This window comes from Meleagris gallopavo, chromosome 1 (genome assembly GCF_905368555.1).
Source record: "Meleagris gallopavo chromosome 1, MGAL_WU_HG_1.1, whole genome shotgun sequence".
NCBI classification, from domain to species: domain Eukaryota; kingdom Metazoa; phylum Chordata; class Aves; order Galliformes; family Phasianidae; genus Meleagris; species Meleagris gallopavo.
In genome coordinates this window covers 122,378,998-122,924,571 of record NC_139404.1, presented here as the reverse complement: position 1 = coordinate 122,924,571, position 545,574 = coordinate 122,378,998, and the positions used below count along the sequence as shown (strand labels likewise).

General features: G+C 39.0%; 5 protein-coding genes across 31 annotated transcripts; 4 read left to right on the top strand and 1 right to left on the bottom strand.

Annotated features, from left to right (window-relative positions):
• Positions 1 to 8,740: 8,740 nt before the first annotated feature.
• CLDN34 (claudin 34) lies at positions 8,741 to 21,196 on the top strand. Of its 9 annotated transcripts, XM_085212490.1 has the most exons (6): positions 8,782 to 8,898; positions 9,119 to 9,145; positions 11,514 to 11,578; positions 13,185 to 13,259; positions 13,477 to 13,555; positions 13,784 to 21,196. In XM_085212490.1, the coding sequence occupies exon 6, from the start codon at positions 16,039 to 16,041 to the stop codon at positions 16,822 to 16,824; it is 786 nt and encodes a 261-aa protein (XP_085068616.1). In that variant the 5' UTR covers positions 8,782 to 8,898; positions 9,119 to 9,145; positions 11,514 to 11,578; positions 13,185 to 13,259; positions 13,477 to 13,555; positions 13,784 to 16,038; the 3' UTR covers positions 16,825 to 21,196. The 9 variants fall into 9 exon arrangements, with proteins under 9 accessions (XP_085068640.1, XP_085068608.1, XP_085068650.1 ...); XM_085212514.1 differs by lacking the exon at positions 9,119 to 9,145 and having other exon boundaries at positions 8,741 to 8,898; positions 16,094 to 21,196; XM_085212482.1 differs by lacking the exon at positions 9,119 to 9,145 and having other exon boundaries at positions 8,741 to 8,898.
• Positions 21,197 to 46,902: 25,706 nt separating this feature from the next.
• WWC3 (WWC family member 3) lies at positions 46,903 to 144,458 on the top strand. 4 transcript variants are annotated; one of them, XM_085212438.1, is made up of 23 exons: positions 46,903 to 47,249; positions 81,418 to 81,527; positions 86,291 to 86,494; positions 89,506 to 89,582; positions 91,346 to 91,425; positions 97,652 to 97,781; positions 102,838 to 102,987; positions 104,729 to 104,802; positions 113,410 to 113,652; positions 116,987 to 117,076; positions 118,198 to 118,772; positions 124,304 to 124,352; positions 125,132 to 125,206; positions 126,091 to 126,177; positions 128,605 to 128,797; positions 132,937 to 133,104; positions 133,791 to 133,942; positions 134,668 to 134,827; positions 135,972 to 136,136; positions 137,496 to 137,588; positions 139,366 to 139,596; positions 140,287 to 140,414; positions 142,063 to 144,458. In XM_085212438.1, exons 1-23 carry the CDS (start codon positions 47,038 to 47,040, stop codon positions 142,127 to 142,129), a joined length of 3,513 nt encoding a protein of 1,170 aa, XP_085068564.1. In that variant the 5' UTR covers positions 46,903 to 47,037; the 3' UTR covers positions 142,130 to 144,458. The 4 variants fall into 4 exon arrangements, with proteins under 4 accessions (XP_085068564.1, XP_085068560.1, XP_085068552.1 ...); XM_085212434.1 differs by having other exon boundaries at positions 124,304 to 124,424; positions 132,937 to 133,086; XM_085212426.1 differs by having other exon boundaries at positions 124,304 to 124,424; positions 139,369 to 139,596.
• A 625-nt stretch (positions 144,459 to 145,083) lies between these two features.
• Positions 145,084 to 181,270, top strand: CLCN4 (Cl-/H+ antiporter 4). 4 transcript variants are annotated; one of them, XM_019622319.3, is made up of 13 exons: positions 146,229 to 147,778; positions 154,834 to 154,922; positions 158,378 to 158,529; positions 158,876 to 158,975; positions 162,838 to 163,025; positions 168,075 to 168,197; positions 170,094 to 170,300; positions 170,393 to 170,473; positions 170,982 to 171,527; positions 173,844 to 174,030; positions 176,424 to 176,822; positions 179,071 to 179,287; positions 180,704 to 181,270. In XM_019622319.3, exons 3-13 carry the CDS (start codon positions 158,386 to 158,388, stop codon positions 180,792 to 180,794), a joined length of 2,283 nt encoding a protein of 760 aa, XP_019477864.1. In that variant the 5' UTR covers positions 146,229 to 147,778; positions 154,834 to 154,922; positions 158,378 to 158,385; the 3' UTR covers positions 180,795 to 181,270. The 4 variants fall into 4 exon arrangements, with proteins under 4 accessions (XP_003203145.2, XP_019477864.1, XP_010724942.1 ...); XM_003203097.5 differs by lacking the exons at positions 146,229 to 147,778; positions 154,834 to 154,922 and adding an exon at positions 145,084 to 145,167; XM_010726640.4 differs by lacking the exon at positions 154,834 to 154,922 and having other exon boundaries at positions 146,231 to 147,778.
• Positions 181,271 to 267,486: 86,216 nt separating this feature from the next.
• MID1 (midline 1) lies at positions 267,487 to 514,160 on the bottom strand. 7 transcript variants are annotated; one of them, XM_010726623.4, is made up of 10 exons: positions 513,953 to 514,160; positions 367,472 to 368,187; positions 319,668 to 319,763; positions 306,316 to 306,423; positions 302,497 to 302,645; positions 298,975 to 299,102; positions 292,187 to 292,330; positions 283,554 to 283,715; positions 280,985 to 281,192; positions 267,487 to 279,408 (listed from the first exon to the last, which is right to left on the bottom strand). In XM_010726623.4, exons 2-10 carry the CDS (start codon positions 368,129 to 368,131, stop codon positions 279,060 to 279,062), a joined length of 2,004 nt encoding a protein of 667 aa, XP_010724925.1. In that variant the 5' UTR covers positions 368,132 to 368,187; positions 513,953 to 514,160; the 3' UTR covers positions 267,487 to 279,059. The 7 variants fall into 7 exon arrangements, with proteins under 7 accessions (XP_010724925.1, XP_085068521.1, XP_085068535.1 ...); XM_085212395.1 differs by lacking the exon at positions 513,953 to 514,160 and adding an exon at positions 458,115 to 458,261; XM_085212409.1 differs by lacking the exon at positions 513,953 to 514,160 and adding an exon at positions 443,882 to 444,038.
• Positions 514,161 to 516,864: 2,704 nt separating this feature from the next.
• LOC146545604 (uncharacterized) lies at positions 516,865 to 528,104 on the top strand. 7 transcript variants are annotated; one of them, XM_085212336.1, is made up of 5 exons: positions 516,865 to 517,024; positions 517,316 to 517,443; positions 517,733 to 517,803; positions 518,037 to 518,077; positions 520,255 to 521,123. In XM_085212336.1, the coding sequence occupies exons 1-5, from the start codon at positions 517,018 to 517,020 to the stop codon at positions 520,443 to 520,445; spliced, it is 438 nt and encodes a 145-aa protein (XP_085068462.1). In that variant the 5' UTR covers positions 516,865 to 517,017; the 3' UTR covers positions 520,446 to 521,123. The 7 variants fall into 7 exon arrangements, 1 of the variants encoding a protein (XP_085068462.1); XR_014880261.1 differs by lacking the exon at positions 517,316 to 517,443 and having other exon boundaries at positions 517,641 to 517,803; positions 520,255 to 520,393; XR_014880263.1 differs by lacking the exon at positions 518,037 to 518,077 and having other exon boundaries at positions 520,255 to 520,393.
• The last annotated feature ends 17,470 nt before the right edge of the window (positions 528,105 to 545,574 follow it).

Genomic DNA, 545,574 nt, shown 5'->3' with positions numbered 1-545,574 from the left:
TCTTTGTTGTAGGAACTATGTGGGAAAAGGAAGTTAAGGAAGGTAAAATACGAGGGTATTTGTGGGATTTTTCTAAATCTCCAATGGTGCTTTTACACATCATTCTTCTCTCCCTGTACAAGTACACGTATGCCCCTCATTGTGATAGGCTTCCAGGTCACTTGGTCTAATACAGCACTACAGCTACAGGCAGGTCTGGCATTGTGCACTGCTATAGGCTGGGGAAAACACAATGGCTCCTTAACTGAAATCAGGCTCTTTATTTTGTGTGTTAGGGTATTTGAGACCTTCAGATTTCACCTTTTCACTGTGGTCTTCACCTAATGAAGCTCTGCTGATCGATTTTGGAGTACCTGTCTCAGTTTCTACAGATTAAGTAATCTGGCAGTCCAGCAGCAAAGCCTTGCAAGGAGTGTGCAGTAAAACTTTACATAAATGGTGACCAGTAATTATTGCAGAAGTTCACAGATTTGTTCTCATTAAGGTTTCTCAGTTGTGGGGTTTTAGAGTATAAATTGTTTTCCCGCTTACTTGGACAGAGCCTACCCACACAGTAGATGTTATTAAAAAATAATAACAATTACAGCTTAAAAGGACTAGGCTACATGTTGTCAATTATGTCAGCAGTAGTAAATTGGTCATTGCATTCACTTACCACAGTTCTTGTCTATAACTTAGCTAATTACAGTGATCCACAAATAATAAGTTGTGTTACCCTCGTGGTTTAAAATATCACCTCTAAAATCCTGGGTTTCATTCTCCCTACCTCCTGTTTTGATATTTTTTTTCTATGAATAATGCTTTTCTGTTTAAAGTAAGTTAATTTAATGTATCTAAGGAGAAAATTTGAATGGAAATAAATTCAGTGTAGTACAAATAGCACAAGGTTTCTCTCCCAGGCTGCCATAGCACCTACAAGCAGAGTAGGTGTAATCTTTTCAAGATGGGCTTTTGTTCAGGAGCTGGTTCTCACTCGTAACCTTGTGGGGCACGTGCTTTATACAGCTGTTGTTTATCTTAAGCTGAGAGTTGAGTCTTTCCTGAGAACATTTCTGGTAAAGTGCATTTTATTTTCTCCTATTTTAAAAATTCTCACAACCGTTTTGTTTTTAGGTGTGCATTGATATCTCTGTCTTGGAGGCAGTCTCCTAAGTCTGGAGATGGCCTTGATAGTGGGCTGTGCTATTCACTCCTGCCAGGCACTTCAGTTGTAGAGGTAACTACTGCTATGAATCTAATACTCGTTTTCTCTTAATTTTTTTCTGGTTACAATAAGCTGCTAGCTGATGAGGTTAAAAGCAAACTTAGCTACTAATGTTATCCATTATTTCTGCTACTTCTGGCAAAGCTTCCTCGTGCTGGTTGCTGCTATGGATGGGGTACTGGGAATATGTGGACTAGTAATGCAGTGCTTTCTGACATTCTTTCCTGGGATGAAGCAGGACAAAGAATTCTATGCACTTCCTGCTCAAAAGGCGAGTCCATAGCCTAAAATACCCTGGCACCATTAAAGAATTATCAGATTCCTACTACAAATCCACCTCTGTTGAAATGTTCTTATTTGCTATTCGTGACTGCCTGTCCTGACAAAGGAGAGCATTTAAGTAAAGAGTTTTGTGAGATTAGCTCCAAAGATTTACGAAGATACAGAAGAATAATTCTTTTTGGTAAGAGAAATTCCCAGCAAAATGGTAGCTTAAGTGGAACCTCCAGGCTGCATGTCACAGGTGAGAATACTCAAGAATTTTAGATCTCTGCTAATTTATTTCCATGGGGTTCACGAAAGAATGGCTTCTCTTAAGTATATGCTAAGTTGCAACTATGCTAACTAGGCCTTACTTGCTCCAAGTATCCTCTGTAATATGGCTCAAAAAGCTGACTGATAAATTAAGCTTGTGTCTTTACTAAATGGGAATACAGTGAGTAAATGTAGAATAAATAATAAGCAGTGGAAGATGAGATTATTTATCTCAGTGTCCAGATATAAAACTGTGATTTGTGTGAACAATGTTCACAGCCGAGTGATTACAACTGCAGCAGCTTTCACACTCAGGTGTGTTCCTCCACACATAAAAAGAGAAATGGGACTGTGGTGATCGAGGTGACCAAAGCTGATCTGAAAGGGGTGGAGCGGGTCGAATGCTTTTTATTAAAAACAAGATGATATGGATCTGAAGGAAGTGAAAACCAAAAAAAACAGAGTAGGTATTCCAAAGGGAGATAAACTAAACAAGCTTGAAAGTGTGTCAGGCTGTGAATTTCCTGCTTGCCTCTTTCTCTACATATGAGACAGAAAGGCCCTGTTGTTCCTGTTTGGTACAGCAGGCATTTCTCATTACTGTTGTGGAAAAAATCCTCAGAGCATCACTGAAATAAATGGATGGAGAAGAACTCAGAAGAATTCTGCATTGCCTCAGGCATGTCTGGAGGACACCATTGCACTGTTGTTCAGGAGCACCCTTTCTTGACTCCAGAGGCACAGGCACAGCTCTGGCCCTGATGGGCACTCACCGCTGAGGAAGGAGTCATCCTTTCTTTCAGTCTATCCTAAATTCTCTAAGCAGCCCTGTTTGCTGGGCACTCAAGGTACTTGAACCACCTGCACTCTGTGGTGCACATTTTCCATCTTGCCTACTACCACTAATAGATCACTTGCTAAGTGAGCAGCCAGGCTTTTCTCTGGGATTTTGCTTGCACAACTGCCACCTATTAAGAGCTTAGTTTATCATTATGCTGGAGGGCAGAGCAATATCCAATTCCTGCTTAAGCTACATGCCCAGAAAGCAAACCAGGAATAAAGCAAAGGAAAGGCCAACATATTCAGCCTGAACACTTGGGAATAGGGGATAGGGAGAGGAGGATCCTGGCTATCTGGAACACTTGCATAATTCACGATAGGCAACTGGTGAATTAAAAAACAGAAATAATCTAGGGAGAAGAATCCTCAAAATCTACCTGATTGCCCCAACTACCCTCCAAACTTCAGGCTCTGATTGAGCAAGACAAAATTCCTAATTTAGGCATTGAACTAAATAAAAAATGGGATTAATCCCTACTTTAGGTGCCAAGCTCACCATTAAATTCTAGTGTCAGAGCTGAAAGCCCAGCTGCTGTGGTGCACAGTGTTAATTGCAGGTCCGTATGTCAAATACCTCTACTCACTGAACCCTTTTGGTGTGAATACAGACTATGTACCCCAGGGTCTGAGATCTAGGGAAACTTATTTTACTCTGTTTTCATAGTACTCTGCATCTTTGTATATATTTATACTTTGAGTGTTAAACAAAACAGCCTTTTCTCCTATTTTTACTGCAAGGTGGAAAAAAAACACAACCTAGGTTGGTAGAGTCTATCGTCACACTGGTTTTGCAAAGGTGGAATTCTTCAGACCAGCATTTTTATGCAATGGGCAGTTCCACCATACAAATAGGTGATTACAGAAGAGGCAGAACAGTATTGCCACACGTGTGGCAAATGATTAAGAGGGAAGTTGTAGAGGGTGAGGTTGTTGTTTGGGTGCACTAAAGCAAATTGCAGTTCTGTATGGTGGCATGTAAGGCAATGAGTCAAGCAGCAAATAGCAGACATTGCATGGACGGGGTGACAGAATTACACTCGGAAGCAAGGACTTAAAAACTGCATGGGATCACAATGAATTGTCAGCTAATATGAACTCTGTGCTCTAGTAGAAGTGAAGTAGTACCTTGGAAGGGAGTAGGATAATGAGGAAAGTAATATCTTGCCATACGGTTCTAGTGAAAACTTTCTAATAAGTTGTATTTAATTCTGTTATTCACATCCAACGTGAAGATACATGGAAAACATGAGAAAAGAACTCTTTTAGGTTATTAGAAAGAGTCTATCTTATAATAACAATACCAAAGAGCATTCATTGATCAACGCTGAGATTTAAAGTGTACGTGTCATGCAGCATCACATACAAAAGGAAACTCCTTTGCAGAGAAAGTCAGAGCAAGAGCCACTGAGCTCAAGTCAGAATGTGAAAATAAAAATTAGGTGCTTGTCAGGAATACAGTAGTGGTGTCAGGAACTGCAGGGATTGATGCAGTATGAAGGTCAGATTTTAAGTCTCTGGAAGTCAGGAAACTTGGAATAGAAAATTTACAGTCATCATAAACCCACTATTCCTGTTTGAAGTTTTTTTTTTGTGGTCACATACCAACGTGCAACTACTTTGGCAAATATTTATACTGCCAAAGGTTTTATAGCTGGGGTCTTAAGAGAGCAGAACTGATTACGACACGTGGCTTTCATAGAATAACAGGTAACGTAAACAATGGGAGTCTGTGAGCCTTCAGTTTTCAGGTGATGCTGGAGTGTTCTGGGCAGCACGTTTTGGTCTTTTTTTTTTTTTTAATTTAATTCACCAAGAATCTTGTGTTTTTTTCTTCCATTACAGACCACTTTCCCACGTGCAACTACAGGAATCGGTCAGTTGAAAGATCACAGTCATTCAGCATCCTTGTTCAGCTATGATGGTAACTGGCGGGTGTAAAGGCAGGAAAAAACTTTTATGATGTCAGTAAAGATTGGGAGGATCTTCTCATAGCCAGCGTCATAACCATAGAATGAATCATAGAATCATAGAATGGCCTGGGTTGAAAAGGACCACAATGATCATCTGGTTTCAACCCTTCTACACGGGCACAGTTGCCAACCACTAGACCAGGCTGCCCAGAGCCACATTGAATGAATGCCTCCAGAGATGGGCATCCACAACCTCCTCTGGGCAACCTGTTCCAATGCTTCAAATGATCAGGTTCAATTTCAGCTACTGAGTCGTGAATCATCAGTTGTTCTCCTAGAGCTGTGCTTTAACAGAGCCCTATTATTTAAGCAGGAAGCTGCACTTCAAAGCTTTAAAGCGCCATACATTACCAGGTAAAGGTTTGTATTGATATCTCCCTTGTGTTCCCATTACTGGAAATTTATTGGAATTTGATTTTCTTGTGACTTCTAACGATTGATAAGTAGAAGCTACAAAGTCAGTTCCAGTGAAGGGAAAAAAGCCTGGTGTTTTGGCACTGCAGTGCTTTCACAGCACAGAAACAAATCCAGGGCAGAGTGAAAACTGAGTGTGACATGTTGATATCCTCCTCTCATCAGGTGGTCTTCTCCACTGGCTCTGGCATGTCAACAAGTCTGAGGAAAATGTCTTCGTTAGCTTTCAGTGACCTACTTTTTTGTATCTGCGAATAAGCAGAAAACTGCCCAAACCACAAGAGCGTATCTAATTTTAGAAGCCCTTCATTCTGTGCGTGCGAGCTTTTGTGTTCTGCATCTCCAGAAAAAAAAAAAAAAAAAAAAGCAACAATTTCCCCTCAAGACAAAGAAAAAATCTGTTGTTTTTAATCAGCCCCTTGTTGAGTTGTGATTACAGCAAAGTCACACCTCTCAAAATTATTCAGTCCATAATTGACACATGAATTTTGCTTCTGAAAACTGAAGCCAGTGGAAATTCCTGCAAGTCTTCTGTCTCATCTATAGGGGCAATCCAGGATAAGCTAGGCCAAAAGAACCGTTGTTCTGTGTCACTCTGAGGACGGTAAGGTAGCAGTGATGGTGAATGAAAGGTGTCGGACACAGTTTGTGTAACAATAAACAAATATTCAGTCATTGGTTCGGGTATTATTGCTGTGCAAGTTTGTTCGGTACGGGCTTCTCAGCTTTTAAATACCTAAAATTAGCATTGAATACTGTATCCTTTGCTACGAGGGAAAACATATTTAATGCCTCAATTAATGTCAGAGTCTGATGGAGTGTTACACTAGAATGTTGGTCAGAAATTCAGAAACAGAAGGAGCAGAGGATAGTAGGTATTGAGTACTGAGGGTGGTGATGGATAGGAACAGGTTGCCCAAGGAGGTTGTGGATGCCCCATCCCTGAAGGCATTCAAGGCCAGGCTGGATGTGGCTCTGGGCAGCCTGGTCTGGTGGTTGGTGACCCTGCACATGATCAGGTCCAGGGTCATGTTTAGAATACATGATCTTGCCCTGCCCATCCCACCATTGGTGGCCACCACCACCTGGCTGCAGTGGCAGGGAGTGCCTTGCCCTCCTGGAGAACTCCCAGCCTGCTCTCCTACTGCTTTTTACCCCACCCCTAAGGCATGCACAATGAAGTGTCAGAGGTTTAAGCCCTTTTAGAAGCCCATCTTACTCTTATTTATTATTACAACAGCTTACAACTGTCCAGCAGCTATAGAGGTGTCCAGAGGGTTGTTTACGAATGTAGGCCCCAGCAGTGGGGTAATGCTTTCTACGAGGTGATTGTGCACTCTATGATCATGTAAAACTCACCTTTCTGTACCTTTCAATGTTATTTAATGTACTATTGACAATATGCTAGCGATCTGGGTTTGAGGAGACCTGCACAAAGTGGGCAGATAGTCTGCTACTTCTGGGCTAGGAAGCACTTTGTCACAAGTGTCATTTGACAAAGTTGTCTCATCTCTGAATTTCCCTGGCTTCATGGAGCAATTTAGTTTGGCTATAAATATACAGTCAGACAGGCGTTTGGGCAAATATTCTTCATCGTGTTGCACCTGAGGACAGGTGCAACATTGGGTTTGGAGAGAAGTTTGTCTGATGATCTGCAGGCAAAGAATGAGGATGAAACAACCCTAATCCCCATTTCACCCATCACCTGCTGGCATGCAGGAGCACAGATGGATTTCCTGGTAGAAGTAACCTTTGTCTTGAAACAAAAGGCAAGAAAATACTTGTGCCTCAATTTCTGAGTGGTCCATAGCATCTGCCGCATCTGCCGCATCTGCCTGCTGCTTAGCTGGGACCATTTGCTCAGCAATATATCTTGCAAAGCATCTTGGTTTCTGCCTGTTTTTTTTTTTTTTTTTCAATGTGGCAAGCAAAAGGAAAAATATCTTAAAACAAATATTTCCTGTTTTGTGGTATTCAGCAATGAAACTGTAAACCACAGAAGGGACTGGGTCTGATCTAAAGGTCTTTGAAGTTGCCAGTGCACTTTGGCCAAAGGAGGAAGAGAGCAAATGCTTCCTGCTCGAAAAAGCATTAACCTTTGGTGTTTAAAGAACAGTAAAATCTGACGTGTAAAATGTGTTCCTTCAAATAAGGCAGTCAGAAACTTTATTTAATTTTCTCCTACTTCCCAGCAATTTGCCACTATTTCTTTAAAAACGAATAAAATGTCTACAGAAGTCATAATCATGTATGAGAAAAGAGATTTTACACTCCCATTTGCTGCTTCCATTCTGTTTTGTGTGCATTATATTTCTCACTAATGTGATGAAGCTTGATTTGCTGGCTATTTTATCAAAGGGATAGAGATTTCCAGTAGATTTACACTTCATTGCACTGATGTCATTTGACAAATACATCACAATTTTTATTTTTATTTTTTATTTTTTTTTACATACAGTTTAATCTTTAAATACCACAGTGGTCTTTTGGGACTGGGAAGAAGTAGGTCAGAGATACAGATGTACATAGATTTGAGCAGCAAAGAGGAGTTGTTCTGTTGCTGCTTCAACAGCCTGTTAGGCAAACAGCCTGCGTGCAGTATCTTCACACATGAAATCAGCAATAGATTTGCCTGCAGATTTTGTCTCACACCATTACTAAATCAAAGAAAAAAGAACCTGTCTCCAGCTGCCTACTGCCCAAGGATGCTATCCTTCCAAATCAACAGACCCATCATAATGTCAAAAAAAGCTATCTAATACACCACAACAAGCCCATTAGGGACTTGGTGTGTGGGTGCACTTGACATGCACAGCCAGTACTGATGAAACACTTCCATCTGGCCACCTTCTGCAGGGGACATCCAGCCCCAACGCACTGCAGAAGAGCCACGGCCCATGGAGCCAGGCTGTTACCTGCACCAGGAGCAGTGAATCATCATCAGCTGGGAGATACTGCAGGAACTGGATTAAAGGTGATGTGGAGAACTGAAGGATACTTCAGTGGCTTAATGCCACTTTACAACCTTCTTCGGTGGTGGTAATGAACAGTCATAGTGCTAATTACAGGTGAGAAGAGTTTTTCAAGGAGGGTTTCCCTTTTCAGTATATTTCTCCTGTGAAATAAAGTTCGTCATCTTTCAATACCAGCCCTGGAAATTCCTTCCCTCTGCAGGAGCCAGTGCGTCTTTTAGAGATTACAATAATTTCGAAGAGAGGAAACCAGAAGGAAGATGAGAGCTCTCCTACTGTTCATGAGGAGAAACATTTACATTCATAAGAAAGCCACAAAGCGAGACAAAAATATAAATTAAAGAAATAAATTAGTAAAGATAACAAGTGTGGCACTATTTGCATTGAAGTATGCGTACTGTCAACCACAGCTCAACAAGAGAGGCATTCCACTTGAGTTTATCCTTGGGAAACCTCTTCCTTCTCCCCTACGTTTCTCCCTGCTGCAGAGCTGGACTGATTTCACTACCTGTATAAATACAGAAGAAAACTCTAACAAACAAGAAAGGGTTATGAAATCACTTTATTCTCTTTCAAATGAAGATTCTGTGTCCTTTGGGCTGTCAGACCAGGGGCACCATGTGGTCTCAGGTAGGAAAAGCATATAATCACAAGGGCAGTTTTTCTGAAAGAGCATCTTACAGAAAACTGAGTTTCACATGAGAGTTACTAACATACTTTGGTAGTGTTTCACAGCAATTAGAAATGATGGCATATGGTAAAGCTTACATATTTTTATAGTATGTTAATGATTAACTGACTTTTTCCATCTTTATTGACTTAGTGGGAGAGTGACAAGGAACTGCGAGGTACCTGTTCGGTAGCACAAGATTTGCAGGGGCATTTATTTTCACCTCTCTTCTGGAACTTGCTGCACCCAGCTGACACTGCTTCAAAGCCTTGGACAACACTCAGCCCCACAGAAGTAAGTCTGCTCTGCTTTTTATACGACTTATTTTATGAAGTGCTGATGAAGAACAGATGGGGAGATATTTAAATATTTATTTGTTTCCTATGAAGAATGTTTTCCCAACTGAGAATTGAAGAATTAAATTTTTGAGCATTAAATCACGGGGATATTGCTAGGAAGAGACCTTCTTAATTGCTCTGCTGTTGTTTTTTTCCTACTTCCTTTTTGCTGCAAGACGTGGATTGAGCAAAGGATTTGGTCGGTAAGCCTTGCCCTGTATAGGCCAATAAAGCTGCATCTTGGCTATAAAACTTCACAAAAGTGGGATTTGAATGTTAATTTCAAAATGCATGTGGTGCCTGGCAACATCTACAGCTAAAATATTTGCTTAAAACATTTAAAAAAAAAATCTAAAGTAAATTAAATCCTGCTTACACAAGCTGGGAAAAATAACCTTGTGCATATTTTGTATAGGAAGAGTTTATCAGGCATTTTCTCGTCAAGGCAGTTACAGCTGCAGCAGAACTCCTATAGCAGGGCTGTTCAGCAGTAGATGGCAAAGGAAGGATCTTTGCTCTTCCGTTGTTACCATTTTTAGTGTACTTTACCCTAGCTGTGCTAGCATTTACAAAGAAATAAGTATTGTCTCTTACCGTTTTGGAAGGCTCTCCTTTCAACCATCCACCCTCTGCCTACAAGGAGAATCTCGAGTCGCTGTGTGAGGGCTGTGTGCTCTTCAGTTCCCCCTTCACAGGCAGTTCCTTATGAGGTACAGGGAGTGCTTACAGCTCCTGACTGGGTGCCGTGCAGTGTGTTCTAGGCTGATGCTCATAATGTTGCCAGTATTCCTCACTTCTCCCACAGACAGCATCTGGTCCAATTCCTTTGGCTGGACGCTGACTTGTCTAAGAAACTTCTTCCCATGCCCTCAGCCCATACTCCGTGCCCTGCTCTTCCTGCTCTGTGAGCTCCCGTGGCCTGGCTGTGTTTGCCTCCTGATGGCATAGATGTGTTTTCTTTGTGCCAGGCAGGCCCGTGGGTTTCCCTCTCCTCGATAAAGCTTCCCAGGAGGATGCCATCTCAACATAGCCAGAGGAACTGTCCTGTTTTTTTCCAGCAGTTGTAATTCTGAGCAGATTCTACTGTTCTACTTAGCCTTTAATTGGCTCCATTCAAGCCTCAAGGCAAAGGAGAAACAATCCAGTAAAATATATGTAAATCGTAGTAAAACCTATGATAAGGAGGTGTCTTGGTTCAAACCTACTGCCATCACATCCCATGCAAGCCTGCAATGTTTCCTCACTTTGATTTTTAGCTCAAGATGGGCTCAAACTCAGGAAAGTAAAATAGGGCCTGAAAAACCAGTGAGCAATATTCAGAAATTATTGGTTTCACTTCATTCTGGCATTAAAGCAAACCAAACAAAATCTGTTCCCAAAATGGGCAAAGAGCTTTTACACAGCTCAGTCTCAATGTATTCTTTCTTGGTGGAACAAATGTGCAGGCTGCTTTGGTTTGTTTATTTTGAAACACAAAGAGGGGCGAGCAGTGAAGTCCATAACACTGGATGTGAACATACGAGAGGAAGGGGATGTGTGGAATCATAGAATCCTAGAATCACATAATTGTTTGGGTTGGAAGGGAGCTCAAAACCCCCTCAACCCCAGTCTCTGCCATGGGCAGAGCTGCCCCCCACCAGCTCAGGCTGCCCAGGGCCCCATCCAACCTGGCCTTGAGCGCCTCCGGGGATGGGGCACCACAGCTTCTCTGGGCAGCTGTGCCAGCGCCTCACCAACCTCTGAGTAAAAAAATTCTTCCTATAGCCTAAATCTCCCTTCTTTTGATTTATAACTGTTCCCCCCCTTGTCCTATCACCATCTGCTCATGTAAAAAGTCAGTCTCCTTCCTGCTTATAAGCTCCACTCAAGTACAGGAACACCGCATTTATGTCTCCTCAGAGCTTTCTCTTCTCCAAGCTTAACAAGCCCAGCTCCCTCAGCCTTTCTTCATAGTAGAGGTGTTCCAGCCCTCTGATCATCTTCGTGGCCCTCCTCTCGACTCACTGCAACAGCTCTGCATCCTTCCTATATAGGGGGCCCCATGCCTGGATGCAGTACTCCAGATGGGGCCTCACAAAGGCAGAGCAGAGGGGGACTATCCCCTCCCTCTCCCTGTTGGCCACCCTTCTTTTGATGCAGCCCAGGATACAGGGCTCAAAGCGCACACTGCTGGCTCATGTCCAGCTTTTTGTCCACCAGAACCGCCAAGTGCTTCTCTTCCAGGCTGCTCTCAATGAGTTCTTCTCTCAGAGTGTGCATGTTTCTGGGATTGCCCCGTCCCAGATGCAACACCTTGCACTTGGCCTTACCGAATCTCCTTATGTTCATGTGGGCCCATTTTTCAAGCTTGTGGATGACTACGTGGTTGGGGCACTCTTTTATGCCACCCTACGACTTGAGGCCCTGGGACAGGAGCTCACTCTGGGGGGGAGTCTGAGACCCAGTAACCTGAGAAGCTCACTTACATTTAAGTGAACTAATTAAGGAAGCATTCTACCTAGTGCCTTTTTTTTTTCCTTTTTTAGCTTCCTCATTCATTTGCAGGGTTTTAATTTATTTTTTTTTTTTCAGAACCCTAAGACAGAACCTTTAGAAAGCAGATCTGGAACCCAGCTGATGCATACAAACCACTGAAGGTAATTAAAAATGGAAAAATGGTTTACATAGGGCCCTAGTATTAGTTCCAGAAGTGAAATGTGTTTCACAGCTCTGAGAATTGTTAACACAGCCACTGCTCTTTGTCAGTATTACTGGTAACTGGAAGTAGAAGTGTTGACAAAATATGAAATGCAGCTCCATTTTTCCTGCAAACATCAAGAGATGGGACCAAGAAATTATCTTTATCTCTCAGATGGTAGCATTTCATTTTATTCTTTTCAAAGTAAGCCTGAAGCACTGGTGACCCCCAAAATCACCATGTAGCCATGTGGTAGTTGAGAAAGTGGCTTACTTCCATATTTTTTCCTAGAAGCAAGCCTGTGGCTGCAGGAAAGTCACCACAGCTCCAGGCATCCTCATCTGTTCCTTGTAAGGAGGAGGGGTAGGCCATATGTCATCATGTCCCTGAAATACATGAGGAATAGCTCCACAAACTTCTTAAACAGCTGCTTACTGTGCACTGATTGATATAAATGAAAATCCACAGTAAAACAGAAAGGATCCTTCAAGATTTTACATTCAGATTAACTCACTGGCGTGTACCACATTTCAATCACCTCTGTCTTTGTGCAAATTTCCCTTGAACACAATCAAGTTTCCATTTTAATTTTAATAGAGTGGGGCATTTGGTTAAAAATATATCTATGAAGGAAATCCCCTCGAAATAAAAGAAATTAAAGATGTAGTTAAGATTGCAAGAATGCAACTGGGGATTGTGAGAGAGAGAGCCAACTATTTCCTGGGCTGCATTTAAAAAGTGGTGATGAGCAGAAGAGGGAAGTGATTGTCCCCCTCTACTCAGTTCTTGTGAGGCCCCATCTGGAGTACTGCGTCCAGGCCTGGGGCCCCCAGTACAGGAAGGACATGGAGCTCTTGGAGCGGGTCCATAGTAGGACCACTAAGATGATCAGAGGGCTGGAGCACCTCTCCTATGAGAAAAGGTTGTGGGAACTGGGCTTGCTTAGCTTGGAGAAGAGAAGGCAGCTGGGAGACCTCATTGTGGCCTTCCAATATTTGAAGGGACCATAAAAGCAAGAGGGTTTACAGGGGTTGATAGTGATAGGACAGAGGAGGAATGGTTTTAAACTGAGACAGGGGAGGTTTGGGTTAGATATTAGGAGGAAGTTTTTCACCCAGAGGGTGGTGACGCACTGGAACAGGTTGCCCAAGGAGCTTGTGGATGCCCCATCCCTGGAGGCATTCAAGGCCAGGCTGGATGTGACTCAGGGCAGCCTGGTCTGGTAGTTGGCGACCCTGCACATAGCAGGCCTTTCTATGATTCTATGAGCATGTGGAAGCTGCTCTCCTTTTTTGGCTGTTGTGTCCAGAGTTTGAAAAGTAATGTCCCTAGAAGTGCTGCAGCTATTTGGAATGATACTGTTGATGCAGCATTAAAGGTGGAATTGTAGCCCACTCTTAATGCACTCCTCTTGCTTCTTTGGGGGAAAACATTTTGGGTCAGGCCTTGTGTCTCCTGGCACACATACCACGTGAGCCTGCCTGCCTCCTCCTGCCCCACCGGCTTTGTAGCTGACCTTCCTATGAGGTATCTGGCATGTAACCTCTGATTGCTAAAATCCGCAGCTTTGAGTGAACTTCCCAGTCAAGAATTTCCCACCAGGAAAGCAGCTAATGGCTCAGAAGACCTCTTGTAGCTGAGTGAGTATGAATTCATTTGCCTTAGGAGATTTCCTATATTCATCACATTACATCATTGTGTTATTCAGATCATATAGGTAATCTTACTATGCTAATTAAATTAACTCCAGATATTTCTCTTCTTACTGAAGCACAAAATCAGTCAATAGATGATGCCATTGCTGTTCATCCTAGCGCAGGCTGCCTAGTGATTTGTGCTTTGAACTTTCCACTATAGCTGTAAGCACACAGAGGCTGGACATTCAAGTTTTCATCTCATGGGTCAAGAAAGGACATTTGCACAAGGACCAAGAAGGGTAACTAAAAATCTGTTTAATGAGAATATCAAGTTAGCAGCAGGTTCTCCCATCCCAAAGGAGGTGGGAATGCCCTCTGCAGATCTCCCCTGGCTTTATTGGGACCTAGGAGTTAAAGGGCTGCTTTGCCCATGCTCCGTGGTTTCAGAAATGCCACAAAGGCCCTAGGAACAGGGTTTGCTGGGTGCGAGTGGCTTTCCCTAATACTTTTTCCTGTGGGACATGCAGCTCCTCTGAGAGAGGCTCGATGCATCCCAAAGGAATGTGCTGGATGGGTCACGTAAATGCCGCGTGCCAGACCTGCAGGCAAAGTGCTGAGTGATCCGACAAATATAAAATATTAAATCTGTATTGAAAGATAAGCTTGGAAATGCCTTCTAAAGCAGTGCACAGGCTCCTGATTTATGTGAGATATTTGATACTAAATACGGTCTTATCTAAAGACTGCCTTAAATCAGTCCTTCTGGCGAGTGATGCATATCCATTCCAATTTGAAGATAGCAGCAAAACCTACAGAATTTATGTTTAAATTCTCAACAATAGAGGCAGGAAACAGAAAACAGATCACCGTTTTGATTCTAATATGTTTTTGTATGGCAAGTAACTTCCTTGCCAATCTCAGTATTTCATTCATTGTATTCTTCCCGAGTCCCAGTATGAGTAGTCATGAGTATGGGCTTCTGTTCATTTTTTCAAAAGTGCCAAGTACAATAATTGTAATTCAGCTTCACCACTGATCTCCAAAGTACTTCTTTTCCATCCAGATTTTTCTCTAAGTCAGCACTACTACGTTAGATCAGATGAGATCCAGTGAGCAGGTAGAGAAAGGAGCCAAAAAATGAATCATTCCCCACCTATGATGCCATGATAAGTAATTTCATGTGTTTCTAAACATTTCTAGCTCATCTAAGCATGAAACTTCCAACTTTATTATTTCCATTGTTTTTAGAATTTTTGTGTAAGCACTGGATTCTTTCATCCTAAGTGTTTTCTTGTTCTGTATTTTTGCTGAATCTCATAGGGAAAAAAAAATAAGAACTTTCCCTATTTTCTGGTTTCAAAATGTAATCCTTGACACCATTTAAGTAATGTAGCATATAGAGGACTCAGTAATGGATACAATCATCTAATTTAATTCTGTGAGAAGGTGGACAAATTCAACCCATAAAGATACATTTTGACACCATACACCTAACAGCTCTCAGTGACACTGAGCAGCTGGTAGGTGACACTGAGCACTGTCTGTCTTTTACGAACTTGATATCAATCAGTTGACTAAATGGCTGTTAATAGTGCTTAGGAACAGTGTTACAGAAATACAGGCTCTGTGTATTTTAATATGATTCAGATTTGGCCTCTCTGTGTTCAACTGATTCAAGCAAAAGCAGAAGGAAATAAACACAAAAATATTTTGATTGCTCTCTTTTTTTTTGTCTAAGAAGATCAACTGATGCTTACAGAAACAACGCTATTTTAATGTGGAAATGTGTCAGAAAAAAAAAAGCCATTTCTAACTTCATGTAATGGCAACAATACTGTATGGCTATTAATAGCTGTCATTGTTTGCATATATATATATAATCATTCTGCAAATAAAATATCAGATTAAGAAAGCATTTATAAATTGGTTTTATTTTAAGTAGATACAAATACAAGAGAATATTCTGGAGCAACTTTCTCCATACCAGAAAGGATTAAATGTACATTTGTAATAATCAGAATCATAGAATGGTTTGATTTTAGGAAGAAATTCTATGTGAGGGTGGTGGGACATTGGAACAGGTTGCCCAGAGAGGTTGTGGATGCCCTTGGAAGCATTCAGGGTGAGGATGGATGGGGCTTTGAGCAACCTGGTCTAATGGAAGGTGTCCCTGCCTGTAGCAGGGGATTGGAATTAGATGATCTTACAGGTTCCTTCCAAACCGAACCATTCTATGATACTATTATTCTGTCTTGAGTGCAATGGAAACAGGAGAAAAGGTGTTTTGGATTATTTATGGAATATGAAAATCTCTACAACTTTCAGGTCTATACAATGAATTCAAAGCCAGATCTTCCCTGCTGATGAGTCATTCCTGTAGTTATTCAGAAAGCTGTATGAAAGAGGTGGGAAATTTTAGATATTTTTCATTAAAAAAGGCACTCTTAGTTCCCACTCAGAGTACAGAGTCAGCAAACAAAGACAAAACCTTTTGCTAGGCAAAACAGCCAGAGATTTTTCACAGTTTTAGGATGATTGGACAAGAGAAGCCAGCTGCCCCCAGGGGTACTGATTGTATGCAGTGCATCTGAGGGCCTGTGGAACATAGCAGTTAAATAGAGGGAGAAAATAAATCGGAAAAAGATGTGAATTTTCTTTTTGTGGGTGTAAAATAGAGATTGTGATGGGTGCTATACAGAGACCCTTTCTTCTCTTTCTGATGCAGTGAGATATACAGAATTAAAGCCTATTATTTGTCTACCCTGAGCTTAGCACTTCACTAATGTTAGGGAGGGCCAGCCTCCTCCACTCATGCACTCTCTTGCCTTTCACTGAAGGGTGGACCTGGTCATGCTGTCCTGGTTCTACGCTGTTTCCTTCCAGCACTCATCTCTGGCTGCATGGCAAGGCCTGTGACAGAGAAGGCCCCCACATGATGAGCTCCCTAATTGACACCTCTTACCTCCAGCTGGCTTCCTTTGCACTGGGGACAGTAGGCTGGATTCTGTGCACCGTTTCCATGGGACTTGTGGAGTGGAGAGTGTGGCACGTGGACAACACCACCATCATCTCCTCTGGCATCGCCTGGGTGGGGATTTGGAAAGTCTGCTTCATCAGTTACATTCATGTCTCACCTGGCTATGAAGAGCAGTTCTGCCATAAATTCATTGGTTATGACTCCTCCATCCCTGGAGAAATCTATGCTGCTCAGGGTCTCCTGGTGATTGCCATGGTCATGGGATTATTGGGACTGATCGCCACAATATGTGCTCTGAGAAATATTTATATAGGAATCAGTCATAAAACTGCCATTACCCGTTTCTTCCTGGTGGGTGGCTTCTTCTACTTATTTGCTGGTCTGTGTGTCCTGATTCCAGTGAGCTATAACTTCTATTCTGTAACGCAGAACCAGAGCATCGCCTTCCCTCCCTCCTACCTCATGCCCTCCAGTCCTGTGGCACAGGAAGCTGGTGCTGCCATTCCCATTGGGATTATAGCTGCCATCCTGCTGCTGCTGAGTGGGATATTTTCTCTTTCCTACAGATTTCCTGTAACCACAAACACATGAAATCCTGATGGGACAAATTGTTCCATACATTTTCAGAGTATGGTCAAAATATAAGGGTGGCAGCACAAGTGGTTCTTCAGACAAACTACTGCATTTTAGTCCACAGTAGCCAGCATATGTTGTTATAAGACTGAACTATCATCTTGATTGCCATGTGGGACCAGAAGTTTGTCTTTGAGATCATTGCTGTTGAGCAGCAATGCTAATTATTAAGATTTATCAGTTGTCCTTCTCATATAAATATATACAAAGTCTATTGATTAACTTATTTTTTGTGCCAGATGTTTACTGTGTTCAAAGAGCTGCCTCTGATTTAATTGTCCAGTTAGAAATACGTGGAATGACAGACGTGAAATACATGGAATGACACATGAAATGTGAAATTGTTTCTTTCTTAGTACTAAAATATTTTGCCCATTGTTAAACAATATCTGTAGCAAAGTCAAGTTAAAACTTTTGATACAAACAAAATAAGTGTCATCGTGATTGTGTCAAATGAGCGTTTCCTGAATTGTCTTACAAAAATACCTAGCCAATTTCTCCTCTTGCTCCAGGGCACATAAAGAGCTGTTTCTTTATGCTTCTGTTTTTCTTTCAAGCTATTTGCATCTTATGTTGCAACACGTCTGCCTGTAGGCAAGGTGCGCTCTTAGTTCCTCACCTGTGCAGAGCCAAAAAGTCTGCAAGGGTATGTTTCTTCATCAGATGCTTCCCTGAATCCAAAGGTATTGCAAAAGATGGAAACAGCGTCTACAAGTCACTGCAAAACTGCTGCCAAAATCAGTGTTCTTAGTAACTGGGAATATTCAGTAGAACTTTATAAGTGTGATTCATCTAACCTGACCCAGACATCTGTACCTAAACCAGTCTTTGTTTATAGTCAGCGCAAAAAGAAAGACAGTCTAGACAGAGAAAGACATCTGTCTAAAATGGATGCCTAGTGTAGCTGGAAGATGACATGCTCCCAGAAAATCTCTCTTTCTCTTAATTCATGGTAATGACTAATAACTATGTTGCTAACAGAGTAGTACACAACCAAGCTTTACCTAAGCCAGATAAAATTAGGTGAAAAGGATCTGCCATCTGAGCGACATTTCCTGTGCCAGTGACACTGAAAAACAAGAAAAGAAGAGAGGAAAGATGGAAAAAATGCCCCAAACACAGCAATAAGGGAAATAAAAAATAAAATAAAATAAAAAAATCAAGAGGTTGTATGGCAGGAACGAGTAGGTAGTGCTGACAAGTTGATGATCTGCTGAAAACAGGCTCTACAAAAAGTGATTACAGTTTCAAAGAAATGTAACAAGAATTTAAGTGATCTAATTGTACTGGTTTAACTATCCTTGATTTTCTCATGGAGTCAGGAAAAAAATAAATAAAATAAAAAAGTAAAATGCCAGCAAGCCAGCTCGTATTGCTTGTGGCTGTTTGCATGACAAATACTTCTGCTATCTTTAAGTTGTGGAGACAAAGAACGAAAAGCGACTCAGTGTTTGGCAAACCTCCCCTTTTCTCACCTTCAGGGAGAAAGGTAACTCTCCAGGTTCTCAAACTGTCATCAGCTCTGCTGCCTATGCTTGCTTTCTCCCAGGATCCAGTTTAATATTGCCTCTTTTTGCCCCACCAAGATTGCTGTTACTTATTCACTTCACTTAAGTGTCACTCCCACTGAAACAATTATATATGTAATATAGATCTAAGGAATGCAGCACTACCTCATTTTCTCCTAGCATTCCATTGTTTCTTCTGCATCTTCCACATGGTTTTGTCTTTGTTCTGCTGACTTCCTATACAGAATCCCTATAGCACATTCATTCCCTCTGGTCTTCTGTCTTTTCTGAACCATCATTTGCAATTGATGAGGTGCAGCTGTTTGTCTTTGGACTGTTTGCAGTGCTGCAAAGCTTTCTGGTGGTGTACTGGTAAAGGCTCATGCTTTCATAGCTTGTTTATTCGTTTCTACTTTGACTTCTATTGTACATCCTGTACTACACCGGTATGTTTTTTAAATGTGCACATCAACAGAACTGTTCTCTCTTCCTACAGGGATCACAATGATATTAGACGTTATCTTTTTGCTGTTGTAAGGCAAATAAGATGTATTCACGTGTCAATGCCAACATTTCCCTGCACAAATACAAGACCTATATTCTCTCACAAGGAACTTGTTTTAACAGCAAATCACTGATTCTGCAACTTTTTCTGAGCTCACATATATACAGAAATGTGTATTAATTCAGTATATTTACTAAATGACAGGGTTGGGTCCACATTTACTTTTCTTAGCTCAAAGAGAAAGCAACAAACAACACCACACAGCTGTTTCCCTCTGTTGGTCCATCCTGATGTAAAACACTCACTGTGGGTCAAATGTAGATGAGGTGTTGAGGAACATCCCTAGTTAAACACTACACAGACATAGACTACGTAAGAAGGTACGTGTATTTTAAAAATCAAGTTTTGTTAAAAATCAATTTAGATAAATACTGCTATGCACAGCATAGATATGGTTAAGCCTCAGGGCAGAGGAATGGTCTAGTGGAGCTCTTGATGTCCTTTCCCATTGTATTTCCAAGGTTTCTAATGCAGGAGACTATCAATAGTTACATGATCCATATTATACTTTGATGTATATAATAAGCCTATGGTCAAATACCAGGGAATATTAAAACTCAGTCATTCCCTGAAGAATAGATAGGAGAGAATAAATTTTAGCTGAAAATAAGGAAGAGGCAAAACCCCTATTGGTCTTCATGGGATCAAGCCTGTCTAATCTTGACCCCTCCAGGCTGTGTGATTCATTAAATTCTAGTGGATGTTTACATTCATTAAGATTTTCAAACTGGAAGAAAGTATATTTCCTGTGCTTTTACTTTGTGAGTGAGGAGACACAGCCACTCTGTGCAAATCTTTGTGATGCATCATTTAGATAATTTTAAAAATTAAATTACCTTTCAGTAGTTCCATTTGTTACCATTTCACTTGGTCTCGTACAGCTATTTTAGGGATGTCTGCAAAATCAGACAGCTGAAATGATTGGGATTTAATCAATCCCAGAAAATGCAAAACATTTCCAAAAGGCTAGTTTTAATCTTGATGACTTTAGGAAGCTACTCTGCAGCCTGCCCCCACCAGCATTTATAGTAGGACAACTGAGGACAGGCAACGAGCTGCAGCGCAAAGCCAGGAGTGAGTAGTCAGGGCCTCAAGGGAGAGAGATAAGACTAAGAACCGCTAAAGCATATTTCATCACAGAACAGACGATATCATGAAGCTACATCTCCAGCTTCAGTGCAAATTGGGACCTGCTGCATCTCCAGTGACAGCTCTGCTCATTCTGTGGGTTCCACCCTGTCTAGGAATGTCTCCACAGTGGCCTCAGCCTACTTGTAAGTCAGCCTTTCTTTATTTTTCTGAGTTGACAATAAACAAGTGTCTTGTGATTAGCTCACATGCCTGAACGCACTGCTGGGATAATTATCTGAATACCAAAACCCTCTTTCAATTCTTCTGGATATCCAGGCATAATAGTAAGGCATCCATCTTTGACCTGCAGAACATACTCCCAGATGCTACTGCACCACATGATGCATTTTGTTAACCTTATTTCTATTTCTGTCTACCATACCTGTTTATTTGTGGCCACAGACCAAAATGTGTATGAATACATTAAATGCTCCTCTAAAAATACTTAGTATTGGAAGAAGTTGAAAACACCTAATAGTGAAACAAGCCAATGGTACATGTCTACTGGGATTTCCTTCCTAGGTGAATGTGTAATTCTGACCTATATCATTTTTGTTAATGTTAAGTAAGAAAGAGGAACAAAGAGACATTGTATTAGAAAGTAGGCCATCAAATTATTTGGATTACATCAATAAACATTTTTTCAATTCAAGTCAGCAGTTTTACATGAAAATAATCTTAATTGCTGACTCTAAGTTCTTCAGTTTACTGAAAACAATGCTTGTCTCAGAAAGCAATGTCTTTGTTGTCACATGGCTTATGGTATATTACAACGAGAGTAAGAGTGTTTTTCAAGAGAGATATTTTTAGACTTTGGAACATTTTTTCTTAGAATGGAAAAACTGAAATGTCATAGGCAATTTCCTGCTCTTTAGGACCTTAAAATACTTCAGGACAAAGAGTTTTTTACTTGAAAAATGTAAGTCTAGCTGGCATAGTGTTTAACAGCAAATTGTTTTCTTAAAATAGGAAACCAACGTACATTAAATTAAAGGCTCCCAGAAGAGACATGTTCTCTGTGAAAATACACATTTTTCAAAACTGAAATGGAATTCCTTTCATTTTTGTCAATATGTGTATGGTCAGATCCAGTATCAGCTAATAAATACATATTTTTCAACCAACATATTTCCTTCCCCCATGTAATCTACTCTATTATTTCCCTTGCATAAGAAAGGTGAGATTGTTCAGTAATTACCATGGTGCTTTGAAGCTGCCAGTAACTGTGTCAAAACCAAGTATATGCCAATCAAGAAAATGTAAGTCAATCTCATCTCAGAATTACAAAACCAATAAACACCAATAAATACTGGCTTGTAATTTGAAATGGAGTATAGTATGCACTGTGAAGCCCCAGTTCCCACAAAGTCACATTCTGCTTTTCTCCTGGGACATACATGGAAAAGACTAGGTACAAAATTAACACCCACAATTATATTTTGAAGAAACACATAAATTTTAAGTGGGATTTTATGTCCAACACCATCCAAGATTACGACTCATACAAGATGTTTTTCAGCAGCTGAATATGCAGGCCCATTAATAGATAAAGTGGCACATGTGAAAAAATTGATCCTGCTTTGAATGTTGCCAAAATATCTGTAGGTACCTGAGATTATCTGGTGTGAACAAAAACTATATGTAGAACTGGAATTATTTTACTTTTGGAGATGTTGGAAGTGAAAATTGAAACAGCTCCTCATGTTTACACTCTTGGAGAATCCATGTAACATCAAGTAGTTGGCCATTGTCAAAAGAAAGGACTATGTCCCAGAGGGAATTTGAGATCACACAAAGCCAGATTCCTAGTGAATTGCTCATGTAAAAATATGGCCATCAAAATAATGAACTTTCAGAAGGCCTACTGAAAAGCTTGCCAGCTCCATCTGTCCATCTCCAACATGCAGAACAATTCATTTCATTGTACTTTATTCCATCTGAGCCTTGTTATTACAAGTATGTGTAAAATATGACCCATAGTGTAACAGTTTCCTATTTGTAAACTAAATCATAGAATCACAGAATCATAGAATCATAGAAACAATCACAGAATGGCCTGGGTTGAAAAGGACCATAATGATCATCTAGCTTCAACCCCCCTACCACAAGCACAGTCACCAACCACCAGACCAGGCTGCCCAGAGCCACATCCAGCCTGGCCTTGAATGCCTCCAGGGATGGGGCATCCACAACCTCCTTGGGCAACCTGTTCCAGTGCGTCACCACCCTCTGGGTGAAAAACTTCCTCCTAATATCTAACCTAAAGATAGTGTCAACTTATAAAATATTATGCCAATAAATACATAAAAGATTAGTACAGTGAGTGCTGCAGAAGGCAGAAGGCAGAAATAGGTCTTCTGGACCACTAGGTTTTGTTTAGCCTTGCTAAGATATACAGATATATCCCCCGCATGAAGCCATGTGTGATGATATTTACAGAGCAGACAGAATCATAGAATGATTTGAGTTGGAAGGGACTTTGAAGATCATACAGCCCCAACTCCTGCCATGGGCAGAGCTGCCCCCCACCAGCTCATATGCCCAGGCCCCATCCAACCTGGCCTTGAGTGCCTCCAGGGATGGAGCACCATATTTTCTCTGGGCAGCTGTGCCAGCACCTCACCAACCTCTGAGGAGAGCAGGAAGACAAGAGGGAGCTCACAGAGGTCACCAGACCATGCCCTGTTTGGCTACCAAGAGCCTCCTCTATTGTTAGGTGGGCTGAGCTGGATGCTGGTGGATACCTCCTGCATGCAGAGCTGAGCGCTCCATACCAGCACTTCCAACATCTCCGGTTTTATATGTCTGTCACAGAGGTGGGCTCAGCCAAAATGTTATCCCCATGAAATATTTGGTGCTCAGATCCTTTCACTAGCTGATATGCCAGTATCAACTGGCAGCACTTGGAAAAGATTGCAGTCTTTGCTCTAATTTTAATAAGAGGAATTCTCAAAATCCATATGCCAGCTTTTTCATGCCTGAGGGATGCTGAAAACTCTCCTTCTGGCATCACCAACTCTTGATGCCTGTGAGAAATGGGTATAGATACATGATAAACACAGCAGCTGAGTGACTCCACCTGCACCAGGAGCTCTGTGGGTTCAGCCATAGCTCTTCAAAGACATTTGTAATTTGCTGTTTGAATTCAGGGGAACAGAAACAAGCCACATGATGAATGCTTTTTATTCAATAAACTACCCCTTGTTAACTAGCTTCAGAACTTTGAACCACTGCTGTGTCTTGGTGGGGGAGCTGAGTGTTATTGATTCATGTTATTTCTGAAGTGACCTTCTCAAGGGGACTTTGTTTTTGTTGTTTTTATTTGGTTGGTTGTTTTTGTTTTTCAGATGTATGTAAATTCAGTGTTTGTTTACTTGAATTTTGCCTACTGTGCGAGTGAACTCTTCACTGGAAAGCAGCTAAGAGGCATTTTTGATTGCATCTTCTTAGGACTAACCTGCACAGTTCATGCAGTCCTGGAGAACAGATCTGATAAATGTAGTTTTAAATAAAAAAATAACCTGTGGTAGGAGTAAAATGGTGCTGTTGAAATGCCTGTACTTTTTAATGCGTTTAAAGCTAATGGGTGTAATAACCTTCTGGCAGGAAATGGCTCATCGCAGGCCAATCCATCCTGCCTTTCTGACTGAAGACAGTGGAAGCATCCCCCGTGAACCTATTGATGTGATTAGTTGCGAGTGTTAACGTTTTATCTTCCTGTTGCTACATCTCAGAAATGTTTGCATCCACCAGCACCTCTTGCCATAAATAGCCTCGTTTCCAGTGATAACTCAGGAATTCTGAGAGTTACATTTTGCAGCTGTACACTCCAAACTTTGCTTGGCTTGCTAATAGTCTGAATTTCCCAAATGGCAATGAAGTTGATGCAGACTGTCACCAAAACTGGTGGCTTCCAGGGTCCTTCAGCCTCCAGGCTGCTCGGTCCAGGCCTCCACAGTGGCTGTTAGGCACTGTTCTCTCTAAATTGAGACCAGTCACTAAATAATTTGAAGATGGCATTGGCAGCACCTGTGCTCTGTGCCAGAACAATTTCTGGACACAAATTCTATGCGCTTTAGCATGAACGTTTCAACTGTCCAATGAAGCTGAACTCACAGTTCTCATCAGAAAATTGCCTCTTATGTGGACGATAGTAAACCGGGAAGAGTAATTGATGTGCAGGCAGGCGGGGCTGTCATTCAGACGGACTTTGATAGACTATAGTTGTTCATGGGCTAATGAGGCCTTGTGAAGTCTGACCAAGGCAGAGCACAGTCCTGCAGCTGTGCTGGAGCAGTCCCACGCACAAGAAGAGTCCAGAGAACCACTGGGTAGAAGTCAGGGGGTCCCAATGGGCAGCACATTGAGCGTGGGCTTACATCAAGCACCAAGTACCAAGAGGGCCATACCGCTCCTTTCTTCTGGGCGTGAGCTGATCTCCCCACCATTTTTCAAGCTTTTTTTTTTTTTTCACATGATGCCATATGGCATGGAATATCCCTTTAGCCATTTAGATCAGCTGTACTGGTTTTTGTCCACATCCATCTCCACCACTGGCATGGTAGTATGAGAAGCTGAGAAACTGACACAGCTTTGGCTCTGGGCAATGCTGCTCTGCAGCAACTAAACGTTGGTCTGTTGTCAACATCATTGTTTTTCTCCTAAAGCCAAAAGACGGCACCACACCAGATACTATGAAGAAAAGATCAATGCTGCCTCAGCTGAAACCAGGACAGATACAAGTTTTTTTTGCCATGATGGCAGCTAAGCACTGAGCAGGCTTCCCAGAGAGGCTACAAAACCTCACTTTTTATAGACATTTGTAACTGGACTGCACAGCCGCACCCTAAATCCAAAGTTGAACAGGTGCTTGGAGCAGATGAGCTATAGGGGGCCATGCCACCATAATTATCTCCTTATTCTATTTGCAAATCATCTTGTTTCTAGAGAATGTGACAAAAAGAACTCCATTTCTTTTTAAGATGTTTTAAATCAAAACAACCCTTTTGGCAATGGCCACTCCTGTGCCCGAAGAGATCAAAAAGATTTTTTCTTGTCTAAACAACTGGTGCAACCTGAAGATTAAAAGTGAGGCAAGAGAAGATGGAAGCATACGAGGAATGAAGGAGATAATATGGGAGGTATAGGGGAATGTTAACACCAAACAGAAAGATAATAAGAAAAAGGTTTCTGAGGGGTAAGAGAAAAGAAATTGGAATGAGTCACTAAGGCCGGGACTGTGAGAAAGGCAGGAAAATGCAAATAAGAGAAGCAGAATGGAAAGGGGAAGGTGATTTAACAGACACAGGGAATGGGGAGGATAAAGACGAGTTGGGAAGTAGAGAAAACAGGATTTGTCCGTCCTTTCTATGCAGAATTCTAACTGAAACGGTCTTTTACTCAGAAAATGAGGAGGGACAATTTTACTTCAGAGATTCAAAATGAATACAAAAGTATTGAGTTACACAGAGATAGATATAATGTAGGATAGCTGTGATCTCACGGCTGACTGGAGACCCAGCACACAAACCTGGGGTGCTTTGAGTTAGTACATCTGGTAGTGAAGAAGGCAAATGACTGCAAATTTGTATAAGACTTATAAGGTATATTTTCCAGCACACACAAGCCTTGCAAATTTCTGTCTTCATACTACTATTCATCTGCACAGACCTGCCAAAGTCTCGCCTGGGAATTAACTTTTGGAGTTGGAGAGGTACGCAATGAGATGACCAACATCTTATTTGGGGTACCTTTTTCTTCATCCTGAGAAGGTATGTCTGTGCTGGTTGTTCTCAGCTAGCAGCTGAGCTAGCACTGTAGGCTAATGAAGAGGCTAATGCAATAGGAAGATTCAAAGCCATAGAAATTGTGCCATATTGCTGGAAAGCCAGCAGAGGAAGCCCGAGGTAGCACAGCTCTCAGAGGGAGCTTACGAATGTTATGCCTGATGGTTTTAGTGCTGGTGATAAGAAAGAGAACAGAAAGTCCCAATGTAAAATAAACTTCATTTTTTTAAAAGCAGAATTGGTTTACAGCACAGTGGATGGACTTGATAAGAGCAGCTTCTGCTTTCAAGGTTTTATGGATCACAAGTGTTTTGTATCAGATCGCGTTGGCAGTACGGTGTTGATGACCAAAGTCCGGATTAGGAACCACAAAAATGCAGTTACCCAGCTCCTGTGGTAAGTGATCTCATCACTGAGCAATGGCTGGACGGAGCTGCTGGGAGATGGTCTGTGTCTGCAAAGCGTTCATAGAACTGTCTGCATTGTTCAGACAGCACCTGGGCTGTCAACTAAGGATCGGTGATTTAATGTCATTAAGAGTGAGTAGTAAGCAAGTATCTGCAGATACCAGCTTGGTTTTAGGTCTGGCTGCTTTTTGCCAAATCATCACCAGGAAAAAATTATCAGCTGACATCATAAAATGAAACCAATTAACATTAGTTGAGAAACTGCATCCTGTCACACAATAAACACACACAAGAATTAAATATGCTTAACACCTCTGTTAACTTCAGTTCAGCCTTCTCAAAGTAGCTATCCAGTAACAACATTATGATAAAAAACTGTATAATTTGTAGCTGTGCTACTTATCTGAACCCTCTTTTCTTATCACCTGACAAGTAATTCTTCACTTACTCTGCATGTTAGCTAATTGTCTTCTTTTTTTTTTTTTCCTGTGTTTTGTTTGTTTTTGTTTGTCTGTTTTATTACAGTTATTCCTAATGGACTGAATTATACCACATTAGACTGAGAAGTATCAGGTTATTACTGAGAGGAGGAACTGACCTGAGCCTGGGGACTCTTGCAGATGGAAGTTGTAAAATCTAAAAAGAAGTGGATCTTGACTGAGAAAGTCTCTGCTCTCATGAAAAGCATGAAAGAAAGTTTTCTTCTTATGAGTTTAAGCAAAATAGTTAAAAGAAAAATATTCCTGTTAAAATAGTTTGGTTCAGTATTTTATACCACAGATGCAATCACAGCACTGTTGACTTGTGACTGCCATCCACGGCTCCTTGCCACGTTCCTTTGATGCAAATCTGCTTTCTGTAACCATCTCAAGACAGATTAAATGAGTTGCTTTATCATTTTCTGGTTAAGTATCAACATGAAAATATTAACACAGTCATTTTAAGGCTTTTTTTAGATTCAGCCCACTGCAGCAAAGTCAAGCAATTATTCATCACTGCTACAAGCCTCTGGAACTCTTTCCTTGGATTGTCCTATAGAAACCTGGGCTAGGATGAAGATTATTGTGGTGCCAATTTCTGTCACCAAGTTAGGATGCTCACAAGTTAACATGCTCTAAGATGTGAATTTTAGAAGCCCAGCAAACCAAACTTTTAGTGCTTTGTTCCCAGCACAGTGGGAATACAATTCACCAATCAGTGTTGAAACAAAATGGAATTACTGCTACTAAGCACACTTTCAAACCTTATACACAGAGCAAAATACCACACAGAGTTAAATGTTTGGAAACCGTGGGGAAATCCTACTCCTCTGTTCCTCCTACTGAATGTGGGTCACCCAGCAGCAATGCAAGAAACGCAAGACTGGGATCACAAAAGACAGCAGGGCTGCACAGACAATAGCAGTGCTAGCTGCAGAACCTGTCTTATTGCCCAAGACTGGGAGAGCCTTGACCACAGATTCTCCCACCTGAAAAAGAAATGAGCTCTTATGATAGAAAATGGTGATTAACATCTTTGCCTACATTATTTAAATCAGCCATGAGCATGTGTTGTGAAGGACTCAATCTGCTTGATGAAAGACAAATGTGTTTTGTCTGCAGCTGCTGGAGTTCAGGTATTCCGAGATTTGAGTGGATCTTGCTTCTAGAATGTGGGGTGTTAGCAGGAGTGACCCATTGGCCAGGAAAGCACTGAGCTCTTGCTCATTATGGATCTTCAGGCATCATTAAATCTTTGCAGGTTAGAAAAATACTATATGCTTTCTTTAGATCACCACAGAACTCAAACCTTTAGTTCTCTGAGTTCAGACTCATCATACGCCCTTTTTTTTTCAGTTAATGTCTAATTTTTTTATGCATGGTAATATTGCACTCAACCAAATGTGGGCTTTTGCAAACAATAAAAAATGAAAATTATTTCTGTGAACTCAGCATAAATCTGTCTTCCCTGTGGATCTGGGCTATGAATTTATTCATGATATTCAGAGAAATTATTGGTTAGTGAAAGTTTTCCTGAGGTTATCTTGGAGAAAGATTGTGCATTTCTAAAAGAACTTCAGCAACGAAAACCTGAGCTCAGCCTCTCTCACATCCTTACTGGTTATCTTCTATGGCAAAACTATACATACATAAGGGCTAGAACAGATTTTTCAACAGCTAATAGAGAAAATTCTCTACCCAGAGGTTGGTGAGGTGCTGGCACAGCTGCCCAGAGAAGCTGTGGTGCCCCATCCCTGGAGGCCTCAAGGCCAGGTTGGATGGGGTCCTGGGCAGCTGAGCAGGTGGGGGGCAGCCCTGCCCATGGCAGAGGTTGGGGTTGGGGGGGATTTTAGTTCCCTTCCAATCCAAATCATTCTACTAAGCTTTGACTCTATGAATCTTTAGTTTCACTGGCCAGTTTCAGACTGAAACTCTAAAACAAAAGTTTCACAAAATCCCTGGAGATCAGTTATCAAACTGAAGAATATTTGTGCTTGGGGGAAGATGGAATGACATTTCACCTTATATTATTTCCTAGCCCTAATATCTTTGGCTTTCTATCTGCAGTTTTCATCAATGTTCTTTCTTCCACCTGCTCAAATGTATCTACACTGTGGGTAAGCAAACTCTGTCATTTGTAAAACAGGTGTTGCACCTATATAACTGAGAGAAGAAATCAGCTATGGGTGTTCTCTAGCGATGTGCCTCTTGCACTGAGCAGTCCACCAACCTGTAGCTGGTCCTTGTTTTAGCATTACCACACTAAATTCCAGTCAGATACTGTGGGCATGCACAAATACCCAAAGACTGAACACCTTTACATCACTACAGTTAATGGAGGGCGGTATCTTACAACTCGTTTAATTGTCTTTGAAAATAATATCAGTGATTGATTGTGAAAAATTCAAGTTACATTTGATGCAAGAAGTTGTTTAGTTCTATCGTTGGCATTTACTTTCAACACTTGCCTGCTCTGATTAGTTATTCCCTTATTAAAATATTAAGCAATTTTAAAAAGAGAATTGAATGTCTATGTATAGTTTTTTTCTTTCTTTCTTCTTCTTCGAAATGATGAAGTTTCATTCTAGTCTTTCTACCTTTTAATGTCCCACACACAGTGCAAAGAGTAATCTTTCTTCAAAAGCATGGACTCCAAATCTGACAAACATCACCAAACTGGCAAACTTGCCAAGATGGGGATCACAGAATCATGGAACCATAGGGGATGGAAGGGACCTCTGGAGATCATGTAGTCCCACTCCCTGCTAAAGCAGGTTCCCTGCAGCAGGTCACCCAGGTGGGTTTTGAATATTTTCAGATAAGGAGATTCCGCAGTCTCTCTGGGCTGCCTACTCAGTGCTCTGTCACCCTCATAGTAAAGAGGGGATGGAGAAATACTATCCTCCAACAGACATGACAAATATTTGCAGGATTTTAGGCAGGCTTTACTTTCCATATCTTAACTCACATGTATGTCCTTAGCCACAGCTTAGTGTTTATCCCCGCCTTTCAGAATGTGTGAGGACTACAAGAACTCATTGTTTATCTGGATAAGGATTATCGCAGAGTTGTTTTCTGCATTGCCACCAAGCCGCTGTGGTTTTGTTGGGGTTGCTTTGAGTGCATGGTGCAAGGAGCTGCAGAAGTTCTTCACTATGAGAGTGGTGAGGTGCTGGAATAGGCTGCCCAGAGAGGGTGTGGATGCACCGTCCCTGGAGGTGTTCAAGGCCAGATTGGGTGGGGCTCCTACTTAATATTAAATGGGGAGGCTGGTGGCCCTGCCTCTGGCAGTGGGGTTTGAGCTTGATGATCCTTGAGGTCCCTTCCAACCCAAGCCATTCTTTGATTCTATGATTCTATGAAATTTTACATGGTTGTGAGCCTGTTACACTTGCCTTACTTCTTTTTGCAGTCAAGTCACAACTTCAGCCTTTACAGTAATGGAGAAATAAACAGCTTTAGTACTCCATTTTCTTGCCTTTTGCTCAACTTGCAAGAGAAGATACACACCATGCAGTGACCCAGCAGGAAAACTAGCTGGCAGTTCAGGAAACAGGTACCAATATGCACTTGTCATTGACACAACATGCCCAGAACATGGCAAACTTCACTGTAAAGATGCGGCTCAATGTGGAGTCACATATGTTGTGTACGATCAGCACCACTGTGTGGTATTGCAGAGAGGTTTTGGTAAGCGTGATCTTGCTTCGTTTTTGAGAAGGATGAGTCAGAAGAATAACCCCAAACACGCACCAAATGGCAAAATCTGTAGTGGGGCTGTGCAGACCTGAAACACGGGGTGGGCTGCATCGCAGTGAAGCCCATCAAGGTACTGTGAGCACGGCTTCGAGCTGCCAGAGTTCAAAAAGCGTCTGGACAAGGCGTAGGAAGATGCGTGTGTAACACGGCGCGTGGCCGCGCGGGCCCCGCGGGGCCTTGCTGGGGCCGCCGCCGTGCAGTGCTGCTGAAGCGCCACCAGAGGGCGGCAGAGCGCGACTCCCGCCGGAGGCGCGGAGCGACCCGGTGCCTCCCGGTATCCCCGCGCTGTGGCGGCGGCAGGGGGCAGGCGGCCCGCCTTCAGCGTCTATGATGGACGCAGGCTAGAAAATGGGTGTCACGATAAATGCGGTAAATTCTTCTCATCCTTCTAGCTTGTTTTCTCGTGCTTCCTGTCACGTAGCTCATATAGTTTCACACAGCTTTTTTGGGTGTTTGTTTTCAATCCTTTTGGAGTTTTGTTGAATTTTTACATCATACAGTGCAAAGTGTATTAGCAATGTCCACTCAATCAATATTTTTTCCCTAAGCTAATGGATAGTTTAAGAAACTTTGAAGATCTGAGCAGCAATTTTCCTTTCCCTTCCCTTCCCTTCCCTTCCCTTCCCTTCCCTTCCCTTCCCTTCCCTTCCCTTCCCTTCCCTTCCCTTCCCTTCCCTTCCCTTCCCTTCCCTTCCCTTCCCTTCCCCTTCCCTTCCCTTCCCTTCCTTTCCCTTCCCTCTCCCTTCTCTCTTCCCTCTCCCTCCCCTCCCTCCCTCCCCCTGCCTTTCCCTCTCCTTTTTTTCTATGAAAGCTGTTACACTTTTTACTATTCCTGATATTTATAGTGCTTCCCTGAGATCAAATTTCATAGAGGAATCAAGACATCCTTTGTACCATAGCGTTTGTACTGGCCCATCATGTTTTGTCCTATTGGACTGACTTTTAAGTTCTAGTGCTTTCATTTTCCTGATGCTTGACATTTTTGTTTTATAATAACTTCTGGTTCACTCACAGGTGCAATCAGGAAGAGCCTTGACGTAGGAACCACTTGGTTTGTTATGTTCTCTCTTCTTTTAATCTGCCATTAAAGTATGTGGGTAGCAGAGTTGAGTATGACATGCACTTGAAGCTGTGGCAAAATTTCAGAAGGACTCAGGTATTTAAATACTGCAGAACTAAGATAAAAAGTCGGTGCAGAAATCTTAGTGTTAGCAAAGACAGATACCAAGTTGTCCTTTGCTGTTCCATTTTACTGCATGTTACTTGAGCTGATGCATTGCATGTTGATTTAAGCAAGCTGGGGGGAAAAGCTAGCTGCACAGTATGCTCACATGTATTTTGGGATGGGATTTTTCAGAAGTTTAAGAATGGTTGGTGCTAAGCTGCTTTTGACCAGAAGCTTAGAGTTTTTTTTTTTTTAGACTAGAAGTTGGTATTGGATGTCTGTATCTCTAAGTTCCCTTGCATTCCAGCTTTCAGATTTTCAAAAAATCAGAAGTTCAACTGAAATGGAAGGAGGGAACTGTTTAACAGGTAACACTAATAGAGTAATGCAAGACAGAGTGGAAAACGAGCTATGCAAGACTAATGCTGCCAAAGAAATGAAAAAGGCTACACCCAGTTTGTCTTGGATGTTCTCATGACAGCTCTCATTTGCAGAAGCATTACCCATATATCTTCTTTCTAATATAGACCTACAAAAACTGGACAGAAATTGCAGTACTGTGCAGCAAGAGGGAGCATTTGTGTGTGCGTAGGTATGTGCTGTGCACTGCCTACTGGCATAAATGTTTTTCCTGGCTGAAAGTTTTCAGGCTAAGTCTGCATTCCAAAATTGATTGAGATGTAAAGAAGGAGCCTTAAGGAACATTAATACGGGGAAAAGATTTTAGACATATGCAGGCAGCTGTCGATAATTACAGTGATATGAAAGATGACTGAATATGTAATGAAATACTGAATTCAACCAACGGACTGAATAATGGCATAGGTAAAACTTCTGTGTTCACAATTTTCAAGTATGGGCTGGTCAGCAAAATGTATATGCTATGTGAGTGAGCAGCTGCACAGATACGAAAGAGTAAAGTTAGCATTAAAGAATTTGTAGGACTTGGGCAATGCTGCAAACACATTCAAAAAAGTTTTTTTCTTAAAAATGGGAAATAAAATCCCACAATCCATATTAGTAATTAAATTGGCTTACCTTTAAATTAGCATGTATAGAAAGACAATGCTTTTTCACTTCAGTGCTGCCATCAGGATCTGACTATTTGGCTTTTTTTAATGATTCCTGAAGAATGCAATTCAATGTCTCCTGGTAATAAAAGTGATTTCCTTCAGTTGGTTGGTTTCTTCCTTGGTCTTCTGTGATGACTTTAACCTGCAGCACCATGAGCAGGCAAACTGAAGGCTGTGGTTGGTGACTCATGCCACTAGCTTTGCCTCTGGCATTGCTTGGGCAGGAATACGGAAAATCCATTTCCCTCCAATCTGAAGCTGTCTGTTCAGTATTATGTAGTGTGCCGCCTTGATTTTTTTTCAATGAAAAGTTCTTCCATCTAGAAATGCATGTTCAGACTCTTGCATTCCACGTATGTTTCTTGGGAAGATTGGGAATTCTTTTAATCTTCCCTTCATGGAATGTATGTGGGCTGCTCCAAAAGTAATGCCTCCTATTTATTTCCATGGAAATGGCAACAGTTACAAAGAGCACAATAACACTGTTTGATAGAACTGCTACAAAGCAGTATTTTTCAACATAGTCACCATCATTAGCTATGCATTTTCATCAGTGATGCACAAGAGCCTACATGCTGTGCTCATCTGCATTGCTATCCAGAACTTATCTTTCACGTTGCTGTTGAAATGCACCACGCACCCACTCACTGTGCTCAAACCCACTGTTTTTTCTCCATAAATGTTCAACAAGCGTTGATGAATGTCAGTGGGTGCCATTTTTTGTGCATGGAGAAATTTGATGAGACACCTTTCTTCCATTCACCCTGCCTTGTCACAGACCATTGTGTCAGACTGCCCCTCTGCTGCCATCTGTCACGTGGCAATAACATGTAATATTGGCAGGAAGATTCAACCTCTACTGCCATACCACCAACATCCACCTCTGACGTCATGGGTCAACATAATAAAATAGGAGGTATTACTTTCCCCCTTGTATTTAGGGAAACATTCCTCAAAGATCAGTTTGACATGGATGTGTGAGGCAGGAGTTCATGAATTTCATTGTGTCAAACCTCCAGGTCTTGGTATCAGTGAGCTGAATTTTCTCTTCTTTTCTAAGTGGAACTATCTCCTCTCCTCCTTCTTTCTGCCTGCTTCCATCCCTGCAAGGCAGGAAACTGACTTTGCTAATCCTCTACAGATCTCTGTGGCTTCCTATCACTTACCCACAGGATCTTTCTCCAATAATCTACAAAATGTTCTGTGATGACAAGTGAGAAATCTGGTGTTTGCTACACATCAGATATCAGTCGTGAAAGGCACACTCTGGTCTGGGAGCTGGAGGGAGGAAGCTCCTTGGCCTGTAATCCTATATTTCTATGTTAACAGCACATAAAATTTGAGATAGCTGTGAGCAAATGAAGCTGAAGATTGGAATTTGTGAAAAGAGAAGCGTTGTTTTTGGTAATTGGCTAACATTTGAAGGGTTTGGCAATGTGATTACCAGCTGCTATAGTCTGCAATTGATGTCACCTTCTTTTGTATATAAACATTAGTCATTTACTAAAGAATGTGAAAAACAGGTGTTCCCTGTTCATTGGAAACCTATTCTTTTAATGGGATACTGTAAGATAGCACCTGACATAGAACAATCCCTCGTATGTTTGCTGTTATTAACATAAACACACTCGAACAGTTCCTTATGCAGTGCCATTGGCATGCGTAGCACAGAAAAGATAAACAAAATGACAGATGCCTAAACCAGATGAAACTACAATTAACCTAATGACAGACAAAAATAAAGGAAGTGTGGCAGGAAAATGTGGAGGAACATAAAAATCACTGCAAGCTGCACTCGTTAACTTTGTTTTTTCTTTTTAAAGAAGTACTTCTACAGTTTGTGGCCAATACAGGAAGTGAAGGTTGAAGCTGTAACCTTGCAGAGGGAAATTTGGCTTCCAGACGTGACTCTTTAAAAAGGCTGTGAAATACAGGAGTGCTTTGCACACAGGATGAGAAAAGGCACTGAAGAATAAGCAGTTTGTATGGAAAAAAAACCCATAGTGATTAGCGGAAAAAGGGACTAAAGCTATGTCCCATAGGTGTGCCCTGTGGAGAGCTTCAACTCAACCTTCTTATCAGCTGTAGAGCGCAGCAGGAAAATTCATATCGTGGTTCTCTCTACACTCAATCTGGTGTTTTAGCTTGAATTTCCACGAACAGATTTCTTTAGAAAATTTCAAATTTATAAACAAAATTATATTCAATAGGCGTTCAGTAAAATACACCTAAATGAGAATGTACTAATAAAAAGCAGCTGTTTGTCTACAGCAGGCTTTAAATGTTCCCAAGCAGTGTGTTCAAGGACATTCACATTGAGCTGCTTAGGCAGAGCAGAGGCTCGCTAGGTCGGAATGAGGCCCCATGCTTCCATCAGTAGAACTGCTGAGTGCAGGCAGAGCACTGGATTCACCCAGTGGGCTCTGGCTGCCCCGAGCCAGCCCAAGGGCCAGCAGCTCAGCTCCCACTCTCATACCTCCATGGGATCTAGTTATCATAAAAATGTGTTCTGAAGATAAAAAATGATCCGAGGGATGGAACACCTCTCCAAGAGGACAGGCTAAGGGAGTTGAGGATTTTCAGCCTGGAAAAGAGAAGGCTCCAGGGAGACCTGGTAGTGGCCTTTCTGTATCAAAAGAGGGGCTGTAAGAAAGAAAGGAACAGACTCTTTAGCAGGGTCTGCTGTGATAGAAAAGAGAAAATGGTTTCAAACTGAAAGAGAGGATATAAGGAAGAAATTTTTAAGAATGAGGATGGTGAGGCGCTGGCTCACCAAATTGCCCATAGAGGTGGTGGATGCCCCATCCCTGGAGACATTCAAGGTCAGGCTGGATGGGGCTCTGAGCAACCTGATTGAGCTGTAGGTGTGCTTGTTCATTGGACTTGATGGCCTTTAAGGGTCCTTTCCAACTTAAACCATTCTAAGATTTATGAAGATTAGAGGGGTAGCTTTGAAGATTGAGGTTACAATGAGATGATGCACGCTCAGAACAACACAGTTCCAAATTAAAAGTAAGGTTAATTTTTGTTCTTGTAATCACAGTTACGTTTTTAGTGCAGGAGATAGACAACTACCTAAAAGTGGCAAATTGTTAAATAAGTTTATGTCTTCCCAAAAAGTACAAAACATCAGCTGGGGGTGAGCAATCAAGCAGTGCTCCAGTAGAGCTAAAACATTTTGCTGGGTTTGTGACAGATTTTTTTTTTTTGTCTGTCACAAATTATCATCATCTCACAGCCAAAATTGTTGGAATTTTTTCCATTGTGCATGTAGCATTTTTACACAATAATTCCGTCTATTCTTAGCGAGATGTTCTTTGGTGTGAATTCTATCTATTGTTAGAAAGTGCTTTTGAGAAAATATGATCCTAATCTTGTGGCTTTTTGCCTTGATATCAAGAGACTTACCACCAAATATGCAGTCGTATCTTTTGTTAATAAAACCAAGTTACACGATCTATTTGTGGAGCAGTAATAAATAATGGTGGCAGCGGAGAGGAATATATGTCATTTTAATTCTAGAAAACTGATACTCCCAAAGGATATTGATATGAGGAAAATTAGCTGTTGTCAACCTAGTTCATATATAGTCTGTCTTGGTGGGAAAAAAAATGTATTGGAATAAACTCTGTGGAAAGAAAAATGACATTTATAAGTTTTTCCAGCCAAAAGCCATTTTTTTTCTATTTCAGCCCCAAAGTGTACCACTGACATTTGCGTCAAGGGGCACATTTTCTACAGTACAGTCCTAAAACTTTATCAGAACATTGAAAACTGTTGCAAACAAGGAAACCAAAGTCAGGAGTCTCAAAACAGAAAAGAGAACACCATCTGAAATGGTCACAGCTCATTTTCTAGGCTTTCCTTTATTCCCACAGCAGAGTACAGGCCATCCTGACCAAGCTGATCAAAACTGCAGAGATGCTAGCGGTGACAGAAAAACACATAATAATAATGTGCGCCAAGTGGAGGGTAACAGGGAGACCCAACGGACTGCCGTGCTTTTCACATACACAACTTCCCCATTCTGAATGATTGTGACTTCCATATTGCTCTATCAGACCTGATAATGTAGTTAAATCAGTCCAATCCTTGATCTCCAATTTAGGCAGAGGTTAAAATGATGTATCACTGCTTCCCTTTCACATCTCATGTGCTGTTTTTTAGGCGTTTGGGTTTTTTGCACTGATTCATTTCCACGAAACATGCAGCGGCCCAAAGATTTGTTTCCGTGGTCATGTCAGCAATTGGCAGCAGCAGTGTCCAAAACCTGCAAAGCAAGGAATAGTTTTCTGTGAAGCCCACTTTTTGAGGACAGCCAGGCCAGAAAGCTGTGCATGGCAGACTGGATGTATGTAGGAACCAGCAACTGCAAATACGGAAAGGCTGCAGTCCCTCAACTTCTCCCCAAAGGGTTTCCCCTGGCAATCCTGGCATTGGATCTTGTGAAGGAAACACCTGGCCCTTGGACTACACAAAGACTAACATCAGCGGCACTGATCAGCGCTGTGCTGCTGAGCCAGAAAGGTCTGCAGCATACTCGCTGCCATTTTAAACCTTTCAGCTTTGCTTTTGATAGTACTTTTCCTGTTTCATTTATGCATTCCAAAAGCTGAAAGCCTCTGGTGAATGAAGCAAGAAACTGCACAAAGAGAAAGTCTGGTGATTCAGTCAGCTGCTCCATGCCCCAGAGAAGTGGGCTATGGCCCTGCCCTTCCCACAGCACTCTCCATTCCTCATGCTGATTGCCAGCCATCTACTACAGACATTACTGGAGAGAGCACTTGCATCATCTGCTTCAGGCAACTGAAAAGTATGACTGACACATAAAAATCCAGAGCTTCCAGATCCAGAGGTCGAGGCCCTCACTGCTGGTAGAAACAAGAGAGAGAAATACATTCGTATTCTAGACAGGCACTAGAGAGAAGTTCTGTCTTGAAACTGGACTAAATCTCCAGCTTCGTGCATCAGCATGAAGCGAGGAGTAACTCAGCACTGCTCTCTCCAGCATCACACAGTGCTGAAGGTACTGACTTTGGCAGACTTTTTTTTTTTTTTTTCCCCAAGCAGGTGAGTTATTAATCAAGCAAGGAATAAAAAAAATAGGCATTTACTTTGTGCCAGATTGTTCTGATCAGTGACAGAAGCTCACTGCCAGATACTGATCTTAATTCAATATCATTAACTCAGCAGATCCTCTTCCTTAGTCTATATTACTGTCATACTAAGTATCTTTGTGTTTTTTACCATATTAAGCATTTCTGAAACTTGCAGATTTTCCTACAATAAAGATAAAACAAAGCAATATAGCTTTGATTTTACAAGTTTGATTTTAAAAGGCTGAGAGATTTTAGAATTAAAATTTAATAGCCAATTATAGATTATTAAACAGTGGAAAAAATTTTAAGCAATTAAAATAATCTTTTAAACCTTCCTTAAAATTATATGTGATCCACTGAGAATATTAATCCAGCTGTATTTGAAAAATATTAATTGGAAGTCAGTTCAAATATAATACTAAGGTGAACTTAACCAGAACATGAGGGTTTCTGAATTGGAAAAGCTCTCGGAGCACACAGAAGTCATCTGTCAAGGTGGTTTTGGAACAATCATATCTACTAAGGGATGAAGGAGGGCAAAAATTGTGAAGGGCCACTATCTGATTAATTTTGCTTGATTCTGTTTTGTTGGTTTGAACTTTAGAAATTCTTCACATGTATCCTGTGTCTTCCAATGATTTGTTACGCCTCTGTAAAATATTGATTTCATTTCTAAGGGTGTGTTTGCCTTAAAAGAGCAGTATCCATTTGGCTCAGTTGGCAGTGCTGACTGGAATAAAAACAAACAACAAAAAACAAAAATAAGTGAACAAATAAATGAAAAACATTCCTGATCAAATATCAGTAACTGTTATAGAACAGGAACTAAAAGAGCTGAGATTTAGGTTAGATGTTAGGAGGAAATTCTTTACTCAGAAGGCAGAGAAGCTGTGTTGCCCCATCCCTGGAGGTTGGATGGGGCCCTGAGCAGCCTGAGCTGGTGGGGGCAGCCCTGCCCATGGCAGGGGTTGGAGCTGGGTGGGCTTTGAGGTCCCTTCCAACCCAAATCATTCTGTAATTCTATGATTATGAATGTTGTATTCCAATTAATGTAATATAAAAATAATCATGACAGTACTATGGATGTTTTTTCTTATCTGGGCTTGCTGGGGAATAGTGTAAAGAATTTTCTGAACGGGTATAGCCTTTGGGGTGTCTGAGATAAGGTATTTTCACATCCATCCATCCCACATGAAACATATGCAGAAGGCCAAAATAAATTACTGATTTGGATTTTGCCTTCGCTTCAGGAAGGACAGAATAGTAGGGACTGTCTCCCATACTTAATTGCTAATTTGTTGTCCAGTCATCATGGAAATTAAGGAAAAATGATCACTTCAAGCTGAATGAAATAAAGGGGAGACTTATTGGTATAGCTGGGAAAATCACAGAAAGTGTTGCAGAAATGATGGAAGGAGCTATGATGGATATGCATGGAGAAGACAGAGAATGAATAAGAGCAAAGAGCATTGACTACTTATATGACAGACATTCAGAATCATAGAATCACAGAATGTCTTTGGTTGGGAGGGATATCAAAGCCTACCAGTCCCAACCCCTGCTGCAAACAAGGCTGCCCTCCACCAACTCAGGCTGCCCAAGGCCCCATCCAACCTGGCCTTGAGCATCTCCAGGGATGGGGCACCCATAGTTTCTCAGGGCAAATGAGAAGTAATGTTCCCAAAATGAGTAGATAAAGATCTTTGCCATATTTATTGTAGATGATAAAACAATTGGGTTAATTCAATGGAGAAAATCCCATGGGAGCTGTTAAATACAAGGATATCTGCTCTGGGTTGGAGCATCCTTTGCTGGAGATTGGAAGACAGTTGATGAAAAATATCACTGTTGGTCTGATTTGTTCTTCTCCTATGGGCAGCTGCCAGCAGCTGCATTTAGAAACATGGTGCTGGGCTGGATGAACTTTTGTTTGACTCGATACAGTCAATTTCACAGAGTATTCATAGCATGTTTCCAGTACCACAATCACAATATGCACTACAAGCGTTATTCTCTTATTACTGAACTGGAATGTGTATTTACTGGTGTGCATGCAAATGGGAATGTTTCTCTAGAAGAAGAATGGAGGAGATTGTGGGAGGTGGTTTTGCGTTGTTTACTTCCCTAAGAGTATGCAATACCACAGACAATACATCTTTGGATGGAAATGAAAAATGTGCTTTTGTAAGACAAAATTGAGTATATTCTGCACAGCAAACATCTTGTGCTGGAATAAATATCTCTCGGGTGATGTCAATATGAGAACAAGCACCACAGTGTTGTTGAAGTAATTGGAAGTCACAGAGCAAACGTGCCGGCGAACACTGCAGAAGCCTATATATGGTAATTTATCTAGAAATTTCCCCATTTCTGTTTTTAAAAAGCTTTATGCAGGAGAATGAGTATGTCTACCACCTTTCAAGGCAGCACAAGACATGCACCAGTCCTCAGCCCCCACAGCCTTTCAGCAAGCACTCCAACACCGAAGCAGGCTCTCCCTCCCAGGGACAGGCTGCGAGGCAAAAGCAGGACATGCTGGGGCCGAGATGTTGGGTCTGTGGCTGACAGGTGTATTAAAGCATACTGGCCTGAAATACCAGTTTTTCTTCTAGTGAAGATACAGTTTCTTTCCTTATGGTAACTTGTGACAGCGACAAAAGTAGCACGAAACTATCATTGCAGTCACTGGAGCTAGTATAGATGGGCTAAATATAGTAATGTATGTCTAAAGTTATAATCTCATGGGGTTGAAATGTATTTCATACACTGTAGTGTACATTTGAGTTTACAGTGTTCTCTGCTTGTATCAACACAGGTTCTCCCTTGCACTCACCACCTCCTCCTCCCACCCTTGGGCCCTCTAGCTCTCTAAAACCCATTTTGTTCTGGGCACATGACAAGTCTGAGCTCAGACTGAGAATGTTTCTCAACATTTTTTTAAAATAAAAATTAATAGCAGCATGAATAATGAGGCAAAAGGAATAACGTGCCAGTATACAATCATGCTGCAAATGGTTCAAACCATTAAACCATTTTGGATCCTCTGTGGCCAATTGCTGGGACCTGGATGGAGGAGGAAAAAACAATCGCATTCTGCCAGGAGAAGTTGTTAAATTCCTGTGAGTGAATGCGGGTCCTGACTTAATTATCACTTCCAAGAGTCTATTTATAGTTGTCTGGGAAAGCACTTAAGAGAAACAGGCTTAAGTTTGCAAACAGAGTAAGTGGGTGAGTATTCTCAGCAAAGACAGAGAGGGGAGAGTCAACCCCCCGCCCTTCCAGTCCCCATAGTGCGATGTCGGTGCAGGAATTCCATGCTGATGGGACCAGCTCCTTGGCTCACCAAGTTCCTACATGGAATTTCAGACATTCGAAATTGTAAATGTTGCACAATTTACCAATGAGCTTCAAACTTGGAAGCTTCCTGGGACAGAACAGCCCCCAGGAAGGCACACAAAACTTTTCCTGTGTCTCCAGGACAAATTATATATATATATATATATATATATATATATATAAAACTCCACATAATTATAAACATCCAAAATGCTTTGATAGATGAAATGCTGAATCTGTCCATGTAAATGGATGGCAAGCTGGGCTGCAGTATGAATAACTGAATTTGTCCAGGGAAACAAGGCCAGTGGGATTTCCTGAGTACAAGCACTTATACTGGTCTCAGCTAATACTGACAGCTGATAAATAAGCACAGAGAAATGGTATATTGGGAATGAGGAAGAGAAATTTACATTGCCTTTATCCCAGGCCTTTTGGAGACAAATGAGTAGGTGCTATGAAATGGAGCAGGATGTGAAAGCTGGCTGTAAGCAGGCCTGCACATGCAGAAAAATTGATTTATAGTCAAATCCATTGCTACAGTTATTTAATAGCTGACTACTGTGTATTTCATAACTTCTCTGCTTGTAGCTGATAAACTCTTATTAAGCTGTGAAGCACGGAGTAGCAGCATATCTTACTGTTCCTATGTAATATGGTATCTGTAAAATGTTCCATTCAATAACTCTACCTATATAATGTGTACTAAATCAATTTGGCCATGCCATGGAATTTCAAATTTGCATTACAAAAGCACATTACATACATATTTCAGTGTTTTATGGGCATAATTGTGTGAGAACAAATAGCTACATATACATTTTATTGCACTGATTATCTAAGCACTTAATTTTCACTCAAGCAAAGGCTAACTACAGCCTCAACCCTTAAACTAACAACACTGGAAGGGACTGTTCTCTCCATGTCTTCTACATCATCTGTCATCTACTTATACACTACACTATGGTGGCATAACTCTTGGGCCTTTTAATGTTATTTCTCTATCAGAAAGTGAAGCATCAAATAACAACAGCTTGTTGTTATTTCCTTGTCTGCACGTGGACTACTGACCCAGAAAGCTGTAACTATAGGTCTTCCCTGTTCCATTTAATTGGAATCACCACAAGAAAAAGAAATGGGGAGAAAAATATCAATGGCTACAAAAACTAATCAAATTACTGCTCCTTTTTCTCGGATGGTCTTGTTCCTACTAGAGGAATAAGACTTCTTCTAAATTAACGCCTCCTGATAAAATACCCTTGTTTGTGGGAACTTTCAACAAGATTTCATGTGAGATTCAGACTTATCCTCTATTTTTTCCACTGATTTTAGATTTTCAGTCTATTCCCTGTGTGGAAATTCCCTGCCCAAGAACACCTTACCACACTTGTTGAGTGTGCAGAGCCACTTGCCTCCTTCCCCTGTACGTACACACAGTCCCCCACTCTGTCACACCCAGCAATTTTACATTTCTGCTTTGCTTCTCAGCACCCTTCACACCTGGACTTAGGCTGGAGGACAATCACTGACAGGCCTTCTGCTTCTGGAGCAAACGAGGGTTCGTGGTTTTGGTTGGACTAAAGAAATTTTCAGAACATTTTATTTCCTTTATAGTTGATAACACATCCTACTTCATACTGCATCTTTTCATGCTGTCTGTTACATCATTGCTGAACCCCTATCACCCATAGAGATTGGTGCTTTCCCAGTTCCCCTTCCGTGCCATCTCTATTGCTATCCAGGACAGATTGCTCAGCAGAAAAGCCAGCTAATGGGCTGCTATATGCAGCATGCAGGTTTATTTGCTTTGGAGAGGCGAGTCCCCCACAGCTGTCCAAGCTTGCTGTATGAGTTTGATAACTGGCCATCAGCATGGCAATGATGATGAGGGAGCCTTCATTCTGCCATTCTCAAAGACATCTGTGTTCACAGAGAAGTGTGAAAGCTGGAACTTGTTACGTACTATCCACAGTTAGAAAAGTTATCTACATGTTTGATTGAAAATGTTATGACATAACATATATATAATAACTATGAACTTGGTTATAAGAGCATGTCTAATGGAGCAGATGTGTACATAGAATATTTGACAGTAAAAACTGAACATGGCAAAGGAGTATGTATGAAGAAAAGCTACTTACTTTGAGTAATGGGAGCAGGAATGCCTGAGAAACAGCGAACGTGTGAACAATGTTTGAAGATGGAAAAAAAAAAAAGTAAAGGAAAATAGGTATGGAATGTAGGTGTGTGAAGGACGTGAGAATCAAGAAGAATATTACAAATAAATGGAGGAGTGAGACAAGGGACTTCTGTCAATTTATGTCAATAGATACACCTTTATATGAAATATGACACTGGCCCACATCTCATTTCCTATAGCAGCCTTCACTCTTCTAAGCCATCTGTCAGATTTACATGCTACCTATTACGCAGGTCATCTTTGTTTGGCAGAAGTTGTTCCTGCAGCCCAAAACGGAGGAGTGCTGTGTTAGACCACTTTATCCATTTTTCTCTTTTTCTTAATGAAGAACTTTTAAGAGAAAGAAAAAACAAACTGAGGGAGCAGTGATCAGATTTGGTAGGCTTTCATTGTAGTGTGAGGATGGCAAGAGTACATTGCCAATTAGTGCTCTGGCATTAAAACTATGATAACTTTTCCAAGTTCTTCTCTTCTTGCCTCTTCATGTTACACACACACACACACACGCACACAAAACAAACTCTTGGCTTCTGAGTGCTTTGTTCATCTCCTCCTGAGGAGCAGGGAGAAGGATGAGGTAATATCAGATGGAGGGTACCATTCTGGCCTTAAAAATAAACGAGAGTTCCTGCTTGGCACTTTGGCATGTGTGTGCTGCAGACTGAGGGAGTTTCTATTTTCATGAAGCAACCACAGCCTACATCATTTCCTTCTGATTGCTGCAGGCAGCTCTGGGCGCAGTTGGCTGGAGTCTTGGAATCACATTTTTCCACACCTTTATTAACAAGTTTTTAAGAAGTTTCAGCTCCTAAACTAAACTAAGCTTTTTGCCTTTTTTTTTTTTTTTTTTAAATATATATAAAAATGGAGACTCTAGAAGTTAAATTTGAAGCCTAGGACAATGTTAAATCTAAGCTTTTCAAGACAATTTCTCTTGCTTAGCCTAAGACTTTCACCAGAAATTTTTAATTTTTTTTTCCACATTAGTTGAAGATTTAGAGAGGCGTAACCTACCAGTTCAAGCAGCAGCTGCTGTGCACCTGGAAATCTTGGACCTGTCCTTCACATAGCAGAGGATGCATCCTAAACTGCAGTTATAAGGAATCCATGAGATCTGAGCCAAAATGGACATTCATCTCCTGCTTTACATGGAACAGGTATGTCATATCTCTGCCTGAGAAACCACAAACCAGCCAAGGCCTTTTCTGGCTCTAACCTGAAGTAATTTGTCATAGATAAGACAATAATTTAGTCAAAGTGTTATGAGCTGAATGAAATGTTCCACATTGTCCTGTCATTTGCCCATTGCTGTATTAGCCCCACATGCTCAACTCAGAATCCTTTTGCTGCCTCCATGATCAATCCTGTGCTGTTTCTGCAGGTTCCTCACTGAACATGATCCTCTCTTGGGACTGCGAGGAGGGATGAGGAAGAACCAGCCTATGCTGCAGGTTGATGTTGCATGTATCTCAGCAGGGTTAATTAGTCTCGTGGTCTGTTATAACAATCTGACTCTACTGCTTCCAGGTACCATGAACTAGTGTAGTGTCCTGACACGCTGCTGTGCTGTGCTGTGCAGACATGGTGCTGAGGTAACTGCTGCCAGACATTAAAAGGCAACAAAAGGGAAAGCTGAGCTGTGGCACACAGAGGACGGGGTTCTTTACTTCTTTACTTCAAAGAAGGAAGGGATGTCATCCAGAGGAACCTAGACAGGCTAGAAAAGAGGACCCACAAGTGCCTAGTGAGGTTCAACAAGGTGAAGTGCAAGGTGAGTTGGGGCAATCCCAGACGTGCAGACTGGGAGAAGAGCTCCTTGAGAGCACGCCCACAACACACAGTTTGAGGCTCCTGGAGACTGCTATGTGCCTGCTGCACTCTGACCATGGGGCAGCCTCACAGCACTCCTTGCTGAAACCTCCGCTGACATGAGCTCGTCCCATATGAGCTCTCTTGTGTTTGGAAGGTCATATCTTCTGCACAGGAGTAGCCTTATTTTTGCAAAATGTTACTCTTTTACCTCATTTTTAATGTACTTCACCAGTGGCCTCAGAGCAAAGCACATGGTTCTGCTTTCATCATTAAGGCCATGTACGACTCTGCCACGCCTCACTGCTGCCCTGCTCAGAAGACCACAGCCTGCTGCTGCTGCTGCAATAACCCACAGAACACACGTGAAGTATCCAATCTGTTCTTTGATCCAGGTAGCTTTTCTCATCCACTGCTCTTTTCTTTGTAACTAATGCTTTAAAGAAAAAAAAAAAAAAAAAAAGAGAGAGAGAGAGAAAGAGAGTAAGAAAAGCCTAAGAAGTCAGCATCAGCAGACCTGCATTTATAACCACACTGCTGCAGTTAATGTGCATACAGCTATAATTTAAAATAGCAAATTCAAGTGGAACATAATTGGGATTGCAGTACAAACCCCGACAGGGTCTTACCAGTTTCAGGGGGCTGAGTTAAGGTGGTATTAGAATAAGTTGCTAAGTCTTTTCTTAGTTTTCGGAGCCTCAGTTTGCATTCTTTTTACTCTTTTATTTCCTGATTTTTAAAGGTCTTATGAACCTGTGTCTACGAAGGCACAGAGTACTATGCTTCGGGGGAGCTTTTTTCTGTACGATCACTGGAACCACCATACAGAAGCACACAGGTCATTATGGCCTTCAGTAGGCTCAGTTCAGGTCTGACAGATTTCTTTGTGCCGTGGGATAAGGGACAAGGTTAGGATGTCAGGCAGGGCAGAGGCACAGTTCTTCCCCATCCCCTGCCCGGGCGCACCCAGCACCATCGCTGCTCCCACGTCTTCTTCAAACCGGTCACAGCAGGCAGACGGGGGCCGGGGCACCGAACACCTCCCGGGGGGAAAGTACGGCTCCCCTCCTCCTCCGACCGCCGGGACAGCACAGGCGCGGGAACGGGACGGGACGGGACGGGCACAGCTGGGCCGCAGCCTCTCCGGCTCCGCGCTCCGCCGCCGCCGCCGCCCGCTCGGCCCGAGCCCAGGCCGGAGACTGCCGCCCCGTCCGCCGCCGACGTGCCTAGGTTCGGGCCCGGCTTCCGCGGCGCGGGGCGCGGCCCGACCTCGCCGTCTCCCGCAGGCCGGAGAGGAAGGGGCGGCCGGTCCGAACCGGCAGAAGGGGCCGGAGCAGAAGGGAAACGCCGCTCCCCTCCCCGGCTCGGCCCGGCCCTCGGCGGCGTGGGAACGGCCGGGCGGGGCAAGGCGAGGGCCGGGCCCTGGCGGAGGGCGGGCGGGAAGATGGCCGGGACCGGCGCCGGGCGGGAGCGGGGGGAGGCGGCGGAGCGCTGAGCGGCGGGGTGGGGGAGCTCGGGCCGGAGGGCCGCGCTCGAGGGCCAGGAGCCGCGGCGGCGCGGGGCAGGGCCCGGGCGGGGTCAGGAGCCGCGGCGGGGCCGGGTCCGGCACGGAGCGGGGCCGGCGCGGGGGAGGATGAGCCCGGCGCGGCGCGGCCGGAGCCGCCCGAGTCCCGCTCCCCGCGGGGCCGCCTGTTAGTACTGGAGGAGGAGGAGGAGGAGGAGGAGGAGGAGGAGGAGGAAGAGGAGGAGGCGGCGGCGGACGGCCGTGGCCCGGGAGGGACGGGAGCCCCGGCGGCGGGCAGGGAGCGGGTTTCGGCCGGAGCTGGGCGGCGGCGGGCCGGCAGCGGAGCGGCCATGCCGTGGCTGAGCGGCGGACGGCGGCGGCAGCGGCAGCAGCAAGGGGCGGCGGGGCAGGGCGGCGGGCCGGCGGCGGGCGGGCAGCGCGGCCGGGAGAGTTCGGAACTGCCGCTGCCCGCCGGCTGGGAGGAGGCGAGGGACTTCGACGGGCGCGTCTTCTACATCGACCACAACACCCGGCAGACCTCGTGGATCGACCCCCGCGACAGGTAGGGCGGCGGGGAAGCACGGCGAGCGGAGGGGCCCGCGGCGGGGCGAGCTCCGGGGGACGAGGGCCCGGCCCGGACGCTGAACTCCGGCCGCGGGGAGCCGCCCGGCACCCGCCCGAGCCCGCTGCGGGGCTGCGGTCCGTGGGGCCGGGTGCGCGTGCCTCCGTTCGGGTGCGGGCAGGCGGGCGGGGGCCGTCCCGATTCCCGTGCCGCGCCCCGCCGGGCCCGGCTGCCCGCTCCGCTGCCGGCTGTGGCCCTTGGCCCCCGGAGCGCCTCACGCCGGGTGGCGGGGCGGGGTGCGCGGCCTCTGGCTCCGAGTAAAGCTACAGAGGCACGATGAGGGCTGCGGTGGGCGTGCGGCCCCTGCCTGGCCGAGGGACGGGAGAGGTGCGGGCCGGGACGGAGCGCCGTGGTTTTGTTTTCCGGACGCTGGAATTGTAACTGGAATTGCAGCATTGTAACCGGGTTGTTCGCCCGTATTGATTTATTAGCTGGCTCGAATTAATTGGAGGCAGTTTGAGACGCAGTGCAGTAATTTGGTAGATTACCTTCTCGTAAAAGATATCGCTGCGTAGAGGTAAACGAAGCGATGCATTCCTTCGCTCAGTTTGACAAATACACGGCCTGCTACAAATTGCTGTCTGCTGCGTTCCAGGACAGTGTTCCGCCGTCTCCCAGACCTGGGGCGCGCGGTAGGGTTGGGCTGGCCTCTTCATTTCCATTACGGTCAGTCCGTATTGCCGGGTTTTGATGGGGTTGTGCTCAGCCGATAAAGAATGTGCTACGACTTAAAACCTGTGGGAGTGTGGAAACGTCTGCTGCAGCGGGGCCGTCTGGTAAATACAGCCTCACTTGAAAGCCTTCGCCTAAAAATTTCCACATCGAGTTACTGAACACAAGTGTCAGTATTCAAGGTGTCTGCGAAATAAGAAACATATGTCTCCGTGTATGCTTTTCTATATTAAACAATGTTTTTATAGTAAGTGAAAGTTGGACAAGGACAGTTTGAACCTCGGCCAGAGCTACCTTGCCAGAGCTATGCCTGGAATGTTAAGCAGGCCACAGAAACATTTAAGCGCAGCCTGGTTAAAAGCTGCAGCAATTTCAGCAATTCTTGCTCTCGCACAGCGATACATAACAGTTCAAATAGCCTAAATATTTACCGATGGGATCAAGATCTTTTGTCTCTTTGTTTAGACATACTTATGCATGCACGTATGTTTTGCTGATGTATTAAATACTTGCTGGTTGGCTTTCAATAGCACATTTTTTACGATCTACCTGTAGTTTCTATTGCTCAGTTACTTGCAATACTCTGTTCAGAGGGAAACTAATAACATAACAGATTGTCTGTGGCTTCTCTGCATGCCATCCCTGCCATTGCATTTCAGGGGGTGAGTAGTTTTGTCTTCTGCAATCTCTTACATATGGATAACAAATAAAAAGTTTTAGCAATTCGCTGCAGTGTTTGACAGCAGTTAGAATGTAGCAGTGTTCAACTTAAATGGCATTGTTAAACTTACGACTTTATTTTGAAAAAATAATTGAAACTCCATACAGTGCTTGAAAATTTCTCTAAATACTTTGCAATGGTGTTTGTTAAACAAAGTTGTTTTTCACACTGGGCTAGAATAGGCTGCAGAACAGTGATTGAGACATCTGCACTGGGGCAGATAGAAAAGACAGTGTTTTGACAAATGAACATCAATAATTCCTCTAGAATTCAAGTAGCAGAAGCTAGTTTTAGTCTTGCAAAGTTGATCTCCTATTGTGAATAGGCTTCTATTGTTGCTGTAGTGAGGCGTCTCTTCTGTATAGGAGAAGGTGGCCACAGTCTTGGTTTTCATTGCAGCCGTTCAGATTCCTGGGGGCAGCAGCGAAGTAGGGATGGATCAGGTTAGTTGTGTTCTGCCAAAGTTTTTGAAGGAAATGTAAAAGCATCAGGGAAATGGTACTAAAGTTGTTTTTTTGTTTGTTCCTTCAAAAAGAACTTGAAAAAGTGAGGGATAGGATAACATGCTTGTATTGTATCTCAACATTCTCTGTTTGGTAGTTGGATGCTTTGTTTCTGTGTTCATGGAATACTTTGTTTTCTATCCAGGAGGAACTGGGCAGAACTATGGGACCTCAGGCCATGGTATGCACATGATCAGGGCTCTGCGAATCAGCACCTCTGAGCTTTCCTATGGGCAGTAATCCTCTAAACATCCCCACTGGCTCTTCTTTCCCTGTAGCAAATTTAGTATTTGTTTTTCTTTTCAGCATTCCCTTTGAGATTTATCAGCCTTTTGTATAGTTAGATTAGTGCACTTAATATGAAACAGTGATTTGATTTAAGAAAAAAAAAAAAACCCAATCAAGCAAAGAGGAGAAGGAAGTACTAATTGGAGATGTTAAGGAAGGAGAAATGTGCTGCGTGAAGGATTTGGGGGTAGAGAGTAGAAAGGGTTAAAGAACACAGGAGTGGATGCTGTGTGGTTTTTGTAGGGTAAGAAAAAGTGGAATAAATGAATAAAGAAAAGGGAGGATGGTAGAAGAATGTTAAGATGAGCAAATTTGAAAAGCCTCTTATCTTTGGTATCAAATCTGTGGTTAGGTTGATAGAGATTGCTGTGTTGATCTGTATAGATTGCTGGGTGCTTGTCTGGCAGATCCTGTAGATTTTAACCTGGAACTGTTCAGTGCATGCTTTCCTCTTGTTATAACAGTCTTTAATCTTAATGGATTGCAAGTTCTTCAATGCGGCGAATGACCTTTTTATCTCTTGTTTGCACAGCACTTGCTATATTGAGATGTAGGTCAATAACTGAGGGTTGTAAATGTTCTTATAAAAGACTGACTACATTTGTGGTTGATACTGATGATCCCGGTGGCACCACGTCTTACTACAATTGCTGTTTGTTATAAGGCTGTGCAGCAAAGGTGTTCCACGCTGAGAGGTAGTGTTGTTGTTTTTTTCAGAATAGCACTAGGGAAGGTAAATTGTTTCTTTCAGCTTTTTGATGTGAGTTGTCTTGTTTGTTTGTTTATTTGAAGATTTACATGCTTTGGAATGAGGGCTTTAAACTTGTAAGGTAAAACAGTGTCTTTGCATGGAGAAATCATCTGTTTGGGCTAGTTTGGGAGGCTTTGAAAAATTCGTATGGGTTGCGTAGGGACTTGGATTTTTAGCAACTATGTTTTGCAGAAGCTTCCTGCAAGCTGAACTGCTGATGTCTTAATTGAAACCAGGGTGCTTTTCTGTCCTGTGTCCTCAGCAATTATTTAATTCTGAGTCTTCAGATCTGCTTAGTTTTAGCACAGGGGGAGGAACCTTGTAGAGGACGTGAGTTGGAGCAAGAAGAATGGGAACAGGCAGGATTGGCCTTGGAATTTGACAGCTGGAGAGATGTCTTGGTGGTAGGCTGAGGAGAGCAAAGCAATCTGGGGGGTTGGAAGAAGGCACCTGAAGCCTGGGAAGCAAAAAGTAGGGGAACTGGCCTGAAAACCAGTAGGACAGGGAAAAACAGGTAAGAGGAAACCGGTCTGGTGAGGGTTCAGGGTATGAGGGTGTCAGCTCTTTTCTTGGCTGTGCGGGGAACCCCGAGGGAAAAGGAGCACTGTAGTCTCAAGAGTCAGAAAACATGAGTGGAAAGAAGCCTGCAGAGTCTTGGTGGAGAGAGGAGAATTGGAAAGGGAAATATAAGAACAAGGTGTGAAGTGTGAGGCAGGGGTCCAGAGGTGCAAGATATGCTGGGCAAGGAGTCTGAGAAAAAATCCAAGTTATGGAAAGTGGAAATAGCAGGAAAGGCTCATGGGCTTGAAAGGAGTCAGCCTGAGGAAGTCTATAAGCAGGGACATGTTATCAGGGGTGAACTACAGAAGAGCATGAGGAAGTGGGTAATGGACAGAAAAATGCAGAAGTGCTGACTGTCTCTCCAAAACTATTCCAGGGCTCCTCATACTCATCATATATTTGCTGTGTTACCCAGTTTGCATCTTCTTTCTGTGAAGCAGGATGGAAGCTGCCACAGCTAACTACTCGTGTAATCTGGCAATTAATGTTAACAGCAAGTGGCAAAGCGAGGTGTGATGCCGTGTGATGTGGTTTCTCTTTCCCCAGCTTGGTTTTATAAAGGAATGGAGATTGCAAATGAGAAGCTTGAATCAAAGGATATTTATGCCAGATATTCAAAGCTGGAAAATTCGAGATTAAAGTTGCTTAACTATTATTGCTTTTGTATTAAGTGAGCATTTTTAGTGATAAACATCTACATACATTTTCTTGCCTTGCTTGACACGTGGAGAGGAGCAACTCTGAAGACAGATCAGGACTGGCAAATGAAATAAGTTGGGATGGGTACTCAAACTTCTGCCACAGCTGAAAGAAGTGCCTCTCTAGTAAGGCAAAGAATCTTCTGGAGGACCTGTGTGTGATAGTGTCAGAAAGGCAGTGACCTCTTTCTAAAGGCAAGGGATTGTCTGCTAAACTGCTGCACTATATCTGTCCAGTTGGCAGTACTCGGCAGCCCACTGACAATCAGAATAATCATTTAAATCAAGATTTTTCACAGACAGCATTTTTCTAGGTTGGGCTTCAACTCCTCCACTATGAGTTACAGTTAGTGTCATTCAGCGTTTTCATTCATAGAATGATAAGAGTACTCCGAGTTGAGAGGGTCCCATACAGATCATCAAGTCCAACTTTTGGATCCACACAAGACCACCCAGAAATCAGACCATAGAGATGAAAACAACAACATAGATAGTACCACTACCATTTTGGAAAGTATCCTTTGCGTTCCTATGTGCTTTGAGAGTTCTCTTGACCACTTCCTTTTTATTGTATTTTAATTATCACCTGCGTTAGCTCATATTTTTGTTTTGAACTGATGCTATTTGTGGAATGGGAAGAAAACTGAGTGTTGATCAGACAGATTTAGGTCACGTGCTTTCTTTGTGTGATGCAGAGTGCTCACAACAAAAAGTAATTTTTTATAGGATGCAGACAAGTACTTTTTAAAATGATGCTTGAAAATGATTAAAGGGAAGCAGGTTGCAATTGGGTAAATTTACTCTCTAGGCTGTCAGTGATAAGCTTGTGAGAGATGAAAATGATTGTCCAAAAACAAAACTAAAAGAATGGAATGAGAAAGGGTCTGGAAGATGTGCTGTCCCGTGAGAGCTGAAGAGGTGTTTAAGAAGTGGTTTGAGTACCGGTTGTAGAAAGAGGTGATATCTGAGACTGCAGAGCTCTTCTGTTTAGTAGATTTACAATAATATCTGGCAGTTAGAAGTTCAAAACAGAAATACAACATGTTTTTAATAATGAGAGAGATTAAATGTTTAAATAGTTTTTCTACTCTTAGTTCTTTAGATGAAACTATCCAATTCAGTGGTTTTCTGCCTAACTCAGCTATCGGTTGAAGTCCCATTGTCTATGAACATCTATTTTTACTGCCTACACTGCATGGTACATCTCCTGACCTATATATAACGTATCCAGCTAAATATATCTCGTATGGATTGGGAGAGCAGCCATACTTTCGTTAGAAAGTGGGGAAATTTATCTGCCTGCTTGTTCCTCTGAACACAGCAAGGAAGAAATCCAGTTTACCTCTGTTGCTTGAGACACCTGGGGCACTGCAGTCGCATAGTTCAGTTACTCCAAGCTTGCAGTAAATGCAGTGGACTTGATAGAATTTATATTAAAAACAGCGCGTACAAAGTATTACTTGAGTTCCAGATGTTTTGAATTTTCTGTGCAAATGTCAAGCCTGGATGCATCCATGCTGAGGATGGGAAAGCCTTGCAGCTGCTCTCTGGCATCTGGCTGGGAACACGGGTGCAGCACAGTGCAGTAAGAAGGGGCTGCACTGCCCCAACTGATCCATGCACTTGTTGAAAATAGTTCAGTAATATATTTAAAGGCATGTTATAGCTGACATTTGTTTGGAAAGTGTCATGTATAGATGCCACGACACACCTATTTGTTTGCCTTTTCAAAAGAAAGATGCATTTGTGTATCTGCTTTGTCATTATAGCTGGTATGGGCGGGTATTTTATATAGGGACTCAAATGAAGTTGTTTGTGATTGAAAATAAGTAAGTGCAAGTGTCTCAGAATTAACGTTAGTGCCAGGTGTGTATTCAAACTTAGTCTTTGCTTTTGACTGTTAGATTCTGATAGCAAGTAATCGTTAATGACCTGGTTCATTATAAAGAATTTAACACTATTATTATTTTTTCTCAGCTCTCTGAATTGGGTATTTTCAAGAGTAGTTTTTAATTTCTTGCGGAATTTCTGTTGCTTTGGAAAAGCAACGTCTGTATGAAGTGAGTATTCATATTTTCTGGTAAACTATTCTTGTAATACAGCATTGTTAAAAATTAGTGCTATGCCTTCAATCACTGAAGATTATAAAAGCTCAACAGCTTTATTACTTCAGTGTCTTGGAAAGTAGGGATGGAAGGCATCCATTCTTTCTTCCTAAAAATTAAAGGTTTTCAGTCTATCCCAATAGTAGTTAATTATGATTTAGCTTTTTTTTTTTTTTTCCCCTGGATAAAATACGTGTAGTTTGAAAATCTGGGTAGCATAAATCTGCAAGACTAATTCATGTCTGCTAAAGCATCCAAGCAGCTATTCAGCTGAGATTACCTCATTAACAAAGAGCATTGTTAAGCTTTCTAAGGCTTTGTTAAAAGTGAAGGCTTTTCTTTTTTTTTTCTTTTTTTTTTTTTTGCTGTGGATATGTAGTTTTTGCTGACTTTTAAATGGATGTATTTCCAGCAATTAGATAGTGAATGCAGACACCTGCCTTATTGTGTTTGTGTGCTGGCTAGAAAGGGCTAAATTAGGGCTTGTGACTTCATTGTGGTGCAGCAGTACAATGGCACGTGTTGCAGGGGCTTATTCTTGAAGGGGTCTGTGGCTGCCTTACTTTTAAGCTGGATCTGATAAACTGATAAACCTTCATCTGTCACAAAACTGCCAGAAAAGCACTTGACTGTTTCTTCTATGCGTAAACCGATAGTTAATATAAGCTTATATAAGTTAATATATATTAAACAGAGTTAATATAAGCATTAAGCACCACCAAGCTTTGTCAAAGGCAAATCAGGTATTTGCATTAATGCCTTCTAAAGGGAGCATCTGCTTTTCAGGATCTGTGATCCACACGTTCGCGAAAGCAAGATTTGAAACGTGGTGAGGCTAGGACAGAGCCTTAAGTTCTATTATACAGAGGAAAAAAAGTCATTTAGACTTGGATTCTAATAATTGGTTTGAGATAACGTGTTTTTTCTTTTTTTTAGTGAACGTAAATGTAGTGACAGCACTATGCAAACATAGGAACAAATGACTTGTAGGTGATAAAATTAGGAATGTATGCATAACATAGAAAGTCCTCTTAACAAGTACCGTAGAAAGTGTCTGTTAAATGTCATGTTGGTTTATAATTTTGTATTGTTTACTGAAAGGTAGAACTTTGTGAAGTTGCATGTGAGGCTGAACAGAAGTATTCTGCTGGTATTTAGTGAAACAAAGTAAAACTAATACTTTTTCTGGCCAGAGTTAAAAATAGAACTTCCTGAATGTCTTATCTGCTACAGATGTGACTGCTCACATTCACCAGCAAAGCTGGGCAGTACTACAGCTCTATGTAATCTTCAGCTTGTTTCTGGCTGCAAGAAGCTGACTGAAGAGGAGAACATCCTTCCTGTAGGTACTTTTTGTACCTCCCATTGCAGAGCGGGGTGCGTGCCCAGCAAGGCAATCCAGCACTGCACAGTGAATGTTTACCTGCTTTACCTGCTGTCAAAAGCAGCATATGCTCCCCTCCAGCTCCATGGTCTCGCACCTCTTGCAGTGGTATCCAACCTTGCGGAAAGCACAACTGGCAAAAATAAACTGTTGAGCCTTGCATTTTTCTGGTTTTGGGGAGGGTGAGTTTTGGCTGGTTTAGCTCCTGGAGCTGATTTGCCCTTAGGGCAGGTGGATATTTAAATAGCTTATGGCAATTAAGTTTAGTTCAGTAAGAAACTGACTTAGGCAAAAGTGATGAGTCAGTTTTAAACCCCCTTCTGTAGATTGTTTTTTGTGAATAACAGTCCTGACTATTGATTTTTCTAAAATATTCCCATGGTAAAACAACACATCTCCAACGTATATTTCAAAGTAAGAGTTCACTTTTCAAACCTAAGACAGATGTATAAAAAACAATATAAGAGACACGAATGGGTTTCACAGTAACTTCTTCCATTGGGTAGCAGAGTTGAAACGGCTATTTAGAAGTGTAGAGAGGGATACTGTCCAATAGAACTGATTTGGGTTTTCAATCACAGCTTGTAAGTGCTTAGGAAGGGTTGGTGAAGTTGGTGAGTGTTGCTACTGCTAGCAGAGAATGAAGGATGTGTATGGGGTATAGAATCAGATGGGAATCCAGGGAGGGTGGTGGCTCTGCAGTGCCTTGGAAATGCGTGAACGAGTTGGATCTGAGGTTGGGTGGGTGGTAGCAGGATGTGGAGAACCTCCAAGGTGGATCTCAGCTTGGTGTGGAGACACAGGGTGCTTGGGGCAGGGGGTAGAGAGAAAAGGCATGGCAAGGAGATGGTGAAACAATGTGGCTGTTGGAATGGCTTGGAAGGTGCCTTCATCATAAGTGTTTTGGGCTACTGCTGATCAAAAGGCAGTTTGGGGTATTTTTAAGGGGCTTAAAAAGTTAAAATTTCCAGGCTGAAGAGGAGTGGGCTGTAGGTCTGGAAATACATGATATGCAAGGCTTTTATCTCTCTACTTATTGAGAAGGGCAAGAACGCTGATGCCGTAGTTTTATCTGGCTACCAGTCCTGAGCCTATTTGGTGGAGATGGAGTCCCAGTTCTGGACTGTTCATCACTGACAAGGGAATAGAGATGTAGATTTAGTTATGGTATGCTCTGAGGGTCTTAATAGTTCCTTGACTCTCTCCTAGTAGGAGAATTAATTTGAACTTGGTGGGCTCCGTGCTAAAACAAAGGAGAGCAACTGCTAAAAGTTGATGGATCTGTTGCTTTTCATGGCATGTTCAATCATTTCAGCCAGACATTTAATACAGCTCCTACCTAATGATCCTTGCTTGAGGTATATTTGCATTTTCCAGTAAGCTGGAGTATTTCTCACTTTGTCTTTTTCTACCTAACCTTTCTGTGGGTGTTTTGCTAGAGAGGGAAGGTCTAGTGCGTCTAGTGATGAGTCTGCTGTCTCCCCTGGTAGTGGACCGAGGAGATGCTGATGCTGTTAGCCCTCTGGTGAATGGAGCTGATCCCTGTCAGGGGCTGAGTTAGTGACTGAAGACTGAAGTTACTGCTCTTTGGTTGTGTTTCCCCCCCCTCCTCCCCCCCCCATTTCTTTTTTTGAAGGCTTTTCAGGATATTTAGTTGGCATTGGAACAAAAATAAAGTACAGTGATATCAACACTCTTGAACTGGCAGTAGAGATTCAAAAGCTATCTTTCATAGCTTTCTGAAAGAATTATTTTCATGATGAAATATGTATGGGGAATGTTCTTGAAACTATTTTGATTTATATTGTACTTAGGCTGAAGCTTATTCACACATTCAGGATTAGGATTGTTTATGGCAAAATGCAGAGTTTGATATCGAAGCTGGAAATGTATAATATTTCAGAGTTGATTTATTTGATATTGGATTGGAATTTAAACAGCTAAAAATGAGACTTTTTTTAAAACCTTAATACGCACTGCATTCTTAGAAAGAGTGGCTGACCCGTGCTTGGGAAAACAGCTGAAATACTGCATGACTGTCTAATTCTGTAGCATAAACAAATTGTGATGCACTTCTCAAAGGAGAATACAGTCCAAAATTGGACTTGAACACATTCTTAGAAGAGAACTTCAGAGTAAAAACTAAATTAACATTTTTATTTTCTTTTTGGCAATGTAGGGATCGTTTGCAGATGGAGAAAGTATTTTGCATGTGTTTGGAAGTTGCTGTTTAAATACTTGTGTGCCTTTTGTTTTCCCTCCATCTTTTGGTTAAAACTAAGACTTGAAATATTTAATACACGATACAGTGGATAGATAAAAATCTCTGAAACCCAAATGTCAAAATAAATTAAGCTCAAAACTCAAGACAATCTGATTAAAGGAGCATCACAACTGTTGGTCATAGGTCAATTGGAGGAATATCTGTCTAACTAGCCTGTAAGAGTGACTGATAACAAACATAAATTAGCCTATTAGTTGTCCTTTATGAGCTAGAGAAATAAAAGCTGACTTGTCCTTTATAGTATACAATTGAAAGTACATTTATAGCGTTTACCAGTAGGTAGCTTGTCAAATTTCAGTTAAAAAAACCTACATACAGAGTGATGACATCCATTTAAAAACTTTGCATTTGTTTGAGTTCTAAGATAAGACAACTATGATTCTGTGCTTTTCCACCAGCTTATAGTTTATTCAGAGAAAGACCTTACGCTCTTGTGGTTGTAGCTGTACTGAGATTTGTGATAAATAGACACCATGTGCTCAAGACTCTGCATGGACATTTGATTTCTGTGTTTAATATAGCTGCTCAGAAGGGCCAATCAAGTTACAGAACTATTTGTTTAGAAAAATGTTTACTAGTACCAGCTTGCAGAACAGATGGTCAAAATGTTCTCCTTGGAAATCACAGTCTAATTTTTCATATGCTTTGAGATTCCTTCTTGAATACAGTCCTTCCTCAAATACAGCTATGTGTATGAACTTTTTTTCTTCCATTTAATCAAAAACCAACAAAACTAGGTATTTCTGCATCCAAACTGGTTAGCCATAAATTTATGTATTAATCAAAAGAAACTCCAACATAGGTAAGAGTCTAAAACTATGAGATTTCTTATGCCTTGGTCAAGGGGAGCATGTGCAGATATGAAGCACAGGAGTTCTGTTGCAGTTGGAAAGATTATCATAATGGAATGGAAAAGAGACAAACAGAGAGAAAATGCTCACCCATATCTGAAGATCTAGGCTCACAGGAAAAAACTCCACAAAGGAGGGATCTCCAGGAAGAGATCCTTCTACAGCCCTTAAATGGGGTCTAGCAGGAGTGGAGCCTGGTTTCCACACAGGTCACACAGCTGAACTGCCTTCACCTGTATTCCCATGGCTGACCCACTCCTTTCCTCAGGTGATCAGTCAGTGCTTCAGACCCTGACTCAGCAGTTCCCATACAAGGTCCCAGTGCTTGTCCTGCTCCTGTCCATCTCACTGTTTGCATCTAACTGTTCTCCATGCTTTGGCAGCATTGCACACTGCCAAAAGTTTAGCTTTTCCTTCACTTCCCATCACGTCGTGCAATGCACTGAATTTAATAATATTTTCTTTGGTTTTAATGAATAGTTAGCTTCAGTTAAGGCCCTTTGACTTGATTTGCAGTGTGGAGTACGATTGGTGTCCTTGAAGTGCGTTGGTTACGTGCCTTCTCAGGATGGTGGTGTTGAAGGGGGGAAGTTAACCACTGAACTGCATTGGTTTTTATTTTATTTATTTATTTATTTACTTATTTTGCTTTGAATAGGACAGGCTTTCTTTTTTTTCTTTCCGCCAGGATATTATGAAATAAACAAAAAGTCTTCTAGTCCATGTACATGTATCCAAGCACAAGTATATAGGAAGGAGTAGGTGAATGTTTCGTGCAACGTCAATTAATTAACCATCTGAAATTTCAGCTGTAGCCTCAATGCTTCTGTTTTAGTAGCCCTTATTCTCTCTCACCTTACAATTCTGAAAATCAGAGTTGGGAAATGGTCTGTGGAAGTTTTGCTGTACCATGATCATTTAAAAGAAAAGACACACACAAAAAAAGACCATAGTGTTTTCTACCATTGACTGTGAACAGCAATTAAGAACCTCCTAATCCTTCGTATTCAGTCTGTTCTTACGGTTTCAAGGGTGTCTTAAGGAGTGACCCACTGTTTTCACTTGTAATGCATTTGCAAATATGATAAATGTGGAAATTTTGGCATGGTTTTTGATACCCTAAATTATCTCCTAGGAGTGTTGTGTGCTTAAGAAAAAAAAAAAGGTTTTCTCAGAAGTGTATTTTAAAAAATGTAAGCATTTAAGCAATCCCTAAGATATAAACCTATGTTCATGCTAAGCCAAGTTACAGGCTATCTGTCTATGACTCAATGAAAGGCAAGAACACCAGGTGGTGCATATAGATGAGATTTTATTATTATTATTTTTAAGCGTCTGTAAAATCGGTGACAATATCTTAGAAATCTGACGTTGAATGAAACTCCAGTGATTATAGAGAACAGTCCATTTTTGTAAATCTTCCACTGAAACCTGAAGTGCCCCATTTAGAAAGCTCGGTACAGGTGCAGATGAATTTTCTTGTCCCGCACGAGGCTGTAACACATTGAGTTGCTTACCTCTGGGAATAATCTTGTAGATCAGTCCATGCCCATTTGTGGCTTCTGTTTGGTAATAGGGCTGATGGAGTTGGTAGTATTCTCTGGGCATCGGCTTGCTAGGGGTGAGTTGAGTCCTCCCAACTTGCGCAGTATCTGCAAAGCAGCTTGAAGATAATAATACGTTTTTATTACTGTCCTTACTACTGACCAGATCTCACTTAGTATCCACGGATTAAAGACTTCATTGCTTTCTCTGGAAGCTTTTTGGCCATTACCTGCTTATTTTGGAATTGGTATCTAATTACAACATTGATTATGTTATGTGTTTTTTTCCTAATGCCTTACATTTAAGAATGCCAGAATTTTTAAAAAGTCCTGTTGTTAAAGCAGAACTGCATCATACTGTCACTAAAACTTACTCTCATAAATTTTTGGAATCCTCTGTGTAATTCTGTACCGTGTGTGAACATCTGGAGTTTCTGGAGTTAAGAGAGCCTGTGACTGATGGCCCACATTGTTCTTCAGATATTTGGCTTGTTTCTTCCTTGGAGATGACTGATAAAGAAAATCATGTTTATTCTTGACCTTAATCACAATCATAGGTTTCTTTGCATTTAGAAGCCATGGAGCATTTATAAAAGGCTTTTCTGTCCTCCTTAAGCCTGTCCCTAAATTAGCCTGTATCTGAAGCTCTGGTTCCATTAGAAACACCCCAAAAACTGTGGACAGTGTCCTGGCTGTGGAAACTCTTTCTCCACCCTCCAGTCCATGAATGGTGTTCTTCAGAATGCAGCTCTGTGGGATCATATGCTCATTTTTCTGTCTTTGACTGTTTACATACATAGTCCAGAACTTATTCCTCAAACTGGATGAGGATTTTCATACTAACACCCATATACAGATATTTTTAGAATATGTCTACTGTGAAGGAAAAAAAGGTCGAGGTGTCATAAAGGTTAATAAGCTCTTTCTGTAGGTTTATTTCTTATTGTTAGCAGTTTACATTAAAAGTGATATAGTTACATTTTGCTGTGATTTCTGTCTGAAGTTAGAAAAAAAGAGGGATATATTCTTCCTAATCAGTGGAGATGGTCGAATGTCTGCATTTCTATAAGAGTACATCCCAAGCAGTTGTCAGAGCACTTCACTTGAAGACATTTGAAACATTTTCAGACACTACCCTTGGTATAAATGAAAACAGAAAAAGTTGTGGGTTTTTTTTTTGTTTTGTTTTGTTTTGTTTTTCTTTTTTTGAGAGGAAAATCTGTGCTATGAATAGAATGCTAATACTGGAGATTTTTCTCGAATCCACATTTTACCCATTTTATATACTGTCTATATGTAAGTAGGCATGCTTTTAAAATGCTGCCTTTTTTTTTTTTCCTACAGTAAAAATAGCTTGCTGCTTATTGAAAAACAAGGCAGACCTGTGCCTCAAAATCCAAATGAAACTGCTGCTTAGCTGAGGCTCTAAAGAGGGCATTTATATGTTGTGGAATGAATGGCATGCCTGCGCTAGCTCTCGCGGGCAGGATATTTCCAAGGTATCAGACTGAGCTGTATGTACTGCTGTCTTCCCCCTTTGGATAGCAAGGTTTCTCCCTTAGCAAAGGCTGAGGGATCCCTTGCTACATTTAGAGGAGTGGGGTGGGCAAGGGGGGCAGAGGAGGGCTGTAAAATACTTAGTAAGGTAATTGTATGTGTTAAATTTCTTGTTTTTATTTCTTTTTCTTCCACCCAAACTGCCCTGCGATAGTTTGTAGGCTCCTTGTACTTTGCAAGTTGGCGTTGTTTTTTTAATCATTGTTCTTTGAGCAGTGTAGCTAGGAATTTCCTGTTCACGTTTTACTACAATGGTTTGTTTAAAATGACAGACCGCAGTCTTTTTTCCTGACCTAAAACTAGATTAGCCTTGAATGTTGGACAAGTCAGACAAATAAAGAGGACAGACGGTATTTGCTTATGTCATGGAGGGTGGCCTTTTAACCGGGCTCAGTTGTATCAAATACCACAAGTCACGTTTCTTAAATATTTATTAAGACAAATAAACACAGTTATTGTATGAACTGGCAAGTCTCCAAATTCCTATCTCTTTGATTCTCATGGGTGAGTCACTTTTAATCAGAAGAAATATTTTTAATAAAGACTTAGATATTTACTACATGGCCAAATCCAGGGTTAACTCAGTTCCCTACTCTCCCCCTGTTGTTTTATTTACAAAATGCAACAAAACAATCGTCAGCAAAGTTCAAGTTACAAAACATGGCAGCAAAACAGCCAGAAAGTGCTGAAAATGGGAATGAACTTGTAGTTTCTCAATGCATCTGGTGTTTATTTTAAAGAAGTAATCTTCCCATGTACCACCATAAATTTGCTTTCAAATTAGGGGAGAAAAAAAAGTCTCCCAAGCCCAACAGTGTTTGATTCAGAAGGAACTGCAGCATCCTTACGCAGCTTCTGTTTATGTAGGACAAGTTCCTTGTATAACAGTGCTAATATGCAAACTGCACACCTGTATGGATGGAGCGGTACAGGTAATACCGCTGTTGATTTTTATCTGGAGAGAGATCAAATCTCTTAAAAACAAAGCACGACCCCCCTTCAGATTTTTAGTTTATAAAAGAGCTACCATAGCATGAATTGTGTTGTGGCACAGCACAAGAATACTATGCAATTCTGGAGGTCTGGTGCACCAACTGGTTTTAAAGGGGCTGCAGAGCATCAGGCTCCAGAATGTGCACTCGATGCAGTGCTCTTAGGTATTTTCTATGCAAGAATGTCTGTGCAAATGTGCATGTAAAATTCCAATAAACACGCTAAATTAATTTTCAAGCTGGGAGATGTCAGATTTGTGAAGTTGTGGTGTCTGTAGCTGATATGACACACAGGCATGTCATTACAAGGGTGTTGCCAGTTAAAATACTCAGCTGTTACGGTATTTCCAGCTTAGCATCTAACTTTGTTCCACCCAGCAAACAGTCACATAAATAGGACTAGCTGTGGATTTTTTAAAGGAAATATTTAATGTATTTTTAAAGAAAATAACTTTTGGAAGGGAAAATATTTGGGTAGTTTGCACGTGAATGTCTAGGGTAGGGCAGGGAGATGCCTTGCAGGATACCAAACTTGCTGCGCTAAAGAAGCTTGCAGTGGATGTGGAAAATGTCACCATTTATATAAATCAGGTATTTCCGTGAGTCCCGGAACTAACAAAGCCTGGTTTCCTGTGGATTTGTGTCTTACAGCTGATTGACTTCAGTGTCTGGGAAGGTGAATGTTCTGCTGGATGCTGCCTTGCATTTGGGGTATTTGCATCCACTTGCTCCCTAGTGGTTTTTGTGATACCCGAGGAGGTGTGAGCATGAGCTTCTCGTTCTGCTGGGCCTCCTGTGTGCTCCAGGCTCCATAAGTATTTGAATGGCTTGGGGGCTTTCAGCAAAATTTGAAGTTGATTGAAGGAGTAGAAGCCAAATAGACTTCTAACAGTAACTATTACAAAAAAAAAAAAAAAAAAAAAAAAAGCATATCCATATTTTGGTAAGAAACCGGACTCAAGATCTTGATGTACGTGTGTGTGTGTGTATATATATATATATATATATATATCTATATATGTATACACACACATATATATAATGTCTCTGCCTGCTAGCATTTGGTAGCCAGTTAATTGAAGCAAAAGCCAAGTCCTAAAACCAAACAACATTTCTGTCTTCTTCTTGATAAAAAGAGCTATAATTAATTAATATAAATACATTTTGAAATTACAGTGTGCCACATCTTATGGTATAGGCTTGGCTGTCACCATTCTGTGGAGTGCGTGTTCATGTGATTGTGTTACCAAAGAAAGGACAGATGTAAGCTTACCGTGTAACTGCTGGGCTGGGTGACCTGTGCAACAAGCCAGACTTTTTGGTCTGGCTTCCCTCAGATGTGAGCAAGCAAGGCAACCTTGGGATAGAAAAGATCCAGAGTCCTGCAGCAGATTTGCTGGTGAAATACCTGCTGTTAATGAACCTCCTGGAAGTGACAGCAGCCTGTGTTTGTCCCTGTGGATCAAAGGTGTATGGTCTGAAATGCTCTCAGGTATAGAGATTGACATCGGTTTTGCTGTCAGCAAAGACTGTCCTGTTTTTGGCCTTCACTGAGCACAAATTTTTCTACCTGGAAAAGCTGGAGTTCAGTGAGCTTGGGTGTGAATAAGCAGTGCCCTAGATTCTTCATGTGAATGCTCTTCGTGTAGCAATACGGGTGAGTAGTTTATTCCACTAGATGAAGTAAGTGAGATGAATAAGGTGAGTAAGCAGTTTCATTATGAGATGCTCTTGGTTGTGTCTAAATGCTGTGTTGCAAATTCGGCTCGTGCTTTGAGCTGGTTGGGAGCCAGGTAGCTGTGGTTAATGCATCTCTGAACCTGAGCTAACAAGCTCTGGGAGGGGAGGTTCTGTTAGATGAAGTGCGGTGCCACGCTAAGGTAGCTGGAGACTGTATGCATCCAAGTGGGGGTTGGGCTGCTTCGGGTCTGCCCAAAACATCCTATTTAGACAAATTCTAGAAGTGTCTATCTGAAGCACAGTGTGCGTGAATTTACGGTACCTCTGCTAGAATATTACTTTCTTTACAGATCTGCTACCTTCACTTTCTTTTGTGTAAGTTGGGACGCTAGTCATGTCTTACGTTATGAACATTAAATGTATATTAGCATAGTATTTATCACTATGGATTCATTACAAATGCTGTCATAATTTTCTTATCTCTTCATTGGCAGTAGTACAGTGTTTTGTATATAATAAACTGCTGTTAAGAGAAGATCTTTGAAATAAAGCCATAACTTCAGGAAGGTTTGTGATACTATCCGGTCATGATAGAAACTTGGAAAGATAAATTGAATCTCTGCAGTGAATGATTAAGTTACTCTTTTAAAATACTTTGTAGAAGTACAAAAAAGGGCCTTCAAAGTTTTCTTCCTAGTCTTCCAAAACCCTGCGTTAGGCTCATCGCCCTCTCAGCTTTACGAGTGGTGGTGCCTTTTCTGATTTCCTCTCAAAGCTGTTGTGAAACACCAATCCCAAAATGTCATTTCGCTGTTGTAATTGTCTCTCCCCGGCCATAGAGAGAATGGATTCAGTGGTACTGACTGGGGTTTGGGAGGTAGTCACAAAAAAAAGGTCATTTTGTGTAATGTTACTTCTAAACTCCCCAAGAAGTTTTTAGCATGGGCACTACTGATTGTATTCCTTACCTCAGGGCTCTGAGCACCCTGATCAAGCTGTAGGTGTTCCTGTTCATTTCAGGGGAATTGGACTCGGTGACCATTAAGGGTCCCTTTCCAACTCAAGTGATTCTATGATTCTACCTCATGGTGGCGTTTAGATTATAAATGAATAATGTCATTGTATGAATACAGTTAAAACAAGAGGAATGTACAGATTCACATCTTGTTTCTGGCTTTGTTTGCAAACTTACAAATTACTTTCTAAGATCATTGATACTTAGACAATCTCAGTTATAGCCTTTCAAAGACAGAAGGCCTCAGCTTCGGAATAGTGTATTACTTTGCTTAGTTATTTTAAATGAAGCTTTGCTGATGACATCAAGAAGAAGGTTAGGAATGAGCAAGCTTAATTTTCGGATAGAATTGTGAGTTCTTTTTTTCTTTTTCTTCCTTTCTAACTTGCTACCAAACACAGTTTTTAAAGGAGCATTAGAAATTGTTGGAGTTTTTTGACCTTACCAAATTTATGCTACAATTGCCAAGCATTATATGATAAACAGAGATGTCTTGCATTTTCTGTATATGCACTTGGTATTTTTTAGCTGTGCAGTTTGAGTTGCATGTTTTTTATTACGTTGGTTGGGGTGACTATTAGGTGTTCTCTCTTCAGAACCGTTGGTGGTTCAGCAGCTTAGCCTATGGGGATTTTGCCTGGGGAAAGCCGTAGCCCTAAGGGTATCAGACAACTTTTGGAGGTGAGAAAGATGAGTGTGACAGAGTGCAGTGGAAAAAACAGTATTTATAAATGATTAAAAATTACTCCTCTACAGCAAATACAAAGAACACAATAACCAATGAGCAAATTCTCAGCTATAAAACACTATTTTTCAACGTAGTCATCACCATTAGCTATGCACTTTCACCAGCGATGAAGAAGAGCCTGCATGTTGCACTTGTGACAGTCTGCTCCAGCAGAGATGACCCACTATCACTGTCACCACTGCTGGAATGCACCACCCACCCATCACTGTGCACACATCTACTGTTTGGTCTCCAGAAATGTTCAGCAAGCATTGATGAATGTCAGTGGGTGCCATTTTTTTCCACCTGGATGGAGTAATTCATTGACACACCTCTGCTTCCATGTCAGACTGCCCCTCTGCTGCCATCTGTCACATGGCAACAACATATAATGAGATACTGGTGTTCAATCTCTACAACTGTACCACCAACATCCAACATTGTGAGCTGGCGTAATAGATTAGGAGGCATTACTTTTGGAGCAGCCCTCAGACATGGGGATAAATGGTTTCTTAATGTGAATGTATTTTGATGGCTACTTTTAAAGAAAGTAAGAAATAAAAGGAGGGTTAATGTTGTAGCTCTGAAAACAATGATTTTTTTTTCTTCTCAACATTAAAGTTCTGATGGATGTTTACAGTTGCCAGAAGAACTTGACCATGCTTACTGTCATGCTATCTTAGGAGCTATTGAATTCAATAACGTGTTAGACAAACTACTATTGAAAACAGCATTTGTGTAATTTGTTTTCCTTTTAAAAGCAATTAGTCTACATACGAGAGCTCTTAAAATATTTTTGTTTACTTTCATACTGTTCTTGGATCGCAGAAAATGTTACATTGTGAAATAGTTCTGGCTCAGCTGTCACCAAATTGCGTCTTATCCTTTTAAGAATTCTGGATTTGTATTATGGCAGCAACGAGGGCATCCTGTCCATTGCTCTGTCAGTGTTCATTTTCTGGGAAGAAGTAAATGTGGAATAGTTACCCTTTTGTATGTTTTCTGGAATTTGGAGAAGTACATATTATTCAATCAGAAATGTACTTGCATCCACGGATGCCTGCCCTTCGCACCACTGTGGTGCCACCTTGGAAAGCAGCATGTTATAGAGATGTCCTGTGTTGGACATGGTGCCTTGCATTTTGTTCTGTAGGATATATGTGTTGTGTTTTTTTTTTTCATTAGTCTGTTCTGAGGAGTTTGGTGTTTGCCTGTGGTTGCTTTCAGTGGTTTTTTTTTTCCCCCTAAGTAGGATGAGGATCAGTGTTACACTTAAGTCTTGACTAATTTTTTTAACTTGGTGTATTAATCAGCGCTGCTCCTTTTGCAAGGAGCCCAGGAAAATTAATCATCTGCAGAAAACCAACTTTTGCAGGAATTGGAAAGGCTAATGCTCTGCATTAGTAATAAGATGCATTGCTCAATATATGGCCAAAGGGAAGGGGGGAAGTCTAGACCTTTTCAGCCTGGTGATTAAAAATACCTTGTTAGTTTTATAATTGTTTGCTCTTTTGATGATGGCTGTAGGGGAAATAAATCTAGATGAAACTGCAGTAGTGGTAGTTCCTTATGGAGAAAGGAGGCGAAATAGATTTAATTCAATAGAAAAAAAAACAGTTTATTTAATCAGTGGTATCTTCATTGTATTCTAGCTAGAGTTTGAGGGCAAAGTTATCATGGTTTTTAAAATGTCTGTGATGTTTAAAAGTTCAGGATCTTTCAACTATGATGAGGAAGAAGGAAAGAGGTACCTTTACTCTTCTGACAACTGCCATCTTCAGTAATTCCTTTTTGTATTGCTGGGGCAGTAAGGAATTGGAAAATCCAGGTTGTACAAATAAGAATAATGTGGATTTAAGTCTGGAAGAGCTGAGTGTGATGTGTATAAACATCTGAGCTCACTTACAGTTAGGTAAGGCATGCGAAAGGAAGCTAGACAAAGGGTCATGGCAGAGAAGATAGGTTTTTCTGGCAACAGTTTCAGACTGGGGAATGGTGAGAAAATCTTTTCTTCAAATTTGTTATTTGGCTTTGATGCAAGCAGAAAGGGTTGGTTGTATTTTCTGGGGTTTTTTTTTTTTTTTTTTTTTTTTCCCTTCCCCCCTCACCTGCCTTCTTGCCTAACAGGTAATAGTAAAAGATTTTCAGAAAATGATACAACATGACAAAGTGTGGAGCAGAATAACTACATAAGAGTCATTACCGCATTTTTCCTGGAATTTCCTGTCATGCTTGCATGAACCCCTGCCTTCCCCATGCTCTGCTGTTTCCCTTTCAGTTCACACAGGTTTCCTAATAGCCTTTGAGTAGCTGGTGGTAAATTTTTGAAGTCCTGATCCCTTAAATGGACGTTAGTCACAAAGTTTTCAACACACATTAGCATCTGTTGTTTGGGATAGAAAGGGTGGTTTAGTCTGCTTCATGCCCTCCTATTACTGGATCTCCTGAAGCATTGCTTAACTCAGCTAAGCAAGCAGGCTTACAGTGCTTCTGAAATCTGTGAATTTTCTCTTTCAGGCTACTTGGAAACTGAATCACTACATCTTTCAGTAATGAGAAATGGGTGGAGTTGTTGGGAAAAGTCTGCCACCTGCCTCAGATTTTGCTGGTCAGCTCTGAAATTCAGGACAGTTCCATGTACCATCCTCACTTCAAAGCCTGAGAGTCTTTGATGGTTAGAGCTTTCCCACAAGTAATTTTGAAGAAAGTAGTTAGGTAGCACTTAAAGAAACTTGAAGTTCAGATGCTTCCTCTGCTAGAAACAACAAAGAGCTGTGAAATGCAGGGAACATTTTCTTTGATAAGGCTACATATCATCCCTGTGGGATCGGTAATTTTCTTTATTTTGAAACAAAGCAAGCATCATGTCCTTTCTGGCAGCACTGGGAAGACTTTAGGTTTCTAATATGTCTGACCTAAACCTTCACTGCTTTTCCAAATTCATCTGTCCAACTTGCTTTTTGCTGTGTACCAGACAGGCTTCTTGGAAATATGAATGTTTTTCTCCTTCCTCTGTTTCTCCTGAAGGTCACTGAATCTGCATCTCTGATATCAATACACTTGTTTTGTTTTTCTTGATGTTGCATGTGAGTGTTGTCTGCACTGAAGTTAGATTTGGGTTTTTTTTGGAAAAAAAGAGAAGCTTGCCAGAAATTTTAATTGCAGTTACTATGAAAAAAATTTTTTGGAAGCATATTGTTGAGGATAGGTCTCAAACTACAGTAGCTGTCTCCCTTTGCACACCTTTCTTTTAAGGGTTGTTTATCAATCATTTTAGTAGTTAATTTCCTTTTGAATATCTGATTATTCCACAGGTAGCTCCCAGGGTGGTGGTGTTGTTTTTAAACAAATATTAACAAATAAATGGATTAATTTGGTGTTTTCAAAATATCAGTATCAAGTTCCTGTGTTCCTGTGTTGCACCTGACATTCACGGACAATGACAGAATTGCTTGACTGTCACCAAGAACAAAACTTTGTTCTTTCCCTGAAATTTAGAAACCTATCTAAGGCACGTATCCCAGTGTCCAAATGAACTCTTCCTAATTGAGATGCTTTTATGATACGTGTAAGTTCTTTTCATTTTTATTACAGTTGTATAGTCAAACACAGATGCATCCTAAAATGCCAGCATTAAGGTCTGTGATTGTTGTAAGACTGCTTTTACTTACATGGTTGTGTTCTGTTGTGTTGACTTTTTTTCCCCATAAGGAGCCTTGCAGTAATACAAAAACTAGATTAATGGTTTCTTACAAATGCGAGGAGGTGTTGATTGCCTCCCTTTTCCTCTACATTGTCTCAAAATAGCAGTGAATTATAGAATATCCCAAGTTGGAAGAGACCTGCAGGGATCATCTCATCCAACCCCTGACTCCCCATAGGACCACCCCAAAATCAAACCCTGTGTCTGAGAGCGTTGTCTGGATGCTCCTTGAACTCTGGCCGTGCCCACTGCCCTGGGCACCCGTTCCATGCCCACCACTCTGCAGCCCCTTTCCCTGACCCCCAGCTGCCCCTCCCCTGACACAGCTCCATGCCGTTCCCTCGGGCCCTGTCGCTGTCACACAGAGCAGAGCTCAGCGCTGCCCCTCCGCTCCCTGTGAGGAGCTGCAGCCGCCATGGACTAGTCCTGTCCTGACTGTAGTCTGTTCACACTGTTTGCAGCCATTCTCTTCTCCAGCTATGCTGTTAGTCCCCTCCCTTTGCCTCTCCTATTTCTCTGTCCATACCTCCTTGCACCACTTCTGGCTTTCTCCTCTGGCCACCTCCTCTTCTTCTGGCACACCTCATCCTTCTGTGTCATTGTGTACCTGCTTATTTCTGTTTGCTTGTGTTGTTCTGGTACTGAATGGATCACACTGAGAGTGGAGAAAGAATATGAAGAAAGTTTCTGCTCCAGGAATTCAGCAGTTCTGGGCAAGAGTGAGGAATAAGGGTGTGCTGGAAATGTTTTTTCTCTCGCAGCTCTGTGCAGCTGCTGAAGCATGCTCTGTGATATCCTGGCAGGTGGGAGCTGGGAGAGGTCTGGAGGAGCCAGTGCATGTTCTGTGGAATCTAAATCCACAAAGAACAGAGCTTTTGTACTACAGAAAATTACCCTGAGCATGTGCAAGAATACATTCTCACTCTTCCGCTCTCCTGTGCCTTGGCCAAGCTTGAACTCTTTTCCACAGGGGTAGTAGAAATCCTGAAAAAGTCAGAACTCAGTATTTGTGGTGGAAATTGTCTGTGAGCATCTGCAGGAATCCGAGCGTGGAGGTGAGAAGGGACAGCTTTTTTCCTTTTTTTATTCTTTCAAGTGGCTGAGCTGTTCCAACTGAAACTCCTCACCAGAGATGAGAATGAGATATGCCCTGCGGGAGAGAGAACTTCAGTGAGAACAATTTCAGTCTAGCAAAATAAAAAGTAATAAAAAAATTTCCTAATGAGGTAATGCTTTACAAAGCACACCAGGCTTCCAAATGGATGATTGGCACTGCATTAGGGTGAAGTAGATGATACAGCTTTATACACCAGACTAGTATTTGGGTTCCTGCTATTTATTTTTTTTTTATGCAATACTTCCAGTTGAACAGTTCAGATACTTATTCTGCAATGTACATCTTTTTCAATGTAAACTAACACTGCTCTTAACCAATATGGAAAATATGCTCTAGGTCAACCACAAGATGTTGGGCTAGATGCAAGAATTACCAGCTAGAGTTTTGTGGCCAGTGTTATGCAGAAGGTCAATTAGTTGATGACAGTGGTTCTTTCTGACCTTGAAATATGGACCTGGCCAGCTGGGACCACATTGTGCTGTGACAATGAAAGTCAGAGGCTTCCCATGGCTTCTGACTTCTTTGAAGGCTGAGGGCCATGGAAGAAGGGGTCTGTAGCTGGCTTTCTATGACTCTTTCTCTCTTCCTCAAAGAAGATAAGTTTTCCTGGAGCTTCTCTTGGATGGGGAATTGAAAGCTATGCTCCCAAAATATCTCTGTTGATTGACTGCAGAGGAATGCTTAAATATTGAAGTGTAAGCAAGATTGCCCCCAAAATATGTTACTCTGCAGTGCAAGGCGCCTCTGAGTGAGCAGTATCCAAAGGGACACTTTCTAAGAGGCACCCATACCTTCTGGAGGGATTTGTCATATGCAAACAATAACAAACAAAGCAAACCACAGAAGTTGATTTCCTGAGTTGCTGTAAATGGCAGCATGTTTTTAACACTCCTTTTCCAACACAAATGTAGGAAGCTGGCAAAGTAGCTAATTTCAGTGCTCTAGAAAGGTTTAGAGTGAAATAATCTACGGAAACGGAAGCCTCTATTTTTAACTTTCTCAGTCAAGAGAGATGGGGAGGAAGAAGAGGAGGCCATCTACTGTTGAAGTCTCATCAGCACGTTACTCTTTAATTTACTTTCCACTGCTGTTTTGATGAAGAGATAGTTGCTACATGTGGATGTTCACTTATGTACAAATTTAACATCAGTGTAGATCCAAGAACATGTGCTGTCTAGTGTAATTGTAATTTCTCGTTGATTGATTTTTCTTTCTCTTTTCCAATTTTTTGTTGTGCTGAAACTTTATACTCTAAAAATACATGATGTATTGATTTAATTTTTGATTTAGTATCTTGTACTGAAAAATAATATATTCCTAGTATTTCAAAATATTATTAATTTGGAGTTTGAGCAGATTGTCTTGTTTTTGTTTTTTTGTTTTTTTTTTAATTGTCCTACTATTGTTCATAAAAATTACATTATTTCTGTATTTTATAAGTACTTCCTCATATTACTTGCTTTGAAGTACTTTATTAATCTAGCTTGAAATTTAAATGCAGTTCATTGTGTAACTACTGGCAACCATAAAAACAGTGACATCAAACTTCATAACTTCAATCTCTTGAAAACTTTCACGTGAACATAAATCTGCATAACTATCTTTTTTGAGAATGTATTACTAAGTCACTGAATTGATTGCAGAATACACTGCATTAGTTTGCATGTTGAAAATTAAGGAGGTCTGTAGGAGATGAGTATATTTGGAAAACTTCAATATTATTGGGATAGCCACTGTTTTCCCAATTTTTAGTTAAGTTTTCATAGAAGCTAGGAAAATGCTCATTGCTGGTTTTGGGTGGCAGTCTGGAGAGTGAAAGCAGTTGTAAACAGGACTTAAGAATTTAACAGGTGTTTAGAATTTTAGACATACCCTTCCCCTTGTCCCGCCTCGTTGTCTGTATGAACATTATGTATTTGTATCTTGCCTGTATTTGTATTTGTAACTGCAGGTTGACAGGGTTGAGAATAAAAAAGCTTAGAAAGTGTGTAGACCAACGTGTAAAGTACAAATAATTTGACAGTTACATATGTAACTTTTATGTCAAGAGGAAAAGGGAGCAGTGTGAAGAAAATGCAACCAAAGCTGCAAACCACTGCAGAAACATTGCTTTTTTTTCTGAGACAGTTACAGGGCTTTAAAGAAGTAATTTTTTTATTGTTATTTTATTTTATTTTATTTTTTAGAGAAGAGGCAATTGTTCCAGTGATATAAAAGAGCAAAGATTTTAGGGCGATGCAGTCTTTTTTAGATCTGCTGATAAATTTGGAACATCATGGAATTTTAAGCACATTTTTCCTTAATGAGTTTCTCTCCAGGCCACCTTTAGTGTCTTAAAGGTAACCACTAACTGTTTTTGTAACAACAGTTAAAGTATAGTTTACTTTATTATAGGAGCTTTTATTTAAGCGGCTGAATTGAGGTTTCCTATGTGTGTATTAACATACAGAATATTCACTAATGACCTGTCCATCACCACCTCTAGGCAGCTGAAGCACGTGCATATCTGTTTGACTAAGGGTCTCTACCTTCTGGAGGAGCAAAAAAAAAAAAAAAAAAGAAAGAAAGAAAGTTAAATAATGAGGTGACTGCCATATATTGCAAGAAATGGAGACTGAAACCAAAAGCATCAAAGTTTATGTCAACGTATTTCCACTCTGGTTGCTTAGAGTTATGTCAAACTTATTAAATCTTCAGGAGAACTACTGAAATGGTATTCTTGGATTGTGTGTGTGTGTCATGTTGGTTGCCCTCACTCGCTCCTATAGCAACTATTGCTTTGTTATTGGAGTTAACGACTGAAGCAACAGTCTGGAAAGCCTGTCTTGTGGATCTGGACAGGGCCTGCTGGGACACCATGGGATGCCTCTCAATGGATGCCCAGCAGAGAGGGGGCATGGGCCCAGGCTGTGTGCCCTGGGAACACTTCTGCAGGCAACACTACTCTGCTCTGCAGTCAGTGAGTGTGTAGAAGTGCATGTTAAAAGACATTAGCAGAAATGGTGCTGGAGCCTATAAAACTTGGAGGAATGCGGTAATTAAAGGACTTTGAGAAATGCCATATATGGTACTTTTAGGAAACATAGGATACGTATAGCATGGTTTTTGAGGAGGATGGAGAATGAGTGAAGCTGTTCTCAAAAGTTCAAATGAGAAAATCTTGAATTTCTAATATTAGCTGATAGTATAGAGATCTCTGAGTGTGAGACATTTGTTTACTGTTTTACCTCGCAATTTGTTTTTAATAGGATGTATGTGAAGTCATGGTATGCCGAGTCTTTTGGCACTTATCTACACATCACTTTGTTCTGAGACTTGAAAAGAATGGTCTCTTGAATATATATTTTTTCCAACCATTGTTTTATACTTAGTTCAGTTGCATTTACTTTTTCCCCCCATTGTTAGTCGCTTTCTGCTTTATTTCTCTAGAACCTGTTTTTGGTAACTTTTAAAATGTGTATTGTATTTTTAGGTATAATTGAGTAATAATTATTGCTGGAAATATTTTCATGAAATTAATTTCAATAAAGTTCAATTGAACATGCTCTAAGGATAGCAGGTTTTTGGAGGATTGGTGCTTAAAATATTTTAAGATGTCGAATAACTTAATACTTTTTTCATAGGAGTACTGAGCTTGTTTGTGTATATAGTCATGACAGATATCTGGTTTTAATATCATTAAACTTAGACTTACCTCTTGGGAACACTAGTAGTTAAGTATAGTTTGGCTCTACTGTGTTGTTCTCTCAGTCTGCAGAAGAATAAAATACCATCAGCATCATGTTAGTTGACCTGTTTTCTAGCATGATGAGCATTCTCAGTGTGTGAAAAGGGTTTTCTTTGACAATAAGCAGCTGTAGACCTCAGCAGACTGTAATTGTGCATGTATCCCAAGGTTCTAGTGCTAACCTCTGTGCATCTGCAACTACTTTGTTTCAGACTGAAGATTAATAGGTAACCTCAGTTTTGCTGAGAATTGACTAAAGCTATAGTCTGTTCCCAGAAATGATTTTCAATGCTGTTTTTTATCAAAGAATGTTTTAAGTTAAGCCTTATCTCTGCCACATGAATGGTATGTAATGGTATGTGGAGTAAATTAATAAACAGATATTACGTATTTATTCTCAGGCTGACTAGTTGCTAAAGGAAGATAAATGAAGGGCTGAAGAGGGGAGAAGACTTTCAGGAGGGCAAAGCGTACTACAGTAAATGTATGGAAGCCTGAATTACCGGTGGCTGTCAGAAAAATCTCACTTCAAAGTTTTGATGAACAATGTAGTCTAGCAAGGTCAGATTTAAGGTAACAAGCTTGTCAGCAAACACTATCATAATCTTTCTGGATATAGGATGCATGAGGTTAGTGAGAGAATGTAGTAGATGGGATGGCAGTTGTGAAGACCTTCTGTTTTTGCTTTTGTGTTACTCTAGAGATAGAATCATTAGAGTTGGAAACGATCTCTAAAAGCAGTGTTAGTAGCACACTGGTTGTTGGTGAGTAGTGGGAGCATGCCCACAAATTCTTCTTTGTTTCTAGTTCTCGCCTCTTGGGAGATTGGGCAAGTGGCTGTGTGGTGGTGAGCTGCTGCCAGGTTACACTACCACAGTTGTATATAAATATGCTCATAAATGCATCTTCACATAAGCGCGTTTCAAGATCCATTGTCCTGGTTATTCTTAAACAGTTTGGTTCCCAGATTCCTAAATTTCTGGTAAAATTCCCAATTTTTCTCATCCTTCAGTTTAGGCTTTTGATTCTCATCTCTCTTTTTTTCAGTGTCTGTAGGCCTCCTACTAGCCTTCTTTTTCCTTCTGACTGTTTTCTGGTTCGAGACATCAGGTCACCTGCTGCCCAGGCTTCAGCCCTCCAGCTGCAGCCTCTGCCCTGCTGCTGATCTTGGCCAGCTGCTTTGTTCCCCATAACTTCAGCCTGTCTGTGCATACCCAAACAAAACATGTTTTAATGTGCTCATGGACAGCCTTACTTAACCCATCTGCCCCCGTTTTTTTCTTGTTTAGCCTCTGTTAAGACAATAAATAATAGAAACAAAAGCAGTCTTCTTAAAAAAACTGACTTTTAACCCAGCTGTGGTTTCTGAAGAACTTTGCTTGTCTTGATGAAATACTGGTGTATTTTCAGCAAGAATTTACCATAATATTTGTGTCCTGAATTTGGTTGTAGCTACTGTTCAGAAATGTATAGCTGCTTGGAAAACTTGGCTGTATGGCATATTTCAGCAGTTACTGAACAGCCAGATAAGTTTTATGAGAGCTATAACTGGAAGTCGCATACATATTCTTTTGTATTTCAACAGAGTGACCCAATATTTCCTAGCTGCTTTGATTTTTGGAAGTATGATAAAGGAGAAAACTAAGTGTTGCTTGTTAGTAATTGCTTGCTGTTTCTGTAACACTGAACAGAAAGTAGAATAGAAGCAGTCCTTGGGTAAATTTATTGTAGGTGTCTGAAATAACCAGATGTAAGCTTACTAAAAGACAAATGTGTAACTTATCTCAGAGTATTTCTGGTCACCTACCCTATTTTGGATTATATGTGGCAGAAAGCACATTTGGTATATAATGGAAAAGTGTAAATGGGATTTAAAAAAAAAATGTGGAGAGGGAAAATGAGAGAGATAGCTGTCTACCACTTACTTCTCTTGCTGTACTTTTGCGTTACGTGCTATGAAAACCAGTGCTGGTAACAGTGAGGACCTGATCTTTGCAGTGAATCCTCTTGTTTTGTACTTACTATCACTCACGGATGTGTGGTAGTAAGAACTTTTTCCTGCAGGTTATATTTGAGAGGCAATGTCTGTGTTTGCTTGTGTTCCACTTCTTGATGGAGTGGTGCTGTTCCGCATAAGCCCAAGTGATGTAAAACAAGGACCTCAACGGACTGAGGGCTAAGATGGCTTATGAGGTCACCATCCATGCTGTCCTGTAGGACGGATGTTAGATCTGTTTTTAGCCAACTCTTACAGCATTGTAAATCCCAGGCTGGCATTCGAGGGACCTGTTGCCAGTATTTTCCATGACTGTAAACACTGGCAAACCGTGGCTTGGGCCTGGGAGGCAATGGTCAGGTGTTGGTGAGAGTGAGATGCTTGTCAGCTGTCTCGGCATAGGTTGTCCAGGTATGTAATACAGCGTGTTAAAGGCAGTTAACTGCTGTTTTCATTAAAATAGAAAAGTGATCTTTTAGTTATGTTTCTTTATCCATGCATAAAGATGTTGTTTCGTTATTGTAGATGACTAATTCTATTCTGTGCCTCTGTAAGTAAAAGTATGCTTTCGCTTATGTTACTGTACAAAACTTTGAGTCAAATATACTGATTTGATGCTAGTAGCACTCTTCTCATGTTCTTATTGCTTTAAAAAAGAATGTAAAATTACTGCAAAATAAAGTGCAGTCCTAAAACAGCTGAGTTTGAAGTGACCTTTAGAAGAATTAGTGTTGTTATTTCCTTGCTGTAGGGTAGTGTTTTATTCCTAGAGGAAGTATGTCCCAGCAATCGCTTTTGAATACAAGTTACCTTCTTCAAGTCTTTGTTCCAAGCACAGAATCTCATTTGTGCAAGTTTCCATTTGGCCTTCTGTACTGTGGATTTATTTTAATTATGTGCCAAGCAGATGTTCAGAAAGTTACTTTATTCTCAATGTGAGATTGGTTAAAGTGGTAAAATGAAGATATATGTCATTTGGATTAAGAAAGTTGCAAGGGATTTTTTTCTATACATAACGTTTGGTCAAATTTCATCGTGCTTTTGACTAAGCAGTGTGTAATCGCCCAACCTTGTTTTGAAATCCAGCTTATTCTTATGATTTGGAGATGTCAATCCATTGTGTAGAATTGACAGTGAGAGCTCAGAGAGAGGCCCGGCATTCATGGTGACACCTGCCTCAGGCTGTGGTGATGTCATCTGGTAGATGACTCTGGTTTTGAGCTATTGTGACAGTGCTGGGCTTTGGCACCAGCAGGATATATGCATTATGTGTGTGTACTAAGTTGTTGGAGGCCTTGCTGGAGAGCCTCTGGGCAGGGTATGGGTGGCCTCAGGTCTTCCTTCTCCAGAGAAGTCCTCAGGCCCCAGGGTACCCTTCAGGATAGGAGGGTGACTTCTAAAGGCAAACAGCCACTCTCGCCCTCCTCACTCCCAACTGCGGAACAACAAAATAGCCTTCTGCTCTTTTTCAGACTCTTGATTTCTTTTTTTGCCTCTTACACTGGGGGAGGTACAAGCTACAGTGCAAGGCAAAAGGATTAGCTGAAATTTATAACAAGGAGTGTAATTAAAGGCATATTTGGAAGGGAGTTAAAAAAAAAAAAAACTGGCAGAAGGACTTTAAGCATGCGCATGATTTCTTATCACCTCTTTCTTGTCTTGTGGCTCTTCAGTAATAGGTGTAATTCTTTACTTTGGATAAACTATTGCTAGATTTGTCAGAATGACTAATTCTTTCTAGTTATACTGTTACTTACTTACAAATTGCATTTCATTTTGCAGATCTGTGGTATGGATTAATATGGTTTCCTAACCTACAATATGGGTTTGTTGGGGAAAAAAAAATATCCCAAACAGTTGCTCTTCAAATTGAGATTGGCCTTAAGCAGCTGTTTCTCCTACTTATTTGTTGAGCAGTATCAAATTTTGATAGATGTTTGCTTTGGACTTGTCCAAAATCAGAAGTAAAACCAAAACCCTGTTGACAGTTCTTCTCTCCTTCCATTCATTCCATACAAATGATTGATTTGATTGAGAACTTGCTGGTACATTTTCAAAACCTATGAATTGTAACCTTCGGGGTTGATATTTTCCTCTCAGTTTTGGCCCAAGCTTAGAAGACAGAGGTACCCTGGATGTCATTTAGGCACAGAGTCATAGAATCATAGAATGGCTTGGGTTGGAAGGAACCTCAAGGATCGTCAAGCTCCAATCCCCCCGCCATAGGCAGGGCTGCCAACTTCCACATTTAATACTAGACCAGGCTGCCCAGAGCCCCATACAAGTGGCCTTGAACACCTCCAGGGATGGGACATCCACAGCCCCTCTGGGCAGCCTGTTCCAGGACCCCACCACTCTCTTGGTAAAGAACTTTCTCCTGTTATTCAACCTAAATCTTCCCTCCTTCAACTTAAAACCATTTTCCCTTGCTCTGCTGTTATCTACGCACATAAAGAGTTGACTTCCCTCCTGTTTGTAGGCTCCCTTTAGGTATTGGAAAATTGCAATGAGGTCACCCCACAGCCTTCTCTTCTATTCACTGAGAAATTATAGTTTAAGCACCTACATATTGTCTGAGAGATGGCAGTTGGTATGCTGTGGAGTTTCTACTTTTTTATTTTCTGGTCAGGATCTTGCAAAAGCACGTTCTGTTTATCTGCGTTTGATTTCTCCAAAATTTTTGGAGATTGTGCTCAGTCAGACCAAGAGATCTCAAGCAGCCAGGCCCCTCTTTGTGCCATAGGTGACCTGAGGAGCTCTTTGAGAATTTTCTGAAGGGCTGTGTTTTCGGTGATCTAGTTCTGTTTCCAAAACTTCTGGTAACAAAATTGCTGCCCGTATTAGCAGTCCAACTGTGATTTGGGAGTTGAAGTATACCTTTTCTTTGAACCAAAGAAATTTTATTATGAAATGTTATTATTTTAAGGTTGAATTTTCCTGGGGTTCGGGGGTTTGAAATTAGACTGTTTGCAAAGTATGTTAGAGCTGAGAACAGTTTTGCTGTAATTTATCTAAAACGGTATTTTGTCACTTTATGTTGCTTTCCTTCCCACGTGCTCTCTGCCATGAACTAATTCAAGACGTTCCTCTGGCTGTTTTATATTCAGAAAGCTGCAGTAATGCATTACAGAAGCCTCCTGGGTATGTGTAATGGATAAAGGTACAGCGTAAATTGGCAAGGAAGAATATAAACACCTTGTAATCAGAAACCATTATGCTCACCCTTTGAGATTTATTTTGCAGTCTGTATTCTGTTTAGCTCTAACTGATACAGAAAGCATTAATAAAACCTGGGTTTTCAGAAATGTCTGTTTTACTGCATACAAGTACCACGCTTCTACTACTACTGCTTAAGGAAAACATTTAATTTGGACAGAGTTGGAGGGGAGAGGAGCAAGATTATGTTCAAAGGTTGCTTGCTCAGCTTAGTTTGCAGAATTTTGGTGATAGAAGCATTGCTATCTATTTCACTATCTGCTTTTGAAGGGTTTCTGAGTCCCAAAATAATGAGTGTCTAGTGACTGAAGAGCGTAATTATTTCTGGAAAGGGTAAAGTTTTAAAGATAATGAAGACTGAAATTATGAAATTATGGTCGGCTCTTTGACACGTGCAAAATTGGCCCTCTTGGATGACTGTTGCTTACACCTCAGCTGTAAATCCAGTGGCCAGGAGCAGTTAATGTGGAAACTGGCGCCAGAAGAATTCTGCAGTTGTGCTCGTCAGACAAGAAATGTGTTTTTTCAATTGACTTAGTTAAATCGGTGCAAAACACAGAGAGAAACTTTTCATTCTTATTTTAAACTTTGTGTGTTTTGACCAGTTGAGTGAAGGTTCAAGCTACGTATGTCTGAATGTGACTCAATTGTGAATCAGTGTTATATTATGCTCTGTCTGAAAGACCAAATTGGAGCAGCTTTGGATGTGACTGAAAATAAGCAACATCAAGTTAATACTCTGCATGTCTGAAAGACAGCTTTTTATATGTCCTTTTTCTTACAAAGTTTCCTTCAAAACCATTCATTAAACTGTGCATGCATGCTTTATAACATCGGAATGGAAACTGGTTAGGCCAGATGCATTGACTTTCTTTGGTCGTCCTTCTCCAGAAAGAGTGCATTACACTTGCGCTGGAAGCTGGGGCAGTGGTGGGACCATGGGGAGCGATGAATTAAACTTCTTGTAGTGTGAAAGGTTAGAGTATGACGTGCAGGTTTTATGTAGGAATAAAGGGTGAGGGTGTGTTTGTATAATAGGCAAGCATGTCTCATAACTTGTTCCAAAGAAAATCTTGTCTATAGAGCGGTAATTTAGGAACTGATGTCTAGACTGCTTTGAGAAATTGTAAACATTATGTCTTCAGAACAAAACCATGAGAGTTTAAGAGAAAATGCTGTACACTGTATCTTTAATATATGACTGAACACCAGGGAGATCAGAAGTATTTCAGCACTATTTGGCCTGCCTGGTAGATTAATTACTGAAAGAATGCATATGACAGCTCATAGTAACATCTTTCTTGAATACAGCAGTTCTGTGTTTACGTGAGTACGTGACATGAACTGTGTATTTGTCAGTAATGGAAGATCTCTGAATAGTGGTGCATGGGTTTATGCATATCTTCATTTTATTAAATCGTTTATACATGTTTGAGAATCCATCAAACTTATTTTTATTTGATCTAAATACTACTGGACCACTGGAATGGCTTGTTCTCCCTCCTTTCTGCTTTGGGGGATAGGAAGAAATTTGAATGGGCCAGGACCAAAAGAATATAATTAGTAGTTGGAAATGCATAATTGAAAAGAAATGTGTTATAGTGTTATTATTTTTGTTTTAAATTTTTAAGGACAAACAATTATACTGCTTTGGCATCATAAAGAGGATAAAGCCTACAAAGATTTTGGTATTTTTTAACAGTGACAAACTCCAGCTTTCACATTTGTGTTCTTTGCAATATGAAAAAAACTGGCAGGACTGCATGCCATTGTAATTAAATTGTTAAACATAGAAACTTGAAGGGAGAAGCTTGTCTTACTTGTTCGGGGAGTATCTGTCAGCATATTTAAATGAAATTTTATTTTGAAACTGTATGTTTGTGATTATTAGCACATTCCTAAGCAGCATAACTATTTTGTGATCAGATCGTGGTGATATATTCAAAACATAAAGACGCTCATGGCACAGTAAACTGCATCTTTTGTATTCATTTAATGTTATTTTTCTTTTTACAGGATTACAAAGCCATTGACATTTGCTGACTGTGTTGGTGATGAGCTTCCTTTAGGATGGGAAACTGTTTACGATCAGCAGATTGGAGTGTATTATATGGACCACATAAATCGTGAGTAGAAGTGTGATTATTTTTAGGAACACCAGCAAGCTGATGTTAACTGATGGCACTATCTTTGCTTCCAATACCATTTATGCAACTCATGTTACAGCAAGAGAATGTATACAAGTAATTTCTTGCACTCTTTCATCATCTTTTAAATGGGAAATGGGGGCACAGCCCTTCTTTCCTTTGTAAAGAATTTTATAATTGATGACAGAGATATAGTGCATAAAGTTGCTTTGTTTTGCTTTGTCAAACTGTGAACAGCCAGTAATTTTGTTGCTTTCTGCATATATTGAAATTTCCATGCTATACTGTTGCCTTGTATGGCTTTCTAGTGATCGATGCTTGACTCTTCTATCTTGAAAAACAAAATCTGTTCTGAGAGAGGAGTGCTGATTTTTAATCAGCAATTACATTAATGTCATCCACTCTTATGCAGCCAATATTTTATACTTTTAAAGTGCTGTCACAAAATACAACACATGACCATATGAGAATGGGAATGATATCCATCATTTACCTTTTTGGACTGTTGCTGAGCTTTATATCACTTCTGTTTGGCACATTTTCCAGCTCTAGTTTTAGTGTAGTATGTCTTATCTTTACAGCTTTGTACTACTGTTGCTCTTACTGCTGTGTTGCTATCATGAAGCTTCTTATCACCAATGAGTGAATGCTTTCAATATTGTGGGAACTGGCAGTTGGCGGGGAGGGAGGAAAGAAGAAAGTGGCTATGTGAGCTATCACAGTCATGGTAAATGGTATAATCTGTAAAAACAGCCTGAATACTATCTACTTGAAATCTAGTCAATTAAAAAATTAAAATGTAGAAGTAGTTTTTGTCTTCCTGCCATCACTGGCAGTATTTGTCTGTTGTGATCGAACAGTTACTTAAAACAAGCAAATAGAAAAAAAACAAAACAAAACCAACCCACCATCAACAGCAGAATAACAAACGTTCTCATTTATCTCACGTGTCTCATGATATTGTTTGACCCACATGGATGCTTATTTGTTGTGAAATTAATAAATTAACAGAGTCACAAATTGAATAATAATTTAGAAGAGCTGTTAATGCACTGATCAGAAGGATAGATATCCTAGCCAATTGAAATAAAGATTGTTTCTCAATTTAAAAGAAGTAGTAGTTTCAGGATAGCTGTTTAAACTGTTGTGGTAACTAGTTAATGCTGAAATTAAATGAAAAGTGAACTTTGTGTTGGTTGTACAGTAATAGAGTGCTTTTGTACAAATATATGGGTACATGAAGGCAAAGAAAACAAAACATGAGGATATTGGCAGTTGTTATTCCCACAAACTTTTTAAAATGCTTTAGAAGCCACTGTAGATGATGGGTAGAACATGAACTCCCACTGCAGTGCTCTGACTAAAAGAGTTAAGAAAGGATTCTAGCAATAGACATCTTGGATAGGAATAACAATCAGCATTGCCTGCGAAAGAATTCACTCCCTTTTGTTTTTCAGACTTTGTTATTATCTGTTTTACCACAGATATCAAGTTTGAACTTACAGAAAGGATATTAATCATTGTAGGCATGTCAGATCTGGCTTACATTCTTTTTTCTGAGCAATCTAGAGCAAAAGCTGTAGAAGAGGGTCTTTGCAGAGAGAAATTAAATTCCCAAATGCTTAATAAGAAGACATAGAAAGAGAATATTAATACAAATGGGTCTGAGAACGTACATCTAATCGTATTATAAAATAAATAAAGGTAATATATGAACAGATGGATAAAGACTTCATAGTGCCAATGCTGAACTGAGTGAAAGGAATCATTCTGCAATTAACCAGGTTGCAAAATTTGTCTCTTTCATGATAACTAATTACTTGCAGCCCACAGATATTATCCTAAATGGTAATTCAGCCGTCATAGCAAAATGGGTTTGTCACCCTTAGGCTAATACAGTGCTTGCTTATACAAGCAAGATTTATATGCAGAGGAAAAACAAAATTGATATTACAGCTGGATAATCGTTACTCAGAAATTACTGATCCACTTTTAAACCATGGGCAACAGAAGTACTAATCAAGGTGACATTAACCTCTTTTGTAGAAGTGAGAACTAATGAATCATGTGCATCATGAGATCGTGTCAGGCAGGCGGCAGAGATGGTAGAGCAATGAATAAATGTTTTTCTGAAATGATTCCCTTGCGTTATGTTCTGAATTATGTCTAAAATACTTGAAAAGCAACTTCCAAGTGAAAACAAGTTGATTATTTGAATCTTTTTCAGGATGCCTTTAGTGGCTGATCAGGTTTAAATGCTTTAAAACAACAATGGAGCTGTGTTAATTGGCAAAACAGCAGTGCTTTCGTTCCAAAAAATCTTGTGAGAAAATGCCAGAGATGATTCAAATAGATTCTTTTAAAAGCTATGGTTATTGAGGAACTCTCATGCTTTGCGTATCCTCAGCTTTTTGTCCATATCACTTTTAAAGGAAATTAGTAATGCATCTCATTTTTTTTCAAGCTTCTTACTAAGTTTGTTTACCTAGAAAGTCGTAAAAAGTCTTCTAGGCAATACTTTTCCATTTATATTGAAAATCCCCAGGAACAGAGGAATCTTCAGTAAATCTCAGCGCTGCTTCCAACCCTGATTTCCATCTTGTTCTGTAAATTCAGTACTTTGTTGACACCCTTACTAAGCTGCTCTTGGCTCTGGTCCAACCATTGCTTAAAAAACCGTGGTGGCTGCCAGCCGCAGAATTCCTTTCCCTCCTCCTCAGAGTCTTGAGAGCCTTTGAAGTCTCCTTTAACCAGTTGGGCATTCCCCAGTGGGGGAATAATAATCTATTCCCTGCATTTGTCTGGGGCAGTTCTTGAATTACTATAGTTTTGTATTTTTTTTATAAATTGTGTATAAAGAAACAAAGGAAATGAATTTTACCATCCAACTTAGCATTAGTTTCAGTTATTACATGACAAACGTAGAAATCCAGGGCAAAGTGAAGACTCCATACTCATAAAACAGAAGAGAATGTCACTACTGTAATAAAGTAGTTTCTGTCTCAGAAGAATGCTGCTAGCTTTGGAGAAGGCTTCTGAAATAATTTGTAAGGTGATGCTGTACCCTGTAGTATAGGACCTCAAAGCTTAATGTGCAGTGCAATGTAATTTAGCTAATAGCAGAACTATTAATTTTCCATTCAAAAAGAGATGCTTACTATGATACAGTTTTTCCGTCTCATAAGTATTAGTTACTTTTTGCATAGTTTCTACGCAGGATAGTAGCTTTAGGAATACTATATTTTCACAAATTTCAGGAACACTGATGGATGTGATAGTGTTGCAAATTATCATGCCCTCACTGAAGGATGGGCTGTGGTGTGAACTCAGCAGTTTTCTTTTGCTTCCCATGCGTGCAGAAACTAGGCACATAAGCATTTATGGAGATTGGAACAAGTCACAGCACATCCTGCTCTGGACTCCTGAAGTAGGCTGGGGATGTTGGAGCAGAGATATTTTAGAAACAGGAGGTGCTGCTGGAACATATTGGAGAAAGGACAAAACTGTAGGCACAAGATTCATACTCTTGCATTGTGAGGAATTGTGGAAAGAGTTACAGCTGAATAAAGGTTGTTGGGAACATAGTAGTTCTGTTGGGAGTACTGTTCATAAGCAAGCTTCATGTTTCTATCTACTTTTCAAATGACTTGTAAATGGTAGAGCCGGTAGCATAACCTTGACACCATTAGAGTTATTCATTCGTTAAGGTCAACCTTTTATAGTTTCACATTTAGTCGTGAGCATCAAAATTCTGAATGACTGAATGCAAGATAAATACTAAACATAACTGGCTTTCATCTCTTATGAGAAACTAAAGTTTGGAAAAATGACTAGGTATGCCTCCTGACTGTGCTGCTCTTTCTGCCACTGCTTTGAACACTGACATAGCATCTGCAGTGACTTCTTGCCATCAAAGCTTCAATCATCAGAAATTAACATGTACTTAAACATGAGACTTCAAATGGACATCTTCATGCAAAACATATTTGCTAGCTTGAGCATCACCCCAAAGACAAAGTAAATGAGCTAATTATGTTTTTTAGATATTATTGCACATATCTCAAATATCTTTGTAACTCTGAAGAGGTTGCTGTATTGTAGTAGCTTTGAAAATCAATTTATATGAGAAAAATTTTGGACTGGAAAACTTGTTTTTTAATTTAACGAGGATTTTGTAATTCTGGAAAGGGAAAGCATGAGAGTGCTGTTTCTTAATTAACAAACAAATGCCAACGTAAGTGCACTCCTGGATAAATTCTGGTTGAATTACTTTATTCTTCTCTAGGCAGGTGTAGTCACTAGCCTTTCAGAATATTAAAGGTGTGAAATTAATGTATAATACTTTAAAGCTGTTTCAACTGTCTCTAGATACCTTTTGTTTTCCTATGTGGTTCTGGATTTTTAGGTAATCCTCAGAATTTTCAAGCTGGCTGCGAAGGAAAGTACGCATAAACACAGATTCTTTTCTTTACAAACTAGAGCATGCCCAAAGAAAACAAATGTAAATACCTTTTACATTTCAAAGCGATTTTCTTGTTCTTCCACTCTGGAAGAATCACTCAGGATGGAATGATTTTGAACACTGTAGTGTTAGGCAGACGAATTGTTCAGCAACTTTATATCCAGATTTTTGAGCATGTCACTTTCAATTTGTGATGTAGACCTGCAGAACAGACCTTAACCAAACCATTTGCCCTTTTTTGAGATAAAGTGTCTTGTCAATTTTTTGTTTTTCTCCTTAGAGCTTACACAAATTGAAGACCCAAGGGAGCAATGGAGAAGGGAGCAGGAACGCATGCTAAAGGAATATTTAATAGTTGCCCAGGAGGCACTTAATGCCAAGAAAGAGATTTACCAAATAAAGCAGCAGCGTTTCGAACTGGCCCAAGAAGAATATCAACAATTGCACAAAATGTGTGAGGATGACAACCGTTCTTATGCGAGCTGTGAGTTTACCGTTCTTTTCTTGATTTATCATGAATGCATAACACAACACATAGCGTAAGAAAGTGTTTTCACTGCCATATTCTCCTCTCAATGAAGACTCTGAAAACAGAAGTGAGGCACAGCCCTTTAGCTCTGCTATTCAGGGCCTTTGGTTTCCTGTTAAGTCTTCTGGTATATAACTTTTTAACATTAAACAGGAATATCTTGGTGGCAGCCATGCTGCTTCTTCATGAAAGGCAACAAAGATTGAATGTTTCTGGGCCAGCCACCCACTTTCCCTCCTAAGTTCATAGATTATTCTGTGCTGTAAGCCGAGGAAACCATCATCTTAGGGAAGCCTTCTGCAGATCCATGGTCAGTTTATTAGCTTTATAAAGGTTTAGGGGAAAGGCATTGTGGTCAAAAGTATATCTGATGATATCAGTTAGAATAACTGTCACACCAAGAGATTCCTTTGATAAAGTAGGAAAGGGCATTTCATCAGTGTTCTTGGATGCCAGCCTCTGACTCTAATGCTGGTACTAGGTTGCAAAGTCTTGATGTCCTGCTCTTTTTATTCTTCTGATGTCTGAGGCAGCTTGAAATAGATGATAACACTTCTTCTAAATTTTGAAGTCGTGGCACTGCTGTCATTGTTGATGGCTGGTGCAGAAAGAAGGGGTGTTTTTGAGGAGTCAAAACAATCCTCTTCAAAGGAGAAGGGTATGAGATAGATACACCCACCAGCAGTGTGGAAACATAGTGGGATTTCAGTGCACAGGTGGTTTTTCAGTGCCTATGCATACAGCCATTGTTCAAATGCAGCATCTGCTGGTTAATGCCAAGTACTTGATAACTATGGGAATCTCTACTTAATCCTTTCTGGAACAGTTCAAGAAATATGAACATGAGAGGTCAAAGTAGGCACTGGCATATGAGTGTTTAGATTCTGTATTTACTACTCACAGTGAATTCATTCACATGCAAAACTCCTAAATGAAAGATGTTTTCTAGGCATGAGGTGTCCCAGATGGTCCTGATCAGTCTCCATCAAACATTCCTTTACTGTATAAACTGGAATTGTCTCATCTTTTATTTAATTTGAAATATAGGTGTTTCTATATTTTAATTTGTGACATAACAGATGTAACTGGTCTTATTTTTTGCCTTTATATGAAAATTTATTAAGAGTTATTAAGAAAATGAACTATTTTTTCAAGTTTGTATTTTTTAGAGAAATGCTCATTTAAAGAGTTTGCGACATGAAGACTTGGAATGGCATAAAAAGACTGTGCTATCAGTGTTTGATTTGTTTCAATTATTTTCTAGGAACTTGGAGTTCTTTAAAAATAAGTAAATTCACAGTAGTTCAGTGGGAGATCTTGTTGAATTGTACTTCAGGTGAATATGCAGAAAGAAGATTCTGTGGAGGAAGATAAAAGTTAGAAAAACAGAACCTTTTTCAGATTCTTATGGATCTTAGAAAAACAATTTGCTTGAAACACCAACAAAATATGACTGAAAATGGCAAAGTGGGAAGTTACGTGTAGCATAGATGTGAATGTTTTATTAAACAACTCCTTCCCTTCTCAGACTTTGGGTAGATTTTCTACGTATGTCCATGTATCTGTGGGATTGACAGTATACTGTAAAACTAACCTTTCAGTTGTTTTGATGAGAAAATATATTTTATATTGTTTTAAGATCACATGCATCAGCTTTGAGGAAATGAGATGGGCTGATCAGTCCTTTTTTAAAAAAAAAATAATCCCTTTGGCGATTATTCATACTGTCTACTTGAGATTCCCTAAGGCTTCTCCATTTGTTTTTCTTAATTTTGCCACTCCCCTGCACTCTGAGATGCTTGATTCTCCACTTCTTGTGCAGAAGTCTTTGACTTGTAATTTGGGTGCAATTAAAGTGCCAAAGGTGGGTGCTTATATTGTGAATATTCCCGCCTCCACTAGCACTTGTTTAAATCTGTTGCCTTAAAAGAACTAAAAGTACACAAACTGTTTTCCTTCCCTTTGCTTGTGGGTGCTGTCATTGACTCAGTGCAGTGTGCTCATGAGTGGGAGGCAGCATGAGCTCAGCGGTCGTGGGCTGGCAGGGAGGTGCCCATGCAGCACTTCTGTGACTCAGTTGTGATCAGCACTGTTAAAAAAAAATAATAATAATAAAATTTTGAATAATCCATAGAAAATCCTGGATTTAAAGAATTAGTCCAGGCATGACTACTCATTTTGGCAAGTTCCTGCAAGCTTGACATGACCTTGGCATTGCAGTGCTCTTTTGAGAGTGGAAAGGCTCAGTGAAATGCAGACATGGATATGAGTTTCAAAGCAGCAGCCTTTGGCTTTGTGAAAGGATGGAAGGTCTAACAGCACAACCCAATCCACTTGCATACCGGGCATTTTTCAGCAGGCCAGCGCTGCCATGAATGGCTCACTCAGTAAATCATGGTTGGTCTTGCCCAGCCTCTCCTCTAGAACTTTTACTTCATCTGTCTAGGGTTTAGCTGATACTGTCACAGCTTGAAATTACTGCCTGGCTCTAGAGATGCTGTTTTAAGAACTCACTTACAAGAGGTTGAGCTGATTGTCTGTTCCCTACACTGTTACTTTAGGAAGCAGCTTCTCTATTTCACTGATGGAATTTTGTCCCGACAATAGTTTTTTGACCTTAGTCCCTACTGTAATGTTAACAAACTTAGAAAACAAATAGCAATTGTTAATGTTACACAAATTATTGCATCAGTAAATGCCACCATCTTTTAGTTGAAGCTGCTGGCTTTTGAGCAGTACACAGAGCTGCTATATACAGTTCATTTATTTTCTGTTTAGGACTAAATAAGACACATCAACCAGACCAAAGATAATTCTTCTGTTGCACTTTAACTGAGAGGATTATTTTAAAAACAAGTGACTTGTAACACAAAGAATGAATGCAACGGTCTTTTAAACAGTGCTACGTCTTAACAAGTGTGGTAAAGAAAAAAATAAATATAAAATAATGTTTTCCATCTGTTTAGCATTCTCTGGATTTTCAACTAATACCAAGTATGACCCATATCAGATTAAAGCAGAAATAGCCAGCCGTCGTGACAGGGTGAGTAGTGTTTTTTAATTTTGTAAAACGTGAATTAGGCATGGGGAAGGGAGGGGGACTATGTGCTCCAGTTGACATTTACATTGGGTGCTGCATGTGATTTTGAAAAGAAAATATAAAAATATACTCAGACCTTTGCTACATTAAAAGAAGTCTGCATTTATTGCGATTCAGTGACTTGGAAAGTAACGCTTTTTCCATGTTACGAGCATAAAGTTTTTGTCATAGATGACAGAAGCACACTGAGCTAGGCTTTCAGAAATTATTTTCTCTGTGCAAACTGCCGTAAGTAGGAAATATTCTGCAGCAAAATTCAGCCTTGATTGAATACAGTTCAAACCCACTGTCTTCGTATTTTTCTTATTTACCATTCTCAGTGGGGTTCCATGGATATCATTGAGCTCTAGACTTAGCCATTTGTTTGTAAGTCCATTGACAATTTAGTAGACATGCTGACCAAGCAGATCTAAGCTAATTTTTATCCAAAGCTTTTGGGGGATGATGGAAGGAATTCAGGCCTCTTGATAGTTCTAAGCAGTTCTGGGATAATTAATAATTAAAAAAAACCCCAAAACTATAACCATGGTTTTAGTACTGTCTTGTCTGAAAGAAGAACAGTTGACTTTAGAAATTGATCCTATGCTGCAAAGATTTGAAGCCTGAAAGTTGTTTAAAGCAAATTGATACAGTAGTCACGAATGGTTGTAAAAAGCAGTTTATAACACTGAGCTTTAAACCTATTTTCTAAATTGTACATTTCTCTTCATTAACTGGTAAAATGGGATTTAGCATGCTAGGCACTCAGCTCACAAAATCGATAAAAATCTTATCTTTGCAGGATAGTGTTCTGTTTCTGTTGTAGGGACAGCTTTTCACATGCGTGCCTCTGAAATTAAATCCCGTTCACCACCCTTCGAAGGCATTTGTTCTATTTGTGTATGTTTACTACGTGCTGACCAGTGTTTGCTTGTGTTACATACTCTAAGTGTCAGCATATTCTAAACAAGAAAACAAGCCTTATTTATTTAAATCATATTTAAAGAAAATAAACAAGGTCTCTTAAAACTATTTGTTTCTTTTCCTGCATCTCAAAATAAAATGATTTCACAAGTGCATAGGACAATCTGTTCAACTTAGTATGCGTGTGTGTACATAAGTGCTTCAGGTAATAGAATAAATGGAACAAAATGTGTAGAATCAAGTAGTTGCAGATATTTTTTGAGTCATTGCTGTTCTTTCTTTTTTGATTTATATATACTCACTGAATCAAGATGATTGCTAGAGAGAGCAAAAAGACAGTATGAAAACACATAGCAAATCAGAATGCCATTTCTGGAAGAAGGATGCCAGTGATTTTTATTGTCCTAGACTGAAAAACTAATAGCATTAAACGTTCAGTGTATCTTGTTTTGTTTTCTTTGTTCTTTTTGGGTTAACTAAAGAATTGACAGTTCAGAGGCATCTGTTTGCTACAATGGAAGAAAGGAAGTTATATGAAGCTTTTAGCTATTAGTATAAGCTATTTGAGGTGGAAAACGAATAGAAAAGATGAATAAAAAAGGGAAAAGGTGAATATTGTGATTGGGTCATTTGATATTTCAGAGAGTATGTTATTTATTGCAAATGTTAAAGCAAAAAAAAAAGAAAATATAGATTATAACTTTATTTCAAAATGACCTTAATTTTTGTATTTGAAACAGTTATTTTTTATAATGAAAGTTTCCGTTACATATTATTACTTTAAATTATTTTGGTATATTTAGCTTTCTAGGCTAAAACGAGAATTGGCACAGATGAAGCAAGAGCTGCAGTATAAAGAAAAAGGAGTGGAAACTCTGCAAGAGTAAGTTAAGGGTTTGTGGGAGGCTGGTTTTTTTTTTTCTCCCCATCTTGGAATGACTTCCTCAGGAAACTATTGCCAAAAAAAAAAGTAGAAAGTTACTAATTGCTCTGCTTCAGAGTTTCTGCTATGATAATGGTGCACATTGAGAACAGTGTGAAATGATGGAAGAAGGATTGGACAAACTTAGGTGAAAAAGTGACTTGAGAGATCCACATGCAAAAACAGTTTCATAGGTACCGTCCTTCCATTCTGCCTGAAAATGAATCCCGTTTTTAAAATGTACTCCACGCATCTTCTGAAAATATGTATTGTCTGGAGCTTAATCAGAACCACTGTGCAATGGGATAGTGTTTCTGTGAGCAGTACCTCGGCTTTCTGGCAGGGCAGAATATTTCTCCTGGGTGGGAGCCTGAACACTGCAACTGCTTCTTCCTTTTCCCTGATGGTCAGACCTTCCAATTCTGGGCAACATAGTTCATGTGCAGTAGATATAAAGCTCTGTGAGACCTTGGATTTTGTTGCATGCGTGCAGAATGACTGCATGTAAATTATGACCCCTCGTTTCCTCTCTGGAAGGAGAGGTAGCTGAGGGAGCTCAGGGCAATTTGCCACTGCTCCCAGACCATTAGACAGCCTGTGCTCTTGTTTCCTTCACGCTTGCTGATGGCAAAGGTTGCAAACTGTTGTGGTAACCCTCTACCTGCCACTCTTCCTGCAGGCCATCAGATGGGAACTGAGAGACTTCCATCTATGTGCTGCTTAGTCACCTGCACACATAGCACATATGCGGGAAGCCCCGTGTGATAGGGAGAAAGGTTGCCAGGCCATGGAAAAGGTGGCAGGTAAACACCCGTTGTTGTGACTTCCAGATCTGTTCAACAAGCCCAGAGCTAGGCTGTACGTTGAACAGCTCTTGGATTTACTTTGGACGTGTGGCTGTGCATTTAGAAATCTTGGCCATCTCTCCAGCATGCATGCAAACAAACTGCCTAATGCAAGCGCTTCTTGAAAACGTTGGAACTGTTGCATGTATAATGCATTTTGCAGCATAAGTACAGCATCTGTGGAAATACTTGGAAGCTTTGGATTTATTGTGTTGGTGCTGTGAAGCATGGGCACAGACTTCTGCTTTGGGAATCCTGGCAAAGCTCCAGAGGTCCCAGAGCAATTAGGTTCCTGATTTTCCAGCTTAGACAGAATTAACCAAAGTTGGCATTACATTAACTAAACTGTATAAAGGAAGATACTCAGTTCTTTCTGTTAAAGGAATAGCCTATGCATTTCATGTTTTTCATCACATTTTACAAGGTATTTTTATTCTATAATGAATTTTAAAAGCTTCAGGGGGAAAAAAAAACAACAAAATGTGTCCAGCCAAAATCCTTCATTAGCAGGTATAATGTAATCATTCTCAGATATAAATATATTTTATTGACTACACAAAACATTTACAGTTAGCTGTAGGAGAATTAACTGAATTCGTAATCGTAATGTCAAGCAGTCTGTGTATTGAAACTGCAAATATTTTAAGACTGATCAATGTTTCTGGGTAGTACCTCAGTTAAGGAAGAAGTAAGAGCAAAAACAATTTTTTTCAGAATGTTCTCTATCGTATTTTCTTTGCCTTTTCTGCTTTAGTTATTTGTTTTCCTCCTCATTGCCACCAGGCAATTTTGAGATAATAGGTTCAATTATTTATAGGTTCAATTGCTTTTATAAAAAGACTACCCACTTGACTGGGGAGGTGAAAGTACTTGAAGGCCATTTGAAATTCAAGATTGTTTTAATTAACGTAATTAATTTAAGATAGCCCAGTGAAGTAGTGCGACTCACTGAAAAGTAAAGTCTGCAAATGATTATGAATACAAATGTTTGTCTTGGATTTTAGCCCAAGTTAAGTTGCCCATATTCCAGGATGGGGATACAGGAGAGACATTCAAGAGAGGAGCTGGTTCAGGGCGAGCCCTGTGTACCCGATCAGTCAGTGGTAGTAATAAATCAGCTGGTTTAAGAGTTCAGGCATGACAGCTCAGTGCTTCAGTGCTGCTTCTCATTGCTGCTGCTGCAGTCACTCTGTCTGGTGGTGCTTTGGGTGGTGCTCAGTGCCATTTGCTGTAGCTGATGACAGCATTTTGCCAGCATTCTTTCTGATATTGCAGTGATTTGTGTTGTGAAGTTAGCGTTTGTGCCTTGCTCAGCTCCACTCACTGAGGTGAATTCTGCTTTTGTTTTGGTTTTTCAGGTAATTTTTCAGTTTCTTTTCTTTGAATTATTACACTTCCAGTAGGAAATGAGCCTATTTGGAGAGTGCTTGTGCTGTCTAACAACTGCAGAGAGAAGTTTCTCTAGCCTCCTTGTGTAGTCAGGAGAGAGGATGGTTTTATAGGTAGATGGCCCAGGCTATGAGCGTGCCCGTGCTCTGGGCTGTCCCTGCCCTCTCTCTCCTTGCACTCTTATTCGTCTAGGGAAAAGAGGCACTCCAGTCAAGTACTGAAGCTGAAGAATTTTTCTTTCTACATATCCACAAAACAAGTGTGCTGTCTGAAAAGAAACCTGTCGTTCCTTTTCTAAAAGAGAAGTATTTTGTGTTGCTTTTTTTTTTCTTCTTTTTTTTCCTGTTTTTTTTCTTTTGTGAAGACTTGCACATTCCAGGCATTTCTCCCTTTTTGTAACCTTTTCTAAATTTTGGGTCTTCATATTTTTTGTTCCTTCTTGTGTTAGTTCAAATTGTCAAGTAACTGCCAAACTGAGACTGGCATGCATCCTGTTCAGCTGTTTTAAAGCTGTGTTCTTCACTTTAAGTATGTGCCAAGAACAATACTGGGAGTTGTCACACTTCAGGCTTTATATCTGGCTGAAGGCTTGCTTTGAACCTCTAAGCAGCATAGTGCTGGGAGCAGGTATCAGAACTGACATGGCTCTGCGTTTGACCACTGCTGAGTTTTTAATGGCTCTGCAATTCCATTATAGTCAGAATTCCAATATCTGCAGTGCTGCAACTTTTCATTCGGGCTGTATTTTCTCCACTTTCATCCAAATTTGGCAATGTTATGATAAGCCTTCAAATGTTACGGTCTGCTCTTGCCCACTGGAGACTTTCTGGAGGCTCTGTATTTCAGTCCTGCCTCTATCCCACCCTGTGTGATCTCCTTCACTGCTCGTTGGTCTGTAGGGGTGCCTCTGCCCCAAGGTGCAGCCGATCCTGTTAAAGCTCAGGGCTGGGGAGTTAAACCTGAGCCTTTTCTAGAACATATTCCTTCATCTGGGTGTTAGGGACTGAGGATGAGGAACAGCTCTTTCTCTCCCGTGTGTATTCAGTGACCCTTCTGCTTGCCAGGAGGAAGAGCAGAGGATTTTGGAGGAAGAAGGCGTTTAGCAGCAAAGGAAATGAAAACCCAGCCAGTTGGCTGCGAGAGCGGAAGGAATGCTCAGAGAAAATGAGGAGAGATGGGGAATTAGGGCTGACTAAACAATTTATAGCTACGCACGAGTTTAGAGGATATGAGAACTGACAAAAGCTTTAAAATTAGATTTAACTCAACTACAGACATACACTTTAATGAGGACTGGGGGAGGAGACTTATGTATTTGAATGATGTGGCTGAAAACAGAGTGGAGACTGCTGTATGGGATCGAAACTATTGTGAGTGTGTTAGTAGCCTACTTGTTCTGGAAACATCTTCCTGAGAAAATGTATGCTTCATTCATAGTTGGGTATTACTTGAATGTTCTTCCTGTTTGTATAAAGGGCTAATCTGTATTTGCATCAGGCTCTTTCCCATTAATAAATGGAAGATTCCTGTTAACTTTGTGGCTTTCAAAACTAGAGCTTTATGAAGGGGAAAAAAAAATGAATGGGCAATAAATAACGTAATTTTGTGAAATAATTAAGGCAGTTTGGATGTACAGCAATACTGATTTAAGCTGTGATATGTCTGGCAGTAGAGTCTTTTCTGATTCTTTGCTTGAACAAATACCAGTTTCTAAGTTGGGCTCCAAAGTGACGTCCAGGAACATTAATTTGTGGGTAACTGGACAAAAATCTGGTTGAAATTAAATAATTTCCTCTTCCTGTAATGCCACCTTGTACCTGCCAAATAGTATAATGAACAGTTGTGTAGGAGACATTTCCTGGTCCAGAGTTTGGGTGGAATCTATGTTTTTAACATTAACATAACCTTCAGATAAAACCACATTATCATTTTCATGAAACTTTTAGTGAATCGGAGTAGTTGTTTGGCCATGGTTTTACCTAATCTTTTCAGGATTTTAAGTAAAAATGAATGAAGACTCAAGCAATCATCTGAAAAACAAAACAAAGCAGAACTTTAAGGCACATGATTTAAGTATTTTCTGCTTTTTGAAACATAAATCATAAAGGCTTATATATTTTCATATGCAACATGGGGAAAATTGTGCTTAAGCGGAAAGTTGAGGTTCAGGCTTACACTTTGCGTTTTGTCCAAAGTCAGGACCTGACAGAAGAAAACAAACAAAGCAAAACTGCAGAAACCTAGCCTGCAATTTCTTTTGAATGTTGTGAGCTACACAGTAAAACCACAGGAGTTTCATTCAAGCTTTTTGGTTTTTCTTATTAGGATTTTAATATTTTAATTTTAAAGTAAGCTGCTGCAAGTAGAATTTTAGTGATTTGCTTCACTGACAGAACAGGCTGAGTGAGAGTGAGAAAAGTTTTTGTGTAGTTTAAGTTGCAAACGCATTTGCATTCTTGGTATTACTTAAATATTCTAAGAATACAAGGCAGTTATGAGGTTTCTAGATTTATCTCCTATCCTGTAATACGATGCAAGGGGGTCTTTTATGACAGTTTGTTTTTTTCCAGACTAGGATTTTTGCACTATTTTTTATGCTTTTTTGTTTTGTTATTTTTAGCATAATATACCTTGAAACTTTGAGTTACTCTCAATATTATACAAAATTTGAGTATTCTTGTCAAAATTATGTATATTATATATACATCTCTTACTACTACTTTTTATAAACTGATGTTGTATGTAACGCCTGATGGCTGTGTCATCTATTTTATCCAGAGATAGCTTCTGAAGATGTTTGTTCCTAGGTTTGGTGTAGGGACCATTACACGTACCAACTTTTTTTGGAAAAATATTCATTTACGCAAAATGCATAAACACACACCTGCACATACTTTGTATGCTAGACTAACAGTAAATTGGGGCCTTCATACCTCAACAGGAATTTAACATTATTTTCACAAATTGCTTTAGGTAGGCTGTTAAATCCCGTAGTTCTTCTAGAAGGTTTTGCAGAGGCTCTGGGAATGTGATTCCAGCACCTCTCTGGGCAGCTTGTGCCAGCACCTCACCACTCCTTCTGAGAAGAAATTTTTCCTAACGTGCAACTGAAATTCCCTCTGGTGCAATTTGAGGCTGTTTTCCATAGTCCTGTCGCTAGCTACATGGAAGAAGAGGCTGACCACCAGATGTATGTGCAGGAAGATCATAGAATCATAGAATAGCCTGGATAAAAGGGACCATAAGATCATCTAATTTCAACCCCCTGCTATGTGCAGGGTTGCCAGCCACTAGACCAGGCTGCCCAGAGCCACATCCACCGTGGCCCTGAATGCCTCCAGGGATGGGGCATCCACAACCTCCTTGGGCAGTCTGTTCCAGTGAATTGCCTAGAGACAATAGATGATATTCCAATATAATAGATGATATTCCAAGATGATATTGTCTAGAAAAGATACTCAAAGATGTCTCTAGTGACGGGAAAGCATTTACAATAATGTTTTTGGAATATAAAATTTCTCCCCAAAAAAACAGAATGGAAATTGGGAACCTCTAAAACAGGATCAGACAGAAGTCTTGGAAGAGACGTTCAAATGTGTAGTGATGCATCTGAATAGTGTTGGCCTGGCTGCCAATGTCTTTTCAGTTATTACTGTGTAGGTTGATTTTACTTTTGTTGTGTTAAAGTAACCTGCAAATGTTGCCTGTGTAAATAAATTCTGTAGTAGGGGAGGTTAAAAATGGAAAATCTGTTGGTTTTGCAAAACTGAGTAGGTAATTGCATTGTTCTAGCTTTAGAGTGTACTGGGCACTGAATGCTGTGCTTCTTCCCAGTAGAATGTCATTTTATTCTTGGAAATAAAGTGGTACATGAATAAACAAAAGGTCTTAAAATGTTTGTGGTGTTTCTAATTATGTGAAAATTCTTGAACTTGTCTTTGTCTTTTCAACAGGATTGATCGTAAGATGTCAAGTGCTCATACAAATTATAGACTGGATGAAGCGCAGGCTATAATGAGTGAGCTACGAACCATAAAGAAAGCCATATGCACAGGTGAAAAAGAGAGGCAGGACCTTATGCAGGTAAAAAAAAAAATACACAACTCCTGAAATGTGCAGTATATTTCCATTTCCTTGTCGGTGGTTGTGTTGGGATTTCCAGGTTTAAATAAAGAAGCATGGTCGCCAAATTTGAATTCTATTTGATGGTTGCTAATGGTAGACTATTCAAAAGAAGTAGATATGGAGCCTTATTTTCACAGTATACACAATATGAGTTTGTTTCATATTTTTGTTGTAAATAACATACTATTCTTAACGTTGAGATCAATGTTTCTGTTTAAGATAGCATTCCACTGCTGCTGTGTCAGAGACTCCTATGAAATTATTATGCTGTGTTTAAAAACAAAAATGAGACCAACAGTATTTATTTTTCACTTTGTTTAATGTCCCCTTGCGTTCCCTATGAAGAAGTAGGACTGAGAATCCATGTTCTAAAAGGTTTATCAGCTTGCTTTTGCTTTTATGAGCTTCTGATAAAACTGGATCTCTCTCACTATGTGACAGTTCTGCAGCTCTTTTTTTTTATTTTTTTCTTTTTTGCTTCAGTCTTTCTTCCAAAGTGTTTGTATTAAGACAAATTAATTTCAAATGTCCTCACAATACCCTCAAAGCTTATGATTAAATAGAGTGTATATAGATATATATTGTCATGCAAGCTTAATTTTTTTTTTTTTGAATCTGAGTATGAGGATTAAGGGAAGGTGCTGGATCACTGCTTGGGCATGTCTTTGAATGGCTTCTGCATCTGCTCTGAGCTCTCACCTGCTGTGTCTGCGTTATCAGTATGACAATAACTTGATTGAGCCACGATCCTTTGCCACTGCTGGAACTTTGGTACAGACTTGCTGAAACATGCTCTGGATACAGTATTCCTCACCTCGTCCTGAAAATGCTGTATGGAAAAAAATATTCTCATTAGCTAAGATTTTGGGACTGCACTAAATTATTATTGCCATTCCTTTTTTTTTTTTTTTTTTTTTCTTTTCATTTTTCTCTGCAATAGTCTTTTGCTGGTATTTTTTTTTTGTTGCTGTTAAATGATGTGGGTAGCTTGTAATCGACATACAATAAATTTCCATAGTTATACAATTATTCAATCTCTAAAATATTACCCGAAGGTCAGCTGATGGACCACAAATCCTTGTTCAAGTAGACAGAACACTTAAGTCACTACTAAAAGTTTCTGCCTTGGCAGCTTTTAACATACTTGATATTTTGTGTTGGCTAGGTTTTAAAGTGATTCTCAAGTCTTCCACATGCCTAGCTAGCAAGAAATGATTAGAAAGGCAGTTCTTCATGGATGCTGTGACGCACATTTTAGGAAACTAACGGGTAATTTAAAGTCTTGTGTGTGAGACCTTGGAACAGCTTAACTACTGGCCTTGTTTTGACTCTCTCAGTAGTTTTTTTTTATTTTTTTCCCCCCATTTCTTTAGATTTTCAATCCCCACTGGCACTATATCCAGTGGTAAACATTAAGACGCCTTAAAATCACATCTTATGAACCAATTTTAAGTGCAGTTGCATAGTCTTTAAATATACATAGGTCACGCTGAAAGTAATGCTTCTTGTGTATTACCAAGGAAGTAACATCAGATAGAAAAAGAGCACAGCACTATTTGATAGAGCAGATTCTCAGCTACAAAACTCTGTTTTTCAACATAGTCACCACCATTAGCTATGTATTTTTGCCAGCTACGGACAAGAGCCTGCATACTCTTTTATTTATTATTTTTTGAAGATAATTGTTGTGGAGTTGTTTAGCTTTGGCAAACAAGTGAAAGTCTGTTTAAAACATCTTTGTAATGAGTTGAGAATTTGATCTTTTTTTTTTCCCTTTGGGTTTGGAAATTGATTTGTCCACAAAAGCGCTATCTTTAAAAGCTATTGTTGGTAAGACAAGCTTTCTTACGGAAAATTGTCTGTTTTGAATGCTGTTTATAGATGAGTTGGAAGTATTCTGTAAACAGCTGGGAATTTATTTCAGAGAAAGGAAATAGAAAATTTTATACTACTTCTTAATTTAAATCTGGCCAGTGTAAGCAACAGAACTAAACATAGCAAAAGTGACTCAGTCTTGTGTAGGTGCTTGGAAAATTGTGGCTGTCGTAGAAATATGATAATTGGGTAGAGCTGTGTGGGAGAGAAGTCTGACAAGGGAAGCAGAGGGTGGTCGGATTTAAACTCGGTGCTGTGGTTACAAATAAAGCCAAATATACAATCTCACAGCTCTAAAAAAAATGGACAAACTTTTTATATAAGATTAGTAATCAAGGTGTGTGCTTATGTTCCTGAAAGCTGTGTGTGTCTCTTTTTCCCCTCCCTTCATGCTTTAATTTCTGTTCCAGTATGTTTATGTTCTTTAAAAATGCTTTTTCTTAGAAAGCACTGGAGAGTTTTTGTTATTTTTTTTTTTTTAATTTTTATCATTTTCTTCGTTGTTATTTCCTTCTTTACCATTTAAGTAAACCAAATAGGTTAGATAAGAACTACATGGAAATGTTATGTGCCACCTAAGTCAGCTAGCAACAAATTAATTATGAGACGGCAGTGCTCTCTTTTTGGATAGATTTTGGCTGGTGTGTCTGCAGTTTCACATCCATGCATTAAAGTGGTCTGTCAGTTTCTCTAAGATTACCATAAACAATCCATCCATAAACCTCAGTTGAAAGAGAGGTTCTCTCTTCCATATTGCTGGGGAGGGTCTTTCTCCTAGTAGCTGATCTAAATTGTTTCCATGGAAAAGTGTATTAACTTTAGGTTGTAATTTTTCATGTTATGATCGCAGGAAGGTATGCTTTTAATTCATCCAACTAAGGACTCAGAGGACTTCTATACTTACCATAAAGCACAGTCACCTATGCATGTAGATGTAAGTTAAGGTGATTGCCACCTTCAAAATGCTGTCATTTGTTAGTAAAATCCAGAGTTCAGCAACTGTGCCCAGGTAGGAAACCTGGCCAGCATCCAAGCAGTCCCTTATTACCTTCCAGGGAGATGCTGGAGTGGGAGGTCAGGAGCACAGCAGGAGTGCATGAAGTAGCTGAAATATGGGCAAAAGTTTAGATTTAAGTTCTGGCATCAGGACCTGTGGTGCCTGTAACATAATACATATACCTGTAGCATAATGTATGTTAGCCAAAGGTGCCAGATGGACGTAGCTTATTTGGGAGATACTTCAGGCTTTCTGAATCCCTGGTGATCATGAGATCAGCTCTGCTTTACTGGAAAAGAGAACATATTAGACATTTGATATTTGTGCAGCAACAATTTAAAATAATTATTTCCATTTCATAAATCCACAAGGGATCCATCTCAGTTCTCCATACAGCAAGAAACTGACAGGACTGGGTGATTTGCAGTGAGTTTTGGAGCACTGAGTAGAAAGATAATATTCAGTCATCTTAAAATGGCAGACACATTGGTTTTCTTTTTGCATCTTTGTAGAGCTGTTCATCTGGCAGCAAATCTCCAGAGGTTAAAAGGCCATGGGCTAGAGATTTAGTGGCAGCATAATTCAAAATTGAATTTTGTTTTCTTAGGATGACTATTTCGTTTGTCCATCATGCTAAGATGGCCCAGTTTGACTGGGAGGTAGCAGAAGAATTGGATTCTTCTGGGGACCCAAGACAAGCTGAGCTCCTTGGTGCAAGAGGCCATAGCTGTTTCTGCTGGCTGGTTTTCAGGCCTGCTGCACTTCCTAAGGCTGCTTTCTGGACTCTATAATAGGATGCCTTTGTCTTCAGGTGGCAACAAAGTGCTCTTGCAGCTCCTGTGTGGAGCAGCCAGTTGCTGTTACACAAGCTTATCTTCATGACTCCGTTAGTTGAATTTGTTGTAGAAAGAGGAAGTGTTGCTGTATAATCCAGGGTATCCTTTTTAAACTGCTCTTTGAAGATTGAGGACTATCCTGGTAACTGGATATGCACAGTAACTGGTGCTTGTTGCAAATTGTCAGTTGTCAGAGGCACTGAAATTCCTGAGGGTCAGCGTGTTGCCATTGAGCTGCATCTGCTTAGTCTCTGATTCTCTAGTTTGGCCAATGGAGTAAGCAGTTTTGAGGTTTTTTTTCTGGGGTATTTTTGCAGTCAGCTGACTTGATTACAGTATGATCTATGAACTGATACAGTTCATATAATTTGTTTGCTTTTTCCCCTTTGGTAGAGGGGGGCGGGGGTGAAGGGGTGGGGGTGGGGGGGGCGGAATTTATTTTTAAAGCATTTTCTTAAAAAGTTCTTTTGATGCAGAATACTCAGGATCTTAGTCATAAGTGACAGTTTGCATAGCAGTTTTGTCATAAACAGTACATCATCTGTGATTTTTGAAAAATAGAGAATACATAATCAGAAAATAAGTGGCAATGACAATTACACCTTTTTATTAAAGGAATTATAAGAGCCTGCCGACCAAGTTCTTACAGTCAAACAAACTTCTCTAATTTAGTTTGACTTTGTTGCTCCTTTTCTCCTTTAAGACTGCTCGAAGTCTGTGCTTCACCCGTACAGTTTATGTCATTGTCTAGACATTTCAGAGATGTTGCTTGCTTAACCCAAAGTGTAAAATATCTCTGTGAATGCTGGGTAAGGGAGCACAAGGGTGAAATCATCTGCCATAAGGCCACAGTCAATACAAGCTATTCATCAAGTTGTATGTGAGGGGAGTAGTGGCTGAGGAATGTAACCTGGGCAGAAGATGGCAAAAGGGCAGGTGAATCACATTTGTCTTTCATACCAACGAACTTGCTATGTAAGCTGACAGTTGCTAGATATAAAGAACTGTAGGCCATACAAAAACTAAAACTTTCATAGACCTAAAATAAATTGTAAAAATGAGATTAAAAAAATATATATATATAGATGCTTCTTTGAAAAAAAATATTTATTGCAAAGCAAAGGTGGTGCTTATTAGCTGATAGAGCTGATAGCATTATGAATTTTACTTAATGCAAATAGCTCTTTTAAGGCAAGCTGCCTATATGAGGTCATGCTCTCTAGGCAGAATTCATTTCTGTTTTTCTATTAATAATGCTATTATCAAAATCTGTTGTTATTATTTTTTTTAATGTCTTTTCTTGTAGAGCCTGGCCAAGCTAACCGATGGATTCAGGAATAGCTGTTGCATTACAGATTCCCTGCAGGATCTCCAGCACAATTCTAGTTCACTCAGTGATTCCTGTTTACCTCAACAACACTGCGATGCTTGTTCTCAGACTGACATCACTGGGGAGGTATGTATTCCTACGTGAGCCATTTGCTTTAGAAAATCAGCTGCTTTTTCTACTGGAGTGGTACTTTGTTACTTCCTGTTTTAATTCAAGACATATTAACTGTGGCAAAACAAAAAATTGAAATAAATATTTGACGGTGAAGGATTTGCATTTTCTTATTGTTCCCAGAGCATGTGAATGGTGGGCTTTGCCATTCTACTGCTTGAGCATGGTGTACCTCATAGATACAGTCAGCCTGGTAATAGAGATGGAAGTTTTGTTTCTTTTAATCTTGTTTTTATCTTGATTTTCATTGTTTGCACACATCAAAGACATAGAGTAAACCTCTGTTCCTTTCATTTTCCCATGACAAGGAAATACTTGTTAAGTCCCAAAATATTTTTCTTAAACAACTAACAAAGTTTCTGGTCTACTTTATTATACTTTTATGTTGAGATATGCCTTTAAATAAGGTGTTTGAAAATGGCTTATCATCAGTCTTCAGAGATAGTTCTGTGTGAATGAAAGAGTATATTTCAAATAATAAAATTTTGCTTACTCTGTAACTGTGGCAGCCTAGCGTTTGCTTCTTTGGATGAGACTGACAACAGAGCAATAAGAAAACCTGTCTGCAGTTTTATAGTACCATAGTTTATGTGTTACTTCATATTCAGTTATTTCTTTTGAACTGTGTAACTTCTAATCACAGGCTTTTATCACTTCATTTTGATTTCATTAGCTTTTACTGATGACTAGTAGCCAAGCTGAATATCTCTAGAGGACCTCTGCATAAGAGGAAATCTGTATTTTTAATAGGTTAGTCCCAAAGTATCTAAGAAAATTTATTTAACACTAGAATTTCTTGCAGGGTGTTAGTTAAATGGTGCCTTTGGGGTGGCATTTTTCAGGCTGATGCTGGATGTGATTAACGAATTCCAAAACAAATTACCTAAAAGGAAAATTGCAACATTTTCCCATTCACAGTATACACTGAGTGCCTTCTAAGACGAGCCAACTGTAGTCAGAAAATTATTTTTGTTGTGTTTAGTGTTATTTCTTAGGAAAATAAAATTGTATAATGAGGTTAATTATTTTCCTGAATTATTAGTGATGGAATGTGAGTAAAGAAGAGGTGGCTTTTTACACATGTGATGATGAAGAGAACAAAAGAAGCAGTTAGATAGCAAATCTAGAGGTGCAGCAATGAAGAGGGCAACTACTGATGCCCTAAGATGAAGAGAAGTTGTTGTAGAAACCAGGCTGTATACAGAAGGACTTGTAACGTATACGCATTTTTTGTGACTGACTGATTCGAAGGACAGATAATGTTTTTGTAGTAGTGTTTAAATCACACTAATGATCTAAGTGCTGGGTAATACATTGCAGTATGTGGAATGTAGTCTGAATTATTTCTTACTAAACTATCCCTTAAGTAATAAAATATTTCAGTTAAAACATACTCGTTACATTTTAGGCTTGCGTAAAGTTGAAAAGCTTTGATGTTTTGTAAGTGATACTGTTTTCAAGCCCTTCATTTCCTGCATGAAAGGGCTCACTTATCTTTTATATGTTTAGCTACAAACCAGAGTTGTATGTCTAAAGCATAAAATTGATTTTGGTTGTTGTTATTCAAAACATTCACAATTTTTAGTTAGGCCAACAGGAGAGACTAATTTAACCCTTTACTTTGAGAGTGTATTTAAAATCTCATTTAAAATCTCATCTGTTTTCCCCCCATCTTTACTCTTCAACTCTGCAAAAGTTTGGGTTCGATGATAAAACAAGACTTGTAGACAAAGTAAGACTCAACTGGCAATATGAAGAAGCCAAGAAAAGGTAAATAAAGACAAAATCGATATTTTTTATTTTTACTTATGTTGTCAGTGTTTTCAAAGTAGAACCGGAGCCAGTCTCCTAACTGAAATGTCTTGAGGAAGATTAATATGCTTACTGTGCTTACTTCTGATAGTTTGGAGGTAATAAAAGCTTAGGTAAACGTAAGACCTTATCATAAGATTATTATATTTGTTTGCATAGATAAAACTGAATGTCAGTGCTATTCTACACTTGTACAAACAGAAAGCTGCAGTAGTTTAATTGAGCTGTTTATTTTTTCTTTATTCTTCTCAAGCCTCAGTATAAACAGTCTTTAATATACACCCGGTTTATATCTGGTTGTCTCTGTCAGTTTGTTCAGAACTTTACATACCTGTGATCTCAATGATGAAGTAGTAAATTCAGTGTGAAGACAGAATGAAAAAATTCTTGAGATAAGTAGACATTCATAGCTGCATAAAAAGACACATAAAAATAAATTTTGAGGATGAAAAACACATGACAAAAACATTTTTAAGTTAACTTGGAATTAATTAATTCTTTCAACCTATTTACTTATTATAATTACTTCTTTCTTTCGTGAAGTCTTGCAGATTTTTTCATGGCTTTGTGAAAGTAATCTATCTGATTTAGAATTATTTTAAAAGTATTACCTACCGGTGTAGTTTAATTGGCCCTTCTTTAATCTTGCTGCTTTTAAACTATCTGTTGCATATTCAGGACAGTGCTATAGGTGCAGATGATAGCTTGAACATAGTAACGTTATGCATTTATGATTACGTTAATTTGCTCTGGTAGAGTGGTCTCTAACTGAAATTGACTGGCACTCGAAAGATCCAGTTACAGGCAATTCTGAGAACCTTATTTTATTAAATTTGTTTTTCAAGTTGTTTTTTTTTTCCTTTTCAATTTTGTCTGTTTTTCTGTTTCTAAGAACAAGGGGTAAAGACAAAGTCCAGTATTCTTGCCTGTTTTTCATGCAGTGATGGCTTTTTTTGAGAAAAACTCTTATGTTGTCATATGTCTTGGCACAGATTGGAAGCCTTATAGGCAATTTGCCATTTTTTTTTTCTTGGAAAGTTTGCCCACATTTGGACGCAATACAGGCATAGAAAAATAAATTGATGCAAGCACATTAGAAATACACAGCTAAATTTCTTCAGCATTTGTAACTGGAATAAAAGTCTGCACTGTAAAATGCATTATGCGGGTACCAGTGACTATTACCTATCAAAAATTAATTAGCTGGAAGGAAAAAAGGCAAAACGAAAAGCTGTATGTGTACTGTTTGGTCTGAGGTTAACCCTTAAGCACATCACAGCCCAGTGGTAATTTAGGATTACATGACAGTTGTTTTAGGAAAAAGAATAGGATTTAGTTTTGCACTGTTCAGTTTAGGAGAAATACCGGTGCCCTAAAGATTGTATTAAAAGTTTTTCATTAAGTTTTCTCAGGTGGAAATGCTGAATAATTGTTTATATACAGAATGCAGTATTTCTGAACATGAAACTGATTGGGCTTCTGACATTAATTGAATGTAGAAAATCTGGGTAACTAACGTTGCAAACAGAGAACAGTGATTGCAGTAAGGGTAGTTTTGTTGTCCTGGAATAGCAGCTCCAACAATGCTCTGTTATTTAGCAAAAGCACGTTAGTTCTTTTAAAATAGTAGCCTTATTTTGCCCAGTATGTTGTACAGAAATAATCAGCTTTCAGCTTTTGAGTGGAACTGCACAAAGCTCATTGCCCCTACCAGTTATCTCTGTGGTTGCATTCTTCATTTATCATGCATTCCTTCCCCTTAGCTTGCTGGCATTTCTGTAGGGCTTTTGTCTCTACTAAATATCTTTGTGCTCATTCTGCCTTGGCTGCTGAAATATCTACTGTTACTGCGCAGTGTGGGTGACGGAATGTGCTGCCATGGATTAAAATCTACAAAGTAGAAAATTAAAATGCTACAGTATATCACAACTGTAAAATAGTATATTATGACTGCTTGCTTGTCAAACAGGGTGTAAAATGCATAGCAAACAAGTTTAGCAGGCAAACTGCCTGTATGTCCAAGTTTAAGGTAGGGCTTTAAAAGTACACTGGAAGAAAAAAAGCGTCTCTCTTCCCTTAAAGGAAAGCAAGCGGAAAATATACCCACTAACTGAAGGGCAGCATGTTGCAGTTTTGCCATAGATGATAGTATTGATAGTACTGATGACAGCTTTAGATGCCAACAGAATACTTGCCGTGTGTAGTGCAGAAGTTTTTTAAAATAAAAGTACATTCTCTGTGTATAGTATTTTAGTGAGAAAATGCAGTGTTGGGATTTCTGACTGACCCACCTTGAGAAATTTGGGAGATGAACCTAGTGACAGTGGGGAAGTTGGTTTATATTCCCCAAATATATTTTTCCTCCTTCAGAAAATATACTTTGACTTTTATTCCTCCTTTAAAAGTCTCTCAGAGTACTGAGTGGTTTGGTCTTTGCATAAATTGAGACATTTGCAGAGCTTTTTTTTTTTGCTTTTTTTTTTTTTTTCCCCCTTCAGCTTCCTACTGGAAGGAAGTCAGATAATTTGCAATTTAATTTTTCCCATGAGTATCTTCAGATGCTTTGAGCTGTGAGTTCTGACATCTTCAAAAAGCTGTAGAAATCATCTTTTATCCTGTGTCTGCTCCAGTCTCTGAGAGGAGACGTGGAAACTCCACTTTTTATTTCAGCAGTCGTGCTGAGGGGCTCCTGCTCTTTACCATTCTCTTCCCCCCCCCCCCATTACTGCTAAATAAACTGTACCTTATTTCCGTGAAAATGTTTCTCTCAGATCTGTCAGTGTGGCCCTCCAGAGAAGCAAGAGTGAGGGAGGAAGGCATTTTTGAGCAGACAGCCCCAAGCTGCATGGATAAATACTGTTTTCAGTTTCAGTTGCTATTTCAGTGAGACCACCTCTCATGAAAAGCATTTGCATGCTGGAAAGTGTCCCCCTCAAGCATTTTTCTGAATAGACTTTTTCATAGAAAGAGAAATCAAAAGCAAATTGTTTTCCTTTGATACCTCAAAGTTGTACAATTTAAAGTAATGACTACACAAAGTATATTGGTGAATGATGATGAAATGTCACTGCTACAGCACCTCATACCCTGGGAAGTGAATTAATCAATAGATGAAAAATGATCCCTCCAATAACAAGCACTGCTTTTTATTTTTATTTTTTTTTAAATCCAGTCTGATGGCAGCTGACTTAAGTGAACAGAAACATCCAAGCATTTTCAACCAGTTTATCTAATTTGGGAGCAGAAAGAGTAATTTCTTTACAGTCACCTGCATTTTCAATTTTGGAAATGTTATTTTCCAATTTAATTGTTTAGAGCATATGGAGGCTTGAAAAAGCAAAACAAAATAATTACATATTTTTCTGTTAAAATTCATCCTGTGAAGGCAAGTTGCAAGTTTAAGCAAGTTTATTTGCTTAATTTTTAGTGAAATTCAGTGGATTTGTATGTTTTACTCTGCTAAACTAATCTGAAAATCTGATTTAGGGATGAAGTAATTTGTCTGATATCCCATAAATATCTGGCTTAGGAATGTTAGCTAAATTTAAATCTCCCAGTATTAACTTTTAAACACACAGCTGTCTTTCTCTTTGGGTTAGTTCTATAGCATGGCTCTGCTCCCTCTATATCTTTAGAGTTTTCATTGTACCAATTTAAATGTGAGTTAAGGAAATCCTAAATCCTCTCCTCCATTGGTTTTAGCAGGCTTTATTTTGAAGGTGAATAACTTATTTTATTTGCAAAATGCCAATGGACTCTAAAGATTTCATGAGTATCTTAAACCGGTTTAAAACCTCCTTGTTCAAACAGGCTGCCAGAAAGGCTGGATATTCTACAGAGTGTACTTGCCAAAGCCACAGTGGCACATACTTGCAGGAACAGCCAAAGTAGACACAGTGGAGAAATTTTATGAGCTTTTGGCTGAGTTCCCCAACTTCTTGTTCTTTCCATTTCTCTCTTCCTCTTTCCCTAGCCTTCCCCTTTTTGAATATAATTTGTAATTCACTCTCCCGAGGGCCTGTAAATACCAGAAATTACCTGGCTCTTAGACTATTCATTATGTGTCTTCTGTCCCATGACCTTGGTGTTATATGATGGTAGAAGTTGCCTGCTAGCTGAAGTGGCAGAGAATTGGGTTAGGATCTGACCGTAAGCCTCCTGGTGTCCCAGAACCCAGTTCTGCTTAAAGAAAAAAGTAAGCTGGGCTGATTTATTTTTTGTGCAATCAGTTCCCATTTTCCTCCAAATCGTAACTACGGGTTCTGTTTTTATTTATTATTAACAATATTCCCATTATACAGGTAACAAAAGCTTCAGCTGTAGACTAGTCTGATGTGTCACCCAAAAGTCAAGAAGTGTTCTTTTTTTCTTCTTTTCTTGGAAAATTCAAAATAACTTCAGAGAACTTGTTTAAGCCAGGATGATCAGCACTTGTAGGTTAGGAAATACTTAGTGTAGGGTATTATTTTGTCCCTTTAGTGAATATAAATTTGAATGTTGATATTCCTTCAGTGTGTTTATCTCCCCAAGACACTTGCTTTTAATGGGCTTACTTGTAATGTCTGCAGTTCAGATTATTTCATCTCATAAAAAGTGATTTTTACTTCAGGATCGCTTGAAGTACAACTCATGCTATACTTTAATAAATAAAATCTTCTAAAATAGAAGTTCTTGAGCTCATCAGCATAATTTTATTCATGCAGGGTTCAGATAGCAGTCTGGAAGTAGAGATTCTGAATGCCAGCAAAATCATTTAGTTTTCCTCAGCTATTTCCAATGACAAAATCACAGAATCGTAGGAGTTGGTAGAGACTTCTAGAAATCTTCAAGTCCAACCTCCTGCTAAAGCGGGTTCCCTGCAGTAGGTGAATTGTTGCTCTGGTTTGTCTAGAGGAGTCTATGTAGAAGTGTAATGATTGAGACATGCTGCATTATTCTGAAAATGTATATTTCTTCCATCCCATAGTGTAGTTTGGATGATGCTTGGAAAATTAATGTTTGTCCTGTTTTCCACCCTTGTGCCATGCCTATGTTATTGTGAACACTATTGAAATGTATGCATCAAGCCAGCTATTTCGCTGTGACCGTTTCAGGGCAAGTTTTGCCATTTCAAATCTGTGTTTACTTCATATCACTAAGGTTGTCTCAACCTGTGCACTCCTGCTTCTCTGCTTAATAGGAGCTGTTATATTCATTTCTATTAGCAATTTTTAAATATTGAAATAAACAGCAAGTCAATCTTGCCTACCTAGGAAACCAGTCATTTGATACCACCTACTCGAGTGTGGAATGCAAGCTCCTCGGTGCTTGTTATGCAAGGATGGGAATGGGCAAAATGCCTGGAATGTTGATGGTTCAAAATTAACTGTTTTTTTTCCAGGAATATGTTAAATTGGTACATTATTAGGGGCCTTGGTATATCTGGTGTTAGGCCAAGATAAAAGGACTCTCATAGTGACTAGACTTAAGAAGTAGTATCTTAAAAATAGACAGTAAGAAGCAAAAATATGTTTGGAAGAAATTAAATTGCTATCCCTGTCAAGTCGTTGATTTAAGTGAGTGTTTAAGGTAGACAAAATACATACATTGAAAGAAGGCAAAATAGCCACTTTTTGTAAGAGATGTCTGGTGTAGTATGGGCATTAAATTTGGCATGGACAAGCCCGGTAAAAGCGCTTATCTGTGCATTTATTATGTTTGGAAATAAAAGCTTGTGTTGCAAGAAACAAACTACAAGTATGAAACATGCTACGAAGGATTTTTCTTATTAAGGTTTTGGGTGAATTAAACGTCTGCTATCTTCAGATACATTTCTTAGGTTTGGGTGAGGGAGACTGTAAAAGCCCTAGGGATGTCTTCTAGCCAGCAAAATAAATTTTAACAAGTGTTATCACTGGTAGCTTTTTGGAGCAATATGCTACATAGAGATCTTTAGTGAAAGACAAGCAACAAAGTTCCCCAGAAAAGTTTGGTGTGCTTGCAGGAATTGCAGGAAATACAGGTTGCAGGAAGCTGGCTTATGATTGCTGAAGTTCTCCCAACAGATTTCTGCATTATGTAGTGTTATGCAAGTACTTTTTCTTTGCTTTAAGGGAAGAAATGGACAGGAGACAGGAACTGCTAGCAGAAATGCTGAGCGCATCAAGGGAATCAAATTAAGTACCTAATCAGATCTTGGAACTTTTCAGTGACACAAGCCTAGTCCACAGCAGTACTTTTTCCTTTAATAATGGTACAAATAAGTTATTGTACCACAACTTTCTGCTTTCAAAGCATCTTCTATCAGAAATTTGGGGAAAAAAGCAAACTTTAATGTGGAATGGCATACCCAGGGAGAGTAACGTGTTCTTCGCAAACACGAGAGTCTAAATTAAAACCTCCTGTATTTCTAGTGTTGTCCTGATCAGCCAAGCTGATTTGATGGCCAAATGACACTGAAAGGAGAGATCACTTCCTTCCTTCTGCCATTTTCCCATCTCGTCTGCTGGCATTTCTCTCTTCTTCACTGCCTGTGTTAGCATTTATTTACTTCAGTGGCCATTATGGTAACCAGCTCAGTCTGCATTAGAAAAATGCCTAGCAAGGCAACTGTGATTGGATCACTCCTTCAGCTGTTTCATCAAACTGACCCCAGAGTCTTCACAAAACACTTCTCATCTTTCATTCAGAAGCCACAGCAGAGTTTGTGAACGTGGTCATTCCAATTCATTGCCAAGGCTCAGCTGATTCACACTCCCAAATTAAGCTGTGACCATCCAAATGTGCTTGAGTTTTACAATTCTCTTGAGCAGACCTTGGGTTCCTGTTTGTTTCATTTGGCACTGAACACTTGAAAATCAAGCTGTATACACGTTCAGAAGTGCTTCCTGAATCTGTAACTGCTGAGCAGGGTGGGTGAGGAAGAGGAGGGAGGGTTAGTGGCCCTGACATCCCTATGAGGGGATGAGGTGTTTGTCAGGAAACTGCCTTTGGAATTCACGCACAATAGCTGAGGAATGAAATATTTAAACTGCATGTATTGATTCACAGTGGTGCTTTCACTAGCTGTTTGCAGGAAGTTGGGTATTGATCTCAGGAAATTGAAAACGTATTGAAGGACTTGATAAAATATTATACTTCAGACTAAAATGTAACACAATACCCAAGTTCTTTACTTGCTGTAAATGAAAATTAAAGGGAAAGAATGGTATTTGTCAAAATTAACAGTAAGGTTCCTGTTTATCTATGAACGTGTAAACTAACTAATACAATTGTTGACTTGCATTAATACTTTATTTCCCTTGCCATGATAATAAGATGGCCAAATACTTTCCAGTTGACAGTCTGAAATAAATACTGCTGTAGGTTAGGGTTTAAATAGGAAAAATCTACCTTCATTGTGTGCCTTTTTATTTATTCTTGGGCAGACATTATCATGCTGTGGATTTCTGCTTGCTTGTTGTGTGCTTTTAACATTACTTTGTTAATTCGTTTCTTGTATTACCATATACTTCTTCATTTAAGGACAGTAATCTTTTCTTGCGCCCTTAACTTTGAATGCTGCCATTCAGATGAAACTGAGGAGTACAAATGCATAACTTTGGTGAAGCTTAGTTTCTTACAAATGTTCAAAAATCAGAAAGCTGGATTTTCTTATTTACTTTTCATTTTAACAGTAAGCTTCTGAAGTGCCTTAAATTGATCACTGTAAGACAAACATAAAAAACAAACAGTAACAGAGTGTTCTCCCTGTTACAGTTATATATATTTTGATTTTGCCAAAAGAAGCAGTTGTGAAATTTTCAGCTTTAGGGGTTGGTGTAGTGTTTATTAGAATTCAGAATTTCTTTTTAGCAGATCAGATTCTCACAGTGTTTTGGTTCAGTGAATGGAGATAAAAATGAAACAAAACAAAACAAAAAACTCCTTTTGGCTATGAAGTCTACTACTAAAAATAACATTGAAGTTAGCATATCTAACGATTTGATGATTGATCCATTTTAAGTCATCTGGATTTTGCAACCAGTGAATCTTTTTTTCTGGACCTACATTTTTGTTTTACTGATAATTAATATGTTCTTAAAACTTTGTTGTCAGTCAGGACATGTTCCTCTGCTGAGGTGGGGCATGACAATACAGAACTTCTCAAAGGCAAACACTTCCTTTGCTGCGTTTCTCAAATCCCATGTTAAGATATGATAATGGAAGAATGAGTAACAGAAAGGTATTCAGATTCATCAGCCTGTACAAACATTGTATTCAAGAGCTCTAAACTATCAGTTGATTTTTCTATAAAAAGAGCAATCTGTGAAGACAGATCCTGACCATGTGATAAATGTGTTGTAGTTCTTATACAGTTACACATTACTGAATACTTGACATTCTTTAAAATTTAAAACAAACTAACCAAGAAATACCCCAACTCTAGAAACAAATAAGCCTCATGAAGACCGCTGAGTTTTTTTGTTTCAGAGTTTAGCTGAAAGTTACTGAAGCTGACAGGCTTCACCTTCTGATGTTTTTCCTTTTACTTGTCTTCATCTTTGTCTCTTCTGTGTTATGAAATATATTTATTCTCTTTTAAAGAGTTTCAAATATACAACAGCAGCTGGCCTTGCTAGACAATGAATCTTGGCCAGGAATGGCTGAAGCGGACAGGGACCGTCTTCAGCTCATCAAGGAGAAGGAGGCTCTCCTTCAGGAGCTGCAGCTCATCAGTCAGCAGAGACGATCCCCAGAAGACATTGCACGTTTGGAGGAAGAAAAAAGACGTTTGGAGGATGAAATTCAGCGGGCTCGAGCAACCTCTGCTCATGGGGCCACTGAAAGGTTTGTGAACTTAAATCATTTTCTGAAACGCTGGGTAGTTTCAAAATGAAGAGTAGAGAATTTCATGTGTTTAAGAAACAAACAAAAAAGTGTAGTAATTTGTTTCAGTGAAACATTTTGCTCCTGACTGCCATTATTTAATTCTGCCTGTCTTGAAGTTCTGTGGAGGACTGTTAGTGATGTTGACTGGCTAGCTTTTCGTTCATTCATCTAAACTGTGAGAATAGAAAGAAGAGATCAGATTGGTCGTATCAGATACTTAGAAGTCGTTGTCGAGTGATGTTGCCAGGTAAGAAAGACAAATGAGAGCACCTGGACAATGAAAGATTTTTCTAGTATTTTACAGTGGAGTAATGGTCATCTTCAAATTCATCAGAACAAAGATCTTTCCCTATGTTTGCTTTCTGTTTCAGAATGGGAAAGATAAAGGATTTTTTTTCATCTGTTTCATCAAATTTTTTCTTTTAATTTGCAATTTTTGCAGCATGAGCATGTGTGAACACTGACAGTATAGTAAACTGAAAATGTAATTAAATGTAAAGTTTTGTGTGAGAACAAATAAACGAAGAAAAACATTGCAGCAGAAGCACTATTTATTTCCAAATTAGACGTTTTTTCCTCTAGTCAAAGAAATGGACCAAAATTCTTTGTGTTCTTGTTACCATAGACTGCTTTCAGTGAAAAGCATGAAAGTACTTGTTTTTATTTTCCAGAATCACTTTCTCTTAAATAATTGATACATACATGCTATGTAAATGCCAGAAATGCTAACCTAAAACCATACAGAGAAGGTGTTTGTTGCCTTTTAAAATTAATTTATTTATAACAGAACAATACTTCTGTTTGAGGCATGAAAGATTTTTCATTTCTCTTGCTATTCTTTTTCTTTCTGAAACAAACTGAGGCATGAATAAATGGTAAAAAGCCAGGTAAAAATGAGGGAAAATTATGTGAAACAGATTTAATGTGATCCATTTTAAGGCTAATATTTATGCAATTAAGAAACCATTAAATAGATTTGGAAGTGCCTTCCATGTACAGACTCGGTTCCTTTGGACAGACTTACGTTAGATGGTAAATTCAGGCAATAAAAACAGAAAATTAACAGCCACCCTGCAGTTCGGTGTTGTGTATTTTGCAATTTTTGCAGTATTGTCAAACAAGCTTTCCAGCGTGAACTGACAGAGAAGGGAGTTCACTTTACACTGCAGTGTAGTAAGTTTTATTTGTTGTTCTTGGGCTCTCATGTTAGGTACTGCATACTATGTTGGCAAGAAGGCCAAGCTATTTTTCCATGTAGTTCATGCAGTGGAAACCAGCATTCCAGTACGATATTTGATATTTCAAATGCTAGCAAAAAGTAGAAGTTAGAATAATATTTAAGGCCACCCTTTTTTTGTGTAACAAATTGGAGAAAATCTTGACTATTAATAACCTTTATTTATTTATTTGTTTAGTTTAAGCTCCAGAGTAACCCAAACTATTCCCAGTTCTACTTTTCTATTTCTACTTACTTCTAGTCACAAAATAGAAAGAAATTTCCTGTTTAAATAATTACCAGTTTTGTGCTGTTGTGGAGTTTTAAATATACTGCCTTATGGATCAGAACTAACTCAAAGTCTGTATGACAAAGGGGTCCCTGAGGGCAGTGATCACCTGAATGATACAGCAGAGCTCCAGCCTTCCTTACACCACTTAGTTAACCCGATATGTGATGCACAGAAACAGGAGAAAAGCTTTGATCTTGCACACGCTTTGGTGTGGAGCTTCTGCTGTGTTGTTGCAATAAAGGGAACCTCCTCAGAGGGTGAGAAAGGTTTGCTGGAGTGTGGTGCTGCAGACTCCATGCCAACATACTGAATTAATGCAGTTGGAGGCCAACAAAATTGAGAGATTTCTGTTTTTACTCTTCACAAAGATATATTTTTCGTACCTTTACCATTCACATTTCACTGAAATAAATGTTGCTGTTTTATCCAAAAGGGTTTCCTTTTTAATGATATTTTTCTATCCTGCCACTTAGCATGTTGAGTTCTAGCAGCTGTCTGCAGTTGGTAAGGTCTGACACATGAATCTTAAATACGTTTGATGTGCTGCCTCCAGACTGTCCGTCAGAATCCCAGTTTCTAGTCAACTTGTGAACATAGGTCTGGAGCAATAACTTTCCTGATCCAAGTGTACAAATGTATAACATGAAATGGGTTATTACACTGATTCTATTTTGAAATTTAGTGATTGGGTTTGGAAGATTAAAGCCCCAGGAATACCTGTAATTGTCCATTCAGGAAAAGAATAAATGTACTTTCATAGAAACATGGAATGGTCTGGGTTGAAAAGTAATATAATGACGAAGGTTTCAACCCCCCTGCTATGTGCAGGGTCACCAACCACCAGACCAGGCTGCCCAGAGCCACATCCAGCCTGGCCTTGAATGCCTCCGGGGATGGGGCATCCACAACCTCTTTGGGCAACCTGTTCTGGTGTGTCACCACCCTCTGTGTGAAAAGCTTCCTCCTAATATCTAACCTAAACCTCCTCTGCCTCAGTTTAAAACTATTCCCGCTTGTCCTATTGCTATCAGCCCATGTAAACAGTCATTTCGGTACAGCATTTAAGAAATCTTTCAGGCATGTGAGACTGACAGCATTACAGGTATCTTCTACCTGTGTTGTGGCAGTAGTGCTGAGTAATTCTGCTGCTTGTTATTAGAATGTGCAAAAATAAGTCACAGTAAGAGGTTTTTGCCATTGCTTAGCATTCAAAATGCTATATTGTCTGCTTAAATATATAAACTTGCTTGAAACAAGTAGAATTACAACTTGAAGTTGTGTTTTATGGTAACTGCTTAATAAAAATTCTCCAAAGCTTTTCTTTTTACCTTTGAAGTGTAACATTAATTTGCTTGGATAACAGAACTATTTGGAATATTTTTTTCCTACCAGGGCGACTAGTCATATTAGTTTTCTGTATTTTACTGGCACAATTATGTTGATGCAAGGGAAAAAAAATCCTGTAGAGTCTGATGCTTTTACCTAGAACTTTTGATGACTTTGACAATTTCTGTAGGGTGTTTTTGACATCACGATGCTTACACTGTGCCTCAGCTAACTTTTCTTGTCTGGGAATTTGCTAGTCTTGGTTCCCATGTTCATGGTGGAATTTCCTTTGCTGCATATGCGCAGCATAAATTTAATCTTTTCATTAAACGAGAAAGCTTCTTTTTATTTTCTAACCTGCAATGTAATGGCATTTTTCAGTACTTGGAAAGCTCCTGACACTTCTTGAGCACTACTGTACTAAAGAAAAATGATAATATTTATCTCTTTAATTACAGGATATTGTTACAGGAAAAGAGAAATTGTTTGCTTATGCAACTGGAGGAAGCTACACGTTTAACCTCGTATTTACACTCCCAATTGAAAAGGTGAGTTGTGCAGAAAGAGTAGGTTTTGAAGTTTAACTGCAGCAGAGAATAATATTGGTAATGGAAGTTTACCTTCTAAAACTTCCTGTGTGTATGTGTTGGGTAAATTATATTTTTATTAAATTTATTCAGATTGATCTGTGGAATATGGTGATTTCAATGGAGTTTTGTAAATAGCATTAGTAATGGTTGTTTGGGGTAGATTTTCATGGATATCTGGAAATTTTGTCTGCTTGCTTTTGTTCTTTTACAAAAAGGAGCCCATAGTAAAATTGTCAGATTTACTTTATGTGAAAATAACATTCTTCTAAATTCTGTGAAGTTTAATATCCTGATACCTTCTCTGAAAGAGGTGATTTTGATCCCTGGTGAGATGACAGAATTTTGCCATTTAAATATGAGAACGTGCTAAGACCCACACAGAAGCCCAGAATGTTTTGCATATTCATGCTCACAGCTGCCTTCTTCGGTGCAGCTCTCAGGGATTCCTCAGCTCAACACCATGCCAACATCAAAAGCTCAGTTCCTGCTGAGTCTTACTTCGTCTCTGTCCATCATGTACGCTATTCTCTCTGTAGCTATCTAGGAACGATAGAAGGAACTGAAATAGGATTCATACTAAAGTTGTTTTCATTTTGCACTGGAAAAACCTGTGAGGGTGAGGCTTATGCAGCAGTTTGTTAGGCCTTTCCAAGTCCATTCTCTCTTATTCCCCCTGATACATTTATGATTCATCATTAACACCAACTCAGGCTGGATCAAGGTAATCTACCATTCCTGGCTTTATGCTGAGTGCACTTATCCAAGCCTTTCCTCTTCTTTGCCAAATTAGGGCTGCTTACAGTTCAGAGGAAGTAGACCTGTCCTGTTGTACTCTGGCCTGGTTTGCATGTGATTCTGATTTGACTGTCACTCGTGCTTTTCCAGTCATGTCTGTGCTTGAGACCAGGACAAGAAACACAAGCTAGACCCTAAACAGCCAGATCATCTCCCTGTGTCATGTGCTGAATACATATAAAATTGCTTATACTAGATGGGCTGATGTTTTTATGTCTGTACTGGTGCTTCTGATTGTATCTTAAAGGCTTTTTTTTTGTTTCCTTTTCTTTTGCCTGACGTAGTCTGTCGGCTAGCACCCTGACAATGTCATCTGGCAGCAGCAGGGGTTCCCTGGCCTCCAGCCGAGGTTCCCTGGCCTCCAGCAGAGGCTCCCTCAGCTCAGTCAGCTTTACGGACATCTACGGCCTTCCTCAGTATGACAAGTCAGACAGCGTTACAGACTACGGGCAGCATTTGCGCTTTGACATCATTCCCTTTGAGTCTCTGACAAAGGACGTGCCGTACGCCGATCCCATTGGACATTCAAATTTCAATAAGCAACGGAGGTCTCTGGATACTCCTCAGTCCCTGGCATCCCTGTCATCACGGTCCTCTTTGTCATCACTGTCCCCTCCAAGCTCACCTCTGGACACCCCGTTTCTTTCTGCATCTCGAGATTCTCCCTTGGCTCAGATGTCTGAAGGCTTTGAGGAGATTGCAGGCATGGGAGCTCTGGAAATGCTCAGAGCTCAGACCACAGCATTGGGTGACGATGATGCACAAGGAACAAGTTCATCTCAGATGTCCTCTTACCCTGTCGACAGTGAAGGGGTGCGAGAAATGGGCCCACAGCTGACTGCTGTCCAACCTAGTGGAGGTGAGTTTCTGGACTTGATTATTTTGTCACGTGAGGTACACAACCCTAATCATACTGGCACAGTGGAGATTGTTACTCTGTTTGATTTAACTTCGTTCAGTTAAAAACTGCATGGTGGATGTTAGTACATTAAAAAGAAAATGACAGAACTTCCCTCCCTATTCTCCCCCTAAAACCAAATCAAAACAAAAGTAAAAAACCTTTCGATTTAGGGCGGAGATGAAAGAATGAGGAAATTTTGTGATAGTTTGGGTGGAAGGAAGGGAAAGGAATAGACTACAGACTTTTGTTGGAGTGGAGCACATGAAGGTATATGTATTTTGGTCTTGCATGACGAATTAGTAAAAACACACGTGGTTTAATTACATCTCAATTTCTGCCAATGTTGCCATTAGTCTGATAATTTCCAGCAACGCAAACCCAGAGGAAATTGTTGGTTGCTTTGTTTCATATTTTTAAACAAACAAACAAAAAAAGTTAGGAGGGGGTGCACGAGGTGATTGCTGCTGTGATAGCACTTGAAGGTTGGCTGGCTCCATGCTGAATTCGTGCCCACTCCAGTATCAGGTTCCTATGTCTGTGTGCAGTGCAATGGGATGGGAACTACAGCAGCAGGGTGGTGCTGAATGCATGATACGCTGTGCTCATGAGTTGAGTTCACTACTTCAGCAGCTGGGAAGCATTTTTTGCTGGGGATGTGTGAGGAGCTGAGCATCCACTTGAGTGATTTGTTGTTGTCTCAGAGCATGAGCTCTGCAATCACAGAACAGTCTCAGTTCCCATGGCACATACTGTTAGGGTTTTCTTTTTCTGCTTGAATGTGAAGTTGATGGACTTTCTTCGGCTTGTGTTGTTGGAAGCTTCTGAGGTGCTGTAGATGAGAGTGCAATAGAAAATTGAGTTGGAGAGATCAAAAGATGAAACAGAAACCTTAAAAAAATAAAGAAACAATTAATTTCTTTTTCTGTTTTAATCAACTGAAGAACTGCTGTTAAAATTTTCTTTCCTTATGATATTTTTGTGTGTTAACATGCTACATTTCTAATAAAACCATTACAGTAGAGGAGGGCTTTTAGAGAATATTTTAAAGATTATAATTCACGTCTCATTTCTAATATGTAGAACACTACATTCAGGACTTAGAACATAAAGGCTACTAGGAAATGTAAGCAGAGAATCTGTTATCCCATTAGATCTTGTTTGTCAGGAAATAATGAAAAGGAGCACCAGCAGTATCTAAGGAAAAGATTTCAGCTTTCTATTTTTTATGAAGAAAAAGGCCATTACTGTGCTAACAAGCCCGCATTGTTCAAATAGAATTGAACATAGACTTACTTTCCTTAACGCAGCTCGTGCTGCCAGAAGATACTGCTACAGAATTTGTTTACAAGACATAAACATTTCTCATGCCCATATTGCAGTATTCTGACCAAAATAAACAGAATTCTAGAGACTAGCATGTAAGTCTGTGCTTAAATTAGTGTCATGGAGAAGTTTCCTGAGGCTTTCTTTAAACCTCAGATCAGACCACAGCATGTCTTCACCCACTGTGGTAAGTAAAGCTATGTTAGTAGTCCATTTATAGCTCATATGTGTTTCCTAGAAATGAAGGCCTGGTCTGAAGGCTTAGAGAGCAATAGGATGAGGGTCACATCCTGCTTCAGTTTTCCTTTTCTCTCTTCTCTGTAATGTTTTTACACATTTTGCTTTTTTCTTTCTGAAGGCCTCTGGCAGAACGTGTCTGTGATGCCTCTGTCACTACTGTGGTATCTGGGTCCAGCTCCTAGTCCAGGGTTTATGACTTTTCTCTGTGTTTAACCTAGTGCTTTCTGTTCCTTTTTGAATGTATGATTAAAAGGTAACCAGTTTGTCTTGATGGATATTTTCTTTTTTTAAGTATTTGATTTTTGAAACAATTGCCTGGGAAAGAAAGACAAGTTTAAACTTTCTGGTATTGGCTGGCGTAACGACTACTTTGAGCTTGGCGTTCCCTAGTTGGTGGGTTTGCTGTTGTAATGCAGTTGTCTCCATCTATCAGTTGAAAATTTTTAAATCAATTAAGTTCATAATGTATTCTTGAAGAATTTGGTGGAGCATCAACCTCATAAAGGACAGTTTGGGATCCCCCAGATGTTGAAGGGTGTTTGTTTTTACTAAATTACTCTGCTGTATGCTTTGCTGCTGCCACCTGATGGTCTAGCAATGCAATGCTACTCTGGAAAACCAACAAGTATTAATCAGACAAATTTTTCACCAGTTCTTCCATCAAACAAAATATGGCATGATTTCCCAAATTACAGGGGTCCAGAGGGATAACACTCAGTACACTTTGTATACTCTGCTTTGAAGCAGTACTCAAGCATGCTCAGGAGTTCTCCAGCAACTGAATTTTTGATGCTCTTTTGCTTATTTGCTGTTTTCTTTTTCTGTATCTCTTCTGGGGGCATATACATTGTATTTATAAAGCTGGGGTGGGAGGAAGAGTGCTAACACCGGTCTTTAAAGATCTTCTGTATCTTCTTCTCTGTCCTAAAATAATTTTTTGAGTGTTAAATTTCCTTTAATGCCTAAGTAATCTAGTCTGCAAAATACTGACCTAATCATAGACCTAAAAGACGATTGATCACTGTGTGCTTTTCATTTTGTCTCATTTCTCATGCGGCACAACAGAAAAATGCACTGTAAGTGAACGTAAAATTACTAATCGTGCTGTTTTTGCTTGTAATTCCCAGTGTGATTTTGTGTGTGAAGTGTTTTTGTATGAGTTGCATGTGAAGGAAAAAGATTTTTCTACATTTGGTTTTGACATAATACTGTCTGATATAATCTTGTGTCTGTTTAATCGTGGCATATTACGGTATACTTAAATTTTGGCTATGTCAACTAAACAATATATTCATGGCTGTGGTTGAATACCTGAACAGTGTTTTCTGCAGGCTTCAGCTTTATTACATCATTGTAATGCCTGACAGTATCGTGGTAGGTAAAGTCTGTTTGTGTCTGTTCTAGGTTTTATGACAGTGTTTGACTCTTTTATTAGCGCATTTTGAGCTGACATGCAGTACTTGTAGTTTCGTGTGCCTGTGAAATATGCTTTAAATGTCTGGTTTTTGCTAATGAACTGCTAGACACCAATGCATATTAGACACCAAAATTTTCTTTCAAGTTCACGTTTTGAGCTTGTGGCAGCTGAGAATATTCTTTTAATCAGGCCAGTCTTTGTCAAGCTTTGGCGCCTGTTAGGAAATTCCAATTTATATATTTTGCTCACTGATTTTGTTGACATAGTAAAAGGTAATTATGTATTTTAGAAACTTTATTTTTAAACAGTTCTTTAGCTTCCTGCATTGAAAGGCCTATAGTTGTGGTACACCTTGTTCTCTTTAAGTCAAAATCTGGTGTTTCTTTCTTGATGAGTTTTTCTTACTGATTGATTTTTCTAGTCAAGTGTGTGTTCTGACATTTGCATCTCAACCAAATTTGTGGGATTGTCCAGATATAATCCAATGCTTCCTTGGCCTGCAAGGCAGTGGGCAATCATTGTTAAGTTACGAGTGTTGTAACACATCAGTTTTTCATGACAGTGTGTTGGTGCTTGACAACAGTTTTTCCTTCAGACAAATTAAGAACAGGAAACCTCCAAGGTAGAGAGCCCATGTAGAGAGTCCAACCTCCTCTTTCATCTCCTATATCTACACAGTGTTCACATAGCAGGGTGAGCCAGATACTTACTTATGAAAACATAGTAATCAGTGTGTAGTTTTTTGAAATTAATATGCTATGTGTAGATGAGCATTGGTATAAAATTGCACTTTTTTTTCTGAAGGTCAGCCATTTGCCAGTGATATGAAAATATTGAGAAACTCTTCTCTATTCATAAATGCCCTTACAAAGTGCTAGTTTTCCTTTTGCTTATCAGTGACAACAGTTACAAAAGTTGTCTCACCAAATGAAAAGATCGAAAAAAGTAAAATAAAAAACAAATTGAAATGAAATCCTCCACTTTGTACAAGTGGTAGGAGGAGAGTGCAGTTCAAACAGTTTACCAGTTTACTGGCTTTTTTTTCTTTTTTTTTTTTTTTTTTTTTTTTTTTTTTTTTTTTTTTTTTTTTTTTGAATCAGGTAGAGGTTGGCTCTCATTTGCAATGAGGATGAAATGAAGGAAGAAAAAGGGTAGTTCTTTCTCCAGGTACAGAAACAAATGCAGAATGGAATGTTCTTGCCAGCAAATAGATGTCCTGCATAACTGAAGATGGCGAAGTTGTTCGCTGAATTTGGAGGCGAGGTCCGTAGGGCCCCTGATCCAAAAGCACAGATAACGGGTTCTGCAGACATATAGGAAGCCTGTGATATTTGTGAACATCTCTTCTGGTTTTGTGCTGTTGGTTATCTGACAAAAAGATGACATCTCACGTTGGTGCAGGATGGCAGTACTCAGTGCATCTTGTCTGCCAGTCCTGCAGTGGGACAAAGCCAGACATCTCTATTGGCAGCAGCAGCACAGATGTGTTGATTTGAGGGGCTTTTTGTCAAGCTTCAAGGCTTGACTGCTGTCTTCTGCATGGGGCTAGCACAGAATGCAAGACCTTGCTCACACAGAGCGGGGGCTTGATGTCCATTCCATCCTTCAGTGGAGCTTTGCAAATGAAGCTCTAGTTACTTGCTGACACTGTGCTGAAGGGAACTTGCTGTTCAGGAGGCTGTGTATTATTGGTGATGTCTAAAGGTAATATCTTAACAGAGGTACTTAAATTGTTTGAGTAAGACATGTTTCAGCCTCAGTGGTAGTAAGCTGGAAACAAGCAGCTGCTGCTTGCCTCCCTGTGATGTGTGCTGTGCTACTATCAGTCCAATAATGTCTGCTGAAACCTAAAGTACTTCCAAGATACCTGTTTAATTTCATGAGCACAGGTAGGAGTATGATACTTTCCTCTTCTAAAGTGGCATCTCTTTGCCATAGCTTTTCTGCTTTGAGGGCAAGCATTAATCCTAAGCAAAAAGGAGAAGAAGTTGGCAAAAGATAATGCAGTTCCATAAGTCCATGTAATGATTCTCTCTAGGATGTGAAAGAAGAAAAGCTCAAGTTGCAAGCTTTCAATGAAGTCTTGAAACCTTATCTATGCAATTCTTGAGCATTATCACTCGTGCACATACCTTAAAGGATTTTTACATTCTATTTCTACTTGTATTTGCAAAATTTGTTGTGTTATGCCATTTTTGTTGATAAGCTTAGCTCATGAAAGTGATTGAATTGCTATTTGTGGTGGTGCTGGTGATTTAGAGTAGAAGGGAGGGTTGACTTCTTTTCCCCTCTGTCAGTTTTCAAATTCATTCACCAAGAATTTGAAAAAGAACTGCTGTCAGTGAGATGGAAATCACTGTTTCTTTTGGATAACACCTCTCAGACTGTAAATAAAAGTTGCTGTTATGAGCTGCTAGTTGTACTGTTTGCCACTCATATACTGCTTCTTGCTTAATCCTTAAAGAGATTGCCTTGAGCTGACGTTGTCTCCTCTTTTTCTCCATGATAGCTGTAACTCTGCGAGGAGACAGCGGTCGAAGATCGGAGAGGAGAGCCAGGCGAGTTTCAGCATGTCTCTCAGATCATTCACTGGCTAGTGACAGTGGCGTGTTTGAAGCTTTAAGCAAAAGGTCAGGTGTAAAAATGTGTAGTAAGCTGGAAATATTCCTGTTCTGCCACACGATCTGAAAGAATTTATAGTAAATTTCTGAACATGCTTTCAAAATTACTGATTAAGTTGCATCTGTTAAGTGGATGAAGGTTTTTACATACAGTTCTACTGTCATCTTCGTAGTTGCTAAGTCCCTTTCACTTGATTGTCTCTCACATTTTAACATCCAATACTTCTTACCTAAAAGATGTTAGTTTTAAAGTTGTGATTTCATTTCAACCACCTATAACAAAATAAAATGATATGGTTTAGTACTTCAAGTTCTGAGACTTAATTAAAAGTGTACATCTTCCTGTGATGAAGGGAAAAAAAGTATATGAATTACTGCAAGGCTAAATGTGCAGATTGATCAAGTGACTGAAGGGAGAGTAAACACATTTTATACAATTGTTGTAACACAGTAAACAGTCACTGGGAAGAAGACAAGGTTTTGATGATTCTGAAGAGTAATGGAAAACAGAACAAATACAAAACTAGCCTTAAGAATTATTCTAAAAATCTTTTAAAATATGAATTACTGCTTTTGTTTCTCTTAAATATATCTTAATCTTTCCCTCTATTACTGAACAGTTGCATTTATCCTCAAATCGTAAAATAAATGTTCATTTCATTGTACTTTAACATCGTAGATCAGTATGTAGTTTACAGTACTTTCTGCTTGTGCAGGAATGAAGATATGGAAGAGCCTGTTTATGGTGATATTGCCAGTAATGAAGAACCACAAATACATGTTGGATTTCTGTAAGTAGTGTTAATACTGTTTTTGAACTGAAAGCCAAGGTGGTTGGATGCAATAGTCAGCATGTCACTTTCTGCTGGGACAACCACTGTTCATTTGGTGTCCTTTCAATGCTGCTAATGAAGGGGCTTTAGTTACTTCTTTCAGTAATATTTTCACTGTCTGGGCTATTAGTGTGAAGGTTGATGTAAGGATATGTCTCAGTATGTAAGATCTGATTTTTTTGTCTGAGATAAAAGATGATTACCTTAAGAAATCATATCTGAAGAGACAAATACAAATAAGGCTCCTAAATGCGCCTCTGAAGTACTGTACATAGGTCAAGCTATTGTTAATTGTGCAAGTAGTGTGGGGAAGGGCAGATTATAGCAATGCAAGATGGGATGCCTTCCAGAATTCTCTCCACCCCTTGGTTCCCAGGGCTTGAAATTTTCAGATTTCAAGCAGGTGTGATAGTTCTGTCTCAAAACTTATGCTGTTGCAGAAGAATTTTTTTTTTTCATTTTTGTTAATCCATGAAAATAATGCAGACCGAGTTGTCTAACATAAATGTTACATCACTCACACACGTGATTGTGGTGGAAACATTTAATACAAGGAACGTTTTATAAAATCTCTTCACTGTCAAGACTCACTGTAGGTAGTGTTCTTTTTCACCTGAATAATGTTAAATTCTCTTTGTTCTGATAAATTTATTAATGTAGTTAGTGCTTTTGTCATTCTGAATGTGATATCCTTAAATGCTTTTGATTCACGCTGATTTGTGTAAGCGATTCATTTAACTGCAAAAGGTATTTTTGTGTTCTTAAAGTCCTCTTAGTCTTTTTCATCTGTATTTCTTAAGGAACATATTGATGGTGACTAACATAGGAAATTTATTTTTCAGGCATGACAGTGGAAGCGAATGTCTCTTAGTCCATGTACTACAGCTGAAGAATTTTACTAGTCTAGTTGTTAAGGAAAACTGCAAAATGTAAGCTTACATTTTATCAAAAGACCGTTGCTTCTTTTGTGCTATGATCTTGAGTGCTACAATTTGTTTGCTTTCATGCAAAATTAAGACATTATGGCATATCTTAGTTTACATGGGGAAAGGGATAATTTAATGGACACAAAGCATTCTTTTTATGGAACCTCTGCCCTAATCGTGAGGTAGCAAATATAGTTTCCAGTGACATATGCTTTAACGTATTTATTATGTACAAAAAGGTAGTTCAGAACACAAGTCATTCTATTGCCTCGTGACTTCTGTACAAAAAAAAAATCTACAATATTTGTAGTATTCTAGAAATATTATTTCCTATTGAACTTATCTACAATCTCTTTGTGATATATCTCAGGATAAGCTTAATGTAATTTTCTTAAAATCCTAACGTAACGTCTATAATAATTAGTAATAGATCTTGCTTTTTAATTGGAAAAAAACGGTAGATAAATAATTAAGTAAATATAAAATATAAGGCTTCTGCAGGTTTTTGTAACCATGACAATATTCCTGGAATATCTATGAAATATCTTCTGAAAATAACTTTAACACAAATGTTAGCTGAGAATCAGTACAAACAATTTTTTTTTTTAACTTCTGGCTGCATGTACTACTGCTTCAAATTCCATACCACAAAGAACATTAGTTAGTTTATTTTAATAAGCATTTTTTAAATAGCAGGAATATTGCCATAAAACAGAGACCTATCTGGTGATGTGTGTTAATAGATTTTAAAGAAATATGAAAATTGTTGGTCTTTATTTCTGGGTGAAGTTGCTTTAAAACTGTGGAAAATGGAGTTGTGATGATATTGTTCTATTGTAAAATAGGTCCCACTTAAGTGGGAGTACTGTCATGGACATCTGTCTCACTGAGTGAGTTGATCTTTGTTCAGAAAACTTGACTTTGCAATTGCTGCAGAGTTCTAGTGGAAATTTTTCATGTAGCCTGTGCATTAGTGGCACTTCTTTGTTTTTAGAATGAGCAATAGGGCATGCTGAAGGGGAGAATTGTGAGTAGTACTCAACCATGTTGCCTCGTGATTAGAAAAAGAAATGAATGTCATCTGAAGAAAATCAAATATAGTCACCAGGAAAATGAATGATCCCAGGGGGTTTGTTGGAGATTGTCATCAAGGCAGTCAGGCATTTAAGTGGCACTAAAAATAGAGCTCTGTTCCCCAGCCTTGTCAGTTTATCCACTTTGGCTAGAATCGAGAAACTGCATGTCTGCAGGATAAATCTATCGATTTGACTAGTGAAAAAAAAAAAGAAAAAGAAAAGTTGATCTTGGCAAGACCAGAAACTTCTTAGTCACTTTAATGAGCTCCTCCATGCATCTGTATATTCATTGAAACCGGATTGCTTGAGGGTAGACACGGAAGGTTACGTGCTGCAAGTGGTGAGCAGAGGAATTGGATCACTTCCTTTTTATGACATGAGCCAGTTTATCTTAACTGGTGCCCCACTCTCCAGCTGTATGGTTCCACCACAGTGAATTCTATCAGTTGTCCTCTAACATTTACATGTCTGCCAGTGTCACCCCCTTTTGACATAAGAGTTCATGCAGTGATGTAGTCGATTGGAGTGAACCTCTGAGCTGGATTTTTTTTTCATCTGCTAGCCTTTTTTTCCCTCTGGGTTAGCTTGTAAACCGAGGTGAGGTTTCTAATCTGGTTCGCAGTGTAGTTGCATGGACCTTTTTACTGGCACAAGAGAAAGTATGGCATGAAATGTGGTATTGCAAGGGCTTGACAGGTGGTCAGAACAGGGAGAACACAAACAATTTTCAAGTAGGTGTGTTGCCTTATGTCAGATTAAAATGGTTGCACGTTTTGATTTTGTTATGGAGCCTACAATGAGATGATATCAGATATGTAAACTTGTTTATTTAAGGCTGCAGATAGTTGTAACATAGGATTTCTGTGCTGCCATTTTGTGCTGAATTTCTTGGTTGGGGAAGGAGGAGAGGTATGCATAATGGATGGAGACAAGAAATAGAGGAGCAATTCAGTTGCTTAAACAAAGATATACGTTTCCACTTGAAACATCATGGCATAGCACCTGGCCTCCAGCTGCTGCTTATCAGGAAGGCTGTAGCCCTCCCATAGATCCTATGTCATATTTGCTAGCCCCATGTAGATGCCTTAGACACCTCAGGTCACCTTGTCACTTGCTTAATCACCAAGTTAGAATAAAGTTGGTTTTAGAGAAAGATACATTTTCCAAATGAGCTTTGCTCTTTTTCTGTGTTAAGAATGCAAAGTAAAATCCTTGTAACACAGATCCCAAAGCAGGTTCTTGATATAGAAGTTACACAGGTGTTTTTGTGTAGCTTGATTTTCAGAAATGCAAAATACCTGAAAATAGCTTTCTTTATCTGAACTGTGCTATTTGTCTATTTTGCTCTTCCTAGTCATGTGAGAGTTTATTTGCCACCACTTGAATCAGGCACACCAACCACTTACTGCTCCAGAGCCTTGGAATTCCAAACTCCGCTAATATTTAATGAAGTTTTCCGCATCCCTGTGCATTCAAGTGTTTTGAAACTGAAATCACTTCAGCTGTACATTTGCTCAGTTGATCATCAGCAACAAGAAGAATTATTGGTAAGTGGTCTATTTTCTTAAAAGTCTTCTGATAAGGGAATCTAAAGTTACGATCTAAGTGTGAAGACTTTTATATTTTGTAGTAATGTGTGAAGTTTTAGGTTGGGAGTAATTGTGGCTCTTTGTTCACATGCATAGTTATGGTAGTGTTATAAAAAATACAAGACAACCTCTCAAAGAATGTACCTTCTATACTACATAAAGATTTGGAAGTAATTAGCAGTATTTAGTAGTTAGCACTAGCAGTACTAGTGGCTTAGAATTGGAGTATTTTAGCAGTGTTGAAAGTACTGTTATCCATACTATTAATAAAACAATATATCTGTTGCAATGCAGAATCATATTTAAAATTCATATATTACCTATATTCATTGCTTTGGGATTTAGTAGATTAGGAGGTGTTGGTCTTATTTTATTTTTTAATTTAATACATTTCCTATAAATGTGTGCTTTGGGGAAAGCTGAAAAATGTGCAGTTGCTAAATATTGGTGCGAGAAGGACATGCTGTGAACTTTTTCCCAGATACTTTACTTGAATGTTTTCAAGTGCTCAAGTGTGCTCAAGACTTACCTTTCTGCATGGCACTGTAATGCATGCACAGTTAATCAGTATCAGTAAAACAGCTTCCTAAATAAAAATATAACAAATACAAACCAATTGTCACTGTGTAATAGGCATTACATCAATCTTTGCTGCAAGGTAACAGTGATCCAGGCAAAGTGGTTGTTTTACTTAACATTAAACTGATGGAGGCATCTAATGCAGGTGAATTCAAAGAAGTATAACATTGTTTAAATAGCTTACATCTGTTAGCTGTGTTAACGTTAGATATGTTAAAAGTTAATTTAATTTAATTATTTTCAAATGTAAATACGCTCAAATGAATCTTCATTGAATATTTTGAAGTCAGTGGTCTGTAATTTCACTGAGGGATGCATTAATTTTTTTTTAAGCCTCTAGACATAGTTAAGAGATATAGGTAGCACAGTGTCTGGTTAAACAGTGGATAAGAGATGATTATTTGAGCACATCTAGTCAAGAATTTGTTAGTCTACCTTGAAAATCTAGATCATGGGTGTCCAGCCTTCTGGCTTGCCTGAGCCTAGCTGAGTGATGTCTTGGGCTGCATATATGTAAGTGGCTTCAAAAGTAGTGCCTCTTATTTATTTCCATGTAAACTACAACAGATACAAAGAGCACGATCACACTAGAGCTAATTCTCAGCTACAAAATACTGTTTTTAACACAGTCATCATCATGAACTATGCATTTTCAGCAGCAGTGAATGTGAGCTTCCATGCTGCGCTCGTAAAAGTCTGCACCAGCAGAGGTGACCCACTGCTGAAACACACCACCCACCCCTCAGCGAGTGTCAATGAATGTCAGCAGGTGCCATTTCTTCCTCATGGAGGAATTCAGTGACACATCTTTGCTTCATCTGCACTTCCACATCAGATAACATTTTGTCAGTCTGCCCCTCTGCTGCCATCTGTCACGCAGCAATTACATGTAGTAGGAAGGTTCAGCCTCTGCTGCCATACCACCAACATCTCTGTTTAGCCACTGTATCAAAATGCATAAAATTATTTGCCATCATTTCAGTCAGCACTGCCCTCCCAGTGCCCTGGTTTTAGTTGACGCAGTGATGGTTTGGTTGCTGCTGAGCGATGGGTGCATGCCCAGGGCCACTCCGTGGTGAAGAGCCACCACCATTTGTAGTGGGGGGCATGCGGCCCACAGGCTGTGTGTTGGACATGCCTGACCTATAGGAGTCTTAGGTAAACACTGGTCTTAATGTTGACACAAGCAGATCCAAGGTCTTGTCTACAGCAGGATGTTTTGTTGTTGTTACTACTGCAACCTAATTAAAGAGAAAGCATGACAAGAATGGGCTGGATATATTGATAGTAATTGTTTTATACTGTTGTACAGTGTTCCTCTAAGCTAAGTAGCCATTTCAGTGTAAAGCAATTTTATACTGACACAAGAGCATCTAAATTTAGGATGCTTTCATTCTAACTGCTGTTACTGAACTAGCAAAAAATTATTCTGGTAGGATTTTTTTCTCTCTTTCATAGCGTCAGTGTTGTTTTGTCAGAAATATTTTTGTGTGGTAACATATTTCAGGATAAGCTAACAATACAACTCAAAAGGGGAGAAGCAGTGTCATGATTTCTTCAGGTAGCTGTGTTTGTAGTCTTGAGTGTTGCCCTTCTTGCTTTTAAGTCGAAAAATAACTATATTCTTGAGAAATCATCACTTTGAAAATGAAGTGATGATCTCTATAATTGTCTTTCAAAATCTCTTTCAACTGAGATACCAGTTTTTTTTTTAGGTGAGGCCGCACAGTACAGTACGGAGTGGGGCCATCCTTGCCCTCACCCGGCAGTGCTGGGCCTGGTGCACCCCGGGCTGTGATTGACCCTTTGGGCTGCCAGGGCACACCACTGACTCACGATCAACTTACTGTCAACTGGAACTCCCAGATCCCTTTCTATGGGGCTGCTCTCCAACCTCTTGTCCCCTAGTCTGTACGTTCATATCCAGGGTTGTCTGTCCCAGGCTGGAGTTTTTCATGAGTCAAACAAATATTTATATGTAACAGGGAAGAAAAAAATTCAAGAAATGTTCTGGCAAATAGTTCTGAACTTCACTTAGAGAAGTCAATCTACTGAATTTCCATGTCATCCAGTTCCTTCATCTCCCTTATGCTCTGTCTTGATGGAAGATTCTACAGCTCTCCACACCTGGTTTTCTGTAGCCTTATAAAGCCAATTCCTTAAATTGGCTTGCTTCTTCCCTGCTGTCCTTACCAGTGTTGAGAGAAGGGAGTTGTTATTTTCCATGATTAGCATATATTGCTCGTGCTAAAACTTCAAAGAAATGTGATTGCCTTTATTGCAACCATTACTATACTGTTTCTGATCTTCTACGGCCCTGACCAACCAGTTATTCTCTGTCTCAGTTTATTTGAATTCTTTGTGACTGCGATTTATCGTCCTACATTTTCTCTCTCTCTCTCTCTTTTTTTTTTTTTTTTTTTTTAGAATATCTGTCCTGTTTTTCAACACCGTATTAAATTAAATGCTTCTTTGGTGAGCCTTTTTAGCTGATGAATAAATATAGCATGTAGGGCGGTGTCAAACTCATTAAAAGTCCAAGTACATCTTTCCCAACATCTGTGACAGAGGAAAACAGCTTTCCCTTCTACCTCCCAAAACAAACCTAGCATCTCTTAAACATTCTCTAACTTTGGTGTCAAAGTGTAAGTATGTGGTAGATGTTTCTTTCATACTCTGTTAGAGCAGCTAGCTAGTCAGTGGAGATCTCTGTTTTATATAGTAAGAAAACGGTATTTCTGTTTGTAGCACCCAATAACAAATGACATAAAACTATATTCTTAATAATAAACCGTGCCCCAATATGCCATTTTTTTTGTTAATCTCACAGATTCCATTTTTCTGTTGTCCTTTATACACCTGCTCAAACAGAGCGGAAGGTGAACGTGGCTCAGAAATTTCTTATGTGATCACTACTTGATTAAGTAGGCTTACTTTGAAGTTGGGAATTCTTTTAGTGGAAAGCTTTCATTAAACCTTCTTTCATCTGAATTTGGGAGATACAAGGATGACTTTGAAAGTGGAAAAACGAGATTATGGTCCACCTGACTAACTTGTGATGTAAACAGTCAGAAAAAAAAGATGACAGCTTTTTCTCTTTCAGAGGATGCTTTTGATGACCAGAAAGTTCTCTCAGAATATAATTCTGTTAAAAGAAAATGGATCAACTTAAAGTAACGTTGTTTTATTAATACTGATTAAAGCAACTACAGAAATCAGATGTGCAAAGCTGAGCTTTTGAACTGTTAAGGACTGTTACAGTCATATCTACATCAACTGTAGTAATTTTATTTTTCAATTTTAAAAAATATCCACACTTCTTGATAGTAAGAGGAGGCAAGAAATTCAGCATCTTAGACATCATAGTAAAACAACAAAACTCTCTTATTAAAAGACTATCAGTTTTTGATAAAGCTTTTTTTTTTGACATCATAAATGGAGTACTCGTTAAATGAGAAGGCATCTATCCTGCTGTGTATGTTTATCTTATTGTGATGAATGCTTTTTATTGCTTACAGGGCATTGCTCAGATAAACCTGAGTGATTTGGAGAGTTCTGGTGAGATGCAGCTTCACTGGTACTCTGTTCAAATCTTCACTGGTTCGGATCCCCAGAGACCAAAGAACAAACACCAGTGTGAAGAAAGTATTCCCCGGTCTTCTGGAAATGTAACCGCAGTTAAAACAGTATGGCTCTGAAAAAATTATTTGTTTAACTTTATTTGACCTGATGAGTGGTTGCTTGTGATCTTATCTCTGATACAGTTTGTTTGCAAGGTGCAGGGAAACTGATACGTTAATTAGTTCTTGTGGTGAGACCTGGATTTTAGAAGAATAATTAAAAGCTGGGTCATGTCTGTACATGATCTTGAAATATACTGTGAGTATTTTTGTATGCACACCTCCAGTGCAACTCACTAAAACTCATTAAAAAAATCTGCCACTACCCTGGAAGAGTCTGCCAAGAAAGGTAGTGCAGTTTCTATCCATGGAGATTTTTCAGCAATTTGGCACTGAGCAACCTGGTGTGACTCTAAAGCTCTTCTTCCTTGGAGCAGGATGTCAGATTAGGTGACCTCCAGAGATGGACTTGGTTCTAACTCACTGGATGGTCTCTTAGTCTATAAATTGCTTTGACTCAACTTTTTAGCTTGTGACCTGCTGCTCAGTGCAACGATGAAGTGTTTACTTTTTGCATGAGAAATTCCATTATTTCTTGATCATTTTCATTCAGGACAGGTTTTTTTTGTTTGTTTGTTTTTTTAGTAGGAATATACAATGATTGTATTTTTCTATTGTTTTCTCTGGATAATATGCATTAAGTACAGGAGCTTGTACAAACAGGTTTGTCTGAAGTCTAGTTTACCTTCCAGGATGCAGTGACAGCCCTGTTAGCTAGGACGACTGCCCAACTGGAAGCAGTTGAGAGAGAGCTGGCAGAAGAGAGAGTGAAACTGGAGTACACTGAGGAGGAAATCCTGGAGATGGAGAGAAAGGAAGATCAGGCAGAAGCCATATCAGAAAGGTACAAATAGTAAAATACCTAATCTAATAGCTCAATAATATTTACACTACAATGGTGATCTGAAATACAGCAGGAGAAGCAGCAGATCCTTGTTCTGAGATCTGCTCCCTGTTAGTACTAGGGGTGTAAAATTCTTCTATCATGTGACAATGCACAAGCAGGAAAAAAGCCTCATTTGAATAGCTAGCTGTCTTTATAGGACTTGAAATTTGGGAAGAGGGAAAACACCTCTTTTGAATCGAGCAGAAACATTGTTAGGGAGGCAACTGCAATGACTTGGCAATGGCACTGTACTTTAAAAAAAATAATAATATATATATATATATATATAGTGACATGGGAAAATGAAAAAAATGAAAAAAAATGCATTGCAATGCTTGCAGAGCAGATATGCCATACTGCTCTAATTCATTAGTAATATTACTCCTTTTTTGAGTTGTGCTTTTCTTTTTGTTACTGTTTTCTTCGACTGTTACAAAGACTGGAATGTAAACTTGGAAAAAATTATGGAAGCTGATTTTTTTTGTCATGAAATTTGTTTATCTGTGCATCTACATAAACACAAGTATTAAATTCTGTATTTCTACTGCAGAAATATTCTTAATTGATAAACTGAGCAGGATAATGAAATGTACAACTATTATCCATAACCGGATGGGTGGGTTGTTTTTTGTTTTGTTTTGTTTTTTAATGCCTACAAAATCCTTGTCATGTTCTGACTTCAGGAGTTGGCAAGCAGAATCTGTTGACAGTGGATGCAGTAATTGCACCCAGACTAGCCCTCCTTATCCGGAGCCATTTTGCGGGGATTCATTAGCTGGACACATGTTTGCAACTCAAGCTGGGCAGTACAGTTCTGGAAAACTCCAGCCTCCACCAGTAAAGGTAATGAGAGAAGGCACTGAGTATGGGAACTGTACACTGCTGCTTGTTGAGTTTAAGTCCAAATTGATCTGGAGAGAAAAGAAATGATACTAGCAATCCTGCATGAGCACTGCCTTGATGACAGTGGTGTGCCTGTTGAGTTCTTAAAAGTGTCCTCTTCAGGGCTTGTGGGTTTTTTGTTTGTTTTTGTTTTGTTCTCTTGCTAGTTACTTCTGAATAGAACAGCTTTTACATTAAAAGGCAGGAGTATTTTTAATGCTACCTCTATCGAGTTTTAAATATGCACTTGCATCAATGTGTTGCGCCAGAGGAGGTTTAGATTAGATACAAGGAAAAACTTCTCTCAGAGAGCGGTCAGGCCCTGGAATGGCCTGCCCAAGGGAGGTGGTGGAGTCGCTGTTCCTGGTAGTGTTCAAGAGGCATCTGGATGAGGAGCTATGAGATATGGTTTAGTGCTTGTGGTAGCAGTGGTAATGGGAGGACGGTTGGACTAGATGATCTTGGTCCTTTCCAACCTTGGGATTGTAGGATTCTATGATTTATTGTCTTGAAATTGTAACATAAAAGATCATGATCAAATTCCAGTGCTCTGAGAACTTACAGTTCTCAAAAGGAAGAAAGATGCTTAAAATTCTAAAACTTTCCTGTATTTTCAGATATCTTAGTGTTCTTGTGCCATTGTTTCAACAATCTTTTAGTTCCCTTTTATTGAATTTTTGTTTTTTTTCCTTGGTTTGAAGGAAGTTTTTAGGTTGATACTTGCGTCAGAGTCACCTTACTTTTTGAAATGTGGCTTAGTTTTCTCTTTCTGTCAAGGCTGGGAGATCAGGTGGTAGCTCAGTTAATGCCCAATTGTTAACAGTGAATGCAGTCTTTGTCTTCTACAACTATGATTCACATTATGATTGCATCTTATAATTTTTACTGTTCCAGGAAAGGCTTCTGAAAAGTGATCTTACAATTTTGAATGACATAATTTTAAAACTACTGACAGTGAGGTGCTTCATTCCCTGTTCTCAGGGCTCATTAAAACTTTATCGTAGCTAACAGGGCAAATCGTTTACTATTGATGTTGTTGAAATAAAGGGAAAGGGGAAGAAAAAAAAAAGAAAAAAATTTAAAAATTCTTTCATTATAATTTTAGGTGGATAAAGAAACTAATACTGAGGATCTGTTTCCTGAAGAAGTTGCTATCCTTCCAAAAGAGAGAACTAGCCGCAGGCCACGGGGTTCTGCTTTTGTTCGCAGCAGCACAATTGTTCGTTCCCAAACCTTCTCACCTGGAGCACGAAGTCAATACGTTTGCAGAGTGAGTAAAGCTTAAAAAGAAGACAGGAGGAGACGCCTTCACATGAGTATTTTGTGTGGTTGTGATAATTTCTTCTTAAAACTTGAATTACAAGAAACATATACTATTTTTTGATGCTAATGAATGTTTCATTGGTTATAAACATTGAGGTGGGGGGAAAAAGTCTCTTCGTTCCTGATTGTAAGAGTTTAAACCTGAATTTAGTTCTCCTAAAATTAAAAAACCCACCATAACTTAAATCTTAAGCTCCTTTACTTGGCAACCTGTGATGCTGAGCTAGTGATTCATTTTAAGGAGTTGTTTCTCAATATTGCAGATTGCTATATCAGTATTGATTTTGTATATTGGTGGAATGCACATGACTTTATTTGCAGTCTTTCCTAAGTAGCTTTCCTGAGAGCTTGAGCTTGAAAATGCTGTTACAATTTTTAAGCCAAGAATCGAGAAGCTGGATGTGAGCTGGCAATGTGCGCTTGCAGCTCAGAAGGCCAACTGTGTTCTGGGCTGCATTAAAAAAGTGATGACCAGCAGGAAGAGGGAGCTGATTGTCCCTTTCTGCTCAGCTCTTGTGAGGCCCCATCTGGAGTACTGCGTCCAGGCCTGGGGCCCTCAGTACGGGAAGGATGTAGAGCTCTTAGAGCAGGTCCAGAGGAGGGCACTAAGATGATCAGAGTGCTGGAGCACGTCTCCTATGAGAAAAGGTTGAGGGAACTGCTTAGCTTGGATAAGAGAAGGCAGCTGGGAGACCTCATAATGGCCTTCCAGTATTTGAAGGGAGCATATAAGCAGGAAGGGGAACGGCTGTTTACAAGGGTGGATAGTGATAGGACAAGGGGGAATGGATTTAAACTGAGACAGGGGAGGTTTAGGTTAGATATTAGGAGGAAGTTTTTCACCCAGAGGGTGGTGACGCACTGGAACAGGTTGCCCAAGGAGCTTGTGGATGCCCCATCCCTGGAGGCATTCAAGGCCAGGCTGGATGTGGCTCTGGGCAGCCTAATCTAGTGGTTGGTGACCCTGTACATAGCAGGGGGGTTGAAACTAGGTGATCATTGTGGTCCTTTTCAACCCAGGCCGTTCTATGATTCTATGAATCTTCTTGACTTAGCCCTGTTATTTATGTTGCATACAGTGCGTTTGTGGACTACACATTTTCAATATGAGCTCTATTATATATGTTTCTTTTTAATAAATAACTAAAGGCAAATTTGTGATTGAAAATGGAAAAAAAAAATCATTTGCTTAAAACTACACAATTTCAGTGTTTTTGTTTTGTAATAAAATTAAAAAGAAAAAAAGATTCCTGATTTCTGAATGTAGATGTTAGCAAGTTTTATATTCAATATCTTTTCTATTCAGCTATATCGCAGTGACAGTGACAGCTCGACTCTGCCAAGGAAATCACCATTTGTCCGGAATACACTGGAGAGGCGTACTCTTCGGTATAAGCAGGTATGGCTGGGAAATAAGTTTTCAGGTTGCTTCATGATACTTCTACACATAAGCATATATGTTCTGATCTTTTTAGGAAACATGCAAGACTTCTATAATGCAATCAGTAGTGGCAAGGTTGCTTTCTGTTTGTTTTGGTTGTTTGTTTTGTTTTAATCTGAACAGTAGACATAGGAAAGTAAAACATTATTGTGAACGATTGTTGAGGAAAACACAAGGTATGACAGACAAAACTTTGTTAACTGGCACTAGATTTGTATTGATTTAGATGTAAACTTCATTAAATTTCTAAAGTCTAGTTTATGATACAGAATGCAGGCCCACAGAGGTATGTATGAATGATGGGAAAACATCCTGCTCCCCTGCCATGCAGCCTAGCATACAGTAGTGTTTGAGGCCCAACAGTAGCGTGTGAGGTTTCAGGAACTAAGGGGATCTGGACAGGCTTGAAAGGTGGGCCCATGAGAATTCAATGAATTCTAACAAGGCCAAGTGCAAGGTATTGCATTTGGGTTGGGGCAGTCCCAGGTACGTGTTCAGACTGGCAAAAGGATTCCTTGAGAGCAGCACTGCAGAGAAGGACTTGGGAGTTCTGATGGGTGAAAAATTTGATGTGAGCCAACAGTGTGCATTTGCAGCCTGAAAATCCAATTGTATCCTGGGCTGCATCAAAGGAGGAATCATCAGCAGAGATCAGAGCTGAATGTCCTGTTCCACTCTGTCATCGTGAGGCCCCATCTTAAGTACTGCATCCAGACCTGAGGGCCCTACTATAGGAAGGATGAGCTGTTGGAGCAAGTCCCAGGAAGAGCCAGAGGGATGCTCAGGAAGAGCCAGAGGGATGCTCAAAAGGCTGGACCTCCTCTTCTATAAAAAAAAGGCTGATGGAGCTGGACTTGTTCAGCCTTGAGAAGAGAAGGCTCCAGGGAGACTTTATTGTGGCCTTCCTATACTTGAAGGGAGCTTATAAACAAGAAAAATGTTTGTAGTTTTTTTTTGTGTGTGTGTGTGTGTGTGTGTGTGTTTTGGGGTGAGATTGTGGATGCCCAATCCCTGGAGGCGCTCAGAGCCAGGTTGGAGGGGCATGGGCAACCTGAGCTGGTGAGGGACAGCTCTGTCCATGGCAGGGGTTGGGGCTGGGTAGACTTCAAGGTCCCTTCCAACCCAAGCCATTCTATGATTCTAATAGCTTAAGTTCTTTCTCCACCCACCATGCAGAGCAAGTGGGTATAAAAGGGCATGTAGGAAGTTAATACAGTGTTGATAAATGGCTTACAGTTTAGCCTGGTAAGCAGATACTGATTTCTTGCTGGTATATGTAGGTAGCTGACTGTGCCTTCCATTTTGATTTAGAGTATATTTTAAAACTAATACCGAGTAAATTCCTTTGAGGTGAATCTAATGCTCAGTATGTTGTTTTCTGTCATTGTTATTCAGTTATGGGTATTTCATATAGTATGCCTTTGCTTATTTTTATTACACAAGAGTTTAGTTTATAAATTAAATTAGTTAAATATTTATAAGCCAAAAGTAGACTGTAAAGGAATGTAGTAAAGAGTATTAATTGAAAAAAGTTGTGTATTGTACAGAAAAAAACACATTACAACTAGTTAACATTTCACTGTAGGGTATAGATAATCTCCCCAAATCTTTGCATCAAGAAAAACTTTGTGTAAAGTACATACATAAAATGTATGCATTATGTACCTAAAAATATACCACTGCACCATGTTGAGAATAATGTACTGTGAATTGTATTTGAATCCTGATAACTCAGCAGTCCTGCAGATCGTCTTTGGCTGAGCTTATGGCAAGGACATCATTAGACCTGGAGCTGGATCTCCAGGCATCCAGAACTAGACAGAGACAGCTGAACGAGGAGATATGTGTCTTACGGGAGTTGAGACAGCGTCTGGAAGATGCCCAGCTCAGGGGGCAGACAGATCTGCCCCATTGGGTCCTTCGGGATGAGCGATTCCGAAATTTGTTGAAGGAAGCAGAGAGGCAGGTAAGCTAACATGAAGTAGCACTCAACTTGTTTAGAAAGATTTCATTTCAAAAATTCTTGATTGTAAGAACTTCTTTAAAGAACTTGTTTATTTATTTATTCACTTATTACAGAAATTCAAATAATTCATGTTGCCTCTGTGTTCTTGAAGTTACCACAATGAAAACAATTGCATTGATTGCTACCCAACTGCGTGTTTGTTTGAAGACAATTACTGGAGAATGTAACTTTCTTTTAGATATTTTATGGTTGGAACTTTAGCAGCTTCATTACTGAAAGAAACTTCGCTAATTTGATATTTCACTTTTTAGAAGTATTTGAAATGTTCCTTAAGTATTTTTCCTCTTCTTGGGGAAAGAAAATAAATGTAAGAAGCATTACAACAAACAAAACAGCCGTTGGTTGTCAGAAGCAGGGTGAGCCTAGCTTCATTTTGAGGTCTTACTTGAGAGTAATGTGCAGTAGATATTTTTAATTTAACGCATACCTTTGTGAAGAACATTATGAAATTAAATAGTACCGTTAATCTCTTGCATTTATAGTTCTTAGATGTTCAGCTGTTTCAGACAATGTAGTGGAGTGGTTTTACTCTGGTGATTGGAAACAATCCATCATGTAAACCTGAGTATTTTTCTGTTATGTTGATTCACATTATAATTATTAGCATTATATTCTTTGTCTCATTTTCAGACACGGCAGACCAAATTTGAACATCACCAGGAGCAAGCAGCTGAAAAGATGCTAAAGAAAGCATCAAAAGAAATATACCAGTTGCGTGGGAAAAACCAGAAGGAGCCTATTCAGGTGCAGACTTTTAGGTGAGTGATAATGTGCACTGATATAACAACAGTTCATTACAGAAGTTAAAGCTCTCCAAAGCAGTTAGCTCAAATTCTGTGTATCTTGAATATAGCCAGCAATTTCTAACCACGTAGTGATTTGAGCACATGAAGTTTCCTATGAATTACTTGTAGTGCAAAGAGGCAAGGTTAAGGTAAAATTACAGTGTTACAGCTCTAAAACATGTGAGGAAAAAAGTCTTCAAGTGCATACAGCATACCTTGGGTGATTCTTTCAATTTAGCCTAGCTTCTGTTAAGTTGAAACAATTTCTCAGCTCTTCAGTGCTGTCCTCTAGGCCTGAATAGTTTGTTTAGTGTCATGCATATACATTATGAGAGACACTGTTTCTCTGAAAATTGCTCAATAATCTTCCAGCTTTCTCCTGAGCCTTTTCTTTGGGCTTTGGTTCCTGTTCATCTGTGTTCATGTAGTGTGTGTCCTCTCCTAGGTTTAGTTTGTGTATAAGCAGTGTTCACTTCACAGGAAGAATTTAGCATTAATTGTTAAAAATATTTTTAGGGTGGGTGTAGACATGGGGGGAAGATCAGCAGCAATTTTACATGATGTTTTACACAATGTTCAGATTTTTTAGAATTTGTTTATGAGGGATACTTAAGCAGAAAACTTGTCCATTTTCTATTATTGGAAAGGGAAAAGTCTTTCTCACAGATGTGGAGAGGAATTAAGAAGAATGGAAATTTAAGGGTTGTTTTCACATCATTTGTTTCTGGTAATGACTGAATTTTTGTGCTTATAAATTGATATGGGAAATTGATAAAAATGAGGTAAATGAAGTGAAGGATAATTTGATGGTATAAATTCTTGCACCTTATGTGCACACATCCATTTCTTCTGACAGTTATTTTACAGCATATACTGTTTGCCTAATAGAGAAGCAGGATGAATCTTAACGTTGTCTTCGTTGTAATTATTGTAGACATTATTGCAAAATGTCAAAGGTGAACTTTGCATTGCAGGGAGGACTTACATCCTATGAAACCTTTTTAGAGTGAACTGTAATTGATGTCCAGTTCTATAAAGTTTCCACCTAAATTTTCAAAACTGCTAGTTGTGTTCAGGGGAGTGCTTCCAAAAGTATACGGTGAGGGTTTTTTGTAAGTTACTTGTACTCAAGTAAGCCCTGAGGTCGGTGTATAAGAAGTAAGAAATAATAAGTAAATGAGTAAAGAAATGGTTATTGTAAGGGGTTGGGAAAAGCAGGACAGGGAAGGAAAAGATTTAGGTTGGATATCAGAGGGAAGTTCTTTACTGAGAGAGTGGTGAGGTGCTGGAACAGGCTGCCCAGAGAGGTTGTGGATGCCCCGTCCCTGGAGGTGTTCAAGGCCAGGTTGGATGGGGCTCTGGACAGCCTGGTCTAGTATTAAATGGGGAGGTTGGTAGCCCTGCATGTGGCAGGGGAGTTGGAGATTTGTGATCCTTGAGGTTCCTTCCGACCCTGGCCATTCTTTGACTCTGGGATTCTGTGTAATTCTGTTGACGACCCTGCACATAGCAGGGGGGTTGAAACTAGATGATCTTTGAGGTCCTTTTCAGCCCAGGCCATCCTATGATTCTATGATTCTATGACGTACATCTGACTTCTTTTCATCTTTTTTGATCACAGAGAGAAGATAGCATTTTTTACAAGACCAAGGATTAACATACCTCCTCTGCCGGCTGATGATGTATGACATGTTGCATTGTAAACATGAAGTATTTATCGCTTTTATTTTAATGAAGTTATTAGATTAGCCAAGTTTCTTTAAAAAAAAAAAAAAAGAGCAAACAAACAAAAGTGCAAAAGCTAATATACACGTTTTGTAAAAAATAAAAAAAGGAAAAAAAGTAAAAGTAAACAAAAACATATATATAAATATATATACATATATATATTTTATAATAGCGACTGCAACAAGGCTTGGTTTTTCCTTGTTGTGAAATTGACATCTCTGAAGACAACTTATTTTATAAAAGATCGACTATCCTGTTAAGAGCGTGTACAGTTTTTATGCTGTTTTATTTGACTTAAAGGCTGGAAGACAGAAACAAAGTGAGTTCAGGCAAATTCACTGTAGTGTAATTTATTTATAGTGCCTTTTTTCCTTGAAGGAAAATACCTACTTTAAGATGTATTTTAAGACTGAAATTTTGTTCTTCAGTATTTGTCATACAGTAGAATGGAACCATTGAGCTGGTTTTGTTTCTGATACCTGAAATGAAAATACTGTGTTCTAAAATTGTCACTTTTTTTCAGCTTTATTATCTGTAGCTTATTATGTACATTGTATCCTTTAGCACCGTCTGTGTCATAGCAAAATATTATCACCTGCAGCGTGTTTAACAGTGATTAGAAACGGCGTTAAACACTGCAGAATTCGTTTGCATGTTCTTACTGTGCACTAATAGAATGTTTTCATTTCGGTTGTCTCTAAAATATCTTTATATTCTTAACTAGATGCTCAATTTAAACGGAGGAAGGAAAAGGGTGACAGATCTTTGTTTTGCTGTTTAAGGGAAAGGGAGTTAAGAGAGCTCTGTGAGCTAGCTAAACTGCTAAAGGGATATAGCAATTCCTACAGTTTCAAGATTCTAACCTGATTCAGGAATACGTGCTGATTTCAGAAAGCAGTTGCAGTAAGGAAAGGTGCTTAAACACGTATTCTTTCTAAAGGATATGCTTTGAGGTTACTGCATGTGAGTTCTTTTGAACAGTGATGACACTTTCCAGGAAGAAGTTATAATTCTGGAAGATATAGCTCACTTGATTGCTGGTTGGGTGAGCTGAGATCTGGTAAAAATAATTTTACTTGTGCATTGTCATGAAAGACTGTCGCTCTGCATTCCCGAGAATGCCAGTTTTGTGTCCTTGCATCCTGCAAGTATGTAAAAATACTTCTTTACTAAGCTACTATAATAGAGCTTCTTGTATTTTTCTAATTATGCATTACCTACAAAAAGAGGTGCCCAACACAAGACTAACTTTGCAAATTGCTAGAATTGCCTATAAAAAGTATCATGCTCTCTTTTCATCAAGGGGATGTGCCCACGTCAAATTGGCTTCAAATTTTTATGCCAGGAAACCAAAGCAGCAGCAGTCAGAAACTAAGCAGACTCGTGAAAGCCTTTTATCAGTGGGAGTACTTTATAATATTTTGCAAGCATTCTTTGTGAGTATCAAGAGCTTGTATTCTGTAAGTGTGTCAAAAGTAAGGAAAGCCTGAAAGTGAAGCTGAATTGCTTCTTATTTGCTCAATCTGAGGCCACAGGTATTGGACATGGGGAGTTAAATCTCAGTCATTGCTCAATGAGGATGATTAGCTAAGACAGTTAAACTAGTACTTAAGAAACTATACAGATAAAAAACAAGTAAATCACATAAGAAGTTGTTAGTGTTTGGGTAAAAGTCTAGGGACAGCAAGCTTTCAAGTGCTTGTTACTTGAAATGATCAGTTGGTCAGAATTTCATGTCTCATAATCAGTGGAGGCCCTTTCATAGTAATATTTATCCTAAGTTACCATGCAGTACTTCCAGAAATACTTGCTTTGTGCTAAGAATAGACAACACCGTGTTCTCATGACAGTGTCTGAACACTGGAAGCGGTTGCCCAGAGAGGTTATGAGCTTTCTGTCCATGGAGGGATCGAGGACTTGATTGGGTATGGTCCAGGACAGCCTGGTTGTGTTAGACCCACTTTGTGCAAGGGCTGGGTTAGGAACCTGCCCCCCACCCTGAATTGATCTCTGACCATATAACAAAGGGACGATGTCTGGTGGCTTCTCTGTTAGGGGGTTCTGTTGGTGTTTTTAATTAGTGACCGCGCTGTGAGACGTCATCAGTTTATCTCGTGAGTCTGTGATTCTGACTACTGTAATGAGTTCTGTCTTGATGTGGTAATGAGTTATCATATTCAGTATTCATCTCTCTTGTTTTTGTCACAGTTCTGTATGATTGTGTCATTTTTGTATTATTTGAAAGTATTTCTTCTACAAAATAAAATAAGTTGCCATAAACAAATAGAATTTCGTTTAATGCCACAGAAGACGACATTGTTTCAGGGGTTTATATTTACCACATTTGTGATCCTTTCATAAAGACATTGTATATTTGCGTAACAGTGAATGCTTTCAAATAAAAAAAAGAGGAAATCTGTGAATTCAGAGATTCTAGAGAGGTTACTGAAGACCTGAAATGGATGCAGAGCGTAAAGAATGACAGATATGTTTTCCTATGTGGTTACTACTTACAGTGAGTTGACACCTGTATCTAAAGCTCATGGTTGAATAATCCGAATTCCTGGGTGGCTCCTCTACCACACACTGAGTTGTCTTTTTTTTTTTTCCTAGCAGAATTTCTTACTTGGTGGATTTGTATTTGAAATAAGTTGATACTGTTATTCCTGTAGTATCTTAGTTTATGGCCAGTCCCTATCTTGAAACCACTCAAAAGAACACACATTAACATTTTTAGGCTGAATTTTACTGCTGCTTTCCACCTTAATATTTGTAGAAAGACCCTTTTTGTTGTTGTAGTTGCTCTCTACGACCCTGAGCTGCAGGAGCACAGTCAGAATGGAAGTACTGACATAGGACACCTTTCTCTGTGCAGTATTTGCAAGGCGTTAAGGGTATGACGGAGTTTAGGCTATTTTTAAAGTGGTCTGCTTGAAATAGTCATCTGGAATACCAAGTGTCTCGCTACCATCAGGATCAACTACAAAAGCTGTAATGGGTAGGTTGCTATGGATCTTCTGATATAAGAATTAAGTCTCGTATATATTTCTTGCTGTGATTCTTGTGAGTGCTTTGCAAAACTTCAAGGTAAGTGCTATATAAAAAGAGCAAATGTTTTTTTAGGAGTTAGATGAACTACGTGTTTTTTGTCCATTTTCAGCATGATGCAAAACTATGATTTGAATTGTGTTTTTAGGGAGGAGAGTGTTTTACTGCTTGTTTTGGATCCCATTTCTTTTCTAACAGTAGAGTCATAGGACTATGAGAATAAAAATATATTTACAGAGGGACTTCAGAAACTGCAAGCTAGCAAAAGGAAGTTTTGTTTGTTTGTTTGTTTGTTTGTTTGTTTGTTTCCAAAACAGCATATGAACACTTATTTCCCTTTTCCTGAGACTACTCACTAAGATTGGAAGAAAATACCAAAGCATGAAATTGATTTGGTTTTGGAATCTCCCTATGTATCAGCTAAGTGACTTGCTTGCACTTTGGAACATCTCAGCATTCTTGGAAATTAAAATCTTCTTGGAAATAGAATCTGGGTTATAGAATGACATATTCTATAGTAAGTTAGGTATTCTGTCCTTATGACAGCAAGACTATCCAAGTGGAAATATGCATTCAGCAAAAGACTCGGTGAGTTCACCTGAAGGAAGATGAGGAAAACTGGGAAGGGAATTTAGGAAAGTCTATCAAGGAAGAAAAAGGAGGCTATTTTGTGTCTAGGACATGGTATTTGTGTTATGTGTCTTATGACACAAAAGTTCCTAAATATTTATGGTTGCATCTGACTAATTCATTGCTGCTTGCTGTTTTCCCTATGCTCTCTCATAAAGTGATCATGGAAAATTGCAGATAAATTATCAAGGAAAAAAATTAAGTGCTAGTGTTTAACTTCCTCCACAGAATTCAACTGGCTTATTAATTTTGCTTCTAATGAGCACAAATAACAGACACTGGCAAGAAGTTAGGCCTTTCACTTTTCTCCACTTTCCTGATGTGATTATAGTAGATCTGCAGCTGTTAGTGATGCACGAACAATAGAGGAATGTGATCTGTGCTACTAAAGGGCATAATCAAATCTCTCTTCTAAAGGCATGCTCCTTGTTCCAGAAGGCTGTAGGAATTTCAGGTGAAGCAAGTGAAGTGCTCAGGTTTCATAATAAAATTGAAAATGTGGCTTCTGTTTGTGGAATCCATATGGGAAACAGGGAATTCAGGAACTTCCTCTGGTTTGCAGACAAGATCTGGTGGAGCTGTGGAGCCATTCTGAAAAGATTTTGTGCACTCTGGTACCAACTGACTTGCTTTGTTGGGCCGGGCTGTCTGCTTAGAGTATCCCCAAGGATTTGTCAAAACACACTGGGACAAAAAGACCTTCTGGAACTGTACTCCTCACCCTTTGAGGTGGAAACCATGCGTGTGTCTTCAGTTACTCATGGGTATTATCATGTGTGCCTGGACAAGGTCTTCCTCTGCCTACCTGTGCATCTGCCTGATAATACAAAACACACCCTTGAATGCCCTCAAGTGTACAGCAGTCTGTGCAGTGTTTGGATAAGGTGAACCAAGTTGCAAGGTACGTGTCCTGAAATAAGGTTTCATGCACGAGTGTTCGTATGCTGTCTTCTTGAATAGTAATAACCCTGCATTGCACAGCATGATCCTCATGAGGGGTGCAACATCTGTACCATCAACTTTCAACATTGTTATTTTGCTATAGAGCCTGAATACATTGCAGGGTATAATAATAGCAGAACAAAATGCAACAAAACAATGCTGACATATAATGCACGGTTGAGCAAAATGATAAAAGATAATCACTGCATTTGAATTAAACATTTTATGATGTTCTAGTGTTGAAATATTTGAGAGGAGGATTTAAGCCGAAGTTTTGAAGGAAAAAGAGGCTGGCATGGAAGAGGGGATCTTTCAAGCAGCAATGGTTTCCCTGATGAAAAGGCAGAAGGCTGAAAGTGGGGTGATTTAATGGGTGAGCAGGGTGGAGGTTGAAGGTAATGTTAGGGACTAAGCCTCTGGGGTCATTTTGCAAAGCTTGACTATGAAGGGTTAATAAATTTGCTAAGCATGAAATGGAGTGTGAGGATAGGGAAAAATGCAAGGGATGGTGGAATTTGTTTGTCTAACGTCCAGGCCACTGTGACTACATATTTCAAAAAGATGAAATAGGATAATTACAACACCTGGGTGCTGCTGGAGAGTGGGTAGGAATGCATCTTAATTTGTACACAGTCTATTCTTTTTCCTCATGAAAAATGTGTTTGTTACTGCTGTTGCAGCAGAATTCATGAACTCTCTATAAAGAAAAAAACAACCACTTCTCAGGTGAAGGGGAAAGAAAAGCACCAGGTATTGCAGTGCTCCAGAATAGGTAGGGAAGGATAAAGAAGCTTGCAGTGTAATCCTGCAGGATTACAGCTCGCTCTGTCTCTCTGCCCAGTCTCCTATCAGATATTCTATAGACGGAGGATGCAGTCACATGATTGTTACTGCTTCCTCCCCATGACATCAGTGCTTTGCAGCCATACCACTAAAGAAAGGATGCTTTCGAAATCTTTGGGACTGGGCTAAATGATGTTGAATTGCAGGTAAGCAACATTAATTCTTCAACAAATTAGCGTGCCAGATGTTTTGCGCTGCCATCCTGCAGCTCCGGCTCCGTGAAGGCAGAGTTGCTGCTAGAAATGAAGGCAGAACAGATTCTTTGCGAGCAGAGGGCTTGCAGCTGCAGAGGCTGCTTACTGCTGTGTGCTGCTCTTCCGGCTGACATCTCCAGCAGAAAGGCTGCCAGCTGGAGCCTTAAAGCTGAGGAAGGCCTTTTGTCTCCGCGTTTCGATATGGCACCTTCATGTGTCTGCTGAGCTCAGTTTGAGGGAGCAGCCATCATCATGTAGCCGTGCAGAGAGAGGAGGGAGCAGCAGCACTGTTTTCGTTGCATTGCAGTTTTGTGGCTTATTGCTGTGGGCTTTTTCTCACCCTAAAGGCTGCCTAAAGGAAGTTGGTGTAGAGAGAGATGTCTGAGCTTAAAAAGGATACGAGGATTAACTTGCTTAGGGGGTTAGCAGATGTATTTGGGGAAAGAGGTTTTTCCTTCATTAATTTTTGCTGACGTGGTTTGCAAGTACACAGTCTGACAGGTTTCCTGCATGATCTGCTGTAGTATAGGATAGGTATCATTTGTCATCCAACATAAACTGGGAAAATAATACTCCAGAAAGGATATAGAAGATGACAAGCAGATTTTCAGCTCTTACACAAGCTGCTCAAAAGGCTGAAAAATCCCCTCTGAACGGATTTTTTGGACAGAGGTATTTCTGTGGCAAAGTCCAGAGTCTGTTTTCTTTTCCTACAATACAAATATATGAAGACACAAATTTGTAGTGGGTGGCTTTCATGACCTTTTTAAAAAAATTCCAGATGTATTTTTAAACGTGTTTTGGCTTTTTATTTGCATTGTATTATTATTGTCCTTAATACAAATGGTAGAATGGTAGAAGCAAGAAGCTAAACTTGTGTTTGAATTCATACTAGTCAGAGAAGTAAAACTGTGCTTGTTTATTTTTGCATTAAGAATTCTGATGAATAAACGTGTGCTCTTGAAAGAGAACGGAGGATGACTCAGCTGCAACTCCATAGAGGACGGGCAGACAGGTGGCATGTCAGTCACAGCATGCAGAATGTTCTCTTATTCCTGAAAATACTCCTCTCTGTTCAAGTACTTTTTTTTCCCCATCACTGAGAAATATAGAAGTGTGACATGTCTCAGGTCAAAGCCAAACACCTGGGGAGATTTTGCATCTCCAGTGTTGGTGTGTAGGCTGCACATCCTGGAGGGAGGTACATTCCAGTCTCAGGTAATAAGGCATGCGGTTGTGTCAGAAATATGGAAAACAAAGCGAACAGCAGTAGCAGTGAAACACTGGAACCAATGAAGACAGCAGTTTTTAGAAACAGAAAGCCTTTTTTATTATTTCTTCAAATAGAATCTTTGCTTTTTCAAGATCAAGCCTCAAAAGCAGTAGAAATACAAGCCTGTCTTTTGATGAGATAGAAGGCTGTATTCTGATGGCACCAGTGCTGAATTTCCTCTTTTAACTTGCTCTGAAGCATCAGAAGTGCTGGCTCAATTCTTGCTAGCATTAGGAGTGCACCAAGTTCGGTTCCTGCTTGCCATGCATGCAGGGACATGGCCCTTTGCCCTCATGAAGCACATAACCCCTCAGCTGCCACACACCAGTGTTACAGACATAATGTGTTTTGTTCACCACCCCTGATCATATCTGAGTGCTGTATGGAAATACGTATAAAGCAGTTGTTCTCCTGGGCTCCTGATTTGAGTCAAGGCTTTTTTGTGCAACAATGGACAAGGTATCAGTCTACACGCATGCTGGGGCAACTCTGAAATTGAAGGACTCAAGTCTTTTAACAGCTATTTTTTATAAAATGGCAACCCTGGAAATAGTACTGGTCAGAAGGCTGTGCTTGCCCAGGCATGTTGTGTTTCACTCAGGCACTGCTCCATCTGGCTTCTGGTAGTGCCCATCCCCTTGCCAAGGGAGGCAGCAGCCTGAGTCTTCTAAAGCAGGACTGGAGAGGGTCCCAGGGATGGTGTTGGATGGTCTGCGTGGAGCAAACAGGCAGGAAAACTGGGACAGGTAATAGATGAGGAGTCTAACGCTTTTCTCAGCACATATACATACATACACAGAAGGTTCTGGGTTTGCTCAGATTTCTTCCTCTCTAGACCAGAAGAACCAACAATCACATATGACCTGCAGCTGATGCTAACAGAGGAAGGCTGGCAGGTTTCCTTCAGGTTGCTGTTCCTAAAGCACTTCTAACATGCTGCTCTCAAACATTATAACAAGGGCGGCTTTTCTCCATCTTGCAGGTGGGGGAACTTGGAGGTATGAAGTCACCGTTCTGTAAGCGCGCAGCCCACCAGCAGCAAACGCTGCCATACAAACCAGTGCCCTCTCGGAAAAACACAAACCTCCATCTGCATTGGAGTGACTCACTGCCTCCACTCAAATCACAAGAAGTGACATGGCAGAACACATTAATGGCTTTTCCACTGCAGGTTTACCAGCTTTATTTTAAGCTGAGAGCTTAAAAATGTTTTCAGTGAGAGGTTTATTTAATGCTGTTAAATGCACCATTTAAGGGAACGGCTTTTTAGGAGTAAAAATGCAGCTCTCTTCGAATATATATTTTTTCCTGGAAACCAATTTATTTCTGTTAATACTATCATTTTCTGACTGAGGAAACAAAGGGCAGTGCTGTAAACCAAACAAACTTCTTGGGACATCACCCACTGCTGAGGCAGGTTCTCTGCAGTCGGTTGCACAGGAAAGCATCCAGGTGAGTTCTGAATATTTCTGGAGAAGGAGATACTTCTTCAAAAAATCAAGGTATGCTGGGTTGTTGTGTGCAGGGCTCGTGGTGCTGGTGGGATGTCAGCAGAGGGACATCCTTTAATAAAGGTTTTTCAGCTTGGTTTGAGAAATTCAGACCACTTATGTTCCATAACAACACTTTGCTTGTGCCGTTTCTGCAGCCCCGACATCAATGCTAGCAACTACTGGGGGGACTGTTAAGGCTTGCTGGAAATAACAGAAGTATGTTCAGCAGTATTTCTCTTCACAATGGAGTCCATTTTGAGCGATGTGAGTGCAAACATTCCACTTGACATTTTCGGGAAAGAATTAGGTTCCCCCTAGCCCCCCTCCCTTCCTGACATAACTCAGCAGCTGAACTAATTTTGCTCAAATTTTCCAAGAAACTTTGAGTGGAGACCAGACACGTGATGTTTCATACCAAAGGAACTTGCCTCCAGAGGGAGACCTACTCTGGGAGGGAACTTGGTTGTGCTGGATGCTCAGGCCTCCAGTGCTGAGGATTAGTGCCATGGCCTAGAGGCTTCTCAGGAGGTTAAGAGCAGCAGGCCTAGCTCTGCTGTGGCTGCTACATCCCCTACCATAAGGGCGAGGTACCTCAGCTATTTGTTACAGCTCCCACCAGCTGTGGGACGCATGGGGTGCCCAGGCTTCCAAACAGGCCATGCTGCCCTGCACCCTGGGCCCCAGGCTTTGCGTCCCCTGTGCTCCAGGCCTGCTCCCATGTTGCTGCTGTGATCGTACCCTTAGCACGTGCAGCGGCTGAAGGCAGTGTTCGGAGACTGTGGTTCAGTCTGGAGGAGACTTTTGTGCTTCAGTTTTCCACCACTTATCCCAAATATTTTCCCCCCTCTACCTCCCAGGCCCTCTCCCCTGTGATCTGCTGCCCTGTGCTTTCTGAGTTTGGCTGCGGCTTCATCGTTTTTTCCATAGAGGTTACTCAGGGTAAAGCCACGCACCCAAAATTGACTGTATGTAGCTTGCCCATGCTACCACAGCAGAAAGCTCCTTAATGTGTGGTGATGGGGCCATACAGTAACGTGCTGCAGTGTTTTAAATTTATGTTCCAGATATGGCAGTCTGCCTGTGTTTGTGCTGCGGGAGATGGCAGGGTTTCACAGCACGGTTTACTCATATACTGGGACCAAGCCATTAATCCTTGAACTGTAAGAAGGGGATTTGCCAATTTTATTATCCATTATCCATCTTTATTTTCCCAGTTTAACTGCTCTGTACTTTTTTTTTTTTTTTTTAATGGCACATTATGTTTCCAGAAAAGCCTGTGACTGAGTTCAGCATTTTCTTATTTTTCAAGGAGTCCTTGCTCTGATCCTAGGCCATTCCAGTGTTTTTTAAGCACCATTGTTAAGGCAGAAGGTCAATAAAGGGATCACCTTGTTTAATCTGAGGCTCTCAAGGTGAATACCCTTATATCGCTCATGGATATTTTTCAGACTGAAGAAAACTGCACATTTAACTCACGGTTCAGCCTGCCTCTGAACCTCTTTTTTGTAAGATGCTATTAGGTGATGATTTACCTCCTTCTATGTCTTGTAGGATGTGCTGTTTCTAGGTCATCTTCTATGTGGCAGGGGATGGAGGTGGAATTGCATCTATCCCCCTTGGCATTTTTGGTTCCCAACTAAATAAAACTTGTGCTCTCACCACTCCCCAAAAGGCATATTTGCCCCTAGTAATCTTGCTGTACTTTTCTTTCATGTATTTCAAGGCAACTTCATAATGCCTGTACGTGCTGACACCCTGTTCTATCAAGCCTATTTTCTCCTGCCAGCCAATGCTGAAGGCCTTTGGTGTGACTGTGCTCTAATCTGGGACCCTTCTCCTGCATTGTGGGCCTCAGCCTCATCCTCTTATGGCTCTTTCTGAATGCTGACTTCTCCAGCTCACTCTGCTGGTGCAGTAATGACCTGCTGTCAGCATGGCACTCAGCTCTCCAGATGAGTTACTTGTTCTCAGCAGGTCACACCGAGCAGTTCGTGGCAAGGAGTATGGCTGGCCATGAGGCTGGAGCACTATGCTAGGTTTCTTTGAGCACTCAATACTAGGAACTTTCAGTACTAAAATCAAGCACAGAAAGTGGCAATTCATCTATCATTCTATATGATTGTCAGCTGGTAAACGAGTAAGACTGCACTGTTCATAATCGGATCCTAAGAAAAATAAGTCCTGGAGATTTTCACATGCCCAGGAAAAATCACTCCAAACAAATACAGATTGGGAAACTTGCAGCAGGCATTTAGGGTTCTGCTTTCTCCTGCCAGCCTCTTGCCACATCCACTTCTTCATGCTACAGCAGAGGAGTCATTGACAGAGGTGTGCTTTGCTGTTTGCGCGGTTGTTTTTCACATAGCAAACTCCACGCTGCTACTTTTACAGCGTAAAACAGCATAAAGATGAAAGTATATAGGGGAACGTTCATCTGCTAGAAATACTGTACGTGTTGGAATAATTCAGTAACTGTGATCTGTTAAAAGTAACTTGAAACTTGTTAGAAATGCGTTTCAAAATGTACTGTTGTTGTGTCCAATTAAAACAGAAAACAGGATGAGGAGACTGTAGCACATCTAGTAGCAATAGGCAAGGGCCAGGACTTTTCCTTTGATGACTGTTCAGCTTGTTGTTTCCCATCAGTGTACTTTTCAGCTTCTTTGAACCATGGGATGTTTTGGACTGTGATTGCCATGTCAAGTGTATTTCAGATCAAATCAGGCACTTAATGTAATACCTACAATGTCAGTTCACTGAGACAGCTCCTCCTAGCTGTGGCTTTTACATTTAGTTCAGAGGTTGTCAGCATTTCTATTATAAATCTAATTTATCGCTTTTCTATAAAACGTAGCTCCAAGCTACTCTGTATTGTACAGCTAATTTGAATCACAAGATGAGTTTACTCACTGTGGGACCTGCAGAAAAAAAGCATGACCTTACATATCACAGTACTACTGAAAAAATAAAAATAAAAATAAATTGAAAAAAGACTAAATATAACAGAATAGACTTATGCTTATAGTCTATATGGTACCTGTTGTGCTCCTGGACATGTTCCCAGCCCACCAGCCAGCTCACTGTGGCTTCTGCAGACTGTCTGCAGTAATCCATGCATTGCTTTCTTTATATGGGATGTTTCAGAGATTACTTAAAAATTATCTGGTTTTTACCAATATCAAGTCCTATGGACTAATAGTTGAGCTGTACTTTTGATCCTTGCCTCCATCTCCTCTCATGCAACACTTCACAAGTTTATTGGTTCCAATAGATTTGTTTCTTCATACAGCTTTTATCAAGAATCAGTTTACAGTTGATAGAGCAGAATATTGATTAAAACTTCCAGTTGTAGATATATTAAGCTATTCAGTAATAAAGAGCTGAAGAAGATTCTTTCTGTGCTGAATCACAGGGAATGAAATGGCAGATGTGATTCAAGGTCAGTAAAGACAAAATGATGGGGGTAATGACCCTAAGATCCCACAGAATGATGGGTTTCTGCCTCTCATGGAGTACATCCTGGAGTTACAGCAGATTGCTCAGGGAAAATTTTGCATGCATGTCCTAAGCAAAATGAATGCCAAAAATTATTAGAAAAGAATAGGGGACTAAGCAGGAAACATTTGCTGCTGCACAAATTGTTTCATCAGCATCTGGAAAAGTAGTTGAAAGGACAGCAACGACATCTGAGACATGGAACTACAAAGGGACAACTTGCATATCCAAGAGTCACTCAGTGAACACTTTTCCATGTATATAGGTTTTGTTGGAGTATCCAAATTTTTGGGTATTAGGAGTGGCTAAGAGTTGCATTTATTATTAATTCTGTATGCAGTGATATTGCAATGTTTCTTTCAAATTAATGAGGCAATAATGGCTACTTCTGATGTCTCTGTGATCTGTGAACAGAAACTGTCACTTACAGGGAACAATCTATCATCTCATAATAAAGTAAATGTCTCAAATACGTGAGATAAGTTGCCTATGAATAGCGTTTATCTCTCATCAGCTACAAAAGGAGTTTAGATTCTAGTGTCCAGAGTCTAGTGCAGATTTGTGATGCTAGATGAGACAACACACATTCTGAGTATTTGTACTTTTGCTGTCATTAGAGTGGATTGCTACTGTGCACCTGACTACGGTCTAGGTTTGGATGACATTCATTTGCCCTTAACATTTGTGTATTAAATTAAAATATCCATAATTAAATTGTTAGCGTAATGCTGTAGTTTTGCTAGCAGGAATGGAAAGATCTCTGCAAGAACCTCTAGAGGACAAGTTAACCCATCCTGAAAGAAGCTTTGGAGACTGTTTCAGGTGCCTCAGAAAGGTGAGATAAATAATTGCCAATAAGGAGAAAGACAGTGGTACTTAATGGTGCCAGCACGTAAGAACTGTGGGATCTCTATGCAACTCAATTAAAAGTGTTGGAGCCCGAATTGGGTTTTGTCTAATCTGACATCACATCTCCGCATTCAAAAGCATGGCAGCTGGCATGGAGTTTCAGGCAGATAATCATCCATCTAGTTGCAATTTCTAGATTCTAGAACATTATCTAGAATTCAGAGTTTGTTTTCTGAGTCTCCTGTGGCCCTGCAGTCTCTAGCACTTCATTGTGTCCCTGGGCATGCTGCACAGCACTTATGTTTGGGATAGATTCAGGCTAAGATTGTAATTACTCACATACCTGTGGTCTGGCCTGGTATTATCCATCACAAAACCGTCACGTGCCAGGCATTGACAGCATACTTAAGAAGCTATTTTTTATGTGATATAACTAGCATATTGGGTAACTTTCTTGTAGCATTAAGGAGAACTTGCCAACTCTTTCAACACAATAGTTTCCAGACATTTTTTATAAAGCAGCAGGATTGCCTGGGTTCAGGCAAGCAGTCTGGACTGCGTGTCCCTTACAGGTACTTCTTCACGGTATAGGAAGAGTAGATCGAAGGAAATGATCTGTGTGCTACAAAATAATAGCACTGACTATTCTCTTCATTCCAGCTTCATTTCCATTTCAGCCCCCAGCCATGGTTTACAAGATGCTGAACCTGAGACCACTTGCAGCTTCAGCTCTTTGATGTCAGCTGCAGCATCCTACCTTCGGACTCTCATTTTCCTTACTAGTGCAGGAGCATGCTCTCATCTGCTTTGCTAAGTACTGCTATTTTCAACTGTCACTCCTCTTTTTAACCACTTCCATCTTGTGGCTTCTTATTTGTGCTCTGCAGCACCACATGGGACACCTGCTCTGCATTTGGCCACCTTCCCCAGACTGAAACTGCCCTGCTTGATTCTCCTGAAGGCAAGCATACTCAGTTTGCACACTTAAAAGGACTTCTACAGAGTTATAATGGTGATCTGCTGTTTGCTGTAAGATAATGTTTTTCTCAGCTGCTTGGACTGAGCACATTGGCTGTGTAGTCCAAAGAAGTCCTCCTACTCAGTGGAGTGCAAAGAAATAGACACTGGTGGAGCTGAGTATTCATGCTTGTTATATCCCTGGAGTCAACACTGGGGCAAAAGATTAAATGGATAGGATTCAAAGAAAACAGTTGAAAAAGGGTAATGTGTGGAAAAAAAGGCAGTAAATAAAGCAGGCTGAGCTCAGCAGCAGAGTGCATGGATGTTTGATTTAAAGCTCATCTGCCATATTTTTCCCTGTTCTAATGACAGAATTGAGAGATTTCCTCACTGCTTCAAAGATCTGAATTCTGCACGTAAAATCACTGTCTCCATATCTGAAGGAGGAATGTAGATTGCAGTTTTTAGTGCTGCACTAGCTTCATCCATGCCTGCAAAAATTACTTGTGTGTCTGTCAAGGGATTACTGGCTCTGCAGAGTCAGTTCTGTAAGACTCAAAGTCTGCATTTGCCACTAGTTTTCTTGTATATTTTCTTGTGTGTGTGTTGTTTTTTCCCTTGTGAGGTGACAGTAGCCTAATAAACTGTTGCCGTTTTCCACTATTTTATTATTATTTTTATGTTTGCCTTTTCAGGTTGCAAATTGTAATACTCTCCAGGAGACCCTATTACCCAAACACTTATTTTAGGATGAATGACAGTATATCACTCTTTAGAGCAACACATTCTTCTCTGTCTCCAGAGGCAGCTTAGGTAGTTCTTACAGTCTAGACACCAAATTCATTTGGATGGATGAAATTAAGTTGGTTGAATCCTGTGTGCCAACAATACTTATTTAAAAGACTCTCTTGCTACTAATTCCTTATGTTGGGAATGGTGACAACCTTTTCTGTATCCTGATGTATCAGTAACTGCTTTGGGACTTGACCCTGTAAAGGAGGCAGTCCTTGCGTATAGCCAAATGTTTCTGAGGTCTCTATGGGAAAGAGAGGTACAGTAGTTACAAGGTAACTTCATTCTGTGCTGATGAGTATCTCGTAGAATCACTAAGGTTGGAAAAGACCCTTTAAGATCAACGAGCCCAGTTGTAATTCCAGCCCCACCATACCCACTAACCACATCCCTCAGTGCCACATCCACACATTTCTTGAACACCTCCAGGCACAGTGAGTCCACCACTTTCCTGAGCAGCCTGTGCCACTTCCTCACCATTCTTTCTGAGAAGAATTTTTCCTAATATTCCATTACCTCCCATCCTATCACTGGAGATTACACACTACCTGGGAGAAGAGGCCAACCCTCACCTTGCTATAACCTCCTTTCCTTGCTATAATCTCACAGTAGAGCAATAACATCTTTGCTGAGCCTCCTCTTCTCCAGGCTGAACAATCAATCCCAATCAACTACTCCTCATAAGACTTGTGCTCCTTTGCAGAGAAGGGCTGTGTTGCCCTTCTCTGGACATACTCCAGGGTGTCAATGTCTTTCCTGTAGTGAGGGACCCAAAAATGAACACAGTACTGAAGGCACTTGGTCTTGTTGTACCTCATACGTATGGCCTCAGCCCAGCAATCCAACCAACCCACATCCTTCTGTAGGGCCTTCCTACCCCCAGGCAGATCAACACTTCCTCCCACTTTGGTGTTGTCTGGGAACATACTGAGAATGCACCCAATCCCCTTGTCCAGTTTGTCAATAAAGATATTAAACAGGACAGGTCCCAATATTGACCCCTGAAGAACATTGCTCATGACCTGTCGCCATCTGGATTGAGCTCCATTCACCACCTCTCACTGTGTCAGTCATCCAGCCAGTCTTTTATTCAGTGAAGAGTACAACTGTCCAAGCTGTATGTTGCCACATTCTCCAGGATAATGCTATGGGAGACAGTGTCAACTATACCTTCCTGAAGTAGGTATAGTTTCTGAGGCTTCAGGACAATGGGCATGGATGGTTCTCTGCTTTCATTTCTGAAGCAGCCTGAAAACGCAGATGAATGATAAATGGTAAATTTTAGTGTATTATCATTTGTCTTCTGAGCTAGTAACTTCATCTTCTCCGTAACCTCACAGTGCAGGTAGGGCACTTCTTCCAGCATGTGATAAGCATTTAACTTTGCAGAAGAAGCAGAACCATCCTGGGTTTTGGGGCACTATTTGCAAAAAAAGGTGGTATTTCTACACTTGGGCACTACGCTTTTTTGTGTTGCTTTTTAAGAATTTGTCAAGCTCTTAAAGTGGTCTTCAGCAGTATACTTTTCCTAGTGATAATGCATAGACTTCATTAAGTGTCCACTAAAATTGCTGAGCCATGTTTTCTTGAGTTTGTGGTTTGTGGAAGGATTTTGGAAAACTTGAATCTGACATGTCTGGCAAAGCTGCATGAATTTACTGAAAAACTTGTTTTCCCCTCTATATACAGACCCTAATATGGTTAATGCAGGAGAAATGAATGGTTCTGGCAACCTGATGGATTTTCTGGATGAGCCTTTTCCTGATGTTGGGACTTATGAAGATTTCCACACTATTGACTGGCTGCGAGAGAAATCACGTGACACTGACCGCCACAGGAAGGTAATGGCAGCTGGATTTGGTGTGTCACAGACCCTGAGTTATGGCCATCTCAGTCGTGAGAAAAAGCAGCAGTTTTCCAATGCTCTTAATTCCTACTTTGCAGTATCATTTGCGGAGAACTTATAAAAATATAGGTTTGATATATCCTGAGTTTGTAAATGTGGAAGTGTTTTCTGCAATTTATAGCAGAGCATCTCTGAAGTATGGTTGGGACTGGAGGGAGTAGAGAGTAGAAGAATTTTTAACCTACTTTTGAGTGGATTAATTTTTTTTTTGTTTTGCCATTATGCACTAAAGCTGTGCTAGCCTGAATCAAAAACACAACTCAATGTACATATTGTTTCAGATTACAAACAAAAGTAAGGAATCCATATGGGAATTCATCAAGAGTTTGCTGGATGCCTGGTCAGGATGGGTTGTAATGCTTCTCATAGGACTACTGGCAGGTATGTGTGTGTTACATTACTTTTTCCTGGAACCACCTCACCCAAATTTGCTGCAGTACCATTTGTTTCTCCCTTTACTTTGTTCTCTGTTCACTAATGTTTCAAGCTAAAAAAAATAGTTACGTATCCTTGCAGTTATAATATTTAATAAAAGCACTCCTGTTGAGTGCTGACTTGGAAAAAACACCATTAATCTATAGAGAGATTTTCTTTGAAAATAAGAATGTAAGTACTTTACTCTCAATTGCACTTTCTGAGTCTTCAATTCAAACTAGCCAGTTTTATTGTAGATTTTTTTTCCCTGTCTTCACTTAACTGCATTCTGCAAGTAGATGTTGTCATGTGGGGAAATAAAATGTTGGCCGTATACAGTCAAGAGGGAGCTTTGTAAATCATTATATCCACTTGGTTATCTTTTTATATATGCATGAAGGGAAAATACAATTTCAAACTTAGTTCTGCATTTGCTTTCAAGCCAGACAGATATTACATTTCACAGCCTGTTTGAACTCAGATGGCAAATTCATTAATTGCTCGAATTGCTCTTGTCTTTTGCACACAATAGCACATCTTCCAATGTGAAAAGCTCTACTTCTATTACGAAGTTGAAACAGCTATCATTTTTTTGTATTTTTCCAGTGATGCCAGGGTGCTCTGGTGTGACAGTGCTTGGTAGAATCACAATGCAAAGCTTCGCAATTTCCAAGCAGTGTAAATCTCTTTTCTGCTATCTGCCAACTTAACACATTTATTGTAGCTGTTTAGGTGTTTTAGAAGTGCTGGGGAAGGTCTTGAGAAAACACTGATGAAGTGACATTTTGGCAAATGGTTCTGTTGTATACATGTTTCCACAGTAGTTTTGATGGGTGAATGAGATGGGAAGAAAGAAAAAGTGCAAGGTTTGTTTCAGTTCCAGATCACAATGAAAGCTCGTTCCGGCAGCCGCAAGGTTATTGAAACCCAGAACTGATAACCTCCATTAAAGCTCTAACGCTCATACAGGTCAAGGGTAAGCTGGAACTGAGGTGCATTAACTTCTGCAAACTTTGTGATGACACAAGTGCAGAACAGTACGTTTTACCACAAAGAGTAGAGATTAGTCTGTTTTTAAATTGTTTTTTTAATTGTTTTTTAATTGACTTGTGAATCAGCAAGAGAAAAAATTATCTGCATGTTCATGATCCAAGCTGTAGACTTTGTCTGCTCTTGGAATGATACATGTACTCTGTGCCTGTCAAAGATGAAGCCTTGGCTCAGCTGCATGGCTGTGGGGCAGCTCTTGGGCAGCTGAATTGAGGCACTGCCAAGGGCAAGAACAGGGGATGGTGAGGAGGGGGAAAGCAGCAGCAGTATTATCCAGGGCATGAGGGGACTGTGCCCCTGCCACAGCCTTGGTGGGGACAGAGGCCAGCAAGGTGGGACTTTTGGGGAAGGGGATGGCAGGAGCCTCCACGTATTTCCAAAGGCACTTGGAAAAGTTATTCAGGCCCAGGAGTTTAAAGTTAGCTTAAATTTTTCATTCCAGGTGGAGGATGTATAGACCAGGGGACCAAATTCAGTTCCTTTGATGGAAAAATATGGAAATAAACATATGCTATATTGCAGTTTTGCAGTGACATGTCTAGACAGCAATGTTAAGATGTCTAGCTTTACAGTTAAAGGATTGACTTTCTGGGTTGCTGAGCACTCTGCAACTTCCATTAATTTCACTTGAAGTTGCAAAGATTTAGAACTTGGATAAAATCTAGTTCTGGTCACTGGGCTTATTAATCAGTAACTATTGTACTATTATCCTGCAGGCACTGGTCTTTTCCTCTTGTGATTTTCTCTGTAAAATATGCGTAGTAAATCACAGCATTTTCCTCTTTATGTGGATTCCATGTAGCAAAAGGGATTACTTCAGTATATAATTACGCACATTTTCTTAGAGGCACAGAGGTGCATGGAAGCTTGTGTTAGAGAACTGAATGTTATTTTCCTACTCTGTTATTCACTTGATTAGGGGAAAAACATTCAAAAGCTTCCTTCATTTGCACCTTCTACTAGGTAGCATTAATATTAAATTGTTTGATTATGGATTATATGAATTACAAAGATTGGAGTGACAATAGAGAATGATAAATGTCCACCAACAGATGTAAGAGGCACAGCATTGGGTGCTTATGCTCAAGGGCTGAGAATTCTTTGTGCTATTTCCTGAAAGTTTCAGAAAATTGGAGAAGAATTTAGAGTTTACTTTATCCCAGAGTTATGCATGCTGATGTTATAACATGATGGTTTCTACTCGTCTAAAAACGTATTTCATCATTTCCAAAGAAATATGGGGAAATGGAAAGAGAGTACAAGAGAAAGCCAAGGCCTACAAAGAAAATCACTGTTACAGGCATCACAACTCCTGCAGCCTGTTTGTGGTCTTGTCTGGTATGTGATGAGAAGTAAAGGCCTTAAGTAAAGGCCAAGAGAGGTTCAGGTTGGATATTAGGAAAAATTCTTCTCAGAAAGAGTGGTGAGGCAGTGGCACAGGCTGCCCAGAGAGGTGGTGGAGTCACTGTCCCTGGAGGTGTTCAAGAAACATGTGGATGTGGCACTGAAGGATTTGGTTAGTGGGTGCAGTGTGATGGGTTGGTGATTGGACTAAATGATCTTAGAGGACTTTTCCAACCTTAGTGATTCTATGATTCTGTGTATAGTTCTTCATACTCTTCTGTTACAACAAAAATTCTACACTGCTAATGTAGTTGAGTTTGCCTGGTGACAGGTACTCTTCCTAAGACGCTGAGAAAATATGCTCATGTATAAAGCCTTGTGGATGTCATTATTTTTGGTTCTATGAATAAAAAGCAGGTTGTGCATGCCTGAATTATTTGAATTTTATTATTCTTGTTATTATTTTCTTCTTATTTCACAGAAATAAAAAGCAGAAACTTTATTTACAGGTCAAATGAACTGACTCCTAAGGGAAAAAAAAGAGCAAGCCTTCCACACCTCCTCCTTCAGCTTATTGGATACTTAGCAGGAACCGGAAAAATAAAAGTGTTGAAACTATAAAGACGATCCATTACCTTTTCCAAAATATTTTAATATCGCTGAAATTCACCGACAAAATACACTGGAAAAGCAATGTTTCCCTTGGGGTCACACCACGTGAAATTTACGCGTCTTCTGTCCACTGGATGTCGCTGTAGGTCCGTGGAGTTACTGGGAGAAAACTTAAATAGGGTTTACGTCCACAAAGAGAGAATTTAAAGAGTAATTTTAATCTATGCGTTCGGATTGGTAATGAATGTAGACATCAAGAGTCTGATTCCATTAAGTTCATAAGTCAAAATTTGGCATCCGTATTGTTTTTGCACTGAAACCATCCTTTAAAAGGTTGCTGTCTTGGGACAAGAAAGACTAGAGGAAAGCAGCAGTGTCCTCCTCCTATCCGCCCCTGAAATGCAGTGTGGCTTGGGCCCTGTGGCTTAGTCCTTATACACGGCCCTGCTGACCTCCATCAGATGGTATGCCTGCCTGGCACAGGCTGCAGGAACAGGCCCAGCATTACTTAGGCCTTCCCTCTTTGTCAATTAGCCAGCATGAAAATAACAGTATTTTTTTAAAAAATGGTTTAGGAGAGAATGCTGATAGATCAAACATGTTGGTATGGCTGTTTCTTTGCAGTTCTCACACCGTTTCTTCCACTTCTTTGGTATGTCCATGCATTCCAACCTGAGCAATTGTATGATTCTATGATTCTATGATATATTGCAGCTTCTTCCCCAGATGATGTATTTTTGCTTTTATTATAAACAGATGTATTTACATCACGGCTTGGTATTTTTTGATGCCACATCTCCTTTTCATGCATTTCCTTTTTCAGGCACGTTAGCTGGAGTGATAGATTTAGCTGTGGATTGGATGACAGACCTAAAGGAAGGTGTCTGCCTGTCTGCATTCTGGTACAGCCACGAGCAGTGCTGCTGGACGTCTAATGAAACGACCTTTGATGACAGAGACAAATGTCCCCAGTGGCAGAAATGGTCTGAACTTCTTGTAAACCAGTCAGAGGTATGGGAGACCTGATTGGGGTGGGGTCAAGGAAGCCAGGGAACGCCTCTTTTTCATACTTGCTGATGCTCTTTCCAGGTAGATTCTCTGAAAGAGAAAACTTTATGAATGGAAATTGATGCATTTGTTTGTTTGGTTGATGGGTGCTGTTGTTGTTTTGTTGTTGTTATTGTTTGTTTGTTTTTGAAGACATTACCACAAGCAATATCTGCATAATTGAGGATAGGCCCCATTGTTATAATACCATCTGTGATGGAAACTGGAAAATCTCTCTCTCTCTTTTTTTTCTATCCTTTTTTTTTTCTTTTTTTTTTTTTTTTAATTGTAGTTTTTTTTTCAGTACAAATGATAATGTTTCAAGGCAGAATGTGTGGAAGTTTTGAATTTTAAGACATCTATGGTAGTCTTCCTTAACCCCTTGTGGCAGACGGTACTTTCATGGTATTTTGTTTCCACCTCAGATATTCAATGTATTGAATAATATCAATTCCTTCAAAACTCAAATTATTGTATTGAAAAACATTCCCCATTTTTACAGGTGACTTGGAGGCAAAATTGAATATGACAATGGGTAGGTGAGATGGATGTGTCATTGGAAAGAAAGGGCTTATGTGACATCAAAGTCCCTAACAGAACTTTTGGTTTGTTTTTAAATAAATGGTAATGGAGTTTAGGCAATAATAAAGGAAGGAAAATACATACTTTTATGGCATAAATCTTCTGCAGCCAGGCAACTGAAAATAGGCAACTTGGAGACATTGTCTCAGATCTTCCTCCAGTGTGGAGATGGTCCGACCCTGCAGAAAATGTTTGAAGGCACCTTCATTGCTGTACAAGATTCTCATTCATGTTCACTTCAGTGCCGCTTTAAGTCTGTAGTTCAAGTAATACTAGATGAGAGTGTCTGTCAATATGTACAACCCAATTTTCCCTACTTCTAATTAACTGTAGTGAAGGTAGTGGGGGTGCTTACTGTTCCTGAACATTCCCACCACTTAATCACAGGCAGAAATCTCTCTGTACAGCTTCCAGTCTACAATGCCAAACTTGCCTTTGCCAGAGGTTTTCTAGGCTTGCACAGTTCTTCACAAACAGATGGTTCAGATGGGTGTATCTTTGTAACAGTGAAGAAATATTACCGTGGTATAAGGTTGCAGGACTGGGGACAGGGTTGTAATTTAAGTGAACAAAAAATGTGGCAAATCAAAAAAGGGTAGAATGTTACAATTGTTATGGGATTTAGAAATCCTGTGCATGTGTTTGACATGCTGTTACTCTGAGAACCTGGAATATTTAAACAGAGCATTTCCTTGAGAAAATTTATTGCTTTCACCTGCTGCACAATCTTAGCCATCATGACTGTTGTATGTCGTGGCTTATAAGAAAAGTATCATCTAGGTGGACAATGTAAAATTTAGCTCATTTATATCCAAACTGGGCTTATGACCTCCTAGTATCATGTCACTGTGGGAAAAAAGGGTTCTTTCTTAGTTCTAGTCTTATTCTCACAGCAAAGGAGGCTCTAAGATCCATAGTTTTCTGGCTGCCATGACCCAGTGGAGGCTGCAATATTAATAAGAAGTATCTATTACTATTATATACAAATCCATGGCAAAGATCTGTAATACTCCAACAGAAATGTGGATTTGGCAAGTAAAAATTATGTTCTATTGCAAAAGGTTTATGATGTGGGCAAGTTCTACATGATTCCTACATGATTCCTCTAAGAGGAATCATAATATACTGAATGATATTAAGTTTCAGGATTATTGTTATTGTTATTATTGAACGTGGCTGTATTGCTTGAATTGGTATTCTACATTTGGGTAGCTGCTCTGTAGAACAGCAGTGCACAGGAGAACTAATTTAGATTACATTCCAGACAAAAAGTTCTCAGGGCAATTTCTCCAAGGGTACTCTATCAGATGTGTCTACTTTTTTATGCGTGACTGTGACTCTTTCTCATCATAGCCAACTAAATTTGACATTTTGAGGACTAAGATTTAGACTACTTCTTCCTTGTGGTTTTTCTGATTTATGACTGATAAACCCTCTACGTATGCTCTCACTGATAATTGTGACATTTCCTATAGCATCTCTTGAAAAAATGATTTAATTCTAGTCCTATTAAATGAGCCTAAAGCGGTCTTGATGTAAATTGTTATGGAAAACATAATAGTGCATCAGAAACATCCCAGGCTATTTTTTTTCCCCTAATCGCTATTTTGTAGACCAACAGTGTTCTTCAACCCTCTGGTTATGAATTGCTTCCAAAAAGCACGTAAAGAGTGTTGTAATACAAGAGAGTTTCAAAAACTCAAATCCACTGAATCTATGGATGTTTAACATTACATAAGATGCCACCCAATTCAGCTAGATCTCTAGCCAACATCTGGTGCCTCAGAGCTTCTGCAGATCCGGCTTGGCCCTTCAACTACACTGGAGCTGAGGGCCCTATATTCTAACACTTACTTCATGTCTACCCAAGCTAGAGGGAAGGACCACATGTCTTCCATGGCTCGTGATACTGGATCTGGATATGGCTTGTAACACAATCACTGGATGGTTGAGATTGGAAGGGACCTCTGGAGATAATGTGGTGTAGGCCTGCTCAAGCAGGGCCACCTACAGCAGGTTGCCTAGGACTATGCCCAACCTGCTGGATCTCCTGTCATGAAGGTTGCAAGCAAAGGAAGCCTCTCTATATCTTGGACCCATTTCCCAACTTTGCAGCCTTGAATCTTAAGGATGCATATTGCTATAAAGTCCATAGGAGGAAGTCTGCTAGTTATGACATCTCCATTTGAGTCAGAATAGAGCTCTTTGCCTCTATGAAAACAAGTATTGTTTAGCATAGCAATGGATGGCATCCTGAGGGATGTGTTTTATTTCAAAATTTTAAATTTGTGAGAATAGTTTTCAATTATGTTCAATTTGTACCTAATCAGGACTGAAACCAGATCTGAAATGTTGCTAGATAGTTGTAAACTAAAATATAAAGTTTTGCTCCATTCCACTGCTTGCTTCATCACTATTGCTGCCAGAGGGAGTCCTCAGAGCCACTGCTGGAAAAGATGTTAGCAAGATCATCTCCACTGATGAGCTTTTTCAGTCTCTGATTCCAGTATAGATGTTTTCTGGTTCAACGCATATAATGAATGAGAAATGACCCATTTGCTATACTGAGTTACTACTACTTCACTTCCCAAAGGATTTATTATTTTTAATCATTAGAAACTGCTGCAATTGGATCTGTAGGAAAACAGATATCTGGAAAATGTAACAGTGAGCGTTGTCCTTAGGGATAAGACTGAACTGGCCACGTAGAATCTTGTGAGGTCTTGCCACAATGCAGTAGGTGTATGTGTGACCGCAATAATGAGCTGATATAATTTTCATCCCATTTCTCAGATGTGAAAGAAGCGGAATTAAGAAGAAATGAAGTTAGTTAGACTAAAGTGAATTTAGAATCAGAATTGCAGCTTTATGTCAGTGTTGTAGGGCCACATTTTTGTGATGGCATAAGTCTTTGGAGCTAAGCCAGGTTCACAGTATTTTGTCCTGGGACAACATATCCAGAGTTTTCTTTGGAGGAAGAGTAAATATTGCCATAGCTGTTTGTAATTGAAAGCACTAAGAGAAAACAGTCATGAAGAAACAAGGCTGTCTTCAGCTGCAGCAACATACATCCATGATTACTATAGACAGATGTCAATCACTATAAGTGTCAGATCCATGACTTCTAGGTTCTCAGGGCACTGCAGGATGGTATTGTACTGTTTTTATTAGCAAGGCCAACTGCTAATGTCAGCAAGCATAAGAGGAACTTAACAAATGCCCTTCTTTCAAATATATCCACAAGGTTAAGGGCAGTGGTTTCCTTGCTGTTTTTTCAATTGAGTAGAGATCAGGAAAATGAGGCTTAGCAAGGATTCGTGTTGTTAAGGGTTGATTTCTTTCAAGCTTGCAAACAGAGACGCTTCACCGTGTTGGGTTTTTTTTTTAATGACTGGAAACTGGGTCTGGTCAACTCAATTAACAGGAGACACGATACAACTGATTAAAGCCTGTTTTCCTACTTGATTTACCGCAACGTTGATATCCACACTGCTGTCCTGCAAGAGCAGAGAAAAGCGCCTTGATGTTCCTCAGCAGCTGGGCTTGCATCCGGTAGGAAGAGTTCACTGAGAGGTGAAGAATTCATACCAGTTCATGCACGGAGTTTCATCTTGTTTTTTGTTCTGTAGCGTCATGTTGCTTTGACATGTTGCTTGAGATTGTTTGAAAAATAAAGCTCCTTGCATCAGTCCAGTTTCTTCAGCTAAGTTCTCTTTTGTCTGTGTAGGTGAGGTTTTTGAAATTTATCTAATAATTATGCTTGTTAAGAGGGAGGAGTAGTTTAAGACAACCTTGAACAACGATTTTGACTTGGTCATTGAGAATGGCAGAAAACTTGAAGGTCACTGCTAACTATGCTTTCACTATGGTCCTGAACAGTCAACCACAGCTCATGATCACTACTGTTTCCATTCTATCAGTAAAGTAAATATGTTTAGTTTGCAGATGGCTTTAATTAATGACTGGAATACTTTTAAAATATCAAGGATATGTGATATGTTAGGGTGGTGTCTGTCAAGATACTGTGTTTTCAAATGATTTTCACTATGTCATAGATGGTATCATATAGAAAGAAAGGATTTATTTATGCTTTCACCCTTCTACTCTGTGAACTGAACTGGCCACTAATATACACAGCGATAAAGTTTGAAAAGATCAGCATTTGTATGGAGAGCTGCTCTTTAAATACCCTTTATGTCCTTCACAAACTGACTGAATGGATTAGGTTAGATATATATATAAGTGTGCTGCTTCTTCACATGGGTAGCAAATTTTTTTGGAGCATATGAGCCCATCTGTCCTTCCTGATAGAAAGCAGCAACTAGCATGTAAATGAAAAGACCAGGCTTCATGCCATCCTCATTTCTAGAAGAAACATGGGACTTACTATCCTGTCTTTTCTAACAATGTTTATTTCTGTTATTTTTCTAGGGTGCAAGTGCTTACATTCTAAACTACTTTCTGTACATTCTATGGGCTCTGTGTTTTGCTTTCCTGGCAGTTTCCCTGGTCAGGGTGTTTGCTCCCTATGCCTGCGGCTCTGGAATCCCAGAGGTGAGTTTCTCTTTACAGATGAATATCTAAAAACCGAGCCAAAGAAAAGATCATTTGCTGCCTTTTCTTCTTCCAGAACTGTACTATGAGGCAGCATAGCTATAAACCTCATGTGTCTTCATTCCTTTGTCTAACCTGTGTTCATGGTAACAATCAGAATTTTACGTAGTAGAAAATGTTCAAATGCCACTTGTGACTTGTTAACCTCTGGCAGTGAAGAAGAATGTATATTGAATTAAAAATCGACAGCTCCCTGTCATCAGTTTATGAAGTCCAACTTTTTGTGGCTAAGGCATATACTCACTAAGAGACTATACAGTGTTTTCCTTGGATGAAAGTACTTGGGCCGGGTATAAACTGCAGAAATTTTTAGGTAATACTTTAAGCAAGAGCAAACTAAAGTAAAGGGAGAGGACAACAAACCTAAGGTTTCTTGAGGAACTGAAGATTTGAGATGCCTATCATTTGAAGTGTCTGAAAAATGCCTGGCTGCAAATTGTGGCCTTATACACAATGTTATGCTGATACGACATTACGATAGCCAGAATCTCTGATCAGTTTTAATGTTTTGAGCTTAAGCCCAGTGTAGTTGTTGAAACAGGGACCCCTACAATTAAAGTAGTATAACTGCTCACAATTTTTGAAATCAGAGCAGTCTTTCATTAAAAGTGCTATAAAAGTATGGAGATTATTACTTAAGAATATATCCAAAAGAGCCAACAGTTTGAATTTTAGAAATCTTTACATAGTTTCTTTCATAGAATCAAAGAATGGCTTGTGTTGGAAGGGACCTCAAGGATCATCAAGCTCCAAACCCCTGCTCCATATCTAATACTAGACTAGGCTAATTCTTTATCTGTAGGAGAAGCAAGAAAATATTCAATAGCCAATTAGGAAAAAAACCCTGCAAATAATTTGAAATGTTTCAATAATTTCCATGTTTCACAGTAGTCACATGTTTGTATTTGATACATCTCTAAGTAGATTTATAAAGTTTTCATAATTAAATCTGGCTTATAGAAAATAATTTTCAGAACCATATTTATGCCATTCAAAATCAGTTTTACTTGATACCTATATTTGATTGCAAGAAATTCTTTCAACTGTATTTCCTGTTAAGATGAATCCACCAAAATGACTATTATTTAAACACTCTCAGTCTTAATTACTTTTTAAAAACCATAGTCCATAAAGTAGAGATTTGACTTGCAGTGACAATAGAACTCCTTATTCTTGTTCCCACTGCTAAAAGTGGATTGCTGCTAAAAATGGGCATGACTTTCCAGTCCCCACTGTCATTTGTGTGGGGAAACACATGTGAGAGTGACACTCAACTCTAGTCTGTTTCCAGGGCTGATTTCCAAACCTAAATCCCCATGCAGTCTCTGTTTAAAGCATGTGCACTGTGCTCTGTCCTAGCCACTTACATGCCAAATTAAGAGAAAATGGGTAAAAATAAGATCTTTTGGGCTTTCTAATTTCATAATACTTGTATGCTTTTACGTCATGGCCATTCCAAATATTTAGAACATTTTATTTCTTGTTTTAACTGGAAATGGCTTGTGATTGTTTATTTGCTTTTTTTCTCTGCTTTGTTATAGTTCAGTCTAGTTTAACTCTGATCCTCTAAGCCAAGATAATATGTAAGAGTTCCATATTTCTGTTGATCTGTACGAGACTCCTTACCGACTCAGGCAACCACCCATAATAACAGTAACAATTCCCCCATGTTCAGATATCACTGTAGGATAGCTGCCCTACCTAGGATTTCTTTCCCTCCATCACTGTCTCTTCCCAAGCAGTCTGTGATTTTTAAGTCAAGGTTTTAACTCAATTTGCAAATTCAGAGTAGAAAAGGTTTCTTCAGCTCTTCAACATGTTCTTCCTGCTTTCCAGATAAAAACCATCTTGAGTGGGTTCATTATTAGGGGCTACCTGGGAAAGTGGACACTTTTGATTAAAACAGTCACCTTGGTTCTGGTGGTATCTTCAGGCCTCAGTCTTGGGAAAGAAGGGCCCTTAGTCCATGTGGCCTGTTGCTGCGGAAACTTCTTCAGCAGCCTTTTCTCAAAGTACAGTAAGAATGAAGGAAAAAGAAGAGAGGTAAGGTTGGCTCAAATCATCCTTTATTTCCCTTTCCGGATACTCAGTGTTTCAAAGGACTCATGCTTTGTACATTAATGTTTGTTTTGTAGGTTCTTTCAGCTGCAGCAGCTGCAGGAGTTTCTGTTGCTTTTGGGGCTCCAATTGGAGGTGTACTTTTTAGCCTGGAAGAGGTGAGAGCTGGCAATTCATTTGTTTCAATAAATACATATCTTCTTTTGATGCCTTTTTCTAAGATTCATTTTTATTTTTCAAATATTTATATGCTTATTTTTCTTGTAAAGCAAAAACAAACTTTGATTGTTAATGAGATTTAGCCAGGTATTTTAGCGTAATTCAAATAAAAGAAGGTCACTGTCTTTCTGGAAAAACGTGAAATGATTCAGTCTGTAAATGTGTCACTGTGCTGAGCTTTCTATGGCTTTAAGGTAACTGCTGCATGGGCAGACCTATGAAGCATGTGTCTTACCTTCTTTAAATTTAGATTTATTGATTTTTCACTGATTGCTGCTCCACATCTGAACCTCAAAATGCCCTTTCTAATACCTTTGTGAACACGTTCTGGCTGCTGTAACATCTGGTGTTCCTAGTACAGTCAGATGCAAAGTCACAGAAGAAACAAACTACAGCAGCCTACTGTACTCTGATGAATAATTAAAGGCCACTTGTCTCTGATTTTAGGTCAGCTATTACTTTCCCCTGAAAACCCTCTGGAGGTCATTTTTCGCTGCTCTTGTGGCTGCCTTCACACTGAGGTCCATCAATCCTTTTGGAAATAGCCGACTGGTCCTTTTCTACGTGGAGTACCATACCCCCTGGTACATGGCTGAGCTCTTCCCCTTCATTCTTCTTGGCGTCTTTGGTGGCCTCTGGGGGACCCTCTTTATCCGCTGCAACATTGCCTGGTGTAGGAGGCGAAAAACCACCAGGCTTGGGAAATACCCGGTCCTGGAAGTTATTGTGATAACAGCTATCACTGCCATCATCGCCTACCCCAACCCATACACCCGGAGGAGCACCAGTGAGCTGATCTCAGAGCTCTTCAATGACTGTGGTGCTCTGGAGTCCTCCCAGCTCTGCGACTACATCAATGACCCAAACATGACCCGGCCAGTGGATGACATTCCTGACAGACCCGCTGGCCCTGGAGTCTACACTGCCATGTGGCAGCTCGCCTTGGCTTTGGTGTTTAAAATTGTCATCACAATATTCACTTTCGGCATGAAGGTAAACTGGGGACTGGTGAAGAACTCACTGTGGCACTTCTCATTTAGTGTGCTGAATGATGCTGTCTATATATCCCAAGGCATGAATGGGTTGCAGTCAACAGTTCAAGTCTGTATTGCATGGTTTGGGTACCTCTGACTTATCTTCAGCCATGTGTGGGCCATTGTGATGCCTAGTGGTCTGTTGGCCTGCCAAAACCTTTCTCTGCAGGGCACAATCGCAGCAAAGCGACAAGTCCTGCATTTCTGCACCTTTTAGTTAACTTCAGTTTTATTAAGTGAAAAAGATATCTGGAAGAGTATTTAAATTGACTGCTGCAAAGGAGCAAATTTAGCATGATTTCCACTGCAGCTGTCTTTCAGCTCTGTGAGAAAGACGGACTGTTTACATTGTTGTTTGTCTTGTTGGATTAATGTCTTAATGTGCCTCAAGCTAACTTTGCTCAGGGAAGTAATAGTTTTCAGTTTACAGATTTACACATTTAAAACCTAACTAAGATTTAAAAGTAGGTGAAAACTTCTGTCTTTGAATCTCTTTAAGCACTTTAGCCTGGAAAAAAGAGGGAGTGGGAGGACTGATGGATATATAATTAGATAATTCTAGAGTCACAGCTTTTTCTTCCAGTCCTTCTCCTCCCTATAAATGAGTGATGAAAGATTCAAGAACAATTTATCCAAGTTTTCAGTATATACAAAGCTGATTGCAGAGAGTTCTGCATATCTGAGTGCTGGAGCCGATATAAAAACATATCTGTCTGTCTACATCTCCTGTTATCTGAGCATGTAATTCCAGATCTGATTGCAATAGATGATATGAAGTTTTTCTGAGCTTGAACTGGAAAACTATGCTCTAGAAGGCCAGTTTCAAAAAAAAAAAAAAAAAAAAAAAAAAAAAAAAAAAAAAAATTTTTTTTTGAATTTTGTATTTCTTTCATGTTTTCTCCAGTTGGGACACCCTTGATGACAAGAACAACTGAGTGGGGCTCAGGTCAGTCAGAATGGGTGGCTAAGTCCAGCTGATTTCTCGAGCAGGGAGAAATAGTGGGAGTTTAAGAGTGCTTGGATATTAAAGATATCCAAAGGGGATACAGAGGAAGGACTTGAAAAGAGATGCCCTTCACTACAGACTATGATTTGTGCTGGGGCTGGGAGCCAGTTTTTGCTAAACTTGGTTATTATCTAAAACTTCTGAGTTTGGTTCTTTATTTGGCATGTAATTCTTAATTTGATATATTTAAAAGTTGTTAGTAGCAACTGTAGTTTCAACTTTTCTGAAAAAGAATAGATAAAATGGCCATATCCAGCAAATTTAGAAGGCTCAATTTGACTCTATCAGGAAAATTAATGATATATTGGGTGTGAGATAGCTCCTGCATCTGGACAATGCCAGAATTGTTAGTTTAGCTCTTTAGGAAGCTCAAGGTATAACTTCAGAATTATGTAAAAACATCATAGAAAAATCTTTCTTTATAAACCCCAAACTTGATGCTTGTGGGCTCTTTGCTATCGTTCTGAGTTGCCTTCTCCACCAGGAAATTTGTCTCCAATTTGACATCTGAGAAAAAATTCACTTAGATGAAGAAAAATGGCCTGTTGTTTTTGTTGTGGTTTGTGTGTTTGCTTTTTTTTGTTGGTTTGGTTTGGTTTCAATACTGTTGGTTTTTTTTTGTGATCTGTGACTTTTCTGTTTAGCAGACAAAAAGGAAATGATTCATAGATCTTCCAGGAAAATACATAGCAATCTGAGATGAAGAAATATCTGCTTCTGAGCGCTTGGCCTCCTATCCTTAAATTTTTATTCTGTTTGACATTTAATTTAAAATCTGGTTTGATTTAGCCTGAAAGACTAGTAACAAAGCTGTAAAATACTTCACATGATAGAGATAGAACTCAAGGTGTTATTTTCAGTTAAGCTTATTCTCAAGCCCTTGACAGAGCCATCAGCAGCTCCTGACAAGGAAGCAATAAAGGAAAAACCAGGAACATCTTTACTTTAAAATCAAACTATGACTCAAAACCACCATTTAACTGTCAAATTCAGTGTGATACAGCAGAGAGAGTTCCAAATGGCTTCTAAAATGCATTTGAATTATATAAAGCTATTAATATTCATGCAGCCATGCAAAGTCACTATAGAAACCTATGGGAAAACATAACAAACGTCACTATAAGCTGCCAAAAAATTATGACCTTCTGATCTAACTTTTAATAATGGAAATAGGTTTTCTTATTGCCAAAAACAATTAATTGCTTGATGTATAATTTCATTACTGATCACTTTTTGTCAGTGCTCTCATGCTTCTGTACTTTATTCAAGATTCCTTCAGGCCTTTTCATTCCCAGTATGGCTGTTGGAGCCATGGCTGGCAGGATGGTTGGAATTGGAGTAGAGCAGCTGGCCTATCACCATCATGACTGGATCATCTTCAGGAACTGGTGCAGACCTGGGGCAGACTGCGTCACACCAGGACTTTATGCTATGGTGGGAGCGGCTGCTTGCTTGGGTACAGTACATGCTGATCATTGTGCATGGGTAACACCAATATTTGGGAACCTACAAATTGCTTAAGCTGGTACTGTACTTGTGTTAGGTTTCATGCTGGTGTTTCTGAATGTAATAGATGTGACGGGCTGAAGCATGGGAAGCTTCTTCAAAGAGTCCCTCCAGTGGTTTACAAGAGAGAAGGCAACAAGAGTTGTCTACATGTGTAGACAAGTCAACAAGAGAGACTTGCAGTCACCAACGCCTACTCTTTGTGATCTGCCAATAGAGCACAAATGAGGAAAATAAAATAGTTAGGCTACGGATGTCCAAGGAGTGATGGTGGTAATTTATGTTGGTTGCTTGCTTTTTCCCTTAGATATAATGAAATCCACTGTAGCTGGAAGAAAGCTACTTCTTGTTTAGATCGTGTGCTCTCTCTAGTGTGGGGAATAAACTTCTCAGGTCTGGCCAAATTCTAAGCTACATAGAAGTAAAAACTTGGGGTCTTATTATGGCAGTGTGTCAAACTCTGATCAACTGAATTGTCTTTTTGTTTTCATTTTGGCTGTAGGCCAACATATGATTACATCAAATTGCTAGGATTCGTTGGATTTTACAGGAATGACCTGTTAACTAGTAACGCTAGGTCATTGAACCATACCTCACATATTAAATTTCTAGTCATAAATCTAACAGGAATGTTGAAGAATACCGTCTGAATGCATTTTTGTCCTATCATGACTTGCCCTTTCAGTATGTGCATGTTTTACCTCCTTTTGTTATCATCACTGATAGAATCATAAGATGATGAAAATAACAGTGGAAAAGATACACATAGAGAAGAGCTGGAGACATTTCAGTTTCAGAGTATCCTGTTAAAGAAATAGGATTGTTTGTGTGATCATTTACTGGGGAACTGAAGGTGGGATTTGCTTATCTAAATTTACAGTCTGTAATGTAGACACTGACACCTGAGATGCATTGATACCCTTCACAGTCATACATTAAAAATGAAATACTGCGAAGTTCAGTCTCATCTGGCAGAAGACATCAGGCAAATTTATCCTTGATGGTGACTGTTCTCTCTAGAGGCTATAAAAGCAATCTGGATGACTGCTACAATGCAGACATGTAACAACAGCTAGGATGAATCTTAGTCTCAGCAAGCATAAAGCATTTTCTCTTATCTGTAAATGATCTTAATGTTCATAAAATAAATAACATGAATTTTGCTGTAGTATTCCAGCTGATCCTCTGGCCAACAGTCACTTCCTCTTTAAAAAGTTCAAATCAAGGTGCAGTGCTTTTAGCAGTATGTTGAAACATACGATGGCACGGTCAGCACTTGTTCTTAAGGCCAATATTCTGTCTTGCTTAGGGAAAGGCTGTAAGAAACAAAGGAAGTATTAAATGATCCTTACAGTGGTATCTCCTCTCAACTTCTCAGACTCAGTCATTAAGACATTCCTGAGACGAAAGTTATATCCAGATTGTCGTGTTAAATAATCAAAAACTTAGTTTTTGTGTATGTTGTAGAATAAAAACATTGTTAAATGACCTGTTTGCTGATTCCTCTCATCTAAAATGATGTTGTATTGTGAGGACTAAAAATAGCAGATTTATTACGTTTACCTTTTGAACAGAGGCAAAGAAACGTTACCTAATAATTCAGTAATACATACACACTTGTCTGCAGATATATGATTATTTTTATCCTTTAATGTAAACTGCAGGAGTAAGAAGTTTGCTTATAAAATGAAAAGACTAAATTGAAAAATATAACTACAACTACATTTAGGCATGTAGAGCTGCATGCCTAAATGGCCTGAAACCAAGTTGTCTCGGTTCAAACTGTGTGTTAAACTGATGTAATGTAGCTTGCAGTAGCCCTAAACTGTCGAATTTTGTAACTGTGACATACTTGAAGGTAATGCTTTGATTTCTTTTCAGTATGAATGCTATAGGTAACCCAATGTGAAGGCCAGCTGTCAAAGCTCCCAGAGCTGTAATACTGCCTGTCTCAGCCATGGAACTTTGCTGATTCTTGGAGTTATTTTAGAGAGTCAACAGAAGGATTCAGTGTTAATTTCCCGAGTATCCAGTATAGCTGAAGTTTTTGCATGCCTTCTGGATTGATAGCTCAGTCTTGTTGCATAAATTCTTTGTTTTTCAAAGTTTACATCTTTGGCTGGAGCAACTTTGCTCGATCTTTTTGATGAAAATTGCAGCAGATGAAAAATTTCTTTCTTCAGTTAAATAAGCCCCCAAATACTTCACAAAGTATAAGGGCGAAGTATTCAGCATGAATAATTTTGTAACTTTTAAACTGCGAGACGCAAAAAGATAAATGAGTTGCTTAGTAGGTATAATTACGGAGAACTGAGGATATGTGACTGCTTTCTTTGTTGCCAGGTGGTGTTACTCGAATGACGGTCTCTTTGGTGGTGATTATGTTTGAACTAACTGGAGGCTTGGAGTATATTGTACCTCTTATGGCTGCAGCTGTCACAAGCAAGTGGGTGGCAGACGCCTTTGGGAAAGAAGGGATCTATGAAGCTCACATCCATCTGAATGGTTACCCGTTTCTAGATGTGAAGGATGAATTCACCCACCGAACTCTGGCAACAGACGTCATGAGACCAAGGCGTGGTGAAGCTCCTCTTTCTGTTCTGACACAGGACAGCATGACTGTGGAGGATGTTGAGACATTAATCAAGGAGACTGACTACAATGGCTTCCCAGTTGTGGTCTCGAAAGACTCAGAGAGACTTATTGGATTTGCACAAAGACGAGAGCTCATTCTTGCAATAAGTGAGTAGAGAGTATCAGTATACATGTAAATTTCATTTTGATAATGTGGGATGTTAACTGTGTTATTCACAATTTTCTGTTAAGTGGAAGTGTCTGAAAAGGCAAAGTGTCAGGCAAAGTGTCAGGCAAACTTAGGTGGTTGGTCACCCTCTGAGAATATACGTGTCCACCTTAGATGACTTCTGCTTTACAGTATTTGACTCTATAAAGCTCTTCTTTCATTTGGCCAGCTTCTGATGCATTGTACTAGAGGCTGAGTCTTGGACACAATCCAGGTGGCCTCTATAATGTACCTGCCCCAGTGCAGAGTTGGAAGAGCAACACAGTTAACATAGGCTGTGAACTCCTGAATTTGAGAGGCCATTTCACATTTGGGAGAATTAATCCACACTCTAAGACCTTCTGTACAGATTACTTTGTAAAGTCATTGTCATCCATTTGTCTTGCTCCTTCTGCTAATCTGTATCTGTTTTTCTTACCCACTGATTGCAAAAATTCTCTGTTCATCTGTTTCACCTTTAGTCTAAATTCTCCAACCACTGAGACTGCACACAAAGTCCACTATTTTTATGATACCACTGAATTTGCTCAAAAGTACTACATCATTCAAATTTCTCTAGAGAGATGTTTAGCTTTCAGGAATGAAGTCATGGCTTTGGTTAATCACTGTTGTCCAGAGTCATTGCTGCCTTGGGAACAGCAAAGTGGTAACTAAAGTACTTGTGCCTGTTGTTTTGGGTGCGTGTTCAGGAAGGAAATACCTAACTGTCAAGGGTTTTTATCAAAAGGTGGGAGTTAATTTTGATTAATGTTACCTCTGACCACGGATTATATATCAAAGAATTATGCAGCATGTTCACACTTGAAATTAAATGTATGAATCAAAACAAGATGAGACAAAGTTAGCATCATTCCTATAAATTGCAATAAGGCTTGTAATATGTGGGGTGAGAAGGTTGAGAATCATATAATATAGTGATATTAGGTTTGAGCCAAAACTGCTCCATTTCCAGAAATATTACAAGACAAAGATCGTTAAAAGAAAAAAAAATGCAGCTGGAACATGTTGGAAACCATTACTGTCTACACATTACAAGTCACAGAAGCAGATTTCTGCACTTTGATTGATGGAAATGACCTCCAAGAATATATACATATGCTTTGAGTATGTCTGATTTGCTGTACCTCTCAAGAACAGAAGCAACTTCTATTAATCAAAGATAATAATTCCTACTATTTCCAAGAATTTCTACAGAGAAAAAAAAAAGAGAAGAAAAGAAGAAAAAAATTAACCCTCTGAGGCAAACACAAGATACGCTGGTTCTGAGGAGAGAGAAGTTGCTTATCATTTGGAAATCCATCTCAAATATTGTAATCTGTAATGATGAATAAAAATGAGGTAAACACTACCAAGAAAATAAATCACTTCAGTGCTAAGAATTCTTGTAAAGTCATACTATAAAGCAGAAGTCTTATATTGATCACATAAATTCCTAACGTAGTGTAAAGTTCATAGTTTGATCAGAGTATGTATTGAAGCTTTTGACTTTTTGAGAAGGTTCAAATACTTGTTGAAAAAAATGTATCAGACTGATTTCCTTCTTATGCTATTTTCCATTAAGTAGGAGACTTATTTTTTCTGCCCTTTTAAAATTCGGGTATATAAACTCTACTTAAGGAATTAAGTGCAAAACTACATAGTTCACCCTGAATCCCAGAGTTGTGCCAGTCTAGAATAACACACATACATCTCCTAGGTCACTGGGATGTGAATTAGTCTTTTGCTGCCTTTTTACAACACCCAGATTTTCTCAGCTCCACTCAGGAATCTGGTAGCAAATACACAGCTCCAAAATGACTGGAATGCCTCTTCTTCAGGCATGTAATAGAAGTTTCTGTTGTGATTCTCACAATGGAGGAAACTATATATAATCTTCTGAATTTGACAGAGATTGAATTAGTAATGTTAATGAATATAATGAGCCCCATTTTTATTTAGGGAAGTATTATCTCAAACAAGAAGAAGTATGTATTTCTAAAAATATCATTTGCTTCAAATGTATCAAGGAAACAATACCTCAAGGAAATTAGAGTTTTTTCCTTGACTTCAACTCCCAGTACCTCAGAACATTTAAGACATAAGTCTGCTACTACCACTGCTTTCCAAAGAGGGATATATTTTGTTGTTGTTACCAAGCCTGTTTTCAAGCCTGACTCACCCTCTCTTTCTATCTTCCTTGTGGCACAGAGAATGCAAGACAGCGTCAAGATGGGGTGGTGAGCAATTCCATTGTGTATTTCACTGAAGATCCTCCAGAACTGCCACCCAATAGTCCCCACCCTCTGAAGCTGCGGCGTATTCTCAACCTGAGCCCTTTCACTGTCACTGACCACACACCGATGGAGACTGTGGTAGATATCTTCCGGAAACTTGGACTCCGACAGTGTCTTGTCACTCGCAGTGGGTGAGTAGGACCTGGGTCAAGTATGCTTCAAGAATCTCAGGAGATTTTCATTAGCATAAATAAAAACACTCCTTTTCCCATTTAAAGCCAAGTATAGACAATAACTAATTAATCAGCACCTCTGAGACACTCAGATGAATGATTTTATTCTATTCTGTGGATGCAAAAACGAAGAAAAGTGCATCTGGAATCTCTCCAGGGAAGAAAAATTATCAGACTCACAACCAAAATGGCCTTTAGCAGGTGTTCACACCATTCTCCCAAATCCTTTGTGTATTGTCCTTTAGATAGGGTAAAGATAGAAAAATACATGGGAAGTTGTTCTGACTCCCACTATAGTTTCATATTCAACAAAGGCAAATCTGGCAAGTAGTATTGTTTGCAAATGATGTCTTTTCTCAGACGTCCAGCCAGATTAGATGCTTATGAAGTAATAGAAGTTCATGAAAACTACTGAAGAAGTGTGAGCAAACATGAAATTAGAAGAGTAAAAAGCTGTACAGTGTGCACTAAAAATAACATCCCATGGATCCAGTGGGGTTTCAGTTATTCTAGGAGCTCTGTTCATCACATGATCTGGTGATAAGAAACTTTATGGCAAGATTGCAAAAAGAGAGCTATTGATTTCAAATGTGGAAGATTAAAATTGAATCTTCTGCAAAAACACTTTCTGTTATTTAAATATATGGTATATAATCTGTCAATGCATTGTGCTCAGCAATAAAAATATGAGGACCATTAATTAGGTCTTGATTTGAGGTACTCAGATTCGGAAATTTTGATCTTTATTTCTAGGACTTTCATCAGACTAAATGTGGAATAATTCTAACAATGACAATTTCAAAACTCAGTGCCTCACTGCCTTCAAAGATTGAAAATAAAAGCCCTGGAACACTGAGTGTTAGGAAATTTTTTACACTTGGGGTCAGATATTCAATAGGCCTCATATTTCTTAATAGATACAATTCATTTAGGATCACATAAATGAGAAATTATCAATCAAACTTAAAGTCATTATGATGTCATACACTGATAATTTCATAAAGTCCATACTTTAGTATAGTTTATGTACTATTAAACTCCATGCATGTCCTACGTAGGTCACTGGTGTCTTGGTTTTGTGCTGCTGATGCAAGGAAATACATTACTTTGTCATATGAAGCGCCAGTAACTGTAGCTCCTCACTGAATCATGCTTCCCAACAAAAGGAGATATTTTAGTTAACAATCACAGTTGAGGTAGCAAAAATACATGAAGTATGAATGTTTTTTTATAAAAGATAATCGTTGGGAAATGGAGAGCATGGACAGCGTTATATGGAAGCACTAACAAAATGTCTCTGCAGCTGAATACGAAAACATGGATGATATATGAGATGATCGTTGACCTTTCCTTTCCTTTCCTTTCCTTCTCTAGGAGGCTGCTGGGTATCATAACTAAAAAGGATGTATTACGACATATGGCTCAAATGGCAAACCAGGACCCTGAATCTATCATGTTTAACTAGACTGTTAAAGGAATAAGAAAGTAATCCCAAAGGAATCCCTTCTAGATTAACACAGAGGTGTTCAATGTTTCTTTTTATTTCAAAAGAAAATGTAATGTGTATGAGGAATGGTCTAATACGACAGAGGGCGTGGATGCAGGATGGCACTTCTTTAATGAGGAAGGCAGTTTAGAAGCCCTGAGCAGCTGCAGACATCAAGCTGTGTTTTCTTAATGAGTTTCCTAACAGCTCAATTGGTGCACTGGTGGGTGTAAGTGATGTGGTGCTGAGAGACAAAGAGCCAGAAGCACCAGAGGGATGCATCAACATTCACAAGAACTCAGGAGGCAGGTGTGAAGACTAGCAGACACTGTTTTTGTATAAAAAGAAAGATTCGTGTTCCAAACTAGAGAGTGTGTATGAGCAACGTCAGTTGTTTTTATTACTGAAACTGTGGCTATTTATTTGCTATTGATTTATACCATTTTCATGAGAAAGTCATATTTTAAAGTCAAACATTTTGTCACCTTCACTTATTTTTGTAAAAGTTAAGTAAATTCAGGACTGAAATTAAAGGAGCAAGAGCGCATTTCGATTCACTTTAAAATATAGTGGCTGCTGCTCCCCTCTTTAGTCCTTTGAATTTTACAATTTATATATCTATACAGTTTATAAGTATACAGTTCATTATTTCTGTCAATCAGCTTTTCTTTATTAATGTGAAAATGTGACTTATTTTTAAGGAGCATGAGGAAAAACTTATTTATTGTGAGGCTGATGGAGCACTGGCACAGCTTGCTCAGAAAGGCTGTGAAGTCTCCTTTCTTTGGAGATATTCAAAACCCACCCAGATGTGATCTTGTGCAATGTGCTTGAGCAGGGGGATTGGAATAGGTGATCTTTAGAGGTCCCTCCCAACCTCGACCATTCTCTGTGTGTGTGATTTCCTATTTCTCTATGCAATTTTGGGTACAGATACTGTAATACTTAGTATTATGTGGTTTGCTGTGACAGTAGAAAAAAGCATGAAAGCAAGTGAAGGAATTTTAAAAGGCACAAAAGGGAGAATGGTATCCAGCTCTCATCAGTGCTGGTGACAAGAGATTGAATACTTCACCTGTCACTTCTTGCGTAAAGAAAAATTGTCATTTTTCACAGAAATTGGAAGTTCTGCATTGATTCCTGATTCTCCACTTAGTTCCTTTCCTTCACTGGCTTTTCTTGATGCTTGTCTGCACCTGCCAAGAGATTCCTTAAGTTAATTTAACAACCATAGACATTTATTCCGTAGCATATTTGTTCTTTATGCCGCATCTGCCAGTCATGGGACTGCAGAGTCCCTCCCCACTGCACTGTAGAAGGGATAAGGGATCAAATGGACTGAGGATGCAGCCAACAATAGAAAGGCTTTAATTACTTATCTGTTCGTAGCAAGAAAACATGACACCCCCACATAGGGACATCCAAGCCACTCAGGTAAAAATGTTACATTTCCTTAGACCTTTGCTCTGGTCCTGTATGAGATACATGGAGTCAACATTTTCTGTGTTAATACACTAGCACTTTAGTCATTACTGATTTCAGTAATAGACGACCCAATTCTACTCTCAGTAACAACTAATCCATGCTGCCCAGCATTTGGTTTGTGAGCTTGAAGATAATGAGTGGATGATTAGATGCTCTGAATCTCCATCAGGAGGGCCTTCTGACTGCCCAAGTCTCTGAACAAACCATTGATTTAGGCAGCTAAAACCTCTACTATTTTTGCTCAAAATTATACAGATAACAGAAGCTCGAGCCTATTGCACCCAAAAGGTTTTCAAGGACAGAGATGAAAAGATTATGCCAGAAGAACCAGACAAAAGCCACACTATTGAGCCAACTTGAAGGCATGATCATTGTGTCCTTGAACTGAGACAACGAGCCAGGTGCACCCTAAGTTAGATGCCCAAAGTTACAAATTCCTACTCTTATCTACAGTGACCCTGCTTCCTTCTGGCAGGTGTCCTACTGCATTCAGATAAAGTAAAGTATGGCCCAAATTGTTTAAGAGAAAGAAAGGGATAGTTTTAATTTGCTAAGTACAGCATTTAACAATAGTGTTTGCAACAGACTGACATAAATACACGTAGCTCTGACCAAATCCCATAAATAGTGAAGTGTGTATTTTTTTTTGTTAACTGAACATCTGCAGCATGATGTATTATTAAAGGCATATTGTTAAAACGTAAACCATGGGACTGAGTAACCCTCCTGAAAATAGGAAATGCAACATAGTGTTGCTGTTTCTTTTGTTTTTCTATGAAGCAATCATCAATGAAACTCATAAAAAAGCAACCAAGTTAACCACAAATCTCATGAAATTTGGATTGCATCATCTGAAGAGGGATTTTAAAATTCATTTAAAAAAAAAATCAGTGATTTCCCCAAACTAAACCCAACTGTAAGGTTCTGCTCCAAATTACTAAAATCTAAATAGACTAACTTCTGGGGGCAACTTTTTCCTGAGATTAAAACTGAAAGACTGTCTTTTACTTTTCACTTTTATGGCTCCTAACATTAACATATGCTCGATGAACACCTTCTCCAGCTCCTTTTCTGTTTATATGGGAAGTAAGTACGCAGACTCTCCCCACTTGAACATTTCTAAATACCTCTTTTGCTCATAAGACAAGAGAAATAAGTAAGTTCATTTATTTGCTATTTGAAATCAAACTCTCTGCTTCACATATGTCAAGGAATAAAAGGAAGTCTTAAAGATTTCTGTGTTAGCCAGGCAGATTTCAATCCATGCCCCATTAGCATTTATTTCACAGCAAAGCTAACTCCGAAGAGCATTCACTAGCAAGTGTTTACTAAGAACGAGGATACATCGATGCTGAAAAAAAATTGTTTCTTGAAAGAAAGATTTTGAGTCAGGTAAGATTAAACTGGTCATGAATACAAACTCATTTAGGTATAGATAACCCAAGTCTATCTGTTCAAACTCAGTCCATTGGCTACGCACAGGCCAATCCTCCATGATACCCAGAGGTCTGATCCACTAAAATGAACAGCCCTGTGATGTTTTCTCAACTCATCTTACTGGGCTGTATATGAGTAGCCTTAAGGTTTAAAAACAAGATCTGTAAAACCATCATGATGGTTTGTAAGAAACAGCAACAGAAAGAACTGTGGCTTTGACTCTAGGACCACCACTCAAACAGAAGACAGGGAAATGGGGGTTCAGATCTTTTTAAACAAACATACTCCTCTTTAGAGCAGGGACTTAAATCTAATCACCAGAAACAGCATAGCAATAGCTAACTTCAGCTGCTTGGTATTATCAAGGCTGAGTTAAAGCTAGAAAGGCAAGAAGGCTTTGAAACAGGAGAGGCTTTGCTCATCAGAAGACTTCCAGAGATAGTATTTCCTTCACAATACAGTTTCCATTGCTCATATAACTTGAGTGGCTGAATGGGGAACATTCTTAATAGAAATTAATTACATGATTTTCTCAAAAAAAAAAAAAAAAAAAGAGAGAAAACAGTTCTAATGTAATAATCTTAGGTAATTCCCCATAACAAGCCCATTATTATTCACCATTTTCCATCTATATTCCCAAATGTGTCTCAGAAGTCACTGTAGACTCCAAGAGGTACAGACCTCAGCATTAAGTGTTTAAAACTTGTGTTTAGTTAAAAAATTGATACAATTCAAAATAATAGTTACATAGCCTGATGAACCTGAAACTTATACATATTAATACACAGTGCTTTGTTTATGCAGCCTGTGAAATCCTCACGTTCAAACAGTTGGTCTTTGATAATGTCAAACTAAACAAGAGCGCAAAAACCTTTGAATGATGCAAATTCAGTGTTGTACCTTTGTTTTGCATGAACTGTGTTCAGTTATATTCAGCTTCTGATGTGTACGTGAAGCAACCTGTACCAGAAAGTTCACTGTTAAAATGCAGGACGTGATGGCTGTAGCCATATCCTTTGGCTGTCACAGTGACACTAATTATTTAATTCTTATGCTTTGATGAAGCAGAAAAAGAATATTTAAGAATTACAGAAGACACATTGATTCCGTGTTGGAATGACAATACAGTTATGAATATTGTTTCATTGTTGTATTTTTTTTTCATTATGGTAGAAAACAGTATATATGTTGCACCTTATCAAAAATAATGTTTGGAATCTATTTTTTAAATAAAACTGATGACTTACAGAACTGGGAATGTTGCTTGAATGCACTAATAATTGGAGAATTGTACCTCTTAATGGCTCTGTACAATTTTGATGTTTTCCTTTCCCACCTGTAAAAATAAGTCTGATGAATAATATAGGATATCTAACTCCGTTTTGGGTTACCTAGAATGAAGTTGAGAGTTAGGAAGTCCATATTTATTAGCATGAAACCTCCCTTAAAACTTAGTCAGAGGAGAACTTTTGTCTAGTAGCAAAGAATACAAGATTCATCTGATTAACGTACTAACAAATAGACAAATACAAGCATACAGAAAGGCACTATGGCTTCATGTAAATGAGACAATGATAAATAATTTATCCCAAAAAGTATTCGAGATTTCAGGATATGCTCCATGGAACAAATTTGCTAAGACTGACATTTCACCAATATCCTCATTTAAGATAAACTACTTACTTTAGAAGCTGGTGCTGGTGTACCAGGGCCCACAGCTTGTTCCATGGATTGCTGTAGCCCTAACATGGTCCAAGAAGCCCACACCAAAAAGCTGGGAGGCAACAGGCTTGCAGCAGCTTAAACAAGCAGTAATAGTTCCTTCAGTTTGTAGTTGGTCATGAGGTTCTGAGCTTTAGACCTGCCTGTCATCACTTCTGATGGCAGAGCCAGGAAATGGAAGAGAAAATGTTGAGAGGAATGCAGTGCTGCCCTGTTACAGCCATGCACCACGCATTCTGGCCTAGGTGCTCATTTTCAATAAACCAAATGGCCTATTGCCATCCATGTGCCTTTTTGCTCCTTCAGGAGCCCCCTCCTCCCTATTTATTTGCTGCAAAAAGCATTATTCCCCATGCTGTCCTGCTCCTCTGCTCCAGCTGCAAATGTAATCTTGCTTCCAGTTCCTCCCCGCTGTGGTAGCTCAGCCCTCCAGACACTCTCTTACAGACTGCACCCCACACAAAGATGTTGCACCTGTCATTGATGCACACAGGATTCTGTACCGGTCCCTGCTGGAGGATGTGGAAAATCTGGTAGTGTTATTCACAGTGGTATCCTGCACTGAGCTTTCCGATTGGTATTTGGCTTGATACCTTAGTGCAATACCAAACGATGAGCTTTTCAGAGAAATAGTTGCTGTATTTGTACGGCTCAATCTACACATATTCACTGTCTCAGACAGCGAATGGTGAATCTACAAAGAATGGCCTGGGCAGTGGCTGAAGCACCTACTGGCTCTTAAGCAGAATTTGACAGGAGATACAGACCTGTAGCAGCAGATTTAGTCAGCAGCTCTGCATCCCTTCTTTCATCTTGCTTGCATTCTGAGCATAATTAATGTGCTCAGTTTGAGCGTATTACAAGCACAGCTTGAGCACAGTTAATGATTTCAACCCGCGCTATCTTCAAAATAATCTTGTATAGTCAGGGTCAAAACAGTCTGAGTATTCCTATGGATTGTGTCACCCAGCTTCTTCAGCTGCGTTTCATTTGAGAATGGATTCTGCAGCCTGAACAAACAGTGCTCAGTTCCCTGTGGACATCTGTAAAGCCCCTGCAGTCCATCTCTGCCTTGCACAGCTCTTGCAGCAATGTCTACTTGGGCCGGCACTCATTCTGGAGCTGATTAAGCAGCCTTAATGCACCAAAATTCAGTAATGGGTGCAGGAAAAACATCCACAAACATAATAAACATGCAAATTACTTAGGAAGCAAGACAGTCAACAATTTTAGCTATGGAAAATTGCTTTGTTGTCTCAAAGTTACATCCACGATGGTGCCTACCTCTCAAGAGTACCATCCCCTGTGCTACATTTGCAAGTTGCATCACTAAGGAGGAGTAATATGGAAAATAAAGCTAAATCATAGGTATTTCTATCCACTTATGTTACAGTTTTATACTAAAAGACATTTTTTCTTCCCCTCTTTGAAGTAAGATCTTTCTTTTAATAGTTGTTAGAGAGAACCGTGACTGCTGTACAGTTTGATGTGGCACGCTTCTAGGCTGGCCCATCAAACACTGAACATGTTGCCTTTGATAAAGGCAGTAGAAAGGAGTGCCTGGGATAACTATGCCATGGGAAAAGACCACTTCAAATAATTAAAGTGACATGGATAGAGAAAAACATTAGACTATCTCTTTTCTTTTAAAGTTTGCCACCAGGTGCCATGGAAAGATATTTTCATGTTACAAAGCCCTAAGATTTATAAACTATGCTGAACTTGACATTGTTACAAAATTTGCATTTTGTCTGTGACAAATTTCTCTTACTTAACACCCATATTAAATCACCATGAGACACCAAAATCTCTGAATAAATTAGAGGGGATAGGCAGATTCTTTAAGTCTTCCAGCCTGGTTAAAGAAACTCCTAAGCTCTGCTGCACTTCAGAGATGAGAGAGAAGACAAATTCTATCAAACCTAATCATGGTCTAGTCAGCACTAAGTTCATGAAAACCAAAGTACAAGAGGTGTCATCTCCAGACCTTACCTTTTTCAAAGTAGACTCGTGATTGGAGATTCTTGTTTTCTGGGCAGGCTGGGATGCAGTTAGCATGTTAGGTGAATGTGCTGATTCCCATCATACGGGCTCTGCTGGGCATTGAGTAGCAACTGACCTTCTTAGGTCACTCACTTCTATACTGTATCTTCTTAATATATCCGTATATCTGAACAGTTGGTTCAGTTTTAGATTCCTGAAAGTACTTCTCTGGTACTGAATACCCAAATGGTCAAATGACTGAAAAAAATTCTAGCAAATTAAGCCCAAGAACAAAACGTCTAACTTCCACTTGTTATTGACCAAAATTATTTAAACTTTGTCTAAGCTATCACTGTTTGAGATCAGCCATCATTTCAATTATTGCAGTAATTCATGATTTTTAATCTCCACCCTGCTTTTAATCACCTGTTTTGTATTTATATTACACATACGTATTCAAGTGGTACTACGATTAGAAGCACAACAGAAGTATATACTGTTTGGCTGAATGTCACAGACATTCAACATTTAATCTGAATTATGTTTTGGCCACGTCTCAACTTTTAAGGAGTGCTCCCACAAAGCACTCTTCACAGAAGCACAAGGAATAAGTCATAATCTGTGCTGTACCTCTCCTTTCCAAGCTGGAGGGAACACACATGAAATCATTCCCTTTCTCTCTGCCAAGTTGGTTTTGGGCAACAGAAATCCCTGTACTTTCAACAGTTACAGCAACTCGAGTTTAGTAAAGCTCAACATGCCAGACTGCTGCCTTCCAGATACAAAGGCACCACTCCAAGTGTAACAGTTCTTTCTCTCTAAGGATAAATAGGTATGGAAGGTAACACTCTTATCTTCCTCCTCCTTTTCTTATTTCCCTGATCTGCTCTGGATGCTGCCTTTCCTCTCCTTCAGCCTCATGTTACAGCCCACTCTGTCTTTCTGCTGCTGCAACTTTTTAAATTTTATTATTATTGTTATTATTTTAGAAAACAGAAAAGCCCAAGCCCTAAACAATTCAAAATATTTGCTATATTTGTTCTTTCTGTTGAAATGGAGGTGCTGCCCAGCCAGAACACAAACTGGCAAGGAGGAAAGTCATTAACTGAGCACTATTCTAGTTGCCAGCACTATTTATTTCCAAAGAATAAACATTCAGTGCTGGTGAAGTGTAAAAGACAACTTGTCAAGGGATCAGGACTGATTTACCCAGCTGATGGCCTGGTATCTACTCACCACAGCACCAGATTCCTTCTCAAGTTCCAGTGCTATGGAAGGAGAGGGGGGAATTATTTGCCATGCGAAGATCCCTTTTTCTCAGATTGTCCCATTCATGATGATATCTTGATTTGAACAGTCTCTGCCTTTCTTAAAGAAGCTGTTTCATTCTCAATGAAAATAACAAAGGCTGTAGAGAAAATGCCTTCTTAGTAGCAGATATATTATATTGGATGGAGAAGCAAGAGCAGAACCCAGGCTCCTGCCTGCCAGAGAACTGCCAATACCACTGAGATGTTTGTATTAGGGAGGTGGGTCTGTGTGCGCAGGGAAACAAAGGAACTGTGAGAGAAGGCTGGTGTAAGTGCCAAAACCAAAACTGGCAGCAGCTGTGACAGAAACAGCAGGAGTGAGAGGCAAGACTAAAATTCCCTGCTAGGGCAAGGGGGAATGCTGCCTGCTGCCTGATGGCCAGCCTCTCAAAGAGCAAGAGACCTCTCTTGGATCACACTACACTTCCCACCAACTTCAACTCTTCCCACCCTGTGCCTAATGCCTCCACCCTTCTCATGCTCCTTCAGCAGCACGTGTATGCATTCATGCACTTGGCTCCTGCCACAAAGCAGTCCTACCAAAGCCTGGTTGCACCAATTCCTTCCCTCACACTGCTGGCACACCAGCCCCATGTGCACATCACCAGAATCTTGTCTTGACCCAATGCAATTTTCAGCAGATATCAGAGCAGCAGCATGGTCACCTCCTTCCAAACACAGCCAAGCCTGATGCTGGCCACCTCCGCCTATCTCCAGTGTCCAGGTGCTTTAGAGCTCTGGGAACAGAGGACCCTCCTGGCCGAAACGCCTCTCCACTGGGCTGAACTCAGAAGGTCTCACCAGCCATTTCAATCTGTCCTGCTCGGCTTTCTGAGCAACCGCACTGCCCTCTGCACAGCCACAACAGGAATCACATTTAGCTTATTTTCCTACAGATGCATAGAATCTGCCAGGAAACCAAACCCATCATTTCAACTACCACAGCCCTACATGTACCCTGTCACAGAATCATAGAATGGTTTGGGTTGGAAGGGACCTTTAAGATCACCTCGTTCCAACTCCTGCTGTAGGCAGGGACACTTCCCTCAGGACCACTTGCTCAAAGCACCATCCATCCTCACCCTGAATGCTTCCAAGGAGGGGGCATCCGCAACCTCTCTGGGCAACCTGTTCCAGTGTCTCACCATCCTCACAGTAAAAAATTTCTTCCTGATATCTAGTCTAAATCTACCCTTTTCCAGTTTAAAATGATTTACTCTTGTCCTGTTGCTACCAGCCCTTACATCACATTCCTCTCCAGCACCAAAAAGGTCCCACAGTGCTCTTCACATCTAAATTTCCAACAAGATCAAAGAGATGATCTTACCTACTGTAAGGGCATTCAAGTACCCGAGGACTCGAGAGAGGCCAACATCCCTATCTGTATGAGGAGAAACTCCCTGTGGTGCGCACTTGGCTGGTGAAAGACATTTTGGGCACTCCAATAAACGCTCCTCGGATCCTCTGCTGCGGAGCTGGTCGCCCTGCAGTTTGGGAAGTCAATGAGCCTCGCTGGGGATCTTGATTAACGATTGCCCTGGCGACGAGCTCGGGTTTGAGTTTTCAGGGCGGCCGCAGGCAGCGGAGGCCCGCCAGGCGGCACTCACGGCCTCGGTTTGGGCGCGCTGCATCAGGCTCACCCTGACAAAGGCCGTGTGGCTGCTGTTGTTGACCTCTGGCTCCAGTAGAACAAGCTGTGCTGTTGTTCGCTCTCAATTTGCGATTGCTCTCATGAATTTTCCTAGGTGTGCCAATTAAGAGCTAATACATACATAAGTATAGTTTTTATCCTTGTGCACTGCGATCTCCAGAAGGAAAGGGGAAAGGAAAGCAAGCAAGCAATCTTTCCTTTGTTTGCATGATTTGGCAGGGCTCAGGCATGCCTGTCTGCTTTGGTTTCTTAAACCACGTATCACATCTGTAAAAACACAGTGGCAAAAGGAGGAAAAAATAATCTGCAATGCTTTCCTGGTGGTTTCTGCGAGGCTTTCATGTAACCAATACGTTTTCATCAATTATGCATTTAGGTCACAGGAAGAGCTGGAAGAAGGAATTCCTTTGCCATTTCAAAGTTGCTGTCAGGAAGAAAATATAGCTGAGCTGATGGAGCTAGATGAAATGCAGTTTTGTACTTCTGATCTTTTTTGTCCTCACCTTTTTTTTTTTTTTTTTTTTTTTAAACCATAATTTCTATTTGCATAAGCATTTTCCATGGCACAGCAAAATCAGAGGCCCTTAGAGCATGGAAGTCTCCTATACTGTAACAGTAGTTCTAAAACGTATGTAAATACTACTAGGGAATTGAATAAAAGACCTTCCCTGCAAAGCATTTCATCAATTCTGGAAAACAGCACAGACTCCTTATAAACTCCTTGGTAGGCAGCATTTCCAGGTGTAACCCATGTTAGGTGCTTAAATACCCTTTTAAAAGTATAATGAGAATTAAATGCTAAGGAATGGGTTTCACTGCAGCCAGCACACAGATGAAGCAAAAGTCAATACTAGGTACTGAGAAACAACATAGAAGTTCTTAAAATATTTCCCCTTCCCTATATTAGTGCTTACAGGAGTCCCGTGTCCCTTCAGACCATATACCTGAGCTAATTCTTACAGTAAAGATTACTTGTACACTCTCTTCATGTTAAAAGAGTTTGAGAACTTGTGGAAATATTTCTGGTGCTGCTGTCTGAATCTCACGAACACTTCAAGCACTGAGCAGGAAGCAGCCTATGAGTGCTCAGTGCATTTTGTTTATTTCCCTCCAGCAAAACTTACATGGGAGAGGGAGCAGGGGAAGAGGGATAATACTGCAGATCTCAAGAGAAGGAAGCTCTGCATTCCCACCCCTTCTTCTAACTTTGTGTGTTTTACTTACTTTTTTTTTTTTTGTAAATGTAAAGCCTATTACCTGACTTGGGAACAAGGACAGGGCTGTAGTCTCCCATCTCTGATGTCAAAGTAATTAGACTAGAGAATCATGTTTCCCTTTGTGTACTGCCAAAATCACGCATTCCTGTAGGCCAGCTTCAACAGAGAAGGCAAAGAGAGCTTTATTCTCTGCTCTTTCCTATCCCAAAGGTCAGGGTTGTACCTTAAGATTCTGTGGCTGCTGCTGGTATTGCCGGGCTGAGGAGGGTCTTTCAGCTAGCTGCTGCTCTTCTGAGGCATCACTTCTTCCTTGGGTTATGTACCTGAGCATAAGTAGTTTGTGAAATTAGCAATGCTGGAGCACCAGCTCAGGCTGGGAAGAAGTGTAAGGGCTTATCAATCCCTAAAGGTCCCTCCTAGCCAAGCTAACCTGCTGGTACTCAGTTCTCCCATGTGCTCCAGCACATCTTTAAAAAGCTTAAGAGGTCACGGTAACACAAAATACACTTATTTAGAAATCTCAAGCTGACTCTGAATAAAAAGTTTATTTTTTTTTATGTTTATTGTAGTTGTTGTTGTTTTCTTTGTTTTGTTTTTTACAATAAGGGTAACGAAGCACTGGAAAAGGTTACCCAGAGAGATGGTGGATGCTCTGTTCCTAGGCATATTCGGGCTTAGCTGGAGCAGGTCTCTGAGCAACCTGCTCTAGCTGTAGGTGTCCCTGCTCATTGGAGAAGGTTGGACTAGATGACCTTTAAAGGTCCCATCTCAAACGATTTTAAGAAGGCGGATCCAGAACGGAGAGACAACACAACTCATTGCTTGGGCTAGCCAGCCAGCACGCTCATTACTCTTGTCTCCTTCCTCAGAGGGTGAAGAGCAGGTTAACAGAAGGTACCCTATCTACAGAGATAGAATTCCCAGGGACTGGGGTTATCATCTTGGCATAGCACATATTACCATATGCAAGGTTGTTAGGCTATGTCCAGTGCTGACTGCATTGATTCCTACCAATTCTGAGGAATCAGAAACGTCGTGAAGATTTTTTGGAAATTCCTGTGAAATTATTAGGGACAAAAATTGCAAAACAGATACCTGACAGAAGTCTCTCTCTTCTGAGTCTGAAATAAGGAGTATACCGCTTTAATCCAGAGCAAGTTTTATTCTCTTGGCTTTGATTTGGAGGTAGAAGAGCTAAGAGCTCCTTCAAAGGTCAAAATTAGCATACTTGTACTATATATACACACTATCACTTAGGATATTTGAATTGTTTCTTAAAATATTCTTCCTAGTAAGCAGAAAAATCTCCTAACTAGCTTAAAAGAAAAAATGTAAAATTCTGCTTTAATTAAGGTTATACATGCAAAAGTTAGCAGTTTGCTAATGTTTATGAAATAAATCTGTCCTGTGAGACATGGCATTTGTATGCAGGACTCTTTCATGCCTTCCTCTCAGAGGTGCCCTACTTTCAATGGAATACTTGAATATTCATCTTGCAGGACGAAAATGACTTTATGGAACAACCTGTAGGACTTTTTCCTAAGGACTGTAGTTCTGCTGTTCATTAGATTTCTCTAGTAAATCATTAATTATTTAGTCAACATTGACCAGTTAGAGTAAAAGAAATTAAAGCTCCCTTTATATCTGCAAGTCCTGGTATTCTCCTGAGGATGACTCCTAAATCACCAGGCTGCTGCATAGCATTTAAAAAACAAAACCAACAACAAAAAAAGGCATTTCCCAGAGTAAAAGTCTTCATTTCCTTTACTTTTCTTGCAAATACAATGAAGTGGATCATGTGGAATGAAATAAAATCTTTCTGTGACATTTTTGTGAGGAAAAAGCACTCAGAAATATTGCAGTCTCCCTCCACCTGAGAACTTAGTTTTATTGCTTGGGTGAAAGCATCAGTCATTTCTACAGCCCCTCTTAACCCCTTGTGAGCTCTTGGAAACAGATCTTCCTATTACTTCCAAAGGTTTACCTCACTAAATTTCAGGAAAAAAATGATGTCCGTTGTAAGAGTAAATACTAAGCCACCTATTTTTTTTTGATGGGCCCACGCTTTACCAGCCTGTGTCTGAAAGATAAGAAAAATCAGGGTTGAAAATTCCCACTGACAGATTTTGCAGTGAAAGTATTAACTCTGCTCTTGCAGTGGGTGCCTAATTTGAATAGTTCTGTTTTACTTCACTCTACGCTCAGTTAACTTATTATTTGCCAGCATTGCTATCAGCTAGAAATTACCTTTCACTCTAGAACTGTATTTTTAATATTTCCATACAATAGTATATATTGAACTGTGTTAAGAGCTTTTAAGCCACAGACTGGCAGGTGCAATGTAAATATTTATCTTTGTTATGATTTCTTAAAGCAGACTGCTCAGAGATATAAAAGAGAAAAGAAAATTAAGTAGCCCCACCTTCTGCCCTTGGTTTTCAGATCTATTTAATAATCAATTCAGCGAGAGAAATCCCTCATAGAAAGAAAAGATCCTAGCACAAAACACGGATAATTTTAATCCGCATTATACTCCCAGATTTACAGTCACAGTTGATTCAATTTTGAAATTGCCTGCTAAGCAGTTTATCCTGGAAAAATGTAACCGAAAGGTTTCATAATAAAAGCTTCTATATTCTCAGGTTTGCAATTATTCTGGATTTTTTCTTGCTTTCGTTGAATCATTGCAGTGGTGTTTGTTTAGAATATTCAGTCTGATAGGATGGTAGAAATAGGGAGGATGTCTCTGGTGAAAAAAACTGTGGCACTCAACAGAACGGGAATTTATTGGGTATTTCTGCTGCACTTGTTCAATGACAACTAAGGTTTACCATCTTAAATAAAAAAAGAAAGAAGAAAAAAGAAAGATGCCAGATGCCTTATATTATATGCTCGAGTGTTTCTTCCTGACCAGGATGCTTTTCCCATTAGAGTTCTGTCCCACTCTCCATTTGAGGTTAGTTTCCTGTTCCTTTTCATTTCACCTTAGCTTTTCATACAATGACATCCAAATAGAAAGAGACAGTTATTACCATGGCTTTCACTCTAAAACTAGACTTCCTGGCTTTTATGACTCATAATCAATCCCGTAATGTCCTGTGATTTCTATGTAAGAGTGGCAAGAAGCAAAAAAGGAGTTCATTTTGCCTGTATGCAAACAGGCCAACTTTCACACATTAGTAGCAGCAACTAATCACCCACAACATTTCCTAATGTTTATGGTGCTGGCAGACAGCTGTTTTCATTCCGATATGACGGTTTCTTTGCGTACTCTGCTGCCAGCAGTGTCTGAACCACTTTACTAGTGCTCCATGCAGCACACATCCCGAACTACTGCCTGTAGAGCTCCTTTCTACTTCACACACACAAAAGCAAACTAGGCTGCCAACAAATATTAAGGAGACAGACAGTTCCTACAGCCATCTGCTGTACCAAAGGGAAATATTTTAGTTACCTGCACCCAAAGTGGAAAGAAAACGAAGACAGGTAGGCATAAATTCCAAGTTCCCCGCCCCAAGAATTTCCCCAGAAACTTTTTTTTTTTTCCTTCTTTCTTTAAATCTTGGTCAATTAAGGGTTGCCCTTAATTAAGGCATTATTTATGATACAGCCATTTTTAAAAAAAGTTATCTACATTCTCTGAAAGTTAACCAAAGTCACTGAACATACACAAATCCCAAATGCGCTGTAGATGTAGAAAAGTTTGGATCTTGCCTGAATAATCACTGATAACAGTATTTAACAGGTCTTTAATACTTGATTAGCGTGCAGTTTAGGAAACTGGAGAAAATACACCCATTCTTTTCATCTCTGCAATGCTGGCTGCGGTGCTTTGTCTGTAATCTCCTATCCTGCAGATTTGTTCCAAAGTTCCATGCCTTCAAAGACATCAAAAGTATATCCCTGGAGCTAAAAATAAACCCCACTGTCAAGTATCTGTTTTTAAAGAGATCAGCATTGGAACACTGGCATCTAATGCCACAGAAAGCATGAGACTGAGTTCACAAAGGCTGCTATGAGGCACCTACATTCCCTTTCACCAGTTCAGCCTAATGATTGGCAGCCTGCAGTTATAATCTCCTAGGCATAAAAAATGGCAAAGACTCAACAAATTCTGTAGATGTCTAAATCACTATCAACTGTTAAGTAAGGAAGAAGAAATAAGTGAAATAGGGTAAGGGGAAGAGTTTCCTTTAATCCATTCCTTAAGCTAATATTTACGATCTTTTACTAATGAGGTATTAAAATCTGAATTCTTGAAGTATATCCATTTTTTTCACTCCCACTGATACAGACACATCTTAATTATGCATATTTGTTCAGTACAGTCATGCTGTTTCTAACTTTCATCTAATTATTATTTATGTCATTATTGTTCTTAGGAGCCCAGTCACAGACCAGAAGGCTACTGTGCTAAATGTGGAAGACAAACAAAACCAAAAAGTCTAGAATCCCAAAGATTACAGCAAATCTGTCCATTTACATAAATGTCATATTTTCAGTCAGTTTTATTTTGTCTCTAATTATTTCACTATGTACATTCTTCCCTCATAGGGATGAATTTCTTCCTTATATCCGATACAAATATACCCCTTTTTAGTTCAAAACCATTACCCTTTGTCCTGTCACTAAAGTCCATGAGAAGTCCCTCTCCAGATTTCTTGTAGACCCCTTTAAATATGAAAAGAAGTCTCTCTAGAGCTTTCTCCAGACTTAACAAGCCCAGCTCCTTCAGCCCTCTCCTTGTGGTCATCCCCATGGCTTCCTTTGGACCTGCCCCAACATCTCCATGTTTTTCTTGTGCTGGACACAGTGTTCCAGATGGGGCCTCATGAGAGCAGAGAAGAGGGAAGCAATCACCTCCCTCTCCTTGCTGGCCACCTCTGTTCTGATTCAGTCCAGGACACAGTTGGTCTTCCAGGCTGCTAGTGCACATTGCTGGCTCACGTTGAGCTTTTCATCCACCAAAAACCCCAAGTTCTTCTCTGCAGAGCTGCTTCCTATACATTCATTACCCAGCCTGGATTCGTGTTTAGGACAGTCCTGACACAGGAGCAAATCCTTGCTTTTGGCCTTGTTGAACCACTGTTCACAAAAACCCACCTCTCAAGACTTTCAGTTTCCTTCTGGATGGCATCCCTTCATCTCCAGCGTGCTGATCACACTACAAAGTTTGGTATCAGTGGCAAACTTACTGGAATTGCACTCAATCCCACTGTCTGTTTTTCCAACAAAGATATTAAATACTGGTCACCAGACCCCTGAGAGAAACCACTTCTCTCTGGTCTTCACCTGGAGATAGGAGATCAAATGAGGTGGAAGGAAGGACAGAGCATATGTTATAGCTACATTTTAACTGCTAATTACAAGGTATAGGATAGCCACATTTGTGGATGCAAATCCAGTAAGTATAAACAGAAACTGGGAAACAATTTGAGCCGTAGCCTGCTAAATATGATAACTGCATTGATACTGTGACTGGCACTCTGTGACTTATTTGAGGACTCAGGCCACGGTAGGCAGAGCATCACTCCAGCCTGCAGCATCATACAGCCCCTACAAGCAGTGCAGCCCCAGCAGTGCTTCACTGAGTATGATGTCTCTTCTCCCCTCCTGCGCTGTGCTGTCAACCAGCAGACAGATTTCCCTTTGCCCTTAGGAAGACAAACATCTACCAGTGCTCCTTCCAAAACCTCAGAGGCCTCCTGCTGTTAGATGTTTGCCTGAGGAAGTTCACTGTGGCCAGGGCACTAACAACAAAGATGTAGGCACAGAATTAAAGGCAAGAAGCTGTCACAGATGAGGCCCTCCTATGGGGACCACATGGCAGCTTATGTCCTATGATCAGTGCAAAGCCAGACTGGTAACACCCAAGAGGCAAATATTTTCACTGTTCATGTCAGACATCTAATTTGGGTACGTGGACTCCTTTGTAAGCCTCTCCTCTGAATTACCTTCTGGATGTACGTGCCATTTCTTCCCTGGTTATCTAGAGAGGCAATGTGCTTTGTCTGGGTGCATGAATGTCTGAAATGCTTTAAGTAGATGGCATGAGCAACTTCCTCCTCCAAACCACCTCATCAGCAAGTTGGCAATTGATGATGGTGCACACAGGTAAAAGGAGAACAAAGGAAATCACCTTTGTTTCTGGAAGAAGAAAAAAGGCTCTCTTCTTTTAAAGCACAAAGGATTACCGATTCATTTATTCACAGTACTTGGTTTTTGATATGTCAGGGAATAATGACCCATTATTTTATACTTATGGGAAACGACACTTTCTAGTACTTGGTATTTGCAGCTGTCAAATTATATATGTCAGCATCTGTCACTCTGCAGTAGTGCTTAATGAACGAGTTTTGCATATCCCAATGAGTTTCTATGAGAACTGAGAAAAATATTAACACCTTTGCTGGCAACTGAAGGGGCTGACTGCTTTTTTGGCATGTCCATATATCCTTACACACACAGTCTGGACTGAACAGTCTGAATTGTTGTAACAGATCCAATTAAATATATTGACATACAGATTTTCGCCCATAAACTGCAGAAGGGAATGTCCTCTTCTCCTAATTCAAATGACTTTTAAAGGAAAAAAAAAAAAAAAAAAGTAAAAGCATCAAAATGAAGGATGGTATCTCTAACAGCTTGAGGTTTCTAAAAATAATTTAAACCTTCAGTAATCTGTCCAGTTAGTTTGAAATGAAGACAGTCTTCAGTGGTCTTTAAGCCCTCCAGGAGACTGTTTTGTCCAGCTTATACCCAAGTCTTTCCAGAGAAAAAGGCAATGAGGGATGTATCACCTGGGCAAGCACATCGTTAGCGCACAGAAACATCTTTGTTCATAAGGATCATTGCACCACTGTGCTTTATGCAGAGCAAAAGTACAGAAGCCAGACAGAAAGGAATAGGCAATCCTGCCCCAGGAAGGAAGTATTCCTTCATTCACTGATATATATATATATTATATATATATATGTTTTCACTTCTTTCTTTTATAAAATATAAAGAAGTCTTCCATGACAGCTCATACTCTTCACTAATGAGTTTTCCAGTATTGTCAAGCCACCTAATCTCTTCATGTGATCTGCAGACAGGACCTTAGACTCATCTTAGAAAGACAAATCTGTCCACAGACCAGAAACATCAGTAAGGGCAACATATGGGACTTTGCTCCAGGCCCTCACTGCAGAATAGCCCATAACTTGACCCCTTGATTTTTGTGAGGAGAACTATGTTATATTGAAGTTCCCCATATTTTTTAGTGTTGGGTTCTGTGTGTTGTAATATAGTGAATTATCTTTTCCCACTGGAAATTCAATGGAAGAGAAGTGTTATTTCCTCAAGTGAGTCATGCAGAGGAAACTACTTGCTAAGCTTACATCACCAGACACAGCTGCTTCTTGTATCAGCTATAAAAACTGAGTTTTTGAGAATCTTTATGTTTTTATATTTTTTAAAGAAGATTCTGTTTTCTGAGATTTCCTACCTCTGATGTGTAGCAGTCACCAAATCTTTCAACATTATAGGTACTTAACAAGTCTGTGAACATATACATTTTCTATGGCTGAAAAAAGAGGTGGCAACAAGTAGAAAAGATCTACCAGGGGAACATTTCCACCCTATTTCCTTCTTTGTCTCACCTCTCTATGATTCAAACAAGGCACCATAAAAGAATGCTAGTTAATGAATATTTGTTTACTCTGTGCAAAAACATATCAGCATAGCTGAGGGCTGAGCTCTGGAGATTAAATGTTGCTTTCTGTTGATAAAATTGGTTGATGCCACCAAAGGCAGATAAATTCATACACTGTGTAGATCTACAGATGCTGTGTAGGGACAGCTGGGAGCTAAAGGACGAAGGCAGTGAGATCCATCATCCTGCAAAAAGCCCTAGGAACTAAAGCTGACTCCTAGGCCTGACTTATTCACGCCCACAAATACGAGAGAATGATCTGTATTGTTATGCAATACCGTTAATCACAGAAATCATTTAAGTTGTTTATTCAGTCATATTATTTTAACAACTGAGAAAAAAAATAAATCAGCCCCATTATCTTTTTTCCCCCTGCAGCATTATGTGTGAAACACTGTATGTCAATGAGCTAATAGCCCAAGTAGAAAGCCAAGATGAAGATATAGCAATACTACAAAAGAAAATAAATCAATGATGTCATGACCTCACCAAGTACTGCTGTTCAAAAAGAAAAACTACCTTCTGAAATTCTCCTTCCATCATTGCTCCAGCCAAAATTTGTTGTCAAATTCAAACTGAATAAATGAAATTAATTTATTCCCTGAAATAAAGCTTCTCAGCAAAATTATCATTCTTTAAAAAAGACTTCTTGGTCTATTTCCAGCTTCCTAGAATTAAGTGCAATACACCCTATCAGCAACAATTCCTGTTATTTCCTTTGGAAATTAATTTACAATAAGTTGTATCCTAAGCCCTTCATTTGTATTTGTATTGCTAGTGAAAAGAAACAGTATTCACTGTGATTAGTACATATAATAGTAACATTTCAGATATTAGCCATGGAATTAATCTGATTAAGCACAGATTTCTGCCTACAGATGCCTTCTACTTCCAGACTTATCACCTCGAGCTTCCTCTATATAGAAATGCCTTATCGTACAATCTGTATCATCCTAAAGTTATCAACTAAATATAAGTGTCACCAATGTGTCTCTCCACATATCTAATTCTTTTTGTTAATTAAGGAAAAAAACATGGAGTAACTAGATAATCTCTAATCATCTAGACAGAAATCTGAAGTAAAATGAGAAGAATTCTGTCATCAAAAGATATTAAGATTAATGTGCATCTTGTATTCAGATTTATGGCAATCAAATCAATACAAATGAGCAGTGAGTATTCAGGTTTCCATTTAAGTACAGAGTACTGTATGCAGCAGGTACTATCCAAACTGTACATTCATTAGGGAGCAAGAGAGTTGGCTACAATATTAAAAATGAGCAATAATAAAGTTCAACAACAGCAATGAGTGGATAGGAGGTAGAACACAGTTGGCAAAGGATCCAGTAAAAGCTCTTCGTGGAAATCACTGATAGTAACCCACAAAATTAGAACACTGACCTGAATAACAGGCTAGATCTAGAATCACAACATTTTTACCATTCTAAACTGTTTAAAGGTGGTATTTCCCATTTTAATTATTTGGATGTTAATTCACCTTATTTTAGAGCACTCACGAAGCTTTATTCAATTGGGCAAATCACAGCAGAATATAAAACAGTGGTGAACTAATGTAGTTTGTGCAGCATTAAAGCGCACACATGATAAATTTGGGGTTTTAAATACAATAAATCAGTCATTTAAATTTAATATAAGCTGCATAATTTCATTCTGCTTCATTAACCTATATAAACACAATAAAATCTGTCAAATGCAAACAAAGGACCTCCTAGAGGTGATATTTTAATTGTAATAAAACTGTCATCTAGATTAAGAGGCCAGCTGAACAATTCATTTCTTCACAGAAGTTAACGCTATTTTAGGAAATGAGCATTAGGCTTAATTTCTCCTGATGCATTGGTGCTGAGGAAACAAGAACTTTGTTTCTGTTCTCCACTGCAATCAGTCTGCTCCATGGTGATAGCATTACATTAAGAAAATAACAGTAATAGAATAAACAAAGGGGGCTAGGTTACAATACTAAGTTCTACCTCCAATTGCCAAAACACAGTACTTTAGTCGGTTAGAAAGATTTTACCCCCACGGATTTCCATGCACACTCCATCACATCACAGTGAGTTCCCACCCGCTCTGGACATGGTTCCTCCTATCTAATACTGACACAGTATTGAGGAGGCAACAGCCCCTAAACCAAGGCCAGACACATGCTGCTTCCTGCACTGCCCCCAGTGCTCACACCTTACCTAGAGTAGGCTGAAGCCCTGCATACATACAGGGGGTTATGCAAGCCTTCTTCTGCCTTTGGGTGGGAAGAACTCTGCACCAAGAGAAGGGAAAACAGCCTGACAGGAAAACACTCTGTAATTACCACAGATGCTGACAAAATTGTAGCTGAATTTCCTTCCTATTACTAGTAGGAAGAAGCATATTGTTTTTCTTGTTTTATTTTTTTTTTCCCCATAAAACATTAGTACAACTAATCGCTTGTTTTAGCAAACTGAGATCTTCTCAGATCTTCTGCTAATTGACTTTAATTGTTTTCCTAGATGCCTTTCAGCTGATAACTATGAAATATTCACAAGTGATTTAATCTAATTCCAGCTGGGAGAGGCAGCTATCAGAAACTAATTTTGCCTGCTTTTCCTCTTCTCCTCTGACCCTCTCCCTCATTTTACTATTTCATGCGAGACCCTCTGCAGCCCTGCCAAAATGGACTTGTGGTACTGGTAGATGACAAGCTGGACACAAGCCAGCAATGTGCCCAGAAAGCCGACCATATCCTGGGCTGCATCAAAAGAAGCATGGTCACAAGGTCAAGGGAGGTGATTCTGCCCTTCTACCCTGCAGTAGTAAGACCTCACATGCATCATGGAGCCCACTTTGATGTGCACTAGGAATGGAAGTAGGCCATGTGGCAGAGATCACTTATCATCACACTGCTGAGATGGATGTTTGTAATACTAGAAGCATTCCTGATAAAAAGCAGCTCCAGAATTCAGCTTGTTATGTCGGTGTTAATGGAAAAACTAGTAGAGGAATCTTTCACACATGTAAAGTATTTAGTAAATCCAAACTGAAACATTTCTAAGCTCCTTTTAATCTGTTAAGGTTTTCTCAGCCCTGAGATGACTCCAATCTTCAGAAGTGAAGTCAGTTTATTAAAATAAATATCTTAAGGGCTTACTAGGTTGCTGGGTACCACCCTTGTTTGTACACGAAGGAAGGGTAAGCACAGTTTGTGCAAAAAAAAAAAAAAGAGAGAAAAAAAGCCATAAGAGATGAGGATAATTTTAATGAGTTCAAGATGCTGCTTATCTATTTGTGAAAAGAGCTGCAGGGCAGCTGGAACTCACAATGCTATGGAGAGAGGAGGAGGAAGAGGAGAAGGGCTTGCTGCAGAGCATGCCCTCTGAGCCACCTCCCAGGGTGAGCCTGTGACACCTCGCTGCTGGTCATCTCCATGCTGGGAAAGCTCAGTGCCATCTGGGCTGGGAGGATGACACGCTGCCCAGTAGCCCAGGCCAGACAGCTGCCCTGGTGCTTCCTCTGTTAGGCACAAATCTGGAGGAGAGCTTCCCTGAGGGGCCAGGTTACCTGGGAATGAAACCTCCTTTGAAACATGGAGGGGAGAGGGTATTACCCCCAAAACACGGGCAAGACACTGCTGCTAGTCAGGCCAAAGTAATCTTCACTCTCCTTTTAACCAAAATAAGCTTTCCTTAAGTTTAGGTATGCTCTTCCCTTTCCATACTATTTCAGTATTGCACTGTACTCGTGCATGATGCAGCCTCCCTCAGAAACCTGCTTGCCATCTTTCCCCAGATTGATAACAACAGTAACTCAACCACCATCATCAATGCCATGCCAGTCACAATTCCCAAATGTTTGTTTACAGAATACAGGCTATGCCTTTAAGCTATTACAGATAATCTTGGCCTTCTGTAAAAATATAAAGGCTGCCTCTATACGTATCTCATCCCATCTCCACCCTGGAGTGCACCCCCATCCTTCTCTGGCCCATCCTTGCCTGCCTGCCAATACAAAACCCAGATGCACAGCTGAGATGTCTCCAAACAACTCTCAATACAATCCCAGAGAACAAATCCTTTGCTTTGTATACTCTATCATCCTGGAACCAGCTTGGGTCCAAACAGCATATGAAGTGTTTTGCCTCCCATAGTCACCATGCATCTTCCCATGCTGACATGATTGTGTTGCTTTCAGAAGGGAGGTTGTTTTTAGTTAGCCGCTTCAGGAAGGAATCCATATAAACACAGCACTGTGTAAATATATATAGCCAGTGGAAATATTTGGATATTATGCATGCAAAAAACTGTATAATTAAGTTCTGTCAAACTCAGAGGTCCCCAGAGCAAACACTGATAATCACCTGTGTAAGAATATGATGTTATTTTCCCAGTTGAATTTAATGAATTTAAGTTTAATGAATTTAATGAGTGATAGTAAAACTTAGCTTCCAAAGATTTAATTTCAGAACGTATTCTGAAATTTATCAGAGGCTATCAAACTGTGATCATTTTATGCAGAGCCAATATTGATTTACTATAGTAGAATAAAGATCAGTACAATCAGCTGAGGACTTTTAAATGGTACTGTCAGCACAAATGTGTTGTGTAAGGCATTTGTATAAAGCCTGTGATTGGAAAACATTTTCCTCACTTTGTTCTCCCTTTTGTTTTCCCTGTGCTTAAAATTAACTTGTTTATGTGGCCCTTTCATCCAGCAAGAGAGAGATGAAATAATTTCTGCAACTTTTTACAGCAGGGAGTAGGTCTGAAAGTAAATTCAGTTATAAATCCATCCATAAGGGGTTTAAGTTTGTCACAGAGAGTTCTTCCTAAAATAGCAGTGAGTCATTCATTCTCTCTTTGGCATATTACAAATTTTGCCTGTTGGAAATCATCAAACACTTGCTCACATACCTTTTGATTTAATGACAGTCCAACCACCAGCCATTTCCAGCTGCTTGAAATTCAGCAAGCTTTTTCTCTGATCACTTCATATAGCCATTAGTCACATGAGGCACCTGTATAATTGCAGTATACTCAGCACTGTTACGTAAAATACCAGCAATGACATCTTTAAGAACTGACACTGGTATTAGAATGCTCTTTGGCTTTAGAGATGTAACAAGGTCTATTAAATATACCTTAAAATCCATTCAGCTGCATACAAACCCATGTAGTGCTGCGGTTTAGTGGCACTAAGTACACTGACTTTGTTCTGCGATTCAAAATGAATATCCCTGACCCTAAGATTCTGGCTATTACTTATCTAACAGAGATTTTTCCTGTTGCAAGACCTCCAGATAGAAGTTAAAATAGTAATAACAATGAATAATCTCTATTTTCTTTGAGCAACAGAACATCATATTTTCAGAATATCAGCAAATTTAAGACCCATTGAAGAGCAGCTCCTGCTGCAGTCAGTTGAAATTTTTGTACAGATATCGTTGGATTTTTACAACATAACTGTTAGCACCACAGTTAAGAAGGAAAGTCTTTCCTCATTCTGTTTCTGATGTTTGGTTTTGTTTCTCATCCAAAAAATGAAGCAGAGAATACAGTTTTCTAGAATTTCTGTAGTTCAGCAGCCTGGTGTACTTATCTTTGGGATGGGAGGGAAGGGGAAAACAAAAAGCAAAAAAGAAGATGAATAAAATAGAAATAAAATGGATTGAGGATACTGCCACAAATTTAAAAATGCTAGGGATGTTTTCTGGCAACATGTTAGCAGTTAGCTAACTGTATAAGCATGCACGTATATACAGGATGACTCTTGGGATGACAAGGAAGACCCAGTGCCAGTACCAAGGACAAGATTTCTATACTGAACTCGTTAAGCTTTCCCAGCATCATATATGTGATATGTACTATGTTTTCCCCTAATAGAAGAGACGCTTAAATGACAAATTTTAACTTTGCGTACATTCACGGAGATGTTCCCATTTCAGTGATTTAGTATGGTTCTCTGACTGCATGGAAGGACTTTATTTAACGCTGAGACTTGTGTTCACATTGAGAGTGCAAGAAGGAAATGTAAGTCAAAACCAACAAAACTAGCTGAATTTTTGTCCTGCGTTGTTTCACCTCCACCTTTTCATGGCATAGATCACAGGAAAAATCTTGGATTCAAACCAGTCTTCATCCATCATCTAGAAAGTGGAGAAGCAGAAGTGTTGTGGGAACATTTAAAGGTCTGTTTTTTTCAGTTGTACTTGAATTTAACAACAGCTGGGATTTTCTCTGCAGATAAACCAGTGAGAAAACGTATACAGGAGAAATTTCAGATAGATAGTCTGGGAAAACAATTATAGATCACAGATCTATTGAATACTGGACATGCTCGTATTACAGGGTAATGAATTTTTACAATTGGAGAGCTTAGAATTTCATTTGTACCAACTTAACTTACTATTCAATTAATTCATTTATTTTCCTGTAGAAGGGCTAAAAAAACATGAAAAAGGGTAAATGTTGTTCCAAACATTTTCTTCTTAATCCAGAATTGGACCCTACACAGCTTGTGCGTATTATATGCTCTACAGTAGTCAAATATCTGTCCAAAATAAAATTAAAAAAAAAAAAACATTTTAAGAAAATATACCTTTCTACTGAAGAAAATTAAGGTTCATATATCACTGAAGGTTGTTAAAGCTGGGATCAGTGCCATTTTTGCATTAATCCTTGGGATTCCACTAAAAGATTGATTGCTCTTTTCCCAACAATTAAACTCTCCTGCTTTATTACAATCATGCAGAGTGATACAAGTTAGACTAGTAATAAATTGCTTGCATTTTTTCTGAGCATGAGATCAGTTGATTTTGTAGTACTAAGCATTTTCTTTCTTTTCTCTGTCAGGTATTTTTGGCTATGGTAAACCATATGGAACTCGTCATGTGTTTGCTGTATAACAAATTAGCTATTAAGGAAAACCACAATGGATAATTTGGAGGTAGAAAATGTGGACAGTGCCCACCACTATGTGGCTTTATCTTCAATTTTTTTTTTTTTCCCCTGATCATTGTTCTCAAAGTCAAAAAATTTGCAGACAAAGCTATTTCTCTGAAAAACTGAAATATTTTGCTTTGGATGGAAGATAGAACAAAGCCCCCACCTGTGCAGGAAGCAGTTCTGTGTGAATAAATGAATGAAAGCACAGTTTATTCACCTATGAAGAATTACACACCATAACCCTTGTACCCCTTGTACTCTTTAGCTTTAGGTCCACTGTTCTTGTCTTCCTCTTCCACAGCTCTTCTCAATATTTTCTTTGAGTAGTTCATTGGAGTCCTTGCACCACGAAGATCCCTCTTCTGGGCCAGTTCCCCAGGAGCTTCTTGTGGTCAGTGTGTGAGGGAAAGGAGAATGGATGCTGCAACTCAAGGAGGCATTTTAGTGAATCCTATAACAGGCGTCTAAGACAGGTGGCTGAATTGCCTTCTGAAAACATTTAGGATTTTTTAAACTAGGGTTAACGTGGTTAAGCCAGACCATCTTTTAGTCAAGTGAAAATACTTTCCACTTGCAGGAAGAAGTAGGGACATTAGAAGCACATCCTGAACTGGTGAAACCTGCACTGGTAATTCATGTGGTCTTCAGACAGGCTGTGTTACAATGATCTGGTTGTTGGAGAGCATGAAGCTGAGATCAGCTTCAAAGCAGCTGCTTTTCCGTACAGGCTTTACCACAACTGCCGTCAAAGTATGAAAGCTTGGAAATTGATAATTCCTGGATCATATGGAAAGAACTGTTAATAAAATTCTGTTTTATCATTCCTTTACCTCTTTACTTGTAAGTAGAATGTGCATAACCAGCTCAGTGGAACATCTAGCATCTAAACTGAGGTTATATCAATTTTTTTCATCCATATTTCTGAAGCGTACATGCTCTTTTGGTGAATCCCATATGCATGATGACTGCCAACAGATCTGACCAGCAGATATTTTCTCTCTTAGACAAAGGCCATAAAAGTCCAAGAACACTGTGGAGGCAGTCAAAGATCAACTATATGGAAAATTCAACCTTTTTCCAGTATTTACTATAATGTCTTAGTATAGTTCAATCTTTTTAGTCTCTGTCCCACTGCAGGGTAGATAAGAAATATCATGGCTCTCCAACATCAGTAGTTGACGAAGTGGCTGCCTACTATTCCGTTCTTCCAAGTGGCTGTTTACTCCAAGGTGCAGCACCTTGGACACGTTGAGAAGTGTGGCAGTGCCTTGAGGTAACTTTGCTATTCATCCAGCTTGCTCCCTTGCCACCTTCCTCCTGTTCTATGTTGCTACAATGTTTTCATATCTACATACACGCTGAAACTCCAGTGAAGAAATTCCTTCACAAACCAAGTAGTCAGAGACCATGGCTAAGTGGGTAAGCTGCTCTGTCTCACATTTTTCAGAGATAGGAATACTTGAGCTGGGGCAGTTTGGGCTGGGGAAAGATTCCTGGAGATAAACTTCTGATCTTGTGCAGCTTGAGGTTGCTGGCTGAGAGACAACAGATGCCTCCGGCTGGAAACTGCTTTCTCAAAGACTGTTTCAGGCACCTCATGTCATTGCAAACCTTCCACTCAAGCTCCCTGCATTCAAAATTCCCTTATGAATCTTTCGAGCCTTGCATTAGTAAAGCAGATCATTATGCAGACTGGTTCAGAGATTTGTATTCACACTCTGCTTTATCTGGTACATTTTTTAATAACTCATTTACATAAAAATGTAGGGATATCAGCTGAATTCCTGTTGTTCTTCTTTATTGCACACTTCAGACAGCTCCAAGGCAACCAGAAGGGGATAGAAAGAAAAAGCAAAAAATTAACATTGCTGCAAATGTTAATATAGTCTTCTGTGAGTCAAACCATACACTTTTTCTAGGCTTATGCATATTCCTTTTCTAAAATGGCTGTGTGAAAACTTGCATGTATTCTTTACCTCTTACCCAAAATACTTACAGTGTTGCTGCTTGCATTGACAGTTCACTTCCTTCAACTATTTTTTGACATTAAAAAAAAAAGAGAGAAAGAATTTTGGTAACAGCTCCTCTCCTGTCATCTGGGTGTTATTAGTTTGCAAACCCTCAACCTTTGACCTGGTATTTTTCCTGAAGTCTGTGTGAAGAACAAGCTTCCTTTGAAGCTCTCCACATCATGTACCAAGGAATGCAGGATCGCAAGCACTGTGACTGTTTAAAGCCTGGATGAGTTATTGTAGCAGGTTTTACTGGCTCAGGATGGGGGCAGGGTTGTTTCCCCTCATGATCTATCAGGAGGAATCCATCTCATTCAGTTTTTTTTCTCTAGAAAAGTAGTCTATCTATCCTCACTATTCACAGGGCACCCTCAGCAGGCATTTCTGCCTTCATGATAGGATGTGCTTTGGGGTGATTATTTCTCTCTATTGAAGACCAGGCAAATAAAGCCTGAGCAGATAAATCTACTGAGAAAAGGTGACCAAAATCTTATTTTTTGTGTTTGCATAAACTACTAGCAATGCTGTACCCAGACATCCAGAGGTCTTGCAGAGGAAGACTGCTGTTCCTAAAGAAAAATTATCTGATCATTTTAGACAGCTTTAGTATAAACCATTACAAATGAATTCTTGCTTTTTGCTTCCTTTTGTTGCAAATAAATAGAGGACTGAGGGTGTCTTATTTCTTATCAACTGTAAGAAGTTAGTTAAATCTTTGTACTCTAAGCAGCATTGCCAGATTTCACATCTATCTGATTTAACGATAATTCACACTACCTATTTTAAGAAAAGAGAAAGCAATATTTTATCCATCATGTAGAGAAAAGCTAGAATATCTGTATGTGTGAAGAGTACTTCAGAGTAACAAATGTTAGGAAATGTAACATTGATTATTTTCCAAATCCATGTTTATTCCATTCTATTTTATTTTGTTCTGCTTGCCTTTATTTTTCTAAGTATATTTACATTAAGACTCACACAGGTGCTAGAAATGTTTCCAAAAAAAGAATACATTAATTAAAACAAAATCAAATGCACAAGTGCATATAAAAGCAGGCATGCATGAAGAGATAAATGAATTCCAGAGGAGATATGGCTGTGCTTGAAAACTTTTAATATTAACAACATTTTCCATGTTGCCTCACTGTGTATTCTAAAGATACTGCTCTAAGGACCTGTGTTTTCCCAGAGATATGTGTATCAGTAAGCATATTTTTCTGAGGTATGAGCTTAATTCCTGTGAGTTAGTGCAGAGGGAAAAAAAAACAAGAACACCCCTAAATATTGGGTGAAAAAAATCAGAGCTGTTGTTTGGTGTAGTACATTTACAGCCACTTTCCTATGCAGGAAAAGTAAGAATTTATACTTAGATTATTTCATTCCTACTACAAAAAAAAAGGCAAAATGCAGCAAAACAATTACCTGGTAAGTGAATCACAACTTTAAAAATCCTGGACAGATTTTGAGATTAGGAGAATTCCTTTCTGAAAAGAAAACAAAGCCCATAGCAGTGGCCACATATCCCTTCTCATTCAAACAAGAATCCTAATTTAGTGCACTTCAATATGTTAAATTAAACAGGGCACAGGGCAGTGGGCACAAAAGCCCCATGTGGCATTCGAAATCTGGGAAGATAACTCTCTAACTCCAATGTGATGTTAGAAAGCAGCATTCCTTTATTCCTCACGGTACGTATCGGGCATCTTGACAAATCAAACTCTTGCTCTCAGAGTTCAAGTTCTACATTTAAATAGTTAAAACATACATATGTAATACATTGGCATACATATGCATTCTTTTCCAAGAAGTCATTAATATAAGCTAACGTCCTTCTGGGCATGCATGGTAGGAGCCTACAGTGATCTTAGACCACTTACTTTCTCCTAATTTTTCCATCATCAGATTCATCACAGTGACTTTTGGCCAACCCTTAGCTGTTTTAACCCAATTTGGCAAATTTCCATTGCTTGTTATGCCATAATATGCAACTTTATATCTTAGTGCACTATAACCCAAAACAGAATATGTGAAATCTGAGGAAAAAGCCCTTGCACCTAGTGGATGCAAAGATAAAAGTATTCTATTGTGACTCTAGCGCTCCCATGAAGCAGGAGTGTTGAGAAAGACAAGGCTGTTCACACATCAAGCAAAGCTAAACTGGAAAGTTTTAGAACTATCACTCATTGATTTCTTTTGCTAAACTAATATATTGGTCCTTAAACTATTATACTGATCCCTATTGCTAAACCAGCCTTTATCAATGAGACCACCAGCATCCTGGAGAGGGACACAGTTGTGAAGTCACCACTGGCCCTGCAGTTGCTTTCCCCAGAAAGATCCAGCCCGTGACACCAGGTAGCCCTTCCCTCCTCACAGCTGCATCCTTCATCAGCTATCACTTACAATAAGGCATCCAGTCTTCTGTGCAGCCTTAATGACAGACCACAGTGTATTCTATCCAGGAGTTATCCCAAGATCGGACAGAAATTTACTGTACTTCACAAGACAACTCTGCTAATTCATTGAGGCTGAAATGGAGACAGTGCTGTCAAATGTGGTAAAAGAGAGGGAAAACTCTTACAGGGCAGTACATTTAGGAATACTATCAGAAAGGAGGCAGACCAAGTGCAACTGAACACCTTCAAACTAACAGGAAGCAAGGAATAGCAGCAATGACACAGAGGTTAAAAAAAAAGTCACCTCCCAGGATTTATTTGATACTAATGTTTATTTAATATAAAAAACAAACAAAAACTGAACAAAGCACTGGCCTCTTTTGAGTTTTTTGGTCAAATGTCCAATTGTATGAGCATAATATCACTGCTTTGTCAGAAAGAGTGAAAATAATAGCTGTATCTTCAAAGGTTTGATGGTGGGTGACTATAATGTACTGATATTTCTTGCTCTTGGCCCTGTGACACAGTAGGTAAGAAAACTCCCGAGGAGATCAAGAAGAGTTTTTTGTTTGAATGTAATGCTTCTTTTACCCTCTGTTCTCAAAATCTGTGTCTGTTTTGCTTGATTGAGATCTGTTGGCTGGGGCATGCTCCATGTCAGGATTGCCACTATTGCTTCATAATGATGAAAGAGAGGAATGAAAGACTTCTGCATTTCTTTCAGAAGCAGCTGAAGACTGATGCTGTCTGTATGGCATGAAATGGATAATGTGGATCTATTGTCTAGAACTGACTCTAGATTTGGGATTCATTCCACTTGATGCTCAGTATCTACTGTAGAAATATTTATACCTGGGTAGTTCACCCGTACCTCTTTTCATAGTCAGAGAATGAGGCACTCAGAGAATTTGCCTCTCAGAGCATGAATAGAAACATATTTTGGGAAGAGAAGTGCCTGTTTCTAGATGACTTTCACCTGTTGAGCCCTTGCTAGATAGTACAGCCAAGCAACCAACTCTGATGTAAACATCCACATCTGGTCAGATAAATCACATCAGCATGCTATGGACCGAAGTCTTGGTCTGGTAAGAAACAAATGTACTGACATGTGCAAAAAGATGAAAAGGTTTAGAAAGTAACTGGAATTTTAGAATAAACCTGCCTCAGTTAGGAATACAAAATTAATTTACCAAAAACAAGTGTTCCTCCCTGGTATAAGGTGCTTTCAGTATTTTTCTAAGTGGATGACTTTTTCCTAAATATTTGACCATATATGTAAACATACGTTGTGGAAGCATTTGGAAAGAAATCTTCTGTACTTGAAGTGAAAGTGGATCACACCAAGAAAACATTAATCAGTGGCTGTTGTGCTTTTTAATTTTTTATGCAATTTTTCATTTCAGAAGGCAACCTATTCTTCTACAGGTTTGTGTCATTCCTGACCTGTTGCTTAACCACCTTAAATTGTGATTTCCAACTAGTTTTAAGACCTGTGATCTAAATGCAGTAGACAAATGACTGATGTAACTGATAGGTCAGTGTTGCATGCATTGGATATGGTCTGTGAACATGGAATATTTGTGCAGAATGCAATTTTGCTGCTTTGCCTGCCCTGAAACTCTGGAAAACAAATCCTTATGTTCTTGTTCTATCATGCTTTTTTCTGATCAACTTCTGTTCATACTGGAATCTTCTTGCTATAACAATCCACAACTTTAGAATGTAGTATTCATTACTAAAAAGTACATGGACCTTACACATTTGTAGAACAAATTCCAAGAAGATATGCAGATATCCTAATCATGTCAAAATTGTTTTGTTCATGTCTTCCCAATACATTTTTATATTATTTCTCTCTTTATAGATGTATATTAAGAAGCAGAGAAAAATCAATATGGGCCACTTGGAGCATAAATTTTTTTAATGGCAATAGGAAAGAGTTAAAAGTAATGTACAGTGAGGAAAGCATTTAAATGAAACAGACCAGGTGAAAAAGAAATACAGTGCATCATGCACAGAGCATGTGTTTATTGGAGTAGTCCCAGTCCCAGATCAAAGATATTGAAGTAGTGGCTGGAATCCATAAAACATTTTCTGTGCCAGTAAGCATTTCACAGAAACCTCACAGCAGAGTCTAGGACGTTCTTTTTTTGGTATCATATTAAAAGAAAAGCAAAAAATACTCCAGACGAGAAGTTGTAAAACCTCTGATCAGGATTTCCTCTGTTCTAAAATATAGTAGAAGACAGTTCTTTCAAATACAAAATCTGATGTGAAAGAAATGGGGAAAGAAGGCTGCAATAAGTCCTGTCTGCTAAATGGCAGCCAAGAAGTGCAGCATGACGTTGCATGAGAATGGAGAGCAGTCTCACGTGAGCACACAGCAGATAAATGGGACATGTTTGTTTACTGTGACCTGGAGATCTCATTAGCAGGAAGGAGAAAAGAGCACAACCAAGAACCTGGGCACGCTGGAGAGGTGTCTAGAACAGATGCAGCCTTACCGGCTGTGTTGACTTTGTCTGTGTGTCTGTGAACTTATAAATCTATGAAAAGAAGAGGTCTTGTCTTGTGTGAGACAAGAACTGAGGAAATCTGGTTCTGGGATTTCCAAGATCAGTTTGGGCTACTGGAATCAAAAGTTAGGGAATGGGAGCAGGCTTCTTTGAAAAGGGGAAAAACTGTGGACAAGCATCTCAGATCTTTACAAATGAATCTGCTGTCTCAACAAAACACGAGAACTTTCAAATGTAGGACATTCTCTCCATTCATCCGTACCTCATCTTGCTCCGTGGTACCTCCACCACGGCCACAGCTTAGCACAGTGCTGTAGAAACTCTTTTTTGCAGCCATCTTGGAAATTTTACCATATGAGCTTCAGATACTGTCAATCTGAGGAAAGGAAGCATAGCTACTATAGATATGATTTTGTCAGTCAACTTTTCCATTTTCTCTGCTCGACTGTCTTTAATTACTTGATTTTGTTCTTCGTATCAGAGTCAAAATGTCTCTGCCTCAGATTTTTTGGCAATTTAAAGTCCAAAAATGTCTTATTTTCTCAAAACTCTTTGTGGCACTTGGTGACTACTGAAAGACAGAGAGAATAATGTGGCTGAAAAGAATGGGAGTGAAGTCAAGTCTAGAAAATTAGAGCATGCTGCTAGAGTTAATTAGATTGAATGTATCATTCTGAAATTGGAAATGGCTACTATATGGCATGTTAGATTTTAATTCATCTCACCTAACTTGAGAGAGACAGTTCAAGGGACAGTTCATCAAGTTACTTAATATAAGTAGGAAAGCTTTGGGATAAGTAGATAGCCTGGGATAGCTCTTTCAATACAGTGAGCAAAGGGAACAAGGTCAAACACTAAATTTGTAGGCAATTGACTTAGAGGGAAATGTGTCTTCCCTAAATACTCAGCTACATCCATCATGGAGATTTTTCACCAGTTGCTTCCAGCTGTTCTTAGAAACTGAGAAAAAATTCTGTATGCTGAACTATGTAGGTCACTCTGAAAGTAACGCCTCCTATCTATTTCCATGGAAATGACAACAGTTTCTGGTCAGCAATATGAGTTTGAGCTATATCACCAGTTAAGATTAAGCTCTCCTGCCAATTCTAATTGGTTGATTTCAGCATTTGACCTCATCTACGCTCTCTGCAAAGGTAGTCAGTAATCAGGTGTTTGGTATCACCCATTTCTTACATCTCCTTACTTACAGCTTTACTTTGGTTTCACTGAGAATTCACATATCTAAACTACTTTGAGCTGTCACTGGGCACCTCTGTATTTATATTCATGACTCTGTTTGTTCATGTTTAATGCCGCTTGCACAAGCCTGAGCAGGTGAGAGCTGAGCACACCCACTAAGCAAACACCTCAGCAGAGACATTAGAGATTTGGTGACCTTTCACTCACTTGAAAAATCCCTTCTTTGAAAGAAGAAATATTGACATTTGGTAAGAAACCTCAAAATGCCCTTTTTTAAAGCTCAGTTATCTAACTTAACTCTTGTGATTTCAACAGTTTGAATAAGAAGTGGTAATAGCAAAACCCTGCAGGAAGAAACATTCTCTCATGAAATTCAGAGACAACAAATCTCAGGAAATCTTGCAGGAAGTTTTATCCCTTGAAAATACTTAACCAGACTGTTCAGCCAAAGAAGAAAAAAATTCATCATCATGAAAAACATCCCCAAAAACCCTATACCTCTTGTGTTTTGGATGTTCATCTATCACTTCTGAATCTCCTCGGCTTAACATTCTGACAATTAGATTAAAGAAAAAAAAAGTGATACATAATTTACTTTTGTGTGCTGTTTTTTGATACTGCTAATAACAACTTCTCATTACAAGAAAATCTTTCTTGCAACTTTGCTAGATTTGTTACCCACTGTAAACCTCAGTTTGCTAAGTTAAAGCCTGAAGATGTGCTCTGAGAAAAAGAAATGAATAGGACTTTTTGGCAGTAATTTCACTGAAAGCTATTGTTGACCCCCTATTTTATCTATGCCTTCTTTGCTTTTAGGGAAGGCAATCATCTTGGCTGACACAAATTTTATGATCTTGTCACTGAAGGTCTCCCTAAATTCAGCCAACTCTTTTCTATGGAGGTTGCACAAAGAGCTGATATTCAGAAGTAGTCTTTTTTCTCCAGCAGCTCAGAATATTTCCAAAGGCCTGTGACTGAGGAACCACTCTACATTAGGATCTGAATTTATGTTTCCTCATTTGGTGTTTACACAGATCATAAAGTCTGGCTAGAAATTAATGCTTTTAATGCAATAACGCATTCCTTAAGTCTGTGCCTTTCCACTAATAGAAGCACAGCATCTTAGCAAGTACAGTATATTCATTTCTCATGACTCTGTGTAGTAACAGTGCAGATATCTGTATGTGAGATTACTGAATTGTTTCAGGCTTCCTTTTCAGTCAGTGGAGAAAATCTCTAGGGTGTCATTCATCTGGCCTGAGATTTTACTAAATGATGAATTGCACTTAGAAGTACATCCTTTTCTCTCTGTTGACTATAAAGTAAGCCTGGTATACATACCTGAGATGTAATCATTTAGTGCGACAGCTTCTATCGTTGAAGGAAAGAAAGACAGAAGAAAGCGTCTGGTTGGAATAATGCCTTGTAGCATAAAGACCAGTAGTGGTACTTCAGACCTCATTGCTAACACTCATCATTAATGTATGATCTTTATATAAGACTAGCATTTCTGCTGATTCCTTCCTTTCAGTTTGTTTATTGGGTTACTTGTTACAGGTTATTAATAGCTCTTCCCCCTTTCCTCACTATTGTTGGCCCAATTGTCCCAAACTAGTAGGACCCTATTCAAGACCTATTTTGACCTCTCATTAGGATTACAGCTGGGCTCCACTTTATCAGCAACAGTCTGAAACAATTTTAATCAGTGTTGATCCCTAAAGTCAGGCAAGCAACCCTATTAAAATTAATGAGATGGCAACCTTGTAAGAGGCAAGAATGACTGATGGGGAAGCTACCTGATGGCACCAGACTCCCTTGACAAATCAGATGCACTCAGATGTCTTGTCAGCTTTGCACTCTCTTTATTTTCCCATATAAGCCACCAGAAATAGACACTTCTGTTTCATTCTGCCTAGCACTCACTCTCTCAGGTGAAAAACTGCCCAGAGTAATCCAGTCCTATTACACTCAAAGGGTCATGTAGGAATTATGCAGCTATGCTGCGGCTATGTAATTTTGACAATTTGAAGAAATGATTTGTAGGGAGGTGGGATAAAACACTACAATAGAAAGGGGAAGTTTCCCTAAAAGGCTATTATTCCACAAGAAATAATCACAGAATTGTTTAAGTCATAAGGGATCTTTAAAGATCATCTAGTCCAACTCCCCTGCAGGAAACAGGGACATCTACAGCTAGGTCAGGTTGCTTAGTGTATGTTCACACACAGCCCTGATTTATGACCCTCTCTCGTGTCTTCCATAGCTCACTATCCCTCCTCATGAGGTATCACAGACAAAAGAGACAATTTTCAACTGAGGACACTAAAGACTAGAGTCCCTTAACTTTTGGAGTATTTTGGTTTCATTCTCCTGAAACCTGTTGAAAACAGTTTACATACTGTTGGGGACTGATCCCTAGCCCTCCATTTATAAGATACCAGCAACTATTGTACGTTGGAGGTTCATGCTTCTTGGCTGATGATAAGTGCTGCTGATTGGAGAATTCTCTGGTTAGCATCAGGGATAACGCTGGTGGTCTCTGGTTTTCTTCAGTTCTAATCCTCTAGCTGGTCAGGAAAGCTACTTCAGAAAGCAATGGTGAAGAACACATGCACTGGGAATAGAGATCTCTGTATTTTGAAGCTTTCAAATACCCAAGAAAACAAACAGATACGGTGTGGGGGACCCCTGGAAGTGTACAATTTATTGCAAAATTGTCAAAGCTTCATGCAAGAGAACTGACTCCTTAGTATACTCATGGAGTGGAAAAGCAGCTCAGAGCAAAAGCATCTTGCATTTCTTATCAAGCACTCCAAGGTTATCGCAAACAGCCTCACACACTTGTGCTGCAGGACTCCATTAAGCCAGATTCCTTTCCCAACAACACACCGTGCCTACATGTTTCTCTCAGCAGCTTGACCTTCAGTTTGACCTTCTGGGTAATTGCACATGACCTATAATTGCAGAGCTCTTTTTTTCCTCTGTTTTAATTCAGTGAACAAAGTGTTGGTTTTAGGTTTTTGAGACTTGCAATATTATTTTTGGGGGCTGGCATTAATTTTTAAATCCTTTGTGGACTGGATTACCTTTATGTTTTGTACTTAAGGAGCATGAAAAGGGGGTGTAAAACTGCAAAAAGCCAGCATCCATGAGATTGTTTTCAGTTTTTAAATAGGTTATAGAGAACAGGTAATTTTAAAAATTGTCTTAAAAAGAAACTTTCCTAGATACTGTCTCAGGTTTTTATACCAGTCCTACAAGCAGTAAAGAAAAACACCCAGGGGCTCTGATGAATACAGTGACCATGCAGTTTTCTATACAACTGTAACAGAAGCACCAGCAGCACCACCAAAGAAATAATATCCTTTGGAATTTCAGACTGAATATTTATGAAGGCTCAACAGGATTTCCCATTAGAAATTCTGCAGCTCCATTTGTTAATGATCCATGGAAAGAGCTGGAGCAACCAAGCTCAAATTTGATTAGAGAAAGAAAGACAGGATGGTAAGTTACTCCTGAGCACAACAGCCTGGGAAATTCTTTGCAAGCAGCCAGGAAAGAAGCAGAGTCATGTTCCTGCAAATGGGAAAGATAACAGAAAAGTTTAAGATGGGGGAAACAGGCAATGCTCTGCAACATCTAATAATAGTTGTTTCCCTTACCTGAAGATATCAGGACTGTATTGTGTGGGGCCAAAATAGGGAAGAAGAGAAAAGGTGACTATACAACAAAAGGTTTTATACAACCTTCATCTTCCTTCCTTTTATTCCAAAAGTGAGGTCCTGAATTTTGCTTCCCTCAGACCATGAGAGCCAATCTCCCCATCACACATGTTCTCCATTTAAAAATAAGCAAGGAAACAAACACAGGGAAAAATACTCTGAACACTGAAGATGGGAAAAAGAAAGAGACACTCTTCTTTATGAAGGGTCTTGGATTTGCATAGGACCTTTTAACCAGTCATCTAATGACTGAAGTACTAGTGATTGCTGTCATTAAGATGAATGTGGAAGTGGGGAGCACTGTTGCATTGTGAATGGGAGGAGGGACTGTGTGTGGCATGTGTGAGACATGGAGCAGCACATTTGTCCTGTGTCCCTTCTTCTCCTTCTTCCACTGAGGTGGAAATAAGAGATACAGCTCAAAAGATAGCAGAATGGTACAAGCAATGAATATATAAAATATACTTTTAAACCAGTGGTGAGAGAGAAAGAATCAGTGAGACAACTCATGCCTAGAGATTATGTTTTTTCAGCAAAACCCTGCAACAACATGTCTTATGACCAACAGGACTCATGGCACAGCTGCCATTAGGAGAAGATATGCGTGGATTTGACAGGGTGCACTCAAAGAGCTGTGGGAGCCGTGGGGTGCTTGTGACAAATTCCTTTCTGACAGCGCCAAAATTTCAGCTCTGCAGCTCCTAGACACTGGCTTTGACAAAGACAGAGAAGCCGAGTCCCACGGTCACCCCATTAGTGCCTCTCAGGTTCAGCACAAGGCAGCTGAGTGGCTGTCAGCATCAGCCGCGCTGACGCTGCAGGAGGCTGCAGCGCCTTTTCTCTGATAATATGAATTAAATTTAATGGTGATTAATCTCAAATAAATGAGCTTCGTTTCTGTCAGGATTGAAGCTGAGACTGGGATAGCGTAGGACACGGGGAAAAGTGAAAGAACAACGTAGTTCGAATTCTTAATATCAGTTTGGCTACTTGTTTCTGGACTAATGCAGGAGGATGGAGAAATGAGGGAAGGAGAGAGTGCTAATTGTCACTAGAAAATATTGCTAGAGGAAAACCACATTATCAGCATTGATTTTTATGACCAGTTGTTACTCTTTTCTTGAAATCGCCAATATCCAGGGGATTTAACAGTCCTGAAACCTGGGATAATTCATTTTGATCTTTTAGATTAAGATTAGGAGTGGAGGGAATACATAAAACCTGTTTGTGTTGGTTTGAAACGTCATGGGGTCTTACTGCCTTTCAGTGCCTTTGTTAGGAAGAAAATCAGTGCTAAATATTTAAAGCAGTTTGCCTGGGTCTGAGGAAGCATTGGTTCTTTTTTTTTTTTCCTGTTGCATATCTAAGAAAGCAAAGTTAAACCGCAGCATGCATCTCACTGAATTCCAGTTCTGCTTTTTGCTGCTGGTGATTCTGAAGGCAAAGTAGTTAGCTGGTTTGCACACTCACCTATAAACAGAATGTAATATTTTTAGATCAAAGTTGAACTAAGCACTTTTACTTTAGGATGCACTTGCCATGTTTACATTTATGCCAGCATTTTGGCCTGAGCCATGGGAGAAATTGGTCTTACATTGTTTCGTGGTACAAAATGGGTTGGAAATTTAATCAGAATGTTTCTCCCTGAGTACTTCTCCTTACCTCTTCCTATGCCTCTCTCACACACACACTGCAGACTTACGAAGCATGTTTAAGACAGAAAAGCAACTATTCACTCAGCTTAGACAGAAAGAGTTCTTTGCAATGATTTCTTTAAATAGAGTTAACTATTAACTAAGTAAATGCCAATGAAGTCATGCAGTCTGTCTTACATACTTAAACTCAAGGAATGAAATATTTTCCTTTTCTTTATTTAGAAAAAAGTCAGAAAAGTAATGCTAATCTATTTACAACAAAAGCCAGGGCTTTCACTCAAGAAGCAAGGGTCTGGCTCCTTATTCTGCCTATTACAGTCTGTGGCTCTCTCTAACTTAAGACAATAAATAGAATATCAGCATTTTGAAAAAAAAATCTAAGAGTAAATTAATTCATCACATGCTTAGACAGTAACTGCCTGACTTTAGATCGTGTCAGTCAATGACTACATGGTTCCTCATTGCCTTCCATTTTTTTCCTCCAGATTGGTTCCTCTTCACTGTCATAATTTCTTCACTTTCTTACTGCACGTGTCCTTATCTGATTACTGTGGGAATAATTACTTGATATATTTCCTCACAGATATGTGCATTTATAGCTACCCAGATGTAATTCTTTTCTCTACATTCTGTGAAAGGGGCACTCTCTACAGCTGCAGAGTTCACATTCCAAGAAGCTGTAAGAGCTCAGGAAAAGCTCTCCAAAGCAGCTTTGCTTATGATGTCCTCTAACTCCTCTTTATGGGACAGTCTAAAGAATAGTAGGTGGATAGCCCATCCTGACGTGGCTGACTTGTTTCTCAGGCTGGAAATTGCCAAAACTGTACAGATTTGGAAAGCTAATGATCATGATGATTGCAGCAGAAGGAGAAGAAGGAGGTTGTAAATGAGTTTATTATTATTCAGTTCTATAGAACTTTGTCAGAGGATTTCTTTTTTTTTAATTCAGTAGGCTCAAAAGTTTGGTTGGGCTTGGTTTCGTTGGATGGAGAGAGACACAAAGAGATTTCTGCACAGCAAATCAGGTTGTGAACAAGTTCCTTCTCTGTAATGGCTACAGGTTGCTGTATGTGACTGTAATAGAGATAATCCCAGCCAGGAAAGAAGGATAACTTATACACAGGCTTTCGTGGAAGAATTAGCCACACTTCTGTGAAAACTGAAGAAAATATGAGGATTAAATCCAGCATATAAAATCCAACATATAAAATACAATATAAGGAATGAACTGAAGTTTTTGCAGTCTCTTTTCTTTCCCCTGTGTCAGATCACTAGTTAATTCACTTCTTCACTTCATAAAACAAAGCTCCTCTTAGTTTATGATTTAATGTTCTTTAATAATAATTCTGTACCTTATTGAGCTAAGTTTAGAATCAGAGGAACTCTTCTTTAATGTCAGTGAACTCACATATTGAAAAGATAAGATCTGAAAAGTGATCTGCTTTGAAACAATGGGTCTTTAATAGTAATTGCTGGCAATCTTACATACATATATTTGGAGAGCTGTATAAAATATTACAAAAATGACCCCTATGGGGATGATAGGGATTATTGTACCAAATTTGATAGAGAAGGTGACTATAGAACGAAAACATTAAGTAACTCATATAATGTGATATCCTATATGAGCTTACAGTTTGCCAATGTGTTTTGTAATGCTCTAAGCATGAAGGATCTGGTATATTGAAGGTATCTAAGTATTTCATGTATAAATTCACTTAAAATAAGGTAAGAAGCTGGGCCCACTATCCTTTTAAAAACTACATAACTTCTGTATGTAAACTAGTAAATCAACCTGCAAAAAAAAAAAAAAAAAAAAAAAAGGTTGTGTGGAAAATAGAAAATTAAGAATGAAAGAGAGAAGCTTTCATGTGTCATAAAATACTCATTGATATTAAAAATCTTCATTAGATGCATAGGAGTGAATAAATCTGAAAAACATGTTCTGTCTGTAGGTGTCTCAGGTCTTAACATGTTTTCTGAGTAAGGGGTTGCAGCTTTCCTGGTTCTTGAAGTCAGCCACAAAAAAACTTCCTGTCAGACACACATAATGTTTACAGCTATCTATTTGGAGAGTTATTTCACAGCCATAATTCAAAACAGTAAGTGAAATAAACTCTTGGAAAGCATCTTTTTAAAAATAATGTTGTACATATAGGTATTTAGAATGATAAGAGAATCTTTCTCAATCTACCAACACATATAATAAATTCACATAAAAATGCAACAAAAATAGTTCACATTAGGGAGGTAAGCAATGGTACAGGCAGAGGAAGGCGTACAAACTCAATGTCCCTGATGCACTGGGGTTTTCCAGATGTTGACACTGTGCCTCGGATGACTAGAGAAATGCTAATTTCCATACAAGTGGCCAACCATGAAAGAATACAGAAGCCATCCTATTACATCCAGCCAAACCATAGATGCAGTGCTGACAAGAACATATTTGCTCAGGGAGAATAAAAAAGCCACAGAGGAAGAGTTAAGAGTTATGTCTCTCTTGTGGTAGGCACTGTATACCCTTGTAATAAGAAGACTGTCTGCATCTCAGCAGGCTTACATTTCATGTAGTTTGTTCGCCAACAATCAAAAATAAGTTACTCTAGCCTAGTGAAGCTTCATATTCTACAATTCTTAGAGATTCTGGAAAAAATCTGCATGCATTCAACTGCTTATTTTAAGAGTTTCAAAGAAATAACAGAAAAATTACGTCATTGAATTTTTAAGTCTTGAAGACAATCCAAGTGGCTACCTTCTCAAATGGGGTACCTATCTGTAATGATAAAAGAGCACTATAATGCATAGGGTAAACATTATGCGAGGAGTGCTGTATTCCTGTTTTAACACATATGCAATTTGCCAAGATGAATATCTTAAGACCAAAACAGTTATTCGTTTCACATAATACTGAATTGAAGGTGATTTATTTTATTTTATTTTATTTTATTTTATTTTATTTTATTTTATTTTATTTTATTTTATTTATTTTTAATTTCTTGCTATGGAATGTTGTAGAAACCAGAATCAAATAGGATCACAAAAAGACTGAATAAATGAAGGTTAAGATCATTGGTGAATACGAATCCAGGATAGGTCAAGACAGAAAGGAGGTATCTGTGACAGGAGTATAATGGTTAAGGCCACTTGTGAGAAGATGGCTAGGTTACATGTTATTTAGAGTCCTTTACACTAAAACATAAGTTCCTAACATAAGTTCTCTCTCCCGTGGAGAGAGTTGGGTGACTTCTGAAGGTTGTTCAAGTGCCTGAAGGTAAGCAGCAAAACCACAGGGATAGGTTTCATTACCAACGAAAATCTTATTTTTACTATGAAGCTAAAAGGAGAAGCAACAATCAAAAATTCTTGATAAGAAACCGCCTTTAAACTTTGTCTCATCTCCCATGCACCTCACTCTCTAACAAGAAAATGATATGAAAATAGCTGTAACCTTTCACAAAGTGCTTGTGCTAGTGTTTCCATCATGGAGTCCAATAAGCAGCCTCCCTCCTGTAAAAATCAAGCTCTTCACTGTATATGGTTCTTCATCCACACACACAGATATTTTTTTGCCATACAAATACAGTTTCAAATGTAAGTGGATCACACTCCTTTAATAAAAGACAAACTTTTTAGTGTATAAATGAGTAAAAGTCTACTTCCTGTAATAATTATTCCCCTTAGGAAATTATTCCCTTTTGTAAAATGTTCGACTCATTTGCTCTGTCTGTGAGTGGTCAAAGCTTGCATGGTTTTAGGAATATTCCTTCCTTTTTAATAAACGCCTGCTTTTTTATTTAAAGAACTAAAATCAGCATACAGATTTGAATCTCCAGATGTAGGGCATGTTAAATCACTGTGGCTTTTAAGTACACAGGAAATCTTCTGGTGAATGCTTAGTGCATGTGGTACTTTTGAAGTTGTCCATGTTCATTTTTTCCCTCCTCCTGCCCTCCCACACAAACTTTCTCCTGTGCTTTTTGTTCTTATTTTATGTGCTACTTGGATGGTAATGCCACAGAGCTTTGAAGGCCTGTTGTGAGGTCTGGCATTCGACATCTAGGCTGAACTGTTTTCGTTTCCAAAGGGAAGGACACAACACAGCTGCCTAAATATAGGCACTAGTTCTGTGTCATAAAACAGCTTATCCAAGTTATGTGCATGGAAACAGCAGACATGGCACAGGCCTTTGGGGAAAGCTGCATTTCACTGGAGTAGCAAGAGATAGGTAAGATATCCCTCAGTGCCTACAGTAACAATGCACACCTACATTTTAGTGGCTTAATTCTGCTCTGGTATGTCTTCTGTGCGAAGACAGAAAAAATGTCTGTACGTTATTATATTGTTATTTAAAATTTTCTATGTTTAATTGCTGTCATGAAATTCCTTTGTTTTCCCATCATTAAGGAAAATTAAAGGCTTTCCCTTTTCCCACTTACATCTCATTTGACAAAATACGTTTTTTCATGAGTTAATAATTTGTGAATTATTTAAATATTCAGGTTAATTTAACTCTTCAGACTTCCCAAACAGCACTAGATTAATACTACTATTATAATTTTCTGTTTATTAATATGTTTATGAGCCATGATTTGAATAGGATACTATATGCTCTTTCATGGGGAGTATATACAAAGCTTCTATGGTACATTTATAAATACTGTAGTCATTGCAAATGTATCACAGATTGAATTTATATGAGATCATAGAGTAACTCATTATAAGAAAGAAACTTTTATATGCTGCAGTCTTCAGGGCTACGTGAAACGGAACACACATTTTATGTAGTATGTATGAAACATAAGTCTATCCTATATAAGATTCAAGGCTGCAATACTTTCACAATAGACACCTGTAACAAGTCTTTCTAAAATACGATTATCATTATCACAGAATCTGAAACCCTTTACCCTCATGCTGAAACTTTGACATGTGGCTATCCCCATTTCTGTGAATACAGGGACAGAATGGGCTGGGAAAGAGATACCCGAAGGGAAATTTATAATAATAGAGGCACTAAAAACATTACCACTCATCTTAGCCTGTATTATCGGCACACTTCAATGACCAGAAATATGCATTGTTAATTTGTGTCTCTTACTTTAGTGAGTAATATGGCAATTTCATCATCACAAGTTTTATTAAATACTCTTCTTAAACCTTCTCATAATATTGTAATTATCATAAACTTTGTGCTCGTATCATATAAAAGATAACAGTTAATACTTAAATTTAATGATCATCTTAATATGTTCATAAAGGAGAAATTAAATCTACTTGTTTTTAAAAAACCTTTATATTAGTAATTCATATGGCCTGAAAATAAAAGATACTGAAGCAAATCAATAATGTTGACCAAATAATTACTTGGTTTGCATTAATCTAGACAAGTTCAGGCAGGAATTCAGGAGAGCCCCAGTAGACTGCCTTTAGGAATGAAAGAAAAACTTTTCAGCTGGTTTGAGGGTAGCTGTTCAGTTTATTTTCTGGATAGCAGATAGTCGGACTCAGTGACTGAGAGTCTTTTCCAGATCCTTATTCCTCGTGTGAACTTTCACGTTTCCTGCCATTTGATTGCTTTATCTCTTAAATTTCTTATGGGAGTCTGCAACATTTTCCTTCCAAGCTTTTTATTTTTGTTTCAAGGAAAGTTAAATAATATTTATATTTAAAGGTTGAAATTAAAATTCACTGAACTGAATGTTCTTAATTCATTGGCTCAATCTCTTTTGAGTCCTTTTCATTATATTGTTATTTATCTATTTCTCATTAATTCAGTCAGTTCCACTGAGTAGCTTTTCCTCTTAGATCACTGCATTGCTCATTCTTTCTAGGCATTATTTATCTGGAGAAGATTAATTATAATGCAGCTTCAGTGAAGGACAATATTTTTTCTTCCTGTCTTCTTCTACTCATTCACATAATGTATACACATGGGGCACCAGCAGGAGATTTGAGGAGGGGCTTACAAAACAGGAGAATCACATTCATAAAGAAAGTCTGAGAGAAGACAAGTCACATTTATTAGAAACAAGTCCATGCAATTTTTTTTAATCAAGCAGAGAGAAGGATTTCTGGTAAAAATCAAGAGTCAAAGGCCATGATTAATTAGTCTTTGTGAGGTCAAAATTAAACCGAACACTCCCAGACATAATGAAGTATTAGGACTTTATCCATTAGCGTAGCTGCTTGGCCCTGAGTGCTATGAAGCAGCAAAGAGCTCCAGGAGAGGAGCTCCTATGACACTTCTCGATACTCCCATTCTACTTGAGGGGATAAAGATAGAAGAATGGGAATCTAGACAAGATGAATGAGGCTACTCAGGTTCTGCTGCCCATTTCATACTATTCACTTCTAAAGTAATACAAACTGGGAGACGGCTCTTAATATGATGTGGATGGCATTCTGGAAGATCCTTTTTAGATCTTTCTCCAGAGTCAGTGAACAGCTGTGATAACAATATGGTCCAGCTGAGGTCAGAAAGATATCAGCTGATCATCGTGTGCTGCACAGATCTTAGAAACTGCCCTTCTTGGTCCAGTTACAAATCGTGTTGATTCTCTGATCACAGCACACATCTGGCAGTAATGCTGGAGAATTTCCACAGAAAATGTAAGAAGATAATGCCAATGCAATAAATTGTTGAGCAACATCTGTTGTTTGTGACACCTACTCAATAAGGTGCAAATAGGGCTCATTATGTATCTGGGAGAATTTAAAGGGAATTGAAATATATGGAAATTGAAACCTATGTGCTAGACATAGGAAGCAACATTTTAAAGCTGTTATATGGGAATGGAAAATAAAACCTTCAAATCTGGGAGCTATCATCTGCTTTTTGTTTGTTTGTTCTTAAGGAAAAAAAAAAGAAAAATATTAAAAGTAGATAGTATGTGAAAAATGTTCTATGACACAGCCGTGGGAATAGATGCACTGAAACCCAACCCAACTGGCCTTGTTCAGGCAGAAGGCCATCTACCAGCCTGAATAATGTTTGCAGATTTGACTACTCTTCTATAACATAAGGCAGGATTCATTTCAAGATTAGGACATGTAAACTGGAATAGTGTCAGTGATGGGGTTGCAGTTGTCCAAGCTAGAAGTTAAGCATCATTTAAGATGTCACAGACATCTTCTTGGACTTGCCCCTCCAGAAGGTCTGCCATAATTTCATGCTTGCTGTCCCTGTATGGATATGTAAGATATCCTGGTACATCTCAGTGGACACAAGGAGGGGCCTACCTTTATGCTGAGTTTATCAACTAATTTTCTCCTCTAGCTCATACACAGATGTCTCAATCTGCATGTCTTAATTCCAGGTTGAATCCTGCCTTCATATTGTCCAGTATGTCGACATCAGCAGAGAGCCATAGTGACATTACATATGCAGCTATCACAAAGCAATAAATGAAGCAAAAAGAGCAGAAGCATTATTCTGTAAGTAAACTGCTGTGAATAAAGACTGACTGTAATTCAATGGTGTCTAATTAATAAGAATATTTCTATTTGCATTTTATTAGTATTAATCTAGAGCAATTGTACTGTCCTGTAAGAAAAGAATTGAGGACAGGACAGTAAGAAGAGATGAAGCAGAAAGAGCATTTTGTTGACATTTTTCATTAAACCACATGATTTTACAAGGAAAACTTTCTCTGAAAGTACAAAACACATGAAATAAAAGTCCAGTGGGCTTTCTGTCCTATATTTGGTGTTTGGTATATTACATCCGCCATTAGGTATGTGGACAACACTAAAGATGAGGTGGCACTGGTGTGATAAAGCCTCACATACGACAACATCCCTTGTTATTCATAAAAGAAAAGGTCATAGAAACAAAGGAAGCTTGATTGAAGGAAAGTAATAGGGATGTTCACATAAGTATGTGCAGGACAGATGCATGAATATTATTAGAAAAATTCATGATGAGTCCCCATGGTGAAATGAGCAGCAGGTGCTGGGCTGCTGCAGGGGAAATTAAGCAGGCAGTTTGAAAGGGCAGATAGCTACCATAGCCCTGGGACACATTCATTACAGCAGAGGAGATATGAAAACTCCCTTAGCACATGCAATTATGCTCCGCTGATTTGAAAACTACTGATTTTATTGTGAAGAATAAGGTCATGAGTGTCCAAAAAGACAAAAGCACTCCTGAAATTTTCTGTGGGCAACACTTTTTCTGTGAAATGGAAGCACCAGGCAAGTCTGGAGCCATTAAAGGCTTCAGGGAAGGCATTATTCTCAGAATTCAGGGCAGAAGCAGTAGAGATCTGGTCAAACAAAATTCCTGAAACCCAGGTGAAGGTGTTTTTAATTCATAGAAGACAGCCACTGAAAAGGAGTAAGATATTCTAATAACACTAGTACCTCTACAGGAAGAATACTTTGGTTTAAGCTTTTGTTGAACGTCTCCAACGCATTTATCTTAGAATGTGGCAAATGAAATCCTATTCCAGTGAAGGCCAAATACTGCTCCCCCAGAGATATGTTGAGAATAAATTCAATGACCTCAGTGGAGTGTGGATTATACTACTGTGTCATGAAATGAAAGTATAGTTTGGCTCTTCTCTGCGAAGCAAGGGAACTGTCAGCTTTATAAATGAAGCCAGCCACGTGGCAACAGCCTAGTTTCCCTCATCCAACGCAAATTCTGTTTTTAATTTTCATTTATATTAAGAAAGCTGTATTTGGGTCATTAAGCATTTCTCTTTTAGCACATCAGCTTTTGAACATAGAAACAAGTGGTTTAGCTTCCAGAAGTAGCAGGCTTGTCAACAATGAAATAAGAAAGGAGAATATCCAGAAGGACAACTTTAAGACATTGTAAAACTTGTTAGTTGTAACTAATTATTTTAATCCATGTATTAACTGGCTGAAAATACAAGATCAGTTGTAGGATTTTTTAAATACATCAGAGACTTTTGGTTACATCAAAAGACATTCACATTCTCTATTATGCTTGTGGCTTAATGTTTCCCATTCAAAGCATTTGTCATTTTTTTCTTTGAAGAACAGATGTTCTGAAAGAGCACTGATACTTGAAAAGAATGTACCTTATACACAGGATAGTACTTAGGAAAAAATTTCATCTTGTCCCTCTTTCCACATCTTGTGAAAGAGAAACATGAATCTAGTTAATATCTACTGCTAAAAACCCTACCACTACTTTGTTAAGAACATTCCTCATGCTGTCTCTCTTTCAACCTGTTTTATACTTGTTTGAGAAATAGGAAAGGCTTGGATTCACACCTACTTGACCAGAGTGTGGAAATCATAACCCTTGCTCTAGCTTATGTTGCTAAGGCTCATCAATAACTGTGGGAAGCCTTACCGTCGTGCAGTGTATTGAGAAGCTGAAGCTAGAATTGAATCAGGCTTAGAGACCTTTCCCATCAGATTTCAGTGAACCTTAATCAGTCCCTTAAATGCCTCATAATCCATGCAGAGATGGGAATTATGTCATAGAAACATCACAAGATAAGGGGAAATACGATGCTTTTCCACATCAAAGAATGCAAAATTGGATGTAGAATTCAGAATGTAATGATGTCAGGAAACAGAACTAAGTGAGATGCAACAAAAAGAGAAAGTTATACAACCTCAAATGAAAAGCAAATCAAGTCAAAATGTGCCACAGAAGCAGTACGAATAAGGAAGGATTACGACAAAGATGGTGGACTTAAACTCTCCTCAACAAAAAGTAAAACAGGGGGCAGTGCCAAAAGACCAGGATCTCATCTGGATCTTAGAAAATTCTAGAAAGCAAGAAATATGAAAATTGTCAGAGGGCAACGCAGGTGTCCAAAGGTGTTGTGGGATCTCCCTCTACGGAAGATTTAAAGACATGATCAGACAATATCTGAGCTGATTGGTGGTAGCCCTGCTTTTAGGGCTAGGAGACTCCAGAGGCTTCCTCCAAACAACACTTCTACACATGTATATTTCGGCAACAGAAGGGCAGCATCTGCTAGTACCACCATGTATTTTCTTGGAATGCATCTTGCTTACAGCATGACAATACTTTACTCACTGTTAACATGAAAGGGATGCTCTGGTGTACAGCGGTGTACTCAAGATAAACCTGTCACATTTTTGGTAATTTTTTTTTCTTCCATAATTTTTGTAGTAGAAAGCTTTCAGTCAAATTTTGTGGGCATCCTTTACATGAGAGTTCAGAATTCCAGGAGTTGTTCCTTTAGTTGCAAATGAGAGCTGGTATTATCAGTCTCACTGATTCCTATCCCTTAGGCATCCACAACAGTGAATACCTTACCCACTGTATTCATTACTCTAGGAAACCTCCTAATCTAAATAGGAAAGAGTAATTAACAGGAAGCATATCTCATATTCCAAGATTCTGTGATGTGTGTATAAGTTTTTGCTGCCATTCAGTTTCTTGTGTTATCAGTTATCAGTTTCAGCTCTCTGCAACAGTAGTTACCTCATATTTTATAGCTCTAGCCTAAACCAGTTTGGATAATCCTATAACGCATCCAATAATTTTAAAGAAATCATTTTTCTTGACAGACAGGATTGTTAGGAACAAAAGCAATTCACTGAGTTAATTTATTCTCCAAGATAGTGCATACATTTGATTTTAAAATGAATGCTGTTGTAGAAATCCACATTATCCTAAATAACTTGTTCCTAAGTTCACCTATTCTGGCTATTACAACTTTGTATTGTACTTCTAAATTGATATTATATATTTCATTTCAGCTTCCATTCACCATGTTTTGTTAAATCAAAGGCTTTTCTTATGTGAATAGTGTCTTAACAGTGGCACTTAAACTAGTTTTCAGAGAGTTTATAGAAGCACACATTGACAATATGATACTGTCTGTTATGTGTCTGAAATTATACAAACACTTTGAAACACTGAATAGGAAAACCAGCTCAGGTTTCTCTTCCCTCTATTATTACAAGTAAATGAAGATCAAACAAAACAGAATGAGAAAGAAATGAGAGAAAATACATTTGTGAAAAACTCTTCTCATGAGTTTATAGCGATGGTAACATTGGCTGGTGCATTTTTAATTTTTATCAAAGGCAATATTGTGGTATCTAGTGGAATTCAGTCAATTGCAGATCAAATTGTTGTCTGAACTATTTCAATCTTCTGCAAGTTTAGATAGAGAGGATCCCAGAAGTTTAAGCCTCTGACTCATATCAAGTTTAACACAGATTATGTCCTCAAATTCCCATTTCTCCCTTCCCGACTCCCACCTTTGAAGGATAGTATGCATAGATAATAGAAAAGAAAGCAATTTAGTATGTTTAGATTCCCATTAATGTCCAAAAAGATCTATGGTTGGTGCTTATAAATATATTAGCAAGGGAAATTACACGGTGGAAGAAGTTTTATTTATGTTAAGGAACAAATACAACCTGGATATAAAGAAGCTTATACTGAAAATTAGAAGATTTCTAGATATTGCAGTGAAGATCTGGAATAAATGTCTACTTGGAGACAAGGGGCAAAAAAAAAAATTAAAAAAAAAAAATCTAATTAGCTGTAAAATAGAGCTTGATCTATTGTAAACCTGTGGGGTTATATGACGTGATTGCCAGAAATGATAGGGGACTGAAATCAGTGAAGTCCCTCTACTGCTTCAGTTCTTACTGGAATATTTCAGCTCCTCTCACTCTTCTGTTTTTAATCCATATTCCTTAATTCCCATCTTTAGATACCTAATATCTGAGCTATTACACTGCTGAATGTCTCCTGCCTGACCAGAATTTCTCACATGGTATACTAGCTATGTTCACGATATGAGAGATAAGAAACAAGACTGACAATTTCATGAAACATTTCAGTTCATTACATCAAATTCCTCTGTCCCCAGACCTTCAGAGCAGTAGCTTCATCATCCTTTTTCACAACAAACTGTGTACTTCTACAGTGCTGGTGTGTATCTCTGAGTGCATTCACTTGATAAGTATAAATATGTAAGTACATTTATACTCCGCCTGAACTCTTCTTTTGGTAATGACATTACCAGCTCAGAACATGAACAGGTTTCTTTCAGAATGATGATTCTTCCCACACTTTATGAAGGAAAAGGGAAGCTTACTCTGGCTTACTGTCATAGGTTCACAAACACCATTTCCATATGCAGAGTTTATTTTTGCAGAGTCCTTTAGAGCCAAAAACAGGCAGATGATCATATAAACTATCAACTGAGAGTAATCATTCATTACTATGTCTGGTCTCCATCAAAGGTAGTTTTTCTCTCATTTCTCTATGTGCATTTCATTTTGATGTCCGCGAAACCAGTGTTACCAGCTTATGTGCTAACATGAAATACAGACATAAGCAATTCTGCATTCTAGGATGTTTAGGGGGACATCCCACATCCTGCATCTCTTACCTGAGCCAGCAGAACCAGCTGTCCTGCATCTTTAATGGCTCACTGGCCTTCTTGTAGCCAAGCATCTGAGCCTCAAGAATCCCAAGAGAATTTGTGACAGAATGTTTTCACTACGTTGTCCTCCTCCATGGGACTTATCAAGCTTGGCATGCTAACGCCAAAGTCAAGTCTCCAGCTGAATTTATATGCTAACTCCAGCTGCAGTCACAGTAGGTACATATTTCAAAGGACTGCCATCATGCAGAGGCCTTGAGATTCATTGGAGAAGTTAAAGCTTCTCCAGCCTGACAAATCTTTTATCAAAGAACAGAGACAGAACGTCACATACTTCCTGTATATTCACATATGTGAAAACAAGAACCTGCAGAATGTTTCTTAGTTTGCATTTACTCTTCCCTTCCTCCCAACCCCCCTTACTATGTGGATTCATATGCACTAATCTTTGTGAAAGCAAGTCTGCACTATAAAGAAACAGCTGGCAAGCTGTTGAAATGTTGATATGTTTCCTCTTTCATACATTTCTTAAAGACCCTTTGCACCTCAGGAATTTTGAAATAAGACAGAATAGAAATTTTGTCCTATTATATCTAACATATTTCAGATTTGGACATATACATTGTCCATCCTGAAAAGTACTCTGTCTTGGTATCCTTCAAGCTTGCTTTAAACAGCAACACATAACTAGGCAGAAAGAAGTTGTCTGCATTATGCAAAACGTTCTCTGTCAGCACTTATCACATTCTACCTATCAAATAATAAGGCAGATAATCATAATGGAACACCAGATGACTAAAATACGATATCCATTTTTCTTCTGTTATTTGTGCCATCTTTCACTGTGCCACAGCTTTCGTTTTTCTTCTGTTATCAAACTAATTTTCATCTTCCAAGCCCAGCTTGAAGGATCCATTCATTTTAACAGGGCATAAGTCACCCTAGAGCCATAAAGCTGAAGAGGTTGCAGAATTTAATCAGCTTGTTTTCATTATTCATCCTTTTAATTTTTAGCAGCCTACATTTTCCCCATCATTCTCCCATGGCATTATGGCAGCAGCAAAACTTTTCCAGACAGTGCTGCCAAGCCTGAGCTTGCAAACACAACTCAAGATAAATGCCACTGTGGTGTTGCTGGAAGAGGCCTCAGATTAAACCAGGAACCACTTAAGGCTATGAGGTCTGTAATGGAAAAAAAGTGGAGCTCACTGTGGAATCGGGATATCTCACTCTTTTCTGATTCGTCTGCATGGCACGTACCCCAGGCACTTTCCTGCTGAGAGCTCCGCTTTCTTTGAGGCCCCTGCCTCCCACAGAGGTTCTCCTAGGAGCACCTCCTAGGTGCCTTTCTTCTCTGCCCAGCTGCAGCTCTCCTGGAGGAGGAGTGACTGTCACACAGGATTTACCCTGCAGTCAAGAAGCCCAGGGAATACCACTGCTCCTTCTCCTCCACTTGTAACAGCCAGCTGACCAGGCACAGGAGTTTCTGGGAGGATAAGCATACAGGGAGAGAACACATTCACAATCATAGTGTAATATAACTTGATTCCAGAAGAGATATCAAAATTAAATAAGAAAAATAATACTAGAAAGATTTGGAGAAAGTCAGGACAATTGTTTTCCAAAAGAGCTCCACTCTCTGATGCAGAAATTTGGGATTTTCCAGTGCATAGACGACGACTGTCAAACCCACAACTGTTTGTGAAGTAACGACCATCCAAGGAGCAACCTTCTAGTGCTTCAAGCCATAAAATGCTGCAGATGGCAGGAGTGCCTTAAAGGGAGATAGCTTTAAGAACAACGTGTTTGAAGAAATCTTGTTGAGACATACCACGCTGAAGATAAATCAATGTGATCATTCCTGGAAAGCCTGGCTGACAAATTTCCCCATTGCATAGCTGTGGGGATAGCAGAAAATATTTCTTGCATTACTCATGTGAACAATCCCGGTGATTTCAGAAAGACTCAGACTAAACCTTTGAATAAGGAAAACAGTATTCAGCCAAGAGTTTTCAAGAATTCCCCCCAAAATTGGAAAGAAAATTGTAACGATTTTAAGGTGGACTAGAATTTAAAATGTAATGCTTGCTGTGCTCTTTTCAGGGGAATTTCAAAGTTGATAGAAAAGGCGTCATTTTGATTAGAGTCACTAGCTGCAGAGTGCCATTTCTATGAAACCATAGTGATTTTTGTTGGATAGATTTTCCCCCATGTTATGAAAACAGCTTTCTAGGAGATAAAAAAAATGAACTTGGCATATAGTTGAGTCTGATCCTCCCATACGCTATATAACCAGACTCTACAAACCGCTGTGCATGCCCCATCCCTGGAGGCATTCAAGGCCAGGCTGGATGTGGCTCTGGGCAACCTGGTCTAGTGGTTGGTGACCCCACACATAGCAGAGGGGTTGAAACTAGATATCATTGTGGTTCTTTTCAACCCAGGCCATTCTATGATTTAAGATCTTCAGCAGGAGGTGATGCAGTTGTATACGACAGGCAACACATACAAACATGTTGGCAAAAGCTGTGTTTCCATCGAAAAATGCTCAGCAGATACCATGATTCCATCAGGCTTCTGTCCTTCCAACCACAGGTGAACCACAGCAATGCTTACAGAAAAGGTGCAGCCACCGTTTATCGAAAGCTGTTTGTTGACATGAACTACACACACACTGATTGAAAATCTATTTTCACTGCTGAAAGCACAACTGAGGACAGAAAACATTCAGTTCACAAGGAGTTATCTGTTCTGAAGCAGCCTCTAAAGCACAGGCTGCCAGCAGTTCCCAGCAGCAAGCTGGAGGACAGCAGAGGGGAATGTCAGGAGGAGCTGAGCTCTGAGCACAGCTCAGCACAGACAGAAAACATCTGGCATGGGGAACCATGACCTGAGCCACTGGAAACTACACACAGGGAGACACATCCCAGCACTTGCAGCCATGTCCTTTCCAAGGAAATCAGTTAGAGGCTTCCCATAGGACTTCAGTAAACACATTTTATTTCTTCCCATCCACTGTTAAATTAGCTGCAGAAGCAGGAAGTCTCAGGACCCCTTGGGAACACTTGTTGGCTGTGTAAGCAAAGGCAGAGTGTTATATAGCTCTGAGTGTTGGGTCCTTTCTTGAATCAGTTTTGTTTTATTGGTCACATATAAAACTGTATCATGCTGGTCACCTGCCCTAAGCCACACAGTACAAATTAAGAAAGAAAAGGGAAGAAAAAAAAAAACAACAGCATTCAAGGAACAATTTCCAGAAGTAATTGTTTTGGGCCAGTCAAAACATTATCTTTTTTTTCTAAAATATGAGAATGAGAAAAGACAACAGATTTCCCTGGGGCATCTTTCTGTGCTTCTGCTGCAACAATTAAGTTAACATGTCACATCTGCTATACATCCTAATGAGGGAAAATAAGGATTCTAACCCAATTCATCCAGGAGGAAGACATCTGAGATGCTCATTTCTATAGCCCCAGAAGCAAAAGCCATTATTATGGCTGAGTTATGTGACTGATACATTCTAGAGCTTTTCACTGTACCTACAAACACTTCCTATAATTTACTTTCCTCTACCTACTCTTTTTTTTTTTTCCTCCATAGAATAGCTAAGCTAATAGTTAACATTGGCTCAGACCTGATTGCATCTCCTAAAAGGATTGTTCAGCCCAATTCAGCGGTCAGAGAGAACTATAATTCTGATGCCAAATTTTGTTTTCTAACATAAGATGTTGCATGTGGCATGCAAAAAAAATGCCTAGAAATAATCCACCTGAGCTTAAAATGTTTTGTGATTTTACAGTGTTTGGTTAAAAATGTGCTTAGGTTGATGACAAGCAAAGTAGGGTGTAATTTAGTTTGAAAAGTAATTACTCTGTTGCTGTGAAACTCACTGAGGAAAGTCAGATACTTAAAGATGAAGAGAAATGCTGACAAACCATAACTATCACAATGCTAGAGAGTAAAACAGCTTTAAATAATGTGCATATTTCATGAGGTACTCTTTTCTATAATTCACAGTAGACACATGTATGCTTTGAAAAGTCTAATCATGGCAATCACTGCCAGTTCAGCAAAGACTTATAAATAACTTCATCTGAATAAGCAGTTGCAGTGGGCTCCACCCCATATATAAAATTAATGAATTCTTGATAAAACTCCATATTCCAACACCTGAATTGAGGTGTCTGCTCTCCTCTCTGAATGTGAGTGAGACACTTAAATTCCAGGTTCAGTAAACTGTACCCAGTATCTAGAATTACTGTCCATCAGCTGAGTAGCTCCTTAGACTCAGGCAAGGAGAAGGCTCTGATGTCCAAATTGGCCTTTTGGAATGGTGACTGTTTTCTGTTTAGACATTTTCAAGTATTCTATTCTACGTGTCTGCAGACGCTGCTGCAGGTAGCTATGGGCTGGATCCAAAACCCCCTAGAAGACTAATTTTCTACTTTTACTACAATTATACCTAATCTCCTGAGTAGTCTCCATTTTTCATAGGCCACATCCCAAGGCATAGAGAGAAATCCTTGCCATCCTTTCAACTATTAATATTACAACAACACAGGTTTAGGAAGACAATAAAAACCAGAAAGCATGTGCCATAAAAAAAATGTATGTGAAGAAGTTTTATTAACTGCATGCAAAACAACAACAACAACCTCCAAACAAAAACGAACAAATAAAAAAACCCTGAAATATCAGAATCAAGAATTTTAAAATAGTTTTAAAATAATTCTTGATTATGCTGTACATTTGGCAAGATATTTTTCAGATTAACTTTAGCTATGTTGAAGTCCTTATTGAGCAAAACACTCAGGCTTTGCCAAATTGAGATGCCCAGCACATTGTGATAACAAAGTTGTTTTCTAACATAAGTGTTTATTATTTATTGGCAGTTTTATCATTTTAACCATATGGAGGTTTCTTACTGTTTACATGGATACAGCAGATGTTGTTTTGATTTTTTAATGTTTTTTTTTTATCATTAAGAATTTAAAAACTTCTCTATCTTAATTTTTAATTCTTTAGTAAATGATTAATAAGATATAACATAATTGCAGACTTCAGAACTATATACATAAATTCCAAAAATGTAAATATAGCTCTTTTGTTGTTGTTGTTATAGATGATTTTAGCACTGGGGAATTCTAAACATTGTTTAGCATTATCACTGAAGCCTCCAGGATTGTTTGAGATTATGCAAGGAATGAAGTATTTGTCACAGGCATCTGTGAAACCTGTAAAAATTCATACTCAGCTCTGTGTTCCTATAAACAAACACACCATTTATTGTGCTTGTGTAAATTCTGGGGTTTGGTGGTTTTTTTTTGGCCATACACCTGTACGCTACTGTCTGACTATGCAAACTGACTACATGGAGGAAGAAATCAAAACAATCCTATTTATGGATTTACATTATTCTATTAAACAGAAAATTTTTGAAAGTAGAAGAACCTAATAAAAGTTTATGATAGTATTTTAGAATATAGGATTTGAGAAACATGATAAAAAAAAGTTCACTTATTCAAAATGGCACAGGTATCAGGACCTCTTGACTTTTCAGAGAAGGCTAACACAGAACTAGTACAGTAACAATTTTTTTATTCATTAGTGTAGATCTTACGTGTTGGCAAGAAAAAACAGTGATTCACTTGCTTGCTAAGATGATTAAGGTAGTGGATAACATTTCACAGATGTTTTACAGACACAATAAATTAAAATTGAACTTCTGTTTTGCTGTATGAAAAATAACATGAAAACAATTGGAATGAACTAACGTTGATGCAGTTGCGTGTAAGGAAGTGATCCGCCTATATGAAGTGATCCAAGAAAATATCACTGTACAGGGTTTAAATAATAAAAAAAGAGAAAGAAGGGAACTAAGAAACCATTATTTAAAGAGCATTGTTAAATCATGTACTATGAAAGTTATTGAGCTATAATAGGAGTGGACAGTTTTTAGAGGGATTAGATGAAAATTTAATTGAGGAGCAGGTAGAAAGAAAATTAACACACTGTCAACATATAAGAAAAGCAAACTACAGGTTTCACAGCCCTTGCTAGTAGGGGTAGAACAGGAGCAGGAGGAGTGCAGTTTTGCAGCAGAAAACAGATGGTATATTAATTTGCACTACATTTATGATAGTCTAACAGAACTGATAGCAGCTTGTTTTACTAAGAAGTTAGTTCCATTGTTTCCTTTTTCAACAGCACTATAGTATTTTCTCTTAATAATTGTTACATCAGCAAATATTTTTTATTCCAGCAAAGAATGAGAAAAAGTGAAGAAACTACAGTATTTGACTACAGGATCAAACTGCAGACAGGGAATGTTTCTTAGAAGAATGTATTGAATCACAGAATCCATCAAAATTAGAACAGAAACAAAGAGGAAAAGGAATTCAGTCATGGAATCACACCTTAAGAACACACACATATATTTCACTTCTTAGTGATTTAAAAGTGATCTACACATACCATAAATAGGAACAGTCTAAGAACATTTGTACTCCACCTTAATTCACAAAAGAACATAGTTATCACACTAGGAGCTATTTAGGAAAAATACGGTTTTGCTTTTTGTTGTTGTTGCTTTTTTACTTACTTGCTTATTTCATACACAACTCAGAACATCTTCTAATGAGAACAGCTACAGGAAAGCCCTGATAGCCTCAACAGATTACAGCACCATCCAATACAACCTCTTCCATTCCTGATTTGACATATATTCCAAAAAAAACCTTCTCTCCTTTCTTCTCTCTTATGAAAAACATCAAACAGCAAAAAAGAAAGAGTCACAACTACAACAAAGAAAAAAAGATCATAATCTTTAAGATCTTTCTTAACCCAGGCCATCCTATGATTCTATGGTAGAAAGGAGCCCTTAATTAAGGCCACTTAACAACATCACAACTCAGTCTCAAACAGGGTACTGAAAGAACTGATAGAAGGCACCTGGTTCAACACCTGAGGTCAACTGATCACATACCCCCATGAATAGTGGGCTGCCTATTGTATTTACAAGTATATTTACAAGTACTTCCTCAGTAAGAATGCTTTGTGGGGGAGGAAAAGAGAGCTCTGTTACATTAGAGGTCTCCTGGATTTGTATCAGCAACTAAGTTGTTGAGATGGTGTTCTTTCTCCTCACCTAGGTCATTTAAGAAGATGTTGAGTGTGACTGGATGCAGTGCTAACCCCTGGGGAAAACTGTCTAGCTATAGGTTTCTAACTAGATTCCACATTGCTGATTACAACCCTGTAAGCTTGGCTAATCAGGCATCTAGTTCCATTTTGCCATTTTGAATGGGGCAGGGTTTATCTTCATCCTATAGTAACAAATGGCTTCAGTGGACAGTAGTACAATTGTTTGGATACAGTGGCTCAGACAACTTACCTGCAATGAGAAAAGCTGCTTTCCTCAACCTGCTGCTTGTCAACAGAGCAAGTCTTGTGGGTGAAATGGCAACTGGTGATTGTCTTGGCCACGAAGCTATATGTGTAAATATAGTGCGGATAGGCCTATTTGGTGTGCTTGATTCTGGGGAAACCAGTGAGCTCTCAGGCATGTGCAAATCTGAAATAAATAAGCTATATCTCTCTAGCAGTGCTCAGTCTCTCTGATGTACTGTGAAATTTTGGGTTGCTACTAGGTAAGGAGTGGGTGTCCAACCTTTTGGCTTGGCTGGACTGAACAGAACAATGAACTGAAGAGGAGTTCTCTCGGGTTGCACATACTTCGGTCACTCAGAAAGCAATGCCTCTTATTTCCATGGAAGCTACAGGAAATATAAAGAGCACAGTAGCACTGTTTGATAGAGCAAATTCTTAGCTGCAAGTTTTCAGCAGTCATCATCATTATCTTTGCATTTTTGCCAGCCATGAACAAGAGCCTGTATGTTGTGTTCATAACGATCTGCATCAGTAAAGGTAACCTGTTGTTGCCACTACTGAAACGTACTATCCACTGCCTCACTGCTCTCACATCCACTGTTTGGTCTAGAAACAGTCAGCAACTGTCAATGAAATGTTAGTAGGCACCATTTCTTCCTCATGGGAGAATTCAGTGACACACCTCTTCTTTATATGAACTTTCATATCAGACATCGTTTTCTCAGACTGCCCTTCTGCTGTCATCTATCACACGGCAACAAAATAAAATGGAATGTTGGTGGGAAGGTTCAGCTTCTACTGCTGTGCCACTAACATTTGCCTCTGACATTGTGGGCCAGCACCATAAGTCAGGAGGCATTACTTTCAGAGCAGGCCTTGAAAAATATATATTATGGTTAATTTATATAAGTAAAAAAAACCTTAATTTTGTATATTTTTTCTTAGAAGCATAAAAAATAAGCAACAAAAAGGTAAAAGTAATGTTTTTGTGACACTAATGCATCAGCCTGGTCTGATGGAGGTGGTTGCTATTTTTACTGAGCTCTCAAGGTTTTCTCAGAGAGTTTTTAAGAAATTTTACTCTTCCTGTACTTCATCCTTTAAAGCAGTTGTTCACAAGAGTACATACTGCCAGAAATGATGACATGAATAATGTGTGATTGTGAAACAAGGGATATTTCCCTCTGGTAAGAGAGGGTTTATGGAAGCCTGGTAAGGAGACACAATTGTTTTTTCCTTTGAGCTGAATGTCTGGCTGCATCTCTATATAATCCATTTCAATATTCACAGGTAATGTACTGATGCTGGCAGCGAATGGCGTCACAAACAAACAAATATATCGATGATTTTTTCAGAAATGTTGAAACTCATTCTCAAATTCCTTTATCAAAATGGAAAACTCGGCTGCATATTTTTTACTGTGTTTAGTCAATGCATCAAAATGCATAAAGTCATTTGCCGAACTGAGTTAGTGCTGCACCGTGCCCTTCCCATGTCCTATTTCAGCTCAGACAGTGATCATCGCACACCAATATATGGTTGGTGCTGAGCTATGGATGTGTGCCTGGGGCTGGGCCGGGCTGCTTGGTGGGGGGACCTGCAGGCATAATGGTGTGGAGCGGGGGGCAGCTGCAGGTTGGACATACCTGCCATGGAGCATCTAAGTGGATTCTGGCTGCCCAAGTTTAGAATCTCCCATTTTCCTCACTGTGGTTACTGCAAGCTCAATTCTGTTGTGTAAATAGAGGTGCCCTAAAAACAGGAAATTTTAGAGGACTCAGGTATCAGGAAAGTCTGCTCAGGTCTGGCAAATGTGGGCCAAGCCCAATGGGATACCCACACACTGATAGGCAGGCAGCCAGCCAGCAGACTGATCTTACAGAGGGACTGTGTGGCTAAGTCGGAACAACTGAATGGAGCTCTGTGTCTGAACTTGGAAATGGATTCCTCTCAGCCCTGTGTTTTAGCTGGTGGTCTCAAAGCCCTCTGCAGTAAGCAGAGAAAGACATTTCCAGCGTCACTTGCCTTAAGCATTTACTTTAGCATGGAATCAACATTTCTGCGCAAAAGCCTCACCCATGCTGGCTAAAGAGAGAGTATATACAAAAAACTGACAGTTAATATCTGATATTGAACAGCAAAGAGGAAGAAATAAAAATTACTTCTACAGTATATATTATGACACATCATCTTCTTCCCTCTGTATTGGTTCTGAAAGTTTGTTTTCAACTCAGTAGATCATCTTTAAATATTAATGAGAATAAATGTAAATAAATCCAAAGACACTGCAACCCACTGATTTTACAGGAGCTCTGTGCAGTAAGATGCCAGGCTGTTCTGCTTTGGCACTTGGTGGTCTTCTGTTGGCAAAGACTTGATTCAGCTTCGGGGCAATTGTAACAGAACCACATTCCAGTACCACATCCTTTTGCCTATATACTCTTATTCAGGCTACATGAAAATGAAACTGAACAGTCTAGGTCCTATACTTACTGTTCTTTCACTGTCTTTTTGAGAAAATCTATAGAGGGCAAGCAAATTCTCCCACATAAGCACATCTCACGCCAGCCCAGGTGAACGCTACTTTTTTGTTCTGTCGTTATCAGATACAATAATCTATTTTGAAAGCATGGATGGTTCTATTTTTGTAATAAATTTTAAAACATGATCTGCTTTGCTATCTTCTGAAATCTATGGGTAGGTAGAAGAGTTGCTCCTTGCTTTTTGGCTTTTTTAAAATACAGAGACACCTGACCTAGTTTTGCGTTTCCTTCTAGGCTATACTGTGGTTATATTCCTGCTGTAGAACTGAGAATCATAGAAGAAACCTGGAAGCTTAGTCTTTGTTTTATGATCTATTACATGGGGGAAAACAAGAAAAGAAAAAAGGAAAAAAAAAAAAGCAGTTTGCTGCAGAAAACACTGTCTCTGTCACATTCAATAAGACAAAGATTTATTAAAAATGTATTCAGTCTCTCTGATATTCGAGCAGCTGGACAGTTTAGACCAAGCAGCATGTCTATAACCACCTAAAATACATATTTTCTAGTGGTCAGAATGCAAAATAGTCAGTGTGCACTGCTGTACTAAATTAATCTAAATTCCTGCACTAAATTAATTGTAATTTACTGCACTGAATTAACTATAATGTACTCCAGATTAGATTTCTATGGATTTTACCATGTAAATACTGAATGTCATTTGTCTTTTAGCATCAGTCCAGACTCATCCTGACTCATTTGTGTAGGGTTTTGCCATCATGAAGATCTCACATGGTTTGACTGCAGATATTCTCAAAACTTCAAGCAATTCATAACCTTGCCATGGTCATACTAGGTAAGAAACACAAATGGTAAATATCAGATACATACATTTTTAATATTGTTTATCAGGAAGGAATATGACATCGGTCTGTAGGGCAAAGGCTCTCAGTGATCTTTAATAAGATTAGCTCTACAATTCAATGTGAAATTCAGATAGAATTCCATGTTGAAGACATCAATATGAGGATAAGATTATGTAAAGAAGAACTTGAGGGAAGAAAATGCAAAGAGAGGTGTCGGCAGAATACAAATGAATATAGGCAGCTTAGCTTTAGCTTTTGCAAAAGAAGAAGGCTTAATTCTGCTCTGAAGTGAAATCATCACTCAGTTAAAACTTCAGCATGAAGATCTCCTTTTGATCCATTAGAATATGACAAAGGACTTCACAGGGAGCTGAAACAGCCATTGAAATCCAAACTGCATTATCATTTACTTTCCCACAGTGATCACACTGTAAGTACACAATGTCCTTACAGGCTGACGCTTGCCAGCACAGCCCTGCAGCCCCTGCATTGCCATCCTCAGGAAGACTCCTGGAAGCAGAACGTCTCACTCTGTGGAAGAGCTGCTGAGGCACTCTCTGGCTCCATTACAGTAGGCCTCTCTGCTGCACAGAGGGCAGCCAGAGTTGATGACATACACCATATAACAGCCCAGTGAGGACAAAACCAGCAGCACTGCATTTGTATCCATTCATTTCCCATCCTGTTTGTTAGATGTCCTTCTATGACTTTTGAGAACTCGTAGTTTCTAACACAGGAATGAAGACTACACTCTTTCAGTATCAGGAGGAAAGCCACTTCCTGCCCTGGAAGGCTGATTTCCTCAGTCTAAAGCAGTATATATATGCCCACCTCCAAACCACATACATTTCAGTTTAATTCCCCTATTTTCCACTTGCCAGCACATACCAGTGCAGAGCTAGGTAAACCTTTGCAGGATGCTAGTGGCTAACTCCCCAGTTCCCACAGCAGTGCTAGCAGGGTGCAAAACTGTGAGGAGAAAAGGAGGAAATTAGCCCATCAGGCTGGGAAAACAGTGCACACTGATACAAGGAGCAATCTAATGCCTGTAGTCTTTCCAAACAGTTTCCAAGCATGAAAAAACAAAACAAAACAAAACAAAACAAAAAAACAGGGGAAAGGAAGGAAAGAAGAAAAGGATTTCTGTTGTAAACTGATAGGAATGGCTGTATTGGATTTCTGCTGATGACATCTCTTTACAGCAAAGGGTTAGAGAGAATAAAGGAGGCTTTATGCCTTATTGGGGTGAAAGAAAACAAGACATAATGATGAAGTGGGATACACAAGCAAGCCTCTCAGAACTTATGCTAATACACAGAGATTTACACTCCACATTTCTGGATAAGCAGCAAATCCACCAATTTCTTCTCCTGGTAAGGCTGGTGGAATTTTTTTCTGTACATGGCTCAGTCATTTATGGTAGTCAGAGATTATAGCAACTCACCAGGCTATTTGGAATGGAAATGAAAAATGATTAAAAGCAAACCGGATTCTGGATAACTGTACCAGTAGCTTGTAGTAAGAGTAAGCTATTTTTACATGGACCATACAAATCACCTTTATGTATACAGTCCAAATGTTTGGGATTTACTGCATTAGCAGTATGCAAAATGGAATGCACTTGAGAAATCCCTGGAATAAAGGAGTGTGTATTTCCTACCAATAGACTCCACAGGAGAGAGGTAAACTTCTAGATGACCTTTTGGACATGTGATAAATTTTCAATGGAGAGACTGTAAAAACCTGTGATTTAAAAAACACAAATGCAAAATTCCTTTCATCATTCTGTAACCGTATATTTCAGAGATAAATCAAAATGTTCATATAAGAATATCAGCACTTATGAAAATAGTAGGTCAATAAAGAAGTGAATCTACTTTGATGAACTGGATAACTGGTAACAGAAAGGATGTAAGAGCATATTTCTTCAATATAATTTCCTAAAGTAGTAAGAATGCCAAGGAAAGTATGAGAAGGTGACTTAAAGCTTTCACTGTGGATCATAATGACCTGGGTCTGCCAATTAGACGTTGTGTGCTTGGGAACATACAGAACCTGTGGTGCCACAACCTGAAGTCTCTGGCAGCAGTGTGAGCTGCAGGTATTCTCATTCCTGCCTTTTCTTAGCACAATTTATTGAATGCATAGAATGTAACTTTTCTGGGGAGCCAGTTTGAAAACAGTTCAGATAGGCTTTTAGCCTTTGGTTGGTTCACTTTTTTATAGTTCAAGTCAGATTTATGCAGGAGCACAGAACAGCCGCTACTGCTATTTCACACTTTATTTTATAAAATTTACTAGCTTGTATGTAAAAACCTCATATAACAAAGCTGGTATGTTGCTTGATGAAAAAAAAAAAGATACTGTATCAAATAAATACATTAAATTGATGAAAGACAATTATCCAGAGGCATTCTAAATGTTTGAATATAATCTTTGTCTCTTACCCTCAGAGTCAACTGCCTCCCACGTTATGAAATTTCGCTCAGTATCTGCTCATCCTTTGCTGATCTGAGTTTAACAGATTAAGCTGATTTTAATGAATAAGTTTCGCATTATTTTAACTCCAAAGTGTTAAAGTGTGTGACCTTCAAAAACTTATCTTAAAATTTCAAGAAAATTTCCATATAGATATCATCCCTGCATACCAGTCATATTTCTTTAACGGAAAATGCTTTCTGTAGTATGCTACTCTGCATAACCAAATTGCTCCCTACATCTCAAAGAAAGAACATCCCAAAACAACTTGCTTCTCTGTCTCTTTTAGGGTGCTGGATATGAAAAGAATGGGCTAATATCCTGTTCAGAAATGCTGTTTTGGAGAATTTTTTTGCCAGTCATCCTAATATCATATTTAACATGAGAAAAGTGTAAAGTATTTTAAAATAATTATAGAGAGTAATAAGTAGTTGCCATGTTCACAGGCAGATGCAGAGTTTAAAATGTGGTTGGGGACTGGATTTTGGCAAGGTCTGTAAGGTTTTTCTACTGCTATTTCAACTAAAATTCTCTTGCTTGTGTGTAGGATGCTTTTCTAAACAGGATAACACTCACAGGCAAAAGACCTCTTCTATATTCTCTTCCATCCAGTGATTCATTCAGTAAGAAACTCTTCCCAACTGGTATTTGTTATGATCAGTAAACTTAGCTGAAGTATCTGTGTTACCACATCCTGTGACAGCTGACTAACCATCACTGGAATTTCTGTTGGCCTCAGTCAAAGCCAAACAGAGGTCTTGCTTGGTCAGGGAGAAAACACATTTACTAAGATAAATGTAATGTCTGGCTAATACTTAGTAGTTATGAGTGCTACTCAGCACTGTGTGTAGAGAGAAGTATTGGCTTTCTAGCATTAAGTAAGGCATTGCCTTGTCTGTAGGATTCTTTAGTAAACAAATGGAGAGTTTAAATTCTTCAAATCTCTTTTTTTTAAGTCATATGCATGTATTAATGCCACATAATTTTCTTAATTAATCATCACCTACTCTCTTTGGTACTCCATTAAGTCCAGGAGTAACGTTTTGTAATGAGTTTCAAATATGATTTTGGAAGTACACTGAAATTTCTAACATTTTGATATCCTTTGTCATTTTTTGCAATAATCAACACAGACAAGCGGAAGAAACAGTCTGCAAATGCAAATCATGATAAATAGGCAGTACAGAATACAAGAAGTACTAATTCAAACATCACAATGTGATGCAGATGCAACCTGAAGCAGAGCCAATGCATAGAAGGGACCAGATGGAATTCCTGCATCACAAAACAAATTGCCATGGGAAACATCTGGAAATTATCTGGAAAAAGCAAACAAACAGAGAGGTGCCCTTAAACCTTTGAGCGAGCTAACCAGAAATCATTGTCTAAGAATACCTGGAAAACAGAGGTATTGCTAGTATTGTGAATGGAAATTATTATAACTAAAAGAAGAAAGTTTACAACAGTATTTAATGTCTACTAAATTTTGGTTGGAATGCCAAAATGGCATCGCATCCCCAAGTCATATGTGAACAAGGCAAAAGAAAGGTATTTGTCAGTTAATTAAACACATTCCAACACATTAAAACACATAGAGCAAGAAAGGCAGTGCCAGGTTCAAAAAGACCTGACCAGTTCAAGATGGATACTTGGTTATCTTAAGCGTCTGTGCACAGCTAAGTCAATGTAGACATGAGTGTGCCTAACCCATGTTGCCATGCACGACACACACAATGGCCTCACTTCTGCTCCTGCCCGAGTACATAGTGGAGCAGAATGCTGTGTGATCAAGGGAAACCCAACGACAGTTCTCTGCTCTGTGTACTGAGAAGACATTCTAGGTCCTCACTCTACATTTCAGAACACTGTTTGAAAGCCACGTCTGACATATAAGTAACATCTTAGAAAACTTGCATATGCAAGGTCTTTTTGCTGGTCTTGGCCCTACACCACCTGGGGTTCTTATACAGAGATTTTCTGAATGGTCGAGATGCATGCAAAACATGCTTCCTTTGGCCTCAATTGCACATTTTATTCATTCTGAATTCTGTTTGTTTTTAGTATCTGCCCCTGACTAGACCAAAGATGCCAAAGAGTTGCATCCAACACAGCATATTTTACATGAGGAAAGCAAGATATATTTTAGTAACAACATTTTAAAAACTATAGCCAAGTTGATAGAAATTTAATTTTGATTTATATGGTCAAGTCAAATAAAATAAAGTAGTTTTAGTTAGTCCTTTACTTCCTTACTAGATTTATACTTCCCATATGTGAGATTTGCCAGTCTTACGAGAATGGCTAAGCTGACCCTTACCATCCCTTCTTTAACTGGAATTCAAATGCTTGTATGTGCTTATTTTTATGGAAATAAAATCTCTTCAGGGTTACCTTATGTCCAAACATTTTGGACTTCAGATTTCTTTTCTAATTTAGCTACAGTAAAGTGGCAAGAGTTACTGTATATATCCAATCTTCATCTTCCTAATACAAGGATATTGTGCTGGTACACACTTCACAATCCTTTAAGAACCATACTTGTTATCACTGAGAATTGAGACACATACAACCATGGCAAGAGGAGCGTATGATTTTACCTTCTCTGTCAGATTGTTGTTCAAAACCATTATCTGTCTGGAGCAGACAGGACAGCTTTCCACAATTAATATGGCAGGCAAACGACACATAAGCTTGTATTTGACGGAGATAACTCTGGAATGAAATAGTATGTTTGGGTGTATATTTTAATATACTTTTACGCAAGTAGTTTGCCTATCTTCCTAAACACATTGTTGTCTCTAATGACAATGGGGACTAGGATTAGACAATATTAATACCATCTTTTAACAACTTTCTTAACAAATATCTTCAAACATCTAGAGAGAGTTGGAAGATACATTTGTTTCCAGGTCATCTCTAAGAACTGTTTGCTCATGCAAGATATTCCCAGAAAGGAGTGACCTTGGAAAGGAAGAAATGAATACATTACTTACGCAAGTTCAGTGAAGGAGACTCAAAAATTATGACAAAGGAAAATCCCCCTATAAAAGTCTTTGTAAACAGAGTCTATGCAGGGAAAGCCTTCCTCCGTCCTAGGACTCAAGCTAATAGTTGCACTAGTATACTAAAAACACCTTCATCAGTGAAATATAGGGAAGAAAGGATCATAGAATGTTTTGTGTTGAAACAGACCTCAAAGATCATTCAGTCCCAAACCCATGCCACAGGCAGGGCTGCCGTCCACCAGCTCAGGCTGCCCATGGCCCCATCCAACCTAGCCTTGAGCACCTCCACGGATGGGGATTCTCTGTGCTAGTGCCTCACTACCCTGGTGGTGAATTTCTTCCTTATATCTAAATCTAAATCTAAATCTAAATCTACTCTCAGTTTAAACCATTATCCCTTGTCCTATCACTACATGCCCATCTAACATGTTCTTTCCCAACTTTTTTGTAAGGCCCCATTACGTACTGAAAGGCTGCAATGAGATCTCCCTGGAGACCTCTCCAAGCTAAACAACTCTCTCAGCCTGTCTTCGCAACAAAGGTGTTTGTTTGTGCTTTTTTAACCTCAAAATCTTTATTCATAGATTCAATCACTGTGGATGCTCTTACCATGTCTTAATGGGATCTTTCTTCCCGCTGAACATGCATGAATTTTTTGAGCTTTCTGGGATGCAAGGGAAATTTTGTCTAAGAAATAGAAAAAAATTATAGCCATTGAAAATAACTGCAAATGATCTATTATACCATGAAAAAGATATAGCTAAATCCAGAGCGAGTGTTTTCTGCGCTTAAATATCACAGGCATAGGTAGAAATTTTTTTTTCTATTTTTTATTGTTCTTTTTTTTTCCATCAATTTGCAGTTAGTAATGCTCTCAGAAACACTGTGAAATTAGAAAATAAACCCATTAGCATTATCTATTCCCTCAACTAACAGTCAATCAAACTTCCCACACAATTCTCCCAAGTCTTTCTTTTGCTCCCCTTGAAAATATTGAGTTTACAGGAACTTGCTTTTCCCTGCAGCATAATACTGTTAAAAATAGGTGTAATTTCATTCTTGCAGCTTGTAATAACTTTCCTTCCATTTGCTGATAATGCTGAAACAGTCCTCATAAAATGAAGATTCGCCATTTGCAATCTTTGCTGTAGAAAAAGTGAAATTGTTTCCTAATTACAATACAAGAGAAATGAGCACGCTTTTTTTCTCCCCAGATTCTCTCTTCCATCCTCAGACATGAGGGATTATACTGAATAGGGGATCCTTTGTTAATTCTTCCCAACCAAACCCTCTTAGATGTATCTCTCATCGTCTGCCAATCTCCTGGAGGATGGCACTGCTGGGTACCATGCACAGATGAGGCAGCAGGTCAGACACTGATTTTTGTTATGTGTTTCTGAAATTATTTCCTACAGGCTACTCTGTGCCATTCTCAGCTAGATTTGGGGCTAGAGTTTACACTTGTATAAATGGGCAGCTCTTAGGGCATACCCAGACTTGATTTCCCTTATTTCCAATTGACAAGCTGCTTGGAGAGGGCCTCTGTTGTTTCAGAGCAGAGTAGAGGCAGAGCAGCACAATATTCAGAACCTGTTGCAAAACTTCTTCACCGTGTCTCTTTCAAGTCATGTAAACCAAATGGTTCCCACAACCCTTACTATTATTCTGGGTTACCTGATAATCTTTAGCAACACAATCCAACAACATGCCTTCAAGCACTTTTTAAGTTGTTGATTTGTTCATTACAGTCTAAATGTTATGTTTCTATTGCTCCTTATTTTTAAGGAAGAAAGAAGTAGGAGCTGGTCTTTGCATGATTGAGGACATTTGAACAGTCCAATAGGTCATATTTAAAAGAAAGCACTAAATGAAAATGAAAACCATCCCTTTTACTTCTCAATAATCACCAAATAAAAAAAACAAATACTTTTATTATTATTATTATTTTTTAACCTTTGATAGAGAAAACCACATATGTATTCCTTTTATTCTGTTTGAACAGAAACTTCTCGCTTCCTGCAGTGCTCTCACTCAGCTGAGTTGCTGGTCAGACTCAACAGTATTCCGTTAATCACTTCAATCACTTCTTTGGAAAATGACTGTACTGTTGGTTTCTTTAATGCCCTGCCTGAGAGCAAAAGCCTGTACTGAGAAGCAGTAAATAGACCATACTCTCTTCTTTCATGCCCACAGAAACTGTTTAGTTAAATTATGACAAAGTTTGTCTGCTCTGACTGGTTCCTTTGTGCATGCTGGCCAAAGATGCCCCAACACAGAAGACAAGTGCCAGCTAGTGACATGCGGTGCTCAAGCTCAAAAAAATGTCACTAAGCACATGCTGCCTAATGGCCTTGGCAAACCCCCATGCTGCCCTCCAATATGAGATGCTGCAAGCAGAAAGGCATGCTTACAATGATGTGACAAATATGTTTTTGAATAAAGGCAAACCCTAAACACAAAACTGCAAGCATACAAAATTATGTTTTCATTGACGTACTGGTTAAGTACAGGAAAATTTATGAGATATTAAGCAGTGCCATGTTTTTGTTGAAGAAAAAAAAAATAAGAATGGTGAATGACAAATTGTCAGGAACAAGACCCAAATTCCCAGCTAAAGGTTCTGTGTGGATTCCTTGAAATACAAACCAAAGAAGAATACAAACTGTCAGACCCAATTAACAAAGCTTCCTACTGCCTGTGTTTAATGTCAAAAAATTATGAGACATCCACAGGGGAGACAGCTGTTAGATGCTCAGAGATACTGTTACTGACCTCGGTAGGAAAGGTTAACGCAAACCACGAATCTGAATATCATCACTGTGCATATAATAATGAAAACCATATGACACAATCAGTGCTTCAAGGAGATTTAAATTTAATGAAAGATCTGAAAGGCTCAGGACAAAGCCCTGAGGTCCACTGACACAAACCTGCAATCATAAAAAGCTGCATATGGCCTGTAAAGGGTGCTCATACCCACATACCCCAGCCCGTGCAACTTCTCAGTCAACAACTGTTGAAGCAATGCCAAAGACATCTGCTCAGCTGAGTAAACCTAAAGCAAATCTCCAGAATGTCACTCAGGGCCTTGTTTCAACACAACAACTGATCTAAAAACAAAAACTCACCAATCATATGCTAAATAAATGATCCACGTGAGAAAACATAAGGATGCTTGGAAAGAGAGACCATGAAAAAGAAGTGCTAGGTTTAATGAACTTTAGGATATGCTATAGATTTTATTCCAAATGTAATGATAGAATTGCAAAATAGTTTGGGTTGGAAGGGACCTCAAAGCCCACCCAGCCCCAACCCCTCCCATGAGCAGGGCTGCCCCCCAGCAGCTTAGGCTGCACAGGGCCCCATCCAACCTGGTCTTGAGTGCCTCCAGGAATGGGGCACAAGAGCTTCTCTGGGCAGCTGTGCCAGCACCTCACCATAATGGGAGTTTTATGTAAGGATTAGAATGTGAAAAACTGGATTTTGATGAAAATCCAATATGACTCACTGAAAAAATAAAAATAAAGATTTGGAACATGGTTTCCTTCCCAATTGCAATGTGGATAAATAATTCTTCCCAATCCTAAGTACTAATCCCCTAACCGTTGGTCCCCTTACCTGACCAAAGCATGTATTACATTACTGATGGAGAATATCTTGACATACTAATTCTAGTTTGAACTCTGATGTAGTTTCCCAATAGTCAGACTTAAAATATGTTTAATTATACAAAATAATTCATGTATTTTAATCCAGGCATTGTTATATTGCATTCTTGAAAATTCAAAAGGTCAATAAAGTTTTTCTTGCTGTTGAGACTTATTTCTGTTACTACATCATACAGCTCTGTCATTAACATTTTTTTAAAGGCTCTGAGGTCATTTGAAAACTGAACTGAGCGACGTAGTTTAAAAGAAGGTGTACAGGGAACAGCCATTCACAGACAAGGAAATGACTAATTGGATTGGATTGTAACTTCGGTTCAGCAGTCTCTCTCAGAGATACTATATTTCCTCTCAATGGCTTTTAAGGATGAATAAATACCACAAGAAAATGCCTTCAGAAAGAAAACTTCCATCTCTCTAAAAGGACATAGACATATCTGGAAATCTCAAAATCCCAAAATAGAAAAATGTATCAGCACACAGAGTCCTAGGATACATTACTTAGTAATTAACACCCATCCTGCTTTGGAAAACATGATAACTGCCAATTCAATGTTTGATTTGCTGTATGTATTTTTCACAGATAGACTTTGTAGGTAAGAATTCAACTGTATCCTTTGTTCTCTTGATAATAATTTTTCTTTGTCCTAAAAAGCATGTAGAAATGCCGAATTAGATATTTTGCTGGTATTTATAAAGCAGTAAGGAGTCTTTCAAAAAAAACTTTTTTTTCCAGAAAAAAAAAGTCACAGAGTTTTAATATACCCTGAAATCTCTTTAATATTTTCAGAAATATTTCAGTCATTGTTGGAATTATAACACTAACTGACTCTTGATTGCATTAATTGTGCATCACTGTAACACATAATGAGAAACAATTGGTCCTGGAAAACTTCTAGCTTAGTCCCACTTGCAAATGTTGAGTGCTTTTGTTGGTTGCTGAAAGAGGTTATGGATGCCCTCTCCATAGAGGTGCTCAAGACCAGGCTGGATGGGGCTTTGAGCAACCTGGTCTAGTGGGTGGTGTCCCTGCCTGTAGCAGGGGTTGGAACTAGGTGATCTTAAAGGTCCCTTCCAACCCACACCATTCTATGATTCTATGAAACTCTGGCCTGTCTTTGGCACAGTGATGCTGACAGCGACAAACCCCAGTCTAAAAGCCTAATATGTTCCCATGCAGGACCTAGAAATCTTCAAGCCTCGAAGAGAGATTTGCAAATTTGACTTGTGGACTTTCAGGCATTGCAGCGCTGCCTGTCACACTGCCCTGTGCTTAATGCCTGCCTTAGCGGATTCCGGCTCACTCTCAGCACGCACATATGCACAGGCACACATCTTTGTGCATGTGTTTGCACTTATTTCATCGTTTATTTATAAGAAAAAGTATTTTCAATATATCATTACATTACTAACCTGTTCTTAATACATTATGCATGTGCAGAAGAGCAAGGGCAAGATTAGAAGCAACAAGTTAGCTTGAGCCCATTTCTCTGTAAACATGCATAAAATATGTGATAGTGTGCTATAAGGAGTTGGGAATTTTTGTGGAGAGGATGTTGTCAAGTGACCTATATGGGGACTAAGTAAGCTAAGAGGAACAGGCACAGTGCTTGATGCAGCAGCTCATGCAGAAAGGTGCAAAAGAAGGGGACAGAAACTGTGCACATGCACTTGGTGATGGTGATGATGTGCTGCTACAAGGCACAATGCCTAGTGCTCACTGGAGCAGCTGCCACTGGAACAGCAGAGTCCTCAATCCAGAGTGAGTTCCCATGGGAGGATGTTAGTTGGGGGCTGTGGGGTGCCCTGTTCCTCCTGGATTCTGGATGCTGGAACAGACTGTAGGCGATACAAAACTAGTAGAAGTGTCTGATGGTCCAGACACACGTGCTGCCATTAAGATGGGAATTGAAAGGCTGGAGAAATGGGCAGAGAGTCATGTGAAGCTCAAAGGAAATGTCAAGTCCAATGTCTGGGAAAGAATATCTCTAGGCATCAGTACAGGCTGGGGACTGACTGGCTGGAAAGCAGTTTGGTAGAAGAGGACTCAAACAGTCTGATGAACACCAAGCTGACCATGAGACAATAATATACATTTGTCACTCAGAAGACTAACAGTAACCTGGGCTGCATTAGGCAGCATGAGAGCTGCTGGAGAAGGTTCAGCCTATGGCCATAAAACATAAACACCTGATGGGGAGAGTAAAGAAAACAGAACCAGACTCTGGTTGATGGTGCCCGGTCACAGATCAGGCAGCATGGGCACAAACTGAAATACAGAATACTGTTTAAACAGAAGAAAAGCTTTATTCCTGTGTTAGTGATCAATCACTGCAGAAGGTTGCCCAGAGGGACTGTGGAGTCTCTGTATGTGGAGATCTTCAAAAGCCATCTGGACACAGTCCTGGGCAACCTGCTCTGGATGAACCTACCTGAGTAGAGGTTCGGTTGGAAGGGACCTCAAGTATTGTATTTCAGCACACTCTCTCTGTAAAGAACTGACATCTAGTCTAAATCTCCCTTCCTTTGGTTTAAAACCATTCCTGCATTGTCTTGCCAGTGGATATTTGGGTGGTTGAAATCCTCCTCGCAGTCTATCCATTCCTTAACATAGAGGGTGACTCCCTCTCCCTTCCTACCTTGCCTATCCCTTCTAAAAATCTTATAGCCCTTAATGGTGGTGTTCCAGTTATGTGAATTATCCCACCATGTTTCCGTGATAGCAATAAGTTCAAAGTTTTCCAAGTGCACCACGATTTCAATCTCCCCTTGCTTGTTTCCCATGCTGTGTGTGCATTGACATAGAGGCACTTCAGCATTTTGAATGTGGATTGACATTTCAGATGCACTGCCTTTCCAGAGGAGACCTTTCACAAACCTCCAGAACAAATCTGAGTTTTTTCCCTGCTACATCCTAGAGTGACAGTGTTCTGTACATCCCTTCCTCCAGCAACTCTAGTTAAAAGCCCTCAGAATGAGCCCAAATAGCTTGCACCCTAGCATATTCCTGCTACTCCTAATCAGTTGCATCCCATCCCATGTCATTTGTCAAAGATTCTACCTAGAGCATAGAAGCCATAGCCTTGGGCATGGCACTGTTCACACAACCAGTCATTCAAACTAGTCAATTCTCCTCCTCCTGTCCGGATCCCAAGCTCCCACTGGGAGGACTGAAGAGAACACAACCGGTGCTCCTGTCCCCTTCATATAAGGAGGTCAGGAAAATAAAGATTAGATGTAATCAGGCAACGATGGATACTTACATATTAACTATGGTCTTCAGACAAAACATACTTTTTGGCTGCAGTAATGCAGAAGGCTGTTTGCTAAAATTAAGAGTTTTACTAAAAGGTACATTTTTGCATATTCAGTATTCTGGTGACAGCATTCTTGTTTGGTCAGTGAGAGTTTCCAGTTAATACTCCATATTCAGAAAAAAAGATGATGTCTTGCTATTTTAGAAAAATTCCAAGCAATTCAAGCTCACTTGGCAGGGATTTTTTCCAACAGCTAAGAAAGTATCCAGTTTTGAGTCAGCAATGCATGCCTTGTCTGCAGCCGGGGGCTTTAAATGTTTAAGTGGAGTTCACCAGGCAGTGAGTTACTACAGGCTTGGAGAATTACCAGAAGGGATGCAGAAACTGTCAATGCATCTGTTTTCCAGCACTTGCATCTGTAAAAGCTTTTTTAAAGAGCTGAGCTCAGAGTACAGTACCACGGATAGGGAAGCAGAGACTACCATTTCACCATTTTCTTTCTCTATTCTGTTTGCAGTTTATTTGTAGTTATACCTCTATGACAGTGCTTTCAATTATGCTTCTAGCTCAGCTCTATTTATTTTCTTCTCCTATGTTGCATGATCTATTTTATTTTTGTTTCTCCCCTTCTTCCTACTGCATCACTTACTTTTAAAGCTAGGTACGTGCTATGCTTTTGATTTTTATCTTGATCATCTCCATCCCTAATGCAACATTTCCAGCTTGTTTACTACATTTTCAAAATCCCTCTTCCTGCTATATGAAGGATGATTCAGGAACAAGCAGAAAGCTGATGCCTATTCCATCTCTCTGCCTAAAGCCTCTGCACAATGCGAAGACAGCAGTTGTATGTGGGAAGCTTCAACATGAGATGTAGCACAGTGAAATAGTATTGTATGACCGTTTGAGATTGAAAGTAAAGCGAGGAGTTCAAGAATTAACAGAAAAGAGAGTCACAGATGCCTGTGGGAAAAAGAAGAAAAATAAAGGAAAAAAAGCTGTAGGGATCAGGATTGCCTGTGGGGACACATTTTGAAGAGGAAGAGATGTGAGTAAAATGGGGACTAACAAAGAGAATTATTCCCATCTGCCTTTCATCTGGTATGGAAAAAAGGCCCATATACTCCTAGGCATGTTGTCAGATGAAAAGTAGTTTAGAATTGGAAGGAAAAATGATGACAGATTTACAACATTGTTATTAGAATTCGCAACCAAAGCTGCAAAGAGCCATGGGGTAACAATGAAAGGTAGCCATTGCTGACAGTGCCTAGATTTAGATTCAATACCCTGTGGAGAGAAATGCCTCTCGGTCCTGAGCACCAGGTGGATTTTTACCTTATTCTGTGTCTCACTGAAAGAATGCAAAGTTGTTTCACAGGCACTTCAATCAAGGTCTTAAATTTCCTGAGAATATCCTTTCAAACAGGCAAAAAGACATAAAAGACCAAGTAAATCTTAACAAAGCTGTGGAGTTAAATGAGTAGTTTTAATTCCTCCCACTGTCAATAATTTGCTCTGTAATTACAGTTGAAACAGTAATAAAGATAAATGATAGCTAAATTTACCTAAAAGGATAATTTTCTCCTTAAATCACACAAAGATAACCATTTGCATATGGCAAAATACTAGCATTTTCTGTTGCAGTCCTGTCATTTTTGCTGCTTTCCCAACAATGTGCAAGCCTAATTTATTTTTGGTTTGTTTTTAGGAATATGTATATAAAAACAATCAATCTGAACGAAGGTCATTTGTGCTGCAGCCAGTTTTGTTTTATGGTGCTTTCTGTAGGAGACCCAGGAAAGCTGAACAGAGACCAACCGTTGTCTGTGCCATCTTCAATTCTCCTCTGTCCTCTGTCTTTCTGTGTCTGTACCAGACACCCATAGATTTACCAAGGAGCTGCTAGACAGGCTTCTTTCTTTCTTTCTTCTTTTTTTTCTTTTCTTCTTCTTTCTTTCTTTCTTTTCTTTCTTTCTTTCTTTCTTTCTTTCTTTCTTTCTTTCTTTCTTTCTTTCTTTCCTTTCTTTCTTTCTTTCTTTCCTTCCTTCCTTCCTTCCTTCCTTCCTTCCTTCCTTCCTTCCTTCCTTCCTTCCTTCCTTCCTTCCTATCTATCTATCTATCTATCTATCTATCTATCTATCAGCCTGCATCAATTTTCTGTATTTTTATCTCTGCTTCTGTGTGACATGGTCAGTAATGAGTAAAGGCCAATTGCAGCTGACATTCAAAGACTGAATGTCTTTGCATTAAACTTGAGACCAGCCTGTTGCAAAGAGCTCTCATCTTACCTTGCAAAAGAAATAAACTAAACGTGACAGAAACTCACAGGGACAGAAAACTCTCAGTTGGTCTGGTTGGTATTAACAACCTCACTGCCCCAGCGCAATGAAACTCCAACAAATACAGTGAAACTCTAGAAACCCCTAGGATTATGCAAGTGCCTCTTAAAATACAGATTTGCCCTGCCACAGACTGGTGAAAACCAGTGAAAAAACTACTGTCTGCTGCTAATGGAAAATATTAACACCTTCTTCAAAGAAGCTAGCTTGTCATGCTCCCTGAAAATAGCCATGGTTTCAAAAAAAGTAAGGATGTTAGAAAAGCCACTTCACCCATTCCCCTGTCTCCAGCCTGGGAAAATAACTGAGGGGCAGAGAATCAAAGCATGCGATATCTGCCAGTGTGCTCATAACTAGGCTGTGGTAGTCCATAAGGTCCTATAATATTACTTGGGGCAATTGATACCAATCACATCCTGAAGCTCCCACTGTTTGGCTCTTTGCAGCTTCAGAACTGAAGATTGTGAGTAGTATTAGTACACCTGGAGTAAGTGGCATTGCCATAGTTTTAATTATTCCCCCTGAGTTAAGTTTCTCATGCTAAGCAATAGCCTTTCTATTCTGGAAGTTCTTCTTTTTTTTTTTTTTTTTTTTTTTTCCCTCCAGAGTTTTTAATCTTTTCAAAATATAAAGATAATATTTGGAGTTGTGGTGGGATGGCATGTGATGCCAGGCATCACAGAAGGCTGGTGATGCTCTGATGCGAACAGCCACATAATAAGATTTCTGTCTAAGATGAATCATCATCCAGAGGAAAAGCCTCTATCTCAGACTTTCCATTTCCAACCTAAATAATGCTATCTGGAAGAATAAACTAGCTGAAACACCATCCCCTACTACCGTGCTTTTTCTCTTTATGAAACTGGGCAGAAGCAGATTTACTTGATGCTTGCCTGGGCAATTGATCATTAGCAGTGAAATTCATCTCATCTAGTCTAAACTGTTTCAAGATAAAGTTGTGACTTTAGCTAATCATTTAGGTTCCTGCATGCTGTAGAGACTTACAGATATTTCTAAAAAGGTAATTCATTCCACCCTGGATACTCAACAGAGGCTGGAATAATCACTGTTTGGAAGTGTCTATCCCTCTCCCCTGGCTATAGCAGAAAACTAATTGCTAGTTTAGGAAAGTGATTAGCATTTAATCGATAGGCAAGATTAACCCCAGTTCACTTTAAAAATTCTTTGGCTACATCAAACTTAATAACTTCCTGTGAATTCTGTAATGTAATTTACACCAGGCCGGACAGGATTTTGAGCAATGTGGTCTAGTGGAAGGTGTTCTTGCCTATAGCAGGGGGTTTAAACAAGATGATATTGAAGGTCTTTTCCAACCCAAACCATCTTATGATTCTGTGATTGCCTAGAGGTGGAAATGGGACTGCTTCAAGTCTGGTACAAAGAAGCAGACTTCTGTCTTGTGCTAAGCTACTGTACCCTTATTAATCATTTCTCTCAACTCCCCTCTGGGTTCAAGTTCATAGCCATAAAACCTGGGTTTTATTTTTCAGTGGTCATAGTGAGCTGAATTTTACAGAAAGGGAGATAGTTCAAAAGCACTAAGAGCTGTGACACTTTTTTTTCCCCTAGAGTTCTACTATTTTAAGAGTTTTATGTTGAGAATGATGGTAATTTTATACTTATTTCAGGGCATAAGATGAAACCACACACATTTAAGGCGATGACAAATCTTGCAGGATAAGGATTAGGATCGGTGCTGAATAGAGACAGGATTTTCCACTGGTCAAGTTATATCCCGGATCAGTAATGTCCTGTCAGAATGGGTGCCAGTCACTCTACATTCTGCCTCTAGCCCATGGATGTCCAACCTTTTGCCTGCCTTTAGTGAAGAGGAATTGTCTTGGGCCACATACAGTTAGGTCACTTGGAAAGTAATGCATATTTATTGCCATGGAAACTACAACAGATACAAAGGGCACAGCAGTGCTATTTGATAGAGTAAATTCTCAGCTACAAAACATTGTTTTTCAAATTAGCTGCCACCTTTCATTATACAATTTTGCCAGTGATGAACAAGAGCCTGCATACTGTGGTCATACCAATCTGCAGCAGTGAAGGCCTGCACGCCACTTCACCTCACTCATGAAGAAATTCAGTTCTTTTTGCTTTGTCCACACTTCCATGTCAGACACCATTTTATCATATTGCTCCTCTGCTGTCATCTGTCACATGGCAAGAACATGTAACAGAATATTGGTAGGAATATTCAACCTCTACTGCCATATCACAGCCACCTCTGGGATTGTGAGTCAACAGAAAAGGAGACATTATTTTCAGAGCAGACCTTTTGAAATACATAATATTGTTAATGTATATAAATAGCAAAACTTGTTTTAGTTTTTTATATTTTTTATTAAAACATAAAAAAGAGAGCAACAAAACCATGAAACTAATGGGATACGTGACCTTGTTTTTGTGAAACTAGCATATCACCCTGGTTCCATGGCAGTGGCTGCAATTCTTAGTGAGTTCTCAAGGCGTTCCTCAGAGATTTTTATGAAACATTAATTGTCCCATGCTTCATCCTTGGAAACAGTTTTTCACAAATGTATGTACTGCCAAAAACGATGACATGAATAAGGTGTGACTGTACAGTGTAGGATATTTCTCTCTGGTAAGAGAGGGCTTGTAAAAGTCTGGTAAAGAGACGTGGTCAGATTGAATATCTGTTGAATATCTGACTGCAACTCTATACATTCCATTTGAAAAATGTATTTATGTTGACTGAAAATTGAATTACAAACACACCAAAAAATTGATTATCTTTTGGGGCAATCTTGAAACCTGTTCTGAAATTCCTTTGTCAAAGTGCAGCTGCATATTTTTTGCTGTTCACAGGACTGTGTTTAGCCAGTGTATCAAAATACATAAAATTATTTGCCATAACTTGAGTTAGCACTGCACTCTCCCCATGTCCCAGCACAGCTCAGTGTTAAGAGCGCACCGCTGTGTGGCTGTTGCTGAGTGATGGGTGTTCTCCCAGGGCTGGACTGGGCCACTCAGTGGGCAGGCCACAGTATGAGCTGGGCCAGGCTGCATGCAGCCCACAGTCCGCAGGTTGGACATGCCTGCTCCAGCCTTCTTCCTCCCACACTTCCCTTTCAGCACATGTGGACTTCTCAGTGTGTTTTAATAACTTTATTTTTCCCTCTGAAAATCTGTCTTCTGTAACAACCTGCTTTGACTATTATAATTAGGTGAATTCTGCAATAGCAGTACATTAAGTTGCAATGGTCTCGCAATTCTCCCCAAGTTTCTGTATAACCCTGGTGCTTCCTTCAGTCACTGTGCAGCGCTGAGAGAAGTGAATCGTTGACCCTTCCTTGGGGAGAGTCACATAACGCAGCCCCTGGTTTCTCTTACTGGGTTTTATAACAAGTAGTAATGTAAGAATTTATTACTGACCTGATACATGGGAACAAAATCTTGCCACTTAATAAAGCTATTAAACACTCTGGATTTTTCCCATGTAAGAGATCAAACTTATAACATTACCCAACGTTCCCTGGCAATTCTATTCACTATTTAATACCATTGTAAAGAATCATATGGTTTGTCCATAAAATTTATAATCCTGGAAGATACTGCGTCTGGAAAGTGTTTTTATAGCAATTCAATACATGTTAGATATTACTGTCAAAGATGAAACATTGCTCTATCAGCAGTGCTTGTTAGGGAACGGCACCTGATGTATATACAGCAAAGCTTATTATATTTCCCTTTCACAGTAGAGCTTTTTAAGTCTTAACAATGGACTGGCTTTTTATAGCCGAGATTAAAGATGGGACTATGACAAGCAGAGAGAGGTGTTTCTCTGGTTATTGAATTATCTGATGATTTAAACAGGAGGGAGAAAAGGCTACGTCTTCCCCCAGACGGCTGCTTTTCTGTTTGATTGTTTGTTTTGTTTTTGTTTTTTTCACCCCCAAACAATCAAATGTCAATGAATTATTCCTCTGGGAAATTTTCGACCTTCACTTTTTCCTTTATAGCTGTTACACAAAATCTGATCTGTTAAAAAAATCTTAAAATGTATATTTTCGTGTGTAGATGAAACTAGATTTGTTAAAAATGAAATTAAGGTAATAATTTTTATTTTATTTATTATTATTATTTTCAATTGTAATTCTCTTGCATTAATCACTGGACCTATTTCAGTGTTAGAATTCTCCACCAGCTGAAACATTTAGATCTGTGCTGAGTGCACACCGAGGAGGCACACTGGCACTGGAAGGTTCTGGTTTGGATCTCTGAGGGAAATGGAGTTTTCATGCCTTGGCAATGACATGACAGTGGGGCCGGCTCTGTGGGTCTGGCTCAGTGCTGCTCCTGCTTAGGAGCTGTGGAAGAGAAGTGAAAACAAAGACAAGAGTCTGTAACAGATAGTCTAGGGCTTCAGAGCAGTGCTGTGAAGGCTGTAAAACCTGAGTGAGTGTCAGCAGAGAGGAGGAAAATGGCAACTCAGCAAGTTCCGCTATGGACCACACAGGGCTGGCAGAGCCTTGTCAACGGGTGATGAACATAGTGGACAATTAGCCAAGCAATGTTTGCTGTATGCTCCCATGTTACATGTAGTTTTCCCCCATTTTTTTTTGCAGCTGGCAGAAGATACATGGCTAACAGTTCCACAAACAGTGGATTACAGCTATGCTGATGCCGTCTGAGGGAGCTGATTCAGAGCAGGGTCTGTCAAGCTGCCTTCCTGTCCCCTGCACTCTCAGACGCAGGGCCAGGTGCCCTTCCAAAAGCATGCTCCCGATCCCTCTTATTGCCACTCTTACAGCAGGTTCCAGTGGGAAAGGTGAGCCCTGCCCCGGGCTCAGGGTGATTGTACAGGAAAACCAAAACATAATGCAAGAAGGTAGTCTTTCATTCTGGGCTTACAACTAGCAATACAGGTGTCCAGATACCTACCTGCACAAAGCCTTCAGTTATCTATGCAAAAATATTAAAGGTACGTAACATATAGTGTGAATACACGCATATTTTCCAAAGCTACACAGTGATATACAAGTAGATCAGGAATTCCCTGAACAGCCTAAGACTTCCATTGAGGCCCTGAAAGTACTTTCTGCTCCTGTGAGACATACTTCATCCCACTCCAACTACTCAAGGTAACTAGCGATATGATGAGAGGTAATGGCCTGAAGTTGTGCCGGGGGATGTTCAAGTTGGATATTAAGAAAAATATTTTCTCAGAAAGAGTGGTGAGGCAGTGGCACAGGCTGCCCAGGGAGGTAGTGGAGTCACTGTCCCTGGAGGTGTTTGAAATACATTTAGATGTGCACTGAGGGACATGGTTAGTAGGTATGGTTGGGATGGGCTGACCATTGGACTAGATGATCTTAGAGGTCTTTTCCAACCTTACCAATTCTATGATTCCATACAAGAAGCTAAAGAGATGGCATGCTGCCAAGCACTTTGCAGGGTGCTGGTGTTAACCTCTGGAAGGCCAGTATTGACCGCTCTGGGAATGTTGAGGAGACTCCTACAATTCAAACAGGTTCTCACAAGGAAAGAATGAGATTCATAGTAACTAGGACATGTCAGATAGCTTGTCACTTCATAGTTGCCCATTGTTCAGGATCAACCCATCTTTTCAGTCTTTAATACTGAACTAAAATTGATCCTGAAATAAGCATTGAGTCATTTTTTGAATGTTTTTTGAATGTGAATACTTTTTTTTTTCCTTTAAATTTTCTTTTCTGACTGTTTTTAAAGCCCAGAAAATACATCTCCAAGACAGATTATTGAACAGAAAGTTGAATTAAATTTACAGATATAACTGGAAAAAATGCAAGGCTGCAAACCTGTGGTTTCTTTAAAAGAAGCACATTGGGAAAAGTTGCTAACTCTGATTGCCAGGACACTTAAAAAATGATTTTATTTCAAATTCATTTTATGAAGACTTTTAGCTTGTATTTCACTTATGTAGATGGATGGAGTGCTGTTAGTTCGTTGAAGCACAGATGCACAGTTGGATAGGGAAGGCACAGGCTCTGAGAACGCCATCAGTGAGCTGCCTCAGCTGGAAGCATGCAGCTCTGCTGGCATGGGAGCTCTGCTGTAGCAAAGCAACTCGCTCTCACTTTATCTGTGTTAACTTGGAAATGTCCAATGATAACAAAGCTCTACAGCATCCAGACCACAACTGGCTTGTATACAGCCAGCTTAAGAGCTGGGCATTTGCCAAAGTGGACATACCGAAAAAAGAACGTAACTCTGCTTAATGGGTCCTTGCCATACAGATGGTCTCCCAGCTAATGCTGAAGGCAGCAGCATGCTACCATCATTAATATTGATATTCACGCACGTATGGCAAGTCCCAAACCACAAGACCCATCAGGAGGTCAGCGGGAGCCTGGGGCTTGGGCTCGTATCCCAGCAGAGCTGCTGCTGCAGAGTCAAGGAGGCTGCTGCGAAAGATAGGTGTCCCTCAGGTTCTACAGTCAGTAGGCAGATCGGAGGGCCAGGCAGACAAGGCTCTGGCAGCTGCATCCTGAACGCTGATCTGGCCACTGGTAGGGCTACAGAAGGTCTTTTTTTTTTTTTTTTCCCCTCACAGATGTGTCATCAACCACTCTGCAACATCTGTTGAGAAGAGTGGTGTAGAGCCAGACCTGAACCCACGTGTACTTTCAGCCGCTGCAGCATATATGTTTCTGAGAGCTAAGCGATTTGTGCCTGAATGAATAAGTCTGATGACATAGACAGAGGAATTTGTGACTTCTGCTAATTAGACTGAAAATAGGGGGGGGACTATCAGCTCTTCTCTGCAAGTAAAAATAATTTATTGACTCTTTTTTGCTTATACACATTCAGTTCTGATTCTAAGATACCCTATTTGCACTGCAATTCCCTATTACATATATATATGTATTTTAAAAAAACCAAACACATACAATCTTTTTTCTTTCTGGATTAGGCAAATGTTTTATTATACCCACTAAGGACACCTCTGAGCTCAGACCAATATATGAATCCACTTTCTTCACCACCAGACTTGTTCTAAACTTGGGAGAATACCAGTAATTTAAATGCAAGGAGCAGTGCTGGGAATGGTTTCTGGCTCACTGCAATTACTGGCACAAAGGCAGTTAAATAGAGTTACCAATAATTCTGCTGTGAGGAGGATATAGAAAGGGAAGAAGATTCCCCTTCTCTTTCCCATCACATATGAAAATAACTGTATTCCAAAAGGGCAGGAAATACACATAAAGATTTTTTTAAATTATTTTATTTTTTTACCTTTTAACCTGAGAGTCAAGATATAATATTTTATAATATTCCCAAGAGGGCCTACAGAAACAGCAGATCAAAGTTCAGCAGTAACATAAAACTGCATGAGCAGATTTCCACTGGAGATTTAAAATGACAAAATTAAGGCCAATTAATTTAGGTCAAATAAGGAGTGTCCCAGATGTTAACTGTGTGCCATTTAAGGTGGCACAAATATCGTATTTGCTGCTTTGGAGAAGCTATGTCTCTCCTAGATCCTGTGGCACATCTGCCAGCTCTTGTATGTGACTCCCATGCCTTGGGGCTTCTCAAACAGCACTAGTTGGCCATGCTTAGGCACTAGTCACTTATGTTGTCACCAAGATGTCTTAGTTTTGAACCAAACTTCTCACAGAGCATCTATTTCTTCTTTCAGTTCTGAAATAATGTGTCTGTGTGTTCTTGTTTGTTTGTTTGTTTGTTTTTGTAGTTTTTGTTCATTCCATGCATAAATTTCACTGGAGAAGACATTCTGTCATTTTCAGAAAGAGAATTTTTATTTATCTATTTATTTATTTATTTTTGGTAGAATAACCACCATCACTTTCAGGTCTTTGTGTGACTGTTCTTGTAAAATAAATTGGTAAGCATCTATATAATAACCTGATCTGAATAAAAGCGAACAAGTATTTGTCTGGAACTAACATATCTGACAAATTCTATTTCCTTCAACAGTTGAGTAATCAGATCTGGGAAGAGACAAGAGGCAGTACTTGTCACACTGATAGTACTCAGTGGAGCTTTCAGGCAGTCTCATACAGCCTTTGAAATAAACAAGGGAAATATTATTAGACTGAAACTACCACAAGTAGGTGTAATAAGCCTCCAAACCCTGCTTGGAGAATACTTAAATTCTTTGTCACAATAGCAGCACTGAGAAGTATCCCTCAGAGAAAAGGATGGGATCTCTCAGGTTGAATACCACTCAGTTCCCAATCAACCCAAAGAAGAAGAAAAAGAGAGCATTTTTATTACATTTGCAGCACAAAGCTAGATGGTAAATACACTGCAGCACAAGATTAAAAACAAGCGTGGTTCTAACAAAGTGGGATTAAAAACAGATGTGGTCCTGGCAAGGTGAGGACAGATAGGACGAAGCCCTCCTGAAGAGTCTACAGGGCCTGTACTGACTGTGATGGATATGTCACATTACCATGGTATCGTGAGAAATGCAAGCACTGTATCAAGACTTGAAGACCAGTGGTGTCTTTGAAAGATGATCCTTTTGCTAAAGTCTTAGAGTGCATTTTCTGTCCAGTTTTGGGCACTGCCTTGATAAGAAAAAAAGAAGCGTGTATCAGAGGAAAATCCTCCACAAGGAAGCAATATGGATGATAAAGATTGAATATTATCATCTATGGGGTAAAACAATCAACTACGGACTTTTAATCTAAATAAAGAAAAATATATAAAGAGAAATAAACCTGCAGGCAATGCAATATTGGTATTCAAGTACAAGAGAACCATTGCTGAATTTGGATGTTCATGGTGTCAGAATCAGCCTCAACAAAGGTTCATGAATTCAGCTTACCCACTTCACTTGTATAGTGATATCACAACACAGTCAAAGGATTCAACTTATACTTCAAGAAGGCAAAGGACGCTATATTCAGCATTAAAGTAAGTTTTTCACAGAGAGGGTGATGAGGTGCTGAAACAGGTTGCCCAGGAGATGTTCAAGGCCAGGTTGGATGGGGCCCTAGGCAGTCTGATCTAGTACTTGATCTAGTGGTTGGCAACCTCACCTGCAGCAGAAAGGTTGGAACCTGATGATCCTTGACATCCCTTCCAATCCAAACCATTTTGTGATTCTATGATTAGCATTTGGGTGCCGCTTAGCTTGGGAGAGCAGCACAAGACTGGGACAGTTGCAACCACACTGAATTCACCAAGAGTTTCCCACGACTACCATGGTAACAAAGCATGCTAATTCAAGGAACTACTAGCTATCTGTCACGCCATGCCTCTGCCAGGAGAATAGTGTAGCATTTATCAATCTTGCATTGTTGTTGGCTCATATACTTAATATTATTTTCATTTTTAGGTAATACAGTGACTAAATAGGTACAATTCTTCTAGCAGAAGCTTGATGAGCTGTTCTGAGCAGGTTTAGATAAGGTGTCTCTGAGGTAAGATTGCAAGAATATGATGAAAATCTGCCTTTCAGACAGCAGTAAAATCACACACTGTATCATACTCCTGGCTGGAATTTCTGACTCAGGTATAACCTCAAAAATGTCAGTTCCTAAAGAGAGGGAGAAATCCTCAAAACTTGGCTTTGTCATCTGAAATATGGGCAGAAAAACACTTTAACTCCTACGTGATGTTAGAAAGCCAGCATTCCATTTATTCACAATATGTATCAGGCAACTTGATAAGTCAAGCACATGCTCAGAGTTCAGGTTTTGCATTTAAACAGTTAAGACATATGTATGCAATACACTGGCAAATGTACGCAATATATTCCAAGAACTCATTAATATATGCTATTGTCCCTCTGAGCATGTATGGTAGGGGCCACACTACTCTTACGATCAATTCTACGCAAACTAAAAATAATTCCTGAAAATCAAAGGTTTACTTCAGCAGAAATTAGGAGGTAGAGTTCAAATTCTTTATTACAAAAATCAAAACACATTCTGACAATCCAAACACTTGCTAATAAACTGTTATTTCTTTTCACATTCACAATTTCCTTAGCCAGGTAAAAGAAAACTGCTGACAGATGGTCAAAGTACCATCTCTTATAACTCAAAGCATCTAGGTTACACATTTATTTATACATATCCTGCAGTACATCTGCGGTATCTTATCCCAGTAGCTAAACATCAGTTCATTTACATTTACATAAATTCCATGCTTTAACATTATTCAGAGCACAATAACCTTACAAAGATTTTGTCAAAATCCTTCTAGATTACAGTGACTGCAGTTACATTTTACTCATATCCTCAATAGCGAGACTTCATGATGTCATGGCAAAACCTCCTCATCATCCATTATCAAACGTCCCCACCACCTTTCAGACACATTCTATTCCATCAGCTTAGCATGAAACCATCTAGCACTCTGCCAGTGAGTGCCTGCATCCGAGCAAAAGGCAAACCAGTCCCACTGCTACGTGAACCCAACAGGTCACAGAGCCAGGGACCCAGAACCCTGACATCATTTACTGGAATCCTCTGCAGGGCCAACTTAGAGCCAGATAAAAAGTTGCATTGTATTCCCGTCATGCAATTAGAAGGGCCCAAGGTCTGTAAGGAGATAGGAGTAATTCCACATTCATATGGTTTGGGAAATATTTACTGAGCTAAGGCCCTGCTTGCATGTGAATTAGGATCATAGGCTGAGTAAGTTTCAAGCAGCAGACATGGAGAAACATTTTGTTCAAATGATTAAAAAATAATGAAGGTAATGAAGCACGTTGCCACAACCAGTGGAAATAAGTTAGAGTTTGAGAGTTTTCTCAATTTCAGTAATCTTTGTTGACACAAAGATCACACAGAAAAGAAGAAAGTGTCACTTTACAAAAGTTTTTCAAGGTCTATTGTTTCCTGCTGCTGAATATTTCAATTTTTTTTTAATTATTTTTTTTTAGCAGAAAAGGAAATGTTCCTAATTCCTTCTCACTTCGTTGGTATTTCAGTTCCATTATTTTCTACTGCTGCTTCTGACTCTAAGACCCCAGTCACAACAGCCACAGTGCACTTTTCTAGTGCTGTTTCACAAGCCATTTTGATGTTCTGCAAATAGGAGCCTGCCTATCCCTGACTCATTCCTCTGGTTCATCACAGACCTCAGTTCTGTCCATATTCCACTTTCACTGTAACTTCAGACCCATTAACTCAATTCACCAAGCCTTTTCCAAAATCTCTGCATGGCTCAGGAGATTTTCTGACAGTTTCCCTTAGTTAACCTTCTGGAGCACTAATCCTTTTCCCATCAAAAACTGTTTCCTAACTCCATCAAAAAGTATTTCTCACCTTATATTTGAGCAATTTTTTTTTTTTCTATCAGCTTGAAGATTGTCAACAGTCCTCACCTCAGCATTTCTCCTGTCTGAGTCACTTCCTTCCCTTTTATGAAGAACAAGCAGTTAGCAATACTCTGCATGTAAAGTCTTTTTCAACTGCGTACTCCATTAACCTGAAGGATGAATCATTCTTCATAACAACATCATTAGATAAATACTCATGCTGCTTAAGAGACAGATGAAAAGAAATCTATGAAAGTAAACCATACAGCGTGGAGAGGTGAGTCAGTATAAAACTTTGGAAAAAAGAATATTTACATCTATCCACAAAATATTTTTCTCTCCCCATTAAGATTTTCTGGAAGGTAGCCATCCAAAACAATCTATCATGAGTATGAAAAGGAGTCTCAGTTACCTTGCAGAAAACCAGGCCTATTTCCTTTATAGAAGATGCAAATAAATTACAGAGTAGAATAAGCACTTTTGACCTCAGCATTTGACTTACATATTAAAGAACCAGAGCTTCTCGGGTATCTCTTATGCATTCCTTTTAATTTATAGTTGTTGGCTGCTTTTGCATTAGAATTGTGCTGGGGAGCATGATTAAAAAAAAAAAAATCAAAAAAACAAAAAACCAACAAAAACCAAACAACATAAATATTTGGCACAAGCAACGTGTGTTTGATACTTGTACTCAGTCTATCACATCAATATATGCTTACTCCAGTGATGAATGAAAAATTCAGCCATGCCAACTGGCACCTAGGTATTTTAGTTTCAGTAGAATGTTATTTATATGAAGCTGATTAGTGAATTCAGGAAATGACAGACAAGACCTGATGCTAACGTCTATTAAAAAAAACCACTAAGGATAATGCAACCATGTTAATTAATACATAGCATTTTGCAGCAGATGAATAGAATTTGAAATATTTGTGAATGTGTTGCAATCAAAGGCATACAAGCATACATAATCTGCAAGAGGATTTGTTCTGTAGTGAAAGAGACATATTTTCACTGATACACTTCAGCTGGATGGCCATTCTATGGAATAATTATTATAAATAACTTGCTTTGAAAAAATAAGGGCTAGAGTGGCAAGAAGAATCTTTGGATGGCAGATTCAATAAGATTTTGACTTACAATGTTTTGTCTTGTTTATATTTAAGAGACAAAACCCCAGCTTCAATGAGACCAATGAAAAATTGCCTGCTTACCTCTGAAGTCAGAAGCTGTCTATACATTTCTGTATTCTATAGAAAGTATTTTATCTATTTTTACCATGTCAATATTGCTGAATATACAGAGTGATTATCACCTCATCTTCCTTTATTTATCTAAAAAGCAAACATCCAGTATCATTATCTGGCTCCTTATAAGACCAATGGTGAAAGATCAGCTATGCAGTGGGATGCTCGCTGGTCCAAATTAAGTTGCTATAATATCTGAAGCAAATAGACTCCTGAAGAAGCTATCTGTTTCTTGTTTATTATAGAGGATGTATAGAAAATATGCTTAGGCCTAGTTAACTAATATTTATGCATTTAGATTGAAGGGAGATTAACCTTGTCCACAGAGCTTCATCTCTGAAACAGTGAGGTGCCCACTCTGTCCTATGAAGTAAAATTGATTTCCGTGGACCTAATTGTCCATAGCTTGACTGCATTTATTTTCATACCAATATTGACCTCTAATTAAAACTCTTATCACCTTTCCTGATGCTACTCCTAGTCTATACTTACAGACAACAACAACCCTACCTTCTGCCAGCCAACATTTGATAGGTTAAATAACCCAAATATATACCTCTTCTTCTAACCTAGGCTCTCCTTTGGCTTCTCTTTCTTCTCTTGCTACAGCACTCCTCTGTGCATGAGAACAGCACAAGTGCAGGTGCTTTATTACAAACCTATAAAAATACAGGGGTCCGTGTATCAAACAGCAGTTTTGTAGCTGGAAAAAATGACACCTATTCCCACATCTATATAAAATTGGTCACATTTTTTAATGCTACATGTTTTTTCTTACATAGTTAAAAAGACATGAAAGCATTCAAAACTTGATAGTATTTCAGCCTTGAAACTGGCTAATGGTTTGTTCAGGCTCCAAGAGTGGTGAGAACTCTGTACTTGTTCCTATTAAATTTATTGATCCTGAGAGATTTCTAAGTCATACAAATATGGAGCACTGTCTTCATAAGAACAGAAAGCCAAAGCGTTCCTGTTTCATTCTCTCCATGGAGAGATTCAGGAAGGCAGTGTCAGGATTCTGACAAGAGTGATATGAATAGAATTGTTCAAATTACTTCTGAATTAATTTGTGAATAAATAACTTTTTTTTTTTTCTGTTGTTTTCCATGTACATATAACTCAAAGATTTATCCTGATTTCTACAATTGGCCTCACATTTGTAAGAATTTACAACATGATGCAGATCAGTGTTTACTATTTCCTGTTTGTATAGACACATGCAATGCAGGTATGCTGGACCCAACTGTTGAAGAGAAACAAGATAATAGTATTTTACAGTAAAAGAGCAGTCTTGATTTTCAACTGTTCCAGGGCCTGTGCTGATTCATACTGATTGTTACATATGAAGGTTGAACCTGGTTGTACTTCTTTCTCCTCACTCACATAACTACTTCAAACAGGTTTAATGGGAACTGTGTTTATGAGCATCATTATGCTGTTTTGAACTGTCTGCACCCGTACTTGTTTATTCTCTATGTCAGTCATTCCTCACCTTTACCCTCTGCTGTAAGCAACTGATGTTGCATCAGCAAAGTCTGTTTTCAAGTTTGACAAAAGCTGAACAGTTCTGGATTTATTTATTTTTTCTGGGAGAGGGATGGTGGAAAAAAGTAACATTTTAAATTCTAATTGACAAACCAAGAGAGAAGTCAGTCAACTGAAGAAATTAAAAGGATAAGTTACTAACTTAACAAATGAATTGGTCTACTAATTGGTCTTCTACTAATTGATCTACTATCCAGTCTACCACCGGTTGTAATCAATAGTTGTGATTCACCAGAGAATGAAAGGTGAATCCTTCTACCTCTACCCACACTTACAAATTTGGATGAACCTTTTTCATCCTCAGTTTGTCTATAACACTTGCACAGAGCTGACAGAAATAAATAGCAATTTGCCCACTCCCAGTGAGAGATGTTCTCAGTTGCCATATGACAAAATTGTTCCTAATTCCGTAAGGAATTAGACCCCATGCTTCCCAAATGATATCCTTATAGACTGGGAATTACTGCTGCAGAGAACAAAGAGTATTTAAAAATGAAAAAAAAACCTCAAACAGAAAAAAAAAAAAAAAAACACACAGAAACCTGCTGAGATTAATGAGATTCAATGCATACATACATATATATATTTATATATACATATATTGCTACTAAAGGTACTTATTCCAAAATATTCTAAAATAATCTACTCTTGATCTGGTTGTGCTCCCTAATCAGGTCTCATAACACTGTTTTAATTACAGAGCAATACTAGTAAGCCATAAATAATTAAATAATTTTGTTTGTAAAAGAGTATCAGGCTTACCTGCATTCCTTCTTTATCTTTTACATTAAAGATGTGCTTACCTTTCAATAACACATTGCTTTAGTATTCTCACTTCTCATTTAATTTTCCGTAAGTCTCAAGAAAAAGGTAATTTTCAAGGAAATTAAAAATAGATCCAATTTTTTGAAACATAAAGATATTTCCCCTTACATGCATTTCTTGCAACTCTAATTTTGGAACTAGTAAATGAACTCATCTGAAAATGAGCGGGGAAGCAGAAAGAAAGAAGAAATGGAAGGAGAGCAGAAAAAAAATATTTCCAAGTGGATTAATTTGTATAACAAAAATGAAGAAAAATACAAAAAAAAAAAGAAAAAAGAAAAAATTTGCATGTTCTTGTGTGGCAGATGGCTCTCATTTCTGAAGTGTTACAGTAGTATAACCAAATAGTATAATCGTATATATACATATTTTTTTTTCCTCTTCAATGACTAGTAATATGCAAAACACAAAGTTTCCAGTAGCTGTTTTAAAGGCTTGGATATGAACTATTTTATGAATGTGTGGAGCTTCAGGAAGACTTCTGATTACAATGTGTCCGTGTATATTGTAAAGAAATGAGGTGATATTCCTTGAGAAAAAAAACATCTCCATGCATTCAAATAATTACTTAAGTTACAGTAAAAGGAGGTGTATATCTAAAATTACTTACTTATTATCCATTTTTAAATGGATGGCCTTATGCTGTACTAAACTTATTTATCTGCTGTTTCCATGACTTTTCTTAAAGTCACATAGCACTTGCTAAGAGGATTGTTCTCACCTTGCTTTGAGGAAACAGCAAAGCATTGCACAATTAACCCAAGAATAATGTTATTGAACTATACATCTTAAAGCACACCTGTGCTGGCCTTGGGAAACAGCTCGTAAGAAACTGTAGTTTTGCTAGCAACTCATGTGCTTTCTCAAAAGATATGATTTAATAGGAATGCTGAGCTGTTAGCACAGGAGCTCCTCGTTTACACCACTGCTGACCCCTTGGAAACTGAAGGTTCATGGGCTTGTACCTACCTCTGTGTAAATCCCCTTTGAAGTCAATGGAAGCAAAGATCTGGGCAAAAGGAGCAAGAAAGGAGAATAAGGCCTGGGGCTGCCATCCCTGTCCTGCTGCATTTATTTAGGTTAGGATTTCAAACATACAATTGCAAGGCTTTTTCTGTCATTTGGGAATGTAGACTGGGACTGAGCCGTAACAAAAGGATAAGGCAAGGCTTCCTTTGCAGCACTGTGGAAAGGTGCGAGGGCACACAGGTTTCCAGCTGTCCTGCCATTCTGAGGGAGCTCTCCCAGCATTTCTCCAGAACTCTTTTACTACTTCTGTGCCTCTCAGGCAGCAGTAATAATGATGCTTTCAATCACGGTGTGGCAGAATAAGGCTAAAAAAATTAGAAGGCTACATGCCTACATTGTTGTGCTTCTAAATCAGAGTTTCCTCAACTCTGAAAGTTTTCAAGCTCTTATCTTTCTGTACAAAGATTAATGTACATGGATGTCTTACACCTCATGGCCCAAATCATGAGTGTCACCACGCTGAAGCAATTACAGCTACTGCTCTTTTATCTCTTACTATTTTTCATATGAAAAACCAATGCTAAATCAAAGGTTTAAATGGAAAGACTTTCTTTTACTTTAGAAAGTACAATAAAGGCAAACAGCACAGTATAATCTGGAAGACCCACCATCAGCACTTGGAATCTAGTAGCGCTTTCCTCCCTAGGGAAAAGATGAAGATTAAGACCAAAGTTCTTCATTGTGCTGAAGATCTTAATTTCTAAATGGGCAATCAGCCCAATGATACAGGAAAATACTGCATATCACGTTCCTGTATCTGCATACACATTTCCACTGTGGGAAAAAGCACTGTGTGAAGAGACATTAGAGATGGTGTTAGGAGACATTTGCCATTACATCAATACATAAGCAACCTATGCATGTGTTTTAACTTATCTTTATGAGATATACATCTTAACATCACAAAATGGAAAACTGCATAAAATAGCTTGAAAACATGAAAACATGCCCCCTGAACATCTAGAAACTGACACAAAAATCAAGACAAAACCATAATCTAAATAAATCTGCAGGTCACATGACTCACAATTTGGCAGTCAACTACAACAAGCCCAGTAAGAATGACACTGCTGAAGGCTTAGCTACAATTGGGAAAATTGACTGGTTGGACAACCTGGTGTCATTTACATTTCATCCTTCAAACGATGAGCAGACAAAAGTTGATATATGGAAATAGCACTCAATTCAATTAGACAGGCCTAGGAAGCACAGCACAAGGAGGAGAGATTTCAACATTGAATACTATGAATAGTAAAGACAGAATAAATAATTATTCTGACCAAATGTGGGAATTCTAACATTTAGGAAAGGAACTATATCAACCATAAGAAGCCAGTATTTAGTTACACAGTAAATACAGCTGGATCATGTAAAATGATAAGCCACTAGCTTCCCAAGACTGCCTTAAGGCCGGGCATGCCCTGCCTGAGATGGCAAGAGTGTGGATCCAAATCTTTTTCACTCCTAACACAGAAATGAAGACATTTTTCAATTAAAGCTAATAGCAGATAAGAGCTACCAACAATTCTCACTTTCTATTTGTGGGTGGGCTGATCTGGAATTTTGCTATCATAACTAACAGCAGAACTGGGAACTACTAGACATCTATTTTATCCGAATAATTACAAATGAAATACTGTCTGCAATGTCAAATAATTGTCAAGAAAGCTTCCACAGCCAGTATTTCTTCATAGTGCAATAAATGCTAGCCATCTCACAGTCAACTCATTAAAGAGCTGACACTTTAATTTGTGCTATCAATAGTGTCCTGTTATGTTTTATAACATAAAGAGAACACAGCCTTCCCAATCAAGAGTCAGAAAAAATCATGCACACTGCTGTTCAGTGACCTATCATTGCTAATATAAGGAATAACGCATACAAGCTTTCATCGGTATTTTGCCAATTTCCAGCTTTACACAGTGTATCCACTGAGGGATTTTTATGCTTCCTATATTTGGGACCCACTGCTTAGTGGAGGTCTGTCCTACAGGCAACTGAGAAATGGGATGCCCAAGACAGACAAAGAATAGACATGTGACAGAAAACGCAGTCACTTCAGCTCTCTGCTTGTTCTCTGAAAGCTAACAGTAAGAATCTATAATGAATGAAGACAGTCTACTAAATAATTTGTGACATACAGCCTACTTCTAAATGATTTTTTCCCGTTAGATGTGCATTAACATATGGAAGCCTAACATAAGGAAAATCTTATCTGGTCTCAGAAAGAAAAAATTTCCCATCCACAACATTACTTCAGGTTAGACCAGAGCTTAAATTACTCTGAGATGATGCTACCATCTTCTAAGGAAGTCTCTGACTCTGCTGAATCACAGCTTGGCTTTTGAAATATATGCTTGGAACAATCACTATACCAACACAGGCTTCACCTATTACATTCACTGTTTGCATCTCAGCAGAGTACTCCACAAAAAAAAAGGCATTATAAAGTGTTAGCTTATTCCCAATTACAAAATAGTAATCTCAGGGAAAAACCTTCAGCTAAGACTATACTCTATATAAAAATAGCATGCTTTATCTTTATACAAAAATCCCATTCCCCCAGATTTCAACAGATTCCTATGGACCATGCAAAATGCCACAGACCACAGAAGCTACAGTTTTGAATGGATGCTTTTATTGATTTATCAAGCATGAACAGATTTTGTTTGTTAAAAAATGTCCAGATGAATACCATTCATAGCAACTTGTTTCCTCATAGTCATACAGAATATGAAATAATTCAAGAAACAAGCAAAAAAGAGCACCTAATTAGTGTCATTCTGTGTATATATGTATGTACGTATATACACACATTGCACTGTATCTATGCACATACTGTTGTGTGTATACCCATACATACATACATGTATATACATATGTATACACATATACACAAACATATACACACAGAGTGTACTCACTGAACTAACAGTCCAATGTAGCAATGTGGCCTAGCTCCAAATGAAGTATTCTGTGTTAAAATATAAATAATACAGAAAGGCATACAGATAAAAGACCATTCATTTATTACTTTCACCAAAACCATGACCTGCCTTTGAACACAGTGTCTTTAAAATGAAAATACGTGACATCACTGGAGATCTTTCCAAGTTCATGGTGTTAACTACATCCAGCTCAATCACTGCTAACATTGTATGGCCAAACACTGAAGAGTGTTTTCAATTTGTTCACTATAAAATCAGCTTCTAGATTTAATGTTTCTCGGGAAAGAGAAGGCACACAGCCTTGCCACTTGTACTGTGGTAATACATACTTTCCTGTTGGGCAGAAACTTGGCAAAAATCCTACATTAAGAGTCCCTTCGTCCTGTACATTTTTATCATTGCTTCTCATCACTTATCTCCTGTCAAGTCATTATAATAATTTTCATGCCATCTCAGCTATCTTCCAAACATTCCAGGCCAAATCATCCAGATGTGCAACAGACTGTACTGGTAGCAATGTACTCAGATACAAAATGTAATATTTGAGGATTTATTTACTTTTTCATTTTTGAGCATTTTCTTTTCTTTGCTACTTAAGACACAACAATAAACAGTTCAGTACACTGACATTTTATGTACATACTTTCCTGTATTTATGTCAACTCTGGAAAAATTGGTGGTTCTTGCCTGTGAACCATGGGATACTCCCATAGCAAAAAGCCACATACATTACCAGCAATGTACTGTCACACTTTTCTCCATTTGAGTAATCAGCTAGTAGAGCTGTAAAGGGAAACCTAAAGAACAAAGACTGACATTTATTTCTTATTAAAAAAGGGAAAAATCAAACTCCATATGTGCCTATGTATTCATTACCAAGTTCATAAGTTTTCTACATCATCATAAGGCAAATTCTAGTACAGCTTTGTACCTGCAGAATCAATATTTAAAAAATCTGAAGCTGAGCTTGGGACCATTTTATTTTGGACCCATTAGTGAACAAAGTGCATTAGGGCATCCTTTTCAAAAGACACCTAAAAGCATGGTTATAAGCTACTGAACAAATATTTTCTTAAAGCTGGTATTCAATTTATAGTCCTTCCACACACGCAGATTTTCACCACTTGAACAGTAACAATAAAACACTGTAAGAAGACCATTCTTTTAAAGTTGTCATATGCCTGAAACATCTCCCCAAACGATCATTTATAAACAAGTACTGTAGTAATTACAAAAGACTTCTACCTCGTAGAAGGAAAAGTGAAAAAATGCACCTGATTCAGCTTTGTGATAAAATAGGTGCAACTTCTATTGACTTCATTGAAGTTCATCCACCAACACCTACATGAATGTAGAGCCTGCCTGTGCAGATTCCTACTATTCCTGAAAATTAGTTATTTAGTGCTCATTCACAAAGAGAACTGTTCTTTCCCAAACAACTCAAGACAATTATAATTATGAACAAACTCCAGCTGCAATGTTTCTCCATACAGCTCATGCAAAACAGATTTCCTTGCTTTGTTATTACTACATAATGTACAACAATGAAACATTTGTATTTAATTTAAAACCAATGCTAAGGTGGCTCATGTCTCACTTCCGAGTTATTGGCTGGGCTTGCTGTGTTGAACCTTGTAAAATCAGCAATAAGCATTCATGTGTCTACCATCAGAAACGCGGTGTCTTCCATTACAATCAAACCTTAAATGTTGCAGTGTTTTGTCAAATTAGTCTACAGTCAGACCTTGGGGTGGCTCCTTTCCTCCAGCGTTGCCATTTCAGAGATGGTATCAGTCTTTAACATCCTCAATGATTCTACAGTGTTTCCCAAAGACGAAAGTTAAACTGACAGATGGGAATGTTGTCATCAACAAAATAAATCACCACATGATTTATGCACTCACATTTCTATGAGATACTCCACATGTGTTTTGCCAACAGAGAACACACTGCCCCGTGAACAGAAGTAAATCAAACTTTTTACTTTTGCTGTGTTGGCTAGCTCTACTTCTTTACTTGTTTATTTTCATTCTTTTTGGTCTGCACATTCCCATGTGCAAGGTAGAAATTATGAGATTTTGCATTCAATAAGATCAATAATGATTACTAAAATTGGCATGAATAAAACCAGCAGTATACTGACTTGTCCACCACTGCACACTTTTATCCTTCCAATTTCCTGCCTTTATCCACTGTAAAATAAAATAATGTAACAAGCTGATGAAACTTTAATGAATGTGACCATCAATGTGCAAAACAAATAAGTCATTTTTCAGGTATCCAAACCAGGCTTTCTCTTCTCTCTCTCTCCTTTCTTCTTCTTCTTTTTTTTTTTTTTTTTTATAAATAATTTATAAATCTTCCTGAAAGGGACTAAATGCAAAACAAAACAAAAGTAACTGCAAAAAGAGTTCTAAGGTATTATTAAAGCAACTTCTTGTCCTTCTGCATAAAGTACTCAGAAAAGAGAGATCCACCCCTTTTCGGTTCTGGCTGGTTTTGGCAGCAACAACTGAGATGCCACGCAGTCCACCAGCTCCAGGTGAGCTCCTGCAGGCAGCTGCCCTGGGAAACACATCCTCCTACCTGTTAGCTTTTAACAGTCATGCCAGCTGCTCAGAGGAGTCTAAGTGATCAGGGATGGGCAAGCCTGTTATAATGGTCAAACACTTATTCCACACAGTGAATGTGGGGCATACGGGCTGCCCAAATGTAATGTCAAAGGTGTAAAGGTGCAGGGAGTTCAAGGCATCATAAAAAGCAAGGGAACCGTTGTCGTAGTCCAGCAAAATGCCGACCCGGCGGAGATGAGGCGCAGGCTCTATTGGGATTTCTTTGCTGTTGTGTCTCACCACCCACGTGTTGTTGCAGCGGCACAGCACCCAAGAGGCAGAGTTCTTCCCGATCCACTCATGCTTTGGTGCTGACTTGTATGAAATACCAATGGCATACCTGCAAAACAAACACAGCTCTGGAAAGCAAGTGCCTCTTGCCATGCCTGTGTGTCAGATTGTCAGCCCAAAGAAAAAACTGAGGCCTTAGTCTCTTATTTCTGCTGACTGAATTCTAATTAAGTGAAGTTGCAACATAATCTTGGCACTGAGTTAATTTATGTTTTTCCCATCTCTTTTAATTCTGAGAGGTCAGAGAAACTTCATTGTTCTTCGCATTGTTTGTAGTTTGGCTGCTATGGCAATTTTTTGGAGCACGTATCTCTGGTATTCAAAGGGAAAATTGTTGAGTACTCAGGAATTTAGGGTTTAAATCACTGAGCCTCATATTTCCACTTCTAAACAGATGAACACAGAGAAATTCATTGATTTTAAAGTACTTTGCTGTCTATCATCTAATCTGATCTCTTGTTGCTCCCATAATATATGAACCAGAAGGAGGAACACAGGAATCAACATCAAAAGACACATTTAAAAAAAAAAAAATTGCCATTCCCAAATATGCTTTGCCAGATGTTGGTGTGGTTTTTAGATTCAAATGAGCATTTTGGACTGAGTATTGGGCCAAGTGAAGCATTTGTAAGCGAAGACATTTGCTCTGCAAAACATGATTTACAGCAAGATGTGCAAGGTGAAAGGATTGTGAAAATGTTCCCATTAATGGATATCCAGGACAAGTACCTGATTTCTCATACCATATTCTCATATTGAAGAAATGCTAAAGTTCCTCACATTTCAGAGACACTGAAGTATTTGTTGTTATATGTTGTTGAGCTTTCAACCAACAGAGATTAATGTGCCACAAGTTATTCTGCTTTCATGCCTTGGAGTTGGCACAAGCACACAACATTTTTCTTGTTCGAGACAGTGGGCATATCTGAAGACCTCACTGATTTTCTGCTCCATTAACTTCCATCAAGACTGCTGCCTTTGAATCTCAAAGGATAACATCTCTTCTACTGACTAAAGGGACCTTGAAACCCAGCCCTGTGTTGCACAGAGGATCATTCAGGAACAGATAAATACACTCTTTCATTTGTTGTCTCTACCTTCAAACCCCAACTCAAAGGGGCACAGACCTAGCACTACCGCTCCTCACCCTTTCCTCAGAACTCCCACCACTGTGAAGTTGGATTGTCTAATTAGCCTTATATTCTGTTTCTGTTTTGCTTTGAAGGGGCAAAACAGAAAGGCAGTAACATCTTTCATATTTAGTAAAGAGATATCAAACGTACAAAGTTCACTCTGTTACAGAAACGAGATTTCTTAGCTCTCCATTACACTAAAATCTTAAAATGTATTTTCTGAGGCTCAAAAACCGATCTGCCTCAATAACAAAGGAAAAGTTCTGTGTAGGTTGCTAAATGTAAGGATGCTCTTTCTGGCAGAATAAGTTCCAGAGTTTGAGAGAGCTGGAGTTAGTGAAAATAGTCTGACAAACTGTAAAAGTATATGCTTGTCCTGCTTTTGAACAATTCCTCAGGTCTCAGTTATTGATCTCCATCAGAGGAACAGTGCTGAGGCCTTCATGGGCCTTTGGTGAACCAATGATTCTCTTATAATTTTTACATACATACCATGTACTGCCGCTTATAACCACTTCCCAGTAATGCCGTCCGCTGTCAATGAACACATTGCCAGCTACTCCGTAGCTCCCTTGGCTCGTGAATCGCTCTGGTGTATGACTCTTTTTGGAGGAGGTTTCATCACGTTCCACTGTCAGGTTGTCATGAGACACTTTCAGTTTTCTATGAGCAGATTTGGGGTCCAGTTTAAATGGCTGACCTAGATACGCAAAGACAAAGGTAGCAGGAGAACAATTTGTCTTTAATTTTAAAAAAGAAAAGTCGATAGAAAGCATAAGAAGCATACAAGATTACATAATCATATTAATCTTGTTCTCTGAAGTGTTCTCAAGACAGACTGATTTTGCTCTCTGCACTAGCTGGTTTGCGCTGCCAGTTCACTGTCAATCTCATTGTGCACTAACATCCCTGTGTTGATAATCTCTGAAAAAGAGTCCTGCATAATCATCATGCCCATTATCTCTGACCTAGAGGTAACCTGAACACTCTAATTCTTGCATGTAATTGAAACCAATATACTGTTAATAATGGTCTGAGGGTTGCTTTTTTCACAGCGTATTAGATTTAGAATGTTACATTCTATTAATTCCCTAGGGATAAAGTTCCATAATAACATTTTCATCATTGCTACAAAAAAAGTGTATTTTCAAATCCCACAAAATGAATTTGAAAGTAAGAAAAAGCATTAGCCTTGTCTGTTCCTTCACTCGCAGCTTTATTTATAACAAGCACAGTCAACAATTCAGGATCAGTTTTGGAAGAATGCCTATGTGGTGCTGTACTGTTGGATATGATGCATTAAAATGAAGGAAGTGAACTATAACTTGGTCCAGATATCATGGTGTAAAAACATTGCTAAAATTGTTGATTTTGGCAAGTCTCTTCAGCTACAGCACAGTGCTTGCAGACAATATCAGGAAACTTTTTGGTAAACCAAACCCTGTAGATATGTAAAGACTGCCACAATTCTGATCAATGAGCTCTGTGTGTTAATAAGCAGGGTGACTGCTTACCTCTACAAAGATACAGCTAGAAAACTATGACTCTATGTGGGCTCCGTCAAAGCCCTTTCCCCTTCTTATTGTCTTTCATATCAAGGAAGAAATATGTAAGCAGAAGATTTGATTGCATGCATAGAAAATAGACACGAGCACTTTCATGAGGTCTGTGACCCTCTGACACTGACAAGTGAATTTCAAATAAGATGTAAATTGCTCAGTGTTTATGAAGGAACTGTTAAGTACTTTTCATGAAGTGAAACTGAAAGCATTAGCGTGGGAATATGAAGAAATGAAATTCCTCTGAATAGGAAGTTGATATGCACTGATTCAGATCTCCAGAAGACCTGAAAATGTAGAAATTTCAAGGGGAAAATGATGCAATACTAATTCTCAGTAAACATTATTATAGGTAAGTTAAAAATTAGACAAGAAGTATTTCTAAAGTTATAATCTATTTTCATAATATTTATTTACTCATGCATTATGTTTAAGTATGAAATAAATACACTGAATATTATTTGGGAGTGCATTTTGAAATCTTTTTCTTACATCCACAAGCTGCCTCCTTAGGTAGTTATTAGCCTTTGTGTCGTTGAAGTAGTATCTGAAGGATATCTTTCTTGGTACTGAACTGTATCTGCATAGACCCCTTCTCACAGTCACCTGAGAGGTTGCTTTTGTGCCACACTGGGTCACAAAAAGAGAAAAGGATGGAAGATTGTCATTTCCAGTGGGTCCTCTTGTGTGATACCAAATGCTTGGTAGCAGATACGTGGTTTGTACAAGCAGCAGGACAGAGGAATGCAATCAGGTAAATAGCAGACTCCAAACTGGTACGTGCCATTCCCTGCGCCCTCCTTCTTGCAATGCTGAGTTATCAACTCTCTTTGAGCATCCTCCCCCTCAATAAGCAGGTTTCAGAGAGTGTTCAATTTCCCATGACCAAAGCTGTTTATGATGACTACCGGACTGAGGGGTTGGCCAGGACACAAGAAAAAGGCTGAAAATCAGTCTTAAAATTACCATACTACATCTGCTAATAATTTGTGCAGCCATTTTTTTTTTTTTGAAGTGGGATCTCTAACTACTCTACCACCTCACTGATCACCATAAAAAAAAAATGAGGGGAAAGGAGCTAAAGAAGTTTTCCAGTGTCCTAAGAAAGAGATCATTCTGGAGAACAAAATTAAAGTAGCAATTATCTTATGAACACGATACAAAACTAAAATGTTTTACTGCAAACATAAGGAAAGGTTTTACTTTGTAGAGGAAAAAGAATAGATAGGACACTAAAACAAACCACAAAATAATATTTTCAATCATTTCGTATATGAAGGCTCTGTTCCTAAATGTTATTTCCAGAGACCAGAGTACAGATGCTTCTCTCAACAGAAAGTAATTTCTGCAGTAGTGGAGATACTGGCAATCTTGAATCAAGTTAAATAACTGGCTTTCACTGTGGGAAGCACTGTAAGTTAATCTGCTCTACACTCATGTGTCTTTCAAAGACCAAACCTAAAAAGGAGAAGAGTGCGTGTGCTGGATTTCACATTACTCACTGTTTGTCTTGAGCTTGCCTGGCTCGCTGCTTCTGCTGCCAGCCTGATTAATGGCCTTAACAATGAAGATGTACTTTGTGCCACTCTGTAACCCATGCACGGTGTAGTGGTTCTGCTTGATATTGGGAACAATCATCCAGCTGTCGGCTGAGTTACATAAACCTGCAATTTCAAACCAAGCACATTAGTCGTAACATACTAGACATTTTGTAAGAGGGAAACATTTAAAGCACTCCTGAGCATCCAATCACTGATAAAAAATTCGCTTCTCTACCTTTTAAAGTACTATTTTATTCAGTGGGTTGCTACTTAATTCTACTAAAGCATGTCACCAGCCTTCAGCCAAAGTTCCTTTTAACTTCTTGCTATATGAAATTGACCATAAAAAACAGGCATTTAAGAAAAGACTCACTGGAGGCATGAGCAGTCCGGGAATTTTCATATCGTAACACAAGGAATTCTTTAATGCTTAAGGATCGAGTACTATGGAGATCCTATCAATATACCTTTTGGATTAATTAACTCAGGGCAAGCTTCAAAAAACTAACATAAGCAGTAATGCTAGGAGGGTTGTGGAACCTCTTCTATCAGACATGCATTCTTCAAGACCTAAAGCAAATCATGGGAAGCCAAACTAGGTAAAATGTAATCACCAGAGCAAGCTTCAGCTTCTACACTCCAGACTTTGCTAGGATATAACTTAACAAGTCAGTTTGATTGATGCAACTTTTTGATTTCTATTCTCATGGTTAGATGTTGGCTGGGGAAGAGCTAGTTAATTTTCTATTCAGAAATATACCCTTTGGGATATATTTACTTCCTATCACACAAGTATAACATGCAGGATATAAATAAAACATAATCTGCAATATGATCTGCAAAATAGGAGAATACTCCATTAATATGAACTGATTCCACTGCATATATCAGTGTCACATAAACCATAAGAATTTCAATAGGGACAAGTGTTGGGTCCTGCAACCCTACAGGCTTGGGGAGGAGCAGTTGGAAAATTGCCTGATGGAAAGGGACCTTGGTGTACTGATGGACAGTCAGCTGAGTATGAGACAGCAGTGTGCCCAGATGGCCAAGAAAGCCAATGGCATCCTGGCTTGTATCAGGAAAGGTGTTATGAGCAATATTAGGGAAGACATCCTGCCTCTGTACTTGGCACTAGTGAGGCCTCACCTTGAGTACTGTGTTCAGTTTTGGGCACCTCAGTACAGAAAGGACATGGAGGTGCTGGAGGAGATCCAAAGTAGGGCAACAAGGCTTGTGAAGAGCGAGAGTGAGGTTGGTCTCTTCTCACTGGTGACAGGATGAGGGGAAATGGCCTCAAGTTGCACCAGGGCAATTTTAGGTTGGATATCAGGAAAAACTTTACTGAAAGGATTTTTAAGCACTGGAATGGGCTCTCCAGAGATGTGACTGAGTCACCATCCCTGGATGTGTTTAAAAACCATTTGGATGTGGTGCTCAGAGACATGATTTAGTGGAGGGCTGTTAGAGTTAGGGTAGCATGGTTAGGTTGTGGTTGGACTTGATGATCTTTAAAGTCTTTTCCAACCTATGATTCTATGGTTCTATAATCTGAGCTATTCTATGATTTGAAGATTCCGTTACTTTCATGTCAGTGAATCACCTGTATTATTCACTGTACATTTTGAACATCTCCTAGTCTAATGGATCCTCAGTCTGGTAACTCTTTTGTTATAAATGTTGAAATAAATCTAAGTTTACATTAATGAGATAAATAGATGTTCACCATCTTTTTTTCTAGCCATACAACTAAAAAAGGCATATGCAGATTAAAGTATATGGATGTGCGTAGATGCATAAGGCTGGAAAATCCAAAGGAAAAATTCATGACCGGATGGAGAAACTTACGAACTTTGCCTTGACAGGGCATGGAAAAAGTTGTGAATGCAAATGCACTATTAAACAAATGTACTATTAAACTAGTTTTCAGCTTTTAAATCTTTTTTTTTTTTTTTTTTTTTTTTACCAGCAAACCAATAAGAGAATTTTTAAGCAGCCATCAGTACTTTTAGTTCACATTTTAGCCAATATAACATCTTTATGTAATGAAAAAATTAAAAAGCTAACACAAAACTTTAAAGAATATGTGCCATGATACTGGTTTATAGATTCATCAACAATTCATAGCCATAACTAAAGGACTCCTTCCTAATTTGGATGTACTTTTCATAAAAGAAGGTCATTAGAAATAGAATTTAAAACCCAGATTTCAAGCTAAAAATTATGATTCTAGTATATCGCTTATTCTCCAGCGAGTCAATATCCTGAACATATGTAGCCTCCTTGTGTTAACTGCAAAGGATTCAAATAGCTTCAAACAGCTGGGTATGAATGGGTTTCCTAAAAGGAAGAATGGAAATAAAAGCAGCAGTATTTAAATATGGCAAAAAATATTTCAATGACTACTTTTCCCAGTAAAAATTTGACACAGATTTTACAGTAAAGGTATACTCTTTCTGTAGCTGAACTACCACATAGATTTTGCACTAAGGCCACTCACCTGGCTCAGTGGTGCTATCGCACAATAAATATTAAGCTAAAATAAAGTGAACTGAAACACTTGATTCAGATAGAGACCATAATGACTACGGAAGGAATCCCTAACTTAGATGCTTCAGATGGGGTATGAAATAACATCAGTAAGTCTGTAAAAGTGATGAATCATAGAATCATCATAGAATCACAGAATGGCCTGGGTTGAAAAGGACCACACTGATCATCGAGTTTCAACCCCCTGCTATGTGCCAACCACTAAATCAGGCTGCCCAGAGCCACATCCAGCCTGGCCTTGAATGCCTCCTGGGAATCCAGGCAGTAGACCTGGAAGTGTCATCTTATTCCATGTCCACACTTTGAAAGCAGTAGTCTATGGCATACATAGAACATATCTAAACAAATCCTTTTGTAGACAAAGCAATACCCAGATTTCTACTAGATCATCTAGCAACTACAATTCTATCAATCACTATAAGTCTCTAACGGATGCTCTTTTAGGTTTATATTTTTATAATTTCCTTGTTGTTTTATTGTAATAACAACACATTTATAACAATTAATTTATTTTTTATTTATAACAATAAATGTATTCTGTCTTTTATTGTTAACTTCTAGAGGCTGGTCACTCCTCAACAAAGTACTCAACTTGGATTTAAATATGCATGTGAAGGACTGTAAAAGTACAGATGCATTGCTAAAAGTCATTCTCCATTCTCTCATCCCAAGTATGTGGACTTACACATACACAATATCCATTATTCTGTAGGTACTCGTACAGAATAAGATATTATACTCTTAAAAACCCTAGCCAGCAGTTAGATTGCTATGTACATCCATAACCTCAATCATCTTATGCACTTCTACATCTCCCTGCTGAGGCCTGAAGGCAAAATGCTCACAGGCCTAGATTCATCCCACTTGGCAATGAATGAAGAGCAGAGCTCGTGAGTTAGGACTTTATCTACCCTAAACTCTCTCCACAGTCAGAAGAGAGAGATAGAAAGCCTCTGTTCGATGTGGCTAATCTGCCAGTGGAAGGCTCTGTTATTTCAAAAGTTACAAAACACACTGGACTTTGTCTCTCTTGTCTTAGGCCTCTCAGGTAACTATTGGTGAATGCACACTGTCTAACTTGGTTCCTTTGCTGCTCCAACAAGCTCTGCACATGCCTCCACAACAGTGGGTCCATGTGCTTCCTGGCTGTGAGCTATTTGATAACAGGTTTCTAGTTGAACATTGACTCAGGCATTCTGGGAATGAATTTTTGATGGTATCAAATGAGAAGTCCACAATTTTTTAGGATGGGGAATAGTAACTAGTGACAGCCAAATTAAGCTTTTAGGTATGAAAGAATATTTTGTGACTACACCATCTCCTGTTTTGCCCTATCAGAACAGTTCTTCTTCTTTGAATACAAAACACAATGGCAGAAAGATCAGGGAAGTGAGAGTGCAGCCAGCTAACATGAGCATCTGGGGGTAACATTATGCTCAGCTCCCTGCTGCTGGCAGCAGGCTAAGTGAAGCACACATCTTCTCCTCACTGGTGCATCAGCAAGAGCTAGGGGTTTACTATTGTACCTAGTCTTGATCCAGGTGAAATTCAGGTTTCTTGTTTCAAAAACCCAGGGCTTTTTATAGGGTTATGCAGGTGATAAAATGATGTATTTTAAAACTGCAAGAATGTAGAGAATTCAAATTACATCCTGGAATGGTGCAGTGAGCACAGTGATGTCCCATACAGGATGTGTGAGTTTACAAAATAAGTTTCTCAGAATCTGGAGGTAATAATTTGCAAAGCTTTTTCCCTGGTGTTGGCTGTTGATGTGCGTTAAAGAACAGATGGGAAAATTCCCAAGGTGTTAATCCTCCTAAAATTTACACAGGGAGGTTTTAATAAAACATATCTTCCTGAAAACTATAGCACAAAAGTCATGGGAAGGTTATTTAATCTTTTGAGTATTTTAATTATGTTTAAATGCTTTATTTAAATAAATTATTACAAATTCAAATTGGTAAAACAAATACAGTAGGTGAAAGCAACAGATAGTTCTCCACCCCCATCCCACATTCCCATGTGAATGAAAAAACATATGCAGGATTTCTGCAAAATATACCGTGATTTTTTCTTCTTTTCCCTAGAAATATACTCTTTTTGTATCTTTTTAAGAGGCAGTTTTCTGCCTTGATTTTGTGTCATTTTGTGTCATACTCACTGAAAACCTCAGTAACATTTTGAAAATTGTATGCAAACTGTTTTTAATAAATTAAAATGTCCAGAAAGAGACAAAAGATGGTAGATTAAAAAATTCATTGATAAATTGCAAATCTTTCAGGTAAGCATGAACTCCTAATTATCTTAGGACAGTTCTGTCAACATACCTTTATCCTATCTCATAGGAGAAGTAACCACAAAACACAAGGAATGTTTTGGTGCTACACTGCATCCTCAGTAGAGCAAATTTTACTATTTTGCTGATGTAACTAACATAAATTCAATTTAACAGAAAAGAGAATTATTTACTCTTTTGTGTTTTGGAGAGTCTTATGTGTTTTTCCTAAAGGTGTCTTGTTACCGATAGCGAAAAGCTGGATGTTTAAATTTTAAACTTCCTGCAGAACAGTAAAAAAGCTTCATGGTAAAAAAATGCTAACTCAAAAAATACTTGAAAATTTATTGAAATGAGATATTAAAATCATAATGCACATTAGCTAGCTAGTGACAAAGTCATTTCTAAAGCCTTTACAATATTCAGAGTGCAAGTATTAGATGCCTCTCAGAAAAGCAAATGTGTGAATACAGCTATGAGAACTACTGTGTTAGTAAAAGGCTGCGCAATTTAAACTTCTATATTGCTCTAATGCACAGAACAGTGCTGCCAAGCACTTAATAGCCAAGCCATTTGGCCACATTTGGAAGTAATCTTTCCTGTATGAAATAAGATTCAAAATGAAATATTCCAGTTGGATCTTCTCCACCAAATGTTAACTCTCCAATTTTTCAGTTAATAAAAAAGAATATAGTTGATTATGTTGGATAGAGAATACATTAGAAAAACATAGCATTGCTTGTTTTTGTTCCTGAATTCTCAGCAATCTCTGAATGATAAATGCCTCTGGTGGGGGAAATTTACTGAGGAGTGGAAAGTGCAGTCAGTCTGGCTCTGTGGTTTTAAGAAATGGATTCCAAAATAACAACTTCCATTAGCACGGTAGGTGGGTTTGTATGCAAAGTGACTCCTATTGTCTCAAGGGAAAAAAAGCTTGTTGGCTTAATAGAGTACTATAGCTACTGCCTCGTGACTAATTCATAGCTATAGTAATGCAGAACTGAAGATGATCTATGAACCTGTTTACATTACCTGCTTACAGGGAACAATAGCAGTGGAAACTTCCGGAGATAAGACAGAGAAAATTAAAAAACATATGTGCCACAGCATACAAATGTCATACATAGAAAGAAATTGGTGTTAATCTAAACTCTATTTCATTTAAACATGATTAAATAATAAAAAAAACTATCTTCAGTTCATCAAAACGTCAAGATTTCAGTGTAGAGAAAATAGCTTTGTTGTTTCACACTATTGAAGTACATTCCAGTATTCTAGGGATGATCTTAGACCCTCACACAGGGCAATGAAAATAATCCAGATAAGTGAAGAAACAACCAAGCAGTTTTATGAGTAAAATCATGTTAGTGGGCAAAGCTCCAGTACCAATGGAAGTTGGAATGAGCTGTGAGAGTCCTCTTTATAAGGAATTTGGGTAGACATTTAGCAGATCTATTAGACCTGAGGAGTACAACTCTTTCACTGAAGGTGTACAACTCCACATTAAATAATGATAAAAAAAGTCTGACAACATTTAGAAAAAACATCCACTTTTATATGCTTCCATTTAACTTGGATTAAATTATAGCTTTCAATGACATTGAAACCAGTAGCCAGGATATTTATGTAGGAGCTAGCTGCAGATAAATAAACAAATAAATAAACACATTAGCCAATCCTTTCCTTTCTTTTTCCTTCATTTCAGCTCTTTAGAAATTTTTATAAACAAAGTTTCTTTCCTCTTCAAACTTCTAGTGGCATCATTTTTTTCAAAATGATACAATTAAAGTTCAGTTTGCACACTGAGTAATTCATGCTATAACCCCAAATTATCATATTGCATCTCTGAAAGAAAACTAAAAAACTAATTGATTGTTTTGCAGATCAAAGCCTTCGCATGCACATGGGAAACCTACAGTTCAGTCTCAAAGTGAAATACCTTGTTATTTATTCACTTTAAAGCAAGACGTAAAGCCTCGTATCAAAAGGTGCAGAAATGGCACTTTTCTATTCATGTATAGAAGCAATAGCTGACTTGCATAAAGTCTTCTGGCATAAAGTCATAGACAAAAATAGGTCAGAAACAAGCAATACACTGCATTAAGTCATGGGGTCCTGTCTGCTTAACGGACAGATTAATCAGGGAAGCTTTTATTTCTTTACATATCTGATTCTAATGTGTTCCAAATTACTATTAAACTTTTGATATCTACCTTGCTCAGATGTAGGAGCATGTATTGAATTTTATTTGGTCTTTCCAGCATTCTTAAATTTTACCATTGCCCTACATTAGGTTGCTTAGTGAAATATTAAATGGAAGTTTAAACAAAACATAAATCAGTTTTTCAATGGTTCACTTTATTTTTCAGTCAATCCTGAATACCAATTGTGCTATGCAACTTAAAAATACTGCTAAAATGCCAGCATTTGAATCCTCAGATATGCTTTCAGATGCCTTGGAAAACTAATTCCAGTTTAGTGATGGAGAAAATTAGGTGTTCACACCAGCAGTGGAGTTAGCACAAGAGTTTGGCTCAATACTAGAACAGGACAAACAGCATACCATTTTACCACTGATATGAAGTATGTAAGCATGTCCTTCAAGCCTCACCTTCATCAAAGCGTCTCAACAAATTTTGTAATGACAAAATCACTTCCGCACTGGGAAGTACCTATCTAAAGCAAACTTTACCTAGATCAGTGTGTGGTTGAGGTATGTGATTGTAGAGAAAAGCAAATGCCTAGGAAGATGTTAAGTAGCAGTGAAAGCATACAGCAAAATAATTTCTCACCATGCTCTCCCAGGCTCTAGCAGCTTACTGCTCTGGGACTTCCTGAGCCATGAGGAAGTCTCTGAACTTCATTGTTTTCAGAGGTTTTCTTTTTTAATCAACAACCTTCTGTGACAATTAACTTCATAATTTAAATATATGTTGAATGAACAAACTCCATCTTTTGATTGATTTGATTGATTTCACACTCCTTCATCGTCACAAAGTAACCATATGTCAAATTGTTGTATTCCCATTAAATATACAGGGAACAGGAAGAAGTTAAATGATTTCTCCAAATTTATATTTAGTCAAAAATTGCTATCCACTGAACCCAGAAGTGCTGATTTCCTAGCCAAGGATTAGGCAATCTTGGAATGTTTTCTCAGAAAAATAGCTCTGTAATGACAAAACAATCCAAGGAAAAATCAGCAAATTTGCTCATTTGGGAAATGAAACAGTGCATGTATTTAATAATCATGGGCTATTATAAAAAATATCAAGAAATATTAGGTAACACCATTGTAAGTCAAAGTTACCATATTAACTGGTGTTCCACCGCTGTTTGCTGCCTTAGTCTTCACTGTACTGAGACCTATGCTCAGCAGCCTTGCAAACAGTCAGAAGGAAGTTTTAATCTGTACTTCTGACATAGGCTCTGTTGTCAAAAGGCATGTCATAGATATCAGGGTGGCTGCAGTGTTAACTAATGGACAGTTCAATACACTCTTACAAGTATATGACTAATCTAGACAGCAGAACCAAGTCTTTGTCCCTGCAACAAAAACTCTATGACACAAGAGACAAATCCTGTCAATGTGAACTATAATTATGATATTGGGAGTATTGCTTTGGATTTAAAATTTTGACTTTATGTCTTCCTAGAAAGTAAGTTTTTCTTTTGTTCTTGCCATACGAGTACCTTTCTGTTTAAAAGAATGCAGTTTGCAGAGAAACCACAAGGAAATAGAATTAGAAATGAGAAGGTTTTCACTTACTAACAACGTTAGCTTGTCCAGTGAAGATGGTGTACTGCAGCTCGTAAGAGACCACGCTGAACTCATCATCCGATGTCCAGTGGACAGTAATAGTATCATAAGAAGCTGTACAGAGCTCTTCTCGAATGGTGGGAGGGTTGGGAGCTATGAGATACAACAGGAAAGGCTTACCAACACAATCACTGAAGTATTTCCATCTCACCTCAGATTAGGGCATGCATCCGATGTATGAATTTGCAGCTATACTCTCCAACAATTTTTTCAAACCTTTTACTAAATCCAGTGATTACTTAAATTGTTAATAATCTGTTCCTAAGGAATTCTTACTATCCATATAACCATCTAAGAACTCATCTGAAAACACGAAAACATTTTGTATTGAAATAATTTTAAGATGCCATAGCAAAAATTATATGATGATGGTCACAGTAAACCGTGTCTGAGTGTGTACAATTAATATGTTTGTTTTACTAGGTTTGTTTCTGATCACCGAACTAAAATTATCAAAGTTTAATTGATGTATATATCAATAGGGAGAGTCAACAATCTTCACTGTTGACTTGAAAGCAGTGTTTGCTTGGCTTATCTTAACAGAGATTAGCCTAAATGGTATTTAAGAAATAGAAATCTGGAAAAGACTCCATTTTTTCACACTCAATCTTCTCTCCATGTCTATTTTTAGTTATTTATTAACTATCCCTTTTAATATAGATACAAATGATTTCTGTTGGCTACACATTCACTATTTTTCAGTTTTATGCAAAAGTTCTCATCATAGCATCATGGCTGTATAACCACTACAGTTAAAATTCAATATCATTGCTAATTAAATAATTATAGAAAAACATTTTAATAAAAAGCTGTCCCTCCATTTCATCTCTTCAACAAATAAGTTTGCTACAGTTTCTCTGTGTAGGAAACTGCAGTATTCTTCTACATTAATACACAGGTTTGATTTAAAGATCTATTTCCAGACTAAAACTTGAAGCAAACCTTGTAGATAAAAACTTTCCTGGTTTGCTCTTTCTATAAAGCCAAGCACCTATGTAAGAAAGAAATGAGTCTTTCTTTGGACCTTCCTGCCTGCTTGTCTCAGTGGGAACCTAATTCCTAATCATCTTCTTTATATGCCATCATCATGCAAAAAAATAATTCTTGCGCTTAATAGCATTCCTCCCAGCTGTCACAGAGTGAGGAAGGAGGGCACTCAAGCTGAAACAATCACAATATATCTGAATTAAAGGAAAAGGAAGGCAACTCTGAATGGTATTTTTGCTGTCAGTTCTTTAACTTTTGTTAACTGCAAATAATGGCCTCAAAAGAAAGTCAGTCTAAAGGAATTCCTCCTTTTCTTTTGCAGCAACTTATTTTACTGAGATATCTATTTTGCTTTCCATTAAGAATTTTTATAGTTCATATTCCTGGTTTACTGATGTATGTTCCCAAGGATTAAAGTACAGATGCATTTGCAAGCAGCCTCTTTCAAGCAAGAGGCATAAGGAAATGTTCAAATGTGTTTCATGATATGACTGTGATTTGTGATGCTCTAAATATTGTAGCATGGAAGCTTACCAGTGACTTTTCTCAGCAGAGGAACCCTTGAGACAGATGGATATTAATAAAGAAAGAGAAAGAAATGAACTAAAATAAGAACAGTCTCAGGAGGGGGATATCAATAGAAGGAGGATTTCCTTGAAAATCAAATGTTAGTACTGAACTAAAGTCTTCTCCAATCTTCTCCTGCACCTAACAGAACAAAACTCTATTTGCAAATGCACCTGCTATTACTGCAATATAGATAATAAGTATTAACAGTGGAAAGCAACAATTGCCAACTGCTAAATGAATTGTAAACTGCATTTCAGTAGTACCTAAGTCTCTCTACTCCTTTGAAAATGACAGCCTTGATACTCTTTATATGCACACCTGGTTGGCCTTACAGAAGACTGGAGATTTATAGGCCTTCACAGAACGAGAAGGACAGGAAAAAAAAAGAACCTGAACAAGACATATTTTCTCTTTCTATTTTTGATTAGCCCACACACAAATCAGACCACACTGCATGAAACTCAGCTCTTCAACAACAGTCATTTAATAAACTATCAAAATAAAACAAAACATACTTCCCCTGCAGACTGACAGGGAAATCTGCATATAAACAGTAGTTTTAAACTTTCAAAATAATGTAGAAGTCAAATTGTAAAATACAATATCCCACAAGACATACGCCTCTGAAGGGTTTGAGTTCATAAAGTGATTAAAGAGATTGACTTTAATCACTTATCTTCAACATTACATTTACCAGAACTGCTACAATGCTTGGTTGCCACCAGGGAAGCTCAACAGAGTTCAGAACAACCTCAAGACATCAGCATCTTTCCCACAGCCCTGACTAGGGCACACTCCATCACTGCCCAGGAATCGGGATTCCAGTACAGCAGAGCACAGCAGAGGAAGAGAAATCCTAGTCAGTTCTGCCCAGTCACAGTGTCGCAAGACATACAGCCTCATACTCCACTTCAGAAGCAGTGATCATCCAGGAGCACTTCCAGCCCCAGGCTGGATGTGGCTCTGGGCAGCCTGGTTCAGTGACTGGCAACCCTGCCCACAGCAACTAGATGATTTTTGAAGTCCTTTTCAACACAAGCCGTTCTATGATTGTATGATTTCAGGGTGAGAATGCAGTACTGACTCACAGTTATAACAAGACTGAAGCTTGACAGCTGATTTTCTTAATACCATCGGATATTTGCAGCCTCCTACCTGCAAACTGCTAACTGATGTGAGGGAGAGTTGAAAAAACATGTGAAGCAGCTCTTGAACACTCCACATTTACAGTCTTGAATAGTAAGGAAACCTGAAATCAGCAGCAGCAGACTTTGCAAGGCACAAAGAAAGTTACAGCAGTTTAAAAAATTGCTTCCAAACATCTTTAGTTCTCCTTGGTCATAGCATGGAAGTCTCCATAAGAGAACCAGGACAGACATGTGGGTGTCTGTCCAGTCGCCGCTTCAATCACTCTGACTTTCATACACCTGCATTTATGAATCAACACTCCCAGGAGTGAAAGCTATTGCCAAAGGCTGCTTTAGTCCATTTGTGTGACTTCAACTCAAAAATGCACAGACATATTTAAATAGTCCGGAACCATGTCTGAGATGCTTGAAAGGTTATCACTAATCTTAGCAAAGCAGTTCTTTAAACTTTCTCCTGGAAATAACAGAATGGTTATAGAACACAGAATGGTTTAAAGATCACCTTGTCTTAACCCACCTGCAATGTGCAGAGACATCTTCATCTAGAGCAGGCTGCTCTGACAAAAGGAATATTAATACTGCTGGATATGAACATGAGGGAGGTGAGGAAGCTGCTCTCAATCTCTCAGCTGTTAATTACTGCCTCCTTGATGTATCATGATACCAGACTGAAACAACGTGAAAATAACTTGAAAGGCACAGTCACATCACAATGAATGTTTTACTAACATGCCACACATGAGATGGCAGCAAGAACTCAGCCAAATCACCATGTATGCGTGGTCTTTGGGTAGACTGGAACTATTCATGAACAACTGAATGGAAAGAGATTATAACCAAAGCATGGTACTGGATTGCTTGAAGAATGGCTTTACTCTTTTAATAGTAAAAGTAAGCTAGAAAGAAGGACAAGTTGCATAGGTTTCAAGAATGAAGCTGTTTCTATGTGAAAAAAATCCTGGCATACACCAGAAAACACATATTTGTTAGTGCAGTCTTAGCTAAAGTAATGGATGAAGAAAATGTAGCATTGTTTCAGATGGGATCTCTGAAGCAGGGAAAACTGCAAGATGAAAGGATAGATGTTGCTGCAACTGATTTCACAGCATTATAGCATAAGAAAAGTATTTCTGATTCACAATGGATAAAAATGTTCCTACATCAACAACACTGTGCAGAGAATTTGCAAGTCACAGGCACTGGTATCTAGCTAGACACATGTTAAGGAAAAAATGAGTTCCAGATGAAAAGCCTGAGCAACTGGCAAGATAGAAAACTTTCAAAATACATTCAAACTACAGATACCAAGGAAGAAACAGTCAGGGGAAGATTAAAGGTATTGTTTTACTATCCTGAGCTTGACATCTCAATGTCGAGCTGGCAATTTTCAGAGAAAGAGCAGAGATTTTCATTTGGATAGAAGCAGCTCTGGAGTGACTGAAAGAAATAGCCTAGGAGGAAAGAAAGATTCAAGTTTCAACGTGCCACATAGAATATGGCTTGGAAAAACAGAAGATCAAGAAGATCTGATATATAGTACACTGGGAAGAAACAAAGAAGAAAATCTCCAGAAGATACCTGAGGTCAATTGCTTTGAAAGCAACTGACGGCAGAGAGAATGAGGTTGGAATTCAAGCTTTGACATTTTGTTCAGAAGCAGGACAGATGTTAGATGTAATATAGGCATCCACTCTTAATTGGCAACAAAGATGTATTGCTAGAACTTGCGAATGGTCTTTATTTTACCTAACTGAAACATGATAAAGGTATAGCCCAATTCACTCTGTCACTCAGATTTCGATGTAAAATCTACAAAGACTGCATTCATCAGTCAGAAAGGAGAAAATAAAACAAATGTTCCTCTAGAGTTTCTGAATAATAATAGAGAAGAATCAAGTGCATTTGACTTTCAGGGTTATATATACACACATACACATACGCATTATATACATAGATGCATTTACATAAATATTTTTAAGTCTGAATCAGTCACATTTTATGTTCAGTTAATTCAAACATGTTTTGGATTTTGCCATTGCAACCAGATGATATTCATTAATGTGAAGAAAAATAATAAAATACAGGGCCAGCTAAAACTGTTTTTCACTGAGCATCAAAGGCAAGGATGAAAACGGTAGATTAGTGTAAAACAGCTTAACAGCTTGATATATTGCAATTTCCCCTAGACTGGATTGTGATAAATTTTTCAAGACTGTGAACGAGGTAGGAAGAAGGCACAGAAGGAGCACAGCCAGTATGATGGGCCACAAACGGAATCCTCGTGGCACTGACTGAATACTGCAACAAGACTGCTCTTCATTTTGGAACAGACACATCCTTCATCTTCTGCACTGCACAGCAATTAGACTGATGATATTGACACGTGACGTGCAAAAAGTTAAAGATTGGGGGATGGGGGAACAGACTGCTAAATGGAATTTGTCTCAAATACCTTCAAATATCAAAACCATAATTATCTACTTTTGAATGAGACTTTCCAGCCCTTGTTTGGAGCCAATTAGGAGAAATAGGCACCTCCAGAATAGTCAGTTGTGGGGTATACCTGCCTCAAGATGAGGTGGATTTTCCTCTTCTCTGACGATAAACAATTTGAGGCCAATTATTCTACAGGCAGATTCTTAGGTCTGGGCAAATAAGTCTGGCATTTTTGTTAACCTTTCCTTTCACTTCCTTGTCTTTTTACAACTTTAAGGTGAGCCCTCAATTTTGGCGCAAAACTTCAACAGACATTGGGGAGAGAGGCAAGGAGGGGAAAGCCAGACATCCTAACATTTAACTGGTAGCAACTGGTGTAAAAAGTAGCAAGTAACTTTCACCAGATTTTTGTGTATTATTTACTTGAGTGTCCATACACTGACTACATTCACAAGTTACACAGTGATAAGAGTTTTCTTCCAAAAAACACTGCTCATTCAGATATGGTAAGATCTCCACAGATCTACTCTGTTGCAACTCTGTGCACGCAGACAGCCTTGTTTCTCTTAGAATTCATTTAATCATTTATTCCCCTGTAGAAAAGCCAGAAATGAGCCCTCTGCATCTCAAAAGATCCCATGTTTGGCATGAGGAGACTCTATGCTCCTGCATTCTTCTGAAATAGCAGGAGTACATTTCCTGCAATCTGGGCAAAGAGAATGGGCCCACGTAGAGTTTTCAAGTGCTTTTCTAACAGTGCTTTGTGTTTTTCCTTGCAAATTGTGACTATTAACAGAAGACGCTTAAGGATCTTGCAAAATGAAAACTCATGCCCTGTCTCTTCTGTTTTCAATTGAAATGGAATGAATTGTTCTAATTCTGGCCCTGAAATTAAAACATCCTAAATTACAGTAATTTGTTTCTCTTTGTGAGTCATTATATACTCTGAGACTGCACATGACTCGGGCCATCAGTAAGGATTCAATACTGCAGGAGTCAACAGGCCAAAGCTCTCAGCTAACTCTGCAGAGCACAATGCATGCTCCCCAGCTCCAAACACAGCATGGTTCTGCGGTTAAGTGATGGGGAAAAGGCACAGTTGCTACAAGAAAACATTTTCCACTACTAAGCCCTCCATGCTGATAGCTTGAACAGCTTCTGGTTGCCCAGGACATCTGCCAGACTGCAATCTGCTGCAGCGAGAAGGCAGCCCTAAGGGATAGTGTAGTTCTTGGCACATCTGCCTCCTGGGAAACAGCACTGGGTCCCTGGTCCCCTTCCTCTGACTTGGGGCTGTGATTTGGGCCACTCCAGGCTGAGCTCCAGCTGTTCGTTTATTTCACTCTGCTGCTGTGACTTTTAACCATTTCTTACACTTATCTACATTCTGGGGGGGAGCAGTGAGAGGAATGAGGATGACAGAAAATACATCCCTGTTGTGGCTGGTAGCACCTAATGCTACCTGGGGCACTCTGGGGCCACTTGGGGTAAAATATAAAGGTTTAAATGGGAGAACAATGAAGAAAATCCTATCACTACTGCATAGTGATTTTTTTTTTAATGAGAAATATGTTAATATACCGAGAAGAAAATTACCTGTAAGATAATCAAGGCATTCCAACAATTTCTTCTCCCTGGTAAAATCAAGTGCGAAAGTATCAAAAGTATCATTGAGATTAATTTCAGGAATTAGAACCTGGGAGGATGCAGTTGCCATGGAAACCCTATAATGAAAAGAAAAGATCTTTTAGCACATCCAAAGACACAATAGCTTCTACAACGAAGTAGGATCTAATCATCACGATCACTATGAATTCTCCAAAAGCTTGACAAATATTTTACGAGTATTTTATTTATACTGGCTGTTAGGAGTTTCTCCTGCCACTTTTACTCCAGGAAAAATCTCTTGGTACTTAGCTTTTGTCTAATATGCAGTGTTAGATAAGTTTTTAATAAAATACAAACTGAGCAACAATATACTTATAACTATTCCTTCCCGTCACCTCTGAACCAAAGTAGCATTAGCACAATTTTTATGTATGTTCTAAGCGATTCTGACATATGCTGCATCTCTCCCAACCCCCTTTTTTCCCAGGCAGTTCCTTGCTACAGGCATTCCTTCACAGTGCTGTCTCAAGGGCTTGCTGCAGATCACCACACCTCCTCAGCTGTTTAGCACAGCAGACTGCTGTTAAATTCAAAAAGCACAGGGGAAGATAAAACCAATAGATGTCAGCACAGTTTATTTTGAAAAGCTTTTCTCTGCAAAGCATGTGTGCATACTTCCTTCGAACTAAAGGGTTTCCTTGCCTACCTCATTTCAGGAGCTACATCCACTTTTTGTTTGTCAACCAGCAAGAACATTAAAAAATGAACTTTCAGAAGAAAGCTGCCAACAGGATCTACTTTTTAGATCCTCCAACTTGCCATCTCAAAACATTTGTTACTGCATAGCTGGATACTGGAAACACTTACAGAAAATTCAAGAGAGAATTCTGCAAGAAGGTTATTAAACCTTGTGTTACACAACAGAAAATTGTTTTGGTTTGGAGGTGAACACAAAACCATGAGCAGAATATATGTCACTTATCTGTCAGTCACAAGGTGTCAGGTCAAAATCTTTTGATTTCTTCAATTAACAGTTTTGCAAATTGGAGCATTTCGCTGTCGATGAGACTGAAAAGGCTGCAAGCCAACATCTGCTTAGAAACATATTTTCAAGTACTTTAAGAATTCAGTTGGAAAAGTCAAAATCTGAGCTGCACTTCTTATTGTCTTCCACATGGCTTTCAAAGACTGATCTGAGAAGTCAATATCCTAGTCAGTAATTCTTGCCATGAAGTTTTCAGCACTGTTTCTCTATGAAACTGATGTTTTTTCTTCCCTGTCCCCCTCACTCCCAAGTACTTCACCTGCAGTTGCAGTTGTGCTGTTGTGCTTTTAGGTCTAGTAGAGAAACAAGACATATGCTTCTTGTAGGGCCATACATTTCCAGTAGGGCAGACTCAGCCTGACTCACACCTCCAAAAAATCAGCAATAACCTTACTAAGAAACCAGCAAGCAGGTATGTAATGTGAGAAGTTTCTCTGAAGAAGACCTTATCATCAAGCTCTTTGGGGACAATACAGAGAATGCACTGTGACTAAGTGTGTTAAAGTCAGTTTTTGATAGTCCACCATTTCAAAGATCATTTTAGGTTCAGAAGAATGAATTTTGTCTTGTACTTTCTGCTTGTTTCATCTCACACTGTACTTGGTTGGAGAGGGGTTTTCTAGGATAAATTCAGTTCAACCATTGTAAATAATCCATTATATAAATCATTGTAGTGTGTGTAATGTCTTTGCTATACATAGTTACCTGTTGTGCTTACAAAAGAGAATATTATACTACAATTACTTTGAAATATATGAAGAAATGTAATGAGCATAGTTTCAGAAGACTGTTTCAGCTCCAGGAGTTCAGGACCCTGGTGAGAGTAGTCTGAGTGCAAATAAAACACTGCTCACCACATATGAACTAGGAGACTTACTTGGGAAAAATAACTTACCTTTTTTTTTTTCCCTCTTTTTCTAGTTGTAATTTGTTTGCAAGCACCTGCTGTTTTTCTCCCCTGTTCTTATTCATTGCTTTAAATGATTTTTTGTTTTGCAAGACGTTAACAGCCATCTCATTACAGATAAGCAATATGTGATAGCCAAGAACTAGATTTGATTGGACACATATGTCAGCTGGTCTCATGTCTGTTCTCTAAGCATCACTCCTGTGACTCAATTTATGATGCAAGTATTCATTTCAACAAGTTCAAAATGGAGCTTTTCTGAATGTCCTCTGGTAGTCTGTTAGAAAGTTTTGTTATCTCCCTACTGCTTATTCCACTGAATACTGAATAAAGGCCCTACTCTCTCCTTCGGCATTTTCCTCACAGCACTCATGTATATTCTGTGGTAGCTTTTTTATCAGCTTCACCTGGGAAAAATCAGTAGCACAATATATCTTAGTGATAGAATACAAAATAGGGTTCAAGTCTGACAGACTAAATTGAATCCACTGTCTTGTCTTGCCCTTCTCAGCAGAGTTTCTATTATATGAACTTGTAATGAGAAACCCAGTGTTTCTGGTTTCTATATAAATTGATTAAAACAGCTTTGGTGAAAATAGATATTCTAGGAATCTGCATACAGTGCTCTACAGTAAGTATGGCTTAAAAGCAAGGAATTTCATGATCTGGACTAGGTCAAAATTGGCTGGACATTGTGAAGGTACAATGTGAATTCAAGATATATATTTTAAAAAAAGCAAAATAAAAAAGCTGAATGAATTAAGATGCTTTATTATAGTTTTCTTAATCATTGTCACAGGTACATGCTCCTTCTTTTGTTTCTCTTGCTAACAGCTGAACAGTGGATAATTCCAAGTGAATTTCATCAGAAATTACTGTTGACATTCAGTGGGAATGTTTTAGCCTTCCCAGCATTTGCCGTGAAACCAGACTGAATTTTCTGACAGGACAGGTTCCTGAAAACACTAATCCCCTTGTCTTTGATATATCTGAAAAAGAGCAAGGATGCTAGAAGTAACAGAAATTCCCTGCACCTAGGAATCTAGAACAGCAGCCTCCATAACTTCCAGACATTCAAGCTGTTGAACTATTTGAGTGGGCTACCTGAGATGTACATCACATGTTCTCAAAGCTACACATTTTCAAAGAATCAGAAAATAAGATAATATCCTGAGTTGGAAGGGACCCATAAGGGTCATCAAGCTCAATTCCTAGTTTTGTTACCTTGCTCCTTGCTATTTTGTAAGACTACGTCAAATTTCTCCCAAGGGAACGCACTTGCTCCCTTATTTCTTTCTGAATCTATGAACTTCTCTCACTGTTCTAATACTTATTTCACTCCCTTTCTTGACTACTTCTCTTTTCAAAGGGATGTTTTGATTTAGCATTACAGTAAGGTCTTTTCTCGTCTGGTACAGCACAAAGTGGTGTTACTGGGGAATGCAGCAACTCATCCTTCCTTCTTTGACCACATTATCACAGTGGTAGGACAAAGCAACACAGCAACCTAACTGCCTGAAATTGAGGTTCTCCTGTTTATTGAGAGGAAGATATTTACCTTTCGGTGATGTTTTTAGCAGTTTGCAGGAAGCGAGCGTGATCGTTCTCCTTCAGCGACTGCTCAGCCTGAGAGATGAGGGATGTCGAGCGCTCAATGCACTGTTTGCAGTTTGCAATCTGCTGAGCCAGTTTTCTCAACCTCACCACCTTGTGCGGAAACGTAAGAAAGCAGTCACTTCTCTACGGTCACAAATCACTATTACATTTGCACTTCTGAGGTATAACTGACATGGAAAGGGGGACCCAAGACAAACGGCCTCCCTGACAAGAGCTTCTTTCACACCATTTTGATGGTGACTGCCTTCCACTAGCCACAAAACTTTTTTAATCAGGGGACAGGCACAGCCTTCATGCCTCAAAATTTTCCACATGGAAAACAACAGAGAAGAGCCAAAACAAGCACAGCTGGCTTTTCTTCCAACAGAAGAAATGTCATTTCCTGGCACTTTCTGCTTACATGATAACTAAAGGGTATTTAGATAACCATTTCCCTGAAGTGAAAAGATCAGCCTCAATGGCAGCTTACAGATTGCATACTTTTTTCCATATTACTGAGGTAAATTTCATAAAAAATCATCCGAAAATAAAATTTGAGAAAAAAAGACTCTTAATTTCTACCAACAATACATGCCTGCCATTTTCATTACAAGCTTTTAGTCAAACAAGGTGGTTTGGGGGGGTATTTTTAACAGGACAAAAGCGCAGTAGTACTGAAGAGATTATTATTATTACCGAAAACATATGTGCTGGAGATAAACACAGTAGATGTGACTGTAATCACTAGCTGAAAGGTTAGGGAGGGGCACAGTCAATTCCCCATTTAAAGACAATGTTGGCTAACAAAACTAATAGTTCCTGAAAGGTCTGGGAGTCCTTCCCATTGTTATCACACCAGGATTGCTGCTACTTCATAGTCTGAACAGGAGTAAGAAAAAGGAAGGAAATGAAATAATCTGAAGTTTAGAAAGGCATTAGGACTCAGTTACCAGAAAAATGAGGAAACTAAGAAGTATGTGGATTAGCAAAAAAAGTGCAAACTTACAACCATGACAGAGTTCTAAATCTTGGGAATTATGGCATAAACTTTAACGCTGTTGAGTGTAATTTCAGATATAATTATGACAGGAGTTATGATTTTCTAAGCAGAGATGAATGTATCTTAGTGCTCCTACATGACAATTAAAGTCTGCAGGGAAAAAACATCTTTTGGAAAACTTTCAAAAAGAAATCACTGTCTAAACAATTTGTGTTCTGTAACATTGGTGTTTCTTTTCAGGGAGAAGAAATAAAGATAAAAATGCAGGAAAAGCATACAGATTATTAGAGATTGCCATTGATCTGATCGGGCTTTCTCCTCACAATTCAAGTGTTCAGGCACCCAGAGCCTTGGAAGCCTTTCCCTGAGTTCCCTCCAATTTGTTCCAATGTCTTTCTGTATTGGGAGTCCAAACCTGGCTACACTAACTAGATGGGATCTATTCAAGTGCTGAGCAAGGCAAAGAATCTCTTCCACTGATTTATGATTTACTGGTTACGCTTTGTTGATATGGATGGTGTTGGTGGTTTTACTACTGTTGACTTATGTTTAGACTGTTACGCATCTAGATGTACAGTTACACTGAGGAAGACTCAATAATTGAAGTACTTTCACAATTACTTATGTGAATAAGGGAACAGTATTTAGATCTCAGCTTTTCATAAATACACTGGGAGGTGGAGATAGATATCGGGAATGGGAATGGTTCAACTGATTGTTCCAAGGATAAGAAAATACTTTTTCTAATTGTGCATTTAAGCAGAGATCACAATTTTGCTACAGCAGTCTAACCAGAGAAAGGTACGCTGCAGTAATAGGTCACCTCTTCATTTAAGTATTAATAAAAAAAAAGAATGCATGAACTGATACAAATGTTACCTTGTGAACTTTTAGCATTTAGAGGACATGCCATGAGTTTCAAGGTCTACATAAAAAAACATTTTTTTTTTCTTTATTTGATTTTTCTTTAAAACTTAAAAAGACAACTGATCATAAACATCTAAAGGAAGAGTGTCCCGTCCCTCTGTCCATAGAGGCAGGAATGACCTCAGCACTAAAATTATCTTCTCTATTTAAGTGTTCTTCCTGCTAAGTGCTCAGTCGGGTTTTATAGGTTTTAGGTGAGATTTAGGAAGGAGCTGCATTCCACTGTAAGACTGGTATGTCTGAATGTGCAGCCCTGCAGTCTCAGCTAGAACTATACTTGAGTATTTCCATCTCTATAGCCTTCACTATCGTTTCCTAGAAAAATCTACCATTCTTTGCCTTCCAGAAAGACTACGAAGAGAAGTCACTGCCTGCTTTAAAAGAAGATACCTGGAGCTGAATTTCCTGTGGTTTTTCAGATTTTCTGGCCATTAGAGAGCTCGCTGGACACTGTAATCCTTAACAAAGTTTCATGACTGTTATGGTATTTACGCAATTGCTCAGAAAAGACTAGCCTGATTCTCACGTTAAGAGCAGATTAAAAACTAATCTTAATTGTCCATCTAGCTCAGCATCTAGTTTAAATAGGCCAGTAGTGGAGGCACCGTCTAGGAAATAACACATTCTCAGAGGACAGACTCAGCCAGCAGCAATCTTGCTCATGGATGTCCTGAGCCTGAAGTGGCACTGCAGCATTTAATTTTGCAGTTTGTTATTGTTTTTGCTGTTTTTGTTCTCTGATTTTTCTTCAGTTTGCTTTTCTTTCATGAGTTAGTCCATAAGACTCTTGACTGCATGAATCTTTCAGCATCTACAGCATTCTGAGGAAACACATTCCAGACCTAAACTGGCCTTCCATTGGAACCACTTTTTGATTAAACAAAGTAGAACAAAGAACACAGATATATTCTGATATCCGCAATATTCACACACATTTGGACATCAGAATACATGTTCACAAGCAATCAATTTTTAAAAAGTAACTAATGTAGCATAAATTCAAAATAAGGGAAAGACTTCTACTTCATTGACTGCACAGCTGGTCTCAATACATAGGGGAACACAGTTGAAACAATAATTCAAAAGGCCATCATTTCCATGTAGAAGGGAATTATATTTTGTTAACAGCTTGGGGAAATTCAGGTTCTGTCATACAATGTACAGGACCAACAGTTTCAAACATGTTTAAGTCAGCCCTTGCCTACAGGCTTTTCATTTCAAGTTAATTGGAATAGTTTGACAGCTGAATGAACCATTTAACCTGCTCTTGACTTTGTTCCTTTCCTGAGTCTTTCCCACACAAGAAGAGTTTATATTTGACTTGGTTAGTTTAGCAGTTAAAGAGTAAACACCATGTACCAAGCAAATAAGAATGTTAATTCGACTCTAATGTGCTTTTGAGTTAACAGGTAGCTAGCTCAATGTGTTGAAACTTGAATATCAGAGATTTTATTGCTCAGTATGTTTGCCATGAATAATCATCATAACTCAGTAATTAGAAGTGTGTAGCAAGTACTGTGGCACTTTGTGAAAGTGAAAATTTTGGAGATAGGCTGTTAGGCATATAGCAGAGGGAAGGAAGCATTAATTAGTCATCATTTTATTATTATTTACTGACAGTGATATCATTTCAATGATTATCCTTAAAAATTATAATCGTGCGTAGGAAGAGAAATACTAAACAAAATGCTTAAGCCTGACATACTAACCTTAGCTGATTTCTTTCCTCTTTACATAAAAAAATAATGGCCCAGGACTACAGAGAGAGACTTAAAATTTTTAAGTACCTGAAGTCAAAAAGCTGTAAGCATAAAGAGGTAATGTTTCTGTGATATAAATAAGAAAAGCTGTTACCTTTCCTTCCTTGATTTTGGTTCCAATTATTTGTCGTCTCTGTTGTATTATTTCAATGAGCTGGTCACATTCTTCCATCAGCTTGGTTTCTTGGCGAGATGCATTTACCTACAAAGTAAACCATGTTGATCTTATTTCTAATTCAAGTGAGAAAAGTCTGTTTCTCTGATGATCGAGCGATGTCTGTTATGGCCGACAGTTGTTAGACATGAAAGCTCTTCAGGAGGTTCACAACACATCACAGACTGAAGAAGTACACAAGACTGTATGAATATTCACACACGTAAGATCACAAGCACTGGATGACACGGTACCTCTAGTACAGTATCCTGCCTCCATTAGCTGCTAATGCCAGCATCTGCTAGCAAGGCATCTTAAGAAAGCCAAGCATGTATGGTGTTTCCCAAGAATACTACCTCATACTCCAACCAGTTTCAGCCCAGAATCATCTTGAACTAGAAACAATTTTTACATTATTATTAATCCCCATAAGTGTTATCTTCTGTGGATCTACTAGATTACTGGTTTATTCTCTTGTAGGGCTTCTTTTCCACACTGAAGAGTCTGATATAATTCAGTTTTTCTTCGCACAAAAGCCAGTTCCTACTTTCAATCATTCTTGTTTCCTTCTCTGAAACTTTGCCAGGTCTATCATCTCCTTTCTGATATGAGAAACAGAACTATACTATATGCTCAAAGTGCAAACTATGGAGTTATACAGTGACAATATATGTTCACTATTTTGGCTTGATTGCTTTCATTAGTAATTCCTAATGTTTGATTTGCTGAATTTAGCATTTGAAAACATAACACTTAACTACTTGCAGTGTCCACATAGTGGTTTGTGAAAGATTCAAGTAACCAGAGATCCAAGTGACATTACTTAGTCATGTGTATGGAATGTCTTCTTTATCATTGCTACTTTGATGATAAATCAGAATATAATAACTGTGCTGATGCAGACATAATATGAGCTGCTGAAACTGCTTTTAGCACCAAAAAAAGCAACAAAGAATACTAGTTTTCTGTGGAAAATGTTGACTTTCTGTCAAAAAATAAGCAAACTTGAAATAGAAAAGTTTTGTTTTTCAGATGAAAATGCTTTGTTTCTGAATGAGACTGATTTTTTTCAATGGAAAGACAACATTTTGTATGACAAGCAAAATGTACTTCTCCACCAGCAGTAGTACTTATAGCTTAAATAAACAGCTTAAGGAGAAATAAAAAAGGCGAAAAGTCCTAATCATATCTACAAAGGAGAAAAAATAGAAGGAGTGATTTCAGAGTTGAGCTTCCATACTCACTTTGCTAAGAGGGTAAAGCAGCCCTCTGCCCTGGCCAGTTTCTCCTAGAACTACACTACATCACCTTTTCGATTGCACTAGTAGAGCTAGTGGTGAACCAGGACAGGGAACAGTTCCAGGTGAAAACTAACTATATTTCTCCTCCTTGGTTATTTTTTTCAGTCCAATCAACACCTTGATCTGTCTCAGCTTTCTTCTTTTTTCTTCCAACAATGTTTTTAAACATGCATTTACCTGTAAGCATATTACAGAGCTCATTAAGATTAAGCAAATGCCTATGTGTCTAAGTTTGGGCCAGGACCAATTCTATAAATACCTTCTAATATATAACACGTGTCCTCTGGGCAAAGAGGGGACTTGTTTACAAAGACCTGCTTTCATTAAGAATTTGGATTATCTTCCTCAAATCTTTATAAAGTTAAAATCTAGTTGCATATTTCATTGGTTTAAATATTAATTATGCTGTCAGGGTTAAAGAGAAAATAAATTCATTTCTGGAAGGGAACAGATGGTACTGAAAATTCTGAAGAATGCTGCGCATAGCAGGTGAAGAAGTAGAAAGTACTTCCACCATGCAGTTTTAGGGTGCCTATTTATCTACTCACAACAGCATTGTCTTCCGTCTGGCTTCCCATCAGAGTCCATGAGTAGAGACCGATCATGGAACAGCTTACTCAAAGCCTCTGACAGTGCATACATCTCTCCACTGATGGCTGACGGAGAATCCAGAACTAGTCAACTAAAATATCAGGCTTACTGAAGGGCCAAAATTGGGTTGTGTGAAAGCTGTCCTTCCAACTCCACCTCTTATCATCACCCCACCAGACCAGCTGCGTAACACCTGGTCAAGCACTGTACTTTGGTGTGAACTTGTGCAGAGCTGTTTTCAACAAGGTGTCCAACACAAAAATCTCCCCTATTTCATCTATTTCACTAGTGGGCTGAAATTCCACCAAGGTGGTGAATCTCAAATGTGCTCAGTCAAGGGGCAACAATCCTGTTCACTACACATGGATGCAACTCTTTTTACTTCATTAACAAGGTTTGTTCATGCTTGTGCTGACTTTGGCTGTATTACTGTATTACTGTAACATTTCACAGGATTTTTGAGTAGCTTCCACTCAAAGCGTTACTTCTATCACGACTTATATCATGAATGTGTTTTGTGTGGTAGACCTGAGTAGTATTTGGGGTGACTTTCATGATAGAGAGAGTTCAGAAAGGTTAAGTCAGCAGTGTTTCATTAATGCCCAGATGGTTTAAAAATTAAAGTACTAAATAAATTTTAAATTAAGAAACTCTAGACTAAGAAAAATGAAATGCTTGGAAGAAAACTTTGAATTTCTTACACACTGTCTGCAGACTTCTCTTTTTCCTTTGAAATCTGGAAAATATACTCGTATATAAACTTCATTTGAAGACATTTCCAATGTTATAGTTTGCATGAGCTTATTAAAACTGGAAGGAGTATTTCCAAAACTATTTTATGTGTCTGAGCCTTACATGAAAAAAGAAAACAGCATTTAATTTGGGGGCTTTTCTCAAGCTGAAATACTCCTTAATCAAATTTTCAGCCTAGAAGGCCTCTGAATCAGTAATAACTTCGTAATTGAGCACATGCCTAACTTTAAGTGCAGCATATTAGCAATGGCCCTAAAGGGACTACTTGTGAGATTAACACTGAATATTATTTACTTGTGTATTTCTGAGGAGTCATATGTCAGAACAAAGAGCCAGAGGCATGGAACAGGTCTCTGCTGTACAGGTGCTACAGAAATACCAGAATAAGACTTTGCCTTCTCCTTGAGTCCTCTGATGAACAGCAACCTTGACAATAACTTCCAGCTGGGACTGGCCAAGGAATGCAAGTTCTGTCTGATGAAAATATTTGAGGTTTTATGTTCTGTATTTTTCCACATTAAAAACAAGTCCTCTTTCCAAGAGTTCATTAAAAAAAGACTGAGAGTCTCATTCGAAAAGTCCGGAGGTTGTGTCATTGACTTGGGCTGTGGGAGGCTCTGAATCATGCAGAGAACAGAATTAATTCTGTGCATCCTCTATCCAGGATGAGTATCAGTTCTTAAATATAGGATTTTCATTGTTCAAGAGTGGGCTTTTTCATTGTTCACACTGGACTTGGAGACAACTTTCTGTTGAAAATGTCACTGATATCAACGCACTTAGTTTTGGCATTAGAAAACTCCTTAGAAATCCATAACCATAACTATCTTAAACCTAAAGTATCTTTTTTTGTTGGTACCATTTTAAAAAACTTCTCTTCCATACCACAAAACTTTTTAAAAATGGACTCAGAGGCCTCGTTAGGATTTAGTGAAGTTATGACATTTTCCACAACAAAATAAACAAGAAAGGACTTAGTTTAGTCCTTTTGCTTTCATGGGTAATTTATTTCTACTTCCCAAACATCTTAATACTTCAAACAGTTAGCTGAAAAAAACAGTCAGAGATCTTTCCAGGTTTTCCAGACGGATGGATACGGTCTAATAGCCTAAGCCTCAAGGAGTGGGTGTTAAACAATAGAGAAATAGGGTTTCCTCGCATCTCTGACAGGGAGCTGGAAACCACAAGGCCCTCCTAACCCAAAGGGGAAAGCAGGCCAGCTGCTCCCAGATTCACAAGCTGAGAACTGCATTGGAAAGCATTCTACTCTCTGTAGAGGCTTCCTAGGCTTTCATCTTCGGAGACCTGAGTTAAATTGCAGCTTAGGTCATAAGAAAATGAAAATGGTGGTTTCAAAGTCCCTAGCAGATGTTTGGGAAATCACAAAACTGTAACGCTGCTAGTGGTTAAAGGTTACAGGAAAGCTTCTATGCTTAATTCAAAAGCAAACAGAGTGCCATAGGACTAAATTTACGCTATGAAAGATAATATACCAGCATCAAAGGATATTTCAGTATCTCAGCAGACTTTTTTTCCACAGGAGCAAAACTCCCCCTCTGGAATTTCTTATGGGTTGAGGCAATTTTGTCTGCAAGTGCAAATACTTAAGTCTGTTGGCAAATAATCCCAAAATGACAAACAAAATAAGCCACTCTAAGAGGTTGCCTGCTTTTTTAAAACTGACTGGGATAAATTAATCAAAACCAGAGTAATTTTTACTCACTGGTCCTCCATTAGTTGTGCAAACTGAAATAAAGTAGGTTGTAGAAAAATCTCTGGAAAGTGAGGTATGTGTTTAGGTTTTAGCTTTCCTATTTAAAAATGACCTATGTTCCTCAAAATGCCACAGGCATGGCTATCCAGGTAAGCAAAGAATATCAGCTTTTCTTTATGAGTGTGAGTTGATGCTTATAGAATTACTATTTATGCATAAACAAAAATAAAAGAGAAAAAAAAACAAACAAATTGCATTAATTCTGCTTAACAACCAATACTTTATTGCCACATATTTCTTTCTTTTTAGGTTTTAAACCTGAATTCCTGGCCAGAAATTCTTTCCTTTCATATCCCTATTTGATAACACAGGTTATTCCATTTACTTTTGTAGAGCAAAAGCAACTCTTAGAATAAAGCTTTTTCAGATTTAATCAAGTCTAAGAGTAAAACTGATTTTATCTATTGTGACAAACTGTGCCTTTGGAAATATGTGATATTAATCAGCTTGCCATCTAAAGGGATCAACTACAACTGCTGTAGACTAAATTGGTGCAAGAGAAAGGAATGGCCATCTCCCATTTCAAGGTGCCAGAGGCTTTGTTTTTGTTTGCATTCTACGTTTATCTCTAACCTGGGTCTAGAGGCAGTCTCAGAGCAGGTTAAACAAAGGTCAGCACAAAAGTACAGCAACTGACTGGCTACGTAGGAATTTGGTGAATGAAGAACTAATTAAGCAAGGATAGCTATAGATAGCACTTTGAGTCACACTGATAAGGCTATCTTTCCCAATCTTGACTAAAAGTAAACCTTTTTAGAAGTTCAAAATACTCACATTATTCAATCAAGTATTAAAGTTTTTGGTTTGTTCTTTTTTTTGCCTTGCTGTGCTTTGAAGCAGATGGTTGAGAAAAACTAGCCGGCAAGGATCCTAGCAGTCCTCCAGCGACATTTACAATCCAATCAGAGGAGGAAAGCAAAACAGAACAAAAACAACACAGAAGTTTCATGGAAAGCAAACAAATCGTTTTCATAAGAATTCCATTAAAAACATTAAACATCTTAAATTCAAATTGTCTGGAAAATTCTAATAAAGAACCTCTCCAGATATGGTGAGGCTGACAGATGACAGACTAGGCCTGCTTCAAGGAACCAAGCACCATTTTTTATGAAACACAAATGCAGCACGATGCTGAAGGCATCACAAATGCAGCATGATGCTGCATGAGGGCAGCAGCAGAGGGGGGCAATTCTGGCAGCACTGATGTTTAAGACTGATTAAGCTTTAGTGAAACCAACCCTTAGGAGGGATGTGTTTTTTCAAGACACACTAAGAGGGTTAAATTAATCCTTTAAGTCATTATTTTTGCCCTTTCTGTTAATCGATTCTTTGAAATAATATTTTTCTGAATTGAACAGTATTTACTTACTTATTGTTCTGATTTTGTTTTTCCTGCTGACACCATGCCTTTTTGTAATGTTGAGCAAAACATTCCACTTGGCTTATTCAGGGTAGAAAAACAAAACCAAGTAAGTAATCACTGAAGTTCAAAGAATGCTGAACTCTTGTATCCAGCAGTTCAGTACTTAAAATCTGGGGTCTCTGGCCCAGTTTTTAGCATATTTGCTAGAGGAACAATGCCTTTGGTCTTCTTGCTGCTCTTGTTATTGTTCAGCAGCTTCTGTTAGGATAGATAATGGAGAAACCTAGGAGTGTTTTGTTTCTATAAAGGTAAATGTCTCAAAGACAGAGCTCCAAAAAGTAAGGGCATTTTGACTGCCGAGTTACACTCTCAGATGGTAGGCACAAAGTATTACCTGCTGTATTACTTGATTAGTGATTAACAGTGACTGAAATTTACTTTCTAAGGACAAGGTTTTGCAGGGATGTCGGTCTGACATAGATGCGAACAGATACCCATGTATGGGTGTGAGGCAGAGGAAGAGATGAAGGGAATGGGAACTGGCCTTTTTACCAGACAGTGACAAGAATTCCTACTTGTTTATATTTAGTCCATGCAACCCATGTCATAATCATGACTTAAAAAGTTACAAAACAGTTTTAGGTGCAGTAACATATTCTAGTATATGCCTAATCTGTACGTTAACGGTATGCATAAGTGCTGCAGTTCTAGACACATATATGTGACCAATTATGCATTTAATTAGTCATCTGTGAAAGCAATTAAATGTTTCCTTAGGCAAATAATATTTGACTACTAGGCTAGGGCATGCTGGGCATGAATTGAGGACATCCTTGAATGAGTATTAATTCTGAAGTATCCATATACTTAGTATGTTTTGTTAGTTTTATTTCTAAAATTTCTCTACTATTATGTAAAATTAGAACTCACTGAAGCTTCCTTGAAGTTACTTTGAATGAAATAAAGTTTTATGAGAGTGGAATTAAAGGTAGAAGTGAAGTACTAGTAAATCAAAAGTAGATCATGCCACATATTCCATCTAAACCAGATAAAATATCTCCCTTTCATTAGAAACTGCCAGAGGAAAAAAATGCTATAAACCTTCCTGAGGGTTTTAGGCACATCAAGCTTGCTAATTAATCTCTCATTGAGAAAAATAGCTCCCAGTTTCCTTCAAGTCCTTCTCCTGCCTACTTTAAAAAAAAAAAAAAAAAAAAAAAAAAAGTTATTTCTAGGATTTGAAGAGACTATAGCTGCTGAACAAGTATTTTGTTATCTTCACAAAACTAGGAGGCGTTAGGACAGAAAAAAAAAAAGAGTTTTCAGTGCAGATACTTTCCATATTACCTACCCTATATATTTCATACTGATGGTAAATGCTTTTTTAATCTATTGCCCCTTCCCTATTGCCTAGAAAACCCCACCAAAGTGTATTTCTTATTGCAAAGCACAAGTATTCAGCTATGTATGACTACGAAGGACATTTGCTGCAGTTCAGCCGTCAAACTCTACATAAAGGCTTTGCGTTAAGATTTTTCTAAAGAGAACTTCTCAGTTTTCTCAGGCTTTGAATGTACTGGATACAAATCTCAAAAAGGAGTAAGCGCCATGACAGTGAAAACATGAGCATCCACTGTTTTATTATTGTCACAGACAAAGCCTCTTTATTGTTTATGCTTCTTCAGGGAATCACTCTGACAGCTGAGTTCTGACTTTGCTTTCCCTCAAATAGCAGAAATGCTCCATGTATCTCATATAAAAAAAGGATGGAGACCACACAATGTCATTAAATTTAAGGAACCTCTCTTGTAGACGCAGTCTAAACAGAAACTTGATTTTTCATTATTTACAGTTTTCCCACTTGGCTCATCTCTTTTTGATAAGGGAGGGGGAAAAAAAGAAAGAAAAAAAAAGATGAAAAAAAAGATAACAGCAGGCTTTTTGCAGGTGCTGCCATCTTCTCTTCATTGCTTCTGCACGGCTGCTGTCATGCTGATTTAAATCGTGGCTGACCGGTGTAAGCATTCACTATCTGTGCTGAGGATCTTTCAATACACAACTTTGTTCAGGTGATTGCATAGCATAGCTATAAAAACACCCGATGAGACACAAAAACAATTTTTGATTGAGAAGTTTCTGCTGAGATTTAGCCTGCAGCAGATCTTTAGAAGTGAGCTAGAAACTGAACATTTCCATTACAAACAGAAAGCAAAGGAGGCAGCAGTTTGAGGGCTATGCAATTATAGGGAAATGCCTTCCCCTCTTTGAATAGCCAAAAATGATTTTGCAGCAGTGTCCAGAATTTGCTTCCTATGACGTTTGGTGAATTGAAAATAAAACCAAACCAAACAAAAAGACTGAAGTACAGATGTTATAAAGCTGTCTACAAGCAAAACCTATTTCCTTTTCCCTCTCCCTTGGATAATTGTTCCAATTTTTCCTCCAGCTGAATTCAGATTATGTTTCTGCATAACAGATGAGAGCAGCTTCATGGTATTGACTAAATAATAGATGCTTGATCATATACTTCCTATAAGAGATGAGAAAAATGTCCAGAAACAATACTGAAAGTGTTAAGAAAAAAAAAAACTGGTAGAAGAGTCTCATGCTCAAATTTGTGCCTAATGTCAATTATTGTCATGATCTAAAGTGCCTGCAACAAACTCATGTTTTCCTAACAGCGAAGTGCCTTGCAAACTGGAAATTCCAATTTTACAATGGTGGTTTTAGAAGATTTGTCCAAGGCTCTTACAAGAAATTTCAGTTACCAGCAAAATTCTGCAGAAGCGGGACTCCAGCTAAAGCCTCAGCTGCTAAGAGGGCTTATACATGGGCTCTTAATGTATGCCATTTAACTTCTTTTCCCCAGCCATCTTCCCCATAGCTGCAAAACAAAGCTGCTTTCCTGACACACAGATGTTTTTATGCACTCTTTAGAGACACATGATTTAACCACATGCTAGAGGGCTCCCTCACTGGGTGAATTTCCATGGAATTTATAGGTAATAATCTACCAGGACTGGTTTTAGTGCTTTATTTACAGGTTTTCTACAGATATTACAAGATGTATAAAAACTGCAAACTAGAACTACAAATAGGCTCTGAGCACCCTGATCTAGCTATAGATGTCTCTGTTCATTGCAGGGGAGTTGGACTAGATGGTCTTTCCAAATCCCTTCCAACTCAAATGATTCTATCATTCTATGATTCTATGAAATAGTTATATTGAAGTTTAGAAGCCATTTCTATTCAATCTTCTCAGTTTGCACAGAAAACTGCATTTTATCATATGAATCAACCTACCATTTGTTACAACCAAGCCTGGTGATCCTCACAGAGGAGGAGTACTGGGACTTTGGGGCTCTGTACCCCCTCACATGCTGTGGAAAGATGCAGAAAGCAGCCTGGCCAAAGCTGAGGTTGTAGATCTGCGATCATCTCCAAGGAAGGAAAACAAAACTTTCCTGATGAACAGCTTTGGGATTTTCAGGAAAATCAAGAAAGGACAAATGGAATTTCAGAGGAACGGAGAGTGCAAAAGCAAGTGTAAAAGAAAACATGTCAGGAATGAGTCTAGAAAGTGAGTTAAATCAGTGTGTCTGTGTGCTTCTAAATAAAAAGAAAGATTCGGGATAAAAAAGAATTTTAAGTATCTGAAGTGTGCAGTTCTCAGGGTGTGGTTCCCACTGAGAAAATGAGATTTTTTTAATTAAGTGTTACCATAAACGAAGTGTTAGCACAGACTATACTTTCATATTGGGCACAAAGTCAGTCATCCAGATTTTATAAAACACTTAATAATATCTCAGCTTCACTTAAAGCAGTAAAGACAAGCCTGGCTTGATTTATTCACCCAACTTTTCCTGCTGATAGGCCCAAAACCACTCACAGGAACCCAAGCATGGAAGTGGACTCCTCCAGTCTCTCAAGATTAGATCTCACATCAGGATAAATCTTGTCACAAATTGATGAGGTCCATCTAAAAATAGTTAAGATTTACGTCCCCATTGCTGTGACGAAAGGCAGCTCCCGAGCCCCCTCCCTTGCTGCTGGAAATCATCCAGTTTCCAGAGAGTGCACATTGTTGACCAGTTCCTGCTTGCTAGTTTGACAGAAAAGTGAAAACGGCTCTCTTTCTGAAGGGAACAAGCTTTAGTTTTAGGACAGGGAGTGAACAGGATTTAGTTTTTGCTATAGACGAAGTTACAATCGTCTGATGAGAAGGATGTATGGTGAATAATTAATCTGCCATAAGTCTGTTGCTGGGAAGCCATTAACAGCACACTTTGTTGATGAGAAACAGTGGCACTGTAACAACATTTGGTTTGGCTGCTGAGGATGCATTTCTGCAAAAGACACATGGTCTGTTTGTTGTTCATTTTAAGAAACATCAGCTCCTGGTCCATATCAAAAGCCAAAAATGACATTCATTTTTCCTTTCTCATGACAGTGTTGGGGCTTTTTTGTTTGTTTCCTTAGACGATATATGCTTTTTTAAAAAGTTAATGTTTGTTTCTAATTTCTACAAACCCATGTTAATTAGAACAATTGTTTTTGATGTACCCCTTAATAAAAATTGGGTAACTTTAACACAAGGACCAGCAACCTCCTTTTCTTTTTTGTTTTTCAAAGTTCACATTATTTGGCATAAAACTCCCCAGGCTTCTCTTGCAGGGTTTTAAACTCTGAAAATATAAACCAGTACTAAAATAATTTTAAATTAGGTAATGTTAATCTAGCAGATTTTACAGTGCATTACCTATATTTTTAAATGCTTAAAAATGGCATTAACTATATTTTACATTGTTATCTGTAATATAAATGTATCAAAAAAGAAGAAGAAAATTGTGAGACCTCTCCTATAAAACTAACTGCCTGCTCAGTTTCAACCAGTTAATGAGTTCATATGGCAACACTAATATAATCACTGGAAACTTAAGACTTTTCTAAATATTTTCTGATTTTATATTTTTAATATTAATATTACAACAGCAAATTGTTTGTTTTATTCTCTATTTTTGTTTGGGTGATTTTTGGTATAGAAGAAGCACAAAGAAGAAGAGCACACTGAATTTTAAATTCTATATAAGCCTGAGCATCTCCAGTGTTTGAGATATTTGCATCATATCTGGAATTTTCACATAGTTCTGGAAAAAATAGATAGCCTTAGAGTTTACTTCTACATCCCCACTTGCCTGATTTCCAGTGATGCTTAGGTCCAGGGTTTTGACTGAAGCTCATTTCTTAATATTCAGCTAATTTAAATGCTAATTAGACTAATTTGAAGAATAAGACGTGGTAGGAATTTATTAACATCTTTGCTGCTATTTCTTTACATCTACAGAGAAATTTTCTAAAACAGGACTCAAGGGGCAGTAGCACATCTGTTACAAGTTGAACAAGTTGGATTTTTTGTAATAGCAAATCTTACAGCTGGAAATACAGTGCAGAGGAGGAACAATTTAAAATTTTCTGTATCTAGCACATCTTGGATATATGCCATTAATGTAGAAGAGGCTTTATGCTGTCCTGGGCTCATCCGCTTCATACTTTTTGTTCTGAGTTTTATATATATATTGGAAGAAAATGTGTCTCATCTCTGCCTCACATTATCTGCAACAGTCATCTCATCCGATGCTACATTTATTCTGTATGATGTTATTGCTGTGTATTATGAAGAGCTCAAATCCACTACCTCAAGTCTAATCTTGTGATATAACTTTCATGGTTTTGTAGAGCCCCACTCTACAGAGTGGCCAACTCTACAGGTGACAGGCCAACTAGCTGGTAGAAAAATGGATGGGGTGATCTCTTTGGAATATCAGTCTTGTGTTTTTTTAGCTAGTTTGTTGTTGTTGTTTGGTTTTATTGCTCCAACATCTGCCATTGCCACTGTCTATAAGTATGAATTTTTTAAGACATGACTTTGAATCTACTCACAAACAACAGTTGCTCTTGGGCCTAGTTAGGTGACTGAATTTTGATCTGAAAAAGAAGTCCTACAAAGATCTGGAGGGTGGCTGTGTTAAGGCAATGTATGTCAGAATTAACTTTCTTTCCATCATATCCCTATCTCAAAGCTCTGGGTTGAGAACACCTTCCTCACCCAAATTCCTGAGGACTATTCTCTAGGTAACTCTGACAAAGAACCTGGCTTTTGCATGTATGGACAGCCATACTCAACATTACTATTATTATATGCTGCTAGGCATATGCTGCATACTCTTCTCTGAATAAATAAGGTTGCTGTAGTAATCATAATGCAGGCAGGAAAGAAATGTTCCTGTGTTGAAGCCTGTCAACAGACAGTATTGTTATGCAAACAAAACAAGATTTTTCACTGAAAAAATAAGCTTGGCATGCTAATCTGGCTAGCAATTAGCTGCTCAATTGAAAATACCTTTTCTCTGTGATTGAGGTGTAAACCACCACTATTTATGTTGTGATTCTCCATTTTTTGTTCTCTGATTTCTGCCCCATGTCATCTAAAATCGAGTTTAGCACTTATGAAAACTGACAGCACTGCAAATCATTAGCACAGTGTATCTCAGTGAATTTCACATCTGTCAAGAAACATGTGGACCTCATGAGACTGAGCCTTCCCTGGTCTCCTAGTATTCTTCATCAACAATTTTCCTGGAGGAGGGGGGAAAATATATATGTAGTGTGTCACTTGGGACTCACAGCTGAGACTGACCACAAGGAAAGCATTGGTGACCACTTGGATGCTATGGGGATATTTGTATAATTTTAATGACAGAAAGCACAATGACAGTATTTCATGCTGTCTTCTCAAGTTTTTTAACATGGAAGCTATTTGTTCATGGTAGTTCACTGACCGGAATATACTTTAAGAAACTGAGAAGGTCTCATAAATGTAAAAAGAGAACTTCTGCTAAAACAGTCTATTTTGGACTCTCTTTTCTTCCTATGCAAGCTCCCATTGTTAAATTAGTCTGTGATAATTTTAATTTGCATATAGAGCAGCAGTCCCCACAGGGCCATCTAAAGTATCCTCTAGATTTGGAGGTAATTTGAATCCAGGTCCTTCCTTACTGTGCTATCCTCAGGCAACTCAAAGACTTGTAGGCACCTTTATTCTTTGGAAGAAAAATTTATTTCTTACAAATCATGGCAGACAGAAAGCATTGTGGGTCTGGGCCTTACTATTTCTTTGCCTTAGTTTCCTATCAGTACATATTATTCTGTCTTGCAAAGGAGCCAAGTAGATAAGCATTCTACAGACATTGAGTGGTGTACCCAAGTTTAGCAGTGTTGACGGTCAAGCAAACATAAAATCGTAATTTAAAGGGAACAGGAATGAATGTAAAGAGGATTAGCTATAATGAGAACACCATTTAACAGTGAAAAAGTTCCAAAAAAAAAGTTCTGTTTATCATGACTTTAATTTAGTTTTGCACTTGTTATGATTATATTTAAAACTTTTCTGAAAGCTCAAAGTGAGTGTAATTCAGTTTACAAGTTTTTTCAAATGCAGGTCAGTACTCACTTCTACATGTTGACAGGTCTGAATAAGTTTTGCCAGAAGAGTTTCCAGTTCAGTATTCCTCTTAATAAGGTTGGTAAGGTTACTCTCCAAATTTTGCTGTACATAAGAAAGAAAAGAACAAATTAGTATTTTTAAGAATTTAATGCTAAGGTAAACAGTTGAAAAGGGGTATATTTTCATAATCTGAATTATGCAGTTACAAAAGTATAAACATGTGACATTCATTTTGATGCTCACTGTTTGCCGTTTTGTACGCACATCAGGCATGGCAAGGCAAAAAAGCAGAAAGTTCAAGGTGTCAGTTCATAAAAAAATAGTTTCTGAGGACCTACTGAAAACGAGCTTAAAATTTAACCAGGGACAGAAACAGAGGAATAAGGAGAAAAGCAGGAAGGTGAAAATACTTTGCCAATTAAAAAAATGAAACTTTGTCTGAGACCATTTATTTTGTTCCCTGCTCTCAATCTAACAGCTGAATTTAAAAACCTACTGCTAAATGAGGCCTTCTAGCACGTGCTCCTTTGGGACTGAACTTGTAAGGGCCCAGCAGTGTGTCAGCACTTGCTCCAATTCACAGTACTGAGGGAGGGGTTAATCTAAATGATTTAATTCTCTACTTCCCTGGAGTCTGATTTTTGAATAAATAAACCTAAAGAAAGCCACCATTGCCAGGTACAAGAAGGAAGTATCTACACACTGATTGTGCCTTCGCTGATTATTCTTCAGAGACGATATGTGGCTTGCGCCTGTGCTTATTTGCTGATTACAGTCACAAATAAGCATCCCACAGTTTGTGAGCTTGGAGCTTTCTACCTCTCAGGCTACATCCGGGCTGCTATGCAGCTGCATGTCAGATCGAGATCCTGAAACAAATGGTTGTAGCCTCCTCCCTCCCCGCGGTACCACAGGAAGGAAATCCAAGCTCATGAGTGGTCATTGTGGCTGTGATCTGCTTCCTGATCTGGCTGTTCTGGGACCAGGACCATGCAGTGTCCTGTGGGACTTGCAACTACTGGCTCTTCGCTTTTCAACATAGATCTTGTGATAGCTGTTGGTTTACATATAAGTCCATCTTCTGGAAGCGTAAAATGCAACGTTTCCAGATAGACAGAAAATCCTTTAAATATAACTTCAGTTAACAGACTAGGAAAAAAAAAAAAAAGAAAAAAAAAGCTGCTAAAAACAGTCCTAACTATAAACACTCATATGTTTTATTAACTTCATATGCATACATTTCGTATTGAAAACACTGAGGATAGCTGATGTGAGAAGCTTTTCCTCATAGCTGTTCTCCTATTTCTCCTATTTAAATGCGAGTCCTTTACAACCATGCAGTCCCTTACAACCTTTGCCTTCTAATCGTACAATGTCCTCCAAGAAGTCTCCACTAAAGCAATCTAGACAGTGCTAAACAAGAGTATCAGAACCAAGCCCTTCCCACAAGGGCCACAGTGCCTCTGCAGAGCTCTAATTAATTTCACCTCAGTCATCTTTTTATTAATGGGCTTCCTTTCTCCACACTGCTACTTTTCTCCCCAGTATATCTCTTTTGTCACTGAAGGCCCTTCAGCTGTCACTAACCCTACTTCTCATCCTTCCATCTTGATGACACTAAGCTGAGTGGTACAGTTGACATACTAGAGGGAAGGGATGCTATCCAGAGGGACCTGGACAGGCTCGAGAGGAAGGCCCACGCCAACCTCTGAAGTTCAAGTCCAACTGCTCCTGGGCTGGGGCAATCCTAAGCACAAACACATTCTGGGCAGAGAATGGCTTGAGACAGTCCTGAGAAGGATTTTTGTGTGTCAGCTGATGAAAGACTCAAGACCATCTGGTAAGATGTGCCTGCAGCCCAGAAGGCCAACTGTATCCTAGGTTGTATCAAGAGAAGTGTAACCAGCAGGTCAAGGGAGGTGATTCTGCCCCTCTACTCTGCTCTTGCCAGACCCCACCTGAAAGTACTGTGTCCAGTTCTGCGACTCCCAAAAGAAGATGGATATAGAGCTATTGGAGCAGGTCCAGAGGAGGGCCACAAAGATGATCAGAGGCTTGGACCATTCCTCCCTGGAAACATTCAAGGCCAGATGAGCCTGTGAGCAACATAGTCTAGTGGATGGTGTCCCTGCCTATAGCAGGGGGTTGGAACTAGGTGATCTTAAAGGTCCCTTCAAACCCAAACCATTCTTGGATTCTATTCTATGATCCTCCTATATCCCCAATGTCTCTGCGCACGTATTTCAAATGAGTGTGCTTGTTTTCTGGCACTGTTCTCAACTACTTCACACTGTTTCAAAACACTCTTTTCTTTGCTCTCCCTCTATGCAGCAACACAGTCTACTTACTCCTTGTATTTGGCTACAACTGAATGAAGCTGGCAGTATTTCACTGCTGAACCATACACGCTTTGGCATTTACCAGGGCTGATGCTGTAAACATTGGAAGAGCAGCCAGTCCTGTCCCATTGAAGAGAGTACAGGATTTAGATGCCTTTATGTATTTAAGCCTTCAGAGAACCATGATTGGTGTTTTTAACTTTGGCATTTTCTTCCCAGCACAACCTTGCATATCACATATCACAAGCTCTGGCTGTAAAAATACTTTTTACATTGCATTTGTTTTACAGCTCATTAAAAACTAAGTGTAACAGGAACAGCAGTTCTTTACAGAACAGTTTGAACTGTATCTTATATATTTCCATAAGCTGTAATGTGAATGATCATTTAATTGCAAAGTCATGTTTGCCATGCTGTTAGATGGCCCTCTACAGAGCTGAGACTCATACGCAAAGTCTAAAAACCATATACAGTTACAGCATCAGATAACTTTTGTCTTTAAAACAGTTTGTTAAAGGAATCCAAATGTGCAAGTACTCTTGAAATCATGTGTTCTCTTATTGCATATATATTTATTGAGCACCTGACACAAAAGAATTAAGACAAAAACTGTATATTCCTGGCAGCATTTAATTTCAAATGTATTATTGGACATAATAAATGTTAAATGTTGGGGCAAATACATACTACAGTGAAAAACTGGTCTCAAAACTGTTAGGGAATACTATCATGATTTTAAAAGCTTGAAAATTTCTTACACAAAGGCCATTAGTACATGAAAAGTAAGCATTTTTCACTGAAACATAGATTTATTTTCCTGCAGATTTTATTTTAAATCTGTTGCATAAACATTCCAGATTTCCTGGTTGGACTTGATAATCTTTAAGGTCTTTTCCAACCTGAGTGATTCTATGATTCTATTATTCCATTATCTACTCAGTAAATATAAACATGAGGCAATATATTATTATGGCTTCAGATGAGTCTCCTGATGTCCTTCACATTAATCAACTGTAAAATTAGAAGAGAACTATTATACACAAATGTAACTTACAAAAATGTGCTCCTGAGATCTTAAACAGTGTCATTCTCAAACTGGAAAGTTTTGGACTTTGTTTCATTGTAGTTTGGTAGGCAAGAGATTGGGGTAAATAATTATCAGAATTTTGTTGAACTTTTGTTGAAGAACATCAGTTTATACTAATGCTTTACTAAATAGTAATAACCTGGTAGCTGATTTCTGAAATTAATATCAGTCTTCTCAGTTTCACTAGGGTAAGTACAAAACAGCAGAAGTTAAAACTGGACTGTCTTGAAAGTTGTTAAAATTCAGTCAACTCTAATAGTAAATTCACCTGGATTTTTCTTCCAGTTAGTTCTTGTCCCTATTCCATGCATCAGATCATAGCATGTACATTCCATGTACAGATCATAGCACCACCCTAACTACCACACAGCATTGTAAAGAAAGTATATTCCTACATTATCATGAGCTAATGTGAAAATGAGATCCAGAATAAACTCATTGAAATTATCTTTCTTCCTCCCAATTAATCTTCTATGGCCATTCTCAAAAGTTAACCCCAAGTTACAACTAAGGTTTTGGAAATTTCCTAGCTAGATCATAATTTTTGAAAAAATTCTACCTGCGTGTCCTTATCTCTTTTGTCACTTGCCAATTTTCTTTGCTAAAACCAGTGCTGGAAATTTGAGGGATGTTTTTGAATAAGCTCGAGAGTTATACATTTACTCTGCAAACAGACTTCCAGCACATTAACTCAGTGGATGCAAGCTGCTTGGAAAAAAAAAAACAAGCCAGGCTGAATGCTTCCTGACTTATTAATGCAGACCTAGCTCAAGATCTTGAAATTCCATGCGTGCTTTGCAGCTGTTTTTTATAATACCCAGTACAAAGTGAAGAAAATGCTTACTGTCTATTTAGCATGGTGTGACAATTGTACAACATGAATATTCCTATAATCTGGGGATAAATCCAAGTAGACGGAATCACAGATGTAATTGAAAAGGACATTTGAGGATGATGTTTCATTTTGAATCTGCATGCCTACAAAATGATATGATCCAGGGAATGGAATCTGAAGTTGGAAAAATTCATGCAAAAAAATAAAGAAAGGCAACTCATGTCTGGATGTCTTCCTTAAGCTGCTGTCTAGCCCACACTGAAGTATTGGTCCTTTTGCAGTAATGATTGCGTGAGGTTCATGCCCTGATTGAAGTGAGAGGTCAGACTAGATGATCATAATGGTCTCTTCTGGCCTTTAAATCTATCAGTCTATGAAAACCAAATGTGAACCCATGCCCTTTGCCAAATTAACAGTCTCACGCAAGGCACTGCTTGTCTAAAATAGGAAGGTAGCACAAACAGCTAGTCCTAAGCTACTACATGGGTTGAAAATACTGTCAAAATAAATTAATGTAAGTCTCTAAAGAATAAAAATGCTGAGTTGTCTACTCCTGCCTTATGTGACAGCAGAGAGAGAGCAACAACATCCCTGAGAACTTCTCAGTGGCATTTTTCTGCTCCACAGAAAATGTCTATTCAAAAGGGTCACAACAGAAAGCTAAAGCTATTGGCTACAATGAGATTTTCCTGCTATTACTGAGTATAAGTACTCATTAGCATTCTCCACTTAAGAGATTTCTTCACCTTCATGAATTTCGTTTGCTCATGGAGTGCTTTTAGAATCGTTCCTCTGAGACTGCAGCATATGCTATGAGTCAAGTACTGGAACAGTCCTTTGCAACAACAGTGCTGTTCATTATTTACAACAAAAATGTCATGATCAAAGCCTTTTGGTAAAAACTTTGGTGACAGTTTGCAACTTCTTACTCGAGTAAGGTTTGTTGGATGGAGCCCTGAGCGGCCTGATCTAGTGGGTGGCAGCTGGAACTGGATGGTCTTTAAGGTCCCTTCCAATCTAAGCCATTCTGTGATTTTGTAGTTTTATGATTGTTTTGAGGTTAACTCCTAGTTTAAAGAAAAAAACAACTTCAGAGGTCTTCTGAACTTACCAGAGCTCTTTACAGTGGAAACTAGGTATAGGTTTTGCAAGAACCACAGCCACCTTCCTACCATTCCTTTACAAATGATCAAACTGAAAGAGAGATCACATATTTTCATACTTGGTTGGTGTGACCAAAAGCCACACAGTTACACAGCAGTAAAAGAGAGAGATTAGAATAAAACACCACAAAGCAGAAGTGGAATCAAATCCCATTTTAGTCAAGTTAGCAGGGGAACCAGAGTGGTATTGACATGGCAGATCAGTCTTTAGGATATGCAGACTCCCTATAAATTGTAAATACATACCCCATTACTAACAAAGTTCATGTAACCCCATTTTTCACTGTAACTGTTTTTTTCCTAACTCAATGAAGTTATCCTTGCATGTGCTCCAGTTACGTTTCCACCTCGCTGTGGTGACATACCTTATGAACCAGCCCTGCTGCCTCCAGGACTTGCGTCTAATCTATTAAAAAAGTTGCCAATCAATTCCAGAAGAACTGCCAGAATATTAAGAATGATTTTGAGCCAGGTTTTGGGGATATGAGAGTTTAATGTTTCCTTTGGTGTTCTTTATTTAAATGGACATGCCAGGCACACGTGGAAAAACTTAAGCTAATTTTCATTCTCTGTGCTTGTCCTGAAACAGATGACTGCTCTTCCATAGGATATACATGCTCGACTCTGTATTTCTTCAGCTAGGGAATGGTAACATTTGCAGTTAATAGCAATGATTGACCTCAAGTCTCAAATGTGCAGAGTTTGACAACTGTACTCTACATTTCCAAGTGAAAAGAAATAGCAGCTATGATGTTGATACACTCCTGGGGATTATGCTTTTTACCTCAAGTGATTACAGTATATCACAAGGAAAGACCCCTGAGATACTGCACTGTTAATTAATTGTCCAGGACTATTTTTATTAAAAGTGCAATAAAAAGAGCTTCTTTTGAAGCCACTATGGCTTAAATAATGTTAACTAAATTAGGTCTGTTTCCATATACCATAGGAATGCTGATTATTACTTTATTAACTCTTATTTAAAATGGGACTTCGGGAAAGTAAATGAAATCCAAGTATTTCAGATTCTTGACCACATCAAATTCTTAATAATCAAGAAGATAACACTCCAGGGAAAACCTCCACTTGTTCTATCACTTCTCTGCAAAGTCATGCCCTCAATATACCATGGATGCCTGCCATTTGCAGCCACAGTTCTGGCCTTAGTTTCAACAAGCGGTGCCACACTAATGTGCTTCATTAGTTGCTATGCTGCAACTCTCCTTAGTCTTTCTTCACTGTTCTTCTGTTCCACAGAGCATAAAAGAAATTTCACAGCTGTGGTCTGTGGAGAAAAGGACAGGATGAGAGCCATATATAGCACACTGCAGCAAAATTTTTTCTTTGATGTGATGAAGTAGGTTTTGGAAAGAAACAATATATATGCTTGAGAACTGTTCTAAATGCAGTAAGGAGCATGATTATAAGGGGCACAGGCCAAGAGAACTGACACTGATTAGATACGTGAATTTGACATATAAAAAAATAAAATGGGAAGGGGAGGGGAAAAGTTGTTTTCTCGGGGCATTCAAACTTATTTTGTCCCAAGTTATACAGTGACAAAACTGACATTAGGACAAGTAACATTTTTTTAATAGACTCCCATTTCAATCAAAATATTCTGAGATATACAAACATTGGCTCGGCTGGGATCTTGGGAGGTTAGTTCAGCCCTCTGTCTAATGAAATCAATCTGTCTAATAATCAAAGAACTATAATAATAATCTAATAATAATCAGGAAAAGAAATGTAAACATTTGAATGAATTTGAAAACTACATCAGTGTTGGGCTGATATGTGAGCTATTCAAGGTGTGCAAAACTGTAGATAGATTTGAGGCCCAACTACACAGATATTTTTTCTTGAATGTAGTATCCAAACTGGAAGTTGAAATGTTAAAAGAGCACAGCAAATACCAGGCAAGCTGAATTTAAAGAATGTCATTAAAGACTTACTGAGGAGGGCTAAGTGGTTCTTTAGCTCACTCTTTTCCCTATTGGCTGATCTTGTGTAGTGAAAAGGGTTAAGGGGAACTTGAACCTTTGTACAACTTTCCTGCAGCATCCAGTCTGCATCTGCTTCCAGACTCCTAAAACACGGGATAAACTTGAAACCAAGTTCCTGCTCATGCGATGTCTAATCTAATCTCGAGCTAGCAAGATATGGGAAGTATTCACTGCAAAAACCAAAGCTCTGAGTTTTGCACATAATTAATGAGAGACATTTGTAGGAAGAGAAAGTAAAAACTCATCTGAAGAACCATAATTTATGCAGTATTATTAAAGTCCCAGCTTCTACAGATGTCTGCCTAAACAGTTTTTGAAAGCTTGTATTTTATTTGAGAGGTTACAATATGGGAAAAAAAAAAAAAAAAAAGAAGCCTGTTTTTAATCAGTTAATAAATATTACTGCATTTTGTGGTTGAAAAATTCCACCTTATCTAGCCAAGCATGTATAAAAAGCAATTCAGAATTACATCAAACTAGCAGGTTAGAAAAGACAGATAGGCAAGTTGTAAACAAGGTTAACACGGTGATTTGGTTTGCGTTAGGTAGCAGACCCATGGAGCTGTTCTAAACCCTGTTCAGCTCTTTCTGCTGGTCTCTGACAAAATTGCCATTTGAGAGAGCTGAAGCCTCTTGCTTTTATGCTTCTCGATGATTAAGGCTGGAACTCTGCCTCTTGGCATGGTTGGAAAGGATGGGATGCCTGCAGGCACACCTAGCTTTGTCTGCTCCTGGTGAAGCATTCTGAATAGATTACCAGAAGGCTTTTATTCAAGAAACGAGACTATCCATCTGTGCAGTCCCTCTAGTGAAGAAACCAGTATATCTGTGCACAAAACATATTCCTAGCTGTTGTTCCAGCTTCTCTTTAGGAGCCATACTGGCACCACTGTAAGCCTAAGTGAAGCCAAAGTACAGCACCTTTTTTGAAGAATCAAAATCTAATCCACTGTTCAACAGCATGACAAATCAGGCAACTGTCAACCAACTAGTCAACCAGAAAGACCTCTCCTTCTGACTGAGTGACTTAGGGTGAATCATACTAAGCAAAGCACCATACACCATTATGTTTTACAGTACTTTTTCTGCTTAAAAATGATCCAGGATTTTGCCAAGAATTGTACCATGGGCTAATTCTTCCACTCAGTTGCACTCTAGTTTTGTGGAACTGAGATCATTGGTGGTTTAGTCTTTACCTTCCATGGAATACGTCCCAGCTGCAATACGTTATTTGCAATAAAAGTGTTGGCATCCTTCCAGTTTAATGTTCATTCTGTCACTTGCTCTTCACGTCGCCACCCACAGTTAAGAGTTGAATCTAAACAAAGGTGTAAATCTCTTTGTGTTTTCTCATTTGTTCTATTTCCTACTTAGTATACTAAAATTCTGTACTATGTAGGTCACTCTGAAAGTAACACGTCTTGTTTATTTCCATGGAAACCACATCAGATACAAAGAGCACAATAACACTATTTGAGAGAGCAAACTGTCAGCTACAAAACACCATTTTTCAAATTAATCATCACCATTAGCTATGCATTTTCACCAGCAAAGAACAAGCACCTGAATGCCATGCCTGTAACAATCTGCACCAGTGGAGGCACCCACTGTCACTGTCATGACTGCTGAAATGCATCATCCACTGCCTCGCCATGCTCACATCCACTGTCTGGTCTCCAGAAACATTCAGCAAGTGTCAACAGATGCCATTTTTTCCTCATGGAGGAATACAGTTCCACACCTTTGCTTTATACGCACTCCCATGTCAGACACCATTGTGTCATTTTGTCCCTCTGTTGCCATCTGTCACATTGCAAAAACACGTAATGGGATATTGGTGGGAAGGTTCAACCTCTACTGCCATATGACCAACATCTGCCTCTGACTCCATGGGCCAACATAACAAAACAGGAGTTATTACTTTTGGAGCAGCCCTTGTAATTTTTCTCCTTCCCATCCTAAGATATTTTTCAATCTTTACTGGACTGCACATTCACTCAAATTAAAATGCACTAACCAATTCAATGTTAATGCAACTATAATTTGAGGGGTCAATTACTCAAATACAGACTTTTATTGAACAGCCCGTGGCAACATATGCTTAATGGTATTTAAAAAAAAAAAAAAAAAAGGCAAGCCCAAAGCAAATGTCTTATGAAGAGGTGGAAATTTGCACAATTCTCTTACTCAACACTGCAGATAGTAACAGATGTGTTTCATTTGACTAATATAAAATAATCAATTAGTATGAACAAATGAATTGCTTATTCTAGCATGAACAATTGCAAGAGAACACGTCAAAGCAGTGTATTTTAGCTCAAGAAGACATGATTGCAAGATTGTGGACCATAAACTTTCATAGTTTATTTTTAGTATGTTCTTATGATAATACATCACTTGCTGTATGCCAAACCATTAACATAACTGAAGCCAGTTCTACTTTGTCGATACTTGAGGTCGTGTCATTACACTCCAAATATTATTTTCTACTTTTTTCTTCTGTTTACATAGACCTCGAAAGTATATACAGTGTAAAACTTTCTCTCAGTAGGAGTCGGTGGTTTGTGACAATACTTTCCTAGTAGTATCATGCAAATCTGGTCACTTAAGACATCTAAAACATAGCACTAAAAATAAAAATTCTGCTGTACTTTGTCAAGAAGCTAGGTCACATCATATGAAATCAAAGGATGCTTTTAGTAAAAGAGTATGAATAGAAGCCAAAATGTGAGCACCTGTATCAATTCAAACTCATACTGTGTAAACACAGTCTCCTCTACCACTGTTCCCATTTGTAACATGTTATTTTACTCTGCAGCTTCTAAGTTGCAATTTTCCTTTGTTTTCTTCACATTTCAGATTATCAGCTGAAAACTAGAACCCTCAGGAAAGAGCCACATGTTCCCTTCATGAAGTAATTACACAAACTTATAATATATCCACATAGACTAACAGCTAGAGATTTCGAGCAGTTTACTAATAAATTAAGGAAAATATGCTTTGTCTTTGGCCTTGGTTAGAACATTAAATATTCAAATTTACTAACACAAATTTGGTATCAGAAACAAGAGCATTTAATGCAGAAATTTAAAGCTATACATTTCCTATAAATCCTATAAACCCATAAATGCTCAATTAAGAACGAATATTTATGAATAACAGAGAATAAAACATCTAATTGCACAGCCCCTCTTCTAAAGGAATAAGCTATATTTGTAACCCAACTCTTCTTTAAAACCTTAGAAAGTTAAGAAAAATCATGATGATTTTAAAGAGTCATTTTTCTGTTGTCTCTTCTTCCTTCAAAATGCCAAGTTCTGAAACGATGTTCCTCCAGAAGAAATTGCATCTGACTAATGAAGCCTTTTAACTCACCTTTGAACAATTTACAAAGAATCTCAGACACTTTCATCTTACTCAGTCCAGCATATCTAAATTAGGGATGCAGAACTGAGCTGGTCTTATATGGCTTGTTCATCATCTTCACATCAGGTGGGCTAACAGTTGCAAAATGGAGAGCCAGCCTGCTTGAATCTTCCCATGTAGCCCTGGACACTCTTCTGTAGCCATTTATCACAACAGGCATTCAGGCAGTGAAAAATACACGCCCTTGTATTTTGTTGAAAAGACTAGCAACTTAAAGAGATGCGCAAATCCAATTATTCCTGGAGAAAGAGAGGCAGAGATCTTAACATTTCATTTGACGCATTTAGATAACACAATTTATGCAGACTTCCTCCAGACAAATTATTCATTTAATTTATCACGGCCTTTGAAGTTTTCCCTACTATCAAGGGTAACAAACTTTTTCCACTAAAAATATGAGCCAAGGTTGATGACGTAAGATACTTAGGGAAGATATGAAAATTTTACAGCCTATGGAAGTATTCATTTTGGGTCTTTAATGAATTAATTGAGATTTTTATCTCAGACAAAGTTTTCTTGGGAGAAAAGACATAGACTTGATTCACACAGTATTACTTCATGTTTGTAGTAATGAACAGAGTCAGGACTACAGTCTCTGCAAGAAGCACTTTCTCTTTAGCTACATAAAACACTCTTCCATGCCCTGTGATGTGCAAAAAAATGTTCTGTGCAAAGTACAAATGTGGAAGGTGAATAAAGTCTTTTCTGGTGCTTCTACATATGATTAGCAGTAGCATTTTGAAGTCTCACAACACTGATTTAGGCTGAGTCTGATTTCATACATTCAAAAATTTATAAAACATTCCATGAAAATTAGTCTTTAATTTCCTTCATTAGGTACTAAGTACTTTTATTAGTTAAAGAGCTGTTTCTGTAATCAAAGCATTACTTGAATTTAATTACTGGCTCTGTGTGAGAGCACAGATATGGGTCTGTTTTAGCAAATCCTAGTGTAAAATCAGGCTACAGATCAGCCTGTAGCACACTGTTGTAGTATACTGGACTCTGTGTCTGTATTTTGGTATGATTTGCCCAATTTTATTTCAGTTGTGTTAAGCATTTTCAATCCTCTTTATGAATAGTATAGGGTCAACAACCAAAAGTGAGCTATGAATGGGAAAGGAGAAACAACAACACCTATTTCCTGCTGTCCTGGTCCACTCTTTCATTTTTCTCCAGGATTTTGGAAAGCAAATCCTAGCAACACTTGTCAGACCTCAGGGCATCAGGCTCTCTCAGCCAGAGAGACTTTGATTCGTCTTTTCTACACAAATGCCTGTTTGCCCTGTGCACAAACATGCAGTTCTGTGAGATGGCCAAGAAAATAATTGTGCAAATAGCCAAGGAGGTGCCAGGAGGACTATGCCATACACTGCTTGCATAACTGATGTCAAGAGCAGATCTATTTCCCCAATTGCTCCGCTATTTCTATTAGCGTATACATTTTACAGTTACATGCTGACAGGAAAGCAAGTTGGTGTCAGTACGCCTTTCACTTTATTGTAGCTGTTCATGCAGGATATGGGAATTACACTTGGGAAAATTGTATATTCTAGATAATATCACTGAATATTGAAATGACAGCTCCATTAACTTGCTTTTTTTTTTTTTGTTTTAAACAATTGTTTCTGCCAGAGCACTGCCTATTCTACATACCTACAGTTTAGAACTAACTTTTATTCAGGATTTATTAATTAATAAGGATTTAATTATTCTTTACATTTCAATATCTTAGTTATTTCTTGCTCCTGTAAAGTATGTTTGTTCTCAAAACTAACATAACAGAAATAATAGAATCATAGAATTGGTAAGGTTGAAAAAGACGACTAAGATCATCTAGTCCAACCACCATCCCATCACACCATTCCCACTAATCGTGTCCCTCACTGCCACATCTGCATGGTTCTTGAACACATCCTGGGATGGTGACCTCACCACCTCCCTGGGCAGCCTGTGCCACTGCCCCATCATTCATGCAATACAGTGCAGACACTATGTGTCAGTAAAGCAGGCTTGCATTGACAAGTAAGCTGGGAGCTCAAGATATTAATTTTTTGTTCAGAATAGTAAACGCAAGTTTGATGTCAAGCTTTTGCTCTAAACAATATATACATGACTACTAACAGCAACAAAAGCAATAATTCAAAGATATCTAAGTTTACTATAACAGAGGTACACTGCTCTCTACACAGTTCATTTATGCATGGTCAAAATGAAAACTTACTGAATAAACATTCCCAATTCATGCTTCTAAAACTAGCACCTAGAGACATTTTATGAAGAACTGCTTTCCTGCTGTTCAATGTTAGTTTGAAATGGCATGTCTGAAAAGATAGGTAATTCCTGTTGGGTTTGTCCAGATCTTGAAGGCTATAGATTCCCTTTAAGAAACACGCACTGCGGTATGTCTCTAGTGCTTGACTTTAGTTGCTGGATACTTTTCAAAATAAATGTAAGACTGGTTTGTTTCATTTTGCAGAGTTCTCCACAGGTACCTTCAGAGATGGCTTAGGTACAAATGAATTTTTTACATCTAAAATGCTTCTGAGGCTCACGGTCAAACAACTAGCACCAAAATCAAACGTGAATGAAAGAAATCACCATAAAAGCACAGCATCTGACACCACAACATAGAGATTTTCTTTAAAGAAACGCTGCATTTGATAAAAAAAAAAACTGTTCATCCTGAAGCTTGTAAAACAGGCCCCGGGGGTCCTGATGGACAAAAGTTGACCACATGACCTCACGGCCAAAGTGATTCCTTGTCACCTTGAAGTGGTCAAATGCTGGCACAGATTGCTTAGAGAGGCTGTGAGGCCCCTTCCTTGAAGATATTTCAAATACTTAGTCCCTATGTAAACTGCCCTCACTGTTTGCTGGGTTGGATAAAATGACCTTCAGAGGTTTCTTTCAAACTAAATCATTCTATAATTCTGCATGGATATCAAGTTTCAAGAAATAATACAACTTCTGGGTAGTACACAATTCTAGAAAGATATCATCACCTTGTGATCTTTGACAAAGAATAAATTGTAATTTATTAAGGGATGATTTCAGCTTTTGGAACAATCTTTACAAAAGATTAACACAGAACTAGAACTCGAAGTCAGATACTCAGCCTTTGCTGACTATCACGTACGCTACCTGATTTAGTGGGTGGCAACCCTGCTCATGGCAGGGGGGAGCCGGACATAGATGGTTTATAGGGTCCCTTCCAATCCAAGACATTCAGTGATACAATGATAGCAAGTGTTTTCTTTTTGTTCTTTGTTTTTGTTTTGTTTTTTCCTCTGATCAGGCACTCAAAGCAAGGATGGAAAAGTTGTCACCTCTTTTTCAAGACTTCATCAGTCAGCAAGTGGTACCAGACAATTGGTACTTAGTTCTCCCGATGGCATGAAACTTCTGAAGAGCTTTAATTTAAAAACCCATCAATTAAGAGAACAGATTCATCTCTGCGTTTAGCATTTGCTTGCTCAACATGAAGGCTGTAAGGCAAAAGGAAGAAAAAGTCTTAAAATGTGTGGATTGCTTCACAGAGAAGTACAAATTAAATTAAGAGATCTCAGTATTTGGTGTTAGAAATGAGTAAAGAAAAGAGCACTGCCTAAATGACTTGCACACTTTTATATAAGTCTTGTTCCTGTTTCTCAGTTTTCCCTGAATAGCTTGGCTGCCTATTTTTTCTCTTTTCCATAACACTGTTGTTCTGTTTTTAGTGTTTTATTTATTTTTTATTTTCCCACTGTCAAAAAGCTACTGAGATGAACTGAAATAATCAAATCTTTCAAAAGTTTACAGTACATGTCTTCTACTTAGGACAATTAAAGAAAATATGAAAGAAACAGAAATGAAATACTATTTAATACTTTGTGCTGAAATAATGCACTAATTAAATTAAAGTGCAAACTAAAAATTGCATGCTCTTCATTTGTCCTTGAAGGTCTTGCGAAAAGCATTTTCAGTTCAGTCCCACAGTTTTTAACATGTAAGTGCTATTCTGGATCCAAGATGCATTTTGATACTAACAATGGAATTTATAATTTCACACCATGCTGATCACCACTTAAATCATTTATTTCAGCTCAATACATCCGCTCTTAATTGGAATGTTTTGCCAGCAGTGTTCCCATTAGGATACAGTCGTGTCATCATGACCATTAGGCTCAGCTTCTCTGGAATACAACCCAGGAAACAGCCAAGTGAGAATAGCCATATTGATAGAGTAGATACATTAATGGATAACTTCTTGTTCAACAGTGGGGTTTAGGTGAAATAGAAGAATTAATATGTAAATGTTTGCAGTCTGTTGCACAATAGATCAGATTCTGCAATCACAGTGGTAATGCCTGACTTCAGAAATCTGTGAACTTATTACACCTGCCTGCAGCACGCGTTAAAAAGTAGAAGTTTTGCTATACAAAAGGGCCAAATTCTGCCATCAACTGAATGGTACGTGTACCATACATAGCACCCTTATTATCGCAGTACAGAGCCAGGCTACTCAAACCAAATTATAATATTCTGGTAATGATTTCTCCTATCCGATGACCCATGGCAGGGTCATATTTCCCATTTAATAGTAGAGGGTTTGGTTTGCTTCCCTGGCATTCTTAGTTCCCCTCCCATGAGTACCCACTTGCTTGTGCAGAGAACTAATTAAAGTGAAGCAAGTTCCACAGTTTCATGAGAGGCAGAAAGTTCAGCAAAGGCATGGGATCTGGTAGGCTAGGAATAGATGACAAGTGATCCTGGTGAGGCTGGGAATCATTCTGGTGCTGGGAAGAAAAGGTGACGTAGATCTGAAAAAGAGGAGTAAGAGAAGAGCGACTATTTGGGAGTCAGGTGAGCTGGAAGCCCCTCTGAAAGTACAGCCAGAAAGTGAAATGGTAAAATAAAGAGTAGATTCTAGAAATAATAACTATAAGAAAGGGCTAGAGGTGACTGAGCATTAAGGTGGCAGGAGATAGAAGTATAATCAAAGATGGATTGGAGAAGGCTGGCACTAGGTAGAGGACAAACAGCAAATGGGAACTACTGGGTTGAGGCAATAGCTGGTACTGGGAAAATAAACCCAGGGAGACTGAGCTACTGGGGCAAGACACAGGACTGGGGAGTAGCGAGCTGAGCAGAACAGCAGTGTGGAAGAGGGGGCTAACTGAAAATGCAGCATTCTTGAAGGTCCAAACAGAATGGGAATCAAAGGAAAAGGTTTAGAATATATACGCATGTAGAACCAGGGAGATAGGACGCTCGGGACACAAATGCTGAGGATACACAAAAAGGATCTGAGAAGGTAAGGGAATGCACGTCAGGAAAAGGGAAGACTGAGCTTATCAGAAGAAGGTGGGAATTAGAAATTAGCCTCCCACTGAAGCGGAGGTCTCTAGATGAATAATTTTGCAAGCTTAATAATGGCCTTTGTGTGGACTTGTATTGATAGAGAAAAAAACCCAGCTCCAACAAGTATTTCCACAGTTCTCAAATACACCCTAAGATATCAGCTGAGAAACACAGTTGTATATTACAACAGCTTCATATAAATGAAACCAGTAGAGGCAACACTCTGTTTTAAATTGTTTCTCACGTTTCTTTTTTTCAAACTTGAGAATTCTGCTAATTTTCTTTCTGCTTACAAAAAGTAAGAGGTAAAAAACAGCAGTTCAATGATTGCCCCTGGAAATGCTTCTCTTGTGTAAAAAACAAAAAACAGAAATATCAAAGGATCCTTTATTTTTCTGAATTACCAATCCCTGATTTCCATTTTTACAAATTTTGTATTTCACCACATCTTTCTTTGAAAAGGAAACCAAAACAAAATATTTGTTCTCCCAATTCAGCTTTTAGTTAGTAAAAGGATGCAATTAAAAATAATTGCTTGGTTTCTATTTTCACTAAAGATATTATAGTTTAAGCATCGGGTCTTTATTCTCTGCAAGAAGAAAACATTATTTCCTATTACCTGCTACCAAGTATAATGTATAACACAGTGTGTCAACTATAATTAGTTTGCAAGCTTCTTATTAATATTCTCCACAAATAGAAGACTATAGAATTTGTAGTTTCTCCCTTTTCTCCTTTCACTTTTTTTTTTTTTTTCATTATCATGACATTGCCAGTCAAAGCTGAAATTAGTGTGGCTTAGTTTTCCCCATTACAATTATTTCACAAAATGCATGTTTTCACAAAAAGTTATGGCCTACTGCAATTTCCTGCACTGGAAAGTATCTGAGATTTTAAGCATCTGCTTTTAAGGAGCAGATCATTGTTCGATGTAAACTGTGGCTCTGACAAAGTTACTTATGTCAGCTGAGAATATGTCTCTGCTAACTGTGCCACTGACACTGACTTTTAAAAACAGATAGGTAATTTAATGGAGTTGTTATGACAAATCTCCCAAAGATATCATATTTTTGAGGTTGCACTACTTAATCAGACATACAAGCAAAAGGCTCTTCATGAGTCTCTTAGAAGGTTACATTAAAAACAAGAAGAGTGTGGAGATTTCAGGCTAATACAGGACAGTAAATACCTTTTTAGTACTTTATATGTAGTTTTACTATAAATTACAAAAAGCTTTATAATTTATAATTATAAAATACTTTTTACTATAAAAAGTTTTACTTTAAATATAGTGAAAGACCAGAAGTTAAGAATTAGCAAAGAGATTATATAACTTATCAACAGAAAAACAGGTCAGAAAACAACAGGAGGAATTTTGTACTGTGCTACTCAGCGGGCCTGCAACAAATGGGTTTAAGTTGGCCTGAGATGCAGCCACCTCCAGCACCTGGGGTCACAGTGAGAGAGACCTGGCTAAGCCACTAACTGCACTGCAGGAACTCATCCACAAATTAGCCCTATTGCCTGGCCATTCTCCCAGCCTGCGCTGCCCTCTCTCACCAGTATCTTGCGTGATCCTACAGCAACAGGCTTTCAGAACTTGCATCCAAACACCTGTCAACACCTTGTCTCACAGTAAAAACAAGCTGCAAAAGATGAAATGACTATGAAAGCGCTTCACAAGCTTGTTAAAATGTTATTACAAATGTGTTGGGTTCACTTGAGTTTTTATTTCACCTTTATTACCAGATACAATCCAGTCAAGGAGTCAAGGATGTGATTACAGGCAGCTGTCCCTGTAACCCATTAAGACCAGTGTTGATAAGGGTAATGTGGACAGACATTAAACTATACTGACTTCCATTCCTTATGCAAGTGCAGTTCTGGGACCCTCATAAACATTCTAACAAGATAAAGAAGCAGAGGTGTTAGCACCAACTCAGTATGCTGACTGGTATTGACAGAGGTATGTTAGCTGAAAATGCAAATGTATTCTCTGTGGGCTACTCAAAAACCCAGAGAGAACCCAGAGAACCAGGTATCTAGGATAGAGACTTGTTTATACTTAATGTTTATTACCTTCAAAAGAAGCGTAAGCTCCTAAACATCAGGAAAAAGCTCATTCTTTTCAGCTGCCTCTGTTTCTACATCAAAGCCTATTTCCTTTTATCTTGCAATGGGGCCAAATCTGTTGAAATTAGTGCACAAATAAAGATATTTCTGAGTGCTAATAACACTCTCACCAAACATGTCTGTGTTCTTTACATCCTGATACAAGTTGAGACCACTTAGAAAAGCCAGTCTGACTCTACTAAATGGTTTAGATGTATTTCAGTATTCAACTAATGCATACTATACACAGAAGGTAAGATGCTCTTCCCCAATATTTTTACAGTGCTCACTATTTCTCTTATACTACTAGGTATTTTCATTTGTTTAAGGGATAAGCCACTGTCCAGAAGAAAACCTGCTTTTTAATACAAAATTTGTATATCTGACTTAACCCACTCAATCCTACTCAGCAAGTCCTACTTCCCTTATGAAAAATAAACCACCACCACCAACAACCCAAACCTTAAACAAAACAATATTTTCTATTTTCTTTCAGAGATTCTGGAAATGGCATATAGCTTCAGGGCACAGCAGCACACCAGCACACTTTCTAAATTATTGGGTTGCTATGTTACTTCCTTGAGCATCTGTCTCAAGAAAAAGCATTCCTGATAGTATCTGGCAAATAAAAAAGTTTCTTATGAGGGCTGCATTACTGTGGGCACATGCTGGTAGGAAACAAACTGCAGAACAAGTTTTCACATATTTTGTCTTGACTTTTATTCCCAGAAGTGATGTTTATTCCGTGGCCTTTGCCACTTCACATCACTGCATGTTTCAGTTCATTCATCTGTAAGGGAAAAAAGAAACACAGCCTCACTGTATTTAAAGAGGCAAGGCCAAACTGGTCTGAGGGCAGTGCCCACCCACAGCTGCCACCTGTGACAGTGACACGTGGGGTGGCAGTGCCTCCTCACTGTTAGGCCCTTTACAAACATGTAGCCTGTGTATGCAGCGATGGCATTAGGGACTAAATAGAGGAGAGACAGTAGGAGGGCACGCTCAAACTAGGAGATGGGAGTCTCACTTTTCTCATGGTCAGGACTGGTCCTGCAATGTGGAGGGGAGGAGGACCATTGCCCCAGGGTGCACTTCCCTGAATCTGCTCTCCTTGCAGCCTGCAGCAGTCTGGGCCTAGGCTGTCTGCATGTGCTTTGCACAACTTTTCTGAGTTTTGCTTGTTTTTTTTTTTTCCTTTTATTTATTATGGGCCTCCTCACTGCTCCTCACTTCTAGCACCACTCTATGGGGCCAGAACAACAAACCAGCAAGACCAGCGATGAAGGAGGAAGAATATGCTTTCAACCAGTATAAGAAATGCAGTTTGCAATACAACTCAGCTTCACTGCAAAAACTGAGGAGGTGATGAGCTGTGGCAGAGCAGGAAAAACAAGGTGCTGAAGGGTTGAAATCTGCTAGGCTATCTGCACGGCACAGCCAACAGCTCACAGAGTCACCGAAAAATGATCACGAATCACTGAGTTCTTTTAAGCTCTGTAAAACACCATTTTCTACCAGTGCTGTGATATTAAAAGGAGTGAGGAATTTACTAGAGGAAAACATGAAGTCAACATCTGATACTGGATGCAATAATAAGAGAGGAAGGGAAGGAATAACTGTTTAACCTGTGACAGTTCTCATAAAGCCATACGCTGAAGTGTATAACTTTTTCTCTTTGATAAGCAATGACTCAATTTCAAAACAGTCGGTCAGGTCCAATTGCAGGCTGATGTGTTACTTATTCATTAAACTTAACGATGTAATAATGATATACTATTTGCTTATTTTTAACATATTAAAAATCTTGGCATAAAAATCTCTGCTATCATTATGTCTCATTTGCCTTCTAATATCTACTTTAGATTTCCGTATGTGACCAAAAGACTTGTTCTTCTTTAAAGTATAATAAATAATGTCCTCATTTATTTCCATTTTCTGACAGCATTTATTTGACATGGCCACTGAAAAGTTACTCATTACTGGATATGCATATACTTGTGTTAAGGAAACTGACTTACGAATATAGCTGTCCTTACCTGGCCTACCACTGCACTACAGAGAGATACTGTCACAGCTTCTGAATTCTCAGCAAGATCTGGACTCCAGAATACATTTAGTTCCTTGGTGAGAAAGAAAGGGGTTGACACAGAAAGAAATCAGATAGCAGAGTCAGTATGTGGTAAGCGACTCAGAGACTGGTACTGAAACAAAAATCCAGAAAAGATTCCCTCATACAAAATCCCATACTGTTTTTCAATGTAGGAGAAACCCACACTATTTTCTTAAGACTTACACTTGTTGACATTATTATAGTTCTGAAAATTAAGATATATTTAGTGAGAGACTTTACTGATTTGCTTTTCTAGTTACCTCAGATTTGAAGGACACTTTTACAAGGCATGGATTTCAAAAGATAACAGAAAAATGAGGCCCCCGTGAAGTATTACATTTGGGCAACCCAGCTCTTGAATAACTCTGAAATCCTATTTAAGCTTAAGACAGCTGGTGTGCATTCCCCACTGTAGCATCCAAATGCTTTGTCACACAAAGCATCTTGCCTCTAGCCCCACAAGCAAGGAGTCAGTCAGATTTCAGCTAGTCAAGAATATCATGTTTGAATGGTGTTATGGCTTCTTTGTATTTCTAGGCAAACAAATTGTACTTGTAGAATGTGAATATGCTCAGAATATGTTTCTCCACAAGCATCAGTGCCACTGAGAAGTACAGCAAATAAAGTAGCTAATCTCTGCAAAACTCCGGTCTGACCAACTGTGTAGGGTTGTGCTTGGAAGCAGGGAAGAACAGGGAGTGAAAAAGTAGCTTTTTAACATTTCTGTAGAGCAGGGATTCATCAGGTGTCTGTCCTGCAGTCATGTTAATAGCATTTCCCAATACTTTGTTTTGTTTCCGACAGTTTTTCATTTAAATCATTCTTCCATCTTTGACCTGGCTGCCTGCTGCTATCTGCCTCTTCCACAGCAGCTTCCAAACTAACCACCTAGCTTCAAAAAATCACAGACAAGTCTTGGATAATGCTGATGTCCTACAAAGTTCATTAAAATTGACTGCTGGGTAGTGAAGTGAAACCTCACTGTGGTGTGAACAGAGCTGATTTGTAGGAGCCACTGGTTTGCCAGAATCATGCTGCTACTTTGGAAGACCCCCTGAGGTGCACTGCTTCCTGCCCATCCCACAGCATGAGGATGGGACAAGGCCTATGGGATTTCAAGAAAGTTCTGCAAGAAAAGAAAACGGAATCACTGAGCATGGAGGAAAACAGGATGAATTTGAAGGGAAGGGAAAGGAAAGGAAAGGAAGGGACCTACAGAGATCAAGTCCAACTGCTTGTTCACTTCAGGGCTAACCATGAACACTGACAGGCACAGGATATCAATGTCATAAGTATGCAGACAGCTACCCAACACTAGTTACCTATCTGAACTATGCCACTTCTACAACATATAACTGTCCTTAAACTTCCAACTATACAAAACTAAGCAAATATACAGAAAAAAAAAAAAATCATTATTCAGATAATGAGTTTGGAAAAGCCAAACTCCGAATTATAAGCTGCTTTCCTCCCTCCCATACTGCATAAGACATCATAGTGCAAATAAAATGTCATTAATGAATAACTGTGAAGTTAAAATAAATTCGTAGTAATTAAAGATAGAGTCAAGCAGTAAAAATTTTCTCCAGGGACACTTGTTCATATATTACTTTGCTTAAACAGCACAGAATATAGGCTAAAATGTAAATAATGATTATTAGCTGTAGCCTGTAGATGACCAACTGATTGCTGATGAGTGATAGTTGATCAAAATTAAACTAATTTATGAGCTCTATAAGTAAATATGATAGAGCGTATTTAAAAACAACAACAACAACACAATCATTTACAATTGGAGGAGTATAGCAAATGTTTCTAAGTTAAAAAATCATGAAATTAACAGACATTCTATGCTTTTTTTTTTTTTCTTCTGTCACTTGTAGCAGAGTCTTGTCACAAATCAGAACTAGGTGCTGTTTAAATGTAGAACAAAAAATTAGTGCTAAAATAAAGTACTACTATCCCCTTTTATTAATGCTTTTATTTTATTTTGAATTCTTTCATATACGACGAATATTCTGAATAAACAAAACACAGTCTTCACTGCCTAGGAAGCTCAGAGCCTGAAGTGACCCTGCCCTGAATTACCAAGCTTTGTTCTAGCTAAGGGGACTAAATGTGAGAAATGGATTTGTATTTGGAAACTGCAGCGCTGAGTTTCTTCAGGCCCCAGAGATTTTTATCCTTGTTTCATGTAGTGTTTGTTTCTCCCCAGCTCCTTTCCCCTCTGAGCTTGTCCTAGCTGATCTCAATGGCAACGCTGTAAAATCAAGCAAGCTGATGAAAAGCACTGACTGAGTGCACTGGGTGCTGAGCTATGGCTCTCAGAGATAAGCTGCCAAGCCCCGTAAATGTCATTACAGGTCAAAGAGTCAAAAATGTTACAAACAAATTTCATGGATGCATATTCTCCTATGGAGTTGTAAACGGAGCGGCAGAGACATGGGGGAGATGAGGAAATAGCTGCAGCTATTGACAACAGGATGCCCACATCACCTAAGGAACAGAAGTGTGAGAAGAGGAAACATGCCTACAACTTGAGCATGCAGTTCCTATCGGTCTCTTTCATAAAATCCCCTCTTACATGTATGTTCACTTATAGAAATAGTTGTAAACTTCCAACAAGCAATTTTCCCTAATCATTTTTGAAAGTTTTGGGGTGCTGCTTCTTTTCTCTTTCCCCCCAGATATTTCTGAATTTCTCCACAGCAATTGTATTAAAACCAGCAGTATATTGGGGGGGGGAGATCTATTTACCAGCATTTACAAAAATAAATAAATAAAAAACAACCACCAACAAAAAAACATAAAAGCAATAGAAACATCATTCACATATTCATAACTGTCCCTGCTCCCAATCCCATACTCCCTGTATATACACAGATCTCTGTAACAATAGCTCTGTCAAGATAGTTAGTATTTACCTTTGGACTCTTTCCTTTGCAGTACAGATTGGAACAGCCTAACTAAGAGATAAAGGGGAAATAAGTCTCTCTATTCGAAATTGTATGCCAGAATGAAAATTGAATCTTTGTGACCTATTCATGTATGCAAGTGAGGAGATTCAGTTTCTAGTTCTTTAATGATAGTAAACTTCTGAACTGAATTATAGCATTAAAAGCAGCCCTGTGTGCAAACACTGGACTATATTTAAAGGTTATTTTTCTTGTAGAGAGAAAAATGGAATAGAATATTAGACAACAGATGATAGAAGATAATTTGTGAAATATTCAGAGTAAAGATGGGAGGAGAGAAGACGATTTTATTTCATTTAGTCTTAGCTTTGTTTTAACCAGACAAAAGTAATTTAATAATAATTCTGCTTAAATAGCAACTGTCTCTAATGCTTATCTCATGTTCTCTACAGAGAAAACAACAACAACAACAAAAAGGATACTAAATTAACATCGTTATTTTTCTGATGCTTTTGGCTCTTGATGAAAAATAAAGCTTATCTACCCTGCCTGTGCTCTACACTGACATTTTCTGTTAAAAGTTACACTGCAGCATTCACTGTTTGCACAGTTTCAGGTTGCTTTGTTTGCTCCACTAACACATAATGCTTTGTCAGACTTTTAGGATACTTCTACCTAGCATAATTAGAAAGAAAACATTTGTTCAGATTCTTTGTTTGCTTGAAACTTTTGAAATAAAATAGGTTATCCCAATCTGAAATGCAGACAGGAATTCAGATTTTTTTTTTTTCCCAGTTACTTCAGGCAGCATTGTTTACAATTTAATCTATGAGCACAATACTCTTACTTCCCTACTGACAAAAGGAAGAAAATGAGGTTCCATCCTCAAGGCTTGGCAATGACTATGCATGTGAGAAACAAAGGGTATGCTCACAGAAAGTATAAGAATAGATATGATTTTGAAGCGCTTCAAGAGAAGAGTACAACGGAAGCAGTGAAACAACACTGGGAGGTTCTGCGGTGTCACATTGCTCCTGTTCGATTTTGTGGTTTTCTTTGAAGTTTGAACAAAGCTTTTTCCTATTCTATCAACTTCAAAGTTTATTAAAAAAAAAATCTAGATTGAATAATCCAGATGAAAATCAAGAGATCATAGCTATAGCTGTCAGTGTCCAAATTATCTTTCAGTCTCCAGAATTCTCCAGAAGTTGAATGACTGAGGTTTCTTTTAAGGTGTAATCCACTGCAAGGTACCAAAAATGCATCTTTGTGATCTGTTCTGCAACCTTGGATGGCAACTTGGAGGAACATGGAAATGATCACAGCTAGTGGCAAGAGGGGCCATCCTTAATGCTTGGGTTGTATACACATTTAGGGCTTGCTACACTCCTGCTTTGTAATGACAATATGCTAGCTGTAATACTTTATAAGCAGCCCACACAATTCTTTAAGACTTAATGATTTTTTTTTTATTTAAACATAGGATAATGAGAAATTTAGAAGACAACAAATAGATTGTTCTGTTGTTTATTTTTTATTGTTTTCCAGTGGATCTGTGATGCTTTACACAGCTCTATGCTTAAATAAGTATGTTCCTTTTTTTTTTTTTTTTTTCTTTCATATGTAGCTTCATCATTTGTCATTCAAAATATGCCGAACAGAAAGGGATGCTTTCAGTTTGTTTCTAGCACAGTGGTAAAAAAATAAATAAATAAAAAATGCAGGTTGCAGGCATTCCTGGTAAATACTTAGCAGTTCTGCTTAGTGCTTTGGGGCAGCAGCCCTGGCCTTGATCCCACGAGCCTCCATATGAGTCATCCTTACTCTTGCAAATAACATCACTGGAAACATCAACAGATCACTATGTGCCATATATATTCATTATGTGGGGCTGTTACACTATTATTTTCTTACCATTCATAACTCACTTCCTAAAAAGCTTCTGTATTTTAGATAATATGCAGAGCAGTTAAATCCTGCCTGTCAAATGCACAAAATGCACACTCACTTTTATGTGTATGCAACATGCATTGGACTGCTGGGACGTCTTTCATGTGATGATCCCGTATCACTTATCCATACCAAAATGGCAAGTCTGAGTGGAGACAGACTAAGGACTTCACAACTGGGGTTATCTTTTTCTTTTTTAAGGAAGCTGGCAAGCAAGTTTCTAAGACTGAACAATTGATAATTTTTGTTGTTTCAGCACAATCCTCAAAGAATGTGCTTTTAAGGATTACAGCTCTAATTCTGAAATTTTTACATTTGCACCACAGCAATAAGCTGCCTTTCATGTTTGATTGTGATGAGCAAGAAAGAAGCACTTTCAGGCTGCATTGGGTAGGTTCTTCATAATGTAAGAGATCCCTTCTCAGGTCTAATTATGCCATGGAAGGAACTACCTGAAATTAGTAGCAGTTCTTTTGTTGTTTTGGTTTTAAATTATTTTGTCTCTGAATATATTTTCTGTTAACCAGAACACGTTCTGCCAATGCTTACAAGAGAGAAAATAATCTTTTTGTAAAGCTTACTGGTTGTCAGTTACAAAACATGATTAAGAGGTGCAACACTTGCATCGAACATAGCTGAACTAAATATTCATATATGAGAGCATGATCCCACAGGCAACTGCACATCAGCATTAAATAGCACATACTGTTTCATGGCCCACTGTAGAATCATATCTATGAAGACCTAATCTTTAGAACTGGGCCCATCTACATATGGTAAAGGACCCACGGATCTTTGAAAAACCAGAGCAGGCATGAAATCCATCTTGTAAAATTTAAATAAAATAGGTGAACGAATACAGAACAAAGAGTAATCTGGAAGAGTTTTTTTTTTTTTTCCCCCTCCCAAGCATAAAAAAAAATCTTAGAAAAGCCCAGTATTTTGAACATTTCAACATTAACTAATCAAGACATATTTTGCATGGAATGAGACAAAAAATACATGAGAAAAGCAAAATACGATGATATTATTCAGGCTCGTAGAGGAGTTCATCAATAAATAAGACTCAGATACCTAATTCACAGGACAGTGTTCATGGTAGATGGGCATTTCATTGCTCAATTAAGTGTTCAGCCTAAGCACGTAGGTTTTGTTGCAGTGTTCTTTAATGGTTTATACACAGCTTGCGACTGCCTGGCCCTCACATGGGACTTTACTACTCAAGATGAAGATAAAACACCCAAATTAATCCCTTTAAATTTTGTATGTGTTTAGCCATTGATTCCCTGCAGAATTTGTTAGCAGTCACTGAAGTCAGCTTGGGCCTTTTCCATTTAAGGCAACAAGCCTTGAATCAGGCACACCATCATAGAATGATGTTACCATGAACTTTTAAAGAACAGGTACCTAACCTGAAGCACCCCAATAAAAATGGATTACTAAAAAAAAAAAAAAAAAAAAAAAAAAAGGATAATACTTTGTAAGGAATTATAATAAAAAAAGAAAAAGAGTAATGTAATACTATTTCTGACTGCCTAAACATAACACATATTTCTTACACTTGTATTCAATATGGTAATTCTGCTGCCGGAGAATTTTTTGCAGATGAATTGAATTTAATAAGTTTCTTACTGAGAGTCAAATTCTTATTCATTGAGTTCTTCAGTGTATTTCAGAGCAGCAAACATATTTCACAGCAATACTAACAGACTGAAGTAGGTATTGAGTTGAAGTAGACATCCCCTGCTGTACTCTCAGAACCACACAAAAGAAACTGCAACTCTTACTGAGAATTAACTTCAGATTTGACCTACAGAGGCAGGTTTCTATAGGGTGATGTTAAGTAATCTACTGTGGGCCCATTAATCCCTATGCCTCTTCCAAACAAGGCAGCCAAATTGCGAAGGTGCTTTGTGAAATCACCTATTGTAAATCAGATGCTTAATTGACAATCCTGTGTTCATTCTCTGCCAAATCCCCAGACAAGAAAAACTCATGTTTTACCTCCCTGCACACCCCCTCCCCCCCCTCTTTTTTTGTCATCTGCAACAGACTGCAGGCTGCCAATAAAAATAAGAGGTTTACAAAACTTATTTTAGACATTAAATGCTAGCCTGGGGGTCTTTGTTTCTTGGGTCTTTTCCACGATATGAAAAAAAACAGCAAGTACACAGTACCATTTTACATAATGACAGTCCTGTATCTTGTAAGCGCTCATTCTGCTAAAGGGCAAATTCTTGCTCCCATTTAAATCAACAGCAAAATTATCTTGTGCAGGACTGGGGCCTTTAACAGGGCTTTTATACACTTTTCAAATGTTTGCAATGCTGATTTCTATTCCTTCCTCTCCCTCTCTGTTTTGTAATTGTATGAAGTTGACTGAGCAAAATACAAATCTGCCCTGAAATACTTATGTAGCATTTAAGCATTAGAAGTGGACTTTTCAATATTTAATTTGTATGCCACCAAATTAAGCAATCAAATAGCAGGTTAGAATTTTCAGTGAGATCGACAGTACTGAGACCATAAACCTTAATGTGCTCAAGAATAAGAAATCAATAAAAATCTAACAGGCCCACCAAGTATCTGCCCCTGAAGCATTTTGAAACTGATTAGAATTTCAGAGACATGCCAACTATCCTCTTTTCATAAAACAAAAATGCATTAGGCTATTCAAAAGTAAGAGAATTCATAAGACATAGTTTCTGCTTTTTGAAGCAGATACTCCTCATTTCATGTATGTTGTGATTCTATGACCTGAAATAAAATAAGTCGATATAGTAAAAAGTCATTCCATAAATTCAAATTTCTACCAAAACAGTATTGTGTGAATTGGAATCATTAGCAAAAGGACTCAACATATTTTCCAACTCTTGTCATCATAACATCATAGGCTACTGGTTCAAATGAATTAAATAAAAAACAGATGCACTACCATAGCTTGGTGACAGGTTTTTTTTGCACCTCATACTCATTCTTTTTCTTTCAAGACCAATATAACCAATATGCATGCAATGTATTTAGATAAAACTTATATACTTATTTGAGGTATTTCCCCAACAAGAAACTATCAACACGTAGTGTTGTTAAGTAGCCAAAGGGTCAGTCAAAGTAAAATGGACTATTCTCACATTGGAGAAAGCACTTTGTACGTAGAAAGCTGATGTTCTTTTCATTTCCACCTATGTCTGCATATCACATAGATCATCCTGGGAGGCAAAAAGCTTGTATTAGATAGGAGAGGGCTCTAATATTTCTAGGCAGAATTCCCTGATCAAAAGGCTGTGAACATTTGCTTTATATTCAGTACATTTTTTATATTTAGGGCACACAGGAATCATTTGACTTGCAGGGGCCACCTGAGCAGCATATGATCCTTCTTGTGGACCTCCTGAAGGCTTACTATGCAGCTGACAATCAACAAATAATATAGCTCATGTTCATGAAGATCAGCATGTCCTGATAGCATCAGAATTTCTGTGTTTGAGTAAAGAGCATCATGCACGTGCCTGGGTGGTGATAGCTAGAAATCCCAGAGATGCTTAGGACTTCACATGAAAGCAGCCAAATTAGAAGCATATGATCCATTAGAGATACCATCTGGAAACTCTGGGCACTCTTTTGTAGTCTTTAAAATTTCGTTGGACAACTTTTCTAGCCAGAAGGAGAGTACTTGCCCTAAAAAGCATGTGTTTATGTAAGTTTTATATTACAAACTTGCCAGGGACAAGAACATGAAATATATGTAATAATAATATATATGCACCTCACTGAACTAAGCTTTAGTCAGAGTCATGGAACCACAAAAGATTTCTTCATCCCATCTCTCCCATGAATTCCACTTAAGCATAATGGACAAAGCTAGATGAAAACATCCTTGGTGATCTGATGCAGAGTTGCCACAGAAAAGATGTGCTGTTAGTATACAAGCTAAACTCTGCCAGAAAGTAAAAACTAGCACTACAGCCTACTAATCATTAAGAAATTCCACATAAATCAGTAAGGTCTTATTTTCCAGAAAAGGATAAATGCTTTTTGCTGCCATCAGCTGTCTACAAGAATATCAGAAAGAAGTCCATTCTAACTAAGCAGCAGAAAGTAAAATAGTAGCATTTTGGCTGGAAATGCTTGTAGAAACTAGACTCCCACGCTTCTCAGAAGTTCATTATAACAGTGGTTAGTTTTAATGAAGCAAAATCAACTAAGTATCTGAACAAATCAGAAACACAAGTTTTTCCATGTTGCTTATTTTTTGAATAATTTCAATTCCTAGGATTGCTCCCCACAGGCTGTTAAACAAACCTGTACGCTTCTGGATGTAGAAACCTGCTGCAATGAACCTGAGAGTGCAGAAACCCCTCTAAGAGTACTGCTCTTTTGAGATTTATTGCTTGATTATTGTTCCAAAGCTATCAAAAATTAGTGGTTGAAAATCAACCTTTTTCCAAGGCATCAGCACATAAGCTACTGCCATTTCTTGATTGTTTTTAAAACCTTGGCAATCAACAATCACTCCCTTCTTCCTTTTCACGTGCGTTGTATGGAGTTTCATGGGACTTGGTTGCTTCTCTTCCAGTCCCTTCTGTGGTTAAACTGCACACTATGCTAGGGTTTCCAAATCAGACATGCCTCTAATAAAAAAGCCTTTGAGCAACTCGGCTCATCCACACTGTGTGGTTCACAAACAACAGAAGGCACTCATTGCTCTGAGTCTTGAATACCCTTGTGGGGTGAGTTGCTAGTATGGTTTCCTAAAGCTTGTAGGACAAACCTGTCCAGAGAAGCCACATTTTTCAGTAAAGAAAACCCTCTCTTATATGAACTAATGAAACACTGCTTATTACTGATGTTGTAGAAAAAAAGAACGCAAAATCTTTCCTTCTTTCTTTTCCAGTTATTTACGATTTGCAGCGCAGAAACATGCCATTCATTAATCAGAGTGGTAATTCATGCAATAGCCTAAAAAGCTGCTAGCTCAACACAGAAGTTTTTTCCTTAAATTCTTGTGATTAGCTTAGGCAACTTCTCAGCCTGGCATTTAACTGTGGGATTTGCAAAAATCACAGAAAGCTGATATAAATACCTGTGTTCACAGAATTTGATTCATTAGTGCTCTTGCTGAATTACAGTTGGTCATCTGTTTGAAGATGAAGGTATCTCAAAATGACCAGCAGTATCCTGAAAATCCATTAGCAATAGCTGGGCCAGAATAGCCCAAACTTTGACCATTATTCTTTAATGTGTCCTTCTTAATGAGTTTCGAATGTAAGCAGCTTGCATCAGATGGTAAGGCAAGCTACAGACGTGAGAAAAAAAAAAAAAAGTCCTCTTGCAAAGATATTACAATGATCAAAAGTGGAGTGACTGCAAATTCCAGAACAGGCTGTAAGAACAAAAGAACATTTTAATGGGTGGAAATTATTTCTCATATATTATTCTCCAGACATAATAAATAGGAAGTATCTTTTTTCCCTTTTGCTATTCTCTTTTATATTGGATTGAAACACTTCCTTCTGGTCCTTGCTGCCAAATCTCGGCACTGAAGGAAATATCAGCTCACTACTGCTAGTGTGTAAATTAGCTGAACCTCATCTAAGAAGTCTGTAGATTATTGTGCCAAAAATAAATAAATAAAAAGTCAGTGTTCTCCTAACGTACAATTCCTTTGAAGAATGTAAAGGAGTAAATAAGACAGCATATGGCGAAGAGCCTCTGCTGTCTTTGCAGAGTTCTGTCTTAGCTTCACGCAGGGCAAACATAACCACTGTCCTACTGAATATTACCTTATCCTGCCCTGCATAGGTTTATGACAAGTTTCCTCGGTCCTGTTCCTAATAAACTGGGAAAAGAACAAAACTGACCTAGATATCTCTGTTTTCTAAAGACCAAACCTCCTGTCTCTTGGACAACTGTATAGGAGGACAAATAGGTCCAAGGACTTCTTTCCTGTTAAAACTGTTTCACTGTTGTCATATCAAGGCTGTGCGCATGGGTAGCACATAGGCCAAAGCAGTCAGGACATCAGGATGGATCTAGATAATGGTAGAACCCAGTGCCTTTGGCTGGCTGGACAGAAGAGGCTTCATTCACAGGAGTAAGAACAAACTGTATTATTGTGGTTTACTGAGAAAAAGAGTCAGAGAAAGAGTTGTTTTCATAGAATCACAGAATGGCCTGGGTTGAAAAGAACCTCAAAGATTATCTAGTTTCAACCCCCCTGCTATGTGCAGGGTCGCCAACCACCAGACCAGGCTGCCCAGAGCCACATCCAGCCTGGCCTTGAATGCCTCCAGGGATGGGGCATCCACAACCTCTCTGGGCAACCTGTTTCAGTGCATCACCACTCTGTGAGTGAAAAACTTCCTCCTAATATCTAACCTAAACCTCCCCTATCTCAGTTTAAATCCATTCCCCCTTGTCCTACCACTATCAACCCATGTAAAAAGCCATACCCCCTCCTGCTGATACTCTTCCTTCAAGTACTGGAAGGCCACAATGAGGTCTCCCCAGTGCCTTCTGTTCTCTAAGCTAAAAAAGCCCAGGTCCCTCAACCTTTCCTCATAGGAGAGGTGCTCCAGCTCCCTGATCATTTTAGTTGGCCTCCCTCTGGACCCATTCCGAAAGTTCCACATATTCCTTGTGCTGGGGTTCTCAGGCCTGGACACAGTACTCCAGATGGGACCTCACAAGAGCTGAGTAGAGGGGGACAATCACCTTCCTCTCCCTGCTATAGTTTTGTACTATCCCAAGTGAATTAAACAAAGCATGGTGAAGAAAGAATGAGAAAATCCTACTCCAAATGTCCTCTGACTTTCTCCTGAGAGACACTGCTCTTTTGCACAGGAGGTAGGATTTCAAAGACACTTAGATTCTCTAATCCTTAAGTCACTAGCTTAAAGAAGGGTGACATGACTAGAATTTATCTTCAGGCTATTTTTTCCTCATCCCAAGTCCGTTTTTCAGTTTTTTATGCAAAAGTGGGAATAGCTTTAAGATCAAAACCCCATTTACGATGAACTTGCAGTCACTAAAAATATCACCCAACTCTATTGATTAAATTGTAGGAGAAAGCCTGTCAGATCCTTCCAATAAGCTCAGGATTATGCCAGAATTTTCTCAGTGCTGCAGAACTTTACATCAGCCAATTAACCTGAGCAGACAAGCCAAAATCAAAGTCATCATCCAGTAATGCTAAAAAATCCCAGTGGAGTTGTTAAGCAACTGCTGCACCATTTTTTTTTTGCTATGGCATAAGACAGAGGCACCCTATTGCCTTCAGCAGTGTAGAAGGTATTACATATGTAAACCAGGATAACCGTAAAGCCTATTGTGAGCTAAAACAACATGGCAGCAAATGAATTCAGCCTCTCACTAAGACTGCCAGCACTCTGTCATTTGGCAAACCTCTGAGAAGACATGAATATTTGTTTTTCTAAATCTCAGACAGCTCTGGGTTTGCAAAGCTACATAAACAAATGAATTACATGAAATCCGTGACTGACCTACAAATCCCGCCCTGCCTATTTCTCTTTTCACTTCCCCTTCTAGCAGTTCAAATTCAGGAGACATCAGTCTGCTGCTAGAGCAGAGTATGTGGCTAGAATACTTACCTTGAGGCCAAACGTTAGCTCTGGTAACTATTTTTTTTCTCTGAGCAGAAGCATAACAGCAATTCACACCTACCTCTGAACTTTTTCTAATGTTCTTTCCATATCAAGTATGTTCTGTGAACTTTGCTGTTGAACGTGACAGCCTCTAATCTCAACATTTGATCTCCAAACTTTTCTTTCTTTAGCGAATAATGTATTTCATCAAAAGCCTTAGAATTTGCTTAGTTTTTCCTCCCCTTTTTCAATTAGTTCTGTTGGCACTGCTGTCAGCTGCTGTTCCTGCAACTTTGGCATTGTTACGCACTAAGGAATACAAAAAATAAAAAATGAGAAGATAATGTGAAGGACTTTGTTGGCTTCATTTGATCAGCTGTCTCTGAGCTGAAGAGTTAGGTAACACCTATGGAAATAAGTAATGTTAAATATTCATAGCTATCCAATTTGGATCTATCATACTGAATATTCATATTGGAAACATAATCCCAGGAGCTATTCTTACTATGTAAAGGACAGAAACAGAGCTGTTAAACTAAAGTACACTTTAAGCTTGTATAATCAATGGATATACAGATGGTATGTGCATATCAATCTATCTATCTCCAGGAGCTTAGCTAATATAATTTATATTGGAGTAATGAGAGAAAGTCACTCACCCTATCCTGGGCTCACGAGATGAACTCCGGTGGAGTGGATCTCCAGAGAGATCCTTCCCTACTGGCAGTCAGCTCTTAAATGGATCTAGGAGAGGTGAAGCCAGGCTCCACCCCTTCCTGCAGCACAGGTGAATTGCCTTCACCTGTGCTCCTGTGGCTGACTCATTGCTCGCCACAGGTGATCAATCAGAGGTTCAGGCTGTGATTCAGCAGCCCCATACAAAGCTGTAATATTTCATATACAATTAGAGTGGGCATACTAAGGCTTATTAAACATAAACATTTAAAGGCTCAGATTCGGCCCCTATGCAAATTCCTTTCCCCTGAGTTTAGAAGTTAATTTAAGTTTCCTTTTAACAAAAATTAGAAGTAAAACCTATTTTCTGATGAGACGTGATGACATCTGTTTTAGTTTTACAGTTTAATAACCAAGAAAATGGTTGTGCTAGTCATTTCATCATAACTCTTGGCACTTCAGTATCTGCTTGTTTGATTTTGAACATCCCAAGCAAGACAATGTTGATATATTCAGAAAATATTCCTCTTGGAAGTTTTATAAATGTTTGAGTTGCACAGTGTATCTCCATGTGCCAACCTTGGTCCTGACAGATCTAAGAGAATTCATCGTCCAAGAGGCCAAGCTGCCATTGCTTTCACCTTGATGGACATAATTTAAGTTACAGTCAAGCTGGTGGCTAGCCTGTAGCTCCTGTAGACTTCTTTGGGGGACTCTCCTTCCTTGTTGACCTCTTCACATCGGAGCACAGTGGAAAATTTTTCCAACATAACCCATCCAAGGTTTCTCATCCTGTCCTCCCCTTTCCTTCCCAGTAGGCTTTCTTGCATGGCTTGGATTAGCCTTAAGTTCTTGTGGTTTCGTGTTTCAGATTTCTGTCTGCTCATTTGTCATTCTGATCCTGTTTCTTCTCTCTCTTCTCTTAGAATGACAGAACACAGGATCACCTCTCTGGATAAGATTATATTAATGCTTCACTGTCGAATTGCCAATAATGATTCTCTGCCAAATTTATATTCCAAAATTCCCCAAGCAGCAATTTAATTACATTATTTTGGATACAGCAACATAGCAGCTGCGTTCATTTGATGAGGGTTCATTATGGTGTATGGTGAAAACAATGGCAAATTAGCTCTGATGTGCTTTGGAATTTGCTTTTTTTTAGTTTAGAACAGCCCTGTTTTAGTGAGTGTAATTCTCAAGCCCATTTGATCTCTGTGAGAAAGTGGAAAGGATGTGACAGGAATTTTAAAAAATCAGACACATCTATACCTGTTGCAGTTCAGCTTTTGACATCCCAGTGGTTGATGGCTAAAAGGGAATTATCAGAGAGTTCCATCTAAACACATTTTAAGGACTAATTCAAAAGTTGTGCTTATAAACAAAAAATAAACACGAGAACTGCTCTGAAAGTAATGCCTCCTGTTTTGTTATGTTGGCCCACAATGCCAGAGGCAGATGTTGGTTGTGTATGGCAGCTGAGGTTGAACCTTCCTGCCAGTATCCCATTACAAGCTATTGCCACGTGACAGATGGCAGCAGAGGGGCACAATGACACAATGGTGGAAGTGTGGATGAAGCAAAGGTGTGGAATTGTATTCTCCAAAGAAAAAAATGGCACCTATTGTCACTTGCTGAACGTTTCTGGAGACCAGACAGAGCATGTGGACACAGTGAAGCAGTGGGCGGTGTGTTTCAGCAGTGGTGACAGCAACAATACCTCCAAAGACCAAATATGTTCTTCTACTGCTACTCCTCACAAAAGCCACAGCTTCACAACCAAATTAGAAACTTTTGCCAGAGGACTAATATTCGGTGAGTAACATAATTTCTGCAGGGAATTGTACTGAAAAACTCTTTGTATAGACATAGTTATAACACCACTTTTGTATTTCTATAGTTAATTTTGCTTTCTTAATCACTACTGTTGTTTTTATTGGCAAGAATACTTTTTGGTCACAAGGGAAAAGAAGGTTTTGTCTTCCTTCAGATTCTAGAAGTTTGATTCAGGCTCTAGAATCATATCTGTGCAACTTTACAGTAGTCTGTGGTAATAAAGAAAATGACCCCTCAAAGAGCTGGACATAGAGAAATCACATTATTCCATTTCATACACAGTTAAGGGCTGTATGTGCAATTGCTCCTCCTTACTTTGAATATTATTTGAAGTCACAGAATCACTAAGACTGAAAAAGACCTCCAAAGATCATCCAGTCCAGAAATCAACCCATCACACCATTAACCATGTCCCTCAGTGCCACATCCACATGGCACAGAGCACATCTGACTGAGTCATTTCAACTTGATAAACTTCCAGAAAATTATTTACTAACTATAAAAAATAATGGACCCACAGACACTGAACATAAACTGATTTGTCTGCTTGGAAACTGTATTTTAGGCACCTGACTTGTCCCTGTGCTATCAGCTCATAGTGCATCAGCCTTTCTAGAGAACACTTGTGTGGTCACTGAAGATAGCTGGGTAATTAAGGAGGGAGAAGATGGAGCAGACTGAGTGGTCCCATTTTACAGCACTGAAAATCAGTATACAAATTCTGACTTTTAAATAAAAATACTGAAATTAAACATACATGGGAACAAAAAAAACAACAACAGAGCTTCAGAAAACTTTTCTTTTACCCAGCATATACTGTTTAAAATGGCTCCCCATGACTAAGTGCTTCAGTGCACTTCAGGGTTTCTTGAGAGACTTTCTCTGTGATTTTTTTTCAGAGAAATAATGACTCAGAGCCCTCACAGAGGCAGCTTCCAGGACCGGATATTTACCTGACCTTGCAGACCTCCTCAGGAAGGAAACGAGTTTCTCCAAGGAAAACACGTGACAGCAGATTCGCAGCCTGTTCTGCAAACAGGAGTCATTCAAGAAGAAACTCCTGTCTTGTGTCGCTGTCGCTGTGAATCGGTGTTCTTACCATGCTTAGAGGACATTGTTGAAAAAAATAAAATAAAAATCGAAAAGTAAAGCTCTTTCCCTTTTCTTTTGTTTTCTTCCTTTGAGTGAGTTTCATTCCCAGCTACAAACACAGTCCTTACAAAATCAGCTGTCCCACATCTAAAGCTGTAACTTTTGACAATTAGTTGTCTGCAACCCAACAATTTACCTGTATCCTTATATTTACACTCAGTTTTGCAAACAATAGAAGCAACGATTAGACCAAGTTTCCCAAGTTACTGAAATATTTTGATACTGTGCATGTTAAAATTGAAAGCCTTCACTGACTTCAGCAGTGTTGAAATTAAGCACTTGAGAAATTTAAAAGCAGACCTCCAAACTGGTCTCATTACTTACATTTGTTTGTTTGTCTTTTAATTAGTAGTGACTTATTTGACAGAAAAAAATTACACTGCTTTCAAAGGAGAAACTGCACATTGATTTAGAGAGTGCAAGAGCACATTTAAAACTGCTGAAAATTCAGACTTCATTTGAAGTTTTTCAGGTGTTCTAAAATGTTTTAGTAGCTTATCACAGTGATATTCTTCCTTTTTTTTTTGTTGCTTTTTCACAGTATCTTTCAACAAGACACTACAGACAGTTACTAATCTAAAGATGTATTATTACTTAGTACTCATTACATGTTCAGACAAAGGTTTTTCCTTCTTGTCAATACTAACAATCAAGTAAATTAAAGAAAGAAAAAGTTTCCTTTGATAGTGTTTCTTATTTAAAAAAAAAAAAAAGCTAAAATAGCTCATAACATCCTGCCTACATAAGAATTTCAGTATATCAGAATTTCAGGAGAAAATCAGTAGAATTGCCCAAGTCCTTCTGAAAAGAAAGCTAATTCAGCACAGTGAATGACAGCATAAGACAAAACAAAACAAGAACACACAAAGGCATCATGGTTGCTGCTCTAATTGGTGGATTTGAGTGTAAAGGTCACTTTTTCCTCTAGAGCGATCAGAAGAAATGCCCAAAAGAGGGTGAAAACATTATTATACTTCTAATATAATGCTCCCTCCCCCCAAAGCTACAGCATATTTTTAAAGTTGAAAGGTACATTCGAATGCAGTGGAGAGAACAACCTCTGCCCTTCCTTAAGCACATGAAAGAAAAGATTGCATCACCATAGAAGTTCACTCAAAGTTTGCATAACCTCAGTAGGCATCTTGAGCTGGTCCTTCTGCTCACCTACAACCCCTTGAGATGAAAAAGCGCCTCAATGCAGGAGCTCCCTCACACGGCAGAGTTTCCCATTCACAGATTAACTCCTCATGCTTGGCTTCCAACAGCACTTCACCACAGGAAGGGAAATGAAGCTGAGGTGAAGACCACCCTGTGTGGAAGGAGAGCACCAGCACTGGAGGGCCATCCTGGAGCACCTCTGCCCCAGCAGCCCTGCATGCCAGGGAAGCTGAAACCGTAGGAAAGGCCATACAGCAACCAGGAGGACTATGGCTACTGGAAAAACAGGGGCTTTTTCTCTCAAGCATTCCCCTCTGCCAATCTTATGTACATCTGCATGTACATTTTCCCATTTAACAGTTTAGAGAGTATGGTCAAGGTGTGTATACTGGAACATCTTCATGGTTTGACTAATTTATTTTTTTTTTAACTGATGAGGTCAAACATGATTTGCATCATTTTAAAAGTTCCCTCTATTATTCCTTTGAAGGGATTTCTTGCATCTATGTGCTTAAAGACTTCAGGCCATGAATATAGTATTTTAAATATCTATTCAGTTGAACTGCCATGCAAACACTGACCATTATCTTTCCTTAATTAAGTAATTTATTTAAGTATTAAATTATTATATTAATATATTATTATAATACATAATATATAATATAATATATATAAGTATTATATTATTATACTACTAATAATATAATAATATTATTAAGTAAATTTAATTAATTTAAATAATGAAACTTACTAAAAAGATAAATATTGCTTGGATTCAGTTTGAAGAGATGCATATTCTACGTATGCTGGCTTAATCTACAGATGAAGTTTGCACACACTGTGATTAGCCACAGCCTGCCAAGTCTGTGTAATGTCTCTATCACAGCTGTTGTAACAGCTGCCTATCTTCAATCTCTTGTAAAATCTGACTGTGCCACTGTAAATAAGAGAATGTGGGCATGCAGCCTCAAACTTCAACATCACTGCTGTAGAACAAAGCGGTGCTTTTCCTACTAGAGTACAGCACCACTCTCCACAGCAAAGGAATGTTAATCCATGTAACCAATATAACTATACAGGTTCTTTTTGTTTACTTTGCTTCTATGGTAGTTAATGAAAGATTATGCTGTTTATTCTTAAATATTTTATCTACTAGATAGGCTTAGAGAAGGAAAACTTCTCTGACATTCAAATTCATTATGAGCTTGAATTGACATTATTATTGCCAGTGTGAAATCTCACTATCAGCTGCACAGGTAAAATGGGAGACTTTGGCTTAAAAAGTTTTGTTTTCACATATGCCTGTAGATAATTTTAAGGAAAAGAGAAAAATATATATGAACAATCTCATCTTGCTGTTAGCCCTGAGATCCAGCAGCTCCAGCCCACTCTTGCTCCTCCCCCCTCCCTCTGTACAGTATATTGCTGTTCCTACCTTTGTCTGTCCTCATATTAACTGTAATGCTCTATCACCAATAAACTGATGAGATACAGAACGGAACAGAGTAAGAAACAATTAATGCAGCACTGGAAAGTAATTGTGTTCAAAATGCCCCTTTGCACTTTTTAGCATTTTAAGAAGAGACAAAACATTTTATTGCTATTTGTTTCAATTTATATGAGCTGATGTATGTCACATTAAAGACTTCTTTTTGTTGTACTACTGTTTTTACTTTATTTAGAACCTTAACAAAATGCAATATCAAAATCTTAACTTGACTAAGTACTAATAGCTGAAAAACTTAAGCCATAAAAGAGAAAATACTACAGAACAAGCCTAGAATTTAGTTATTTTGTAATGTTTCACATTTCAGTTCTTTTTTCAAATGTAGGGAGAGTAATATTTTGTATTGTCATAGCAGTGTATTAGCATCAGTTTGGACATCACAACTGCATGATCAGAATATATGCAATTTGTGACTAAGCTGGCACAAAACGCAATGCAAGTAGTTCCACTGTTTCCCTAAATGATGTGCATGAGAATCCAGACTTTTCAGCACAGTGTATTTCATACCAGAATCATTACAAGAAATCAAATAGTAGTACCTCCTTTCATTAGTGAAACTGGTTGATATTCATTCAAAATTTTTTATCTATTTTTTTCTTATCTTCCCATTACACGATGCCAACAGGTATCCTGAATATTACTGCAACCATATAAAATGTCTAAGTAACTATCATGCCTGCTTTATATTTTGTTTTAAGCTTAACTAAAAGAATGCTCCTTCAAGAAGGGATTACATCTCCTCATGTATTTGTACAAGTTCTTATATTCTGGATTTAACTTTGAATGGTGCCTTTGTGAATTCCTATGGTAAAAATAGATGAAACCATTTCTATACTTTACAGACATGGCTGGCAGAAAGATTAGTACAGTGCGATACTGTCTATTCTAAAGACAGAAATGCCCATAGAAATTTCCTTCCTAAGGAAAAAAAAAAAAAAAAAAAAAAAAAAAGGAGCTGCATTCTTAACTTCTGTATAGGCACGAAATTGTGAAGTTCATATTCTTCCACCAAAGCATGCTGGACACATCAACTCTTTGAAAGGGTAGATAACAGTAAAACAAGGGGATATGATTTTAAGTTGAGGGAGGGAAGATTTAGGTTGGATATCAGGGGGAAGTTCTTTACTATGAGAGTGGTGAGGTGCTGGAACAGGCTGCCCAGAGAGGTTGTGGATGCCCCGTCCCTGGAGGTGTTCAAGGCCAGATTGGATGGGGCCCTGGGCAGCCTGGTCTAGTATTAAATGGCCCTGCATATGGCGGGGGGTTGGAGCTTCATGATCCTTGAGATCCCTTCCAACCCTGTCCATTCTGTGATTCTGTAATATTTCAGCATTGATTTTCTGAAAGCAGTTTTCTGGGTAACAAAAAGGCTAAGGATGAGGGGTCTGTAGTAGTTTAGAAGATCGTTCTCATTATCAAAACTAATTAAACAGGAAAATTGCAAAAGGAGAAAGCTAACCTTAGGCAGTGTTACATCTCTCATCTGTGCTGAATTTCATCTCTCTCATACTATAAAATATAAGTAAAGGTTCATATCGCTACTTCATTGCAATCTGACCTATAGACTATGAAGGAAGTTAAAATTCCAAAATTCCAAAAGAGTAGAATGAAAAATGTAGGTAGGAAATATTCATTTCTCAAAAAATATAAATACTGTGAGCATGAAAACAAACCAACCAACCAAGCTCTGATGGAGGGTGCTCATATGATACAGAAGCAATGCAGAGCTCCAGTCTCTGGATAAATTTGTCTGAGTCATTAGAATAGCCCTCCACATGCATCCCTTCCCCAGTCATAACTTGGATTTTACACAAGACCAACAGCTGTTCTCCAACAAAGAAGAAATTCTTAAAAAAAAAAACACAACTATTTCAACCTGCAGAAACTGAAGAAAAAAAATCTATCGTAAAAAGTAACCCTGCTGGCATCACAAGACACATGACCGAGAAAGTCAATGGTACATTACTTATTGCCTATCCATCATGTCCTCAGTGTTTTACTGACAGGTATGAAAGCATTGTGCTTACAGTTCAGCGTTTGTACTTAGGTAACAACTGTTTAAGTAAGCATTTACAGCAGGTCCAGAAACAGCTCAGAATCACAACACTAAGATAAAATCATCTGCTATTCCATTTCCTTTGCTCCTCCTTCATTTTTCACTGACTTCAAATACCTGAATAAACAGAACACTCTCATTTGATAGAGCGTGTTATAAAAGAGAGCTGGAGAGCTGCGAAGGACAGGAGTTCCATCTCATCCCCACTGTGGGTGTTCAGTCCAGCCAAAGAAAAGGTGTCTTAAGTGAAGGGAATCAAAGGGGACAGGAGGCTGGATGTCGGGTTTGAGGGACCTTTATGATACTTTAATCATGCCACCGTGGTCTGTAGTTGTGTCATTATAGAGCAGAATTCATATAGTTTGTTTTTTTCTTCACAGAGTGATTTAACAAGTTAAATTAAAGCTTGAGAGAAACTTGAATGCTGAGTGTTCTGTAATGCTTGTTTGGGAGATACTTACAGCCAGTGTGTTTTTTGGTTTAGTTTTGGTTTTTCCCTATTTAAAGCATACCAGCAATCACCTTCACCTTTGTTTGAAAATGTATTTGCTGTCACATTCATTTTCAAAAATATTTGCATTAAAATAAGATTATACTTCAAGATAAGTTCAGAATACACATAGCTAACATACATATTCATACACTTGCACACACTTCTCAATGCCTTCAATGCAAGCTTTCCTTTTACTGACTATGGCAAGTTCTTTCACCCATACTCCTCCAGTCAGCTTTATAATTTTCCAAGAAAACACTAAAAGAACACATTTGCTCAGTCAACATATCAATTTTTTAAAGTATGCTGTTTTTCTAAAAAATGTAAGCGTTCTGCCTTTGAAAGGTCACCTTGTTTGTAACTTCTCCCGTTACCTACTCTACCTTTGCTTCTTTGTTAGGCAGGCACTATATTTATTACAAAAAAGGTCAACCTGCATCAAACTCTAAGAGTTCTAAGAGAGTTAGTTATTTGCCCTTACCCGCCTCTATTTGCTTCATTTCCATTTTTATTGCTTTACTGCTTGTTGTTTAAACACAGAGTCTCATTCTGAAGAAGCACTTGTCTTTCATTATATTTCACCACCACCTATCAATCATTTTATTATCTAAAAATGTATAAGCAATGAAGGGACAAACAGGAGGTCATTACAGTAAGCAAAGTATGAGCTGGAGTAGGGACTTGAAGTCCATCAACTCAACGTTTTGAGTCAGGTGCATGGAAAAATACGACGATCATACAATCATAGAAACATAGAATGGCCTGGGTTGAAAAGGACCTCAAAAATCATCTAGTTTCAAATCGCCTGCTGTGGGAAGTGCTGCCAACCACTAGAGCAGGCTGCCCAGAGCCACATCCAGTTTTCAGTAAATAAAAACTATTGCTGAATAATAGTTCATAATCCACATTCATAAATATACCAACTCAGGCCTCAGCATTCAGAATTTTACTAAAAAATTAGAAAAAAAGAACCAACAAGAACAATTCAAACAAGCAAACATCATCACCATAATGTTGTTGTGTTCACATGTTATATTCTTTTAAATTTCACAAAAGAAATATCAGATTTGGCATACACAGTAACCTGAGAAAACACTAGACTAAAAGAGTATGATCTAAAGTCTGCCTTAATATTTACACATTAATAAAATAAGTGTTACTCGAACACCTGTGTATTGAAATAGTTCATTCCTACATCTATTCTCTTCCAGGAAACAAGTTAATGTTTTTGAGTCTTTATAATACTGAAAAAGTATAGTTAACTCTGTGCTTTATGTAAAATTACATAATATTCTATACTAATATAAGTGACTATTCCATAATTCATATACACTGAAATATGTGTTAAGTAGTATCTAATCTAACAGTAATCTAATACTAATCTAGTAATAATGTAAGTCCAGGGGTGCCATGTTTTGGATACAGTAGTTTAAATAATTGAAATGTGGCTAATGTACACGTGATCAAATATATTTGTAGTGACCAACATATATGTATCTGAAACTTTATATAGTTAAAATATAGGCATATATATATTCATTTAAATTCTATATATTAATGAACTACTAGGAATTATATTTTTCTGTGCTATTCAAACACAGCTACACTGACGTACCTATTAACATATGCAATATTGTTATCATACTAACACAAGAGCTATATATATACAAATAAACATAATAAAATGCATACGGCTATATACTTACATGCATATGCTTAATGTATTTATCTACAAATACAGAAACCAGTATTCCTGGATTGTCAACCCATCTGTTTGTTTGAGTACAGGTTTCCAAGCATTAGGTTCTTACAGTATGCAGTATACCAATTAATAGTTGGAAAGCTTCAACACATACTTTGCCAGCGTCTCTGCAGAGATAGTGCAATATGAGATGATTTTAACTCAGAGTAAACATATCAGGGGAGATGTATTTTTGTGCCGAGTTTGTAGAAGCTGTGGACCTGACACAGTCTCCTACCTTTACACAGCTGAAGTAGGTTTATAAGAGTTGAATGCAATTCTCCCTATGTGGAAACGACTTATGGCTGCTTCCCACCAAAAATATTTGTGAGTAATTGAATTGACACTCCATTGAAAATTGAATCCTTGCATCCTGCATAAACAGCAGAGTAAAAATAGATGTGTATGGATTCTGCCACTAAAACAAAATAAAAGCCGTACAAACAAGAAGCTCCCTTTTGTTCTTGGAATTCCTGAGTGCCATTCACAGGACTGCCTTGCCTTCATAAATATGCCCAATACGTGTCAGTGCTAATAAGGGTCAAACAAAAACATGGAGAACAACTGCTAACCTATAGCAGTTTAATTCAACAAAGGATCTCTCTTGATTAAGCATCACACAAAGCATTCCAAAATTATTTTTTTGCAAGATTATATATATCAGTGGCCAGATTCCTGGTAAATATGAAGAAGAAAAAATTATTGGTTTCAATGGCGCTATGCTTGCTTTATACCATTTCAAAATATGGTTTACCATCTGTCTTCCCCTTTTGTGACATTTCTTCATGGCTTTTTGCTAAAATTAAACAGACGTTATTTTTTCATTCACACCCACCTTGTAGCTTCTCCCTCTTTGCATTTTTCTTATCATTTTCTTAAGTGTAAATATGTCTAAAGAACAATGGCAATTTTCATTAATTTTCTCTGAAAACATGAGTGCACATTTGTCTTCTCCTTCACATCTCAACAAGACAAAAAGCAAAAAATCAACATCAAAAGTAATTAGACAAAAATCTTTTCTTTGTAGTATTATATTGCAGTAAGCATGAGCATCTGCAGCTTTTGTTTCTACAACTTTCATTCTTTATGCAGCTAGAAGCTATTTCTAACTTATAACACAATTCTGACCATCACCTCATAAATTCAGTGATAACCAGAATATTTCCTATTTTCTGTTTTTGTCATGGTATATGAGGTTTCTTTTTTTTAACACATCTGTGTCTATGGTCTAAATAAAAAAAAAAAAAAAAAAGTCTGTACACACTAAAGCATCTATAAGCATGTAATTACACCATGTGTTCTTAGTAACCAAGAATGAATTGCTTCTGAAATAAGTGCCCTCAGACCCCTCCATGCACAGTAGAAGTTCATTAACAAAAGTATCTCTCAGGGCTAGAGCAATAGCTGCCAAAGGAAAACACTTTCTCATTTTCAGATGTCCACAACTGCAATTACACCGACTGTTAAACATGCTTTACCATAGACGTCTCTGCTGGACAAGTATACAGAATTCCTAATTAAAGGGCTTCATTTTTGCCACAAAGGGAGCTACATTGCAATGGCATCTATTGTCCTACGCTTAATGAAGGATGAGATATAGTTTAAATAATTAGTAACGCCGCTGGAAGAGAATGTGAGTAATTAGCATAGCTTGACACCTAGAGCTACACACTAGTTGCTGTTGTTGGCATCAACAATGTGTTGATTTAAAAAGAAAATTGCAAGAAAAGGAAACATCACATGAAGCGGTTCTGTTTTTCTTCTTCGAAGATACTATTAGTCACCTATCTTTGAATGAATCCACTACCCTATTGACTAGCACATACTCATTCTTTTAGAATTTTCTTTGAAGATTTGCGTAACCATCTATCAAACAAACCCTATGTACTTAAAAACCCTCAGCAACAATATAGCAAGCAACAACCTGTTTTTCAGAGGGGTATTTTCTGATTAACTTGAACTCTGCATTTAACACTGGCAACTGCACATTATCTGTAACTTAACAAACACTAAATGCAAGCTTGAACCAAAGACTTAGAACAGCAAAACCAGCAGTTACTGAAGAAATGGTATTACCATTGATGAAGAAGGTTGCCTCAACATGAAAAGGGAACAGACAATCTTGCCTGTTCGCCGCTAAATAGTGATGTAAAGAGACCTAATTCCTTTACTCCTAAGGAAGAAATCCAATCTACTGAAGAGAAAATCTCATTCTCAGAGTTTAACATATAAAACAGCTCACACTACTGAGATGGAAGAGGCAATGAGGAAAGGAAGGACATCAATTACTGATTACCTTCTTATGAACAGAGAATGGACTCTGGATCTGGATGGAACTCACCCAGCCTACTATCCCTGGGCTCAGAATGTTGTAACCGGTGGCAAAAATGGTATGATTGGTATCACCGCAGGGATTAACAAAGTAAAATAAGTCTATTTCACTCATGACAAAAAGGATAGTAATTGGATTTCATGTCGGCTAATAATTTCCTGTATAAATTACTTCCAAACAGTTTGAGTACAAAGAAAGTTTAAGTCTAAACAAAAAAATCTGTATGGATATTATAAATAATGATAGAAATTGCCTTTGTAAGAGTTATTTGATCCAGGCCCACTCTAATCATTAAATTAGTACTTGAATTCATTGATGAGTCTGGTGGAAAGTACTCTATTTACATTTCTGCCAGCTTTGCTAATCTGGGAAACATCTAATGTGAACACTGCTTGTTTGTTTGAGATACCCATCCAGAGTCTGCGTATGCATCTTTGCACGGGAAAGACAGAGATTATGTAAAAACACACAGATTTTTTTCTTAACCATATATTAAGATCTCAAAGACACTTGCTTTTTGAAGTCTTCTTCCAAGACTAGCCATATCTAAGTATACCAGCACTAAGAAATTTTGTATAACATTTACTGACATCATCAAAAATGCACTTAGCTAATACTAAACTTCAAAGTATTTCACATCAAATTGCACATTCCTACTCTTATCAAGTTGATAAATGACACAGGTGTTTAGTCTCTATTAGCTTGCTGAATTGTAGCACCTGGCAAGCATTCACAGTTAGAGCCCATGTCCCATTTTAGCAGTGGCTACACTCTTAATTATTTAAAAAAACAAACAAGCACTTCTTAAAAAAAAAAAAAAGGAAAGCTGAAATAACAACTTCTCTTTAACATTACAAAAATTAATTAAGAAATGGAAAGAAGATATTAGGTCCAAGTAGAGAAGCATCTTTCATTATATTTATATAATCATAGAGCACGATATGCATATTTGCACATGCACAGAGGCACAAAAAACATGTGGCATGCAGAATTTACCTGCATTCACACAAAGTTATCATCTATGTGTGCAGTCTTACATTTTCATCTTCAAGTTTAAGAATACATTTCCAGTTAGTTAAATCTATTAATTCAGTTTCTTCTCACATCTCCAGAACTGTGGCGGATTATCTTCACGCTCCGCACTTGTGTCTTCTCAACATAACCAAGGAATCCCCCCAGAACGCAGGCAGACAAGTACATATAGACTAGCCCTGAGGAAATCTCATTCACTCCTCTCTCTCCTCTGCTTGCAGCACCTAAATCAATGTGTTTGGTCCAAGGCTGCTTGATGGCCTCACTGGGAGCCAGCAGAGCAACCTGAACAGGTCTGCATCATGGCCTCTTGTTTCACCCAGTGAGGACACCCCACATGGGCCAGGTGGGTGCCAGGTGGGAGGGGGGAACCATGGAATGCCACAAGGAGCTGAAAGAGATTTTTGGTTTAGTTTCCTTTGGGGCAGCATGGGAAGACTGGGGCTGGCATTTGGCTGACAAGGCAGCTGCAGCCCCTGAAATCAGCAGGTATAAATGCATTTCTTATTAGCAGTGATGCAAAGGGTTTTCTGTGATAAGAACAGCTTGATAAAAAATAATCAACAACAGAGCGTATGCAAAGAACACCGACATTTTCATCAGGGCCTACATATGTGCAGCCAACACAAAACCCTGCCAACTGCCATGAGGGAAGATGTGGATAGATGCAGACAGATAAGCTAATACTAGCTTACTGTGCTAGCAATAGTGTACACTGCATGCAGCAGAAAAATCAAAGCACAACCAAGGAATCTTTCTTCAAGGGAAAATCTGACCCCTTTCTGATGAGCACACAGCAGTCTGTACATGCATCTCATCTGATGACAGATCGCACACCTGCCTTTACCTGCCTGTGCCCAAACAAGGAAACACAACACTGAACGGCAGGACACCCTCCCTCCCCACCACTCAATATGGGGTGCGAGGGCAGCACTCACCTTCAGCTTGTCGTAGCGCTCGCTTAGAGCTGCCACCTGATGGTCTCGGTGCCGCCCGACCAGCTTGCACAGGGCACAGATCAGCTGGTCGTCTGTCACGCAGTACATGTTCACCTTCTCGTCCTCGTGCTCCAAGCACATTAATCCCCTGATGTGAGAGTCCGGGATGGGCTCGATCAGCCGGTGGCCGGTGAAAGGCTTCTTGTTGGGGTGCGTGGCTTTCAGGCACTCCTCGCAGTAGGAGACCTCGCAGGTCACACATGTCTTCACTGCCTCCTGGGCAGGGTCCTGGTCGCAGAACTGGCAGAGGACCTTCTCGCAGGAGGACATGCTGTTGCTGTCAAATGCCCGCTCCCGACGGGTCTCGCTAGGGGAGTTGGGCCCGCTCACTGAGGCTTTCTGAAAGCGGTCGATGATGTTCTGCAGGGTGACGTTGCGCTTGAGCCCCTCTAGACCACGCTGGCTGAGGGTGATGACATAGCGGCAGGTGGGGCACTGGAAGGCGGTGATAGACTCCACCGGCTCGTTGGAGGCGCAGTGGGAGACCAGGATGCGGTGCGCGCAGTTGAAGCAGAGACTGTGAGCGCAGGGCAGCAGCAGTGGGTCCTCAAACAGCTCCAGACAGATAGGGCAGGTCAGTTCCGACTCCAGTGTTTCCATCTTCAGGCAAAGCTTTCCTGTGGCGTCAGCGAAATCCAGGGAAGCTGATCGGCTATCTGGAAACACACGCAAAATTCGATTAGGCGACAGACAACATGAGGGGTCAGCCATGGGGGGTTGTCAGCTTTGCCGCGGCTCCCGGTACTATGAGTCCACCACTCCGGGTGGGAGAGCGAGCAAAAGATTTGAACCTGATCATGCACAAATCAAGGTATTTAAAACTAGATGACTTTTTTTTTTTCCTTTTTTTTCTTTTTTTTCCCCTATTCTCTCTGTTCACTTAGGAATGCAAAGCAAAAGCTCCTTATTCTTTCGCTTTCTCTTTCTCGCTCATGTGATTGAGGAAAGCAGCAGATGTTTTTCTGCACTGCTAAAAACCCAAAATGATTAAAACAACAACATGATGATTTTCAAACAGCTTACTACAGCAAAATCAGATTTCTTTTTGCAGATGCTGTTTTTGGCTTTGCTAATCTAGTAGTAAAACTTTAAACAATTTCACCTTTGTATAGCATTGTGCAAGAGTTAGCCCAGAGTATAACAGCCGGTAACCTTACATCTCTCATTGCTATTTTAATTCACACAGTTCTTTTCTCAGGTTGAAATGGTAAGTTATTGTTATAGCACAGCACCTAGGGTACATGTCTGTGTTCACATGTGTAAATACTTACATGGATATACACAGGGAACAGTGTATCAAGGAAAGCAAGTGATATTTTTATGTTTTTCATGGATATATTCATTGTACTATATTAATATACTGCTCCTATGTATTTCAAGGTAATTTGTACCATACGTACAGGTACATGTATGTGTGAATATGACATGTGTGTTTGCAGTGAGATAAATATAGCCAGAGGATTGCAGTGTCCTAACTGAAATACCCCAAGAAAGATGAAGCACATGAAATTTCTACTAATTGAGCCCAAATTCCTGATGATTCTAAACTATGAAAAGAGCCTGCAGTGAGAAAGAACTGAAAAGTGAGATTTGGTTAACGGTTTGTTTGTGTGCATGCTTTACTGTGTAAATACTCTCCATTGCTGAAACTCCTGAATTATGCTTGCTCTAGTGGCCTTATTAACCATCTGAGGTGGATTAGGAATCCGTGACTTTTGGTGGGATTTTCTAGAGGAGGCAGCAGTGCAGCCCTCTCAGAGATCCACAAAAACTTCATTTTGCTCCCAGCTCTCAGCATCACAGAGAGAATGCGAAAGCGTCGCCCCGCGCAGCTCTCCCTGCAGAAGCTCCCGTCAGGGCCCCGTTGCTGCCGCGAGCAGACAGCTCAGTCAGGCAGAAGCAAGAGCTATGCTTCACACTCACAGAGCCGTACCTCCTCACAGTACAATCTATTTAAGCTTTGTTGCTCATAACCAAGCACAGCTTCAGATGGCACAGCTGCACGGCCCCCGCACTGTAAAGTCATTGTTCTGTTGTGTGAACTCTCGCCTCCTTCCCTGACCAGGAAGAAAGAGGGGCGGACAAGAATCCCCCCAGACAAGTCTTGGTTCATTAAGGGCGAGAAGAGCTGGGGCTCATTAGCAGCCTTGGGAACCAAGCGTGCTTGAACCTCCTGCACTTCATGGCAATTAGAGCACGGGGCGCGGCGGCAAGAATACTACCTATAACCCCAACAGGAACCACAATAAAATGGGAGAGTTTGACAGGCATAGAGGCAAGGTTCAGGGTACCTGTCAGCATCCTGCACTGCCTGCTTGTGGGAAGAGCAGCAAGGCATCCATTCCAGAATGTGCTTAGAAATTAGAATACTCTGTCTCTTTGCACTCGGGCTTCCTTTTATTCTGCCAAGAAATTTGAGTGCTTAGGGAAGGGCTGTGACTCTGTCACAGAATTTGGTTTCCTGAGTCTTCTGTGATGCTGATATTACTTGAAATGAAGTTCAGTTTGCCAAAGACTAATTCCTTTATAACTATCCATCAGATGCCATAATTGCATGGCGCATCTGGTCAAAATTAAAGGCCTGGCAATTTGATATAAGCAGGAAGACAGTTTCTCTGCTCTCTCCTCAGCCATAGCCACACAGCACAGCAAAAGATGAAAGCATTTTCTGCAAATGAAGAACAGTTTGTCTTCCCTCCTCTTCACTCTCTGTATCACACAAGTCCCAGAAGATAAGAATCTCATTCACTTTGTTTGAATCCTTTCCACACCACAACTGTATACCTCATCATCCGCTTATCCTGCGGGCTGAAAGCTGCACTGGAAATGGGAGAAGGGGATTTAGGGCTGGCAGCAGACAAGGTTTAAAGGAGGCAAATCACCTAATCATTGCTCATCTCTTGGCAGCCTAGTGAAAATCTGCCGACCTCTCCGGTTTGCTTCTTAGGACCATGTTCCGGATATGGGGCTTTCTTCCGTGCTCTTCATTCTGCACAAAATCCCTCCTGCTCTCTCATGTGCCAAAAGGTTTCACTCATTTTGTTTCCTTCTCAAAGCAGACTGTCTTAAATAAAAGAATAACCAAAGGCTTTTCTATGTTACTCATCTAAAAGTTGAAAAGACTAAACCAGCAGAAAAATATTTGCATCACTGACTCATGGAAAAGTGTTTGAATCACTGTCATGGCTCTGTCTAAACACCATCATCCTAACTGATAACCCATTCAGATCTATCTGACCTGATGGAATAGCCACTTACTCCTGACTAGCAAGGGTGTCAAAATCTGATCCTAGACTGTAAAATACTTGGAATAGAAGCCCATAAAAGCCTGTCCTGCACGGTAATCAAAGCGGAGCATGCTGACAGAACCAAACAAAGACATTTCCCTGTTTCCTTTTGCAGCTGCCAGTGAGTCAAAAAACACCGCAACTGGGAGAGAGCAATGAAGACTAAGAGGCACGGAAGAGGGACTGTATTTTCTGGGAAATCCAATGATTGCTCTTTAACTGACTGCAATTCTGCCTTTGCTTTTAAGTTGATGTATAAAGTACAGTGTGCAGCTCATCCAGCAACAGAATCTTTTTAACTTCTTTCTCTTAAAGTTTCATACTTTGTAATTTACTTTTGTGTGTGTGATAAGAGAATCCATAGCAGCAGTAATAAGGCAGAAATAGGCAGAAATGTAATGTGTATGGTTTATAATACACACATGGTCAAATTCCATAGTCAACATGGCCTGCAAGTGGAAAGCCATGTAGAAAGACCTCAAGCCTCAGAATGGAAAGAAAAAAAAAGTCTTTTTCTATTCCAGCTGTTCCTACAACCTTCATGGAAAGTGAGAAGAGAATCTACCCAGGAGTGAGAGAAGCTTCCTAAGAAGCTTCAATTTCCATCCCAGCTCCTCATGTTGATTTCACAGGAGGAGTTAAGGCTGCTTTGGTGCACCTTAAATTGCAGTGGCCTCAGTGACATGGAAGGGGAAAACAGTTGTATGTAGAAGGAGGGAAGATTTAGGCTGGATATCAGGGAGAAGTTCTTTACTATGAGAACGGTAAGGTGCTGGAACAGGCTGCCCAGAGAGGTTGTGGATGCCCCGTCCCTGGAGGTGTTCAAGGCCAGATTGGATGGGGCCCTGGGCAGCCTGGCCTAGTATTAAATGTGGAGGTTGGTGGTCCTGCACGTGGGAGGGGGTTGGAGCTTCATGATCCTTGAGGTCCCTTCCAACCCAAGCTATACTATGATTCTGTGATTCTCAGCAGATTTTAAGAATCTTAGTAACAAATAGTGGTACGCAAAAGAGCTGGATATGTGCAATGTTCCAGAACTCCTTGACGTGCCACCTCTCTGACAAACCAGTTTGTTACATTTTGGTGAATGATGACCAAAATACACCCAAGTAGGTTCAAGCAGCATTTTTTTTTTTCCTAACAATCTGTTGACTTAAGACTACCACAGTATGATTACTGTAGTAAGGCTATTCTGGCTCAGGTCTTCCAAACGCATATATGGGAATGTTCATAAATGCACACAAGACTGCAGACTAAACTAAAAATGAAGCACTTGTGGATTAAATGTTTTTCTAGAAAACACTTGCCAACTTTTTCAGTTAGAAAATAAAATATTAAGTTGCCACTAGATGGGTATGAAAAGAAATTTCACATGAAATATGAAAAACTAGGTATGAAAGGTAATAAAATGGGTTATCCATGTATGCATGCATATGCCTACGTATCCTAGGTGTATAGTAAAAGAAGATTTACAGTGAACACACATACTCTTCCCGAATGAACCATGGCAAGTGCTTAAGCAGTCTACTATCATAATACACAGCTGCAGTTTTCAAAGCAGCAGTATTTTTCTGTTAAGTGCACTATAAAAGGAAAATTTAAAATTTATGTTCTTGTCATAAAATTTGGCATGGGCAATAAAAACCACTTGCAATTTCTTCTGTTAGCTGTAAAACAAAAAGGAAGAAAATGCTCTTCTTTTGCCATTTTGTATCCCTCTCCAGGATATAGACAAAATTGCCTTGGGAACAACTGTTCCTTCAAACAAATGAATCTGATTGCTTTACATCACATTCAATAAATATTTCAAATGTGATTAAACCAATGGAATGCTCTATAGTGTGGTTTGTCCTAACTCCATTAGACGTTTTACCTTCTGCACCAGAGACACTGGAGCCAATTAGTAACTTGTGATGTTAGCAATTTGCAGCACCACAGCTAGTGAGATAATCATCTAAGTATTGTAATTTGCTAAGTATTGCACGGAGAACTAATAATCAAAACTCAGATATATTTTTTTAAATGCTTAATGAAAACCCCCATAATATTAAACAAAGCAAGGTTCACATGCCCTCAAACATGAAAATACTTGTTTGTCTACTGATTTTTTCTTTGTTTTGTCGTTGTTTTTACCCAAATAGTGCAAATTAATAAATATTCAAACGGTAGTACCTGTTCAACAGCCTATTATGCAAAAGCACATACAGAAACTGAATAGTTTATCTTAGTCATACATTTTCCCTGACAAAAGAATCATTAGCTGTCTTGTCTACAAGGAAGTAACAGAATATTTCCATGATGTTAAGATAGTTGTTTGCAACATCTAAAGGATATTAATGCAGCAAAAGAACGTCTGCCATGTTGCTTGCAGTGATGCAAAGCCTCGATAACATCTTTCTCCACTTGAACGATATGTTAGTAACAGAATATATTTTCAAAAAGCCAAATCCTGTATGTTCTTCAGTGAGATGAACATACAACAGAAGTATGGTCTTCGGCACAATGTCATGTATTCCTTCTCACAGGAGCTAAAACAATAACTGAGCCTCAAAACCTAATAGGTAAGAAAAAAAAAAAACAAAACCATACAAAGATCATAGCTCATAAATTCCAAAGTAATCAATAAATTGCTGATTTGATATTATATACAATGCTATACTGGATGCAATATTACACATGAGCATAAATCTAATGCACATTTGGAATGCTCTTTGACTTTTCTTTTTTATAGTCTTGCAACTTTTGTAGCCTTGCATACTTTAGGTATAAGATTTAATACTTCCTCAAAATGCTTGAGAGTAATGAAAGCAAAGGATTGTTTAATCCTTAGCACATGTAGATCAGCATTAGGTCTACAAGCATTAGCGGTGTCTTCCTAACAAACTTATGCCTGAAGATCTGTTCCAAAAATCCCTTCTCTAACTAAATTCACACTTCTCACTGAAGAAACTGTTATTTATTCTGGGGTATATCAAAGCAATACAACAACAAATACTGAGGAAGTGGGGTCACACCGAGTCCCAGCAGTCTTCATATGGCTTTGGTTGCACAACAGAGCCAGAAATCTCTCTCTTCTGGGAATTTCACTTCTGTAGTGCCTCAGGTGACATGGTACTCTTTATAGCAGACAATACAACTACAAAAATAGCCAGAAATAGTTCAGTATGCTCCTCCTAGTCATACGCATTCGCACACACTGCTATGTTCAGTGCAGCCTGGAAGCATTGAGGCCCTTAAGCTACTGCAATTTTTTAGTGAAGGTTTTAGGGTGGCTTCAAGAAAGCATATCATTCTGTTTCCTGCAAGTTGTCCTATGAATTCTTTCCCTGCAGTAAAGGAGGGATCATTACTACCATTTCAATTCATAATCATCACCTCCATCTAGATAAAAATGTGACATTATAATTTCAAAGGAAGAAGCCCAAAGTCTGCTTTCTTATCAAAGACAGCCTTTAAAATAAACAGCAGCAAACAAAGTCCCAGGAACTACAACAAGGAGGAAGTTGTGACCTCACTTGCCAGCCAGAAATCTGAATTTACGCTACCAGCAAGCTGAAGGCATATGGTGCTCTTTTGGCTGATTAAAGCTCCCTGGGCTTATAAAGCAATACCTATTACATTACATGACGCAATGCTGGCATCTCACTGTCTTGCTTTCTGCTCCTCACATGTGATCATTAAAAAACTTGCCAAAGCTTTTCTTTTATTTTTTAAAAGAATAAACAAGCATTCTTAGAGTACACTCTGCACATTTGCAAAGGCTAAGAAGAGATTCTAAGTGCTGCAAAAAACCTCACCACCCAGCACCAAGGAGTTCCTTGCTCTACTTGCAGTAAGCTGAGCTGCCAAAGATCGATGGTGTATTTAAAAATCAAGATTGTAATCAGGTAATTAGAAGGGGAAATTAGCTGTGAAGTGTGGGAGTGTGGAGGATAAGTAACAAATTATATCTGTGCTCTGAAGGTAATCTATTTTAGAGGACAGAGGTAGTTAGAAACTTCTCTCAGTGGTGCATGAAGCACTCAGCTCAGGCTTTTTGTGCCCAGCAGTAACAAAACAAGAACCTGCAGTGCTACTGCTTCACTTGGAGAGGAAAAATCATGAGGATCCTCGTCAGACCCCGAAGCTTGCTCAGGTAAAATGGGGATATTTCCCATCTTACCACTGCCACATGGACCACAGTGAGTGTGCTTCTGCTGCTCCACATAGGGGTACTAAGTTCCCATTCTATAAGCAGAATTATTTGGGGAGCATTCTTTGGCCCTATAAACCAGAACACAAGTCTGCAAATGTATCATAGTAAATCATGAGTAGCCCATGTATTAGAAACCTATTCCTCCCTCTTGCTTCCTAGCCACAGAGGGTGGTATTCATATGAACTGGTCTTTATCAACTCCCATGGTAGTTAATAGCGAATGACAGGCATCTTCAGAGGCACCTCATGTAAACCATTGTAGATAATCTTTAGGATGAAATGATCTGTGCTTCCTAGAACTCATTCCAAATATAGAGAGAACTTAGTGTAAAATAAATTAATCTAACAAGTAACCATATTTGGTGTTCTTGAGATTTAAGAAGAAAACAGGCAATCCACCTCTATGCTTTTGTTAAAGAATGTTCTTATGAGCCCTGTAATCACTTATTTAGCAAAATTTGCCTCCAGAGTTCTCTTCTGGAGTACCCAGTTTCTATCATTCTCTACTTTCAAAGATACAAAAGAATGCATGGATATCTGAATCGACTTGCAGGAGAATACTGATTTGCAGTACTAATCCAAATCACCCAAAATGGGCAGAACAGTCCATGACTGAATATTCTGACTCTGAACAACAGGTCAACAAATGAAAATGATGAGATCAGCTAAAAAGAAATGCTGAGCTGTGTGCAGCCTACTGTTCCATCCCTAAGACACTCAAAGGTTTGGCATCCCAACTCAGCCTTTTTGGTAAGACCATGTATCACTCACAATGAGATGCAAATCAGTCTTCATTCCTTGTTAATAAGGCCAAATCCTAAAGTGGCAAGTTTCCCCTTAACCTCTCTGGAGAACTAAGTCACATCAGCTGCAAAGAAACAGAAATGCTTTGTTTGCCAAAGGCACACCCACTTGTATTTTATTTCTTAAGAAGGTGTTACTTAACAGAAACATACCACAATAAACCCTGGTGATCTCAAATATTTTCCTCTATGCATTTATATTCTTTAAGGGTGTTATCCTAAGGGCTATTTAAAGACCTGAGACAAACCAAACATTAAGTGTAACCACATAATCTTGACAAACAAGTCTTTAGTAGACATGCTGTGGCAAAACTTCATTGCTTCAAGCTAAGAAATTAAGACCAGCAAAGAGCTGCACTGTATTGGCAATGTAATTTGCAGCTTATAAACCAAAAGGGTAAATAGCACTAGTTCTTTTTAAACTCTACTGATCACCAGAGAGGTGCTCTGGGAGTTGAAATAAGTTAGGAAACATAATAACACCAGTTTCTAATCCATCTTAGCAGAATGATAAGAAAAAGAGATCCAATTTACCTATACTTCATGTGATATAAACCAGAAGACTGAACAAAAGCCAGAAGCTCCATTATTAAATTTAAGCTCACCCTTCTAAGAGAAAGTCGTCTTTCTAAGATGTCATAATACAGCACCTCTGTTGCTTGGAGTCCCATTTCCTTCCAGCCCTGAGTCACAGGCTCATACAGCTCTTCTCCTGTGCTCAGAGAGCTCCTGATCTTGGGAGAAGCCTTGCTACGTAGCCTTACGAAATTAACAGAAAATGCTTTTTCACTATCAGGATATGGTTAAATGTGCTAGTCAATGTGCACACACTTGCGTGCACTGAAAAGGACCCACTGAAAAAAGTTGGACAAGTTAGTAGTTTACTTGACAACCTCAGATTAATTATCCTGCAGCCAGTCTTCAGAACAGGCTAAGAGGGAGAAGAAAAAAGCAGCTAACATAAGCAATCACTTCTGAGAGGTATTGATACAGTACCTCAGACAGGCCTCTTATTTAAAGGTGCTCAATGTCACTCAGAAAATAGCTTACCAGCTTTTAAGATAGCATGGAAAGAGAAAGCAATAGCTTAATTACATCCCTTTGAGACCCTACTCATCAACAACATATGAAGTCTTACAGTTTATTAAAAAAAAAAAAAAAAAACTTGAATAAATTGTCTGCCTCCTGTCAGTTATCAACTAAGCCACCACTAATGTGTATTACTGGCATATGTCTGCACCATCTCCAGCCTCAACCTTTTTTCTGGGAGCTTGCTAAACATCCAGTTTAACACTGGCCTGTTAGAAGACAGTTCACTTTGAAATACTAAACTGGGAAAAATGGTATTAAAATTTCTCTACCTGTGCACTACGCATGCTTCTGATTCTGCTAAAGAAATGATGCATTTTTGGGCTTTCAAATTTGCCTGTTAAAAAACTGTAGTGTCCAGACCATACCTGTGAGTATACTAGAGCCAAGAAGTACAAAAAAAGACTCTGAACAAACACCACAGTGTCTAGGCCATCCTACTTAAGTGTCATAGTTCTAGGTTACATGACTTCATCAGTTACAAATAAATAAATGGGATTTGAAAGACTTTGCTTGAGGAGTGAAGCAGACTTCAGGGAATTAATGTATTTTTTTCCCATTCTTCTTGTGTAAACACACATCTCAGCCTTCATCTGCTATTTTTAAAATAGAATTATAATGTTCCAGATGTTGTTAACACTATGAAGATGCTAATGCTCACTTCAGCTCTTACTTTTGTTGCTTCATGACAACAAGACAACAATAAGCACTTGTTTGAATACACAAGAGGTAAATACAGACTGCCAAAAAGTTCCCTTTTCCCACCCCCCCATTTCTAGTACCGAAAACAAAATTCATCACAGCAATTGACCAAACCTCCACTCTCCCTGTACCAACACTGAACACCTTCAAAAACATTTCCCCAATCCCTTGTGATGACAAGCCCCCACACTCCAGCACTGGCTGCCGCTGGTGAGAAGCCACCCCATAGGTACCCACCGCTGCATCCCGCCCTCCTCCTCCTCCCGGCTGGGCCATGGCTGCAGAGATAGGGACCGCTGACCCTTCGGGAAGTCTGGGCAGCCCAGTGGCAGCCCCCGTCCCAGTAATCCTATCCCAGCGCTGCCCGTCTCCTTCACTATGAGGCAGCAGCGGCTGGAGCACAACAGGAAAGCCTTCCCTACAATTGCAGGAAAACCCGCTCCACCTAACCACCTCCGCCAGTTAGTCGACTGCCCTTCTTGCTGAGCCGGCACTGAAATACCTGCTTTCTCTCTCAAGAACCAACCCACAGAGGGTGAGGAGGCAGGGTCCTCTCACAGAGCATCCAGCACTTGGCCTGGAGGCTACAGAGGACAGGAGGCTGTGGGATGGTACCATCTCACAGGCAGGCACAGGGCAACCTCAGTCCCAGGAGCAATTAGCTCAGTGCTGAGTGATGAGGGAGTGGCAGCGCCCAGATGGTAACAGGAGACTGGGACTGTCCAAACCCACCACATGCAGACTGAGAGTTTCAGAAGGCTGTGTTTGTTGATTTTTCCAAATATTACTCAAAAACTTAGTAACAGACTGAAATACAGCAGGAGTTTGCCAAAAATGGAGATGATCTGAAAGAGTATAGTGCCCAAGACCCCATGGAGACCCTACTTTCTGAAATTTAGCAGGTGAAATGTCAGAGGATAGTAGTCTTTTCTTCTTCTCTTCTCTTTTCTTCTCTCTTTTCTTTTCCTTTTCTTTTTTTTAAACTAAATTTGCATGCAAGCAGCAAACTGCAGCAGCAAACTACAAACGCTTCATCAAAGTGTCCAGGAGAAACCCTGACTGAAGTTACACCAGATGTTTGGTCTCCAGTAAAGGTGTTAAAAATTCATGCAAAGTAGAAACAGCAGGAAAAAACTGCTTCCTTGTGTTCGCCGCTTTTCATGTTCCAGGGCTTTCTTTCATACAATGCTAACATGGTAAATTGAAGCAAAACATACCTCAGAGGTTTGAGCATAAGGATGCAAAGCCACAGTCTTTGGTCTTTCTTCCATGGAGTCAGCACTTTGTTCTCATTGAGACAATAAACAACTGTTGTGATTATTTCATTTCCTATTCATTTCATTCACTTGAAACAATAGACTGGAGCCCTCACATGTGCACACCCTTCATAAGGTTTTTTAAAGGTTTCTCCAGGCAGCGTCTGTTAGCATGTGAGTGGAATGTCAGCTCACAACTGGAGAAACGAGCATGCAGAAAGCAAGACAGATGTGTAGAAGGATTGTGATTATTACAACTCTTTTTCTTTTTTTTTTTTTTAAATGATATTAAATGTCCATAGGTAACCTATAGTCAAATCAAGTTATAACCGGCCTAGCAGGGGTCATAGCTCAAGTCCAAGCTGGATGGATTTTAGATTCCTCAGCTCATTTCCTATCCCTGAGATTTCATTAAACAGCACCGCGCAGTTTCTTTGGACTGTCTCTTCAGCCATGCCATATCACATTCATCCGGGTGCACTGAAGACCAACCACTGTGAAGACTGGTGTTACTGGCAGGTGCTATCCTACCACTCTGTTTTTCCATACCATAGTTAGTTAGAGCTTTTCATGCCCTTCGCTTGCAGACAATCAGCTGCAGTCTGAAACAAAGTTTCAATAAATACATTTTGTAGTGAAATCTAATCTATCACAAAAGCAATGCATAGCAGTTCCAACAGCTCTAATTCTACTGTTATTTTTACCTTGATTTCTGCATGCACGCTTCTTCATCACATATGTTTTAATGGACAACACTGGAAGAAGCTTCTGAAACTTACCTGGATCTGTCTATATGACAGCATGCCTATGAAGGCTTCAGTGCACTTTTCACTTCACATACATGAGAACGCACATGCGTACAAGTATTACTAGAGAAGTAGGTTGATGTATCTAAGCTTAACAAAGCTTAAGTCTCAGATACATAAATGAGGATTGTTTATTGAACCACTGTAAAATGGTTATGTTTCATCATGTGTGAATTCTAAATAATGGATTTCTGGTGACACTATCTATAGAATTTATCTTGGTTTTTGTGCAGGCTTCTGTTTCTTCAGAACCCAGGGTCAGCTCTGTATGGGAAGAATTTGTCCTGTTGTTTAAGGGGGTGCTAAATAGCATGCTTCGTTTTCTGCACACCCTATAGCTATGTTGTATAGTAACCCAGTTTTATTTTGGTTACAGTGCTCCTTGCAATCAAGAAACACAATACTGCAGGAACTGGAACAGATCTACAATAGGACAGAAATGAGCAGGTGTCCAACGGCACTGTAAGAGGACCTATTTCTACAAAGCATACAAAACACTAGGAAAACATGATAGCGGGACCAACTGTGAGAAGCATCTTAGTTTGGGCACAAAATTCTACTCCAGCTTCACTATTGCAATTCCCTGAAACATAAGCACTCAGTATTGTTTTTGTTGGATCTGGTTGTCCTGCTTTGGTTTTGGAAATCCAGAAACTGAGACTTCAACTTGTTGGTTTGCAGATCCCAACATGCAGCCTCAGAAACTCTCTCTTTACTGCTTTGTCATCTATTCTACATAAGAAAATTCTCTCTGCCATTTACTTCATGAGCAGAATAGAAACACGAACAACGTTTCTTAAAAGCTCAAGAATTTGTGGAATTCTAGTTAATCTCATTTTGATGGACAGGGGACATATTTTTAGATTGATAGGTGCTGCTGCCAGGCACCAAGCAGCTGAACTCCAATCAATCCACTGTACATGGAATGTAAATACCATAGCATCCATAATGAGAGCATAGGAGAGATCTGTTCTAACATTAACAATTAAAACAAATATGCTAATATGCCTGCAGTTTATCATTCTCTCCAAGGCAAGCCAGAGAGCAGACTCATAAATTACTTATGCTAGGCAGCTAATCACAGATCTTCTGATGAAGAAAAATAATAACAATCAGTGGTTTGATAATGCATCTGCATTCTTTCCTTTTTTTTTTTTTATATCCAGTCAGTACAGAGGGTCTGACCCACAAGACATCTGCAGCTCCCTTGTTTGTTGAGCAGTGCCAAATTTAGAGCAGCCTCCGTGCTGTTCTGAAATTACATCAGAACTGCATGGCTCTCCTAACTTGGGGAAGTACCTTCATTACATTATTGATTAGACCCTTCTTTGCCCACTCCAAATATAACAAATGGAGAAAGCAGAGATGCTCCCACCACTTATTCAGTGTCTGCACCTTGTGATTCTCTTGGCATATGAAGGACATAGAAAGAATAATTAAAAAAAAAAAAACATACAACATAATACAGTCAAGCTTTTTGGATTAATTTAGAAATGTCATGTCAGCAAAAGCATCTCATGTGATTTGAACAACTTCTCAATATTACGTTGTTTCGTATGAATGCTTATAACCAATTCTCTTTCAAACGGTTGTTTAATATTAATTGTTGTTTAAGCTATAAATCCCCTACTCTGCCTCATGGATAGAAATCTGAAGATAATGATGGGTAAGTGTAGGCAGGTATTCTCTAATGGCTCATCTGCATTTTACAATGATATTTAAATATACTCTGACTTTGGCCCAATAATGCGCACTACAAATGACCCACTGTTAATGCTCTCTGGAAAATGGTAAACCCTAATTTCAGTACCAGCACTTGATCCTGGAACACTTTGTGCCTCTCTGGAGGAGCAACGGGTAGTACTTGATTCATATCAGATGAACAGATTATGAAACATCCAGTTTCCCTTATCTTCCTAAATATCCGAGTAAGCCTCAAAGAGAAACTCCCCTCACTTCCAATACACACCAGCTATTTGTAATCTTGGGAATAGGTAAAGCATGGAGAGGGAAAAATAAAAACTACTCATGCCCCATTTTACTGCTACATGCTTTTAACACGCTTTCCCCATGAGTACTGAAGCCATTTGCTCAATGTTGCATGTGGGGTTTTGGATAGAGAAAGTGAAGACTAATTACTCTGTTCCAAATTGTTAGATGAATGAGACAGCACTGAACTGTAATCTATCCCCTTGAAGGATGCTGCAGGAATGATCAAGGCAGGTGTCTGAAAATATTAAGCGGTCCGAATTGTTAAAAGACCATTTAAAGACTATCAATGTGCAAATGTACGCTTCTAAAACAGAAGAAAAAAAGAAAAAAAAAAGCATAAACCACATCAGATAAACACAAATAAACTGATTCATTTTTATGTCTTCTCCTGCAGCATAACTGAAAGGACTATTTACCTGTTCAAACCCAAGACACAGCGAAGATTTTGGTTTAAAAGACTAGATACGTGAAATTTGAATATTGTTCTTTATCACGCTCTGAAAACATTGCAGGTAACTACAACAAGCTGTTCGGAAAGTGGTCAGGTTAGGTTTTGAAGTTCATTATTTTATACTTGCTGCTCTGTGTAACGTTATTCATTGTGCTTTCTACATAGCAGCCTCCTGGAGGAAAGAAAGCCTCTCATTCTGCTCAGTTAACTATGCTGAAACAGTAAGCATTCTATCAGATCACTCTGGAGGAACTGCTGTCATCTTGCAGTGCTAAGGCCTAACCTCTGCACTTTGTCAGTCATTCTCCATCTTGCTATGCTTTCAGATCAGATTTAAAGAGGAAGAGATTCATACCAGGCCAATACATTGTCTCAATTCTTTGCTGATGAGCCAACATCCTTGCTGCTGAAAACAATCCAAGCTTTGAGTTCAAAGTTCCCTTAACAAACTGCATTTTACTCAAAATTCCTGAAAAAACTGTATACAAGTTATCAAGAGTGATAAGTATGAAATACCTTGATTCAACATGATAATAAGCCACAATATGTTGTCTTTAGTGACTCAAACATTGTACATTCAGAGCCAAGTCAAACTACATTTCTCCTGACCATACATGATTCTTATGTCATGTGCTTTGTCTTAAGAAAAATTGATGTATTCCTCAGCAACTGTAAAATAAATATTTTGGAAATCACATACCTCTCTTAAACTGTATGTGGCCATCAAACTACTACTTTAATTACATGCATACTGGAATCTATTATTTCCATATTAATGTTTCAAATGATTGGCAAAATCTTGAGATGAATTTCTGACTTGTTCATTTACACGTATACATGTGAAGAGCAGCTGAAACTTCAGTTCTCTTTTCAACTAAGGCCATTCATTGTTCCGTGGCTTTCTTTAAAAGAGGTGCCTTCTCACTGCACTATAATAAGAGTGGGGATCGTGCTTCAGGACACGGAGAGATAGCATCAGATACATGAATTTCCTGGGAATGCTAAATAAAGTTAAGTACATAGATAAATACTCAGAGGATTAGAGACAAAGCAAGTATATGCTAATGAAATGGTCTTTAGTCCCAAGGGTGTATCTATTGTCTTCCAGGAAAATTCTTCTATTCACTGTACCAAGCGTATTTTAAATTGAATAAGGACCGTGAGCAAAATGAGCTGAATAGCCATGAAACCTATTAGTAAAAGAAAACTATCTTTTAATAAAGAACATTAGCCCACACAAAACAAAGAAAAGCATCAGGGAACACAGATCTTTACTTAGCAGTATAGTGCCTGTTGAGTGGCTTATGTGCATTTTACATTTGGTAAAGGCTGCAGAATCCAAACCCTCAATTTGTAACATATACAACCTTCTGTTGCTCTCCTAAAGCTTTATCAAGTGAAGAGAGATAACTATTTACAAATGTAAGTCTATAAAAGATGATTATGGCTACTCAGTGGAAAGCAAATTCTTTAAATTATGGAAGAATGATATAGTCTGCAGCTAGTTCAGAGAATAGTTCATATAACCTCACGTAAGATGAATTTAAACCCAGATCTCCAAAGGCTGCTAAAGAAAATATCTCCACAAAGGCTGGCCTTGCTGATTACGCGTGATTAATGTGTTGATTTGTGCTTTTCTGATTCTCCAAAGAAATATAAATCACTGTAATGCACTGCATACTATTTTTGCATGCACTACTGACCTGTTCACCTGATTTTTCTTTATTTCAGAAACAAAGAATTCTGAATTCATAAATCAGAATCAGAGTAGAGTCATCTTCAAAAGTTCAGGTTTTAATTAATGAGGTCGTTATAGCTAGTGTTAAACATATAGTTCTAATTAATCTCATCAATCACATTCTCTCTTTTAGTACCAGTGGTTTGCAAGAAATAAAGTGAGCACCAATCTCATGTAACTGAACAACCTTTTTTCCCCCTATTTATTACAAAATTTCTGATTGTCTGAGAACTTTGTTCTTGTGCCTTACTCTTTACTCTTCATTCTTTGTTGGTGTCTTTGTCAGAGCTGTGCACCTGCATCTAGAAGATAAAAAATATCACCAAATTCCAGATTATGGAGTCATGTAAGTATTAGCTCCCACTGACCAGAAAGAAGAGCCTGTCACTGTGTTGTTGGCTGCCCAGAGTCCCTGCAGGTCTCAGTATCACTGTCATGGCAGGTGTATGCAAAGGAGTCTTACCCAAAAAATCAATGTCAACCAAGAGACAAGTTAATAAATATGATATAGTTTACTTTCTGCCTTTCATCAAAAGGATCTCCTGCCACTGTGACATACCATAAGTTACACCGTAAACTAAAACTAAGCGCATACCTCCCAGCTCAGACCAAGTGGGAAACAGCACATTTATTCTCAAGCAAGAGATGGAAAAATACTTAAATAACAATGCAGTCTAGCAGGTAAACCTAAGAACAAAGACTCTAATAATGACTTAAGGAAAAAAAAAAAACAAAAAAACAGCTGGTTATGTAAGCAATAACAATATCCTTGGGGATAAATTGTTATGAAACTTTCAAATCTGGAGCATGAAATGACACTCCTCTAAGAGTGTTAAAGCTTCTGCACATGGAGAAGCCATCACACACTCAATTATAGCTCAAAAACTGAAGATCATGAAGATTGATATTAGTATGTCACCGAAAACACAAGTTGGCTAGCTGAGAACGACACATATTGCAGCCAGTAGTTTTAGTCCATTTGAAGCAAAGATTTCTAATAAAGGCATATTTTTCTTTAGAAAAAAGTAATATTTGCTATGAAAATGATCAGTCTTCACCAATGCTACAGACAGGCTATGGCCCACATAAAACATTTAACTTAGGGGAAAACTGAGGAACAAACCAATTACTGACTGAGCCTCTCCCTGGAGTATCATCCCTACTGCTGCTATCAGGCAGCTGGACAGACATCAGCATACCTACTTCCCATCATTTTCTCCTTTGAGAGCATTTTTGTGCTTTGGGCATTCAAAACATACCACGGCACCAAGATCCACTGACAATTTTAAACTTGGGATCTGCTGAGCAATAATTTCACAAATAAGTGGATGCAATGTCTAATAGCGCTCAGCACTGCGAAGATACACAGCACTTCAACACTAATTGCAAAGTCAGTTTTCCATTCCAGGTGGCTTTTATTTGTGATGTCTATCATTAAATTACCCTACCTAACTTTCTTTAGGTCAAATAGAGCAGAAGGCCCCTTGAAAAAATAAAGTTACTGGGCTGAAAAGAAAGCACTAGACTGAGTTATTCCCTAGCAATGTTTGTTGTTGTAGCTCATTTTTCAGTTTCCAGTAGTGAGAGGCCCTATGCTCTATAAGCTTCCTCTCCGCTTGTCAGTCTTGTCCATGTTATCAGCTCAGGAATGCAATAAATTCTCTTTTCTTCTTTTGTTCTTTCCCACCGTCTCCATCTAATTAATGCCAAGCAGAATAAATATGTCTTTGTGAACCACTCAGACACAGCAGTGGCTGAGCCAAGTAGCTGCTGCAGATGGTAGTTTGTACAATCTGCAAAGCAACCAAAGTGATTCAGCAGCATGAAACAAATAAACAAAGCAGAAAGAAAGACAGATAAACAAGACCATCTGACAACAGAATCACAGAATGGCCAGGGTTGGAAGGGATCTCAAGGATCATGAAGCTCCAACTCCCCTGCCACATGCAGGGCAACCAGCTTCCACATTCAATATTAGACTAGGCTGCCCAGGGCCCCATCCAATCTGGTCTTGAACACCTCCAGGGACTGGGCATCCACAACCTCTCTGGGCAGCCTGTTCCAGCACCTCATCACTCTCTCTGTAAAGAACTTCCCCCTGACATCCAACCTAAATCTTCCCTCCCTCAACATAAAACCATTTCCCAGTGTCCTGCAGTTACCTACACTTTCAGAGAGTTGATTCCCCTCCTGTTTGTAGGCTCCCTTTAGGTACTGAAAGGCTGCAATGAGGTTACCCTGCAGCCTTCTTTCCTCCAGGCTGAACAACCCCAGCTCCCTCAGCCTGTCTTCATAGGGGAGGTGCTCCAGTCCCCTGATCATCTTTGTGGCTCTCCTCTGGACCCTCTCCAACAGCTTTCTGTTTTTCTTGTATTGGGGACTTCAGACCTGGATACAGTACTCCAGATGGGGCCTCACAAGAGCAGAGCAGAGGGAGACAATCACCTCCCTGTCCCTGCTGGCTACCCCTCTTCTGATGGAGCCCAGGATACCATTTGCCTGTCTGACAACCCACCTTTCGATTATTCTGCACTAATTTCAATGAGTCTGTGTTAAATTCAAGGTCATGATGACTTTTGTGTAACAAAAGGAGGAATTCCACTTTTTTTTTTTCCCCCACAACAGACAAAACTAATCTGCTCAATAGTTTGAATGCTACTCAGAGAATACTTATTAAAGAACAGCTAGCCAACAGGAATATCATCTCCAGGCAACCAATCTGTCTGGCAGCTGGTGCTCCCACACAGACAAACACGCTCTGTCTTCGAAACCATGCAGGTGGATAAAACAACATCACATCTTCTTACTACCTCTGTTTTTTGCTGGATCAACGTAATACTGTCTTCTACTTGCATTTATCCTAGCTGAAAACATCCCCTACCAGAACACGATCACTCTCCATTTCAGCCACAAGACATAGTAAACCCGTATTCCATGGAGCTGAACTCAATGATCCCCACGGGTTCCTTCGAACTTGGGATATTCTATAGTTGTACATTACCCAAACAGTTTGAGAGAAGAAGTAGCTGCAGTATGCTGGAAAAAATAAAGTTGTTTTATCCCATGAGACTGATGTGTTAAAAGCTTTGCTCCTACACTCCCTTTTGCAGTACTCCCTACTTCTTCCAACTGTCTCATCAGCAAAAACACGCATATCCACAATTGTGCAACCATCATCAGCCTGTGGAGTCACACCTGGAATGTAAATCCATGCTATGATCCATTCATTCCATCTAATGATTGCTTGCAGCTTATTCTCCCATCTTCAGCTAGGAAAAAGCAACTTTGGTTCTCTGTAGTGTCACAGATAGGTTATTGTTAAAAACAGGCTTGAGAATGTGCAAAAAGGGATGGGGAACATTGCTTTAGTTAGGCCTTCTTTATTATTAATGAACCGATAGGTAAATTCCTTCAGATATGAAGAAGAATGACACTTCAGTTTCAGACAATAAAAAGCTAGACATCAAATTTTAGCCATCTTCTTAGGTTTTGTCTAGAAAAATTGACACCACAGGATGGGAGTAGTTTTCCTCCAGAGATAGATATGCAAAACATATAGTATGAATATTCCTCTGTAGGTAGCCATCCTTCATGGTTAACTTAGAGAAAGTCAGTTACAACCAGGATGTTCTAGATTCTTGACCTCCGGACAAACAGTCCTCTCTAAAAGAGAGGTGAGCGGCACAACTACAGTGAAAAAGTTAGTTGATAACAAACTTCTGGTCACTTCCTTCAAAGATCTTCATCAGGAATGGATGAACCAGTGTTTCTTCAAGGCTTTCACAAAAGCCAACAGAGATGAGTAGAGCTTGTTCCAGCACTTGCTACTTTTCACTGACCAAGCATTCCATCTCAACAACATAAAACTGCTCAAACTGGGGCCAAAAAATGTCTCTTTCAATAGCTTCCTTTAGCACAGTTTTGAATAAAGCCAATGGCAGCTCTGAACTCCAGTTTGTAAGAACCAGTCCTTAAAAAAACTCCTCATGGAAGTTGCTGCTACTCGTTTGCTTGTCTTTCAATTCAATCAGCGACACTTATATATGCAAAAGCTACATACAGAGACCTCATCTGTTTAAAAATTACTTTTATAGTATTTTCTGGAGTGCATTCCTTCCCTAACTTACAGACACCTCTAGAAAATAAAGACTCATTTAAATTTCCAGAGGCAGCTCTCCCATGTGAAAGACAGGGTGGTAGCAGCAGAGGGTGGGAGAGCCTCCAGCTCACCTGGGGCTGTCTACAACTTAGAAATAAGCAGGGAGAAGACCAGGATCTGCAGTGTTATTCTAAGAAAGATCCTGTGTAAAACATTTTTGTAGTCTCGTTTCTGTAGTCTTAAATGTATAATACTCTGGAACGCTTGTGCAGCCCATTGCACATGAAACCAGATAATATATATATATATATATATATATTTTTAAAGAGAAAGAAAAAGAAATCCATCAGTGAAAAACAGAGCTCATAGAACTCATTTTTGTCACCTGTGTTCCTAAATTTAACTCTATACCGTATTCTGAATGATCTTCTTTGTTGCCATCTTAGTAGTCTTTATATTTGACAAGATACTAATTCTTCTCCCTTCTTTCAAAGGAAATGCATCTAAGGGACAGAGCAAAGTAATTTACAGCATACTGCTTCCTTCTATTAAAAATGTATGCTCCTTAAGGACTCCATGTGTTTCAGCTAGTCTGAAGTAAATCTATTGGACTAAAACCATCAGCAATAAGTTACCATCTCTGATCAAGGATCTGAGTGTGCGAGCCACTTGACAAGGTATTTTCTGGAATAGATCAGAAACCAACACGTTTTCCTTCCATTAGCATGGATGAGATATTTCTCAAGCAGGAAAGCTTGAGAAATGAAATATTTTGGCAGGCATAAGTGAATTCAAAATGCAGCAGCACAGCCGTCACTCACTTAAACGCTTAATGCTGAAAAAAGATTTAGAGTTGTCCTCTGGATATCTTCATTTGTTTTAGTTAATTAGAAAACACGTTTTATCCACAAGTATTATAAAGTCATTTAGCAGTAAATGGATAGAAAAAAAAAGTTCCATATAAATATGCAAGTAATATATATTATCTACATATCAGAACTACCAGTAAGGGCAAGGGAGAAGGTATTTTCCTCTTTCGCATCCATGTTAATGAGTATGTTATTTTGTCACCACTGCTAAGCTCCTTTGACAGAAAGAATGTACTTAAAAATCTGGGTAGACAGAGATTAAAATATCCACCAAATTTCACCAGGAGCCTTGCTATCACTGATAAGGTTATTATTTCAGTATAAATCCTGCTTCATTTTAAAAGCTACAAATATATAATTTTTTTCTAGAGTTAACTTTTGGCTTCAAAATCTTGCTTCCGCCTTAGGGCTGTGATAGTAGGGTAGCTCTCTTCTGAGAACTCAGAAGTTATAATTACGTGACTAGTTGAGATTAGTGAAGGAAGCTTTGTTCTCTCTCTCTTTTCTCCCTTTGGGGCCAGCCAATTTTTTCCTTTCTTTTCTCCTCCCTCCTTTTCGAAATGTGACTGCTCAAAAACCAGCTATACCTATATAAACCCCTCTCTTTTCTGTCCCCTTAACTCCGTCCCCAGAACCTGGCCTATCCACATCCAGAAGCAGTTCCCTGGGTGAGTGATTTTTAATCATTATCTTGACTGCCAGCAAAAGGATTTAGCTGTGGTCCATTCAAGAAGTAGCTTTATAATACACATTAGCCCCCTGAAGTGCTGAACTCTAAACCTTTGTCTTCTGTGTCTACTCTGCACCTTGGAAAAACCTTTACTGACGACTGCAATACACAGCTTTTTATCCGTATTTGATTACAGAAACAGAATTAACTGCCGGACATTTAACAAAAACCACAATCAAGCTTTCTTTTCAGAAATTAATGCAGGACTGGAAATATCCATTTTATAAATAATTTCTTTTGTTATTGTTACCTTTACGAATTAAGGCCGCAGTTTAATTTGCCAATTTATTTTAATCAATTAACTTCCAGGCTTTTTAAACCAACCTATCAGCCCTATTACAACTCCAGGATCAGGTCAGAAGTAAAGAGATGATTGAAGATAATGATCAGAGTTAGCATCTTCTCAAACAAGCACAGTACCTAGACAGTCACCTGACCATCCTGCCACATTCTGCCACATTGACACCTTTAACACACCAGCACAAATCACTTAAGCCTTAATGCCATTTCTCCTACTGACGATTTCTTTTCCAGCAATACCAAAAGCTTTGCCATTTGTAATGGCAGAACAGTCCATAATCTGTCAGAGTAACGTTTAAAAGAAAGGAACTAACTGGATTTATTTACTTATGAGCAAACTTTATACCTCAATGCCTCTTTTACTACAGTTATGCCACAGCCCCTCAAAATGGGCCTGTTGTCACCATGCTCAGCACTGCATTAAGTGTGTGATGGTGCTTTCATAAACAAAGAACTGAACTGAGACAACTGAGCTCTCCCAATTGTCATCTAACCAAAAGCATTATAACCTATGCTTTTCAAAGGTGAATGGAAGAATGTAGACTAAATATCCAGCATCACCTAAATTCCACAGGAGCAAAAGGTTTTCAACTCTTAGGAAGAAAAAGTGAATACTTCATTTTAATGTGCTTTCATGCCAGGATTTTATCATACACACAGAGACAGCATAGCGTACTTTTAACATAGCAGAGAAACACTGCTCTGTTTACCATATTGTATCATAAATTATTTTGAAATGCTGAACTTCTACAGTTCAAATGGAAAATGTTTATTACCAAGATCTCTAGTTTTACACTGTATTTGTGCTTGGGATTATGAAATTACAAGAATTAACGCTTCCCATAAACCAAACTAAAATGTTATTCTGTGACACAATGTCCTTGTTTGAGTGCTTTATTATCATTCCATCAGATCAGCTCTGTAGTTGTCTTTGGGTGGACCCTTTCTATGCAATCAAGATACGGTCACAATGATTTACAATTATAAATCAATATAACAACTATGGGGGACTGTCAGCCTGCCTTTAGATACTACTGCTTCTAATTTTAGGGAACTATCAGTAAGACGTGCACACAAGGAATAAGCAAAAATAACAACAAAACAACAAGCAAACAAAAAAAAATGGTGCATGAGAGATCCTTGAAATTACTCAACTGTATCATGAAAAATTGCAAATTCAGGTGACTGACCTGAACAGGACTTTCACTTCTAGATTACAAAGCAAATTATGTTATGTTATGCAGTTTTTATACTGAAGTAACAGAGAAAAGCATCGTACAGTATGAACAGAATTAATCACGCATACGTCAGTGGAATTCAACCACTCATGGCCTGAGCAGTGAAAATTAGATATAAGACATTTGAGTCAGTCAGTGAGAGGTGTGAACTATTCAGCAGCATTTGCATGACATTCCTCCCCCAAAACAGTTGTACAAAAAACCTATTCCACTTAACTTCATGTTGCATTGGGAACATGGATATCTTGCATGCATATCCATCGTATTTCAGATGCAAAGACAGAGCTCAAAATAATATATAGCAGAGATAGGAGAATATAAAGCATTCAGAGCATAATACTTCAACATCCACTTGAAATTCTCTGATAAATATCTTTCTTTACTTTGAGTCATACCAGTACTTAAAGGGCCATAGGGGCTTAGAAAGAAGATTTGTTCTGTCTAGTCTGAAGATAAATATCACCCTGTTGTACCAGATGAAGTACACCAGTTCCCAGAGTTTTGGCAATGGACTATTGTTTGGAAAAGATCTCAAGTACATTGAGTAATGCTTGTTCTCAGGACTAAACATTTTTTAAAATGTTCACTCTTTTAAAGCAGTCTCCCACATATGTGTTTATCCTTATCCCATTATTACACGTCCGACAAAATCAGGGCCAAAGGGCTACAAGTTTTGCTCTCGACCTATATATTTCAGGAGACTCTGGTTCATTTTAGAAAAGGAAATACTAAAAATTATATAGTTTATTTCTCAACTAGGAGATTTAGTTCAGATACAGGAGGATTTTTTTTTTATTTTTTTTTTATTTTTTTTTTTGGTCATACCTCCCTTTAATCATCCATCTGTCCTTTTCAGGTTCAGGAGCAGAAAGGAATTATGTGATGGCACACAGCATATGGAACAGCCTGACTCTTCCAGGATAATTGGTCTGTGAACTGATTGGCAGAGTGCTCAGAAAGAACAGTTCAAGTTGATATTCACCTCTCCCCATCACATCTGTAACAATGCCATAAACCACCAGAAGGCTCATTCTCACCACCCTTGCATGCACGCAAGTCAGAAACAGGCAATAGAAGAATGATTTAAAAGTTACTATTGTGTTACATTTGACATAAAATAGATGTTTCAAAGTGCTTCCTAGACTGTGAGTCATTCCAGTTTCTGCACTGTTGCAAGAGCTTAAATCTTCCTGTGCAAAAGCCATGCCTGCAAAAGCAACCCAATGTCATGAGCAAGGAAAACTACCATTTCACTGAGGCTTGGAGTTATCGCATCTACCTTCACCAGGTTAAAAGCTGCATTTCCTTATGAGATAAAGATAATTCTGATACAGTAGCTTGAACAGATCATGGAATTAATTTGCTTATGATACTGGCACGTAACACAGCTGAGAAAACTCAAGGCAGATTTCATTTTTTCCCCCCATTCTTACTGCTGTGAGGGCATACAACATCTCATGTTTTCATGTTATCTTTTTTATATGTCCAATTTTTCTGAGAAGTGCTTGATATTCTTTAAAAAGAAAAAAAAAATAAATTCATTTAATACATTACTATTGGCTCTTGAAAATACAGGCTGTTCTCTCTGCCCATTATCTTGCATCAGCAAAATATTAAGTTGGTCACAGAGCCAGAAAAGTTCTGTGTACATCTGTCCCCAGAGCGTCTCAACATATGCAGCACTCTGTATGCCACAATTTCCTTCCTGAATCAGTTTCCCCTCCTTTCATCTCAAACTACTCAGCTAACAAATCAGAATTTGATGGATATAGTTCTTCTGAACGATAACCCAACACTTTGAAGTTTGATTTTCTTCCTTGCCAATGTTACACAACAGGCTCCTTATTTTCCTGCAGCATAATTTTGTTTAAATACTAAAATAACAAGACCTTAATGGAACATAAAATTACTATATCATTGTAGATAGCTCTTTGCTGCCAGCCATTCCACGCAAGTCTTTATCATGCATGGCTCATTACACAGGAAACATTTCCAGTTTTCTTGTGCCTTAGCCCCATTTCATTAGTATGTGCTGTTCCTTCATGGATCATAACATATTTTTAAAATATTCCCATTGCAACTGAGGGAACTGGGGCTGTTTAATCTGGGAAAAAGGAGGCTGAGGGGAGACCTTATTGCTCCTTTCCAAAATCTGAAAGGTGCTTACAGTGAGAGCGGGGTTGGTCTTTTCTCACTGGTGACAGGATGAGGGGAAAAGGCCTGAAGTTGAGCCAAGGGAGGTTTAGGTTGGATATCAGGAAAAGCTTTTTTATTGAAAGGATTGTTAAGCACTGGAATAGGCTCCCCAGGGAGGTTGTTGAGTCATCATCCCTGGATGTGTTTAAAAACCATTTGGATGTGATGCTCAGGGACATGATTTAACACAGGGTTGTTACTTAAGGTAGTATGATTAGGCTGTGGTTGGACTTGATGATCTTTAAGGTCTTTTCCAACCTGAGTGATTCTATGATCTTAAAATACCGAACTGCTAAACACAGGGTTTTTTTTGTTTTGTCTTTTAATTACTGGCATTAAATCACTACATTCAGACAGTCAAACAGAACAGATTACATAGGACAGTTGTCTGAACAGAAAACACTTCTGGGTTCTTATTGTTTTCAGCTTTATAAATGCAGGAAAAGCATAAGGTGTCATTCGGAGGCTAAAAAGAATATATAATTTGAGCATAACTTCAGAAAGAGTTTTAGCCATTGAAACTCAGCAGCCATGGGCAACAAAAATTTCCCATGGATTTTTAATTCACAGAATTGGCAGACTTTTTGTAGAGACAAGGGGTAAAGTTCATGTGTTTCACAGCTTCACTAACTCCAAGAAACAAGGGTGCCTTTATGTACTCCTGAGCTTTTCTATAGAAGGGATCCTTCCTCTGTTTTCAAAGATAAGAAATAATATGTTGTAGATACAATACTCCCTTACTAGTGAGCAATGCATTCTCCTAAGTATATTCATATGCTTGGTTATCACGTATTCCATACCTTTAGTTGAATTATAACATTTTAACAGTAAAATTCTGCCTACCACCTTGAAAAAACACTAACTGCCTTTTGCAGCTCAGATCCCTGTAAACTGGGGAAAGAGGCAACTGCTCAAAATGGATGCCTGGGAAGACAGAGCTAAACCTGAATAATCAGCCCCAGCAGGGGGCTGGCAACAAAGCCCAGAGAGGAAGTTAAAAGGATTAGCAGTATAACACTTTCTAATGTTAGTACACCTCCCTCTTAACCTAATGCAAATATCTCTCTCCCACTAACCTTCCCCTCATAATTTTCATTGTGCTGAAAACACCTTAATTACACGCATGTACTAACTTAAACTCCACACTTGAGGGACAGTCAAACCACTGCGCCTTATAAGATGTTTGAGTATGGTCTGCTCATTAATCTGCACTTGCAAACATCATCACTCTGAAGGAACCTGCTTTGGAAGGCTCTCTGCCCTCTACCTCACCCACCATGTTCAGGCCTAGGGTTCCCAACACAAGAAGGACACAGAGCTTCCAGAGCAGATCCAGAGGAGGGCCATGTAGATCAGAGGGCTGAAGCACCTGCTCTGTGAAGAAAAGCTGAGGGAGCTGGGCTTGCTTAGCTTGGACAAAAGAAGGCTCTGGGGAGACCTCATTGCGGACTTCCTGTACTTGAGAGGAGCTTACAGGCAGGAGGGGGACTGACTTTTTACACAGTCTGACAGCGACAGGACAAGGAGAAACGGCTTTAAACTGAAAGAGGGGAGATTTAGGTTAGACGTTAGGTGGAAATCCTTTACCCAGAGGTTGGTGAGGCACTGGCACAGCTGCCCAGAGAAGCTGTGGTGCCCCATCCCTGGAGGCGCTCAAGGCCAGGTTGGATGGGGCCCTGGGCAGCCTGAGCTGGTGTGGGGCAGCCCTGCCCATGGTGGGGATTGGGGCTGGGTGGGCTCTGATGTCACTTCCAACCCAAACCATCCTGTGACTCCATGATAACTAATGTTAGGGAAAACAAAATTGAACAAATAGAGGTGTCCACAATAGAAGCCTACAGATGACCAGATCCTACTCATCCTTGAGACCTTTTCATACTCAGTGCACATTTCAAGGAACCAATTTACCTGAAAAGTTTGAAAAGGCTTTAGTGCAAAAAGAATCATGCTCTAGTATTACCGTGGACTATAAAAGGAGCCTGGAGCAAACAAACTAAGATGTAGCTGTCTACACTGTCTGTCTGTTGTCAGATGACTTTCATTAGAAGAGGACAGCACATCCAGAATATTTCCAGTTAAATGTTCACACTTCCTGGAATGCAAACATGCATACTTAAATTAAGACTAGAATAGTTCATTGTAAGTTGGACATCTCATAATATCTTCTACAAAAGGCCTTCAACTAACAAAAAGAAGAGTCACTGAATTTCCCTTGTATGCAGTAGACACATGTAAATCTGTATAGCTGTCTTCCAAACCTACAAAGCACCACATTTAGATTCCCTGATGAAGTAAAGTTTGAAAAGGCAACATGGACTCTTGCTCTTTCCCATAAGCAATATTTCTGCCTTGCAAACAAATGCTTCAATTTTAACTTTTTTTTTTTTTTTAATGAGATTGAGAAAGAGTACTGTTAGATTTAAAAGTAGCATGAAAGTCTAACAGTTTTCTTAAAAATTCCCAATCTATTGGTGATGCCTTTCTCCCATAACATTCCCTTGTTCTGTAGCTGGCCTATCTGAAACACAGTACTTCTTCATTAAACACATCTTCTCAGACAACAGCAAAGCTCACTGTTATTTCCTTTATTCTGTATTGTTCTGCTTAGGTATAGCCTACGTTAAGTTTGTGGACGTATGTGTACATATAATCTCCATCACTATTATCTTTTAAAAGCCATATTAACAATTTCCTTTTCTAAGTTAAATAGAGTGTCCCATATAGAAAACTACAGCCTCATGGTGTTATGTCAATCTGTATGTTTTACAGGTAGATAAAAATTAGTTATACAAGGTTTTGTTGGGAAAGGCATGAATCTTTTTATCCACTTTTATGAATCCACTTTTATTTATCTCCTCTTCTAGAGACTCAAAAGCATAAAAACCAATTAATAAGATAAGTAAACTTGTTGTGTGCACTCTGATACAAAGTTCCTGTATCAGCTGCTACAATTTCTTGGGGCAATTGTTGCTGCAGCTGAAGCCAAACTATTCTGTGAGGCTTTCCATTCAGTTGCTAGGCTTCCCTGACCTCCTTAACACTTGGAGGGAATTATAGACAGCTACTAGTTTTCTGTCAGCATAAAATGATTTAATCTGCATCCTCATCCCAAGGTGAGCAGAAGAGATATAGCAGCAGACATGACAATACAACTAGGTACCCACTTCATACCTACGCTAATGTCATTTAGCTCTGAAGAGCTGGGAAGCACCACACAAACAAGAAGTGTAAATCTTCAGTTGCAGTACAGAAACACAGAGGTATGAAATTGAAACAGAGCCACGAACTGTCCCAGACCGGGTTTCCTGTCTCATTGTATTTGCATGTAAAACAGAAAGATAAACCTGCAAAATATTAAGAATACCAACCAAGTACAAAACCTTTGATACAAGTTTTTAAAACACGTGCATATTTCACCATACATCTGTGCATTATTTCATCCACTGAAATGAAATGCTATGAATATTTGGAAATTATGGTCAACATATCTCCGTTGCAGGCTCAGAGCTACACTGATATTGCATAGTCTGGACAGAAACTTCCCAGGTCAGATTTGGACATACAGAGTATATTTTGTGGAGCAGTCTTCTCTACAAACACAGACCACTTCTTATTACCATCTGCAACTTTTTCCCAAAGAATTTCCTGCTAATACAAGATACCAGCAGTTTATGTCCCTCACTCAAAGTCATTCTAGAGGCATTTATGGCTTTAGATCTTTTATACCATTTCACTTAAATATTTATGAGATACTATGACTCATTTCATTACTTGTGTAATCAGAGTTTGAAGAATGGACGTTCTTTATAACCTGAACTACTGAAACATCATTGCTGGCATTAAGCAACTATACTAGAGATTGCAATCAGCTCTTATCTACATACCACTACTCAATTTTGCATCAGTTTTTGCTTCCAGATAATCACAAATGATAGCTGAACATAACCTGTCGCTGATGCCCTGTGATGCCTTTAACGCCCTTTTTTTCTTCATTTCTTAGAAAGGTACATGCATGTGTCTGCAAAGAGGCGTAGCAAGAATTTGAAAAAGAAACTTGTTCATTTCTTATTGTAAAAGCTCAAGAACAAACATGGTACCTGCAATGCTTATCACAGGGTAGCTTTGCAAGATTATAATATAGCCTAGGCTAAGGACATTTATCCACCATATTATGATTTTTTATTATATTTATCTATTCTGGAAAAGAGTTATCATATGAATACAAAAAAAAAAGTAGTTTGAAAAATTATTATAATTAATAGAATCAGAATGCATAATCAGGATAAGCACCTCTGACTACTGGAGACTTCAAAAATAAATATGCGTATTTTTAATAGAATTGAAATATTTTGGATTTCATACATTCTTATTCATATCACCTGGTCCAACTCAATTTCACAATGAAATTAACTGGTTTAAAAATGCACATGAATTCTTCACCTCCTGTTTCACCAGATACTTTAATGCCAAGAAATATTTCACTCTCATTCATAAATCACAAGATATCTGACAGAAAAGTTCCCTACTGAAAAGTTCAATTTCATCATAATAGACACATTTTATAGGACGTCTTCTTGAATGAAATGTTTTAAGATATGCATTCAATTAATTTTCTCATTTTTTTAAACATAAGTATTTTTGTTTGTCTACAGTATGTAGAACAGCAAATTTAGGGTTTTAATACAATCAGAATTATTGTTCAGTCCAAGTATATCCCAGAACAGCAGTACTCTGTCTTACTTTGGGGTTCTGTCATCTGAAAAAACATCTGTCATCTTCAAAACATCCTTCAAAGTCAATATTATAATCTCCATTTTCCAGACAAAACCAAGGTACAATTTTTTCCAAAGGCTCTCCAGTATATCATTGTCCAAGACTTATTTCTGGTTAATAGCTCATGTCAACTAGACAGTGCAGAGTGGCTAAAAAAGGATTTGCTGTACTTGTAGCAACAGAACACCAGAAAGTCATAGATGCCCCAGACTACACCATCACTAACAGTGTGCTAACAAGATTGACACAAAAAGCATCTTCTCTTACAACTGTTCCCATAAAAAAAGTCTAATAGAATGTATCACCAACAATAATCAAAAGTATAATACTGAGCCATCATTTTTAGCATATACAATTTTGAATGTCATTCAAGACTTCTAATACAACTCCTACCTATCACCCCAGGGCACAAGCAGCAAGAGCCATGCAAATTGGCTGTATTCTCCTAACATCTCTCAAATTTTGCCTGCAAAACAAAGTAGTATGTCATGGAGATTCTCCTACTTTGTAAAAGCAGACTTGCACTTAGGAGCCCTCCTAAGACTTTTTTTTTTTTTTTTTAATTAAGACTTTTTTTTTTCTGTTAAACATGAGTCTTTCAACAACAACAAAATAGAAACAAAAATCAAATTGCTACAGTTTATCTATATGCCATTTTGCATCCTATTTCTGAAACAAGAGTTGACAGACCAACATATGCAACCAATAACTGCTATTTGCAGTTAAGCTCTGCAAATGGTGATTGACACGGAGCTGGGCATTCCATTAACCAAGGGAATTACCAATCATAGACCAGCCAAAATAAACTACAAGAAATTTCGTCTGGGTGTTAATTGTTCTGAGTATCATTCTTTCTCACACACTAGGTAAATATCCTTGATCTTTGGATTTGGATAACAAACACCCCTATTAATTACATAATTTGTCCATTATCACCTGAAGGCATGCTTAACCTTTTCACCCTACATAAGAAAGAGAACAGAATAAGTAAACAATCTTCTATTGTAAATATAACTAAATCTCCAAGCTCTGCTAACTTGCTTGATTTGCTACAGTGCATATGCCATACAAATTGTAAATTGCATATATCCACAAATCAGAACATAATCATACGTATTCTTTAAATTTCTGATGAATAATTCTAAGTGCTTTGAACAGAAACAATCCAAAGCTGAGAAAATGAATTAACTCAGTCAATCTTTCACCTCCAAAAACTGCACTTAAATCTGTCTTGAAGTACAGCACTTTGTAGAATCAATCCATAACATACAATCTTCTACTTGGTGTCACCTCTTTAGTAAGACTTTCAACTGAGATGATGTATAAAAACATCAGATGTAGTTATCACAAAAACTAACATGTCATGCAACTGTGGTCATTAAATAGTTTAGGAAAAGCTTGTGGTTTGGGAGAAAGCATTTTCATCTATTTGCAAAATAAAGCATCAGTTTTTTTTTTTCTTCTTCTGTCTGAGAGCCAAATTGTCACTTCTGTAAAAATGGGTCTTTCTTCACACAGGGGAAGAGTTACAAGATCAAGAGGGGTCTTCATCAGAACAATGAAACCCTTTTCAGGAGAGCCTCAAAATAAAGATTTACCAGAATTTCTTACACTGATGCTGCCCTATAAGTCTGGATTATAGATTTCCTATAGTTATTGACACATTTGACTTCTTAACTGATAATTTATACTCAAGTGCAAGGTTTCAACTCTGAGTAGAAAAAGTTTATTCACACACACTATACAGTAATCTCAAGATTTAAAAGCCATACGCATTGGAATTTGACCAGAAAACTAAGCTTTTAGGTTGTTAAAGAGATGTTAAAAATCCAACACAATAGTATGTTTATCTTATTTTTTATTCCACAAGGAACAGCTTGCTAAGGAAAGGGTTGTTCAGAAGATGACCTTTGATCATCCCATTACAACTCCACAGCGTAAAGCTAAGGGGCCTGGAAAGGACAGGTATCATCAAAAATGGCCCTTCCAGGAAGAGACAGATCAGACAGTTTAATGAAGAAAGTATAGGAAACTACAATGGCTACTGCCTTTATCTCTCTTCACACGCATTCAGAGGTCTTTATCTCTTTATCTTCCTTAACTTTCTGGCCACTGCCTTGCTTCTTTTTGCCTCCAAGCTCCCGAAGTTTATGAACTTTCCTAACAGCTTTCCTAACAAAATTTTAAGGAAAGATTGGTAACTTTCCTCTCTCTCCAGGTTTCTCTTGGTTTCTTTTCACAGAAATTTTCACTCATTTTCCCTTTGGGTTCTCTTTCTGTCCTTTACTTCTGCACTTTATTTTCTAAGCAACTACTCTCATCTCAGAAATATACTCAGGTATTTCAAAATGTACTTCTGTCAAGAAAAATAGAAAGCTGCTTTTTCTCCTAAATAGGCATAGCACAAACAGCCAGAGCTGTCTGTCTTTCTCTTCCTTTCTTTCCTCTCAAGTACCTCAAAAAGGCAAACACATTTTAATCGTACCCCAGCATAGCATCACCTAATGACAAAAACATCAACCCCCAAAAATCTTCACTCAAAAATATTTTCAAACTTAAGATTTTCAAGGAAAATTTCCAGTTCAATGATGGAAAGAAGCACAGTCAACAGATTGAAGGATGCGATGCTCTCACTCTACTCTGCACTGTGAGATCCCACCTGGAGTACTGCTCCCAGCTCTAGGGTTCTGAGCACGTGAAAGACATGGGCTTGTTGGAGCAAGTCCTGAAGAAGAGCATGAACATGATCAGAGTGGCTGGAGCACCTCACCTATAAAGACAGGCTGAGAAAGTCCATGTTATTTAGCCTGGAGAAGGCTCCAGGGAGCCCTTATTGCAGCATCTCCTTGAAGGAGTCTTGTAAGAAAGATGCAGAGAGACTTTTACCAGAGTCTGTAGTGATAAGACAAGGGGTAATGATTTTAAACTAACAGAAGGTAGACTTATACCAGAAACAATGCAGAAATTCTTTATAATGACGGTGGTGAAGCACTAGAACAGGCTGCCCAGAGAAACTGTGGATGTCTCATCCCTGGAAGTGTTCAAGGCCAAGCTGGATGAGGCTTTGGACAACCTGATCTAGTGGAAGACATCCTTGTCAATGGCAGTGGAGATAGAACTAAGCAGTCTTTAAGGTCCCACACCATTTTTTGATTCTATTTAAACAAAGAGTGCGGAAAAAGAAAAAGATATCAATTTTCTTCTTGTTTGCAATGCTCAAACTGTCAACTGCCCATCAACCAGGGCAGGAATCCCAAGCTGTCAAAGCCTACCTCCCAAGTGAGGTTAAAAGCACATTTGAAAAGGAAAGAGATGGAGATAGCATTTTGCCTCTTTCTGCACTATACCTCTCTTCCCACTGTGTTCACTCTACAACTCCTGTGAGTTCCAGTGCTGTCCATATACCTAGTGATAGAGCAGGAGTTGATGACAAGGAAGTGAGGGAGCAGTAACAGAAATAGTAAAGCAGAGACGGAAACGGGGCAGTGAGGTTTGACCCAAAGAGGTAAAAAAAAAATCACTGGACTAAAGCAACACATGCAGACTTCACCTCTATGGAAAAAACAGCACTCTTGTCTCTCTTTAGGCACACCCACCTCAGCTCCAGACAAATTGGGAAATAATGTGCATTTCTCCACAAATTTGCTTAGTCTCGTAACAGTTTCCAGATTTTCTAGACCGCAGAGACACAATCTGTCTTCCTAAAGCTAATGACTACAATATTTACAGGTATAAATTCATGGAAACAGACAATAGAAAAATATCATAGAAATACACAAATTATGCAAGATCCATGACCTAATACCCCAGGATTTCTAGTCTAGAAAGACACATAACGCTTGAAAAGTAACTAAAGCCTTTTGTGGGCAATCATGCAGTGACATCAAGCTAAAGGGAGAAAGTGTGGTTTTGTTTTGGTTTTGTTACCTCAGTTGGGAAGCCTCTCCTAGAGGCTGTAAACTAACTTTCTTAACAGCCTTAACATGAGCTTTAACAAAGATAAATGTAGTGTCCTGTGCCTGGAAAGAAGTAATCCCAAGCAGCAGAGCAGACTGTGGACTGAGGATCAACTCTGCTGAAAGGGAGCAGGGGACCGTGGGAGGCAGCAAACTGAACATAAGCCACCAGTGTTCCATATCAGGGAAGGAGGCCAGCAGTGCCTCAAGCTGCATCAGGAAGAGGAGTCAGTAAATCAAGGAATATGGCTATTTTACTTTACTAGGCACTTCTTAGGCTCCACCTGGAATACTGCATCCATTTTTGGTTCCCTCCATTGACGAAGTTTGAAAGGGCTCACTGAAGGACCATTGGTGTAATTAGTGGGCTAGGGAACTTGACGTAAGAAGAAACACTGCAAGAACCAGGTTTTCTCAGTCTGAAGAAAATAAGGGCCATGGGGGGATCTAATCACACTTCTTGAATATCTAAAAAGTTTGTTGCAGAGCAGATGGAGTTACTATCTTCCCAAGAGTGCCTGCTGTCAGGACAAGAAGCAATGGGCATGAGCTGCTTTCAAAGGAAATTCTCCCAGTATGTAAGAAAAAAAATCTCTTTCCCATAACCGCAGTTAGAGGTTGAGAGAGGTTTTTCTCATTTGTTTATCACCATCTTGGATAATCAATGTACAAACACAAACAAGATATTCATTACCTGGGCTTATACTGCTCTAGGGATACATTATATTCATTTACAGTCTTTGTTAATCGTTCATAAGCAGTTTACATCTTATTTTTCTTTAAAGGGAGGAGGAGGGAACAGCATACTTCTCTCATGACAGTTTCTCTTGCAGATGAGACATTCAAGGAGAGTTATATTATGGGAGGATTTTTTAACCTTCAGAAACAAGGCTTAATTAGGGATCAAGAGCAAATGCTGTAGCTCAGAAGAGGCACTGCACTTGCTCTTGTTGGGCTTTCATTCCAATTAAGCTGGTTAACAAGCGATGTTAAGAGCACTTGCATTTGAAGCATACCCAAAGATTTTATACAGCTATTACAATTTCAATTTTTCACTTGAGCTGAGAACTCTGACAAAGTGGGACCTTTTGAAGATTTGATGCTTTTGTGAAGAGATAGTGAAAAAACTGTACAGCTCTTACTTTAATAGTGTATTTCACCACTGCAAGGAGCAAGCTGAAATTTAAGTACAAATTTCTTGCAATTCAAGAAAAGATATCAAATTAAAATGAACAAACAAACTCCCCAAAACAGGAAAGAAAGCCTAAGTTTGCTCTCATGTTCTCATCTGATGTGCTCAGTGTTTGTCAAAAGGGAGACAGTTTACCTCTTGAATAACACAGTAATTTGAAGAGGAAAATCCATCATCTCAGCAATTCCACTTGCTTCAGAAGAGGTAAAATCAGGCATCAGAGTTACTCATTTTGGATCAAACAAGGCTAAGAAGCAAAACTGCAAACATGCAATACCTTACAGTGATGACACGGCAGTAAGGGACACAGCTGTAGGTATGTAGGTAAAAGGATGAGATAAGAATCCTCCCTTTCTAGCATTCAACAATATTGGCTATAGCGCAACAGATTATTTTTCCACTACAACAAAGAACAGTAGCATTTAATACTGAAGTTGATCCCTGATGTACCAGAATTTGAGCCCCGGCAAATACAAAGTCTTGCTTTACAAGTCCAGATGGTAAGAAAGAAAGAAAAAAATGCACAACGTAACATAAATATGAAGGGAAGTCCTTGTGATTTTGTTCAAGACTAAAAGAAAAAACTCAGTTTTCCCAAGAAAAGTACAGATGACTTCAGGTGAGACCTTACATTTCCCAGGGAAAGCATGTGTAATGGTTCCTTTAATCCACTCTATTCTACATGAGTATCCAGGTAAAGTTAATAAATCTATTTTCTAGTCAAAGAAAATCTTCATGAGAAAGGCGTATGAATACGTGAATTAGCATAGTCATTCTTTATTTAGGAACTTAATGAGCTTTATAGGCAAGAGGGACAAGATTTATTTCGAATTTTGTAGATACAATTTCACTGTGACTAAAATCACTCCTATTTGTTGCGCAGAGGAAATGCATAAAAGAATTCAATTTCAGGAGGTTTGGTTTTGTATCATCATTTCCTAGATCTCTGGAATTAGCCTGAAGGATCCTTTTAGAGAGTAGGTAAATATATATAAAATATTAGGACAACAGTGCAATGCAAAAAGGATGTTAAATTGCTCATCCAAGGAGATGACATAACTAATACTGACATAATTTCCAAGCAGCAAAGCAAAACTAGGTCAAATCACATTGACCTATCTAACATAATAAGCTTTTTTTCAGATTTTTACAATGTAGACTGTGTCTGCAGGCATTAATGTCCCCTGTTATCAATGTATAGTGTTGTCACTCTGCTTTAATGTCTTATCACCATGTTGTGTTAATTAGACCAAAACAATATAGTGCACTTTTGAACTGCTTAGCTCCCAGTTTGAAGTCTCTGCCTAATCTATACTTCTGAGGTTATCCAGTTAGAAATGAAGTTATTAACTTTTTACAGTCACTTGCTTCAGTAGATGCTACCAAAGCTGGTGAAATAGTGGAGCTCTGCACACAGGTCAAAATCTAAGCTCTTAAGCTGCGTACTGTTTGTCTGCATACCTAATGTGCATTATCTAGCAAAGTGCACACTGATTTTTGATACCACTTTACAGTAGGCTGAATCAAAATACAGAGTGAGTACCCCATGTTCTCGGCTGTGAAATGTACCTGCCCAAGCGCTCTGTCCACACATAGTGCTCTCAGAGGGACAACCCTTCTCCTTACCCAGGGCAGCCTCCCCTTCCCTCTTGCTGTTCCTCTGCACATCAGATTTACAGCACACGTGTTTTGCAGTGAGACTATAAACAGAGTTGCGTAGGTTTCTGTCTAAAGCCTCACAAACTTCCAGAAAAAGTGAAACAGGAGAAGTGAGAGCAATACACGCCTGTGTCACTGCTTCCAGAGCTGAGGTGGGACTGGAGAATGAAAGGCTGAATGCTTGAGGCCCCAGTTTGCCAAGGAGCTGGAGCTCGCTGGGGAGGAAAGAAGCTGAGACAGGAATCAGACAGACCTTGCTGGTCCCCAAAGCAGAAAATGTCAATGGAGCTTAAATCTTCCTGTGGAATATATAGATTTTGCAGTAAAGGCACAACCTCAGGGCAAACTGAAATAAAAACAACTCATACATTCCAGTGATAAATCCTCCTCCAGCACTTTCAGAGCTCCTTTAGTGATGGAGAATACCTTGAAACTTTGATGCTGGCTACTCTTATGATAAAATGCTGGATTTGCAACTCCAGTTCTAAATGCATAGATAGGTGCATTTGCTGTGTTTTTTTTATTCATTTCTTGTTTTGATGTCTCCATTTCCCTCTCAGAAAGAAAAATCAAAGTAAAACAGGAAGAAAAAAAATTCATATTTCCATGTGGGACAATGATTGTAGAATATATGATTTTTTTTAGAACCATTTTGCCAGAAGAGGTTAACTTCTCAGAACTCTTTAAAAGAAAGGACCAGCCTACCAGCAAATTCTCAGAATAGTTCTAATAAGGAAAAATAAAAACAAAAATGAAGGTATCAGAAACAGTCAGAGGTCTCATCTGAGCAAGCTCTTGCTTTGTTTGACTAAAAGTAGCACAGCAGCTCTCTGGTATCACAGATGAGAGCCCAACCTGCTGCTCTGGTGGAGAGGGGCCTCAGTGCCCCGCTGCGACTGTTCAGTAATTAAATACCTGGAGGCCCAAAGAGCCAAGTTAATGCCATTAGTCATGGACACCTGCTCAGGACAGAAAGCAGGTGCAGGGCTGGGATTCCAGCCCACACGTCCCACATGAGGCTGCTCCACTAGGGGCAATCCTCTCCAGTGTTTCTGGTACCCCAGAAAGCTTCAAGCAGCGACAGAGAGCTTTGTTCTTCCCAGTTTTTACATCCTTTACAGCAGCGGACAGGCAGTGCCAGAGACTGCAGGTGCCCAGGCAGCATGGCAACTGGGGCAAAGTATAACAGGCAGCCGTCAGTGCTGCTGGAGGCACATGCACAAGGTTGGTCTCCCCACCCCAACACGTGGTGCAAGTATCAGAATCTCGCTAGCTCCTTTCTGAGGCCATGAAATACCCCTCCAAAAATGTTTTTGTTACCGTCTGTCAAACTGCAATGAAAAATCCTACCAGCCTTGTGGATCTCTTCATTTACTGCCCCACTAAGCCAGGAGTAAAAGCCTGAACTCCGCTATTTGTTTTACTGCCTTAAAATTGTTCTTAGCAACACTTATGTAACCAGAAAAGTTTTATCCTACTTTGGAGCCAAACAAATACAGCCTACTTGCCAGTTTGTTAGTCTTCCCACATCCCCCTGGGAAGATATAATGATAAACAACCATGAGATGACAACAAATAGGAAAGAATTTTAAAGAATTAAGAGCTATTCTCATTGCTTAGGAAAGAGATCAAAATCAGCTTCCTACCCTGTAGCGCCTTTTCCAGCTCTCAGGCAGGGATCTTGGGGATATATAGTAATTCCTCACAGCTTGCTAAAGCATTACAAGCTCCAAGCTGCAATAAAAGACTTCCAGTCCAAGGAGAGGCTAAAGAACATCGTACCCTAACAAGTCCGAAACTCTGTTCGAACAAACCCCAGCACACGCTCACAAGGCTATTCATGGGGCTGTGTGGGAAATCCGCTCCTCTCTCCCAGCTCAGCCCTCATCCTCAGACAGCCCAAATTGCTTCTCTGTCTTTCCATTTAGCTTCAGCATACCCATCCCCTGAGTGTTCACCACCACGAACTCCTCATTCCCAGCAGCTCATTTTCCTCCACCCCAGGCTGCAGTAAACCCCTTACCTCTGGTACAACTTTGCAGATGGACTCTGAGCCCAGGCAACTTTTTTTTGCAGAGCTCCAGAACTGCCGTAGCGCTCTGTGCTGCTGCCTCAGTCCATCTCCTGTGGGGAAGCCCTGGGACGGGCAGTGGGGGAAGGAGTCAGCCAGCGGGGCCCAGTGCCGGGTGGGAGGCGAGGGCCGGAGACAGGCCCCATCAAAGGCAGGAGGCCTGCTGGGGATCAGAAAGCGAGATACGCATCTAAATAATTCAGGCACTAATAAAAGCTCTGCGCCAGGCTTTGCAAGCTGGGAGAGAAGGCTGAATTTTGGTGTCTTTCAAGCTGTAGAAATGCCGCGTTACTCAATAACCCGATACTGATGAACCAATATTAAGAGTATCCCACAAAGTTAATGAGGAAAGTGGCTGTGCCCAGTTTCGTTGTTTTATATGCTTAGCTTTAGGCTGAAATTCTAATGAGTGAAGGTTTTGAGAACTTCAAGTCTGACCTCTACAGGTAGAATAGGTACAGTAGCATTGATCTCAAAATGAACATCGTATTTTGAGGGATTGGAGAAAGGACCAGACGTAATAGAAAACCTTAGGCTATCATCATTACATCATTAAAGTCTTATTTTTAAAACACCATATTATCTGTGGTAATTTAGTTAATCCAAATGCATTCTTGCAAAATGCATCCACTCTGCAGCAAAACCAGAAGGATGTCCAGCATGAATATACTTGCATTCTGAAGTGTTACAAGGTTTTGCTTCTGCTTTTTATTATTCCTCCCCCTCCCCAATCTTCCACATGATCTGCTCCTTCAGCGCTACAGAAACAAATGCTACTTTGAAACTGGTAACACACATTTGTGTTTTGCAAAACTGATGTTTTTAAATGCCCTGACTGGTGCCACCTTTTTCTAATCAGAACTAACCACTCTAACAAACTGCCCTTTGTCCGGTGATCCCATCCCCTCTGTTCCCACCAACTTACAGCACATGTTGCCATAGCTACACTGCATGTCTATTTACCACAGAAGTGATCAAAGGAGGCAGACAACACACACACACACACCCCAAATCCTCACCAGGCTTCCTAAGGAGCAATGCCCCGCCACTAATTAACTGATACACTCTCTGCCTGTGGACTCTGTACACTTGTTTTCTTTATTCTGCATGGTATACACACAAAACAAGAAGAAAACAGCATTCTCTGAGATGCTTATTCTTCCCTTACAGACCAAACAAACAACAAAATATCCCAGGAGGAACTTTAAAGAGAGTTTCCTGAAGCAAGACTGAGGATTAGAACACCCCAGGATAAGAAAACAGCTTTTTCACTGAGGAACACATTAAAAATTCTAAAAGGTATGCAAAAGAAAATAGGAAATAAGAAACACATGCTAAGAACTTAAACATCTGTAAGCAAAGGGGATGTTTCTGTGTTTTGCATGTGTTATTCACTGAAACTGTATGCAGCATTTACTCATTTTGTGAATTGCATATACACTAAAAGCTATATGACTGCAGTCATGATAACTATGGCCTTATGTGTCCGTCTTAGAAAGGAGTTTTTCATTTTTAGGTGGCCTGCCAGTTAACAGTCATTTTGTTAAACCTCTTTTGTGATGGAGGCCTCAACTCTGCCTAGATCAAAGTCAAACAGAACTTCAATAGGAAGAGGCCGAGGCAAGGAGTTGCATTTGTCGTCAGGACACTCCCATAAGCTGCTCTTCAGGGATTTGCTGTAGGTGAAAGTAAGTGAAAATGATGTATTAAAATTCAAACATTTGTTTTTCCATGAAGTGAGCTTAGGGAACTTAAAACAGAGCTCACAGTGCCCTCTCCAGTTCTGCAGCAAACTAAGGGAATCCAATCAGCAACAGCCTCCAGCCACAAAAAGCCGCCTTCCAGCACACCAAGGCTGAGCACCTTCTCAGAAGTCTCCATCACTTGCACGTTGCCTTGCTTAGGCACATATTTACTGAAGCCTCTATGCAAGGTCATTATTTTTATTATTTTTTTTTATTTTTTTTTACTAATAATTATTTTATTGTTTTATTATCATTTTCATTTTATTATTATTCAACTCTTTGAAAGGGTGGATAACAGCAGGACAAGGGGAAATGGTTTTAAGTTGAGGAAGGGAAGATTTAGGTTGGATGTCAGGGGGAAATTCTTTACTATGAGAATGGTGAGGTACTGTAACAGGCTGCCCAGAGAAGTTGTGGATGCCCTGTCCCTAGAAGTGTTCAAGGCCAGGTTGGATGGGGCCCTGGGCAGCCTGGTCTAGTATTAAAAGGAGAGGTTGGTGACCCTGCATGTGGCAGGGGGGTTGGAGATTCGTGATCCTTGAGGTCCCTTCCAACTCTGGCCATTCTGCGATTATTTCTATCAGGCAGCAAGGAGACAGCTCTTGCTGAGGTTTTCAATAATCAGCTAAAAATGACTGCTTTTTTATACCTGTCTCATTTACAAACCTCAACACAGCATCCTATGGCAACCCCTGTAACCTGTTCAGAACCAATGCTTGGTGCAGTGGTAAAGTTGGTTGAACCTTACCTGCTCAACAAGCTGCGTACTACATTTCTACAGTAACTCCCATACTCTTTTGAGGAGATCAGTGCATTTGTATCAGGTATGCTGTTGTTCAGTATCTACCTGCTGCCTTTGGGCCAATTCAGTAACCAGCACAATATACAGTTCTATTCCAGGGCTAGCAATGTGCCACCTGCATGACAGTTAACTCTTCAGCCCCAAGTTAAGCTGTAGCTGCCACCAAGATCATCTCCAGTGGGAGCAGCTGGTCTCTGAACCCAATATAAAAACAGGGAGTCAAGTCAGCCCCTTCCACCCTTGCACCATCTGATGTAAAGCCAGAGATGGGAGCACCTGGGGAGGGCAGGAAGGCAACAGGACAGAAAGGGAGAGAGGACACCATGTAGGAGCTTGGCGCTCTGCACAGGAGGGCAGTACATGGGCCAACAGGAAAGCCATCTGCACATTCCTCTTTCCCATAAGAATGGGAAACTACAGACAGGAGCACGGGCTCCAAGCGCACGTGATGCTCATTCTCCCAAGTTGCTGCCATAAGGATTTCCCTAACAGCCCCACACAGTCCATGGCTCGCCCCAGCCCTCAGCTCCCACCCAAACAAGCAGCCACCCCCCGGCCACCAGCCCCTCCAGCACACCCAGCGCTCCCCTGCCAAACCGAAAATAGCTGTGCACAAGACAGCAACCAGACCCGGGGAAATACTTTTAAATTGTTCCCTTGGCTCGGGGTGCGAAACCGCACTCGGGGGCAGGTGTTTCAACAAGCTCTGGCAGCCCTTCAGCTGGCCCTGCCTCTCCAGGAGGAGCAGCAGCTGGGGCGGGCGGCGGGCACCCGGGGCGTGCCGGGCCATGCAGGAGCCAGCGCTGTGCCTGTGCCTGCACTGCTCCTCAGGCGGAACGCCTCCCCCCTCCCTCACCTCTTCCCTCTGAGCGGGAGGCAGGGTAACCAGGCTCCGTAATATCGTTCGCCTTCTTCTCTCTGTTTTACACGAAGCTCAGTAAGACATAAAACCAAACGCTTCAGGTGAGCGAAGCGCGCATTTCCCAGAGCGTTTTACTTTTTTTGCTTTTCTTTACTGTCAGCCTGCAACTGCTTCTTTCTCTATTCCCCATTGACAACCCCCTGTGCCAAAGTACCCTCTTGCGGCGATAATGACTTCTGATGACTGCGTGCATTCGACTGACCAACCTGAGGTACGCGGTATACAAAATGCCCTTCATTTGGCTTCGCAAGGACAAGAATTTCCCTCCCTTTTAAAAACAACAGGAGTATGTTATCGTCTGGTGGGAGAAGGAAATACCATTCCCCCTCCCTCACCTGCCTTCTCCCTTCACCACCTCTCTCCACTCAGGAGAGTAGAGTGAGGAAGCTGTGATTTCCCACCACGCTTTCAGAAAGCAAACACAAAACAAACGCTCCGTTTGCACTACAGGTGCAAAATCTGCACGCACAATCCCAGGGCATACGGTCTAAAAGTCCCACTGCGAGCTGAACGAGCAACACCCATACAGAAGAGTACCTTCTCTCGTTTTCTCGCATTTACCCATTAGCTACCTAGAAAATAACGTACGAAGTGCAAGATTCGGAAGCAGACTGGCAGGGCTTTGTGAAGTAGGACAGATCTCTGATTCAGCCTTTAAATCTGGCCCCACCAGCCTGCCTGGCTCCCACGGGCTCCTCTAACTGTTGTTGCAAAACTAGGAGCAGTGAGAATCAAAACCATCTCGCCACTGTTCCTTTTAACTGGGGGAAAGAGAATAAAAGCTCCTTTTGTCCCTTCAGGTGAATAGAAAAAAAGCCTCATTTGAATAATCTTGGGAAAAAAATTCACTAGAAAACCCATCTTAAAGTACTTTTGTGAGGCTGTAAGACAGCTTGAAACTACCAAGTTTTAAAGCAATCAGAAGATTAAAGCACTGGCAGGCAAGGAGCTCACGCAGAGCAGTTTAATAAATTATCCCTAGGCTGAATTATTGGCGTGTTTAGCCCTATAACACAGCGAGCCCTTTCCTTTTCCATGTCACGGAGACAAGCCCACACAATGCATGCAAGCCACAGCAAGCGGGAATTGATTTACGGATCCCTCAAACGCCGTTCGCCCCCTAAACAGGCGCACAGCGACCAGCACGGCAAGGAAAATTTCAAAATCGAAATAAATAAATCTCTTATGCTTCCCTTTCCCCCGAAACTTACTTTACAAGAGGGCAAGGGAAAGAAAAAAAAAAAAAAAAAAAAAAGAAAGAAAGAAAAGAAGCCTCGATGCCGCCGAGCGCAGAGCGCGGCGCTCCCCCCGCCTGGAGCCGCGCTCCTCACCTGCCTCATGGTGAGCTTCCCATCATCCATCCAGTCGGGAAGGGGCTACGCCGCGCCGCCGGCCGCAGGGCAGGGATCCATCAAGTTTCCCGCTGTACGCAAGTTTTTCCCCCTCGTCTTGGCTGTTTTTACTTTTTTTTTCTTTTTTCTTTTTTTTTTTCCCCCCCCCACCTCTCTCTTCTTTTATCCTTTGCTTGGGGGGGGTGGAGGGGGAACCCTTCCTAAGACAATGTCAAGTTTCTCAGCCTTCCTTCCCAGCCTATTAAAAGTCAGGAGCGGGGAGGCAACTGTCCGCCTGGCTCCTATTTCAAACCGCAGCGCAGGGATGTAGCAGTTGGCTGAATCAGGCCGTGCCATCGCCTCGCCAATCAGGAGAGAGGGGAGGGAGGGAAGAGAGCGCATAAAGGCTGCCGACATGAGGATTAGGAAAGCTTTCAAGGATTTGAAAGACTGAAAGCAGCTGGAAACGGTGTCTAGGGCGACAAAGAGGGAAGTCAATTTGCGGTGCGAGAGATTATTCTCGTTTAACTGCTCCGGGTCTGCTTAAAGGGCTCCCAGGACTTAAGCAAGAACGTGGAGATGTCCACAGAAACTCCCCAAGTCCCACAGCCACGGAGAACGGGCAGCAGCAGCCCAGCAAAGTGGCAGCGTTTCATGCTAGCAACAGCCATGGGGTTCCAAATGCACCTATTTCCTCATGTCAGGTTAAAAAACAAATTGTGTCATAATGAGAGCAGAAAGTTAGGAAAATGCCGTATGCCGTTGCATGAAGAGCAAGTGCTGGTCTGCTGTGAGATTTTGCCTTGGTGGCAAATACTCAATCACCTCTGCCTGCTTTCCCTTCTTTAGGGTGATTTCTGAAATTGCTCCTTGTGCAACAAAATACTGAAGCCCAATTGCAACTTCAAAGGAAGCGGATACATATTTCTGATTTTGACGAGATCAGCTTTTATCTGCTGCCCCTCAGTGGCTTCCATTAAAATAAACAAACAAAAAGGCTGCATACATAATATATATCCCCCAAATCTGTAATGCCATTGCAATTTGAGTTACGCCTTTCTTGAGTCAAAAGCAAACAAACAGAAAAGCGGAGAAATAGAAAACTGCAAATTCAAATTCATACCACCCACTCTTTTTCAATTTCTTTTCCCCTCGCTTTATATCAGTTCAGAAAGCCATTAGTCTCTCTGTTTCTCTAAAGGGAAAGCTGTCTTTTGATCTCAAGGGGACAATCAGGCAGATCTGATGTCTGAAGAAAAGCCCCAACATCATGGATTTGCTTCTGTAAGGGTTTTATCTACCACGGCAAAATGCAGTCATTCTCCAGAAGAATTCCTATCAGTACAAGAAATCTTATTGAACTGAGCTGCAGGAAAAAAGTGAAATAATAAGTTGTTAGAGTGATGTGCTGCCAGGATTTTAATTAAAGGCTTCTTAAAATATATTTCTCTTTAGCTTATCAAAGCTAAAAGTGAAAGATAAGCTCCAGTGCTGGCTATGTCACAGGAAAAGCAAGGTCTGAAAAATCTGCTCGTTTGCTTTCCCATTGAAAAAGAATAATTTTTCTCCTAAGTGCCACCAAGAGGGGAGTTTGCATAACACTGGCACTGTACAGCTGAGAAGCAAGGAGGGATGGAGGGAAAAACTGATGTGAAGCACTTCATCCAGGGCCAGCTGTGCTCATCAGGTACGTGTTCTAAAGTGGGAGGATCCCATTATGCTTCATTTGCAACACAAACCAAGTGTCTCGATGGCTATTCACAACACCCTGCACAGGGTAAGACCACAGCACAGACAACTCATTGATCCTCCAGTGACGGTCTTGTCAGGCATGCTTGCACAATGGCTCCAAGCAGCTGCAATGCAAGAGGGGGGTGCATTAAGAGCACTTAACAGGAATGCTTCTCCTCTGATGCCCAAACACAGCAGAGTGGACACGTGTCACTTGAACTGAGTATGTGGTATGCGAAAACCTTTTACAGTGGAAATCCAGGAGAATCCCCTCCAAGATGCATTCAAAAGGAGGGTAATAATGCTTTTCTGAAGTAATTGGTGCCATAGAGAGAAACTGTTGGTGACAGTGATTTAGATAAAGGTGCAGAATTTAAAAATTAGCAAGGAATAGGAAGCAACGAATACAAAAGGGTGAACATCTGAACTGGTTTTGAAGGTACTCCATCTCCAGAGACACAGGTGGTACAGCTAGATGGGAGGAATAAGAACTTAGATGCCAGTTTGGATACAAGTGCTGTTTTTTAAACATTCCTCAAGATACTTGTTTTCACGTCTGTCACCCAAATGTATATATGTGTGTGAGAAAGTCATACCATATACAGGGGAGGGAAAAAAGATGCTGGCCCCAAAGGAAGAAACTTTTACAGTCTGTCCAGTGGGAACCTGTGGAAGAAAGGCAGCCCAGAGGAGGTGGTACCAGGTGTAAGTTCAGGCACTGCCAAGAGCAAACACCTGCATCACCAAGAGCAAAGTCATGGCTGGGAGCCCAGCAGCGTTAGAGGATTCTCATGGATGTATGTTAAAAGACAAATGGTTACAAGGACAAAGGGCAGAATGAGGATTAGCTCAGTGGTAATCAATACAGTGAACAATTCTGAAGGTTAAAAATTGTGACAAGGCAATGGCAATGATCATGATATGAGAAACGCAGCACTACAAAATCTGGGACTTCTACTTGTTCTAATTTGTTAACTAAGCCTTCCATAATTAGCTAGATTCTTTCCAATAAATTGCCAAATTCAAGAACAGTTTTCAAACAGGTGATCCAGATGCAGGGCAACCTAACATGGAATTACTTGATCACTGGAATTTTTATCATAAAAAGCAATTTTATGTAGTCCAGCCCAGCCAGAGCTCTGCCAGTAGCATGGAGTGCAAAATGGGAAGTAGAAGGACTTGTCATTACCTGAATTCCAGCTGCCATGGAAATCTTTCTCAGTGCAGAGAATTCAATATAAGCTGCAGACAGACACTCTGTGTCCTTACTGAGCTGGGCCAGATAGATATGGACCAGACCCCAGGGTCTATTATACACAGTAGGAGTAAAAGATTGAAAGCAGAGAAAAATGTGACTCAGCACGTAGGTTAGAAAGAACCAAACCTAGCTTGAAAATAAACATTTTAAATGTCTCTAGATATGAAGTCACAAATAGGTTGTCTTTGCTTTAAAATAGACAACTGTAAAAACAAAGATGCATGTGTTTTTTTTTTTAATAAACAAGCAGCTGAACAGTTGCACTTTGGGAGGAAAAGGTAATATTCATATTCAAACTAATGTTGCAATTCATTTCTAATGTTTCTAATAGTTCCTCCCCTAGCAGATTGAAATTGGCACCTGCAGGAAGACTGGGATGTTCAGAATACAAAATGCTACTTAATAACCCCAGATAACACTAGAATATATAACTCCAGGCAACTCGAGAATGTAAAAATAACCTCCAGTAGAGCTGGCACAATAACACTTGAATTAGAAAGCTGCAAGTTGGAAAGATTTCTGAGAAGATGGCATAAAAATTAAAAGAAGTCTGAAATACTATCAATATACTTCAAAAAAACCCTGTTTTCAAGATGTGAAAGTGTCACACTAATTTTGAAATACGTAGCCAATGAATATAAGAAAGTGCTGAGCGGAACCTTGCAAAGCAGTACTTAACTGCCTTTATCAACACTGCTGTGGTGAATGAAAGAAAGATGAACTAATTACCCTGGCAGAGTGTCTGACATGGGTATTTAAATGCACATCCAACAGAAGTTCAAAAAATGAGACCAGCAATGTCAGGCAACCTTCAGTTTACAAATAGAGACTGAAAGCTTCAGCGTACAAAGCCCTTAAGGCCGTCCTTTGTGAAATCCATTACCTTCAAGCAAGATGACTCAGCCTCTTGGCAGGGTATCACTGAAAAGGCAGAGATGAGATCACACTGCAGCCCTTTTGGTGGAGTGGTCCATAGAAGACCATTCCCCTTTCTCAGTTATTTACAGCATCCTTCAGACTGCTCTGGTCTCATTTGGGGCTGCACCAGCCCCAGGCAAGAAAGAAGGAAGATGTCTTCAGAACAACTCCTTCCTCCATCACTTAGACAATCTAAACAATCCGTGGCTCAGGCAGATAGAAACATGGTACAAAATGATCCATCTCTACCCGCCTTAATGACAAAACTAACTAGACTTTTTGATTTGACTATTTTAATTGAAAGACTAATAACGTCTGCATTTCATTTCACTGCATCTGTACTATGAGGCAGATGCTTGATCTGCTAGGCTGAACAAGTTGGTGCACAGTTGTGTGTAATAAATCAGTGGGAAAAAGTCTCTGAAAGTCTGTTTCAAAATCATATGGAAGTACGAGTTAAAGACTGACAAAGAAGGATAGTAGAAGGGCTGAGAGGTTCTACTATCTGTTCTCTAATACAGGTACATGCAGAATTTAATACAAATCACACTTAGTTTACTGAGGTTACATTTTTTTATTTGCTAGTTGATAGTTGGTTGGCAATGATACCTAATTGCTTTTAAAAGTAATAGTTAAATGACATTGATTTTTTTCTTAATACTGAAGATTTAATAAGCATCCATGAAATCAAGAATGATAAAATAGTAAGACAATATGCTTTATGTTTCTACAAGCCCTCGTTAGCATGGGAAAAAAAAAAAGCAATTTCATTACATTGCATTTTCCATCAACAACTTATTTAGTGACTGACTTCAAAAATCAATCACGCAATGAATCATGTTAAGCAAGTAAAGATTCAGGCACATATCAAAAGCATCTCTCTACAAATCTCATGAAAAAAAAGTACCACTGTTGGGAAGAACAACCAGCATTTCACTGACTTGAAATCAGACATTTCAGCTCAGATCAACACAGTTGAATTTGCCTAAAAATTCTAGTCAGACTAAAATCTTTTTTGTTTCATTTTTTTCTAGGCAGAAAAAGCAAGAAAATTTCAGCAACAATATATTTTCTCATAAAACCTAATTTTACAAGAAAGCCTTCCCTAGGAGTACTCCCTCAGGGAATTCTCCTTTATCTTTTCTTCCCACAGTTCCAACTATCCATGCCAGCTGCCTCTATGTGGAAAATGTGCTTCATGAAGCAGGGACAGGAGATGGAAAAGTTATCTGTTGATTATACACAGTCAAACAGAAACCTTGCGTAGTGAAGTATTCTTTGTCACAGCAGTCAGAATTGTACCTTAAAGAGAGCAATACAAACTGCATCCAGTAAGCTGCTCATGTCCATGGGCAAGGCGTTTGTTTTCCCCCCATTCTAATTCTTCAACTATGTATTGAAGCTACCTTTGCTTTCCTAAATATGCAGTTATTTCTAGAAAATTTTGTGTGTGCGTGTCTGCGTGTTTAACAGAAACACATTGAAATTTTTGGGTAAAATTAAAATGTAAGCTCTCCTTCTGTTTAAAAGAAAGAAGTTTGAAGATTGTTTTCCCTTTCTCTAGCCAGAATGCCAATGCATAGCAATGTTTGTGGTAAGGATTAAGCCTGCAGGGAGTGAGCAGGGGAATGACAATAAAAAACTAAACCCAATCCTGAAGTCCTTTTGCTTAGGAAAACTTCTTTATACAACTGGGAATGTGTGAATATACATGACTCAGGGATGACTTGTAGCCTCTGGAGTTCACAGGTTACCCCCAAGGTCAGTTTACTTATGAAACACTGAATTAGTATCCTTTCCCACTGTTTCAGCATGGCTCTTGGTACTGATAATGTAATGCATTTACGTGGGAAGTTTTACGCACAGAAAAATCACATTATTCTAATTTCAAATGAGAAAAGCAGGAAAAGGACTTAGGAGAAAAACAAAAGAATGTTCTTACTAGAAAATATTAAGTTAAGGAATTCAAGGATGTGGACAGACACCACAAAGCATCAAAGCAGCAAAACAGGAAAGAGTCATCCCAATGGAAATTAATGCTTCTTCTCACCAGGAGCACTGCCTAAAATTCTTTCTGTACACCAGCACAGGAGAGGTTTGAAGCACAGCACTGTGAAGCAGGCCCATTGGGAGTGCAGCTCTGAGAGGACAGGCCTGGTCATGGCTCGCCCTTCTGCCTGTGCCAAGTAGCCTTTTTCTAACCTCTAAACTGTTTTCAGATGGTACTTTTATGAGCCAGTGTACCTCATTCTTTTTAATTACGGACATATATAGTGTAGGTTTACCAGTTTCCAAAAGAATTTTTACTTTATTTAGCTCACAATTCCAGATGTTTCCCTTCTTGGGCCTCTCTTTTTGTTACATGGCACTGGCAGCAAAAGACAATGACAGCAAAGGTAATGCACTTCTCCAGGTTCCAAGCAAGCCAGTTTCGTAGTTCAGTCCTTTGATTCTTGTTCTATAAGGTGCCATTATTAAAAATACTAAAATAAGTATCGAATTATATTAAAAAAAAACAGCAACAACACAGACTAGTCCATGAAGATTCTATTTTTTATGTTCTTGAACTTTTTCATGAAGATTGGTAACTTGGAAAATCAGATTCTGGTAAGATTTTGGAATTTGAAGGCCAGCACAGAGATGAAATGCATACCACCAGGCTCTAGTTCTGCATTTCTTCCTTCCACAGCTTATTATTATTCTGCATTAGTCACTTTGACACTAAAATTCACAGGCATTGCCAAGTTTGTCATATTTCATGAGTACATGTGGTTTTTTTTACAGGGAGAAGCAACCATTGTAAGCCTTGCCTGCAATATATTCTCCAACATCATTATTTTGCACTGAGTGCAAGGTTAATGCATACCTTCTAAGCTGTTTCATGTAGACTTTAATCCCCAGTGCCACACCTTGTCGTATATGCACATACTCTGTTTTTCCATCATCTTCATTGTCTTGTATTTTGCAGTAATACACTATGAAGTATATCTCAAGTATCTAAGAGGGGGCTATAAGAAAGAAGGGGACAGACTCTTTAGTAGGGTCTGCTGTGATAGGACAAGGGGAAATTATTTCAAACTTAAGGAGGGGATATAAGGTTGGACATAAGTTAATGACACCAAGTTGGGCAGTGGTGTTGATCTGCCTGAGGGTAGGGAGACCCTTCAGAGGGATCAAGATAAGCTGGATCGCTTGGCTGAGGTGAATGGGATGAGGTTCAACAAGGCCAAGTGCTGGGTCCTGCATTTTGACCACAATAACCCAGTGCAGCACTATAGGGTTGGGGATGAGTGGCTGGATGACTGTGAAGAGGAAAGGGATCTGGGGGTGTTGGTTGATGCTCGGCTGAACATGAGCCGGCAGTGTGCCCAGATGGCCAAGAGGGCCAACAGCATCCTGGCCTGCATTAGAAATAGCGTGGCCAGCAGGAGCAGGGAGGTGATCATCCCCTTGTACTCAGCACTGGTGAGGCCACACCTTGAGTACTGTGTTCAGTTTTGGGCCTTTCACTACAAGAAAGACATTGAGGCCCTGGAGTGTGTCCAGAGAAGGGCAATGAAACTGGTGAGAGGTCTGGAGCATAAACCTTATGAGGAGCAGCTGAGGGAACTGGGATTGTTCAGTCCAGAGAAGAGGAGGCTCAGGTGAGACCTCATTGCACTCTATAACTTCCTGAAGGGAGGTTGTGATGAAGAGGGGTTTGGCCTCTTCTCCCAGGCAACGAACAGGACCCGGGGAAATGGCTGCAAGTGGTACCAAAGGAGGTTTAGGTTAGACATGAGGAAAAACTTTTTCTCTTAGAGAGCAGTCAGGCACTGGAATGGCTGCCCAGGGAGGTGGTGGAGTCGCCGTCCCTGGCAGTGTTCAAGAGGTGCCTGGATGAGGAGCTACAAGATATGGTTCAGTTTGTGGTAGCAGTGGTAATGAGAAGACAGTTGGACTAGATGATTTTACAGGTCATTTCCAACCTTGTGATTCTATGATTCTATGATAAAGGTTTTTTACAGTAAGGGTAGCGAGGTGCTGGCACAGGTTTCCCAGAAAGGTGGTGGAAACCCCATCCCTGAAGACATTCAGGGTCAGTCTGGATGGGGCTCTGAGCTGTAGGTGTCCTTGTACATTGCAGGGGATTTGGACTAGGTAACTTTTAAAGGTCTCTTCCAACTCAATTCTATGATTCTATGAAGATTCCAGCTCCCATTTCATAAAGGCCTTTTTCAAATACTGGGCACTGAGAAGGTCCTTTATGTAAATGACAATTGCAAGTGAAGTCCTGGAGATCCTGGATTAATAAGCCACTCATGCTTTCATTGCTTTCAGTCTCTGGGAAACTTCTGGGGTTAAGAGGGAAGAACTTGGTACTCTATAGCACAACAGTACGAAACTGGACACGAAGAACCCTTGTGACATACAAAGGAAATATGTTGAATTTTGCTGACATGTTGCCTAATGACAAAATAACCATTGCAACCATTGACTTTGCACATGTGAACTCAGGAGTAGAAGTTTATGTACACATATATAGTGCAATATATATATATATATAGTGCAATTCACATTGAAGTGGGAGACAAATAAATATTGGAGGTTTGAAATCAAAGACTTCCATGATTTAAATAGCTTTCATATATCTTTTATCAAGGGAATTCAAAATTCAGTAGGATCTTCAGTTAACTGAAAACCACCTGCTTCCCTCAGTAGTTCATAGACTAGAAGAATAAAGTCTACTACAACAGTCCTTTGGGAAAAGGTGATGATACTTTAACAAGATAATTCTGCAGGCCATCCCTGCATGCTTAGGCTTGGGGCTGTGAGGCACAGAAGAATTAATCTGTTTTATCCATATTTTAAACTGCAGAAGAGTAAAGCCCTGATCACTTATGGTTTGGAAATTGAAAAGGAAGAAATAGCACCTAAAATGCAGAGCCTAAAATGACTGAAACAGACACTACAGATAGATCTTTATTATTACGGCTTTATGTGATTCAGAAACCTGCAAATAAAGTAAATGGCTTGGCAGCATTCGTAAATTAATCACTGCTTCAAGGGATGGATCTGATTAGAAATGTATTTTGGGTGCCTCCCTGTGTGTTCCCATGTTCAATCAGTGCAGGAAAACTATCCCTTTAATATTGCATGTTTGGCCACCACAGACCACTAAAGCCTTCAGAGCAGTTAGCTGTGATTATGGGTGCACTGTGCGCAATGGATACACGCCACTCTGCTCTTTCCTGTCTCAAACATTTTCTACACGTTTATCTTTCAGTGTAGCTCTCTCCAAGAGATAATATCATTAACATTCAACAAATATTAGCAGAGCATTTGGTGCACAGTTCATTAAGGTATTGCAGTGTCTCAAACAGGTGATAGAGGAGTTGCTATGGTTACTATAGTCTCTTAAGCTGAACACTAAATAGGTTCACAAAACATATATTCCTATTTGTTATGTAAAATATTAGTTACCCAGCTGGCATTCATTTATGCACTCCTTTTATTTTGTCAAGGACTTTCCACTCCTTCATCTTTCAAATAAAGTGGATTTTAGTATTGTTTGGAGAAAGGAGAGGTCACTAGCCATTCTCCTCCTTCAGAAAAGGGGACAAGTTAGGTAGCTCATTATATACCCTGTTTATAATTAAATCTAAAAATGACAGCTCCACTGTACTGGAATTGTGACAGCTTTTATTTCAGAGGATTTAATGAGTCATGGAAACATGTTTACAAGGCAACAAGCCCTCACTACACAAAGAACTCAACAGTAGTGGCAGTAGACCATATAGCTTTTAATGGCCTGAACTTTCTGTTTTGCATGCAGACATTGCCCTGAGATTGTCCCACCACCAACATCTGATCCAATGTTTCTTTCAGATGGGATACTTTTTTTTTTGCCAAAGGACTGGAAGGTGATATTTAGGAAGACTATTATCAGGCATGCAAATTTGGAGAAAAGTGTGTCACATCAAATCTTGACAGCTTAATAAGGTATTACTCATGGGCAAATGCTTTCATGCACTGCCTGCTCAAAAGGGCAGGTTGAAAAGAGTTACCATAAAGACAACACATTTGGTATTTTCATCCTCGTCTTCATAATGCAAATAAAGGAAAGTTTCAACATACTAATTTAATTTAATTTCATTTCATTTATTAAAATATCCAGGAATGAGAACACATGCAAAATTTCCTAATTTTTATCACGATAAAAACACTCTGGTTTGGTTTTCTTTAGGCTATTGTGACCACTATATCCCTTATGCTTTATTTTGAATATTTTCAGTGACTTCAGTTGTAGTTATGAGGTGGAATCCTGCTATATGAAACTCATTTACAGTACTACCAGAACAATTTTTAATGAACTGAAGGTTTCTAGGATTACATCTATATTCCACTGATAAAATAAAAGCAATAAAGGAGAAAAAAAAAAGAGAGAGAAAGAGAGATTCCTCTAATCTAGGGTAATAACTTTAATATACTGGAACACCTGTTACTATGCTAGAGTTAGACGATAGTTAAGTTTTGAGTAAGACTAAGCAGAAGCAAATGTGCTTGCAACTTCCAGATCTGCTTTTCACCCAGAGAGATTCCTGGGAAATGAGTTAATATTTTGCATTCTGAGGCAGCAAATTTTTATAGCAGTACTGAGCAACAGGGTAGGAATTTGTGTAAGATAATATATTGAGCAGATTTAAGTACTAACTAGGCATTTACCTTGTGTATTTTAAAGCATAGAATGTTGCATTTTTCTAGAATCAAAAATGGACATAGCATATTGTTCTTGCAAGGTGTGACCATGTTAACAACTAGGGCACCTTCTGTTAAAGCTATTAATATGTGGCTTATCACTTCATAAAAGCTTGAAATCACAACGCAACAACAATAAGCACATGTGGCACATATGAAGTCGATCTACAAACACAATAATGAGCATTCAGCAAGAAGCATTTTCGTGCTATGCTTAGCAGAAGTAAAATTAGCTGTGTTTATTCTACAACTGGCACTTTTGTTATCCACAAAATAACCCATCCATACTCACTCTGTGTTTTGGTTCCTTTCCGAAGACTAGGAATGTCTTGTTGCCTTCTCTTTCCTCAGCATGCAACCAACCTGACTTGCAAAGTCAGAAGATGACAGTGATGTCAGCCACCAGAAGGCTTAGCAACTGTAATGAAACCTGTTCCCAAACCTACAGCCAGCCCTCTGTTGACCAAGACAGCTATCATCTGGTATGATGAGTGTGTCACTGGTTTCAGTATTTAGGTACTTATGGCACTTACAAGGAGAGATAATTATAGGAGCTATCATGAAAAAGTGGATGGGGTGATAAATGAATGAGACAGAGAAGCAGGAAAAGCAAATGTACCAAACTCAGGAACACACACCAACTGAAAAGGCTGTGAGATGAGGACATTTCTCAGGAAAACAAGCCACCAAAACCTTTGTGATATAAAACTAGAGGGAGTGGGGGGGGGGGGAGGGGTGGCGTGCGCATTAGCAAGGAGTCGGTTTGCGATTGACTTCGTATGGCTGCCGTTGAAGGTCCCGATAGCGGAGCGAGGTTGGCACTGCCTGCCCGCTCCGTGCCGGGCTCAGAGCAGCCCCTGGCGGCCGCCTCCCCGCTCCGCTATCGGGACCTTCAATGGCAGCCATACAAAAAGTCAATCGCTCGGCCCGCACTCAGCCGCCCTCCCTTGCTGCTGGCAGCGCTGCGTGCAGTGCGCAGGCTGCTACGCCAGCTGCTTCCGAAGGAAACAGGGCTCCTTGTTGGAATGATTATAAGGTGAGTGTACTATCGGTGCGTACCTGGAAGCGCATTTTATTGCACTTCACGCCCCAGCTCAATTACCACCGTGAAGTCTGTGCTGGGATTTCTCGATAGTCTTAAAGGCCCACAAGTTTGCATACTTGAAATTTGTGATAAATTTTTTTCCCAGCACATGCCTAGCCCCTTGGGATAAGGAAAAAAATGTTAAGGACCAGCTTTCTGCTTGCAAAAATATGATGAAACCGCTGAACTCTGACCATTTAAGCAGAGCACATTCCACATTAGCCTATAGCAACAGGATATTCTAATAGTCAGCATAAAGGGGATAAAAACACCAGCAAATAAACCCTGGCATAACTCGAACCATTCCACTTAAAACTATGTGGATATCAATCCATCTTGTTCATTTTCATCTTCCTTCTATCTTTGCTGATTTTACACGCACTTTGTGTTTGCTGACAAAAAAAAGTACCCAGAAAATCCAAACACAGAACTTCTGAATCAGACAAATGATATGGTTTAGAATGCCATGTCCAGACAGAACAGAAGAGTGGTTCAATACCAGCTCTACGGAGTGACTCTGTGGAAACATCATTCCACTGATTATTATCTCCTCCAAGAGTCGTGCAACAAACACATCCTCAAAATGAAATGAATTCTTATTCCTGTTTGCACTCACAGTTTTCTATGACTTGTTTCTTCCTAGATGCACAAAGAATAAATACTGGGAAATTTTGGCATAAATCCCACTATTTCCACTCTTGGGAATAATAAGAGTTGTATTATTGATAGATGTGAGCAGGTTGAAACTTTACACTGAGAACATGCAGAGCTACAATTAGTATCCAAGCCTGAATTCCTTTTGAAGATAGATTTTATTCAACCTATGGAAATGAATAAAACAATGTAACCTCACCTTTAGACAGTTCTTCCTCTCCCAGCTCGTCTATTCATAGTATTTCCTTTCAGGAATTCCTCTATCTTCACTCAGTGATTTCTTCCTCTTACTCATGCTTCCTTTTTTAAAGGGTAGTTAATGAAACTGCACTTGCCATAGTAATTCAGTAGAAAATCAACAGCTTTGTGTGAGATCTTGACTCTTGTGAAGAGAGTGGAACAAGAATAATCTGTCACTCCTAGCTGTGTCCAAGAGCAGTGCTGCTGATAAATGAATATCTGACACAGAATCATAGAATTGTAGAATCATAGAATGGCCTGAGTTGAAAAGGACATCAAAGATCATATATTTTCAACCTCCCTGCCATGGGAAAGGTCACCAACCACCAGACCAGGCTGCCCAGAGCAGCATCTTATTGTTCTTCTACTTTTCTTCAGTCTCATAAAAAGAGCCCCAAATGGAGGACAAGTTTTATTTAGCTGAGTATTTACTATTTCTCTGTATTTCAGCAGCCTTGCCATTAATATGATACTGTGGTGGTTTAATCCAAGAGTGTGGGAATTACTGAGGGATATGCTTATTTTTCTAACAAAAGTTCAGGCATGCCATTATTAGCAATGTATGGTATGTCATCAGTGTCAAAGGCCAAATAGTTTCTTGAAATGTTTAGAAATCCAGTATATTCTGAACCTGAGGAGTCTGTTCTCTGCCATTCACATGCACACATGGGAGTAAAAAAATCAGAATGACTGCATCTTGCCAAGATGCTCTTGTATACTCCTACTGCATCAATTTCAATAGCATACTCAGGTTCTCAGTGAGACTGACATGTATTTCAGAGAATCAGCTAACCTTGCCAGCATGCCTTGGGCACTTCTCAAGGTTGTCTCTGCCTGTACAAACAATGGTCCCACAATGTCAGACCCAACCTTTTTGGAAGACAATTTCCATCTTACATGTTATGGATGTCTAACCTTTCAGCTTGCCCAAACCACACTGAGTGAAGGGGAATTGTCTCGGGCCTCATATATAGAGGTTGCTCTATAAGAAATAACTCCTATTTATTTCTATGAAAAATACAACAGATACAAAGAGCACAGTAGCACTACTTAATAGGGAACATTCTCAGCCACAACAAACTCTTTTTCAACATAGTCACCAGCATTAGCTATGCATTTTCACCAGCAATGAACAAGAGCCTGCATGCCATGCTTGTAACAATCTGCACCAGTGGAGCTGACCTGCTGTCACCACTGTTGAAACGCTCCATCCACCCACTCCATCCACATCACCTCACTGTCCATTCTTTGGTCTCCATCAGTGCTCAGCAAGCATTGATGAATGTCAGTGGGTGCCATTTTCTCCACATAGAGTTCAATGATATACCTGTGTTTCATATGCACTTATGTGTCAGACACAATTTTGCCAGACTGTCCTTCAGCTGCCATCTGTCACACAGCAACAACATGTAGTGGAATATTGTCAGGAAAATTCAGCTTCTACTGCCATACCACCAACATCCACCTCTGATGTCATGGGCTAACATAATAGAATGGGAAGCATTACTTTTAGTACAGCTCTTGTAAAATACATAAAATAGTTAACATATAAAGAAAGAAAACTTTTTTTTTTTTTAATCGAAACAGTAAAAAAGGGCAACAAAACCATAAAACTAGTGGCATGTGTGACCTTATCTTTGTGAAACTAACGCATCGCTCTGGTTTGATGGTAGTGATTGCAATTCTTACTGAGTGCTCAAGAACATCAACAGAGATTTTTGATGAAGTTTTACTCTTCCTATGCTTCATCCTTGAAAATAATTGTTTACAAATGTATGTATTGATAAAAACGAATGGCATGAATAAGATGTGACTATGAAGTGAGGGGTATTTCTCTCTGGTAAGAGAGGGCTTGTGAAAGTCTGGCAAGGAGACATGATCACATTTTTGACTGCAACTGTATACATTCCATTTGAAAATTCACAGGTAATATATTTATGTCTACTGAAAATGGAGTCACAAATAAACCAAAAAAATTGACTTTTCCCCCTCAACCTTGAAATCTATTCTCAGATTCCTTTATCACAATGGAAAGCACAGCTACATATTTTTCACCATTCACAGGACTGTGTTTAGCCATTGTATCAAAACCCACAGACTTATTTGCCATAACTTGAGTTGTCACTGCACTGTTCCCTCCCCATGCCTGGATTTCAGCCCAGATAGAGTTCACAGCACACCAGTTTTTGGTTGGTGCTGAGTGATGGGTGCATTCTTGGAGCAAAGCCACCGCCATAATGAAGTGGAAGCAGGGGGTGGCTACACTTTGATCTGTGCTGTGTTGCACACTGCTGCAGGCTACACTTTGGGCATGTCCTCTGTATAGCTTCTTCTATGTGGAAGCATATCTACCAGTTTAGTATCTCAATAATACTTTGCCTACTGGTATAGCAAGTCACCAAGAACACCCAAGAAAGACATCTGGAGGGTATTAACACAATACCCATTAAGCAGCTGTGTGAACAGGTCATGGACAGCTTGAGAAGCAGAGTGTTTTTCAGCAATCCCAAGATCTGTCTCTAAGAACAGTGTAGATCCACCACATCATTATGGAAGATGACGCTTAGTGGATGTATCTATCATTCTTCATGGACTTTTGGACTGAACTTTCCTTTTTATGTTTTATGAACAGAGAGTGTCCTAACCCTTTCCTTGAGCAATAAAAGATTCCAGCTCGATTTTTCACTGTTTTACCTCTTAATTTCTCAGTAAAGCATCATGCATCTCTCATTGATATTTTCTATTAATTACCTTGATGACACACATAAGATGAAAGTTTCTGCTTGAAAAAGTTGTAAATGAAAGAACTGCTACTGTTCTGATTTTGTCACACCCTCCACCATTAGGTGACATAATTATTTCATTTAAAGCAGTGTCCATCTGTTATACTTCATAGAGACTGGCAAACTATGTTAAAACATTCATTACATTCAACAGAGAAGAGGAAAAAGCATTTATTTTCAAAATGTTAATGTTTCTGAAAGATACTTGATTAGAATCTTGAGTTTATCAGTAGTTGCTGAGGCCCAGCCTGAAGCTTCAACACATCACCAATAGGCATTGGCCAACAGTCTCGTTTCCATATGAAAAAGCAATGGTGACTCAGTACAGCTCTTTTAACCACAATACTAGGTGCAGCATCCTCCACAAAACATGATATATGCTTTTTACATCCCTTTCCAAGAAACATTTTATAGTACCTCTCAGACCTCTTATTAATGTGTTTTTTTTTTTTTTTTTTTTTTTTCCCCCCTGTGTGGTATGAAGTTGAAGGTTAAAAAAGAAAAAAAAAAAGGCTCTAAAACCAGGAAGGCAGGAGGACGCCTTTCCATCAGAAATAGGAGGCTTTAAACTTTTACAGGAAAATTTTATACAAGAAAAAATCCTAATGTGATTAACTATTAGAAGAAAACTGAAATAGTTTGCTTAGTTCATGAATAAAAAAGACATGGTTAAGAAGCTTGTGGCTTATGTGCAAAACTGAAAGTACGCTACAGTATCTATTTTGATTGGGTGGTTGCTTCTCAGTAAACATATAACTATGTTCTTAAAAAAATAAATAAACAAAAAATGGATAATGGAGCTTTACTGCTGCTGTGGCTGCCAGATGTCATCACAAATACTCTGATGGGAAAAGAGAGAATGATGCTCAATCATAAATCAAGACTCCCTTTGAACTTTGATTTAAACTTAACCCAACAATAGAAGAAAATACATTTCTTCACTCAAGCCCAACCACAAGAACAGCCACCCTTGTCTTGTTTTCTTTACACTGCTCCTATCTTGAATTAATTACCTTTCATTATAGCTTTGCCACAGCAAACTTGATGAAAGCAATCGCTTTTGTATTAGAAAAAGGAGAGGGAAGGGGAAAGACTACACATGGCTTTGTCAAATGTATATAGAGAAATATACACAAAGCTCCATTCAAATCAGAGTAGATGTTCTCTGACTGATCCACTGTCTTAAGATCAGAAATCTCTGATTGGAAGAAGAAGAAAGAAGCAGAAAGATAACAGGGATATATATAAAAGTGGGAAAATTTTCCTACATGGACCTCATTATTCGCTCTGAAAAAATAAAAGTAAAATCTCTGAATAAAATTCCATTTTGCACTATGGAAAAAAGTGGAAAAAGGGGCTGAAGGCAAGCTCTTCCCAATGGCTTCATTTCAAATTACAAGGATATAGTAGTTTTAAGGATAAAGCACAAAGTTGTCCAAATGGTAACACAGACATGTTCATGAAAGCCTGGCAACACATGTGATACCTCCAGCATCTCAACACATTCACCCTGTCATATTGTTCTGTGTGGGTCCTGACCATCAGGGGCATTTACTAAGGAGCAATATTTAGCAGGCCAGGAACTCAGAATCACACACATGAATGAGAAGACTGTCTAAGTTTTATGATCATTCTCTTCAGTACTTGTTACTGCATTCTGTCTGCTTCTGAATTTCCTGTAAGTGATTGCACATTTGTTCCTTATAAATACTTATTTTGAAACAACTTCAAGTTGTCCTACAATTTTGTTTCCTCCCAGACTTTTAGCAGTAATTAAACAGAGCAGGCTTTAACATTTGAATCCATTTCAAGGGAATGAGGATACACTGGAGGCTGTGGGAAGGGGTGTACACTCTCAGAATGAAAAGCGCACATGGAAATGCTTTTATCCCATTAGCACAGGCACAGAAGGCTGCTGTAATACATCTGCAGCTGTTGGAGAATAGCGTGCAGATGAGCTCACAGCTGGGTCTGAATGGGACAAGGATCCTGCACCCTTTTTAAGGAAAGATTCCTGAGCGTAGGTGTAGTCCCACCACCTTTGTTCCTCTCAGACTTTCTAAGGGATTAATATAGAGCAGTCACTCAACCACTTCTGGCCCCATCTGGCCCTGTGGGTCATTAGCTTCTCCACAGCGTCCTACATCTCGTTACCACTTTGCATGTCATTACCATCCAGTTGAAGTTGATGTAACACTTCAGTAAGCAGCTTTAACAATGTAAGAGTCCAGAGCACAGCTGACAAATCAGAGGCATAAACAGGGTGGAAACTGTGCGAGCTCCAGTCACATGGACTATATCCTTGGTCATCTGTCTTGGGAAACATTCAAAAACTGAAAGGATCCTTTTAGTCCATTTTAACAGCATAACTTAGATGTTACTCTACAGAAGTCAATGGGATAATGAGGAGCTGCCATTTCTTACAGTTCTGTCACAAGGCTCTGGCTATTTGATGTATTCTGTGAAGCGTCAGCTCTTGATACCAAGTCATTATGTGAGAATCACAGATTTATTTTCTTTTTTAAAAGGGAGTTAGCCTTTACACTGTTGCAGAAAGAGAGCTGACAGTCTGACCTGAGTATAACCCCACAATCTGAAAGCCAGAGGCTAGAGAAAAGGAATGCAGAATTGTCTTTAATGTGTTATGATTTTTAAGCTAAAACACTATGACTGCGGAAGAGTTGGAGCCTGGCAGGAGGTCAGTGCTTTTCAGAAGCTAGCTTTCTTTTGCAGGTAAGACAAGACCCTCCCCATTTTATGGCAGCCCAGGCAGGGAGCTCCTGGAAGGGAAATCTGGTCCTGCTGTAGCTAATAAGGCTGTTGTGAGCTCCTTTCCTTTGTAGAGCAGATCCAGAGAAAGTTTCTTAAACCACACTGACTCGTTAGTTGAATACCTTGCTTGAAACTATCTTTGTGCCATTCATTAGCTTTGGCTGAGGCTTTGCAACTTCTTTTATTAGAGAACTACAGAAATCTTCATCCCTGAAAACCACTTGCACACTGTGTCCTGTTTCCCAGCCCCGTATGATGTTCAGAAGGGCTGCTATAAGTAAGACACAGAAAACCAATAACATTGTGTAGTTGACATTAAAAGCATTTTAATTAAAATACTCATTACCTACCCTCCTGTCTTCCCTTGCAGCCAAACTCTGGCAAATGCTTCTGTGTAGCTGTACATTTGCATACAGTTCTGGGGTTTCCATTTTTCCCTTTTTGGCCAACATTGCACAGACCACACCCTGACACCACAAACCTCAGCAAGCCCCGCCAGCCAGCTCTGGGTGTAGCAGGAGACAGCCAGCTGCTGCAGCAGGAGGACAGGGGCTCCTGCACACCCTTCCTCTCTGCAGCTGAAGCCTCAGCACTTCCTCTACTCCTTACTCTGTCTCCCCCTTCTTGTTTTTTCCTTTCTCTCTATGCTTCTCCATGGCAGGAGCACCCTGACCCTGCTGCTCTTTGTCGATGATGAGATGCTGATACTTTTTCATGCATCAGCCCCCAGGCCACTAGGAACACAATGAGCAACACTGATCTAAGTAGGACCTGTGGGATCTAGTCAATGCCTTGTCTTTATGCTGCATTTCAACCTACTGCAGGCTCATGCTTTGTGACAATTTGACAAAGCTGAAATGATCTGTAAAGGAAAGCAAATATTCCTTTCACTAGCTGAAATACTACAGTTTTTATCATACTTCTTTGTACTTTTTTTTTTCCTCCAGCTTCCACTGCAGCACCAAAGTACAAAGACACAGATTAATAGAAAGCCTTGTATGAGTTAGCAACGGAGAGCTGGGCCTGGTCATCACCTGATTACAAACTCTGAGTTGGGCCACACCAGCAGTGCTGAGAGCAGGAAGGACATCTTCACAGAAATATATAGATAGCAAAGAAGACAGTTTAACTGAGCAAATACTGTACAGTGGTTAAAAAGATCAGATATAAAAGTACATCCGTATGCATACATGGATGCGTGTAGATATATTATATCCTGTTATTATGATCATTACTTACTGGCACCTCCCATAATCCTGTCTATCGTAAAACAGATTAATCACAAGAAAATCTGTGAGCACACCGAAATTATTCCACCCCAACAACAGTGGCAAGTTCCTGGCACTGTCCAAGACCCTATCCTACCACTTCAAACGCAGTAGCAGAGTGATGCATATGTTGCTGTCCATTTTCATGGTGTAAATATTGAGTATATCATTCCAGAAACGCACTATTATGTGTTTGAACAAACAATTAAGGAAATATCATCAGCTAAATAAAACCGTGATGTAGGTAATATGAATGCAGACTGTTCCAAGGAGTGAAAATTAACTAGGTAGTCACTACAAGAGTGCTTACTCACAGAGGGATTTAGAGAGGAAATTATAGGCCGACGCAACTTTCATACTGCATCACAACCAGCTAAAGAGAGGCACTAACTGACTTGTTTTCCTTTGGAACTTAACATCACTTGGGCTTGAGCAGCTTATCATCTCTTGCACCATCCCAGCTGCACCAAGTCTTGCAATGAGCTTGCAGGAATCTGCCAGCTCAGAGTACACTGTGTGACTGGGACACGTGGCAGGTCTGCACAGTGGAGCCTCATGCTCATACCTTGCTGTCTAAGCAACTGAAGGTAGCACAGTGAAGATTTATGTAGGTCATGGCAAGAAGCCACGTAGGAGCAATCTAATAGCTTGGAAGCATTTCCTAGTCAGTGTTCTTCTCCAACTGGATGTGCCTCTATCTTCTGGATTTAGGCACCCATGTGACTTGGCATCCGAGACACTGTTCTGCACTGAATGTCTCCAACTCTTGAGCAAGCAAACACAGAGCTGGCTGAGACATCTCTGTTCCAGCAGTGCTGGTTATCCTTAAAGAGCTATTGGAAAACTCCACCTATCTTGTTTTGCTGATTGGGAAGGTCTTTTCTCCAAATGACATCACTTGTCTTACTGCACAGCTGTGCATGTGATGTTAACATGACTAGATTAAAACACCTGGCTGTGGTATTACCTAGGTTGTGTTGGATGCTCAGAAAAAAAAAATGCCAAGGGAAAGGAAACAAGCAGCAGTTTTAAGATAGAGGGTTAAAAAATTTAATATTAAAAATTAAGTGGCATCTTGTTTCCCTCTGGCAGAGGGAGGAAAAAGTAAGGAAAAAAAAACATCAGTATTACTGTTCACTGTTGCTTTTCTTAATAAATCGAGCTCTGCTTTTCCAAATGCTGTGTGATCTTCTGCTAAGCACCTAATGCCTGCTCTATCTTCTTACATGTTCCCGATGTTAAGAATATCTAATTTCTTTGTTGCAAGATGCTTTGAGACATAACAAGTATGAAAGGAGCTACAGAAAACCCAATTCAATTTTCTTTTTCATATCCTAGTTAATGTTCAAAGCCAAAATGTTGCCCTTAGATGCACACGTGCAGCTTTGGCTGTAGCCACTGGGAATTTCTTGTACCTATCTGTGGGGAGAACACAGGCCTTGAAGCTTTCAAAAGCTCTAATACTGGGGAAAAAAAGCCTTGGAGCAATCTTTCAAAATTGCCTGCATCATGCTGCATCCATTTGAAACCCCTTAATGTTCATATCCGTAGCAGTTATGCAGCCAGAGAGGACCTGTAAAGGTCACCTGCCATGGAAAAGAAATTTCCCATGACAAAAAAAGTCTTAAAATATTTTACTACAGAAATATACGTAGATTTTATGCAGAAATATACTTTTCAGAACTTAGATTAAATGTATGAAAATTCCTAGAAGTCTATATTGTCCCCCTTTGGGGTGCCAGACTTCATTTACAAAGCCTATATTTTGCTTTAGCAAGGCATATTCATGGTCTAAAAGTGCTCAAGGCATTGTGATAGATAGTTGGATAGCAGTGAATGGAAAATAAAAACAAACAGAATCTCCACCTGGATGAATGGCCGTAAGATTTCCCCATAGGAGTCATAATAGGATGCAAAATCTTTCTCTTCCACTTGCTTTAACAATCATATGCATGCATAAATAAATAAATATCACCCAGAGCACTCAATAATTTATTTACTTTGATCTGGCCATGAATGTGCTACAATAATACACAATACCGTATGGGTATTGTAGCAGAGTTTTTACTGGTGATTCTACATTATTGTAGCTCTGAAATAGGATGGTTTAATCTGTTTGAAAGACCAAGTGCAATGGATACATACAGTCCTGCTTTAACTCGTAGTTTGTATGATACATATTTCCTGGTTTTAACTGGGCAAGACCAAATCAAGATTTTAACAATTACAATCTTGAGGGCAAAAGTAAATCTAGCAGAACAAGGACTAATAATTCCAACGATGCTAATGGCAAATACCCTCATGTGTGTAAATAATTAATTGCTTTCTTGTTAACAAGTTCAGATTTTCCGTTCTCTGGTTAATGAGCCCAAGGGTCAGCTTTTCTATGAGAAATAGAAACATTTAGGATTCTGTCTTCCTAGCCCATAACTCATTTATAACCTCTCATGGCACCAGGTGCAAAGATTGAAGATTCAATTTATTACTCCAGGCAATTCCCACTTTAAAAGATGGTGCAGGTACTCCACAGAAATAAATGAAGGGAAACATTAATGATGTAAAACCAACAGAAGTATGCCCTACGGAGATCATACCTTTCAAATTCATAGAGACACATCAAGCCATATAATGTCTTTTGTACTTTTCTGGAAAAACTATAAAGCCCTCTAATCATCTCCTATAGAAAAAAAGAAAAAAAATAGAATTAACATCACATTTTTCATATGGAACAGTATGGACTATAGCTGGTTGCTTTTCTTGGCCTGCTTTTTCTTGACAAACTGATTTTTTAAAACTTTTCTCAATTTGATCTAGCATTTCCCAATCTCATAGCTCTATAGAAAGATGATAGCACAGAAATTAGCATAGCAGAGCCAGACACCTAACTGAAACAGAACTGAAACAGAGGCATCTTTGTCCAGTTTTCCACTTTCTCCAGCAGAATCGACACTCACATAAATATTTACTTTCCGTGCTAAGCTTAATTGATGCATTGTTAATGACTACAATAGCGTTCAAATATCCGTGACTTCATTTCCATAGATCCCACCTGCTCCCCCAATATGTCTCCCTGGGACTGATTCCAGGAGAACATCTTCTCATTGACAGAGAAGATCATCTGTGAAAAATGTCCAGTGCTCTGATCATGAACACTCAAAATGTTCTTTTCTCAGAAATACTGGAAGCATGACCAAAATTCCGCCTTTATTTTCGTTTCTATGAAATGGGAGCATTTTGTACAGAAAAACACTGTGTAAATGCTAGTTAATTATAGTGTTCATACTTCCAGGAGGATAACTAATTACTGGGATATATTGGACACAATGTATTCTGTGTACGATACAAGATAATTTTAGATCTTTTGTTCTTTTAAGGGACATTGTAAGCCTTTTAATGGAAAATTACCACTGTGGAAAACAGTTGTTTGCTCTTATGACTTTGTAACTAAGCATCTCAAGAAAACATTCCTCACATCACCATGTTTTGTTTGCTTTGTTTCTTGATTGCATTTACTTCAATTCAGTATTTCAAAAGACAATTCAAAAAACTTAAAGCAATGCTCCAGAACTACTGAAAAAAGGCAATGCCATTAGATTTTTTCAGAGGAAAGCAGGTTGGGTTGGTCATTAGTGAACTCTTTTTCTGTTAAATGTTGATTTCTAGCAGTGATGAAATATGTCAGTTGCTTCTCCTGTTTGAAAACTCTTGCACACTACTTGGGTAGGAATGATCTTCTACTTTCTTCTTTCTAAATAATTCTTCAGACATTAACATTATAATAACAGCAAATTTAAGTAATTAAAGGAAAGACTTAACTCACTTACATTTTAAAACTCACAATTAGGGGTTAAATTTTAGCATGCGAGCTTCTACTATGATGGAGAAAGACACAAACCTCCAGAAGGCACGGATGAAAAGATTTCAGAATTTCTTTGGAATTTTAATTTCCTGCAGAATTAACTGAGATACCATCTAACATTTTGATTTGCTGAGGTTAGAAGAGATAAATCTTCATTTTTAATTAATTATCCAGGATAGATATCAGAAGGAAAGGGTGTGAGGAATATATGAAGCATGCTAATAATACAGACCAAATGTCCTCCGCTGATGTCCTAGTCCCAAGGGTAAGGAGGAGGGGTTTAGAGAAAACAGTTTGCGGATCTATTGCCCATAGCTAAAATACAAATGAATTATCCAAATTTCAAATATCAAACCACCTCATGAATCAACATTTCAAAGTGTCATTTTCAAGTATGCTTTCCTTACATTTTCCACCAATTAAGAACTGTTTTTTTTTCTGGTAGTGTTACTAATCACAACAGTCATTTTTAGTTAGTGTGATCTGCAGTAACTTCAGTGGCAGGTCACATCATTTGTGTTTAGGAGAAAAAGTTTGTATCCAACTATATATTTATACATAGGTTAAGAAATATTGATAACATCTACTTTAAAGAAGTATGACAACTGCAGATAACTGCTGATTTTGTTTTAAATGATTGGCTCCATGAAGATCAAGCTTGGACTTTTTTTTTGCCTGGTATATTAAAGCACTATACGTCAAAGCAATTTTCAACACACTGTATTTAAAGACATGAAATTCTTACTTTATGATGGTAACATAAGGGCTTCATTAACTTAAAAGGTTATCTCTTCACAAAAGGATTCAGCACACTAGCAAATAAAACTTACTTTTTTTTTTTTCTTATTTCAAATTCTTACAGTTCATCTGAAACTTACAGTATACTCAGAAATTAAATACAAATATCTTTATAATTATATATAGAATACTTCTTTTGATTAGTGACATGGGCTGAATAGAGCAGAATGATTTGTACTACAAACAGAAGAAAAGATTTAATACCAAGAAAATAAGCCTCTAAATAAGAGGGAAGACTGTCACTAAAGCCTGAAAAGATGGATTGAACATAATGAAGCCTTTGAAATGAAGTAAGAAATAACAAGGCATTGGCAGACAAATAGACCAAGGAAGCTTCCTGGATCTTTTCCACTAATAAATTCTCTCTGTTTTGGCAAGAGATTGCTGTAATTTGTCAGTGGTTTTGATCTCAAGGAATCTTTCATTTATTTCTATAATGAGGGAAGACTTCCTATGTGGGAGGCTGAGATATCATTTCCCCAAGGAAAGGCCAAGTGGAAGGCCAAGGTAGCATCGGACATGCGTGCAGTGGTGCTGATATCAAAGCCTGATCATACCTCTCCTCAGAAACCAACCAGAAAATCACAGTGTTAAACCCAAAGACAATAGAAAATGTAAGGTAACAAATGTTCCTTGTTCTGCTAAGCTGTCAATTCCAAACTGAAGGATGAAGTCTTCTCCTTGTTACCACCAGAAGCTCTTAAATCAACTGTCACGAAAGAAAGGACAGAATACACCAAAATGTATCTATTATTTGCACTTACACTCTGCACTTCTGTGATATTGAGAACGTGTAATGCAGAGCAGCAGAGTTTTTGGCTTCAGCACCAAAAGAACTTCTTCCCACTAAAATCAAACATTTCAGAACAAGATTTCCCTTTTAAAAATAAAAATATACACTGAACATTTCCATCTATGTATCACTGTGTGTTCTTTGCAGCAGTGAAAGATGTACAGCAAGGAATCAAATGGGGAAAATTCTAAACATCTCCCAGTCTCTCTGGGAGTTAGTCTGCAGCGAGGCTGGCTTTTGGAAACAATATTTGATAGCATTCAAGGAATTTTGAAACATATCTGCATGGAAAAAGTTGATTTTTACTTGTAAAATAAATTAGCTGCAGACTACAAACCCTTTAAACAAAACACTGGGAGAGACATTGTTAGTAGAGATGAAGTCCTGCCCAGCAGGTTGCTCAGCTACAAAGGCATAGTTAAACTGTGCTTATCCCGATTCCATGTGGGCTCCCGTGGAGAGATTCCTGGGGCTGTGGACATGTGGAACTAATCAGTGAGACAAAACTGTTGACAATTCTTAAAAAACATATTCTGCGCTCGATGTGATTTTGACACAAATCTGTTAATTTAATACCATACTTGATCCAGGTATTGGCCAAACTCTGTCCTCTAAAGAAGATGCTATACTACCTCATGTCTTCTACACAAAGCGAAAGAGTTTTTAACTAACTTCCCTTAGAGCCTTAACAGTGCTATGGAAAACAGCTACTGAAGAACATGTTCTAGGTTGGAAAAATCCTCAGGGGTGGGAAGATAGGCACCAGTGCCTCATGATGTGCTTCTGGCTAATTAAGATGTTGACAGAGCCTATGTTAATCACAACTCATCAGACTATATTTGATTACCATGTAAATTAGTAAATGCTCTTCTGCAATTGCCCTACCATCTGAGGTTTAATTATGGGCCTCAAAACAGACAGGAACTGGACTTGTAATTTAGAATGTTCAGTTGGGGAAATTATTTTTCGGCACAAAAAAATTGTGGAGCGTATACATATATTGTTTCCAAATACACAAGAATACATTAGACAATGCTACAGATGTGCACTATAGATCTGCATTTAAACTTCCAAAACGTGGAAGTTTAAATATATCTCAGCAAAATGGCTTTGTTTAAGTGGGGCACAACGTAAGGTAAACAGTTCTTCCCTCAGACAATTTTCTCAGAGCAAATGGCCGTATACAGCTGATGAAGAGATTAAGGTACATCTAGAAGCCCATTCAAATCATCTGAGATAGCAGTTGTGACAAATTAGATATCCAGAATAACATAGCACAGCCTACCCTACCTAATACAGCATAACATAGCACAGATAGTATATATCATATTCCGATGACCTAATCTTGAAGTACACATGATTTTTCTTATTGACTAGCCCAAGATGTTACCAACTCAGCATCTTTACCAAGGCCACCAGCATCAGCACAAGAAGACTTTTTCTTTCCCTGGGTAGGGAGTTGGACATATATACAGAATCGGAATAATTCAGATAAGATCTGTACTGCAGAGAAATCCCATGTTGTAACTGCAGCAGTGAAAGTGAATACTTTTTTTAAATATGTCTAAATATACTTTTCTCCTTCCTTCCTGCTTTCCCTCTTCTATCCTACTGCCACAACAAAATAGTCTTCAGTTCAATAGTCCATGAATACCTCTTTTTTATTCAGGAACAGTTCCATAGTAAAATAATGTAAAAAATCTGCAGTTACTCAAATTGTGCTTAGCTGTCTACACACAAGCTAATTGTCAAAGGTAGCACTACAGCCAGCAATAATCTAGTCAACGTGAGCAGTGGAATGTGGAGAGCAATTTAATTGGACAGCTATGTAGCTTCCCTGTTCAGGGACCTAGGCATAAGTGCCTAGCACCATTTCAGATGCCCCAGCAGAGCCACTTCTCTGGAAGGACAACGTATCCACAGGTCCTGTGCTATCTGTCAGTCTCATCTGATCCCATAAGGATGGCATTATGTGCCTGCATGTAGGCAACTGAATTGATTCATCGGTATCTACCGGGCTGAAACCAATGTAAACTTTTGAGTATAGATATCTAAGTTTTAGTGTCAATCTGGAACTGAATCCCACCCAAGTTGTATTATACACGCTTTCATCTTTCACTACATATTTCAGCATCCACTAACACTTCAAAACCGTCTTTTAAGGCAATTTATAGATTCAGAGTGCAAAAAGGAATGGAATAAAAAAACAATAATGAAAATGGGGACATCACAGTTCAAAGTCTAATATATGGCTTTGAAAAAGAGAAGAGAAGCTTCTTTGCAGGACTTCAGCAGTAGGATAGTAGGACTATAAAATAATGTAAAAAATCTGCAGGTAGTAGGACTATCCTACTATCTGTAGAGTGCATTAATCTCTTCCACAGCCTGTAGGAAAGCGGCTCACAAATGGCAAACAATAACTGCCTAAATTTGACCCTATAAAATTAAAATTAAATTGAAAACAAGCAAACAAACAAACAGAAGTTAAACCTGTGATCCAAATTCTAACAAAGTACCATCCTCATCAACACATCTACTGCCACTACTTTGGAAGACATACAGAGGCAGTCAAAATTCATTGTTCCTTCACTTAACATCTGGGGTTGCTCTGGAAGCCCTAGGAGACCCAAAGTCTCAGTTTTCAACCAGTTGGTTGGATAAGATAGGAAGGACCAGTGCAGAAAAAAAGTCTCATGCATTTTTCTAATGTAGATGGGTTTTGACTGAGAGATTGACCCTTAGCTTCTTTTATTTAGCACTGAAGTATTATATTCCACCTCCTTCATGGAAGCAATAATAATCTGTCTCTTTTCTGTCTGTACACAATCCAGAAAACTTTGAAAGCTCTTACAAATCTACACAGATATCAACTAATAATGTATTGGGCTTGGACAGACCCAGGTATAGTCGGAAGCAAATAGTTCTTTCCCCTTACAAAATTACTAGTGATCTTTCCCAAAGTGTCAGCCAAAAGACTATTAACATTTCAAAGTTTTAATCAGATGAGACTACATATCTCAGTAATTTCATTCTGCATCAAATATGAGACCTAAATTGAAAGCACCTTGCCCAGTATGCCACACCATGTAGGCTGAATTTTAAATTACAGTCTCTAAAAATCTGAAAGTTTATCATGGAAGTGGATGATATTTTTCTAAGAGACTGACTATTCTCATGTGAAAGATACCCACAACGTTCAACCAGAAGGGACAATTCTCATGAACAATCTACAGCTTTTCAAAGATAATGGGATATGGCCAGACAACACTGAAACACAGTTGTAGAAGGTACTGGGATGCTTATGAACTTTGCAGACCTCTTGTGGGGGTAGCGGAGCAGTGGCACAGGCTGTTCAGAATAGCTATGGATTCTTTTCCTTGGAGATCTCCACCTGGACTTGACCTGGGCAACCTGCTCTAGGTATCCCTGCTTGAACAGGGGATTAGATTAGATGGACCCAGAGGTTCCATTCACTCCTAACATTCTGTGATTCTGTAATATATTGTTTCAACATCCTACATTTCTTGCACTCAAGTGGTCCTGCAGACAGTCTCCTCCCCAGCAGGTCAATTCCTATCTGCTTACACTGGGTTTTAAAAACAAACAAATCCCAAACTGTGTGGCACAATACACTTCTATGGCATTGGAAGATGTGCATAACAGAGAGTTCTGTAAGTAATCACGCCATGTTTTATCAAAAGGAAGATTTGAAAACAGCATGGAATAAATTAGAAGCTATAAATCTCAGTCAATATGACCAAAAAAAAACCCTCTGTTGCTCCATATACTGTTACTTTATGAGTAAAAGTGACTGAACTAGTATCTAACTACTTTCACATCAATCTAGAAAAATGCAATTGAGTTTTAAGGCAACATTCAAAATCTCTTGTTTGGTCAGACAGTCAAGTGGGAGCTGTGTTCTTTTATTCTTATCCTATTCCAGCAGAGTGGACCTCCTGCTGCTTTTACTGTTTGTAAAATGGCGGCTTCCCAGGAGAGCCCAGATGTGTTTTCTTCCAGTTAAGGATAAGAAAAGCAGAACTCTCTTACACTGCGTTTAGTCCAACTTAGAATGACATTCAATTCAGGTAGTTACTTTCAGGAAGATGGGCTGCCATGCACTCTATGTATAGGCTTTGTGAGTCCTCTATGTGCAAATGAACATAGGAAGTATTCAGTTAAGGTAGAAGATGCATAATGTTAGCATGTACCTTAACAGATCCGCCCAAACGATTTTTCTTGCAGTTAAGCAAGTACAAATAAAGAGTAGTAATAAAAACAGTGCAACAACTGCATATTAATAAATTCCAATATATATACATTGGCACATTTATATATGCATATGTAAATAGGTACGTATATAGTATACAAACATGCACAATTTGGAGGAGATGCTATGTTGTCTTTATATGACATCTAGACTATGAAAAAAAACCCACCAGATTGCAGCACAGCACCAGTATGGCAGCTCCAACAATTTCTTTCCTAGATTGACATGTTTCAAGAAGCAATATTGCAGTTTTCATCTGTCTAAACCTTCCAGTTGTGACAAATAGTAGGTAGCTAATGGCTGCTGGAATATGTTTAGATTGCTCTAATTTTATGAGTAAATGGATGTTAGGTTTATTTAGATGCGTTTTCCCTACATCTTTGGAGATAATTTCGTTCTGCTTTAATTCATCTTTTAATTCATTAAAAGATATTTATAGCCAAGACTTCTTTCGTTATGCATTATAAATGTGAGGTTGGTCATATTCTTCCATTCACAATTAGAGGCCCTTTTTGCAAAAAACAGCCACCTCATAAAAGTATATGTATTTCTACATTATCAAAGAAAAATGCTAAAAAAGCAACGTTACTATTTCAGACAGTTAATTTTAGGACTCCCTTGCTCAGCTATTTCAGTGTGATTCCATTATCATCTACATGAGTAGATCTAGTGCTAATTGTGAGTCCAATCACCTTCCCCTCCCCCACCTCCCCAAATCATATTTGGAAATGCAGAATTTGTGAAAACAAGGAAAGAAGTAGGAACAAATACATCCCTTTATCTCTATAAATTAAAGGATGTTATTGAACAGTTTAGAAACACTGAACCAAATAAATTTCTCCAGTAGAGAGGAACCAAGGAACCTTAATTGGTTTATCAATGACCAGGGAATACATCAGGCCTTCTTTGCTTGCAGTGAAACCAAGAATATGAAAATAACAAACAGTGCACACTGGAGTGCACAGGATACTGTACCTCTGTCTACAAAAGGCCAGGAGAAGCCTAACCTGAAATATCAGTTTGGTACAATTTGTCATAACTGACAGTTATTGCTAGGAGCTGGGATGATTACGTGATAAAGACCAGACAAAATTAACTTTTATTCTCAAAGGGAAGAGTAAGTCATAGTTGTGCTGTTATTTCAAGGGTCAGGGCAGTATCTAGTGGTGCAGCACAGAGAGATGAAATATGTTTCCCGTGTTACTAAAACTGTCAGTAAACTAAAGAGAGAGAACATTTTTATCATTCTTCCTGAAATACTGCTGTCAAGAGTCTACCATATCCTTGTATTAAATCAGGGAATTTTCCTATCCTTGGGCCCCTTCAAGAAATCTCATTAGTGGTTGTTTTAACGGAGATTTTTGTTTTTAAGCCGAAAGAGAACCATAGTAACTGCACACTTCCTAAACCATTTCATTCATGAATGGGAAACCAGTCTCCAAATCTTTGCTCACATGAGTAACCACATTTATATCCTTGGGCCTTCCATTATTAGGAGCTAGAACTGTGAGTGTAAATTTGTGGGATTTGGATGTGGCACTTCATTACTTCATAAGAGTGAAATCTGTAGTTGAAATCAATAGTTAAGCATGTGAGGCATAGAAAAGATACACATTCTTTCATGGAGGTCTGATTATAATGCATCTCTCAATTTTGTTTCAGCATCAACAAATAAGCATATCATTGTAAAGAGATGTAAAGACGATAGGGAGTAACTACAAAGACTCATTTTAGACAGACAGTTTAGCTCAATAGGGGAGTTCGGAATAGTCCACCAGAAAGAACAGAATAATGGTGAAAAAGGTCAACACATCTTGAAAAACCAACATGCTAAGTCACAGACCAAGTTTTTGGTTTTCTGTCAATCAGTAGTGCAACTGTTGTCAATCATCCCCCCTTACCTTGTTTGTGATTTTTGAATGGCCACAAAAGAAACTTTTGTTGATAATTATGGCCTTTACAATTCATCTGAGTCACAAGGAGGATTTTCATAGCCCGCCTGCGGAATAGACATGGTGTGCCCCAAGCTGTGCTCACGTATATCCAACCAATTCAAGCTAAAGTTTCCCACGATAATATGAAAGGAAATAAAAGACTCAGACAAACACAAGTCACTATTCTGAAAATAACAAGGAGAGGGGAAAGGGAGAGAATAGGCAGCATCTTCTGATTTTCTTTTTTCTTTTTTCTCCCAAAGAGGATAAATCTGATAACTCCCTCAACAGAGAGGTGCAGTTAGACAAGATATGCACCTGTGCATCTTGGATTTTCTGAGGGAGTCCTTACATTCTCTCCCTTACCACACATTTCATCTTACAGTGATTGGGAGCATTCTGCTGAAAATTTGTGCCAAGAGTTCATGCCCTTTCATTTATTTTTAATTCCAGAGAATTCCAGAGTTCCCCATAGACTTTTTTCCTTCCCCCAAACACTTCCACCTTCCACAGATACATTTTTGCTATGTTTTCTTTGGCTATCAGTTCAAATGACCTATCTTGTCCCTGCTGAAAGTGCAAAGAAAAGATTTGTGAGAGAAAGTTCTCACGTAAAATCCTGTTTTGGAACTGGTCCAGAAGAGTGACAAATCTGATAACATCAAAGACAGAACATCTGAAACTGCGATTGAGGCGGAACAGCTTTCTCAACAAATTTCAGCCTCTAGAAATGCATCCATTTCCAAACAGCCAAGTCCGTTTATTTGTTTATTTTCCTAGCTTCACCCAAAGAAAGGCTGAAACAACTTTAGAGAAATAACAGCAAAGTTGTTTGATGGAAACCAGCCCCTCTACTGTAAACAGTGCCTCCCCACAAACTGAGCAGCTGCACAAAGCAGAGACAATGCGGGGACCCTCAGCATCATTAACCAACTTCCCTTCCTCACGCAACGGCCGCTTCAATAAAGCAATTACAATAGCATCGTGGAACAGTACAAGGGGGGAAGGAAAAAAAAAAAAAAAAAAGAAGAAGAAGAAATAACCTTACCAGCTTCTCCTACAGTATACAGCTGAAAGGGAAACAAAACCCCCAGCTGCCGGAGCGCACGCAATTGGTCTCCCAGAATGAATTGACTGAAAGAACTATGAAAGGCTGAAGTCTGCCGGCCCCTTGCAGCAGCCTCTCCCGGCTCCCTCTCTCCGTGCTTCCTCACAAAGCCATTCTCCAGCTCCCTAATCCTTGCACAGGAAAATGCAGCGCGCACCAAATGACTTCAACACGAGCGGCTCTCCCGGGGGTGGGGGCAGAGCCTGCTGCGCTCCGCTGCGCCTGGACACCCCCGCAGGCACCCACACCCCGCAACTCATAGGCTATTTCTTTTAATTATTATTATTATTTTGTTATTTTAACCTTTTTTTAATGAGCTGCTTGACTGTCTAAAACTGCTGATGGGCCTAAGGATGATTCTTCTTCTTTTTTTTTAAACAAAGAAATATGAAGAAAACTTAAATATTGAGAACTACAGAATGGCAACTAAGATGTTCCTCCCAGATAATCGATAATCAAAAAAGAAGGAGCCCGACAGGCGAGGAATTAATAACATTAGGAATCACCAAGTTAAAAGCGATATAAAAACATCAGTGCCTCTCTGAAATTCTTTGGATAGATAACATCAGAACAAACTATTGCGTTTTTCACAATGGAAGATTTCTATCTATGTTCCCAGTTTGTGTGAAAAGAGACAGCATTTTTTCCATCTAATTTGTCTTGAACGCATGCCATGAATTCTGAGATAACGTCCCCTACATATTCTTTGATTTTCAAGAAAGCTTTAAATCTTTATTAAGGAAATGCTGTTGTCATATTAGGTTTTAAGGCGTTTTACCTTTGTGTGATATGCTGAAACTCAGAACTAGACAGCTGCCACTAAGTAAATCAAAGACCTAGAAAAGCAGATGGCATAATTTCACATCTTAAATGATGGCTGCAAGCCTTCCACCAATAATTTATAAGGAGACTTCCTCCTGCTCGTTCTCCCGCTCAGCAGCATGCTGTTTGAGCCTTTCAAACAAAATAAATAGACTTCAAACCACCAGCTTCACACACACTAACACTTACCAATGCTATTTCAACCTGACACAAGCTGACTTTGTTCCTCTGTGACCCTGGACAGAAAACTAAGGTGACAGTTTGATGGATGAGATCTTTTTTTCACAATATGGGTTGTGACTTCATGGCTCTGTCTCCCCATTATTGCTTAGCTGAAAGAGGAGACAGGAGCAGAGGAGGATCTGCTACCATACCAAGACATTTTAACAGTGAGAATGAAGCAGACATATATGCAAAGAAATACCGTGAACACTTTTTTCCTACAATAAAGTTTTGAAGTTTCCAGTTTTGCTGAGGATAGGGTGTAGAAGATCATAAGGGCATCCAAGAAGAAGAATCAATGTCAATGCATGACTCCAAATGATAGCTTAAGTAATTGGTAACAGGAAGGAAGGAAGGAAGGAAGGAAGGAAGGAAGGGAGGAAGATTTAGACTGTGAATTTTATGAATGTTCCCCTAACTATGCTAATTTAGTTGTTTAACAGGAATCTTGAAGTATTCTTTACTGGACAACAGCCTTCGTGCCGTAACCTGCCCATTACAGGGGATTGTCTTCTTCATTATACAAAAATTATCATAAAAGAAGTGGATACCCACTATTTCAGTATTTGAGTTAGGTTCTCTGCTAAAATGAGTTCAGAAGCCTTTTTACAAGATTGTTCATCTATTTCACATAAAAACCGGCAGTTTTTTGCAGAACTCTCCAATAATAAATTGCCTTTTCATGAAAAAGTTGGAAAAGGAAGTTGATGAATGAATGCTCTGAAATGCGAGACTCCACCCTCCATAGGCTTGAGCTCATTAACAAATATCCTAAAATGTAAATTCAGCCTCTTATTTCCCTAAGGAGGAACACAGACTGCTAATATCTTTATGCCTTTGTTACTGCTTTTTCATCAGTTCTGATGGGTTCATTATGATAATACCAGAGGGCATCAAATCACTGATTTTATGGGCAGATGCGGAGGCCAAATGACCTGGCACAAAGAAGTCTCTGGTCAGATGCCAAATCTTTCCTATTCCACACTACTGTACCTTGTACTCTGACATATTATTTCAGAGAAGAAGGACTAATTTATAGTTTACCCTGTATTTGAGATCAAGTGTTGAAATATTTTGTATTTGTAATCACATGTTATCATTTTAGATTTTATATTTATAAGTCTGCCTAAAAAATATACAGGAAGTCCTTTCAGTAGCAAAAATGTATAAATGTATGTGACTCAAAAAATACCATTGTCTTTCCATAAAGATTCACTCTGCGTCAAATAATGGTATTTATGTACTTTAATATTCATGAATATTCTTAATTCTGTAGCATTTCTGTGAGCCAGTGCCCAACTCATGAAAATATGGAAAGATAAATAATGAGAAGTGAGAGAGTGATTGATACCTACCTCAAAAGTAAAATCTAAGATTCATGTACATGTACATCTGCAATCACCTTCTGTTTAACCAGTTCAATTCAGATTTACATGATGTTGTTTTGCGGCTGCTTTTTGGGGGGAAGGGAAAGGAGAAAGGTTCTTGGAACCACTTTAGAACTACCTGCTTGCTTTCAGTGCTCCAATCTGGGGATTTAAGTAGGAATCTAGCATGGTGAAAGTCAAGTAGCATGAATTTCATTCTCTAAAAAAGAGTTTTAAGAGGTGTATTTGTGAATCATTTATCTCCTAATTGCAGCAACTAAACTGCTGTCTTTGTTTCCTTGTGTCTGTTTTAACAATCTGAGAACTTTAAAATTCCCACTTGTAAAGAGGGAAACACATTAAATGTTTTATAAACAGTAAAACCCATTCACAGACCCCTTTATGGCCTTTAAATAGTAAAGTTCATGCCATCCCATACAGAACAAACTATGATAACCACTACCAAAAGGAGCTCTGAAAAGCCTTACAAGGTCATTCCTGTACCTGGAAACCAGTTAAAATGAGTTTGTGTAGGGAAAAAAATATCTCATAATAGAACATAATAGTAAAACCAGCAAGCACCAAAAAATTGGAAGAACTCATTTTTCTTATGCTTGTAGCAGAATATAATTTTCAGATAACACATGACAAATGCCTGAAAGAAGTCTGAGCTTTAGGATATATCACTAGGTTTAGACACTCTGCTTCATTGTTTGTTTTTTTTTTTTTCACTTGCTCTCAGTCATGTCCTCTTTTATTTCTATCATTTGACAAAAAAAAAAAAAAACAACCTTGTTTGCATAGCAGTTGTTCTCTTTCTGTGTTTCTTGGATTAACAAAAAGCAGAAAGCAAGGTTATTTGGATAATAGCCCTGTATTTTTCATAGCAATTTTAAACACATTTGAAATCAACTTTTCCACAGCAGAATGATGCAGACAAATGCACTGGAAAAGATGCCATCAAAAAGAAACTTTAAAGTTTGCTAAACTCTCTGAGAATCATAGCTGTGAATGATGATTTCAGTCCAGTGCCCTTCTTTGATTTTGCATTTTTATCTTTTCCTAGCACAAAAATGACATTTTTTAAAGGAAATGTGGAAAATGGGTGCAGCATATCCTTATAAACAGAAATGCATATTTCAGGGCTACACGCATCATGCAACTTTGATCAAGAAATGTAAACTGCATAAATAGCCAACAGATGCTCTGGAGAACATATCTTTTAAAAAACTCTTTAATATAGTCAACTAATATTACAGCTTTACTATTCATGGATAAAGCTGTTCAGTGTCTTATGCCCAGCCAGCCTTTAACATATTTATGTTGAAAAGCAGAGACATTCTTTGGCTATGTCACAGAGTGTGTCTTCCGAGAAACCAATGCAGTGTCAGATTTGAAACTGGAAGGGCAGAAAGGTGGAGAAGGAAGGATGGTTAGCAGTAAAGAGGGGGAAAAAAAAAAAAAAAGGTAGAAAAAGATAGCTGAGTAAAAGGGTAAGAAATAAGAAATAGGATTGATTACAGAGCAACAACTGCAACTTTACCCAAGTTGATGTTTCCCTTTGTCAAGAGTTTGATCTCCAGGGGCTCAATCTAACTGCTCTCTCTTTGCTTTCCCTTTTTTCCCGAGTTGGATGAAAGTAAGGATTCAGCAGTGCAGCTGGGTTTACTTTAGCAGTGTATGTGTAAAACTGAGGGTATTTGGCTTTACACTTCAAAGCTTGTCAGCCAACAAGCATGTTCATCTAGCCTGTGAACCTCCGTAAATGTGTTAGTCCTCCTAGAAGTGTGATAGAAGAACAAGATAAAAACAGCAAATGGCAAGAGCAGCCTGTGGTTTGTAACAGCTTAGATCTTCATACCTTCTCTATTCATAGAGGAAGGAGCACAGCAGCGCCCACAGGGAACAGAATGGTGTCACTCTGTGTAACTTGGGTAGAAAACATGTTCCAAGCACCTTTTTGGAGCATGCTGGTCATAGAAAGCCTAGTCAGAGATAAGCCAATGCTGTTCAGTTGGGTGCTGCTTTTCTGTGGACAGAAAGGGTCCCTGTAATGCTGCCCTTTCTCCAGCCCAGTGATGAGCAGGCCACCTGGGCCCAGGAGGGCTTCACAAGGTCCCAGCAACAGCAGGCAAAGCTGTGTTCCTGCTGTGCAGTTTGGGGGGCTGAATTCTCTTCTTCACTTTTCCATTAGCTGCAGACTGCTGTGGACATTCTCCTACAATCTCCTTAATTGGTCAGATACAACAGGCATGTCCAACCTGTGTCTGTTGGCTGAACACGTCCTGGCACAGCTCACAGTGTGGCCACTCCCTGCCTTGCACCACCATGGTGGTGGCTCTGCTCTGCTGAGAGGCCTGGCCCAGCACAAGTGTGCATCTGTCACTCAGCAATGACCCCACAGCTGTTAACGCAGTTTGGGCTGAAACCAGGACACGGGGATCACTGCAGTGCTAACTCAATTTATGGCAAATTATTTTATGCGTTTTGATACATTGGCTAAACACAGTCCTATGAATAGGAAAAAATAGCTCTCACTTCACAGCCACACCTTAGTCATGCCATTGCTTTTAGCAGTATGTACATTTGTGAACAACTATTTGTAAGGATGAAGTACAGAAAGAGTAACATTTCATCAAAAATCTCTGATGAATACCTTGCAACCACCGCCATCAAACCAGGGTGATACGGTAGTTTCACAAAAGCAAGATCACATATCTCACTAGCTTTATGGTTTGAGTGCTCTTTTTTACTGTTTTAATTTAAATAATCTTTGTTGCATATAGTAACTATATTATATAGCTTATGAGGGCTGCTCCAAAAGTAATGCCTCCTATTTTATTGTGTTGGCTTGCAACATCAAAGATGGATGTTGGTGGTATGGCAGTAAAGGTTGAAGCTTTCCACCAATATTCCATTAAATTTTGTTGTTGTCTGACAGAGGCAGCAGCAGGCCAGTCTGACACAATGGTGTCTAACATGGGTTTGTGTATGAAGCAAAGGCGGGGAATTTAATTCCTCGCTGTGGAAAAAAGGCACCCACTAAGATTCATTGATGCTTGCTGAACGTTGATGGAGATCAAACAGTGGATCTGAACACAGTGAGGGGTGGGTGGTATGTTTCAGTAGTGATACTGACAGTGGGTCACCTCCACTGGTTCAGGTTTTGATGAGCACAGCATGCAGGCTCTTGTTCATTGCTGGTGAAAATGCATAGCTAATGGAGGTGAATATGTTGAAAAAGAGTATTTTGTAGCGGAGAATTTGTTTTATCAAATATTGTTGTTGTGGTCTTTGTATTGGTCGCAGTTTCCATGGAAACAACTAGGAGGCATTACTTTTGGAGTAACCCACGTATATTTGGCCCAAGATAATTCTCCTTCATTCAGTGTGGCCCAGGCAAGCCAAAAGTTGGACACGCATGAGAGATGGCGTCCACAAGTTACTGTGCTGCTACAGACAGACTGACTGATAGGAGCAGATCCAGGGACACAGGCATGGAGGAGCCGAAAGACCCTCAAAAGCCCAACCACTGAGATTTTGTGGCCCTTTCTGTGCTTAAAGACAAACATCTGCATAGAAATTCCTAGGCTGGAAGCCTCAGGCTGTTAAGTTCTTTGGAGGAGAGGCATACATTTTCCTTGTATTTCAGAACTTTGCAGCACAGTGGAATTCTAACTCCAGTTAAATCTTACAGATATTGCTACAGTGAAAGCATATACACAGTGATTTATGTAGCAGTATTCTTGTCCACTTCTTCCAAAACAAAAGAAAATTAATGTAATGAATTTGGGGGTATTTGTGAAGATGGAGGAGAAGTAAGGAATAAAGTGGCATACAGACATATGGTATAAATAACTGGTGGGAAACACCCTGCAAACTACTGCAAGCAACATTGTCAACATCTTACAGTTAATCAGACTCCTTACATTAAACTCAATTCTAGGAACAAGAATTTGTACTGATGATCTGTAACTTTAGAACTGGTGCAGATTTACCCCTTTGTTAAATATTTCTCCTAGGAGTTATCATCACATTCACATGACAAGAAAAAATAACATATGACTTTATCTGGACATTATCCAATAACATACATGGGGAAAGTAGAATATTAGGTGTGAGAAATGCCTCTGTTAATTCAATGCACTGCTCTTGCTATGAGAAAATGTGGGATTTTTCATTTGTTCAGAATAACGTAAGGTAAACCTGTGGCTGTCCAGCATAGATTTCAGAGTATAAACTGAGCATAGAGGATTCAGAAAGCAATAATATGGCCAAGGATTGAAATAATAAGGGGATAAACTTAGAAAAACAGCTTTGTAAGATGCCATTTTCCCCTTCGCACCTCCTATGAGGTCACTCTGGACACTGCAAGTGCCACTCATTCTATTGTATTACAGCAACAATCCCTGTCTCTTATGTAGAGGCCAGCCTCAAACTTGTAAGATGAGGAAGAGGATGGAAGGCCTGATGGTTAACACATCTGCTCACCATGAGCTCAGACATGAGCTGAATCATCAAGCATAAGTAACGTGGGAAATCATTTCTGACAACAGAAAACTTTAGGGGTAGATTCCTTCCAATTTCATAATAAAAAATGAAATCATTGGCAATTTAAATGAATTAGCATATTAAGATTTAAGTTATTTTAGTTATTCTTTTTCTCAAGATTCTCCAACCACTATGGTTGTTGTTTGCTTATTTTTTGGGGGGGTAGGGGAGGAAGGGTTGTGACAGATATTTATGCAGCCCAGCTACTTTCTAATAAAGAAAGAATACTGTTCATGTTCAAACATTAGGACAGTCTTACACTCTGTTGGGAGCAGGGTTTTATCATTTCTGCACAAATCTCTCTGGAACAAGCAGGCCTGACTTCTCTGTAAATATACTTGCTGTGAAGCAGGCATAGATCAGTCTTAGAGAAAGGAGCATTTACACTTTGGGATGCAAACTGGTAGGAATATGCAAGTTTCTGTTTTAAAGATACCTCCAAATGCCCATGATTGCATCTTCCTGCTCAACTTTGAAAGAGGAGAGGCTCCCTCCTATGGTTAAATCGTGTAAAACTGTGATCACCATCACAAATTCTTCAGATGTAAAGCCACTTAGTAGATACACTTGCCAGCGTGCCTCAAGAAAGAAAACTATTAGAATTTACACATTACATAAGGAAGATATATAGAAGCTGAGCCTGAAATCTGTATTTTCCCTACACCAAAAAAAGATAAAATCATATAAAAATAATGGTATTAATCTTAGTTGTCAGAGGAAAGCTTAATACTAACCACAAATGTTCATACCTCTCCCCCCGACATTCTTTAAAAAATGTTCTGTTATGTTTCTGTAATATTTTAATAGCTAAAATGGCATGCCAGTCTGAGAATGACCATGACTGTGGAGTAAATACTAGATAGAGAAAAAGAATGATGATACACTGCATGAAATAATGAACTACATTTTCAATCATATTGAGCGTGTCACTTCTATCATTACATATGAAGCATAATACCAGAAATAAATAGATTATATGATTTGATCTCTATTCATGATTTATTCCTAGCTTTTATTTTTTTTATTTTCTTAGCACTCCAGAGTGAAGGCTCTGCAAATACAGATTTTGAATTAATGGACTGAAGGGTTCAGAAACAATGGTTTTACTTTCATAACAGCAATAGCATCTGTATCCAGAGCCCAATAATGCCACTTGCCCAAAGACATGCTAAGAAAAGGAAAAAATGTTCGAGACAATATTCAGTTGTTCATTTTTTACTTGAAACAGATTGTGGTTTTTAAATTTCCCTTATTACAATTACAGCAAGAAAACTCTTTCACCAGCTCTCTCTGGGCAGCTCAGTTTACTCTCAAGCCTAAGAGAGTTAAAATGAGTTGTCAAGAGTTCTTATTTTAATTGTGTTTATGGCAACAGTATTTATTATGTCTCAAAAAAAAAAAAAAAAAAAATCATGGAGAGTCTGCCTGGAGAAATAACACTGTTTCCTATAAATTAATCATGCATTGTTTTGCATTTAAAAATAAAAATAAAAAAAAAATCACAGTGGCTAAAAAGTTTTTCTTCGGTTTCCATTTTCCATTTTAGGAAGCTCTAGTCTTGGTTTTGCATTTGTTCCACTTAACTGTCAATAACTGGGAGTACAACAGGATCTGTTGCTGAGTACCATAATCAACCTCTTGTCTGATAAAATTTTGCTGTGGTACACTCAACACCCGCATTAGTGTAGTTTTCATTAATGGACTACAGCAAAAGTTTATTTCAATATCAGGAGGGCTTATTAATACAAACAAAAAATTCTACCAGATAGATCATCCTTTGCAACATGATCATGTAGCTTTGTCTCACAAAGCTGAGAATTTAGAAGACTACGTCCTTCACTGAAAACAAAAGGACAGCTTTAACTTTCACATAAATATTCAAGAAATCTGCATTTTTATATACAAATATAAATTTATATGTAATATTTGACTTGAGTTTTAAAACACTAACAATCATTAGTCTTTCTGAGTGCATTAAGTGTCTGCTCCAACTCCCACTGAAGCCAGAAGGTAGATAGATCAGTACCTGGTGGCTTCCAGGTACCTCTCTGGACAGTATGTTGAACCATGAACAGGTGGCTTAAGACCTTGTCCCAAATCTCCTGTGGGTCTCCAACCTGTTGTCTCAATTGATCAGCTATTACTGGATCAGGAGCTGGCCTAGAGCTGGCATGTAAAGGGAAAGTTTAGTTGAAGTACATAATGTCAGCTGGCTCTTAATCAGTGTTTTTTACCTCAGCTTGTCACTGTCCCAACAGCTGGCCTTCAGGTAAGGTTTGAAAACTGTGATTGAGCACTGTAAAACCAACTGGAACATCTGGGGTCTGTACAGGAAGAGCACTGCGCATTTTCAGGCAGTCTTGATGAAACCCAACTGTAACAGAGTGCCCTCTGCTCAGCACTGTTATGGACTGGAGCACAGCATCCAGTTCCAGGCTGCTCAGTTCAAGAGAGATATGAACACACCGGAGGGAATCAGAGGAAGGGCTCAAAAGATGATTAAGAAGAGTGGAGTATCTCTCACACAAGGAGAGGCTGAGAGCTGATCATGAAGCCAAGAGAAGATAATCTCAGTAATGTCTGTAAATACCCGAAGGGAGAGTAAATAGTGACAGGACAAGAGGCAATGGGCACAAACTAGAACATAAGGAGTTCCCTCTGAACATTAGGAAGCATTTCTTTAATGATGATTGAGCTCTGGCACAGGATGCCTAGAGTGTGTGAAGCCTCCTTCCTTGGAAAACTCCAAAAATTGTCTGATACGGGCCTGGGCACCCTGCTCTGAGTGGCTCTGCTTGAGCAGGGGATTGCACCAGATGGCCTCCAGAGATGCCTTCCAACCTCAACCATTCTGTGATTTGGCAATTAAAAAAAGATTTAAAAATATCCATCATTCAGAATGAATCCTCTGATAGATAGAAACTGGCGTGTATAAAAAACCCTCATGATTTCATAGTTTAATTTACATTTATTTATGCATCCAAATATTTTGTTAGGAGAATCATCACAACAAGAGTATAACCTTAAAGAAACAAACAATAAAACACATCATTTGAGAGGAATGGGCTTTAAAACTTAATCGCCACCAGGAGCCAGGGCACCTCATGTTTCATGTGTAGCATATAAAATAACTTTGCATATCGTTTCCCTCCATTTACTCTGACATTTCTCTGTTAAATTATTTAAAAATGCTCTCCTCTTTATGTCTGAGTATAAGCTACAGTTTTATTAACATAAAGAATAATATATTGCCACTAATAAAATATAATTCTAGCCAATTGCACAAGTTCCAGTGTGACGTGTTCCTTACCCCTGGCAGTATGGTTAGCATAACCAAACAACTGGCAAATGTCTTTACCATGTCTTTGGGCTGTCAAGGTACACCCCAGCCCTTCTTTCTTCCCCTCTCTGGCCCTAGGATGTACAGACACCCATTGTCAGAATGGTAAGGACGTTAATGTTATCAAGACCCAAGCACTGAGTCATCAAGAGCCTATGGGGAGTGCCAACTTATGGAGAGGTTAAGTCCATCAGAATTGATACCGAAGTGCTGATTTGCAAGTGTGTGGTGATACTCATCGTGGAACAGGGAGAGGTGACAGCATAGGTAGTGCTGTCTATAAAGTCAGGCAGTTCCAAGTCCTAAGCAGGGCTTATTTGTAAAAACATGGCTTATTTGTAAAAACGGTTCCTCTGAATGCAACCAGTTTACTTGAGTGAATGTAGTTCAATTAGATAAGAAACTTTTTAATTCCATGAAATACTGTTATCAAATCATTCAGACATCCCAGCTTTTTGCTGATGATCATAGAACCAAAAAATCATCAAGGCTGGAAAGGACCTCCAAGATCATCCTCTCCAATCGTCCACCTGTCGTCAATATTTTACACTAAACCATGTCCCTCAATACCTCTAGACATTTCTTGTACACCTCCAGGGACAGTACTGCACCATCTCCCTACACACTCCATTCCAGTGCCTGACCACTCTTTCAGAGAATTTTTTCCTAATATCCAACCTGAACCTCCCTTGGTGCAATTTGAAGCCATTCCTTCTTGTCCTACTGCTAGTTACCAACATTTATTTTTCCTCTGCAGATGTGAACTTACATATCCATGCATATATATGTACACACATATATGTGCGTTCACGTCACTGAAATTACACACTCTAAATCCCAGCATAATAAATGTCCTTTTATTTTGCTTTTAATTGCCAGAGAAGCTTGACAGCATGCTTCTATTTTTCTTTCCTCAGAGAACTCAGTGAGATTTTAAAACAAGTGAAGTCCTGAACATGCACTTTATTTAAATAAGAATGGGAGTGAATATTCTCTTTGGTGGCAGCAGTGCCTCCAAAGACAAATGTTTTTCCCATTACCATTTCTGTTGTCGAAAACTGCACTCTGAGCCCAGCATCTAGGCTGGGAGAACTGAGCCCATTTCAGCAGCACTGGCAGGGGTCATGCTCCCCAAGCTGGGGGTCAGCCCCATGGTCTGGGAGCAGGGGGCCAGAGAGCTGGCCAGCTATCCCACACACCATGCTTTGTGCTCAGAGGCTGGAAGTCAGCCTTGCTTATGCTGGATCACGCAGTGAGCCAGCCCAGCATGCCTGACAGCCAGTGGTCAGCTTATATTGCAGGGATGCTTTCATATGAGCAACCCTTTTTCTCTGACAATTTCTATCACTTGAATGGTGACTGTGACAACAATAACGGCTCACAGGCAACATTCTGGTGTACTGATGACCACATTTTCAAAGGCTACTGGGGAGAAGAGACATAATCATCAGTACCTTGCCATTAACACAAGGCTAAATCTCATAATGAGTGGCAATGTTTCTTATAAATAAGCAGTCTGCAACAGAAGAACAGATATTTTGGAGAGGAAGACTAGACATGAAAACACCATTTCAAAGTTTGCAGTCCACTTCTGTTGCTATTGTGTGCTTGCACGCTGACCTTAGGTAATCCTGAGCTCACTGTTCTTTCCTTGCCTGCCTTTAAAACGGAGATATTGTTTCCTCAAAAGATAAGCACTGTTAAGAAAAAGCCATTAAACATCATGAGACATCCAGCTATGCCACGGAGGATTACAGTAAAAAAGTCTTCATGTCTATATATAAAAAATATATGAGAGAAGAAGATCCACAGCTCACAGCTATAGCTTTATATATATATATATATACACATGTAAAGAAAATAATCATGAAGTTACCATCCCTATTACTGGTATTATAAGAAATAAACTGGTGGATAGAGTTGTTGCCAGTTAATAGTATCTTTCAGAAATTATTCATACACTACAAGTCAAGGAATGTATTAAAAAAACCCTGTTCATTGGCGTGTTCCTTTTACTACTGATGTTTTTACAGAATGAATACTAATAACCATAAATCAGAAGAGAGATTTATACAATTTAGAAATTATCTAGTCATTTTGCCTATAAAGAATTTCACTTTCTAAAGCATTCACTTACAATTTAATAAAACATTCAAATAATATTCAAAAATGATATCTTCTCCTTTCCAGTAATAGAGAAAACTGATGAGCTAAGCACGCAAGAGCTGTACTGGTATTGTCCAACTTCTTGCAACATGCTAGATACCAAAGTAACTGAACAGCAGACAGGCCACTAGGAACTACTGGCATGGAAGTACTGGAAACTTCTTGAGAAGACCATATACATACTGCTGTACTACAAAGAAAAGACTAGAAGGAGTAGAAAGTCACCCTAAGCACATTTCTGAGAGCCAACCGATAAAAAAATCTTTGAAAACCTTATTGCATTCAGTGTGACCAAAGTAGGTACGTGCTGTAGTCACCAAAGACGCTACTGCACGCGTAGACATACCACAGTAGTGTTAGATAGTTTAGTTGCAACAATTCCAGTGTTCAGGTAGTTGCTGACCAGCAATTTGAAAGTCTGCAGTGCTCATAGTTACCCAACATTTGAGTACAGTGCTATTCCTCACTCCTATGCCAATTAGCTCTAGGCTTTCTAGCATTCAACCCTCGGCTTATACCCAGATCTGAGAAAAAAATAATAGACTGTTCTTTCCTTTTCTTCCCCTTTTCCATTCTCCCTTAAGGGCCAACACCTCCACAGCCACAGTATATTTGTTACGTCAAAATTTCCAATAAGTAGATATTTTAAGTTATACACTGCAGCAGGGATTTAGGCTAAACACAGTAAGACTGTAAATCCTTACATCCTCAATTTTAGTCTGTGAAAGACAATCATCTACTATGCTGGTACAGTGCCTAGAATAATGTACTTTTCAAGTAGAAAATAATATTAAAATAATAGTGTATAATGTGGTATAATATGATGAATAATAAAATTCAGCACTAAAATTAGGGCCAGAATTGACATTGAAGTGGGTAATAGAAGTAGATCCTTCCATGTGATCCATATGATGGATAGCCAAGCCACTATCCATCATATTTGAAAGGTCCTGGAAGTCTGGTGAAGTTCCCACTGATTGGAAAAGGGGAAACATAACCTCTGTTTTCGTGAAGGAAAAAAAGAAGACCCAGTGAACTACAAGCCAGTCAGTCTCAGCTCTGCCTGAAAGATCATGGAGCAGATCTCCTGAAGGCCTACTTAGGCATGTGGAAAATAAAGATGAGGTGACTGGCAGTAACCAACATGGCTTCACCAAAGGGAAGTCATGCCTGATAAACTTGGTGGCCTTTTAAGATGGAGTTACAGCATCAGTGTATAAAGGCAGAGCAACTGATGTCATCTATCTGGACTTATGCGAAGTGTTTGACACTGTTCCACATGACATCCTGGTCACCAATTGGAGGAAAATGGATTTGATCGATGAATCACTCACTGGATAAGGAGTTGGCTGGATGGTCATATGCAGAGTTGCAGTCAACAGCTCAATGTCCAAGTAGAGACCAGTGATGAGTGGTGTTCCTCAGGGATGAGTGTTGGAACTAGTGTTATTTAACATCTTTGTAGGTGACAAAGACAGTGGGATTGAGTGTACCCTCAGCAAGTTTGCAGACAACATCAAGCTGAATGGTGCAGTTGACATGCTAGAGAGAAGGGATGCTAATCAAAGGGACCTGGACAGGCTTGAAAGGTGGGCCCATGCCAATCTCATGTAGTTCAGCAAGGCCAAGTGCAAGATCCTGCATCTGGGTTGAGGCGATCCCAAGCACAAATACAGGTTGGGTGGGGAATGGCTTGAGAGCTCACCTGGAGTACTGTGTCCAATTCTGGGAATACCAACACAAGAAGGATGCAGAACTGTTGGAGAGAGTCCAGAAGAGGGTCGTGAAGATGATCAGAGGGCTGGAGCATCTCCCTTATGAGGACAGTGTGAGAGAGCTGAGGCTCTTCAGCCTAGAAAAGAGAAGGATCTGAGGTGGCCTTATAGCAGCCTTCCAGTACCTGAAGGAGGCCTACAGGAAAGCTGGGGAGGGACTTTTTATAAGGACATATAGTGACAGGATGAGGGAAATGGTTTTAAACTGGAAGAAGATAGATTTAGACTAGATATGAGGAAGAAATTCTTTACTGTGAGAGTGGTGAGATGCTGGAACAGGTTGCCCAGAGAAGTTGTGGATGCCCCCTCCCTGGAAGCACTCAAGGCCAGGCTGGATGGGGCTCTGACCAACCTGGTTTGAGGGAGATGTCCCTGCCCATAGCAGGGGAGTTGGAACTAGATGATCTTAAAGGTCCCTTCCAACACAAACCATTTTATGATTTTATGTTGGAAAAAAAAACACTGAAAAGACATGCACTTACTACTCCTGTGTTGCTGACAGTGACTGCAATACAAAAAAGGGACAGTAAATTCAATCCATACACTCAGCAGATAAATCAGATAGTATTATATGAAGCATGGGTGATGCAGCGTGGTGAGAGGGGAACCAGTGTGCAATGTCTGCTTTTCCCAAAGCTTTGGCAGTCACTGAAATGAAAAAAAAATATAAAAGTCTACCTCTAGCAACTAGGAGTGATCATCTTTGGGGAAATAGTAACTCTGCTGCATAGAAAAAGTCACAGATTAGGAAACTAAACACTTTTCATTAGGAAATTATCATTCCAAAATATTTATTAAACAAGATAAATCTTTCATGGAGATATCCATCTCACAGTTTCAAATCCAAATCTCCTCATTTGAAGTGACTCGCATAAGGAGGCAAATATTGTTTTTGTTTGTTTGCTTTATTTTTCTGCCTTTCTAGGTAACAGCCTTAAAATGCTTTTTTTTTTTTTTCTTTTTTTTTTTTAATGGGATGGGAAAATTGTTTTCTGCCCAACTCTCATGATGAGTGGCTGACAAATGATAGCATGACATGGAACGCAAACAGCTGGATTCAATCACTGCACTTAGTAAATACATGAAATGTGGTTGTGGATGTACCAGACACTTAAAGAACCAGCAAAGAGAGTTCTGCCAGACTCCAGGCCAGACATTTGGCACTAACAGAGTTATGGGAGTATCAGAACACATGGCACATCACACACCCAATTAACAGACAGATAAATTAATCACACTGTAATTAACAGGGATGTGTAATGATCTGTGTTTCAGTCTTTAATGGTACATATTTTGATGCAAAAAGATACAGTAAACCCCTGAAATATCCAATTAAGATATTGGTACCTGACAAAAAAATAAAACCAAAGGCACTGCCACACCTGTCTGAAAATATAAATACGTGTTTCTGTAGTACAGCTGCTTTTAGGAGGAACATTACCTCACAGTCTTCAGTACCAGCATGTATTAAAGTAGAAAATCATTACATGTAAAAGAAAACATGTCTTCCAAAGGTAGACAGACAGATTCAACTTAAAAATATATTTTTACCCTCCTGCTATATTGCTGTCCTAAATTCATTACTTTAAGTAACGTTCCCAAGCATATTATGGAAGTTAATTGTTAGAATAAGTGTTTCAACACCATTTAGTAATGGAATGGTACTTTTAAAGACACACATACTTTTTTTTTCCTTGATGGTGTTAGCAGACTCAAAAGATTCCAGTCTGAATGAAAGATCTAAAAGTGGATGAAACTTAAATAGAAAATATATATATATATATGACAAATCTTTGTGAATTTGCTAATTCATACCCTAATTGAATTAATGGCATTTTTATGGGCATGGAAAATGTCCATGTTAGTTAGCTGAATGGTTTTTGTCAGCTTACTTTAATAAGGTGCTTTATATTATGTCATCAGTTAGCATCCAACAATAATATGGACTAAAATGAATAGTAAAAAACCCAAAACCTTAACTGCTTTTCATGTACATTTGCAGCTTATAATACAACTAAAGAAAGGATTGGTGAGATTACCTACAAGGTTCCTTCCAACTTGAATTGTCCCAATGATCCTATGAGCAGATTTATCTAAGTCTAAAGGCTCTGAAAGGAATGAACCAGTCAATTGAACAGCAGAGTTAAACAAATAGAGTAATTTCTAGAGCAATGAAACACTATGTTAGCCCTACAACTGTCTTCACTACTGCAGCTCCCCGATGACTGGGCAAATCACCCAAACAGCAACAGCCTGGTGCTTTGATTACCCCATCCACAGGAGTTATTACTCTTCACAACCACTCCTTCTGACACAGTGAAAGACCACAGAGCGATCCCACTTTTTCAGAAACAGTGTAATCAGATCAGGCATAGAAACCTATCTGTAAACTGGGGAATGTGTGATTAGGAGATGCTACTGCAGGTCTGGAGGACCCCAAATGACTTGCAGAACAGATCTCTTGATGCAGGCAGGACTTTATCTGATTGGTCTAGCAAAGTCTGTTTTCACTTAAACATGGAAAATTGATGTCTAAGAATAGGAATTAATAAACTCATTTAACAATATCCACAAAACCTTTCCAATGAGAAAAGACTTTATAATTGGGAAATAATTGCTTCCTGTTCGAATAATGCAAGTCTATACAGAGAAGTTTAATGAAGTCTGAAGCTAAAATACAGTAGATTTCTGTCTTCCAGTGCTGTAATAGAGTGCATCCTGAAGAGAAATTCCCCTTTTTTGGGCTGAAAAAGCAGGAAAGTGATGCTCAGTCAGGGAGGCTCCTTCCAACTGCTTTATGTGAGCTTATCTTCTCAGAATTCCTCTCCTATGCCCAGCTGAATTGTAAAGTACGAAAAAAAATGAAGAACTAAAAACTATTAATAGAATCATATCAGCTCTTATTTGATCCTTATGTGTGCAACACACTTGAGAAAATAAAGCAGTGTGATGCTGTAATTGCAACAGGTTTGCTAAACTAAACAAAAGTTGAATAAAACATAAACAGAGCTGGCAGGCACAGAGACTCGATTGAGCTGTATCTCCTGCACAATTAACGTTCTTTACTAGTCCACATCACAAGTCCTATAGTCTGAATCCATACCTCATTTGAAAGATATTTTGCTTTCCTGCTTCTTTGTCCCTTCCTTTGCTAGATAAAGGGAAGGAAAAATGCAAATAGAAAGTGAGAGGGGATGTATTGAGGCATGCAGCAGAGCTGGGAATAGAGACTGATCTCTCTGACAAATGTGCTCATAGCAGATGAAAGGTAAAGTTCAAATGAATTATGGAGGTCATTTCCTTACAAGCACAGTTAGTGTATTTTTCACATCTCACACAAATCTATCATGTATTATTAAGGGAGATGACTTTTATCACATTTATTTGAGCATGGTAACAAATTACATCTCATGTTTTGCTTTCAGTTACTTACTTTAAACAGCATTTACATGTGGCTTGAGAGGATACGCACATACTGCAGAAGGTAATTAACCAATTCACTTCTCTCTGGAGAATGAGCTGCTCAAAGAGTATGCATGCTACACTGTCCTGTGTATGTTGTCTGCAGGTCACCCTACTTTCCTAATTACTGTATGCTACCTGCCTAAAGCAGAAAGCATGCTACAGAGAGAAATCTAATTATGTAGTAATTATGTACTCCATACTAAAATATATTGACCTTATCTCCTTAAAAATATACTGAACCAGCGTGCAAAAGTTCCAGTCAAATAGAAGCATCATTTTGCAGGAGAAATGTGTACAGATGGTAGAGTGCCCACTCTGCACTGTAACATCCCCCACAATCATTACAGTTGAAAATACAATAAACAATGGGAAAATGAAGAAAAGTCTAATTTTACAAAAAAGGCTAAGGTGTCTCTGTTAATACAAAGTGTCAGTTGCCTCCCTTTGTCCTCAGCGTAACAGAGGTCTTTCAGTTGATTTGTGGGAGCTGGGAGAATAACAACCCTGCACTTTATTTTCAAGCCACATAATTTCAGATATACCATTTTGTGGCTGCATTACAAATATTGAGCATCTGTATCTCCACCCGATCCACAAATGCTGCCAACTACTTAAACGTGTTAATGTATGAAAGACTGCAGACCTTTTAAGTTCATATCTAAAGGGAAGATTTCAGCATACAAATGTAATGACTCCATAGAAATGAAAGGAATAATATGATCTACATAGTCGCAGCTCAGAAAAGGAGGACTGTATCTCTGACCATTACAAAATTCAAAATAGATATTTAAGAGTCTCGACTTGGGATTGTACCTGTAATATTCCCTAGTTTGGGGATGATGTACATACCACAATATTTGTCATAACATTTGATAGGCACCATGAAGAGGGAACACTGCAGAACAGCAAAGCACTATGATTATTGCTCCAATTTTACATCAAATTCCGTGTATTTTTCTCTAAAAGAAGAACATGCAAGACCTCAAAATAGTATTGAAAAGTAGGAGTACGGGACGTCTATATAGTTCTTAAACTCTCCTGAGTACTTAAATGTTTAACAGGAAAGGAAGGCTACCAGCTTCTTAAAATTTCTAATCATCCTTCCAGAGCTGAGCTATACAGAGAGCAAAGTCTGAAGATTTTGGCAGTATTTACGTATTTAAACTACATTCTGTGTAGTTTAAAACTTTAAGAACTTCGGCAGAAAGACTCTTTTTTAGTGCCTAGAAAGATGATGGTATTGAAACACTTCCCTCCTACTAGTTAACTGCAAAAGGTGGAAAGCATATTTTTAATATGATAACTGTAAGAGTCCCAGAATAGTTGCTCTGAAAAAAAAAAAAAAAGAAAAGAAAAAAAAAAACAAAGAACAAAACCAATTTTATTAATAATGAAAGTCTACTTGGCTAACTGAGCTCTCTATCACAGCTTTCATTGCTTATATAAGCAACGACAACCAATTCTAATGGTAGCTGATATCTGAAGGACCTTTTGTCATACCCAAATACCCCCACACGTTTAAAAAATACACATGCTTATTACTGTTAAAATGAACCAGCAATCATGGGATCAGACACATCCTGGACAGACAACAGTAAAATATAATTGCAGTCATTGTTAGAATACCCAACCTAAGTAAGTTAATATACTGCCTCTCAATACCCAGAGATCGTTCATCTGAGACATAATTCTGAAGTATCGTATGACACCAAGGAAACCAAACCAAGATCTGCAGATTCTTTAAAAAAGCAATAATCAAGGATACAGGCCAGGACAAAATTGGATTTTCTGAGAAGGAAAAAGTTTTGTGGTTAAGACACATGATTTACAGCCGGCAAATCTGACTTTTATTCCCAGAACTGCCACAGACTCTTTGCCTCTCTAAAAATGCCTTTCCGAAGCTGTAACTGCAGAAATAATTTTTCTTTTAAAGGTTATATTAATAAGAATTCTTTGGTACTCCAAATACCATTGTGGATATTTGCTCAAAGTGGTGAGTTCCGTGGCAGTCACGACTTCCCATGTTAACCCAATTCATGGCATCCGAGCCTGCTGGCTTTCTGCTGCAAGCCTTCATACATCTAGCAGGTACCCAAAAAACACAGACTTTAGGAGTGTGTAAATATGCAGACAGATATGTGGAGAAGAAGCAAGGAATAGCACCAGGTGCTTAAAATCATAAATGAAATTTCTCATCATCACTGAAATGGACATAACCTGGTTTTAATTATCTGTGTGCCCAATCATGTGTAGCAATGATCCCAAACTGTACCTGCCACAGCCCAGGTGCAAGAGTAGCTCTGATGCTAACCAGCAATCCTGCTTCAGCCCTGTTTTTTCTCAATTAAAACTTTTTTTTTTTTTTTAAACCAATATATTTCAAGAAGGTATAGCTTTATGAGTAGGCATTTACCCCTGAAAACACTACTCTTTGAAAAAGCCCCAGGTGCTAACAGGTATGAGGTAAGAACTGAGCTCCTGGAGAGGCCAGGCTTTCTGCAAATGAAACTTGTTCTGCATTTTAAAGTAATAAATGGGTTAGCACATACATGTATGAAGCTGCACCTTGTGGAGAAAAGACAAAATGTTTGGTGCCAAATGTGATGTCAGGCACCCACTGTGGAACTAACTCTCTAAGAGCTTTCTCTCATCTGCTTGATGACCTCTTATTCATTGGATCTTAGAAATCGTTCTAATTTTCAAAGCAGTCCTGGAAGTTATTAACTTTCATTTCTCGAACCTTTAAAAACTAAACTTTGCTAAAATTCTAACAGAATTATTTGCAGTAATGATAAATAGTCTGTTCCTTTAATTTACTGAATTCCCCTTCTCACTTTTTTTTGGCAGAGCTGTGAGTGTCATTTGGAAGAGGAACACTTTTCATGCACCAATTGTTGTTGCCAAAGAGAGAAACATAAAGAAAGAGAGTGAGTGCTGCTCCTCTCCAGCTGTCGTGACAATAAGTTTAGGTTTACAGGGATAAGATAACTGTATCTTATTCAAGAACTAATGTAGCTTTTTTTCACATCTTAAAAAAAGAAAAGAAAAAAAACAAAAACAACAAAAAAAAAGAAGTCCTCAAAGGAATGCATTCTGCAGCACATACAAGCTTGGGGTTCAGTGAAATTAATTAAGAAATATGTTAATGATCACAATGAACTTGTCAGTACTGTTTGTCCAAAAATTAAATATATACAAGCAGTCCTTGATTTGCAGGGCTGTATTTCAGTGTTCAGCTTCATTGTAAAGCCAGTGCATACATATAAGTGAATCATGGCTTGACTGAAGATAAACAGGAAGGTTCTGTGATGTTATAGACTAACAGACTTCAGAAATCAGGCAGAATGAGCATGTTTTGCAGTGGGTTAAAGAGATGCCAGCAGGGCAACATTCCTTTGGACAAGAGAAAACAATTAAAATTAAAAAATCATTAAATTTTCTTTTAAATAATACATGAATATCTGCAGATATAGTGCTGTGCTTAGTAAGAAGAAAAAGAAGTTGCTGCAATGCCAGAATTTCCAGAGTTCTGTCACATGTTCTTATTTAGAGTGTTCACTGCTGTGAAATGATTTAATTAAATCAAGAATGATAACAATCCCATACAATCCTCAAGGAAAGGATAAGGAGAAAATAAAGGGAGAGACTTTGTTCTCTAATGAAGACTATGAATAAGTGCAAATTAAAGATATGTGCCACTGAAACAGCTGTGAGTTATCAGAGTATCATTCTAAGCCTATGCTCCTTGTGCTTGAAAGAACCAAACATACTAAAACATGAAAAAGGTGAATTCACCATTAGATCATCATTTCACTTTAAATCAAGTGATGGGGAATATATGTCTGACACAAATTATCCTGATTTCAACTGACTGTGATAGAAGTGGCTGAAAACTGAACACCTTGCACTAAACAATGGTTTTCTCAAATACTACTTTTTCTTCAAAAATAGAGAGAAGAAAAATGATTTGGTGTATCTTGATGTAATTCACAAATATATTCACTAGAACATTTCTGAATCATTTCATTTTATTAGTAGCAAGCTGATTACTTATACTAATGAATTCTTGTATTATTCCAGCTGAGAAACTTTCTCCTAGCTGTCATTTGGGCAATATGCTGGGTGCTCACAGTGTGAAAAGTTTTTCCAGAATGAAAACAACTACAGCTCTCAGAGCTGGTAAAAACATCTACAACTAATGCTCACAGCTTCAAAGGCTTAAACACAATTTAAACAAGGTTTCTCTCTATTCCCTAGATTATTTTCCAGAAATGTATTCTTCAGGCTGTCAGTTAATAAACTGTTTCTTCAGAATATTTGCAGAAAATATCAGCAACAAAGCATCCATAAAGAATAGAAGTTGCTTCATTGTAGTAACACTGCTGAGATATTTAAGGTTGGCAGCAGAAAGTCAGGTTTCAGCTCATGTGTATCTACAGAAAGCATTCAGTGTTGAACAGTTTAAAGCAGACAAGACATAGCAGCAGCTTAGCCAACCATGTGAGATGGTCTTATATTTTTCCAGCTGGTCACTATAGCATGTAACATCACTGCCTAAATGTATTTCTTTCTGAACACTTTTTATTATCTTCTAAAACAGTACAGTAGAAATATTGACTATGGTTTGAGGTGCCTGCTGCCTTCCCAGCTGCAATCACAGAGCACCACAACATTAAATGTTTCAGCACATCAAATGCGCCAAACAGAAGCATCACGGTTTTCAGACATTGCAACAGTTGGATGGACATTTTGGGTGCTTCATCATGCAGCTGCAAGGAGAAGTCATTATGTTCAAATTCATCCATAATTCTATCATGACCAGAAGCAGTGTGCATAACTTCCTGTTAGAACTTCAGCTGGTAACATCATAGCAGAGCCCAGCCCAACCCCAGTGACAGCAGCAAGACGTTTATCATTCACTTTCCTGGAATCAGAAATAAGGCCAAAAATTGGACAAAATCAGACAAGGTTGTAAGACATCTTGTCAATCAAATTTTGATGGCTGGCTTCCAGACTTTAGCTTAGCTGAAATCCCAGTGACTTAAAGGGCATGTATATCAACTAAATGTTTCTAGTTCAGTATTTCTATTCCAAAGCACACAACAAGCCACCACAGATGTTAAAAATTTCCAGCGTTTCATGCAGTTCATGCTCCTCTGAATTCTTTCTTGTGGAAGATCATAGACACAGTATTTAGTATTTTTGGTTTTGCTCTGCAGGAAATACAGACATTAAATGGAAAGAAGATTTTTAAACATCTGTGTCTCTCCAGAGAGTTTACATTTTATTTATTGATTTCCTGAGCCAATAGGGTTGTTTTGTCTTTGTAAATTAAATGCCAGTGGATATTTAGTTAAATAATTGTCCTTTATGATTTTTTTTCCCCATTGTTTAAAATCAGTATATGCAACTGCTCTAGTTAAACTGGAATCATATTCCAAATGGACAGGAACTTTTAGTCTTGAAGTCTGCTCCAGGTCATAATGAAATTAATGGAAGTTTTAACAGAAACTTCAGCAGTGATGGAGCCTGTGATACGCACAATAATGTCTTTCTTTCACTAGTGCTTTCATCATTTGTTCCAGATTCAGTTATTTTTAGATTATTTGTAACACCGCATTATTTTGAAAGCATATACACACCAAGATATAGTAAGAAATTAAAAAATATATAGTTTGGTAGTCTAAAAGCACGTGCTTGAGATCAGTTCCATTATCTACTGTCAGTGTGGCAGTAAGCAACTCGCTTTAGTCCCACATCACATTTCATATTTTGTGCAACTATGATGGGGAAACATTTTTATGGAGAAATGAAAACACATGTGAACCAACACAAGTAGTTACCTTCCAAATACTATTATGGCATTTACGTGTTCTTTGGATGAAAAGTAAAAGGCTCAAGAGAAATCTATCTTCAAAACAGAAAAATACTGAGCTTAATTTTCGCTGACGTGCTGTGGTAACCTCCTAAGTTACTATGCTGTAATGAAAAGACATTATCAGCATGAACCATTCAGGAATAATTTTAAATTTCATTCATTTTTGCATATTAAGGTATACTTAATAGATGGAAAATACTAATCAATTACATAAGTTGTTAATAAGAAATATAGCCAGAAATTGAAATTAAGGGAAACATCAGATAAATATGCTGCAGGAGGCAGAGGTATGGTGCAACAGTTTCTTCTGTGGCACCATCTATCAAATACCAGCCTTTTTAGTAGTGTGTGAAGAATACAAGCATGAATATCAGTTTGTTGTATACTACTACTATTCCATTCAAAGAAAGATACAGACTTTCAACTGGAGATCTCAGTCTTTGAGCAAGAATAGACCTTTAAGTCTGATTTTTCAGTTACTTTGCTCTTTTAGGAAGAAGGCAAAAAGGAAAGAACGAGAAAACCTACAAACACTTATGCATAAATGTAGCTGACCCTCTATAAATGAGAAAAATGAAGGAAGAAGTCCTGAGCTCAGCAGTGCATTTTCAGAATCTCACAGAAAGCAATGAAATTGAACTGCAAAAGTTATTCACTACTCAAAGAAAGGAGAAATAAGGCAAAGCAGAATGTCTTTCTGTTAACTCGTAGCCAATAGCAGTGTAAGCAATTTTCTCTAAGACCTGGATCTTAGAATGTAGAATTACAGACAATGTAAAATTTACAGAATCATAAGCTTTTCCTTGTGAATCTGGCCCTTCAATCCACTAAAACGTTGTTCCATTTTACCCTATTGGCATTTTCAGATGAAGAGCCAACTACTGAAGCACTTACTGAATTGAGGTTTTTCTAAAAGAAAAATAAATCCAAACTGAAAAATGTTTCAAGCTTGAGGAAAAATGAGAAGCACTTAATTTGTCTGCTCTGAAGTACTATTGGGTCTACACAAACAAGGTTTCCCCAGAGAACCAGTCTGTAACCACTCAGATATCCTGAGGATGACTGGGGCCTCTGCCCCTCTAAGAACATGAGAGATAATACCAAACTGGTGCTTAACCTTCCTGCTCCAATTTTACTAAGTCAGATTTATGAGATTTGGAGCTGGTCTGAGTCTTTTTTCATATATTTCTATGGCTCTCTCACTCTACCCTGGCTCACAATTGCCTATAGGTGGTGAATGTCAAATATTAAAATACCAATATCTGAATATCAAAACCTAACAATTCTTACATTTTGAATGTGTACAAGAAGCTGAAATCCCACCCCTTTTCACTGTACTTTTTAAACAAGGAAGAGACATGATCTTGTTTATAAACTCATTTAAAATGAGTCTGTATGGACTACAGTTTTTCAAAAAGAAACTTGCGTATATGTACCACTTAAATGTGTATTTTCATTCTGGAGTTTTTACATTAGCCCTTGATTCCTCTGCCTCTAGCCACAGAGCTCAAGCCATCCGCAAATATCTCATTTCAGTGAGTTGTCAGTGCCTGCTCACTTGTTCAAAATCGGCACAACAGGCTCCTGGGTCAACAAGTAACAAAGGTAACTTCTTTTTCTCTACAATTCCTGACCCTATCTTGCATTCCTGAAATACAATGGGGATTTTAGCCACTCAAATCTTCTTATTGGCACAAAGAATGAAAAAGCAACATGCTGTCAGCATGTTTTCCTCTCTGTTTGAACTCAGCAATTCAATCACTTTCAGGAAATTCTCCAAAGTGATGAGCTTAAAAAAGGGGGGTCAATTCTCTTGTCTCTCGTTTACAGATAACTTTAATGGAGCAGAAATGCTATTAGTAATAATATATTTTCAGGTGAAGAGCAAGTAGGGGTTCTAGGGAGAGCACTAAGCTCTGTCAGCAGTTAAAAAGTTGGTGCCTGAAGGTGATTTCTCACAGGCTTCATTTTACCCCCTCCAGACACACAGGCCCACACCTATCCCCAGCCTGGCCGCCTCCCCCTGCTGCTGCCTGGGGCAGGGAGGGGACGCTGTGCGATGCCTCCATGTCCCTCTTGCCTGCCCCACAACACTCCACATAACTCCTGTAGAAATGAATCTCCTCAGAGGTGCTAAATCAGGCTAAACGCATCTTCTGATCCTCTGAAAAATAAAAGGATTGAGACAGCAGAATGAAAGAGGGCCGAGCCCTTGCCCTGCCTGTGGCAAGCACAAAGCCTTTAGTCTGCATTTTCACGGCTAGCTGGTGAAGCACGAGGAATGCAACATGGGTCAAGTGAGTTAGAAGCAAATCCATACAAAGGTGGCAGCCCTCTGGTACTTGACAGCCTGCTCAGAAACTGCAGCCACAGTGGAGGTAATAACAAAAATTCTGCAAAACTCCCTTCCCTTACGTATGCCTGGACATTTTTTCAGATAACTAGAAAAACCTAAGTTGTTCTTTGAGTTGAAAGGAGAAAACTGACAATGACAATGTAACAGAGCAAATAGGTACCACATGTTACATTTTGATTGCTTTGCACCTTTGGCTCATTTAATTTCAGTGCTAAACTCTATGCAATCAGTAGGAATCTTTCTCCTTTGAAAATGTCACTGTGACTGATGACAAAGCTGGAGAAGATAAACATCGCAAAACGCTGTCAGGAGAGATGTAGAGGATACGCATTAACTTTGATGTAAGCCCTTTATTGCATACATAAAAATAAATGATCTTAAAAGCTAATACCAATCACTGCGCACATATATACAAAATCACAAGAGCTATCAGTGAACTATAGATCAGCATCTGAGTAACAGGACCCAAGTGCTACAGCGCTGGATAAATCACATTTACATAATCCAGCTGTGCTTCTCCGCACATATCTCTGCAAAGCATCGTTTCATTACTATGACTGCTTCTCCCTGTGAAATGTAAATCTTGCAGTAGGGGCCTGCTGAGATGCAGGGCTGAGTGCAGAGCGACTCCACCACACTAATTAACAAACAGGCAGGCTCAGTCTCAAAGTAACTGTCGATTCCTGTGATTAGAGAAATTGCTGCACTGGCATTTTCTTTATTACCCAAAGAAAGCGACTTTAGAGTCATTCTTTTCTTTAAATGCCAAACCACAGCATGCTCTCAGGGCCTGGGCTACTATTCAAGCCCGCCCCTCTTCATATTCACTCCGTTATTACTCTGCTTTCCTCATTTTCTCCTTTTTAAAAGAACATCATTATAGGGTAACTTCATAATAGGGGTATATTGGGATAGGTACAGTGAGTGCTTAACACTATGAAGACGTATAATTTAACGCATTTTTTGCTTTTCAACAAAATTAAGTATATGAAAAATTGAGAGAGAAGGCACTAAAACAGAAGAGACTGGAAAACAATAACACTGCAACAAGAGTAAGCTTAGGAAAGAGATGGGGGTTAGAATAAGCTAGAACCATCTCTAGCACATCTTAGGGAAAAGACATGGCCTAGCACATAGCAAAGTAAACCACTATTATTATCCACCACTTGAGTAATGTAGAAGGAAAATTTCCTTGTAGTTCAAAGAATGAAAGCACATAGCTTTGAAACCATCATCTTGCTTTTTTCCCCCTAATATTTGGAAGCATTTTCCACAAAATTTTGTTACCAAGTCTTTCAAACAAAGCAGCTGCAACCTGAGATTCTTGCTCTTTCTCTTCCCAGGACAGAAATAATGAAGGCCAGCACAATCTATTTCACTGCTGTAGGTAGATATGTTGGAACCCACTGCCTCCAATTCCCCTGCTGAGTGCTATCCACATCATTCCCACCCTTCCATTTGTGGCAAGATCTCCACTTCCATCAAACTCCTACAGGCACAGTGGGTCATGCACAGCAGCCATTGCTTGTCAGTGGGTCAAATAACTCGTGATAAATGGAAAAGTGGTATCCTGTTTTGACTGAAGGACTCTGGATTAAAGGCAGCCATTCTGCTCCACACACATACAGAAATTTCCAGTGTCAAGAAAGCCAGGCATGTATGTGCAAAGGGACTTAGATGTGTACTCCCTTGGAGCACAAGACTTGAGGCTGAAAAGCAGAAGTCACGCCTTAAAGTACAGCCCTGGGGGCTGGCCATTACACTGACAGAAAGATGCAACAGCCACATAGAATTTTTTCAACTGTTTCTGTCTAATTGGGAATGAATTAACATCATGGGGGACATATCTTTTCTTTCCTACTGCCTTGCATAAAGACACTTCATGATTGATTTGTATAGATACTCTTTCTAAGTATAGCACCTGGCTGGGAAATGAGTTTGTTCTGTCTGAAGATTTGCTCCATACTTGTTTTTAAGCCAAATTACTCTTCATGTATTGCTCATAAATTTTATACAAAAATTGGACATTTAAACCAGGACAACACCATTTTTACTGTTCAGATACTGGATTTTAAGACTTTAGACCAGTCTTGCTTTTGTGTGTTTTCTTGGGTTGCTTAATTAAGTCTCTGCACAAGCCTATCTCCAAAACTCCTGTACTATATTTCCATTTTCATATTAAAATTTGCTCCCACTTAAAGCACATACGATCTTACTCTCTTCTTTTTCACAGTTGCTTATGAATGTCAATGTTTCCCTCAGCCATGAAACATTAATTCGTTCAAATGACTCCCTAAACTGCATTTCATCAAGCAACTCTTTTGGAGATGGTTTTTGATTCACTTGCCCAAAATGATGCCATGCTCTCAGCTCCTCTGAAGAGTCGCTCATAGTTGGGTTTCATTGCATTCTCAGGGCCAAGGATCTATGTCTTTTCTGCTTTCTGCCTCCTAGGAAAGGAAAGAGCTCGGCAGTTGAGCTGTTATTCAATATTTGACAATACAATTTGTTACATATGCAGAAGAAAATGCTGGTAGTAACAAGTACTGTTAGATAGAGCAGCAGCAGAAGAATAACGATCTATTCAAAATCTGCTTGACAAATAGCTACCAGAAGGAAACTTTCTAAACGTGATGATCTGCATGATAGGGTGAGGATACTTTCCATTGCAGTTCTTGTTTGGTTTCTACCGGACAGAAATAAGCTTATGTATGAAATAAACATGCCCCATTCTCCTCTACTCCCAAAGTACTGAGAGAATATCCAGTTCACAGGCAAAAGAAATAAGCATTTTCCATCTATTCTAATTAAGTGTTATTGCCATGTCTTGAAGACTCCACTTGTCAAAACATATATAACTTGTAGCAGTTTGCTATTAGTAATGATGTTAACAATGACCTGTCAAATTAACTAAAAACAAGTGAATTAGGATTGCTTCAGATACAGACAGAAAGCCTGATGGGGATGTCAAAACTAACAGAACAGTTTCAACTCTGGTGGTCTTCCAGGATTATATAAGACATACTTTGGAAGGTCAGAAACAGTTAATCAGCTTAACATAGAAGAGTCAACCAGAACCCTCACTTCAGAAAGATTTCTAAACAATATACAAGCCTTGGTTTTTCATTGAAAAAAAAAAAAGACTGTGGTGAATGTGTATTAAAAGCTTATTATTAAAAGCATCTTTGCTGCATTCTGATATATTCTGTTACAATGGTATGTTCTCATGGCAGTCCTTTCTAGACATAAAAATGTATCTGAGTTTAAAGGACTATAATTAATTACACCAATTCATCACCACAATTTTTCTTTATGTTCCTTAATTGAATGAATGGAAGATTTTAATCAATAAAATATGTATTGACCTGAGAATTTTCTTTATGAATGAAAAGTCCTCCCAGTACACTTTGCCCCTGAAAAGATAATAAATTCTCCAGTAAGCAAAACTTCCAGAGGTAGCTTTAGAAACAAGCAGAAAAAGACCTCAACTTAAAGCTTTCATTGTTTTGAAAGCATCGCCTCTAGTCTCCTGCCCAGTAGAAATGCTTCTCCTTGTTCATCCATATTCCAAGTATAGATATGTAAGGAAAAGGAAAGAGAGAGAAAAAGGGAAAAGGAGTCTATATGCATCAAAATCAAAGTAAATTGAAAAGTTTTACAGATTTTCTAGGAGTGTAATTCAGCCAAATCTGCAGATATTAATTAATTATATATTTTCTTAGAGCCAAATTTCACATTATAATACATTGGCATCCCACTCTTAACTATATTTTAAGTTGTCAGGATTCAAATAATGCATCTATTATGAAACGACAAAATTTAATTTTAGCATATTCCCAGCATGTGCAATAGATTCAGAATACACAGAACTCCTGGAGAAGGACATACTCTTGCTCTATGCAGATTTTGTATAAGCATCCCAAACATTCCAGTTTTCTCTGTCTTGGAAATAAAGAAGTGGTCTGAGGTTTATGTCTACGAGCTGCCTCTGGGTCACAAAAGGGGAGCTCAAAAGAAGGAGACAGAGTTAGTTGCTAAGAGACCACAGTTACCGAGCACATGCTGTTATCTAATGATATGCAATGAAGGTTTTGCAAGAAGAGAATGTATCTCTATGTACCAATAACGCCTGTCATTTACTGAGGGCAAAATACCCTTATAAGAGTAGAGGAGGCCTCTCACTTTAAGGTAAAATGTATAAATGCCTGAACAGAGAAAGTCTTGAGAACTAAAATCCTCAAATTTATTCATTCTCCATATGTTTTTTGGTCACATCTCTGTTACTAATTTGCTGATATTAATCCTTATTTTATGAGCAGCAATATAAACTTCCATAGTACTGAAGCATGCAGAGGAAAACAGTCAATACCAGCTTGTTATTTCAGAATTACAAGGCTTGTTTGTGATGTTCAGCTGACACAGTGCCACTTCTGTCTATGATAGGCTTTTAACTGGCAGGATCCCTCTTAGAAAAAGCCACCTCTGAGTGGCTGAATACACCCTGAATACAGTCAGCACTTAATGCTGAAACGATCAAAAAGACCAGCTATTTCAACATTCTCCAGATTCAGATTGCAAAACCCAAGAAGAAATATAAATAATGAGACTTCCATTTAGAATGCTATTTTCTTTATTTATTCTATTCATTGTACTTAGAAGTTTCACCAAACCACTACAAGTATAACTAATACTACAAGGAGGACAGGATGGCACATCCTCTGAGACCCCTATGGTCTGAATTGTTCCCAGTATTTTACCTTGAATAAAGTATTTCCCTTCTTTTTTACTCGCACTCATGAGGCCTCAGTTGGAATACTGCATCCAAGTCTGGGATCCCCACCATAAAAAAGATGCAGAGTTGTTGAGAGGGCCCAGAGGAGGGCCACAAAGATGATCCAAGGGTTGGAGCACTTCTCCTACGAAGACAAGCTAAGGAACTGGGTTTGCCCAGTCTGAAAAAGAGAAGGCTGCAAGGAGACCTCATTGCAGCCAATATTTAAAGGAATTATAAACATGAGGGAAGTCAACTTTTACATGGGTAGATAGTGATAGGACAAAGGGGAATGGTTTTAAACTGAAGGAAGGGAGATTTACGTTAGAAGTAGGGGAAGTTTTTCACTGAGAGAGTGGTGAGGTGCTGGAACAGGCTGCCCAGAGAGGTTGTGGATGCCCGGTCCCTGGAGGTGTTCAAGGCCAGGCTGGATGAGGCCCTGGGCAATCTGATCTCCTACCTGATCTAGCAGTTAGCGTCCCTGCCTGTGGCAAGGGGTTGGAACTTGATGATCCTTGAGGTCCCTTCCGACACAAGCAATTTTATGATTTTATGATTCTATATGATTTTCCTCTTAGCTGCTCCTGAACATTTTAACCTGCCTGTACATGCAGAGAAGTGGGCAGTCCAGGAGCGCTATGCAGAAACATTTACCAGCCACTCCTAAAGTACCCCTCAGTGTCCTTAGTTCAGTTCAGCATCCTCTGAAGGTCTCTTTGTCCTTAGGCTATAAGCAGTCCTTACATAGCTGACACCATTTACCAAAGTTTTATTTGGCTATAACTTGGCAAAATCAATTGCACTCATATTGTCCTAGTCTGGATTTCGATTAGGGAGCGCATAGGGTTATCCAGATGCAGTACACAGATGGACGTCACTTATATTTTTTAATGTGATTTATGAAACTTATTCCAGCACAAAAAGGTGGGTTATTTACAGAACAAAACCTGAACTATTCTACTCCTACTGCTTTTCCTTACAAGAGAATACTAACGTATAATTTTCAAATTGCCTCCCACACTGCCTTTCCAAAGAATTTTTTCATAGCACTGCTCTACCCCACGCCATTGTCTATTTCCAGGATAAGTGGCCAGAGGGAGAGTGCAGCTCTTGATCCTGGTCATTAACTTATGTGAATAATGATGCTTCTCTGAAGCTATGGATCTGGTGTATGTTATTCATCCAAATGGTTATTTGGTTCTTAGCAAAATCATTGAACTCATGAAGTCTAATTGTTTCTGTGCAGCTATTGTGGTCAGTCACATCTCCAGATGCTGTGAATGAGCATTCTATTCTCTTGCCAAAATTCTCAGAAATTTTCAGAAAAAACAAAACGTTATGATATTCTTCTCCAAATGCGTGTGTTTAATTACTGATAAAAAGAATGGGAGTTGTAGATGTGAACTAAGGAAAAATTCTGTGTTCATTCAAATTAGATGAGATTTTTTCCACATAAACTCCCAAAGGCATAATTTCCATCCTGTTCAATTCTGATATTGTTTTTGCTTGCCTTAACTAAATCTTCAAAAAATAAAGGAAACAGCTTCCATTATAAAACGTGTTTGTAACTCTGATCAACGTCCACAATGGAGACAGAAAAGGGGTGCAGAAAAGCAGACATATTCTCCAGTCTAACACAAAACCCATAATGAAAAAAGCAATGAACCATGCATTTCGGTTTCAAAAATATTCAGTCAGAATATTAAACTGCATTACTATTACAAGCTCCTGCAAAAAATCCACATCTGCCTTAAACCCACGAAGTCAAGTGATTTAGTAAGTCAATAGGGTTTGTAATTTAAACATGCAACTACTAATCAACAAAATCAACATATGCACATGTGTTTATGTGTTCATGCATTTTAAACAGAACTGCTAGACTTTTTTTTTCTGTGAATAAGGTTAGACATTTTCATTCATGAGGAACAATACTGTTCTACAGCAATGATCTCTGTGAGAGAAATCATAGTCCTGACTCCTCCATTTGTTTTAAAAGGACTAGATCTTTTCCAAAGGTACTAAATATATGTATAAATATATTCTTAGATTAAACATAAGAACAAGCACAGTACAAGTAAAGCTACTGAAACAACTAAGAACACATCTGGATCTTCAGTTTGTATAACAAAACTGCTACTGCTTCTAAAAAGGGCAGACCATCACATGCAAATAAGCTCTGTAGAGTTGTCTTTCGCAGTTGTGAGGAACTATTCCCAAATTATCTGTTTGAATGAGGTGTTACATCAGGATGAGAAACTATGAGATACGGTTTAGTAGCTTAGTGGGTAGTAATGGTGAGAGGAGAACAGTTGGACTAAATGATCTTGTAGGTCCTTTCCAACCTTGTGATTCTGTGATTCTAAGATAATATTTTTCAAAGCGCTAAGAAAATATGCTATGGTAAACATCTGTTGTTTTGCATTTCAGTATTCAATTATAAGAAAACTATACATTTGTTGCAGAAGAAGCAAAAGCCTGACTTAAGGTTTGAAGGTTGTTCATTGATTTGGGTTTTTGGTAGGAGTGGGAGGGACTTTATTAGCCACACTGTAGAGAATGAGATTTTAAGGGAAAAGGACAGCCTCATTAATGTTGAACAAGCAAAACACACCTTTGGGAATGTAGAGTGTTACACAAAACCACATGACATAGATAATATGCATATGTGCCCAGAGAGGTTGTGGATGCCCCATCCCTGGAGGCACTCAAGGCCAGGCTGGATGTGGCTTTGGGCAGCTTGCTCTGGAGGTTGGTGACCCTGCACATAGCAGGGGGGTTGAAACTAGATGATCATTGTGGTCCTTTTCAACCCAGGCCATCCTATGATTCTATGATGTGTTGTATTAAAAATCTATTTTCTAAATAAACAGTTACTGTATGTTACAAACCCCTAAAAATGTTTCACAAACTGAAGACACTTTGATGTTTCAGTGACGGATTACACATGGAAAGCTTTGCAAGGAGTAGAGGCCAACACCTGCTCTGAAAAAAAGGTTGCTTGAAGTTTCTGGCTCTGGAAACTCATTTTCACAGCAGTCCTTTGATTTGTGGCCTTGAGTTCTCATTTTCTACAATTTGAATCCAAAGAATATGTATAACGCAATGACCCTGACAACTGAAAAAGAAACATCACAATCTGCACAGAATGCTACTGAGCTATAAACTTCCTTACAAAAGTTTTTACTTGCATTCCTGTGCCACAGAACTTAAATCTTTTTCTGCCCTCTAATCAGTTTGTATAATCTCTCTTCTTAACAAATGAAAAATGTATATTTACATTTCATTTCCAAAGAAACCTTATGTCCCAGAATTTTTATATCTTTTTTATATTTTTTAAGCTAAAAAGCTTAAAAACGGAATCAAATAAAGTCTATTTTCCCTCCATTGTCACCTACCCCATTGTTTTGCACAACATACTTAACACAGAACACCAGAAGCACTTGATTCTGACTCTCAGAGCAAAGATCTATTTTCTACAATATGCATCTAATTTCTGTAAAGTCTGAACTCCAAAAGAAAATTCTCATTTATCTCAATTACTTTAATTCTTAGTTTATAAAATGCTTCATATTTTCTTTTCCTTTTCAAAAATTGTTGCTTTCAACAAGATGTGCTACATACGTACATGCACTTGGTAGGGCTTTGTTTTTTAGAATAATGTTATCAGAATACAAACACATGTTGAAGCTATCCTGTTTACTTGAATGATAGCAACTGCATACTTAAAAGTGTGAGTAAATCCACAGCTTTATCATACTCCTTACTCCCAAGAGAAGGAGAGGTGCTCCAGCTCTCTGAGCATCCCTGTGGCTCCCCTCTGGACCCACTCCAACAGCTCCATGCTCTTCCTGTATTGGGGCCCCCAGGTCTGGACACCATGCTGCAGGTCGGATCTTCTAAGGTCAAAGCAGAGGGGGATGATCCCCTCCCTGCAGGTGATTTCCAGCTCTTGCTGACACTTACTTATTTGATATTTTAGGTGATCCAGACTGAGATGCTGCTTACTTTTGCATATCAGTTCCCCAGTCTCTAATTTCAACATTAAAATTGAAAGTAATATTAATTCAGAGAGGCATTCAAAGAATTATTGGGTAAGAAAAAAATACAGAAAACAGTGGCACTTAACCAATCTTAGTGACAGAAAGCACTAATCTTTAAAGAACAAATTGCAGAGAGAAAAGGCATGGGCACACAAGTCATAACAATTACACTTAAGGTCTCTCTGCTACCAGCTGTCAAAAAGACAGAAGAGGAATAGAGCAGATTTATTGCTGTGCTCTTACAGAGGCTAATCACTGTCTCAGGCTGATTGTTTTAAAAGTTGTAGATGGTTGATTTTATCCTATTACCAGACTCTAAGTAAATTATCAGAGAATACAAACACAGAGAATACAAACACTCAATGGCAGTGTCAGGGCAATTACCAAACAGCAAGAGGATCTAGCTCAGTTGCTCATAGTTTCAGCTGTTCACCAGCAGGTGGGATTTAGAACATATTAGGATTTCAACTACTCAGAATCCTTACACATCATGCATTGAAAGATTCATCAAAGAAAAACAAAAATATGTTAAAAATACACAATATATTCAAAAATGAAAAAAAAAAAATTAAGAGAATCGAGAAGACTCACAGTATTTTTTTTACTAGTATTTTCCTGTCCTGAGTGTGAGATTTCATTGAGAATAGAAGCTGAAGGAGAGACCAAAGATGTGCTAACCAAAGGTCAGCTAAAAATCGTGTCATCGAGAGCTATTGAGTCTATTTGTGTCAAGACTTTAAAGTCTTGATCACCTGCAGTTCCCTTAGACAACTATGAAATTAACTGAATTAACACTTTCGAGAAGAAGACACTGCATTCTAGCTTACCCCAAAAATCAATTCAGAAGCCTACCTGGAAGCACCCAGAAAAATGACAGAGACCCAGGACGGTGAAATTCATTTTCTTTCCAAGTCTGATGAGGAGCAGCACAGCTCCTTGAACACCTTGCAGCTACCATGGCTGAGACTTGGCTGAGGATGAGCACCACAAGTCATCACCGGCTCATTTCCATAACACCCTTGGCCTCTTCAGGAGATTCCCAGAGGAATGACAGTAGTGCAGAATGTTCAGAACGACATATTGCATATGACCTATCAAGATGGAACCCATATATGTATGTGCTGAAATAAAGCTGTGTATGTGCTGTCAGTGTATGAGGGATACTCCAAAAGTAATATCTCCTATTTTATTGTGTCAGCCCACGACATCAGAGGTGAATGTTGGTAGTATGGCAGTAAAGACTGAACTTTCCCACCAATATTCCATTACATGTTCTTGCTGTGAGACAAATGGCAGCAGAGTGGCGGTCCAACACAATGGCATCTGACATGGAAGTGCGAATGGAGCAAAGGGGTGGAATTTAATTCCTCCCTGTGGAAAAAAATGGCACCCACTAAGATTCATCGGTGCGTGCTGAACATTTATGGAAGCCAAACAGTGGATGTGAGCACAGTGAGGCAGTGAGTGGTGGTTTCAGCAGTGGCACCAGCAATGTAAAAGACATGCCATATTCTGGTCAGCCATGCAGTTTTTCACAAGCGTGGCATGCATGCTCTTGTTAATTGTTGATGAAGATGTATAACTTGTGGTGGTGACTGTGTTGAAAAAAAAAAAGACTATTTTGTAGCTGAGAATTTGCCCTACAAAACAATGTTATTGTGCTCTTTCTGTCTGTTGTAGTTTCCATGGAAATAAATAGGAGGCATTACTTTCACAGCAACCTATGTACTTTGATAGGAACTTGAAACTTCCAACTGATGGAAGTATTTCTTTGCCTCAGATGAGGCACCTAGATGCCTGGGAGTAATTTTTCTCTTGGTGGCCTCCAGTTAGATTGAATACAATCAAGTTAAATTCCCAGACTCCAATGTGCATATGATCCTGTACCCCTACTATGCATAACTGGTTTCAGATTACTGCCAATGAAAACACAAACAGAAGAGATTCAGGAAGACAATCACACTGTGCCAAGGTAGGACATATTTTATTCTATTTAAAATGACTGCAGATGTACTCAAATTGAGACAAGGAAAGCTGTGAGGTTTAGATTTAAAGAGAAATCAATCATCTTGCTGCTCAACGGAAAGAAGGATTTAAGAAAATTAAAGTGGAACAGTTGAAGACATCATCTTTCACTGCAGCCAGCATTGGATTATAGGTAGAGAAAAAAAGAAAGCCTACAGGAAAAAGGGACTGGAGTGAGGGATAAGGAAGTGTTTTAACAACTGGAAACTAGAAATACATTTTTCACGTATTTATTTACTGCTGGGGACCATGAACCAAGAAAACAGATAGAAAAAATAGTCTCTGCTGGTCTGCACAGATGCTGTTCTCATTTAACAAGATTTGTAATTTTATCTAAATTAATGTGAGCACAGACAAGGATAACCTCTTATGGATATCATCACAATTTATTATCACAGAGTCTTCATTTTGTTTATTTGGACCTTGAGGCCTAGAGATGAGATAATTTGAATTTTTGACCGAAAGTAGATGCTCCACCTTTCTGGCTGGTCTACGAACTTTGCCACCTTCTAAGCCATCTTTTTTTGCCACCTTCTACCCCATGTAGCAGAGATGAAAAATGCTTTCTTACTAATTTTCATTTGCATTTCTATAGCATTTTATATATATATTTATAAAAGACAGTTAGGTCTTAACCTATATTGGTACCCTTTTTCTCTTTACGACAGAGGCATGCTAAAGAAAAATACAAGCAGGTAATATAAGCTAGGCCAATAGCTACATTATTGAATCTTACACATAATTATGATAGATTTCAGTTTTTGTTTCTCCAACCTTTAGAAAAACTATAAAGGATTCAAGAATGCAAAGTATGCAATATGTCTGAACATAACAGAAAAGGAGTCAACTGCTTAAAATCCATGCACAGCTAATTAACGTATATGACACACAAATGATTACAGATGTTTCAAAAATGTAACCTTTCCCCCTAGCTCATGTTTAGAAGTTGCACTGACAAAATTCCAGCTTCAAGTACCACCCGCTTTGGAAAAACCTTCCCAAATGGTGAGCATGGGTATGGTATGTATATCCTTACATTATTTAATTAAGCAGCAGTGTGGCTGAAGTTGTGAGAATAATTGAATCATCAGTGTCTCAGGAGTATTCTGTGACTCACTGGGAATGTTTCCTACCACAGGATTCACTCGGAAGTGTTATGTTTTCATTCCTCAGGAAAGTACTACAAAAATAATCCTGCTTCTTTACCATACTAATATTTAACAGCTGTAAACTGTGTGTATCTATCTTTTTCACTCTTCTCTCAACAGCCACCATGTCGTTACAGACTGTACGTGGATTTAGGCTAGAAGGGATCCATGAAAGTCCAGAGAAGCTGTGGTGCCCCATCCCTGGAGGGACTCAAGGCCAGGTTGGATGGGGCCCTGGGCAGCCTGAGCTGCTGGGGGGCAGCCCTGCCCATGGCAGGGTTTGGGGCTGGGTGGGCTTTGAGGTAGGGATGTAAGCCCTTCTGTGATTCTAAGCCATCTGGGCTAACCTCCTACTCAAAGCAGGGATAACAAAATCATTTAAGGAATCTTGTCAGAGAGGATATCTATTCCAGAAAGTGACCATCACGTTTTCTCCACCCCCAGAAAAAACTTCAGAGTGGGATAAAGCGATGCTATTGGGAAGTCCCACATCTAATGAGAGGATGTGGTGGGGTGGATGGAAGAGAAATAAAGCAGAGTCCCATTTTGTTTCATCCTGATCCAATGAAAAGAGAGCAGCCACATGAAGGAGCAAGAATGAGTGCAGACACCAAAAGTCTGTGCAAGGAAACTGATTCCAGCTCCCCAGATCTTGTGTCATCCAGAGTGCAAATATCCCTCAGCATAGCACTGCTTGGCCACCTCTCCTCTGTGGTGGATATCAGAGCTGTTCTACATGTGATCCACATGGGTGTACAGCACATATACCCACATACATCCCCAAAGAGCATAGACTGTTACACATGGTTAACTCCATATGGTTGGGACAGAGCACTTTGCCCCAGGAAACAAGCTGTTGAAGGGAAGGTGAGACATAATGGCCACACAGATCTCTCATCGTTCCTACTGTTTTGTCCTCTTGAATGGTTTTGCTTTCTTTTGCACTGCACAGATTCTGCATTCCTAAAATGAAGTCAGCTTTGTCTCCCTCCCAGTCTCCAGGCAATCTAAACTATAAATGAGTTTCATTATCAGTTGTCAAGATTTCATACAGAAGAAAAGTCATAACAATAATTTAAAAAAAAAAAAACAACAAAAAACACCAAACAAACAGAGAGAAAACACAGGAAACAAATCTTATGCACATTTGGCCTAATAACTCATAGTTATTTTTCACAGTCCTTACAAAGACAGAAAATACATTTTCCATATTTATTATGCTGGTCTTGGTGCCAGTCCATTTTTGTCACGGTTTACAAAACCAATATTGCCCAGTGTCATAGAAATGAGACTCGTTATACTATGTGCAATTAAAAGTCTGGGCAGAAGAAGCCTTCCACTTCACTTTGGCAATAAGTTCTCTGCAAGAGTCACTTTCTCACCTCAGATGAATAATATATTTGTAAGATAAGTTCCTCCTGCTTTGAAAACAGGAGTCTCAGTTTCATCTTAATACCTGAATTTTTATGAATGCTTCAGTATTTATACTGAGCACATGAGGAACGATTAGTGATTTCATACAAAACACGGTACTGAGCTGGCACTACATTTTGCATGTCATATGTAACCACCAATAAAAAGTTCTTACAAGTTTCCTTTTTATTTCACACACACACACACACACACACAAATCACCTTTTTATGCAGCCTGCACTTGACACAGGCATTTAATCATGATAGCCTCCTAAACACTGAATTCCATAAATACACTCAGCTTTGTCTCCTGCCCAGCCTATAGGCAACCTAAACTATAAACTGTTTTCACTATCAAGAATTGATGTCAAGAATTCATACAGATGAAAAATCATAATTAAAAAAAATTTAAAAAAAAAAAAGAAAACACTGGAAAGAAATCCTATCAATGAGAAAGAGCATGATTTGTTTTTGACATAAGATTGATTTTTACTCTAATATGCAGCTGCCATCAGCCCCTATGCCTGTCTCAAGGGTGTTATTTGGATTCTCAATTAAGCTAACTTAATAAAGAATAGCAAAGAAATATCCTTGCGATAATAAAAGGAAATGACAACCCAAGCCAATAATAAGTCTAGTCACCCCTTTATAATAAGAATCTTTTCAGACTTGTCAAAGTAAGTGTTTTATGATAAATAGATGCTATATTGAGAAGATTAAAAAATCAGAGCTCTCTTGGATATCCCTCCATGGTTTCCCTCAAATCCTTCTATTAGTGTTTAGCTGACTGTAATTTTTAATGTACCATCTCTAATGTACTCAAGCTGAGGGTAAGCTGTGCAAATCCTGTGCAAATCTGGTTTGAATAAGCAGAGCCAGCTCACTGTCCCATCCCACAGCAATATGCTACTTCCAGTTAGGCTTACATGGCATTCCAGCAGAAGACTCTCATATAGAAGTCATAGCACATACTTGACCCATAACTTTACAGGAAAAAGTCCTCCCCTGGGAGCAGAGAAGAGGGGAAAATCTTGACCTTTTTATTGAGTTTGTGTTGATCTTACTCATGTTTGTAGAGAGAAGAAGATGGGGGTGATGAGACTTCCCCATGGAAATCAACCAGCAAGAGATGCTCTGAAAACACACACTGCTTAAGATCATAAAATCTGCGTACCTTTCATTCATTTCACAAGAATGACTTTGTCCTTTTGAAGAAAGAAAGTTCTCTCTTCCCTAAGTGATTAAAGCTAATAAAAGTGGCTAACAAGCAGAGCTCAATATCTTGGAGATATTGCCTGCTACAGCCTCTGCATCCTATGTATTTGTCTCCTGTCCTAGGCCTGCCCTGACAACCTGTTGACTTCCCATCTATTTCTAACTGGACTCCATAGACCTACTCTGGATGGCCTTGAAGAATTGCTCCCTTTGTAACCTTCTTGCATGATTTCTACATGTTGTTGTGCCTGAAGTTTCACTACTCTGTCACCTGAGTACCATGCTCTCCATGGTATTCATTTCACTTAATTTCTGCTGTTTTAAATTAGCAGAAATCAGGCCCCTTCTACAGATTTCTGGACAAAATTTTTACATGTATTCTTTCTGACTGACTGCTGATATTCAAGGACTCTGGACTTCCAGATTTAGTCACAAAGTTACATCTTTTCACAATGATTTTTCTTCCTTGTGTTTTCCTTTTGGAAATCTCTACATTTGTCTTTCCTTCCCTGACTCATTTGTCCAATTTTTTAACCAAATAATGTTTCTGTAGCATTGCTTTCTACCGATTTTAGCAAACCTGGTGTCTGCCCACGTTTGAATTGTACAGCACATTTCAGACTAAATTTTGGCCAGAAAAGTCATAGAAAATAAAGCATATAGAAAACATATGTATACAAAAGCCGCTCCAAAAGTAATGCCTCCTACGTTATACTGTTGGTCTACAATGTCAGAGGCAGATGGTGGTATGGCAGCAGAGGCTGAACCCTCCCACCACTATCCCATTACATGTTCTTGCTGTGTGACAAATGGCAGCACTATTGGTGCCTGACACAGAAGTGCGGATGAAACGAAGATGTATCATTGAATGACTCCATGCGGAAAAAAAGGCACCCATTGACATTCACTGATGCTTGTTAAGCGTTGTTGGAGACCAAAGTGGATATGAGCACAGTGGAGCAGTGGGTGGTGCATTTCAGCAGTGCTGACAGCGACGGTGAGTCACTTCTGCTGGTGCAGATTGTTACAAGTGTGATGTGCAATCTCTGGTGAAAATGCATAGCTAATGGTAGTAGCTATGTTGAAAACCTGTTTTGTAGCTGAGAACTTGCTCTATCAAATAGTGTTAGCATGTCTTTGTATCTGTCGTAGTTTCCATGGAAATAAATAGGAGGCATTACTTTCAGAACAACCCATGTATATTGGGCTTGAGTTTATTCCCTTTCCCCGATCAAGAAAATGGAGGAAAATCCATATATAAGTTCATTAAATTGTGCCGGAGTGCTTCTTAGTCTGTGTCTTACACTGTATGGACATGCCGTCCTTTTCTTTCACTGCTTTGTCATATTTTGCATATAATGAAAACTGTCATACTTCAGATTTAAGCTGGTCCCATTCCACATGTGGTTTTAGAAAGATCACATAGAATGTTACATAGACAGCAAGTCTACATGAAACTAACCTGACAATTGGGGAACCTGGGAACCCAACTGTCAATTTTTTTCTATGGGTATTACATTTTCCAGAGAAGTGTAATTAAGCATGTTACTGCAACTCTACAGATGAAGTCTAGCTTCCAAACCCCTCTGATTTCATTTTTCTATTAATATGGGAAAAAGAATACAGAATGTACTTTGCAGCTCTCAAAAAGTTCGGTGTTCTATTCTTTGCACAGAAGAGATTTTCAATGAATTTAATTTAAGACAGGGTACACAAAGAATGTAAGACAAGACTCCAAACATGGAAGTGTGAGAAACCATGTTTCTAAAGATAATTTTACTCAGACCAACTGGTGTTGCATCCAGGCCCATAATAGGCAACATAGTTTTATCACAATGGACTGTCAAAGACTAGACAAATTTTCTGTCTGGCCTATATGTCCACCTAAGTAAGCTAATGCAACAAGTTGTTATGATTTTAAACACCTGCAAAAATAATGTGTTATATGAGAGAAAAAGAAAATAGACATACTTTTTTTGAAGTTTCACATAAATAGGATTATAACGTTGCAACTAACAAGCTAGCATTTCCAAGCTACTTAGGAGCTTACTGCTACTATACATCTCTTACTTGCTGAAAACTGAGCAGGGTGTTAATGGATGAGTGATGTGCAGTAAAAAATGCACAGCAACGCTTGAATTCTATTGAAAAACATAGGAAAACAACAACAACAACAAACTTTTTACTAATGGAAACACACAACAAAAATGTGAATCCTCAAGCATCTTAAAGTTTATCACAGTCACTGTAGTACAGATAATTTTGGCCATAATTTTCTCATTTAATGTAGATTCACAAAATTTAAGTAATATCTGTACATATTTACTTTCTAATCTATAGCCAGAAGTTACTGAATAAGATCTTGAAAAATTGCTTATAATGAAAATATAAATTGAGCCTTAAATCAAGTTTTGGAAATTTAGTAGAAATTAACAATAAGGAGACTGTGTTTTTACAGACATTTTTTCTTTCAATCTATAATTTACCACACCTGCTTGAATTCCCTTCTAAACCTTTGTAACAGCTGAGCTGTGAACAGTTTATTGTTGTGTAAAGTGTACTATTAAAGCATACATTTTTTTTTCTTTTCTTATGAAGCCTATTTTACAGATTCATTTTTTTTTCTTAATAAATTGTTTTATATACATGGGTTGTACAAATACATGACATAATTAATATAAATGAATATTATTTTAAAGATCAGAAGCGTGATGGTGAAATGTTTCAGTTCACTATAGTTTTACTTTTGTAGCAGCCAGGAAAGAAAATAAATAAAATCATTCTGTTGGTGTCTAGGAGGTGTACAGTGAAAGATGAAGCAGATCTGGTACAAGAAACTTACATTAGAAAAGACAAAAAAAAAAAGAAAAAAGAAAAAAAGATGGGACAAATGTAATTGTTTTTCTCACATTACAGTTTCAAATCAGAAAAAACTACAGCCTCAAGTGTATGGGAAGCCACCATTTAAGGGACTGAATTATGAGACCATCACAAAGGGTATCCAGCTTGCAGGAAATATTACTCACTTTTGAAAACTGAAGATGAAGTAGTTGGCTCAAAGTCACCTTGAGAGTCAATAAAACAGCCAGGTAGTGATCCATGTTTCCCTCAACACAGCGCAGTCATACTATCAACAGTCATACTATCAACATACTATCAACTATACTATCTTCTCGTTTAAATACAGCACTGAGCTCCAACCTCATTTGCTCTTATTTTTCTTGACTAAACAAGTTTTTCCAGACTCTCGTAACACAAGCGCTGTAGCTGGAGTCAAGAACAGTGACACTTCCAAAAGCACGTACAGTAAAATATTCACTGGTACACTATCGAAAGTCGTTGTCTTGCTAGGAGGGCTGAGGAGTCCAGACAGGGTAAATTCCCATTTGTTCAATGCTTTGTTAGGATACAGTGCCTACAGATACGAGTCAACTAAAAGAATGTGGGACTGTTCTCTGGTACTGAGGCCAATGAGCATGGAATAACTCACATTCACACCATTAAATTTTCCTCATCTCCAAAACGAGGTGACTGCAGGCACAGCTCTTAGTAAGAGTCACCCCTGGTTTTTCCCAACAACCAAACCAATGCTTAGGACCCGCTGAAAATTGTTCCAGGTCAAAATCGTGGCTGGGAGATCTCTCTGGGATCTGTGCCCCCACACCCAGGGGCCTTCCCAATCAGCAGAGCCCTCTTCAGAGCTGAGCTTCCATCCACGTTAAGGCAAGAGCACTTCCCTTGGTCACCTTCTTAACAATACAGGTCAAACTGCAGGTGCACCAGCATAAGAGCTTGGTTCCCACTCAGTCATGAGAAAACAGCTATTTGTCCACTCCTCTTTCAGAGGTATGGGAGCCGCAGCAAGCTCTGTAATTCTGTGTGCTCCCAAATTTAAAGAATTTTTTTTTTTCTTAGATGTGGCCATTATACAATGAATAGACATTCTCCAGGTGTTTGGTTTCTCAAGTCATAGGGGCTCAGATCATGTATATGAAATTAAAACTCCTTTTTATTTCAAAGTGGTAAGACAGAGACACGTACAGTTCTTCTCACCTGAACCGTCCCATTGGCCTTCCACTGTTCTGCATTTTCAGTACTATCGTTCAGATAGAAAAAAAAGAGAGCAAGAGCAAGAAAGAGATTTCCTCAGCCTGTTATGAACAAAGAACTAATGCCCATATGGAGAGATTGTTTTTTATAACAGGAACACCTCCTAAAAGTTACTTACATTCAATTTAACATAGCGAGAGTGACTGACAGCACCACCGAAACAAGCAGTGCCATCTAACGGAGTAACCATCCAATGCAGCATTTGAGCATTCCAACAGTGAGAACATGAAAAATCCACATAGTATTTATGTCCATCCACCAGCACACTAGGAATTTTTCAAAAAGCACAAGACGATCGCTGCCAAGAAGAGCCTGTCCTCTAAGCACAGATATTCTAGAAACAATCACGCTGCACACTCTCCTAAGGTGTGTGATGGTTGGGCTCTTCTGTAAGTAGTAAGTACTCTGTTGTAACACAGTATGAGGAAAATGTTTTCTTTAAGCTACGAGGAAACAGCAAACATATCTGAGCCAGGTAATATCCTATTTGGGGCACTGGGTGGTTGTGGGAGGCATTCCAGTTAAGTAGATATTTTTGACGGCAGTCGGTTAAAAATAATGAGGAAGAGAGAAGGAAAAAAAAGAAAAAAGCCCAACAAAATAATACAGGGTGCCTACATTTTTAATATATTAAACAAATTAAAGTGTCATTTGTATTCCAAAATACTCAAGGCTTAGAAAAATATCCTGAGAAGGCAACGTGAATCTAAGTTAATTACACAAATTAAAAGAATGTTGAAATGGGAGGAAAAAAAAACAACCCTGCAATAAACTTTTCTCAATTGAAGACTCATTAAGAATTCCTCTATAATTTAATTAAAATCATGCCAGCAAACTAATTTTGAGACAATTTTAATCCTCACTTTAATTCCCTAATTGTTTTAGTGTTTGAGGACTAAAAGTACATCTGCATGGGGAAAAATAATTTGGCACTTTGGAAAGCAAAGTAATTAATGCTTGAGTTTTAAAAGTGAATAATATCATGGCAGTTAGCAGAGTACTTTGTAAAGTCATATGGTAGATATATATATAGTTGTATTAGCAAATAAGGCTTATTTGTAATCCACATCTAGGCTGGCACATCCTGCTAGAAATTTTAAGAAATCTCTTGTATTTCAAAGGAAACCTGAGTGTGCAGTGATAGTATATTTACACTCAATATTATAATTGAATGCCTAATTAAATTCATATTTACGTTCAAAGTGAAATTCAAAGCCAATATCATTGTCTTGCTTGTATTCACATCTCTTGTTTATAAGACACTGAAAGTACAAATTTAAGTGTGTTTCTCTTTTATATACTGGAAAATGAATTTGTTTTTACAAGGCTGTTCACTAGGAGAATTTAGCAACTGGCATTTGGGGGAAGAATTTGGATCTATTTTAATGTAAAAAATTACGTGCTTTATAAAAATATAACAGATTAGTATCACTGAATCATTTGGTTTGTTAAAAAAAAAAGAAAGAAAGAAAGAAAAGAAAAAAGATTTCTATAGATTTTATAAATATTTAAGGCCTAAAAATGGCAAGGCAGTTTGAGATCAACTAAAAACAAATGGCAAGGCAGTCTGAGATAAACTAAAACCAAATGTACAAATACAAGTTCAGTGTAACTGTGAATTTAACAGCAAATTATATTATGCTTGACTGAAATAGAACTCTGTCTTTCTTACATTAATAAAGGCATATGTTCAGCCATGGTAAAGAACTATATGTTCCCATGAGTCGTTAAGCATGCCTGTCAGTGCTACAGATAAGGTGATGTTTTAGAAATGTAACCAGTCCACGAGGCTTTCCCGGGTTGTTTACTCAAGGACTCATCCTCACATCATCCCTACCGCTTGGCCAGCCCAGGGGCTCTCAGGTAACACAGCTGCCATTGTGGGGAATTTATTTTCCTCCCACTGAAAAATGGGATGAAATCACTGGGCACATTTGTTGTATTGCTCATATCAGCACTGTATTTCTTTCAAATCCTTCCCAGCACTAAAAAGTCTTCCTTCTTAGTAATTCAGACCAGGGAGATTGTAACTGGAGGGACAGGAAATAATTTAAAAAAAAAAAAAGGCAATCTAAAGCCTCTCAGTGTTAACCCCTTTGTATCACCTCTCCTTTGATGGATGCTGGATGCCACTTTCTAGACTCTTAGGGCAGATGGACTGGACTATTCAGTGGGGGCTTCCACAACAGAAGGCATGTGTGAAACAGGATGTACTAAGTGAATCAATGCAAGATCTCTATCTCATCCAGCCCGTTGTGCATAGCTGTATAGGATGGAGGGGCCAGGCAGGAATATAGAAACACCAAGGTTGGAAAAGACCTCCCAGCCCATCTAGTCCAACTGTCCACCTACCACTAATATTGCCCCACTAAACCATGTCCCTTAGCACAACATCTAAATGTTTCTTGAACACCTCCAGGAACAGTGACTCTACCACCTCTCTGGGCAGCCCATTCCAGCATGAAAAAGAATTTTTCCAAGAAGAAATTTTTCTTAACATCCAATCTGAATCTCCCTTGGCACAACATGAGGCCATTTCCTCTAGCCCTATTTCTATTTATGCAGGACAAAAGGCTGATCCCCATCTCATCACAGCTGCCTTCTAGTTGTAGAGTGGTGTCCTTCAAACCTCCTCTTTTCCAGACTGAACAATCCCAGTTCCCTCAGCTGTTCCTCATAATATTTGTGCTCTGATCCCTCACCACCTTCACTGCCCTTCTCTGAACATGCTCCAGGGCCTCAATGTCTTTCTTTTAGTGAGGGCCCAAAACTGAACACAATATTCGAGGTGTGGCCTCACCAGTGCAGAGTACAGAGGGACAATCACTTCCCTGCTCCTGCTGGCTGCACTATTTCTGATACAAGCCAGGATGCTGTTGGCCTTCTTGGTGACCTGGGCACACTGCTGGATCACGTTCAGCTGAGTATCAAACAACAGATCCATTTCTTCCAAACAGTCTTTCAGTCACTCTGCCCCAAGCCTATAGCATTGCCTGAGGTTTTTGTGGCCAAATAGCAGGACCCAGCACTTGGTTTGTTAAACCTCATCCCCTTGGCCTTAGCCCAGCTATCCAGCTTGTCCAGATCCTTCTGTAGGGCCTTCCTACTCTCTGGAAGACAAACACTTCTTTCCAGTTTTCTGTCATCTGCAAACTTACTGACAGTGCATTCAATCCCCTTGTACAGGTCATCAGTAAAGATACTGAACAGCACGAGCCCCAGTATCAACCCCGGGGAATACCACTTGTGACCAGCTGGATTTAACTCTATTCACCACTGTTCTTTGGGCCAGGCCCTCCACTCAGATCTTTACCCAAGAACTGATGCACTGGCATGTCCATGCACTGGCATTACATTGCACTGTGGTGCCCAGCCAGCAGTGTCACCCCCATGCATCAGGCTGCCTCAAAGACAAAATGACCCCAGGGTACAGAGCACCACCTCGTCTCACCACCAGCCTCATGCAATGCAGGCATGCTCTCTCAACACCAGCTTACCCCACCTCCAGAGCTGCCTCACTGATGCTAGCAGCAGGTAATTTTAACATGGTAATAAGGAACAAGTGGTTTTCCATAGGATATTCAGTAAATTAGGGTTGCATGACCAATTAACATCTGAAGTGTTTCTTTCTGTCACCTTTTGTCCTGAATACTAACATTGTCTTTCCAGAAGAGAAAACTGAAGAAGTCAAGAAACAAATTGTAAGCTGCTTTGAATTTCAGCAAAGGAACCAAGTACTGGGAGTGTGGAAGGGCAGAATACTAATGCTCAAGTCTTAGAACGAAATGGTTTAAACCAAGGAAAAGATAAATTCATCAAGTTACCTATTTTAGAAAGATTCATATAAGACATTGCCAAGATAAGAGGTGGATAAGCAACACTGATCCATGTTTATCCTCAGTTATTACCGGGAGATAAGGGCTCAGCTTCCTGTTTCATTTACAGACTTTTTTTATCAAAGACCAATTAAATGTTATTTTGGTAGAGGCAATGACTTTCCTTGTAAAATCTCAAATCTTCCCCTGTAAAGTGAAGATAATGATTGTTTCTCCTTCTCTTAACCTCAGACTGAAATAGCTTTTCAGGTTCCCAGGAACTGCATCCATATAAAATGCCTAAAACAAGAATATCTCTAAATCCAACTGTGTAATGAAGTGTATAAAATGTTGTCTAAGTATGTTTTTATAAAGCAGAAGTTAACAAGTAAAAGAAGCTATGCATTTCTATCCATAAATTTAAATGTTCCTTCAATATTACTGCAGTCATAAAAGAAGCATCCCCCAGAATCAGAATTCTCATCATTGGGGCCTCCTCCTTTGATGTCTGCAGTATGTTTATAAACTAAAACCTTCAGAAACAAACAGTAGGCTCCAACTTTCAATACAATGCTTCTCCCAGTAAACACAACATCAAAAAGCCAAACTGTTTTAAGCATACAGGACCATAAAGTTTTCTTTTCATTCGTTATCTACCCTGCTCCTGCTCTTAATAGTTCTTAGCTTAATTAATGGTCTCTAAAGAATCCCTGCTTATATTCACTTTGGAGCTGCTTCAGCAGGAAGATAATAGTTATTGCCTCTTTCCCTCCCACTCCCCTGCTCCACTCAGAGCCACTCTGAAAGGAAACTTATTTCTGCTTGCCAGGGTCAGGAGCAGCCCCAGCACCCACTGAAGCTATCTGCTGCTGCCTCTGGCTGACACTTCACAGATAAACCATACCTGCACTTTATATTCAAGCACTAGCAATTTTATTCCGCTCCAGTAAAACAAACCCCTTTCAGGCAAGGGAAGCATGTAGAGCAAGTAAACCTAGGTCTCAGGTCAGCTATTCCTGTAGTCAGGCCTCTGGGACCACCACCTGGGAAGCAAACAACTAGCACCCAGTATCCCCCTTACAGGAGAGATCACAGCACCAGTCCCAAATCTTACAGGTCCAGGGGGTGAATAATCAAAGAGCTTATCTGGCATTTCTTAAGACATAGACTGCCACCCCGCATCAGGCGGCCTGTGAGGAACTTCATCACTCACATCTTCATGGGTCAGGCTTGCTGGGTGGGCTATAAGTGGCAAAGAGCATCACCCCAGGCTCTGAGCACAGACTGCACTTCAATCCTGAATCCACAGAGCGCTCCCCAGGGTAAGAAAATGCTGTGTAGGTGGGTGATTCATGCACTTCCACAAAGAGAAAAAGAAAGCAAGAGAGGTTCTGTCTGGTGTTTTGGTAGGGAGAATTTTCATAGCAGCTTACTAACTTGCTTTTCAGAGGAAACCAAACTAAAAAATATGGAAAAAACAAACCAAAATGGGGAGTTGCAAACACTGCAGGGGAGCTGGACTAGATGACCTTTAAAGGTCCCTTCCAACTCTAAGGATTCTATGAGTCTATAACAAATGTTTTCTCTAAAGGAGACAAAAAGAACCTCAAGAGCTCTTCTGTGTTTTAATATTTCTCTTGTGAACTGAGTAGAAACATAAGGAAACAGTGATTTCAGCTATGAGAGTTTGGGATTCTTTTAGCCATGCATTCTTGCTGTTAGGAAATTGATACCTGACAAATTCAGCCCCTTGATTTATCACATTTCACACAAAAATGCATCTAATTGCAAATTGCTATTTCTGCATTTACTGTAGCCCACAATGATTACAGCACCTCTGAAATTCAATGCTTGGGGGAAAACCACTGTACCGCCATTTCCTTTCTATTCATGGAGTAATTCCATACATTTATCTTCCTGGGCAATGCCACTTTACACAGTACTACATACTGTCCACTGAAACACTGCAAGAGATGTTCCGCATTTTGCTTGCTTAATATGGTGAAGTCTCAGGAAAAACAATAAAAATCAAGAGATAATGATTACACTTTTTGTCAAAAGTTCCTTTTTACCATTTTTCATGTTTCTACTTTCAATTAAACCAGTGCTTTGTACCTTTTGTGGGTTACCTTCATAACAATTAGCAACCAAATTTGTGAAGTTGATTAACAAAGGGTTTTCATATTGCTTCAGTCCCAGCTTATTTTTTTCCAGTAACTTTTACAGCCTATGGAAAACTAAAGTACCTCATGTAATTATTATTAGACAGAGCTGTGGGAAATACCCCCAAAAAAGAAATTTCATTTGTTTGTAGAACCCGTAAATAGTCAAATTCTGCATTTCACTGCACATGCACAGCTTCTCTTTATATTCAGTGGAACTCAGGGCCAAGTCACACCCTTATTTAATTATACTATGATCTTATTCAAAAATAATCTAAAGCATATTTTTCTCTTACAAGTCTATAAACCTTGAAAAGAATTGTCTAGTTTGTTTTACAGTCTTTAAAAGATACTATTGGATTGATAGTGATCTGAAAGAGTTTACAAGGAAAGTAATATTGCAACTGCAAAGCATTGCTTTCAGACTTCCTCTCCTTTTGTCTTCCCTATGGTTCCACACAGGGGAAAAATAAAATAAAATAAAATTGCTACTCGGTGATATTTTTTCCTCCTGAATCTGCTTATCTAGATTTTATCCATGAGAACTCTTCCACTTAGCCCTCAGAATAGTCTCTACTTTAAGAATATAGATATATCCAAGATCTATCTACTTTAAAAAATAATAAATAACAGTTAGAAAGCAAGGAAGAATAAATATGGAAATAAATATATTGACATATAGCTCAACCTTGTAAACCATGGTAAAATTACTCTGATCAAACTCAGGTTCTATTTGGAAGGAAAGGGACAAAAGAAGAATGTCTCCGATGGCATGAAAACCTTTGGCAAGCAGCTGGTCTTGTTATATTTCATAGTTTTTTTTAAGGTGAACTATAGCTTTGCCTATGCATTCTGAGGAGCCAAGGCATGTAATCACCCCTGCAAAGGTTCAGCTTGACTACATTATTCCCCCATGTTTCTAAATGCAGTCTGATCTCACCTGTCTTTTTAGAGCCATGGTGCACATCACAAGGAAATCCTAAAGCAGGCTTAGTCTGAGACAGCTCTTCTTTGTTATGGGAAAACTTGAAAAACCATATGTCTGCACATTTGGGATTTAACAAGCTTTCTAAGTGCCGCAGCTTCATGGCACCAGTAGGAAATGCATTTGTAGCATAACAGTACCAAAGGCTTCTAACCTTTTCACTTGCATACCTTGGCACAAAAATCCATGTGTCCACACAGTTCAATGGCAAGGCAACTTTGGAATTAAAGAATGGCTTGAATTTAATAGTGACTTTCTAGCCATCCTCTCATTCTCTGCTAGTGTCTCTAGCCACAGGATTACTATCTAGAAAGGAGTATATTGAGAATACTAAGCCAAACTGCTGTTTCATGGGGAAAACTATGGAACCCTTGTCAAAGTTCTCATCTCAGATCTAAGAAGACGTAGATACCTGCTTGTGCCTTAATGAATTTAAAATCCTAATAGCCTCACTGCTATTCTCAGTTTTATTATTATTATTATAGTTATTATATTTATTATATATATTTATTATTATTATTATTATTCATAGTTTATCTATCTGTCTCAGCAGTGCCCATAACCACAGGCTTAGGTAGTAATAGCAGTATAAAACTAAATATTTATTATTAACAACTTTATTTGAATTGTATTTCACTGCGATGTGCAGTTTCGGTCTTTCTTGTTTCCTGGTTTTATTAAAGATATACGTAAGATGAAAATGCAATAGCTCCAAAGAATGAAAGACCCATTACAAAACAAGCCAAATACAAATTCTTCTGCCCCTAAAGCCTACACCAAGTTCCCAAACGATCTTCATTTTTAGGAAAGGCTCCATGCAGGTTAAACCACAATTTCACTTTGTCACTGCACCTGAAAACAGCAGTTGCTCTCATTTGAGCTATGGGAATGTGGTGATATTTATGGTAACAATACCGTGAAAGAGATGATGTTACAAAAGGTCTCACCTTTGCTATTATGGTTAGCGGGTTTTTATTTTGCGTTCTTTTTTTTTTTTTTTTTTTTTTTTTTTACCCCCTGCTATGGAGACACTTGAAAAACAAAGATCAATTATCAAACTGTTCTGCACAGATGAACAGATGACTACAGGAAGTAACTCTGTTGAGGTTACCTATGCATGAGAACCATATATAACTATCACGGGTAAAGTGGAATTGCAAGTCAAAAGAAAGAGGAAAATCCACAGGCAAGAGAATGTAGTGGGGGATAGAGACTGGAGATTCGAGAAACCTGGTGGCTTCTGGGATAGCACACTCTGGGAGCAAAGCAGATGGGCAGATGGTGGAGTGTGTTTTCATTTTCTCCTTGTATTTCTTGTCCATTGTGGTGCATTTATTCTGTTTTACCATGCTTACTGCTCATTCCCCAAGGTGAAACTTTCATTCTTCAATGGCACATGCCATGGAGATTACAGATGGATATATCCGAAAGTATGATATTCCTGAAATTAGGGAAGTACTGAAATTATTGTATGTAAACACAACTCACTTTGACTTTCTCTTTCAATGAAACACATTCCTATGTTGGCATGTAAATTGAATGCTGTCTTACAGTGATTATTAAGATTTTGGGTAGTTTTACAAGTGACCTATACTGTTTTTGAGTCTTGGATAAATGATGAAAAAAAATTGAAAGGCAAGAATTTAGGTTTCTTCTTTATGCTCAGCTGTGTCCAAAAGGATTATTACATCTCAGTTTATAATAAGCAAAATTATGATCACCTGCTCTCTCACGTGGGTTTCACAGGGTGAGAAATAATTTGGCTTGGTGATAGGAGAGGCAGAGCCTCTGGGGGAGTAACATCAGGGTAACAAATGTTTTGAGAAGGTTGGACTTGATGATCTTGAAAGTCTTTTCCAGGCTAGATGATTCTATGTTAACAGATAGTCTGGAGCTGTGTTTCCTTGCTAGCTGGTCGGGGGAAAAGTAATCATCAGCCACATTCTCTTGTCTTGTAGACGTCTTCCCTATTAACCTTGCCACTTCACACCAACAGACAAGGGAGACCTGCCAATTTACTTTGGAGAAAAAGAGAACCCATCCAGCCCTCTTTCATACAGCCCACAACCAGGACAGATACTTTTCTCTTCTGATATAGTATCTCCAGCTGAATCCATCAGTGGAGAAGCAACAATTCATCTTCTACCACCACAGCTATGGAGAGAAGCAGATAGCTAATAGGAGTTTGAGATGATATCATCAGGTAAGAGGGATAGAGAATAATGAAGATCCAGAAGTTGTGTGCTAAAAAAATACAGTGAATAAATGTGTAGGAGCATAAACTTAATGCAACAAATAGATGCTTGCAAGGAAGTAGGATAGAATTTTCCCCAGATGGGGTCACAGAAGAATGTTTCTGGGGGAGGCTCAAATTAAAGTATTTTGTGGCACATCAAGAAGCAAACTTCTGTTGGAAAGCTGGTCTATTGGCAAAAAAAAAAGAAAAAAAACTCGTGTTAGATTTGAGTTCTATTAATCTGAAAGTATTTTCAGATAAAATGGAGACTCAGACTACAGACCTGTCAGTCCAGAAGTGTTAGACGCTCTTGCCCATCTTGCTTATGTGGCTCATAAATTACGAAGAAATTCTCAGAGTGCCAGAGGAAAGAAAACTTACCTTTAAATTTGTTACTTTGTTGGCACTCACAATTCCTCTCTCCACAAATACGTTCCCAGGTAGCAGTGGGGGAGTCTTAACAGGCTCCTATGAGAGGCAGCAAGCCAATCTGTAGTTATTATAAAGAATGCATCAGTTGTCTGAAATTTTGCACACTTAGTACAGATCCTGTTTGTCTAAAAAGTATCCAGGCCATGTAAAAATGGTCTGCTGGACAGAGTCCAGAGTTTTACAGGCTAAAAGCATGTAACTTTACAGCATTCCACTTCAAATCTTGCATGAAAATCCTGGTTAGCAAATGGTGACAGGTATAGGGAGAGGAACAGCTTTTAACACTGTCAAAACATTTTGGGGCCAATCTCAGAAAACCTGTAGGAACAGCACAGTGAAAAGGTAGCATCTGTAATATACTCCAGACTCCAGTCTTTCTGCATCCTTGCAGTTAGACTTCACTCACTGCTACACTCAGTGAGATATTACTGATATTTTCAGTTTACAAGGCATAGGCTCCTTGCCATCCATTCAAAATTCAGACAAATAAAAGTCATCTAGCTTCCAGCCTGGTCTGTTAAGCCACTCCACAAAATCCTTCACTGGTTTCTTCATGTATTGAGAATCAAGGCTTCATTCCTAAGAATGCTTTTTTACACGTTTTATTTTATTGCCATGAGTAAATCTACTGCCTTACATGGGAATACACTAGGTAGTAAAGTTAAGCATGTGTGTAAGTGTTTGCAGGTTCAGGGCCTTAAATCCCTGTTCTGGTCCACATGACCTAACACAGCAAGTGATATCTGTAATAAATTCAATTCCTTCTACTGCTATTTCTCCAATTCCCCATGAGAACAATGTTTCAGTGGTTTTTCAAACTGTATGCAAATCTGCTACTCTTCCACTAACTCTTTATAACTTTTTAAACATTGAAACTTTGTGTGTGAGATGTACTATTTCATTGCACAGTTTAATCAGTTCTGAGATAGCATGAGGCTCAGGTCCTGGGCAACCTGATCTAGCTGTGGTGTTCCTCTTCATTGCAGGGGAGTTGAACTAGATGGCCTTCAAAGGTCTGTGCAACACTAAGGATTCTACGATTCTAAGAGTAAAGCTGGTATCTCACCTTGTTCCATGACTCCACGCTGAACACCACTGGAACTGCTCCAGGCACAGGCAGTGCTGTCTAAAATGCTGCACTGGTCTGACATCATAAAAAAAAAAGTCTTTTCAACCTCCCTCACAGAATAGAATGCTTTCCTTGTATAACCGTATTTGACTCTGACAGACTTCTTTTTTTTCCTTTCTTTTTTTTTTTAAAGTTACTGCAGAGAAAGACACAGGGATAAACACCATGGAGATAAATTATACTACATATTGGCAAAGTGAGATCTAGGCAGAAAAAAGTTTTCAGAAACCCTCATTGAACATCTAAGTAATGCAAGTGGTCTGAAACAGTAGAGAAGGCAGAAATCAAGCCTCATTCATTTCAGACTCTCATAAAATGGTTATGACTTTCATTTGAGGTGTGTGTTCTGAATCCCTTATATGAATAAGGAACGTTTTTATTCAAAATGGAATATTAGGAGTCATACAAGACACGAGCAGTTTGGGTTTAAAGTCCCATTCTATCATCAGCTTGAACCTGGTTCTGTGAGAGCCTGGGTCAGAGAATAGCATGCAAACCCATCTGCAATTACGAAACTGGCTCCTACATTTCTCTCCACATGCCCTGCTTTATTAGGCACTCTTAAGGATGAAGAGCTTCTTCATAGTGAAGGTAGCCAAAATGAGATTAGTCTTAGAAAAAATTTTGGTGTAATCAACAAGTTTTCCATAAAAAATGAGCAATGAGAAAAATAATAAATGATATGAATCAGGAATAAATAATTACTTTTAAAAAAGGAGCTATTTAAGTACTGTCAAGCTACTCTCAGAATAGGGCACTGGCACTCATGCTCACACATACTACTCAATATTTATCTGTATTACATACAGAGCTACACTGCATACCTGTCAGGAACTGTAGCAAGTGTAAAATGTGGCTGTTTACATTTCTGAGCAAGCCACTGAGATGATAATCATATTTGATCTACAAATCACACAGTGGTTTCTAATACCGCTCCGCGAGATAAAGAAGAAAGGTGACAGACTCGGGTGTCTCTTACAACTCAGACTGGTGATCTAATGGGTGAGACGCTTGCAATTTCGGAATCTGTTGCTCCTTGTGCTTTTTTCAGACACTCCACTTTTATTTAAACTGGCAAATGCTTTTCTCTGATCTCCATTGTGTAAATGTTAATAAATATAGAATTAGTTAATAAAAAAATTCTCTAATAACAGTGACTGAGGAAGATGTTCGGTGCTGAACGCTATAAATGTGGTGTATCTGAAAGGTTCCGCACTTTACAGTTTGCACGATGGTCAATTGTATGAGAACTGTTGATAAGGGCCTGAATCTCTGCCTGACCACCTGAGGCAAGCAATGAGACAGCCACGGGAGCACAAGTGGAGGCAATTCACCTGTGCTACCAGAAGGGGTGGAGCCCCTTTAAGTGCTGACTGCCACTGAGAAAAGCTCTTTTTCTAGAGATTGCTCCTTGTGGAGTTCATTGTGAGCCTATGACACTAGTGAGCAGTTCCATTTTTTTAATTATCTTTCCACTGTGATAATCTTACTAAGCCTAACCTCTGTATACCAATTGATTATACACCTATTGATTGTACAGTCAATACACAAGTCAGAATTTAGACAAGGAAGCTCCATTATGTCATCAGATCTATACCTCTGCTCTTTTCAGATCTGCTTTCTGAAGAGCCTTCAAAGACTTTGCACAGTTCATTTGTTAATGGTTTAGTACACAGCTTTACCACTTCCCTTGAAAGACTGTTTCATATAAATGTTACTCATGAAGTAAAGAGGTAATTATAATTGGATACAGTTCTCTCTCCATCACACTCCATATACTAATTTCTGTACTGTTGATCAGTACAGTTTGAGTGCTTCTGTAATATTCATTCAGCATCTCTTGTTATACATGCTGGCATGAAACACTGTAAACAATTCCTCTTCTTCGTGCCTTGGAAAGCTTAGAATTGTAGTCTTTATAACCATCGCTTTGCATGAGGCAGATAAGCACTGCACTGGAAAAACAATACTGAAAAAGGAGTCCATAACATACTCGATCCTATTGTTTCAGCTTAATGCCCTGCAACGTATATGGTGAAGAATATCTCCTGAAGAAAAAAGAGATATTTTACCATTTTTGTGGGAAATCAGTGATCTTATATTACGCAAGACATATGAACAGTGGAGAATATCAATATTAGTGATAAGTGATTAGTGACTAAGAGAGTCACAAGGGAAGCGTGTTTGTCCTTGCAATTGTTTATTAGATTGGGGTTGTACCTATGTTACATTACGGAAAACAGAAGATTATTATAAAACATGACAGACTTAACATTAAATACCTTGCTACTCAAGCCTTCTGCACCTGGGATTTTGCTTTTTAAGAGTAAAGCCCCAAGCCATTTTGGAGAGATGCCAACTGTCTGATATCCTTTGTCCAAAACCAACTGTAGATTTCTAACAAGGAAAGACATTAAAAGTCAAGATCTCTTCTCTTTTTACAATATCTTTAAAGTCCTTTTCTTCCTACAGTTCCTCAGAAACCTAAGACAAATGAAGTCAGCACAATGGAGAACAGAGAAATCATGTTTAGGGTATGAGCATTAAGCACGGCCTACAGTGAAAACAGTACATGAGCATGCAACTTCTGTCCATGTGAGAGCATGAGAAAGGAATGGCAAGCATTAAACAATGAACACACACACACACAAAACATTTCCTCAGCTCAAAAATATATTTACTGCTGTTGGTGAGTTTTGGTAATGCATTGAGATATTTCAGTAAGCACTTGTAGTCTTTAAAAATGAGGGCAGTTTCACTTCTTTTTGACTAACCTATTTAATTCATGTCTTCAGAGCCTTAAAATCTTGCATCATAATTTTTGCAAGAGGAAAGAAATCATCTTATGGTCCAATGAACACAGGGTTTTCTTCTCCCAGTAGTTCATAAATTACACATTTCTCCCATCAGAGACTGCAGGCAAAACACTATTACTACTCTAAAAAATCCACCTGCTGATCATTTGGAGAAAGGAAGCTGTAGCTGTGTCAGATGTATCACCAGAAGGAACGCTCTGAGCGGACCAGATCACATACTTTTCATGCACAAGGAAAAAAAAACCCTGAAAATGGTTTCTTCTGAGGTGGAGAAATGTCATATTGTCACCTTCTAGCACTGTATTCAAGAGCTATGACCCAGTTCATCCTACTGTAAAAGAGAGACAATAGCTAGAACACAAGAAAGAAATCAGCTGTAAATGATAACATTGACTTCCTGCAGGTCTGGCCATACCAAAACAGATATGAAACTCAGAACTCAGTTGTTTTTTAAATCCTAGGTGACTGAAAATCTGGTTTAGTGCTCAGCACCTAGCTGCTGTCTCCCTCTACTCATAATTTAGGAGGCCCAAATTAAAGCAAGTGCCAGAAGCCTACAGAGGTGCCTAACTTCACACAGAGCTTTAAGATTATGGAAAGCCTATTTTAATTTAGTCTTGGTTTTCCCTCTGTTTCATCTCCCATGTGTTTATGACATCCATGTGGAAAGAAAAAAAAAACTCTAACTCAATGATTTAGGATTTTTTCATTAACATCTGTATAATACAAAACATACAAAAATGATCTTAGTGAGGCCCACAAGCCATGCTGCCTCCTTCCTTCTGTAAGACCAGGAAGTTGAGATCCTTGCACCATCTTTCTCTCAGTGGCACAGCTGCTACAGGCGGAAATAAATTTGTATCAGCACAGATATTGCCACATGTTGGCAAAAGCACTGCTCTTAGAAATACTGAACATACCATGGCAATCCCCTTAGCCAGAGAAAGGCCTTCACCACACATTTTGCTTTTCCTGGATGAGCTAGACAAAATTGAAAGCATCTCCATCTGTGCTTAAAAAACGAGCTCTGTCCTGCACCTGGAACAATAACCCAGGCAATGAAGCTACCCTTGGGCACAGAAAGTATCCCCTCTAGAGAAGGGCAGCCATTTCTTCTGGCAGCCCATCATCCTCTGTATTATAGCTTTTATTCTGAGGTACTGACTAGAAAAGACACACCAGTGAAAGCTTAAGATCCCACATCATGCACTTAGAAGTTAAACACTGCTAAAGCTAATTCATAATGCACATCTCTTTCTCAATATTGCCTTTAATGTCTGATGGACAAAATGCTGAGTTCCATCTTGCTAGAAGATACAGGTTGTTTTTTTCTTGAATATTAGTGTGACATCTTCACATTACTGTACAAAAGTTTCCTGTCACGATTCATTACATTTTTACTTTGGCATCTATCTTTAATACACAAAAACACAAATAACGACTGACAGGTTCTAATCTTAGGAGAATTACTGAACCATACTTAGAAGAACGTCATCTTTCAAACAAGTTTTAGCTTTGGATTTAGCTTGTCCAAGCACTTTAAAGAGGATTTTTCTCCAGGCAAAATGTTAAAAGCTGTTTTTGAATAGACATATGGCCATACAGTTGCCCGCAATTACTGAATATTTTAGTAGTCTGGTTCAATTTAATTTTTGCAAAATATTTTTAGATGTAAAACTCTAAACCTCAGAAATGAAAGTCAGATAGCGATGTTGTCTACAAATGTAAAGTGTAATACGCTCCAGCCCTGAAAGACAGTAATTGAAAGTCCTAGTAATGACTGCCATCACCAAATGAGTATTTTCAAACAGTTATATGTTGGTTGCCTGACACAACATTCCCTTCCCCTGTGCTCAGAATAAGGAACGGATTCAGTCGGAGAGTGCTGTGAAAGAAGATAGTAACTTTCCTTCAGCAATGAGCAGAATGTGTTATGGGATCCTTCTTGCAAGATGGAGGCCCTAGTCATGATCCACATGGTGTGAAATTCATGACAACAGTCTCACCATTTGGGCTAAATATCAGCCTGAAAAATGCTTTTGAAAAACCAGCCCCTGGCTGCAGTAGGAAGAAGAGGGAGCTTATTCAGCCTCTGCCTGCTATGTATGTTTTTCACGAACACATGGAAAACTGAACTCTGAGACAGAAAGCAGTTTATTTTGCTAGTAGGTATCCCCACTGCAATCCCTTTGCACCCTTCCCATTAGAGTCAACTAATTTATTCACAGGCAAGCAAAGAGATGGACAGCATCAAGTGGATGCTTGTGATATTAAAGAAGTTTACAGCGAATACAGATATAAAATTAGAAAGAAAAAAAAAGATGTTTATAATAACTCTTTTATAAAACCATCTTTTACAATTGACAATATATATGAACTAATTTTAGGAAGCTAAACTCTTGTCATTTTGTGCTCCAGAGACAAACACCACTTAGGAATTCAGTTTAACAAATCTCATGAAATGACCGACCTCAGAAACGCTGACTCATGAGAATGAGGTTATGGGAAGTACCAGCCAGAAGAAATCAATCTCACTTCCATTACATGTTTGTCTCCTTCTATTTTTACATTCTCCTTCTCTTGGCTCATCGACTTTAATCTGGGACCTGACTGATCAAATGTTATGCCTCGTATCTTCATTGTGAGGTTAATGGATATTGCACTACAGTATACAGCATCGATCGACATTAATCAATGACTGAGAACTGCTACATAACCAGGGGAAATGTACTTTTTTTTTCGCCTGCAGCACATCAATAATACATTTTATACAACAAACCAAACACTCCACTGTACTGTCCAAAGAGAACCTTGCCTTGTAACTCTCAGAACTATTTCTACTTAGATACAGTGCTTGGGTGAACAGTCTCCTCACCTGCACTAACACAAGATTGTTTATTTTCTTGGTGGTGGTGGTTTTTTAAAATTTTTTGTTTTAACTTCCCTACATTTATTTGCAGTAGTTGTATTTTTGCTTATTTTACATCTACAGAGACTGTTGTGTTCTGTTTTTTTTATTGTATAGATTATGCAATGCAGTAATAAGAGGAAAAGGTATGTATTTTGTAGACTAAATGGCAATAATTTCACATATGCAACTATTCCCTCTTTTTTTTTTTTTGTTTTGTTTGATACTGTTAGACTTTTCATTCACTCATGTCATCTCTGCATTTACTATTACTTAATGCTTAATGTTAAATAGGTGTCTTGGTTATGACACTTAAGATTAATAACTGGCTGGAAGCTAAAAGCAAAGAAACTATCTGAAGTTCCCAAATTCCTAAGCAGTGAGTTTACAGCATTAGAAAGGGTGAAGAAAACATGGCAGCATTCTACTGTAGATACAATATCAGTCTGGGGCTGAGTCAGTTCATGCCTAAGATAAGGGTCACCTGTGAGGCATACAAGAGTATTGCTCCATTGACATAACACCACATGATCAGAGAACAGAAATCAAGGTCATGAGGTGGAGATAAAGGGCAGATGTAGGGCCAAGTTAGGCACTTCTGTGCAGCTAGAACATGGCCCTCAGGTACATTGCTTCTCAGTTTCAGGCCCATTCTCAGATTCCATGCTTGGGATCTAAACAATGACTTAGGAATTAAAGACAGAAAGGCTGGTCTCAAGAAATCTACATTGAGTCACCTCCCTGCTCCCAGGAGGATCACAAATCAAAACTGGCTCAGCCAGTGAAAAATTTTCAAAGGTAGATGTGACACCTTCTTTAGGTAACACATTCCTCAAATCTAACCAAAATTATCAGGATCACAAATGGCATTTTTTTCAATCCTCAGTGGAAACGCAGAACAATTAACCACTCTTGTGTATTAGAATACAGTTTATTCTCTTTTATAGATGGAGATTTGCCAAGCTCAACTTCTGCAATTAGCACTTTGAGCTGCTCACTTGTAGCAATCTCTTCAGCTCCAGCTGGCTTCCAAACACACACTTCCAGCTTCACCCTTTGCTCTCACATGAAGACAGCAACGGGCAAGCAGGATCTTCTGGTGTAGCAGAGAAAGGCAGCTGGATAGACTATTAATTCTATCCTTTCACAGGACACTCTGTGAATTCTTGTTTTATTTAAACATACTCAACTCCTGCAATTTTTATCAAGTTTTCTTGCTACATTTTTTCCACTTGCTTTCCAACTTATTATCTCCAGTTTGTCTATATATTTCTTTATCACGTATAAAACTCACTGAAAAATTCAGGCCGGGGGTTTATCACAGTAGAACAGGACAAAATAATTAACTGTCATCCTCTTGTATACAATATCGTAAGTAATTAGTGCCAGAATGACATATTCACATTTCAATATTTTGTCACATCAGTGACTCACATTCATTTTCCAATTTGCAGATACACTTTCTATCTGAATGATTCCCCACTTTCTATCATTGAATTATATTTTCATCCTCGACTATATTGAGTTGTGCTCCTTTTGATTCTTTTATTTTGATTTCTGAACAGCTTGCCAGCTTGCTCAGACTTCTTTTGAATTTAGTTCTAGCTCAGTCAGCCTAGATGATGTACTAGAAAGTTTGCAGATGATACCAACTCCATAAATAGAACTTTTCAGATTCCTAAACCAATTCTCAATTGAAAAACACCTTTTTATTTCATTTTTGAATATACAGCAATTCTGCGCAGACCAAAACTTTAAAGTGCCTGTGATGAAAAAAAAGACTACAGCTGAGTAGAACCATCAGCTAAATAATCTTCTATTTTTCTCCTCGTGATTTGTTTCTTTAGTTCTCATGCGACATAGACAAAACATTCAAATTCAACTCTTATGGGTACGGAAACATAAGGACAAAAACCTTCAAGGCACATTGGGTTAACCTTCAAAATTAGAGCGCGAGCTAACAACTGTAAGTCATTTTACCGAGTTCATTTTCATTAATCTAAACCAAATCAATCCTGTTGTGCATTCTAGCAGTGTGCAGTGGTGCACATTAGAAGCAAAACGTGTCTGAAACACTAGCGTACTAACACAGTACTGCTGAGGAGTTGCTGAGATCAACAGCTAAATTTCAAAGTCCAGGTAACTTTTCCATTTGAAAGGTCAGTGTCAGCTATATACTTTAATATAAGAAAAGCCAAGTGCCTGTTAATAAGGGTTTGCTTTATTTTATGCCATGAGTATGATGAAATTCTGGAGTGAAAGATATGCAGATTTCATCTGATTCTATTTTATAATCCTAAGCGCATTTCTCTATGCTCATCATTGTCATCCGGTGTGTGCACGTGTGCCCGTTTCATTGCCATCTTTACTTCTGTAAAGACATTTACGTGACTCTTTTCATACAATTTACAAACTTTATTGGTGAACTGTTGGAACTGTTGGAAGCATTGGTGACTGCAGCCACAAACTGTCTTTTTTCTCTTCTGCAGATGTCATATATGTCATCCCATATGACATACATTTTACTGACACAGTTTAAGTTTTATTTGGTAAACAAACCATACAGTGCCAGTTGAGTCCAGTGATTTACATCATGTAAAAACAGAACATCTTAAGCAACACATGTGCAATAAAAGCAAACAGATGTTTGCAGTCTAAGCACTGCACTAATGGTGGTGGTATGGCAACGTATCAAAGGCAAAACACAACGTATCCAGAATTGCCCACTGGAGTGTTAAGCACAGCTGCATAACTTTGAAACAACAACCAATAGGATATCCCAAACCGCTTTGTGGCATGCTGCCATACTTAAGGTAAGAATTTGTAATTAACTGCTAATACCTAAACTCCTCAACTAAAACGGTGTGGAATTTCTTGTGAATGAGACAACAAAGATATGAACCACGTAGTAAAGCCATTGCTTGTTTTACAGCATTAACATAGCAGGAACACAACTGTTGTTTCATACATAGAGGAATTAAGTGTGCCCCAAAAAAAAATCTACTTCAGGAGGCCTGAGGTTTCATATGGAATTTTCCAGGCTGGGCAGCTACAAAGCAGAAATGTTAGAAATGCAGCAGCAGGAGCCCATGCATTGTTGGAAGAGCACAGGGAACAAGTTGTGACACTTACAGGCTGACACTCTATCAGCTCTGTAATCCCATGCATTACAAACAGTGCTGTTCTCAGCCTGGTGGAATGGCCAAAGTTATGCACAAGGTGTCAAAACTGTCATTTTGCTCATGCCACTAAATCCTAAATGGAGCTGAAGTTATGTACAACTTCACAGAAAGACACCTAACAAAAGCAACGGCTCTTTCCTAAATCTGACATCCAGAGGACCAATGGCAAAACTGCCATTGAGTGAAAGTACCACAGGAAAAAAACATGAAATTGAACATCCACTGCTCGAAGGAGTTTTACAAAATCCTGTAAAAAAAATGAATTGTTCAAGGAAAATGCTACAAGTGTTAACTGATATAGGTAAAAGCAATAACCTGTTGTTTCACCCTATGGGCACAGTATCACATGAGAATAATACCTTTTTTTACTAACAAATTGAGCAGAGAATTTAGGAACATATGAATCTGAGTATGCGTTAAAATCCTAGACAAAGATACGTTGGGAAACATGCATCTGTTTATGTATAGATATTCAAGTATGTTCATGAAAATCTTGCTGAGCATATAATACACTTATCATGCAAATAATAAAATGGAACTGCACAGGATACACCAAGAAGCATCTCTGTACCCCCTCAGCTATCTGCTACATCATCAAAAATGACATTCCATGCCAGTATTTTTAATGAAAGAAAAAGAAAAACAGTAAGGAAATATTTTCTAAGAGCTCAGTAAACTCAGATTCTAAAACAAGTTGCATATTTCCAATGCCTTCCTATATGAGTCTTAAGTAGTGTGTATTCCAAAACTCTAATTTTGATAAGTAGTTCTGAAATATAACTTGGAAATACCACAGAAACAAATGAATTCAACACATAAGCTTGCAGAAAGCAGACTGTTTTTGAGATAACACAAGACCGGAGAATCTGGGGAGTTTAATCCTCAGCTCAGTAGTTTTCTGAACTTTTCAGACTGAATAAACATGCAAGAAGAATGAGAAGACTGCAGTTCCACATCTTTATCACAGATTTGTCATGCTTTATGTTTCTCGACACTTTTTAATTAAAATACTTCCATTTTTTTGTTTCCTAAACAATCCAGTTACACATTAGTGAATAAATACACAGATGCTGCAGACTTCATTTTTCAATCCAGGATCCAGCTCAACATCCTCTGATCTGACAAAGCGCAGCTTTACACTGCCCAGCTTTTAGCTTCCCAGACTAAAAGCATTCGCATGGCTCCCAGGCACCCATGTGCACAGAAGCTGCAGTATGACGCTAGCCTAGAGGTTTCTAGCTGGTAACACAATGTCTCAATTTTAGGTTGTGGTTGCAGACTGTGGTCATCATACTTTATCCTCAAACTCGGTGGCACAGCAGAGACAAGCCAGACACTGGGGAATGAGGATAGCAGCTGGTCTAGATAAAGTAGGTCAGATTTGGAATTATGCTTTTAACTTTAAACTTCAGATACATCTACCCATAGTTGGAACAAGAGGGAGACAGAAGTAAATCTCATGCAACACGCACCTCTTCTGGATCATGGGATCTCTAGATAGAAAAATTAGGCAGACGTATCAGGTTGCCTTCCCTATGCTGCCTTATCATTGGTCTTCAAAGCAAAAAGATTTAAGTGCACGCAAAATAATTAATGCTACAGAACAACAGCTCACACCTCACTCTGGACTCCCATCTCCTCCTTGCATTATTCCCAGATTCCTTCCATAGAGCTCCTAAACTGCAGAGAGCAATTTTCACTTAGACATGTGTTTCAGGGGAAATAAGGAATTTCCCAAGGTCACTTTAGGGCAGTGAAATCACACATGCCATATAAAACGCTTACACTACAGAATGATAGCATAATGGGGTGGTAAAGCCTTCAACAAAACCCTAAAGAGAGCATGCAACTAATACAGCATGGTCATTTGTTATTTCTAGCTCTCCAGTTACACCTTTGAAAACCACTGTTTCTTTTTATTGGAAAAATGATAAGAGGTATCAGAAAAAAAGCATGATGTGTCTAGCTTCCTCTTGCCAATGTGTAGGGTCACTCAGCTTCAAACTGCACACGAGTCAGAAAAAGAAAATAAATACACGCAGTGATTGTTCTGTTTAAGTCTAGAAATCATATAAACCATTTTTCTATTTGTAGAATGAATGGGTTACAAAATGTAAAAAATATTTAAGACATTTACAATTTTCACTTGTTAACCAAAAAAAAAAAAAAAAGCAATAATGTATACTAAATACGTTAAGCATTCACTCTTTTGAAAGCAACAAATGGGTGAAACTTCTCATGAATTTAACCTATCATATAATAGAGACAAAAAAAATGGATTTGGTCCAAGTAATCAAAGGTTGACATACCCAGAAATAATTCGGTGCTTCTTACCTCAGGCATACAAACAAAAATTCCAGTTCAGTCATGCATTAAACAGCAGATTGTCACATTCAAATATTTCTGTTTCACTTCAGTCTCGTCTCAGTTACACAACTAAGGACGGTGCTACAGGCTTATGCACAAACTTGCTGCACCTTTGCCTAGGTTCAGAGTATTCATTTCCAAACTATGCAGTCCATCGCTGCGCTGTGAACTACTAAAACTGATATCAAATAACCCTTGATTAAATGAAAAAATTAATCTTTAAATGGGGTCATAATGAATGCTAGCTCTTGAATGCTAGCCCTTTTTCTTAATTAGTGAATGAAACACATCACCTATTAACATGGACAAGAGACAAATGGCTAGGGCAGGAGGGTCATTTGCCAGAGCTCAGGAAGGAGAGGAGTCATTGTAAAACTTAGTCATATCTACTGGATTTTGTTGTGATTTCAGATAATGCACAAGATCTATCCCTCACTTTAAGTTGCTTCATCTACTTTGGAATTCTCTTCTTACTGTAAACAAGCTTAAATTTTTTTCTGCAATGTATCTCCCAGTCATATATCCTGGTCAGAGAAGGACTTGCTTTTTGTGCATCCTAGCCAATGAAAACTCATGCAATACCACACTTGCAGCACAAAGTTAAAAAAAATACAAAAACCAATAACGCAGATGCTAGTTCTTGGTAGGTCCTGGTGTGATAGTGCAGGCTTTGCAGCTGCTCCATGACACATGCTTTGGGTGGCAGAGGAGGGTACAAGAAACCTTGTGGTGAAGAGCATGAGTGCCCACAGTGCCCCCCATCTCTCTGGAAGAGCCTGCAGTCCCAACTGTCCCAGGATGGCCACACAGATGGCTGCTCAGGTCACAGAATCACCAAGGTTGGAAACAACTTCCAAGTTCATCCAGCCCAACCATCCACTTATCATCAATAATCCTCACTAAGCCATGTCCCTCAACTCAATGTGTAAATGCTCCTTGAATACCTCCAGGGTCAGTGACTCCGCCACCTCTCTGGGCTGTCCACTCTTTTGAAAAAGTAGTATTTCCTAACATCCAGCCTGAATCTTCTGCACAACTTGAGGCCGTTCCCTCTAGTCCTATCACTAGTTACAAAAGAGAAGCGGCTGTCCACCAGTCCATTACAGCCTCCCTCCAAGTAGTTATAGAGAGCAATAAGGTCTCCTCTGAGCCTTCTCTTCTCCAGACTGAATAATCCCAGCTCCCCCAGCTGCTCCTCATAAGGCTTGAGCTCCAGACCCAGATCTTGGGTTAGAGTAAGATCATGCCAGCCCAGAAGATTCTGTGCAGGCTTTGAATCAGAGTCTTATCTCACTTAGCACTGAGAAGCCAAAAGATCATGAACAACTGTAGCACAGCTACACATCAAACAAATGGGGGCAATGTAATTTACTAGATAGACTAGGGAAAAGGAGATTAAAGAGTAAGTTTATCTGGTGTCTTATCCTGCCCTTTAAATTCATATCTTAATTACTAACAGCCCTGCTAAAATCTATCCTCTGTACTCCCACTCAATTCACATTAATAAAGGTTATATTGCCCGGAGATATGGTAGATGCCACTTCCATGGAGACACTTAAGGTCAGGTTGGACTGGGGTCTGAGCAAACTGATCTAGCTGTAGGTGTCCCTATTCATTGCAGGGGAGTTGCATTAGGTGGCCTCTAAGGACCCCTTTCAACTCAAACGATTCTCTGATTGTATGACATGAACTGAAAATCACAAGGATAAAAAGTGATACAAAGGAACTGTATGGTTCTAGTCCACCAGTCCTGTGGACTAGAAGGCTGTACTGCCTTCCACCAAGACCAAAGACGTTTCATGACAATGAATTCACTAGCTGTAGTTCTGAGGCACTGTCTAGTGTTTAACTTCTTTGCCATGTTGATGCTCCTATAAAATGCTCTACTGAAACCACAGTCGTGTGTAATTCCCATTGATACCTCGATAAGCATTCAAAGTCAGGAATTTAGAATTGTCTTACACATAAGTGAATGAGAATATGTATCAACACAAGTGAATTATAATCCTGATGCCTCCTTAGTAATGTCGCATTACAAACTCCAAGTAGACATTCATTCATAAAAATTTAAAAATTTTATAAGGAAGAGAGTTTTTAAATAACAATAATCTTCACTCTAAGCTTTAAGCCCGTAGGTGTAAAACTGTACTTTCATTCTTTGGCTCGCAGGAGAGATATGGCTGTAACTCCCATAACCACCGCATTATCATGCATGCATCCACTTAAATATGATAAACAATGAAAATTAGTGAAAAGCAGTGAAAAGCAGTGTTATGTCTACCAATTGCTAAGATCAGAAAATCATTCTGAAATTAAACTCCACCTGTTGCTGAATAGTACTGTGTGGCTTTTCCTTAGAAGGTACTTCTCAGAGAAATAACTCAAAGTATTCTTTCATTCCTATCTTTTAGACCATAACTGCACAAAACTTGAGTGAGCTGCTGCAGTTCACGTGCTGATGCTAACATTAACTGTCCTTAAGGACTGCACAGCAGCATTCTTCCAACTAGAAAGATGTTTGAGATTAGTTTTTAGCTTGACTTTTTATTATGTCTTCACCAAAATCTACAAGGAACAAACCTTTTCCCCCCTTCTTTCTCTCTCTCTCTCAGGATTTTACACAGAACCTCCTGTAAAGGTTATCAGAATGTGCAAATATTTTCCAGGCAACACATCCTTGTTATGAACTGGGGTAATCTCTACTGTAGAAGAACAAGTTTCGCTTACATTTGTTAGAACAGTACCTGCAGTTTATTATTTAACTCACTGAAAAAGCTTTATTGCTGCAGGAACTCCCTGTATTCTAGCAAATGCAACCCAGCTATACTGCCTGGGCTCATTCATACACATCACAATAAAGAACACTGAGATCCCGGAAGGGCTAAAGGAGCACACCTTTCACAAAAGGTGTGTTTCACACTACAAAGTGAAGGACTGCTTTCCAGACGTGACAGAATCGTAAAATTCTGCATTTGCAGAGGTTCGTAGAGTTAAGCAAAGCATCTCATCCTCATTTCCAGTCTCACATCTGCTTTCCATCAGAGATAAGAAAGTTTGATAATCTCCCCAGTAAAAAGAAGGTGTACGTGAATTAGAAGCACACGGAACGCCAGATAAGTGAAAGTAATTGTGCACACAGATGTTGCTGCAAACAAGAAGCACACTTTTGCTTCGCAGCCTCTGTAAAACCCAACAAGCCATTTCAGGAGGCAGCAGCAGTTGTGGGAACAAGTCTCGCAGGCAGCCCCCCGAGCCTCTCCGTTCTCTACCACCACCACCACCACCCTCCCGCCGCAGGGCTCCGTGCCGACATACCTGCCTCTCCATTTTTGCTCCCCTGGCTCTTTTCTTCCTCGTCTTGAAGTTGAAGAAAGCGGGATAGTCCTTCCTAGCGCTGGGCTGGGCTGCCCCGCTGCTGCTGTTGCTGCTGTTGCTGCTGTTGCCGTTGCCGTTGCTGCCAAGCCCTGTCCAGCCCGCGCAGTGCCGCTCGCTGGGCGCGCAGCGCTCCCCAGCCCCAGCCCCACCGCCTGGCAGGTTTCCTTATATAGGTGAACGCTAATTGCATTCCTGGTGGAAGAGGCTAGCCGGGAGAGAGCTTAACTTGGTTAACTCCACGAATACCAAATGGGGCTGCCTGCCTGAAGTTTGCTTGAGTAGCACTTCAGTGTCTTCGGAGGGGAGAACGGGTTACTTGCTGCAGTTTAGCACCTATGAAGCTGTTCCATTTCTTACAGCTATAGTAATATTGAGTGCTATGTCACTGTTACATTAAACACTTGATATTTTTACAGGACACCTACCTTAGCCTATACATTTTACTCCAAGAAAAGCACACAAGTTCACAAAGGTAACAGGCACGCACGTTCTGATAGTGTTCAAACAATTCCAATTCTATCAGTTTTCTACATGGAAAGGCTGGCCTATATCAGATGTTACGTGAAAAAGAGTTGCAACACTGCTGTCTATGGGGAAAAAAAAAAAAAAGCAAAAAAAGCAGTACAAGACAAAGTTGTTTACTGTTTTCTACTTCCTTTTCTATACAATGTAATAGCTAAGCTTCTGGTGATAGACCTGCCTGTGTCAGAGAGGTGTGATTGTGATACATTAACAGACACACCCATCCACACAGAGATATATGGATACAGTGCATACCCAGAAGAAGCACACACCACACTTTGCAGAGCAGTGATATCCTTGACTCCTCTTGCCCACCCACTACTCACTAAACCCCTTCTGCAAGCACAATTCAAATGTCTTCAAGAAGTAATTAATGAATCACGGAGAAAATCATGCTACTTGTTTCCCTTTATACTACTCACTCAAGATTCCCCTACTCATTATGGCCCTCCTTCTACAAGCCATAACACTGACATATGCAGAGAGGGACAGAGAGCAAAAACCATGAAGACAAAAAGGAACAAGTAAAACAAAGGATGGATGAAACCAAAACAAGAAATAAGAGTTAAAAGATTTGATCAAATGATGAAAGGATGAGGTTTAAAAACAGCACATTGAATTCTAAAGCATATATATATATTTTTCTTCTTTCATTTGTTCCTTCAGATGTATCACTTATAACGTAAGACAGAAAGAGACAAAATCCGCTTCCTGATCCGCTTCCTGAGGTCACTCTGGAAGGCTAGGAAGAACCACCCAAATGCTGGAAATTATCATTATGCAGTGGACTAGAACTTTTCTTATCCCTATGTAATGTATGTCTTAGAGATCATCAAATAATATACTGTGCAGAAAAGCTGTTCCTAATGACCACTCCTAACGGTTTCAATACTTCTTTCATTATAATTTTCCTCTCCCCTGAGGCATAAACATTCAACCTCTTGATTCTGCAGGAGCTTGGCTTATAAGTGGAGGAAAATGAAAAACAATACCAATAAAAGCTGTAAGACTCAGTAAATATATCTAAAATAGTCTCCCTATACAGTACATAGGGAATCAAGAATACGTGACCAGGGGCATGGTGTAATGGTCTTCATGGGACTCTTTCAGGACACATAACTCACTTGTGGCTTCACAGTATAGGAATATGTCAGCCCTGCCAAGTTATGACAAAGCATGTGCAGTGGACTGTATAGCCTTGTATTCCCTTAACACCAGAGAGCTTGTGACCAGTTCCTGACTGAGTATCGGTTTTTCACATGAGCCAAGCAATTAAAATCCACCAGATTTCCAAAAATGCAAAAACAATGAAAGGTTAAAAGGGCAAAATAGATAATGCCAAAATAGATGTTACTTCAAGTACGGCTGACATCTCTCCTTAGCTCAGAGCTTTTTCTGTTGCCCACAGAGCCCACAAAAAACTTCACATTAATTTATCCAAAACTGCTCTCTCAATCAAGGATTTTCCTATTGCTTCTTCAATGCAGGTGTAACATTTTCCCTATCTGAAACTCAACTAGGTATCACATTCTGCACCTGACAACTCCCTTCACCTGACTCAATATCATATTGTGGATCAGTTTGGGGTCTTACAGCTAGGCATGATGCCTCATGCTTTAGCTTCTGATCTCCAAACCGTGGTATCAACAGACAAAAACATGAAAAATTTCCCCAAGTCCTACATATGCTACCTGTGTAAGATACAATGCCTTTACTCAAAAGAGAGGTTTGCAGTAAAGTATTGTTTTTTTCTCAAATGTAAATTAAAAAAAAAAACCTTCACTTTCACTTCATGCCTCTGCTGAAGCATTAAAAGCAGTTAATTATGGTAAGTCTTCATAGGTCCTTTTTACTTTTGTGAAGTTTTTTAATTAAAAAAAAAATATATATATATATATGTATATGTATATAATGAGGCAATCCAGTTAATTCCTGAACTGAGGGTAATCTTGGCGTATTACTTTCATTTACTTTGCTATCACAAACGCATTATCTAAAGCAGATCCTAAGAGAACATTGATTACCTTCTAACCAATCTCTCCTGTTCTTCAGAAAGAGCTCTAGTAGTTCCGAGTCTGCATTCAGAGTTTGAGGATACTAGAAAAGCTCTGAGCAGATATCTAAAGTACATTATTTTTAATGTTACACCCTTAATAGATTCATTAGAAATGAATGCAGCTTATGACAATGTGTTACTTTCTTTGTTGCAGTGCTCCATGTTATTTTTGGCAAAAGCTCAGCATTCAAGTAACCGCTCTCATTCAGGGTGTCATTAGCTTGTTTCCGGTGCACAATTCATATGAACGGTTTACTGAGGTTAGTTTAGTTCCTGCTTTTAGATAGTAACTATTTGTTAGCCCAGCGACCTTTGTCCGGTAGAGCAGCAGTTCCAGACAGGATCTGGTAACTGATCAGAGTTCTGCCATATTCCTCTTGACTTCCACTTCTGTGCCTCACTGGCCATATTTTCTTTATCACCGAGGATGGCTTGTAAGAAACAGTTTTTATTTATTTCTCTTATGCGTTCTTATAAAAAGGCTGATGGATTTTCCTTTTTGTATTTCTGCCCATTTTTAAAATATACAGTCCTGCCACTGTTTACATTGCTATACTAGAAATGGAAATCTAGTATAAATTCCTATGGTGAATTTGGATTCTATGGAATAGATAAGTGCAATACACTCAGAAATATATTTCCTATTTAACAAACAATTTGGCCCCTAATCTTGTCGTGTATGTCTAAATAACTGCCTTGACTTTTTTTCCTTATTAAAAACTAAGGGAAACCCAGCAGATTCAGTCTGCTTTTACTGAATACCTACCTGATGACAAGATTCTTTTTTGAAGTTCTTTGTGGATTGAAATCATGCACACTTGAGCAGCTCAGTGAACTAACGAAATGTAGCCAGGTGAGTTTAAAATAACAGGGATCTCTCAAGTTACATTGCAAAACTGCTGCCCCACAGTTTCCAGAATTAAGCTGTTAATTCATTCTTGAAGTTCTGATTCTTTCAACTCAACAGCAGCACTTCCTTTCACTTTAATATTGACATGATTTCATACCTCATCTTGGTATCTGCCTCTTTATATCTTCTGTTTCCCTTAGAGATGTGTGCCATTGAGCATCCCACAATGCATGCTCTGTTCTTGTGGACTGCAGCAAGATCATTCCTTCAATAGCTCATTGTTTGTTCTCAGCTTCATTACCCGGTCCTCAAATCAAGCAGCATGAGTGGCAGAGCGGCAGCACTAAGCACCTTACAAATAAGGTAGATTCAGTTCTAACAGCCTCCATTTAACATACAAATCACCCCAGAGATGTACGGTTGCACACTGCATCTCTTTCCACATCAGAAGATTTTCTAGCTTAAAGATCTGGAAGCCCAAATATATTACCAACTTTCCAACTCTGTTAGTGTTATTTCTGCACTACTGTGAAAGTCTTGTATACACACAGACTGCAAGCTTCGCATTAATTTTCTTTGCTGCACTTTTTTTCCAGAAGATACCTCAGAGTGGCCTGTGAAAACGTCTCATCTCATGGTAAAGTCAAATTGATGTGCTAAATTACCTTTAGCAGTGGTCCACTGAAGTAATTTAACTTCACCTGGAAATTCATTAGAAGCACCTATATGGCAATCATGAGTCTGATAAGCAGCTGAAGTTTGTAGCTGCCTTTCAGCCACCTGTTTTCTGACTACAATTGGCAACGCAAAGGCACATCAGTGCAAACCATACAACTCCCTGATAGCAGACAAACTAAAAACAAACATGGGACCAAGAGCTATAGACACAGCAGTAATTTATATGCTTAGCTAAAAGTCTGAACGAGGTTTTGATATGCTTTTCTGCCATTTTATGCTATTCTTTTCTTCCAGCTTATGCAAAATAAAATTAACCTTAGAACCTATATCCATCCAAGAGTCAGGCCATAAATGAAAATACACAAGAAAGAAGAAACTAAAAGGTTAAGGCACTCAGGAGCAGATTTCATGTACTGTACACAGCTGAACATGTACTTTATCAGGGGAACACAAGCTGTACGGATCAGTTAACTTTATGATACAACCTTTACTTTTTACTATTTCCTGATCTGGTGTTCAATTTTACAACCGTAATGCAAGTTACTTCATTAATAAAGCATTTCTTATAAAGTTTGACCATATTACTTAACCTTTGCACAGGAACAAAGATGTCAAAACATGTTAAAGGCTAATGTCTAAGGGTATTATGTTGGCCCTTGGGAAACAAATTGAGCTCTCCTCTGCGACGCTGTTTCAAAATTCATCATTAAAAGCTATGTAATACAACAAGTTACTATCTTTAACCTTGCAACATGTGTTCTTCAGATTTCAGAAACGTGCTTACACAAAACAAGAGTTTTATGTTTCCATTAAATACATTTAAAACTCAAGGTTGTGCTATTAGCTGAAGCAATTAGCACGAGATCCAGCAAAAAAAAGCTATTTGGTCCTGAAGAGTTTAAATGCTTTATCTGGAAAAGTTAATGAAATATTTACAATGTTGTTATTAACTAAGATTAGAAGTGGATTAAAATGGCATTTGGAAAATAAATCAGACAATTAAAGAGCTTCTCAAGAACTGTGGAAACTCCTTAGGGTCCAGGGAAAGAACACTCAGAATGCCTATACAAAGAAGGACATTTTGAAAACACCTAATTTGTAGTACCATAGGACTTCAAACTGCAGAAACTGCCTTCATGTCAACATCAACACTAGGGTTTGTAAGAACCATGATGCCTAATGCTCATGAGCTGTGCCTTAAGCTTTCACTTAAAATCCTTTCAAGATGTCTTTAATTGCAGTACCTTCCATATTCAGCGTGTTGTGCCAGTGGTGAGGCTATTAGAAATGTTGGTTAGTATTTTAACTGATGCAACTGTCAGATTAGTTAAATCAGTAAAGTGATTTCAAGCTACTTGGAGGAGAAGGGTGATGGTGTAATTGAAACAATCACCGTTAGATGAATTTTTGTACTGCATCCCAAGTATTTCTGTAGAAGACAGGAAAAAAAAATGACTGATTGGAAAATCCTAATTGAGTAAAGAGGAGTGATCCAGAGCAGGTGGCAGGAGAGACAGAGCCGGACCATGTGTTCTCTTGCTTGTCTGGAAGGCGGCATACAGCAGCTTGTTGACACACTTTCCCTAGCGCTTCTGAGGGAGTCATAGCTTGGCGACAGTGATCTTCCCTGTGATTTCATTTTACCTGATTATGAAAGACAGAAACATACTGAAAATCAGAGCACAGTCAGCTTAAGCTATTCTGCAGTTTCTAGAAGAGAAACACTACGGTGTCTTATACCGCAGATAAAGATGGCCCGATAGCAGTGCGACTCTCTTGATTGACAATAGAGAGGTGACTACAGCTAGTTTTGACTCTCCAGTTACATTCCTTAAACTGGGAGAGGTGGCTGCTGGCCAAAATCATACAAAAGTAAGTTATATGACTAAGAAAATGTTGATAAAAATGGATAGTATGCAAATTATTTTGACTGAAACAACACTATTTATTGATGGAACTTATGAATTAGTTTGATCCTTAGTTTTACATAGTCTACGGCAGGCAAAAACACTGTTTGAATCTAACCATATGCAAAAAGACATCAAAATTTAAGGGAAGAGAGGAAAGGACAGGCAAAGTTTTACATTCTGGGAGTTCTGACTGTTAGAAGGAAAATGCAGAAGTTTTTCTTTGCAGGTCCTTGCTACACGGAGAATCTGAAGGACTCCTTAACAACAACTTCTGTCATGGGGTTCCCAAATGAGACGGGGAGGAAATCATTCTGCAGTACAGGAATGCATTACTCTGACAATAAATGCTTTTTGATAAAAAGTGATCTGTCCCAGTCACTACTTACTCAGCGAATTGTTGTTCCAAAACATCTGTAAAAGAAATAGTTATAATGCAATTTTAAACTTTGTGTCTATACAAACAAGAATCAGAAATACTAATGGTATATGTAACACATATTAAAAGAACTGTACTTATGAGTAGAGGTAATAGCTCATGCATTCATGTGACAGCTGAGGCTTCACTTAGGATATCTTTTGACCTTCACACTGTGAAGATGAGAAAGCATCAAAGATGAGCATTAGGAAAGTTACGAAGTATAAGAAACATGACGGGAGGAATATCGTTTAAATAAACAAATAAAAAGGAAGTCTTTAGGAGTTGCTAAGAGAAGCAGGATGAAAGAGAGAGAATTGTTCATGGTAGACCATAGAGAATGTTCACTTTAAACATAACAAACTTTGATTAGATGTGAGGACAGAGCTCCAAATAGGAGTTATTCATCAATGAGGCAGTCTGCCAAGGGAGACCTCTGAGATATCACAAGAGGAAATACTTAAAGGGAGGTTAGATAATATACTCAAAATAGTGCAGAAGATAAACCTGTAAAATGTGTAAGAGGCCAGATTGAATAACTTCTTTTAGTCTATACTCTCAAGTTTTTTTTAGGACTTTACATACAAAGATACCCTGATAGAACAAAGCTTGCAATAGAAGGTAAGGTCCAGTCCTACAAAGACTTAGCCATTGTAAGATTATCCAACTATGCAAATAGCTTCACAAAAGACAGCTTAATTCATGTAATAGAGAGTGGTTTGAAATATTCATATAGTTTCTCCTCCCCAGGTGTCCAAATATTATTTTAATGGTATGTAGAGGAATCTAGCTTAAGACCTGGGTACAGGAGACAACACAGGCAAATTTCTATCTACTCTAGGAAACATACATCTGCCCCAGTCTTCCACTGCCATCTGTTATGCTAGGCTTGCTACTGAGTAATATTTGAACTTCCTGAAACTGGAACCTTCTTCCCAACTACTCACAGGATTTTGTCATATTTTTCTGTAAACGTTCCTCTGATGTAGCTTTAAAATGACAACTTCAGGAAATCCAAAGAAAAGAATAGGATGGAGACTTTATAAGGCCAAGCCATTCCACTTTCATTCTGCTCTCTGTTGCTCCAGCTGCTGCTCTTGTGGACTTTCCACATAGGATCTTCACAGCTACTCACAGCTCCAAAGCAAGGGAAAACCACTCCTTTTCCAAATTCCCTGCTCTCTCAGGCAGCATTTAACACTTGTTATAATAGGCTGTGAAGGGATATTAAGTTTAAGTTCACTTATGAAGTGAACTCTCTTATAATCAGCTCCATACACATGGATGCCATCTTACCCCATTTCAAAGTCTCCCGTAAATCAGACACTTGACACAAGAAAAAAACTTAGCAGATTCTAGATATCCACAATACAGCTGTCTCCATTTCTGATGAACACTGTTGTCTGCTGCTGTATTCAACAGAGAAGAATAAACATTTTCAGGACTAAGTTCAGCTAAGCTATTTTGGATATCGGCTTTAGGAAGTATGCCCTGTAAATGCCTATTTTTTCACTAGGACCTGGAAAATGAATATTGATCACTAGCTCTGACACTTTACCAGCTGAGTCCTACCTTTAGATATTTATTTTTCCATAGAATTGGGCATCATCTTAGCAACTACTAGTACTAATTCATTTATCCTAATCATTAACGGACGCTGATGCTATACAGCAGAGAACAAACTCTTCCATACTCATGGATGGATCATGAAGTAAGAGAGAAGTGAACCTTTCCCCTTCCTTTTCCTTCTCTAGCTGATAAAAGGTCTGGAAGGCATGTCCTATGAGGAGAGGATGAGGACACTTGGGTATCCAGTCTGGAGAAGAAGAGGCTGAGAGGTGACCTTGCTTTTCTCTGTAACAACCTGAGGAGGGAAAGCACAGAGGGAAAGCTGGACTCTTCTCCCCAGGAATTGGTGATATGATGCAGGGAGCTGAGCAAAACAGAGTCAGGGAAGGTTCAGACTGGATATTATTAGGAACATTTATATACTGTGAGGGTAGTCAAATGCTGTAACAGGCATTCCATCCATACCTGTCAGTATTCAGGTCATTTGGATAACGTTCTCAGTAATATGCTTTAACTTAGCCCTGAGGTGGTCAAACAGTAGAACTTGATGATATTTGAAGGTTCCTTCCAATTAAAGTATTCTAAATAAATTCTAAATAACTATTTCATTTTTCCTCCTTTTTCTTCTCCTTCTCTCCTTTCTCCTTTTGCTTTTCTCTTTTCTATTCCTTCTCCTTTTTTCTTTCTTTCCAAGTGTGTTCCTCATGAACTACACTGTACTTTTTTCTAAAAAGGTGGAAAACCAACAGCTCTGTGATTGTGATTCAGCTCCACACTTCAATTAATTTTAAAAGGAATTAGAGCTGCTTGAACAAGTTAAAAAAAGTTCTCAAGCACAAAGTTTACAGAATATTACAAAACACACAGTATAATCCATGTTAATCACAGAGATAGAAATAAATGTTCAAAAATGAAAAATAAAGAAAAGACGTTTAATTAAATCTAACCATTAAGAAACCTCTTCTGCCTGTAAGCTGATCTACAGGTAGAAAAATGTAGTCACTGTCCTTGGGGCTTCATCATTCAGGCAACAACATTTACCTCTACTTCTTCCCTTTTTCCTCTATTGCTTTAACACCTCTCATTACTCTTTCCCAGTAATATAGAGGCTGCAACTGAAGGACAAAATTGTTCAGTTCCTTATGGAAAATGCTGCAGCGCATATTTTCACAAATTTGCAAATACTACCAGCTGTCTCCAAAAATTGATGGTAGTTCTGTTTTCTCTTGTTGTTGTTGTTTCATCAAGGGAGTTTAAAACTGTGAAAGAAATGCAGCACTTACAGAGAAAAAAATAAGTTTACTTTGGGAGCTCTTGGATTAGGGAAAATGGCAGAGTTTTAAAGGGGTATGTGTTTTTTTTATAGTCTGAAGGTGCCAGAATAATGTGAAACGCTTAAAAATTGCTGTGAGCAAAGCCAAGAAGTGAAGGAAACTTCCAATCCCTTCAAGAGCCTTATTTATTTCAGCTTTCTGTGGCCAAATACAAGCTTTCCACATGCTTTGGCACCAATATTGGTTTAAAAAATCTAACAGGAAACTTTATTACTTGAAAGGTACCCCAAAAGGAAACATCAGTATTTACATTAAAACTTTTAAATACTGATTTAATTTTGCATAAGATAATTTATTCTGCTGTTGAAGAAATTAAATATCATTCAGTTAACAGAGTTCAAAATGGCAATGAGTAAAGAAAGTCTGAGGCAGGAAAGGTGGCAACAAAAGATGCTACAAAATATGCTATGATCTCATAATCCATCATGAGCTAAACAGATGCATGCTAGATCAGTACCTAAAGATTACATTTACATATAAAACACTGCTATTTTATGTCATTCAGGAGAAAAGAAATGATGTGCATTCCCAGCAAATCAACAGTCCAAGGGCAATGTCTCACAATACTATGACACTGAAGCATGTTATTTTAAAGCAGACACAGAGGAAAATCCTTAGCTATTTACATTTATTGAGCACTGTTACTCATTTAATAAAAATAATCATATTTCGTAAGGACTGCAGTATTAACAGTTGGCTCAAATGAAGTTCCAGTTCAGATAAATACACTCCATGCATGACATTTCCCTTCAATTTTCAATTATACTGATCACCTTCCACCTCTTTACTTGAGAAACTGTATACATACATAGAATTACAGAATTGTTTAGCTGAATTTAACTCTAAGGATCAGCAGATAAAGATCTAAAGATCTACTCAACTGCCCTGGGCAGTGACATCTTCCACTAAATCAGGTTGTTCAAAGCCCCATTCAACTCAACTTTGAACACTTGACTGACTGACAAAATTCACAGCAGATTTCTGAACACTAAAAATCAGCAAGACTCCAAATCACTCAGCTACATTTGGAAAATGGTCTTGTGACAGGATTACTCAAAAATCAGAGGCTTCAGTCTGGATCCAGCTCAAGAATAAATTATGCACCAAACTTCACTGCGCTCCAGGTCTACATCATCTGCTGTAGTCCTCAGAATGAATTCCCAGTTTCATTCTCCCCTTCGATTCTTCTCCTAGTATATCCCTCCAGTTACCAGCTCTGAAAACAATGTGCAGTACCAAGCTGCCCCAACGCACTGCATTCTCCAGAGCAACTCCAGTTCAATCACCTAAATGACTTCAGTAAGTGATTCTGTCCTACATCATCAGCTGGGGCTGCTCTTCATTTCAAACAGCAACACCCCTTCCATGTCTGAGAGCTCCCCGAGTTGAAGGCTGAACAATGACTTTTGTACCACTCATTTTCTTTCAGAAAGCGTGTACCACTTCCTGTGTTTCTATTTCTGTTTCCAGACTACCAGGAAAGGAAAAAAAGGCAGTAGAACAGAGACTTGAACACATGCAAAGTGCCAAGCTGGACAGCTCAGTATGATACTAGAAATACTTAGATGTGAGGTTTGGCATTTATGGGATATTAACATTAAGTGTTTCAGAAGATAAACAAGAGAATTAAACAGCAGATAGCACAGCCAGCTAGTTACATCAGGGTCACCTCTTAGGAACCGATCCCTTCAAAATATTTATGCCTATAGAAGGAAATGCAAATGAAGGTGGGTGGGGATATGTGTATAGGGTTAAGCTCTTGTATCAATATACAAGTGCTCCACACCCTTATTTCTTTAGATATCTACAACATATTTTTGTTCTTCCAACAACAGGAACAATCAATCAACCACTAAGGCTGGGCTAGAGCGCTAGTAGCTGGAGTGACCTTGGCTATTTGTTTGTTGACAGATTACTGAGCTGTTTAGAAAAGGAGTGATATTGCTGACATTTGGTTCACCTCTGCAGGTGACACCTCCAGCCCCCTAAGCATTACAGCTTCCTGCACAGCTGGAAAAAACCCAACCCATCCCCCCCCCAAAACTGCCTATGAGGAAAAAAAATCAGGGAGGAAAGGGGAACTTTTTAAGTGCCCACAGCATATGCATAGCAGCAACAGGAATAGTCTATTTGTGCATGAGAAATAGATTGTTCAGTGTTTGTCTTCACTTTATTTAGAATATCCTGAACACTACTTCCAATATTCATCTATTTAAAGAGGACTCAATACTTATTAAATATTTGCTTTGCTGAAGACATTGTGCTGTATTTGCCCCTAGGGTGTGGAAATAGCAGATATTTTCAGGTTTAACCCTGGACAATGCCTTCATGAAGGCTGGGAGAGGGCAGAACTCCTGTCTCTGCTTTCAGAAAATGGTGGTGCTAACATGCAAGGAAAAGGAGAGCACCATTACAAATACTGCCCTCTATTTCTATAGTCACTCGTGTAACTATGACCTCCCATGAGATGCACTTCCCCTGCTGAAACTCAGCAGAGACTGTTCAAGTAGTAATGGTGATCTCTGTTTATCATCCACCTTTCACAGCTCTCTGAAGTCTATGGATTCTTGAGGTAGGTTGCATGTATATTCACTAACTCTGTTTCTAAATGTAGTGGTTTCTATTGTTTCTTTTTTTCTTCTTCCCTTTTTAGGCCCCTGAAAATATGACAAGCCAGCTCATTAGCATAACAGTAAGGTGTCCCAGCATGTCTGATGTGAAAGTTTTCAGACATCGCTGGCAAGAAGATGCTAGCAAACAGATAACAAAGCCACTAATGTTCTCTTCCACTTCAGCCTGGCCAGTAAAGGCTTTGGAGCTTGTTAGGAATTCCTCTTCTTATTTATTTATTTTTCTGGTTTCTGTGGTATGAAGTATGCATCCCTCGGGATTCTTCTTCAGAAACATGTCAGCTTGAGGTTTCTTTTTATTTCCAGCAAACAAGAAGATAATTGAAACCCTTCCTGAGTTACAGCTATGTTTCCTGCTGGAGAGACTGACAGATTCAGCAAAGAACAGAAGACACTGAAAATGTGAACGAGCATGTTGCTGAGTTTGTCACGTTATTCCCTTCATACTTTTAACATACACAACAGTTTCCTGGATGAGACTATAGGTCCAAAATCTTAAAAGACAAATCACAAGAGATACTTGAAAACCAGAAAGGAGCAGAAAGATTTTTATGTTTCTGTAGTTAACGAATGTGCCAAACCCATCGCTCTACCAAACAGCATGCCAGCCTGGCTGCTGAGGGATATGAGAGATGCAGACCCCACGGTCATTCACCACCTGGTTTCTCTGCTGAGAGTTTCTATGGCCACCTGCCAGTTGTGGAGGGGATCTTGTTTGTTCTAGGAACAGCTGCCAGGATGCACAGTGCTGAGACTCTTTATAGTAGAACATTCATTTTCTACTCTATCTGCAATAAGCCTTATCCCATGGATGACTTTGATATAACACAAAGCCTATCTGCGAGATACGGTAATTACTGAAAGCTAGCATAGTTGTAGGGCATATTACAGTTTTTGCCTGACATGATGGGTGTAAACGGACGCTCAGGGTTGGTGCTGATAGCAACTAGAGCTAGCTGGAGAATTTTTCTTCCTTCATTGGAAATGGAAATTTATCCATTTCTCGTGGAAAAAAAAAAAATAAAATCAACTGAATTAAAAGTTTTATCAGAAAGCATTTACTAGGCGCAGAACAGAACTTCTTAACAAATGAAAAAGCCATCTGCTGTGGAGGTAATACAGACCTATCAAGTCTGCAACCACGTTACACCTGTCTTACACAGCTCCCAAGATTAATCTCCTGGCAAGCAGCAGATGTATGCTGCCCCTGGGGATATCCAACACAGAGCAGGGCAACTGGAGCAGCAGAAGCATGCCAGATAGACTGCAGAACTCTACAGAAATTGTTGTTATATATAGCTAAGCTCAGAGGAAAGTTTCCATTGCATGTTTGAATGCATCTCTTGTATGATCTGACATCTAAATTTCTCAAAGAATTTGATGTGGGAACCTCAGATACAATCTAAGGTTTTATCAAGCCTGAAAGGCCTCCAGAATAACCAGCACTGTGCTGGATAAAGTGTAAAATGTAGACATTTCAGCTTAGAGTTATCTATCAAATTCATAACCAGAGTATTCTAACTGCAAGTAAACTACAGATTTCCCAAAGGTTACAAGAGGCAAGGAAAAAAACATCACACCATATTTTTACATTATGGTAGAAGTGCACTGAAGTACTGCTTCCCACTTTCATATTGAAAAGGAAAGGTCATTTTAGCATCAGATTACTTCTATCTTACACTTGAGTTACATTTAAATATACATTTCACAAGTGAGGTATCATTGCTCAATTCTTTAAGCTGTATTGAGTTTACGGCACAAAGACTCCAGATCTTATGGTGTCTGTTTATGATAGAGGTTTATCATACAGAAGTCTACATAAAAGAAAATTAGGAAAAAAAAGAACATTGTGAAATTACTTAGATTATTATTTTTTTAACAATAAAGATTGCTCTCTAATATGAACCGGGAAGTGAAGTGTTGTAGTTCTCACAGTCTCAGACTAAACATCGCGTCATGGCTTTTTTGGCTTCTATTTAAAAAGGTTAATTGGTTTGGAAGAGAAAGACATAAAAGATTTTATAATCTAACAACCTCAGACCAGTGAAAAGAACAGTCCCTGCCTTTTTGATTACAAATAAAGGACCTGCATTTCCTAAATATATGTTGTTTTTACCTTAAGTTGTACTATTGAATGCACAGGCTAATCTGTAAGGATTTGAGTGGTTAACACACTAAGAATAAAATTGAAAACAGAACAAAAAGTAAAAAGGGAGATAGACCTGCACATAACTCGTGCACTTGAATATTTCAATATCTATTTTGCATAAAATAGAGTGGTGAGGAGAAGGGAATCAAGTTAATGAACAGAGGGAGAAGGGAAGCATCAACTGTTTCTAACACAAGTACCAAACCTTTTCTCTCAAAAAGAGAGTGAACATTTCTGAAGTTGTTTCCTTACAAGACATAAGCAGCTGGGAGCAAATCTGTATGAATCATTCATTCACTAACATGGAGGTGAAACCTTTTCTTGGTAGAAACAAGACATAAGGTTTTGAGTGACATGCAAGTACAGAAGCATCATTTCTGTGTTTTAGAATGACAGATCAATGGCTGAACTGGTCTCTGGCACCAGCTATTACAGTCTCCAGGCTCAGATTCATTCTCATGGATGGAGACAGTCCAGGTACCACATTAGATACACATTAAGCAGATGTTCTCTCTAGGGGGACGTCTATTTTCAATCAAACCAGCTCAGGTGCACCAGTAGAGCAGCAAGTAGTAGAAAGCTGGGCTGCTCAGTTATCAGACTTCTTTAGTGGATTTTGCAATCCATTTTGAGCTTGATAATGTTCTGAAGACCTTGTACCTGCATCCAGACTAGCTAGTTATTCTTGCTGAGATAACTCCAAGTAAAGAGCTGTCATAATTTTGATTTCAACACATATTTTCTTCCTCTATTTTTGAAATATAATATTTTTTATTGCCCAGGTACCTCAGAGGTACAGCTTCAAGCATACATAAAGTGGATAATACAGCATCCTGCATCTCCTTTAAAAGTCAGCAACATTCCAGTAGAATGCATTTGCAGAATCTGTGTCTCTCATTAATACAATAGCCTGAGCTGCAATAATTAGAGCTTATTTTATTTTACATATGGAAGACTTCGTTGCTTTTAAAGTGTATACACTATCTCCATGTTGTGGTTAGATTTTATGGCAGGACTATAGGGCAAGATGATAAAAAATATAATGTGACATCAAATGGTTTGCTGTAGACAAGATGTTCTAAAAGTCTCTTCACACAAATAAGAGCACCAATAACATTTATGAAGCAGCAGAGAGACACGGATGCCAAGCATAAGCAATAGGAAAAGTTATCTATCTGAATATGCAGAAGGAGAAACACTGCATTTTATCACAAAATTTAGGAGTCATGTCTGTGTGTAACAGAGCATGGTAGTTAGCCACTGTTGCTCAAGTGCCTTCAGAAGAAGCTCTTTCTATCTTCATGATAAGGCAGGCAATGGCCACCTCCCAGTGCAGTTCCTTGGCCACTTCCCCCTCAGAGGTAGTCAGAGGTCTTTAAATCTGTTAGTAGCAGTACTTCCTAACTGTCCATTGTGAGTACCTTAATTTCCTCCCCCACTAGTTACTCCACAGACTAGATATCCGTTATCGTAATTTGGAAAGGAGCCCTGCACCTGATATATGCCTCCCCCACACAGAATCATAGAACCCTTAGAGTTGGAAAGGACCTCTGAAGGCCATCTAGTCCGACTTCCCTGCAATGATCAGGAACATCACAGCAAGATCAGACTGCCCAGGGCCTGATCCAGCCTCACCTTGAAAGTCTCCAGGGATGGGCCATCAGTCACATAACTAGTCAACCTGTTCCAGTGCTTCACCACCTTCACTTCAAAAGATTTTTGCTTTTATCTACCCTCTTTGAGCTTGAAGGCATTTCCCCTAGTTGAATTCACACATCTCCCTCATGCAATTACTTCAGCTTTTGAAGTAATTGAAGTGATTCAGGTGGATCAGTATTTTATTCCAAAAAGAATAAATAATAGTTATTTATTCTTATAATAGTTCGGCAAGCAAAAGGACTACAATGCTGTTGAATGTTTAGTTTGATTTTCTGGGAATACTCTTAATGTACTTCTACTGAATCCCAGCCTCTAAGATGTAAACAGGAACATCCCTGGCCTTATAGCGCTGTACCTCTCCACATGCCACTTTTCACTTGCAGTATATGCTTCTCTGTGCATTCTGAATGCCTCATTGCTGCCAGCTTCTGCTTTTGCCTGTGTCAGTACTTTCTGTGTTACTTGTGCAGGACATTATTATAAGTTTTTCCTCAGATAGCCCTCTGACACAGTAACAGGAATGGGTGTTACAGTGCTAGCTTAAAACTTTCACCAAAAGCAAATAGCAAACCTTCCTTGAGGCCAGCTGTAGTGCTAGCAAAACTATTCTTACATGTATTTAAATTAAATTGGTATTTGTTTTATATGGTTTGGGAAGTTTTCATCTGATACTTTCATGCTGTGCACCATATATTAATTCCTTTGGATGACATTTGCTTTGGGGAGTTAATTCACTTTTCACTCCTGTCTTCTCGAAGTAGTAATTTACCAGATGTGACAAAGAGAACTCAAAAATGCGTTACCAGCCTGAAAGAAAAAGAGACAATTGATTTCTGGTTTGATCTCTGTCTCATGTTGGAATAATGCAACAAGGGTATATAACAGATGAAAAAACCACTGTACTTTTATCCACAAAGCTAAGCACCATCCTTAACAACCTCTGGAACAGTTTTGGTCCCTTGGAAGCTACTTTCCACTATGGAAACAAAACCATCAATCTCAAGAGGAAAGGTGTGCCCCCAAAGGCACAAAGATGAGTAAATAACCCACATGTTTGAAAGTCCTACGTGTGAGGAAACAACAGTAGTGAACAATGGCAAAGCGAATTGCAAAACCAAATATAATATTTACTGACATTGTGCAAGGCCTCAATTCAGCACTACTAGAAAGAAGCGTTACCTCCCTTATGCTTACTTGCCATGAAAACTAGAGCCTGAATGGCCTCTCAGTGAGACAGGTCAGGAAAACAAATGAGCTGGAAGAGACCTTTTTTAGTTGAACTCATTTTAGAAAGAACTGTTCCTCATCCCACCCTCACCATGAAATAGTACAAACTCTGGTGCCAATATAGAGGATGTGTGTGTTATGCTGGTTGCTAGATGTATTAAACTAACGTAAATAACTGCTCAAGCCAGTAGCTGGCTTTACTCTTTGAAGTCTCTGAAATTCCCACTGTTCTTTGTAAAACTTGATACCAGCTGAGTGGTAGAGAGAAGACAGGCAAACACACATATAACTGTGAATAGAGACACACAAATGATACTTAGGCTGTTGCAAACCTTCACATTTGCAAACATTTAATTTTATGATACTACATCTTTAGTTTATGTCACTCCTGGAAAATAAAATATCAACCTTCAGCTTTAAGTTCTTCTCTGCCCCTTTAGTTTGTGTGACTACTGTAATATTTGCAGACTTAATTTCCCCTAATGAATTTGTATTCTTTTGCTTTTCTTGCATGTTAGTGCTGGTAAATAAACATCAACTAATAGTGAAGAGTTAATTTAATATCTCAAAATTAATATCTCATACTCTACTAATATAAATGGTTCCGCAACCTACTGCTACCCTCCACCTTGCACATGGCACCCAGTCCTGCTGGTCTCTAAACATGCTTGTTAGAGACCTGACACAGTTAGGTAGCACCAGCAAGGCAAGGATATCAACTCAGCCCAGCAGCACTGCCAGCATGTCCTCCTGCTCAATTAAACTAGCATGCCAAGGAAGAGGCCCACAGGGCACAGAAGCACTGCTGCATCCACAGCCTATGCAGCTTCACGATGGGCAGGAACTCTGGCATCTAAAATGAACTTGAGCTTGTGTCCCAGTAGTTTAAGAAATCCAGATTGCTTAGCTTGGATGACCTACATGCAATATTTTGACACACTTTATATCATCCGTAAGCTTTATTAGCATTGCTTTTATATTTACTTTCCCAGTTATTTATAAAAGAGTATTTAATAGAGCTGACCTGCAGCTGACCTCTGCAAAATCCCATCTGAAATACATCTATCTAATGGTAAATCTTCCATGACACTACTTTCATATATACCAACTACCAAGCACTTATATCCATTTAATTTGCATTTAATCAGTATCAGATAGTGTTGACTTCTAATCTAAATAACGTGCAGCTCAGTGCTTTATGAAAAGCAATTTATGTGATGTGTAAACAATTGTTGTAATGAACTAAACTTATCACAAGAATAAGAGCAGGTTTATATTATAAGACCTACAAAACATAAAATCTGGTTCACTCACATCATTCCCATCAGCTAAATCTTAAATAATTAAATCCCGTATCAGCAATCTGATTTTAATTCTTCTGTCTACGACTGACATCAGCCAGGTTGGTCTAATAGTTTCACTCATTCCACCTGTCAGTTCCACCTACTTAGATGGCCCTAGCATGCACCCTCCTGTCTTGAGTCTTTTTTGCTGTCAGAAAGATAATTTACACTTTCTGTTTGAATCATATGATATTAATAGTCATCCAGTTATACCAAAAGTACAGGCTTTTCCATAGTCTTCATACCACCCTTTCATACCACCCATAATATTTGTAGTTTTGTTATGAATTCAAGTAGCACCACAGAAGACAGAAAATGCTATCACTTCAGCAAATGCAGAAATCCCAGTGTAGCTTACTATTCAAAATTTTAGACGAAGAAAGCTTTTACTGAAGCTTTTTTGCAGCACTATACTGCATAGTGTTTGGATGATTCTCCTAAAGTAGCAGGACAGACACAGAAGACATTTGATTTTGTAAACCTGTGAGCTTTTGTTTGAATGCTCTTCAAGTTTCTTGCCCAAAAAGTTTTATGGTGCTTTCTTGTTATAGCTTAAGACTTATTCTCCTGAACTGATGGTTTGTTTTCGCAAATAGCCTAACTCAAGATCAAAATGAATGGAAGAGAAATACTGTGAAGTGTCAGTGATGACAAAATTAAATCTTTTTCTAAGTTGTTGTTGTAACCACAAAAGTTCCATTGAGTGAAAAGTGTAAACTGCAGCTTAACACGCTGGAGGGCACAAGCAAAAGAAAAAGAAGTATTCATACTGACATATAGAAAATTAATTCTTCCCATCTGTAGGTATGCAATTCCACAGAAGTGACAGAAAACAATTCAGGATGTTAGCACCTCATTTTCAGCTGTCATTTAAAAACAACTTGTCCATTTACTCTACCTGACCTCTAATTATGTCAAATGCATTTAGCTTGCTTTAGAAAAATCCACTGAGTATTTTTGTTTAAGTGCACTGTAAGCATGAGAAGAAAAAATTGAGATAGGTGAGAAATGTTTCTGTCATTTGATTTTTCAAGAAAGAGTGATGCAACGGTTAAGATTTAGCAGCATAATGTTTAGCCACATACACAATCTGGCCACAGCATTTTGAATTAACTGCAACCTATTCAAAATCTGGTATTTTCAATTAACTGGAGCTTATTCACATCTGGCAAGCTAGCAAACAGAACGAGAGAGTGTTACAGCAGCTTAGCGGAAGCATGCCGTGAATACACATTTGGACAGCCTGGGAGAGCATCAGTGTCACTCTGGGAATGTTCCTGGCATGGTAAAAGAAAAACATCAAAGACATTACTGATTTAAAATTGCCTCCAAGAGTGCAATCTGTAGTGACAGGAAATGGAAAAATTATCCTCAAAGGAACTGTGAATAAAGAGCTAGTCCAACATGATAGTGGGTTCCACACATAAAGCTTATGTTTTGTTGAAAAACTCACTATAGCAAAATATTGTGCAATTTTTGGTCCCAATTCAGAAATGAGCCTTCAAGCAACTCAGAAACTGCAGGAACCAAATCAAGTTTGGAAGGGACAGCTCAGAAATGAAGACTTGTCATCTGCATGGTGCGTATAATATTTTAAAAGGCTACTGTAACCTAGAAACCAGCATTTAAAAAAAACAAAAGGCTAACAGGGTCTGAAGATGGAGCCCTGAAGAGCTCAAGAAGAATAAAGATTGACCAGAATAACTACCAGAGAGCACTGCCTGAATCTATTCCAAACATACCAAAATAATACTCCTGGTTAACTCAGCAGTACCTCTTCAAAGTTGGAATTGCCTCAGCATGATTGGTGGAATCAAAACTTGTCAATAAACACATGAGAAGCAAAAGGACTCAACTTTCATCCCATGAGAGATTGAAGACCATTATGACTCATTTAAATGGTATGTGTATTTCCCATGCATAATGTACAAATGCAAATTCTCACACAGTATATATTACTTAGGCTTAATTGGGAGAATTAATTGACAGAGGCTTTTGCAGTAGGCAAAATCTATTTATAGGATGTGTTTTTGTAAACCATGGAAACAGACCCTTAAGCTCCTTTACCAGTATTTAAGCTGTGCAACATAGCTGCTAAAGAGCATTTTAAGGAATCTTTTAAAGTGTTCATGGAAAATATACAGAGCAAATTTGTCACAAGCTGAATCCTATTGCTACACAGAGCCTTACAAGAGCACATCAGTCAAACACATCATTTTGATTACTTTGTAGCATTTGAATATTTGTTCACAAAATCTAATTTCATGATGAGAGTAAGACATTGGGTTAAATTTCATCTTCACTTTGCTTTACCCTTTTGGGGTATTCCCCTTTTCTCTAAACCAATCAGAGATTAATTCCTTTACAAAGTTGGAGTATGCCCACCATACTAAATTAGATTTGCTTCAGTGAACTCATCCTAAGTAAATGGTAAAAAAAGGGCTACAAGCAAGGCTCAATTTTTGATCTACTGTCTCTTGACTTAGAGTCATACAATCTATTCCTATAGATCTATTTATACAAAATCTTTTTTTTTTTTCTTCTTCTGTAATTCCGTTATGGTTTTGAGGCATAAAAGAGGACAATTACAACCAAGAGTGCTGGGAAGAAAAATGATTTTTAGATACATTTCATTGTGACTTAGATGCTTATTTTTAAGAACCACAGGTCCATGGCAATTGCAGATATGCCTTCAATTCATTTGCCCAGGGTAAAATCAGTCCTTGACGCTCTTGGCTTTCCCACATGTCCAAAAGATCATTCCAAACAGCTGCAGTATTTGGCACAGGGGACCCTCTTGGGGGTTACCACATCAAGAAACACTGAGAAAGAAATAAGGCACATGCTGCACAATGGTGGTGGTGGAGGAGTAAATGTGCATTTGGGATACAGACACCACCCATAAAAACCAAGGGAACAATTCTCACTGCCTGCTGGTAGTCAGTCTGTGCCAATGACCACAGCAAATGCAGTCCGGGTCCAAGCACCAAAGGGAATGAGAAAAGAGGCCTCACTGCTGTGTCAAGGGACATGGGTGCCTGGACCACATCTTACAAGGATCCATATATGTCCACCTGGAAAATCCCACTGTGCCAAGAAGGGTACAAAAATTAGACAAACTACAGGTGTAGGTGATTAGTGAATGGCACAGATAGCCAGCTTGCAAACTAAACAAAATAACAAAATAAATCTGTACAAAGCTGTTTCTTCGCACATGTGCTGCGCAGCCAGTGTGCAAATTTCTGTATTACTTAGATCTCTTATGCAAATATACAAATTCCTTCAGGGTACCTAACATCTCCAGTCATAAAAAGGGGGAGAGGACACAACAGGAAGTACTAAAAGAAAGACAGAAGCCCCTGGTTCCCACCAGTAAGTCTGCATCTATGATCACAACATCTTGTCTTGATATCCTGAAGCAAAAGAAGGAAACCAGCAGCTACTGAGTGCACATGGTACATAGATATGCTTTTCAGCATTACTCTCACAGTTTCCATGTGGTTGATGTTGTACTTCAAGTTAAAAAAAACCTTCCTGATTCTCACAGTACAAATAACAGAACTCTGGGCCACTATGCCAACAAATCCAAGCACACTGTGCTCTGACTCACATCAAGCCCATTTTTTCTACTTAAACTGATTGTCAGCAAAACCTTTGTTTACTCACTGATCTAGGTGGTCTCTTCAAGTATTGTTGGCTGCTATATCTTACCTGGTATCTTCCTAATCCATATACAGGTCGGAACACCTCTAGACTTTTAAAGAAGCTTGTATATGAATCTAATTTCATTACGCAACGTCTTTTCTTCTTCTTCCAGAATTTACTTGAGTACTTCAAAAACACAATTACATAGAAAGTACTGCTTGAACATGGTATTGTAATAGATCTCTAGACAATAAAAACTTCACAGGCATCATTCCCACCAGCAAATATTTTCCATAGTAAATGTTGATGTTTTCCTACTCCAAAGTCAAAACACTGGTTTTAACAAAATTAAATAGAAATACATTTTCCAAATAGATGATGAAATAAAGTACAGCAGTGTCTTCTCATGTAAGACTTCAAAGTAAAAAACTACCAAAACCTCTAAGTCTTTGTCAGTGTTCCCAACAACATACCGTTAGAAAAATATTCCTTTACCACAGAATTCTGAGGAAATCAACTCAGTTGGGTTTTAATTTTGTTATCACAAGGGTCAAAAATACTACAAGTAGAGATGGACAAATTGATATGAGTAGTACATGAGCATTTGGGTATTATCATTGTGATTAATATTACTGACATAATCGACCTAAGTTAACCTTAATTAGTGTAATTAAAGGAAGTTCTGCTAAGGTGCACGAAAATATCACAGAATGACAGGGATTGGATGGGACCTCAAGAGATCATCAAGTCCAACCCAGTGTTAGAGCAGATACTCTACAATGGGTCACACAGGTAGCATCCAAACAGGTCCTGAATATCTCCATAGAAGGAGACTCCACAATCTCTCTGGGCAACCTGTTCCAGTGCTCATCATACTTACTATAAAGAAGTTCTTCCGCACATTAGTATGGAACTTCCTACGTACAAGCTTTATGCCAGTAAAATACTCCTTGTCCTATCACTACGCACCACTGAGAAGAGCCTGGCCTCATCCATTTGCCTCCCACCTCTCTTGAGATATTTAGAAACATTCATCAGATCCCCTTTCAGTCTTCTTTCCCCAGGCTGAATAGACTCAGGTTACTCGCTCTTTCCTCATATGGGAGCCCAGAACTGGACACAGCACTCCAGATGTAGCCTCACCAGGGCAGAGTAGAGGGGGAGGACCACCTCCCTCAATTGCTGGCCATGCTCTTTTTAATGCACCATAGCTAGTGCCCAGGCTGTTTGAACATATCTCCTCTCCCATATCCTGCATTCATCAGCAGACTGGATATAGGATTAAGAGACCAAACTCAGATGCAGCAAGTCCTTTGACTTCAGATTATGATCTGACATGTGTTTTTATACTCACAGAGCTTCATTTCAACAGTATGTGTTTTCACTCACCTTGAAGACTACCTTCAGCCACACTACTGCATATAAAGTTTTTCACGCTGTCACAGGTAAAATAAGCTTCTTGGATACAGCCAAGAAACCAAGAAACATAATGTGCTCCAGTTCAGCACACTGCTTCAGTTGCTGACTTCAAAGTAAGCATTCAAAGCAAATCAAAACATGTGAATGTTAAAAACACAAATGGTGCTAACAGCAGGATCTCTTCTGAAACACTGCCTCTGCAGTATTTACTGAGTATCCTCACTTCCTGATTATTACTGTTCATCCTTAGAATGCACAAAGTTGGATACAGTTGACGTTATTAACAGAAGCCACTGATGTCTATGGTAGACATGCAAGTCAAGATACTGTTCTTTTGTTAAAATTTTTCCCCATTAATTTGCAGGATTAATCACAGCTTTAAAGATTTTCAGTAGCTCTTGGAACTTTAGTGTGTTTTCTAAAAGGCTCTAAAGAAACACTTTATTGCTAGATGAGCAAATATGAAATAAATTTTTTATGAGACAGCAGAATCAGTAGTATATATAGAGAGAGAGAGAGAGGGAAACATGAGTGCACAAATTTCAAAAATAATGCTAGCAAATTTCATTTAACCAAGGGAAAAAAAAACATCCTTCCTATATAATACCTATATAATACACAAATTCGAGAAGAATGGGAAACCGTGTTGGTCATTTTAAAATAATACAAAGGAATGACTTCTGTTATCTAAAAAGGGTAAAGTGTTTCATATTGAATTCAGTTTTGGCCTACTGGATATACACAAATGTTTTAAAACCACAGTGCTTTAGTAAAGTTAGTTTTAGAAATAGTGAAGCTAGTTTTCTGCATAGTTTCTGTCCATGTCACATGAACTTCCAAATGTGATGAAGTTCATTAGCAATCCAAAATATGAGGCAACTTACTGAAAAACTTCTGAAGTCTGAACTGTATTTTCAGACACAGTATTGATTCTTTTGGGAAGGAGCTAATTAAATTGGTTTGGAGAGAACTCTCACCATACCACTGCCTATGCTGTGCCTATTAACCATGAGAAGATAGAGCAATTCATCGTGTCATTTATACAGTAATATATGCTGTTCTTTTGTAAAAAATGATTTTTAAAAGCACATATAGATAGTATCCATGGTATCAAAATATTTTGCCTTTTTAATCCACATATGGAAGATAAACCACGTGACAAAACTTACAAAACATGGCAGGGATCTGATCCAGGCATAGGATATAAAAGAAAAGTTGCCAACAGTTACCAGTGTTTGTGATTTTTAGCCTATTTCCACCAAAAGGAATGCAGCAGAAGACGAGGACAAAGTGGTTGGATTCATTTGCTTGATGTCAGCAGACATACTGACTCCAAGCCAAGAGTGGCTGAGCAACAGCCATCACATGGCATGAAGATAGTGATTTTCTCATATGTCTCAAGCACAAACTGCAGCTTGCCAAGAACTTGGGGGATATTTGTATTGCTTTGAAAACTAAGAGCATAAAGTGAATTAACTATTGCCTTCTTCTTATCCAGTGTTGTTAACTAAAGTTATCAAGAGATGTGGGTAAAACATAGTTAGCCCTTATCCTATCACCACCTTTTTTCCCAGATTTCTTCAAGCCATTCTCTGTTCAGGAAGATGAATGCAGACAGCATGTAATCAAACAAAACCTCCAGCTTATCTCACTAGTGGTTACAGAACGGTAGATGCATGTGCCAGTAGAAAGTTGAAGGCAAGACGATGCTGTTGTTATTACCATCTGAATGGCAAGCGAAGTATATTTGGATTGCAACAGCTCCCATAACACCTGCATGATGAAAGCAAGCAATTTTATACAGAGCAGAGCCTGCACAGACAATGATCTATTAGTCATATTATAAAAATGTTCAAGTATCTTCCTAAGCATTTGGAGACAGAAGTCATGAACAAATAGATTTGGATGGATTGGATGAATCACCAAGGACTAAAACAAAAGTTTTTTTCCTCCAGATTGTTAAATATTGTGAATTGCTATGATAGTACCATAATGCAGAGATTGAGAATGCTGCTGACCTTTTTTTATGATTATTTTTAGGGTGAGGGGGATTCTAATTCTCAGGCTATCCTGGGCCTCACTGTTTTTGTAGATTGAAGTAAGAGCTTACTTAACAAATTAATATTTAATTTTAATTCTCATTACTTCCTAGTGAGAGGTCAGCAACCAGCCATCTTTTTTATAGGCTTTCACAGGTTGCTTTCTGTTCTGTTATATTTCAATAAAATGTTTTGGTACTGCTCTGGGTATTCACTCAGTTGTAATGAATCAAGTAATTAAACACGGAATTCTAGTGACCTACAAAGAAACCAACAAAAAACTTCACGGTGGTGCAGTCAGACCCCCCCTGACTGCTAGTAAAAACATGTCTTTAACAAAGCTTTGCCCAAGCTGATACATGGAAAATCAGAGTGCAAACTACAACACAACTTTAAATGCCTAAAGCAAGACTTCAAACTGTCTACCTCAAGAAAAATCACACAGACCACCGGGGGTTCCCTTTATTTTTCCCTTCTTGTTCTGTCTTGACCATCTGACTAGGTGGATGATCTGTCTTACTGACATGGTTCCTCAAGCTGCCCCAGTTCAAAGAAAATCTAGCAAATCCATAAACTGATTGATCAGGAAGTCGTAGTTACAGAGTTGGGAAATGGTATGGTAGAATTCAGCATGACAGTTGGAAAAGGACTAGTGCTGCCAGAGGCAGTAAGGCAATGGAAGTGTGCATGAAAGTTCCCAAAGTTATACTTCATCCTGCACAAGCTAACACTCTCATTGGCTGATCCTGCACATAACACATCCAAGGTCTACTTCAAAGTCAGATCAGAGAAGTGAGTTGGCACTAATCAGTGCTGCATCCTGTTAACAACATCCTTGAAAGGCAGCAGTTCTCAGATTGCTTCTTTTCAAAACATTTCCTGAGTTTCCATTATCTGCAAGTTCTGTAAATTGTGATGTTTCCAAGCTAGCAGCATGGAAGTTTCCCCATATCAGCACAACCCTATAGCACTGCTGAAATGCATTTTTCTTTCTGTTCTGCTTCTGCTGGAAATTCTGTACTTCTGTTCCTGCTCTCCTGTGCATATAGCTGTATCTTTAGCCTCTTTGGCTTATATCTAATGATAAGTTCAATGTATTTATAATGTGCAAGAAATGGAATTCAGTCACAGTTTGTAACCCTTGTCATTTTTTTTTTTTTTGGTATCCACCCTTTCTCATGCAGCCATAACCACCCAGTCCAGTTCTGCATCAAAAGGAATAGCACAGTTAATCACATGATAAAAAGATGTCATCCACCCCATATCTCTTACTTTTTTCTTTTTTAAGGCACAAGTCTTCTTAGTCTATTTAATCCAAAACACATATCAGACCCTCTTTTGCCAGCTAGTGTTCTATAATAACTGTCAAGATGGATAACCCATCAGAGATATACAGTTTTTGAAGGTCCAGAGTGGAAAAGAGAAATGGCAGTCACCATTTTTGATGCGACTGAAGGACTATAAGAGGTTGCTAACTATGACATGCCTGTGAATGAAAGGATCAGCAAAGACGTTAGCAAAAACATGGGTGGACCAGCAAAGTTTTCTGTATCAACTAACATGACAGATTCAGCAGCATGAAGGATTTCTCAAAGGCAGTCAGACAACCACTAATAAGCTACTGAAACAAGTGTCAGTTGAGTAACGAACATGCAGTCCCTCCTGTATTGGCTCTTTTCTCTCACCACGACAGCACAAATACAAAATAAAAACAAAATGGCAGACTACCTCTTCCATTTGGAAACTGTCTGCAGAAAGCATTTGACAAGGTCTCTGAAGAGAACCTGAACAGAAGAAAAATGGAACAAAAAAAAGCAAAAGAATAAGTCTCTCCACAGACTATTAGGCTTTTGCATGTCACAATTCATACAGTTAGCAACCCTGAGAAGAGCCTTTTAAAAACTGAATGGTCTTTGATTTTAATGAGGGTAGGTATTGGTCCTTTCATGAGTGTGGTACAGTTCACATGTAGGCAAGTCAATGGTTTTTTTAATAGATGATGGAAGAAGTATTTCAACTGTTTCTATGTAGTCAGAATAAATGCCACAAACTCAGTTGTCTCTTTGGACTTCAGGCCTTCCTCCTCCTCTTCATTATCTGATAAAGGGAAGTCATTAATGGCAGTGTATTTGTGTAAGATATCAAGTTCAGTGGTTGGAGTAGTGGCAATAAATTTGTGAAAGCGTGCATGTCAGCCTATGGAATTCAGCTGTTTCTATACACCCGGATGGGGCTTTTTTATACCTTCCTCGCCCCTCCCCAACATAGTTTCTTGAGGCACATGGTTGTATTTCAAGACTGTGTATTTTCTGGAAATTGTGTGGTAGAAGTAAACAGCCCTTCTGCTTATTCCACTCACTCTGCTCACAGCATTTCTTCCTGTTCTTAACCCCAATGCTTTCCTCCTGTCTACCAGTACTCCAGGTACTGAAAACTGCATTGGATGAGAAAGAATTGGTTGGCCAGATACAGCAGGATCCAACAGTCAATGATGCAACAAAAGGTTAAACAGTTAAAAGAGCCTGTCAATTTCAGAACTGAGAGAAAGTATTCTGCAAAAGGAGCACAAAATACAAAGCCAGGGATTCAGAGGTTGGGACAGTGGAAGACTAATGAAGTTTCAGCCATTAATCCCTACTGAAATCTTAGCATACAGTGAATCAGCCAGTGAATGAGCAGCTGAAACAGGTATAGTTGTGAAGACTGATTTTTATGAATCAAGCTACAGCCACCACCCTCTGGAAGTGAATCTGAGGAAGAACAGTGTGAATGGTAGGGTGCTACTGGTAGGAACAAAGCTTAAGTATACCTCCAGAGTATCTCTGCATAACACCAAAAGGTAAATACCAATAGTGAATTTATATATTTATATATATATATATATATATATTTATCTAAAGTATGAAGACTTTATGCTTTGAGAAGGGATTTGGAAATTAGCAATGACCTGACTTGTGATACCTTAGGAGAACAACTGGCAAACAGAATTGCTGAAATCAGTTCAGCCAGCATAAAAGGTCCTGGTATCTTCAGTGAAGTTAGGACTCCAGGACTTTAATCTAGTTATACCACTGTTCCTTATTCTCCAACACAGACAAGCATCACTTACCAAGAGTTCCAAAGTGACTCACATGAATTGGAAGTGTTATTCTTTATTTTCTTGGCACTTTTGTTACCTCAGCTTAAAATGGAGGTGGGAGTTAAGCTTTACGTGGTCGACAAATGTCCCTAGTAATGTGAACATCACCAGTCACAGAAAGTAAGTTTTGAAGCTGAAGCAGATCTTCAGTTCTGTCTGTTGCGCTGACCTCCAGCAGTTATGCCAGGGCAACAGAGAAAGGATAAAGGATCTAAAGCTACTGGGAAATGTAATCACATTGAACACTGCATCACCCAGAGAGATATAAAATTGCACTAAGTATTTCTAAATCCCCAATAACTGAAGATTTCCTATAATTTATGTACAATCATTACTCTTTTTTTTTTTTTTTTATAGACCCTCTTGACCTCAGCTACAGATTTGGGATTGCCAAATATCGTTAGCAAATATTCAGCATAAGTTATTATATTTAGATCTGTCTGCATGTTGACAGTCCAGCAGAGAGGTTGCATCGCAGTTACTCTACCTGTGTGATTGCTCATTTCATGGCCATTCCAAGGTCTCAAGTGTGATTCTTGTAACTCAGAAGGAAAGTAGTCACCACAAAAGGTATTCAGTCATACTCTACACAAGTTCTGTCCAATCAATCTTGACTCAACATCAGAAATGCTACTCTCTGAGAACAGTAAACCAATGGTTTAAAAAGAGCCTCTAATATCTCACAGTTACGTAGTGCAACACTCAGACATGTACCTCACCAATAATACAAAATTGCCATTTAGGGAAAAAAAAAACCAACAACTTGATTAAAGAACTATATACCTGATAAGAGTTTACATTTGTCCTATTACTAGATGCCCTCAAAGGTGTAAATAAATCAAAGCCTGGCTGTATTACATTTCTGCCCAGTGCCTGCTGATGTTAGAATCTGAAGAAAGACTGTAAAGGATAGGAGTGACCAAGAAATCTCATTCAGTTTTTGCTATGCTTGTGATAGTCTTTACAAAAGCAGGTCACAGGATATCATTACCAGTGAAAAGAAGAAAGGCCCTGTGTGAATTCATCTGTAAGGAAAATGGAAATTTGGGGAAATAAGAAGCTATGTGACTTCTTTTAGATGCCTTAATAGATTTAATTCTATTAAATCACTTCTGTGACTTTTTTTTTTTACTATAAATATATTATTATGGATATTGATATTGAAGTATATCTTAACATACCAATCCCTTAATTAAATCTATGCTGAGAATTTCACTGATGTTCTCAGCAGAGTTATGCAGTTATTAGCAAAAGTGCAGTAAAAAAAAATAAAATGCCTCACTAAGTAAGTAAATTAAGATATGTCCTTGAATACATCAACAGTAATTATTCCAAGTTTGTGGTTCACCAGCTTCTACAAACTTTGTGGAGTACATACTCCATTAACTGTTCTGGTAGAAAGTGTGTTTGCTCTGCACTCAGGATCAGATAGAGAGAAACAATATTCCTAGATCAGTCATCTTCTCTTTTAAAAAAGGGGAGCACCTACATATTTATCACACTGTTTGGCAGTCTGAAAGATGCAACAGTTCTGAAGTGATAAAGCTATGACTTTTTGCTCACACCAGCAGTTCGTCTTATAATGCATTTAAAATATCTGTGATGAAGAATAAAGTGCTAAAAGGTCACACTATAGTTTTAAAAGCCTTGTGTTTATTACACTGACTGTACCCAGGTAGCTCTTCTGTTTCACTTTTTATAATCACAATACCAAAAAATCAGTGATTTTCCCATGTTAACCACAGAATGATTCAAAACAACTGAATTGCTGAAGCATTCATTTGCAAACAGATTGACAGCTCTATACACTGGCTGAAAGTTACTAGGGCACAATTTATTTTTAGAACAGCTTCAGCCTTCCTTGTTGGAATTCCATTTATTACAGTCAAAAGAATACAGTTCTGATCACTGTAACTAATTAGCAGCTTAAAGTAAACAAAAAAAAGAAAGGCTGAAAGACAGTGCTTGTTAATTTTATTAGCATGGCTAAGGGAGGAAAGAATTATCTAATGCTTCATCCATCTTTCCATTAAGGACTAATTAAAGGCATTGACTCATAAATACATTTCAGGAGAACAATTTACAAGTAAGAATGCCTCTTCAAATGATCTGAAAATAAGTCAGTTCCAACAACGAATAACTAGCAACCCAAAGGATGTGTAATTCCCTAGTTTGTCACCACCTACCATTGCAATTCATACACTTGCAGGGAGATGGTACAAATACATTCCATATGACACTGCATATACCATATCTTATTTGTTTACAGAGTTGTTTTCCTTCAAATAAGAACAATAGAAACAAAACACAGCTTCACGGATGAAGGAAAGAAGGGAAATTTCAGTAGATACAATGGTAAGTGAAATCACCAAGCCCCAGTCAGAACTCTGGAAGTATACTGAAGATAGCTCTCACCTGTTCAACCTGCTTTGACATCTCAGCTTTTCTAAATCAACAGGAATCAGTTCAGGAAGGACAGTGTTGTGGGAGGGACACATGTGGAGCTGGAGCTGAGAGTGGTGTGGGGGAATGGCACAGGCTAAGCACTATTGACTGACCACAGCCCCCATTCACCATTCCTCTGTGCTGCTGGGAGGTAGAGTGGATGGGAAGAAAAGTGTTTTTTTGTTTGCTTTTAGTTCACACTGCTCTGGTATGTTAGAAAATGACAATATGTTACATTAACCTCCTGTATGCTGAGTCTGTTTTGCCTGTGATGGTAGCTGGTGAGACACGTCCTTGTCCTTATCTCAACCTGAGAGATTCATGTTTTCTCCTCCTTCCCTGTTGAGGAGGAGGAGTGGGAGAGAGCTGGTACCCATCGGTGTAAAACCACTACAGGGTCAAGGCATGAGTACAAACAGCTTAAGTGTTTACCAAGTAGAACTGTCTACTTTTGTTTTTTCACTAGGAAAAACAAAATCCATATTCTGGCATACAGCCAAACACTTGGCAACTTGAAATTGGTAACTCTGACT

Coding starts and splice junctions, on each gene's coding strand:
- CLDN34 (XM_085212482.1), top strand. CDS start 16,039: ATGTTAGGGAGGGCCAGCCTCCTCCACTCATGCACTCTCTTGCCTTTC.
- WWC3 (XM_085212419.1), top strand. CDS start 47,038: ATGCCGTGGCTGAGCGGCGGACGGCGGCGGCAGCGGCAGCAGCAAGGG. Junction 133,943..134,667: donor GCAGAAGCCATATCAGAAAG/GTACAAATAGTA, acceptor TTCTGACTTCAG/GAGTTGGCAAGCAGAATCTG. Junction 139,597..140,286: donor TGAAGGAAGCAGAGAGGCAG/GTAAGCTAACAT, acceptor TCTCATTTTCAG/ACACGGCAGACCAAATTTGA.
- CLCN4 (XM_003203097.5), top strand. Junction 170,474..170,981: donor TACTTTTTAGCCTGGAAGAG/GTGAGAGCTGGC, acceptor CTCTGATTTTAG/GTCAGCTATTACTTTCCCCT. Junction 179,288..180,703: donor TGTCTTGTCACTCGCAGTGG/GTGAGTAGGACC, acceptor TTCCTTCTCTAG/GAGGCTGCTGGGTATCATAA.
- MID1 (XM_010726623.4), bottom strand. CDS start 368,131: ATGGAAACACTGGAGTCGGAACTGACCTGCCCTATCTGTCTGGAGCTG. Junction 302,646..306,315: donor CCAAAATCAAGGAAGGAAAG/GTAACAGCTTTT, acceptor TTTCCGCACAAG/GTGGTGAGGTTGAGAAAACT. Junction 299,103..302,496: donor GCTAAAAACATCACCGAAAG/GTAAATATCTTC, acceptor TTTTCATTATAG/GGTTTCCATGGCAACTGCAT.
- LOC146545604 (XM_085212336.1), top strand. Junction 517,444..517,732: donor AACTAACGAAATGTAGCCAG/GTGAGTTTAAAA, acceptor GTTTGTTCTCAG/CTTCATTACCCGGTCCTCAA. Junction 517,804..518,036: donor CTAAGCACCTTACAAATAAG/GTAGATTCAGTT, acceptor CTTTTTTTCCAG/AAGATACCTCAGAGTGGCCT.